Here is a 511158-nt window from a genome sequence, read left to right on the forward strand (position 1 = left end):
TAGTGGAGGAAATGGTTAGTGGCTCTGTATGTCTTGCCATGATTTTTAGCTTAAAGAGTCATAAACCACGTTCATAAATGAGTCACCCATAAAAGCAGGTGACATCAAACCTAACACCAGGCTTCAGAAATAGCCCTAAGAAATCTGTGTGGAAAATGTGTTTTTACAGGATTCTCTACCAGCAATCACAAATACACACCAATGCTCATCACTGTCAACTCCTCTTTACAAACCTTTCACAATCACATCATGAAACACCTGAAAAGCTTCTTCAAGATTCAGGAAGAACTTGATGTATATAACAGATGGGATGTAGGCTTTGAAACTCAACAGTTCTGTGCGGGAATCGCAGCCCCATCCATGGATGTTCTTGGAAAAATTATCCTCTCTCTCATTTTCCTCAACTATAAAACCAGTTTGGTAACACCTCTCCCTTAGGTGATTATGAATATTAAACGAGATAATTTCTGGGTTGTTGCCAGGATGCAGTAAGGGGCTTCTGGGTCAGTGCCCAGCACACATGGGGAGCAGATACATTGTTCATTTTGTTTTTGTTAATATCTCCATCTTCTCTTAGTGAAGCCAAAATCAAAGAAAGAATGTGCCTGGAGGTTTAAGGCATCAGGGACACACCAGCGGATTGATGTTTTCAGTTGAAGCAAATATGTGTGTATGTGTGGAGGGAAGGCCACCTTCCGCAGGCCACCTCTGAGCAAGGCGTGGACCAGCCTTCTCTGCTGTGCAACTAGCGGTTGTGCAGTAAAGGTTCTGGTTCAGGGAGGGTGGGAGAGCCGTGGGGGCAGATGGGGAACCGGGAAGGATGTTATTTGCAATGGTTCAAGCAGGAGACATGGGCCCAGTAGCAACGGAAGCTGAGAGGAGGGGACAGACCAGGGACTTCTTCAGAAAGTAAAATAATGGGGTCCTGATGATTATTTGGATCTCGAGTGTGACAGACTGAGGCACCCATGATGCCTCACAGGTCTGGGGCTTCGGTGACTGGGTAGGTGGGGACCTCCCATGGAGTAGGTGGACTCAGGAAGGGAAGAAGACGGAGTGGGAAGATGCTGAGTTCCCTTTTGAAACATGTTGACTTAGGTGCCAAAGGACTTGTAGGTGGCGGTGTCCACCAGGCATCTCAACTTGCACCTGAATTTGGGATGCAAGGGAGAGGAAGCAAGGGCCTGTGGTCACTGCAGAAAATGAGATGGCCAGTGTAGGGGGTGAGCCTCGTGTGCAGAGGAAACAGTCACCAAACTGCTTTCTTTTCTGGAGAGGATTCTACAAAAGACATTCCCGAGGACAGCTGGGCAGAAGCCTGGACTCAAGAGTCCTAAGAGAGCATCTAGTCTAGACCTCATTTTGTAGATGTGGGGCTGACATGCCCCACAGGCCTTCTCCAGGATCCCAAGGCTAGTGCCACCAGGACCAGCCGCAGGCCTCCCAGGGCACCCCTTTCTCCACACTGGGGGTCTCCCTCTCTACTTCCTCCCTTGGTTCTCCCTCCCCTTGGCTGGGACGGGCTAGGCTGAGGAAAGCTGTAGGAATGGCCAAATGTGAAAAGAGGATAAGGAACAGGAGTGGTGGCAGTGATGGGACAAGGAGAGAGCAAGGCTCACATGGGGCCTGAGCACATGCCTCCAGCAAGTTAGTGAGGAACAACAAGCTAACAGAGAAGACCCTTACAGAAACTGCCGCCTTTTGCTGGAGAGTCGCTCAACTTTCAAATGCATTGTTCTCAGAGAAAGGGTTTACGCTGGTGCTCTTCAAACTTATTTTGCTAGCATTCTCTCAAAACACTTACTGTTAGTACCCAATTGAGCAAAACATCACAGATATATTACATATTTTTATACACATGATTAAACTGCAATCTCTCTCTCTCTGTTTTTTTCGTGAGGAAGATTGGGCCTGAGCTAACATCTGTGCCAATCTTCCTCAATTTTGTCTGGGGGATGCTGCCATCACTTGACAAGTCGTGTATGTCTGCGCCGGGATCCGAACCTGCGAACTCCGGGCCACTGAAGCAGAGCACATGAACTTAACCACTACACCCATAGGCCGGTCCTTAAACAGGAATCTCTTAATCACATGGATGGATTTTTCTTTAATTGGTTCATGTATCCTAGAGTGAAGCAAGGTTCAGCATCAATATTCTGACTTTTCACTTTTAGAGTTGTAAATATTGAGAAACCTTGTTCAGATAAATAAGTTAATGAGACTGAAAAGAATGTCGCTTAATATTTGGACTTCTTCTAAAGTACAGGTCAAAAGTGCTCTATCATTGGAAATGATTTTGCACAGTCTATATGAGCTAAGAGCTGGATTAGGCTCTGCTCCAAAGTTGTTGAAGGCAAAGAACTGGAAACCACTAAACTTGCAAAAGGAGTTTTTACCCAGTCTTTTGCTTCCGCAACACCTACACCAATATTTCAAATTGTCCCTTTGTTTGGCCTCCCCACAGCTTTTTACATACCAGGGCAACACACCTTGGTAAGGAGGGGAAAGGGTGATTATGAAAGAGGGCTCCCCTGCCAGTTCTGGTAGAGCAATACAGAAGCTGAAGATCTAGAAACCAACTTCATATCATCGTTTATATACACCTTGGAAAATTCTCTAAATTTTGCACCTCTGAGAAAGGGGCAGAACTAGTGAGGTGGGTTAGGCCTTCACCTGGGGTGAATGGAAATTTAAGGAAGCACCAAAAAAGTTCAATGATCATGATAAATAATATTTGAACATGATAGTTCAAAAAATCAAAATTAATGTAAAAAACATCAATGATGAACAAAAGTCAAAATTTAAAATAAAGACAAGATCCCAGGACAGGTGTACCCCAGGTTGAAGTCCACAGGTCTCAGTGTCCCAAATGCATTCGTGGCTGATGAAAGATGGGTAACGATTCTCTTGCCCATACTGCCACCTGCTGCCGGAAGCGGGCAATGCTCGCTGCCTGCCCCAGGTGAGCCAAGCAGCGCCTCTCCACCAGCCCCCACACTCACAGTGCAGGGGCGTGGTGCCCTCTTGCGGGTAGCCACCCACTCCCAAAACTTTGAAAAACCCCTGGCCACCAGCGTCCTGCTAGAGAGCTAAGTGGGGTAAAAAGAGCCAAGACTCAGAGTTGCAAGACCTAGACTTGAGTCTCAGCTTTGCCTCTTGAACAAATTGCATCACCCTACTGAGCCTGTTTCTGCACCTATGCTGGATCTCATTATGTCTTCCCATAATTGTTGAACTGTATGAGATGCTTTCTGTGACAATGCCGAGCAGACTATCTGGTATCAAGTATGTATGCAGTTCATTGTAAGCTACCTCCCCCAGCCCACCCCACCACCATGGATCAAATCAAACTATCACCAATTTATTACTGAAGGCGAGCCCGACACACTAAAAGGCCACCAGGAAGAGAAGGTACTGCATGTCCTGACAGTGGAGAAAACCATGGCTGATGAGATAAAGAAGGCTTCCCTTGGGAGGTGGCCTAGAGCTCAGCCGGCGTGGTTGGATGGACCAGGTCACACCAGGAGCTGGCCAATAGCCTCTGGAAATCACTAGGCCACTTTTCTGATTTTTTTTTTTTAAGATTTTATTTTTTTCCTTTTTCTCCCCAAAGCCCCCCGGTACATAGCTGTATACTCTTCATTGTGGGTCCTTCTAGTTATGGCATGTGGGACGCTGCCTCAGCGTGGTTTGATGAGCGATGCAATGTCCACGCCCAGGATTCAAACCAACGAAACTGGGCCGCCTGCAGCGGAGCGCGGGAACCCAACCACTCGGCCACGGGGCCAGCCCCTGATGTTTTATTTCAGGAGAGTTCCATCACAGTGGTGGTGGGATTGCTGAGGCCCTTGGAATCAGCCCTGGTTAAATCCTGGCTCTGCTACTTATCCTGTGTGATTAAAGGAAGTCATTTAACTTCCCTGAGCCTCGACTTCCTTTTCTACTAGGGGATAATAGCACATCTTGTCCTGGATGGATAAGATTAAATAAGGCAACGTGAATAAACTTCCTGCAATATAGTGGGCTCAGTAAGTGGTAGCTGTTACTGCTAGCAGGGAGCTTTCTGCGAGGAGCAAGAAGGAGGGGGACATGCCAGTTAGTCACTGTTGGCAACTGTCACACTTGGCTCCTAGACCAGTCCCCAGAGTGTGCTGGGAAAGATGGGGTGCAAATCTCTTTGGGGGCAGCCTGTGCTCTCACTCCCCAGCCCCACCCCGCCCCCAGCAGGACTCAGCATGTCAGTGCATCACAAAATGGATTCACAACAGGAGGGAGCAGGGGGTGGGAATGTCCCCCCTCACCTGGAAGGGATACTGGATTCCAACACATGGAAGCGGAGTCTACAAAAGGAAGCCTGGAAATCTGCATAAGGGCTGTAATTTAGATGATACTGTATCAGTGTTTATTTCCCGACTTTGATAACAGGGCTGTGCTTAAGTAAGAAACTGCCCTTGCTTTCAGTAAACACATACTAAGTATATAGGGATAAGGGGGCATCATGTCTGCAACGTACTGTCAAATAGTTCGGAAAAAATAAAAGGATAAAGCAAATATGGGAAAATGTTAATGTTTGGGAAATCTGGATGGAGGGTATGCAGGAATTCTTCCAGCTTTTCTATGAGTAGGAAATTATATGAAAAGAAAAGGTTATAAAAAGAAAACAGGCAGCAGCAGTACGGGGTTCTCTGTCTCCCCCTCCTGCTCTTTTCCTGCTCCCTCTCCTCAGGCTTCCTCTCCGTCCTCCTAGGGAGAAGCCATACGTGGTGTGAAAGGCGTGTGTCCCGCCCGCCTTCCTTCCCCAGCTCGGTCCCCGCCTCCTGCCACACGCCCTCCCCCTGGGCTTTCTGGCCGCCCGCCTCCTGGAAACCTCCCGCGCCGCGGGCCGGCGCAGACCGAAGGCATTCTCCGCGAGGCAGCACCGACTTTATTTGCAAAAGGAGGGGTGCCCGGCAAGCGGGGGCGGGGCGGGAAGGTCCCCGCGGCCCCTTTGCCGGCCCCCCACGACCCCGCCCCTCCTTCGGCCTCCCCACCCCCTTGCTCCCTCCCACCATCACCCTCCCACCCCCTCCTCCACCCCCCCACCCCCCTCCTCCACCCCCCACCCCACCCCACCCTACCCCACCCCGCCGCCGTCCCCCGCCGCCCGCTACACGATGGCGAACTGGCAGATGTAGGGCAGCTTGTCGCGGCAGCGCTTGTCGAACCACTTGCCGTTGGCCGCGCCCGACAGGGCGGCGCAGTTCTCGACCTTGCCGCCGTCCGGCTGCGCCGTGATCTCGGTCTCCCAGTTCTTGTAGGCGATGTGGCCGCCGGTCATGTCCACCCAGGCGCCCTCGGCCGCCATGTCGTTGAGGCCCAGCCAGATCTCGGCCTCGGCGCCCACGGCCTGGCGCAGGTACTCGTACAGGGCGTCGTTCTCCACGCCCGTCTGTGGGGTGCCCAGCGTGCCCCCGCGCGAGATGCAGTCCTCGCTCGCCTCGTGGAAGGTCTTCGCCTGGGTGAAGGCCAGAAAGCACTTCATGTGCACCTTGGTGCCCTTCAGGCAGACTGGGAGGGGGAGAAATGGCCGTCATCGAAGGTCTCCGGTTCCCGAGGCAAAGTGACAACCACCAGGGGCCGGCCCGCGCCATCCTCCATCCCGTCCCCATCCATCCCACCCGTCGTGGACGGCCCCCGGACCCAGGCAAGAGGGCCGTGCTGTGGTGGACGCTGATGCAGAGCCCACATCCCCATTCAAGACGTCCTGGTGCTCCGGCCGCTGGGAGCGAGGTCAGCGCTCAGCTGCAGACACCCTCTAGCTCAAGGCCACACCCCTTCCCAGGAGGCCACCTCCAGTGCCGGAGGGATGTGGGAGTGTAAAGGCTGGTCATCTCTGCCCAAGGCAGGACAATTCTCAAGGGCCCTTTCAGCTTCGGGGTTCCCTGCTGTGGCAGAGGCTGGCATCTGGTCTGTACTGCTGCCCAGTTCCCCCTCTGATGGGCTGCTTCCTTCCCTTACCTGCACGGGTGGGATCCAAGGACTCCCCCTAATAAATAAACCCCATCTCAGAGTGAGCTTTCCAGGGAGCCCAGCCAGAGCCACCTGCTGTGGTCTTCCCTCCATAAGATCAAGCAGCTTGCAGGGCCGGGGCCATGCACACCCAGAGCCTAGACCACACTCCAGGTACCCAGGAGCCCAAGTCCCTGCCAGGAAGCCCAGGCAAGCTCCCAGCACCTGCCAGGCGCCTCTTCCATGGTCAGTGCTCCTGAGAGCTGGTTGGGGCCGGGGCTGAGAGCTGAGACTGCAAGACCCTCAGACAGAAGAGGTGGCACAGGCTGTGGGCCAGGGGCCGGCTCCTTCAGGCATGGAATTCCAACGCCTCCAAGAATTCTAAATCTGAGTCTGGCCTCAAAGGTTGTGATGAAGGTATATATTTGGTCAAGTTAGGAGGATAGAATGTGTTTTTACTTAGCAGCTTCTTCTTTAGCTTGGTTTATATCTTAAATATTTAGACAGATGGGGGCGTGTGTCCCCATTTGTCCTCTTGCTGCAGACCTTGCAAATGTTAGGGGTGGGTGTGCACTTCGCCTCCCATCCGCTCACTCACCTGCTCACTCAGTTACTTCCCCTCCACTCACTCAACAAACGTCTCATGTCCCCGTGGACGTCTGACATTCGGGAACTCTAAACTTGGGGCCTGAAGCTCTACGAGGTGTCTTTACGCACAGACTCTGTGCCAAGTCAGGCGGCCCTACCCCACGCTGTCCTGCGGCTTATCCAAGCCGGCCTTCATTGCCCTTCCCAGCCTGGCCCCACACTGCCTTTCCCTCCTGCCGGGGACACTGACTTGCTGCTTGGACCCCCTTTGGGGATGAAGGACCCCAGCTGCTGAGAGAGCTGCAGGAACCAGCCCTTAGCTCTCGGCCCCCTTTGCAGATGGCTGTGATGGATGACAGCCACCTCGCCCAAGGCAGGCCGCTTCCCAGAGCAGCCTGCACCCAGGGACTGGCCAGGGATCCCTCCTGCCCCAACTCGGGACAGCTCTAAAGGGTCCTCCATCATCAGGGCTCCCTCTGCAGTGGCCTGAGGCTCTCGTTGAAACCACAGTGCAGCTCAGTTTCTCCCTCTGTCCACTCCTGCTTCCGCCTGTCCCCTCCCTTCCTCAGGTGCCAATCCTAAGGGTACTCCCTAATAAACCTCCTGCAGCTGAACTCCAGCTCAGGGCTGCTTTCTGGGAGCCCTACCTGCAACACCCCCTCCCACACAGTTAGTCCTCAATAAATGTTAGTCCTAGTACCTTATCGTCGTCACTAACATCTTGTTGCTCCCATCTGTTTACGATCCTGTTGATCCATGCTAGCCCTCTTCCATGCCTGGGCTCCTGCCATGCTCTCTGCATCTCCCTACACGAGCGTTAAGGGCTCCAGTGAATACACCGATTCCGTGAAGGTATGGAGGCTCCAGGAGAGCAGGGCCCTGGCTGGGTCACCTCTGCCTCCTTTAGCCTGGCAGAGCCACGCTGGGTGGGCACCTCACGTGCATTCACTGACTTGGGGAAGGAAGGGGCAGATGGCAGGAGGGGAGGGTTGCTCCCCTAAGCTCTCATTCTCTCAGCTCTTTGGCTAGGTCGACAGAGCTCAGGAGTGCTTTGGGTGGGGTGATTGACAAGGGGGTTTGCGGGTTGTTGGAGTAAAGGAGAAGACGATGAGAGGGGGAAGCTCCCCAAGGAGGCCAGGAGACGTGGAGGGGGTTGTCTGGACCTCCATATGCCATGGAGTTTTGCAGGGAGGTCCCCATCACATCACCCCACCTGAGGGGGCAAGTGGCATCTGGGTTACATGGACTTTGTGCAAGAACAAAGCTTAGACGTGAGAGAGACCTTAGAACTTGCCCTGCAAATCTATTCCCACCCCTTCTGCTTTATTGAGGAAACTGAGGCTGAAGTGGCACTGTGCTCTTTTTAAACATCCCCTCTGTGGCAGACAGTGTTGGTTGACCCAAACAACACCCTTCTCCCTTCTCCCTTGTCTGTCTCCACTACGGAGGCTGGAAAAGCTTCACTCTTGCCTTGAAGCTACAGGTTTTGGTCAACAGGATGGAAGTCAAAGACTCTTCCTTTCCTTCTTGCCTGGAATGCGCTCATGATGCCTGGGGTTAGGGAAGCCATCTTGGAACCATGAGGCGAAGCTTCTAAACAAAAGCAGCTACCTACTTCCAGACTCACTTTTTGCTTAAGCCACTGTTAGGTTTTCTATTACTTGAAGCCAGAACATCCCTGGTAGATACTTCTTTTCTAGAGCCCCCTTCCCCTACCTCCCATGTTAAACAAATTGTCCAAAGTCATGTTTTTGTCCTTCCTTTGACAAAGATTTCCTGAGTGTTGATATGTGACAGGCACTAGGCCGGGCAGTGTGACGGGAGAGACAGAGGTAATCAAAGGAAACACAGCCTCTGTGTTCCTGGGGCTTATAGCCTAGTAGGGGAGGCAGACACAAATCAGCGAATGAATCTGACATTACAAACTGCAATACATGCAATGAAGGAGAGAACATCATTCTATGAGAGCCTGGTGAGACGAGGGATTAGAGAGTCACAAGAAGGTGAAGCTAGAGGCATTAATTAGGTGGATCTTGAGGAGCCCAATTCAGGGCGCTAGAACAGCATGTGCAAAGGCCCTCTGGTGGGAGGGACAGAGTGCGGCACTTTAGAGGGACAGAAGGACGGCCCGTGTGAATGCTGAAAGAAAAGATCTGAGTTGGAAGCTGAATGTGAAAACTACCTAATAGGAAGTGTCCCGGAGGTTTCTGAGGAAGCAAATGGGAAGGGGAGGGCCGAGGCCCAGGAGATGGATGCACCTTGGTCAGAGAAGCCACAGGTGAGAGGGTGGCTGTGGGCACAGGGAGGGCTGTAGATTTCCTAAGAGGCCGAGGTGATTCCCAGATGATCACTTGAAAGACAGCAGACCAGAGCTAAGAGCAGAGTCTGCCCCTCTCGGTTGTTGGTAAGACACTCAGCTTCTCAGGGGAAAATGGCGGTGGGCTTATAGGAATAGGCCGACGCTTGGGTTTCTGTGAAGGATGAATTAATGTACAGAAAGTACTTAGAACAGGGCCAGGCATGCAGCAAGCTCATGTTTCCTGTTCTCGTTGGTCTATATTCTCTACTGAAGAGGTAGAGGAGTCAGAGATGGGTGGAAAGTGGAGATGATATGAAGGAACATGGTGGACAGGGAGAGAAAGGATTGCCCAGGAGGGCTGGCCAGGCAGCGCTGGGCAGGTGGCAGCGACCTGACTGTGCCCCAGCTCCGCAGCTGCTGACACACAGGGAGTGAAGCCAACGTGCCCCCAGGGCTGTGGGGGCCACCTGAGTGGAGAGTCTCCTGGGAGCTCATTAGGGTGGGCCACTGCCTCCCCCACTGAGCACTTGGGGGGCCATGCTTCCAGGGGGCAGTAGTGGAGTCTGTGGGAAAGCCTTTTGTCCTTTTGGCATAGTCCCACTTCCACACACATCAGGGGATCTCCCCTAGAGGAAGCAGGCTGAGGAGGGGACTCCCTGACCGGGTGCCCCTGGCCTTCAGGGCTGGCCTAACAGAGCCAGCTGGGGCCCCGGGGCTGGCTGGAGGCACAGGCACGCTGCTGGCTGCCGGCCTGAGCCCTTCTCTCTGGTGTGCCCCTGCCCAGAGAGGCTGCCTCCGCACTCACCCGTCTGCAGGGCCTGCTGCTCCTTCAGCAGGGCCACCTCCTGGGCCAGGCTGTCCAGCTGGCTCTTGAGCTCCTCAAACATCTTTGGGGTCACGACATCTAGGATGAGTCAGAAGGAAGTGGAGACCATCACAGACATGTGAGGAAGGGATTGGGGCAGGGCAGGGACTGGGCAGACTGGCCCCGGAGACCTCCCAGGTTCACCTGCCCAAGCTGGAGGAGCAGGCCTAGGACCAGCAGGGCAGGCGCTCCAGCCTGGGGCCGAGGCCGGCAGCACAGGTCCGCGTGTGCCTGGGCTCTGAGGCTGCATGGAAGTGAGTGACCCGGAGCAAGTTGCTCAGCCTCTCTGAATTCAGTTTCCTCATCTGTAAGGGGGCAATATCCCCACCTCGAGGACTCTGGAGAAGACTAGAGACTAAGAGAAATAAAGCATGTGGCCAGAGCTTGGCTCATGATCGACCCTGTGACCTGGGTAATGTGTGTGTTCTATGCCACCACTGCTTCACAGACAGGAAACTGAGGCCAGACTGAAGCAACTCGCCTAAGATGGCAGAGCCAGCAGTTGGCAGGGCTGGCCCGAACCCACGTCCGCCTGGCTGCAGGCTTGCTCTTCCCTCTCTCCGTGACAGCACACAGATTCCCAACGTGAGCATCCGGAGCAGGAAGGCCCTGTCGGGAGCCGCTTATGCAGAGTCTGCAGGGGCAGGTGGAAGTGTCTTTCTCCATGTGTGTGTAAGCCGAGGGCCTGTGGGTGGATCCCAGGCTTTCTGAAATCCCAGGGGTTTCAGGAAAGGCTGTGCTCAGCTTGAGCAGAGGGTGGAGAAGCACTTCCAGGGGCCATTTGGCCGGGCTTGCATGAAGTCCACGGTCATGAGGGGTGAGGTCAGAGCCTTTGTCCACCCATAAGATGCCTTTGCAGGGAAATCACAGGGATCGCAAACACAGGCAAGAAACATACTTGTATGTACGGAAATTGGTGACGTAACTTATCAAATATGAGGAAAAAATGCGAGATGAGCAAGACAAAAAAGGAAGGATTTGGGCTGGCAAACTAGCCTGACTGGGTTATGCGTGCCTCACACTGGGCCTCTGCCTCAGCCAGTTCACAGCAGGTCTGTACCCCATCACATGATGCACCAGCACAGGGTGCCATGTCAGGTTGTGCAAGTTGGGTACTGCACAAGGGCACTCAACTGAGAGGACAAGTGGGGGCCCATTTCTAGCCCCTGAGCCTCGCCCTGGATATGCTGTCTGACCAGACCAGAGAAAGGTGTGCCTTTCTTTAATTTGTCAGCTCAGAGGGGGAACCTTTTATAATCTGCACCAAGGTGCCTGTGTGTGCAAGGGGCCCTCCAGGGACTGGCCAAGGAGCAAGGCGCTAGCAGTAGTCCACCCCAGGAAGGTGTGGGAGTAGGGGCATCTCCACAGCTCTGGGTGAGCAGTCAGGAGGCCCTTGTGCTGCCCTCTATCTCTGAGCCTCAGAGCCTGATGCAAGTTATTGGAGTGGATGCCCTCCAGGTCTCCCAGTCCGTTTCTAAGGGCCCAGGACCCCCTGTGTGACCCCCCCTGCCCCCAAGCTCCTCTGCCAGGCATGGCCCTGAGGGCCCTGGAGCTCCAGCTGCCGGAGCCCTCCCTGCACGCCTCACCTCTGGCTGACCCCCGCACAGCCACTCAGGCCACACCCCACCCCATGAGCAGATGAGTTCCCAGAAGCACCCTGGGCTCTCCCCCCTCCCCCGACCCTGGGGGCTGGGGTCGGGGCTCAGCACATGCTGTCCTTTCCTCTGTTAGCTGGTCTCACCACCTTGTGACATGCCCTCACCCTGGCACCAAGGGGTCTCCTGGGTCAAGGCCCTCCTCTGGACTCCCTCCCTGACTTCGGTGCACGGGCCGACAACTAGATTCTCCCTGTGATCCTCAATCCTGGCAGCTCCAAGGAATCGCTGGAGACTTAAGGAAAAGGCGGATGCTGGGGCCCACACCCCAAGCCAGCGTTTCCCGGGCTGGGCCCCGGGCACCTGGGTTTTAGTGTATTCCAGAGTAAAACCACTGTGGCTCTCATGTCGATTTGCATCTTAGGAGCAGGGACAGTGACCCTCTGCTAGGGTGCTCGGCACACCCATCGGCCCCATGTGGAGAAAGAGCTCCACAAGCATCTGTTGTATATGTGGCAAGAGGTGGCAGGAAGAAAGACCCAGGCGAGTCGAAACACTGAGGTGGGTTTCAGTGAGAGGCTGGGGCGGAACAGGACGCTCCCATTGCTGTCGGCTGTGCTGTGGGCCTTGGGGATCCTGGACCTCCAGGGGCAGCTCCATGAAGCCCACTTGGGGCCAGGGTCTGAATGACAGCTGCAGAGGACCAAGGCATCGTGTGGTCTGACCTTCTCCTTTTTGACATCATCAAATACATGATTTACATGATGAAATAGATAAATACTAAATCTTTGGTAATTGAGAAATTAGCAACTATTTTCCACATTCAAAAATTCTATTATTTGAGGGGCCGGCCCGGTGGCGCAGCGGTTAAGTTCGCACGTTCCGCTTCTCGGCGGCCCGGGGTTCGCTGGTTCGGATCCCGGGTGCGGACATGGCACTGCTTGGCAGCCATGCTGTGGTAGGCGTCCCACGTATAAACTAGAGGAAGATGGGCACGGATGTTAGCTCAGAGCCAGGCTTCCTCAGCAAAAAGAGGAGGACTGGCAGTAGTTAGCTGAGGGCTAATCTTCCTCCAAAAAAAAAAAAAAAAAATTCTATTATTTGCCTTTAGAAAGAACATCCCTTGGTGGCAATTTTAGCTAATGCTCATGGACACAACCATGCATGGTATTGTCTTCTCCTTTTAATGAACATTTTCTGGAAGATAATATATGCATATAATAATAAAAAACAGTTCAAAAAGTTAAAATCTCCTTCCCAATTGAGACTGCCCTCAGCTCCTCAGTTTCTCTTCCCAGAGGTAATTACTGTTACTAACTCTTGTGGATCCTTCCAGCAAAATTCTATGCAGATACAGGTAAATACATATTTTTATATAAATCCCTTTTTCAAAACATGTCGGCACAGTATCCATTCTGTTTTGAACTTTTGTTTACTTTATAAACTGAACGTTGGAGATTATTTTCCATCAGCACCCAGATCTGCCCTCTTTTGTCGCAGCCCCGTCAGTCTCCATGGTCCTGATGTGCCTTTCTGTACATCACTAGTCCATGGCCAATGGGCAGCTGTCCATTGACAGAGGAGGCTCAGAGAGGGGCCTGAGGGTGGCCCACACCCCTCACTCTGCCTTTTTTGTGCTCTTGGCACTAGCCGCCTGGTTCTTGGCCTAAATCTGCACTCTCATCCCCTGGAACTCTCTCTCCTGGCCTCTGAGCCCTGGGGGGTTGACAGTTCGGGTCATTGCCATGGCATTTTGCTAATGTTGTCTCAACACAGCCTGGGGTGACGTCACTGCAGGCAGGGCTCCAAGGGCAGGCCTTGCTGCAGCCAAGACAACCCAAGGACACCCCACACCCCAGAGGTGACAGAGTGGGAGCAAAGCTACTTCCAGAGTCCAGTTTGGGTTTGAAAATTTTTATTTCCTCAAGGCTGTGATACACTATAGAACTGAGAATTAACTTGTTCCAATTTTTTCCCTGTATATCAAGTATATCCTATGTGCCAGGCACTGGGCTGTGCACTTTATATGTTTTGTCTCATTAAATTCTCACAATATGCCTCTGAGAAAATGTCACTATTCCCATTCTACAGTTGAGAAACCCAAAGTTCAGAGATGACAAGGCAAAGCCCGTCGGCTCTCCCTGATGAGAGTTGAGCATCTCCAGACTGCCAAGCCAAAGGTTTGATTTCTTTAAAATATTGGGGGAGGGGGTAGCGGATGTCAGTTTAGATGATCTGGAAGGTTCTTTCTGATTCTGAGAATCAGTGATCCTTATAGTTCTGACAACTGCCCCTGCTACTGGAGAATTCCCTCAGGCCCCAGGGGGCACTTCACTAAAGTTCCCGGGACTCATCAAGAAGGAAAATGAAGGGACAGAGCATGAGGAACAGCGAAGGAGAGGGCCATCAGCTCCCTGGAAGATGGGGAGGGGCCCCGCCCCCTCCTGCTTACCTTTCTTGGCATTTGCAGCCTTCTTGACCTTGGGGTTTGGCTCCTCAGTGGTGACCTGAGTCAGGAGGGAGAAGAGGCAGAGGAGCAGGTAGGCCCCCCAGAGCTCCATGCTGCCGCACCGCCGGGGCTGCTGCTGCCTGCAGTGGCCTGGATGGGAGAGCAGTGGCAGCTGCCGCCCAGGCTGCACGTCTTAAGGCAGTGGCCACGAGGACCTCTGTCCAGGAAACCCTCCCAGACTTGGCTGCAGGCATGCCAAAAAAAAAGCCTGCAAAAGGAGGAAGGCCCAGGAGCTGCAGAGCCTCGCCTCCCGAGGAACACCCACCCAGATGCTGGCCCTGCCTTCTAAAACAGAGTCATTATTTTCTAGGATTCTGAGAAATACAGGAGAGCCATCATAACTCGCATCTGTTGACATGCCCTGCCCTCGCATTAGCTCATGGAGGCCTCACACGAGCAACATGGGGGAAGTACTGTCATTTCCCCATTTTACAGGTGAGGAAACTGAGGCTCAGTGAGGTTAAGGGACTTGCCCAAGCTACCCAACCCTTACAAGCAGTGCCAGTATTTGAACCCAAGTGGGGTGACTCCAGAACGGTTACACTACAATGCCTCTTTACAGAGTGATCTTGGGCTAACTGCCTAATTGTTGAGAATGTTATGATTATTTTGTGGTTCTGTCTCTATGCACTTGATGCATCTTTGGTTAAAAATGCAAAGGAATCCTCTCCTTTCTTCACTTCCATTTCTCAGCCATCTTATCCTGAAGCAGAGGTGACCATGGTGGGAAAGGGGGAGGCCATGGTGCCCCAGAGCAGTGTCAAAGATGGTGTGGGGTGTCGGGGCTCAGCAGGGTGGAGGGGTCATCCCCAGGGGAGTGGAGGCCCTGGAAGGAGTGCTGAAGCCCAAGCGAGGAGAGGAGGGGATCTGCATGGGAGAGAGGGTGGCAGCAGACCTGAGAGGTTAGTTACATACGGGGGCATCCATCGAATAAGCAAATCTATTAAAGACAATGGGAGCCAGGTTTCTCATCGTTGGAGAAGGGAGGCACAGAGCGAGAACGAATCCTATGGCAGAGGATTAAAATTGGGGCCATCAATGTGCAATTTTGGACTTCAACATATAAAGATGAATCCATAAATTTAGACAGGAATGTGCACATCTGTTCCCCAGCTGTCACTGGGAGGGCCTGGGAGCAGCAACCCTTGCAAAGCCTCCAACATTCCTAGCATCCAAGCACGGGCTTCTAAATAGAGCTTTCCATTAAAAGGAGCCAGAGCACCTTGGAGAAATGGCTGATTTCAGGGCTGGGGCAGGGAAAGTAGAAAATGAGCCTGGAACAAGTTGTTTTGCCAGAAAGCAAGGAATTGGTTAAAGAATGATGGGGACATGTCAGCAGGACACACAGCCAGCTTGAAGGAGCTTCCAAGGGCCATCAGGGACAGTTTGAGCATCAAAATGGTGATGGTAACCATAAAATAGGAAACCACGAGCGCACAGAGATATAAATAAATGAGTGAAAACACCGAAAGTCTGATGAGGAATGGGATATTTTCATAGTCTTAAACTATGTGCCCACAAAACAGTTATTAAAATTACAAGGAGAAAAAGAGTGACGTCCGAGTGGAGAAGCTGGGCAGACATCACGTCAGTCAAGTGACCAACAGCATCAATAGTAGGACAAGGGAAAGCCTGCGGCCTCTGAGCACCTGAGGGGCTGAGGTGAGAACGGCATCGCCCCCGTGAGATTCCTGCCAAAGAAGCATCACACAAACCCACACCGAGGGGCCTTCCACAAAATGACAGCCCACGTCTGAGGAATGTTTCAGACTGAAGGGGATTGAAGACACATAACAAAAAATGCAACGTGTGATTCTGGACTGCCCCTTCCGCTCTCAAGGACGCTATTGGAGCAACTGGAGAAAGCTGATGAGGAGCGCGGCAGTGACATATCTGGTTACTGTCCGGATCTGGATGGTGTGCTGCAAGTACGCAGGGGCGTGGCCTTGTCTGCAGGAAACAGGCACTGAACCATGAGGTGGTGGTGGGGCATCAGGTGGACCACTTACAAATGCTTCAGGGGACGAACGTGCTTTATGCTGTAGTTGCAAATTTTCTGTGAGTTTGAGATTGTTCAAAAAGAAAATGCAGTACTATGTGATTCAGGCTTCCAGGGGCCCGCCTTGCCCCATCTGAGTTGGGGAGGGATCTGTCTGCAGCCTAGCTGGCCTGGCCCATAGCACTGTGGTCACACCAAGGGCAGGAGCCCTGGACAGGCAGCGAGCACTGGCAGGGCCCTTTAATGATGCTGGGCTCCATCTCTCACATTCACAGAGCAGGAGAGGGTTTTATATCACAGCTGGGCCCTCAGTGAGACAGCTGGGGCGGAAGATTACACGGCCTAACAGGGTTAGGGGCCTGCTTCCTGGAACTCTGGGTGGGTAGCACGTGGCAAGAGAAAATTACTATTCTTTTTTCTCTCTCTAACTCCTTGGTGTTCCAGGTTTTCTCATCTTGGCTCTTTGGCAGTAAGGAAAGGGAAGAAGTTTGTTTCCCAGCATGAGGCGCCAGAGGCCCCACATTTTCCAGGATGGGCCTGATTGTTGAGGCCCTGCCCGAGATCTGTTGGGGAGGAAGTCCCAGAAAAGCTCTGCTGTGCCGATTCAGGAAACTGGGACCCCCTAGGCGGCTGCTCCGTGTCTCGTCACACAGGAGCCACACAGCCGTACTGTGTCAGGACCCCCTGGAAACGTTAGCACCCCATCAGTCCCTCATTCACTCCACAATGTGGTTGGGCCTATGTGAGGCTCTGGGGGCTCAATGTGAGGGGCACTGTGCCATTGGGGCTGTGGTGGGCTCTTACAGGGCACCCAACGCAGCAGGGCAGGGCAAGGAAGGAAGGCAGCCCTGACCTGAGGAGGGAACACAGAGGGGTTGGCCGGGGAGTTTTGGGGGGGAGGAGGGGGAAGGAGGGTGGACAGTGCTCCAGGCCAACAGCACATTCTAGATCCTGTGAGGAAGAAATAAAGCTGGAGATGTAGAACAGGCCAGATCTGAAAGGGCTGTTCCAGCCTGTTAAAAGACTTGACACAAGCCTGGAGGCAGTGGAGGCCAACAAAGAACAAGCTGGGGAGGGCAGTGATCAGACCACTCTTGGGAGAGAGCATTTGGGCTGCTAAGTGGCGGGTGGGGGGTCCCAGAGATGTAACAGGGAATCTTTAAGCATCTGTCCAACATCAGCCCCCAAGCAAGATGGGACCACACTTCACTGGGGGAATGCGACTCTTTCCTACTTGACCTGGCAAGTGAACTCTCCACACTTCAGGAAAGCTTGCTTAGAGCACTTTCCATTGAGCAGTGAGCAGTGTCTTCAGCTTTTTCACCTTGCAGGTTTTCAAGAGCCTGTGTGTGTGCATGCGGGCGTGCATGACACAGAGCTCCTCTACAAGCACCTAGGTGTCACCTAGGCTGTTAAAATGACTGATGTGAAATCACAGGAGGGGAGGTGCCTTGGTTTGGGGCCTCCCCAGGTTTAGGCTTGGCATGTCTCCCAAGGAAGGCCTACCCAGCGCGACACACCAGCAGCCCAGAGGGAAGACAAGTTCATCACACACCGTAAATTTGGACTCGTCACCAGTGCCTGGAGCACCCTCAGAATGTTTTAAAAGGAGGTCTTGTCTTGTGAATATCATGTTGCCCTGCATCATATTTGTGTTAAAAGTGCTATTTCATTAAATGTAAATATTTAAAATATATCACCATTTTTCATAACCTTGTTTTGGCATTTCATTTTTTAATTGCTTCAGTGGGCCTCAAAAAATGCAAGTGGCCCACTGTCTCTCAACCTCTGAGTTACAAAGCAGGGTGGAAGAGGCTGTCTGGTATAACCACCCCTCGATGGGGGGGTGTCCCTTTCCATTGAGTCTGTCAGACGCCTCCATGTGCTTGCTTAAACCCCTCCTGGGATGAGCAGCTCATTACTCTGCAAAGCAGCTGGTCCCATCATTAGACACTCAGCTTGCTATAAAGTCCCCCACGGTGAGGCAGGCAGGCCTCCGAAACATCACCCAGTGGTCCCTGGTGCCAGCCTCTGGAGCAATCGTCTAAGAGGCAGGCAAATATTTGAACTTGGCCATCGTGTCCTTCTTTGACTGTCTCTTCTCCATGTTCCTTTCCCCTTTTCCTCCCAACTGGCTTCTATGATACAGTTCTAGGACTTTTTTAACCTTCCAGAAAATCATCTTTGGACAGAAGTCTGCTTGTTACTGTCCTTGTTGTGGCTTAGCTCCCAGAACAAAACATGTTCTCAAGGGGCTTGCCTGTGGGCAGGGGCCTTTGTCTCCTGTGGTCAGACTGGACACTCTACAAGCATCTGGACAAGCTACAGATGCACAGGCTCTTTGTAGCAACCATGCCTCATTTGTTGCCAGTGTTGAGCCTATGGCCATTAAATACCCAGGTCCCCTTGTGCACCCCCAGCTCTCCCTGGCCAGGCGAGAACTGCCACCGTGGCCACCTGCAATGGACTCACCGACAGCCCTGGTGGAGTCTATGGATCTCATCTTCCCAGCAGGAAAGATCTCCTGCTGGCACTGTCCACAGGGCCTTGACCAGCCGGTACGGCAGCAAGCGTGGTAGTTTCAGCCAGGAGAACACTGGATTAACGTTCATGAGTGATCCACTTTCAAGGAAACATCCCTGCACTAACACACTACCCTCAGGCCTTTTTTTTTTGTCACATTGATTTGTAACAGTGTATAAATTTCAGGTGTGGGATCATTATATTTCGCCTTGGTATAGACTGCACGTGTTCCCCACCAAAAGTCTAGTTGCCATCTGTCACTGTACACGTATGTCCCTTAACCCTTCACCTTCTCCACACCCACCCTTCCTCTCTGGTAACCACCAATCTGTTCTCTGTATCTATGTGTGTTTATCTTCCACATGAGTGAGATCATATGGTATTTGTCTTTCTCATCTGACTCATTTCACTTAGCATAATATCCTCAAGGTCATGAATGGATAAAGTGTGGTATATACACATATATATACAAAGGGCCATCTTTTCATACCAATTTCCCTGCAGAAAGAATGATCTTGATAATAAAGCCTAGAGGCAGAAAAAATCAGGAGACAGCTCTAAAAGGCACATTTCAGTTTTCAAGCGTTTTTTTTTTTTTTCTTTTTCCTCCAAAGCTGGGAAGTCTGAGTTACATAAAACCAGCTCTGGCCACCCCACCCAGGTCAGCTCAAACAATGGGAAAACTTCTGGCCCAACACGGACCCATCCCCACCCGCTATCCTCGCCCTGCACAGATGTTTCCTTTCAGCTCCACTGGCCCTATGTCAACAGAAACGTGGCCTGCCTATGGAGACAGAGAACTCTGCACACTGTCCTCAAAGGTAAGAGCATCCACAGTGCACCGAGGATATTGCAAGGGCAGTCTCCGCTGTTAGTCAAAACCAAAGACAAGGGTCTGCAACCTTGGCTTCGGTGGCCCTCATTACAACAGCAATTTGCTCCTTTTCAAACCTTGTTGGCCTGGAGCTCTGCCATTCATTCCACAAGTATTGCCTCTCTCCCGTGTGCCTGGGCCTGGGGCACACAGTACTGGGGGAGGCAATACACCACTTGGCCAAGTTCTTGGATCTTGTGGGGCCCAAATTTCTTGTTGTTTTGTTCCTAAAGGTCACCAGTGTCCTAGTCGAAAGAGAACTGGGGGCTGCCCCCTTGGCCAAGTGGTTAAGTTCGTACATTCCGCTTTGGTGGCCCAGGATTTTGCTGGTTCGGATCCTGGGCGCAGACATAGCACTGTTCGTCAGGCCATGCTGAGGCGGCGTCCCACATACCACAACTAGAAGGACCCACAACTTAAAAAAAAAAATACACAACTATGTACTGGGGGGCTTTGGGGAGAAAAAGGAAAAATAAAATCTTTAAAAAAAAAAGAAAGAAAGAGAACTGGGAGAACTGGGTTCCAAATCTGGTTCAGACAACTGATTTTGTGTCCTTCGGGGCAAGTTATTCAAGACCCAGATTCATCTTCCATAAAATGGGGCAATAATCTCTACTCTACCTAAACAATGGGATTCTTGCAAGGAGCACACAGAGATCCCATGTGTGAGGCAGCTGGGCAATCTGCGAAGGTATGGGGAGGAGGAGGACTGGTCTGAGAAGCCACACGGCCCTCAGGGCTCGCTGGCCTCTGTCCACCCCCTTTATTCCTTCTCTCCAGGGGCAAGACAGTAAATTACCTGATTTGTAAATGTGGGAAGAATAAACTGGGCATGCTCAGCCCAGTTTTGCACTTACCTGATGTCTTCAGCTATATCTCACACAAGAGAAAATCTGATTAGCTCTATAGGATGCTCAGGAGATTTCAATCCACCTTACTGACACTCTCTGCCACCCCTCCCCCATATAGCTTTAGAATTTGAGAAAAACTCAGCTGTGCACTTAGAGATCCTGAAGTTTCCAAATTATCACACTAGCCCTATACAACCTCACCAGTTTTGCTGGCTTTTCTTTTCCCTCCATAGAGTCCCTCTATGTGCACCAAGTGTGACCCTTAGCCCGTGTCCAGAATCTGCAAATGCCCCCCTGGGGAAGAAAATGGCTGGTAACAGACTGCTCACTCCTTAAGATCTCTTCCTTCTCTGGAATTTTTCAAAGAACTAGCTTTTGGTTTCATTAGTTTTCTCTATGGATTTCCTGTTTTCAATTTCATTGCTTTCTTTATTCTTCTGCTTACTTTGGATTTAATTTGCTCTTCTTTTTCTAGTTTCCTAAGGTGGAGGCTTAGATAATTGATTTTGGATCTTTCTTCTTTTCCAATATATGCCTTCAATGCTGTAAACTTCCTTCTAAGCACTGCTTTTTGTACATTCCACAAATTTTGGTAAGTTGTGTTTTCATCTTAATTTAGTTCAAAATAGTTTTTCATTTCACTTGAGATTTCTTTGACCCATGTGTTATTTAGAAATGTGTTGTCTGAAGTATTTTGAGACTTTCCAGCTATCTTTCTGGAACTGATTTCTAGTTTAATTTCATTGCGGTCTGAGAGCAGACCACTGTATGAATTCTATTCTCTAAAATTTGCTAAGGTGTGTCCTATGGCCCAGAATGTGGTCTATCATGGTGAATGTTCCGTGAGAGCTTGAGAAGAATGTGTAATCTGCTGATGTTGGATGAAGTTGTCTATAGATGTCTGTCACGTACAGTTGATTGATGGTACTAAGTCCAAATATGTCTTTACTGATTTTCTGTCTGCTTGATCTGTCCATTTCTGATAGAGCGTGTCAGAGTCTCCAACTGTGACAGTGGATTCATGTCTCTCTCCTTGCAGTTCTATCAGTTTTTACCTCGTGTATTTTGATGCTCTGATGTTAGGCACATACACATTACACTTTTTATGTCTTCCTGGAGAACTCACCCCTTTATTATTATGTAACGCTCCTCTTTATTCCTGATAACTCTCCTTGCTCTGAAGTCTGCTCCGAAATTAGTATTGCTACTCCAGCTTCCTTTTGATTAATGTCACCATGGTTTATCTTTCTCCCTTCATCTACTTTAATCTAGTATGTGTCATATTTAAAGTGAGTTTCTTATCGACAGCATATAGGTGAGAAAGTGATCCACCCTGACAATGTCTTTCAATTGGTGCATTTAGACCACTGATGTTCAAAGTGAATGTGATGATTAATTTTATGTGTCAACTTGACTATATCACAGGGTGCCCAGATATCTGGCTAAAACATTACTTCTCAGTGTGTCTGTGAGGATGCGTCCTGATGAAATTAGCATTTGAATTAGTGGACTCAGTAACACAAGTGCCGTCTCCAATGTGGGTGGACATCATCCAATCCGTTGAGGGCCTGAATAGGATAAAAAGGTGAAGAGGAATCCAGCCCTTCCTTCCTGACTGCATAAGCCAGGACAGCAATTTTCTCGTGTCCCTGGTGCTCCTGGTTCTCAGGCCTTCAGACCCAGCCTGGAATCTACACCACCAGCTCCCCTGGTTCTCAGGCCTCTGGACTCTGACTGAATTGTATCACCAGCTTTCCTAGGTCTCCAACTTGCAGACAGCAGAGTGGGACTTCTCAGCCTCCATAATCGTGTGAGCCAATTCCTTATAATAAATCTCTTCCTACATACCAATACTGTTGGTTCTGTTTCTCTGGAGAACTCTAATACAATGATTATTGATTTCGCTGGATTAATATCTACCCTATTTGTTACTTTTTCTATTTGTTGCCCTATTCTTTGTTTCTATTTTTGTCTTCCACTCTATTTTCTGCCTTATGTGGTTTTAGTTGAACATTTTGATTCCATTTTCTCTCCTTTCTTAGCATACCTCTTTCCCTTTCTTTAGTGGTTGCCCTAGAGTTTGCAATATACATTTACAACTAATCCACATCCACTTTCAAATAACTATACAACACTATACCACTTTACATACAGTGTGAATACCTTATAATAACACAATAATCCTAACTCTTCCCTCCCATCCCTTCTATCACTGGTGGCATTCACTTCACTTACACATAAGCACGTATAAAGACACAAGTATACAGAATTGAATACATTGTTGCTATTATTTTAAAAAAATAACTGATCTGTTAGATCACTTAAGAATAAAAAAAACAAAAGTTTTTATTTTACTTTCACTTATTCCTTTTCCAATGCTCTTCCTTTTCTTTATATAGATCCTTTCTTTATGAAGATTCTGACCTCTATCATTTTCCTTCTCTCTAAAGAACTTCTTTTAACATTTCTTGTGAGGCAGGTCTACTGGCAACAAATTCCCTCAATTTTTGTTTGTCTGAAAAAGTCTTTATTTCTCCTTCACTTTTGAAGGATAATTTTGCAGGGTACAAAATTGTAGCTTGGTGGGTTTTTCTCTCAACACTTTAAATATTTCACTCCACTCTCTTCTTGCTTCCATGGTTTCTGAGGAGAAGCTGGACGCAATTCTTATCTGTGTTCCTCTATAGGTAAGATGTTTTTCCCCCTCTGGCTTCTTTTAGGATTTTTTCTTTATCTTTGATTTTCTGTAGGTTGATAATGATATGCCCTGGTATAGTTTTTTTTGGCATTTATCCTGCTTGGTGTTTTCTGAGCTTCCTGGATCTGTGGAGAGACCTTGCTCATTTGGTGTTTTGTTTCGTTTGTGACATATACTACTTACAGGTAGGGGTGGCCTTCAAGGAAAGGTATAGGGTGGTAGAGACAGATGCTAACATCTATTTCTCGCTTTCATTTTCACTGTAACTGCTTATCCAACCAGCCCAGTTGTGTAGTTGCTGTACAAGTGGCCTGGCAAATCCTCATCTGTCTATCTGTCTGTCTCATCTATCTCATGTCTTTAATCATCAAAACCAAAGCCTTCTAAACTTTATTCCAACTCTAGTTGTATCTTTGCACCCCACTGTCAATGTCCCACCACAGGCCGTCAACCAGGAGCAGGGAAGGCGGAACAGGCTGACTGCTGTCAAACAGGAGCACTGTCATGCCACCTGTAGGGAGAATCACTGGAAAATCATAAAAGGAAAAACAAAAAGCCAGGCTATTTTCTCAACAGGGCAGCAGCTTCAAGTCCCAGTCTAGGCAGCTGCTTCTCTCCACAGGGATGGACCTGGCCATACTGGCAGGAGGTGCCCACGCCAAGGCCTCTGGAACCAGTCTGCAAGGGCTTCAGCTCACATTATGTTCTTTCCGTTAGGTAATAAATTCCTAACTCCTTACCCTATTTGTCTAACTGAAATGCAGAGAGCAAATGCCTCAGCTGAAATATTCTCCTTCATGAATCAGCTCCTTCCCCAGGGCTCTTTAAGACTGACTGGGGAGTTCCAGTTCCCCTGGAAAAAAACAAAGACTGCTCAACCAATGAACAGACTTAATTCCAACACACTGCACTGTGAGAATACAGGCTTATAGGAAGAGCCTTCTGGGGCCACTGAAAATGGCCTTCCCTCCTATCCTGAGTACAAAGGCAAGTTGAGTAATCAAATGACAACATCTCTAAGACAGCCTTCTTAATGCTGATAAAACAAGGAAATCTTATGAAACACCAGGGAGAGGTTACAAATCAATTTCAAAACAAGAGTGCTAAGAAAGGTTGGCTAAGTACCAAAGTGGCCGCTAAGCCCCTGACCAGAGGGAGCTCAGCCTGGATCTCCTGGAGGGCAGGAAGCAAGGACTGGGCTCCCCAGGACTCAGCAAGACTCACCAGCCAGGGAGAAGCCCTGGGGCTGTACTTGGGGCACAGTGCATCCTCCTTTCTCCTCACCCAGAAGCACTCACTACACAACGCCAATTAACCTTTTTCTCTGTGTGTGTGATTCTTATTGTGAAAGCTCTACAGGGGAAAAAAATTTCACCAAAAACATATCATAAGCATTTCCTTTAAACCATTTTTCTGGTAGGTCCTTCTTACAGTGTGTCTGTTGTTGTTGTTTTGAACTCCTGCAGCAGGAGATGAACGAGTCTCCCTGGGGAGGCCCATGACCAGAGGCCTCTCCTTGGAGCAGATCTCTGGACCTGGCTGCCACTCACTAGACAAGGACCAGACTCTCCCAGGGGTCACTGAACGGAGTCTTGACTTACAGCTGAAGAACTCTGGCTATACCAAACCAGACCAGAAAGTAGAATTTAATTTTACATGTATAAATGTTGCCTTACATTCATCACAGTTAAGAAAAATATATACAAACTTTGGCTTAAAAGGAAAAGTAGAAACAAACGCTCCACAGCTGGGGGCTGAGGTGCAATCATCCCAGGAATCCGACTTTCTGCCTCTTGGGCCCCAGGCTCTCTTCCTTGTGGAGGATGTTCTGCAGGGAGGTGTGCAGCACCTTGCCCATGCGCTTGCCGGTCTGCAGGGCAGAGAAGGGACGGAAGAGCACATGCCACGTGTCAGGCACACACACTTTGACCGGGAAAAGCTTCCCTCTCTGCCAGCTGGCCACTCCAAAACTACACATTCCATCTGCCTTACAGGACTTTTATTTACTTAATCAAATCAATACAAAAGCAAACTCCAAACCCCAACAGCATTGTAGTTTCATTCTGGAAAAACCTCCACACTTGGGGCAAAAAAAAAAAAATGAAAAAAATATGCCGACCCCCAGGCAGCAAGCAGGAAGCAGCAAAGGCTGCCTCGGCCATTAACTCAAGCTTAGCATTCCTGCTGCCATTACAACAAGCAGCAAAACTGTCAACCAAACCTGGACTTGGGCACAGCCAAGTCCCACTGCACTGTAGTGAGAAGGCATAGGGAGACCGCAGAGAATCCAGAGTCTATCTGATAAAGGAACCGACGGGGCTGAGGACATGTTTGAACAAGCAGTTTCTAATTCACCTGCCACCAAATCTCTAAGCAGAACTGCTCAAAGGAGACCAAAGTCAATACCTGAATAGGGTCTTTGGTGTCACTGCCATACAGAGAGATGCTAAAGGCATGAAATGTTGGAAGGTCAAGAGGTTGGACAACCCACAGAATTTCTAATTGGCCCCTAAACAGCAGACACAAGGGGGCCCCTCAAAAAACCCCTAATATATAAACATCTTTCTTTATGAAACTGTTACTCCGTCTCTGGGCTCATGAATCACTTTAAGAAGTCTCCACCACAAGTCTCCACCTCAAAGTCTTCCATGTTCCCACAGCAGTTTTAATTCCACCGTGCCATGGGTTCCATTCTCAACACCGCCAGGGAGAAAGACAGCCAGGCCTAGATGGCCGCCCTAATCCTCTCAGTTATAGCTGTATTCTCCCCAGAGCTGGACGCCTCTCCCCTGACCCCTAACTAACATGGAAGAGGCTCCAAGTATTACCAAAAACTTGTATGAAAGAAGATCTCAGTCTGAAGGCTGGGAAGTGATCAGCTCTATGAAATGCAAAGTCAGGGTTACGGTCCAAAGTTTTTTTTTTTTCAATCACAACATTAGAAAAAGAAAAAATGTCAAGTTGATCAAATGGGGGTTCTGATTATTCATTAAAAAGAAGGCAAGGAGAGACAATAAGAGGAGATGAGACAGACCGGACACCAGGACTTGAGAGGTCTGACCTAGACTTGCAGGAAAGAGACTGCAGAGGCCGGGGTGGCAGCCCGGACAACCACCACGAGGGTCTAGGCCTCCCCATGAGAGGTTTCGGGACTGCTGCCTCCCTGCGCAAGGCAAACACCGAGTCACAGCCACAGGGCTGTGGCCCCCTGCGCCGGGTCTGCAGAGCTCGTGCCAAGCCCCAGGGGAGGATGAAGCTCAGCTCACGGGACAGAGCTCTGGTTCTCCCCTCCCTCCACAGCAGCCAGAACCACCTGGCTTAGAAGGTTAGCATAGGTCAGCGGTGGAGAGGGGCGACCGTGAGGCACAAGTCTGGTGTGAATCACAGCGCCAGCATTTGTGAGCTGTGAGACGCAGGCAAGAGACTTATCCTCTATGCGCCTCAATTTCCTCGTCTGTAAAAATAAGGATGGTAACAAGAATTACCTCACAGGATGGTTGAGGATTAAACGATATCACATATTTAAAGCACTAAAAACAAGGTCTAACACATAATAAGCACACAATAAATTTAGTTATTATTTGTTTATTGGTTTGTTGTTTAGATACTGGAATTCTCATCAAATTCTCCCGGGGAGGTGGGGGAAGAGTCCCTTCTAAAACAAGATTTGAGAGCCACTTGTCCAGAGAGGCCTTGGGAGCACTTACAAAGCATTTTAAATGCTTTCGTTTAAAAAGATTAACCAATTAACCAACCCACCAGGAAGAACACGGTTGCCGTGCACAACTGGACACGTGAACTCAGTGCTAAAAGGAATACATAGAATAAGAACAATGTTTACCAAGAACTTAGGATGTATCGGACACTCTTGTCACGTGCCTGACCTCTGTCCCCACAGCACACTCAGCAGCAGCTACTACTACCATCATCATGCCCATTTTGCAGAGGAGTGAACTGTGGCCCAGAGCCAGGATTTGCAACCTGGGCGGTACGTCTTCAGAGCCCATGCTTGGGTCCTCAACACTACATACACTGCCCATTTTTGCTTTCAAATAAGATGATAAAAAGAGAAAAAAGGGCCAGCTCTGCTGGCCTGGTGGTCAAGTTCAGCATGTTCTGCTTCAGTGGCCTGGGTTTGGTTCTGGGGCACGGACCTACATCACTCTTCTGCCAGTGGCCATGCTGTTGTGGTGGCTCACATACAAAAAAAAGAGGAAGATTGGCAACAGCTGTTAGCTCAGGGCAACTCTTCCTCAGCAAAAAAAAAAAAAAAGAAAGAAAGAAAGAAAGAAAAGAGAGAGAGAGAGAAAATAGACATCAAGTGTTTAGAGTCTTCAGCAAAAAGTCAGTTTCCAGGAATGAAGGAAGAGTGTAGATGGCAACTCTTTGCTTGCTGTTAAGCAATGAGTTCTGGGCATGTGTTGTGACATAGTGGTTAACTAACACACAAAAACCTGGGTCCAGCTAACTCTGTCCCTGACAATTCAGTCAGTCAGTCAGTTAGTCAGTCTCAAAGTCCTCAAAGACATCTGGAAAGTCAAGGTGGACACAGGGGAAGCTTGGTTTGGGAAGACATGGGTGAGCAGGACCCGGTCCCTGCCACGGAGGGGCTTCCAGGCCAGTGAGGGAGAACAGACATGTCAGCCAATCAGTACAGAGCAGCTGGAAAGCACCCTAGTGGTGCTGCCAGATGTGCCAAGGAGACCAGAGGGAGCAATCCATGCCCTGCGGCTGCCAGGAGGATTTCCCACCATGCCTACTCATCTCCATTTCAACACTTCCAAAGTCATCAAGAACGGGGAGACAGCCATCGTTCAGCCCCCTGGCTCTACCTGTGCTCACTTCCTTCAAGGGACAGGAAGCAGTCAGCCAGGAATTCGATTCCCTCATCGAATCACAGAAGCTTGGGATTTTGGAGTTACATGCAACTCTTCACATTATCAGCCCAACACTCTCATTTAGAAATGTCGAAACTTGGGATCAGAGAGGAAGAAGATAAGCACCTGTTACTGGCAGGTTCCTTACCTCACAGCCTACAGCACCCCTGCCACCACCCTCGGCTTGTTCAGCAGACATCCAGCTCACACCAGCTGTTCTCCAAGCTCCAAGTCTGGGCTCAAGGGTGTAAATGGGGAGAAGTCCCACAGTGTGACCAAGGGGACAGGAAGCAGCAAGCATTTCCAGCCAGGTCCCAACACGTGCGTCAGAACCAGAGCCTCACCTCCATCATCTCAAAGATGCTCTCTGGGTCCAGGCTGCCCTTCCCCACTTTCCTCATGCACGTCACGACTCCCTTACTCGTCACAGACACCAGCAAGCTGGCCAAGGAGCAGGCCTCCTCCTGGAGAGTAGCGTCCACCACGTGCCGATAGCCAATCTGCAAAGTCAGGAAAGCAGAGTGCATGTGTAAGTGACACATCCCAGATCCCCACCCTTGAGAGCCTTCTAAAGGGAACACCTACACCAGCAAAGAACCGGCATTGCCATTAAGATCTTATTTTAAATACTGCTCAGATGGAAAATATCTGAAGCAATGTAAATACGGGGTGTGGGAGGGCGGTTAGAACTATAATTCAGGGACCGTCCAAGTGAGAGGCTACCAAGGGCTTCCAACAGAAGGGCACAGGGAGAAATTCACATGGGAGGACACATGGATGTTCCACGATGACAAAGATGAATCAAGAGGGTCCATGCTAAGGGACATGCTCAAGAATGAGTCAAGTGCAGGCAGCTTTGGTCAGTCCCAACGCTTGACCATACCCAAGGTTCATGAAGTGATTTTAGCGGAATTAAACCTGACCTGTTCAGTCTTATTTTTATACAGGAAATCCTATGTGGAGTCAGCGACAATCTCAGCTAATACAGGCCTCTTTGCACAGCCTTGGGCAGTGCCAGTTACACATTAGCGCTGGCCAGATGTCAGGCTCTGCAGACCTCTGTGCTAATGTGAAAAACACACCTGACATATTAGATACCCAGGACCTCCTCCACCTCCCTCATTTCATAGATGTGGATAGTGGGCCCACAGAGGGGACAGTGTTTGCCTTTCAACCACCCTATCACTACTCAACCAGCCTAGACCCCATACAGTTGAGGGAATTAAAGGAAATATGCATCCAGGGTGTTTCAGTGAAATGCCTGGTATGTAGAAAGGAGCTTAACAAACTCTGGCTACTACTTCTACGAACCTACTCATGCGCTCCCAGGACTCCATCATATCTTCCAATTAAAAAGAGAAGAAAGAGGGGCCAGCCCAGTGGTGTAGTGGTTAAGTTCGCATGGTCCACTTTGGCGGCCCGGGGTTCACAGGTTTTGATCCTGGGTGCAGACCTACACACTGCTCATCAAGCCATGCTGTGGCAGCATCCCACATACAAAACAGACAAAGATTGGCACAGATGTGAGATCAGGGACAGTCTTCCTCAAGCAAAAAGGGAAGAGTGGCAACAGATGTTAACTCTGGGCCAACCTTCCTCACCGAAAAAAAAGAAAGAAAAGAAAGAGCTGATCATGCTAGTGGTTTCTAATATAACCAAATTATTGAATTTGGGTTAAAGCTACTTCCATATGGTTTGTGAAACTGTAACTTCTCAACTTATTAAGTAACCTCAATGGGTTGGGATTGAAGCAGACCCACAGGGAAGACCATCAGACATAAGTTCATACCTTGCACAGAGTGACGATACAGGGGACATTCTCCACACTTAGCCGGATGCAGTCATAAGGGTCATCAGACAGTTCAATGTCCTTCGACCCCTCTTCATCCTCCAGAACACGAACTCTTGGTATCCTGGAAGCCAAAGCACAATTAAAATTCCCACTTACTGAGAGGAAGAAAGATAACTTCTTTCTCTTGAGATTGAGAACAGGAGTCAGAATTCCTGTCTCACAAGATAAAGGCATACTATGCCTGTACTCCCTATAATCTCTGTCAAAGTGCACAGGGGGCACTGCAGAGCAGGGGGAAAAGGAGATCTTCTAAACAATGATGTTTGGTCACTCAAATATCCAAAATGAATCTCGATCCCTAACTCACACCATACACAAAATTCATAGCTAATGGACTGCACATGTAAGGTCAAAAATAAAACAATAAAGCCATTAGAAGAAAAACTAAGAATATTTTTATGACCTTGGAGTAGACAAAGATCTCTGGAGCATGACACAAAGTGCATACCATAAAGGGAAAAAACGATAGATTCAATTATATTATAGTTGAAAATACATATATACATGAAGATTATGAACTTCTGTTTGTCAAAAGACATCATTTAGAAACTAAAAGAAAATCCAGAGTGGAGAACATATTTGCAAACATGTGTACGTATGTATACATATATATATATAAACTGACATATTACATAAAGAATTCCTACCAAACAGAAGAGAAAGACAGACAACCCAATAGAAAAATGGGCAAAAGACTTGAACAGGGACTTCATAAAAGCGGCCGTTCATGTAGCCAATAAACACATGGAAAGATGCTCAACTCAAATATTCATCAGAGAATTGCACATTAAAACTACAATGTGATACCAAGACACATTCATCAGAATGGCTAATATAAAAAAGACAACAAATCCAAGAGTTAACAAAGATGTGGGGCAACCCAGAACTCTTACACAGTGCTGGTGGGAGTATCACTTAGTAAAAGCACTTTGCAAAACTATTTTGCAGTATCTACTAAAACTAAACACAGACATACCCTATGACCCAGAACTTTCACCCCTATCCAACAGAAGTGAGTAAATATGTGCACCAAAAGACATGTACAAAAATGTTGATGTCCAGCACTATTTGCAACAGCCCCAAACTGGAAACTATCCAGAATCTCACCAACAACAGAATGGATAAGTAAACTGTGGCATGCTCACACAATGGAACACCATACAGCAAAAAACAAACTATGACTACGGGCCACAATACAGAGGCCTCAAAACTTAATGCTCAGTACACAAGGCAGACACAAAAGAGAAAACATGGTGTGATTCCACTTATATCAAGTACAAAACCAATCTATTGTTTTAGGACAGTGGTTATCCTCAGTGAGTGTAGTGAGTGCATGGGGGTACAGGGTGCAAGGGCTTCTGCTAGGCTGGCAATGTTCTGTTTCTTGGGCTGGGTGCTGCAAATATATTTACCCTTATATTTAACCCTTAAATATATTTAACCCTTAAAGTCAATTCACTCCAGTCTAGGGTGGAGGAGCCAGGAAGGAAGAGGAGGTCCACCCAGCTACTATAATGGAAATAGTGTTGGTGCCTTTCCTTGTTCCTCTAACATAAGCCCCCTCTGATTCAGTCTTGCAGTCCATCCCTACACAAGCCAACACCCAGAGCAGAGGAGTTTCAGCCAGAGAATGTCCACAAGGACAAAGGAGTCCTGCTAGGGTCTGCCCTAGCTAAAGTCTCTATGTCAGGGGCCCCCAGGGTGTAAGTACTAAGTAAAATCCTATTTGAACAAGTCAGGTAACCAGTTTGAATTGTGGCATGTTAAAAAATAAGCGTACACACACACACATCTTCCCAGCCCTTTAGCCACAATATGGTTCGGCAGAAGGGATAGAGAATACCGTCTAGAGGACAACTTCCATCCTTCTAACGGGCCTTGACTGTTCAAAAGGTCTTGTCACATACCAAGGGGACGCAATGCCTCACAGAGTTCCCCTCCCTGCTGTCTGCAGGGCCACTCCTGTTCTGGGGATGGACATGGCCATGCCCACGACAGGTGTCCTCCCCAACCTGAGCAGCTGGGTTTCCCCTCCTGCTGTACAGTTTGCCCAACACCTCCCCCGCAGCCCAGCAGCCTCCCTGGTTCTACTCTCTCTTTTTGCCCTGGTGCCCATGGAAACCAGTTGGCAGACGGGGAGTAATTTCTGAGACTTGGGGTACAACAGATGGCAACTTCCCTTCTTCTCCAACAGAGCTGAGGCCCAGGCTGCTGCTGATGGCATCTAGTACTCGAGCCCCCGCAGTGGCCACGAGTCCCAGGCCTGCCCCTCGACTAGTCTCAGCCAGGAGTCTAGTGGCACAGCTAGAGGTGGGACTCCACAGCTTTCATTCTCAGTCAATATTCCATCCTGCAATTTATGGCCCGAATTTATTTGTTTGTTTTGTTTTAAATTATGCAGGTAGTCTAAACTTACCATAGAACAACTCTAAACTACAGATAAATGTCAAATTGCCCACAATATGAACACTGGAAAATAATAACAATGACCATTTTGGGATATATATATATACATTTCCAGACATATTAAATATAGGAATTACCAAAAGTAAAATAAAACAAAAAAACAGGATGAGAGGACTGTATTTATTGACTGGTTTTACATATAAACAACCTCCAGATAAGCTGCTATGTAGACTGCAATCCCTTACGTTGGGACATTCAGGTTGTTTCCAATTTCTCACTGTTACAAAGAAGCTGTGATGAACATCCTAGAATAATATCTTTGCTCACTTACCCAATTAATTCCTGAGAATATATCTCTAGAAGTTTCTAATCCTCATTATCTAATACCCCAGGATCCCCCATTACCACAACATAAGCTCTCTCATGGAATGAACACCTCTGCCCACATATTTATTTTCAAATGCTGCAAACTTTTCTCAAAGAACATGGTACACAGAAGGGGAAAAGGACATACAATCCAACAGTCAGAGGAAATGTCAACTCCAAAAAAAGCTTAGTGCCATGTCCCTTGCTGCAAAGCCTGTCTGGGAAGCTGAACCACAGTGGCACAGCCATTTCCTGCTCTTAACGTAACCAAAGAGCAGGCTGCTACCCTGCCTTGAGAACAATCGTGTGTCCAATCAAGGAATATATGAGCACCGCCATGCGCCAGGCACTGTTCATGGGCCTGGGGAGAGAGCAGAGCACCACGCAGGCCGAACCCTTTCCCCCAGGGAGCTCTCTCCAGGAACATATTTGGATAATGGACCTGTAGTTGGTTTCTACTCTTTTTCCGTCTCTGTAATTTTCTAATATTATTCTACAAGATACATGTTTACTTATGAAAACACCAATACAAAAAATAAATACAGAAATATAGGCATATATTTAGTTTTAACTTATGAAATCTCTGTTTTCTGAAGCTTAACATTAAATACCACCTTTTTTTTTTTGAAGATTGGCACCCGAGCTAAGATCTGTTGCCAATCTTCTTTTTTTCCTTCTCTTTTCTTCTTCTCCTCCTCCCCAAACCCCCAGTACATAGCTGTACACTCTAGTTGTGAGTGCCTCTGGTTGTTCTATGTGGGACGCCACCTCAGCATGGCCTGATGAGCAGTGCCATGTCCGTCCCCAGGATCCAAACTGGTGAAACCCTGGGCCGCTGAAGCAAAGCATGCAAACTTAACTACCTGGCCACGGGGCCAGCCCCTAAATACCACCATTTTCAATGCTAAAACCTCTTATCTCCACCTCTGAGCTTTCAGTAGAAACATCCTCAGTGTTCCATCATAAGTGTTGGCTCAGGTTCCCCACAGGCCCATGGGGCTATGTCCAGGAAGACTTACCTTGTATTGAAGAGAGCAGCCTTTACAGCAATGGAAATGGCATCAAACAAATTTCCACCACATTCCAGTAGCTAAGGGAGACAGAACGAGGAGAGAAGCAGCAGCAAACATTATTTCTTACTCGAAGGATTATCCCAATTAAAGGATAGTGGTTCCTAAGAAATGCTAACCAAGGGCTTATAATACAAAGATAAGAACGTGTGGCTGCTCTCCTGGCTCAGTGACATGCACAGCATGTTCACTCTAATTGCAAGCACTGCCTTATCATGGCTGTGCTTACACAGGCCACACGTGTGGGGTCACAGTTGGCCCTGGCTGTCGTACCACCACTTGGAGTCCTCAGCTTGTGGTGGATCTCCTCTCACAGGCCCTCCAGCCAGTTGTGCCTGAACTGAAGGAGGAACTGATCACCTTTATTTTGCCCCAAAGTGCTCCCAGTCACACTGCAAACGTTACTCTCATCTTTGCTAACATATGCCCAGCCTCCAAACAAGTAAAAACTGGTGGCCATTGATGCTATAGCTCTACCAGGTTCACATTTATTAATATGGTTACCTGCTGTACGTAATTGCCAATGGACACTTGATGCTCAAACATCTAACACTCCATGTTTTACATTAAGTATGATAAAAACTAAGGTCTTCCATACAAGTTTTGCCCATGAGTGAAAGTGCTGACTGCACTTACGTGTGCTCATCCTTCCTGCACGTGGGAAAGGTTAGAGTCCATTATTAAGTGGAAGGCAACACATCCTTCTGTCTTCATCTGAGAGAAGCCTTGGCCTGAGGTTATGGAGTAAAGCCAACTGGGCTGTCCCAAGGAGAAGTCACACATAGAAAGACAAGTCGTGTATTTCCATGTATTTTTGTTTAAAGCCTATCTCCTCCTCATCTGAACTGTGAACTCCTGAGGGCTAGACCCTGTTGGTTTTGTTCATTCCTTTATCCTCAGAGCTCAGCAGAAGTCTACCATGAAGAAGGAGCGTGGTGATTATTTATGGAAGACAGACAGGCCCTAAGCCTGAGCCTTCCAAACTCCACTAAGAGTCAACAATTATACCTGGCTGTCTCATTCACACACTTCATTCATGCCCAGTGCACATCCGTAATTCCCACCTTTAAGCTTTCCACGCAAACCATCTTTCTTGCACCCTTGCATAATTACTGCTTATTAAAATATGATCCCCAGCCTACATTACCACCTGGCTTTGTAACTACCACTCATTTGTCCAGCAACCAGACTAGCTCTTCTCCACTTTGCTTCAGATATAGACTGCCACACAGCAAAGGGCTCCAGCTAGACTCCTGAGTCAGATCATGTGGACTCGACTCCTGCCTTCACCGGTTAGCTGCATGACCCTAGGTGGTACTTAACCTCTCTGTGGCTTGTGGAGGTAAAAATCACACCTATCTCACAGAGTTGCTATAAAGGCTGAATGAATCAGTACTTGTGAAGCCCTTAGAAGTGTGTCTAGCATAAAGTAAGTGTTAGGTAACGTTTTTAAATAAACAGTGACTTGCTCTTTCATTTTCCAATTGTTGTCCTCACAGACTATCTGAAGATGCGTGCTGCACATTCTCCATCTTCACCACTTACAGTGAGGTTTCTATCCCTGGCTGTGCATCCGAATCACCCCGGGAGCTTATTTAAAACGCCAGGTGAGGCCCCAGAATCTCTATTTTACTCCAGTCTCTAGGTGGTCCTGATGACCCGCCAGGGTTGAAGACCACTATTTTACACTCTGCTGTTCCACAGTATCTGCTTTATGAAAATAAACTGCTAGATAAATGCTGATGCTTGTTCTAGCAGTTGTAGGGCCGCCAAGCTGGAGAGGACCCAGGAGTGCACCTCACCCAACCCTTACTAGACTAGTGAGGATACAGAAGCTCTCTCGCTCATGGCACATGGCCTGACTCCCCATGCAGTGCTCCTTCTACTGTCCTGTACCACGTCCAATTGAAGCTGGACACAAACTTTGATTTTCAACATTCTAGCTTATCACCAAGAGATGAAGGCAGAATGCTAAACCTTGAGTATCTGCTGAGGGGCATCCCAAAAGGCAGGTACCAATCAGCCTGCCTTTCCCCACAGTGTGCAAAGGAGGAGCCCACTCCAGGCCTCAGGTCTTCCTGCTCACAATGCACCACACAACAGGGTGACCCGGGAAGCTCCCTGGTCGGGCAATGTGGGTCTGACACGCTGCTCTGTCACTTGCTGACTATGTGTTCTCTGCGCTTCAGTTTCTCCCTCAGTAACGCAAAGCCTATCTATAAGGTGACTGAGGATTAAAGGAGATCATATCCTTAACATTCTTGGCACCTATCAGATGCTCATAGACCCTACCTTCCTCTCTTGCTGCCAGGAGAAGTCTAGCAAGAATCTTTCTGCTAAACATAGTGGTACAGCCCAGAAGTGGATGTACCAAAGTGGCTGGACTGGGCTGTCTGAATGGGCCCAGATGAGCTGGGAGAAGAGAAGGTGTGAGACATCTGGTGTTAGAGACACGCCAAGACCGTGGTCCTAGAGCAGGCTGCAGCTGTCCACCCTCTCCTGGGAGAAAAGTCCTCCTATAACAGAGGTGGGGAAGGAGCAGAACTGGAGAACGGCAAGACACATTTGGTCAAAAACACACCTCCCCATCAAACACACAAATCCTAGAATGGTTCTTTTAGGGGAACAGTGTAACATTCGGTGAGCCATCTGGGGTTGAGGGGTTTCTTTTCATAGGGCAAACTTCTGAAACATACTGCTAGGAAGCACAGTCTACCAAGTGAAAAATATGTCTCCCCACAAAAACCCTGCTCTTCCTGGATTTCCCCTCACCGTTCTCAGACACCAGGCTTAGCGCCTCCTGGCACCACATACAGCCAGCTGCTAGGCACTGCACTGATGACTCCACTCTTTCTTTCTTCTGTGCCCAATGCCACAGCCACATGCTCGTACTCATCACCACTCATGACGCCCATCGCAAAACAGCCTTGTGACTGCTCTCCCCAGCAAAGGTCACCTGTACACTGCCAGCACGACAAAGTTCTAACAGATATCCCACTTGGGGTAAAAACCAATGCCATTAAAGAGCAAAGAAGAGTGAAGTTTCTACAAAGTTAAATTCCTACTCTTATAAAATAACCCAATTGAGGACAAAAACAATATTGGAAATAGATGGATCATCTGACTGTAATAGGTTTTAAGTAAATGTATCTATAGTAAAAGTATGAAAACATGGAAGGTTGCCCAGTGAATATTTGTTTGAAAGATGGGCTTTGGCTGAGGACTTCCAGACCAGTTAGTAAAAACAAATCATAGGAGATTCATTTTTTACAATCCCAGGGACAAGACTGGATTTCCACCATCTTGCTTCTAACAGGGACTCAATGTACTCAGTTTATTTTTAGATGTAGGATAAAAGCCTCCTCCCCAGACAAAAGCCTATCCCCCACTTCACAAGCACGAAGCACAGTGCTATCAAGGCCGAAAGCAAACATTCACCTTCATGGGCGAGGAACCCCTCCATAGGCACGAATTCTGTGGAGGACAACAACTGATTTACCTCACTAATAATACAATTTTTAAAAATATTTTTCTAATTCACGAAAAATTTTTCTGAGGATGACAACATTTTAAAAGCTTACTTCTTCTTCCAAAATAAATAAAACCTTAAAAATATTTAAATAAAATATTACAGAAAAAATCCAAACGCGAGCAGTCTTAAAAGGAAAGGTCTTCAGATGACAGGGACACGCTCGCTTACCACACATGCCTGCTCACGAAGGAAGAAGGGTGCCGGTTCTAAGCTGAGATAATGCCCTCATATTCATCAGTTCTGCAAAACCTTCACTGAGACAAGAGGCTTCTTGACTGAATTAAAAGCGCATCAGGCCCCAATCACTTGGCTGGCCTCCTACAAAACCACAAATGGTCACAAATAGTGAGAAAGAACAAAGCAAGATCACCGAAGGACAAATGCAATGCTCCATGACACTGTTTTAGAGGGGAACGGGGAGGACATAATGTTCTTCAGACACAGGATAGAACTTGAGAGCTCATGAAGTGGGGCTGCACCTCCCCGGGCAGCTGTGAAGCCCACCTCTTATTGGTAAGGACTGTAGGCTGCCCGTTCCTCCATCCTCAAAACCAGGACCTGCAAAATTACCTGCTTGATAGGAATCACAATATAAGGTGCATCAAAGTACACAAGTAAGGTACATTGATAAGCTAATCGAAGATGAGTAAAAGCAAATGGACTCATTTCCATTACATTTACCCATTGCATCAGCATTCAGAACAGCCCTAACCTGCTGGACAATCGTATCCACTTTTGACTATGGCTCTTTTGATTAATATCCAACCATTATCAAACTAATTTTAAAATATCTGGAAAGCCCTACCCTGCTTCACGCAAGGTCAACATTTAGAGACAGCCAGGCTGTTCCTCTTCACAAAGTTCACTATCAGTCCCCAAGATCTGCTTTATCTTTCGATTCATTAAAGAATCTGTTTGGTCAATGGCTTAGCCTTGTGTCCTCAATCTGAAGTGGAAGCTGTCATCACTAATCTCAAGGTTCATAAAATTTAATGAAAAGGAATAAAATAGACCGAACAAGAGCCTGTACATGAACAAGCAACTAGCAAAATTAATTATAGCTGTAAGAGAAGTTACTGTCAAGTGCCAAAAACCAGGCAGAGGAGTGTTGGGGAGAGAAAGCACCAGGAAGGCAACGGAGAGCTGGACTAGAAAGACTCTTGCAGGAGCAGACTCCAGAGGGCCTCAGGGTCCTCACCTGGGAAATGAGGGACTCTGAGCAGATGGACTGTAGGGTGTTTTCAAGGGAGGATTGGCTTAGTGAGGTCAAGAGCAGGCACTGGCATTAAACAGACCTGGCTTTGAGACCCAATACCACTACTCACAAGCTGAGACCTCTTGGACTACTTACTTTACCTCTCTGTGTCTTAGTCCCCTCATTTATAAATGGGGAAAATAATAGTGACCATTCGCAAAACATTTCTAACGGCTAAAGGAAATGCGGGTAAAGAGCTCACCAACATTCCACATAGAAGAATATGCTGACTTGTCTAAATTCTGCCCATCAACTTGTCTGGCACCATCTAGAGAGCATCTCTTGTCTTTTCCTTCCCTGACAACCTCTGTGGATAATTTTAGATACTAACACGATATGACTGTAACTTTATTTTAGAATGGCATTATATGTATACTATGATACATATGTTATATTTAATAAAAAACATATTTACAGGAGACCAATCTTTTCCCAACTAATCTCACCCTGGAAGTCGAAAGTATCCACCTGAAGAAAGAAAAAGCAGTGGGAGGAAAGTAGGCCAACTGGTCTCCAACAAAGGTGTAGTGTGGCCAGCACAGCAACGTGAGACTTACCAGCACGTCCACATAGAGAATCCAGCAGTGCTCCCGAGGACTAATGCAGAGGGACTTCAGGTCCACGCTGCTCTTATTGTTAAATATCCGGTAGAGGGTGTTAGCAATCTCAGTGCCAAGGTCATCACCTCCGCGACCTTCAAATTCAGGGGTAGCATTGGCTGAACTACAAAGAAAGGCAACAGAAAAGCTGGGTGAGGCTTTTCAAATGCAAAGAGCAAAGAAATAAGGCTTTATTCCAGTTTCCCTGTGGAATGTTGGAAGAGCCAGCACCATAAGGAAAGTCACTGAAATGAGGAAAGGATGGCATGTGCCACTTTTTCAGCCTCCAGACACATGCAATGAACCACACTGGCACTGTGCCCTGGATTTGTCAGCGTGTGTGAAGGGAGGCCCCCTGACTTCTAACAGAAGCCATCTTTATCCAAAGAGAAACAAGACAGCAATGGTAAAGTGAGCCTTGCCCAGTAATAATTAACTCTCTTATCTTGAGAGTACAATAAATACTCTTCTCTGGCAGGCCTGGGAAGCCGGGAGGCCTAAAGAATCAAGTAGTCTGGCTTTCAGAGGGCATACATTATATACACCATCTCTAGTCTCCACAGCCTTAGACTGCACTATGATACTCTCAAAAACAACCCACGATGTAAGCACATAACCTTCTTGGAATGATTGAGAAGATACGTATCATAGCATGCCAGAGTTATGTCATAAACTTTAGATTATCACTGTACTAAAAAGCAAGAAAATGAAATGAGAGAAAGACTGCTGGCTGATTAAATATTACATTATCCCTTTTACTCGATTTGCCATTTTTCAAGAGAAAAACTTTCCCATTTTGGCCTCTTGAATCTTATGCCCAATTACCTCAACAAAGAATGAATAGCCATCAACATTTGCCACTCTAAGCACTACTCAAAACTGTTCAAGAGGAAATTTCTGTGGGTTTGGCTTAACAAAAACAAATGCTTTGTACATCTGTGAGATAACTAAACATTCTAGCAATCATTTTACTGTAATGAGTAAGGTCCAGAAGGGTTAAGAAACCAGTTGTTTGAGTACAGTCTCTACAAAATCACACACTGAAGCTTTCTGGTCCCCAGTCCATCTGTCCATCCACTCATCCATCTGGCAGGTACCCAGCCCTATGCACTGGAGACCTGGAGATTGAGCAAGGTGGATGCAGACCCTAAGCCAGCAATTCCAATGAAGTAGGGGGAGCTTCATGCCAGGGAGCAAACAGCAGGAGCAGGGGGTCAGGGAGCATGTCAATCAGTACTGAGGGTTATAGGAGACCTCAAACCTGAAGATGAGTACAAGACGGTCAGGCCACAGACAGCAGGGGGATTCCAGGCAAAGCAAAACCTGTGTGAAGGCTCAAGGCTATGCCCACCCCATTTGAGTAACACTGAAAGAAAGCTCATCTAATATATTTAAATGTCTCTTTTGTCTAGTCCATTCTAATATAGGTGGAAGAACGAATCCAAAAATAAGAGTGTATCATTGTGCAATAACTTTGCTTCTCTAATCATACAGTCTTCCCTCACCACTATGAGCCAACGGAACCACAATTCAAAATCCCCAAGAGAAATGTCAGTACTGCCATAGCAACCACACTGTTCCCTCACTCCCTCTGCTGGACTCGGGCACCGGGCCATGAAAAGCAGCTCATTTATGATGAAATAATCATGTTACCAGGGACCAAGTTTATGATTTTGCACAGTCAGCAAAACACAACCCGTTTCTAATTCAAACACTAAGCAATCAATATTAAGCTCCATCTTTTAAGTGTTTAAAAACACATCTATAGGGGTTGGCTGGGTGGCATAGTGGTTAAGTTCATGTGTTCTACTTCAGCAGCCAGAGGTTCACAGGTTTGGATCCCAAGTGTGGACCTACACACTGCTCACCAAGCCATGCTGTGGTGGCACTCCACATATAAAATAGAGGAAGATTGACACGGATGTTAGCTCAGTGACAATCTTCCTCAAGCAAAAAGAGGAAGATTGGCAATAGAGGTTAGCTCAAGGCCAATCTTCCTCACCAAAAAAAAGAAGAAAACAAAAAAACAACACATCTATATCGATCTCTGTGTAGACAATTCCAGTGAGAGATGAAAACGTTTACTTTTCCCTGATCACAGTGGGCCACATCCTGCTGGGTGTGACTAACTATTCAGGGACTGATGCACTGACTCTTCTACTGCCCTTAGGGATGCTTTACAGAACTTCCCAGGTCCAACCGGCTACATTAATCTATGTACAAAACCGTGCCCCACTGTCTCTTTGACACTGGGCTAATTTAAGGTGGACATTTCCCCCTTTTAAAAGTAGCTTTTTTATTTTTAACACATCATTCTTCCAGCAGAGCTGGTAGCCAGGTAGAGAGCAAGGTTCAGAGGCTCTTGAGACCATGGAAAGCTCCTGTCTTGGATGGTGCCCAGGCTATGGAGTGACTACAGGAAAATGGAAGGAAATTGTTCAGGGTTGGGGATGGGGTGCAGCGCTTTGGGAAACATGAGCAAAGCCGAGACTCCGTATTCTGCCAAAGGATGGAGAGAAGGGCTGGAGTGGAGAAGGGAGGGTTCCACCTCATCACTAGGGGCGCTCATAGCACGAGGACACTTTCTGATAGACTTGGACAGAAATGTAGACCTACAAAGGGCCTTAGAGGCCATCTCCAGAGGACAAAAAACCAAATGCCTGCCTTAAAAAAACTTAGTGAAACAGAAATCTCCTAGGCAAGATCTGACCTACAGGATGATACTGTGAGACCTCAGATGGTCCAACTCTCTCATTTTACAAGGAGGGAAACTTTAACAACCTTTTTGAATGTTTACTGTGTGCAGACACCACTCTCAGCACTTGAGATGTATTAACTCTTAATTCTTCTAACAACCCCATGAGGTTGGCACTATTAGTGACCCCACTTTAGAAGAAACAAAACTGAGCCACAGAAAGATTACGTAATTTGTCTTAGGTCACACAATTAGTGAACAGGGAGCTAAGACTCTAACCCAGGTAGCCCAGCCCTCATCTGCTAGGCGTCGCTGGAGTCCCCTGAATGTGTAATTCGGCAGGCTTGGCTTACAGCCTAACATCGGTCAGGTTAGGGTCCCTGGGCCTGTCTTTGCCTCACGGTAATGAATGGCTGCTCTGGTCTTGTGACTTATTACTAGACCACAAATGTCGGAGTCAGGGAATGCAGACCAAGAGAGTCCTAAATAAAAGCTCCTCTATTACACACAGTTTAAAAAGAGAGAGAACACAGGCTGGTAACCCGAGCCCCTGCTCATAGGCATTACAATATATTCTTTCAGTAGGGGAGTACACACTTTGGTTTTAGCATAAAACCAAGTGCTTTCTATATTTACAATTATCAAAATCAACTCAGATTCTTCACAAAGTATAAGCCAATCCTTCTTCCAGGGCTGCTGGGAAATTGCCTACTGAGCTGGATAAACTAATAAAAATCCTGGGAATGCTGCCCCTCCCAGTTCTCCACCCCTCCTGACTCATCATCTCCACTCTGCTCCTCCTGCTTGGCACATCTCTGGTTTAACTGGGGTAGACTGAGATGGAGGCCATGTCAACCTGGTATGGGACTTCAGACACTAGGCCCATTGTTGGTTCCCTTGCAATCAATCTAGCTTGCAGATCAGTGGAGCCCTACAGCCAGGTCAGGCCAGAACCATGGCAGAAAAAGTGAGTTAGTGGCACCTGCGGCAGGGCTCCTCAGGGCCTTATCCCTCCAGTAGCCATCCAGCCCTGGGGCAGGTCTCAGTTCCTGCCTCCTCTGTGTGCACATGTGCTCATTTCTGAGCCCGCAGCAGTTTCCCTATGACTGGGTACAGGAACAGTAGCACATCCTGAGCTTTTCATTGTAAGCCCTTGGGTGAAGTTTCTGGGAGTTATCTCATCAGCTCTGGAGACTCTCAGAGCACAACTGGCTCAAATGGCTTTGCAGGTTGCCCCTCTGCTTTGTCCGCAACCCCAGCCCTTCAGCAGAGAACAGTGCCCCCTTCAAGCAGCACTAAGCAGGTAAGGAAGAGATAGCAAACAGCTCCATCCACCAATTCAGTGCCCGATGCTTCTGGTTCAATATTAGTGAAAAATACAAGTGATCATACTGAAAAGTAGTTAAGATCCCAAAGGGAAGTGGCAAGTGTTGGGCACTGAAACGCCTATGAATGAAACATTCTCCTCAGCTCTCCAAGTTAAAAACTGAAGCCTCTCTGAGAGGCTAAACCACAGTTCCTAAACCCACCAACATGGTGGCCACAGAGCTGAGAAGTGACCCAATAGACTATGATCTGGCAGTAACTCATAGTGACATACCAACTCCCTAAATTCTTACCTTTCTCTGGGCTTTAGATGGAAACCATCTTTTCCCAAAGTTTCACAGTTCTTATTTAAAATGGCCTATTCTCAGGCTACAACAAACAAACCACAGACATGAGACAAGACTTAGAAGGTCTGAGTTTGCTCCCAGTTTAGTGAAAAGTGCTGCCACGCATCTGTGGAGCAGAGCTCAAGAACCCCAAATCTTTACTACTCCACTGGTATGGGGATCAGGGTCAGTGCAGCCAGGCACACTTTCCAAAGGGCATCATTCCCAAGACACAGGAGGAATGATGGGGGTTGGAGGTGGTGTCTACCCCAGGGTCCACGTATTATTCCAAGTAGGCAAAGGGAAGTAGAATGAGTTAGCAGAAAAGTAATTAGTTTTCTGAGAACTCTCTACCACTGGAAATCTAAATAATTAAAACCTGAAAGTTGCTGATAAGCAGTTAAGTCAAGCTGGGCTCAGACCAGCAGGAGGGACACCCTGCCCCCCAATTACTTTCCTCCCACTGGGTAACAACTATTTCAGCCTGCAGATGGGCCAGTGCCTTGAGCTCTCCAGCAGAGACAGCACCGTTATTGCAGGGCACGGCCACAGGTGCCCAGAAGCCATTCCTATTCACCAGATTAGAATAAAGAGGTTTGTTTATGCAATTAAAATTTACCAGAAGACTCAAATGTGGTTCTGATAAAGGTGGGAGCCCGTGGTGCTTGGTAACCTCTCCCTTCTCTGTAGGAAAAAGGGGTTTTGTGAATCTCTCATGGTGATTCTACCTGCTGGGCTGATGACACTAATTGTGCCATTTAAAGACACTAAAGTGTGCCACACTGAGATCATCCATCTTGAGAAACAGATGCAGGAGAACTCCCTGGGAACCGCAGCTTCTAGGCCTACTGGTGTTCTCCTGAGACTTACAAAACGGGAAAGGAGACCAGCAGGCAGCCGCTCTCAGCCAGGAGAGAGAGGCTCCTCCTAGGAGCTAGATCTTGGGAGGAGGCAGCTCCAAGGCTCTTTTCACCCTTCCCTTTCAGCTGGGACAAGAGCAGCAGGCGAACCTGGCATCATGGTCAGACAGAGCCACAACAAAACACATCACCTATACCAAGCATCTGGTGTGGTTGGGCTGACTGTCTTTGGTCTGCCTAAGATGAATGAGGTGGAAGATAATGAAGAGGAAGAAAAGGAAAGCAAACTACAGTTCCTCACATGGTGTCTGCTCCTCAGCGACGAGCTGTTTATGGTGTTCACTTAGGCAGATCGAGGCCAGGGGAGGATTTTTCTTCCAAGAGCAAAGGAAAGGACAAGTTGGAGGCCTGAGTGAGGTTGCCATCATCCACAGCAACTTAAAGGATGGGCCAATCCTACTGGACAGCTCAAACTGGTGAGAGCAGCTGGGTAGAACCAGGTTCTGCTTGGGGGGCCAGGGCAGAGGACAGGACTGGAGTGGAAGGAAAAGTGGCCAGAAAGATGAACACAGATACATTCTGGGAACTCTAAGCACAATATCCCTCTAAAGTTGACTTCTGCAGGCTGCATGAAGTAGACAGAGCAAAGATTCAGAGTCAGACAGACCTCAGCTGGCATTACTAGCTTTGTGATCCTAGGAAAGTCATTTACCCTCTCTGAACTCCATATGTCATCTGTGTCACAGGAATGTTGTAAGGATCGACTTCTGTGTTTGAAGGGAACAGTGGAAGACTGTAACTCACTACACAAATGTGGGCTAGCATCTGTGCAGAAAAGGGCTCACAGAGCAAGCCGAAGGCTGCCATCTTTAGAAGGGCCTGCGTGCAAGGTTGGCCCTCAGCTGGCATCTGGAAACTTGGCTCCCAGAGTGTTCCCAGTCAACAGTAAACTGTGTCCACTGTGCCTAGACTGTGTGTGCAAATCACAAGGTTTATGCAGGACACCTGCTTTCCCCGCAGGAGCCTGGAGTTCTGGTATGTGTTAAGCAGAGGGTGCTTCTGTGACCATCCCCAATAAAAATCTTGGGTGCTGAGTCTCTAACGGGTGTTCTTGGGCAGAATCATCATACACATGCTGCTGCATTTTTGTTGCTGTAACAAATCTCAGCCATGAGCACGACTATATGCTAAGTCCTGTGAGTCCTTCCAGCAAATCTCTGAATGTGTGGGTGATCTTGGGGACTCAACACTGTACCAATACTATATACCTGCACCCAGCATGAGCCAGGAGAGATGCTTACTCACCTCAAGAAGGCCTGCTATCACTACCTGGCTAGAAGTGAAGTTACAGATAGGAGATGAGACTGGGCCAGCAACCCAATAAAAAGCCCCAACCCCTAGAAGGGGGAAGTAACAAGAGGGAGAAAAATAACATTTATTGAAAGTCTACTGGCAGCCCATCATTGCGCTAGGGGCTCACTCTATTTTCATTCTTTCTTTCTTTTTTTTGAGGAAGATTAGCCCTGAGCTAACACCTGTTGTCAATTTTCCTCTTTTTGCTGAGGAAGACTGGCCCTGAGCTAACATCCATGCCCATTTTCCTCCACTTTATATGTGGGACACCTACCACAGCATGGCTTGCCAAGCGGTGCCACGTCCGCACCCGGGATCCGAACCAGCAAACCTCGGGCCTACAAAGTGGAACATTTGAACTTAACCACTGTGCCACCAGGCCGGCCCCAATCTTCATTATTTCATTGCCTCATCATCACAACGATATCATTATCCCCATTTTTCAGATAAAGGAATTTAGACAGACTGAGTAACTAGCCTGAGGTCACACAGCAGGGCACAGAAGGAAGCCAGCAATGGGAGACTGCAGGTCTCTGTTCTTCCCACACTGCCTGCCTAGCTGCCACTCCCTGAGCCTGTCAGGCGGCTTGGCTGGCCCTAGTCCATGCTCTGCCAAGCGAGTCACGAAAAGTTTTTTGCAAAGCTAGAGGAGGAAGAGAAACAGGACATTTTGGACTAAATGATCCTTATCATCTATGTTTGATATCTTTCAAAGCACTGTAACACCCATCACTTCACTTGACTCATAACCACCAAGTGCTGGGCTGCTTGGCAGACGCCCTCCTTTTTCAGACAAGGAAAATGAGGCCCAGCGAGGGCCAGGTGATTTGGACAAGGGCCAGACTTGAGCCAACACCTCCTTGCACATAGCCCAGTGCCCAGCACGTAAGAGGAACTCAGTAAATACCTGCTGGCTGGATGAATGATGATTAAATACAAGATAAAAGTGCACTCAATGGGAAACCAGAGGTTCATTCTCTGAATCTTCGTCTTTTAAATTGTTACTCTTTAAAAACATCTGCACAGTACTGACCAGTCAACAAAGAACTCCAGGTAACCTTCATTTGGTTTCTCCAGTTTCGGCGTCCCCATTTCTGCTTTCACTCCCACCAAGATGTCTGTGTGACCCTGCAGACACATGCAAGAAGCGTCCTTACTTAGGGCAGGCAGCCAGACACCCAACCACCTCCCTCCTCTCCCAGACAGACGCCCTCCTAGGGGGGACTCTCCTAGGAGTAGTGCTGGGACTTGGAAGTGGCCTTTTGAGAAGGTGAGGGGTCCTTCAGATCTAGATAGACCCCCTCCCAGAGTTTGGCCTGGGTCTTGGATACCCCAGAACAATTTGCACTCCAAAAGCTCTGAGGGGCCTGCAGCTGGTTCCCTCAGGCCTACTCATTCTCCACTTGGGCATGGGCTGCGGCCACAGTACTCACCAGCTTGACCCTGGCAGACCCACTGGTGTTGGACACCACATCGGTTTCCACGTCGACACATCGGTAATCCTCACAGCCACGGCCATCCACGCGGAGGTCTTCCTAAGTGTAACAACCACAGTCCTAAGGCTGTCATCCCAAACCACCGACAGACTCCTAAGCTGATTCACTCCTTTTTTCTCCCCTAGAGAAATATGCATAACATCTCCTTTTCTCGTAGTGAATCATCCAAAATTCTGTCCTCATAGCTAATAACAATTTTATTATTTTACATATGAGGAAATGGAGACTTAGAGAAGTTAAGCAAATTATCTGAGGTCCCACAGCTAGTGAAAGCAAACTTAGTTTCCCATTCCAGGTTGGTCCAAGTGCAAAGTCCATGCTACATACCATGAAACAGAATAGGCACACAAAAGTAAGCAAAATCTGAACAAGAGACAAAGTAAGCTGCCTCTTTCCAAATCTGCAATTCTGAAATTGCACCAAGAAGTATGTGTTGTCAGAGCTACAGGAGACGACTCTCAGTTGTAACCCTCCTACCCCCCAAACTCACTAAGATCTACTCTGTAAACAGCTAAAAGTAACTAGCTGATATCTTCTAAAACACGCATTCTCTAAGACATCAACAAACTTAGGCCTGAGGGCTGCCTGCTTTTGTAAATTGTTTTATTAGAACACAGCCATGCCCATCCACTTAGGTATCCTGTGGGTGCCTTCACACCACAGCGGTAGAGCTGAGTGGCTGTGATATCATCTGTACGTACAAACTGCAAGCTCAAAATCTTTATTTTTCAGCCCTCGACAGGCAAAGTCTGCCGCCCTCTGCTGCAGAAGATAGTTTCAGGGTGGTCTACACACTGCCTGTCCATTTTCCCCATTTACCCACATCTTCAATTATTTACTTGTATCTGTATAACCCAGAGATATCTATTTTATGCTGTGGTTTTAATCCATTACTATCATTATTTATTTTGTGGTTCAAACTGTTCCAGATTTGTCCACTGGGAGCTCTTTTGTGTTGGTTCCTGCATTCTTTCAACATGCCTCCAATCTTTTTTGAGCATTCCTTTACTTCTGACAACACAAGATGTTCCAGTCTCTCGTATTTTCCCTGCGCCAGCCTGGGATCAGCCTTTTCTCTAAGGAGCCCTGTTTCCCTTTATCGGAGAACTCAAAAACCAGGATCTGGGTGCTAAGTAAGTTCATTGCTACTGGGGTGTCGCTGCTTCTAGACCTTCTCAGTAGACAGAGCTAGAACGTACGTGCATGTGCACTAACTCACACATATACAGATACTTGCCTGTATGTACTTCTGTTTCTCTCCACAAATCTAATGAAAAGCCATGTGTTCATACTGATGGTTGGTTCTAACCTTCCTTCTTGTCTTATTTGTAACTTTTTTCTCAGATAAGGAGAAACCTGGCTCTCATTATCTACAATGTATTTATGTATTTGTTAAATCTTAGTATTCACATAAAGTAGTTACACAATTGCTAACCCACACCTTGGTGAGAAACAAATTTACTAACAGCACACACTATCTGTGTATAGCTCTTCCCGTCTTTAGCCTACAGTGCCCACTCCAAATACTGTTTTCCAGTTGTCTTCCCCAATCCTTCCATGTGGCTGTTACTCATTTGTACCCGTTAGCTTCTTTTGCAACTGTCCATGTTTCAGTCTGGGTCCCCCATATCCTGGCTACTTTTCATTTCTTATTTACTTCCTGGCTATGGGGACAATTATCACGGTTCTAGGAGTCAAAGCTATCAGAAGATGTGTGCATAGAGAAATGGTACTCTCCCCTCATCATGCCCCCTTTCCTACTACCCCTTTCCCACCCACTGCAGGCAGGTAACCAGTCTTTTTAGTTCCTGGCTCACCTTTCCCCTATTTGCTTTGCACAAACCAGCAGACACACGACTACTGTTAGATCCCCTCTTTCTTACATGAAGGGTGGCATACTACACATCCTCTTTTACGCTTCACTTGTTTTTTTAAACACTTAACAATACATACGCAGGAAATCACTCCACATCAGCTCATAGAAATCTTCCTCACTCTTTGTAAACATTTTTTGAAAGCACTTTTTTTCCCAGGAAAAAATTATTAACTTCATCAGATTCTCAAAGGGGTTAATGCTCCTCGAAACGTTAAAAAAACACTTCTCAAGTATGCAACTGTCACAAACTTATCTTTAAACTGCCTGGCTAATTGCTTATGTGATTGACTTTTTTATTTTGAGAAATTAAAATATAGAAAAGCAAAACACTGAATGCTCTCACCACATAGTACTAACTACTACCATCTGTCATGTTTGTTTCAGCTCTTTTACTCTCTCAACTCTTGTTAAAGGAGAGAAAATAAACATCATAAGTCCAGCTGAAGTCCCTTAGCAGCCCACCCACTCCCAGCCCATTCCTTCCCTGGGGGCAATCCTTATCTAGAGTCTAGGGAGGCATGCACTTGGAAAGCAACAGAATTTCAAGTCTAGGAGAAGGAACCTCTGGGTAGCCCTCCATCAGGTGATCCCTCCTCACTGGAGGATCCCAAACTATGTAGCTGTGTCTCTTCACAACCCCACCCACACAACATGAAGGCTTCCTGGGCCAATCTCTGACCCACCTCCCACACCTAGCCCAACCCCCATTTACCCCATCCCCCAGGTATGCCCTGCTAGGAAAAGTGACAACCTGGCCCAGAAACATAATTCACAAGGAATCTTTTAGAGGTTGCAGATATGTACAAGTGTGAGCAATCACTAGGAGCATCAGTCATGGGTTCCAGGCCTGGTCCTGCCATTAACTAGCTGCTTGACCTAGGACAAGTCCCTTCCACTTCCGTACTAGTTACATCATTTGTAAAAGATGGAGATTGAATGAGATGACCTCAAAGGTGCTTCTCGAATTCTACACATCTATAAATTAAAACATCCACAATTATTTGCAAAAACTACTAGTAGTTACTATTTAATGTGCATTTACTATATACTAGATAATGTGCTAAGAACACTACACAGGTAACACATTTAATCCTTATAATCTTCCTATCACATAGATATTTTTCATTCCATTTTAGAAATGGGGAAACAGGTCAAAAGATGCTAAATGGCTTGCCTAAGGTCACAAAGCCAGTAAGCAGCAGTTGAATTCCAAGCCAGAGCTCTTAACCACAATTCCACACGGCCTCCTGCATTCCAAAGGGTCTCTTCACTGTACAACAAGAGTCGGCACAGGTCTCCCTCAGAGGACGAACTGCCTGGCTTACACTAGTTGGTCCTGACGATGGTGATAATGACTCTCTAAGAAGGGAGGCCACAAGGTTATAGGGCTTCCGACTACTGCTTTAAAATACCACTCGCTCTGGAAAGATCTAGTCACAATCCTTTGTAGTGACAACCCACTTGTTCCAAGATGGGACTGCAGGTGTGTCAGAAAACTGGGCCTCACCAGATCAGGCCTTTCTAGCCTTTAAATCACCTTCTGCCCCCTGGGGAAGGCTCAGTAGGAAAGGCTCAGACGACAAGTAAGAGATAAACAAAAGCTACCAATTTTCCTTCCCAAGGATACATAGAGTATAATTTTTTTTCATAGAAAAAAGCAGCCAAAATAGGAGAAAAACAAACCAAAAAACCAAATGAACTAGCCCATGAATCACTGCACCCAGGTCAACTTTTTTTTTAATCTCATTTTCCTCATAAAATGCTAAGGAAATTACCCAAATCTGCTTGGCCTGGCTCAGAGCCTGACACCCTACCACAATTTTTCTTCATCTGTAGTACTCAGGAGCAAAGGAATTAATTTATATGTGAAAACTTAAACAGAGGCTGCCCTGAAGTGAAAGCTCCATTTAAAAAATCAATAGACGTGAACAGGTGATGGACAACACCATGGAGCAGAGCCCTGTCCTCCCAGCAGAGGAGACGAGGCTCCTTTCTAAATAAAGGGCTTTCGGACGCTGGAATGGCTCCTGGTGACTTTCAAGTTGCTACCGTGGCATCACAACCCTGCCAGCTGGGTGTGGCATGACGGCATCACCTCCAACCCATATGTAAATCTCTGCTGTCACATACCAGCTTTGTGACCTCGACAAAGTCAGTTCATCAAGAGCTGAGTCTGTCTCCTCCTCTAGAAAGCAGGACTAACCCAATCTCACAGAATTGTGAGAATCCAAAAGCCATAAATCACTTAAGGGGAACCCTCAGCACACAGTAGCACACAGGAGTCCCCCTGACAGCAGTTCCCTTCCCCTGCTTCTGGGGGCATGCATGAGCTCACCGAACCCTCAAAAACAGCCCTGGAGAGAGGTTACAGACGAGGACATTGAGGCGCCAGGTTTCAATCTCCTTAGTGACAGAGTGGAAGGACATACGACTCAACCCAGAGCTGCTTTTCCTCATACCCAGGTAACCCAGGCCATTGCTCCTTACTAGAAGCTGACAAGTCATCTCTAAAAATCCACCACACTTGAGAGGATTTAGACTCAAAGTGGTCCTGTGAGGCGACATTACCCCCGTATTTCCTTGCTTTGACTGGTCCAATACCTCGGAGCTTGCTAGGAAAGAAGTGAGACCAGAATGCCTCCCATACTAGAAAGCAGCCCTCCTTTGGAAAGGAACCACAGCTGGTCCAGCTTTGCAGGCCCAAGACACAGCAGGCAAAACTAAAGTTGATCCTTGTTTCACTTGCCAAGCTTGTAGAGTGGTCCCGCATTCCTTTGAAAGGATGTGATTCCACTCACCTTGAAAGTGCCTAGGCGCAGGCTTCTTACGCCACGGGTCTGTAAATGGAAAGTGCACGGGGCTCAAAATCGAGAGTCCTGCGGGCTGCCTCCAGTTCCGCATGGTGGCACTGAGCAGCTGAATACTGACTGCTCAATCTCACAGCTGAAGACCCAGAGTCACCAGCTCTTTTTGGCATGAAACTGATTCTCTCCTTGGAATTTGAGCTCTGATCTGGGAAATATTTGCAAGAAGAAGGGAGTTAAAGGAGCTGACAGGTCATGGTATGGAGGGAAGCTGGACAGGCCACACAGAAGTAAAGGTAGGGGACAGATTTTACCAAAGGGAAGGGAAACTGGACAGCAAGTGGCTGCGAAGGGATATACTGCAGCAGAGAGGAGGTGTCACCAGAGACATAAAGTCAGGCACACAGTCACACAGACCACTTGATCCATGGTGGAACTATGAGAAGCAGGGCCCCAGAACTGCTTAGGGACTTTCTAGCCCTTGCCACAAACTCTTTCTTGAGATAACGTAACAATCTCTAGCCCTCCAAATCAAAAGACCTTACATCTCAACAGTCACAGGCCAAACCCCTAATGGGTCACCATGAAAACTGGGGATATAGTGTGGATATTTAGGAAAAAGTCACACTTCTGATAGAAAAAACAAATTTGAAAGGGAACCAATAGCTCTTCAGGGTTGGCCACATGCCAGGTGCTCGATACTCAAGTCTTATCTCTTCATTCCCCATTCTGCCCCTAGATGGACATGTTCTCATTTTACACAGGAGGAGCTAGCTCAGCTCCTCAGGTAAAATCACTCTCACTGCGAATGGTGGAACTGGGAAAGGAACCCTGCTCAGCCTCACTCCAAGTCCTCAGTCACACAGAGGTGGGAGACCACACGACCTCAGGCAGGAGGGAGCAGAGAGTTCTGCAGTAGACCTGGGCTGGACCAGGCCCATGGCTTGCCCATGGGCCAATGTCTAGTGGCTGCATCAAACTCTCCCAACACTTTATGAAAAGATCCATTCCCAGGCCCCAGGCCTAGGCCCAGCCCCAGAGGTTCTGGTTCAGAAGGGCCAGGTAAAGTCTGGGAATCCGCACTTTGTGGGCGAGCAAAAGGCACCTCAAGGCTTCAGAATCACTGGGCTAAGATGGAGGTTAGCAATATCATCTCATGGACAAGGAAATCACACATCTGGGCAGTTAAGAAAACCTGGAAAGAGGATAAATCCTAAGTTCTGGAAATTCTGAAATCTGTCCCCAAATTCCTGAATATTGTAAACAGAGAAAAAAAACAGTTTGAGATAACAAGTTAGTAAAACAAAACCTGTACAAACAAATGTAAAATAGGGTTCTAAAGGAACTTATAACCAACCTGGGAAAAATACTACCTTAAAAGATAACAATACAACAATATATGTCATATACTATTTAAGGTCTAGAAAAATGGTGGCGGGGGGCAGGGCTCAGAACTTCCCCTCCCCCTCTCTGTTCCCCCACATGCTTTCAGAGGAAAGGAGAAAGAAAGAGAAGTAGAAGAAGTGGGGATTCTCTCTGGCCTTTGCCTTTGGATCCCTATGTAAGGAAGGGAAGACAATGACTTTCACTGCAGTGGGAAAGTGGCGTGAGAGTTGAGCATGGACTTTGCAATCAGACAGACCTGGATTTCTATCCCAGCTCCACCACACACTTCCTGTGTGACCTTGGGCAAGTGACTTATCCTGTCTGAGCTCAGCTCTTCATCTGTAAAGTAGAGATAATAATACTTACTTTCAGGACTATTTTAAATACTCACCTTCAGGACTGTTATCTTCAAAGGCTGAGAGGAGACTTAATAGCAACCAATTAAATCATATATTAAAACATTGATTTATTGGGGCCAGCCCCATGGCCGAGTGGTTAAGTCTGTGCAATCTGCTTCAGCAGCCCAGGGTTAGCTGGTTCGGATCCTGGGTGCGGACGTATGCACCACTCATCAAGCCATGTTGTGGTGGCGTCCCACATAGAGGAATTAGAATGATCCACAACTAGGATATACAATTATGTACTGAGGCTTTGGAGGGAGGGGAAAAAAAGAGGAAGATTGGCAACAGATAGTAGCTCAGAGCCCATCTTCCTCACAAAAAAAAAGAAAGAAAGAAAAAAAATATTGATATATCAACCTTCCCATTTACCCTTCCCTACCCCCTCAGATCCATTCTCCATCCTTCCCTGCCCTAATCTGTGCACCAGGTTGACTCCCCCAAAACTGCATCACCTGGACTCCCTTTGCTGGCCTCTGGTTGCTTATGGACAATGGAAGACACCAGAAGGAGATCAGACAATGTTCTCCCTCTCCCTCTAACCTGTGGCCACATCTGACAGTGCCTGCATCAACCCAAGCCTACAACTTCTATTGGGCAACTCTTCCTCCTCAGTCCCAGCTAATACTGGCATCGATAACACCATTTCCTCCCTTGGCCTCTTTGGCCTAGGGGTAGAGTTACTCCCTGTGGAGTATGTCTCCTAATACATACATTTTTTGCTTGAGCCAGTCTGTTGGTTACCATTAGTAGCAACTGAATCCTCAACACACATCACGACATTAATTTCAACTGCTTCTAACTACCACCAAAACAAGATGAAATATCCCTGAAACAGTAAAGGAATCAAAGGCTAAAAGGAAAGGGATGCCAGAAGCGGAAACTGACCATACTGGACCAAAGATGAAAAGTAAAACAAAAAATGATTAGGTCTGTGTGGGCAATAACAGTATTCTGGTTAGGCGTGGCTTAAGGTGCACTGCTGGCACTCAGAGATCAACGAAACAAAAGTTTAGGCAACTTTAGAACTGAATCAGTGGAGATCCTGTGGTAGGCTCATTCACCTGCATTCTAATCTTTATTTAGACGGTGTAAATTCTGTTTTGCTCCTCCATAAATACAGAATTTTGTTTCCCTCCTCCACAATGTTGTGGCCACATTAACAGTCCTGATGAAGAGATTTACTTAAAGGGAGTTACTCTGCTTGACTCTGCAATACACAGAACAGAGCACTTACCAACAACTGTGGCCCTAATATGTCCATGGTACTGGTGAGAGCTTTAATTTAAAAAATGAAAACACTGTCTAACTCGTCTCCCTTTTAAGGCCTACCTTACTCATTCAGCGTTAACTGAGTACTTGTCAAGTGCTGGACATTGCCTGGGCCTTAAGAGTACCATACAGAGAAGTCAAGAAATTATTACCTTTCAAGATCCATGAAGAAGTGATTGAGCCTCTAAGACCCCTAGGATCAGGCTTCTAGCCACCTCTGCAACCTAATCTTCCACCATTTGCCCAAGCCCACCCTTGTGGCTCCATGCTTCCTCCACCTAAGGGCCTGTGGATTCACCATTCCTTCCTTCTGGAAGGCTCAAGCTTAATTAGTCATGCTGAGAGCTCAGCTCAAACGCTATTTGAAGCCTCCTCTGACCTCCCAGACTAGATCAGGTTGCTGATTTTTCTTCTTTCACAGCACTAAGTACAATTTTACATATAAACACACAAATAGATCTGTAATTTCTGACTCTTCCCTCTAGCATGGGAGCTACATAAGGGTAGGCTCTTTCCTATCCCTTGAGTCTAGCTCAGTCCTAGGCTGAATGAATGAACGAATGAATGAATGAGTCCCGAAAAGATACAGGAGGGACATTTGATACGGATTTAGGGGAGCAACTCCACCTCCTTAGGGAAGTATTCAAAGCATTACAGCCCCCAGGATTCTTTAGCTCCTTTGACCTCCACTAACTATACCACTCCTTTGGCATATTTCTTATATTCCATCGCCTTTATTTTATTCATCTTTGAAATAAAAAAGGAATCAAAGGCTGATGGAAAAGGGACGCCAGAAGCTCAAAGTGACCACACTGGACCAAAGGTGAAAAACAAACACAACAGGATGAGGTCTACAAGGGGAAAAAAAGGATTCTGGGTAGGCTTCGGCAGACGTGTGGGAGACATCTCTAATCTGGGGAGGTTACAGACAGGAAGGACATACTTGGCTTTCCTTGGTAGCTCATTACCAGGCCCAACATTCTCCGACTCTCGTTCTGGACCGGTCAAAACCAGGGATTGAAGACTGAGCAAGATCTTAGTATAGTTATAGCTGCCTCTGGGGTTCTTAGTTCTCCTCCGGCAAAATGGGAAACAGCAATAATTATGCTACTGGCCGAGGAGCCGCTTTTTAAACTAAACCCCCGCCCCCGCTCTCTTTGTAAGGAGCTTTTATATTTTCAAAGCGCTTTCACGTCGCATGCCTTCTCTCCCTGTGCCTCCCAAACACGAGGTGAGGAAAAGCAGGCCAGATGCCCACCTCCAATCCCCATTTCCTAGAAGAGAAAAGAGAGGCTCAGTCCAGTGAAGCGACACATCAAGGGCAAAGAGAAGGCCCTGGGGGTGGTGCTCCCTCGCTAAAACAAAAAGCCTCAGGGACTGCCCCCTGCTTCCTACCGGGGTTCGGAACCTTGTGGACCCTTAAGGCTGCAAGCCCGCATACAGTCCTAAATGGACGCTCACCGCCCGGTCCTAAACACGCCCGCGTTGCCGGCTTCGGGCTGCAAACACCGGCCCGCCGAGCTATTTAGTCACGAGGTAAACCCAGCCCTCCGCAGCCCAGCCGCCTCCCCGCGGGAGAATCGAGGGCCGGTAGCAACCCGCAGGGCCCGGGAACCCGGCGGCCGACGCTGACGCCGCTGACGGAGCTACCTGAACGCCGTGCACGATGTACACCTTCTCTGCCTCGCTTAACGCCACCGACGCCATGCTGCCAAGCCGCCCGGCACGCCACACGTCATCCGTCCGCGTCACCCCCGCGCCGACCGCGCCCCCCGCGCCCCTGCGTCATCAAGCTGCGCGGCGGCCGCTCCTGCAGCCGCCGCCGCCGCCGCCGCCGGGAGCTCGATGGGCTTCTCCTGCGCGCCGCCCCGTATCTGTCCGAGTGCAGGAAGCCGCGGCGCCTCGTGCCGGGGAGCCATCGCTGCAGCCCGAGGCCAGATCCCGGGTCGGGGGCTGCCGGGGGAGGCGACGGCGGCGGCGGCGGGAGCTCCACCGGGGACCTGGGACTGGGGAACTGCCTCCGGCTTCACGGTCAGTTGGGAGGGGGAACTGGCGTTGGGTGAAAAAACTGGGGTGAGGTGAGAGGCGCGGGCTGGGGCCGGAGCCAGAGGACTCGCAGTGGGAGAGGCGGGCAGCGCAGTTTGCTCGGAGCTGGAGTTGAAGTAGCTGGTCGTGCGTGCGTGTGTGTGTGTGTCCGTCCGTCCGACAGAGAGACCGACCCCGAGTGAGGAGAGGCGGACGTCGTGATTGGCCCGGGGGACTGTCTCCTCGCTCTCCCCCGCCCCCAGTCCTGCATTTTCCTGGTCCCTAGGTTGGTTGACGAGAAGAGGCGATGAAGCGCTCTTTAGCTTCTTCTCGGTGGAAAGTGTCCGGGCCAGGAGTGATTGCCCACTAGTCCCGAGGAGTCCTCACTCCGGCCCAGGGATTCTCCCCACCCCCTGTCTCTGGGGTTGACCGAACGCTGACCCAGGACTTTGCACGATCCCCTTGGCCCAGGTGGTCGCCAGAGCATTGTCCCAAAGAGAGTAAGAGGGAGAGTCTTGGTAACCGGCGCTGGCGAGGGGCACAGCGGTGGCTGGAAGTTCCGGCTTGATGAGGTGATCGTTGGGAGCTGTGGACAGCTGCCCGAAGAAAGGCCAGCCCCAGCGATGGCCGGGTAGGAGTATGGGCCTTGGATATCCAGAAAGGATACCTGCAAGGTGAATATAGGGTCACTGAAGCAGCCGATTAAGGCGGGGCAGACAGGGTACGGTACACATTTTAAAGGGGTCATGTGTACCAAATGGGGAAAGTTAACCCAAAGTGACTGAAGCAAAGATGTGATCCGATGACTTTTCCAAATGTCCCATTTTTGAGGAAGCTCCGTGTTCTCAAAAGTGAAAGTAACCCTTGACAGTTTGATCATCCAAAGAATGTTTGGTGTTTATCAGGCAGTAGCTTCAATAGTTTCACAGATAACTATTGGGAGCCTGCCAAGGATGGGCGTTGTGCTAGCTTTGGAACACTAAGACAAGTAAGACACAGCTTCTGCCCAGAGAAGCTCCCCAGGCAGGGGGGAAGGCTCCTGGGCCAACATAACTACAGAACACAGTGGTTAAGAAGTATGATGGTGGCACCAGTGAGAGGGGGGTACAGAGAGGAAGTACCTGCCCACATTTTTAAGCACTAAACTGCTGAGACCCAAAATAGATGATCACTTCTTAGTAGACTGGGCATTAGTTGTTTTTTAGGTCTCTACATGGTTCTCTACAGGTGCACCTACAGGGAAGACATCTTGCAGGGTTAGACTTTGCCCTCCAGGGAAACTGGGAGAGCTGAAGCCGGAAGAGTTCCTCTCTAAGGAAAGCACAGGTTCCCCACCTGTTGTGGCACATAGATGCCTTGGTGTGTGGCTGGATGCCTGGATTCTATGTGAGGACCTCTGTGTGATGAGATAACAAGGGACTGCTGATATTAGAAATGGTATTTTGTGCTAGAGATTGCTGAGAAAGGAGAGACCTTTGGACATGGAATTTTAGTAGCTAGGATAGCTAAGGGGATTGAGGCTTTAAAAAATGGCAGCAGATGGACAGATCAGAAAAGACATGGGAAGAAAAGTCTTAGTTTGGATACCGTGGAATCATCTTTGCATAAAAATTTTTTAATATGTCTTTAAAAATATAGACTATATACTTAAACTATTCTCCTGACAATTGGCTAAATGTTCCTTACTGGAGAAAGATGGGAAGTATTTGCTAAATAATATTATGGACGACGTCTGACAGGTTAGGCTAATTAGGAGGAGAAGCATAAACAGTAGAATGTTTATTTTAAATTCTCTCCTAAAACAATAACACCTTCACTAATCATTCTACTTCAGTGTTGCCAGAACATTTTCATCATGTTCGTTGTGATAATGCATTAGACATTTTTTAAACCCATAAATTCAGAGTTCTTTTTTGGTTTAGCGAAGCAATTCAAAGAGATACGATAGCCAGAAAATCAAGAAGCCAAGGATGGCACATTATTCTATTAAACCAGTTTGTTTTTCCATCAGGTCAGATTCTTTTGTTGGCATACTGTTTTGTAGGGCTGTCTATTCTAAATTTCTGTACTCTATTATAATAGTTTCATTTAACCACTAACTTACATTGTTATTATGTAAGCTATTATGTGCCAAGCACTCTTGTAAAGTGCTTTACAGAGACTAACTGATTCAGTCCCCACAATAGCCCTATGAGGCAGGTACTATTATCCCTACTTTACAGATTGGGAAATTGAGGTGCACAGAGGTTAATTGTCTTAACCAAGGTCACAGATCACATAACTAGTAAGTGGCAGAGCAGGATTGGAGACCAGGTAGTCTGGCTCCCATACCTGCATTCCTAACCATTCCCTTCTGCAGCCTTTCCCCAGGCTCCATTCCTCTCACCAGAGTATTTAGTGAAGGAAGCCTATGTTTGTTATGGAATTGGTAACTGCCCTAAAAGCTATTGTTAGTTTTAATTCCAAAAGCAAGGAGTCTGTTCAAGCATAAACTCATATCCCTTGAATCCTTTTTGTAAAAGAATGTAGAACATGGTACTAATGGAAGGTTCTTATGTCTCTTTGAACCAATCCTTTTAGATAAGGGAAAAGGTTACATACAGGCCGAGTAGAGCTTAACTCAGAGTAGCTGAGGGGAGCCCTCACCGGCAGAGAAGGCCAATGGATCTGCTACAGAGAGTTGAGATAGGCATGGAGACCCAGATTCCAACTATGTGCCTTACTCCTAGAATAGACATCTAGAAGCTCTTCAGACAGTCAGGAAGTACTGTATTTGTTTACATGCCTGTGAGTCCCTAGTGTTCTTCTGAGTCTGAAGAGATGAGAAATTAAAAACACGTGCCTGCCTAAAAGGAGTTTAGGATTTATTATAGCTGGGGAGCCTAGGCACTTGAACTAGAGCACGAACAAGACGATAAAATAAAGTGCTCAATTGAGGTGCATGGTAATTAGACTCGGAGGCCAGCCTATAATAAGGTGCTAATTGTGCGAGCCAGGTATCAAGGGCTAGAGGTAAAGAGCTGCTGCTAGCTGCTAGCAGGCAACAATAACATTACGGAGATGGAGTAAATCTTTCCCACCTAGCCTTAGTTAATTAAGGTAATAAAAACTGGTTACAGAAGGTCATCAGGGCAGTGCTGAGTCCGAGGTGCTGAAGTTGCAGAGAGCTCTTAAAAGCCCAGCAAGGGAACATTTTACTCCCAGTCTGAAACAGAGGTAGCCAAGTTTTAGGCCTTTTCCTTTGCATTTTCACAATTAGCCCAGCACCCCAGAAAAGCAAAAGTGAGCTCCTGTTTTCCCTGTAGATCTGTTTCCTTTAAAAACTTTGCATTTGTCCTGTCTGCCTTGTCTTAAAGAATACTCAATATGAATAACCTGTGATAGTCAGACCAGCAGATCTGAGTCTGTCTTGCTGCTCTAGAAATTATAGTTTGGGATTAGTGGTAGAAAAATTGATAGGAATACATGGGTAAGCTTATTCCCACTGAGAGGTGAGGTCTTCACGTGTATTTCATTTTCAGAGAGTGGCAGGGTGCTTCCTATGTCTCTCATTAGGGCATGTGTAAGAAAAGGGGGATCACATACCCTCATTAGCAAATCTGGAAATATTTAAACACACGTGCACACCTTAATAGCCACAGAAAGTAACAGAATGTGAAGCAGAAATGGAGGAGTGGTATCTGGATATTGACCTGTTTGGGGGCAGGGAGGCTAATGCCATGCTGCCTCTAGTTTCCCCCTGATTTTGCATTTTTTAATCATTTACCTTCCTCTTCAGAAGAAGATTCCAGAAACAAATGACTGGGTCATTCCTGGCTCTTGTCTGTGAAGGTGAGAAGGCTATAGTTGCATATCCCACCTACTTCCATCTTTCATCCAGGGAATGTGTGGAAAACTCCATCTTTTCCTAGTCTCCAAACTGTAGCTTTTGTGGTATGTAGAGAAGTGGATTTTCTGAGCTGCCTGAGACATGAATATCTCCTCTTCAGGGTCAGTGGGGATAGAATGCCTTTGGGGGGGATCAGGTTTTCACCTTAGGAAAATGAGCCTAGTGGGACCAGTACAGTTCTGGCCACAGTTCTGTTGCAATAAGTTTTTACTTTGTTATGTACAAAGTGTGAATTTCTAAACCGAGAAAGAGTAGCAGAGACTTCAGAAAGGCAGGTTGGTTAAGAAGATAAAGATCTAGGGTGAAAAGAGTATTCGGTGTCTATTCCAAAGATCTGGGCTTTGCCACTAACTTGCTTTGTAACTTCGAGCAAGTCAGTTCACCTCTCTCAGCCTCTGTTTACCCTAAAATGCATATCTTACCTGGTTGTAAAACTCAGAATAGATCCTAGATATATAAATATTTAAACATTGAAAAATGGTCATGTTTAACTTTGGATTTTAAGACTTCTTTTACCACTTTGTAATATTTGATGTATTTTGATAGTGCTTTTTCCTCTCTGAAGACAATTAAATGAATGAACAAAAGGAAATGGTAATACATGCCATACTTGACTAAAGAAACTGCACGTGCTCAGGAAAGTTTCTAAGTGATGGGTTTCTTTTTGAGTATTAACAAAGAATGGGGAAAAGAAGTTAAGGGATGCTTTTGGTAAAAATATAAAATTCGAGAAGTTAACAAAGAAAATGTTTAATTTGTTCCTGAGAACAGAGGAATCAGAATCTCAGCCCTGCAAGGGATGTTAGCAGTCAGCTCAGTCTCCACTCTTGTTTGGTAGATGAGGACTCTGAGGCTCAGGGAGGGTAACTGTCTTGCCGGAAATTATGAGGTTAGCAAGCAGCAGGACTGGGAGTAGAGTTCTGGCCTCTTAACTCCAGGCCCAGTCTTCATTCCATGAAGCACTAGCCTCCCATCCATCCCCAAAGCCTTCCAACAGATGCCAGGGAGCCCGTCACCTGGTAGGCAGGGGCTGTGGACTTGTAGAGCACACTCCAGCCACGTTCCTCCCAAGGCTGTGCTCTTGCATTGCCACTTATAGTGCCTGGGATAAGTGGGATCAGCAGAGTCCTGAAAGCTGAACGGCTTCCGTCCTTGAAGCCTGGTGCAGCTGCAATACTGGTTCTCTCCTTCTCTTCCCCAGCTCTTCCTTCTGATCCTTACAAGCACTTTTTGCTTTTAGTCCCTAAAAAAGCCAGCCTCTTGCCTGGGTGATGTCACAGTGGCTACATGTCTGCACATGGCACAATGTGGGGCCAGGTACCATTTTCAACACCCTCAGGTGGCAACCTTTGCTGGTTGATCTCTGCCTAGTATGGGTGGGCTTTCTCTCAGAAAAAGCAGCCTGCTAGAACTTGGTGCCACAGGAAGTATTTCCCAGCAGAAGCAGATTTTAGGGACTCAATCTTAAGGTGACTCTCCTGACTGAAGCTTCAGAGCTCTCCTGCTTTCTGGGTTAAGGCAGAATCAGTCTTCTAAATGTTGGCTGGTGTTCAGCCAGGGACCCACCTTAGAATATAAAATGCTTAAGTTCAGGCCTGTGGCCTCTGAACGCCACTTCATGTGGCCCACTCGCTGTCTCTGCATAACCATGTGTGGGCAAGAGAGCCAAACTGTAAGTAACCTGGGTCACTGGTGGAAACATCAGCACCCCTCCCCCTTTTGTTTCTAGTTATTGGGCAAAATGAATGGTTGTAGTGAGTAGTTTAACATAGGCTCTGGAATGAGAGCAGACTTGGGAGTGTATCCTGTCTCCACTGCTTCTAGAAATAAGAACTTAGGCAAATCTCCCCATGCCTCAGTTTCCTCATCTCAAAAAGAGGGTGTGAAAGTCAGTGTACAGCCCAGTGCCTGGCAGGTAGTAGACATTCAGTAAGAGTCAGGGCCCCACTCCACATTCAGCATGCTCCACACCCTGGCAACAGCAGGCAGAATGCCCATCTTGGAACCTGCCCTGACAGAGACCAGAAGGCATTTCAGTGCCAAATGAGATCACGCACCTGGTTACAGAGGGTTCCGCATACTATGAGAGTACTATCACACTTATTGACAAATATTAATTGGGTAGCTAGGTCAGTAATATATTGTTGCCTTTATTAAGATTTTCCTGCTGGGGGAGCCGGCCCAATGGCACAGCAATTAAGTTCACACGTTCTGCTTCAGCGGCCCAGGGTTTGCCGGTTCAGATCCTGGGTGCCGACGTGGCACCACTTGGCAAGCCATGCTATGGTAGGCATCCCACATATAAAGTAGAGGAAGATGGGCACAGATGTTAGCTCAGGGCCAGTCTTCCTCAGCAAAAAGAGCAGGATTGGCGGCAGCCTCAGGGCTAATCTTCCTCCAAAAAAAAATTTTTCTGGCTGGGTTGCAGACTTTCTAGAAAGAGGAGTTAATGCAGGAAGATCACAGCATAAGCAACCAGTAGTTACCATCCGTTAGACCTAGAAAGGAAGTTAGCCACCTCTCTAAACATTTTATGGAAGATCAACTGACTCCTTGAACTTCATTTCTTCACCCATCTGTGGAACAGGCTGGACTAGAGTTTGGAAGAGGTCAGCTAGGCCCTACTGTCTCTTTCAGAAAGGCTGTGTTTTTGAGGGCCACAGTGTTTGAGATGTCATGCTCCATACAGCCACCAGAAGTAAAATGACTCACGGAAGAAAGAACACCGAATGGGTGTTATAGGCTCCCGGGAGCCGGTGGAAGGAAAGTCTGCTTAGAGTCCATTTCTTGGGTTTTTAAAAAAGAGTCACAGGGCTTAGAGATCTAGCCCTTCCCGCTCACTTTAGAGATGAAGACGTTAAAGCTAAGTTGATGTGACTTCTCCTTAGATCAGATCCATCAGATGTGTGTGAGGGAGGAGGAAGCAGAACTTGTGTTTCCTGCTTGGCCATTCCTCCTGTCCCCCTCTTGCAAAAGAAAAAAAAGAAGCCATGTGCTGTGTTCTAAATGGCGTCTCTGGTGGCAAGCAGAGCTGGTTTTGAATCCTAGCTTTACCACTCCCTCACTTTGTGTGGCCTTGGGAATATTACCCAGAACCTCTGTGTCTCTTTCCATCTACACAATGAATAATAAAAGCTACTGTGCTGGGTTGTTGTGAGAATTCAAACGAGCTGCTTTATCTAAGTCCGCGATCATAATAGGCATTCAGTTACCGTTGGTGCGCATCTCCATTCCTGTACACAGCACTGTATGTTTTGTCTAAAACATATGTGTTAGACGGAAGCTCAAATGGACGTCCATTTCCTCATTTGTAAAACAGAGGAGAATGACTAAAATCTGTAAGATGGTCTTTAAGGTTCCTTCCAGCTTTCAAATTCTGACTTAGTGATTTTTTTTTTACCAGTTAATGTCATGCACAGTCTTATTTTAAAGTCGTCTTCTTAATTTTTCTCATTGTTGCCACATATGATAAAAGCACACCCGTAAAAAGGGAAAGTAGAATGTGTTACCCAAACAAGTGTAGTTCCTACTGACATCCAACGTTTATGACATATGTCATCCCTGTGTGGGTGTGTATTTTTTTTAATAGATCTTGAAAGCCAAGAGGTAGTAAACTAGCCAGTTGTACTACTAGAGTCAGTTGTAGTAAGTGGAGGAACTTTTAGCCTCCATGAGCTAAAATCCCAAACTTTATTCCGAAATGAAGACCCATTGTTAGGAGTCTGAGCATGTACACAAGTGAGTTTTATAAGAAGGTGGCGGTTATGAGGTAAGAAGGCGAATTTCCCTTAGTGACCACTTCCTGGTTCCTTCAGTGAACTTGAATGTGTATAGGGTTTGGTTTGGGGGTGCAATATTTTACCTTTTTAAAAAAAAAATTTTCTTGAAGGTTGAGTCTTGCAGAAATAAGAGACAGGCAGAGGGAGACATACCCTCACCCAGAGGGAGAAACAAAACTTGCTGGTAAAGATCTCGTAGAACAGGCCAGGGTGCTCTGCCTGTCTGGACACCTTCCTTAGCTGGCGGGGTGTGATGCGGAAGATAAGTCACCTTTCCTTTGGAAAGCCACACCCTTACCTTTTGGAAAAAGTTCAGAGACTCATGCTGGTTTTTAATGAAATATTTCAAACATAGTGATTCATGGTTCATTCTTTGTTTTTCTGAGTCATCTAAAAATGGGTATAAAATTTTACAATCCTTTTAGATCCTTACACAAATTAACTTAAGAAAATTGTAGCCCAGATAAGTTAGTTTTCTACTTGATCAGATTCATTTCTAAAGCTTCTAGGACATGGACCATTTATTCATCTTTAAAGTTGTAGGCCTGGCTTGTGAATACTTTTATACTTTAAGTGTATCACTCTAAAATGTGAGAAGTTCTAAAAAAGACAAACACCATATTCTTAAGACAGTAGCGTTTAAACCGTGGAAGCTAATTGATATGCTCGTTAGGATGAATTTCAACTGAGAATTATGATAGAAATATCAGAAAAGATGTTGCCTTCTTTCAGTGGACCTTTTAAATGATTGTTTAACAGTAGACCGAGTTATTAAACTGTGGTAAAAATTAGTTTAGGTGAGAATTCAATGTTTAGAACAGGTTCAAGAGAATGCCAGCCCTGTCCCCCAATAGCAGTCCAGCATAATAGTAGATTTATTAACCTTTTAAGTAGTCACCTGAAACAAATTTTGACCTAAAAGCTTCCTATTTACAAGTTTCTACTACCTTGCTGACGTTCGTGACGTCTGCTAAGGAGTTAATGAAACTGAGTTTCAACTATGTAGTTGCTTCTAGGAGAGACCTAGAAAGTTTAATCCTTTAATTTTTTTTAAATAAATTTGGATAAACCTTATCTCTAAGCCAACAGAAAATAATTGCACCTGATTTTGAGTTTGTTAAACCAGTCTGTGTACAGATGTTTTCTACAAGCCTTAATGGTTGGGTTCATTGTCCTTTGTTAATACTACTTTAATCTATACAGTCCCAAGGTCTGCTTGTATGCTGTGCATGAATGCATGTGTGGATGTGAGGATGTGGGTGGGTGTGGTTTAGGAAAGTAATCTTCACAAAGTACTTTGAGATGCTTAAAAGGATTTGATTTTAGGGGCCGGCCCCGTGGCCAAGTGGTTAAGTTGGCATACTCTGCTTCGGAGGCCCAGGGGTTTGCAGGTTCTGATCCTGGGCGAGGACATGGTATCGCTCATTAGGCCATGCTGAGGCGGTGTCCCACAAGCCACAACTAGAAGGACCCACGACTAAAATATACAACTATGTACTGGGGGGATTTGGAGAGAAAAAGCAGAAAAAAAAGATTTTTTTTGAAGGTCTGCTTCCATTTTATTTACAGTTTTCTTTTCTTTTTTTTGAGGAAGATTAGCCCTGAGCTAACATCTGCTGCCAATCGTCCTCTTTTTGCTGAGGAAGACTGGCCCTGAGCTAACATCCGTGCCCATCTTCCTCTACTTTATATGTGGGACGCCTGCCACAGCATGCCAAGTGGTGCCATGGTTGCACCTGGGATCTGAACCGGTGAACCCCAGACCGCCAAAGCAGAATGTGCAAACTTAACTGCTGCGCCACCAGGCCAGCCCCAGGATTTGGTTTTAGATCTAGCTGAACTACTGCATGACTTCGGTATAGGATCTTGTCTCATGAAAGCAGGTGAAGTAGGACTTGTTGGCAATCTGAGAGGATCTGAGGTTCTTGAGATACTCCCTGAACTGAGAACAGTGGAGTGTTGGGGCTCTAATACATCCAATACAGACCTTTTATGTGACGATCATGCCTTTGACTCCTGTTGGTAAAGCATGGGCCTTGGGTCAGTTTTGTTCGGCCAGGGGGTGGATTTAGAAGGATTTTCCCCCTATTCAACAAATGATGATTAACGACAGATACTATAGCTGGATTCTGCCCATCACTAATGCTCAACACTTGGCCAGGCATCCAGCCTTGGGACTTGTGAGCTTGGCCTTAGCATCACCATTTTCAAACCCTCTGAGTTGCCTAGCCATGGATAGGCAACATGGGAACTGAGTCATAAGTGGTATACTCCAAAGCCGACCCAGCACCCCACTCCCTGGGGCTCACAGGGCCCAGACTGCATTCCACTAAATACGTTTGTGTCTGCCTGTCTGGGTTAATGGAAGGAGCCACTTGCGGTCAGGCGTAATGAAGCACGTGTGTTATCTATAGGTGGATCTGGAGGCATTTCTCTGGACCAGAAGCAGTGGGGTTCCTTTTAGAAAATTAGCCCTAATTTCAGTCATTTCTTGGTTTTGCTTCTGAAACTCTAAGAAGGAAAACTAGATGATTTCCTTAGATGTGTGACAGAACACATTGACCCCCTCTCCCCCCAGAGCTCAGATTGTTATTCTGATACTGCATCTATCTCATCAGGATTGCTAGCTCTAGGGAGCTCAAGAACCCCTCCCACGCTCTGAAGCTTTTTCTCCAATGACTTCCTTAGCCCTGGGGCTTAGTCTTTTCACCTGTCTGGCCCTCAGTGCATCCCTCTGTCCAGTGGAAAGAATAATTTACCTTGGGCAGAGATTACTAACATATGGAAAAGCCAACTCTTTAATGCTACAAAACCTTTGACCAAAAAAGTACCATGTAGATTCCTATAATTAAAATTGCAACATGATCATTGTTCTCAATCTTTCTTTGGAAAACTGATATCACTTAGAGGAAGAGAAAACTGAGTTCCACCAAGCTGGGACTCAAGCCTGTTGCCTCAGTGCTTCCCCGGGCTCACTGGCTGCTGGACTCAGCCCTCACATCTGTCTTGCCCGACACTGCCAGAGTGGCCTTGCTATAGCATGAATATGGTCCTCTCACAACTTTCCTCAGAAACTGTGGAAGCGCACCATTACCTCCAGGGTGAAGTCCCAACTCCTGAAATTTGAGGCTTTGTAAAACATAACCTTCTCCCTACCTTTAAACCTTCATCTCCAGTTACCCCCACACGCCATTCCCAACAAAGCCTGCATACGTGCACGCTCATGTACATGCACACGGCCCTGGACATTCAGCCCCCACCAGCACCACCACTCTCCGTGCAGGTCTGCTCACCCCCTTGCCCTTGTCTAAGCAATACACTTAACCTGGCTCCATGCCCTGCTCAGATTCCGCCCCTTCAGAAGTCCTTGCCATGGAAAAGTCTATTTATCTCACTTCTGGTTTTGTAGGGGTTTTTGTTTGGGGTATTGCCCCTCTGTTGTGCTGTCCACTAGTCACCTGTGTGTTAGAATTATTGTGGGGTATGTCTGCCTGGTTCATGTATCTATTCACTCTTTGAGTTGGGAACTATTGAGTTGAGCATATACTCAGATACCAGGCTACAAAACTAAACAAAACGGGCCTTGCAGGTTAGTAGAAAAAAGCAAAGACTAGTCTTACCAGATTGGGAGCCTGGAGAGGGGAATGGCGGGGCTGAACAGGGCAGCACACACACGTTATTGTCCTCATCATCCCGTATGTGTGAGCAGTTCCTTGGATTTAGTGGCTGCTCCATGAATGTCTTTGAATTGAAGAGAGGAGACTTCAAGAGCAAATAGGGCAATGGAATGGGGTGAAGGCGGGCAGGGAGTGGGGTTGGAGGAGCTCACCCCTCTTGAGGGTATGAGCTGGCCAGCAGGGGTGGTACTGAGGGTTCTGGGACCCACTAGCCTCTTTGTGGGCCTCCTCCAGAGCCCTGAGCAACCGGTTTTGCCCCAACTCCTCTTGAGCAAGGACTCAAGGGAGGAGTGGGTCCTTGGCAACGAACCACTGCTCAACCCCAAGGATTGGAGTTTCCCTAATTCAAAATAGAAAAGGGAAAGAGGTCAATCTTTGCCCTGTCTGTCGTTGTTAGGGACAGTGAAGGGAATGTGTACAGTTTGTTTCAAGGTGGGTTTTTCCCCATATTTCTCAGAGTTTCAGTTGGCTAATTTAAGGAACAAATCCTTATTGGAAGGGTACTTCCATTGCTTTTGGGGGACCTGGGGGCTAAGTAAACTTTTTATAATAGTATGCCTTACTTGGTTTTTTTGCGTGTGTTTTTTTTTTGTTTTGTTTTTTTGAGGAAGATTAGCCCTGAGCTAACTGCTGCCAATCCTCCTCTTTTTGCTGAGGAAGGCTGGCCCTGAGCTAACATCCGTGCCCATCTTCCTCTACTTTATGTGTGGGACGCCTACAACAGCATGGCTTGCCAAGCAGTGCCCTGTCCGTACCTGGGATCCGGACTGGTGAACCCTGGGCCACCGAAGCAGAATGTGTGCACTTAACCGCTGTGCCACCAGGTTGGCCCTGTGCCTTGCTTGGTTTTGATTGGAATATTTTGAAACTAAAATGGGGATTGAAACGTGCTCTTCAGTTTAACACACAATGTCTGACTCTGCAAGGTGTACCTTTGGCTGGGTCCTTTCCCAGATCACAGGCTCTTGCTCACCAATGGAGGGCAGTGGGAAAATAGAGCTCCTCTGTACACTCCTTGGTCCCTTGTTGTTCGAGGATAGAACATTCTGGTTACTTGAGTAAGAGTCACAGCCTACCTTCCTCGTGGTCCTATCTGGTGCATCCTTCACCATCTAGAATATGGCCACAGCCCTGAAAGTAAACAGACACGGCCTCCAAGAGGTGAGCCTGGGATCACAAAGCTCATGCATCTTACTCTTGCATTCATGCAATGAGCGCATGAAGTAAGTGACTACTGTGTGCCAGGCACTGGGCTAATGAAAAGACAGGGCTCACAGCCCTGAGAACTGTATGGTGGGAGAGCATAGCAGGTCTTCCCTGAAGGCCTATTAATTAAAATGAGTACTCTTCTTTTATAAACAAATCTAACAAGATTTAGTTTTATTTGCTTTTCTAGCCCACAGCCAATTAGCAGTAGAAAATAAAAAGTATGTTGAGAGGATTGGTAACTAGAGACACAGAAATGACAGTAGCCAGGAATGGAGGAGAAAGACAAAGAACCATACAAAGGAGATGCCGGAATTACAATTTTAATAGTCTGAACAGACCGGTTGGTGTGAGGCCAAGAGCTCAGTGAATCTCCATACCCCTGAGGACATCACTACCTAACGCACTCCAGTAATCATGTTCCTAGTAATGACTATGTCATGCTAAAGAAATGGATAATAACTGTACTTAAGACAGGAATGGCTATAATGTCTTTTTTTTAATTTTGGTTTTGCTTTTATTTTTAAGATTTCCATCTTAACCATCCAAATCATTAAAAATGTGTTTCTCCTTAAGAACAAGCCACAGTTACCTGGAAAATTTGCTTATATGGAAGAGCTTATTCTCAGCAAAACCTCACATATGAAACATAACTCTAGCATAGTCAAGTCATTGCCATATGTACAATCAAGAATGAGCAATTGGCGGGGCCAGCCCTGTGGCCTAGTGGTTAAAGTTCCATGCACTCCACTTCAGCGCCCTGGGTTCACAGGTTCAGATCCCAGGTGCAGACCTACTCTACTCATTAGCCATGCTGTGGAGGCATCCCACATACAAAGTAGAGGAAGATTGGCACAGATGTTAGCTCAAGGACGATCTTCCTCAAGCAAAAAAGAGGAAGATTTTCAACGGATGTTAGCTCACGGCAATCTTCCTCACCAAAAAAATAATAATAGTAATAATTAAAAAAAAGAAAGCAATTGTCAGAGGCTAGAATCCAGTCAACTACTCTGAATATGCCAGGGGCATAATTTAATCACTGGAAGTATCTAAACAGGAGCATTGCTCTCAGACTTATTTTCAATGATCATCCATTTCTGAAAACGCGACCATTTATGATCATTGAAGAAGGGTTTGATGGAGTCCACAGGTCGTGGTGAGAAGACCCTCTGCAGATGATGGGAGGTTATGTTGCTGCAGACGTGGGTGGGGTGGTGAGTTGTAACTGACCGTCTCTGTCACACCGAGCTGTTCTGCAGGGGAAGCAGGAGTCGAGATGGATCTCAGTTGGTTATTTGGTGGTTAAGAGCTGCTTAGAACCAGGGCTCAGCAAACCTCTGTAGAGAGCCAGAGAGTAAATACTTTAGGCTTACGGGTCATACTGGATCACACTGTCTCCTTCATAAGTAGTCAACTCTGCCATTATAATGCAAAAAGCAGACATAGACCATATGCAACCGAATGGTGTGGCTGTGATCCAATAAAACTTTATTGGTTTAGAGCTTAAATAGTAATTGTGGGAACATAGGTGATATATGTATATACAAATCTGTATGGCAACAGGAAAACTAAGAGAATACTTGCATTTGGAGGTTGTCAGATGTTGAGCTTTTGAATCATTGTGGGATTTCATCTTTTCATTTGTTTGGTTTTGGTTGAATGGAGTTCAGGATTTTAGAATTTGCTGAGCATAGGTCAGGTCCCAGACATCCCTTGTCTGCAATCTCCTACTGTCCCTCTGTTTGGTGTTTCAGAAGGTATCCCTATGTCTTTTAATGCCTCTAGGATGTCACAGGCAACACTAAATGCCACTGTCTTCTGGAGAACACAAGATTGCTTTATTACAAAATTCTGGTTGGTAGACCATCGGGAACCACTTTTACTGTACTTGGGATGGTTGTTCTATATGTGCCATGCTTCTTGTTCTCCAGCTCCCAACGCAATGTACCCAGCATGTGATAGTCACTGAGTATTTGTTGAGTTGAGGTTCCTTTGGACAAGTACACAGTACACATTTAACTGCCTTTTAGCCATTAACTCTCTGCCACCCAGGGAGGGGAAGCCCTGGCCTTACTCTTTCATTATTAGTCTATGCAACTTTTGACTCTATTTTGAGCAGTAGTTCCTGCCCTCTCAGCTTTCTGGACACGTCCGTACTTTTCATGACTGCACTGTATTCAATGCAGATGCCGTTTCTTTGTTGGGGGTGAGGGCAGTGGAGGAAGCAGGAAAATTGGGCAAAAGGTTAAGGAGAACCCAACTTAACCTTTGAAAGCTTGCCGTTGCCCTTCAGAGCCTCAGTCTTCAGAAAAACACACATAGCCAGGACTGCTTTTGAGTGATTTCCTCTTTTATGAAGTGACTTGAGTTCTCGAAAGACTGAGATGTCACTTGCTGTGCTGTTGACTGTGCCACGGGTAGGTTTTCCATGGCAGCTACATCTGATGGTGAACTTGAACCATCACTGTTTCTAACTAAGAAACCTGATTGATGATACAACAGGCGCAGAGTTTAAGATAAAGAAATAGAGGAGGGAAACGCGCACTTGCTGTGTCTGGCAGCACAAGCTGTGGACAGATAGACTTTAGTTATTGATTCTTAGTTATTTCATTGCTGTCTCCAGAGCCTCGAGCTGCAGCTGTTAGGAAGAAAGGGCACATTGCTCAGCACTTGTTTCTGAAGGAATGAGTGTCTTTCCTAGAGAGAAAACATGTGCGCAGTCTGTGACATGTACAGGGTTTTACAGTCTACAGCATTCATCAGGAGCACCTCCAACTCCCCCGACCCCACACCAACCCTGTGAGGAGGTGGCAGAGGCTGAAAGGTGGGTGTTTTCACAGATGAGGAGATAAAAACTCACAAAGCCCCACAGCCAGGTGTGGGAAAACATCTTAGGACTCATCGTCCAATATTCTCCTCACTTTGCCCCATCACCCACAAGGAGAGCAGAACTCAGAGAGCCTCTTGTCCCTGGAAAATAAACCATTTTGGCCATAGGGCTAGAAAGCCTGGCTTGTTTCAAGAGCCTTTCCCATCCTAGTGACTGTTTTGCCTTATCGTTAGCTCATGCAGCAAGTTAGAGTGTCTTAATGATTGCAGCTTAACCCTAGTCCTAGGTAACCATTACTTTCCTCCTGCTCATCCTTGTTAATGCCACAGCCTCAGCATTGGTCTCTGGGTTTGTCCATGGTGCAGAGGCAGCGGTGTTACTGCTGACGAGTTTTCCCAGAGGGTACTCCGCCCCTCACCCCTTTGTCTTTTAGGTCCAAATTTGAACATATCTATTGAGACACTGTCTGCCCAGTAGATCCCTAATGAAAGAGGAATCCTAGGTTCTAGTCCCACCTCTAAGTTGGTGTACTGTGTGTGCTGCTGCTGCCCTGGCTGACCTTGGGCAAGGCATTTGCCCTTTGAAGGCTCCCTTTTCCTTATCCGTCATGTGAATGCTTTGGGCAAGGTGGCCCTGTTTCACAAAGGCTAAGTGAACTCTCAGGGGTAGAAAAGAGAACTCAGATTTTAAGTGAACAGAAGATTTAGGCAGCTTTTCTGTAAGAGGTTCACACATAGATACTTGTGGCTTACTTTAAAAAGGTAATTTTGTCAAGTCTCCTTGATGACAAGACAACACTAAATTTCTGGATTCTTTGTTCTCTCTTCCAGATGCCACTATGGACAGAATAGCTTATGATGCTTATCCCCACCCACCACTTCCGAGACATTGAGCGGAAGCCAGAATACCTCCAGCCGGAGAAGTGCATCCCACCTCCCCACCCCAGTCCTGTGGGAACCATGTGGTTTATCCGCGACGGCTGTGGCATTGCCTGTGCCATTGTCACCTGGTTTCTGGTCCTCTATGCGGAGTTTGTGGTCCTCTTTGTTATGTTGATTCCATCCCGAGACTACGTGTACAGCATCATCAACGGAATTGTGTTCAACCTGCTGGCCTTCTTGGCCCTGGCTTCCCATTGCCGGGCCATGCTGACGGACCCCGTGAGTATGTCTGGGCTTGTTTTGACCCGCCCACACTCTTCTCCTCTGGCCCTGGCATGGCCGCAGCCTGCATGTTCCCCCTGGACCTTGGAAATGTAGAGAACAGGAGGGCCAGGGCTGGGGTGGGAAAGTGGACTTGGCCCCACGGAGGGGACAACATCTGTGCCACCGCCTGTCTGTCTTGGTTGAATGATACTATGTGTACATTGGTGTATACATTAATTGAGCCTGCTGTGGGAGGGGTTTGGTCTAGGGGAACCCTAGCCTCTGATTAGAAAGATGAAGTCAGATAACATGGAGACTGGGGCCAGATGATTAGAGGGAAAGTGTGCTGGGGGGTTGGGTCAGGGCAGGGCTTCCTAGTGAAGACAGGACTGGAGCTAGGTATATTTGAAATTAAAGCCACATCCAGTTCCAGGACGCTGCACGGAAATGGCCTTCACTTTGTTTGGACAGGCTCATCTTTTCCTGAAAAGGGGGACAAGCCTATTTCAGGCCGCAGCAAGTGCCTCTTGGTGAATATCTTTGGGTAAAGCAGTGGTGTTCTGCCGTGATGTAGCTAAATATGCCAAGCTGTGCAAGTGGCTATTGCGTGTCATGTACCCTGGTATTAAATCCTCTGTTCCTGTTCATTATCTTGTATGGGAAAAGCAAGAGAGCGCGTTATTTGATAAAGACCTCCATGGCTTAATTGTTTCAGTATGTGGGACAAGTGTGTTTAAATGAAGAAAGGGAAAGCACTGCCAATGACAGTGGCACTGGCCACACGGGTTTCGTTTCTCTGAGCCCCAGGGAAGTTACAGTAAAGATGTGGGTCCTGAGCTAGTTCCCTTCTTGAAGGGCTCCATTTCCTGCTGGCTCAGGTGGTGGATTATAAGCCCGCATGGGAAAGCAGCATTTTACAAGGATCACTCTGGCAGCAGTGAGGACGAGCCCTGGGGGGGCAGTGGTGGGTGGAATACAATGAACAGCGCATTTATTGAGTGCCTACTGTGTGAGACGTTCCTTTCTGAGCAATAGATATAGCTGTGAGCAAGACAAACCAAAATCCATGCCCTCTTGAAGCTCACGTCCTAGTGTAGGGGGTCAGGCAGTAAGGACATGAGCGAACAAGATAATTTCAGAAAGTGAGAAGTGCTTTAAAGACAGTAAAACAGTGTGATCCAGATAATGTGGTGACTTTTTTGGGGCAAAGGGGACTACTTTAGATCAAGGAGATGTGAGAAGGCCTCTCTGAGGCCATGCCTTTTGAGCTGAGACCCGAATGACGTGAAGCTGCAAGTCAGGCAAATGAAGATCTGAGGGCAGAGCATTCCAGGCAGAGGAGAGAGTAGGTACAAAGGCCCAGAGGTAGGCACGTGCTTGGCATGTTTGAGAAACAGCACTAAGACCAGGGTGACCGAAGCATGGTGAATGGGGGTGAGAAGGGCTAGAAGAGGTGGAGAGAGCTGCAGAAGCCAAATCGGGCAGGGCCTTGTAGGCCTCGTGAGAACTTTGGTCTCTATCCTAAATGCAGTGGGAAGCCGTCAGAGAAGCATGATGTGACCTGATTTTTAAAAAGACAATGCCTTGTGCTTGTGATGGGGGTTTGAGGTGGACAAGTGAAAGCAGGAAGATGAGAGTTATTGTGCTGGTCCTCGTAAGACATGGTGGTGGCTCAGACCAAGGTGGGAGAGGTGAAGCTGGAGTGAAGCTGTTGAATTTGGAGTCTATTTTAGGCTGCTGATTCTCAAGCCTGGCTGCATGTTAGAATCCTTTGGGGAGCTTTTAAAAAGTACTAATGCCTGGACCCCACCCCCAGAGATTCTAGTCTAATTGGTAGGGCGGGGTCCTGGTACTGGGGTGCTTTAAAACTCCCAGGCATCTCTCATGTTCCGCCAGGTCTGAGAACTGCCATTCAAAAGAGCTGAAGAATAGAAGAGGGATTGGAGAGTGTGCCTTCCAGTCTTGGCTTGAGTAGCTGGGAGATTCACTGGTGCCATTTATTGAATGGGAGAGTCTGGGGAAAACAGACTTTCGAGAGAAATCAAGGTTTTTATTGTGGCCAAACTGCATCTATATTACATGTTAGCAGAGATGCCAAGTGGGCAGTAGATAGCCAGGTCTGGGGCTGGTGGAGGGTCAGGATCAGAGAGTCGAGTATGCAGGTCATTGATTTCCAGAAGGCGTGTGAATCAGGGAACTGGATGTCCAGTGGGGGTGGGAGAGGCTTCCACCCTGGTGTTCCTGCTGCCCTCACACGCGTGTGTCCTTTTCCCCCCACGTTGACTCATGTGGCCTCTCCAGGGACCTCCTCAGTCTGGCCCCTTGCAGTTGAATGCAGAGAGAATGATTCTCACTGTGGTATATGTTGCTCAGCTTCCAATCCCAAATAAGTGAGAGCCATAGACTGTATCCCAAACACCAGTCAACTTCTCATAGGTGTGTTTTGCTGGTGGCCCCAAAGAAAACTGGGCCAAAAAATGAAGCATCTGTCAAATATCTACCATTAGTTAGGGGAGCAGCTCAAAGCATGTCCTACAGGTGTGCCCCATCTCAGGCTCTTCCTGCCGCTGACTGCCTCTCCCCACTCCCAGCACATGACACCTTATGCAAAACCCAGTGTATAAAACAGAAAGAGGTGGAACTGCAGAGGTGGGAGCCCCTGGGGCACCCTGGGCTTCCACCAGGCAGAGTTGGGAGCCCAGATCTCACATTGAAGGCAGATCAATTAGGGTTCATTATTAACACTGCAGGGGGAGTCTGTTTTCAGAAGGGCAATGCTCAGTGTTCCAGGGAGTTCCCTAACAGAATGATCATATTTGGATCTCAAGAATTCATGTTGCCTGTAGTTTTTCAGAACAACTTACATCCTAAGATTATAAACAATGTATAACAATGTATACAATGTATATCATTTTCGTTTGTTAGTATTACTAGGAAAAAGAAAAAAAACTCTTATAGGCTCCCCCAAACAGTTACTGTACCACTTCTAGCTTTGAAATTCTTATTCTAAATGTAACATCAGAGCAATTGCAGCCACCACAGCTTTCTGGGCCATTTAGCAAACATTTACTCCTACACAGAAGTAAAGCTCCGCAGAAAACAGAAGAGGGAAATGTGTAAGCAGCCCCCTCGGAGGTGAAAGTCCCCTTTGAGAAGGGGATAAAAGGGATACGCCTGTAAAGAGAGGGAAGGGGACAGAGGGGCAGGTGCCTCACTTGGCAGGTGGGCTGGCATGGGTGTGGGCAGGAGCCCAAGTCAGACTGGTGTTTGATCTCTGGGTACCTCTTCTTGCCTGCTCTGAGGTTGTGTAATGTCATCAAAGGAGCGTTCTGTGTTCCTGAAACATTTCAGACGTTTAGAGGTCTAGAGTGGCTCCACTTGCCCAGAAGAGGCAGCCTCTTGAAGAAAACCTGGACTCAAAAACCCTTATCTTGGTACCCCTTTCTCTCCTTTCCTGCCTCCTCCAGTTTTACCACCTTTTCTTTCCCAGTTACAAGTACATTTTTAATTCCTCATCCTGTGAACCCCCTCAGGCATCCTGAGGGATTCCCTTTAAATTTTACATCTGAGACAATGTCTGTCTTCCAGAAGAAGCTTACAGCTGAGAGACACAGCTTGTTTCTTTTTGTCCTGGCTGCCAGGAAGCTCAAAAGCCAAGCACTACTCAATGATAGCAATTGTGTAAACTCTGTGGTCAGCTTTTTTTTGCCCCTCCTTTCTTTGGACCTAATCATTTATTAACCTCATTGTAGATTATCTCAAACCTGAGATTTGAAAAAAGGAGGAATGTAAATCAATTCAATTTAACCACATTGTTAAGAAAAAGAAAATTCATCTGTCTTCCTGCCGCTGCCCCTCCCTCCCATTGAATCCCACACTGGGAACACCTTGCTATAAACAGACCTCACATGACTATCTCAGACCACTGCAGGCCACCGATTTACTTTTACCCAGCAAAACTCATCAGTGAAATATCGGGACTCACTTCAGCATGCATTTGATATCCCCTCTGGAGTCTCCCTCGGTGACTTTATTCAGCACATCTGTGTACAGAATCAGTAACTATTTACTTGGGCCGGTAGCATGGCAGCATGATGTCGGGCCCGTGGAAACCCAAAGAAGGAATGTAACTGGGCCCTCCTGCAGTGTGCAGCTGCGTGCTGGGTGCAGCCCAAGAAGGCCTTCTCCCGTCTTGCCCAAAGGTCTGAGCACATTCCCAGGTCAGGAGACTTGCCTCAGGGTTCACTTGAGTCGGGTGCTGCATTCTCCCTCATGCCAGGCAACTTCTCATACGTGCCACTGAGTAACTTATAAACACTGACTGGAAAGTCTTTCTAGCTCCAGAGAGAGGAAGGTGACCAATTGGGGCATTACCTGCCGTGCAGGAGACAGGTGGCCTTGTGACACAGGCCTGGGGCTGATCACCCTGTTTCCGGCAGAGCAAATAGAAGGAGAGTTTCTGCCTAGACCAGTAGGTGTGCAGAAGCCTTGATCCCATGGTCCCTGAAACAATTTAAGCAGGTTTTCACCCTCATTGCTTGAAATAAATAGAGTCATTGGTGCTTCTTTGGAACCTGTCTCCATTGCTTTCCATTGTGTCCTTTTTACATCATCATAATTATCCTGGATACTTACTGAAACCAGCCTTGTTATCCTGGGCCTGTTTCACTCTTAATGTTAGCATGGTAATATAGTTGTTGACAGGAGAAGGCATATGGCATCAAAGCAATAAAAAAAGCCTCTTTGGCGCTGGCCTGGTGGCATAGTGGTTGGGTTCATGTGCTCCTCTTCAGCAGCCTGGAGTTTGCAGGTTTGGATCCCAGGCACAGACCTATGCACCACTCATCAAGCCATGCTGTGGCAGCATCCCACATGCAAAATAGAGGAAGAGTGGCACAGATGTTAGCTCAGTGACAGTCTTCAAGCAAAAAGGAAGATTGGCAAGGGATATTAGCTCAGGGCCAATCTTCCTCACCAAAAAAAGAAAAAAGGCCTCCTCAAGTCACTTAATAGAAATATCCAATAAATATGTAAGTCATCTTCTGATAGAGGAATAGGTTTTAGACTTGGCTTGCCTAGGTCTGAATCCTGGTTCTGCCACTTGTTAGTCATATGATCTCGGGAAGTTGCTTAACTTCTCTGCTTTAGTTACCTCATCTATAAAATGAGGAATGGCATAGTCTTTACCTCATGAGTTTCTTGTCAGAATTAACTGACAAAATACAGTAAAGCACTTGGAACTGTGCCTGGCATCTAAGCACTCAATAAATGTCTGTTGTATCATCATCATTCTTCAGCTTGGCTTCATTGAATACTTGCTCCGTGCCAAGCCCTGGGCAATTCACTGGGCTACAAGTTGAAAGACATTGTCTCTGTCCTCCAGGAATTTGTAGTCATGTAGGAGAGATTGGTGTGTAATTAAATGATTGTTGTTATGAGACAAGTACCAACTGTGGTAGCACAGAGGCCAAGTGATGAGTTGTGCCTTTGGTGTGGCCTGGGGCCACTAGGAAGAAGGCAGAGGAGGTGACCTCTGAGTGAGTTTTGGTTTGGGTGCAAGCGGCAAGGAGGTACCTGGCAGACTGAGGGAAGGTGCTAATCCGGGGTGCCTAAGGGCACGAGAGGAGGACTTGAGAGCATAATGCTTTTAGGAAACTCCAGGTAGTCCACAGGGCAGGACTGTCCAGGGAGAGGGGTGACACTGGATTGGTGATACAGGCCTGGGCTGTGGTGGCCTTGCATGAACCCTGCCCAGGAGCTCAGACTCTGGGCCGTGTGAAGGCTCTAGGGAGCCAGTGAAGGCTTTTAGACAAGGAGAAGAACATGATTAGATTCACATTTTTAAAAGTTTACTCTGGAAAATACTGGGGAGAAAGGATAGAGGTGGGGCTGTAGGATGCAGGGGAGAGACGGGAGGCAAGAAGACCAGGAGATTCTCTAGTATCTGGCGCACATGATGATGGGGCTGAACTAAGGCCTTGAGAGTAGCATGGAGGGGAGAATATGGGATTCAGGGCACAACTTGGGGCCAAATTAACCTGGTGGAGTGGGTGTGGGTGCGGGGCAGCGCATTAGAAGAGTTGGGGATGACTACTGATTTCTACCCTTGACGACAGGGTAGATGGATATGCCATGGGCCAGGGAAGGGTAAGTAGGAGGAACAGTTTGGGGAGAAAGTAATGGGTTCAGTTCTAGCATATTGAGTTTTGGGGGTTTGGTTTTAATGCCTTTTGAACAGCCAGGTGGAGATATCTGCAGCTCCAAAACAGGGATCTGATTTGGAGCTGGCAATTTGAGCCTTACCACTGAGTGGTGACAGAGAAAGGCTGTCCAGGGAATGCAGGATGAGCAGGGGAGAAGGCTGGCAGTGGAACCCTGAGGAACACTGGTGTCGAGGATGGGCAGGATCCCATGACAGGGGGCGAGGCACAGCCCCAGAGGCAGAAGGAGACCCGGAGGAAGTGAAGCAGTGTAGGACAGAGTGACGGGGAGGAGGGGCTGGTGGTCGGTGAGCAGACCTGAGGAAGATGAGGGCGAAGAATCGACCTTTGGATTTGGCCTCAGGGAGTTGCTCAGTGACTTGGTGAGTGATTCCCTGGTGTGGAGACACGGGAGGGAGTTGACCTGTGCCAGAGAGCAGTGAACTAGAAAGTAAGTGAGAGGTAAGGAGAGACAGCAAACGCCCACAACTTCAAGAAGCTTAGCTATGAAGGGGAGGGAGAGCGTGGATCTGCTAACACTAAGGCAAAGCTCAGAGGTAGCAGTATGGGTCCCTGAGGGACCCTAGTCCTCCAAGACAGTGGGTACCTGTGGCTCCAGGGATGGGGGAGAGGGAGATGAGGAATGTGAAGGGGGTTTACCCCGGCAGCCTCAGTTTTCTCTGAAATAGAAAAGGAAATGGGTAGGGGTTGAGGAAGGTACTGGAAGTTTGGGCTAGCCACTGAGGGGAAGGTTGACGGAGTCATATTATGCCTCCCTCCCCCAAATTTAAACAGATTCCACTACAGGGCCGAATATATCTCTTAGAAGCACATAAGCATTTTTATGGATCTGTATATTTTTAGAAGTGTTTTTAGCTTACTATGTGCAAAGAGAAAAGACTGTAAGAATATATTCAAAAATGTTAATAGTACTTGTTTTGGGGTATAGAATCAGATGGGTTTTTCCCTTTTAATGTCCTGATCTCTCTATGTTTTTTTAAATCCTGAACAAGTATTAGTTTGGAAATGAGGAAAACATCAGTAAGTTTTGGTCTGCCAGGCTGTAGTAATTCGGAAGCTTCAAGGCATATCTGTGAGATGTATCAGAATCAGGGGGTTTGGGGTGGAGGGGGCTGTTTCTCAGTAGTGCAAGTGTGGCAGCAGTGGCAGAAATGTCTCAGCAGGCCGTCCGAGCCCCTGTCCAGAATTGTACAGAACAAAATTCCTCACTGTGAACTAATAACTGGAAGTTCAGAAATCTGTGGAGATAAGCCCAGAAGAGCATATTCTTGAAAGAAAGAAAGAAAGAAAGAAAGAAAAAGACGTCTGAGGCAGAGACTGGAAAGTGCCTGTGTCACAGACTCCTCAGTCTCGGGCTGACCCAGCTGGTCTCTGGCTCTGAAAGATGGGCTTACTGGGCAGGTGGTCTTGCCTGGATGAGAGTGAGCCTTCCAGGAGATTTACGCAGATGGAGTCACACTGGAGGGGCAAACTTTTAGAAAGGCTGAGCTCTTGAGTGCTGTCTCTGATGGTCTGAAATAGTAGGCAATAATGAGAAGACCAAATGAGGGCTCCGAGTGCCCTTTGCCGTGTAGGGGTTTCCTCTTGTGGTCCTTTATGTGGAACCTCCTGGGGTTTAGAGCAACTTCTGATTGTTAAGACCTTAAAAACTGGACCTAGAAAAAAACAAATATGACCTGGGCCTTCATTTAGGAAAACTCAGCCCCATTGCTTCACCTCCTTGGGGAAATGATGTTCCTTAGTACTTTTTCCATGTACACATGACAGTAGTGACCTAGATGTAGTTTTGTGGCTTCGGGATCCACAAAAGGTCACACAGTTGTCCAAACTCAATTACTTTTTACATTGAAGAAAATTAAAAATAAGGCCCTGTGAGCTTTTGTGGGGCCCTCTTCTCTGCCTGGGCTGGTGACCTTCCTAAGCCCCTTTTAAAATCTACTCGTCCGGGTGGTCTGGGCCCTGCCTTGCCTGTGTGAAGACTTCCAGACCCTGGCCCTTCACTGCTGCATCAAGGGGGTCCCTCAGATGTCTCAAGATGAGACAGTCATAGCAACTTGGCTACAAACTTCAGGAAAGTTGCTTGTATTCCTATTTAGGATAGCTCCTTCCTGGGGTATGTTTTTTTGCTTGTATTTTTAATGAGTTTTTTCCTCATTGCAAAAGCCACATGTTCCTAGTAGAACATTTAAGAAATGTAGTCAAGAAAATGAAAATTACCTGTGATCCAACTACATGAAATAATCAATAATACTTTTGCGTGTATCTTTGTGTATGTGTATGTATAAAATATTTACCAAAATGGACTTATATTCTGCATATTGTTTGGAAATCTACTTTTCCCTTTAACAGTCTATCATAGGTGTTTTCCATGTTATGAGCTGTGTACTTTTGCGGCATATTTAGTGTCAAGAACTATATCCTAAATGGCATATATGTACCATATAAGTCCTTGCCTACAGAAATTTGTTTGATTTTAAAATTTCTATCGTAGGCTTTCCTGGCATCTGACTGCATTTTGCAGACCGGAATATTTTTTATACTTCTTTTTTGAACTTTTAGGAAAATTTTTTTTTATTAAGAGTATGATATTAGGAAAATTTTCAATGAAACACTTCAAACAAGTAGGAGGATATAAAGGATAATGTGATGACCACCCGTGTGTTCACCCCTAGCTTCAAAAATAAAGCATTACAAAGAGTTTTAGCCTATTTATATACACACCCTCCACCTGCCACTTCATTCCACGCCACCCAGCCTCCTACCACCACAGAGGTGATCATTATGCTGAGTCCCTTGGGGTTTACAGCATCTTGGTGCCCACAGTGCCCGTGTACCAGGATCCAGGTTTTTAGAGGTCTCTTCTTGGGACGTCATCACCACCCTACTTGAAATCCTGAGCCTCCACCAGTGAGATGAGCATTTGTGTGGATGAGTGATCCTTTGGATTTTCTCGCTCGTCCTTGTCTCCTGCCCCTCTGGAGCCGTCAGCCGGTCACCCTCAGACAGACCAGTACGGAAGTGCGTCATTGCTCCTAGTGATAAGTTAGTGAAGTGCTGCCCATCTCGGGAGTGAGTAGGTCCTCACCGAGGCAGGAGAGGGAGGACTAAAGAGCTGGTGATAACAGAGGAGTCAGCAGAGGAGAAGTTGGAGGCCCAGCAAAGAACCACATGAGGGATGGAGTTGGGGCAGGAGGAGAGGCCAGGAGACGAGGGCCTATCAGTGTATGCCAGCCTGGAGACGCCAGAGAGGCACCCCAGGGCCTCTTGGAGACAAGTTGAAAATCTTTCCATGATGGAACAGTAATACTGGATTTTTTCTTCACTGCTGGGAAGACCCCCTTGCACATGCTGCCATTCTCCAGCCATTACCTCCTGGACAGGCTGGGTACAGACCCCCATCTGGCTGGTGCTGGGACTGTTCCCCCCAGGTGCCTACCTTCTGCCTGCATCCACTAGGATCCTCACCCTTCGGGCCCAAGTGCCTCCTGGCCTTCCTGAGGTCCCCACCCGCAGCCCTGCTGCCTCCCCCAGCTCCTAATGCCCCAGTGGCCATGCCTTTTACTGGGTCCTCAGCCTCCTTCCTGTGTCTGTGTGCCTGTCTGCCCCACCAGGCTCCCATCCCTTCTTTGTACTCCCCACAGTGCTCGGTACAGGGTAGACTTTCAGGAAAGAGTTGTTAGTTGATTTGTCTTTATGGTTTCCGTAGCTGGAATCTTTATCCTCTGTGAGTCGTTTTCTTACCAAAAGACCAAACCACAGCTCCTTTGCATTCTCAGCGTTTAAAGCTTTTTCTGTTTCTTCAGTGGCTCTTCCCATACCAGACTTTCATAGGAAAGGTTCTGACACTCAGTCCTCATCCTTTCTGCCCTGGGAACCCCTCACTTGGCCTGTTATAGTCCCTCAGCCCCACTCTGGGGAGACCAGTGGTGCTCTGGCAGCTCTGAAATCCCCACCTGCCCACCCTAGTAAGCCACACTGTCACTTGCTCTGGGCCCCTTCGGAACTTGGGCACAGTCCCGGGTTCTGTTGTTGTGATGTTGTGTTACCTTCTCTGATTGTGGTATCTAATGGATGCCCACTAAGGAGTGGAGCCTGGTGTCGCCTAGACCTAACATAGGGGTCTTGGGAGGAGAGGTGGGCCCTGAGTCCCTACCATAACTGTGACTTGATTCAGTGTCGGGCCCAGTTCTTTTTTTTTTAATTGAGGTCATGTTGGCTTATAACTGTATAAATTTCAGGTATACATTATTATATTTCAGTTTCCGTACAGACTGCATTGTGTTCACTACTAATAGTCTAGCTTTTATCCATCACCATACATATGTGCCCCTTTATCCCTTTTGCCCTCCTCCCACCCCCTTCTCCACTGGTAACCACCAGTCTCTTCTCCTTATTTAAGTATTTGTTTATCTTCCACATATGAGTGAAATCATATGGTATTTGTCTTTCTGTCTGACTTATTTTGCTTAGCATAATACCTTCAAGGTCCGTGCAAGTTCTCTCAAATAGCACAACTTTGTCTTTTTTTAAGGCTGAGTAGTATTCCATTGTATGTATATATGTATGTGTACCACGTCTTCTTTATCCAGTCATCCATTGATGAGCACTTGAGTTGCTTCCGCATCTTGGCTATTGTGAATAATGCTGCAATGAACATAGGCATGCATAAGTCTCCTTGAATTGTTGATCTCATGTTCTTTGCATAAATACCCAAATACCATAGCTGGATCACATGGTATTTCTATTTTTAATTTTTTGAGAAATCTCCATACTCTTTTCCATAGTGGCTGCACCAGTTTGCATTCCCACCAGCAGCGTATGAGAATTCCCTTTTCTCCACATCCTCTCCAACACTTGTTATTTCTTGTCTGGTCAATTATAACTATTTTAATGGGTAAAGGTGATATCTTAGTGTAGTTTTTATTTGCATTTCCCTAATAATTAGTGATGTTGAACATCTTTTCATGTGCCTGTTGGCCATCTGTATATCTTTGGGAAAATGTCTGTTTATATCCTTTGTCCATTTTTTGATCAGCTTGTTCATTTTGTTGTTGTTGAGTTGTACGAGTTCTTTATATATTGTGGAGATTAACCCCTTGTCAGATATATGATTTGCAAATATTCCCTCCCAGTCGGTGGGTTATCTTTTCATTTTGTTGATGGTTTCCTTTGCTTTTTAGTCTGATGTAGTCCCATTTGTTTATTTTTTCTTTTGTTTCCCTTTCCTGAGTAGACAGGATACAGCTAAGACCAGTGTCAAAGAGTATACTACCGATATTCGCTACTAAGGGTTTTATAGTTTCAGGTCTTACATTCAAGTCTTTAATCCATTTTGAGTTAATTTTTGTGTAAGGTTAAGATAATGGTCTACTTTCATTCTTTTGCGTGTAGCTGTCTAGTTTTCCCAACACCATTTATTGAAGAGACTTTCCTTTCTTCATTCTGTATCTTGGCCCCTTTGTAAAAGATTAGTTGTTCATAGATGTGTGGTTTTATTTCTGGGCTCTCAATTCTGTTTCATGGATCTATGCGTGTCTGTTTTTGTGCCAGTACCACGCTGTTTTGGTTACTATAGCTTTGTAGTAGAATTTGAATTCAGGGAGTGTGATACCTTTAACTTTGTTCTTTTTTCTCAGAATTGTTTTGGCTATTTGGGGTCTTTTGTTGTTCCATATAAATTTTAGGATTCTTTGTTCTATTTCCATGAAGAATGTCATTGGGATTCTGACTGGGATTGCATTGAATCTGTAGACTGCTTTGGGTCATAAGGACGTTTTAACTATGTTTATTGTTCCAATCCATGAGCATGGATCTTTCCATTTCTTTATGTCTTCTTCCATTTCTTTAAATAATGTCTTATAGTTTTCAGTGTATAGGTCTTTCATCTCCTGGGTTTAATTTATTCCTAGGCCCAGTTCTTGTTTGGGAGCTGGAACAAGCTGGTGGAGTCCCCCAGGGTGGCATCCTTGGCTCCCTTCTTTTTTGTTCTGTTCACTTGCACTACTCCTTTCATCTTTTGCTGGTAACTGATAAATCTTTTCCAGGCTAGGGGCTCTGGTGCTGAACAAGGTAGACCCTAATCATGGAGCTCCTGGTCTGGCACAGTAGTTCTCAGCCCTGCTTTTTAAAAATACGGGTGTCTGGGCCTCACCCCCTGACAGTTTTTATATAGTGGTGTTGCACTAGAGTCTAGGCATCTGTATTTTCACAGTAGACTCCAGTGCACGACCAAGAATACATGACCGCAATATTAACTTGGTTCCTTACACTTTTTGTTTAGATCTCTGAATTTCTTCTCCACTTCTCCTTCATCCTCATAGTTCAGTTTTTCCTTACTGGACCATCAACAGTAACCTCTAACTAGTCTCTAGGATTTTAATCTCTCCCTCTTCTTATCTGATCCACACAGCACAGGCAACTGAGTTCTCATGCTAAAGCACTGATGTTACCTAGTGTCTCTGGGCTGCCTATAAAGAAAAATCCCACCCCAGCCCTTAGACCTGGCATTCAGCACTACCCAGGCTGACCCAGCCCATCAGTCCGGCCTCCCTGCTGACACTGCGTGCCCTGGGCTCTACCATACTGATCTTCCCACTGTCTCCCTATGCTGTGCTCACTCTCACCTCTTTGCCTTTGCTATGACCCTCCTCTGGCCGGAATCCCTTTTCTCCCACAGGTCTACGTCGCAAACCTCTGTGCATTCCTCAGGACAACCCTTAAACCTCACTTCTTGACACTTGTCTGGTTCCCCTGGTTAATTGGCTGCTGCTCCTCTGTGTTCTCTCATCACAGCTGTCTTCTACAGCATGTAACCCCTCTACTAGAATTGTTGTCAGCCTCCAAAAGACCAGGAGGTCCCTGGGAGAGAGCCCTTGTTTAATTCCTGAATCCATAGCAATGAGCGCGGGAGCACAGGCTGAGCACCAAGTAGGCACCTGGTGAGGATTGGTTATTGAGACCCTGCTTGGGCCTGGACACTGCCTGTTTTCCTTCTGTTTGGACGGGTGCACAGCCCAAGTAGACTCTGGTGGCATTTTGGTTCTGCTGTTGGTTCCACCACGAGTGTGGACAGAATAAGAATGCAAAGTATTCACAAGCATCCTAAAAGGATGGGATAGCAAATTGAATGGCACTTCTGGTCAGAGAGCAAATTGAATATCCAAGGGCAATGGCTCACAGTTGCTTGTGGATTCATAAGAACTAAATATGGATTACCAATCTTTCATAACCATGGTCCTGGTAAAAAAATAAAATAAAAGTTGTTCCAATTTAAACAGAACCCAGTAAAATTCAGAGCTGCAAATTTTGATCTGGGAAAACCGGACTGTTAGATGTAAAGCTTACCAATGAAAATTCGCAAAGGCCGAAGCTGTTACTGGGAAATTTAAAAAGCAGTTGGTGAGTCACATCCTCACTGTAATATTTACATAGGAAAGAATGGATTCAATAAAAACAATTTTAGTAAAATGAAAATAGAAAATCATCAGTGTAGAAAATCAATCACTCTTCCTTAGGAAAGTTCTTTGTCAGTAAATGTTCCTTGATGTTGGCATAATTCTGAACAGAGTTCACATGTTGTTAGGATGAAAACGTTCTGTCCCTGTGTGTGTAATTGCTGCTTTCAAATGACTGTCTCCACCATGGAATGTCAGAATGGTTGGAACCCCCAGCCCAACCCTGATGCCTTTCCTCTTTATTCCAGGGGGCAGTGCCCAAAGGAAATGCCACTAAAGAGTTCATCGAGAGTTTACAGCTGAAGCCTGGACAGGTGGTGTACAAGTGTCCCAAGTGCTGCAGCATCAAGCCCGACCGTGCCCACCACTGCAGGTACACGCACCCCTGGGCTCGCCTCCTCACCCCCCACACTCCCCCACCCCCCACCTCTGCAGGTATGTGCACCCACCAGGCTTGCCTCCTCACACACACACACTCACCCACTCACCCACAGGTGCCCGACTGAGCCCACCACTGCAGGTACTTACATGCCCCTGGGCTCACCTCCTCACCCCTACATACTTACCCACTTTACCCATGGGTGCCATCAGCAACAGGACTTCTGAACGTCCCCTCTTCTAGGCACTGAGTGACTGCTGTCTCTCCCTCCCAATTCCCATGAGCTCACTAGATTGGAAAAGGGCATTTGGTTTGGGCTCAGGACACCCATCCCAAAACTTGGCTCTGCTACACCTGACATAGGACCTTGACTGTCTTTCCTTTGTTTCCATAACTGTAAAATTGAGAGGATTCCTGGTCTTCCCACCTCATAGCTTTGTTACTTTATTAAAGGCACATGAGACAAAGCTTTAGAAAATCATTCTATGAATGTCTAGTACTTAACCCAATTAAGAGGTGGGCCCTATTCACTTAAATTTTATGGGGACATGAAGGAGTTGTTCTCGAATGAATGCTTTTCTTCAAAACAAAACCTCTAGAGGTTGTGACACTTATAAAATTCAGCCAAAAAAAGCCATTTCCCGGGGCTGGCCCCGTGGCCGAGTGGTTAAGTTCGCGCGCTCCGCTGCAGGCGGCCCAGTGTTTCGTTGGTTCGAATCCTGGGCGCGGACATGACACTGCTCATCAAACCACGCTGAGGCGGCGTCCCACATACCACAACTAGAAGGACCCACAACGAAGAATATACAACTATGTACCCGGGGGGGGGCTTTGGGGAGAAAAAGGAAAAAATAAAATCTTTAAAAAAAAAAAAAAAAAAAAAGCCATTTCCCCATCTTATCTGTGATGATTTCTCCCTTTTGGTTTTCAGATTTCTTTCTTGTTTTGAGTCTTCTCAACAAGAAAACATCTAGCTAAAAATTGTGCTTTATTATTACAAAAGACTTTTAAATGCTCAGTTACAGGAATACAAACATGTCACTTGGTCCCTTTTTCATACTGGTGTGTGTTTGGGGTGGGGAGAGATTGTGGAGGAATGAACTGGCTCCTGATGTCAGGAGGTCATCCTTGTCAGTCTCAGGCTGTGGGAACATTTGGGTTTTGTGAGAGAGCCAAGCCCCCGAAAGGTGGCATTTCTGTGTGGGCCTCACTGTCTACCTCTCAGAGGAGAGCAGATCCCATTGTCAGCTCCTAAGTCAGTCCCAGGCACCTCAGCCCACCCTGTCTCATCATCAGTCATCTCATTTTCACCCTCATGGCCACCCCCAGAGATAGGTATTGCTATAGGAATGACTCCCTACATGAGGGATTAAGGCTCGAAGGGGTTAAGTGACTGCTCTGAGATCACAGAGCTGGTGAGTCCCGGAGACAGGATTGGATCCCACTGGTTCTGACTCCAAGTCCACAGCGCTTTCCACTAGAACTCCAGTTAGGAGATGGCTCGTGAAAAACTGAGGTAATCGTATGTATGTTTTCCTGTCTGTCTGAGAGAGAGAGATCTGAAGACCTCCACAACTGAGGGTGAGGGCTGAGGAGCTTGGGCAGGGGCCTTTGGTAATAGCTGTCTCCTGTGGAGTTTTCTGTCTCTGGGTCAGCTTGCTTCTGAGATCTGTGTTAGAAGCTAATTTCAAGGCTTGCTTCCTGTGCCTGAGATGGAGGCAGCAGTCTAGTCTTTTCCTGCTACCCTGAGGCTCAGGAGACCAGCTGTTTTCTAAGCATCACCCTGGTGAAAAGGCCCAGCTTGCTTACGTGGCTCCTCAGGGCAGCCCAGTGTGGTGAAGCAAGCTCCAGCCTTGAATTTGGAGAAGTCAGCGTTGGAAGTCCAGCACTGTCCCCATCCTACTGTGGGACCTTGTGAGCCTCAGCTTTCTCCTCCATAAAAAGTGCTGCTCCTCCCTAACCTGTTGTGAGGGCTAAATATGAATGACGGAGTCACCTAGTTCAATGAGTGGAAGCCGTTTGTTAACAGAGGAATGTGTGAGTGCTGGGGGTGTGCTGGGTTAAACAGGCTGGACCAGAAACAGGGAGGTGTGAACTTCAGCAAAGAACTTTCGAGTGACCACAGTGGTTCTTTTCTCTTTCCTGCCTGAGTCCTCCGCTGCCTCCACTGCATGGCATTTTCCTCACCGCCTCCTCCTCGCCTCTCTCCCCAGGATGATCCGAGGGAGGTATTCTTGAGTGCTAGTAAACAAATCAGCTTGAGCAAAACAAGAGCTGCTGATTCAGATGAACTCGAGTGAGGGTGCCTGTTCCTGCCTCAGGAAATGTGTGCTGACAACTGCTCCTTTGTGACAGCTCGCAGTGGCCCAAGCCGTCTGGAGACTCACAGTTTTCCATAAGCAGAACCCCCAGCACACCAGACAGAGCTGGGTTTGTGACTGATTGAGATGAGAGGCCTGCTACCTCGTTAGAGGAAGTTAGTGCTGGTCTTGCCTGCTCAGGCAAAGGTACACGTGTAGACGCATGTGTGTGTTCCCCTCTTCCCAGTAGAGCCCATGGAATTTAAAAGCATCTCCATTCCCTGAGCCCTGCTGGGTACCCCAGATACTCCCACACCTTGGACCTATGGGTGTTCCTCCCAGCATGGTGGTATGTGGCTGGGTCTCCCTTCCAAGGAGAGGCACTCTGGAACCCCAGGCTGCTTTCACCCTGGTGTTGAACCTCCTCTTCATGAGGACCATAGAAGCATGTGGAAATGCTGTGGGGGGAACCATTTATGCTAATGTGGACAGGCAAGGTATTAGGCTTATGCGTTAGGTTCTTCTTGCGCAAGGAGATGGAGACCTCTGACCCTGGCAAAATCTCACAGTCCTCCCCACCCCCCACAAACACACACATGCTAAGACTGAGACAGTCATGGACTGCTTAGGCCCCTGCCAGGTTCTTCTTTTGTCTTTCTCTTGGTTAGGATTACTGACAAAATTTATATAGCACTAGTGTTGTTTTGAAAGCATTTCATCTACTTTATCTCTAACCTTGAGAGAGATCAGGGCTAATTCTGCAGAGGGTGGTTTAGAGAAGCTAAGTTTCTTTGCCCAGAGCCCAAAGCGGGGATCTGAGAGCAGAGTTCTTTCCATCACACTGCGCTGCCGTACCCTGATCGTTTCTGAGCTGGGGCTAAAATGTGGTAGGTGCCTTTTTTGCTTATAATTTTATTCATAGCCAGTGAGATGAGATGAAAACCTATACATAGAGCATGGTGCACTTGGTACCTTCTTGCTATTTTCTTTTCTCTTTCCCTCCTGGGGCATCCCAGTCTGATGAGGTGGAGCCCATTTCCTAGGCCGCCTCTTTCCCCATCTGTCCCGTCAGAGCCTTCACTCAGCCGACCCTCGCTAACTGGGGTTCTGGGCTTGGCTCTGGGTTGTAGTGGTGGGTTAGACATGGCCCCGATCCAGGGACCTCCTGCCCAGGCAGGACAGATGCACTTATCCACCATAACACCGTTCGGTAAGTCTTGCTGTAGGGAGAGGCACAGGGCCCTCATGGACATGGCTATGTTTCCATGGAGAGCCATTGCCCAGGGTGGGCAAGAGGACCTCAGCCAGCTCCTCTGGGGCTGAGTACCAAGGAAAGGCCCTCGGACCTCCCTGGAGAGGGAACACATAAGTGCAAAAGAACCTGAATGCACGTGAGCCGATGAGCTTGTCAGGCTATATCAAGCTTTTGAAGGAAGTGCTTTGGGGCCCGAAAGATGGTAGGGAACCTGGAGAAAGAGGGGAGGAGAAGCATCCACCCTCTTGTAAAACAATGACTTAAAACATAGAAGGGGGAGCCGGCCCAGTGGTGTAGTGGTTAAGTTCATGCACTCCACTTTGGCAGCCTGGGGTTCACAGGTTCCCGGGTGCAGACCTACACACCGCTCATCAAGCCATGCTGTGGCAGCGTCCCATATACAAAGTAGAGGAAGATTGGCACGGATGTTAGCTCAGGAGCCATATTCCTCAAGCAAAAAGAGGAAGATTGGCAACAGATGTTAGCTCAGGGCCAATCTTCCTCTCAAAAAAAACAAACAAAAAAAACCCCCCAAAAAACCATAGAAGGGGCCTGGGAAACCTTGAAGGCAGGGAAACCAAAAAATACTTCCATTTAAGATGTTTGGTCTTTTCAGTGGCTGTTATTGCATGCTTAGAACATGTTGCTTGGGGCTGGCCCCATGGCCAAGTGGTTAAGTTCGCGTGCTCTGCTGCAGGCAGCCCAGTGTTTCGTTGGTTCGAATCCTGGGCGCGGACATGGCATTGCTCATCAAACCACGCTGAGGCAGCTTCCCACATGCCACAACTAGAAGGACCCACAACAAAGAATATACAGCTATGTATCGGGAGGCTTTGGGGAGAAAAAGGAAAAAAAATAAAATCTTTAAAAAAAAAAAAAGAGCATGTTGCCTGGCATTTGGTGCCTATACCCCAGGAGCTCACCAGCCTGCAGTGTCTCACACACGAGACACTGGAATTGGTGCTAGAGACGAGTGCAAGGAGAAGGCTGATGGACAGGTGAGGAAAGTGAGCAAGGAGGTGCCTCGGAGAGGAAGGTGTATTTTGCCAGGGAGCAAGAGTGGAAAAAGGGCGCTCTGGGAGCCTGCCTTGGCTGCTGTGTCTGGGGAGGGGACCACTGAGCCCCCTGCCCACCATGCAGTAGGGGCTGGGAAGAAGGCTGGCTCTGAAGTGACTGATTCTCAGTCGGGTGTTGGGGGTTGTGGGAGGAGGCCCATCTTTTTTCTTCCTTTTCATGACAGATGGTACCTGAGGTGAACCAGCTGGGCAGGGTGTGGGCAGTTACCACCCTGGGCCTGGAGTGTCCTTCACTGACCCCCTCGAGGACCCACCTCTAGGTCTTCCCCTGGTACTCTCCTGGCCTCAGCCCCAGAGCCATTCATTCATTGTAGCTGTGGATGAGTCAGCCTCTGAGCAGGCCTCCAGCCCCAAGCATGGATGGTCCTCCCCCATCCACGTGCCCACCTGGCCCAGGAGCCTGCTGTTGAACAACCCTATAAGCCAGAGGGAGAGGTGCCATCTTGGCATTTCCTGTCTTTGAAAACAGGAAACTCAGAGACCAGCACTCTGGACCATTCTTTGCAGCTCCCAGTGGGCTGTCCTCACTCTGCCTGCCCCTTGAAGGATGAGTAGTTTTCTAATTGTGTGGCCCAGTGAGACTTAGCCCATTGTGAGATCCAGCTTCCCGGGGTTCAGCCCTGGTGTCTTCCGAGAGGCTGGGAGGAGAGCAAAGGATGGATTTCCTGTGAGAGCTTGTTTAAACTCTTGGACAGCTTTCCGAGGATGTCAGGCCGCTTGGTACCTCTCTGTTGCCGAGCAAACACTGCCTCTGAGCACCCACTTGAAACCCCTTTTAGAAATAAGTGCAGACGGAAGAGAAACTACTCAAGAGCCTGGATCAGGGAGGTAGTTACCCTCTGGAATTTTGTCCCCAGACAGGGAGGGAATTAAGAAACCCCAGCGCTGATTGTCTTGAGAAGGACATGCAAGAAATGGACTGTAGGAGGTGGCTCCATGGAGGGAATGTGGGGCCTGGTGGCTGGGATGCAGGGAGCAGCTCACTCTTCACTGTCTTCTCTGAACTTTTATGATTGTGTACTGGGAACAAGTGTTACCAATTAAAATATATATTATGCATATTCATAGGTATGTTTTAAATTGGTAACACACATAGAAACAGAAAGAGAGCTAGAGACAAGGTAATGGAGTTGCTGGTACCTGAGTTTCTCTTTATTTCCCCCCATGTCCCTTTCATGCCTCCCTTCCTTACCCTGCCCTCCTGGCCCCCAGGGAGATTCTAGAGCTGGGCTAGCATCTCTGAGATGTGCCCATTCCCAACATGCCTGTGTTAGCAAGGCCCTTTAAAGTTGTGGAAAAGAGCAAGGGCGGAGACAAGTGTGACTCCAGCACTGGTCTGAGCCAGGCTCCGTATCTGCTGTCACCTTTTCCTTATGACAGTACTTCCTATGGATGGGAACCTGCAACTTGAAGTTTAGCTAGTCTGAGCGGGGTAGCTCAGCAGCCCCAGGTCTGCCTTCCACCGCCAAAGCTCATGCCATGCTGAGGAAAGGCCACGCTTCCTCCTGGGATGTGGGTGAGCCCTGCAGCCTAGAGTCGCTGTGGCCTTGCCATGGAGCCCTCCTTCAGAGTGATCTGTGTTCCTGGCCTGGAGTCTGGGGAGCAGCTCACCTCCTCACCCAGAAGAGCTCCCCCCTCGCTTTCCCTCCCCGTCAGCCGGTCACCCAGAGCTCAGCAAGCACCGTGATGTGAACTGATGTAGCCCTTCTCCTGTCAGCAGGGCCCTGACCCCAACCATTCCTGCAGGGCCCACCACCGTAGCCCATGTGCACTTGATCAAGACCTGAGGAAAGTTAGTATGAAACTAGTGGAAAGAAAGCTGGTGTGAACTAAGGAACTTTCAAAAGAGAAATCTAATTGTATTTTTCCCAAGCTTATATTTATAGTATTTCAAACCATTGTGAACAAATAGTGCCCCTAAAATAAATGTTAACGAATTGAAAAAGAAACAATTTTTGATGAGCCCATCTATTGGCAAATGGGTCTTTCTAAACTTGAGCTTTGGAACGTAGTTGCTTTCCAGCCCCCATTAGCCTTGGACTCTTGATTCAGATTATTGCTTGGCAAAGGGGTAGGGAGGGTGTTTGCTATCAAGTAAGCCTGAAACAATCTCAGTCCAAAAATGACCCCAATAACAAGTTAGTAATTTGCAAATTAATGAGATTTCTGATCAACCTTAAGCTCAAATGACCTTGGTTGAGTGGATATTATCTTAGAGCTAGGAGGTCCTTGCAGGGGGCTCCCTGCCAGCCTGAGACCTCCTGCACTTGGCCAGCTCTCGACTCTTCTAGCGCTCTCTTCCGTCAGCCACACCCTCCCTGGTAACACAAGGCAGTGCTTTGGCAGAAGTTCCACCCAGAGCCAGATTTTTGGTCTTTTGGGGAAATTAGGAGCAGCTGTTTTCTGTATCTCCTCTCGTCCTGTCACGTTTTTCAAACTGCTTCTTCATTCTGTCCTCTCAGTAAACCAGATTCTCAGCTCAGTGTTACCTCAGGAGTGTAGCCTGTTTCTCAGCCATGTCAGTTCCATCTATTTTTATGTTAAGCAAGACAAGAGGCCATGGAGGTGAATGAGTGTCCTCCTGTTTGGAATGACTGTGACCCTGGGGGTGCTGACCCTGCTTTCCAAGCCCCTTGCAACACACACCTAGCAAAACCCTGGGCAGTGCCCGAGGAGGCCATTTCTGAAGAGCGGAGCTGGAGCATGGGTTCTGTGTTCCTCTCGGGCCCTCCTGCCACCAGCACCCCTGAAGGTCTGCCTCGTGGGCTTTTTCAGTGTTTGTAAGCGGTGCATTCGGAAGATGGATCACCACTGTCCCTGGGTCAATAACTGTGTTGGCGAGAACAACCAGAAGTACTTCGTCCTGTTTACAGTAAGTCAGCTTCCGAATTCTGCCCCACGCTCCATGAAGCGATGGAGTGCTTTGTTCCCTCGAAAATTCTTAACACTCAGTGTTCAGAATACTGCCTGGCCATGTAGACGTCCACCTTTCTGCCAAAGTTCACCTTGGTCAACAAGTGCCTGCTCCTGAGCCCTTCACTGGAGCATTTAGAAGTGGGTTCAAGGTGATTAGCTGTAAGCAAGGCCTGTGTTCTGGGCTCCTATCCCGAGTGTCCAATCTAAGTAGCTAAAGAAGGTAGTTTTCGGGATAGCTGCAAACCCACCCTCGGCTGCAGGTAGGTGGGGTATGTTTAGTGTGAGGGCTGGGGGGACCGTTGGCAGTCAGCACCCTGGCTTTTCGAGTGAGGAGAAGCAGCAGGCTTGGAGCTCCCCAGGGCAGCCCACCCCACCTGCAGCCCAGGTCACGCCTGGTGACGGGCGCTTGTTTCTGTTCTTGCTCCACACGCTCACAGTGAACGGCTGCTCACCTCAGACCCAGGGCTGGGGGCAGGGGAACCAGTGGGGAAACCACCAGATGCCTCTCTGGCCCTCTCCTGGTCACTCCTCAGCCTAACTAAGTGTTCCTGAGTGGGAGGTTCTGAGCGTCCATGTCCTGGGAGCCTGCACAGTTGGAAGGACCTCACCACAATGGTGTCTGCACTGCTTTCCTGTTTCAGATGTACATAGCTCTCATTTCCTTGCACGCGCTCATCATGGTGGGATTCCACTTCCTGCATTGCTTTGAAGAAGACTGGACAAGTGAGTATGTGCCAGGGCTTCCCTCCTTGCTCCGGGGAGCGGGTGTGACCTGAGTGGAGGCGGGCTTTTTTCCATCATCGTGCCAGGGGCCAACCTCATTTTATTAGATCTCCTGCAAGGCTATCGACTGACCAGGAAAGAAACAGCAGAGGCCCGAATCTCTCTTCAGGAAAAAAAGCCACCCCTTAAAGTCAGTTCCACAGGTAAAGTAGTAGCTGGACAGACCCTCTAGCCTCCGTGCCCAGGGAAAATGCAGGCCCCAGCACAGAGGCAGGTGCCAGGAGCGGGCACTGTGCCAGGAGACTTGTTTCCATGTCTTTAAACAAGGTACTCTAATTAAAGGTCATTTTATTCCAATCTTGCAGAAATCCATTTTTAACTTTCTTGCTAGGACATGGAGGTTTTTTGTTAATTTGTTTCTTGTGTTTTTGTGTTAATTTGTTGTTTTTTAACTACTTAATCACCAATTTACATTAAGATTGTAGACAAATTCTTTCTGCTTTAGAATCATCCTATTTAAATGTACAAATGCTGAGGAGGCAACTCCAACCAGAAGATTGCATAAATCCTGAGGGGAAAACAATGGATGCTGAAAAAAATAAATAAAATTTTAAAGAATAAAAATAAGAAGTAAGTGTTTTTTAAAATGAAGCTGGAGGAATGAAGAGAGGCCACTTGCTGGGCCAGATCTTTCACACATACCATCTGTGAGACAAACATCTTGATCAGGGACATTGTATATCCACTGTTTTTCCCTTGATGGGTCCCCTTTTTCATTTCATCATCTTTTAGAAGTTTTGCTCTCCCTTTACTTACTGATGTCTTGGACATTTTCCTGCTATTATTATTCCCCAGAACTTGTGAGGCTGTGAAAAGGACATTATCTTTAGCTCCCAACCAAATATGAAGAGGCTTTCCCTGCCTCTGTTCATAGCTTGCATCTGCCCCCTCCTACTCTGCTAGCTCTGCCCCCTGCGCTGTCTGGCTTGACCTCACCTAGGGGAAGAAAACCCCATGCGTATTAGTCAGCTTGAGCTGCCATAACAAAATACCATAGACTAGGTGGCTTAAACATTTATTTCTCATGGTTCTGGAGGCTGGGAAGTCCAAGACCAAGCCAATTCATTTCCTGGTGCAGGCTCTCTTCCTGGCTTGCAAATGGCCACCTTCTTGTGGCAGAGAGAGAAAAGTAAGCTCTCTGGTATCTCTTCTTATAAGGGCACTAACCTCATCATGAGGGCGCTCCTCTCCTGACCTCTTCCAATCCTCATGACCTCCCAAAGGCCACATCTCCAAATACCATCACTTTGAGAGTTGGGGCTCCAACACAACTTTTAGGGGGAAGCAGTTCAGTCCAAAGCACCATGTCTCCCCAGTTTCGTGACTACCACAGTTCTGGCATAAGCCAGAGAGGGGAAGCTCAAGCTACTAGAAGAGGGAGGGGCTGAGTGGGTTTCTGGAGATCATGCCATTCTGTATAGCTAGTTGGGTCACCAGCAAGTTCCTTGGTGAACATTCTGAAAGGACACATTCTGCTAGGCCCTGGGATCCAGTTCAGCTCCAGATGTGGTCTTGGCAACTTTGATGGTGGAGTCTGACAAGGACACTTTATCCTCACAAACACCACCCACCCATCCTCAGGTTAACAGACATGGGCAGTGATGAGAGTAACACAGACTATCAATGAGGCAGAATGTCTCTATCTTTTGAGTGGAGCTGGCAGGCGCTGTTTTGTTAAGGCCCACTTAAAGCTAGGCATGGCACACAGGGCTTTTTGAGCAGTGCCTTATTTCGACCTTATATCAAGCCTGCAGGGTAGAAGAGAGGCTCCCTGCTTTGCAGATGACAAAAGTTGGGGCTCACAGAGGTTGAGCAAGTTCCCAAGCTCACACAGCTAAGAAGAGGGCCTGTGCTTCAAGCCTCAGTCTGGAGCAGGGTGTTCCAGCCCTGTCTGGGTGACTCTAGTGCCTCTCTGCATGCTCATGATTGTCTTTGGTCAAGGTTCTTGATGGAGAAGTCTCAAGGCACCCAGTTCCTGTGGCAGCTAGGTTGGGAAGGCACCAGACAATCCCCAAAGTGGAGGTCTGAAAGTTGGCCGTATGTGAAGTTAGTACCATCACTGTCCAGCCCTGGATGAGCTGTTGGGCCATCCAGTTTGTGTAAGAAGGGGCAGGGGGCTGTCCCCCAAGGTGAGGACACTTGGAGTTCATATTTAAAGAAGGGTAGGGAGGTTGTTCCACATTCCCTGGATCCCTGGATCTGGTTCCTGCCTCTTCAAATTCCATCTATAGTTCCTGGGGCCAGCCCAGGAAGGGAAGAACGCTGGCAACTGCAAGAATGGAAAATGGGCCACAGCACCGGGCTTTGCCTCCAGCTCCACGGTCAGGAGCAAGACACCTCTGCCCAGTGAGCATCCCCTTGTGCTCCGGCTGGGCCAGGCCAAGCTGTGCAGATGTTCTCATGAGTTCTCAATCATCCCACTGTACAGAAGGGCAAACTAAAGCTCGGGGAGCCAACCTCTGGCCCACTTTCTTTTCTGCTCAGGCACTGCTCCAAGGTGGGTTTACAGCAGGGAGCCAATGTTCCCACCCTCCTGGAGCTGGAGTGCAGTGGAAGCAGCAGATATCGAGCAAGGACAGAAAGAAGCAGGTGATTCCACAATACACAGGATAGGAAAGACATGGGGCTGGAACAGAATATTACTAGTGGCATCTTAGAGCTTGAGGTCAGGAGTTGGTGCCAAGATCCATGCCCTGCCATGTCTGCCTGATTTCAGAGCCCTCATCCTTCCCACCACCCCTCGAGAGTCCAGGCAGGAAGCTGCCACACCTGGGGCCAGCCCATCAGGCTGCTAGACCACCTCAACCAAGCCCTGCCCAGCAAGGAACCAGGAAGGGAAACCATCTGGAGGCATTAAGTTCCCGAGGGAAATGCGAGAAGATGAAGGCATTTAGACGAGATATTCCTTACCGTACCACTCATACAGTGCTGAGTTCCCAGATTTGGGAGCTGGTTCCCAGCTCATTCTCAGATATGACCTCCTTTCCCCTCCTGAGGTTTCTGTGAGGGAGCCAGCAGGGCAGCTCAGAGGGGTACTTACTCCCTGAATTCCCAAAGCCCAGTGAAGTCCCACCCTGCCCTCCGGGGTTGGACCTCTCCAGCCAGAGAAACAGGCCTGAGCCCTGGAGCAATGAGAAACGTGAACCACAACCCGGGCTTGACAGGCCCAGGTGGCTGTCAGCGAAGGCAAGAGTCCTTGGGTAGTAGCGCCAACCACAGGGCCAAGACTGCACTGCCAGCGTTATTAGCCGTCTCCCAGTGGGGGCCACATTCCCACAGGGGTTTCCTGAGAGGCTGCCTTGGTGGAGCCAGAGAAGGGGCTCTCCTGCCTGCTTGCCCCCAACCATCTCCCACAGCACCTAATGCTTTTCTCTTCAGTGGCTTGAGTTTCTGATTTAGACATCATTCAGACAAAGGACTCTGCTGTTTAAAACAGAACCACACATCTAGTCAAACCTCACTGCTCTACAGTGGAGGGAGTAGAGGCCTGGGGAGGGATGGCTTGCCTAGGGTCACACCCCAAGTCAAGGTGGGCTCGTAGAGGGGGCCAAGAGAGTAAAAGCACCACTTCCATCGCTCCAGCCTTGGGGGCTGACTGTCTCAGCAATGCAGATGCTCCTGAGAGGGGGCATTTCCCATGGGGGCTATCTCACATCTGGGTCAGGGCCAGAGCAGGCAGTCAGACTGCCCCCTGGTGAGCTTCAAATTCCAAAGCCACTGAGTGGTCCTCCAGACCTGCCCTTTCCTCTCACCCGCAGACAGAGGCACAGAGCAGGGGCTTCTCATACAGGAATGCCCAGAAATCTCATGGGCAAACCAGGACTGGACTGAGGCCCTTCCACCTGTGCAGCCTGTGTTGTGCTCTGAGGAGAGGAAGGTCTCCTGTGATGTCGTCAGGCTTTCACGCCTCAACCCTGAGTCCTGTGTGCCAGGCACTGTGCTTGGCACCAGGATACAGACATAACGTGCTGGCCGGGAAAGAAACAGCAGGGAGGGGAGGCCCCGGCACGAGGGCTTCCCTGAGGGAGCGCTGGTACAGCCCTGCGTGGGGCAGGATGGTCCCTGCCAAGACCTGGAGGCCCGGGACGTGTGGCCCCCAGGCCTGCTGGGCTCGGGGCACTGGGTGATGGGTGGTGGGTGGCGTGCGGTGGCCCTGAGCCCCATGTGCTCCTTCTCTTTCAGAGTGCAGCTCCTTCTCACCACCCACCACCGTGATCCTCCTTATCCTGCTGTGCTTTGAGGGGCTGCTCTTCCTCATTTTCACGTCGGTGATGTTTGGCACCCAGGTGCACTCCATCTGCACAGATGAGACGGTAAGCAGGTGGCCTGCCCACCCCCTGCACCTAGGGTTTGGGGGGACCTGGGCAGGTGCTGCTGGGAGGACTGCTTGCAGGCCAGGCCCCGGGTGTGCAGGGCACATTCTTCCATTTGCAGTGACACTGGATCTTTGCACACACACGAGTCCTCCCTGCTTGGGGCCAGCATGGAAGGTCACACCAGGAAGGGGCGCAGCAGCCTTGGTGAAGGCCTCCCTTTGCCACAAGTCCTTTCATCTTCTCATGATGGTTCTGTCTTCTGCACAGCACTGTGTTGGGCACTGTGCTCGGCACTGGGACACCCTTCCCATCCAAGGGCCACAGGCCTAGAGACAGGGTAGTGGACAAAGGGTGCCCTAAGCCAGGTGGCATAGGCAGGGTCAGCTTCCCAGAGGAAGTGACTTCCAGACTATGTCCTGAGGGCGGAGTCAGGAGACAGCCCTGCCTTGAGCCCCTGAGAACAGTGGCCAGCAAGCTCTCGCCTAGCCTCTGGGTTCTCTCTGCTTGGCCCAGATCTGGTCCTCGTCCACTGCCTTCTCCCCACCCCTACCTTCCACCTACTAACAGCTTCTTCTCTGGGAGCTTCAAAGCTGCTGGCTGAGCCAGACTGGAGTCTGCTCCCCTGGTGTCACTGCCACTACCCTTCCACCTTCCTAAAGTGTCTGAAAGCCTCAAGGTGGTCAATCCATGGCTATAATGTAGGCGTTTCTTCCCTTTTGGGCTTTAGGGTCCAGGTAAGAGGCCCCAGGAGGAAGGGGCAGCACTTAGCTCTTGGATGAGGAGCAGAGGCGTGAGGTTGTCAGTCCATCCTGCCTCTACTCCTGGCTTCCCAAGGTCCCCCTCAGGTGGCAGCTCTCAGGAGTCGTCTAGGACCCTCTTGCTGGGGGCTTGGGGCCTGTTGGGTAGTCAGCCTTAGCTGGAGGCTCAGAGGAAGACCGAGTCCTTGCCTCTGCTGCTGAGGCCCCCCTCCCTGTGGGTGTGGAAAATCAGCATGCAGAGAAGAGAAGGACGATGCTATCTGGCTGCCAAGGCACCATCATTTGGATCTGTGGGAATTCTCGATGGGTTTAGAAGGCTTGGGGGTTCTCAGCATCTTCTTTTATTTTATAAGAAATAACAACATTGCAAAAGAGTTTCTGTAAAAATAGTGTCCAGTGGTGTAGATCCAGCTGTGTATCCAAACATTAAATATGACCAGCTTCTCTACATGAGCCCTGCAGGGAACCCAGAGGTGACTGTCCGGCCCCCCAAGCTGTTGGGATGCTGCCAGGCCACACAGGCCATGGTCTGGGGGAGCCAGAAGGAGAGCTGTCACAGAGCCGGCCCTGGCTGCCCCTCCCCTCAAGGCCGTTCCTAAAGAGAGTTGTGTTGGAAAGGAAAGGAGAAAGGAATGAGGGCCCTGAAGCTCATGGGAAAGGGTGTCTTCCCCTTGACCTGTATCTTCCCAGGTCCCCAGGCTGTGAACAGAGCTCACACTGGGCTGTCCCCTCAGGCCTCCTCCCTGCTCCCCACCTCCTCAGAGACCACAGCAGACAGACCCCTGGCCAGGCTCCTGCCAGGCTGCTCCTCCCCTGTCCCTCTGGGCAGGGGCACATTCTCAGGCCCTGCCCACTGACCAGCTCCATCTGAAGAAGAGAGAAGGGAAGGGACCAGCTTCTCCCTCAGTCCCCGTTTTTGCTGTGAGACTTAGCGGGGGGTGTGGCGCAGGCTCTGCAACAGCTGCTGAGGTGGTCTCGGGTCACCCTCCTCCCCAGGGAGCACTAGGAGGACATTTGCCGTGAGTGAGGCTGACTGGTCTGTCCTCGCAGCCCCTCTAACCTGTACTAATCCTTCCTCCTTCCTTCTCTGTGGTGACCTCTGCCCTCACCACAGCCTCTCACTCCTGTTAGACCTTCTCAGTTGGGCCTCGCCAGCCCCGCTAGGCAGGGTGCTTCTTGACCTCCCTGCCTGGCGAGACTGACAGCACCAGAGCAGTCGTTTGATTTGTTCCTTTTTTTTTCGTCTGCAAAGTGGTCATAGTAGGTTCGAACTTCCCGTGAAGCTGTCCCAAATTAACAGCCGTCATTGGCTCTCATGATCATGAGCTCCCCGCCAGCTCTGAGGCTTCTCACAGCAGAGCCTTCCCAGCTCTGCCACACAGAGCCCGGGCCCTGGCCAGAGGCGTCTCTGCAGAACCCAGCAGGACTCAGCTGTGCGTAGATGGCCTCCTTCACTTAACAGAACACGGATCGGCGTCACTAGGAGTAATGGCCTAGGGGCTGCTGCTGTGCTCGTTTTCCTTCCCTTCCTAGAGGGACTTATAAATATGTGCCCACCCCAAAGAAGTATGTCTTTTTTTTTTTTTTTTTTTAGCACTTTTTATGAGAGAAAGAGAAGAAACAGGTACAATGTAGTTGGCGTTATGGCTTTAAAAAGAAAGCATTTACTCCATTCACTTCAGGCTAGTGGACATCCCTTCCCGCCCCCCAAACCACAGCAATAAAGTGCTTGACTGAAAGTATGATTGTTCTTGTTTTCAGGGAATAGAACAATTGAAAAAGGAAGAGAGAAGATGGGCTAAAAAAACAAAATGGATGAACATGAAAGCCGTTTTTGGCCACCCCTTCTCTCTAGGCTGGGCCAGCCCCTTTGCCACGCCAGACCAAGGGAAGGCAGACCCGTACCAGTATGTGGTCTGAAGGATCCCTGACCAGCATTGCCACTCAGACACAAACCACATCACAGCACTACCGTCCGATCCATTCTCATGAATGTTTAAACCGAAAAAGCAAAACAACTACTCTAAAACTTTTTTTTTATGTCTCAAGTATAAAATGGCTAAGCATTGCAGAGAAAAAAAAATGTTCCCATGTTTTATTTTTAAGAGATCATCCTTTATATTTTTTGGTGACTGAAGCTGCTCTTCTTTTTTCCTTTTTAAAATCACTTCTCTGGCCTATGGTTTCCTCTCTGCTGTCTGTCTGGCATGACTAATGTGGAGGGTGCTGTCTCCGGCCATGCCCACTTCTACTAACTGAGTGAGACGTGACGCTGGTGCATGGATGGACCGTCCGGACCCCTGGTTGGGAATGCATAGGAGAGCCAGGAGGGCCCATGACCTCCCACTGCCCACGAGGCAGTGGCGGGTGCCCTGATGGGACTTAAAACCTCACTGAAGATGGATGCTTACCCCTTGAGGCCTGAGAGGGGCAGGATCAGGGCTGGAGCCTTCAGAAGGGCCCTTGACACAGCGGCCTCATCCCCCACGTGGACACAGTTTGCCTCCTAATTCACAAAATCAATTGCCTGCCTTGTACTTTATGGGCTCGGGTGCGTAGAATGATTTTAAGGGGGGTGGGGAGAGAGATGAAAGGGGTCTTATTTGTATTCTGAATCACTAATTATATTCCCTCTGATTATGTGGAAGACTGTGAAGGAAAAAGACGTTTTTCCAGTTCAAAATGCCTTACACAATCAAAAAAAAATTCCAAATTTTAGGCGAGCTGCATTTTCCTTTGTTACATCTGCTCACCCTCCTGCCACCTCAGCTCCCGCGCTCCCCGAGCGAGATGTCAGTCAGTCAGTGTTAATGCTGAGTGAGACAGCCACGGTCCCCAGCGCCACCATCAGCCTCTGCTTCCTGGCTTTGTAAATCTCTGAAGTGGGTTCACAATGATGTTTTAGACCCATAAATGGGCACATACCCATGTCTTACAATATTTTTTTTTTTTTTAAAGATTTTATTTTTTCCTTTTTCTCCCCAAAGCACCCCCGGTACATAGCTGTGTATTCTTCGTTGTGGGTTCTTCTAGTTGTGGCATGTGGGACGCTGCCTCAGCATGGTCTGATGAGCAGTGCCATGTCCGCGCCCAGGATTCGAACTAATGAAACACTGGGCCGCCTGCAGCGGAGCGCGCGAACTTAACCACTCGGCCACTGGGCCAGCCCCCATGTCTTACAATATTTTAACCTGGGAGACTATTGTCCTGGCATGGGGCTGACAGTGATGCGAGAGCAACATTGTAGCCCCCAAACTTTTCACAGTTGCTAGACAGCCTTCACTGCAGTCAGCTGATTCACGGGAGCTGGGGCCTGGCACTGAGAAGCTCTTCCGTTTGGAGGCGCCTGCTGTGTCAGTCTCATTTGCAAAAGGAAAGCCTGAAGATAGCGGGGGAGGTGAGGAGACAGAGAGTGCCCTCACATGCAAAAGTCACGGAAATTTGAATACTGACCATCTGTGAATTCTCACACATGGATTTTTTTTAAGTGATCATCACCACAAACCTCCTTTTTTAGCTTTTGCTTGGGGTGGGGGTGGGGGGTAAGGTTTATTAAATCCAGTCCTGGATAGGGAGAAAGCTAATCTAGCCATGTGATTTTTCAGAAAAGTAAGCGAAACATGCTGCCTCTTTTCAATTCTGTCAGTGCTTCCACATGGAAACAAAATGCAATAAAATTTTTCCAAACCCTGTTCTGATTGAGCTCTGCTCTCTCACAGTGTTACCTGCGGGGAGAGCCGATGGTCTGGTCAACCCAAGTTTGCTGTTTATTTCTTTGCTTTTAAAGGACATTTATTTATGCTCCCTCCCTTGAATGAGGTGTTTATTGTGTCTTTAAAGGACCTTTATGGTCCCCTCTTGAGCAAGCTTGCCCTACCAGGCCCCTGTCCTTTGGCTTTCTGCAGCCGGAGTTCCTTCCCTTGTGCTCCTGGGCTCTCCGTTGCTACAGGAAGGTCATGAAGTCTGCCAAGTTTGCCTCTGGGGTTGGACATAGGGGAGAGCCCCATTTTCTTCTGCCCACCCAGCAGGAACCAAAGTCAAACCAGAGGAAATTGCGAAAACCTCCACACGCAGTTCTGGTGCGCTGTTTTGAGGGGTTGTCCATCATCCTTTTGATGTTTAACCAAAGAACTCTACGAGCTTTTCTGAGTCAATTAACCTTGACTGGCCTCTACGGTACTATTTATGCTATAGTTAAGGCTGAGATCTGAAATTGTTTTTAAATGCTGTTTTTAAATCGAGTTTATAGCATTTGTTTTCCACATTCTTTTTTTTTTTAAACAGTTCACTTAGGTGTATGAAAGAAGTGTGGCTAAGTGACTCGACAGCAGTTGAGAAGGCTCTGGCCCTGGTCCCACCCCTCAGGGATCCATCCCTTGGGAGGCAGTGTTGCCGTGCTGTCCTCCTCCCAGGGGACGGAGACTGGGACTCGGAATATTTTTTAAGTATTCGGATGCCCTCAAAGTACTCCATCTTCAAGGGCTTTTTTTTAAGCGACCCAGATTGGGTTTTCCCTCATGGAATTTCTAAGGAATGCAGTAGTTAGAGCTGAAGATGTGTTGACTTTTTCTTGAATCCTAAAAATAGAAAGTCATCATTTAAACGTGAGCATACTATGGATATCTCCCAGAGATGCAGGCTCCTTCCGACATCCTGTATGATTCTCCCTCTGGGTTTTTACAAGCCCTTTGGCTGAACGAATGAGTGTTCCCCAGCTCTCAAGCCAGAGTGAAATGTGCACTCAGAAGATAGGAATACTCCAAGATTCCCTGTGTTTTTCCTATTTCATTTTCCTTAAGATCAAAAACATTTTTCAGAGAGCTCACTGACTAAGGAGCGTGACTGTCCTTTGCAGTGTGGTGATTGGTCTCCAGCCTGGTGCCCACGCGGGAAGAAATAGACATCCCTGAGCTCCACTCAGTATCCCCAGATGACTCATGAAAGAGGACACCCCTCCACACAAACGCGGCCCCAGCTTTTTGCTCTGGCACAGGAGTTCTGACAGCACTGAATGGTGCACATATGGGAAATGAGCCAGTAGTGGCCATAGGGTTCAGAACCTGGGCTCTGGAAAGCGTAAGGGAAAAATAAAGAGGAAGGTGACACGGCGAGTTGGGTTCGTGACTCTTTCCTGAAGCCTGTCAGCTTCAGCTTTGTGTTAATAGCAACCATATGGAACAGGCAAAAGGCCTCGGGCCAAACAAATCGATGCCTATTTGCATGGGCTTGGTGGCGTTGTGTGCACAAAGAGAATTTGGGTACAAGTGCATGTGCCAAGTCTCCTCTTAGTCATACCATTTCATCTTTCTAATACTTTTTTCTTGGAAGAACCCAAAGTGAGATGCCTTGAATTACCAGCTTTGCTCATTCTGGCTAGGCTGCTTGGAAGGTTAAAAATCCATCTTCTTGATGCAGGAATCTTTCAGATGAGGTAAATTAAGAAATGTTTATTAACCACCTATACGAGGTCAGAATCACACAGAAACCCCAGATCTGGGAGCCTGCATTGGGCTCTCCCAGCCAGCTAATGGGTTTTAAGTTTCTCTCATTTTAAGACCTGTAGTGCATCAGCCTGTGGGGTGAGCCAGCCAGGGGTGTCAGCCTAGAAGGGGCCCTTAAATACCAAGGAAATGAGAAGAGAGGAAGATTTTGCTGGAATCCCTCTCAAGAACCTTGCTGGCGATGCGCTGAGGCAGTGCATCTCAATGCGTGGCCCCTAGACCAGCAGCATCAGCGTCACCTGGGAGCTTGTCAGAAAAGCGCATTCTTGGGCTCCACCCCAGACCTCCTGAATCAGAAACTCAGAGGGTGGGGCCCAGCAAGCTGGATTTTAATAGCCCTCCAGGGGATTCTGACACATGCGCGTCTGAGAATCCACTTGGGGTGTGCCGGGGTCGCCCCACCGGGGCTCCCTGATGCCTGCCGATGATTGGCCCCGTGTGCTGCTGGGCTCAGTGTGGTGCTCGGTAGGGGGTGCCGACTGAGTCCTCTTCCCTCAACCCACAGCCTCCCCAACATGAATGCTGAGAAAACAAGGGAAGTCTGCTTTGTGAAAGGGAGCCAAATTATTAGTCTGTCCAACAGTCTTCCTGCAAATCTATCTGTCCAACTGGTTTCTGGACCGAGGGGCCCTTTGGGCAGAGAACCGTCCAGAAGGCAGAGGGGAAAGAGTGGAGCTGGGGTCCTCTAAATGGGAGTGGTGGCTAGTGAGGAATTAGAGCCTGGGACAGACACATGCACATGTCCTGGCCTTTGGTGTCCATCTGTGGGCCTCAACACCCACATGGCTTTTTCTTAAATCTTCTAAATACACATCTGACCTGAGAATCACCTCATAGGAAATAAAGAATTCACACTGAAACAGAAACAAGCCATGGGCCAGTCTACTCTGCCAAACTGAAGACTTCATTTCCCCACCCTCTCCCTCAAGAAAAAAAAATTGATGACTTGAGCAGCGTGATTACCCAGCAAAGCCAAGTGGCCCCAGGGATCACTCTCCATCTGTGCGCACAGGAGCTGATGAAGCTGATCCAAGGAATTATGAAAAGCATTGCAGAGGAGTGTTTGCAAAAATCTTCTCGGGGAAGGCACCTGCTCTGACATGGACACAAAGGACGCCCTGAATTTCTGCAGCTGAGTTAACGTAGCCCAGCGATGGAAAATTTGGGCCCAGGCTTCAGTCCTTGGTTCACATCCTTAGTCAGCTACTTCCTTCCTGTGTGACCTTGGGCACTAACTTACTTAAGCCTCGGTTTTCTCATCTGTAAAATCAGGGAGTCACAAGGCTGACGTGTGGATTAAATGAGAGTAATGAAGGTAAGTGTTAGTATCTGGCACATGGTGTGGCTCAAATACACGTTAGCTCTGTTAGAGCTGTGCTTTTCAAATCGTCACAACTGTTGCGGGTTGCAATAAAAAGCTGTTTTCTGTTGCGGGTTGCAATAAAAAGCTATGAAACACTCATGAAGAGAGAGTTATCTGGCTGTCTCTGAGGAGGGCAGGTATGTGTGGGCTACAGCATCTCTGACTTTCTATGTCTGGTGATGGAGGGAGCCGGGGGACCACCTGCTCTTGTTCTGTGGGTCTCAGCTGAGTCCTTACAGAGCTGTACTTGGGTCTCAGCCTCCCTTGGGAGACTTAGTCCTGGCACATTAATTTTTGGGCGTTGGTGGGTTTGTTTACAGATCACAGCTCTTGTGTCATCCAAGCAGCCGATGCCCATAAGGCCTAGGTCACACACTCACTGTAAGAGGTTCTGGCTTAGGCTGTTACCCCCTTACCAGGAATCAACCATTCTTTTTTTTTTTTTTTTTTAAGATTGGCACCTGAGCTAACATCTGTTGCCAATCTTCTTTTTTTTTTTTTCCTTCTCCTCAAAGCCCCCCAGTACATAGTTGTATATTCTAGTTGTGAGTGCCTCTGGTTGTGCTATGTGGGGACACCACCTCAGCATGGCCTGATAAGCAGTGCCATGTCTGCGCCCAGGATCCGAACCAGCCAAACCCTGGGCTGCCGAAGCGGAGCGCACGAACTTAACCACTCGGCCACGGGCGGCCCCAGGAATCAACCATTCTTGTTTGTTGAGCCTGAAGTCAGTATTACTGCTGCCTCTGCAAACCTCCAGCTTCAGAACCTTACCTTCAGGACACCTTTAAATCTACACAAAACTCAAAATTGAGTCCTATCTGGAAAAAGAAACCCCTCTGGCTCCCCCTGATGCTGAGAGTCCAGAACCTCAGGCCTTTTTTATGCATCAGATTCTTTTGGAATATTTTCTCCTCTCCAGACTCAGAGTTAACACTCTTTGGATGTTTGTCCACTTAACCGCTGAGGAACTTCCAGGCCGGACTTTGGGATGCTTTTGCGAGCTCGTTGAGGAGGTGGAGTACAGTCCTAGAGGGCTCCTCTGGGAACACACTGGAATGGGAAATAGTAGTCCTGTGGCTCTTCTGCTTCATTTTCCCCTTCAGCTCTTCTCTGTCTTCCAGATCCGCACAGGCAGAGTGAGAATTTGCAGTAGGACTGAAAACACCTTGCGTGGAGAGAAGACACCAGGTCTAGGCTTGATTCTGGTGCATGACCAGCAGGACAAGCTTTGGCCACTGTCATGGCCTCTCAACTTCTTTTTTCCCATCTGCTGTGTCAATACTTGCTTGTTGTGAGGACCCACAGTCATGGCTTTGAGCGAGCCCAGTCAGTGTGGATACAGCCAATGTGTCCTTTCTGGGTGTCCCCTCTGTAGCCTGGTCTGCCACATGGCGAGGTCCCAGCTCCCCTGCAATCACAGTTAAAACGCCGCTCTTGACATGCTGCACACGATCATCCAGGAAGGAATGCAGGATCCCCAAAGCAAGTCACCCCGTGAGCCATTACTGCTTCTGCCAAGTGAGGAGGCCTGGCAAGGGGCCCATGCGGGAGCAGTGGGGCCTCCTGTGCTTGTGACTCCGCGAGGCTCCCTCAAGACTGTGTCAACAAGGTCCATTTTCTGAAACAGGATTTTGGTCGGATTATAAAAGTAACACCTGCTCATTGGTGAAAACTTGAAAGTGTGGGGAGTCTACAGAAATAAGTACAGATCTTCTAAACTATCCCCCCAGGTAACCACAAGTTCCATGATGATGTCATGTGCAGCTTTCTTCCTTTGTTGCCACGTGGACAGGATTTTCGAATGTCATGTAAAACTGTATTAACAGCATTTTTAATAGGTGCATAGTATTCTGCTTTATAGAATAATTTTCTTAGCCATCATTATTGGACATTTCAATTGTTTCCAACTTTCCGTTGTTATAATTCAGTGTTTAAGACTATTGCATAAATATTTGTGTCTCAGATTTTTTTTTAACTTATTGTGAAATAATTTCAAACTTACAAAAAAGTGGTAAGAATAGTACAAAGAGTTCTCATTTACCCTTCAATCTGTCTTTCCAAGTGTAAACATTTTATATAACCATAATACAAATATAAAAACCGGGAAATCTATTGATACAACACCATTAACTAATCTATATACTTTATTCAAATTACTCCAGGTGTCCCACTGACATCCTTTTCTGTTCCAGGAGGCCTCATTGCATCATTTGCCATGTCTCGTTAGTCTCCTCCAATCCATGGCAGTCTCTCAGTATTTCTTTATCTTTCACAAACTTGACCCTTTTTTTTAATTGAGGTGAAACTCACAGAACATAAAATTAACCATTTTAAAGTGTGCAATTCAGGGGAACTTATAATGTTGTACCACTACCACTCCTATCTGGTTTCAAAACATTTTCATCAGACTTTGACCCTTTTGAAGATTATAGGCCAGATATTTTGTAGACTATTCTTCTATTTGTGTTTGTCTGGTGTTTTCTCACAATTAAATTGAGATGATGCATTTGGGGCAGGAAAACCTCTGAGGTGATGGTGTGTCCTTCCCAGTGCACTATATCCAAGATACATGACGCTGATGCGTCTCATTCCCGGTGATATTAACTTTCATTGGGTTAAGGTGGTGCCTGCAAAGTTTCCTTACTGTGAAGCTACTGTTTTACCCTTCATAATCAGTAAAGTCTCTCATGAGCAGACACTTTGAGATCAGATTCTTTAGACTACAATTTTCTCAAAAGCCGAGAAACGTAAATCTCTGATATGGTGTGGGAAGACAGAGTACTGGAGAAGAAGAGCTGACCCAGGATGTGGTCAGATCTCAGTCTGTGTGTGTGCCTCAGTTTCTCTTTCTGTATAACATAAAGGTTTATACCAGTTATGTGAGGCTCTTGTGTGGAAAAGAAGAGAAAGCCTAGAACTAGGTACTCAGAGATGGTTCCGAGGTGGAAAGAGTCATGTCAATGAGCAATATCTGTGCCTGGCAAACCTGCAGCCAATTCCCTTGGCTTCCAGAAGAGATGGAGAAGGCAGAGGCCCCAGTGAGGGGCAAAAGGCTCTGGGCAGGGTGTTGTGGGCCTTGAGAGCTGGCCCGCTGTGCCTTTAACTCCTTTGGCTTTCTCCCCTTACCCAACACCCTCTTTCTGTGGCCTGGCGGCTGAGTCGCAGCCGACACCCAGAGGCAGGTGAGTGGGCAGCTTGGGAGAGGCCACAAGGTGGTGTGCTGCATGAGCAGCCCTCACGCCAGCCTCTGCCTCCCCACAGTGACCCTGTGCACCCTCCAGCTGCTTGCTGCATGTTGGCACTAGCCATACACTCATGTGCTTCTTCATCTCACGTGTTTGTATCCTGCACTCTCACCTGAACCCTGTCATCCTTCTTCGTGCTAAGTTTGCTGTGCCTACCATGGTGGGGAGTGGTCCAGAATATTTAGGGAGGGATCATCTGTCTTAGTGGTCTCAGGATGGGTGGGCCAGCTCATGCCCAGAGAGGCCTGGGATGTCACTCCTTGGTCCTTGGCCACTGGGCAGCCTGGCTCCTGTGCAGCAGCTGGCCTTACTTAACAAGGCTGGGCAGCCCTGGCACCTGTGGGAGGGAAGCAGGGAGGGCTAGTGGTAGGTGAGAACCAGGCCAGTTCCTCTGGAAGGTCCTGCTTGCTGTGCTACTCCACGCTGCTCCCCACTCCGCCCCCTCAGCCCTCTGAGGAGTCTCCAGCCCTGACCTGGCCTACAGCAGGCTGTGCCCCAGCAGCCCCATCCACCCATGCCCTGGGCCTCAGTGCCAGGCTGTGCCGGGGCTGGGGGTATGTGCCCGAAGGTGCACAGCCCTATATGCTGACCCTCTTTATCTCACTGTCCCTCCAGGGCATTGAGCGCCTCAAACGAAAGAACCAGCCGAGGGAGCACACGGGCAGCTGGGAGTCGGTAAAGGAGACCTTTGGTGGGGACTTCTCCCCGAACTGGTTCAACCCCTTCTCCGGACCGTGTCATCCAGAGCCTCTCCGTGACGGAGACTGGGTGCGGCAGGTGACACTGTCAGACACCGACAACACGGAAACAGTGACGGAGTCTGAGGAGGGGAAGGACAAGGACTCTGTGGAGGTGATAGATGAGTAATGCTGCTATGGGGAGAGGGACGGACACTGAAAAGTCACTGTCAACCTGTCACTGGCATTGTGGCTGCGGGGTTCATGGGTGTGACGCGCTCCCCTGCACCCCGCTGCTCCCCTCGGGTCTCTCACTTGGCGTGGCTGTCCTCTGTAACCCCTCCTCTCTCTCCCCGTGTTGAGCCAGGTCTGGGAGGTGGGGGATAGACTAGGGATGACAGAGGAGGGACTTTTTCTGAGTCCATCTAAGAAGAGTCTGCTGGGAGAGGGAGCGTCAGGAACCATTCTCCAAGACTGGGCGTCCTCTGCCGCTTGCACAGCCTCCCCCAACAAAGGGAGCTCTGAACAGGGCGGCTGGGGACCAGAAAAGAACTCGCCTTAGGCTGTTCTTGGGATGTCTGTCTTCTCATGGGAAGGTTGGGGCCCTGCTCCTGGCTTTTGAGAAATAAGGCCATAACATTATGATGGAAGGACAGAGCAGGGCTGGCCTTGGGGACCTGAGGTGGGACCCTGACATCAGGAGAGATCAGCCTGGAAAGGCTGCAAGCATCGCGGCCACTCCCGGAAAGGGCTCCCCTGCCACCGGCCTGAATTAGGAGAAAGGCCTGTGCCGCAGCTGCCTTCGGAGTCAGGCATGGTTTGAGAGGACCCCAACACTGGGCTGCAGATACACACATGCGGGACGTGCCCAGGTCGGAAACAAGCCTGAGCTATGGCAGCTGCGCCAGAACTTAGCTCCCATTCCGCAGACACGAGAGGCTTAGTGGAGTCACAGCTTAACGCTGTCCTGCCGTGTGGCTACAGATCTGTCCACGCCCAGGTCGGAGTTGGGGGAGGGCCTAAATAGGGCTTCTGGGGACTCGGACCTCCTCCACCAGAACGGAATTTACCTTTCCCTCCTGGATGGAGTCTGACAACCCACCTAGGCAGAACTGACCAGAAACCTGACCTGTGTGTTTTAGGCCAGTTTTCCCAAGATAACGCCCACCTTGTGTCTGAAAGGGCGGGTGGTAGCCAGGGCCTGCAGATTGATGAACCAGGAAGACAGACACACACACACACCCTCACACTCTACCAAGATGAGCCTGGACCCTGGTCCCCCCATTTGAAGGCTGAAGGCCCAAGCAGGGGTCCCTGAGCTCCAAAACCCCACTCCAGTGGTTCCTGAAGCAGCATCTTCTACACAAAGCCCAACAGAAGGGTTCGTCTCCCCCTTTGGTGTAAGAATGGCTCCCCCACCCCGGCTCCCAGCGGAGGCCTTTGTTCTTCTCTTTGGCCCATTGCCCCAGGATCAGCTGGCACCAGGGCGGAGCCTGCCCACGCGATGTCTCTGTTCCAGGGCCCCTCTTCCAGCTCCAGGCCAAGCATGAGTCCTCGTCCAGGGGGGCCTGTGGCCCCAGTTAAATGGGGAAGGAGGTCAGTATTCAGAGGTGCCACCTAGGACACTTTACGAAGGCTCTGGTGACCGTGAGAAAGAAAGGAAGGCAGCAGCGCAATCCTTGGGCAGTGTCCTCGGGCCTTCCCTGAAGGGCAGTGGCTCTGCAGAGAGAGACCCCTGCCTACAGCTGATGACCGCCAGGCTCTAGGGCTAATTGCTCGGAGGGGCCGGTGTTCACAGAGCCACCTCTGTCCTAACCCCTGCTCAGAGCTCTTTCGTGATGTCCCGTGAGAGGGCTGGTGGCAGGACTTGCATTGACAGAGCAACCAGAAAGGCTCGGGCCTTCCACAGCCAGGCCATGGACATCTCTTCTTGGTCCGTGTCAGCTTTCGTACTTATTAATATTTATTAACAAAGCCCATTAACTCGCAGTCCGGGCAGGGCGTTGCCTCTCACCACTTTGGGAGAGAGCTGTCGTCTGACCGTGGAGACCCACTGTTTGTTGTCCTGACCAAGAAGGCAGCCCTGGGGTGCCCACAGGGTGAATTGTGTACCAAAGAGACTCCAGCAGTGCTGTGTGAGTCCCAAAGGAGTCCGCGGTCAGCGGGCAGGGTAAGGGGAGAGGTTCGCTGGTCACCGTTTGCTGATGATGTCAGTCTGGCAGGGTCAGGCCGGAGGTCCGAGGTGTGTGCATGAGAAAGGCCCTTGCACAATGGCCTTGAAATTGCTCTTCCTCCAGCCGGCTTGGCGGAAAGCAGAGGTCCGTCGCCATGAGCCCCAAAGCCCACTCTGGGTTCAGGTTGGTTGGTGGGGAGGCATTTTACCTGCACAGAGTCAGACCGGCCTCTCCCTCCTTGCTGAGCCCATCTCCATGCTAGACCTCAGCCACCTCAGACCCTGTCCTGGCAGGGGCTGCACTGGGCCCCAGCTGGGGCTGCGTGGGTGACAACCTGTCTAATCCCCACACCAGTGGCACAGTGGCCTTCCCTCTGTGGCGGCTGGCGACAGTGTAACATTCTGCTTAGTCTCAAACTGACAGCATTGCAATGCTGTCAAAACAAGACAAGGGCCAACATTGAGGGAGACTGGGCGCAAACTTCTGCTTTTTTCTCTGAATAAAAAGCTCTTTTCTCGACCTTGGTGGCTGGAGTCTCCTGTCTTCAGCAGGAGATCCCAATCCAGACCCCTGGCTGGCATCCTTCCTCTCAGGTCACCTCGAGGGCACCCCTAAGAAAGCCTCTTTTCTCCCATTTCCCGTGGGGAGACCAGTGAGTGTCATACACAGGCACCGAGCTGCACTTGCAGAGTTACTAACTAAACCCATCTCTCTGGGTCACCTCCTGTGTGGTATTTCCAGCAAAAGGAAAACTCACCTGTCATGCAACAAGCATTTATTGAACACCTACTATATGCCAGGGAGGTGGGCGTGGGGGCAAGAGTGCCCAGGATTGAAGGGTTTGACTTTAAAGCCAAGCCCCCACCCCTGAATGTCATGCAAATTACACACAAAATAACCCTCAGTCAACCCACACATGTGCCTCTGCCTGAGTGTGTCCAGTTGGGGTTACAGCCTTAGGGAGAGGGGCTGGGTGTCCTGAACAGGGCCTGGAATAAAGCAGCCCAGCCCCTCGGAGAAACAGTCCTTGACCCAGGAAGTTCAGAGGATCGGATGGCTCACCAAGTGCCCACGTGATCCCCAGCACAAGCTACCTTAAGAAGCTTGTTCACAGAAAGAAAAAAGTGACCCAGGGGACCAGAGTCATCTGGAAGCAGTCAGTTTAATTAAAAGCGTATTGATCATTTGAGCAGGTCTCTGGAGGGCGGAACAAGAAGGAACGGCTCTTGCTAACAGAGACAGGCTTTCAATTGGCACAAGGAGGCACCTCCTCCCAGGATGACGACCGCCCCCAAAAGTACACCTGCTCAAGGGAGGGGGATGTTGGTGGCCGCAGGGTCTCCCTCCTTTCCCTCTCTGAGAAAGGACAAGCCTATCCCCAGGCCTGGGGCCATCTTGCGGTGGGTTCCTGTGTTGCCTGCCAGCTCTGTTTGCAAGCCATCCCTCGGGCTCACCAAGGCCACCAGCGCTGGTGAGATGAGGCGGTGGGCAAGGCAGGAGGCTTCAAGTGGAACACCTTGTGGTGTCTTCTTTACCCCAAAGATCAGTAAGGGGCATCCTTATTTCAAACCCATCTTCTCCTCAGGCTAGTCAAAGTCAGTATCCCCTGTGGCTGGCCCGCCCACTCTGTGCCTTGAGGTGGAGGCCCACAGGGTTGCAAAGGCAGCTTTATTCCTGGGGGATGATGGATGGGAGGGAGAGAGGCTAGGGTAAATTTTGCTTCCTTGTCCGTATGAAGGCTAAAATGGACAGAGGGAGGAATGGAAGCTATAGGCTCAGCGAATCCACAGACCCTGTCTGTGACCACATCCAAGGGAGCTCCCACCTGAGGGCCCTCCTGCAAAGGGAGGCACAAGTCTGGTGGAGTGTCCAGGGGGTACAGGGCCGGCTGTCCTCATGCTACCGGTGAGCTGCGGCTGCTGAGCAAGGCAAGGGCCTGGGATCAGCCTGCTGCTGGGGGAGGGGGCTTCTCTGGTCACTCTAAACGCTGCCTGGAGGAGGTGGGCTGTTTCGGGTGTTAGAGGTGAGAGTGAAATGTCTGGAGGGGAGCGAAGTGGAGGAGGCTGCTAACATCCTTGGCGAAGGTTCAAGGCCTGTCTGGAGGGAGCAGGAGGTGTGCAGTGTACCCTCAGCAGGACAGGTGTGGCCATTCGTCATCTCCCTCCCTCCCTGCATTGGGCCCCTTGAAGACATGATTTTAACTTATCAACACCATCGCTCACAGATCAGAGGGGCTGCTCGGTCACCCACCACCACCAAGGGGCTGGGGATTCTTAAACCTGGAAGGCTGGAAATTCCTACTAACCTGCAGGTGCCCCGAAGCTCACCCGGCCCTGGGGAAGCATGGGAGCCATGGCACTGGACTTAAGGCGCCACAGTTTCAAGCTGCCTGAAGTTACAGGAAGTCAGAGGCCAACCGACACCAGCTGGTCTCTCAGTCCTGCTTCTGGTTGGTGGGCAGGCCCAGCCTCCGCTTAGGGTGTGCAGATACCGGAGGGGAGGCGCCCATCCACCTGTTGTTCCCCAGACTAGGTCCCCTTCAGGGAACAAGCAGGGCTGGGAGCGGGGCACCCAGGAGAGGGACTCCCTGGGTTTCAGGTGGAGAGCACCTGGGGAGCTTTTGACAAATACTGATGATTAGGCCCCATGCCTGGAGAGTCAGACACAGCCGGTCAGGTTGGCACGTACAGTCAGCGTGGGGGACCACTGGCAGCATCTCGGCTGTTAGCAGCATTGTTTATAAATTGGCAAGTTGAGGACCAAGTTCAGCCTCAGACGTACTGTCCTGGTCCACATGGTCATTTCCACAGCTTGAATTAGTTGCACCTGGTAAGATCCAGGAGCTTACACTATAGAAGACCACACACTCTCCTGTAGCTTATTCTGCAAAATCAGAAGATCCTGAAGGCAGACCTGGGTCCCCTTAGGCACTCAGGTCATCCTCTGTCCATTTTCCTTTTCAGCCCGTTTGATTCTCAGAGTAGTCCTGTGAGCTGGACAGGTCGCACTATTATCCCCATTTTATACATGAGGAAACTAAGGCTCAGAGTCTCGGAGCCTTGCTCAGGGTCAGTCACCTGGCTGGTTGAGAATAAAGCTGGCCCCAGTATGGCACTCACCCAATCTGGGACCCCAGCTTTGAGCTTTAGATGACTCAGTTACCTCTCTGGGCCTCAGTTTCCTCAGATGTAAACCAAGGTGGTTGAACCAGCTGGTTTGCAGGGGCTTTTCCAGCTCTGACATTTCACAGACCCTCCTGGGAACCCTGCCCAGGTCGACAGAGCTTCTTGCTTCATGGATGTCAGCAACAGTTGTCTCTTATCTGAAATCTGAGAGGAATGTCTGTTTCCCGACGAATCACCCGCCGGGAATCACCTAGCCTCTCACTGTGCACAGTGGTCTGGGGGCCGCCCTGCTGGCAACACCGGCATCACAGGGGAGCTTGTGAGAAATGCAGACTCTGAGGCTCCACCCCCACGTGCTGAATCAGAATGTGCAATTTAGCAATATTCCCCAGGTAATTTGCACATTAGGGTTTGAGAAACCCTGGTCTAAGGGAAATAGTAACCGACTGGTTTTTCCCTGGAATATTCAGACACCCTGTAAGAAACAGGCCATCAGAAACCTTCTTTCAGGAACAAATCATAAGAGTTTGGTAAAGTCCTTTGCTGGGTATATCAGCATATCAAAATCAACAATTTCCATATAGTCCAGCGAACAATTAGAAAATATAATGAAAAATATTTCATTCACAAAAGCAACAAAAACTGTAATACGCCTTAGAATTAATCTAACTAGAAACATATGAATTATATATGGAGAAAACAATAACACTTTTCTAAATGTCACAAAGAAGATCTGAATGGAACAATATCCCACATACCTGGAAGGTAAGATTCAATACTGTCATTTCCCATAATTCTCCCCCAAATAAATTGATAAGTTCAATACAATACCCATCTGAATCCTAACAGTTTTTAAAAGTTCTATGGACAAGAAAAATGGGGGGGAGGTGTGTGGAGGGACATGTGCCTACTACATATCAATATGTGCTGTGGAACTACAGTAATTTAAACGGCGTAACATTGCATGAGAAGATAAGCAAGTTAGAGTCCAGAGACCCAGATATATACGGGAATTAACAATATGAGAAAAGTAGCAATTCAAAGCACTAGGAAATGATAGCCTATTGGCAAGGTTGTAGCTCTACATCATCGCACACCCAAAAATTAAATTCCAAATAAATATCTAATTGTATAAATAAAGCTAAGAATTCTAGAAAAAACAGAGGAGAATATTTCTCCATTCTTGGGGTGACATGAAACCCAGTATCCTGAAAGGAAAGGATTGACAAATTTGGCTACATTAAAATTTAAAAGTTCTTATGATGAAAGGCATCTTAGAGGTTAAAAAGATACAGACTATGATAGACGATTTGCAACACATAGCACTCCTTATGTATCAAGAGCGGCAGTGGCAGCTGCCGTGAGGAAGAGTGAAGGGTCCAACTTTCCTCCTGGCCTGAGAGGTTTTGGGCTCAGAGAGTCACAATGTCAGAGAAAACACAGCCAGTAGACTTAGGTCTCCTGAAGGAGGACGAGTTCCCTGCGGAAGACAAGGCTGGTTTAGATGAAGATGCACATGTCTGGGAGGATAATTAGGATGATAACAATGTACAGGATGACTTCTCCAGTTATGAGCCGAACTAGAGAAACATGGTTATAAGATGGAGACCTCATGGCATCCAGAAGAAGTGTTGAAGCAACGTACGCGTGGACTATTGACTGAATTCTAGGACAGAGAACCCAGCGTGGGACGTTTTAAAAAAATGTTTATTTCATTACCTGCTTGGATTTATTTTTGTTCTTGTAACACAAAAATAAATGTTTTGATCTAAAAAAAAAAAGACTACACACAAATTAATATGAAAAAATAAGTGACTCAGAAAAAAGGATATGAACAGGCAATTCACAGGGAATAGTCAATTAACATAAGAAAAATATTCAGTCACAAATAATCAGAGGTGCATATTAAAACAATGAGATTATTTAACCATTAGACTGGCAAAAATCAAAAAGATCTATTAGTGGAGCATAAATCAATGCAATCTTTTCTGGAAGCAATTTGGCACTAGCAAAATATACCTACATTCTGACCCTATGACCCCCTACTGGGAATTCACATTTCAGAAATACTTGCACACATGTGCCAAGATATATTATTATTCAGCCATTAAAAAGAAGAACCAGAAGAGTTTTTAATACCATGGGAGAAAATTCCTTTGTGATCAAGTTAAATAAAATAGACTACAAATTGCTACACATATAACATTATCTCAACTGTGTAAGCATTAGTAATAGAAGAAAGAACAAAACCCACTAAAATGTTAAGACATTATCACTGAGGGAGGAGATTATGATTTCATTTTCTTGTATTTTCCAAGTCTTGTAAGTCTTTTGTGATAAGCACTCGTTACTTTTTAAATTCTATTTATATATTTATCTTAAATCACTTTATCGAGCTATAATTTACATCCCATAAAATCCACACTTTAAGCTGGACAATTCAATGGTTTCAGTATATTTACAGAGTTGGAGTAACGTGTTACTTTCGTAATCAGAGAGGGAAACTACCAAATAAAAGGAAGCGATAGTAATCTTCATTCTCCAGAAGGCATGTGGGAGAGTTCTGTGGTCATAATTCTCTGGGGTTCTTCAAGTCACCCTTGATTTTCTAAGAGGGGTAACTACCTAGGATTCAGGTGATTCCTTCTTCTCCACCCCTCCTGTGGTCTTCATTTTGGCTATTTCCTTCCTCTGTTGACCCCCGCGCCCCCGCCTCCCCTGCCAGCCACTCCCTCCCATTTTGTTCCCCTCTGCCTCTTCCTCTGCAAGTGGTAATGCTTGGTCAGCCCTCCAGGAATGAAGAGAGGGCAAAACAAGAGGATGTATGTGCAGCGCCTTGCAGAGTGCACACAGCAGCCCTCACTCATGGGAGTCCCTCTTCTGTTGTCGCCACTTCCATCCTATCCTCGGTGTCCAGACCCAATGAAAGGAGGGGAAGCCAAGCAGTTCTGTAGAGCATGGCATTTTCCAGAAGTTTTTTGTTGCAAAATCTAGTGAGAGGGAAGGTTGGAAGTTGCTGGTGCCATGAATCCTCACCCCTGGACTTGTGCCTTTAGAGCCGTGGAGCCCTGCCTCTTTCCACATTGTTGCTCGGTCTCATGGCTGCACAGAGATGGTCATCCTTCCACTCTGTGTCAGAAACTTAACACATACCGTCTAATTTGCACTTCACAACTACCCAGTGGAATAACCCAAGTCCAGACAAGCAAATCTGCCCAGAAGCCTCCAGACTAAAGTCTTCTAAAAAGTCTCACTCAAGTTTTAAAAGCTTTTTATCTACATCAACATTCCAATTGTCATGAGGCTTCCTGGTAAATAATTGTTAAGTGGTTGGTTCTTTGATAAATACCCTGGGAGGCAGGGGGTGGCAGAAAGCAGAGGACAACGGGAAAGGCCCTGGGCGGGGCCCTGGAGAAAGGGCTTCCAGTGCTGACTCCACCATCCGTCTGCAGTCTGGGAGGTCACCCCCTCTCTGGGCAAGTTTCACATGCATGAGGCTGGCGTTTGACCTGAGGCTCACAAAGCTTTCTCCAGAACCTTTACTGGCTAATACCTAACTAAAAAGGGGGTCCATCAAGTAGGGCCTGGTCCAGCCACAGGATGGCAAATTCATTACCTGACCGAAGTTCCAGGGTTTTTCTTTGACAGAGTGAGTGAAACCTATGTAACGGTAGCCATGTTGTGCAGGATGTGCTCATTTTGCTCCACCTCATCAGGACATGAAGGAGCAAAATGAGCTCCTTCAAGAGGAGGACACGAAGACTGTGTCCTCTGAAGCAAGAGAGCACACACACAGGGTCATCGTTCACCCCCTGGGACACAGGAGGCTTCCTGGACTAGGCGTCCATGAGGTCTTCATGAGGAGTTTGGAACAGTGGGCGTTAGGGGCAGGAAGTGGGAGGCAAGGGTTAAGAAGGCATCAAAAAGAACATCCTAAGGCAGCCATAAGGGACTTCCACTGGGCAAATTTGGGGCAATTTGAGCACAAACATAATTAAGAACAGGAATGAATCTTAAACTATTGGGGAAAAAATGAGATCCGTGAGTCCATACAGATGATAAATTGATTGATAGATGATAGATAGATACATAGATACACACACAGACAGATGATAGATAGATGGGGGTGAAAGGAGGGCTCAGCTTCCAGGAGAATACTGGAGGCCAGCAGGTAAGGTGGAGGGAGAGCTGGAGCTGGAAAGTCACTGTGCAACATCACAGAGAAGGTGGGTTCAGGCAGGATGCTAAATCTAGGCGTGGGGAATTTTGATGAGAAGCAGGATACTTGCATGGTCTTAAAGTGTCTCCACACAGACCACTTACTAGTTACAAAGGAAAAAATTGTAATTACAGAGCAGAAAAATTGGACACCTTAACCACATAATTGAATTTAACATCTCCATGAGGGGCAGGTGGACAGCATGTGCCTCCAGATGTGATGTCTGAGAAGGACACAGCATTACTTATGTAATATTCCAGCCAGGGATGCATAACAATATAAAGATACTAAATTGTCAAACTCAAAAATGAGGAATGTTCTATTAAAAATGAAGGGGGAGCTCCATTCCTCAAAAATGTCAATGTCAAAAAAGACTGAAAAAGGCTGAGGAACAGTCCCAGCTTAAAGGAGCTAAAGAGACATGACAACTGAATGCAACACATGGCCCTGGACTGGAGGAAAAAAATGTTATAAAGAACAAGATTGGGTCAACTGACCAACCTGGAATACCGATAATTTCATTAGATACAAGTGTCATGTCAACACTGAATTTCCTGAAGTTGATCACCATACTGTGGTTGTATAAGAGAACATGCTATTCTGAGGGAATACACACTAAAGTGTTTAGGGGCAAAGACTTATAATGTATGCAACTTATTCTCAAATGGTTCAAAATTAAAGTGTGTGTGTGTGTGTGTGTAAAGAGAGAGATGAAGCAAATAGGCCAAAATGTTAACAACAGGTGAATCTAGATAAAGGGTATATGGGTAATCTTTATACCATTTTTGCCCACTTTAATGAGTTTAAAATTATTTCCAAACACAAAACTTTAAAAAAAGAGCCCCCTTGTTTCTAGCTTGTACACCTGACAGGTTTTTAACCTCAGGAAGGCAGGTGTGGGAAAGGGTTGGTGTCAACAAGAGACAACAGATGTCCAGCACCCTCGGGAGAGGCCGGTGCTGGTGATGGGGGAAACGCCCTTGAGCGTAGCCACAGGGAGGAATAAGTTGGGCCGACGAAAGATGGGAGAAGAGACCTAAAAGAGCAGAGAATTTTCAGAAGGAGGGGAACATCAGTCATGATTCAGGCCCTGTCCCCGGAGGTGGTGAGTAAGAAGTGGTGCCCCCCACACAAGGGCAGCCTTTGTACAGTGGTGGAGGCAAAAGGCAGCTGGGGTGGGGTCAGGCCAGGGGAGGAGGAGAAGGGAAATGGCCAAGGAGCTCAGCCACAAAGAGGATGCTCCAGAGTGTCCATTATCTGTTCCTGGGACGGGTCCCTTCACCTAGTTTGCAAGAACCTCGAGAGCAAGTGAAGTTCATAGACTACGCATGGCGCATAGTAGGTGCTGCTTCTCGCTTCCTCGCGTGGGTCTCCCCGGACACACTCCCCCAGCCGACCTGAGTTTCTCATTATGTTCACACCGTGGGGTGAAGAGAATGTACAAAATGTGTGCTTCAGGTTTAAAGATGTGTTTGTCCACACTTTTCACCTCCAGGTGGTACTTTCCCACGATGATATTGAGGGGCTGCTCACAGCCACCCTGACCTAAGCAAAGACACAAGACATGCTGGACACATCCTCCTTTGCCACACCCTGAGTCCTAGAATGCCTCCCAGAAGGATTCATCGATCCTAACAAATCACTCCGTCTGGAACCAGGCCGCGTCTTTCAGAGACCAGGAGTGGTCGGGGCTCTGAACGGTCAGGACGGCCCGGGGTGGGCAGATGCATGAGATGGAAAGGCAGCCACGCAAAGCAAGAGGCTTTGGCAAGTCCCGCCAATGGCCCTAGACAGACTTGGTTGGAAGCTACACGAGTGTCGTCACCTCTCTGAGCTTTACTCCGTTTACTACAGCCTGGAGATGAGGCCACCTTCCCGGCTGTTGAGACAATCCCATAAATAATGCAAATGTAAGGTGCCTGGCTGACCCAGCACCTCAGGGGACGAGCTAAATGTCAGCCATCTTTTGCAGCAAAAAAACCCCTTTCTCTGTTGTTGGAATACAAGCAGCCTGAGCCCCAGCGGGGCATCGATCCCAGGGTGCCCCCGGCTTTCATCCAGCCTTTTAGGCTAGATAATGGCTGGATAAATAATTAGGATAGACAGATGTTGCTGCAGCCACAATGGCACTAGTAATTCTTGTCATTGTCGCAAAACACTTCTGTTTGTGACCCAGGATCCTCCCAAATCCTGTAGATGCTGGTTATTATAAGATATCTTCTAGGAGCAGTGGGCTCTCAGCTCAAATCCCAGCTCTGCCTCTTACTGGCTATAGGACCTTGGCTCATTACCTAACCTCTTCTGTGCCTCAGTTTCCTTATTTAGACATTTGGAATGATAACAGTGCCCCTCCCCCATGTAGGACTGTATGATAATTAAATGAGCTAACACACTTTACTATCATTATTTTGCTGGTTGGGAAACTGAGGCTCAGAGAGGAGCCACAGGAGGTGAAGTGAAGACAGAACTCTCTTGACACAACTCCAGAATCCACCCCTCTAACTCCCCACAACCCTGTTGCATGCGGGAAGAAGAAGGAGGTGGAGCCCCTCAGAGGGCATGTCCTGGGCACCAGCAGGACAACTGTGACAATACCCACTCCCTAAGACTCAGTCACCAGAGCTCGCGCCCAGAGAGCAGACCATAATTTCACCTTCCCGGGTGTGTCCCCAGCACGGTGCCCGGCACCCAGTAGGCCTCTGATGGTTGTTTCTTACAAAGGCATGCAGGGGAACCTTCCAGAGAGTGGGAAACGTTGTAAACCTTGACCTGCATGGTGGTTCCATGGGTATATTTATATGTAAAACTTCACTGTGTGTACACTTAAGATTTGCATCCTTTATTTGTGTTAGACACCAATAAAAAACTTTAAAATAATACTTGATTGAATGAAGAAATGCAGCTCCCTCCTCCACCCTATTTCTGCCACAGGGGTGTAACCATGAAGCCAACCTTCCCACCAGGCTTAGCACAAAAACCAGATGTAAGGAAAATGAATTCAAAGGCCTTTTCCTGGAGAGATTTTCATGACACCCAAAAAACACTCAAATGCTGCAAAATCAGGGCTGGGAGTCTGGGATCTGGACAGGAAGGAGAGGGAGGAAGAACCCACAGGCCAGCAGTTGGCCCAATTCTCTCATTTCCAGCTGCAGATTCTGCTTCTAAAGTAATCCGACGCAATTGTTGCCGAACCAGGTTCGTTTTTGCCCACCGCCCAGAAAGTCAACACCGAGATGACGAGATTGCAGCAGACACAGGGTTTACTCACAAGGCAGCCATGCGACGAAGCGAGAGCATGAGCCTCAAACCCGCTTCCTCGAAAAGAGGCACTCAGGGATATTTATGGGGTAGGGGCAAGGTGGTCTGAAACGTGGAGAGAGGTGACTGGAGGTGAAGTAATTGATGACCTGCGCAAGTAGTCAGACTCCACGCCTCGTCATGGGACCCATGCTCACAAAATGGCGGCGCTAGCACGATCTGAGGGTGGAGGTTTTAGCCTCTTGACGTCAAAAGGTCGCCTATCAGACATCTGCGCGGGCTCAATTGATGAGTTGGTGGTTTCAACGGGCCTGAAGTGGACAAGAGGTTCTAGATCATGAAAAACAGATCAAACACCCATTACTGTGGTGACCCAGGCTCCGGGGAGATGTTGTCTATAGGCGCCTAGCGGGAGTGAGAGGGCATTTTGCCTAAGCAGCCAGTTAACAATGGGTGGGTTAAACAGCTAAAAGCTATAATCAGTAACTGCAAAAAGGAAAAAAACTTTTGGTTCCTAGCTACTTAATCATCAGCGGCTAACTCTCTGCTGTTTCACACTGCCACTTTAAAATCATGGAATTAACCTCACAGTTAAACTTCTGGCGATTTATCCTAAGGAAATATTCACAGGTTAGTCCAAAGATCTGGCTGGGAGATGGTTCATTACAACACTGGGAAGACTGTGGATGGCTGTAAAAACCTAAGGTCCCCAAGAGGGGAGGGGCCAGTCAGCCACCATGAGCCCGTCGTGAAAATCTCTCCCACGGGGACCACCGACCAAACGGGGAACCCTCACAATATCTTGTAAAGTGAACGAAGGGAGAGGCAAAACACCCCCATTTTTGTATTTAAATATAAAATAGTCATAGAAAAAAGCCTGGGAGGAAGGATTGACAACTGTTCATTGGTGGGATGCTGGGTAATTTTTATTTACTTCTTGCTCATTTCCTCCAGGGAACACTGTCCCTTTTGAAATTAAAAGGGGAAGAGGTGAAATTAGGAGGTTTGAGCACAGGCAGTGCTGCTGTGCGCCTCCGGCAGGCTGCCCTCTGCTGTGGGCTGGTTTCCAGCACTGTAACTGACGGAAAGTCCTGTAACATCCCTGAGATGTCCAGACTTTTTGGACAGGAAGGAAAGGTGTGGGTCGGGGGCACTAGGCGGTGGCCTCCCCCTGAAAGCAGATAGTCCGCTGGTCTGGGGCTCAGGTACTGAAGGCATCATGGGAATGCTCAGCGAGGCCAGGAAAAGGCCCCTCAGATTAGGCAAGGAGCCTGCCAGAAGGCAGCCGCCGCTCAGCACCAGCCTAGCCCGCCCTGCCCTCCACGTCAGACTCATGGGGAATGGTTTTCCACCAGTGACCATGTTTTGTGGATGACCTCGGGTGCAGCACCACCATGGTGTTGTTGGAGATGCTTGGATTGGCCCTGGAAACACCCGAGGGGCACAGAGTCTTGACCTTAGCCCCCCTGCTTCGGGGTCAGCCTGCTTCGGGCGTACCTGCTGCCCACTCCGTGCAGCAGCCCTCAGCCCCTCCTCCTTCAAGGCTCCTCGCTAGGCCTCCGGCTCCTGGGGCCCTGCGTGCAGCCCCTCCCCCACCCCGTGCCCTCGCCCCCAGGGCCCCCAGGCCTCCCTGTGCCCTCGGCAGGTCCAGCGGGGAGGACGCTCCCGCCTCCTGCTCTCCAGGCCTTCCACATCACCCCGGGGAGCCCAGGCCTCCGTCTTGCCTCCGCGTGTGAACGCTCCGCGGGTGTCTCTGCCCCGTCCCCGCCCCCATCTGCTGTGTGTCACTGCTGCTCAGCCCTCGCTGGGCTCTGCCTGGGACCGAGAAGCTCGCTTACTGCAGGGCAGCCGGCTCCACCTTGGCTTCTCTCACGGGAAGAGGCGGACTCCACCGCCAACCTCGCCGGCCGTCAGAGGACCTTCTTCACAAACGTCGACCAGGTTGTGTCAAGACCTCCGGGGACTCCCATTGCTCCTGGAACCAAATCCAGCCCCTTTCCGTGGCCTGCACATGGCCCTCCTCACAGCTTCTCCAGCCTGCCCACTCTCCTCCCACCTCCCTGCAGTGACCAGTCTCTGGTCCCCAGAGAGCCGGCTGGTGACAATACCGGTGGCGGATGTTGCCTATTTGGGGACCCTTGCACTTGCTGTGCCCCTGGCCTCCTGCTCTCAGGTCCTCACCTGGTGGTTTCTGCATGGGGTATGGGTCTCAGCGGGGAGGCCTCCTCCCAGGGCAGCCCTGCTGACCCCAGGGGCACCGGCCCCTCCAGACGCTGTTGTCTGCCTGGCCGGAGGGCTCTCTTGTTTTGCTTCCTTCAGTGCTGGTGCCCCTGCCTATCATCTCCTCCTCTTGTTGGCTCACTGTTTTTCTCCCTCTACTAGAACGAGCAGCTCTAGGAGGCCAGGGACTGCTTTCCGCTGGATTCCCAGAGCCTGGGATGGTTCCTGGCACATAATAGGTACTCTACGAATATTTGCTGAGTGATGCAGGGTCATATACGTAGATGTTCAGCAAATGTTTGTGAGAGGAATGCGCATGTACCCAGGGCACGATACAGTCACTGAAGTTGGGGACAGTGAGGTCCTAGTCCACCGGGTGGAGCAGGTGGCCCGCAGCACAGCACAGAGTAGGTGCTTATTTCATCTTGGCTGAAGGCAGTGTTCCCATCGTAATCTCCACCAGCACAGTCGAGGAGGTCCTACGCCTGTTCCTCCCTCGGAGAAGGAGGGCGAGGTGCTCTCCCTTGGGAAGCGGTAGCGTATGTCCTCCTGTAAAGTTGATTGATTTGACCTATTTTTAAAGCTTACGAACTACATTAAACAAGCAAGACACTCGGCCCCCATCATCTCACTCCGTCACAGATCTCGCAGATTTCCTGTCAGTTCCCCCGATTGTGCTTGTGCACACAGCTTTACCCATCACCAGCGGGTGAGCCGTTTCCTATTATCTTTGCATCCAAAGTGTGGTGTTTACAATCACTATTACTGGCTTGCCTCCAGCCCACACAGCTATGGTGTCAGCAAACCTCAGCCCTATGATTCATCTCTAGAAATGTCCCAGACCCCTCTAAAGCAGCTGCCCTGCTGAGTCTCTGCTCTCTCTGCTCTGCCAACTCCCCAGCTACCCCCGACCCTGCCCCACTCCTGGCCAAGGAACTGGAGCATCGGAGGTTGGAGAACTCACCACCAGCCAGGCCCCAAGTCAGCCTCCCATTCCATCCTCACTGCACCCCATATTATCCCCACATTACAGATAGGGAAACTGAGGATCTGGGAGGCGAAGTCACTCCTGGCTCGGACTGCTCTAGAAGGGACCCCTCAGGCTCACAACCCACATAGTCCCGCCCCAAGCCTGGTGGGCAGGGCCCCAGGCTTTGCCTGTGCCGAGCTGCAGGTGCAGGCTGTCCCCGGACTGCAGCACCCGGCTGAGCACCAGCCACAGATAACACACCTGTCCTCGTTGGACCACGCGTTTGATGTCTGGAACGCCAACGTGTAGTGAGAAATAGCATTCTCTTTTTTCAGAAAGTCAGCGTGGAGAACCTTCAGCAACAGCATGTGGAAAACAAAAGAAAAGAGAATGCTTATTTCCTGATCGTGTCTTTCTGGCTTCAAAATCTGGTGGTGCAGTGAGGTGGAGTAGGGCAGAGCTGGGTTTGCATCCCTGCTCCCCCTCTCCAAGGCTGTGGGCATCTCCGAGACTCAGTTTCCTCACCTGTAAGAGGGGGGTGCGTGTACCTACCTTGTGGGGTCACGTGGGGATGAGCTGAGACACATGGACGTCAAGGCACTTCCGTGAGTAGCGGTCAGGCACCCCCCTTCTCTGCCAGTCCCCATCCTGCAGAACAGAGCCATGAACAGGGTGGTCTCCAGAAGCAATACAGAAACCACACAGAGCTGCCAGAGAAACAGAGAGGCGTGGGCAAGCCAGGGCGGGGGCAGACAAGGCCTCAGACCCGGGGGGTCAGCCCCGACTGACCGGCTGCAAATCAGACCCCATCCTGAGGTGGAGTTCCCCACCGCCACCCCCACCGAAGAGAAAGCCGGAGTGGAAAGTGGCAGGTTATGCCCTTTCACCCAAATAGAGGAGGAGGCACGAAGGAGCTCCCTTTTCTTTAATGCACATATCTCTTGCTGCTGTTATAATAAAATTTGTTTATGCTGTCCGAGCTTGAGAACCAACCCTCTCCCCTTTATCCAGGGTTCAAGCTCGTGGTCACAGAAGGGAAATGATCCTGATAAGATGCCTTGGGGTAGCTCAGCTGTTATCATCTTACAGAAGTAACAGTGAGGCCTAGAGCATGGGCGTCTGTCCTGGCTGCACACGGGCATCACCCAGGAGCTGTGGAAGCTGCTGATGTCCATCCCCCGAGAGTCTGATTCAGCTGGTCTGGGTGTGGCCTGAGCATCTGTATTTTTAGAGCCCTCAGGTGATTCCAGCGTGCAGCTGAGTTTGAGAACCGCTGGCTCAGAGCGGTTACTGTGAACCAGGCAGAGCCCCACGTTAGAAGGACATCAGAATCACCCTGACTGCTGGGCCCAACCCCAGAGTCTCTGATTCGGTAGGTCTGGAGTGCAGGTTTCCTGATGCTGCTGATGCTGCTGGCCCAGGGCCCACACTTTGAGAACCACTGGATTAAAGCTCCAGGGTGACCTGTGAGGTGAGATGAAGTGAGATGGGTGGGGCTCATCCAACAGGTGAAATCCATTCTGCAGAGTGTGGAAGCCAGCAATGAAAACCCTGACTGCAAATAGGGGGGTGATCACACCCACGCGACAGCACTGCCTTGGGAACTGGGCTGATGATCTGTTTGGAAACAGCATGACATGCTCATGCCTGAGCGGCCGTGGGAGAGGGGTCTGCCAGGTGTGCTCCCGGGAGACAAGCTCCCAGCGCGCCACCTTCCCTCTGAGATGCTCCTCAGGGCCTGCTCCCTCTAGGCTGGGGAGGCTCCTCTGGCAGACAGACCTACCAGCACAAGCAGCTGCCCTTCCCAGGCCCACAACTAGGTGGGGTCAGGAGCTACACTGTCTGGAAGGACTTGAGTATTTTACCAATGGTAAAGCTCCTGCTGTGGGAGCCAGGGCCAACTAAGGAGAGGGATTTAACAGTCCCACCCACTTTCTGACTCATTCCTGCTTCCTCAGGGATGGGGCAGACTGGTGCCCTGGGCAGCCGGCCTGCCCAGCAGGGCCCAGGGATAAGGGCCCAGGCTTTGTGGCAGGAAGCAGGGAGGAGTGGTTCAGAAGTCCAAACCCTAACACAGTCACTCTGGGTCTGAGTCCTGGTTCCATCATTCCTCGCCAGGTGGTAGGGCCTTCGGCAAGCTCCTTCAGTTGCGTCCTCGCCTTCTGAGAATGATCAGCGCAGTCCCTCCCTCATGGGCTGATGTGCGCATTGAGTGCTTGGCACACAGTAGGCACTCAGCAAATGCTGGCTGTCTCTAGTGTCAGGCAGATCTTGCATGTAGCGGGTTGAATGGTGGTCCTCCAAAAGATATGTCTACCCAGAATCTGTGAATGTGACCTTATTTGGAAATAGGGTCTTTGTGGATGTAATTAAGGATCTCGAGATGAGATCATCCTGGATTATCAGGCTAGTCCCTAAATCCAATGACAAATGTCCTTACAAGAGACACACAGAGAGAAGAGGGGGAGCCCTGTGGAGACAGAGGCAGAGATTTCAGGGATGCAGCCACAAGCCCAGGAACACCTGGAGCCTCCAGGAACTGGAGGAGGCAAGGCAGGGTTCTCCCCTGGAGCCGGAGGGATGCGGGCTGGAAGGACCTGGCCCTGCTGACATCTTGATTGTGGACTTCCAGCCTCCAGAACGGTGAGAGAGTGCGTTTCTGTTTATTTAGCCATCCAGTTTGTGGTCATTTGTTATGGACACCCTAGGAAACGAATACAGGGCACATAATCCATGTGTAGGACTAGCATGTCCCCCCCCCCCCCACCTCTCTGGGACACTGCAGGGAGACCAGTGCATCCCCTTGTGGCAGGTCTGGGAGGCCGGAGGGGTCCTGGGCCTTCAGGAAGCCGCACAGGAGCTGTCATTTTTAAGATACCTTTGTATTCTGTGACTACTGCACCCAGATGGGGGTAAAAATGCATAGAAAATGCCGAGTGCTTGTAATTTGATAAATGCTAGGGGACCATCCGGGTCGGGGAGGGAGGGCTGCAAGAGGAGGTGTTGGTGGGGCACAGACTCCTTGTTTTGTGCCACCAGTGGGCGAGTTGGAATTTAAATTCTGAGTATTAAAAACAAAACAAGTCTCTATCACTGATGATTTTCACTATGACTTTTGCCTAGTGGAGTCTGTGGAAAAAGGAAGACACCAGGAAAAGAGAGGCAATCTCCAGGTGGAGATCAGTTTTAGAATTTTAAAAAGCAAAGTTGCGTTTAAACCAAACTAGCGTTAGTTACTAATGAGCTCTTGTGAGGGCATCAGCCTCAGAAGCGGATGATTTTCCAGCCTGTGTGCGTATTTATGAATGGGTCCACTGGGGCTCTCAAAATGACAAGACAGAGGAGCTCAAAAGCACCTGCTTATCACTTGGACTTCAGACACTAAACAGCTGTCTCTGGTCTTGCAGTATCTCAGCTGCCGCTGGCTTCATTATTATCTTTTTAATCCTGAATCCACAGAGCTAACTGCCCACACACTGTCAGGTGCGCTGGGCTGTCTGAGCCTCCGCCCAAGCTGCGCTGCATGAAAGCAGCCCAGGCTCAGTGGCCAGGACTTCAACCCTGGACTGCCGCAAGATTTCGGACACCCCTCTGCGGGGCCCCTAAACTATGAAAACATCACAGATGCTGGCTGGACCCCTGGGTCACATGCAGATGCCGGCAGGAAAGAGCTCGTTCTCCGATGGGACCGCGTGAAGTCCAGCTGCTGATGAGCTCTGTATTTCTGAGGCCGAGGCTCATCGTGTTCCTAGCTCATGATTTCTGCCAAGAACTGCCGGTTGGGGAGGGCACATCACAGGGACTCCACATGCTCCTGACACATCAGGACCCCTGGGGGATGTCTGGGTAGGATGCTGTTGACCTGTGTTCGGTTTTCCAGATCAGCCGCAGTTTGCAGCTATGGACCGACAGCCTGCCTCTGTTTCCCTCACCTTTCTCCTGGTACACACACCACAGGAGGGCCATTTAATTATTAAATGCAGCCGTCCCTAGAAAGCGGTTGATATTTTCTGGGCTGCTCAATGCACAAATGGTCAGGACAAATGGTGAGAGATTATGTAAATCCATTTCAAAAAAGTTTGAAAAGTCAGGATTTCGTCCTCACCGATTCCTGAGTTTGATGTGTCATTGTGGTTAAATCATATGAAAATACTTTTGTCCCTGTGCGTACAACCCTTTTGGATGAAAGGTCTGGGGGAGAAGACGGGATGACAGAAAAGTGTAAAGTGATGATTACTGAATGGGACACACTGAGTTTATGATGATGGAGAGAAAGCAGAACCCCAGCCCTGAGGGAAGGAGGGCACTGACGATCTTTGCCCCTCAGAGCTGTTCCGGGAAGCTTCCCCTCTTCCTGAGGGAACTGTCGGTGCTGTCTTTCCCAGCTGCTGCGAGCACTTTGAATCCAGACTGACTGCTGAGCCCAGGACCGCACCTGACAGTGCCAACCGAGAGGGCAGAGGCCCAGCACCTGCGCTTGCCCCCAGAACACTTACAGATGTGGTCCATACAGCTGTGGTGAGGCCACAGACAGGCATACTGTTTGGAACTGACTGCCTCAGGCAGCCCCTCCAAAACTGGGGCTGACCTGAATGAGTGGGTCTGGGCTGAGAACGATGGGAGGCCACAGTGGGGCCTGGCAGCCTGCGCTGCCTCGTGTATAGAGCTATAAGCTTCTCTCCTGAAACTGCCAGGGAAGACTCCAGCCCTGATGTCAGTGCTCCTCAAAGTTGGTCCTAGTGGAGGAAACGGACCCTCTTTATGTGGCCCTGGGTTAGATATGATCCTGCCGTGGCTGCCAAGGTGTGGTGCTTGGGAAAGGGCCATTGATTAGAAATAACAAAACCTTGGAACCTTCCATATTGGACCTAGGAATTCAGGAGCCAAGATGAACTGATATAAAAAGGGGGGAAAATGGAGAATGGTACATCTTTGTCTCTTATGTGACCCCAACAATGGGTCACCAAAAACCAGGACCCCGTGACCTCGTCCGTGTGTGGTTACCATCAAGATCAGCTCTAGAAGAGCTGGACTAACCTCTACTAACTTGCTGGTGTTCTTTTTGTTTTTTTCCTTCAAGTTAAAAAAGTAAGGGATGCTTGTGATTTTAAATTTTGTTTTATATTTTGAACACATAATGCATCCACATGGTTCACGATTTTAAAAAGTTCTGCCCCCCAGCCACTTTGATGCATCCTTAGTTGGCAGTTGCTGTAAGATCTTTCCGAGATGTTGTAAGCATTGAGAAGAAAATTTGCTATAATTTTCTTTTATTTATACAAGTGGGAGCGTATCGATGGGTTCTATACTTTGAGTCTTTCCATAAAGTAATATATCTTGGGAGATGTTGGAGAGCTTTCCATTTGCATGTGGAGACCTGGACCATTCTTTTTCATAGCTACATAGTATTCCATTGAATGGATGGCCCATAATTTATTTAACTAGCATCCGACCCATACGCATTTGAGCTGCTTTCAGTATTTCACTATTATAATCGGTGCTGCAAAGAACAAGTTTGCACTTGTTCTTTGTATGTGGTTCTTTGCGTGTCCTGTGTGTGGTACATCTGTAGGAAGAATTGAATGCTTTGAAGTGGAAATGTTGGGTCACAGAGCATAAACATTTGTAATTTCGATATTAATGCTCTGCTTTCCACAGGGGCACTTGTAATTTTTTTTTTTTTAATGATGTTAATTCTACTGCAAGGAGCCAGCCTGGTGTGGCAGTAAAAGGCCCAGACCAGGGGCGAGGAGATCCGAGATGGCTCCTTGACACTGCAGTAACCCACTACGTGTCGCTAAAGGCGGCTTCGTTAGGTTCCTCACTGTAACGCAAAGGGACGGAATGATGATGCCCAGGAATGGCAATCGCCTTTGCTGGCTTAAGGGGAGGCAGAGAGCAACCCCAGTCCCTTCGGATAATGAGAATGAGGTCAGCAGCTTTCTGCTGTCCTGAGGCCCAGCGCCTCAGCACTGCATTTTCAGATACAGTAAAACAAACCAAGCCCTGGAGTGCACACGGCACTTGCGGGAAGCCTTGGCTGGACCCTTCCACGCAGGGCTCAGGGATGCGAGGGGGATGCTTTTTCTCTGTACTGGCTTTTGCATCATCAGAATTTAGCACCACATGCATGAATTACTACTTAAAAGTTGAATTCAGATCTTCTTTGTCTCTCCCCCGTCGAATCTACAACTAATTGGACATTCACCGATTAACAAAGGATATCCAGATAGCATCTCAAGATGCCTAAAAGTCTCGTGCTACTACACATCGGAAGGCGGACAGACTTCCCCCTGGGAGGAGGTGGAAATAGGTGAAAACTCTCCAACCCCCGACCCCTGACCCCCAGACAGCCTAGTTCCTGCAGGAGGCTCTCTTCCAGCAGACTCCCTCATAGCACTGCCATACACCAAGGGCAGGAGTGTGCACTCACCAGCGGAGCAACAGTGGAAACAGGTGACAAACCAAGCCCCCCGCGATTACACCTAAGCCCAGGGGGAATCCCCAGGGTCCCGCAACCACCAGCAGGGAAGGCCTCCGCTCGCCATTAGCAGGGAGGCCCTTCCCAGAAGCCAGAGCAAAGAGAAGCTCCTGGTGGGCCTGGCATGGCACGAGACCACAAGCTGCCGCTGGGCTCACGGTCTTCGGCACACGGCTCGGTGCAGGGGGTGCCCGGACTTCCTGTAGACGTGTTTGGGGACATGGTTGGAGCTCCAGCGCCTGGCTCTGCGGTGCGGGGGAAGGCTCCGGAGTCCCGCACCTCCCCAGCAGGGAAAGTCTCTGCTTGCCATTAGTAGGGAGGCCACGCCCAGAATCCAGGACAAAGGGAAGCTCCCAGTGGGCAGATTCCCTGGCATGGCACCAGACCATAAGCTGCTGCTGGGCTCACGGTCTCTGGCGCACAGGTCAGTGCAGGGGGTGCCCAGACTTCCCATGGACGCGCTTGGGGACTGGGTGGAGCTCCAACACCCAGCTCTGCGGCCCAGGGGGGTCGCTCCAGGGTCTCACACCCCCCAGCAGGGAGGGCCTCTGCTCACCATTGGCAGGGAGGCCCCACCCAGCATTCGGAACACCAGGAAGCTCCCTAGAGCAGAATTCCCCACAAGGCAGGAGCTTACAAGCCACCGCCAGGCCCACGGACTCTGGCCATGTCCCAGATGAGGCAAGGGGCTCCCGGAGATCCCGTGAGAGTAGAGTGGGGCAGAGTAGAGCTCTGGTGAAACGGCTACATACCCCAGGGGGGAACTCCAGGTTCCTACAGCAGCCTCAGCGAAAGCCTCTGCACAGCACTAGTGGAGAGGTCCCGACTGGCAATCGCAAGGCGGGAAGGCCCTGGGGCAAAAGCAGCACAGCTAGGTGAGCTAACAACAGACTGCAGAAGATACCCATAGCTCTGCTGGGACCTATAGTGGACAAGTGTGATCTTGTGGGCTCTGTTAGGGACAAATCAGTGATTATAGGTGATCCTGCTCCTGGCTGATGGGAAAGCCCACAACACCGCTGCAGACCACAAGGAGGGAGCACGTCTAAGTGGGCTGCAGCAGTAGGCACCAGCAGCCTGAGGCCCCCTTGTGATTGCCCCCACAACCGACGAGGGACCCCACAGGACCACTGTGACTACGAGGAGGGGTCCAGGCCCAGTCAGTAACAGCTGACAGGGTTCCTGGTTGGTGCAGTCTAAACAGCTGCCCCCGCACCCCCCCCCCCCGCCCCGCCACAACAGTCACAACAAGAGGAAGCAGCGACTAAACTCTATCTCTATGCGGAGGCACAAATCCACGCCATCAAACAGTATGAAAAAATATATTAAATCTCCAGAACAGAAGGAAAATGATAAGCACTCAGAAAACAATCCCAAAGACAATGAAATCTATAACCTAAATGATGATTTCAAAACTGCCATTATGAAAAAACTCAATGAGTTAAAAGAGAATTCAGATAGACAACTCAATGAGTTCAGGAGCTATGTCACAAAAGAGCTTGACACTATAAAGAAGAACCAATTAGAAATACTGGAGATGAAGAACACAGTGGAGGAGATTAAGAAAAATCTGGACTCTCTAAACAGTAGGGTCGATAATATGGAGGACAGAATTAGCAATTTGGAGGATAGGAATATAGAAATGCTGCAGGCAGAGGAGGAGAGAGAACTAAGACTAAAAAGAAATGAAGAAACTCTCTGAGAATTATCCAACTCAATTAGGAGATGCAACATAAGGATTATAGGTATACCAGAGAGAGAAGAGAAGGAGAAGGGGGCAGAAAGTCTGTTTAAAGAAATAATAGCTGCGAACTTTCCAAACTTGGGAAGAGAGATGGAACTTCATGTGACAGAAGCCAAGAGATCTCCAAACTTTATTAATGCAAGAAGACCAACCCCAAGGCATATAGTAGTGAAACTAGCAAAAGTCAATGACAAAAAGAAAATACTAAGGGCAGCCAGGCAGAAGAAAATAACTTACAAAGGAAACCCCATAAGGCTATCAGCAGATTTCTCAGGAGAGACCTTACAGGCTAGAAGAGATTGGAATGAAATATTCAAAACTCTGAAGGACAAAAACCTGCAGCCAAGAATACTCTACCCAGCAACAATATCCTTCAAATATGATGGAGAAATAAAAACTTTCCCAGATAAACAAAAGTTAAGGGAGTTCATCACCACAAAACCACCTCCTCAAGAATTGCTCAGGAAGAAACTCATTCCTGAAAAATCAAAAAAAGGAAAGGGGTTACAAAATCCAGAACAAAGGAGATAAGCAGAAGGACAATAACACAAAGTAACAGCTCTCCATCAGGACAAAGTGAAAAAGAACCAGACAACAAGTGATAAAATTGCAACAGTAGGCCCCCACGTTTCAATAATCACACTAAACATGAATGGATTGAACTCTCCAATCAAAAGGCACAGAGTGGCAGGATGGATCAAAGAACAAGATCCAACAATATGCTGCCTCCAGGAAACACACCTCAGCCCCAAAGACAAACACAGACTCAAAGTGAAGGGATGGAAGACAATACTCCAAGCTAATAATGAACAAAAGAAAGCAGGTGTTGCCATACTTATATCAGACAAAGTAGACTTCAAAGCAAAACAGATAAAGAAAGACAAAGAGGGGCAGTATATAATGATAAAAGGGATGCTCCACCAAGATGACATAACACTTATAAATATATACACACCTAACACAGGAGCACCAAAATTCGTAAAGAAACTATTAACAAAACTAAAAGGAGACATCAACAGCAATACAATAATAGCAGGGACCTCAACACCCCATTAACACCAATGGACAGATCATCCAGATGGAAAATCAACAAGGAAATTATAGAATTAAATGAAAAATTAGATCAGATGGACCTAATAGATATATATAGGACACTTCATCCAAAAACAGCAGGTTACACATTCTTCTCAAGCACGCATGGAACATTCTCAAGGATAGACCATATCTTGGGAAACAAAGCAAGCATCAATAAGTTCAAGAGGGTTGAAATAATATCAAGCATGTTTTCTGATCACAATGCTATGAAACTAGAAATCAACTACAAGAATAAAGCTGGGAAAGGGCCAAAAATGTGGAGACTAAACAACATGCTACTGAACAAACAATGGATTATTGAAGAAATTAAAGAAGAAATCAAATATTATCTGGAGACAAATGAAAATGAAAACACACCATACCAAATTATTTGGCATGCAGCAAAGGCAGTCCTAAGAGGGAAATTCATTGCAATACAGGCCCACCTCAATAAGCAAGAAAAATCTTACATAAACAACCTCAAAAGACACCTAACGGAATTAGAAAAAGAAGAACAAACAAAGCCCAAAGTCAGTAGAAGGAGGGAAATAATAAAAATTAGAGCAGAAATAAATGATATTGAAACAAAAAAGACAGTAGAGAGGATCAATGAAACAAAGAGTTGGTTCTTCGAAAAAATTAACAAAATTGACAAACCCTTAGCCAGACTCACTAAAAAAAAAAGAGAGAGGTCTCAAATAAATAAAATTAGAAACAAGAGAGGAGAAATCACAACAGATACCAAAGAAATACAAAGGATCATAAGCGAATACTATGAAAAACTATATGCCAACAAATTGAACAACCTAGAAGAAATGGATAAATTCCTAACCTCATACAACCTCCCCAAACTGAATCAGGAAGAAATAGAGAATCTGAATAGACCAATCACAAGTAAAGAAATAGAAACAGTAATCAAAAACCTCCCCAAAAATAAGAGTCCAGGACCAGACAGCTTCTCTGGAGAATTCTAACAAACATTCAAAGAAGATTTAATACCTATCCTTCTCAAACTGTTCCAGAAAATAGAGGAAGATGGAGCACTCCCTAATACATCCTATGAAGCCAACATCACCCTGATCCCCAAACCTGACAAGGACAACACAAAGAAGGAAAACTACAGGCCAATATCACTGATGTACATAGATGCAAAAATCCTCAACAAAATTTTGGCAAACCGAATACAGCAATATATCAAATAAGATTATACACCATGGGGGCTGGCCCCGTGGCCGAGTGGTTAAGTTCGCGCGCTCCGCTGCAGGCGGCCCAGTGTTTCGTTGGTTCGAGTCCTGGGGACGGACATGGCACTGCTCATCAGACCATGCTGAGGCAGCGTCCCACATGCCACAACTAGAAGAACCCACACCGAAGAATACACAACTATGTACTGGGGGCCTTTGGGGAGAAAAAGGAAAAGAATAAAATCTTTAAAAAAAAAATGTATTAAGATTATACACCATGATCAAGTGGGATTTATACCAGGGACACAGGGATGGTTCAACATCTGCAAGTCAATCAACATGATTCACTACATTAACAAAATGAGAAACAAAAACCACATGATCATCTCAATAGATGCAGAGAAAGCATTCAACAAGATCCAACATCCATTTATGATAAAAACCCTCAATAAAATGGGTATAGAAGGAAAGTACCTCAACATAATAAAGGCTATATAAGACAAACCCACAGCCAACATCATACTCAATGGACAAAAACTGAAACCCATCCCTCTCATAACAGGAACAAGACAAGGGTACCCACTTTCACCACTCTTATTCAACATCGTACTGGAGGTTTTGGCCAGAGCTATTTGGCAGGAAAAAGAAATAAAAGGAATCCAAATAGGCAATGAAGAAGTGAAACTCTCGCTGTTTGCAGATGACATGATCTTATACATAGAAAACCCCAAAGAATCCATAGAAAAACTATTAGAAACAATCAACAACTACAGCAAAGTTGCAGGGTATAAAATCAACATACATAAATCAGTAGCATTTCTATATGCTAACAGTGAACTAACAGAAAAAGATCTCAAGAACTCAATCCCATTCACGATCGCAACAAAAAGAATAAAATACCTTGGGATAAATTTAACCAAGGACGTGAAAGATCTATACAACGAAAACTACAAGACCTTCTTGAAAGAAACTGACGATGACACAGAGATGGAAAGACATTCCATGCACATGGATTGGAAGAATAAACATAGTTAAAATGTCCATACTACCTAAAGCAATCTACAGATTCACCGCTATCCCAATCAGAATCCCAATGTCATTCTTTACAGAAATTGAACAAAGAATCCAAAAATTCATATGGGGCAAAAAAAGACCCCAAATTGCTAAAGCAATCCTGAGAAAGAAGAACAAAGCTGGAGGCATCACAATCCCTGACTTCAAAACATACTACAAAGCCACAGTAATCAAAACAGCATGGTACTGGTACAAAAACAGATGCACAGATCAATGGAACAGACTTGAAAGCCCAGAAATAAAACCACACATCTATGGACAGCTAATCTTTGACAAAGGAGCTGAGGGCATACAATGGAGGAAAGAAAGTCTCTTCAACAAACGGTGCTGGGAAAACTGGACAGCCACATGTAAAAGAATGAAAATCAACCATTCTTTTTCACCATTTACTAAAATAAACTCTAAATGGATCAAAGACCTAAAGATCCGGCCTGAAACAATAAGTCTTCTAGAAGAGAATATCGGCAGCACACTCTTTCACATCAGCTTCAAAAGAATCTTTTCGGGCACCATAACCCCTCACATGAGGGAAACAATAGAAAGAATAAACAAATGAGACTTCATCAGGCTAAAGAGCTTCTTCAAGGCAAGGGAAAACAGGATTGAAACAAAAAAACAGCCCACTAATTGGGAAAAAATATTCACAAGTTATTTATCCGACAAAGGGTTAATCTCCATAATATACAAAGAACTCACACAACTCAACAATAAAAAATCAAATAACCCAATTACAAAATGGGCAGGGGACATGAACAGACATTTCTCCAAAGAAGATATACAGATGGCCAATAGACACATGAAAAGATGCTCATCATCACTAACCATCAGGGAAATGCAAATCAAAACTACACTAAGATATCACCTTACACCTGTTAGAATGGCAAAAATATCCAAAACCAAAAGTGACAGACGTTGGAGAGGCTGTGGAGAAAAGGGAACCCTCATACACTGTTGGCGGGAATGCAAACTGGTGCAGCCACTATGGAAAACAGTATGGAGATTCCCCCAAAAAGTTAAGAATAGAAATACCTTATGATCCAGCCATCCCACTGCTGCGGATATATCCTAAGAACCTGAAATCAGCAATTCCAGAAGTTCCATGCACCCCTATCTTCATTGCAGCATTATTTACAATAGCTGTCATAGAACCAACCTACGTGCCCAGCAACTGATGAGTGGATAAAGAAGTTGTGGTGTATATATATACAATGGAATACTACTCAGCCATAAAAAAGGACAAAGTCGTCCCATTCACAACAACATGGATAGACCTTGAGAGTATTATGTTGAGAGAAATAAGCCAGACAGAGAAAGACGAACTCTGTATGACTCCACTCATAGGTGGTAGTTAACATATGGACAAAGAGAACTGATCGATGGTTGCCAGGGGACAGGGGGGTGGGGGGAGGGCACTAGGGGTTAAGTGGTGTGCCTACAACATGACTAATAATAATGTACAACTGTAATTTCACAAGGATGTTAACTTTTATAACTTTAATAAAAAAAATTTGCAAATCATATATCTGATAAGAGACATATCTAGAATATTTAAAGAACTTTTACAATTCAATAATAAAAACATAAGCAATCCAGTTCAAAAGCGGGCAAAGGCTCTAAATAGACATGTCTCCAAAGAAGATATACAAATGACCAATACGCACAGAAAAGATGCTTGACATCATTAGTCATTATGGAAATGCAAATCAAAACCACAATGAAATACCACTAGGTGACTACAATGAAAAAGATAGAGAATGATAAGTGTCAACAAGAATCTGGAGAAATTGGAACACTCATAACTTGATGGTTGGAATGTAAAATGGTGCAGCTGCTTTGGAAAACAGTGTGGCAGTTCCTCAAAAAATTAAACATAGAGTTATATATGACCCAGCACGTCCACTCCTGGGTATATACCCAATAGAACTGAAAACAAGTGCACACAAAAACTTGTACACAAATATTCATAACAGCAATATTGATAACACTCAAAAAACCGAAACAGGCCATATGTCCATCACATGATGCAAGGATTAAAAAATGTGGTATATCCACACAATGAACTATTATTCAATCATAAAAAGGAATAAAGCGCTGATACATGCTACAACATGGATAAGCTTTTTTTTTTTTTAAAGATTTTATTTATTTTTTCCTTTCACCCCCAAAGCCCCCGGGTACATAGTTGTGTGTGCTTCTACTTGTGGCATGTGGGACGCCGCCTCAGCATGGCTTAATGAGCAGTACCGTGTCCGCACCCAGGATTGAAACCAGCGAAACCCTGGGCCACCGAAGCGGAACATGCGAACTTAACCACTCGGCCATGGGGCCCGCCCCTGGATAAGCTTTTAAAACATTATGGTAAGTGAAAGAAGCCAGACATGAAAGGCCATGTATTGTATGACTCCATTTATATGAAATGTCCAGAATATGAAATCCACAGAGACAGAAAGCAGACTAGTGGTTGCCAGGAGGCTGGGAGGAAACGGGAATGGAGAGTGACTCCCAATGGGGATGGGAGTTTATTTTTGTGATGATAAAAATGTTCTGGAAACAGATAGTGGTGATGGCTGAAAACTTTGTGAATATGCTAAAAAACTACTGAATTTTACACTTTAAAAAGGAAATAAGTAAAATAAAAAACAACAAAAATGGTAACACTGACCTATCAGGCCATTGGCTACTGAACCTGGAAGTCAAATTGCCAGCTCCAGAGCAAACAAAATAAAGTTCAATCCACCATCCAAGGTGTACACCAGCAAGACAAATACTGATACACAGTTTATTCTCCTATCAAGATAACACACATCCAGGGGCCGGCCCAGTGGCATAGTGGCCCAGGCAACGGGAGCAACCTCTGGGCCAGTTTCCTTTCCTAATAAGTAAAATAAAACTAGGTCCCCAAAGTGAGGTCAAGCTTTTCTCCTTGAGCACCAAGAGAACGGACAGACCCTCCTGAATTTGAAGAGCACCAGCCTAGGTAACGTCAGGAAGGAGCCATGCGCTCAGCTGTAGAGCAGCTGAGCCCAGGCCTGGGGGTGGGCGTTGGGGGGCAGCATCAGTTCCACTCTGGGAACTGCAGCTCACCCTGGCTTCTCCCTCTTACTCCAAAAAACTAGGAAAGAAAAAAAGTAGGAGAGAAGTGAGATTCCACACCTGGTAGTTTTAACTTAGAATAAAGTATTTATTAATCCAGTTCTCCTTCTCTTGCCATAATACAACAGCAGGGCACAGATGGCCTGACACATCAGCGTGAAGTTGCCAGAAAGCCCCACCAGTCACAGACTGCAATGTGACTGGCTTTTGTTAGGCCAACAGGACTACAATTGCAGTATGGTTTCAAGTCCATACAGGCTGCAGACCAACTCCAGGGTCTCCAGCACCTGCCAAGGCTCCCTGGGTGGGCCCAGGAGCGTGAGAATCCACAGTACTGTGCAGATGTATTGAGAACGCTCCGGGCAGGCCACTGCTGCGGGGTACTGCCCCTTGCAGACGCCGGAGCTGTCCACCCCCAAGGCTGCTCGCTCAGAGGCCTGCTTCCCTTGGGAGCATCTATCTCCCTTTGGGTGACAATCAGAAGGCTGCACACCCAGATCAGCCTGGGTGTAAGAAGTCCCCACATGCCACCTGAGCCTGAGCAGCCATTGTTGTCTTTCCAGCTGGTCCATCCAGTCAACTGATGCTACTGCTGCTTGTGTGGAAGGGCCTCCCTGGTTGGCGGGAGCTTCCTGTGGATCAGGGTGAGTCCGCAGAGGATGAGGAACACTCCTCCCCACCACAAGACCTCCTGGTACTCTCCATACAACACAAAGCCCAGGAAGGCCTGCGGGACAGAGACAGCTGTGAGGCTGGGTGCACATGTGCCCAGAGGACTCGACCACCTCACCTCCCTGTGGCTGTCTGCCCTTCCAGGGCAGGAGGAAAGGGCTAGAGCCGGAAGTCTTGAGTTTGAAACCCAGCTGCCACCTTCAGCAAGTCACTCTATCCATTTCCATCTCACCTGGAGAAGCGGGGAGGGTACCTTCCTCACAGCACTGGATCCCAGGAAAGTGCATGAGAAAGACCAACAGAGGCCAGCAGCTAGGCCCAGCGCTCAGCCGGTGCCTGCTGTTCCCAGATTCGAGCTGGCATACCAACTCCTCCCTCCCTCGGTGCAGGACCGACTGGGCTCAGCCCCAGCTGGCTGACCTCAGCTACCAGAAGGAAGAAGCCCGACCCTCCACCTCTCATGCTGGAGCTCACAGACCCCCGGGAGATAGCTGGGTTGCACAGGCACTGCAGAGCGAGGGCTCCAGCCTGGAGGGGCAAGAAGCAGGTGGGTTTTTTCATAGTTGGACTTCATCCCATCCAACCTGAGAATTCCTCCAAGTTTCAGAGATTAGAGGAGCAACCACCATGGGTCAAGCCACAGCCCACCCTCTGCTTCTGTCCCTGTCCTTTCTCCTATCCGGGAAAGCAGGGGTTGCCCAAGGACAACCCACTCAAAACCCTCCCAGAACCCAGGTTCGAGACAGGGGGGCTGTACCCTCAGGATACTCACCGAGCTGAGGATGTTTGAAAACGTCACCGTGACAGACGCAATGGCTGAAGACATAGAGAAACTGAGGCCCCGGCTAAAGAACGTCCACATCAGAGAATTGGTGGTCCCCATCGCAAGAATGCCTAAGACGCAGAAGCCCATGCTCACCTGCAGGAGAAGGTGTCACTGCGGCCACGCCCAGCCCAGCAGCACGGCCAGGGTCATGGCCACTGGCAGTCGGGCCCTGACTGAGACCCACCCCAGCCTGGGGCTCCTCAGAGCTTTCCCGAGCAGGATTTCACTTTGCCCTCAGTGGGCAGCACACCCATTTCACAGCTGCAACAAACTCAGAGAAAACACTTATTTGGCTATCTTGCTGGCCATGTAACCTTGGGCAGAAGTTAAATGCTAACCCATAACCAGTATTTTTTACTGAACACCAGTTCCTTATAGGTCCTGCAGTGACCAATGGTTGAAGCTCAGTCCCACACGGCCACGTAGTTGTCATTCGTTATTCAGTAACGAGTAAAGCAGGGCCAGATCCTCACTTCCCGGGATCAGCTAACGCATGAATTATAGTTGTCTCCTCCCATCCTGTGCAGGCTACAGCGCACTCAGGCCAGTCCCACTGGGCAGTCCTGAGCTCTTACTCTGTGCCAGACCCTGTGCTAAGTGTTTTAAACTACATTCTCACTTATTCCTTAGCTTCACTTTACAAGAAGAACCTGACGCATTAAGCAACTGCCTAAAAGTGCCACCACAGCTGGTGGGAGCCACCAGCATTCCAATCCAGGCACTGTGGCTCCACGCTCTTAACCAGGACACAGGCCTGCCTGGGGAGGACACCACCTGGCATCACTGGAGGACTGGCAGATTTCCTTGTTTTTTAAAGGGGAGAGCCTTGAGAGAAGGGAGGATCTTTGGAGGCCTCCTACATAAAGGATATGCAGACCCCCTTGCTTGGTGTTGAGTTAGGAACCTGCCTGCAGACAGAGGGGCTTCCTCTGGGGGTTGTGCCCATCTTAACATCATTCTCTTATTTCTAACAGTTTTCCAGCAGCTGAATACACAGTATCTTGAGGAAGGGGTGTCTTCATATAATTTCCACAAAAGCATTATGCCAGTGCAGCCTGCTTATACAAAGGTTATGAAGGCCTGGTGCACAACTAGAAAACCTCATGGTTCACAGAGCGGCTCGTCTTACTTTGGACCACTTACTCCAAGAAGTACATCCAACAGGATATTAACCTCAAGCATGGAAGCTCCCACTGGATTAGCCCTAAATAGACTTAAATTTAAAAAATCAGCCTGTCCACTGTCCAGGTCAGGGTCTACGGAAACCTCGCTAGCAAGCAGAAGCTGGCCTCTGACTGGCAATGGGAGAGGCAAAGAGGTACACCTTAGCAGACGGGGGGCGGCAGTTTAGGAGTTCTGAGCATCAGGGGAATGTCCAGAACGTTTCTCTCAGTTTCCCCTTATCGCTAGGGCCCAAACTCTCAAGTTTCCTGGCAGCAGGGTAGACCAGTTAAATCACAGTTAATTACAGAGTGAAGAGATGGGCGACAGGCTTCTCACCTCAAGAGTCACATGGAGAGAAACGTTCAGGCACAAGGGGCTTAAAATGATAGGTAGAGAGAGGAGGCAGGAGGTGTTCCGCTTCCCCGAGAGCGAACTAGCCCAATCGGAGGACAGATTTCAGGTCCCTGGCGAGGGAAGAGGCCTGTCCCCGACGTCTCTTACCGCCTACCCTGGACGAGCGAGGGACCTGACTCAGAGTCCAGGGACGCTCTCCCGCCCCGGCTGACTGCAGCGCCCGGCGGAGGCCTGCGTCCCCAGCCCCGCCCGCCCCCCGCCCCCGCTCCCGCCCCCGCCGCGGCGCCCGGGCTCGACCTCGCTGCCGAAGGCCAGCTTCGCGGAGGCGGCGGCCAGGGCCCCGAAGGCGCCGGCGCACAGGCAGTTGAGCACGCCCCAGAGGCGGCGCCGCATCGCGCCGGCCCGGAGCTGCGGCGGCAGTTCGGCGGCGGCGGCGGCGGCGGGGTAAGCGACCGAGCGCACGGCGCCGGCGGGGGTCCGCGACCTCTCGGCCATGCTGCCCCCGCCGCCTGTCCCAGCGCCAGCCCTTCCCGCCACCCGCACGGCCGAGCGCCAGCGATTGCGCGGCGGCCTCACGTGACGCGACGCTCACGTGGGCAGGGAGGCCGGTGCGCGCTGCGCTAGAGCCCCAGGGGGCGGGGCGTGCGGGCAGGCGGACCTGTGGGCAGGCGGGGCGTGCGGGCAGGCGGGGCGTGCGGGCAGGCGGGGCGTGCGGGCGTGCGGGCGTGCGGGCAGGCGGGGCGTGCGGGCGTGCGGGCAGGCGGGCGTGCGGGCAGGCGGGGCGTGCGGGCGTGCGGGCGTGCGGGCAGGCGGGGCGTGCGGGCGTGCGGGCAGGCGGACGTGCGGGCAGGCGGGGCGTGCGGGCGTGCGGGCAGGCGGGCAGGCGGGCAGGCGGGGCGCGCGGGCGTGCGGGCAGGCGGGCAGGCGGGGCAGGCGGGGCAGGCGGGCCGGGCGGGGTCCCCCGCTGCCTCCTGCGGGCGCTGGCGGCCTTCGCCGTCAGGGTTAGGTTTACCCGGGAGTTTGTGCCGATGTCTGAGGCCGGGACTGTGCTACTGTGGTTGCTGGTGTAGAATAACTATTCATAGCGTAGCAGTCAGTTTCGGCCCTTGCCACTCGGTGCGGTCCAGCATCTGCTTCCCCTAGGAGTTTGTTAAAAACGCTGAATGACAGGCCCTGCCCTACAGCCATTGAATCAGAATCTGCATTTTAACAAGATCCCTAGGAAAGTCAGCTGCACCTTCCCGTTTGAGGAGCGCAAAGTGGAGAGACGCTTCCGCAGAGGGCGCTACATACCTCCAGACTCAGCGAGAAGGCAAGCTCCCGTTAGGGCTTCTGACAGATTAAAAGACCCAGGTGGATACACGCTCAGTTTAGGACATTTAGAAATTATGGTTGGAAGAAAATGTGTCATCCATAATCATTCCACTCAGATGATGCAGATTAACGTTACAGTCATGCGCTGCTTGGGTCAACGGTGGACCACATATACAATAGTGGTCCCATAGAGTTATAATGCAGATGAAAAATTCCTATGGCCTGTTGAGGTTGCAGCTGTCCTGATGTCACAGCTCAAGGCATTACTCACATGTTTGTGATGATGCTGGTGTAAACAAACCTAGTGCACGGCCAGTTGTATAAAAGTACAGCACATACGATTATGTACAGTTCACAACACTTGATAATGATCACAAATGACTATCTTACTGGTTTATATAGTTACTATACCATACTTTTTATAATTATTTTAGAGTGTAGTCTTTCTACTTATGAAAAAAATTTGCTGTGAAACAGTCCGTCATGTTATGCCAGTAACAACCTCATACATCTTGTGTTTATCACCACCTCTGGATTGCATCATTTTCTCTTGTGCTGCATTTAATCTCAGGTTCTTTTGTTCATCATGGCTGCTAACTGTACAAAATCTGCTGGTAGTGTTGCCAGTAAGAGCCCACATTGAGTGACTGACCTGGAAACGAAATTGAAAGTGATTAAGGACTTTGAAGGTGGAAAATCTGTGATGGTTATTGCTCGCTAATGAGGTGTGTCGCATTCCACCATAGCTACCATCTTGAAGGACAAGATCAGAGTGACGGAGCTGTTAGAGGATCTCCTTTGTTGAAGGCAGCGAGATTAACCAAAATTCAGGAAGGGCCTCTGTCAGACACGGAGAAACATCTAATGACCTGGATTAAAGACCAAACACAAAGTGTATCCCGCTCAGCACCATGATGATCATGGTTTGTGATGTTGAAAGAGAAGGCTGGACCCGGCTACAACGTTGAATTTACTGCTGGCTCCGGGTGGTTTCAGTGATTCAAGAACCGTTATTCATCACATAATGTGAGAGTGGGTGGGGGGTCTGCGAGTGCTGATGTGAAGGCAGCTGAAGAACTTTTGGAAACTAGATAAGCTGATTGAGGAGGAAAATTACTTGCCAGAGGAAACATTCAGTATGGATGAAACCTCCCTATTCTGGAAACAGATGCTTAAGCATGGTCCTTTCATCCATAAGGAGGCCAAGTCAATGCCAGGTTTCAAGGCTTTTAAGGACAGGATAACAGCCTTGCTGGGGGCAATGTTGCAGGCTACAAATTGAGACCCTTTGTGATCTGGCACAGTGAGAACCCCAGGGCCTTCAAGCATATCAATGAGCACACAATGCCAGTGTACCACAGCAGCAATAAGAAGTCTTGGATGACCCAGCTCCTCTTCCAAGATGCCTTCCTGAATTACTATGCCAGTGAAATGGGGAAGTACCGCTTAGCGAATAACATGCCTTTTGAGATTTTGCTTATTGTTGCTAATGCTCCCAAACATCCTCCTTTTATTGGTGATCTTCATCCCAATATCAAAGCAGTGCTGCTCCCTTCAAACACCACCTCTTGGATCCAACCAATGAATCAAGGAGTTATAGCAGCTTTTCAGTCCTACTACCTGAGCAGGACTTTTGCCCAGGTTATTGGTGCAACTGAGGAAGACACTGATGCAATTCTGGAAGGATTGCAACATGTATGACTGCATCAAGAACCTTGCTTGGGCTGGCGTGATGTCACCAAGGAGAGTATGGGTGGCATCTGGAAGAAGACACTCAGGAAGATCATCCATGACTTCAAAGGGTTTGACAAGAATGAGGAGGTTGAAAAATCAACCAGGCAGTGCCTGAGATGGCAGACAACTAACCTGGGTGTGGATGAGGATGACACTGAGGAGCTCCTGGAGGTGGTTCCTGAGGAAATGACTAATGAGGAGTTGTTGGAACTGGAACAGGAACGCACAGCTGAAGGAGAGGCAAGAGAGAAGGAAAATGCAGGAGAAAAGAACTCCCAAGAAAACTCACAGTGAAGGGTTTATTAGAAGCTTTTTCAGACCTCAACAAGCTCCTTAAAAAGTGTGAAAGCGTGGGGGCTGGCCCCGTGGCCGAGTGGTTAAGTTCGCGCGCTCTGCTGCAGGCGGCCCAGTGTTTCGTTGGTTCGAATCCTGGGCGCGGACATGGCACTACTCATCAAGCCATGCTGAGGCAGCATCCCACATTCCACAACTAGAAGAACCCACAACGAAGAATGCACAACTGTGTACCGGGGGGCTTTGGGGAGAAAAAGGAAAAAAAAAAAAATCTTAAAAAAAAAAAAGTGTGAAAGCGTGGACCCCAACATCGAAAGGTTTTCGTTAATAGAGAGGAATGTTCATGGTGCATTTCTGCTTACAAGCAAATCTATGTTGAAAAACAGACACAGACCAAACAAACCACAATGGACATAGTTCTGAAAAGAGTGACCCCTCCTCAACAAGAGCCTCAGGCAGGTCCTTCAGGAGGTATTCCAGAGGAAGGCATTGCTATCGTAGGAGAGGACAGCTCCATGCGTGTTATTGCCCCTGAAGACTTCCCAGTGGATCGAGATGTGGAGGTGGAAGACAGTGATACTGAGGATACTGACCCTGTGTAGGTCTAGGCTAATGTCTGTCTTTGTGTCTCAGTTTTAAACAAAAAAGTTTAAAAAGTAAAAAAAAAAAAATTTAAATAGAAAAAAGCTTATAGAATAAGGATATAAAGAAAGAAAATATTTGATAGCTGTACAATGTTTATGTTTTAAGCTAAGTGCTACTACAAGAGTCAAAAGTTAAAAAAATTAAGTTTATCAAGTTACAGTAAGCTAAGGATAATTTATTATTGAAGAAAGAAAATTATTTTTTATAAATTTAGTGTAGCCTAAGTGTCCAGTGTTTGTAAAGTCCACAGCAGTGTCCAGTAACGTCCCAGGCTCTCACGTTCACTCAGCACTCGCTCACTGACTCCCCAGAGCAACGCCCAGTCCTGCAGGCTCCTTCCGTGGTAAGCGCCCTATGCAGGTGTACCATTTTTCATCTTTTATGCTGTATTTTTAATGTAGCTTTTCTATGTTTAGACACACAGGTACTGCTGTGTTACAGCTGCCTACAGTGTTCAGTACAGTAACATGCTGTACAGGTTTGTAGCCCGGGAGCAATAGACTATGCCACATACCTGGGTGTGTAGTAGGCTATTCCATCTAGGTTTGTGTACACTTGCGGATGTTCACACAACCTCAAAATAGCCTAATGATGCATTTCTCACAACGTGTCCCCATCGTTAAGTGATGCATGACTGCACTTCTAATTTCCTATGAAATATGTCTAAGAATGTTTAAAATGCTTTCGTTTAGAAAATAGTACACATCTTTGAAAATAAAGTGCTGTTGAAGTGTATAAAGAAATACTTCCACTCTCTAGGAAAATCATTGTTATTAGAGTACTTTTTCTCTATGCATATTTAGTTTTATATATAGCACATGTTAAAAAATAGTTTATATAATGTGTATGGAACGTTTTAAAAACATGATTTCACGGTGAACACACCATTCAGCAGCATTCTTTTTTCCATTGGGGAAGTTTCTGTTGTAGTCCTTCCTTGCCACCCTCTCTCACAGAGTGGTTCTGTGGTTCAAATAAAAATGGATAACCCTGGGGCCGGCTCGGTGGCACAGCGGTTAAGTGCGCACATTCCGCTTCGGCAGCCCAGGGTTCCCCGGTTCGGCTCCCGGCTGCGGACATGGCACTGCTTGACAAGCCATGCTGTGGTAGGCATCCCACATATAAAGTAGAGGAAGATGGGCACGGATTTGAGCTCAGGGCCAGCCATCCTCAGCAAAAAGAGGAGGATTGGCAGCAGATGTTAGCTGAGGACTAATCTTCCTCAAAAAAAAAAGATAACCCTGGTAACTCCTGTGTGGTACAAACTGCCCCATTTTGCAAGTGAGGATCAGAGAGGCACCATGCCACTGAACAAAAAGCTGTGTGAGCCCCGGCTCAAAGAGGATCCCCTCCAGAAGCTCTTATGTTATGTGGAACCTACAGGAAATCAGGCGGTCTTCCCTCCAGAAGCTCTTATGTTACGTGGAACCTACAGGAAATCAGGCTGTCTTCCACTTGATCAACTCTGCGTGCTTTAAAGAATATAAAACACGTTTTCTTAAAACAAATGTTGTCTCTACTAGCACTAGAGGTTGAGCATCTCAGAGCCACATCCTGTGAAACGCAGTCTTGGCCACTCCCCTACCTTCACACCAGTCCTGTGGTCATGTGTCTCCCTGCCAGCCTGCCAGCCCCCTGAGGGCAGGGACAGATTTCTGTCTCCTGTAGGTCCTTGATGCCCAGCACAGGTCCTTGTTCTGGTCGTGATGGTTCAATTGACACCATCCTTGGCCACTCTGCTGGGAAGAGACTTCTGCCTCCTAGACAAAAGCTCTCGTGTGCACACTATCACCTGCTAGGAATCTTGTTAAAATGAAGATTCTGACTTGGGTCTGGAGGTGGATGGAGTGTCTGCACAGCTAACAGGCTCCCAGGTGGTGCCAGTGCTGCAGGTGGAGGACCCCGCGGAACAGTGAGCCAGCCTCTGATGGACTGCTGCCTTCAGTGCACTCACAAGCCTTGCAACATACTTGCCTCCCTGTCAGGGCAGAAGCCATGCGTGTTTTCTCTTTCTTTGTTCCTGCCAGGGCTGAAGACTGTGACCAACTCATGTCCTTGCTACAAATACTTGATTGAACAGACTATGGTATGATTAAAAGATAAATACAATAAAACTTAAAAACTTACTAACAGCAACATGATGCAAACTAGAGCATCCTGCCCTGGGACAGCGTGGAGAGGAATGAATACCTCGACTCAGTTATTAAAAAGGCAATTATTTATTTACTTATTTAATTTATTTATTTTGAGGAAGATTAGCTCTGAGCTAACATCTGCAATCCTCCTCTTTTTGCTGGGGAAGACAGGCCTTGAGCTAACATCGTGCCTATTTGTCTCTACTTTATATGTGGGACGCCTACCACAGCACGACTTGCTGAGCAGTGCCATGTCCACACCCGGGATCTGAACCAGTGAACCCCGGGCCACCAAAGTGGAACGTGCGCATTTAACCGCTGCGCCACCGGGCCAGCCCCTAAAAAAGCAATTAAAACAAACCTCGGAGATGGCTTACAGGCAAAAGATGCCTCACAAGTTCTGGGTGACCCATTCAAACTCTCCCTCACCTTTAAGGGCTAGAAGTCACAAATGTAAGAGGTCCTAGGGGTCAAGGAGGGAATTTAAATGAGTGAGGCCCCTGGGGTTAGACAGTAGGGACAGGTGGGGCCTGTGATGACCTAGGGAGTGAAAGTCTTGTCTATTGCTCTCTCTCCAACCTTACCTCTGTTTCTTCCTCTGTCTTCTTTTTTCACCCTGTGTCCATGTCTCTGCCCCTTATTTGTTCTGTCCCATTAAACAAATGAGCACATATTCTGGGCCAGGGCCTGTTCCAGACAGCAGAGTTGCCAGGATGACTGAGTCCTGCACTCCTTTGGGTTCTGACTTTTTGCAAAAATCTCACTTCTAACTCCCTGTCCTGAGCTGGCCTAAGGCTTTATCTCCTTACCATGAGTGATGTTACAGGTTGAATTGTGTCCCCAAAGAGATATGTTAACCTCTTAATTCCCAACACCTATGAATTTGACCTTATTTGGAAATGCAGTCACTGCAGATGCAATCAAAGTAAGATGATTAGAGTGGGCCCTAATCTGACTAGTGTCCTTATAAGAAGAGACAGAGACATAGAGGAGAATGCCTTGTGACCACAGAGGCAGAGATTGGAGTGATGCATCTTCAAGCCAAGGAACGCCAAGGATTGCTGGCAACACCACAACTAAGAGGCACAGAACAGATTCTCCCCTGGAGCCCTCAGAGAATGGCCAGCCTTGCCAACACTTTGATTTTGGACTTCTGGCCTCTAGAATTGTGAGAGAATAAGTTCCTGGTTTCTGTGTGTGTGTGTGAAGAAGATTGGCTCTGAGCTAAGATCCATGCCAATCTTCCTGTATTTTATATGTGGGATGCTGCCACAGCATGGCTTGATGAGGGGCATGTAGGTCTGTGCATGGGATCCAAACCTGCAAACCCCAGGCCACAGAAGGGGAGCACATGAACTTAACCACTGTGCCACTGGGCCGGCCCCACATCCCTGTTGTTTTAAGCCACTCAGGTTGCGGCAATTTGTTGGGGCAGCCCTAGGAAACTCATAGAAGCGATGAGACCCAAGCCTCTTTATTACCAGCTTCAGTACTCCACTTCCTCCCCCCTCCAAGGCAGTCAGTGTCTACTCTCTACCTTACACTGAATTTTAGCTCTTTTTCTGTTTCTGGCTCTTAGGGATTTATTATATTATTGAGAGTTCAACTATGCATTAGTTTTTAAAAATTGTTTTCCTTCAGCTTTATTGAGGTATAATTTACAAACCATAACATTAACTCATTTTGAATATAGTTGAATTTTTATTACATTTAGAGTTGTACAACCATCACTACAAACCAGTCACATCAAAAAGTCCCCTCATGCCCACATGGTCATTCCCACTCTCATCCCTAGCCCCAAGCAACCAATGATTTGCTTTCTATAATTTTGCCTTTTCTGGACATTTCACATACATGGAGTCATATAATATGTGGCCTTTTGGGTTTGGCCTCTTTTGCTTAGCATTTTTTTTTTTTTTTGAGGTTCATTCATGTTGTAGCTTCTATCAGTTTATCTCTTTCTTATTGCCCAGTAGTATTCCATAATACATAAAAAGTGTTCTGTATCATTAGTCATTAGGAAAGTGTGATATACCACTATACATCCACTAGGATGGCTATAGTAAGAAAATCTGACAATGACAAGTGTTGGTGAAGATGTGGAGAAATTGGAACACACTGCTGGACGGAACGTAAAATGGTGTAGCCAGCACGTCTGGAAAACAGGCAATGTCTTAAAAAGTTAGAGATGCGCTTACCAGATGACCCAGCTATTCCACTCCTAGGTATCTACTCAAGAGATAGGAAGCAGATGTCTGTACCAAGACTTATACACCAATATTACAGCAGCATTATCCATAATTGCCCCAAATTGCCAATGGTTCAAATGTCCATCAAATCCACACAATGGAACCCTAGTCACAATAAAAAGGAAGGAAATGTGGATACACAGAAGTTCCCTGAGGGCAGGCGTCTGTGTGCTTTGTACACTAAGGACCGGGGCCTGGCATACAGTAGGTGCTCATTAAGTGTAAGGTGAATGAACAATGCAAACCACTGGATTAAACTGTTTATTTTTAAAAGATTTTATTACATTTTGAAAAATGGCCATATTTACAGTCATAAAAAATGCTCATGAGAAAACTTAAAGTAGGAATACAAAAATAATCTCTATTAACAAGTTTGCTTTTTATACATGCTGCGCAGGCAGTCATTAACCTCACTGCGAGCTGTGAAACCACTCCATACTGTTCGAGCTTCTGACGGAAGACTCAGAGATTATAGCAGGACCTAAGGAAAAAATTATCTGGCCAACGTCCACCGTAAACTTTAGCTACAGGCTTTTATTTTAAAAAGACGAAAGGTTTTCCCAGTTTTTACGGTTCATTTAAAGCCTTGAAATGAGGTGGTAACGCCTAAGAGCAGACTGCTGACTGCCGCAGGGTGCAGATGGGCGCAGAACGTGCGTCAGGAACTTGAAGGCCAGCACCCCCACCACAGCCACGGTAAATCATCACGGTCCTTAACTCAGCTCTACAAGGGAGCAGGGAGGGCTTACTTTCATAAGAGGGAAAAAAGTCTCCAAACAACGTGATGCCTGGGTAGTTGAGCAGGATCCTTACGATTCATTCTTTTTCTTTTCCTTTAAAGATGCATTTTCAGCAAGCAATTTTTCTCTCTCCTGGTAATTTCAAAAAAAAAAAAAAAGGAAAGGAAAAAATTAAGACTCCAAGTCTTTCAGGAAAGTATTCTTGGCATTCATTAAGTTTATATTTCTAGTTAAGACTACAATTTTCAATTTGTAAAATACTTAACATTAAATAGGAATCTGATGTGTACGATAACTGACTGAATTATGCTTGGAATGGCAATGACTGAATTTTTTTTGAATGCAGGAAGTTCCCTGAAGAAAGCAGTTAAGTGATTCAATAATTAAATTAAATTTTAATTAATCATTTTAAAACCAGAGTGAGTTTATTCAGAATAATTTCCAGAGCTTACCTCGGCAAGTCTGACATTTTCCTTCTTCAGCCGCACCACGTAGTGAATCTTCTGATGTATGTTTTGGTGACCCACCAACTTCCCGTTTTCCTCAGCGAGATACTCCACCTGCTTCCGCAACATTTCCATCTCCTGCAGGTACATCAATCCAGGAGGGGAAAATGAGCTGCTTTTAATTTTTCTTTTAAAATAACATTATTTCATGCCTTCCAAGAGCACAGGGAATGAGAGAAGAGCCCAGGTTCTCAGCTTTGGGGACCACACATCTCTGCATATGGTAGAGCCGCTCGGAACCACAGGACACCCCATCACAGACCTGAGCGTCGTGCTGATTGGGTTCTATTAATTCACACATCCTAAGTAAATGAAAATCCAACACACAAATGCACCTGCAGTGTTCTCTCCTTTTCTTCATAAAATTCTTCCAGTTTTGATCTCAGTTGTTCCTTTTCTTGAAATGCTTTAGACTCCAAAGTTCGGGTTCGCTCGACCTCCTCAGTCATTCTAAGGTGGTCTGCCTCCTTGTGCTGAAGGGCGCTCTGCACTTCTTCTAGACTGTAACAGTAGATATCACTTTACGGTCTTCCAAAGGGACAGAATTACAACACAGTACTCAAATCAATCTCTTTCCCCCAAGCCCAGGATTTGGATCTAAGAGGATCGCTAACATTCAGTCCTCCGCTCCACAGCACAGAAGACAGCAAGAGCTGCATACATGCTTTTTTGTAGTTCTTTTACCCAAGATTTTCATTTTGGAAAAGTACTCAAACCATTTTTAAAGATTGGCAGCCGAGCTAACAACTGTTGCCAAACTTTTTTTTTTTTTGCCTGCTTTTTTCTCCCCAAATCCCCCCAGTACATAGTTCTATATTTTAGTTGTGGGTCCCTCTAGTTGTGGCATACGGGACGCTGCCTCAGCATGGCTTGATGAGCGTGTGCCATATCTGCACCCGGGATCTGAACCAGCAAAACCGTGGACCGCTGAAGTGGAGCGCGCAAACTTAACCACTCGGCCACAGGGCTGGCCCCCATTTTTTAAATAATAAAAGTTTAAAATGGAAACTTTTAGATTCAGCCCGCTTGGAGCAAATGTAACAAGTATTATAGTCTGCATGATTTATGCATGAGCCTCAGGGGGCCTCAAGTTTTAAACAAGAGGAAACCAGGAGTCATGAAAAGGGAAACCTGGTCAGTTATATTGTTCTCACTGTCCACAAGGAGAAAAGTCATCCACTTCTTCAGAGAAACTAAGCTTTTCCTGGCACTTATCTCTTTAAGTTCTTTTTTTAGAGTGGCTTCATGTGAGGAACCATTTTGGCAAGTGGTATTTAGGAAAATAATTTTGTAAACATCTATTACATTCACATATGACTGCAGAGGGAGAGAAGTTAGTTACCTTGTGGATGAAATAAGAACTTCTTCTGTTAAAAGAGAATAAAGAAAAGATCAAGAAGAACTTGAATTATAAAATAGTGCACTTACTCTGCTTTCATTTTCAGCATTTCTTCAATTAATTTATTCTATAATAAGATAAAAAAAGGAGAAAGATTTAGGCTTAAGTTCTTAACATTGCTAAAAAAAGATTGAAAGTAACCAGTCCACTCTCCTTCATGGTAATAAAATCAATTAAACCAACATCCTTTTCCACAATCCCAGCTACACATACATAAAGGGGGTACCTATTTACAAGACTTCAAGTACTGTGCCCTCTAAGGCCTCAAATAGGCACTTGGTACTTGCTTCTAAATGGAGAATTCTGTGGGTATCCTGAGCAGTAGGCTTACCAGCTAGGCATGAGGACAAATTCAGTCTTAATTCTCAGCTATGTCTAAATGCTGATGGTGAATATCAAACTTAACAGCGGGAATACAGAAAAGGCAGAAATTTCAATAGTAAAATGGTTTCTAAAATATATCATCATAAATGCTAACTATAAAAGCATTTCTCAGACAAAAGAAATTGCAAGTATTATGTAAAAAAAATTATCATACTTTAGCAAGTCTTTCTTTGATAATTTCTTCTTGCTCATTCTTCAGCTGCTGATGGTCTGGATGATTCTGTTCACTGCACAGAATAGGGAGGGAGGATGGGGAAAGACTGTCAAGTACAGACAAGTATCAATTTCATATCTATTATATGCAGCAATGCCAAGTTGTGCAGAGAAAAGCTAACTCTGTGGTGATTAGGTCAAGTTAGCAGTTGATAAATGTGATCAACACATGGGGATAAAATAAGGCACCTCCTCAGAATTCAGGATTCCTCTCATACCAAAGTGAGATGAGAAAAACCAGGAAATCTAATCAAGGCCCAGTTGAAAGTAAAATGAAATAGAAACAGTCAAGAGTGGTACCATCTGAAGATCAAATGTGAGTAAAAGGGGGCTGAGAGAAGGGCAGTCCAGGGGCCTGGTATGAACGTGATCAGCTGGGAGGGGGCATCTTTGGGGGCGGGGAGGGTTCCTTAGGCTGGCCTGGCCCGTGGAGCCCCTGACATCCCCTCTGCTTGGATTTCATAGTCAGTGGCAATTTTCTGATGATATTCTGGCTTCCCATGTATGCTGACACGATGTATGCTGGTGGTTGGATTCCCCAACCACCAGATATAAATCTCTTCATGGAAAAGGAATGCTCCTCTATATAAAGGAAATTACATTCTGGATGATATATCTGTATCATGTGAATTTGATTAATGTGAGTCCATCTCTGTGAGCCTGACCAGGTCAAGATAATAAATTGAGTTTCTGTGGGCAGCCCCTGGACCAGGAGACATGCCCCTAGGAGAAGCTGCCTGAATGCTGTAGGCTTCTCTAGGAATCTCTCTCTCACTGGTGAGTAAAAGATTGTTTCTTGAAGGAAAATAGAAGCTATGTAGTTTCTTTCATTTAATGGATCTGGTAACCTAGACAAAAATGGTAATGAGATCTCAATGAGGAAAACACCTAAAATCATTATGGAAGATGTGTTTTCTGTGCTCTAATCTAGGGGTGAGTAAATTTTTTCTGTCAAGAACCAGATAGGAAACATTCTAGGCTTTGGGAACCAACTGGTCTCTGTCACAACTATTCAACTTGGCTGTTGTGATGCAAAAGCAGCCATAGCAGTATTTAAATAGAGGGACAGGACTATGCTCAATAAACTTTATTTACCAAACAGGCTGTGGGCTGGATGGGACCTCAGGGCTACAGTATTCTCCTACTCCAACCTTTCATGAAGAAGGTTCTGTATGGCTCCTCATATAAGGCACACAAGGCTATGAAATACAGTGTTTTTAATTGTGGTTTTATAAATGATCGAGAAGCATTCTATGTTCCATGCTCAAACTAACTCTTGATGAAACGCAATATACTAAGTAGAATGCTTCTCTTTAATATGACTGGATGGAGCATATGGAAACTAGGTGAGCAGACTGTGGGCCACCTGCATCAGAATCACCCAGAAGGGGCAGTGAAATCCCTAGAAGGGGATGCCATTACAATGAGCGTCTCCAATGCTCACTAACACTTGAGGAGAACCGTGTAGGAAGAGATTTTTAGCACAGCCCCAGTACCAGCCTCCAGGAACCGCTGTCTCATTTGGGTCTTGGACAGTGCTGCTCAGGGCTGCTTCTGGACAGGGATGGGGAGCTGCAGGGGTGGGCACGCATCTGTCAAAGACCTTCTGGCAACAGTCGAATAGCAGACACCCCTAATCTGGGCAGTTGAATTCAGTAAGGGCCTCCATCCCTTTGATTCACTTGACCTTACCGCGCAATTTTACAGCCCCCTCATACCCCATCCCTCGGAAGGTTAATAGGCAGGATGATAATTCAACCTTGTCATACTTAATAACTACCATTTATTGACTCTCCTCTGCCAAACACTAACCAGCATTTTATACACATTATTTTTGGCCTTTAAAACACCTTGTGAGAGAGCTATCATTTTCCTCATTTTATTGCTAAGGAAACTGAGGCACTAAGAGGTTATAAAGTGTGTCCAAAACCACACAACTTTCAAGGGTCAGAGGCAGGACATAGCCTGGGTGTGGTTGCCCCTGACACTATGCTGTGCCATTAGAAAATACAATTAGAAAATTGCCTTAGCTGAAGCCAAAACACACAAACACACACACAGAGGCACCCAACCCCAAGGGAACACTCCTCTATAAAGCTCCTGCCCAGCTCTCCCTAGCCCGTGAGTCACGAAGCAAAAGCAACCAGCAGGGAGTTCTCCCTTTTCCTGCAGGACCTCTCGAACTTTGTCTTGCTGATGTATTTGCTCCCCCACCCCAACCTCAAACAGAATTAGACAGTTTGGTTCAAGTATTTCACGTGTTTCAACTTCACTCAATAACTCTACAACAATGCAAAGGTTAACAGAGTAGGCAAGACCATGAATACCTTATTCTCCCAGCCTGGAACAAGCAACACCCTCATCAGACCTGATTCAAAAGCAACTGACGAGCTTCTCCTGGGTTAGTGGGAAACATCAGACACACTGTGAAACCAATTCCAACCTCGCTCACTTAACTCTACCCAGGCAGGCCAAGCTTTAGCCCAGGGAGTTCTGGTGGCTCTTTCTCACCTGTTGTCCTTTTGTCTTTTAACATCATCCAGCTGACCTTGCAGGAGCCAGTTTTTCTCTCTTAGCTGCTCAGCTTCCTGGCGTAGGTTTTCCATTTCACACAACTGCTCCTAATAACAAATCAAATCATGTCTTTTCAGAAAACACATTACAGTAGGCATTATTTTGCTCCCCAAGGCCATAACTGAGACAGGCATTCCTCTTTGAAGCTCCTCCTATGCACAGAACACTGCACTGGGGATCACTGGATAAAAAGTAGACTACTATATGTGAAACTCTTGGGGGCCTGGAACCGTGCTTCATTTTCCTATCCACAGCATCTTAAACATAGTCTCTTATCAGTTACCGCAAAACTCATTAAATTCCTTTTTGAGAAAAGATGACAAAAAGTCCGTACTTTGGCAAATGTTCTGTTTGATTCTATTTAACAGATTCTAATTAAAAAAAACAAACAAACTGATGTACCACAGCCCATCTCTCAAAATACTTAATTGGATTTTAACTTGAAAATCATGAGCATAACCATCCAGAAGAAATAAATACCTGTCTGCAAGGAGAGTCCTTTTTGATTTACTTCTACTTGTGTGCTGCTTGATTTCTTTTAACCTGACCCAATTTCTTCTAAGTACCAAGATCACACCAATTTGGATGACAGCTACACTCCAGAGACAGCAGCATACTGAGAGCTGCCCTACATAAAAAGGCCAGGAATGATCCCCTCCGTGAGAAACAAAGCTGAAGAGTGATAGCATCTTCACATACTTCCCGTCACTTGGTTAGAGTAAGCTAATTTTGTTCCTAAACAAAAACTCACTGCAGAGCAATGACCTCATAGGCAAAAAGGTACCTTCTATGGGGCCTAACGTCCTCCCTACCCACCCCACACACACCTACACGTCACCTACCCAAGCACGCTTCCACACGTCTCTCACCCCTAAATGCTACTAAACATACTCTCCCCACACACAAACACCATACCCTCAAGTAGCTGGATAAAAAAAACTAGAAGGAAGTTTAAAGAAATGGCAAACAAGAGAAACGTATTTCTAACTATCATAGACCAAAGCAAATCTAATATACAAAAAATGCCTAAAAATCGTTGAGAAAAAGTCCAACAATAGAAAAATGAGTGAAGGATATAGTTCATAGAAACAGAAAAACAAAAGATGCTCAACCTTACTCCTAATAAGAAAAATATAAATTTAAAATTACAATGAGATAACATGCTTTAGCTATTAAATTGGTAAAGATCTAAAAGTCAAACAGCACTGTGATGAGAGGAACTGGTGCAGCCTATATGATATGATACCATCACATAAAAACAGATGGAGTGGGGAGACAATGCTTACAAACTTGCTTATAAACGCACCGAAAATTTCTAAAAAGATAAATAGGAAACTGACTACACAGGGAGCCTCCACGGACAGCAAACCAGGTAACTTAGAGTCAAAGGTGACAGGAAGACTTTTCTCTGTCTGCCCTTGAATTGTGCACCTTCTGAATTTTGTATCCTCAGTAACCATGAAAGATACTGATTATTTTAAAACATTAAATTTATTGGAAAAAATTACCCAGTTACCTTCATTCTGAGGATTTCAGCATTTTTGACTCCTCTGTCTTCACTTAACTTTGTTACAAGACGCTGCAAAGAAATCTTAGAGGCTCTTCCATCTTCTATCTCTTGTTCTTGTGTTTCCAGGAGTTTTGCCAAATGTGTTTGAAAATGAGGTGGTGTTTTAGGGCTCTAAAATAAAATCAAATTTCATCCAATACCTGATTAAGTGACGTTATAAAGGTTTCATTTTAAATGTAGATGTCAAGCATAGAGAAAACAGTCAGGCTATTTAGCTTGTTATTCTAATTCTTGTCTACGTAAAACAAATAAAACACTGGTACCTTTTTATCAAGTAAAAACCAGAAAAGTTAGTGACAATCTTTTTCTATAAAAAGACAGAGCTATGGTCTTAGTAATTTCCAAACTTTTATCTCACACAAAATGAGAAGTACCTGGGGATACTCAGCAGCAGAGTCCATCACATGTTCTAGCTGCTTCATTTTGAAATTATATTCATTCTTTTTCTGTTCTACTTCCTCTTTCTTTTGGTTTAGCTGGGAAAATCGAACAGATGTAAGGTTACAAGTTAGAAAATAAAATGGGACATACAGTCCAATGAGAACAATCTTCCCAAGGCATGTGGAAATAGGCTTTTTACATTATTTTTTCAGGACTTGATTAATAATTTGAAAAGCGGTAAGATATTAAAACAAAACTGTAGCAATTTTTAAAGTAATAAACTGTAAAATCTGGGGTTGCCATTTGTGTCTGTCTACCTTAGTTGCTACTATAACTCTCTCACCTCCCTTTCCCTCACAAATTTATTTACACTTAAAAAAAGAACTTTCCTTTTAAGCTTCACAAGTAATCAAAGGGTCTTTCGAGGAAAATTACAAAATATAAAACAGCAGCCAAAAATAGGATAAAAATCAGCCATAATCTTACTGCAGTGGTTAGAACTTGCTGGCACATGTCAAGGGTCGAGGGTGGGCAAGAAGACAGCCAAGCACGTCTAAGCCCACAGTGCTGCTGCCCAGCTCCGGAAGATTGATTACCTAGGCGCCCCGTTAGCTCACCTTTCTGTATATACAGAGTTAGCCTCGGCAGGACGTCATGACGACCTCGACAACCATGCAGTCCTCCTGGCCACCCCCCGGCCCCATCCTGAGCGACAACCCCCTGCATCTCACCTCATGCTGAAGTTCCTGGATGAGGGCCTCCTTCCTGGCCACCTCCTCCTGGGCAGACTGCAGCAGCCCCAAGTGCTTTTCTGAGGCCTGGGTGAGCGTGTTCAGCTGCTCAGTGGCATGAGCCAGGTCCTCACAGAGCATATCCCTCTGTGAGGGGACAATCCCCACAAAGGACAATTTAATTGTGGTACTCCAATAAGGATTTGCAAATCATTACTATGTTCAATTATGAAAAGGTTAAGAAAACTTTAAGAATTTCTTTTTGCTTTTGTTCTACTCGATTCCAAGACAAACCAAGCAGTTAATATTTAAGTGAACAGGTCTAGAGATAAACATAGTAAATTCATATAGATATCCCAATTGAAGTTTAATTGCATTCCCCTCACCTCCAGGATCTCAAAACTGATCTCTTTCCTTGGGAGGACTTGAGGTACAGGTCTGTAGCTTGCCTGCTGTCTCACCAACTGACTTTAGTCCTTTATGCATTGGAAGGTAAACAGCTATAAAGATGAGTACCCCTCAGCTAGTTGGGGAGGGGCTGGGCAGTTCAACAGACTGCGATACCTAGTTACAGGCCACCAAAGTTTAAGGGGGCTAGCTTGATGGAAAGCAGCAGAGAAAAATAGCAGTCCTGTAGGTTGCATATGTAATCCCTACCAATTTTGAGCAGAATCTGCTTACCCTAACTCTCCAAATATGCATGTATATATGCATATACATAGTAATGCATACAATTATATATACATTAATAATACAATATTATATATACATCACAGATACAATAATATGTGTGTGTATATATACATATATTCTTGATGTGCTTTCCCATGTACTCACTCTTTTATTGCATCATTTTCATTGGGTGGGCTCTGTTTCATCTGATGGATGCACCACAATTTAACATATCACTAAATATTCTTGTTGATTTTAATTTTTTACTATTATATGCATTTTATACTCATATCTAGATTATTACTTGAGGCGAAATTTCTAAAAGTGCAAACTCAAAGTGTATACAAAAACTTTAAAGCTATGTGTTACCAGACCACCTCCCCAAAGGCTGAGCTTAAACCTCACCAGAAGTTTGAGTAATCACCCTTCTCTGTACATCTTCCTTGAGTCTTAATATTTACCAGTTGTGAGATCAAAAAATAGCTCTTATTTTAGTTTGCATTTCTTTGATCCCAAAGAAGTTTCCAGCCACTATATTGCTCCTTTGGGGAACTACTCATGCACCTTCTTATGTCCATTTTCCACCAGTGGTGCCTCTGTCCTTTCTTGCATCTTCTGACTCATAAGAGCTCTTCTGTGTATTAAGGTGATGATCCCTTTGTTATCAGTTGTAAATATTTTCCCCATGTCTATTGTTAGTCTTATTTTTGTTTTTAATATTGTATAATCTTTCTCTATGGTTTCTAACCTTAACTATCAAGACTTTTTTCAAAGGGCCACTCAATTTCAAGATTAAATATGTATTTGTATTTTCTAATACTTCATGATTTCATCATTTATACAGGACTCTAATCCATCTAGAACTTGTTTTCGTTTTGGTAATAGCTAGATTTCCCTTTTTTACTCTGGCAAAAGGCAGTGTGGAACTGAATTCTTAGTCCACATTTTATACTTTGTGGCTTTTGTGGACTAACTTTTCAATTGGCCTCCTAAAAATATTCCTGGCTAACACGTATTAAGCACCTACAAGGTGCGAGGCAGTGTTCCAAGCACCTTCCATGTATTACCTCATTTCATCTTCACAACATCTTAAGGCAGTACTGTTATCTCTACTTTAGAGTTATGACAAATGAGGCAGAGAGACAAATGTAACTTTCACAAGGTCACACAGCCAGAATTCAGACCCTTAAGCAGTCCAACTTGACAGCCTGTGCTCTTAACAACTTACTATTCTACTCCTGATTTCCTTTGACACAGATTTTAGTGGTCTATTTTAATCTTTTTACATCGTATGTACGTTGGCAGCTTTAAATCCTTTCTGGGATATAGGAAGATATTCATACAAATTACTGGGTATATCCATCTTAGATATCCCCACAGGTTCTTAAAGTTTAAAACTGGTATGTATAAATTTATTTCATTAACTTTCCCTAGGCCTCTATTTTCTCTACCTTAGAGGTACACAGAACCATCTTTAGTCACCCAGGCCTTGGCACCCTGGTGCCCACTCTGACTACTTTCTCTCGTCACACCACATATCCCACTGGACACCAACTGTCACCTGTAGTTCTGAAACACTTCTCAACTCCATCTAACCCAGTATTCCCACTAGCACTTCTTGGTTCGGATCTTATCACCTTCTGCCTCCGCTTAACGTCTACGCAGTCCGGGTTTCCTAAAGATACAGCTGATGCCCCGTAAGCCCATTCACTACACAGACTCAGTCTGTCTCCACCTCAGCTCTCACACCTCAAGCCAGTCACACTCAACTGCTCCCTTTGCTGGGGATGCTCTGCAAACACAGTTCACAGCTGCCAAGCTTCCCTCCCCAGCAAAGTCTTGTACAAATACTATCTCCTCTGGGCAGCTCTTTGGAATCTCCCAGGCATAGTTACTCCCCTCCCTCCGTTTCCTGTGCGCCCAGGTCATTTACTGCATCATAATACATCTGTCTCTTAAGCTAGATTGCATGCTTTGAGGTAAGCAACAGTGTTCCAATCATTCTTCCACTTCCAAATGCCAGGCCAGGTACAGGTTGTATGATACGTGGGTTCGATAAATATTTGCTAAATTTGTTTCATGGGTAGCAGAGTTTACTCATGAAAGTTTAACAAGAAAACTTTATTTCTAAAGCAAGTACAGAGTAGTATACACAGTGGGTTACCATTTGTGTAAAAAAAATAGAAGGAAACTAAAGGTATATAGGATTTGCCTAAAATACCTCTGGAGAAATACACTTGAGGGAAGGTATATAGCTTTATATATTTTTAATTGTGAAACACGTGACAGTACTGGTTAATTTTTATTTTATTTTTGGTGAGGAAAATTGGCCCTGAGCTAACATCTGTACCAATCTTCCTCTGTTTTGTATATGGGATGCTGCCATAGCCTGGCTTGATGAGCAGTGAGTAGGTCTACGCCCGGGATCCAAACCCGTGAACCCTGGGCCACCAAAGTGGAGTGTGCGAACCCAACCACCACGCCACTGGGCTGGCCCCATTACTGCTCAATTTTAAAAAAGATAAATTTACATCAACAACAAGAAAGAATTTTTAAAACCCACTTTAGCTAAAACTTAAGAGGAACCTGTTAAGCAGCCCTTTCTTTGCTCCCTGCTGCTACCATCACATCCAAGTAAATGCGTTTCCACTCTGCTCCCCATTCAGAAGAGGATCAGTTATAGGAACTTACCACGGTGTTAGCACAAATGAATGAAAATAAATCAACTAGATAAAATATAATAATTTTAGTGTTATCTATTTGTTGCCTAACTACCCTAGGGAAAACAGCTCTAATTATTACTTATTCCTTTAAAAAACCCCTCTATGTATTAATGATAATCTCCATACACACATATACACATTAACAAGGAATAAAGCAAAAAGAGAGTCATGATGTGTTAACATCTACCTCTAGGTCCTCAGAGATTAGTCTCAGTCTAAGGGCTTCCTTCAGGTCCAGAATCTCCACTTCTTGTCTCTGAATCAACACTTTGCTCTCTTCTTTGTCAACCAAAGTAGAATTGTATTTGCACTGCAGAAAAGAAAGTCATGATAAAGAGCTGTCTGTTTTATTATCTATTTTTAGATTAAAATAACTTAAGAATGAGTCTGAGTTCCAAAGTGATGACCAGATTAACACACATTAATTCAACAAATACTTGAATGAAGGAATGGAAGAATAAATGCATGAATGGTGAAGAGAAGTGGAAAAATCCCACAGGTATCAGCGAAAAAACACCTGGTTTTGCCATCTTTATCATGTGACTGCCTTCAGAAATAAACATGGAGTGCAGCAAGCTCCATGTGGAGGAGAGGAGTGAGGAACACTGACAGAACCCTTACCTTGACCCAAGAGAAGGAAGAAGCATCAACATTCAACTTGGATATATACTCAGGAGAAATAAGTCATTACTTTAGGAAATGATAAAATCCAATAATAGAAAAACAAACTCACTTTCTACATAATTAATGTCTCTGAACTTAACTAAAATACGTTATTTTCTTCTTGAAGCAATTAAGGAACACCACATACCCTTAACTATCACAGGCAACAACCAGTCTGTTTCTGATCTAGTTTGGATCAGCAAGTCCCAACTGGTGCACTGAGAACACCGTTCCCGGGTCAGTGAAATCCGAGAAACCCCGCAGTCTACACTGCCTCTCGGAGATGCACATTGCACGTTAGCATATTAAAGGCTCTGCAAGTTGTGGAAATACAGAAATCCGTTGAGCTTTAACCAGTATTTCCAAACCAGTTTGACCGCAGAATCTTTCCCTGGTGGAGCATTTGTTAACCTCTGGAGGGGTCTGTGAAGTGAGCCTCATGCTCAAATTTAATATCTTGTTGGTGACAGAACTTACACTTATGTCCTTTAGTTCTTGCTTCAGGGTGTCTATAGTTTCTGTTTTCTCACAGACTGATGTTCTTAGCTCCTGGATATGGCTCGTGAGCTCAGCTACAACTTCCTGACAAGGACAGAAACAATATCTTCATATCCAATGACATTAAGGAGGAGATCATTTTAAAATGATAAATCATTTATTTTTCCTAATGACAACAGGAGAAGTCAATTTTATCTTAGCAAACATCATGTCAAATTACATTATTAATATTACCAATTCATATTTTAATGGCTTTATACTATTTTATTTAATTTTTTGCTTTGGTTTTATGAATGAATAAGAGTTAGACATACAAGGAATTTATACCTAATTTTATACCTGGACATACATATTATGTTTATTATTCTAGTTAAAGTCAACACCAGGGATTTGAGAATTTGTATCACGGGACTCAGGGTCAACAAGAAAGGGTCACACTAATGGCATCCTAGTTAAAAGGGGCAGGATGTGTTTCAGAAGCATTGCCATCAAGAGTGATAGAAGAGTTTGCAACTGAAGTTCTGCAGAGAATTAACTTAAATAGAACACCTCATTCTCTAGCAACCTTGGAAGATGAACAAGGCCTAAGTACATCCAGAAAAGCTAGCTATCAGTCACCTGGGAGCAGGAGACTGGAATGGTAAAAGCAGCATTTATAACGAAAATGCAGAGGGATATAGCTTCAACCTTACCTACCTTGTCAGCATCTCTAGACTTCTCCAGAGAACTGATTACTTTTTCTGTAGCACACAAACTCTCTTCTAGTTTCTGTACTTTGGCCATCTATGGGGAAAAGAGTAAATATTTTTAGAAAAAGAATTAAATCACAAAGTTAACCACACAGACCTATAAAAAAGGGGGGGTTGAAATCTTTTCATATTATACATTGTACACTAGGAGTAATACTTGAAAATGATAACTTGCGTTAAAAGACAACAATTTTGTGGTCTCTATCAGCAGACTACCAGCAAATCATGATTATAGCCATCTGGAGTTAGAAAAAGAGGAGTTGAAAAATAATACAACCAATCAAAAATTTAATCTTTTTATTACCAATTTTAAACATCTGAAAGCTGAAACAGTTTAATGAACCACTTTAGACATCGGGAATGAAAGTTATGAACGTCAAATTTTAGAGTTGGAGTATAGGACATTTACCTGCTGCTCACACTTGGCCATCTCTTTCTGTTTCTCCTGACGTACAACCTCAAGAACTTCTAAGATTTCTCTGGAAGGGAAGAATTATCTTTTACTCATGACATCATTCAATGGAAAGAGGAACTGGGTGTATTCACACAAAAGAGATTCAGTGCAATGCAACTGAACTTTATTAGGCACATACTTGGTGTCAGATGTTGTATTCCAGTAGGAGTCAGAAATTTGAACTATTTCTTCAACAACTATTTAATGAGAACCCATTTTTGTGCCATGACAGTTTATTTTTCTTCAGAGTACTTAGGACTCCCTAACATAACATATAACACATAGTATTTGTTTATTACCTGTCTTCCTGTGCTAGAATGCAACATTCATGGGGATGGGGATGTTCTGTTCAGCCTTACCTCTAAATGTTCCGGCATTTACCAGAATTTTTCTGTCTTGTTGGATATCACTGAGTGTTTGAATGAATGACTAAATGTTAACTGTCTGTTTCCCAACTAGATGTATGTATCCACTAGATGAATACATCACTGTATACCAGGACCTAGAGAAGAATCTATTTCATATTAAGAACTCTATGAGTATCTGTTGAATAAACAAATTCTTCTCATGATAATCATCTGGTTGCCTGATGCCAAGAGACTGACAGATTACCAAGGAAAAGAACTTGGAGAGAGAGGGAAGAAAGACAACAGCATTCATATAAAAAGACTAGGAGGAAAAAAAGAGCAGCTAGGAAAAGAATAGTAGACATAGAAAGAAAAATTAGTCCCCATCTTCCAATTATAAAAGAAAGTTAGAAGTCATCTTATTATATATACTGTGATTTATTTATAGAAGGCCTTCAGTTCTGATCACAACCAATTGCTATTTATTCAAAAAGCACTATAGCTAGTTACTGAATATTTTGAAAAATTAAGTTTCTCTACATAGCCATTTACACAAAATAATCTGATATTCATTTTGGAATGCTTAAAAAAAAATAACTTTACAGGGTATTAGCGATAAAAAAAAACCCCAAGATAAAGAATGTGGTAGTAAATGATATTCCAGTGAACTAATGGAAAAGATAAATAGCACTCACTTAGAACTGTTTTCTTTATCTTCTTCAAATTGTAATAATAATTTGTTATTGCGTTCTTTTTCTGCCTCAAAAAGCTCCATCAAATTCTAAAAGACAACGTTATATTAGATTTTAAGTGATTGTTACTAGCGCAATGTGTAGTCAACAAACACATCAAGTACCTTCTAAGTGGCAGGCACTGCGGGCCAGCACAGGAAGTGAGGAAGAGGTCAACAGTCCTTGCCCTGCACTCCAGGGAACAGTCACACATCCAGGACAAACTCACCAATAACCAACAGCCTTCTTAACTTACATTCAGGTCAGATTTCAGAGTTTCATTTTCTTTTTTGCAGTTTTGGAGGTTTTTTGAAAGTTGGTCAATTTCAAACTTCATTACTTCTTGTAAGTTGTCATAGGAATCCTGTAGGCAGGCTTTGGTCTCAAGAAGCTTTTCATTTTCTAATCTTTATCAGGAAAACATTTTCACAATGGTAAATATAAACATTAAATGTAGTTCTGCTAGTCAGATTATCTGCAGCTCAATTTCTCCCATCTATAGACCATTCCCAACTTAGAGAAGCCTTGACAGACGTAAAGCTCCTCATAAACTCAAGTGAAATGTCCATGACTCACAACTATGTAAGACACACCGGGCCAGACGGGGATGGAGAAGACAGGGTGGGCGCGTGTTAGCTTGCAGCCTTCTATTTCCTCAGTCTCTCTCCCATGGTTTCAACCAGACATGCTTAACCGACTAGCAATTTAGGGTGATGAGAGTCATTTAGGGGGTCCAGACCTAACCCTCATGTAAGCTAGGGACTGGCCGTTAATTTAGTTTTGTTGATAGCTCAACTCTATCCATTCATCACATATTCTCCCAACTCTAGGACGGTTTTTGGATGGCAAATGTGGCTTCGATCTGAGCAAGAGAAAAAACTCCCTCAGTATAGAACTATCTTTTAATTCACATGATTATTATGTACCGCTCTTTAGGTTTTCATCCTCTCATTCCCCTCTGCAACAGAATGTGACAGGCTCAAGCATCCAGAGCTCAGCCAGGAACTAGTAAACAACCGGCCTGACCACTGGATCATGCAAAACAGATGTCCCAGCTTGTCCACGGAGGGTTATTAGACATGGCTCTATCTGCTTTAGTAACTCAAAGCAGAGCAGAAGCAGCAAATCATAAAGTGGTATAAATCAGTGGCTAAAGATGGATATATAGATGATAGATGGTAGGGAGGGGAAATGTACTTATGGTACAAACCGCATATATAGCAGGCAAATAACTCAACAAACAGGTAGCACTGTTGTGCGGTTTCATGCAGTGGCCTTAACAACCTGTGAGCGCCATGATGGAGAATAAGCAGCCCAATAAGTGATGTACCCAACATTACACTTGAGACACTGCAAAAAAATTCAATGATGTCCAATTTAAAAAGCGAGAAAGTATCTGATATTTTTAAGATAGAATTTAAGTACATAGCCAAATATAGTGGATTCTTAACATTTTAAACCTAGTTCAACTCTGACATGTAAACATGACGAAATGAAGATTCAATGAGATTAGCGGAGTAACTTTTCAAAAAATCACACAAAACTAGTTTATGACAGAGCCAAGATTAGATTCAGTGATTCAGATGTTAAAAATCAATGCCAGGTGTAAGAAAAGACAATAGTGCACCTGTGATGATAAATGGCAACCGACCTTCAGCCTTGGTTTTGGGGACACAGCACAGGGGTGGTGGAGGCTGTGCTGACCCACACAGCACATGCCCCTCTCTAAAGGAAAGGAGCGATGCACGCGGCGGCTGACAGCTCCCACGCAGGAATGTGGGCCCAGTGCCACCAAACTGACTTTTAAGAGGATGCTGAAATACGAATTTTTACAAAAAAGCTCTCAATTTTAAAAATGCTATGTTAAACTTTCTTTTAAATCACACTGGGCAGGCCCAACAAAAACATATCCATGGGTCGATTTAGCCTGCACATCTCAAGTTTCTGCCTCTATTTTAATTCCTTGTTGTAAATTTAGAAAATACTCAAGAGCTACAGGTTTTAAGCTTTGCAACTTCTACAAAACTTAAATTCAAGGTTTCCCATTAGCAGCTTTTCTAGAGTGAGAAGTCACACTCATACCACACTCATGGTATCACATTCAAAATGTCCATTATTAAATTATTGCCATGGACCCAGGAGATAGCATCAAAAACACAAAATGGGGGCTGGTGCAATGGCATAGTGGTTAAGTTTGCATGCTCTGCTTCAGTGGCCCAGGGTTCGCAGGTCTGGATCCCAGGTGCAGACCTACACACCACTCATCACACCATGCTGTGGTGGTGACCCACATACAAAGTAGAGGAAGACTGGCACAGATGTTAGCTCAGCGACAGTCTTCCTCAAGCAAAAAGAGGAAGATTGGCAAGAGACGTTAGCTCAGGGCCAATCTTCCTCACCAAAAGAAAAAAAAATCCACACCAAAAAAACACAAACTGGTTTTAAGTTATGTTTTACAAAAGGCTGAAATTAGCAAGAAAAAAACCCCAATAAAACCAACAATTCACATCTTAGATTACTTTGTTTCAAGATTACCAGCACCTGACTAACCACCTAGCCTCCAGAGACTTACTGTGGACAATGGTGACAACTATTGATTTGGTCTACCTTGGACTGTCCCTTCTAATAAGAGCACACTTTCCCCTCTGGAACAGTCACATCACCTATATTGGGCCAACATCACCTCAAACCCTTGGTAAATGACTGGTCCAAAGGTAAGTAGATGACTCAAGCAAGAACAATTCAAACTTTTCCTGGGATTGATATATAGCTGTTGGGAAGAGGATTTATTCACAGGGGTTATTAATGCTGGGAGCCAGAATATGGAGCTGTCCGAGGCAACCTGTTCCCTGTCAAATAGAGGAAGGCCCTTGATAGTAGGAGAGAATAAGGGCAACACAGAGGGAAGCAGAGCAGGGAGAAAGGGAGAGAGAGAGAGAGAGGGAGAATAAGACAGAGAGGAAGAGAGAGAGAGAAAGAATGCGCAGTGACAATATTGTTTGAGACTCAATCTAGTTTGTTCCTGAAACCAAAATCATCTCTGGGGCTTCCCAATATTGTGAGTCAATAAATTACCTTTCTGTTTAACTAGTCTGAGTTGGGTTTACAGCACTTGCACTTCAAGCAGTCGTGGGTTACAGGCCAATTAGGCAACCTAAACCATAACAGAACAACTCTACCTGACATTATCTAGTTGAAGCTGTACATGCATGTGCTTTTCTGAAAGGTTGTTGAGTTCTTTCTCCTGACTTGCTCTGAATGAACTATACTCCAATTTCACTGAAGACAGCTCCTTGTCTGCAGAATGAAGAACTACTCGCAGGTCATGCACCTCACTTTTCAAAACTAAAAAACAAACAAAACAAATCCTCAACAGCTTTCTTTACATATTTTTTTACAAAGTAGGCAAATAAATGTGACAGGTACTCTTTATACAATGAGCAAAAACAAGCTGAAGAGATCATTTTAACTAAGGATGTTGAACAACCAACTGGGAGGTACCTAAGAGCACTGAGATTTCTGTTTTCTTCCTCTCCCTTGCTCATGGTTTTTGGTATATTTCTACCAAAAAAGGAGGAGTTTATATCTGTTCCTGGCTTGTAGGTCACTTGATTTTTCTACATTTCTCCTGTAGAATTTGCATCAAGACTCTTAATATAAGGGAAAAAAATCATGATATTTAACATATTTTAAGTATCCTATTCTTAGTGATTGAAAATCCCATGGAAATGTACCAGAACTTTCCAAAGTGGATTACATACTTCTGGTTTTCTACGGAAATTCCAACTGGAAGACCAAAGAAAATAGAATGGCTATCTTTTTTTTTGATTTTCAAAGCAGTATTAAAACTTTAAGCAAACAGCTGTATCATTTGTTTGTGAGCAGTCCTAGAGAAATTACCCTTTATGATATATTACTATTACCACTGCCATGCAAACTCAAGTCTGGTCATCTCATTAAAAACAAACAAACAAAAAATGACCAACCAAAAACACAGGGACAAGATTTACTCATATGAGTAAAAAGATACTGAGTTACAGGATTCAGATCACAAAGCTCCCAGATGTTCAAACTTACAGTCATTCTTAGTTTGAGTGTCCAGAAGCTGCTTTTCAAGGACATTCAATCGTGAGAGATGCTCTTGCTGCTGTTTGGTCCAATCAGATCTTTCTGATGAGAAAAGCTTTGAGAAAGAGAGAAATTTACTGGAAAAGGAATAGTGGCATGTCAAGATACCGCCCAAATCATTACCTTGTTTCTGTCTTTAAAATCTAGTTTTATAAGGTCTCTGACCAGAAGAAAATTGGTTGCTCCTGTGAACTGCAGTGAGGATGAGCAACAAAGGAAAGGATCGCTGTAAGCACCTGGACCACCCAACTTGCTTTCTTCTGAACAAACAGCTAGGGATCCATTTGCACTCTTGACTAAGTGGGCCAGGTTTCAAGGGTGTGTCTCTCATTATCAGACACTATGTGAAGCAAGAAAGTAGAGAATACAACTCAAGTAAGTCTTGACTGAGGCTTTGTGAAGTCACTTTCTTCCTGCAATAGTCTTACTTTGAGGATTTGTGTCATATGTTTCCTGAGGCCACGCTCTCGGTCTCACCTCCTGCATTTGTGTAGAGTGATGTTCCAGTTTGTCGACGTGCTGCTGGAGCTTTAGGTTTTTATGCTGTTCTTCATCCAACTTGACTTGAAGGGCACTCATTTGTTCCTGCAACACAAAAACTTCAGATGTCAAAAATCCTTTTAATGGAAATATCAGACATTCCACCATTTCTTCTGCATTAAAAAAACAAAAAACAAAACTCAAAACCTCATATGGACAAAGGTATCAAAGGCCAGTCTGGAGCCAGAAAACAATTTCAAAAGACTACACTACTGGTTTCTCACGTTTCACAATTATACTTATGGTCCCTCAAAGTGGATAATTTGAAACACAAAGGAAAGAAGTGATTAAAATTAAAATCATGAATTGAATCATAGAGCCATCTTGAGACTTCTAAGAAGCTTTCACAGGGCTACATGGAGTGCTTTCACCAGAAAAGCTTCCATGCCTCAGAAAGGGCAAAATTTTGAAATTTGGGCTGGTCTGACTCACTCTAAGTTTTACTAGACAGTAGAAAAACTTTTTAAAAAAATAAACAAATCACCGGGGGCTGGCCCCGTGGCCGAGTGGTTAAGTTCGCGTGCTCCGCTGCTGGCGGCCCAGTGTTTCGTTAGTTCGAATCCTGGGCGCGGACATGGCACTGCTCATCAGACCACGCTAAGGCAGCGTCCCACGTGCCACAACTAGAAGAACCCACAACGAAGAATACACAACTATGTACTGGGGGGCTTTGGGGAGAAAAAGGAAAAAATAAAATTAAAAAATAAATAAATAAAAAAAATAAACAAATCACCAGAATTCTGAGATAAACAATTTTACATATTATTTCAAATACACGAAAAGCCATCTAAAATTTGATCTGTAAGAAGATTCTTTCAACTATAGTATTTTAATTCCCTTTAGCAGACACAGTACTGTGCCATATAAACCAGTTCTGGAACCTGAAGCTAGTGGCAAACTGGTCTTTTTACATATGAGAGAAGCAAAGCCCAGGGAGATTGGAGAGTGACTTGCTAAATACTGCAAAGCGAATTAAAAGAACAACAGTAGGCCGATTTCTAAGCCAAGGACCTTTACAAATCCATACTTAAAAAGATACAATTTTAATACTAAACAGGTTTGAACACTGCAAATTATACAGAGTTAAAATGATATAGAAAATTTGTTTAAATGAATGTCTATTTATTTTTTCTAAAATTAAACATTACCTGCACCATTCTGAGCTCTTCAGAAATGGCCTCAAACGCTTGTTCATTCATCTCAGGCGGAATGGGCTCATTTAAGATATCATCATCTAACTTGCTAGAATTCTGAGTGTGCATAGAGCCAAAGCTCCCTACTTCAGGGCTTAATTTTGTTTGAGGCCAAAGTTGATAAGCCTTGGTTGGTGTAGCTATAATCTGCAGCAAAAAAATGATTACAGAAAACAACATTAGCAGATGAAAAAATAGCATATTTAGTAACTTTGTGAACAGAGAAGATAAAATTGAAATTCTATTCATCAAAAGAAAAGAAAAAGTATCCTTGAGAGGCAGCATAGAAGTGCCCAAGTGGAAACAAATTTATCAATTCAATAGAGTCTCAAATAAAATTCCAGCAAGATTTTAAAAAATGAAACTTGATAAGCTGATTCCAAACTTTATACAAAGAATAAATGTTAAATACAGGAAAATACAGTTAAAAAGAGAACAAATTGGAAAGACTTCTCTGGCCAATATAAAAATACATTATAAGGGTACGGTCAGGGGCCAGCCCAGTGGTGCAGCGGGTAAGTTCACACTTTTGCCAGTTTGGATGCCAGGTACAGACCTACACACAGCTTGGCAAGCCACGCCGTGGCAGGCATCTCACATAAAATAGAGGAAGATGGGCATGGATGTTAGCTAAAGGCCAGTCTTCCTCAGCAAAAAAGAGGAGGATTGGCAGGGGATGTTAGCTCAGGGCTAATCTTCCTCCAAAAAAAAAAACGGTATGGTCATTAAAATAGTCATTATTAGCATATGAATAGTCAAATAGAACACTGGAAAAAATACGAAGTCCAGAAAGAGAATGATTTATATGTGGAAAGTTCAAACTAGTGAGAAAAACATGGACTATTAAAAAAAAAGTTAAATCCCTATGTCATACCATTCAAAAATAAAACAGCAAATGCATTAAACATCTCAATGTCAAAACAAAATTATAAAAGTGGTAAAAGAAAGTAGAATATATTGATGGTCTTGAGACTGTGTGGGCCTTTAAAAAATGCAAAAAAAGGAGTCAAAAGGTAAAAGATCAATAAACCTAGCTATACCAAAATTTTAAAACTTTTGTACAACAAAAGTATCACATACAAAGATAAAAGACAAGCAACATGATGGCAGAGTATAATGGCAGTATAGGTAATAAACAAAAGATTAACGTATAAAAACTACAAATAAGAAGAAAAAGATAAACAACTAGTAGGAAGAAAGGCTTTTTTTTCATGGAAAAGGATATACAGATGGACAATGAACATAGGAAAAGATGTTCAACTTCCTTAGAAATGAGGGAAATGAGAATTAAAACCTTAACAAGACATCACTTTTCATCCATCAGACTGTGGAGCATTAAAGAGCCTGACAATGCCAGTTCCCAGGGCGGGTGCTGGGGAATGAGTGCTCCCAGACTTCCTGGGAAGGCACATGGTGCAGCCACTCGGAGGACACTTCAGCACGACTGACTCCAATGCCGAGACATCCTAAGACTACCACTTCTCCTTCACAGAATCCACCCCAGAGAATGCTTACACTGGAAACCAGCTAAATAAGCCAGGGGTCATCCAAAACAAGGAAGGCTAGGTTTAAAATGAGGTAGAGCTCTAGGCACTAGTTAATGTGGAAGACCCAAGGCATATCCCTGAGTTAACAGAAGCCCACTGCGGAATAACATATGTAGGATGATTCTATTCATTTTTAAAAACAAAGCACAACAAAAAACAATCTATAACTCTACATAATCTTCTCAGTCCATGTAATATTTACTGTACAAAATTGCTAAGAAAAAAGATTCCCAAACTGATAACAAATTGCTCCTGGGAATGGGGGATGAAGGATGAGATTAGACTCAGATTGGCAGTGGTGCTCAAAAGGGGTCTTAACCTAAACTTGTATACATAGGTATATTTCTTTCAAACAAGGAGAATGTATTCATAAAGTACTCATACAATTAAAAATGGACAAACAACAAAAGATCTGAATTGCTATGCTACTCTCAGCAAACTCTGTAATCCCTTTTGTCCTGGTTTGCTCAGCTATAAACAAAAGAAGTGGGCCTAGAATGCCAGAGTGCTTCAAGCTCTGTAATTCTGCTGGGCTAAGGGGCTACAGATGCAAATTACAAAACATTTGGTGATATTCTGCAAGCATTTTAAAATAATTTCCTACACAGATATTAAAGGTCATCTTTCTTAAAAAGCAAAGAAAAAAATTCTACCTTTATAAGAAATAGCATTTTTCCAGGTTCAGTAATTCATGAAATATCTATATAATACATTTTTGTGCAAGTGCCAAAACAAACCAAAAAACAAAAACAAAAAGAAGGTTCTTTTTTTTCCCTTCGGACATGGGACAAACTCTAAAATATCATTATTAAAAAAAAATCAAGGTGTAGAATGATGTATACTATATGCTACTGCTGCGTAAAATAAGAAAAAGAAAGAAAACAAAAACAAAAAAAGACTTGGTGACATTGATTGCCTCCAAAGGGGGTCCTGGTTGGCTGGAAAGACAGCAGACAGAAAGAGACTTGTCACCAAATATTCTTTGTACCTTTAAAAATTCCAGTCATGTGAATTACCTAATCAAACAAATGAGTAAAATTACTTTTAAAAGCAGTTTCCTATTAAGTGAACAAAAAGCATCACTGCTAAAGACAATCGTTAGCGATAAACATCTATTTATTTTTAAGATGTATAGGGAAAGTTTTTTTTAGCTGTCAGGGAATTTGGTACAAAAAGCGACAATCACCAGCATCAGCATCTTCACTTCTTAGCCTTCTGCTTCCCTCGTGTACTCTCCTTCTCTCTCCTCATCCTCAGATGTTCAATGTTTTCTTTCATGAGGACTATGGTTATTTATGCCTCCTGTTATCCCAGTGGTACCTGTGATCCTTTAGTGGTCTTTGTCTTTAGGATTCTATTCTTCCACTGCAAGCTTTGAGCACATGACACAGTAGGGCAACAGCTGCCATTTACCGAGACCTCCCAGGCGCTAGGCACTTTACTACCTCATTTAATGCTCTAAAACCCTGCAGTTCTATTACCCTCATCGCCAATTCAGACACAACAAATAATGAGGCTCAGAAGTTAGGAAACCCTGCCTATGCTTAATGACAGATTAGAACTTGAACCCAGGTCTGACTCCACATGCTGTATTCTTTCCTACACCACCCTGCCACTGGGGGTATACATCCGAAGACAAGGACCGTGTCACCCCAGGGTTACTGTCTGCAAGGGATTCTATCTGTATCTGGAGATATCTGTGTCTGTATCTGGAGATATCTGTGCAGACTTCCTCCATTATTAACAAATGAAATAGCACTCATTTAAGATTGAAGTATTGCTTCAGATTACCTACCTTAAGTGTTTCAGCATGAATTTTATTCAGCTGAGAAACTTCTTGCCGCTTGCAGGCTTTTGTTGCTTCCAAAAGATTTTCAAGATTAAGGTTCGCTTTTTGCAAAGCCTGAAGTTCTGATTCTAATTCTAGCTGCCTTTTCCTAATAGATATTATAAAATTGAGTATTTCAGGTAATGAGTAATGTCACACAATTGTAGAATACTTTACAGTTTATACTCTCACATAACTTTATAGTTATATCTTTATATCAGAGATATTCTTAGATTATTACCCCCATTTTCCAGTTGGGCAAAGTACAGCTCAGAGATTGATGATGGTTTAAGGTGTTCAACTAGGAAACAGTGGCGCTCCAATTCAAAGCCAAAATAGTCCATGATGACGCCATACACATTATTTTTAAAAAAAACACTTCTTTATATTTTAGAATAGGATTAATTTTAGCTATAATATGAATGTGGCTTATCTTTGTTTTTACACAAAGTGCATCAACTAAGAATATTAAGAAATATGTAATTTCTAAAAATCCTAATTTAATTAATAACAACAGTGATTTAAATTTGGTGGCCAGATAAAGAATTCACTGTGTAAGTTCAATACACTCATCTCAACAGGTACATCCCTTAAAACACTCATATCATCTAGTTCATTAAATATATTATTAAAGAGCTAGAAGTTTATGTCAATTACATCTCCACTCAAAAGAAAAAAAAAAAGAGCTAGAAGCAAGCCCCTTTCCTTTACGTCTAAACAAGCTAGTTGCTATATGAGAATTTAATATTTAAAGTGAAATGCTCAAATTGTCAATGTTAAACACTAAAACAAATCAACACTAAAAGATACGAAAAAAAGTAAGCACGAATATGCATTTATACATTACCGAGTTAGTTCTTTGAATTCTTCATATTCTTGCTTTGAATTATTCAGCTCTGTCTGAATTAGCAGGAGCTGTGCTTTTAACTTCTCAGAGTTCGCTAACGAGCATGGCTCTTTCGGAGCTTTAGGAGAGAATCCTTGCTGACCTGGAAATAAGGAAACAACTTGGTCTTTGAAAGACAAAAATAACAGAACACACTTTTTTCTTTTCCTCTTTTTTTGTGAGGAAGATTGGCCCTGAACTGACATCTGCTGCCAATCTTCCTCTTTTTGCTTGAGGACGACTGTCGCTGAGCTAACACTTGTGCCAGTCTTTCGCTATTTTATGGGGATGCTGCCACAGCGTGGCCTAACGAGCAGTGCTAGGTCCGCATCCAGGATCCAGACCTGGATTCTGGGCTGCCGAAGTGGAGCATGCAAACTTAACCACTATGCCACCAGGCCAGCCCCAGAACACATTTTCTAAGTTCTCTGCCAGGTATCAAGTTTGAAGCACAGCAGGAAAAATAAGAAATGGGTTGGAAGGTAGACCCTAAAATACAAGAGCCTTTGCTGCAACAGGAGAAACACAGTGTGTCAAAGAGTATTAGAAATAGCTTTTGAGAAGCTGAGAAGCCACAAGATGGAGGGGCATATTGAAGGCAACACCGTTTCCATTAGAAGAAAGAGCAAGCAATGACTGAAGTACAACACACACGCTGGTGGGTGCAGAAACACCATTAGTTGAATCCTGCAGGAACTAGTGCTAGCAGCTAATGTTTTAACAGTCAGTGAATTTTAGAACAGGAAACAAGTTGAAAGAAGTTGGTATTATCTACCAGGTAATAATAAATTCTAATTTTCAGGGATCACTTAGAAGACTGAATATGTCAAAGAGAGTTCCACCGAGTTTCAGTGTGGGAAAATATGTAAAAGTTGCTTAGAAAATGATACATGTTTAGAAGATGGTGGGGTCCAGAAATCACCACTAGTATCTTTCAAAGGTATTAAGTCAAGGTACTATTGAGGTCAAAACGGCCAGCAAAATACAGAGCATTGTAGGGAACAATAGTTGAAATAATACAGAAAACCTGGTCTTAACTTTGCGTCTAAAATCTTGGTCTCTCCACAACCCAAATACTGTGAATTTTATTCTTTCATTAAGTCATAACAGAATGGAAGACTTAGAAAGCAACAATTTAAAAAGGACACAAGCAGGTTTCTTTATGAGTGCAGAATAAGAAGATAAGAGTTTTCTCAATTTCAACCTCAAAAGAAACTAAGGCTGGTACAGAGTATAATAAAAGACCATGAAAATATTCAGTCTGAGAATGGGGCAAACACACACTGTTACCAAATCCCAGAGCATTCACACCAGTAGCTGCCAAGCCTGTGAGTCAGATTCAGTACTAACTGGACTGCTTTCCACAGAGGAAAACTAAACAGATACCATATAACCAACAGAGTGTACACTAGCAAGCATGACCCGCAACCACAACATCAGGACCAAAATCCGCTGCTGAGACCATGAGTCTGAACATGCTCTGCTGTAGCTCACACTGCACAGACCTTAACCGGGTGGATAAACTTCTCAACTCTCCATTCATTCGTGCTGTGCTAAGTTAACCACTTTTCATTTCAAATACTTAAAACAAGGAAATTCCATTTAACAAAAATTAAAAGTAATACTGAATCTTTTATCAACAAAATAGAAAAATATAATAGATATTTCCTTGATATGTCTATTAGCTTACATAATTTACTACTCTGTGATTTTTGAGAAGTGTAGAAAATGCCTTTTGCTAACATAAAAGCATAAATATGTATGTAAAAAATTAGCACACTAAGTCTAGAGGCTAAAACGAAGGCCCCACTTTCAAGGCAATATAAATGCCCTTTAAAACAGCCCCTCTGGCCCTACAAGGCATGTATACAACAATCATTTCTTACTTTTGTCATTTTCATCTGTGCCAGATACTTCGAAGAAAGCTTTTTCTAGTATTGCAATGGTCTGGGCATCCAATTCTTGGGCTCTTTTCACAGGCTCTAATAATCTCAGTCTTCTATTCTCCTCCCTGAGAGAATGATTTTCCATAGCATACTTTGCGACTCTGGGGTGGTGCTCTATCTGTGACAGAAGAATTACAGACTTACACATTTACAGACATTTCCTTAATGAACAAGTCTTTCTGAACAGCCGTTAGAAAACATTAGGAATGCCACATGCACTGCTGGTGGTGGTCTGCCGCCACTGTGGAAGGCAACTTGGCATTTGCGATCAGATTGAACATGGGCACAACCTACAACTCCGTTACTCTACATCTGGATCTGTACCCTTGAAACTTTCACCCAGGCAGGTAAAGAGAGAAGCAAAAGGGTGTACACTGTGGCAGACTTTTCATGCAAAGGAGACTGCTTAAATTAATGCATTGAAAAGAATAAGGAAACTCTCTATTGAGCAGGGTTGAACACCCTCCAAGATACATTAAGTGAAAAGGGCAAGGTACAGAAGAGTGTATGGTGAGCTGCCTTTTGTGTGCAAAAGGAATAAAAGTAAAAATATCTATCTATCTTAGTTTGAATATGCATAAAAACCTCTAGAAAGATACAAAACTGATAAAAGGTTATCTTTGTTTTTTAATGAAGTGCCTGGATTAACTATCCATCCTCCCCAGGGAAAAGGAAAAATAACAACAAAACAACTTGAAAGGGCTCCAGTATAAAGAGGCCACACTGTTTAGAGAACCACAACTGCCCACTGGGATGAATGGTGCTTAGTGCTGGGGCTGAGTGCTTTGGTAGCTACATCACCACAACTTCCTCCCTTTTCCCTTCAGGTTTTACTATTTTGGAAAATGGGGGAAAAGAAATTATGCAATCATACTGTCAGATGAATTCATTTAAAACACTTTCCACTGTATTAAATTACATGAATTTGGTGACAAACATATATTTGCCTTGAACTTCTTTTATTTTTAGAAATACTGCAAACGTTACATACTCACTTGTTCTCGTAGAGTTTGAATCTCATCCCTTAATTCCGACAGCAAACGATCCTGCTCCTCAGGTAGAAAACTTCCCCGGGATTCCTTCTGGAGTTTCTCCAGGCGCATTATTTGATCCTCTCGGAATTTCACAATCATTTTATTGGACTGAATAAATTTTTCTTTTTTGAGGGTGAGGTCTTCTAATTGGGTAATTTTTTCTACTAGAGACTTGAGAAATTCATAATTTGGTTAGACATGAAAAATAATTCATCTTCCCTAAATTTTCACAAACCAAGCAACAAACACTAACTTCACATTTAATCTCAAAGGCAAAATTAGATTTTTCATAGCCTTCCTCTGTTTTATTTGTGCCATTTATTTCACTCAGAAAGGCACCACATAGTAAAAGCCTAAAGAATCTTGAATCACCTTTATACTAATTCAGTTTCCTACCTTCTTTTCCTGTTCAGATTTCTTAAAGAATAACATTGCCTCTTGGAAATACTTCATGTAAGTAGTCTCGTCTCTGTCTGTAATTGATCCAGTAAGAAAGAAAGGGGAAAAAAAAGTTTATTTCTCCAATTTTAAGACCCAGGGATGAGCTAAAACAGCCTTTGATTGACTGCTCTCAACTAATCTAGAAGAATCTGACTGTTATTACCAGATCCTGGATTTCAAATCAATCCAGTCTACACATTAGCTATTCTTTAAAGAAAAACAAGTCTCTATTATCCTATTTAGTAAACATACAGATTAAAAATGATATGACAAAATCTTGGAAGTGGATCTAAATTAAATTTATTAGTATCTCTTTTTAGCACTTTTATTAGGGCCGAATTATTCAAAATTATTTCTACTCCCCCTTCCCACCATATCTCACAGAATTCAGTAGCTATGGTATCTGTATCTGGTTGCAGACAAAGTACCATGTTCCTAAGTAGGTGAAATAAACACAGACGGATACTTGTAGAAAATTTTGGGTAGCCTCACTGTGTTGTGACTGTCGTCAGAGGGTTCTCACGCTAACATTCGCACGTGGTCTTCTTCAGGATAAAGCACACTGTGCTCATCTTACCTCTGGTCAGAAAGCTTTCTGGCAGCATCCGCCCTGAAGTAAACTGGGCCAACTGTTCTTTGAGCCTCTTCACTTCAGCTTGGAGCTGGCTCACATTTCCTTGGGTGTCTTCATTTACCACTGCCTATTCGAGAATTTTTTAAAAAGCATTATAAGAGCACTCTTTGAGTCGTAGAGTCTTGTGTTTATATTTGTTTGTACGATTTGGAATGAAGAACACCAAACAAAACTGCACTTTCATCTCACAGACAGTCAAAAGGCCACCAGAATCACAGTGTGGAGAGTGGGGAGGAAGCTTCCTTCCCCCGTGCCTTCAGACCTAGAGCCAGAGGTCTTCCCCCACTCACAACTCCTCCTGTACCCTCCCACTTGGATCTCTGCTCTGTTGACTAGTCCTGCATCCTGTCAGCCTGGGTCACACCTGAGATCTGGGTATGTTCATTGCTTCCTGCGACAAACAGCTCTCCCCCACGGAGAAGAGAAAAAACCTCGACAGGTGCCATCTGCCATCTGTCTTGGCTCTCTGTAAAGGGTGTGATGAACTGCAGGGCTGGCTGGAGCCCCACCAGCTTGGCAGAAACCACCCTCTCCAGAGGGATCCAACCCTGTATCTCCAAACAGCCCTTCTGGAAGGAGGGGTTGGTCGAACAGCTCCATTTGTTTTATTACCACACTAAGTGCTATTTTAAAGAAATATCTCTTTAAGAAATACTCTTAAAGAAACATCTTATTTGAGACAACTTCTAAGAGGTTCAAAAAGGCCTACAAAATCTACAGGGTGATAACAAGAGCCAATGGCTGAGTACCAACCAGATAAAAGGGACCCAGTTGTGAAATACCCAATACTCCAGTGAGGGAAAAAACCCTGACAGCCCCAAGGTCCCTGTGTTCCTGTCTTAAACCAGGTCTGCCCATTGGGAAAGAGCTAAATAGTTTATCCTTAAACAAGTCCCAGATATCCTAGCCACCTTCTACTGACAGGCTGCAGCAGGGGACTTACCATTGATAGTGACCACTATAAGGCTCCTAGTTTTGTTGTTCTGTGTGTTCAGAAGCCATTTCTAGTTGCTTCTGATTCTTATTGGCCAGACTCATTACAAGGCACTCCTTGTATATTCTGACATCATTGTCACATCAGTGACATAACAATTCTAATTATCCCCGCAGTTCTCCACTCTCCAAAAACTTCTAGTAAGTCCCAAGAGACAGGATCAGGAAGCTCTAATGATTTTTCCTCCTTGTATCAGAAGTATCCTACCAGGAGTGATAATCCAATAAAACGAACGAATACTCTTCTGACTTACTCAGGGGAAGACACAACATGGACCTCTTCAAGCTTACGATAAGAAGAAGATCAGGGAGTCTACTTTTGGGGTAAGAATGACCAATTTCTCCTTTGAAAGAGAAAGGAAATTCATCGGCCAATTGACTTGTGAGTTTTTTGTCTAAAACCAAAGGGGGCTCCAACTTCTCTAAAACAGGTGGGGGACTCGTTGGTATTTTGACAGTCTCCACCAGGGGTTGGCAAAGTGCTGCTTGCCCGTGAGCCAAATACAGTCTGCCACCTGTTTTTGTAAAGTTGTACTGGAACACAGCCATGCCCATATGTTTACATATTGTCTATGTAAAAAAAAAAAAGTCTATATTCCATGCCTTCTCACTACAAAGGCATGGTTGAGTAGTTGGGACAGAAACCATATGATCCAAGAAGCCTAAAATATTTACCAGGAAAAGTTTTCTGACCACTGGTATACATGAATATCAAGGAAGCTTCTTGCATATAAAGAAAAACAGGGAATCCTTGGAGTTACTGCATCTTGAAAATGAAGTTTGTCAACATCATCAAATTATTTTCATAGCGCATCCCCACCATCACCACATGCACACACGACTCTGCTAATAACGTTTAGGTAAATAAATTTAGTCTCCAACCCAATTACAAAGGCAAAACTTTGCCTTCCCATAAGAAAAACCAGCCAAATAATACTAAACATAAGACCCAATCTAGGCCTCAAATTACATGAGTGATACCCAAGGCTAAGAAAGACAAAATAGAGATCTTGTTTAGAGTTAAGCTTTCACAGAGAAATAAATAAAAACTAATGGTAAATCAGGCAATCACAAAAGTAAGGTACTACAAACCTAAGTATTTTTCTAATTTACTTAATGGTACTCAGTATTTTACCTTATTTTTAATCAGCTTGGCTCTTTGAGCAAAATTAAGTGTTGACAGGGTTTCCCCAAAACACCTGGATCCAGGGTGAACATTCGCAATTATGGCTGTTTTGGCATTACCTCCAAGGGAATCCTGTTTAATGATACGAATGGTACACATTTTCAGGGAAGAAATCACAAGATCTTTTTTTAAGCAAAAAAAATGTATACCCTTACACCAAGGCTGAGAGAGATTACCCAACTATCAACCATAGGGAGCATAATTAAGAAAAAGGCCCAGGAACGCAATAATCTGCTTTACCCGGAGTAAGAAGGTAAGTTTGGAGTCTCTGTAGCAAACATGTCTCTGTTTTCCATTACCCACATCAACAAGTGCAGTTATCACTTGGCCCAGGCAGCTCAATGATCGGTTGATGTTACCTGCTTCCTAAGGCAATGGGGAAAGAGAATAAAAATTTAGGTGCACTGGTTTCTTTTTCGTATTTTGAACTAAAATATACCCAGCAGGGTGACAACTGTGAATGCAAAGTCAAGTTAGGGACAATGTTAGTTAAGGATAACTAACTTTCCAGCAAAAAAGATGCCCTCAACTATCCCCTAACCTTTTCCTATTCGATACACAATGCAATTTCAATATTGAAAGACAAACACAAAAATCATGTGAAGGAGGAAAAAAAAAATCAATGTCACCTCATGATTGTTAATAGTTTAAAATTGACCTATAGTTAGGGATAAAAACTAGAAAGAACAGAGGAAAAAATGTTGGAGTAGCACATTAATAGGCATATTTTCAACCCTTTTATGTTAAAATGTTTGCTACATTATGATAACTAATAACGCACCCCTACATCCCACAAAGCCACTGATGAACTTATTACAAGAGAATACTCAGTCTAATTCTGTAAAGTATAATAAAAACCTTTAAAACAGTGGTTTGGAGAAAAAAGAAAAATGAGTTAAATATGTTACTCTGGATTTTTACTGTAGGTAGCTTATTTCGGTAATTGGGTCTGCAGTGGTGAAAGTACTAGAAAACAAGAAAGAGTAGAAATTATAAAGCAAGATGAGCTGATTTCAGAGTTGCCACCGTCTGCTATCATTAAGTAAATCAGAAAGGTGGTTTAGTGCCACAGTTGAGGGCACTGTCTGTCGAGCTGACTACTTTGGTTTGAATCTGAGCTCTACTCTTAGCTGTGCGCCCCTGGACAATTTACTGAAATAGGAAGGATAGCAGTACCTGCTTCCAGATTTGTGAAGGTTAAATGAGTTAATATAGCATTTAGAACAAACCCAGCATATGGCCTATTATAAACATATGCTATTTTTCTTTTTTATTATTTTTATTTTTCACTTTCTAAATTTTTATTTATTTTTTTCTTAATTTTTCCTTCTCCCCAAGTCCCCCAGTACAGCTGTATATTTTAGCTGTAGGTCACTCTAGTTGTGGCATGTGGGACTCCGCCTCAGCATGGCTTGATGAGGGGTGCTAGGTCCACACCCAGGATCCAAACCAATGAAACCGTGGGCCATGGAAGCAGAGCGTGTGAACTTAACCACTCGGCCATGGGGCTGGCCCCCATAAGCTATTCTTCTTACGCTTTACGTCTCAATAGAAACATGAGCCTGAGATTGCCTGAAACTGCCTGAGAGCTCAGGAGGCTCAATTCCTCACTTTTAATACAAAAAGTACTCTCCTCCACCATTTCCGACTCCTCTCCCCTATCCCTCATATATCCTAAACTATAAAATCCATACATATTTTATTGACAATACATATACACACTTTGGTCATACATATTACAGAGAATCTTCCACTAAGTCCTTTACCCTCACCCCTGAAATATTAAACAGCGTAACTGCTCTCCTTTCTCTTTACGCTCTCCCCTCTTGAAAGTGGCAGTGGTGGGCCAGATGGCTGTTTTTATAAAACAGGCTTTCTTCACGAAATCACTCAAAACCTTTAAGTGTTTCCCAGTGTTGGGAGAGTTGAGAGCAAACTTTGCCTGGCACTCCTGGTCCTCAATGATCTGGGCCTACTGGCACCTCTAACTCAACCCACCCATTCATCCATGCTGAAATGCCAAATGCCAGATTCACTCTGCATCCATAACCCTTGAGATGTCCCCCTGCCAGGCATGTATTCCCTGTTCCTCTCTCCGTGTCCAAATCTTCCCGCTTTGAGAACACAACTCAAGAACAACTTCTTTTCCAGGCTTCCCATAAGCAGTCCATGTCACACCCTTCCTCTGACCCCTGCTGCCCCTTGTGCCATCATCCCTTCTCGCATGAATTCAAACATTCTTGCTACTGATAGACTTGTCCTATCCCATGTATGTTTACTGTCCCTTCCCCATAACAAAAATTTCTAAACATTTCAGATGGAGCAATTTGTTATTCCTTTGAAGCCCTCACAACATTTAGCTTGGTATTGAGTTCTAGTAATAATTCACATACAAGCTGAAATTGAAGACCATAATTACATTCTTACTTTCAACCTCATCCCTTCTGCATGGGTATCTTTTTGCCTCTCAGATCCTGCTAAATCCACCAGATTGAGTAGGGAGGTCCGTATATTCACAGTCTCATTGCTTTTCTCCATTGACTCTACTGTAATTGTAAAGACTGCATGAGACCTAGAGGATTCTCTATTCATTGATGTCGATGCCACACGTCTGTTTCTCCATCCTCCAGACAACACCTAGGCAAAAGCAAAATATATTATCACAACTTCCGGGTGGTCACAACAGACACTAACATCAGTAGGAAAGGTGTAGAGGGCAGTGAGAGAACACTGGTCTATCGAGGAACATACTCAAGTTATTTTCCTTTCCCTTTCCTTTTCTGTCCCCTCTCCATGTTAGGGACAGAGAACAAGCGGGAAATCAGAAGGCATAGGATCTAGAACTGATTTTGCCATTCCCTATTTGTGTTAACTTAATGCAAATCACAAAATCTCTCTGAACCCTTTCTTCACCCAGACAATGAGAAAGTTAGACAAGCTAAATCTTGAAATTACCTTCAAGCGCAAAGTTCTGTCAGCTCTTTTAGTCTACAAAGTACTTGTTTCCCCTCTCTATTCCCTATGGCAAGCAGGATACGAAGGTTCAGACTGCAGGCTCTGGAATCAGATGAATATGAGTTCAACCCCTGGCTCCACCATTTACTAGCTGTGTGCTCTGGGGCCAGTTGAACCTTTTCAAGGCTCAGGCCCATACCTGCAAAATGGGAATATGGGTACCTACCCAACAGGGCAGAGCCTCTCAAACTTTAATAGGCATACTAATCAGCTAGGGATCTTGTTAAAATTCAGATTCTGATTCAGTAGGTGTGAGGTGGGCCTGAGACTGTGCATTTGTAACATGCTCCCAGGTGATACCATAGTCTGAGAATTACATTTTTGAGTAGCAAGGTCATAATAGTACAGGATAAAATGGGGAAATTAGTATCTTACCTCAAAAGTAGATTAGAAGTTCAATGAAATAATGTATCAAAAGAAGCTAGCACAGTGCTTAGCACATATACTCAATAAATGGAACTGTTACAACTCTATTAACCAGCCACAGCATAAAATTGAAATTATTCATATCTTTATGTTTTTTGGATAGTACTTTATGCTTGGTGGTCTAGTGGTTAAGATTCAGCACTCTCACTGCCACAGCCCCGGTTCATTTCCCGGTCAGGGAACCATACCACGTGTCTGACAGTTGTCATACTGTGGCAGCTGCGTGTTGCTGTGATGCTGAAAGCTATGCTTCCAGTATTTCAAATACCGGCAGGGTCACCCATGGTGGACAGGTTTCAGGGAGCTTACAGACTAAGACGGACTAGGAAGAAGGACCTGGCCACCCACTTACGAAAAATTGGCCATAAGTCCCCTATGAATAGCAGTGGAGAATTGTCTGATATAGCACCAGAAGGTGAGAGGATGGCGCAAAAAGACCAGGCAGGGTTTCGTTCTGCTGTACACAGGGTCACTAGGAGTTGGAATAGACTCCATGGCGCTAACGACAAACTTTATGCTTCCTTTTCATAACACTATATACTGTACACTAAATATTAAATAAATCATGATACATTCATACAGCTGTAAGACAAAGAGAAATCCTCAAATATGGGACAAATTCCAAAACACTATCATCTTAAAAAAGGAAGGTGCAAAAGTAGTACAATATGCTAACATTTGTGCAAAATAAGGAGAAAAAAGCAAATACAAGCACGTTTTTAAAACATTTATACAAAAATCAAATACAAACAAAAATAAAACAACTTGGGGAATGTTCACGGATTGGAAGATTCAATATTCTTAAGATGTTAATTCTCCCAAAGATGATTGACAAATTCAACACAATCCCACTCAAAATCCCAGCAGCCTTTTTTGTAGAAACTGACAAGCTGATTTTATGAATATGAGAATGCAAAATCCAAGAATAACCAAAATAATTGTTAAAAAGAACAAAGTTGAAGGACTTGCTCTACATGATCTCAAGACTTACTACTTAGCAACAACTAGCTACAATAACCCAGACAGTTTTGTATGGGCAGAGAGACACATATCAGTGGAAGAGAATACAGTCAGATATAAAGCCACATATGTATGGTCAACTGATTTTCATCAAAGGTGCAAAGGCAATTCAACAGGAAAAAGAAAAGTTTTTTCTCAACAAATGGTGCCGCATATTGGATCAAAAACAAAAAGGCAACCCACACAACATACAACACGAAGAGTGAACTGTAATGTAAACTATGGACTTGGGTGATTATGATGTGTGAATGAGATTCATTGATTGTAACAAATGCACCACTCTGGTGTGGGATGTTGAAAATGGGGAAGGCCACGCATGTGTGGGAGGAGGGAGTATATGGGAAGTTACTGTATCTTTCTCTCAACTTTGCTCTGAAACCTAAAACTACTCTAAAAAAATAAAGTCTTTTAAAAAAAGCAACAAAAGGAAAGAAGCATTGAATAAAACAAAACAAAAAACACTAAGGAAGATGGTAGAAATGAGTCCAACAAAAATAAAAATCACATTAATGTACACAGGTTAGGTAAAAATACTGTCAAGAAAGGTTAAAAAAAGCAAAATACAGCTATATGGTTTATGAAAAACAACTAAAACATTAAGACAGAAGGTCTGATGGGAAAACATATACCAAATACTAATAAAAAAAATGCTCAGTAGTATATGAATATCAGCCAAAATAGCTTTTGAAGGCAAATGTGTTAATAGGAAAATATAGAATCAATACAAAATTATAGATTCAAACCAAAGGAAGATAAACTAATCTTATTAATTTTATATGAGCCTAATAAAACAGTCTATCTCTATATGTATACATAAATACTTATATTGACCAAAATCAAGACAAAATTGATAAAACCAACACCTTAGTTGGAGTTTAATATATCTCTCAAGTACTAATAGATTATATAGACAAAAAAATTAATAAAAATATAAAACCCTGTATCCAAGGATATACATTCTTCTCAAGCACACATTTATAAAAACTGGCCATTGTATTAATCCATAAACCAGTTTTCAATAAATCTCAAAGACTAGGCATCACACAAGATCACATTCTCTGATCCCAATGCAATTAAGAATCAAAATGAGAAATGAATTTAAAATTCTCATAAGTTTGGGAATTTTAAATTACATTTCTAAGTAATACATGGATCAAAAAAATATGGAAAAATACTTAGGTCTATATGACAATTAAGATATTATAACATGTGAAGTTTAAGCAATATTAAGAAATAAATTTACAGCATTAAATACTTATATCATAAAAGAAAGGCCAAAAGGAGCTAAGCATCCAGCTTAAGAAGCTGGAAAAAGAACAGCAGAATAAACCCAAAGAAAGTAAAATACAGAAAAAATCAAAGAGCAATGCCATATAAACAATACCAACTATGCAAAAAGAGAAGAAAATTGTAGATATAGCAAAGATTTAAAAAATGAGAATACTAGGAACAACTTTATGCCAATATATTTGAAAACTCAGAGGAAACTGAAATTTTTCTAGGAATACATAACTTATCAAAACTGACCCAAGAAGAGATACAATGCCTGCATAGCCCTATTAAAGTATTTTTATCTGTAATTAAAAATCTTCTCACAAAACACAGGGCCCAGATGATTCTGGGGATGAGTTCTACAATACTTTTTAAGAACAGGTCATTCCAATCATACAAACTTACAGAAAATAAAGGTGATAATAGGAAAAGGAAAATTACAAGTGGATCTCAATCTTTAACACCGATGAAAAATCCTAAACAAAATAGTAGCAAATCTAATCCAATACTTTATCATGTTAACATGTTAAAGGAGAAAAACCACATGCTCATCTCAATAGAGGGAGAAAAAGCATCTGATAAATTTTGTTTGTTTTTTGTTTTTTTAGTGAGGAAGATTGGCACTGAGCTAACATCTGTTGCCAGTCTTCCTATTTTGCTTGAGGAAGATTGGCCCTGAGCTAACATCTGTGGCAATCTTCGTCTATTTTATATGTGGCATACCACCACAGCATGGCTTGATGAGTGGCATGTAAGACCACATTCAGGATCCGAACCCGTGAACCCTTGGCCACTAAAGTGGAGTGTGTGAACCTAACCACTACGCCACTGGGCCAGCCCCTGATAAAATTTGATACACACTCTTGATTTTATAGGATAGTTAGCAACGTGGTTGATTATAAAAGCATTCTATAATAGTCAACTGCATTTCTGTACACACTAAACAAAACATAATTTAAAAAGAGATTATCTACAAGAGCAACAAAAAAAATAAGGTATATTAGAATAAAGCTAACCAAAAAAGGTAAGACTTTCATGGAGAAAATTATTATATTGCAAGACAGTAAAGACCTAAATAAATGAATAGACATTCCACGTTCATCTGTGGACTCAATATTGTAAAGAGTCAATCCCTCCAAACTGGTCTATAACTGCAATGCAATCCCAATCAAAATCCCAACACAATTTGTCTTTTTTCTGGTGAGGAGGATTGGCCCTGAGTTAACACCTGTTGCGAATCCTCTTCTATTTTGTATGTGAGAAGTCACCACATCATGGCTTGATGAGTGGTATACATTGGCACCCAGGATCTGAACCTGTGAACCCTGGGCCGCTGAAGGGGAACATGCTTAACCACTATGCCACTGGGCCAGGCCCTAACACAATTTTTTGAGTATGTATACATACATACACTGAGTCACAAGTAAAACCTCTCTTTTACTGGAAGAGTGATAGTTTAAAAAGTTTGAATCAGGAGACTTGCCAAAGATGGAAGAATAAATTAATAAACTAAGAGAGATACATAACATATATTATATTTACACAATGGAATATTATACAGCCACGAAAATAAATGAAATGCAACATAGATAAATTTCATAAACCATCATGAGTTTAAAAAAGTCACAGAAGGCTAAATACATACCATTTTTAAAATGCAAAAGCCAACATATTAAGCAATACATACAAATCTGATTTAAAAGTGGAAGAAAAGGATGACATTCAGCATGGTGCTTAAGTTTAGGGAGGAACCAGGGATGTGAGACAGGGAGGAGCACACAGGTAGATGGGCCAGTATTGGTGGTATTTGGGTCTTAAATTGTCTAATGAGCCCCCACAAGTTCATTTTAACATTATCCTCGGTAACTCATGCATGTGGCAATATTTTGTATGTATCAAATATTACATAATAAAAAATTGTTTAAAATTAACTGCCCAGGGCAGGATCTATGAAAATGTGAGTAGAATATTTTATAAATTCTTGTCAAGAGGTTTGTTGTCCTGAGCTGAATGCTCAAAAAATGTTGGCTTTTGACACTTAGTAGGTAAACAGGGTAGCAAATAAAAGGAAAAGAACAGCCAGCTGTTTTAAAGGGCAGAGATCCCAGGGGCTCCTGAAAGGGACAGCTCCCAGGAGGAACCACTAAAAAAATATGGACACTAACAAATTGTCCCCAAGGGATCTACAGGGTGGTTTTTAAGAGCACCTGATTGGAAAGAATAGCACCAAAATAACGCAAAATCAAGAGGCTTAAAGTTCTATCTAAGGGGAGATCTACAAAACACTGTCATATTCTTTTCTCTTTTCTTCTCATGAACATTCTGTATTAGTCTTTTACAAAGTATTTTTAGTAGTTCAATTCTTGCTTTTTTTGAGATCAAGGTGCTCTTCACAGCATGCTATGTTGTCTAAGGATCGAACTGCTCAAGGCAGAGTACCTGATAGGCTTCAGCAGCTGAGGTCACCACCTGCTCTACGGCACCAACAACAAAGACTCCCTTCTTGATATGCTCCCTTAAGTATAGTCCAGCTGATGCAGAGTCCAGTAGGTCATAAATCTGCTCATTGTAGATTTCAATAAAGGAACACTTACATAGGAAACTCTTTCCACCTCCAGCCTGTAAAAGAGAAGCCTCGTCTAGATGTTATTTTCATGAGATCATCCCTATCTTTCATTATCTTTCATAGCATTAATCTTTCACTTGCTTCATAAGGTGTAGATTTCCTATAATATTATCCTTTACATGATATAAAATACCTAAGTCAGTTAAAAAATTTACATAACTAGTTTTAACACATCATTACATTTTAAAGCAGCATCACTGTGATCCCAAGAGCCTCAGAAGTTTCCAGAGATGCCTTAGAACCAAGACAGGAAGATGGGAATTTGGCAATCCAGATGGGCAATTCCATTTTTATGTCTTATATATTGAACTTCCTCATAAAGTTTTACTTGAAGCAACTGTTATATTCTTTACAAGACCAAAAATAATTTATGTTAAAAGCTCTCTATAGAATTTTTAACCAGAGAAACACATGGCACTAAACTTATGTCACTGGCATGCACTGTGCATGTCTAATTGCAATGGTTAGGGACAGTTTCTGCAAAGGAGTAAATGGTAAACCAAAGGTATACATCAAACTCCTTTATAGAATAGAACATATAACACGAATGGCTCTTAAGCCTGGAATTTGCCAACCTAAAGAAGCACAATCCTGAGAATGGCCCAACGTGGGAGCCAATGGGAGAGGAAAGCCCACATCCCCAGGATGATGGAGCCACACCACATGTGGAGCAAGTAGATCACGGTCACGTGGCAGCAGGTCTGCAAAGGAGGTAAGGAAGAGCCCATCACTACTGAACGTCATGAACGTCTACGGACATCCACAGTCAACCGTGAGCCTAGGTACAGGTAGGCGATGCAGCCCAGTGAATCTCTGTTTTCCTCAGTTAAGGTTTTCTCTACACCTTCTCTCTTGCAAAACCTGAGAGCCTAAGAAGCATTACATTCTTCTCTCTTTTACGCCAGCAATCCAAGCTCACGAATGATGTATGTTTTATAAGCTAAAAACTTTTAGAAGATTAAAAACCTCAGAATCCTTAATCTTACCTTAAGAATTGAAAGGTTTTCTTTGTCCCACACTAGCCTATCCACATTGTAAAGTAGCACCCCTTCATGTATCATGAGCCAATTATTAGTAGCTAACTACTCAAAACCAGGTACTTCATAGAACTGCTTTAATTTTACAGTAAGTTTTACCTTCTCTTTTTCACGATCAATTAAGGAAAACAAATATTCAAAACTTCGTGGGATTACTCCTCTCAGGTTATGAGAAAAATTATCAGATTCAGATGGCCCTAAAAAAATGTAAAAAAAAGGATTTGGCAATTCATTTTTATTCTATTATAGGAGTCCTTCAAAATGGTAACACTGAAAGGCCATTCATACAGAAATAAGATGACACATTGTATAATCACTTTTCTATTTGTGCCCCCAAACAAGTTAAATTTTGGTCTGTGAGAGATCACATAATAGAAACTACTTATCAATAGGACCGAAGGAAAGGCCCACAATTTTAAAAAGTAGTTGTTTGGTAAATTAAAAAATCCATGTAGGTACCAAGCTTCAAATTTTTCCTACTGCCAGGTAGCAATATGGGCAGAAACACCAAATAATTGTACTTTACTTATTGCATATGAGATTGGGTCTCATGCATTGACACAGCAATTCCACTCCCAGATATATATCCAACAGAACTGACTTTAAAAGACACTTATAAGAAAAAATGTGCACAGCAGCACTATTCACATGGTCCCAAACTGGAAATAATCCAAACGTCTATCAACAGTAGAATGGAAGATTTGTGGTATATTCATACAATAATATATTATACAGAAATGGAAATAAACTGCTTCATGCAGCAACATGAGTGAATCTTAGAAACTGAACGCTGAGAGAAAGAAGCCAGACATAAAAGAGTACATACAGTAAAATTTCATTTGTAAAAATCCAAAAACAAGCAAAACTAATAATGACAGAAGTCAGAGGGACGCAGACTTCAGGGGATGGGGGTGGGAGTCGTTACTGACCAGGAATCTTGATCTGGGTAGAGGTTATACAGATATAAATACATAAAAATTCATTAAACCCAACTCAAAAACTGTCCATTGAGAACCTATTTTGTGCCCAGCATTGAGCTGGGAACATAGCTGCAAACATAGACTTTGCCATCCTGGAACTCACAATCTGACAGAAGCCTGGGATCAGCCCTCATTTTATGAGGTCAACATCATATATAGAAATTATGCCTTCTCAAAAAATGTACTAGGTGCTGTCATCGCAGAAAGAGCAGACTAAGGCAGCAAATGTTAATCTTCAATTTACTTACCCATCATAGTAAACGTTTTCCCTGAGCCAGTCTGTCCACTGTAAAAGAAGAATGTTTTATGTAGTATTATTACACATGAAATTTAGAAGACTACTCTCCTATTTTATTTTATTATTTTTTTTTTTGAGGAAGATTAGCCCTCAGCTAACATCTGCTGTCAATCCTCCTCTTTTTGCTGAGGAAGACTGGCCCTGAGCTAACATCCGTGCCCATCTTCCTCCACTTTATAGTGGGATGCCTGCCAAAGCTTGGCGTGCCAAGCGGTGCCATGTCCGCACCCGGGATCTGAACCGGTGAACCCAGGGCCGCCAAGAAGCTGAATGTGCACACTTAACCGCTGCGCCACCGGGTGGGCCCCCTACCCCCCTATTTTAATATGGTCTATTAGTATATATGTTTTCCCCACAAAGAGCTTATTTTCCCTCTTTTTAAAAATTATATTAGGTAAAAAGTGAATGATCCATTTTCTTTCTCTCCTATTCTACCACAAGAGCTAACCACTATTAATTGTCTGGTATGCTTCCAGATTACACAAACACAGCCATCAGAGTTTTCATCTAATTTTTTTTCTTTTTTTGGTGAGGAAGATTCACCCTGAGCTAACATCTGAGCCAATTTTCCTCTATGTTTTATATGTGGGATTCCTCCACAGCAGGGCTGATGAGTGGAGTAGGTCTGCATCAGGGATCCAAACCTGTGAACTCCGGCTGTCAAAGTGGAACTTTAACCACTCAGCCATGGGGCCAGCCCCTTATCAAATTTTTATTTACAAAGTTGGAACGATGCTCTTCAATAGTGTTCTGCAACCTGTTTTTCTAAGTCAGTAGAGATCTACCTCATTATTTTTAATAGCTGCATTGTATTCCACGAACATATAATTTATTTAACCAGAATCTGGACTTTTATTTCCAATTTTTGCTATTCTAAAGCAGCAATTCTTTTCCTAAATTCTGCCTTTAAAAGATACTAAAATGTCTTCATTTAAAAATAAAGCAATCTAAAAATCTTTAAGTTATAGGTTTGATTTTTATTCACAGTGTTGTATCTCCTTGGTTATCCCAAGAAACAGGAATAATAAAAAACTAAACATAAAAAAGTTTGTTGAAGAAAGATGTTAACCAGGGTGTCAAATGTCTTTAGCTTGGAGTCACAGTACAATATGAAATTTTGAATTTACTTTCTGGTTAAATGTCCCAAAAGATAGAAAACAGTATGGTCTAGCTGTTTACCTGTTTCTTTCGGAAGTAGGAAAAAAAGTTCTTTAGTAACTCAGAACGAGAACGGACATTATTGAGTCCCCTACTTGAGAGTGAAGGCGACACTACTAACAATTACTCTAGAATCAGGACCGTCTTAGGTAAACCAGGAAGTATGCTCATCTAACCACCTAGTCAGACGCTCATTTCTCTCCAAGTGTTTCTCATTCCTACCCTCGACTGCCAAAAGCAATTTTCATTAAGTTATTAATGAATATGCCACAAATTAAACATTACAACTAGTATGCCTACAGACACTTCAAAGAAAACAGTTCTGAAGATTTATAATCTCTGGCAATTGTGGCTCTTACTTCCAATTCATTTTTTAACTTTACCACTCAAAACATTCCGTAAAAAAAAAAATCATTTTTCTCTTGAGAAGACATGAGAAAATAGTTATTTGCCTCATCACTCAAGAGAGAACATTGAGTCCTGCTGAACATGACTGAAAAATAAGCATGAAAGGAAAGGCAGATTTTCAAGGAAGAATGTAGGTGCAACAGGAGGCTAAGCTTTAAATTTCTTAATGTATTTTATATTTTCTTGTGTTTTGAGTCAATTATAGATGAACTAGGAGCGCACACACACACACAAAACATCAGCTGCTCAAAATGAATTATAGAATTCATTACATACTATTAAAAACCTCTAGTTTGAAATAAAATTACAAACTCTATTGCTAGAAGAAGAAAAAATTATACTACAAATTATATTCCTACTTACAAAATAAATCTGAAATGATACTAAAATTCACCGTGAATAAATGCCAAGGTTGTCACAATGCCTTCTGGACTTCCAGCTTACATTCCAATATTAAACCTGTAGCAATATTTTACAGCTGCCAACATTTAGAAATTCAGGATCATTACTCACTTTAAACATACATTTTGGAAGACAGTTTGGCAGTTTCTCATAAAAGTTAATCATAAACTTACCACATGACTCAGCAATTGCCTTCCTAGGTATTTACTCAAGTGATCTGAAAACGTATGTTCACACAAAAACCAATATTCGAATGTTTGTAGCAACTTTATTCGTAATTCCTAAAAACTGGAAGCAACCAAGATATCCTTTAACAGGGGAATGGATAAACAAAATGTGATACATCTATACAATAAAACACTATACAACCAAAAAAAGTCGGGGGGGGGGTGGAATAAGCTAATAAGAATAAGCTATTGATGCATGCAACAACATAAACGAAGCTTAAATGAATTTTACCAAAAGAAAAAAGCCAGATCCAAAAGTCTACATACTGTATGATTCCATTCATATAACCCTCTGGAAAAGGCAAAACTATAGGAATGGAAAATATATTAGTGTACCCTGGATGTCAGGGGTTGGGAGAAGGAGTGGCTGACCTCAAAGGGGACAAATGTGGAACTTTTAAGGTAAAGGAACTGTTCTCTTCAGCACTGGGGTGATAAATACATGGCTCTCTGCATTTGTTAAGACACTATACAACCGTACATCACAAAGGGTGAACTCTAAAGTATGCAACTACATAAAGAAGCAAAACACATCAACCTGGGGCCGGCCCCATGGCCAAGTGGTGAAGTTCACGTGCTCTGCTTCGGTGACCCAGGGTTTCGCCAGTTTGAATCCTGGGTGCAGACATAGCACCACTCATCAAGCCATGCTGAGGCAGCATCCCACATGCCACAACTAGAAGGACCCACAACTAAAAATACACAACTATGTACCAGGGGGCTTTGGGAAAAAAAGGAAAAATAAAATCTTTAAAAAAAAACAAAACACATCAACCAGGATGCTGGAGATCCCAGGATGGAACGCAGCTAAGTGTATTACAAAAGCATGACACAACTGTGCTGAAGGGGCTGGGTGGAAAAGAAGCTGACCTAAGTAACTTTAGAAAATGAGGTTTTGATAGGAAATTGTAAGGCATAAAAAAAGGGGTATCTGTACATAAACACTGTACTCAGTAGATTCATTTCTCACAGGGATAGAGGCTAACAATTCTGAAATTGCTCTACCTGTGTACCGGGGTTGAACAAATAAATAAATGGATGATAGAACCTTTTGCTGTCAGAATGGGAAGTTACAGACAAACAAGAAAAGAAGGCTAGAATGAACCCTGTGGATTCACAGGATTCTAGAATAAACTCATGTGGATTCTAAACCCTTGGATTAGACTCAGAGACATCAGTATGAACTGAAGTTTAGCTTAACATATATACACATGCATAGATACAGAAACAATTATGGATATGCCTGTATTCATGACTTAGTACACACACATAAATTACCTAGCTCTGTCTGCTGAGAAGGCCTAGAAGCATTGATACTCCAGTAGCAACAAGCACACCTAGTGCCCAGATCTTGGTTTCTAAATACTGTTCTCCAACAAAAGGAACCAGGGCTCCTTGGTGAAATGACCAATTCTAGGTCTAGGACAGGGAAAATATAAGATGAGCCAGGAGCATCTTGTAGCAACCTAAAGTAAGGAAGTGCTCAAAAAACAAAAGGATGTGACATGCCAAAGGGACATAGAAACCAATCTCAAATAGTTCCCAATGGCCGAGCTAGAAGAATATGAGCAACAAAATAAAAACAATGTAGTACTGGATTATAACCCAAAGTATAAAATAAGTACACGAGTCCATACCATGTAAATAAATAATTGAATAAATATGGAGGAAGAGATGAATCTTCCTTACAGAAGAATTCCAAATAAGATATGTAGATACTCTCCTGTCCAGAAGGTGGAGTTTAATATCCCTGCCGCTGTGATTATCCAGGTGGGGCCAAGCTCATCACATGTGTCCTTAAAATTAGAGAACCTGTCTCAGCTGCAGTCAGAGGGAGATGTGACCAAGGAAGAGCTGGAGAAGCATGTTGTCAGCTTTCAGTATAGGTAAGGGGGCTGGTAGCCAAGTAACACGGGTAGCCCCTAGAAGCTGGAAAAGGCCAGGAAATGGACTCTCCCCTAGAGCTTCCAGAAAGGAACGCAGCCCTGCTGAACCTTCATTTTAGCTCAGTGAGACCCGTGTCAGACTTCTGACCTACAGAACCTAAAGATAATAAATGTGTTGTTTCAAGCCACTAAGTTCGTGGTAATTTGTTACAGCAGCCATAGAAAATGAATAGAAGCATTTATTACAGTACATTTCTATAAGGACACAGTCAACAACTTACTATGCAAAGATGGTACCATTATAACCGCTCATGCAAGACTCCACAATGCCTTTGGCCACAGCCGAGAACACAGACTCCTACAAACGTAAGCACCAAATGTTAACATTTCATAAAAATGAAAACATTTTTACTAAACCACACTTTAAAATATAACAAAAAGAACTGTGTGCTTAGATTTTTTTAAATACTTGTGAAAATGAAAATTATATCCTCTATGGAAAAAAAGGATAAAACACGTAAGATGATAAAACTTTAAACATAATTATACTCGTTAATCTCCTATGCAATTATAGATTTAAAGCTCACATCTAGAGTTTATACAGAATTTTGTTTAGCACACTGCATGCAAACATTATACTAGTATTAGCATAAAATACATAGCCCTATATGTTCATCAGTGCTTTTCTCACAAGCTTGTACTAAATAATCTATATCTGATTTTTCTTTTCTTTTTTTTTTCTTTTCTTCTTCTTCTCTCCAAAACCCCCCAGTACATAGTTGTATATTCTAGTTGTAGGTCCTTCCGGTTGTGCTAGATGGTACACCACCTCAGCATGGCTCAATGAGCAGTGCCATCTCCACACCCAGAATCCAGACCAGTGAAACCCTGGGCCGTTGAAGTAGAGTGTGCAAACTTAACCACTTGGCCACGGGGCCGGCCCCTAGCCCCTTTATTTTCATTTTTACATATAAGTAGATGCAGTCTTATCAACAGTGCAGGAATTCCTAGACCTTCATTGTCTAATACAGTAGCCTTGAGTCTATATGTGGCTGTTGAGCACCTGAAATGTGGCTAGTCCAACTTGAGATGTGTTGTAAGTGTAAAATATACATCAGATTTGGAAGAATGAGCATGAAAAAGAGAATGGAAAATATCTCATTAATAACTTGCTTTATGTTGACTATATGTTGAAATGATATTTTGGATATACTGGGTTAAATAAGATACAGAATTAAAACTAATTTGACCTGTTTCTTTTAAATTTTTTTTTAATGTGGCTACTGGAAAATTCTTAATTATATATGTGGCTCACTTTATATTTCCATTATCCAGCCATGCCCTGGATGAAAAGAAAAAAGATCTAAAGATCTAAATATCTAACCAAAAACATCCATGTGTATAAGGGAATAATCGAGATCTGTGATGTCCAATACGGTAGCCATTAGCCTTATGTGGCTATTTAAATTTAAACTAACAAAGATTAAATAAAATTTGAAATTCAGTTTCTCAGATGCACTAGCCACATGTGGCTGAATTTCAAATTTCATTTAATCTTCATTAATTTAAACTTTAAGGGCCACATATGGCTAGAGGCTACTGTAACGGACAGCACAGATACAGAACATTTCCACCACTGCAGAAAGTTCTATTGGGTAGTGCTGACTAGATCTTAACTAAATTGTCCTTAATTAGAAAAGCAGTTATTGGAGCTGACCACGTGGCCGAGTGGTTAAGTCCGCACACTCCGCTTAGACAGCCCAGGGTTTTGCCAGTTTCGGATCCTGGGCATGGACATGGCACTGCTCATCAGGCCACGCTGAGGCGGCATCCCACATGCCACCACTAGAGGGACCCACAACTAGAATATACAACTATGTACCAGGGAGCTTTGGGGAGAAAAAGGAAAGATAAAATCTTAAAAAGAAAGAAAGAAAGAAAAGCAGTTATTGGTAGAATAGTATCTTAAATCTATCACTCCCTGCCATAGACTGAATGTTTGCGTCCTCCCCAAAATTCCTATTTTGAAACTCTAATCCCCAAAGTAATGGTATTTGGAGATGGGGCCTTTGGGAGGTAATTAGGTCACGAGGGTGAACCCCTCATGTCGGGAGCAGCGCCTTTATAAGACGCATGAGAGAACGCTCTTGCTCTCTTCCTCTCTCCACCACGTGAGGACACACTGAGAAGGCAGCTGTCTGCAAGTCAGGAAGCAAGTCCTCACCAGACACTGGGTCTCCTGGCCTTGACCCTGGAGTTCTCAACCTTCCAAACTGAGAAATCAATGCTTGTTGTTTAAGCCACCTAGTCTATGACATTTTTGGTATAGCAACCAGAACTAAGACACTCTTCTTAAACCAGGCAGTTCAACCGTACTTATCAATCTCCAAGGGGCTCTCAAAAGTAAACCTTCACCAACCTCCGTCACTGGACAGAGAGGGAAAGCATGGGAGGCTTGCCATTTTGGTACAAAGTTTGATGAAGGAAGAAAAATATTTAGTAAAATTAAATTTAAAATATTTTTGGAATGTTTGCACCTCCTTATCTTAAATCTATCAAACTAAAGAGACCAGAAATAAAATCCTCACATATAACAGAATCTTATATTTTCCAAATGGAAAGTTAAGTTTCCAAAAGTTCATTACCTGAGTGGTGTCCATGTCTGCGACATGATCAAATGTGAAGATCTTGGGCTCAGGGTTGGAGTGCAGCCGGAGAGTCGTAGAGGAGAGCAAAGATAAGCATAAGTTTTGCTCTCCATCGGCTGATCCAGAACCCTCTGTAAGTGGACGAATTCGCACAAAAACTTTGATGGCATCACCTTCATTACTAAAGACAAAAAATGTAGCAGCTAAGTTTACTGCAGAAAAGAAACTAAGAAAAGATCTGAGTCTCATATTGCAGCTAATGTTTCTATACTGAGGGTTTCCCCAACAAAGCCCATTTACCTCTTTTAAGAGTCTCACATTACTCACACCCTTTACTGATCTGCTTCACCATAATCATCTTCATAAGCCTTTACTTGAAATCAACTCAAAGGGAGCTGATTTCAAGGAGCTCCAAGCACTGCTTGTCTCTCATTTCCCTCTTAAGAGCAATAATAAAATAAGTCAACCCAAGGGAGAATTACGTTGTTGATTCTCTCTCTCAGCCTGGAAAGTGAGAGCACAGGTGGGAGGGAGGAGATGTGATTTTTCCAAATTTCCAAGCAGCCGAGGACCAAGCTCAAGTCTGAAATAAGTACTCCTTACCCCGCTAAATGCTTGTTTCAAGAATATCACATCCCTAATTCTTCTGGTTTCATCAACAAGGTTTTTCCTTACCTTGGTTGGTTAGATTGACAATTTGTCACATTGCGTAACTCAGCTAGAAAAGAAGAAAAAGAAGTCATTAAAGGTGTTTGAAAGTACAATATAAAACTCCCATTCTTATCTAGTCTGCTCTTCACTTGCTGACAGTCCTTCTCAGCCTCCTCAGCTCCCTGGGCTCCTGACAGCAGGGTGCTCCAGGGCCCAGGCCTTTATCTTCCTCTCTATTCTATTCATACCCGCTCTGTTGGTGATGACATCCAGTCTCATGGTTTTAAATGCACTGTATATGATATAATGTCTTGATTTTGATAATTGCAATGTGATCAGTTAAGAGAATATACTTGTTCTTAGAAATTATACACTGTAGTATTACTGCTACTAACCATTTTACTCTCAATTAGTTCATAAAAAATAATATGTATAGGGAGGTGGGGCCAAGATGGCAGAGTGAGTAGTCTTCTTTGTCTCTCCCCCTTTGAATCTACAACTAATTGGACATTCATCGGTTAACAAAGGATATCCATATAGCATCTCAGGACGCCTGAGAGACCTGTGCTGCTATACATCAGAAGGCGGACGGACTTCCCCCCCGGAGGAGGTGGAGATAGGTGAAAACTCTCTGACCCCCGACCCCTGGACAGCCTAGTACCTGCAAGAGGCTCTCTTCCAGCCGACTCCCCCATAGCATCGCCACGCACCAAGGGCAGGAGTGTGCACTCACTGGCAGAGTGACGGTGGAAACGTGTGACTACAGCCCTACCTAAGCCCCTCGTGATTACACCTAAGCCCAGGGGAAAACCCCAGAGTCCCACACCGGCGGCAGGGAAAGCCTCTGCTCGCCATTAGCAGAAAGGCCCCGCCCAGCATTCAGAATGCCGAGAGGCTCCCAAAGAGCAGAATTCCCAGCAAGGCAGCAGCCTGCCAGCCGCTGCAGGACTCACAGACTCCAGCTGTGCCCCAGAGGGTGCAAAAGGCACCCAGAGATCCCATGGGCATGGTCGGGGGCCAGGTGGAGCTCCAGCGCCCGACTCCGCAGCCCAGAGGGAATCTCCAGGGTCCTGCACCGGTGGCAAGAAAAGCCTCTGCTCGGTGGCAGGGAAAGCCTCTGCTCGCCATTAGCAGAGAGTCCCCGCCCAGCATTCAGAACGCTGGGAGGCTCCCAAAGAGCAGGATCCCGGGCAAATCAGCAGCCCGCCAGCCGCTGCTGGACTCACGGACCCCAGCTGTGCCCCAGAGGGTGCAGGAGGTATCCAGCGATACTGTGGGCGTGGTTGGGGGCTGGGTGGAGCTCCAGCGGCCCGGCTCCGTGGCCCAGGGGGAAACTCCAGGTTCCCACAGCAGCCTCAGCGAAAGCCTCTACACAGTCCTAGTGGAGAGGCTCCAACCGGCAATCAGAAGGCTGGAAGGCCCCGGGGCAAAAGTGGCACAGCTAGGTGAGCTAACCACAGACTGCTGAAGATACCTATAGTTCTGCTGGGACCTATAGTGGCGAAGTGAGATCTTGTGGGCTCTGACAGTGACAGAGCTGCGATTATAGGTGATCCTGCTCCCAGCTGCTGGGAAAGCCCATAACACCGCTGCAGACCTCAAGGAGGGAGCACGTCTAGGTGGTCTGCAACAGTAGGCACCAGCAGCCTGAGGCCCCCTTGCGATTGCCCCCACAACTGATGAGGGACCACATGGGACCACTGTGACTATGAGGAGGGGCCCAGGTCCAGTCAGTAACAGCTGACAGGGTTCCTGGTCAGTGCAGTCTAAACAGCTGCTCCGCCACCCACAGCAACTGAAACAAGTTGAAGCAGTAACTAAACTCTATCTCTATGCGGAGGCACAAATCCACGCCATCAAACAGTATGAAAAAATATATTAAATCTCCAGAACAGAAGGCAAATGACAAGTACCCAGAAAACAATCCCAAAGACAATGAAATCTATAACCTAAATGATGATGAATTCAAAACAGCCATTATTTAAAAACTCAGCCAGTTAAAAGAGAATTCAGATAGACAGCTCAACGAGTTCAGGAGCTTTGTCAGAAAAGAGTTTGATACTATAAAGAAGAACCAATCAGAAATACTGGGGATGAAGAACACAATGGAGGAGATTAAGAAAAATCTGGACTCTCTGAACAGTAGGGTCAATAATATGGAGGACAGAATTAGCAATTTGGAGGACAGGAATATAGAAATGCTGCAGGCAGAGGAGGAGAGAGAACTAAGACTAAAAAGAAATGAAGAAACTCTCCGAGAATTATCCGACTCAATTAGGAGATGCAACATAAGGATTATAGGTATACCCGAGAGAGAAGAGAAGGAGAAGGAGGCAGAAAGTCTGTTCAAAGAAATAATAGCTGCGAACTTTCCAAACCTGGGGAGAGAGATGGAACTTCATGTGACAGAAGCCAATAGATCTCCAAACTTTATCAGTGTAAGAAGACCAACCCCAAGGCATATAGTAGTGAAGCTAGCAAAAGTCAACGACAAAGAAAATAATCTACAAAGGAACCCCCAGCAAATTCCTCAGCAGATACCTTACAGGCTAGAAGAGAATGGAATGATATATTTAAAACTCTGAAGGACAAACACCTGCAGCCAGGAATACTCTACCCAGCGACAATATCCTTCAAATACGATGGAGAAATAAAAACTTTCCCAGATAAACAAGTTAAGGGAGTTCATTGCCATAAGACCTCCTCTTCAAGAAATGCTCAGGAAGACCCTCATACCCGAAAAATCAAAAAAAGGACAGGGGTTACAAAACCTAGAACAAAGGAGATAAGTAGAAGGACAATAACAAAAAGTAGCAGCTCTCCATCAGAACAGGTTAGCAAAAGTTAAATAAAACATTAAAGATAAAAGGAAGGGAAACACCAAGAATAAATATAATCCTGGCATTTTAACCACAAACTCACAACTCAAGAAGGAAGAGGAAAAAAATAAATCTGACAATAACAACCGAGAAGGGGAAGAGAAAAGGGATGGAATGTTTTAATTTAAGGAAATAAGAGGCTATCAGAAAAAGAACTATCTCATCTATGAGATGTGTTATACAAACCAGCTGGTAACCATTAAACAAATAACAAGAATAAAGACACAAATTACAAACAAGAAGAAAGTCAATACAGAAATTTACCTACCTGAATTAGGAATCCAAAAATCATGGGACGAGAAACAAAGGAAATGCAAGAGAACTGGAAAACAAGTGATAAAATGGCAGTGGTAGGCCCCCACGTTTCAATAATCACTCTAAATGTAAACGGATTGAACTCTCCAATCAAAAGACACAGAGTGGCAAGATGGATCAAAGAACAAGACCCAACAATATGCTGCCTCCAGGAAACACACCTCAGCCCCACAGACAAACACAGACTCAGAGTGCAGGGATGGAAGACAATACTCCAAGCTAATAATGAACAAAAGAAAGCAGGTGTTGCCATACTTATATCAGACAAAGTAGACTTCAAAGCAAAACAGATAAAGACAGACAAAGAGGGGCAATATATAATGCTAAAAGGGACTCTCCATCAAGATGACATAACACTTATAAATATATACGCACCCAACACAGGAGCACCAAAATTTGTAAAGCAACTATTAACAAAACTAAAAGGAGACATCAACAACAATACAATAATAGTAGGGGACCTCAACACCCCATTAACACCAATGGATAAATCATCCAGACAGGAAAATCAACAAGGAAATTATAGAATTAAATGAAAAATTAGACCAGATGGACTTAATAGATACATATAGAACACTTCATCCAAAAACAGCAGGTTACACATTCTTCTCAAGCACGCATGGAACATTCTCAAGGATAGACCATATCTTGGGAAACAAAGCAAGCATCAATAAATTCAAGAGGGTGGAAATAATATCGAGCATCTTTTCAGATGATAATGCTATGAAACTAGAAATCAACTACAAGAATAAAGCTGGGAAAGGGCCAAAAATGTGGAGACTAAACAACATGCTACTGAACAAACAATGGATTATTGAAGAAATTAAAGAAGAAATCAAATATTATCTGGAGACAAATGAAAATGAAACCACGCCATACCAACTCATTTGGGACACAGCAAAAGCAGTCCTAAGAGGGAAATTCATTGCAATACAGGCTCACCTCAATAAGCAAGAAAAATCTCACATAAACAACCTCAAATGACACCTAACAGAATTAGATAAAGAAGAACAAACAAAGCCCAAAGTCAGTAGAAGGAGGGAAATAATAAAAACTAGAGCAGAAATAAATGATATTGAAACAAAAAAGACAGTAGAAAGGATCAATGAAACAAAGAGTTGGTTCTTCGAAAAAATTAACAAAATCGATAAACCCTTAGCCAGACTCACTAAGAAAAACAGAGAAGTCTCAAATAAATAAAATTAGAAACAAGAGAGGAGAAATCACAACAGATACCAAAGAAATATAAAGGATCATAAGAGAATACTATAAAAAACTATATGCCAACAAATTGAACAACCTAGAAAAAATGGATAAATTCCTAGACTCTTACAACCTCCCCAAACTGAATCAGGAAGAAATAGAGAATCTGAATAGACCAATCACAAGTAAAGAAATAGAAACAGTAATCAAAAACCTCCCCAAAAATAAGAGTCCAGGACCAGATGGCTTCTCTGGAGAATTCTACCAAACATTCAAAGAAGATTTAATACCTATCCTTCGCAAACTATTCCAGAAAATCGAGGAAGATGGAGCACTCTCTAACACATTCTATGAAGCCAACATCACTCTGATCCCCAAACCTGACAAGGACAACACAAAGAAGGAAAACTACAGGCCAATATTACCGATGAACATAGATGCAAAAATCCTCAACAAAATTCTGGCAAACCGAATACAGCAATACATCAAAAAGATTACACACCATGATCAAGTGGGATTTATACCAGGGACACAGGGATGGTTCAACATCTGCAAGTCAATCAACATGATTCACTACATTAACAAAATGAGAAACAAAAACCACATGATCATCTCAATAGATGCAGAGAAAGCATTTGACAAGATCCAACATCCATTTATGATAAACACCCTCAACAGAATGGGTATAGAAGGAAAGTATCTCAACATAATAAAGGCCATATATGACAAACCCACAGCCAACATCATACTCAACGGACAAAAACTGAAACCCATCCCTCTGAGAACAGGAACAAGACAAGGGTGCCCACTTTCACCACTCTTATTCAACATAGTACTGGAGGTGTTGGCCAAAGCAATTCGGCAGGAAAAGGAAATAAAAGGAATCTAAATAGTCAATGAAGAAGTAAAACTCTTGCTGTTTGCAGACGACATGATCTTATATATAGAAAACCCCAAAGAATCCATGGGAAAACTATTAGAAACAATCAACAGCTACAGCAAAGTTGCAGGGTATAAAATCAACATATATAAATCAGTAGCGTTTCTATACGCTAACAATGAACTAACAGAAGAACTCAAAAACACAATACCATTCATAATCGCAACAAAAAGAATAAAACACCTTGGGATAAATTTAACCAAGGAAGTGAAAGATCTATACAACGAAAACTACCAGACTTTCTTGAAGAAATTGATGACGACATAAAGAGATGGAAAGACATTCCACACACATGGATTGGAAGAATAAACATAGTTAAAATGTCCATACTACCTAAAGTAATCTAGAGATTCGACGCTATCCCAATCAGAATCCCAATGACATTCTTTACAGAAATAGAACAAAGAATCCTAAAATTCATATGGGGCAACAAAAGACCCCGAATTGCTAAAGCAATCCTGAGAAAGAAGAACAAAGCTAGAGGCATCACAATCCCTGACTTCAAAGCATACTACAAAGCTACAGTAATCAAAACAGCATGGTACTGGTACAAAAACAGATGCACAGATCAATGGATCAGAATTGAAAGCCCAGAAATAAAACCACACATCTATGGACAGCTAATCTTTGACAAAGGAGCTGAGGGCATACAATGGAGAAAAGAATATTTTTTCAACAAATGGGGCTGGGGACACTGGAAAGCCACATGTAAAAGAACGAAAATTGACCATTCTTTTTCACCATTCACAAAAATAAACTCAAAATGGATCAAAGACCTAAAGGTAAGACCTGAAACCATAAAGCTTCTAGAAGAAAATGTAGGCAGTACACTGTTTGACATCAGTATTAAAAGGATCTTTTCAGACACCATGTCTCCTCAGACAAGGGAAACAATAGAAAGAATAAACAAATGGGACTTCATCAGACTAAAGAGCTTCTTCAAGGCAAGGGAAAACAGGATTGAAACAAGAAAACAACCCACTACCTGGGAAAAGATATTTGCAAGTCATATATCTGACAAACGCTTAATATCCATAATATATAAAGAACTCACACAACTCAACAACAAAAAAATCAAACAACCCAATCAAAAAATGGGCAGGAGACATGAGCAGACATTTCTCCAAAGAAGAAATATGGATGGCCAATAGGCACCCGAAAAGATGTCCATCATCACTGATCATCAGGGAAATGCAAATCAAAACTACACTAAGATAGCACCTTACACCCGTTAGAATGACAAAAATAACCAAAACTAAAAATAAATGTTGGAGAGGTTGTGGAGAAAAAGGAACCCTCATACACTGTTGGTGGGAATGCAAACTGGTGCAGCCACTATGGAAAACAGTATGGAGATTTCTCAAAAAATTAAAAATAGAAATACCATATGACCCAGCCATCCCACTACTGGGTATCTATCCAAAGAACTTGAAGTCAGCAATTCCAAAAGTCCCATGCACCCCTATGTTCATTGCAGCATTATTTACAGTAGTGAAGACATGAAAGCAACCTAAGTGCCCATCAACTGATGACTGGTTAAAGAAGACATGGTATGTATACACAATGGAATACTACTCAGCAGTAAAAAAGAATAAAATCGTCCCATTCGCAACAACATGGATGGACCTTGAGGGAATTATGCTAAGTGAAATAAGCCACATAGAGAAGGACAATCTCTGTATGACTCTACTCATATGAGGAATTTAAACAAGTAGACAAAGAGAACAGATTAGTGACTACCAGGGGAAACGGGGTAGGGGGAGGGCACAAAGGGTGAAGGGGTGCACCTACAACACGACTGACAATAACGTACAACTGAAATTTCACAAGATTGTAACCTATCATTAACTCAATAAAAAAAATTTTTTTAAAAAAAGAAGCATTAACATTGTTGAAAAGGTCAATACTAAAAAGTTCACACTTTCTTCAATCTTCTCACATAGGCTCCTTCTCATTGCCATTCATATCATTCACTGAGATCCATCAAATCAGCTCAAAATCAGCTTTAAAAAACTAAACTCCTTAAAGGATTAGACAATGTCAGAGATTGTCAGCTTTCTGTACTGAGGTACAGTAGAACAGTACACAGGATACACAGGAACAGCAGAGGACCAAGAAAGTAGTAAAAATTGAAAGGTTTATCAAAAGCAAAAATGACAGGGCTCCCCTCCCTGAAAAAAGAAATGGAACGGGTCTCCTTGAGAAAACAGGGATTGTGAGCATATAAAGAACGGCTGGATCCTGTGCTTTAAACGCCCCTTATCTGAGCAGAGTCTACAGCGGGCCCTCCCGAAGTGAAAGCCGTGCTTGGATCGTGAAGCGCCCCCTTCGCGAAGGTCGTAAGGTGGAAACACGCAGGAGCGGGAGACAGGCAGCCCCGGCGGGACACGGGAAGAGGCTGGCGACGAAACGGCAGGACGGAGGCTGAGGGAAGAAGGCGCAGGTGGCTGGGGGCGAGGCTCCTGGAGGAGGGCCCTCGTTTCTGGTTCACTGCTTGACCCAAGCGCCCGGAACTGGGCCTGGCTCGGAGCGTGCGCCCAGACAGACGGAAAAGAGAGCCGTTCCGTCGGCGTGTTGTCTTTGAGGGACGGAGATTCCCAGCGCCCGCGGCCGCTAGTCCGCTCCTGCGCTTCACGCTCAGGAGGGACCCCTGCGGCCGGCCAGGACGGCCGTTCTTCCACACTTGTATTTGTGGGCAGGGACCGGGTCACGAAGCCGAGGCTCCTTACTTACTTTTGCAGCCAGGCGCCATGGCACCCCCAAACCTCGATCCCGAGACCAACGCAGCCGACGCCCTAACCTCCAGCCGCGCAGCGTACCTGGTTTCCACTCGCTCAAGATGGCCGCGAATTTGAATTTGGCGCTCGGCTGGGACGTTGACGCCAGCACGGAGGCCGCCATGTTGCCCGGCCTCGCGCCAGGGGGCGGGGGCTACGTGACGTCACAAGTCGGCGCCGTCACTTCTGTACATTGTCTAGGCGGTCCGGGGAGCTTGTTTTGCCCCGGAGCAGCCATGAGCAAGCGGAACCAGGTGTCGTACGTGCGGCCAGCCGAGCCGGCGTTCCTGGCTCGCTTCAAGGAGAGGGTCGGCTACAGGGAAGGGCCCACCGTCGAGACCAAGGTGAGCCCAGGCCGGTCGCGTTGCATCAGAAACTCCGCCCGCCCCGCCACTTCCGGCTTCTGCCCCTCCTTGGAGGCCAGGTGCTGACGGATCACCTGCGCCCAGCCCCCGATACGGGTGGACCTCGGACCCCAAGCGGGTGCTCTTCAAACAATTACAGTCTCTTGCGCCCAGGAAGTTTTTTTTGTCGTTTTCAGAGTGCTACTGTGTTCTTGAAAATGACCCGACGCAGGTAGAGCGCCTCGTCCTTGATAAGATGGTTAAGAAAGATCACTTTCTTGTGTCTTCTTTCTCACTTGGTTATCCTAAAATCTGTAGTTAGCAGAGTGAGTGGTAGCGTCGTCCCGTTTTCCGGATAAAGAAACTGGGGCCGCTCCATCAAATGACGTGATGTCCTAGAGTCTGGAGGAATCTTCGGAGGAATGCCCTGGATCTGTTCCTGTGCTTTGTTGTTGCCAAAAAAAGTAGGCATATTTTTTTAAAAAGCAAAAGCCTTGAACATCTTGGATCTGAGTAGAAGAGGAGGAGTTTCAGGAAAGAGCCACACATGAATAGTTTAGGGATGGATTTCAGAGGGAGCCAATCTATGAGCCCTCCCAGGCTTCGACCTTAACTGGTTCACACCAAAACCTGCCCGGCTTCTTTCAGTAGGAAGAGACTGTTATGCTAAGGGGATGTCTGGAGAAATAGAGAATTTATTTAGGACTTTGTGTCTAGCACTTGGCCCTAAGACTCACCCTTCAAGTCACTTAGAGCTTAGAGGAGACAAGACTGACTTGTGTGAAATTACTCAATCCAGTGACTCTGTGCTAAACCCAGGCACTGTGCCAGGCACTGAAAGGACAAGGAGATGGATCTCCAAAATGCCATATTCTTTAACACCTTCTTGCCTGCCTCGTCTCTGCCTGCGAAAGTCATCACGTCTCTGAAGCTCTTTGATGCTCTCCCAGTTACTCCTCTTCTGTTCTTCTCTTCACTTTGTCCATGTCTTATCTGTAATGCTCATTATTTTGCATTGCAGCTACTGGCTCTCCTTTGTCTCTCCACCACTAAATCGAACTCTCTAAGTTAATATCTTAATTCCTCTGTATTTTCCCAGCCCCTAGCACAGTGCCTGGCACCAAGTACTGGGTGACTAGTTAGATTGGTTAGATGACTGTGCTTGTCATCAGGCAAGGCTTCATGAAGGAGGGGATATTTAGACTGAATCTTGAGCATGGGCAGTTCAGCAGGTAGAGATGGAAGGAATGGCATGGGTAAAGGTGTAGAGATGGTGAGTCATGGACTGTATGTAGAGGTGATTGAAGTGAGGCCATGTGGACTATTCAGTAGGCAGCAAAGAGTCATTTTTGGTTAGAGATAACACGATCAGGCAATGACTGATCCCTAGGACAAAAATGGTGTTGATGACAAAGAGGATAAGGTTTGGAAAAGGGACATGGATTCAGCAATGAGAAGAATATAAGACCTAATTTTATAGTTTGTTTGAGGTCCTAGTGATGATCACGTGTACATAGTTAACACCTTGAAGATTATAGCTTGGAATGCTATCTTAGGAGAACTCTGGGGCGGGAAAGCTTCCCAATTAATATCAGTGATTTGGGCTTATTTAAACGAGACTCTTCCATAGAGAGATACCCCATGCTTCTGTATTTGTGAAGCCACCTTCATTCTTAGTTTGGCATATAATCATCATTCTAGTGATATGTTAACAAAAAGAAGAGTTTCATGGGAAAGCATATAATTGAACTAAATCATCTTATTCACCTTCTTGAGAGTTAATTCAGGAGTGGCTTTGAGCAGTCCTCAGTGGCTGCTGCCACCGTTCCTTAGACTTTCTCTTGTTTTCCAGCCAGTTGTGTAAACAGTAAGAGAAGAGAGTCAGAATTAATGATTCTCAATCTAATGAACACCAGGAATGATTTTATCTGACTTTCCCATTTCCTTGGCTAAAAGTACTTAATAATTACCTACTTGTTTGTGGTAATTTATTGGAAACTTTCAGAAAAAATAGGCAAAAATAATGAATAATCTGAACTAACATGGCTATGATTAAAGAGAAATGTACTTGTCAAGCGATTGAGCAGACTTGGGATGTAGACAGAATGGATGAATGTGCCTGTGAGTAACTTGCCGGGGCTTCAGGTAGTTCATCATTTTTCATCCTATTGGTCATTCGTGAGCAGATCAACAAATATTTCTTGAGTCCCTGCTATTTGCCAGGCCCTGTGCCTCTAGATACGGAGATGAAACACACAGTACCTCTCTCAAAGGAGCTTTCATACTGGAGTCAGAGAGAAAAACATTGATAATGCAGTGTGGTACATGCTACCTATGAGCTAGACACAGTGTGAGCAATAAGAGGAGGTGAGATCAGGAAAGCACTTCTGAAAGATCTAAGTCTAGAAGGCAGCTTGAGTAGGAGCTGGCCAGGGTCAGTGGGGCTTTTTAGGCACTGGGTACTTGTTCAGAGGCGGAGGAGGCAAAGGAGCTAATACGTTCATGATCTGCAGTCCTCAAACCTGGCTGGAATCCAGAGGCCATGAGCACAGCGAAGGACAAGCTGTGGCTGTGGGCGGACGCCAGATCCTGCAGGGCTTTGTTTCCTGTTTGGGAGACAAGGAAGGTTCTGTGAGAAGAGGACTAACAAGCTGTTTGAATAGCGTGTGATGGGTGTGCAGGCCTTTCAACCCAGCGATTCCACTTCTAGGAATTTATCTTACATGTAAGATCACAGAAGTGAACAAAAACGTGCAAAATTTTTATCATAGTAGAAAAAAACTAGAAACAACAAAATTTTTATTTACAACATACTGGTCAAATAAACCATGAGATGACCATCTACATAATTAAATACTAGACAGCAATTTTTAAAAGTAGATAATTCCATATGTATTTCAAGGAATTGTGCAAATATATTTTTTAGTAATAAAGGTAGGGGAGTGAGGCTTTTATGGTGGCTGACATTTTTAAAAATCTGAATCAACTGGCCAAATGTTACCATTTGTTACATGTGTATAGTGAGTACATGGTTTCTGTTATGTTATTCTCTGTACTTTTTTATGTTTGGGAAATTTCATAATTTAAAAAGAAAAGAAAGCAAGTCATGTAGTAGTATGTACACTATCTGTTAGTATACAAAATATTTTATATACCTCTTTATTTTCATACACTTAGAAAACAGCTGATAGGAAACCCACCAAACAAGCTCTTGGAAGGGAGGAGAGATGAGCAGAGGTGGGAGAAAAGGTCCCTTTCGCTGCTGCTTTCTGTATGTGGTGGTGGTGGACTATGTTTGTCGCTCTTTGAGAGGGAAGTGAAAAGGGTTGATGACCTGCAGAGAGAACCGATGTGGTTCGGCTCTGCCCTGAGTAGGCTGGGAGTGCCGGCACTGCCGCAAGAGAGGGCCCCTGACACTGGGAACTGCAGCTGGGTCCTGCTGAAATGGAAATCAATCCCACGGGACAGGCATTCCAGGGTAACTGGCAGGTAGACCTCTTCCCTGGTGCAGTGAGGTTAGGCTCTTAAGAGTTACTTGAAAATTCATTGCCAAACACATTTAGTCAATAAAGTTACCCTTCTCACTTGAGTAATTACAGTTTCTCAGAGACAGTGGTTGTATTTGTTTTGGTTCAAGGTCAGCTACCTACACGTGACTTGTGTTTTCCCCTAGAGGATCCAGCTTCAGCTCCCGGATGAAGATGGTGATCACAGTGACAAAGAAGATGAACAGCCTCAAGTGGTGGTTTTAAAAAAGGGAGATCTGTCAGCTGAAGAAGTCATGAAAATTAAAGCAGAAATAAAGGCTGCCAAAGCAGGTATGTCTGAAAGTAATCTGGTTTTTCTAACAATTTAAGGAGCCTAGAGTGTGAACTTTTTTTTGAAGAAGAAGATTAGCCCTGAGCTAACTGCTACCAGTCCTCCTCTTTTTGCTGAGGAAGACTGGCCCTGAGCTAACATCCATGCCCATCTTCCTCTCTTTATATGTGGGATGCCTATCACAGCATGGCTTGCCAGGTGGTACCATGCCCACACCCAGAATCTGAACCAGCGAACCCTGGGCCACCAAAGTGGAACATGTGCACTTAACCGCTGCACCACCGGGCCGGCCCTGAAATTATTTTATGTACAGTATGGTATGCTTGAAGGAGACAGTCCCAGGGTCAAACTTTGGCTTTAACGCTTAACCAGATATGTGACCTGGAACAAGTTATTTAATTTCTCAGCCTCAGTCACCTCATCAGTAAAATGGGAATGATAATTGTGCCTACCTTATTGGGTTGTTATGAGGATTAAGTGTGAATTTCAGTAAAAACATTCTGTTTTAAAAAAATATAAGTGCTTATGGTTCCAGACTTGTCAAAAGAGGTCTATTTATTACTGCCTGAAGTGTAGTATGCCATATAGTATATTTTTCATTCTTCCTAAATATTTATTACATAGCTTTAGGGGAAAGTGCTGGAGTTCCAAACAATCGCTTTTCAAAATACTTAAAAATACAGGCTGATTTTAATTCATTGGGACTGGCAATGTAATGGAGTACTTCAGTAAGTGAGTTTTTATGAAGTGACTGCATGTCTTGTGGGCATAAAGCTAGACGCAGTGGAGAAGACCAGACTGAATTGATTCAAGAACATCCTTAAATACGGTATGAGATTTTCTTGCAGTTTGACTCTCCAATAAAGGCAGAATAATGGGGAGAGAAGAAAGTTCTTTATCTTTGTTTTTGCTGCAGATGAAGAACCAGCTTCAGCTGATGGAAGAATCATGTATCGAAAACCAGTCAAGCGCTCCTCAGATGAAAAATACTCAGGTTTAACAGCAAGCTCAAAAAAGAAGAAGACAAATGAAGATGAAATACGTAAGCAGGACTCCGTTAAAAAGAACTCACAAAAGCAAGTCAAAAACAACAGCCTCCTTTCTTTCAACAACGAAGATGAAAATGAATAAGTGTCAACGTTTTGGACTTAGTCTTCTTTAAAAGTTTATGGGGTGTTTTTTAAAATAACATTTTCTTCTACTATAAAAATAATACAAGTTCATTTTAGAAAATGCAGAAAAAATTTAGTAAGATAAAACTATGTCCATCCATCAATACCCCTTTGACTTGAAATGCTAACTCTGTAGACATTAACTATTAACATTTTGTTATTTCCCATGTGTGGGGTGTGTATGTTATGTAAATTATATTTTTTTAAACAAAATTGAGATTGTATTGTGTATGTTCTCTGTCCTGCTTCTCACTTGACATTATATTGTGAGCCTTTTTCCAGGTCAGTAAAATTCAAAAACCTAACATTAATAGCTACAGAGGATTTTGTAATTAAACAGATCCCCTGTTGTATCCTTCCTCACTTTGATGGGAGAGACGACAATGTGCTAGTTAGGAATACCTCCCCAGCTCCTGCTAAGGGTAGCCGTGTGACAGCTCTGACGAGAGAGACAAGTGGAGCTTGTACAAGTGAGGATCTAGTGTATAACATGGTGACTATAGTTGGTAACACTGTAAAGAAAAAGAGAGAAAGAAGTGGAAATCTGCTTAATGAAGCTACTAGGTTTTTTGATACAAAAGGACAGATTTGGCAAGAATGAGCCTTTGTCCTCTCTTCATCTTGCCTGGAGGACAGACATGAAACCTGGGAGTACTGGAGCCATTTTTGGGCATAAGGAAGGCAGCCGCTTTGTCTGGGTGTTACAGTGGAAAGATTCAAGGAGCTTGGCTCCTGATGGCATGCCTCGAGGAGCTGCCGAACCAGCCTTGGACTGCTAGCCTCTAGACTTCTTGATACATGAGAAGAATCCACACCCTCTTATTTAAGTCTTTGTCAGGTTTCTGTTACATGCAGCCTAGGTGATACACTGGTCAAATGTGCTTGTACAGAAACCTCCAAGTGTTTTCTGATGATTTCCTTAGAATGAATCACTGGTGGTAGAATTGCTGGATCAAAGTATTTGAATATTTTTAAAGCTTTTGATGCTTGCTTTCAAATTGCTTTCTAGAGAGGTTTTTACCATTTTATTCATTTACCATCTACAAAAGCCCACTTCACCTCATCCATGATAACAGTGCACCAGCCTTTTCATTTTTATGAACTTAATGTATTGAAAATAGTGGGTTTGTTTTGTTTTGTTTTGTTTTGGTGAGGAAGACTGGCCCTCAGCTAACATCTGTTGCCAATCTTCCTCTTTTTGCTTGAGGAAGATTCGCCCTGAGCTAACATCCATGCCAGTCTTCCTCTATTTTGTATGTGGGTTGCCACCACAACCTGGCAGCCAATAAGTGGTGTAGGTCTGCACCCAGGAACCAAACCTGGGTTGCCAAAGCAGAGCACACTGAACTTAACAACTAGGCCATGAGGCTGGCCTCAAAAATGGTGTTTAATACTTAAATTTAATTGCATTTCCTTTGATTTACCAAGGAGGCTTAACTGTTTATCATATGTTAACAGACTATTTTGTATTTCTTTTTAAAATTAACTTTTTGTTCATTTTCCATTAGTATAATCATATTTTTCTTACTAATTTGTAAATTATGTAGTCTATGAGGTTTTTTCATTGTTCTGTTTCCCAACCTCTGTATCAGATAAAGAATCACCTGTATTCTCTTGTTCTTTGTTTTGTTTGTGTTTTTTATATGTTAAACTTTCTTCCATCTGGAATTTATTTGGTATATTTTTTCTTGAATAATTAATTGTCCTAGAACCACATCTCTGTCTCACTTATTTGAAAGGCCATCTGAATGAGAAATTTCTATTAAGTGTTGGGGTAGGCAAAGGAGAGAAGCACGGTAAAATCAGTGTTTCCAGGTAACTCCTCAAGACCTTGCTTAATAACAATTTTCCTCATTAATACAAGTCAACCAAAACTGGGGACTCGTGAAGATCCCATCCTTCACCAGCCACATCGTCGGAAATGATGAGTTTCAGAGCAGCCGTATCATGAATTTGGTGCCACAGTTATCTTTTCCCATTTTAAGACCTAGTGTAAAGAATACTCGAAAGTGACTCATGTGAGTGGGCTAGGGAGCCCCGAAATAGGCTCTCTCTATTACACAGACTAGTCCTGAAGCCGTTCTGCAATACTGTCTGCCTTTAATGTATACTCACGTTATGTAAGCCAGGGTTTTTTCTAATCTGTATCATTGCTGTATCTATTCTCGTACCAACACCACACTTTTTTAATTACTGTAACTTTTAATATATCTTAATATCTAGAGGTGGGAGGCTTGAGCAAAAGGACTTGGTCTTGTTCACCACTGTATCCTCAGTACCCAGAACAGTACCTAGCATATTGAGAGCATAGTTAGCATAGTTAAATGAATGAGAGTTTCTCTAATGTGTTTTTTTTTCCCCAATAGACCAGTGGTTCTCAAAGTGTTGATCCTGGGCTAGTGGCATCAGCACCCCCTGGGAACTTAAAAAGCAAATTCTCAGGGCTTGCCTACTGAATCAGAAACTTTGGGGGTAGGGCCCAGCATTCTCTGTAACAAGCCTGCCAGTGGTTCTGGTGCTCACTCACATTTGAAAAATACTGATAAAACCTGTTGTTAGAACTATAATAGATAAGATGTAAAATTTAAACAAGTAATATGAAAGACTTTAAAAGTTCTTAAATCTTGAAATTTATCATACTGATGAAGTTTTTACTGTAGGTGATATTTTTAACAATATAAGTGTTAGGAGTTACCAGCCAGGAAGCACGTCTTGTAATGAAAGCCCAAGACCAAGATACAGCGGCATGTGAGATCTGCTGAGCAGCCTTAAGAAAATTGCTTCCCCTTCTGTAAACTGTTTTCTAAGGAGAGGGGGTCCTGTTAACTGCAGGATCTGTTTTGCTGAGAAAGGTGAGTGAACTGCCCCCTTGCTTCTCAGGAATGGATCATATGAGCAGGGCTAGGCAGGTAGGCCAATAATGTGATTGCAGGCTGAGGCAAGGATAGTAAAAAGATGAGCCTGGAACATCTTGTGCCCAAAAGAAAGGAAGTGCTCAAGGAATAATGGGGGCATATCAAAAGGACGTAAGTGGGGGAAAGGGCTAGATCTTCCTTATAGTAGAATGCTAGTTACCAATGGCCAAATCTGGAACAACTGAAACAAGAAAATAAATAATGATAGTAGCGGATTGCAACCCATAGAATAAAATTCTTATTGATATAAACTATTCAGTAAGTGAGGGAGAAGGGATTGGTATTCTTTGCAGTAGAATTCTAATGAACAAGTGTAGGAGGAATGATGGAAATAGAAAATCACCATTTGGCAAATTCCACAGTACTAAGTTGGCAATGGGCAAAATGGCAGCCTTGAAAGAGAGAGGTCCTAATCCCTGGAACAGGTGAATGTTACTTTATATGGTAAAGGTTTTGCAGGTGTGATTCAATTAAGGCTTTCAAGACAGAGAATCCTGGATTATCTAAGTAGCTCCAAAAACCATCACACATTTCCTTATGAGAGAGAGAGAGACTCAACACAGAGAAGGCAATGTGAAGACAGAGGCAGAAATGGAAGTAATGCAGCTACAAGCCAAGGGATGCTGGCAGCCACCAGAAGTTGGAAGAAGCAAGGAACAGATTCTTCCCTAAGAATGGAATGCGTCTTCAGATGGAGTGCGGCCCTGCCAACACCTTGACTTCAGCCCTAACGAAACTGATTCCAAACTTCTGGCTTCCAGAACTGTGAGAGATGACATTTCTGTTCTTCTAAACCACCACGCTTGTGACAATTTTTTAAGCAGCCATAGTAAACTAATATATAGGTGGTAGTGTCAAGATTCATCAAAAGATGTCAAAATTAGTGGCCAAAAATATGCTGAAAAACAATATTTGCCTAGTCTCAAAGTATTCCTCCACTAGATACTTATTAATTACAAAAGGAAAACCAGTAACTTTACAGTGGAGAAACCAGGCAGGTGATACCTTATCTAAATGATCAAAGGTAACAGTACCAGTAATAACTCATACTGACATGAGGACCTCATGATGCACTAAGAGGGGCTCATCGCTTCCAAAAGGCCAAGAAGATCCTTGTAGGGCCTTCCTGATGCCTTTTCAAGGATAGGGCTCAAGGGCAACCAGTGTCAAGTACTGAAGAGGCCAAAATCCTAGGAGATAGCAGTGCCACAAGAATGTCAATTCGGAGCCTAGGGCTTCTCTGGGGGCAAAAGTGTCAGTGAAAGATGCCAACTTATCCTTTCTTCTGAAGAAACACTTTATTCTGAGATTATAGCTTGCTTATTTCTTTGGTGTTGGAAATATACTTTGTTCTATGAAATAATGGTTATAATAAATAGTTTAATGTGCTTACTTGTCAAAGTAAAAGGTCAACAAATCTCTATTGGCCTCCAAAAACTTTTTGAAATATATCGTCTGGGAAAGCCAAACCTCAAGGCCAGCACTGTCTGATAGAATATTCTGCAATGATGGAAGTGTTTGCGGTCCTTAGCCACGTGTGGCCATTGAGCTCTTGAAATGTGGCTAGAGCAACTGAGGAACTTAATTTTTCTTTCTGTTTAATTTTAATAAATTTAAATTTAAATAGCCACATGTGAGTAGTGCCTACTGTATTGCACAGTGCAGCTTTAGGTACTATTGGGGTAAACAGGGATTTTAAAAAATAAAATACGTAGGAGTCCTGCAGCTCAGGAGGGAGTCTCTCCACAATGTCAGGCCAAAGGCGTTCTTACATTTGACACAAAACTGCAACACGCAATCATCTCTGGCTGCATGGCTCAAGGTAACCAGAGCCAACAGTCAAACTGGGAAGCTTGTCTTGTAAGTTTTCAAGCTCCCATTTCTGTGGCCCTTTTCCCAGTCCTGGGCCCTCTCTTCCCCAGTTTCTTGCCTTCAGAGCCTCATGTTGCTATGGAAACAGTCTTTTGACTGACTTCTGCTCTCACCAACCTACTGCTTCTCCCGAGGCATGCGTGAAGTCTTTCAGGCAGGAGAAAGGCCAGAAGGCATCTGTCCAGGCCTGAGGTTAGGAATCCCCCCATTGGCCCCACAATCATTCTAGGCTAATGGCAGCCCCAGGTTTAACAAGGTTTAGGCATATATGGGTCCAGAAGCTGGGATAGAAGGGACCATTTAATATCATCATTGATTTGAATGTTTCCTTAGAGACCGGCAAAAGCTAGCTCAGGCCTGGTCCCAGGAGCTGCTGGTGGAGACTGCCCAGTTCTTCAGCTTCAGGAGGGGACCCTGAACTTTATATTTGTGTAGCTGTTTCCCCAAATCCTCCCAAGCCTAGCCATAACTTCTCTTGCTTCTCAGCACCGCCCCCCCTCCCCCCACCCACCCAAGTCTCCACTCTCCAGAGCCCGGATCCTTCTTAACCTGCAGTGTGGGGTCCTAGAACACAAACTGTCTGCCCTACTGCCTCGGCACTCTCAGTCCTTCCCAGCCTTCTCCTCCCCTGCACCAGTCCAGCTGTGCACTGGTACACTTTTCCTGTCCTACCCTGTGTCCCTGAGGAGATGGCGGTACAGTCAGTTTCCCCGCTGCCCTTGCTTCTCCCTGAATCAACAAGTCAAGCTGGGTCTCTGGTGCAACTGCAGCAGGACTGCCTGCCTCCAGAGGAGCTTCTCTGTAACCTTGTGGGCAACAGAAGCTAGACACCCAATTAAAAAGTCGGGAAACATCCTGCCCAAACATCTCACCAAAGAAGACACACAGATGGCAAATATGCATATGGAAAGATGTGCCACCTCATATGTCATCACAGAAATGCAAATTAAAACAACAATGAGTTACCACTACACACCTATTAGAATAGCTAAAATCCAGACCGCTGCTAACACCAAATGCTAACAAGGATGTGGAACAAGAGGAACTCTCATTCATTGCTGGTGGGAATGCAACATGGTACAGCCACTTTGGAAGACAGTTTGGTGCCTTCTTATAAAACTAAACATACTTGTACCATATGATCCAGCAAGTGCCCTCCTTGGTATTTACCCAAAGGAATTGAAAACTTATATCGACAAAACCTGAACACAGATGTTTATAGTGGCTCTATCTATAATTGCTAAAACCTGAAGTAACCACGATGTCCTTCAGTAGGTGAATGGGTAAATAAGCACTGGTACATCCAGACAGCGGAGTATTATTCAGCACTGAAAAGAAATGTGCTATCAAGCTGTAGGGGAGGAAGACAATTCCTCTATCCTCTGGGTCCTTCTGGCTGGCTTAAGAATTAAACTGACATGAGACAGAATAACAGGAGAAACTCAAACAAAGCTTTATAACATGTAAACATGGGGAAAACCAAGAAAAACTGAGTAACTTGCCAGAAGGCCGAAGCTGCCATCTTAAATACCATTTTCAGCTAAAGACAAAGGAGGACGTTGGGCGTAGTGGTTTGGGACTTCAAGGGGGAGGAAGGTAATTTACATGGACTTAGAAATGCAAATAGGCCAACTATAGACAATGTAACCTGAGAGACACATTTTACATTATATTATGGTTATCTTATGGTATTAACTCCTTCCTGGAACAAGCCCTTCTATTTGAAATTCTTTTAGGAAGTTAGAGGGAAGGTCAAAGTTTCTGTCAGTCTTTTGTTCTTAAAAATAATCAAGCCAAAGAGACACATTTTTGGGGTGGCCAATTCTGATCCCCCACAAAGCCATGAAAAGACACAGAGAAACTCAAATGTGTATTACTAAGTGAAAGAAGCCAAATCAAAAAGGCTATATACTGTACAATTCCACCTATCTGACATTCTGGAAAAGGCAAAACTATGGAGACGGTAAAAAATCAGGGGTTGGGAGGAAAGAGGGATGAAAAGGCGGAGCACAGAGGATTTTTAGGACAGTGGAACGACTCTGTATGATACTACACTGGTGGATACATATTATTCATTTGTCTAAACCCAGAGCAGCACAAGTCTGGGGGTTAACCCTAATGTAAACTATGGACTTGGAGTGACAATGGTGTGACTGTGTAAGCTCATGGACTGTAACAAGTCTATCACCTGGTGCAGGATGTTGATAGTGGGGAGCTTGGACATACGTGTGAGGAGGGGGTACCTGGGAACTCTGTGTACTTTACGTTCAATCTTGCTATTTAAACTGCTAAAAAATAAAGTCTTTTTTTAAAAAAGGAGGGAAACATGTTTGCATTTTTATAACCATCTATTTCTGGCAGGAAAACAAGAAACGGATAATACTGGTTGTATAGAGTGGAGTAGGGGAAGAACTGGGTGGCTGGAAAGTTGGATTTCACTGTTAAACTTTTTGTACTTTTAGAATTTTAAACCATAAGCTTGTATTATCTAGTCAAAAAAAATAATGAAAATTTTAAGATGAAATAAAAAGGTTATATCCTCTGAAAATCCTAAGGCAATAATTTAAAATGATGAAAAAGCTTTATATACAAAGATGTTTCACTGCTGAGTTAATAATATTAGTAGTTAACAGGAGCACATACCACATGTCAAGCATTGCACTAAGTGGAGTAGCTGATTTATAAGAAAAAAATGGCATTAATTTAAATATCAAACAGTAGGAAAACAGGTCAATAAACTATGAACAGGTCAATAAAATGTTAGGCAGCCATTAAAATGAAGTTTATAGAAAGTCTACAGTAGTATGGCTAAATCCTTATGTTAAATCAAAAATCAAGATATAGTACTGTATTTAAAACAATGATCAGAGTTATTTTTTTTTAAAGGGAAGAAAGAAAAGCTAAATAGAAGAAAGGCTGGAATAAATATACTAAAGTAACTGTATTTGAAGGGTGAAAGCATGTCAGTTCAATTTTTTCCACTCTTCTCATTTTATGAATGCATTTCAACAAGCACACATTAAGTTGAAAAAAATAAACCTTTATTTTTTTTTAATGGTTTTCACAATTTTGGCATCTCACACTTTAATGGAAAGGTTCAATGATGGAAAATTACCTGTATGTGAGTTTGGTACTATAAAAACAGAATTTCGATTGAGATTCAATTCTGACATTACCTGTTTGACTTTGAGCAAGTCCAAGTATTTTCTCTCTTTTTCTTTGACTTTCGAATGTGGAATATAGCTCCAACCTTCCTACAAAGGTACTGTTAGTGTTAGATGTGCTTGTTTACATTAAATAGCTTATTAGCATTGCAGAAAGCACCATCAAAAGTATCCTTTGATTTCTTTGCTTCTTTAGAGCTTTAAGATGCCATTCTTTGTTGTAAGTGAGGTACCCCCAACCCATACACATCCCCGACACTGTTCTCACCTTCTTTTGAAAGGCAGCTAGTTGTTGCTCAGTGCACCACCTGCTGGCGGCACCTGAGAATTCAATGTCTCCTACTCTCTCTTTCCCGTAATAGTTTAGTGTTTAAGACAAGTCAAGCCACATCCTCCTCAACGTGCTTATATTCTCTTCTCTCTTCCACCCCTCTCTATTCTCATATGCCTTCTGCTCACCACCAGCCCCCAAACACACACAAAAGTCCTGCAATGTGAGTTTTTAATTCAGTTAGTGTCAGCAAGTCTCCCCTCTTCATGGCAAAAAGAAGGGTAGAGCTTGAAGTGAAATTAAATCCAATAATGTACATTCCAAGAATGTTCTTAAGGAAAAACACATTAGGAGAACCAAAAAAAAAAAAACTAATGCTGAACTCTTCTTATTTTCAACACCCAGATTTATAAACTTTCAGAACATGTATATCTCAAAACCAATTAATGGCGGGTTTTATTACATACTCATTTTATTCTCAAGACAACCCTAGTAAGTATCCTCATTATTGTCTGGGGGAGGTGGACCGAGGATCAGAGAGGATAAGGTCACACACCCATTAAGTGACAGACAAGGCATCAAACTCAAGGCTATTTAGTTCTGAGTCTATTTTCTTAGCTTTTAGGATACAGTGCCTCTTGTTCAACATACAAAACATTCATACCAGCTGAAAATTAAGATTAAGTCTTAAACTTAACACACTGGTCATGTCCCAAGTTTTATTGTCCAGCATGAAGCCTCTGATGCCGAACAAGCGCTGAACTGTGCCTAAACGATTTCTCACATTCAACACATTCATAAGGTTTTTCTCCAGTATGAATTCTGTAATGTTCACTAAGGTGTGCTTGCTTGCGGAAAGTTTTTTCACACTCACTACACTTATAAAGTTTCTCTCCAGTGTGAGTTCTCTCATGTTCAACAAGCGAAGAGTTCTGAGTGAAGGCTTTTCCACATTCAGTACACGTGTAGGGCTTCTCTCCCGAATGGATTCTCTGATGCTGCATGAGGCATGCACTCTGATTGAAGGCTTTCCCACATTCTTTGCACTTATAAGGTTTATCTCCAGAATGACTTCTCTGATGACGTGTAAGGCATATGCTCTGACTGAAGGCCTTGCCACATTCAGTGCATTTATAGGGTTTCTCTCCAGTATGAATTCGCAGGTGTTTAGTAAGGGATGGACTCTGACAAAAGGCCTTGCCACATTCATTGCATTTATAGGGTTTTTCTCCAGTATGAATTCTCAGATGCTGAACAAGGACTGCTTTTGTTTGAAAGGCTTTCTCACATTCATTACATTTATAAGGTTTCTCTCCCGTATGAATCCTCAGATGTTGAGTAAGATTTGACTGTTTACGGAAACAAGTTCCACATCCGCTACACACATAGGGCTTTTCTCCTGTGTGAATCCTCTGATGCTGGATAAGGGATGATCTCTGAGTAAAGAATTTTCCACATTCACTACACTTTGAGGGTTTCTTCTGTATGTGAAGTCTCTGAGGTTTCACTTGCAATGAAATGTGGCTGGAACTCATGCCGCTTGTAAAACAGCAAAGGGGCGTCTGTCCAATAGGTTCAGGTTTAGAGGAAACTTTCTCTCAAATTCATGCTTATAGGGTACTTTCTCAAAGATGATTACAGCTAGAGTAACACTGTTCCCTGGGAAAGGTGTGTGTGTGTGTGTGTGTGCTGTCCTCTCAGTTATTCCTGCAGGATGTCCCCTCCTCTTCCTTGTTCAACATGCACGTTCAACTTCTCCAAATGCGAACCCCTGATGACCAGGCTCTCTGACCCCCCCACATCTTCCTCAAGTCATTTAACACTGTGCCATCAGGCTTGGTCTTGCCTGAAAAAAATTCACAAGGGAATATGTCCTCTGTATAGAACAGGGGACATGCATCGTGGAGTCTTGATTTTTATCCTCTTCTCAATAATTGAAAAAGGAGATCACAAATACCTGGGGAAAAGATTAGGTAATAGTGAGAAAGAGATTAAGTAGTGACAGGTCTTGGGAAAGCTGTAAAGTTCCCTATTGTGATTGATTCTGAAACACTCAAATACTAAAAACTAATCCAGGTAATTTAGGATCATCCAGAGTGATAAATAGTAGAAGAATGTGAAAGGGATAAGTACACTAATCTTGGGTAAATTAAGTGTTGGGGAAAATTACTACCTACCTATAGTCTCTAACTTGTCAAAATACAGGTGCAAAGTAATTATATTTCCTTAGGCTGCCTATAAGTAATATCTTGGCAGACCAGTGATAATTAAAGAGTTTTTCTTTCCAGATTTCAAATGTGATCCAGGCTATAACTTTTACTAGGTCTCTCTCACCAGTCCTTCCGTATTCATTCACCTTCATAGGTGTCTCTTTGGACCTCTCTTTCTCTCTAAAACATTCAGCATCTATAGCTCTTCTCCTAGGTACAATTGGGAAATCCCTATGTTTGAAAACTAGAGTCCTGCTTACTGAAAGAAAATAAGATATCACTGTTTTGTTTACAGAAAAATAAGATAGAAGCAGTCCTTAGGGAAGAAGCTCCCACTGGACAGTAACTTCACTATAGCATCGTGGTCCAGGATCTGGCCCTCACCTCTGAAGCCAAAGAAATGCTTCAGAACCAGGTATATTCCAATCAGATTCACAAGGAGAATGATGTAGAAAACAGGAAGTCACTTTGCTAATTTACAATGAAAAATCTTTATGCTCAATGTCCAGCTGGTTAACACATTCTCTCCACTATAGACAAACTGTATGGGAACAAAGTGACCATCACCAGGACACTCCTTGGGAAGCAGAGAATGGGAGAAAGAGTGGAATACTTAGATGGTCTAAATGGCATCAAACTCTGAAACCCTGACGTCCTGAATAAAGGCACACAGAATCAGAGAACGGAGATATTCAGCTCATCACCACACATCAGAGAACCTCTTCCCTGGACGGTGATGGAGACATGGACACATTCTTATTTGCCGAGGCCCTTTTTTATTTTAGTTTTCTAATTATACAAGTTACACATTAATATATCCTCACTTTAAAATATTTAGATAATATGGAAGTATTAGGATAAAACAGTAATTTTTATAACCATCACCACCACCCCCCACCCAAGCAAACCCATTCCATTCCCAGAGATTATCATTATTAAGTGTGGAGTATATTCTTTTTTCTACATATTTTTCTATACACATATAGCATTTGATTCTCTTTACATAAATAAAATCATTCTATAGGTGCTGCTATGCAATTTGCTTTTTTTTCTTCACCAAGGAATGTGTCTTCAAGATCATTTCATGTTGGTATACACACACCGACTGGAGCTGATTGTCAGTTGGTCCACACTGGTGTATCTGCACAAATCATTCACAGTCAGAGACTGGTCCGATTGGGCAGTCTGTACCACACTGGTTGTTAAATACATTGACTATTTTGCCTGAACCTCTCTCTCTATCTTTATCTGCTGTATAAACTTCCAGTATGGGTATGCTATGTACAAAATAAACGCCAAGTAGTTTAAACAGCTAAACATAAAACCAAAACTCTAACCAGACTTTTATTTTCTTTATTTATACTTTCCCCAAATAAAAAGTTTTTCTGGGGGCTGGCCCCGTGGCCGAGTGGTTAAGTTCGCGCGCTCCGCTGCAGGCGGCCCAGTGTTTCATTGGTTCGAATCCTGGGCGTGGACATGGCACCGCTCATCAAACCATGCTGAGGCAGCATCCCACATGCCACAACTAGAAGGACCCACAACGAAGACTATACAACTATGTACTGGGGGGCTTTGGGGAGAAAAAGGAAAAAAATTTTTAAAAAAAAATCTTAAAAAAAAAAGTTTTTCTGGGGCCAGCCCAGTGATGTAGTGGTTAAATTTGTGTGCTCTACTTTGGCAGCCTGGGGTTTGCAGGTTCGGATGCCAGGTGCAGCCCTACACACTGCTCATCAAGCCACGCTGTGGTAGCATCCCACATACCATAGAGGAAGATGGGCACAGATGTTAGCTCAAGGATAATCTTCCCCAAGCAAAAAGAGGAGAGACAACAGATGTTAGCTGAGGACCAATCTTCCTCACCAAAAAATAAAGAAATAAAGAAATTTTCTTTTTCTTATCATACAAAGATTGCATGCTCATTCTATAAAACAGTTAGTTGTTAGTACAGAAATGAAAGTACTTGAAATCTTACTACCCAGAGAAAATAGCTGGTATTTTGATGAACTTTCTTCTACATGTACACATAGATAGACACATATGTGTACATATATTATGTATATTTATTAGACTAGACTGAACTCTTCAGGACATGAATAGTCATGATCTATTCACAGAGTTCCCATAACCTAATATCCAGTTCACCCAGTGCTGTTCTTACTGAGTTTAACAGATACATACTCCACGTTGCCTTCTGATGGCCAATAACAATAGCAGTTGTGATTATTTGGGCTCTTGTTCCAAACAGGGCCAGGAGCCCACTGCATATTCTCTGAGGAAACAATCACCTTTGCAATGGGTCTTCCAATCATTTTCCCAGATCTGACCACTGCACATCAGTTAGCATCAGTTAAGGCATCAGTTAGCAGTTCAGTGAGTGGTCTCACCAGACGACGGCAGAGGGGGTAGCTAGGGTTGCTACAGTTTAAATACATGTGACAAGAAATTAGTACATTCTCTGATCTGTCCTATAACAAAATACCCCACAGCCTTCCTCCACAAAAAGGCCCCTCTCATGCTGACTTGAGGAAGATGGCCCCATTTCTGGGTGGTTCCATGTTTTCATTCTGCAGGGTCTAGGTGTAGTGGTCGCTGGTGGGTCCCACAATAGAGCTGCCACACTGTTGAAGGAGCACCAGCACGCGACCTGTCCTGGGCTCTCTAGATTTCACTTACCCAGAGACAATCTGCTGGGAACACAAGCAACACTGGTTTGTCTCCTGGGGACTCTTCTCTTGAGGAAGGGCAGGAATCTGGGGCACGGAGGAAGGAGAGAGAGCACCCATAAATTGTCAGCCTACTTACTTCATACTCTTGATTCAGGGGGACCCAGGAATAGCCTATGCCTAACCAAATGACTAAGTCTGAATGAAAGAATATCACTGTTCTCCTAGAAGAGTATCACCAATGAGGAAAAAGTCAGTGAGTGGGCAGACTTCAGAGAGACTCAACAACGCACAAAGAGGGTAGGTGTTGCTAAGGATTAAGCATCCTGGGGTAAAAATTCCTCCACAAGAGACAAGGTTGGAGCCCACCCCGTCCCTCAACCTAATGGTGAAGACATTGACTTGAAAAGTCAAACACCATGGGCTACAGCAGAGGTCAGTGAGACCAGCACTGGACTGAGTCCAGAGGTCTGGATTCTAGTTTCCGCTCTGCCGCTAACTTCTTTAATGCCCTAAAGCAAGTCGCTCAATTTCAACTGTGATTTTTTTTTCTTATCTATGAAATGAAAGATGATATCTAAAGTGCTCCCTCTAGCACTAACGTTCTGTGACTCTTTAATTCTAAAAACAGGTGGGAAAAGAAAACCTCAAATCAAGCCCTTCCAGTCTGTCTTTGATTGACGCCGGTTATGCAATTCATTTATCCGAAAAGCACTAACTGAGCAGCTACTGTATGTCAGCAGTGAGATCACCTCTTGTTGAGAACAGGCTGAGTCCACAGCAGGGAAACTCCCCAGTAGTTAGTCTCCCACAGTCAGAGGTTAAGACTGCCTCTGTGCGAGCAGAATCTCCAACAAAGGACGGGGGGAGTCTGTTAGGTTTTGAGAACCCCTCTGAACAGAAAGGAAAGAACACTGTATTAAAAGGCAGGGATCTAGTTTCCAGTCTAAGCCATCTCAATCCACTAGCACCTCTTATTTGACAACGAACAAACTATCTTCAAACTTCTAGTCAAATTTTAATATTCAGGTCAACCGTGAACCACCATACCTGTTCCTTGTGGAAAACTTCCCTTCACCTTTCCAAGGCACTCCTTCCTCAACACTTGGAAACAATTCCACACGTCTCTACTGTAGCACTTTAGTACTCTGATTATATTCTGTCTTCCTCCTAAACGCGGCCTGAAGACAAGTATAGCATGGGTTCTGGGGCTAGCATCTCTGGGTTTGAATCCGTTCCACCATGTATTAGCTAAATGATCTTGGGTAAGTTATTGAAACCTCCTGTGCTCCAGTTCTTTCAAATGTTAAATGGAAATAACTACTTCATAGGGTTGTGATGATACATAAATGAATGCATACATAGGACGCATTTAGGAGAAGACCGGCTAGTAATAAGTAGCACTTGCTGTTAAGTTATTGAATCTATACGTCTTCATCCAGTACCTACTCTGTCGCTATTAAAGTAGAAAAACTGAAACAAAGGAAGCAGATAACTCTCATATATACCCGCGCAACTGTGTGAAGCAGCAAAGGGTGGACTAGTATTCGGTCTGGAAATCAGAAAACGGAAGTACTCGGAAGTTCACTTGCTGGCTGAAGTACATACAAACGGAACCCAGGTCTCCGCCTCCCAGACAGAGCTCCGGAACAACCTTCTCCCTTCCCCCTGCAGGGCGAGCTGGCCCCGCCCCTGGGCCTCCGCTCCAAAGGTCCCTGCTCCTCGAAAGAAGAGGCGCTTCGGTCGGCTAGCCCCGGGTCTGCGAGAGGCACCCGGGCGGGACCGCCGCAGCCCGGCTGGAAAGACACCGATTCCCAAGGGCTCGCGGCTGCGCCGCTCCGAAGAACCTCGAGACACTAGGGTAACTCGGCGCTCCCAGGCCGCCGGAACTAGTCCCCGGCGCTCCCGGATGGCATGACGTCACCAGTCTGCGCCGCGGTTAATAACCACTGCCGTCTCCTCTCTAGGAACACGGGAACGGCTTCAGCTCGGTGGTTCTTCCTCGGCTCAGGAGCCCTGGCTCCAGAAACAGTCCGCAAACCCATCTCAACATGCCCCTTCCCGGAATAAGGAAGCTAAAACAAAGTGCGAGCGGGGGCCGACCACAAGAAGTTCTTACTATGGGTTAATTCATCCTCTAAGCCGATCACATTTATCTTCCTAAAAACTCTTCCATCACTGTCCTTTGGAGGTCCTCTCAAGCCTTTCACAAAGCTGGCTTCAATCTTCCTTACACTCCCACCGGCCAGAAAATTGGCCTCCTCAAGGAACGCCAAACACCCTGCTGCTTCAGGATCTTTGTTGAACAACTGACCAAAAGAATAAAAGCTCTGCTTTGGGCTTAAGTCCCAGATTCTCCGGATGTGAACTTGGGCAAGTTACTTTACCTGTTTCCCCAATTATAAAACAGACATAATAATGGGACCAAGTTTTATAGGGTTGTTGTAAGGATGAGGTGAACTTAATTCATTTAAATTACCAAGTACTTATACTTAAAAAACTTTCGTCCTATAATTAGTTCCTCAAATCCCAGCCCCAGTCCCCATCGTTCTGCATTGGCTTCCCTGACCTTTCCAGCCTTCAAGGTGGTACCCCTGTCCCCGTTTGGCAAAACTTCACATCTAGCTGGTCCTTCAGCAAATACCTGCACACTAGGGCTCTTCCTGCCAGGCGTATTCCAGGAGTAAACGCATGGACAGCAGGGCGCCTGACTCACTTCCAGGCATCCCTGCTGATCTCAAGCTCAGAAGAATAAGGCTGTTTATCACCCTATCCCTGGTGTGCAGTAAGTGGGCACTAAGTAAATACTTGAATGAGTGAGATGCAGGGACCGGCCCATGGCCAAGTGGTGAAGTTCGTGCCCTCGGTTTCGGTGGCCCAGGGTTTCGCCGGTTTGGATCCTGAGCGCAGACATGGCACCATTCATCAGGTCATGTTGAGGCGGCACCCCCATATAGCACAACCAGAGGCAGGCACAACTAGAATATACAACTACGTACCTGGGGGCTTTGGGGAGAAGGAAAAAGACCCAAAAGATTGGCAACAGATGTTAGTGCAGGTGCCAATGTTAAAAATAAATAAATAAGTGAGATGCGGCAGAGAAGTTTTCTCAAAATAGAGTCTCTAAAGACTCTCTTAGGAGGCTGAAATCAGGAGTGGAGATGCCTCGGACTGAGACCATTGCTCACCATCTTCAGCTGAAAGGGGATCCTTTGTAGAACTGTCACCTCACATACCAGGGAACAAAAATGTAGAGCTTGCCTTACTTTTTACCAGGTGTCACATTCTCAGCACCTCTTTGGAACCAGGTAGCAAGTTCTTCTCCCTAGCCCTAACATCTCATAGGCCAGACAGCCTAGGCCTAATCATTTTTTCCCCTTTTAGGCTTCAAAGGATCTCTAAATTTGCAGGCTTTGCTGTGTGGAAACTAACCCTGGAGGGGGTACCCTAGGCAGAGCAGGCTACTAGAAACAGGAAACTGGCACTTAACAGCAGTTTGGGCTGAGCTTCTTTCACTGACAGGTGGAAAATGGATGGGAAGGTTGGACACCAAAAACATTCCACAAAACGACAATGACGTTAGCCTTGCTGTGGCCAGTAGCTAAAGGGGAGTAAACCTGAAACTACCTGGGGTCAAGGCTAGATTTCTCCATTATGTAGGAAGGCAGGTCAAAATGCAAAATCAACTTATTCTTCACCCTCACTTACGCACAGGAAGGTCTGATTCTGAGGGCCAAAAAGCTTCTTGACCTACAGTGAGCTCCTCCCGTCCTCAGGATTAGGGCAAGGTTGGAGCCACAAGTGGTCAATATACTTGTGTCTTATAAGACAAAAATAATGAGCCATCATGGAGCAGAGGTACAACCAATAAAGAGAAATCTGAAGGAAAAGAGAGAAAGGACACCAGAGTTTCACTTTCATCTGACACTTACTAGTGTGTGACCTTGGGCAAGTCCAACCACCTTTCTGTTTTCTCTTTTGTTGCTTTGAGGATCTGATATAGCCTCATCCCATGTCCTTCTTAAGTCACAAATTTAATTTCAGCACTCTGAGAATAAGCAATACATTCCAGTTCTTTCTCATTCTAGGGCCTGAGGAAAGCCACAAGCTCAGGGAGTGCTTCCACATTGGGATTTCTAAGCTCAACTGCTCTCCTGCCAGGCCAGCATCACTGTTCAGTTCTTGCCTATCTTATATAATGGCCAGTCCTGTTGATATAGCTCTGCATCTACAGCTGCATGTAATTCTCTCTTCCTGTTGACCCTGACATCAACATATCTGAAAGCACTTTGTTAAACTGTGATAGGATATTTAAATGCCTAATTTCTAAGAAAATATATTTTTCTTTGCTACAAAATGTTACTTTTTCTTATGGGATCCTCTGCTTAATAGAACCACCATACACTATGTATCTTGAGGAAAAGTTCAGAATTCTTGCTCCTGGCAAACACTTCATGGTCACACTCATGTACTCACTATACCTCCTTTCTGCTGGTAACTGTGGACCTAAGTCACAACCTGCAGGTTGGCATAAAGAAACGTCCAACTCAATATTTTAGTTGAGCTCAACAAATATTTACTGAGCACCTTCTAAGTGCCAAAGACTGTGGACACAAACGTGAATAAATATCACATGGCCCCTGCCCTGATGGAGCTGACAGATCAGTGAGAAGAGAAAGATTTGCAAACAAGCCATTACAATGTAACATGATAAATAAAATGATGAAGACACAAAACACAGAAACAGTTAAAAATAAGTGAGGTGAGAGACAGCTTTAAGGTGATGTTACCTGAGCACATTCCTAAGTGACAAATGGGATCTTTCCAGGCAAGCAGAAGCAAGAAAGGGAATTGAGGCAATAGGAACAGTATGTGCAGAGATGCCAAAGCAGAGTCCAGGGATGATGTAGAACGAGAGGAATCTGCACTACGGCAATGTAGGCATGCGCCAGATGAGGGGTCTCCGATGCCACCTTAGGAGGCCAGGACTGGGGCTGGCCCTGTGGCCAAGTGGTTAAGTTCACGTGCTCCGCTTCGGAGGCCCAGGGTTTCACCGGTTTGGATCCTGGGCATGGACATGGCACTGCTCATCATGAGGTGGCATCCCACCTGCCACAACTAAAAAAATACATATACAACTATGTACCGGAAAAATAAAATCTTAAAATAAAAAAGAGACTATGACTTCATTCTGAGAGAGAACAACAGAGCTCCTAAAGTTATGTCTTGCAAAGACCATTCAGAAGAAATGTGAAAGATGGCTTATCGGGGCAAGAAACTTGAAGACTGGTGAGGAAAATTAAAAAATAGTCTAGGAAACAAAATGGGGAGCTGGACTATAGCAATAACAGTGAAGATGGCTTCCAGATTTAGGAGATAATGTCAACCGGATATAATGGTTCACTACACATGAAGACTGAATAAGAGGGAAGACTGAGGAAGAGGGCAATTCCTAGGTTTGGGGCCAAGCTGGAGTGACTAGGCAGATGGTGGGCCAGCAACTGAGAGAAAATCAGGAAGCGTGAGTGTGAGAACATGGGATGAGGGCAGTGGGAAGACGACTTCCTTTCCTACTTATTTCTCCAGGAAGTGAAAATGGTACCAGACTCTTAGCCTGATGATTAAAAACTCAGAGTTGTGTTCATTCCATTTTAGGAAATCTTTCTAACAAGAACTTAGATATCTTTCACCCCTAAGGTTTTCCCATTTCTTCCTCAGGAAGACTCTCCCTATCCTCTCTAATCTCCACTCAGGACTCCAGATAGCAGTGTATAAATATTACAGGCATACCTTGTTTTAGTGCGCTTCGCAGATTTGTTTTTTACAAGACCCTCCACCAGCAAAAAGATTATGACTCCCTGGCAGCTCAGATGATGGTCAGCATTTTTTAGCAATAAAGTACTTTTTAATTAAGGCACATACATTGTTTTTTAGACATAATACTATTGCACACTTAATAGACTACAGTGTAGTGTAAACATAGCTTTTATACACACTGGGAAACCAAAAAATTTCTGCGACTCGCTTTATTGCAATATTCGCTTTATTGCGGTGCTCTGGAACCAAACCCGCAATACCTCCAAGGTATGCCTGTATCTAATTACCTACAGATCAGGAAGTTCCTAAAGTTTTTGGTGAGCAAAGCTTGATTAAAATATATTAATTCAACTAGTAAATATTTAATGAACATTTACTATGTGCCAGCAATGAATTCTATAGTGTAATTTCTCACTTGGAAAGTATAAACACATTGATAGTTGCTTTCTGTAGACTGTTTTTCCATGAGCATAAAATATAAAGTTTTCATAGCATTATTTTTGCCCATAAGGTATTAATTTACTCAATTATGAAATGCCCTGTGCAAAGTTTGAGAATATAATGTTCACAGCTGGAGAGGCTAAAGTGTAGGATATTTCTGCCACATTCCCATTAATGGTTAACTAATGACCCAAAGCAATGCTGACAAGATAATTGCTCTGGAAAAAAATCAATGCCGAGTTCCAAATAACCAACCATTCCAGAAGCAACTTACTTGTGTTGTTTTTAATAGTTGTATTTTAAAAACTGTGTGAGCTTGAGTATAAAAACTATTTCAAATATCAAAGGCTATCCTCAATTACTCTTCTAGACTGAATCTCTGGGTAGCAATTAAAAACATGGAAAGGAGTAGAGGAATAAAGGGGAAAACATGCCCTTTCTCTCGAAAGAATAAAATACCATCAAAGTCAGTAGAAAACCATGCCATGTGGATTTTCAGGGATTTGAAGAAGAGGTGATTCTCTACAACTCTTTCCAAATTCATCCCATGAGAAGTGTTTCCCTACATACGCCTAGCCTGCAAGGAAGGGTAAATATCCAGGAACAAGACAGTCCCAATAAAAACAGACACATCTGAGATCTAAGGACTCTATGGTTATAGCCACCAATGGCATCATTACATGAAACCTAGCATTCCCCACTACAGTGATCAACTCTCTCTTAAGGACTGGTCCAGCAGCCCCCACCTCCAGCCAACCTACACAGGTGTCTTTCCTCATCACTAATACTCTCTCCTTCTTAAAGGCCAAAAAATCAAGTCTCACTTTGTTTGGACACTGTTAACCTTATGGGTTCTTCTCCTCTGGTCCCCACAAACCAGTGGCCCAGCCAAACTTACAAGAGACAAGTGTACCCCTTATCCAGGGCAGGGATATGTGGTGGCCTGATCAGTCACACACAGGCTTCCTGTTCTGAGGCCTCTCATCACCAGCAGCCTAGCACAGACCATTTCCCTCCAGGTAAGCCAATATGCCTCTGGGACAGAGCTTGGGCATTCCTCTCCTTGGCCCTCTGAGCAAATCTGATGCCCCTCCCACAAACTGGCATCATTCAAAAGAGGTCTCTCTTGACCTGCTACCTTCCTAGCCCCAAGTCACCTTCCAGCTTGAAAGGATCAGGAAAGATCTCCCTCACATAAAACCCTTCTTCACCAACATCTGTACAGATCAGTCCACTTCTTGTCACATATACCCTTATTTGGTGAATGGGTGGATTCCTTGTTTGTCATGTGCTTCTGTCTCTCTGTCATGGGACCACTTCCATAGATGGGCAGTCTCTTCCACAGCAGCATGGTCAGAGCTGCCTGAGACATCTGGAGGCTAGTAGCACTACCTCAGAACTGCTGCCGCTTTCATAATGACAATCAGTGTTTGGAAAACACCTAAGCCTACTGGCCAGTGAAGACAGATGACAAGTTGAGAAGCTGGGGCAGGGGTGTACTAAGGAGAAAACAAGTGCTAACAACAAATGGCACCTCAAGGTATGAGTCACACGGGGACAGAGGAGTGGCAAGCAGCAAGAATTTATGTGAAAAGCAGGATCTTCCTTTCTACCCTGTATTCTCAGATGCCCACCTGCAGGAGGCTCTGCCTTCTTCAAGCTTCCTCCTCCATTTCTGGAAATACTCTTCGGAGTGCAGTAGCCAAGCCTCCTTCGTCTTTCCCTCCAGGAACTCTACTTGCCCCTCTCCCTGCAGCCAGATTCCTAGTCACTCTTCCCAGAGAAACTGTCATCACCTAAATGCCAGGTTTATTCACCACTGTGAAGTTTCTGATGTCTGAAAAGGACTGAACTATGTCTGAAGAACTTTCCACATTCAATGCATTCATAAGGCTTCTCACCAGTGTGAATCCTGTAATGTTCACTAAGGTGTGCATACTTGCGGAAGGTTTTCTCACACTCACTACATTTATAGAGCTTCTCACCAGTGTGAGTTCTATGATGTTCAGTGAGAGATGAGCTATGAGCAAAGGCTTTCCCACACTCTTTACATTTATAGGGCTTCTCTCCAGTATGAATTCTCATATGCTGAGTGAGGCAGGTATTCTGATTAAAGCCCTTCCCACATTCAGTGCATTTATAGGGTTTTTCTCCAGTGTGACTTCTCTGATGCCGAATAAGGCAAATGCTCTGAATGAAGGCTTTGCCACATTCACTGCATTTGTAGGGTCTCTCCCCTGTATGAATTCTCTGATGCTTAGTGAGGGGAGTGCTCTGAGTAAAAGCTTTGCCACATTCCTTACATTTATAGGGTTTCTCTCCAGTATGAATTCGCTGGTGTTTAATAAGGGATGGGCTCTGACAAAAAGCCTTGCCACATTCCTTACATTTATAGGGTTTCTCTCCAGTATGAATTCTCTGATGCTGAGAGAGGTTTGCCTTTGTTTGGAAAGTTTTCCCACATTCATCACATTTATGGGGTTTTTCCCCAGAGTGGATTCTCTGATGCTGTGTAAGATTTGAGTGTTTGCGAAAAGAAGAGCCACATTCATTGCATAAGTAAGGTTTCTCACCAGTGTGAATCCTCTGATGATGAATGAGGTGTGTGTTCTGATTGAATGCCTTCCCACATCTATTACATTTATAAGGTTTCTCTCCAGTGTGAATCCTCTGATGTTCAGTGAGATGTGAATGATTGCGGAAGGAATTCCCACACTCATTACATTTATAAGGTTTCTCTCCAGTGTGGATTCTCTGATGCTGAGTGAGAAATGATCGACATCGAAATGTTTTCCCACATTGCTCACATCCATATGGTTTCACTCCAGTGTGAATTCTTAGATGTTGAACAAGGAATGAACTACGACTAAAGGCTTTCCCACATTCCTCACATGCATAGGGTCTCTCCCCAGTATGAGTTCTCTGATGTTGGGTAAGAGATGAGCTCTGAGTAAAAGTTTTTCCACATTCGTTACATTTCCAAGACTTTTTCTGTGTGGAAAGGGCTGGACATTTACCCTGGTCTGAAATCTCATTGGTGTGTATGCTACTTGTCTCCCACTGATGTAAGCTCTCTTCTGTAGAAACCCTGAGATGTTTAACAAGGCTTGAGGTCAAAAGCAAGCTTTTTTCAAAATGATATTCTTGGCTAAACATCTCAGGAGGTGCTTCTTTGTGGATGAAAGTTATTCCCCCAAAACCTCCTTCCTGGAAAAGGCCTGGCCCAGGAAACTCTCGGGGAGGGTTTCCCTTCATGCTCTCACATCCATATGTTTCTTCGAATGCAGAATCCTGGTATTCATCCTCTTGGAGTCTCTTTGCTACCATCCCTGGTGAATCAATTACAGAGACATCCTGCTCTGAAGTAGTCTTGTTCACCCAACCTGAAAGAAACCATCAGAATGAATACCTCTTGCAGAGGGTGGAGTGGAGGCCCCTGACATTCTGGGACATAACTTTGACAGGTCTCAGTAATGGCCAATGAGTAAGGACCAATAAAAGCAAGTGGGGCAAGTAACTCAAAGTTGCAAATGGTGGAAGAGATCTGCACCAGGGTAAGGTGATCACCATGGAGGAACTCCACAGAAAGGGCAGCTACAGACACCCAGGGAGTGAGAGAACCAGAGATAATGGAGATAAAGGGAAAACAACAAAAAACAAAAACAGGCTAATGATTATGGCAAGACAGGAAACATGATGGTTTATATTCAAAGAATAGATGGTGGGAGAATGTAAAAGGGCAAATGCCGGAAATGAGAGAGATAAAATGAGTACTGGTGAAAAGCTGGCACCAAGAGATGCTCACCCATGTCTGCCCCCAACACTCCTAGAAGAGAAGGTAATTCTATCTCCTGAGCCTTGTTCAGTTTTCTTGGAAAATTCCAAAGCCCTGCTGTTTCTCCCACTGGTTGTCCCCTGCTCACTCACCTGGACAAATCTCTCTTCCAATCTCTCTCTCTTCAGCTCCATGCATATTCAACATCCACAAATCTTCTCTTTGCTTTGATTGTAAAACACTTCAAGGGTGGAAAACTGGGAGCCCTGCTCACAGGGGAAAAAAGGTGGGGGAGGGGATATCACTATCCCAGTAAACAGAAAAATGAGCAAGAGCTGTTGCCTAAGGACATTAGCTAATAGCTCACATAAAACCCATCAGGAGAGTAATGTGACTGCATCAGCAAGAACCAGGGTTGGCTTCCAGTCTTCTAAGTTCACAAACTCCATTTGTCAGCTGGCCAAAAAGTGACAGCCAGACAGACTGACATACTAGCAAACACCCAAGTGCTTGATAAGTACATCAGACTGTTATTTATAATGATAAAGATAACTATGAAGTGGACAAAAATATTCATGTCAATTAGTGCACTCTGTCCGTTATACAATAGTCTATATGAACAGTCAATGACTATAGTCAGAAGCTGCATGGGGAAATGGCCTCACAACAAGGCTAATGCATTAAATCTGATCCACGCACCTCCACTATATGCCAAGGAGCTGAATAGTAGCTATGAAACTCTATTTGATACAACCTAGAGACACACTGATTGTCCTTTCTTCTAGATGTCATATCAATTAAACAGTTTTTCTTCAGGCACAGCTCAATATAAGACTGTAGGCTGCAGTTTAAAAAAAACAACACTTTGTGAAATAATTTTTGACTTACAAAAGATTTGCAAAAATAGCACAGAGAGTTTCTGGTGTTTGGAATGTCAAAATCACAACTGTTCATCCAAAAATATCTCTCCATATAATCCTGAAGTGAGAAGTAGAATTGGCAGCATTATTTCAAGGAAACAAAGACAGAGAGATGGTTTTACCATAATCAAGAGCTTAGGAGGCAGGAAAGAATAGGATGAATCTGCTGAAGTACATAACAAGGCTGGTCCTGATCAAGGTCTGTGCCTCTGTGTTGAGTTTTAAAGGTTTAAGAGGATCCTGTCTGGGATTTCCTAATCCTCTTCCTTAGGAGGAGCATAAAGGGGACCCACTGCGCAATCCTACAGCGACTCATGAGGTACAGTGCGGTTTGGGTATAATCAGAGGTAGACAGTGGAGAAAAAGTCAGACATGCCCCTACCTGCCCAGAGCTTACAGCACAGCTAGGCAAAGACACTAAACCAGTAATTACAAATATGCAAATTACAAAAGTAGAAATATGGGGTGCTATGGGATGTAGAGCAGAGGGGACCTAATCTAGTCTGAGAAAGAAAGCCTTTCTGAAAGAGATAAATAGGAATTAGATAAAGAGGGAAAAGAATGTATCAGAGAAATAAAACAGAATACACAAAATGAATCAAGCCCAATACTTTGGAAAAATAAAAGAGATCCAGTATCACAAAGTATTAAGCATATTAATTAAGCATATAAGATATGAAACTTGAGGCAAGCAAAGGCCAGATCAAATATAATCCTGCAAATCATTTTAGGGAATTTACCCTAAAGCGAGCAGAAAGCCATAAAAGGGGTTTGGAAAAAAAAAGTGACATGATTAGATCTGCTGTTTAAAAAAAAAAAAAAAAAAAAATCCTTCTGTCCAACGTGTAGAGAAAAAGTTTGCAGAAGGGGTAGAAGGTGGGGAGCCAAAGTATAGGGTGGAAGACCCCTTGGTAGGTTGTTTCAGCAGTCCACTAAGGCGACTGGACCACCTAAGAGACAGAGTCCACAGGATTGGATGAATTTTGGGGCAGGTATAAGGGACAGGGAGAAGTCAAGGATGATTTGCCGGTTTTTGGCTTGAGTGACAACAGTGACCTTTACTGAGTGTGGGAACACAGGTTTGGGGAGGAAGAAGATACATTTAGTTTTGAAATACCCACAAAGAAAGTAGGCATAAGGATCTGGAATAGAGGAGAGAGGTGTGGGCTGAAAACTTACAGAGTTTTTGTCATAAAGGGAGTAAGTGCAATCTTGGGAGTAACAGATAAAATCATCACAGGAGTGTGGCTAGGAAAACCTCAACAGTGAGTTTACACATTTAAAAGGAAGTTTAACTCTGGATTTTGATTTCAGAGATTCCTAATACCATTAGAGAAATAAATAGAAGAATTGAATATGTAATAAAGTTTGCATTTCTAATCATAAAAATTTGATTATTCATAAATCATGTTGGAACTGTTGCTTAAATACCTGGAAAAAAACACTTAGTGAGATTCCTACTTCACACCACATACCAAAATAGATCTAAACTGATTAAAAGGTTAAATGTAAAAATATGAAACCACATAATAAAATACTGACAAATGATTGCTTTTAAGGTTAGGAAAGACTTTTAAGCATTATGCAAAAAAGCACAAACTACAAAGGACAAAACTGCATAACTTTGGCCACGGAAAAGCAATAGTCTCTACATCCAAAATACAAGTAAAATTCAAAGAGAATCTAGGAAAAGTATTTTTGATCTATACATCAAGGAGTAGACAGATCTAATAGATAAAAGACTTCTCATTAATGAGTGAGGGAAAAAGATGCATTGACAGAAAAATGGGGAGTATAACAAATACACCAAGAATTATGAAAGGCCAATAAATACATCAAAGCAAAATTCCGTCTTGGTGGTAATCAAAGAAATGGAAACTGAAAGAATGAAAAATCAATTTTTATACCAAATTGGAAATTTTCTTTTTAATGCTGAAACTCAAGACTGGCAAAGGTGCAGGGAAAGAGAGCTTCTCATACGCCACCAGTGCGAATGGAAACCGGTACCATCTTCCTAGTGTGCTGATAAGCATTCAATAAACAGAAACTATTATGAATACACAGATATACACAAAACACATACACACAAAAAGGACAGGCGAATACCTGCCAAAATGTTCACACACTGATCTCCAGGTCATTTAACAGGGTTACTTTACTTTGTCCTCTATACTCTTCTGTGTATTTCATTTTCCCTACAATAAACATATATTACTTTTATAGTCACAGAAAGTTACTTAAAAAATGACAGATCTCACTCACAGGTTTCAACACCCCAAAAAAAAAACCAGAAACAAAAACGACAAATGCCAGATCCAATGGACACGGTATTGGCCTTCCATTCAGAGTAAGATTAAAGTGAACTGGATTGGGAGTCAGGAGACTGCTCTGTCATAGCCCGGGTGAGTGGGCCTACATGACAGGCTATTTATCTGAAAAACATGACAATTTAGATAATATCCATGAGTCCTTCCAGCTCTAACATTCTGTGAATACTTGACTAAATGAGTTAATTCACATAAAGCATTTATAAGGATATCTGCCATGGGGTATGCACTCAACAGGGATTAGGCATTATTATTATGTTTGCTATTAAAACCTATGGAGAAGAAAATACATCTTGGTGACAACCACTCTCCTCTAACTGTGGATCACCTGAGTTGTTGGCAGTTTGTTCATGTCAAGCTGCAAACTTTTTCTGTAAATATTCTGAAAGTAAATATTTTATCTATTGTGGGCTAAACGAGCTATATGTTCTCTCTCCCTCTTTCTGTCATAAATATTCAATTTTGCCTTTGTAGTTTGAAAACAGAACTAGACAACATGTAAATGAATGAGCTTGGCTGTATTTCAGTAAACTTTTTTGACAAAAGCAGGTGGTAGACCAAATTTGGCCCTTGGGCCATAGTTTGCTGAGCCTCTGGTCTCTAAGTTTCCCAGAAAGGAAGGTACAGGTGCTTCCACAAATGCCTAGTGTGGAATAATCTGATTGCTAGTGATTTTAAGATGCTAAAAGGATCTGTGTGAATACAGATTTGAGGGAGATTGGTATTATTTGGGGAGTGAAGGGTAAAAGGAAAGAAGCTTTTAATAGCTTCATCCTGTTAAAAGTAACAGGGAGATGGCTTCCTCCTCCTACCTTGTAAGCTTTCTCCTGGTCGCCAGCAACTTACTCCTCAGTAATTAGCTGAAGGATTCTGGACAAGCCAGGGGAGGTTTTTCAAGAATTTGAAATCACAGTTCCTTTAACAAGACCACACGTAAACGTACTCCTCTCTGAAGCCCTTCTTAGATTTGTTGGTTGGCCAAAAGCAACATACTCATCCAGGCTGCAGCAGCACACTACATCTATCTCTTCTGCAGCTTTGGGTCAGTCAATTAGCAGCACTGTGTCCTTGGACAAGTCATCTATTCCCGCTACACCTCAATTTTCTCATTAAAAACTACAGATAATACGTTGTTGTGAAGATTAACTAAATTAGCACAACTGCTTCGAATAGATGTAGTTTAAAATATTATCACACCTGCTCGCATATGTATCTTCCAGCACTAGGAAGCATCTTCCCATGCGGCAGGTTCCAACGTCACTCATTCTGTAGCCTCGCCCCTGAACTGTGTAGTAGTTGGCAAGTGATGGATAGTAAAATCTTTTTGGAAGACATTAACGTTTGCCTATATGCTATCACATGCATGCTGTCAACTGAGCCTCATAAAGAAAGACGGAGACTACAAGACAGTCCAACTTTAGAAATCAAGAAACAGCCTCTGTATCCTCGGGAATTATAACCCTGGTCTTGAGACTCCCCACCTAGGGCGCTTTACACTATTTGCCGCCTCCTGTTACGACGGTCCCTAAAATAGCTTCTGAGCTGCAGGACCGATGGAGGGAAGTAGCTGGTAACCAGACCGAGAACTCTGAGCCCGGGATTTCATTTCCGAACACGGGTCCTAGCTCTTGATAGTTTACCCATCACTCAAGCATCATGCATTCGTTCATTCACTCCACCGTCTTCTCAGGCGTCTCCTCTCCTCCATGCCAGGCCTTGCGCGGGGTCAGGCGAGCGCAGTGCTGAGGCCGCCGGGAGTGCCGGGCCGCAAGCGCAGGCAGCAATCCGGCGGAGAGCGAGCTTTCGGCCCGCCGGCCAGCCCATGCGAGCCCGGAGCGGCTCCTTTCCCCTCCCCGGGGCCCGCCCGCTCACCGTGAGGTCCGGGGATTTCCCGCGGGGCGGCGACTTCAGTCCCTGAAACGCACGGAAGCCAGGGCACGGCTTGCCCGCCGGGGCCGGAAGAGCAGTGGCGCCACCGGTAGTGCGTCACCAGCGGCTCCGCGCACCTGTCTCGCGCATCCCTCGGCTCTTCTCTAGGAAGCAGGAGGAGCATCTCGATGGAGGCCTCCAAGCAGGCGTTTGGGGCCTAGTTTTCCCCAAACGTAGACCCGTTCCTGAGGTCCCACTAAAGACTACGTTAGTCCGGAACACACTGATATCTCATCCCTCAGGAAAACTGTAGATGGGGGCGTTAGGGTTGGAAACAGTGCTGGGTAGGAGTCAGAATGGGCCATCTCGGGCAAGGCCTGGTATATTCCATCCACTAAGAATAACCCCTGATTGAGAACTTTGAATGCTCCACTATTTAGTTAGAATAATGGACAGATTCTCAATCTAAGCCCCTATAAACTGACCTCAACCAGCAATATCTCTTATTCTGCTATCATATACATTCTCCTCTAACATAACTGAATTCCCATTGGCCCCCTGAAATCTCCTGCCTGTTCCTGACCCTGGATCTTTTATCCAGGATTTGCCCCTCTGGGATATTCTCCCTCCCCTCCACCTACTCTCGCTCACCTTGGCCATTCAAGTCACACTGGTTCTTCAAAACCCAGTGCCAATACTTACTTGACCCCTATGGCTGTTGCCTACACTCTATTATCACCCCTTATGAGTAATTCCACCTCTAGCTGGCCTCCTAAATACACGTGTCCACTTTTATATATTATTATATAATATATAATTTATATATTATATATTTTATATATTATATATTATATATAAAAATTATATATTTATATTTTATATATTATTATTATATATTATTTAATATATTTTATATATTATTATTATATAATATAATATATTATTATATATTATTATTATATATATTATATATATTATATATTATATTTTATATACACAGGTAACATTCCATCCAAGGGTAACTACGAAGGACCCAGTTCATCTCTATATGCCTCTATCCGGTTAATGTGGAGCTATTATTTACCATTATATCCCAGTGTTGAGCAGTGTCTGGCAGAGAAAGTATTCAATAAATACTTGTTGAATCCATTAATCAGATACAAAGAGAAAGATCAGATTATTTGCATTTTTGAGAAACTGAAAAATGCAAATATCATAGACCAAATCCAGAAAACAAGCTCTCTGCAGGTCCAAAAGGAAGGACCATCTAGCTGGCATATTCCCGTCTATAACCTCAGTCTATACAACTCCTGTCTGCCTCAGCAGAGCGTAAGCTTTATGAAGGCAGCGACTTTCTCTCCCTTATTCACACTATAACAATATCTAGAACAGTGGCTGACATATAGTAGGCACTCAATAGATTTTTGGTGAATGACTGAATAAACTACCAGAATCAGAATTCTTTCTTGAGCTGAGGAACTCCAATTTCATTACTGATACTGATCCATCTAGAGTCTCATCTCTAAATAGAAATAGACCACTAAAAATCATGGAACTTTTGAGGAACATCAAGAATATGAGAGGGAGAGTTTCAAATTCAGTCATCTTGTGGCAGATACTTCCAGAGTCATAGGCGATACGAGCTGGTAACAGTTTATGTTCCAATAAGTTACATGAAGTAGTTACTCCACATAGATGTATATTGCTTATATAAGAGAGAAAAAAGTACTGAAAAGTCATCTTTCTTCCCCCAGATTACCTAAAGTACACACTTTACAGAGATGAATGTTACTTCCCTTTGGGAAATAGAAACTCCTGGAAAATCATGTTTAACCCCTCCCCCCCAAAGAGATTACATGAAGTATATGCCACAAAGATGTCAGTAGGTTTTCTATGCAAGATGCAACTTTGTTTACCCAATATGCATTTCTCCCTTTCTGACACTCTGTGCCTGTTTTACAGACAAGGAAAACAGGCTTGGAAAAATTGACTCAACCAATATCACACAGATTGTACCTTAAAGAATCAGGCCAGAAGGCCAGACCTTTGAACTTCAAACCCAGTGCCCTTTGTAGGCTACAACAGACCATTTCCCTTCCCTTCCCGTCATTTCAATTGTCCTTGTCTAGATTTTCTCTTTTTTCCTTACACTATCTCTAAGGGGGCCAGAACTACATACATGAATTTCGGATCCAGTGATTACCATTTTAGCAAGGGTATAATGACAAACACTACAAGTTGCCCATGAAATATCCATTCGCCTCATCCCCCTTACGCACCAAACCAAACTTCTGTTCAACGTGGCACTGTGCCCAGATTTCTCAAGTTCCCCTGCACTTACTGCTGGCCATATGACACAGTTCTGGCCTAAGAGATAAAAATGGAAGGCTTATGAGTGGAGCTTCCAGGAACACTGCTGTTTTCCTAATTAAAAAGAACAGACTCACTTGGAAAATGTTTTTCGTCCTTTGCACTCCTTCCATCTTGGAAGAGTTATGAGCAGCAGATGATGCAGATGATGCAGCAGCCATCTTGTCACCATGAGGTGCAAGTATAATGATGCTAACCACATTATAAGAATGGCATGACTAGAATAAAGAAGGATCTTGGTTTTTGAGTTACTACACCAGCCCTGGACTGCCCACCCTGGACACTGTACTAAGTGATAAAAAAGAAAAATTAGGGGCTGGCCCCGTGGCCGACTGGTTAAGTTTGTGTGCTCTGCTGCGGCAGCCCTGTGTTTCACCAGTTCGAATCCTGGGTGCGGACATGGCACTGCTCATCAAGCCATGCTGAGGCGGCATCCCACATGCCACAACTAGAAGGACCCACAACTAAGAATATACAACTATGTACCAGGAGGCTTTGGAGAGAGAAAGGAGAAATAAAATCTTTAAAAAAAAATAGAAAAGAAAAATTAATCTCTTTTGGACCATCTACCATAGTTGGGTGGTTTAATATGCGGTCAAATGCCTTCCCAACTGATTCACTTCCCCAAAGGAGATTATATGAAAAAGTATAGTCTACAGACCTGGAAGTTTTATCGCTAGGGAAGATAAAACTAATAGTAATTCAGCTTTTCAATCCAGATTTCCAGATTACAGGAAATATACAGTCCACAGAGGTGAATTTCCCCTCATTGTTAGATGCAATTATTGGAAACCAAGGGTTTTTTTTTTTTAATCAAAGCACATTATATGAAGAACACACTGTTTAGAAATGTATATATTATTCATGTTAGTAGATACCCTTGCTAGTAACTCAGCTCTCCTTCCCAAGTAGACAACATAGAATACACAGTCAGTGCAAGATTTAGAGGATCTTTTGAGGCACTAAAAATTAAAAAATATGATGAGTCACCCAAACCTCAACACAAAATTAAAAAATAATAACCATAAATTTAAGGAATTCAATCAAGTTTTGAATTTTCTCCCACTTCAATGCTTTTATTTTTTTTGGCGAGGAAGATTGATCCTGAGCTAACATCTGTGCCAATCTTCCTCTACTTTATGTGTGGGATGCCACCACAGCATGGCTTGATAAGTGGTGCATAGGTCTGCGCCCAGGATCTGAACCTGCAGACCCTGGGCCCCCAAAGCAGAGCACGCAAACTTAACCACCATGCCCCAGGCTGGCCCCTCAATGCATTTTTTTGAAATATTAAATTCTTTTAAATTTTTTTCTTTTTCTTTGGGTTCCTCCTTTGCTTATAGCCTAAATACATGCTTAACCTAACTTTTGGGTAATTGAGCGTTGTTAACAATGCACAGAAAAAATGATTGCTTCTCTGAGTGAAATATAATTCTTGATAGTTCAGCATTCTTTCCAAGAAAGTTTAAGGACTATATATTCCACAAAGATATATGCTGCTTCTCTACATGAGACAGAAATACACCTAACTTTAATTCCCCTCAGCAGGATATGTAAAGAAAACAGGGCACAGAGTTGTAAGTTTCTCTCTGAAAGATGTTAACACACCTTTCTTCTCACATCAGGGTACATGTAGTGCCCAATACATAATAGTGGATTATTGCTTCTCTCCGTGAATTACAATTGCTGTTAACTCAGGTTTCCCCTCCAAAAAAAATACGTGAAATGTATAATACAGATGTACATGTTCAGTGGCAGCTCATTACATGAAATACACACTGCACAGCATTGCATGTTGCTTCTCTCCTAGAACGGCCTGCAATCCAGCCTGTCACCCAGGGAAGTCCCTAAAACATTTTCCATGTCTGATGCTTTGTTTTTAAGTTGTACTTGCTTATAGGAACTAAGACAGAACATTCCCAGATGGTCAAACTGCAGAACTGGTCCAAACCAGAAAGGTTCAAGATGCTGATGGGGTGCCGTACGCAAAAGGAAACGTGCAAAAGGTGCGGCGTGCAAGAAGGGAAGATCCGTGCATGCCCCCACCCCAAGCGATGATGTGGAGACCGCTCCCCCTTCACATCTCATAAGAACCCTGCTCACCTTCCCTCGGGGAGAAGATATTTTGGAGCATGAGCTCTGCCTCCTCCATTCATTGGTTTCTGCTCTGCTGTTCCTAGCCCCGTCTTGTTCTATTGGCAAGAGCAGCTCTGGGCAAAAGGACCAACTTGCGGTTGGGCTCAGTGACAAGCCCACTGCTTGTTTTTTTTAATAGTTTTATTGAAACAAGCCATGCCTATTCTCTTACTTTTTGTCTATGGCTGCTGTCACACTACATGACAGAGCTGAGCGGTTGTGACAGAGATCATATGGCTCACAAAATCCAAAATATTTACTGATTCTTTACCAAAAAAGTCTGTTGACCCCTGCTTCAGTGAAATTCAAGTTTTGGTAACTCAGCTAGTCTCCCAAAGCAGGCTCTATGACACACCCCCTGTACGGAAATATATGTTGCTTCCTATGAGATGTCCCTTTAATGGTAGCTTAGTTTTCTTTCTTATATAGAGAAGCAACATAAAGTTTGGTGTAGAGTATATCTGGTAGATATTATTAGGTGTCGAACTCAGCATGCATTTTCTCCCCTTTTACTTGCTATCAAAAGTCTGTTTTGTTTAGGTATCCACCCCTCTTCTATGCAGCCATGGATGTCATGGAAACAGATGCTAACCCAACTCCAAGAGAGTCTCTTGACTCACTGAAGAGTAATACAATTCCCCTTGCCTGTGATTGCCTCCAGAATGGGCATATATCAGTTCGCTTTTGCTCCTTAACACATCACTCCAAAACTTAATGGCCCAGAACAATGAACATTTATTACTTCTCATATCTGTGGGTCATCTAAGTAGTTTTCCTAGTCTGAGCTGCCCCTGGTGGGTTGTTTGGGAGGGCCTCATCTGCACGCCTTGAGGCCTGGTAGGCTGATAGGTGGAGGGGGGCTCTCATCTGGGATGGCTTGTCTTTGCTCCATATGGTCTCTCCTCCTCCAGTAATCCATCCTGGGCCTCTTCGCATGGCACTCTCAGAGTCCCAAAGAGCAGCAAAAGAGGGCAAGCTCCAATGTGCAAACACTTTTTTAAGCCTCTGCTTGCAACAAGTTTGCTAATGTTTCATTGGCCAAAACAACTTACCTGCTGAGCCCAGGTTCAAGGGGGAGAGAAAAACACTCCACCACTTAGTGGGAGGAGCTCAAATCACATTGCAAAGAGGCGTGTTATGGAGATTGGAAGAGTGTATAGCCCTTTTTGTAATCTATCCAGGACGTACGATCTACTGGGAGCTGGGGGAGAGAAAGGAGGCTCTTGGGAAAGATTTTCAGCATTCTGAGTGAGCTTGCAGAAGCAGTTCTCCCTGCCTGGGGACAAAGTTTTGAGTGGATGTGAGAACCAAAACACTGTAACCATCTTCGTCTGTGCCTGGGGATGAAGCCAGTACTCAGAGGAGGGCAGAATAAGGCATTCAAAGTGAAACAGAGCCGAGCTGCTAGCCTGAGCTGACCCTGAAGCCCACTCCAGCTTTGGTTATCCATTAACCTGAGCCAAAACATTTCCTTACTGATTAAACCATTTTGAGTCGGACTGTCCATTTCTCAAGGCTGAAAACATTCTCTAAACTTTCCATTTGCAATAGCGTTCAGCTAGGAGATAACGCAACGCCGACTGCTGTGTTTCACTGCGGCTGAAGCTGATAAAGAACCATGAACTTTGCTCATCCTCCGGTCAAAGCTATGAATGTCCAGGAACTTTGAGGGACTGCAACATACCAACCTAGACCTTCACCCCCCCTCAGTGAAGATCCTTCCTGACCAATGAACAGTGGGGATTGTCTTAACTAGTCGTGTACGGATTTATGGACTCATTCAGTCCCATCCGGGATGCAAGCTTAATTAGCATAACCACCATGAAGCCCCACTTTTCTAACACAGAAAATCCCTCAGGGCACTAGCCAGAGAATTTCTTAATTGGTGTGTGTCCTTGCCTAGAAAGTAAATAACCTCAGCATTTGCTTGCTTCAGGGGTTAGCAAACCAAGGCCAGCAAGCCAAATCCCAAATCCAGCTCACCAGCTGTTTTGCACTGACCACGACTAAGTATGGTTTTCACATTTTTAAATGGTTGGGGGGAAAACTTAAAAAAAAAAAAAAGAATAACACGTTGTGACATTTGAAAATTACATAAAACTCAAATTTGTGTCCATAAATAAAGTTTGATTGTAACACAGCCTGTTAATTCAATCATTCCTTTACATAGTGTGATGGCTGCTTTTCTCTACATCAGCAGAACTGAGTCATTGTAACAGATACCATAGGGAGCATTCTCTTTACATTGCATTGCTGCTAGCCCACTACAAATTGCAGTGAGACCACAACTTCTTGCTCTATTCCAGTCCATTCCATTTCCAATGCAACCTATCATGTCAAGACAAGAAACAAGGAATAAAGTGGCTATGGAATGCCATACTTCTAAGGCATGGTGGAGTGTGTGTGGATTATTATCAAATTAGATGGGAAACATTGCATTTACTATACAACAGCATGATAGCTGTGCAAGAATACAATATATGTTGATATAACCAGACTAAGAATCGTAACAATATTCCCAACTTATGGGAAGACAACATTCAGAAAAGTTAGAAAACTTTAAATGCTGTATCTTATCATGTCAGGATTTTTTCACAAAAATAAAAATGATGCTTCAATCAAAGTAAGCTTCCGAATGGCTCGTTTATTAGTCAAACAAGGAAAGCTATTTACCTGTGGTGAGTTAATTCAATCATATTTGATTGCAGCAGGCAAAGAAATTAAACTTATTTAAGACTTTAGTTTTAGGGGGAAAATAGTTGCTGAAAGAGTTGAGGACATTGGGAGCAAGATCAATAGTCAATTAAAACACAAGGAAATGACCCAGCAATTCCACTCCTGGGCATCTACCCAGGAGAATTCAAAACATACGTTTGCACAAAAACTTGTACATGAATGTTCATAGTACAATTATTCGTGCATCAATAAGAATGACAATCGCAATAGGTTATCATGTATGTTTAAATGTATGAGTTCATAATGGCATTTAAAAAAGAAAAAATTTAATGTCCATCTGAAGGATCAAACTCATCATTTTGAAAACTGGCAAATACTGACCAAAAAATCATGCATTTATCCTACCCTTCTTATATGAAATGAACCTCAGGGTAACGAAATAGTTGATGAGAGGAAGTTTCCCTTTGTCAAAGAATTCTAGCTAATAAGTGAAGAAGAAAAGAATTATAATATCACCATTTTGCAACTGCTTATGACATATTGAATCTAAGCGGTGATCATCAGTGACTGCTAATATCACAAAAAGAGCTAACCATGCGGTAAACGCCACCTGACGGAAGTTAAAACACTGCCTAAATCTGATCAAGACTTTAGATCTAATTACCAATTGACAGCAAATACAGGGAACAGAAGAATATGTTAAACATCACTTTAGGGGTGCAGCCAACAAAATCCAGGCTGTGGAAAACCCTGCTGGACAAATGACCCAGTTTCTTCAATTAATAAACTGCAAGGAAAAAACTAGGAGAGGGAAGGCTATAGTTTATATGAAAGAGACAGCAAGTAATTGTAATGTATGGACCTTATTTGGACCCTGATTCAAACAAACTAAAAACAAGAACAACGAGACAATCAGATAAAAACTTGAATATTTACTAGATTTTTAGATGATAAAAAACATTGTTAAGTAAAAAAAATTATTCGTAATAGACAAAAAGTAGAAGAAACCCAATGTCCATCAACTGATAAATAAACAAAATGTGATATGACCATACGATGGAATATTAGTCAGCCATGAGAAGGAATGAAGTACTGATTCATGGTACAACATGGAGAAACCGTGGACACATTATGCTAAGTGAAAGAAGCCAGACACAAAAGACAAATATTGTGTGATTCGATTTATACAAAATGTCTAGAATAGGCAAATCTACAGAGAGAGAGTAGGTTAGTGGTTGCCCTAGGGCTGTGCAGAGAGGGGAACGGTGAGTAGCTGCTAATGGGTGCAGAGTTTCTTTTCAGGATAATGAAAAGGTTCTGGAATAAGATAGTGGTGATGGTTGCACAACTTTGTGACACACTAACAGTCACTGGGTGAGTTTTATGATATATGAATATATCTCTATTTTTTTAATTACTAGCAAACAAACAAGGCAAATGATTTTGAATGATTTTCCCAGGCTCTTGATGACCTGACACACATGATACTAATGTACTGCTCAGTTGTTGTTCTAGAAGTCAGTGCTAAGTTTGAGGTGACTGAAGAATTAGCCTTAATGAATAGTCTGTGTAACAGCTACAGGCAAGACTATTTCCAAAGAAACTGAGAAAACACTAATTCAGTACAACCTAAAGGGGAATCTGTTAGGAATGTTACATGTGATGGCAAAAATATGTGTGAAGCAGAAGGCATAGTTGGACAAATTTATAAAGCTCGTGAAAATGTAAGATGTTTAAAATCCATGGTTAATCATTAGCAAGTACTTTGTGGAAATACTTGAAATGTGTTGTTGAACCAATAGTGTCAACAGTGGACTTCATTTGCTCTTGTTGACTTACTCATTGCCAGTTCCATGAATTTATGTCAGAAATAAAAGTTGAATATTGCGACTTGCCCTTTCACATACCAGTTCAATGGCTTAGCAGTGGTAAAGTTTTATTGTGATTTTTTTTTTTGAGCTCAGGGCTAACACTCAATTTTTTTCTGAATAAGAACGACCTTCAGCCACTATTATAAAAACTGAATGGCTTTGGAAATTAGTTTTTGCTATAGACTTCATAATGTTTCTTAATTCAACCTAAAATTAAAAGGCAAAAAAGTGTTTAATATGAAACTTACCCTGTAGTAAAATCATTTCAACAACTGACATTGTTTGTATCACAAGCAATGTCAACCTGCTTTACGTGCTTTCTTGGCTATTAAAAAAGTTAAAACAAGAAGCAAAATCTCCATTCCCACCCAAATTTACTGTAGATATGTCTTTTGAGTTCACATTACAGTTCCAGAAGTGGTTTTCAGACCAGACCTCAATGCAAGTGCAAAGGAAATTTCTGTATTTCCAAACCCGTTTAAGTTGCTAATTGAGGAGCTTCCACCTAGATTTTGCTGAGGAAATATAACTGAAAACAAAATTTTCTCCCAACCCAGAAATCCTCTCCACAAAGGCAGTAGAGAAAGAAAATACTTGATTATTGAATAAGCATGAAACCAGAAAGTAAAGTGTATCACAGGAAATCGACTGAGATTGCAAAGACAGAAAGAAATCTCACCCTTTTCTATAGCCAAGCAGATACAATCCATTACATACATGTTCTCAATAACTAGTCCTCAAGTAAGAAGACTTGACAGCACCTTTTGTCACACATAGTTCGTCCTAAATTTATCATGGTAATTGGGGTGACCATCTCTGTTAACTAATTGGCTTCATCAGGAGGAAAAACAAACTCATCTCTTTATGACAGGAGGTAGTTTTGCATTTTGGAGCAAGATGTCCATGAAGTTAGGCTCCTACCCTCCCACAGAAATTGGGAGACAGGGGCACTATCTCCCTTGGTGTTTGCATTTCGAAGAGATGGCTCCCAGGTCCTTAAGGAAGACATTCCTGGGTCATAAAGCTGACAAGAGGCCAGCTGGCAAAAGCCTACCTAGTCTTCAAAAGGATTTATTTAGATTTCAAAGAGAGGAGAGAGTACTTACAAGTTTCCTAAGGTAAATGCTCTGAGAAAAAGGAGGGGAGGCAAATCACTTCCTCATTTTCAACAGGCAGAATTAAACCTCTTATTTTAAATTTGTATTCTTCCTTTCACTTTCTATGTGAAGACAATTTCAAAGATAAAATATGTAACAATCTCATTATAGATTAGCATTTACAGATGAATATTTGTATTGGATTTTGATGATAGGAAACACTAACTTTGAGCCCCAATTAAGTAAATTGTTATCCCCAATAAAGAATTCCATTCTTTTCATAAGCACATTTCTGTAAGAAAAAAGTGTACTTATTATTATAGTTTTAATTTAATCAATAAAAACTTTGTGGAAATTTGTTTTCTCTCTTGTGTATAAGGACCTACATATTATCCTCAATTTTGCCTCTGAGCCTGCAAAGCCTAAAATATTTACTATTTGGCCCTTTACAGAAAAAATTTGGTGATCTCTGATCTACAGTCACACAGCTTACTGTCTCCATTAACATGACTTTACTATTTTACACTAAATACTAAACAACATTCAACAGTACAATTTTACCTTTTCAGGGAATATTTGCCCTGGAAGATAAAAGTTGCAAATAACTTTATGGTTTAATTCAGGAAATTCTTGAAAATCCATTTACCTGAAAAATAGACTAGTCAACTATCCCTAATCAGGATAAAGAGCCCCCTTCTCAGAACAGTAGTTCACTCAACTGGGCTCATCAATCAAATGTTTTCTATTCAAGGATCTTAGTTGTGTCCACTGACCCTAATCTTTTATATCACAAAGTTTTGCCCAATCCCCGTCAGGCCCTCTCATTCAATCCCAATCAGATCCCCTCTAGTTTTTTTTTTTTTTTAAGATTTTTTTTTTTCCTTTTTCTCCCCAAAGCCCCCTGCTACATAGTTGTATATTTTTCGTTGTGGGTCCTTCTAGTTGTGGCATGTGGGACGCTGCCTCAGCGTGGTCTGATGAGCAGTGCCATGTCCGCGCCCAGGATTCGAACCAACGAAACACTGGGCCGCCTGCAGCGGAGCCCGCGAACTTAACCACTCGGCCACGGGGCCAGCCCCAGATCCCCTCTAGTTTTAAACCTCCTCCACACCAAAGCTTAAAAATATCCTGCCTTTGATCTTCCCTTCCTAAATCAAGACTGTCACAGCCGTGGTTTCCCTTCCTGCAGAAACAACAGACTTGGCTTCGCTTGATCAGTTGGTTGTTTTGGTGGTCTCTTTGGGCAATCAGCAGTCCACGCCCACGGTCTTAGCTCAGGCTGCCCTCACAAAATACCACAGACTGGCTGGCTTAAACAACAGAAATTTATGTTCTTGCAGTTCTGGAGGCTGGAAGTCGGAGATCAGGGGGCCAGCATGGTCGGGTTCTGGTGAGAGCCCCCTTCCTGGCTTGTAGACTGTGGCCTTCTCCTTGTGTTCTCCTGTGGCTGGAGAGAGAAACAAGCTCTCAGGTGTCTCTTTTTATAAGGGCACTAATCCCATCATGACCTTATCTAAAGCTGCTTACTTCCCAAAGGCTCCGTCTCCAGATACCACCAGACTGGGGGTTGGGACTTCAATATACGAATTTGGGAGGGACACAATTCAGTCCATAGCGCCCAGTAGCTTGAACAATGAGGATAAGTGTCATATCTTAGGTTTAGCGAAGTGGAGAGCTTGAGGAAGCTCATGTCAACCCACAAAAACAGAAACCAGGTTAAGTGGCAAAGCTTTTACTAGGGATCAAAGAATTGCAATTCAGGGAGCACAGATGCAGGTAGAAACCCAAATACTGTCCTGCCAGGGAGTAAAAGTCAGGGGCTTTTAAAGGCAAAGAAGGAAGGCTGTGTTACAAAGAGTTTTAATTGAAGTTGAAGGCAGAGAGCTAGTCTTGGCTAAACATTGATGGACTATTGATTCTATCTTCAGAAAGTCCACAATCATCGGTCTTTGTGATCAGAAGGTCCATTCTGCTGCTGACATCTCAAACAATTGCTTGTAAAACAATTGTCATTTTGGCCCAGTCCAAAGGTTTTGTGCAGTCCAAGGTTCAAGATAGCATGGCAATCTCTCTGGAAAGGCAGCTCCGACTCCATTTTATTTATTTATTTTTTTGAGGAAGATTAGCCCTGAGCTAACTGCTGCCAATCCTCCTCTTTTTGCTGAGGAAGACTGGCCCTGAGCTAACATCCGTGCCCATCTTCCTCTACTTTATATGTGGGATGCGGATGCCTGCCACAGCATGGCTTGCCAAACGATGCCATGTTCGCACCTGGGATCCGAACCGGCAAACCCGGGGCCACGGAAGCAGAATGTGCGCACTTAACCGCTGCATCACCGGGCTGGCCCCCCCGCCAGACTCCATTTTAAAATGGCTCCACTAAAGTCAGTTTTGATACTTATTTCCTTGAGGTCTTTGTGGAACAGAGCTGCTATGTCAACTTTGAGTTGCCTACCTTTGAGCTTTCCAGAATGAGATAAATAGATTTCTACATTTTTATGCCACTGTTATTTCTTATTCTCAAACTAACTTAATCTTAAACTTATACATAGAGCTGAATGAGAAAACAAATTGCCTGGTGAACCTGGAACTACATAAGTGAGGTGGATGATCTCCATGATGAGGGTCTCAAGCTATGAAGGCTGATGAATTGGTTCCTACTCTATACATATGCCAGTCAAGGGGCCCAGCTACTTAGGTCAATTGGTTAGAGGAGAAGATGCCCTGACCTGGGCAAGAGACTCTCTGACAAATCTTGGCTATTTGAGCTACATTAACCAAGAATAGGCTCTGCTCTACTCAACTAAGTGATCATTTCATAATTTAATTCTGAGGATAACTCATATATCTTCCAACTCTCTAGGTATTTCCTTGAACCTATCACACAACAGTTTTAAAAGGCATTTGCACTAAGAGTTGTGATAAACAATAAGATCAGGTTTGGATGTTTTCTTTTTGATCTAATATTTCTCCTTTACATGCCACATAGAAATAAATGAATAGCAATCAAATGAAAACAGACAAAGTCCATTTATTCACATTTTGCTATAGCGAGGGAGACAGCCACCGTCACTGGCATTGGGCAGAGACTCAAAGGCAGGCAGGAGAGTGGGAAAGCTTCATAGTGGAAAAATGGAAAGGCTTCAAGTATGCCCTGATTGAAGTCTGTTGGTATGGGGAAACATTAGGCTGACTAGAAGTGATGCATCCTGATGCGGGGTCGGTGAGCCGAGGAGTCGAAAGAAAGATTTCTTAGACTCTCAAGATCTGGCAGTAGTGCTCTTTTATTTAGAGAATAGTATAGAATAGCATGGGGACAGGACCCATGGGCAGGCAGAGCTGGTGTGTGGGGACAGGACCCACGGGCAGTCAGAGCTCCTGCTGCTGCCCCGAGTTGAGGGTTAGGGCTAATTTTATAAGGCATGGGTATGTAAGTCATCTCTTTACCAAGACAAAGGAAAGAACATGGAAAAAAGTTAAAATGGTATCAGTGCAGGTGGGGTCTGGCCATTGGGTGGTCCCACAACTTTTAGATAAGAATCAAATCGGATTAAGTAAAGGTTAGAAAGGTTAGACGTCACCACCCTAAACCAGTTACATGAGATTGCCAGACAGCAACCAACTTAAGTTCTTGCCTTCCCCATTAAGAGTTTCTAGGGATAAGGTCATCTCTCTTCTTCTTCCTGGTACAGAGAGGGAGGCGCCTTTTACAGATAGAGATTTACCTTACAAAGGTAAATGTGTCCCAACAAGGGCAAGTTCCACTCCCCAGAGCCTCCTTGCCTGTCCCAGTTTATCAAAAGCAATCAGCCCTAAACAATCCCGATGCCAAAGAGACATATCCTGGGGTGGCCAATTTCAGGTCCCTACAAGGTCATCCCCCCTTCCTTCACAAATGCAAATGTCTCTCAAAGAGCAAGCAAAATTCCAGTCCTCGGAGCCTGCTTCGCATCTGCAGTTTTAAAAGTAACCAGCCTAAAATCCTCATCACATCCTATGTGATTGGTTAGGGGTTCATATTTGGCTTTCTTTGGTTGGTCCTAAGTTGGAAGCAGGGACAACAATTAAGAATGCTATAAGTTATTAGTCAAGTTCTGGTCATTTGGGGCCGATTGTTACATAGGTTATTGTTTGGCTTTCTGGACTGTTTGCTAGAGATGGTGGTCTGACATCTCACAAGTTTGATTTGTAGACAGTAGGCTGGCTTCCTGGGCTGGTTACTGTAGATAATGAGTTGGTTTGCTGGGCTGCATGCTGCCAATTTTGGGTCAGAGTTCTATTTTTATGAACTGTTTTTATGGTCTGGCCATTGTCTGTATATTCAGTCTCTCAACCAACACAGAATAATCTGGTTTTCTCCAAGAGTCTGACAGTGTTAAACTTTGCCTGAACCTCTGCTCCTGGAAAATAGTGACAATTAAGAAATTCTTAGGGCCAGCCCCGTGGCTGAGCAGTTAAGTTCATGCACTCCGCTTCAGCTGCCCAGGGTTTCGCTGGTTCGGATCCTGGGCGCAGACATGGCACCACTGTCAGGCCATGCTGAGGAAGCGTCCCACATGCCATAACTAGAAGGACCCACTACTAAAATGTGCGACTATGTGCTGGGGGGCTTTGGGGAGAAGAAAAAAAAAAAAGATTGGCAAAGCTCAGGTGCCAATCTTTAAAAAAAAAAAGAAATTCTCCCACTCTTATTGTTCCAGGAAATGACTTACTGGCATGCGAAGGCCACCCTTCCTCATACGACTTAGATAAGACTCACAGATGCCCCTCCTTGCTTACTAATGACAAGACCAGACAGAGGCCCTCTGAATTCTTTGCTTCATAAGTGATTAGCTGAACTGTTTGTACCCACTAATCAATGTGGACAAAATATCTGCTAACTTGATTTGACCAAACTTTAGTTAGACTTCTCCACCCCAAGCCCCTACATTTTGAACTATCCTCAGTCTGTGCCAGCAACAGAATGTGGAACAACCCCGCCTTCTTATAATAGCTCCTCCTGAGAATCAGCTGATATGAAAAAAAGACATTCCTGATCATTAGGCCAATTGTGACACATGCTCATGCATTCTGTCACACAAGTTCTTTCCAGCCTTGTTTATTCTCAACTATAAAAGAAAATTCCTTTTTGCCTGACCTTTGAGATGTTTGCAGATCTTATGGTTCAAGAATTCTCTCTATTGCAATAGTGCAACCACAGGCCCCCCAGGACCAGTTCAACTGACCCCATCTCATCAACAGAGTGATTAAGAATTGCCTTTCAGAAAATCTGCAAAGTCATGTAGCCAGGGCATGCACAAAAGAAGAAATTGTGACCTGAAATGACTGAGGAACCAAAGATCCTCTTTCCCATGGAACCCAAGGGCTGGGACACGAGCAGAACTTGAAAGTCGGACTCATCAGAATTGAGGGGTCCCTCATTCAGGAAGACCTGATGTTAAAGTTCCTTCCCCACCTCATCAAAAATGTTTAGAACCCTATCACAAAAGTTTAGGACCTCATCATAAATGTTTAGAACCTTGTCATAAATATTTAAAACCTTACCATAAATGCTTGAAGCCCACCAGTCAAAACCTGTCCCACCAGCATTTCCATGTGTCAGCCTGTTCTCCCTAACCTCTTAAATTTTGTCCCAAATACTCATCAGAGAGACAGATCCGAGGGTACACACTCACCATTCTCCCTGCAGATCCATCTCACATAATAAAGCTGATCTCTTTTCCCAAAGGCTGATGCTGTAATTAATTGGCTTGTTTATGCTCATTGGGCAGAGAACCCCAATTTTGTGGCAACCATAGTACCTTTTCCCCAATTGCAATGTCCTTTTGAATAGTCTCTCCTTATCTAAATCTGGATTTTCCCCCCCCACACTCCAGGAAGATTAGCCCTGAGCTAACACATGCTGCCAATTCCTCTTTTTGCTGAGGAAGATTGGCTTGAGCTAACATCTGTGCCCATCTTCCTCCATTTTATATGTAGGACACCTGCCACAGCATGGCTTGATAAGCAGTGTGTAGGTCTGTGCCTGGGATCCGGGCCAGCGAACCCCAGGCCCCTGAAGCGGAATGCACAAACTTAACCACTGCACAACCAGCTGGCCCCAGTCTGGATTTGTTTTTTATTTAAGTCAAGAATCCTTGTAATAGCTTCACAGTCCTACCCAAACCCCTTCGACCCACTCCAGTGCGTCGAAGGGCATTGTTTTGGGAGGCAACCTGAATCTTCTACCATGTTGGAAGGCGTCTATAAGTACATCCCCAAAAAGGGAGCTGTAAAGAGGTGTTTTCACTATGTAAAAGATAGGGTGAGACATGTCAGTCCTTAAGACCTTTAATTTTTTTCTACGCTCTCTGTCTTCTCCCGATAGATGGCAGATTGCTCTCCCACTCCCAAACACAGGGCAGATTTTTTCCCCAGCTTTATTGAGATACAATTGACAACACTGCAGATTTTAAATTGGCATAGACCAGCGTGATGCTTCCATTCAAATATGGGCGACCGATGCAGGGAGGCGTCGAGATCAGAAGCCCTCCGAGATTCCTAGAGCGGTCGGCCCCTGGGGTCCCCAGAGGCTCTCCAGCCCCACTTCCGGCCAGCCCATCTCCGGTAAATCCTGAGAGTGAGGGGTCCAGCTTGAGGCTCCGCGAGTCGCCAACGTGGTGTTTTCTGGGCCTGTCGGGCCGGGGCGCCCCGGAGGCCTGGCGAGCGAGCGAGACTGGACTGGAGGAGGCCAGGACGCCGCGCCGGGGCCGAGCGGGCTTCCCGTCGGCGCAGCGGGCCGGGGTCTGCGATGGGCGGGAGGGACGGGCAGGAGACCCCGCGGCCCCCAGCGCTGGGGCTTCATGTGCACTTGATTTGAGGAGGAAAGTGTTTTGTAGGCTTCTTGAAGGGTTTGTCATTGGGGGCGAACTGGGGCCTAGAAATCGGGGTGGGGCAGGAGGAGCGTAGTGGAGTTGGCAGTCAGGGGATGGTCGCACTGATCTGACAGAGTGGGGGAGTCTGAACTACAGCACTAGTCAGAGGGGTAGATTTAAGGAGTATTAAAAAGGTAAACAATAGTAAATGCCTGTGTATAGCTTAGTGTGTGCCACACGCTGTTCTAAACGCTTGCTTCATTTAATTCTTACTATAACTCTATGATGTGGATACTACGTATTATTATTCCCTTAAGAAGAACGGAGGCTCAGAGAGGTTAATCTGCCTAAGGTCAAATAGCTAGTAAATGGCAGAGCCAGGATGGGAGCCCAGGCTGTGTGGTTCCTTTCAGGCTGTGTCACAGAGGAATTGCCACTGAAGCGTAAGGGAGGGAGAGAAGGTAAGAATCTCACCTTTCTGGTTTGTGACAGGATCGGTGATAGTATTGTTTACCGAGATGAAAACAAAACAGAAAAGGAACAGCTAGGGGCCGGCCTGGTGGCTAGCGGTTAAGTTTGCACTCTCTGCTTCGTGGCAAGGTTTTGGGTTCGTGTGTTTGGATCCTGGGTGCAGACCTACACACCACTCATCAAGCCATGCTGCGGCAGGCGTCCCACATACAAAATGGAGGAAGATGGCCGCAGATGTTAGCTCAGGGACAATCTTCCTCACAAAAAGAAAAAAAGAAAGAACAGCCGTATTTTTTAGGAGAATGATGATCAGCTCAACTTTGAACATGTGTAGATGTCTTTGGGGCTAGGGAAAAAGTTGATCAGATGTAAAATTTGGAAGTCATAAACTAACAGGTGATGGTTGTGACCATGAGAGTGAATGACAGAGCTTGGGGCAGAGATCACAAACTTGAGGCTTATGGGTCAGATCGGACTCACTAATGTGCTTTATTTGTCCTATACTGTTTTTTTAAAAAATTAAATTACTGGTCAGGCCCATAGCCAAATGATCTGCGCACTCGGCTTTGATTGCCCAGGTTTGAGGGTTTGGATCTTGGGTGCAGACCTGCTCCACTCATCACCCATGCTGTGGAGGCATCCCACATACAAAATATAGAGAACAGTTGGTACAGATGTTAGCTCAGGGCTAATCTTCCTCAAGCAAAAAACGAGGAGGATTGGCTATGGATGTTAGTTCAGGGTGAATCTTCTGTAGCAAAAAAAGAAAAGAAAAGAATAACAGTATCCTCATCTGTGTAATAGGGGTAATAACTATATCTATTAAAAAGTTAAATTAGTTGCCTGCCTTTCATCATTAGATGCTACGTAAAAATCTAGATTTGTGGTGTTTCTTGAAAGGCTGGGAAATCTTGGCTCACATTCCCGTAAGGCGTTGGACTCGAGCAAGCAGCAGGTGCTCCCCCAGATGGGCATGCACGCTCCAGTTCACCTCACTCCTCACTCCTCACTGTTGTTTTATATAGTCCTGCTTGTTTTACTCCTTTACATTCCCTGCCTGGCCCCTAAAGTTCTGAGTCTAACCTCTACCTTAGCAAGAGCTAGAGTAAGGGAAAAAATGAGTTCAGATGGAGTCCTTGGGACATTGTCATTCAAGGGTATGGAAGTCAGTAAAGCAGTTTAGGGGGATTATAATGGTTTACATCCTACATAAGAGTCAAATGAGAGGACTGAGAAATGACATTTAGCCTTGACAATTAGGATGGCATTTGAATCATTTCTGTAGAACAGTTGGGACTACAGACAGTTGGCAGTGGATTGAGGAGGGCCTGAAAGATGAAGTACAAATTATTCTTTTCCAAGGTCTGGATGAGAAGAGAGGAAAAGAGCTGAGGCCTGAGGATGGGAGAAGCAAATGTCAAGGGAGGGTGGTTTTTAGAGTCAGTGAGATTTGAGCATGCTTACAGGCAGCGGGGAAGGACTCAGGAGAGAGTGAGAGGCTGGCCGTGCAGGGGGGAGCGGGGGACAGTGGAGTTTTCTGGGGCACCTGGAGGATGGATCCAGAGCTCAGGGGGGAGATTTGGCTTTGGCCAGGAACGGAGATACCTACTCCTTTGAGAACTGCCCTCAAACACGACCTCTTGCCAGAAGCTTCATTCTCCCTCATCACGTTAGTCTTCACATGCCACAGAACTCTCACCATGTGAGGCCTGTCGTCACCCTGGGGGGAACGTGATAAGTCTCCTGACCAAATAGACACTGAACGTAAAGCCATCGCTGGCATCAGCTTGAAAAGCAAAGTGGGGGAATTGATGGGAAAACTTGTCCCTTTTTTCTTGTGTTTTTCTTAATATTTGCCAGATATTCAGAAATTTGAGAGCCAGTATGATTTCCTTCCTACAATGTTCTGATTTCTCCCCCTAGCCTCCCTCATCAGCCGCTTCTCTAGAAACACTGACAGTGTCAGCTTCCCACAGTCACCTGTCCCTTGGCCCTGCTAGGCACTGGGGCCAGGAGCCAAACCAGGCCCCCTCGATGGAGAGGAAGAGAGGAAAATCCCTGTCTGCTGTTCTTGGGGCTGTCTGCCTGTCAGGCCAGCTAGTGTGTATTATCAGAGAAGATGTGCAGAGGGCTCTGTCATCCTAGAGCCGGGGTTTTTGTTTTTAAATATTTCTAGCAGTCCTAGAAAATGAGGGCTAGAAGCGACTAGAGAGTTAACCAAGTCCAGCAGGGATCTGCAGAGGTGACTTTGGGACCTCCTAGCAAGACTGTCAGGTAGCTAAGCGGGTAGACTCTGGGCCTGCTGCTCATGCTTTCACCAGAGCAGCCCTGGATCTTATACACCGGAATTTATGAACAATTGCCAGAGTGAATAAAAAGGAAGGGGAGCTTATGCTAAGCAAGTTTTTGGCAAACTACGCTGGTTTCAGCTACAGACTCTTCTTTGAACTTGACATTCAGGGCATAGCTCTTACGAGCATGTTGGTTAGCTGGACCCAGAGCCCTGGGGGCCGTTGGCTAGGCATTTCTCTTTGTCACCAATGGTTTCTGATGTCTTTCTCCTTAGGTGACCACTCTCTGCCTGTCCAGGACCAGTGAAGTTCAGGAGGTTCCCCAGGGTCGGTCCTCACCAGAGCGAGAGGTATGGTAACAATCATTGCAGTGAGGGAGACCCTTTTCCTAGAGGCAGGACCTGGGACAGTAAAGGAGGAGGAGGAAAACAGGGATGCCTGGTGCCAGGTCAAGACCCAGGCCAGGGTGACAAGTGGTGATCTCCAGACAGGCCTGTTCTCAGGAGGTCAGGGCAGCAGTTTAGTTGCAGGAGATGAAGAATGGCCTAAGACTCCCTAAAGAACCAACAGAAATCTCTGGGCTCTCTGTTGTTCAGACACCAGGGGGAACTTGCCCTGTGCAAATTCCAGACCTTTTAAATAGAGTTTGAAGGCCTTGGTCTGACGTTCCAGGCCCCGCCTGATTTGACTCTGACCGCTCCAGCTTTTTCTCCCACTGTACCCCAAATGACACTGACGGTCTTCCCCCAATACACTCTGCTTTCCCACCATTGTGTCTTTGCCCATCTTGCTTCGTTTACCTGGAATGCCGTGTCCAAGCTCTCTACCCTTTGAAATCCCACCTCCTTTCAAAACCCAACTCAAATGCCACCTCCCTCAGGAAGCCTTCAGCAGTTGCTCTCACGTCCTCCTGAGCTGTAAGCAGTCTTGCCCTCACCAGCCTTCCCTTATCTCAGTTTGACTTATACTTTAATTATCTCTTTACATAACTGTCACCCCACTTGGTTGTGAGTTCCTGAGGTACAGGCAGCTCTTAGCTAGCTAATACCTTTTTTTGTTAATCCAGAGCATACCTGAGAGATGTGTCTTGCCCTCCTTCCCATCCTCACCATTCCCTGGGGAAGAGAGGATAAGAGCTTCTGACTCTGTAAATAAGGTCTGGTCTCCATTTTTTTTTTTTTTAAAGATTTATTTTATTTCCTTTTTCTCCCCAAAGCACCCCCGTACATGGTTGTATATTCTTCGTTGTGGGTCCTTCTAGTTGTGGCATGTGGGACGCTGCCCCAGCGTGGTCCAACGAGCAGTGCCACGTCCGCGCCCAGGATTCGAACCAACGAAACACTGGGCCGCCTGCAGCGGAGCGCGCGAACTTAACCACTCGGCCACGGGGCCAGCCCCTCCAGTTTTTACTCCTTGATTTTACAACCCTCCATAGCTTCAGAGACAGGACAACTCTAGGATTTTTTTCCTCAAGCCCCATACTTCCAGAGGAATGGATCCTTTCTGAGGCTCAGTGGCTGACATGGCCCCTACCTGACAGTCAGGGAGCAGACATGGGCGGAGGGGGGTGCCGGGAAGTCTGAGGGTGCTGGTAAGTGGGAACAGCCATGTGATGGAAGTCTGAGGATGTTACTGTAAAGATCCACAGGCAGGGGGAGACCTGGGCTCTGGGCCCAGCTCTGCCGTCTGCATGCTGCAGAGTGTGGACAGACCACTTCACCACACCCCATGCAGTTGCTAACCTGCAATGAAAGGAGAACACCAGCCCTCCTCTTAGTCCCAGATGCTCCTAGCTGTGCGGATTAAAGGCAATATGGTACCCCCTTCCTGTCCTCTGACCCTGTCATCTCTCCTCCAGGGTTTAGCTTCTAGTTCCCACAGGGCACTCCCAAAAAATCTGCTTATCTTTGGGAAAGGGCTAGTGGACAGAAGCCAGAGGCAACAGCTCTGGGATTGAGCCCAGAGTTTCTGCGTCTGTTTGCTGCCAGCTGCTCCTCATGTGGGCCCTACTTAGCGCCTGCTCTGAAAGCCTCTTGGAACACGCAGCTGGAGCCTGATGGGGATGGCCTGGTGCGGCCCCTGTCACCCTCACCCTTCGGGGTTGCCTGGCTCTGCAGAGCCACTGGGGTCTCTGCTGACCCTCAGTGCTGGGGAGGGCCTGCAGCCTCAGGAACTTGTGAGCATGGAGCCCTAAGGCCCCTCCCCTCTACATTTTCTAGTACATCTTCATGGTCCTGAGAACTCACTTTCTGCATTGTCTTTGTGCTCAGGAGGATACCTTAACCTACATTTGGAAGTCTCCCCCAATTGTGAGGCTCCCCAAACCAGAACAAATTGCTGAGTAGGTGAGAGGTTCTCTTCAACAAGTGTAGGGCTGACCCTAGCGGTTATGGCAGAGAGAATGAGAGGTTATGAGAGTTTATTCCAAAGCAGGAACAAGAGAGGAAAGTTTTAAAGTACAAATGGAGATTAGAGGAGGAATGGAAAGAATTACAAGTGGCAAGGAAGAAAAAAATGGGGGACGAAAAGAGGGAAAGCAGAAAGGAAGAGAGGTGAGGGGTGGGAAAGAACGTATAAGCGAAGAAATGGGAAGAGAAAAAAGGGGAAGGAGGGAAAAAGCCCGGAAAGGATATGACCTTTGTCCCATTGCTGCCACTTACAGGCCCAGCCTCCCTTTCCAAGGTCATTTCCAGCAGAAGTGTGAGTACTTCCCCCAGGTCTTTACATCTTAAATTCCTTATAGTACAGGTCAGCTTCCTGAGCTCCAGCTGGCTGTTTGAGAACCAAGCAGCACTCCCGAAGGTGCCCAGCTCTGTGGTGCAGCTTGGCTCAGAAACAGAACAACACAGACAAGGAGAGGCGTGAGAAGTCCCAGAATCTGGCCTGTTCCCTGCCAAAAATCAGGAGGTCTTTCTGACCCGCCAGAGCCTTTGTTGCGTTCTGTGTGAATGCAGACCCTGCTGCCTCTCCCCCTCCCTCCTGGCTGCCTGCTGACTTTCTTCTGTGGCCACATGAAGAGTGTAGCTGTTTTATAGACGTGTGAATGTTGTGAATGTCTACAGTATCTGTTAGTATCACTTGAGGATGTTTTGTCTCTGCCATAGGAAACAGATAACATTTTTCTATTTTCTGTATCTTTTGTTAGATTATGAGGTCAAATCTGAGATTGAAGAGTTGGTTCTAAAGCAGAAAGTGTCAGAAGAAACAGAGGTACACAGAATCACCTCCAGAGAATTTCAGAATAATGAGCCCCAAGATTGCAGGATTGGAGCATTCAGAAACTGGGATGACAGTTTGAAAATTCATCAGGGAAGTCCTGCCAGGGAGACGTTGAGGACAAGGACCAGAAACTTAAAGCCAGCAGAAGTCAAGGATGCAGAAATCTCCCCAGAGAAGGAGAGCCAGAAAGGTAAAGAATTTGAGAACTGCTTTAATCTAGGCTCAAAAAGTATTTTACATTCGAGAGTCCACAGGGAGGAGGAGAAGGAGCTAGTTTCAGAAGTCAGAACACAAGTCACAGCTGTGAGAGGCTTCAGCGTGTTGCCCTGTGGCAGCCAGGCTTCACGAAGCCCTGGGAGGGAAGGGGAGTGCAGAGAGGCAGCAGGGGAGCCAGGCAGGGCCCAGAGCAAGAAGGAAGTTTCCAGGTGTGTTACCCTCAGAGACAGAAGTGCCCTTGACAAGGAAGGAGGGCAAATTACCTAGGAGAGAAACCCTTTATGTAAGGAGTGTGGAAAAGCCTTTGGTCCAAGTGCAAACCTCATCGTGCACCAGAGAATCCACACCAGGGAGAAACCTTTTCTATGTGGTGAATACGGAAAAGGCTTCAGTCAGAAATCACACCTCGTACGATCTCTGAGGATCCAGAGTGGTGAGAAACCCTATGAATGCCAGGAATGTGAGAAGACCTTCAGCCAGAGCTCAAATCTCCTAATTCGTCAGGGCATCCACACTGGGGAGAAACCTTTGAATGTGGCGAGTGTGGGAAAGCATTCAGTCAGAGTTCAGGCCTCACTGTCCATCAGAGGATCCACACAAGGGAGAAGCTGTTGGAGTGTAAGAAGTGTGGCAAAGCCTTCAGTGGTAGCTTGTACCTTATTGTGTATCAGAGGATCCACACTGGGGAGAAACCCCATCAGTGCGATGAGTGTGGAAAAGCCTTTGGAAGAGCTCCCATATTATTCTCCATGAGGTAGCTCATGCCCGGGAGAAAGCTCGCCGAGCTGCTTGGGTTAGTGCCCAGTGTTGATGGGGCAGTTTAACCCCCATGTTTGTGCACTTGCCCTCACCTAGGCCGACATCTCATAAATATTAGGACGATGGTGAGAGTTCACGAACTATTCACGCTGGCATTCTGGATCCACACAGTCACTTCTGCTTGTATGTTGCTTTATTCTCTTCATTTTGACTGTGTCTCCAGTCAGATGTTTTAGTTCCAAGAGGTAGATGCAAGTTCCTCTTCCATTTTGACCAGAAACTCAGGAACTCTCCATATCTAAGGTGCTGATTAAATTTTAATTCATTAAGCAATTCCTCACTGGACAATTTTGCAAGATCCCACCTGCTTTGAAGATTTGTGATTGTCAAAATGTAGAATTTTAGTGTACTGTGAGTTGGGGAGCTTAGAAGGCTCACTCTGAGCAGTACTGACATTTGGAATGTCATATCCTCTCAAATTTTAGCTGACTTTGGGAATAACCCGAGCAGAGAAGATACATAGGACGACAGGATCATGAATAAAAGGGATCTTGACAGCCAGAACTGTGGACTGAACTTAAGATGAAATATAAAATCCTGTCCAGTGGGTTAAGGACTCTGAGCCTCTCAGAATTTCAGACCCTTGAACATTGGACATGCCTAGAGGGGGTCTCTTGGAAAGCTCAGCCTTCTCTCTCAACTAGAGGCACCCGGCTGCTAAGGGCTGAGGTCCTGGTCTTAGAACCTGTTCCCCCTCCTCTGACTTGTCCTTAAAGAGAAAAAAATACAGATAAATGTGTATGTATAAAATTTAAAAAGTAATCCTCTCAACCATCTGCCGCTCATACAAGAGGAGATTTATTCCTTCAGACTAAAGGAAAAATAAGACAGTAGGAAATCAGTACACATCAGTATGTATAGTAATGCTGGTTGTTGCCCTTTAGTTCAGCATCAGCCTTCCAGATAACTCAGGAGCTGGTCCTCTGTAGGTATGGATCCACAGTCCAAATCCCAGAGGGTCAGTTTTAGAGATTTTACAAAACTAGAAGGTTGACTCCCAAAATATCTCTGGCTATTTACTTCCAGGTCAACTCCAGCATAAGGCATGTTGCACCTTTCAGTCACTAGTCAGCAAGACAGGCGCGCTGGGATCAGTCACCGGCCTGACTTCTGACGACAGGGAAGGCCTGGGATGAACTGCAGTTGCGAGCTTGACTGTTGGCTCAGGCTGCTTGGCATTTCACAGGCAGCTGGGATTTTAGGGGCCATCCAAAGTAGGAGAAAAACCTTTCTTGCTAAATACTTCCCCGTTACATCTTCAGGCAAGAAGCAGGGTGCCTCCCCTTGTTAGAGAGGTGTCTTTACTCAGTGGAGGCATAGGGTGAGCACACCAACCCAGGCATTCCTCAGAGCCACTGCTAATTCTGTGTGCTCACACAACAAGCATCTGAAACGGGCTGTGTAACTCCTTGGCTCTGGTTGGCATGAGACTTGGCATCTGTGTAAAACTGCCAGTTGCCTTGGACAAAGACCTGGGTAAGGACTACAGGTGTGAAAATGAGGGGAAGTTAATTTTTCACTTGGACAAAAGTGGAGTAGAAAGAAGAGTTTGGCTTCAGATACAAGGACAAAGCAGAGCTAAGTGGTGAGAAGACCACGATACCTTGGCCTACATTGAGACAGTGGCCAGGGAAGTGACTACGGCAGCTGTGTCCACCTGGATGTGGGCCACAGGTGGAGCAGTGGGGAGACAGGGAGAGTGAAGTGGGAGGTACAAGGGGAGGAGGCAAGTCAGGGCTGGTCGGGTGGCAGTTGCCAGAAATTCATCTCACCCTAGCTTAATCAAAAGTAACACGTTGCGGGGCTGCCTCCCATGGAGTCTCCCTGTCTCCTTTCTTATCTGCCGACCCTGAAACACCACTAGTTTCATCCTCCCCATACCTCCCTCTCCCTTCTGTCACTCCCCATTCTGACAAAGGCTTTGTAGCTCCTGAAACCACAGGTGAGTGAGAAGGTAGCTCAAAGCCCCTCAGGTCCAACTCCTGCATTGGACAGCTGAGGAAGGCGATGCTCAGAGTCCTCGTGGGTCGCCCAGAGTCACACTGGCATGGGAAGCCGAGTCCTAAGGGAAAGACCTTGGCTTTGGTTTGCAGCACCCACACATCAGGGCTTTTGACCTGGGGAGTCTTCCCACCTCCCCACTTGCATCTCAGGCTTGCCACTCCCACTGACCCATATCCACCTCACTGAGGCCCACTCAGACTCATTCCTGGGCCTTTGCTTATTCTCGTCCCCTCGCTGGGTTTTTCCCCATCAACCCAGTGCCAACCTGTTCTCCCAGAGCCAGCCCATGAGGCCGCATCAATGCCCCCCTCCACGTGGATCTTTCTTTCTCTGCGCACACCTCAGCATTTTATCATGTTTTGTCTTCTAGGGTCCTTCAGTCATTTCTGTTTATGTGTATGCGTCTTGTTTCTGAGGACCATGGAGGCCCTCACAGGAACCTGCCTTAGCCTTATTTGGCAGCACCTGAGCCTTATTTGGCAGCACCTGGCACAGAGATGGATTGATGATAAGGGCTCAGCTTCCTCTTGGTTGGATCCAGTGTCAGACCTGAAACCTTGACCCCATCAACACTGGGCTCTGACCAGGGAGGCTGGCTGGTGTTTCCTCTGGGCAGGAGTGGGCTTATGAAAGATAAGGTGGGAGCTCTGGCCAAAGGCTTTCCCACACTGTGCAGCGATAGGGCTTCTCACCCGTGTGGATGTGCTGGTGCCCCAGGAGGTAGGAGCTGCCGGTTAAGGCCTTGCCACACTCATGGCACTCATAGGGCCTCTTGCTGGTGTGGCTCCACCGATGCACCAGGAGGTGAGAGCTTCGGCTGAAGGTCTTGCTGCATTCAGGGCTCACGGATGACTTCTCACCTGTGTGCACACCCTGGTGCACGATGAGGCTTGAGCTCTGGCTGAAGGCCTTGCCGCACATGCCACAATGTAGGGCTTCTGCCCTGTGTGCAACCTCTGATGTCAGATCAGGTGGGAGCTGTGTGTGAAGGCCTTTCCACACTCCCCGCACCTGTATGGCTTCTCCCGTGTGTGGATTCTCTGGTGCACAATGAGAGTGGAGCTCTGGCCGAAGGCCTTGCCACACTCAGTACAACTGTACAGAGTTTTGCTGGGGGCCACCAGGCTGGCGCTGTGGCAGGCACCTCCTGTGCATTCCATGATCCTGGCCTCTCTCCTGGGAGGTGTTTCTTCTCTTTTACTGGGACCTGGTGGGAGCTTGGCTTGTCTCTCCTCACCTTCTTGTCTGCAGGCTGTTCAGAATGCTCAGCTCTCCTGCTCCCCGCTTCTCTGGCTTCCCCGAAAACATAGCCCTCTGGAATCTTGCCCTGGAGTCTTTCAGAGACGTCTCCTTTCAGATTTGTTTGCTCCAGAATCACACCCTCCTTTTCAACTTTGGCCTCAATATCTAAACAAGACATAGAAGATAAAAACAAATAACACATAGCAAAAACAAAAATGCAGTCAGCTTTATATCCTAGATGGGAAACATGAGACTATATTGGGATTTGAGGAAACCCAATAAACAACATCCCTCTTTAAAGAAGCAGTACAACATTGGGGCCAAGAGTTTGGTCTCTGGGGTCAGACTGCCTGAGGCAAATCCTGCTTCTGCCATGAGCAGTTAATTGACTGCTCTGTGCCTCAGTTTTCCTATCTGTAGAATAGGTTAATGCTAGTACCTATTCCATGGTGATGTTTTTAGAATTAAATAAATTAATATGCCTAAAGTATTTAGATAGGTAAGTGTTAGCTTTAGTATAATTCTCTGCTCAACTGACAAATAAGATATGCAGAGACAACTATATCATCATTATTATTGAAAAGCTGATGCTGGTGAATGTGGCTTATAGCTGCAAGCAAGTGGGGTTACTAATGCTGAATCCATGTTAGACGGCATCAGGCACCAGGGATGCAGTGCTGGGCTACCATGGTTTGCTGCTGTAACACCTGCAGCAAAGAGGAACAGGGCAGCTGCATGGTCTCTGTGGAGAAACTGGGCCTCAAGGGAGCGAATTGGGGAGAACTGGCTTTCACAGAGCCCATTTCTTTTCCAAACTCACCAATCAAATCTAACCCCTCTTTGTCGTGGGGCGAGAGTGAGTGCAGGGTCAGAGAGAGGCCGCAAGTATTACACCAGTGAACTTCCTGAAACATCAGGAGTGGAGGAGCAGAGGACGTAAATTCAGAAGTTTTCTATACATATACCATGATTTCAGAGTATGGGTAGAGAAAAAACCAGAAAAGAAAGGGCAGTAAAGGAAAGCCTGCATTGTGGGGAAGGGGCAGGAATGCACTGTCACCAGACACTTGCCCAGGGAGGGCAATGTCTATGATGTAAGGACTGCCCAGCCTGTGGGGGAGACACAGAATGTCTTGGGAACTGGCCAAAGCAGCAAGTGGGGAGTCAGAGAAGGGCTCGGATGTGGACAGTGGGGTCCTAGGAGTCAAAGAGCTTGACCAAGTTGCTAGCTGGAGAGAGGCAGGACAAGAACTCCTGAGAAAGAACTCAGGGGTTCATGAGATAAAGGAGGGAAAGGAGAACAGGGAGCTGCTTGAAGGAAGGGTGTGGAGGCCCTTCTCGGGGCAAGGCCAGCCCTGGGTCTGGCAGTATGTCCCAGCTTCACAGCCCTCAAGCTTAGTCTAGGCAGGGAGAGAGAACAGAGCAGCTGACCGTCTAAATGGTGCGGAGGAACACACACAGGCCCCTTTCCAGCGCAAAGCTGCAGGAAATGGAATAGGAAAGGAGGAAATGCTTGAGGAGGTCCAGGAGAGGGAACTCAGGCTTTTGCTTCCAGGAGAGCTGGAAAAGCAGGGAAGTGTGACAATGCTAAGGAAGCTCCTTAGCAGAGAGGCCCAGGTTTCTCCCTATGGGCATGGGAGAGCCAGGAAGGGAAAGACTCAAGCCCAACACTGGGAAAGGGTGCTACCTGGTCAAACTGGTTTTGAGCGGATTCCTGAACAGCAGACAACTTTCCTGAGGGTAGAGATGGCCAGGGTCTGCCTCAGTCAGGCCCTACCCCTCAGTTTGTTTTTATCTCCCATTCTCCTACCCCTTTATGGGCTTTCCTCAGCTTTCTGGTTGTGCTCACGCTCCCCAAGAATTATTTCCTGCTTCTGTGTCTTTTCTCTCATCTTCCTCATGGCCTAGAGCATCTTATCCTTGACTTTCTACTCACCAAAATTGCTCATCCCCCCCCTACCTATCCATCCACCCATCCATCCATCCATCCATCATCTGGGCCTGGCTCAGGTCGCACCTCCTTCAGGGAGTCTTCTTCCATCCCTCCCACAGCTCCCTGTGACTGCCCTCTCCTCTATCTTTGACTACCTCTGCCATCCATCCCCATTTCTTTGGCAAATTAGGTTTCTCTTTCCCGTGTGTTGATCTTATCTTCCCAACTAGGCTATGAGTTTCTGCAGGGCAACAGCTGAATCCTATTATGCCTATAGCCTTCTTAACCTGGTGCACTTATCAAGTCTCTGTGAGGACACAATGTTAGGATGGCATAGTCCCTGCCCTCAGATTTGCCAGGTTAGGTAAAGCATGCTTCTGTCCTGTTTCCCTCAGACCCCAGAAAACTTAGTGCTAGTGCACATCTGGGAAAATGCTCAGGAAGGCTCTGAAAACCAGCCTTGTAGTGAAAGTCATCCTTAGGACCACTCTGTCTGCCAGATAGCCACAGCTAACCAAGGGGTGAGAATCTGTTGGGTTCTTTGTTCACTGGGGTTATTAGAAAGGATTTGGGGTCATAGCCTAGGAAAGTAACGTGTCTAATCAATGTGAAATTGGGATGCTATGATGGGCTGGCCACATCTGGTAAACAGATCCCTTGTGGCCTCCAGCCTGGCCTGGCACCAGAGCCAGGTTTGCTCACAGAGCTGTGGGTCACATTCTGGTGACTTCCTCCACTGACAACTCAGCACATTGATGTAATTCTCAAAGAGATATTTGCTAACTGACCAGGAGGAAAACAGTCTTTCCAGAGACACATGGACCCTGTTTGACAGCCTTGAGGGGAGGCCAGGCCCTGAAGCCTGGGTTCCCAAGAGGCCCACTCTGCTGAGAGTTTCAGAGAGTATCACCCACATTTTGGAGGGCTGGAGGCCAAGGCCAGTGGAAAGCAGCCTTACCCAGCCTGGCTGAGGCCCCTTGCTTCAGCTCCAGCAGCACTTCCCCAGCAGTGGCCCCCAGGACAGGAACCAGGTGGGTCCCAGGCAGCAGGTAGCCTTGGAGGGCTGAAGTCAGAGGAGCCTCTGGCCCTACTCTCAGGGTGGGTTTCTCATCCCAGATCTCATGCTGTTGTCACCAGGCTGGATCTGAAATCTGGAAAGAAATGTTGGAGAAAAAGTCCACAGCTGGCCTTGGGAGAGGAAGCTAAAAATGGTCAAAGTGCTGGCCCTACCTTCTCCCATTCCCTTCACTGGTGGGCAGTGGGGACAGCCCATAATAAGTCCAAGGCAAACTTTCTGGGAAGGTCTGGAGCTGGAAGGCAAAAAAGGCATATACCGAAGAGTCATCTACCGGAGGGGATGCTGGCCCCATACAGCTTGCAGAAGCATCCCTCCCAAAGAGCATACCTTCTCTTCTTGGATGAGGAGCTCAGCCTGGTTAATGATCACAGCAATACCACAAGACTGATCAGCTTACAGCCCTGTCCTGCTCCACTCTCCTTTGATCCACACCACCCTGTGAAGCTGGCTGGGCAGGAGAGGAAATTGACTCGGGATTTTGTGACTTTCCTGAGGTGACCCAACTAGTCAGAGGCAGAACAGGTCCTAAAAGGCCCCTCATGGCTGCCTGGCACCTGGCACTTAGTACGAGCTGGCCACTTGGACACTGAGTTAATAAGAAACGAGCCGAGTGTATCTTGGTTCACATAGCTAAGGTCCCAGGCCCCATGAGGGAAAAAAGAATGGCTTATGAGAGAGCCAGAAGATGAGTCCAACTCCTACCCTAGCAACCCCTGGTCCTTGTACCACCCTCTTCTAGGGCCAGCCCATCTTCCCACCTCTCACCTTTGCTTGTAGTCTACCATACTCGCATGGGAAATGCCCGCCCTCAGCCCTGCTGGTGGCGTTCCCAAGGCCAGAGCCACAGGCCTGGTGCTCCTCCTCCTTCAGGCTCATAGGGCTTGTCCTCATTTGTGTGCATCACATTCTCACTCAACCCGAAGTGATGGCAGAGAGGAAACCCTGACGTGTTCCTGATGGTGGCTTCTTTGGGTTCAGAGTGTTACCTGGCCAGCCTTGGGACCAGGCCCAGGTGAATACAGCTCACAACAGTGGGCACCCACTGTTCCAAAGGCCCAGCAGTGCCCAGCAGGATGGAAGGAAGGAGGGGTGCTCCGGCCCACCCCAGCCTCTGGAAGCCACTCCAGCCCCCACAGCTCTTCGGGACCAGGGACCATCCCTCCTGCTTCTGCCTTGGGTCCAGACCCTGCCAGAGACTCTTACTTCCTGATAATATCCCCTCATGGCTGCTTCTGGCCCTAGGGGTCACAGAACCATCTGGCTCCTTCCTCAGCACAGTGCTCCTTGAACGCTACTCTAAACAGAGTCTACCTTTTGGGACCTGAGTTATGACTTCACATCTCCCCTGTTTCCTGTCCCCTCAACAGCCAAGGCCTCTGCTTATTACCCTCTAAGCTCCAGGTAGATTTGGTGTAACACTTTCAGCGGCGGTGATGGGGAATCCAGCCCAGCTCCAGTGGCAAGAGTCAGCTGAGCTGGGCTGAAGCTTTTGCTGGCTCCAGTCTCAGCCCAGCTCAGGGCCCACCACCAAGGGGATTAAAAAAGGAAAGGCTGCCCGGCAGCTTCTCCCACAGATCCCTGCGTGTAAGGCAATCAGCAGGAACTGCACCCCATGCTGAACTGTGAAAGTAAAAAAGTTTTCCCAATAGAAAGGCTTGGTTTTTTTAAGCCATGCCTACCCTATCCTCCAGTAGAAATATGGCAGGCCTGTGCATTGCAAGTGCAGCCTTTTTTTTTTTTTCTGCTTCTTCCTCTCCTTAACCGCCCCCCCCCCCCCCATGTCTGCGGCCAGGATCGGAACTGGTGAAACCCTAGGCCACCAAAGCAGAGCCCGCGAACTTAACCACTCGGCCACGGGCCAGCCCCTGAAAGTGCAGCCTTTTATGGTTACAAAGCCATTTTAAACCCCTCATTTCATCACAGCCTCACACCCCGGGTGGAGGTGGGGCAGAAGGGACCCACTTTCAGAGAGCTTGGGGATTTGCCCCGGGTTGGGGGTAAGTGAGGGGCAGTGCCAGCCTAGAATGCCCTCTTCTCCACCAGGAAGTTTGCGAAAATAATTTTGTCCCCAGCAGCAGGCCTGGCTCGTGCCCCGCCCACTCAAGGCCCAGGAAATGAGCAGGGCAGGACCAGGGTCCCAGGATCGTGGAGGAAGCCTCCTTCGCCCTGGACTGAGCCCCTCCTTTTCTAACTACTCCACTACTCCACCCCCCCCCCCGCTCTCGTCTGACCCCTCTCCCGGCCCGCCACCCCTTCTACCACGTCTCTGCTCTTTCCCAGCCCCATCGCGGATTCATCCCCTGCAGGTCCTGCCCATCCCCAACACTCCTCCCAGCCCTACCACCATTGCAGCCTCCACCTTCCCCTCGCCGACCACGGACTGCAGCCCCTCTTTCGATTTCCCTCCGAGCGCTGGACTACAGCCACTTCCTCCCTCTCCCTCGCCCCAGACTGCGGCCCCCTCCTCCTCCTCCTCCATCCCCAGCACGCCTTCCCCACCCCGCCCCTCCTCCTCTCCCCGCTTCCGCCCCTGCGACCCCTGCTCTGCCCACCAGAGCGCGAGGCGGCGGTGCTGCCGCCGGTCCGGTCGGTCGTGGAGCGTAGACCCCAAACCCTCGGCGCCCAGGCGCTGCTCAGTCAACCGGTCCGGGCGGCAGAAGAACCCAGCTGCAGACTCTCGCACGGCAGCTCTAGGAAGCCGGGCGGTGTCTTCTTCATTGTGGTTCTCCTGCTCTGTTCCTCCTGCTGGACGCCGGAGAAGGGGCAGGCGGGCGGCCGGGCCAGGACCCAACTGGTCCTTACTCCAAAATGAATTTCAAATGAACCTATCTCAAAAGACTAGACGAAATCATGGGAGAAATGTATAATATTGAAGAGGGGAAGCCTTTGATTTGACATTAAATCGTAAATATCCAAAGAGCAAAAATTAAAGTAAAAGGACTATAAATTGGGGAAAATACTTGCAACACATATGGCAGGTAAGAAGGTAGTTTCTTTACTAGAGTTTACACAAATCAATTTTTAAAAGGATCACCACTCCAACAGAAAATCTGCTAAAGAACACAAGCAATTCGCAGAAAAAAAGATACACACGGCTTTTAAACACAGGACTCGATATCCAGTTTCACTCATAACTGAACACAAATTAAAATATGAGAGATTTTCATTTCTCAGATCAGAAAACAAATATTCTTATAGAGGATTCAGGTAAATGGGCCTTTTCATACACATTCTAGGACCAAATTTACAGTTTCTTTCAAATGCACCTGCCCTCTGATTTATCAATTTATTCTGCAAGGTTGCACACATACCAAGGACTGTGTGCCGGGATATTCAGCAAAGGATTGTTTGCGGTAACAGAGAAAAGAACCCCACCAACAGGACACTCACTACATGCATCAGGGTACATCCATACAATGGGATATTACAACAGTGAAAAAAACAATGAGGTAGCTCTTACAGGCTAATGAAGAACCATCTGCAAGACACACTAAGTGAAACAAGCAGGGCGTAGACAGTGCGTATCCTAAGCTCATGTATGAGTGTGTATGTGTGTGTTTAAAGGGGGATACATACGATTGTAAATGAATGGACCATCTCTGGAAGGATCCTTGAGAAATTTCCAACAGTTGTCTCTGGGGTACTCCTTCCTGGGGCACTCTGGGCTGGGAGGGAGACTTACTCTTCACTGTTTGCTTTCCAGCCACTGCACTTTTTAGCACAGGCAAGCATCGTTCTTCCAGCCTAACAGAGAATTTGCAGATGAGGAGAGGAGTCCCCGGAGGCACACTGAGAAAGCAGCCTGGGAGAAAGGAGCACAGCTTTGGCCTCAGAGTTATTCTAATCCCAACTGTGACAACTGGCTTTGAAAATGGGGATAAAAGCAGCTCCCTCCTCAGGTGAGGATTAAATGAGATAAAGGACATCTGGCATTTAGCACTGTGCCAGCACACAGGAACCCTTCAACTAATGGAGTGGTTACAACCTTGCTATTGGCCAGGAGGGGCACTTGGGTAGCCCAGTAGCCTGCTGGGGTTAGGTTGTCTCCCCCCACCCTCCTCCCAAGACCACAGAGGTGTGAGCCACTGTGAACACAGGAAGGCCCCATTGAAGCACAAGGAAACCAGGGCCTCTCAGGCCTGGGCCAGGCTCCATTTGTCACAGGTAATGTCTCACCAGGGTGTGGAGGCCCACATTTCTGGCTTGGGAATCTGCTGCTCCATCTTCCATGCCCTTTAAGGTCTGCTCATTTCATCAGTCCCTTCTCCCGTGGCTCCCTGCCACTGCCTGGGTCAGAATCCCATAGTCTCTCCTGGACTCTAACAAAAGCTATCTGTGTGGTCTCTAGGATTCCTTTCTCCTCTCACCAGCTTGGCTTCCACAGTCCAGCCACAACTGTATGTCACAAACACTGGGGTTACACATATTCCCCTGCTGAACTCCTAAGTGGGGTGTTAGGTCCTTGGTAACTGGGCACCTCGTTTCCCCAGACTCTTATTCTGCTGCCCCTCACTACTCATTCCACACTCCACAACATCTCACCACTCTGAACAAGCCATGATCTTTCTCTTTTATTAACTTTTCCCCTCCTGATTATAAAAGTAATTCAGGCTCATTGGAGAAAATGTAGATAGCACAGGAAAACTTAACCGCTGTTAACACCCAATGTACTTATGTCCTTCCAGTCTTTTCTATGCAGGTGGATTTAATAAAACTGGGCTCTCTCTACACATTATTTAATTTTGTACTTTGCATTTTTCATTTAATATTATTGTGAACATTTTATATCACTAAAGATCCCTTAAATTATTTTTAGTGGTTGCGTAATATTCATCATATCGTAATTTAATCATTCCCTTACTGTTAGTCACTTGGGTTGTTTCCATTTTTTTGTAAAATAACAACATGGACAAGTATATAAATCACTGTATTCATCTTTAGGACAGCTTTCTAAAAGGGGTACTACTGTATCAAATGATATCAACATTTTTTAAATGGTTTAGCTTCCCCTAAATGATCGTGGATTAAAATGGTCTAAAATGTATAAATAACAATGATGGGATAAGGGGGACAAATTTCTAGAAGATGGAAAATGGATGAAGTGGTAACTGAGAAAGTTGGCTGGAGGAAGTAACAGCTTGGAATGCTTGCTGAGGGCAACACAACGCCAAGAGGGAGCTCATCCACCCTGCCAAACCTCAGAGCTCCTTGGGACTTGGAAAACCCAGGTACAATGAAGGGCTGGAGGGAGAAGTGGGGCTAAAAATAAAAGCACTGACCGCAAGTCTGTGATTCTCGTCTCTCTCACTCTAGAGAAGCATGCACAGCATCCAAACCCCAGGCAAAAGCATCAGAGGACTTTTGGCTAGAGAAACGAAGAGCCCCAGACAAAAGATGTCTGCATTCTGGCTTTTAGAGGTCTGCAGGGAAACAGCCTGCTCCCTACTGCTCACTCTAGAGGGAGACTTTTACCCATCAAATCCCACTGCCACACACAGAGGTCTCAACTGGGCTTTTGATGCACACACGGCTATATTTATGTGTATTTGTGTGTGTATCAGTAAGAATCATCCTATTTGAGGAGTCTCCAATGATAGCAAAGAAGATAAACAGAGAGAAAAAAGGACCCAGGGACAGAGGCATGAAGAGGATGAGATAATTCAGGTGACAGAAGAGACTTTTAAGAAAACCTTTCTAGTTAGAATACTCAGATTTGAGAGGTATCTCTAAAACGAGAACATGCTACAGAAAAAGAACAAACAGAAAACAAGGCTCCTAGAAGTTAAATTACTGCCTAAACAAAAAATTCACTAAAAAGGTTGAAAAATAATCAACGTACTCTCCCAGAAAACAGCACAAGACAAGGAAATGCAAACAACAGAGAAAATAGTTGAGGATTAATCTACAAGGTCCAACATTTGATTGACAGGAATTACACAAAGCGCAAAAACAAAAAGCATGGAAAGGGGGAACTGTCATGTAAATAACACAGGAAAATTTCCAAGAGTAGAAGTACCTGAGGTGGCTAGATTGAAAAATTCCACTGGCTACACCAGGGAATTGAGTACACCAAGGATAAAGAGGAGACTTTAAAAGCTTCCAAGCATGGGGTGGGGGAACACATTACAGTAATGTAACTATTATTTGCTGATTGTCCAAGAAAGAAGTATCAGGCTGGATCAACATCTCATTAGCAACAGTAGTTGGTGTAAGTCAGTGAAGCGACGCCTAAAAACTTCTGGGGATAATTTTTCAACCTGGAACTCCAGAGCCAGTCAAACTGCCAAATCAAATGAGACAGCAGAGAACGTTGTTTTAGATATATAGGCACTCAGTTTTGCCTTTCACATACTCTTTCTTGGCAAATGACTTAGACGCACTGCAGTGAAATGAGGGAGGAAATGAAGAAAGAAGAAGATAGGAAAATCAGGACACAACGGGGCCCAGTGTAACAGAACAGTAGGCAAAAAGAACAGGGACAGACGAGAGCAGAGGCCTCTGGAAGGGAAATATACTGGAAGAAAAGGGGACTCAACAGAGTATCTAATTGGATGGAGAATTTGAAAATAGCTGAGGATGTGCTAAAAGCAATCAGTACAAGGGGAAAAGAAAGGTAACTAGAAACTTCTGTAAAAACAAAATGCTCTAAAAAGGAAACAGAATAGCAAGCAACTTACATCTGCAGTGAACAACATTTGCATGGTCATCATAACACTCACGTTGTTTATTTTCAACTTTCAGAACAAATCAATAAAGAAAGCATAAAAGAGTAACTATAGTTACAGAACAGAATTCAAGATGATCAGACTTGACACTGTCAAAGGCAGAGAGGTGGAAAAGGAGAGAAGGAAAAGGCAGCGTGCATCCCACATCTTACAAAACGGGGAATTGAGACGCTATTTATAGTTAATAGAATAAAACTAAACATGTAAATATAATAAATACTTTTTCCTGATTATAAAATCCTTGCTCCTTATAGAAAACATGAAAAGTATTAAAAACAAAAAAACCCTTTTAATCACCCATAATGGTATTATCCATAGGACCTGGGTTGAGCCTAAGCTCTGCAATTTACCATCTGTATGGCTGTGAAAAAGTCACTTAACCACTTACATTTCCTTATATTTCCTTCAGGTAATTTATCTATATACTTTTTAATAGTATATAGTTCATGTAACAACAATATAATACGAGAACGGTAGTATATATGCAATTTTGAATCCAGATTTTTTTCACTTCGAAGCATAAAGTAAAACTCTGGATACATATCCTATCATGCTATTCTATACTTCTAAATATGCCCTTGGCCATAGGGCAGTCTGACGTTTCCCAGAGACAGGACTTGAACCAAATCTTAAAAGGAGCCTAAGGCTGGGCAAAGTAGATGGGGGCTGGGTAGGGAGTGGCGGTGAGGTATCACAGGCAGCAAGGATGGTGTGAGCAAAGGCACAGAGAAGAGCAAGCACACACTTCAAGGCTGCAGTAAAAGGTGCACAGGAAGTGGAGAGAAGGTTGGAGATTATGAAATTTAGTAAATCACATTAAGTGATCCAGACATTTTCCCCATGACAGACATGAAATGAGGGTTCGGTAGACCTTATTTACCTTGGCACCCCAGGTTCTAGTACCATGTTTGCCGCAAAGAGAGTGCCTAGTAAGTATTTTTGTAATGAACAAATCATATATAGAAAGCCAGAAATGTCTGCTGTGTTTCCAGTCTGGGTGCCCCAAGTGGTGGGAATAATGCCATTTGCTGAGGGAGGGAACCCATGAAAAGCAAGATTTAAAAGGATGCGTGTCTAGGCAACATCCTTACAGAGACTGTACTCTGATCTCATTTTTTAAAAATGTCACTGGTTGGGCTGGGGCGGTGGCACAGTGGTTAAGTTCACACACTCTGCTTCAGTGGCCTGGGGTTCGCGGGTTCAGATCCCGAGTGCAGACCTGTACACCGCTCATCAAGCCATGCTGTGGTAGTGTGCCACATATAAAATAGAGGAATGGGCACAGATGTTAGCTCAGCGACTATCTTCCTTAAGCAAAAAGAGCAGGATTGGCAATAGATGTTAAGCTCAGGGCCAATCTTCCTCACCGGGGGAAAAAAAAAGTCACTGGCGATTATGTGGTGCATCCCCAGGTGAGAATTTAGGCCCTAGAAGATCCTTGGATTGGCTCTGGGGAGCCTATATGCCCCCACAAACGAGCACAAAACTGAATGTACAATCTTATTTCTCCAGGAGAGGAGCCACAACCTTTATCAGATTCCCAAAGGGGCTGTAACTCTAGAAAGGCACACTGGATGGAGGAGCAAGTGGAGAAAACAATGGATGTGGGAGGACAACTGCCTCAGCCAGGGAGGGAAGGGACCCAGAACACAGAGAAAGGATGAGCTTTGCCCAAAGACACCTCTTCCTGAGCCTGGAGGAATTCATGCCCATTGTTTGAGAGGGTGTGTGTTCATGAAGAATCTCTTCTCTGTGTTCTGTGTGTGTGTGTTGATGAAATCTCTCCCCCATACTCCCAATGCACATACACGATTTCATTATTACTTTTGCATCCCTGTGCTCCACTTAACACACATCTGTTGGTCTCATTTGAGAGTAAGGACAGACTTCTTGACTCTACCCTTAATGCCCACTGTTAGCCCTGGCTCTTTGACAGCCAAAACTCTGATAGCTCTTGGCAACTTACAAAAATGGGGTTTCAAAGTTCCCGTCCATTTCTAGCAAGCCCAGCCAAGGCAGGAGGGAGATGACCCAAAGGAAAAGGAAAACCAAGGCCAACTCTGACAACAAGGGGTAGTCACTCTTCCCCTATCCGAAACCATGAAGAAAAAGAAGGCTTGTAATTTATTTTGAGGGCTGGAACTGGACTGGGAGGAAGAGTTGTTATTAGCTGGGGAAGGATCTCATCCATCTAGTAATCCACCAGGCTCACACGATTTGTGCAGGACTGGGGGTCCTGAACCTGGGTGCAGGTTTGTGGAAACCCAGACCTGGAGATGAAATACAAGCAGAAATGTAAAAAGCCATTTTGTTGAGTGAGGAACATAAAAGCACATTATGTAAAATTTAGTTTGCTTATATAAAATGTTTGGTAAATTCACTTAAAATACAGATAAAATAAGTTAGGTCACAGAATCCTAGCAGCCAAGGGTTGGCAGAGGCACAGAAGGACCCCCAGTGTAGCCAATGTGGTTAGTGTCCTGTTCTACTGAAACCACACAGAACATGTTCCCCATCCAGATCCTTATACTGGAGCTCCCCTCTCCACCTCTGATGGCACATTTTCCTGGTCTGCAGGCTTTACTTGACTGCAGTGGCTCACTACCTTGGCTGCATATTAGATTCCCCTCCGGAGTAATAAAAAATACTGAGGGCTGGGAAGAGAAAAACTTTAAAGTGCCCTAGGTGATTCTAACATGCAGCCAAGGTTGAAAACCACTGCTTTACTGCAAGGTTGGGTCAGCGATTCCCAAACCTAGCTTTATATCATAATTACCTGGGTGGCTTTTCTGAACCACATATGAATGGAAATCTTTATCCAGGAAATCACAATCATCCTTGACTGAGTATTCAATTATGGGGATGAATATACATGAAGCTAAAATAGCTTAACTGCCTTAATGGTCATAAATCCTAGCTAATATCTTTCAGCATAGCATACTTCTAGCCTCTTGGTGGGTCAAGGTCACTAGTTTATCCCAAATTTTCAGATCTGCTCTCCCTCTCTTATGAGCTTCCTGATCATGCAGGAAGAAAAACTTCACTTGTTCCCAGTCTCAGCAGAGATACGTGTTGTTATCTTCGGGTCTCTCCAATCTCAGACAGGGGGACAGGAACAGTCACTGTCAGGGTCAGTGAGGGCATGAGCATTTTTGATTCTTACTTTTGAATCCCACTGATTTCTTGTACTTGTGTCTGTATGATTTAGAGGGAAACTGGGGAAAAAAAGCTGCACGTGCTTTGAGGAAAAACTGTAGTTGAAGGGGAAAAAAGGTTAAGAGGAAATTAAGCTTTCCTGTCTGCCTTCCCTACGTGACAGTGCTCTGTAAACTACAAACACAATGTTGATTAACAGTCTTGTAGAAATGAGGCAATAAATGCATGGGACTTCTGCACAAGAGCTGCACCAGACTATTTATCACCAGGTGTGGCATTTACAATAAATGCTCCTGCATGCTGAGAGATGGGTGGAGAGACAGATCCAGAAATCAGGAGACTCAAATTCCAGTCTGAGATTTGCTGCTTGCTAGTCACACTGACTAAGGCACACCCCCAAATCTGTCATCATAGCTTCCTCACCAGAAAAGGAGACTACATGCCCCTTTCTCAGGCTCTCCACAGATTTGCGTGGGGTTACAGGTGGTTAGACAAACAACATGGTGGAACAAAGAGAACCTGGATTTAGGTCCTAAATTTGAATATAAGCTGTCACTTGTTACTTGGCCTTGTGCTAACTGACCACTCTCAGGTAAATGGGGCAAACACTGCTTCTGTTCTAAGGATCAAGGTAACAATCTATGTGAAAGCATGAGATAAGTGCTGGGTATCATGATTCTATACACGAAGGTACACAAAGAAAGAATACAGTTCTATATAAATACAAGGCAATATTATCACATAACTCTACCTATTGCATAGTTTTATAAATCATTTTTTCCAGGAGTAAAGGCTCAATGGTAACAAAGGTATCTTACCGTAGCCAGTTTCTTCATCCCTCTAAAAGTTTTCATATTCCAATATCTTTGACCTTCTCGAAAAAAAGAAATTAAGACTTAGGAATCCCACTCTGCCTCCCCCTTCTCCCTTCATTTCCCTCTTTGGTCCTCTAAGAATTAGAAGGGCTCCATTATTTGTTCTAAGACCATCCAGAAAGGGAGAATGACACCCAAACAGAGCCCCCTGGCTGGGCCTGAGCAGAAGGAGAGCAGAGACAAGATGGGCATGCCTCTAGGCAAGCTTTATTCTTTGACTCCTCTGTCTGGGAAGCGGGCTGTTATGGGCATCTCACTCCAGTGGAATGCAACGGAAATCAGGGCTTATTTGGAGTGTTGTTGGTCTTAGCAAACGAATCAAGCCCAGCAGCATTTGTGGCCCCAGTAAACGTCAGTCCTCAAGTGCTTGGCCATGCAGACTGGGAACAGTCAGAAGAGACTCCTCAGAGGTCCCCAGAGCTCTACCATACCAAGGTTCATGAGGTATAGACAATGAGGGAAACGGCTGTTTCTTACTTCTGTCCATTTTAGGAGCAGTAGACGGTTAATAGGTTTTTTTGATTTTTTTAAAATTACCTACGGAATGGAAAGCTTATAAATGTTCATAGGTGAGTTATTGGTGAACTGCTACTCCAAGTGGTCTCCTTAACCAGTCACTGCTTAACCCAAAATACCAGACTACAAGGTTCAAAGCTGCAGAATTCCACTAGGCAGACCTATACCAGTAACCTGCTTGCTGCTCAAGAAATTACCAGAGTTTTAACAAACAAAATTAGGCGAAAAATACCTTTCCCCAAATGGGATCTTTATCACTTAGCTTTGTATGACCCATTTCTAAGAAAGCCACATTCCATTTCAGACTATAGGACCACTTAGGGAAGAGTTAAAAACAAAGTCCTTGCCTTTAGGTACTTAGTTTTCATTTTCTTTAAATTAGCCTCTGAAAAGCTTATCTGGTGTTTTGTGCTGCACTCCTGAAAACTTGTTTTTAAAGACATGGCAGGCCTCATTTTTACAAAGGGGGAAGAAAACAGCAAAGAGTGTCCGATTTGGGGGGTAGTAGGTTATGCTCGATGCCTGGAGGTCTTCCTCTTCCTTTCCTTGTTACTCAATAAGATGGGTTCTGTGGTGCCGCATGAGGTGCGAGTTAGAAATGAAAGCTGCACCACACTTTTCACATTCGTAGGGCTTCTCCCCAGTGTGGGTTCTCTGGTGCACGGTGAGGCTCGACCTCTGCCTGAAGGCCTTGCCACACTCATTGCACGTGTACGGTTTTTCCCCATTATGGATTCTCTGATGAATAAGCAGGTAGGAGCTGCATGTGAAGGCCTTCCCGCACTCATTACACACATAAGGAAGGTCTCCACTGTGAATCCTCTGGTGCACAATAAGGCAAGAGAGTTGACTGAAGGCTTTTCCACACTCGCTGCAGTCATAAGGTTTCTCTGCAGTGTGAATTCTCTGGTGCACAATAAGGTGAGAAAAACAACTAAATGCTTTTCCACACTCTTTACACTCATATGGCTTCTCACCGGTATGGCTTCGCTGATGCACAATAAGATTTGCACTCTGGGTGAAGGCTTTGCCACAATCATTACAGGCAAAGGGCTTCTCACCAGTGTGGATCCTCTGGTGGACAATGAGGTTTGAGCTCCGAGTAAATGTTTTCCCACACTCGTTGCATTCATAGCATTTTTCTGTAATGTGGACTTTCTGGTGCCGAGCAAGTTGTGAGCTATAACTGAAGGCTTTCTCACATTCACTGCACTTAAAGGTTTTTTCTAAGGAGTGTATTTTTTGATGTACAGTCAGATTTGAACTCTGAGTGAAGGCTTTCCCACACTTTGAACAAACATACGGTTTCTGTCCAGTGTGGATTCGCTGATGCACAACAAGGTTTGCACTCTGAATGAAGGCCTTCCCACACTCATGACATTCGAAGGGTTTCTCCCCAGTGTGGATGCGCTGGTGCACTACCAGGTTCGCACTCTGACTAAAGCCTTTCCCACACACGCTACATGTGAAAGGTTTCTGCCCAGGCTGGCTTTTCTGATTTCTACCAGGGCCAGAACTAAGGCTGTATTTTTCCCCAGATTTCTGAAATTTCTGGTCTTCTTCTTCTTTGAAGCTTTCAGGTACATGACAGTCCTTCACTGGCACTTGTTTGAAATCTTTCTTTTCCCTCTTGATTCTCTGCCTCTTTAACACGTTCCCTCTTTCACAGGCTTCTCCTAACTCCGGCCCTTGAAGGTCGACTTTCTGGATTCTTCCTGATATTATGAAGGGTTTTTCTGCTTCATCACATATCTCAGTTTTTGGAACCAGTAACTGTGGCTTCTTGGTTTCAGCACCTGAAACAAGAAACAGAAAATACAAACGTCAGATATTTCTGGCCTAGAAAAAGAATAGGATCATCAAGTGAGAAAGGTCAGGAAGTATGTGACTTCAGTATCTGCAAAATGGCTTCAACAAAGCAAAGAATTCTCTCATGTGTCACCTCTTCTCTGCAGGTTCTTCGGCCAGGTCTGTGCCCTCCCCCAACCTAGAGCAGAATCCACTGACTCATGGTCTTTCCAGCACTTTCACTTACCTCCATTAGCCATTTAACACACTGCCTCATGCCAGGGAAGCTGTTTCCAGACAGTTCTCCTACTGGTTGTATAAGACAGATCTCACAATTCTCACACTGGTTATGGCCTTTCCCAAGGCTTGTCTTATTGTAGCCACTTAGGGTGCATTTGCTTACAACCCTCCAGTTAATCAGGGAGATCTGCTCTCTGTTAACAAAGATCTAGGCAAGTTAGGCTTTTGTGTATATTGATCCTGGGTATCAAAGAAGGGAATAAACATGGACAGAAAGGGTCATACTGGATGCCAAGAGGGCTACAGCAGCCAAAAGTATCTGAAACACTAAGAGGCTGTGCAGCACAGAGGTTAAGAACAGGGACCCTGGAGCGAGACTGCCTGGTTTCAAATCCCTGCTCTGCCACTTACCAGGTGCATAACTTTGGGGTAGTAACTTAACTTCTCTGTGCCTCAGTTTCCTTATCTCTAAAATAGGACAGTAAGACCACAAGAAGATTTACTGAGTTACTCTATGTCAACTATTGAGAACAGCCATGGAGCTCAGTGAGTGGCTCTGTGAGTGTCTGCTGTGACTTCTAACCTGACCAGGGGTGCTGTGGGTCAAAGGGAGCCAGGAGGAAGGATGAACCTTAGGGGATGGGAGTTGATATGATGACAGATGACAATATTAGAAGGGACTGGAAAAGAACATGAACAGAGTAAACAGCTTACCCTTTATGTGAGGAAAGAGCCTAGACTTGTGTCAAGGAAAGGTGACCTTTTTGAGTTAAGCATGAGGCATGGCACAGCCTGCTCCATAATGCCAAAAAAATATTATGAGAACACGAAAACATCCTGAAGTTTTAAATCTCTTCACTAGTCTCTGGCTGCTCTACATTGCCTCAGAACCCTAATGGTGTCAAAAATGGGTCAGGCAGTCAGGAATATCATAGTTCCTTATGTGTGTCTCCTCTCCACCCCCACCACCCTTAACGCTGGAATGTGCACCAGGCAGCCCAGTGTTGCTAGAGTGAACCCATAATAAGTATTTGTGAATTAAACCAAGCTCAGGAAAACTACTCAGATAACGAGGCAAGTGAAATGAGGGCCAGCAGAAGTGGGAGGCAAGCCTGCAGAGGAGGGAGGTATTCCCACTGGTGGTGTCGACTTAGAAGTGAGCAGTAAAGCTGTGAGCTGCAGCAACTGCACAGAGGGAATCCAGCACCCCTAGAACATCCTACTGGCACAGGCGACTCCCACCAATGAGATGTGGGTGCGACAGGGATGTCTGGTAGTACAAAGCACTGTGGCGGCAGGGTAGGGAACCAACCCAGTTTGGTAGCCTGGATAGGACCATGGTAATATGAAATTGCATCACAAGCATCAGATAAGACAGACAGTATCGGAGAAAGGGAATGCTGGAGCGCTGGATACAACAGAGCCCCCAATGTGACAACAAAAAGAAATCTGAAGTTCTTTTTCTGGTAATTTCTATTTCTACTCTTCTGATGTCTTTTCTTAATCTATTCCATTCTTCTCCCTGTAGTTTTAACTGTCTTTACATCTTCTTCTCTTCGTTCTTATCTTACTTTTCCCCTACTTTTCCACCTCTTTATCCTACTGCCTCTTCATCTCTCCTTTCCTGGTTTTTATGTAAAAAAATATTTTGTGTGTAAATATTCTGATCTTTTCCTTGTGTAGTTTCATGTCTTTCTGCTTTTCTTTTTTTTTTTTGAGGAAGATTAGCCCTGAGCTAACTGCTGTCAATCCTCCTCTTTTTGCTGAGGAAGATTGGCCCTGAGCTAACATCTGCTGCCAATCCTCCTCTTTTCGCTGAGGAAGACTGGCCCTGAGCTAACATCCGTGCCCATCTTCCTCCATTTTATATGTGGGACGCCTACCACAGCATGGCTTGCCAAGCGGTGTAATGTCTGCACCAGGGATCCAAATCGGGGAACCCCGGGCTGCTGAAGCAGAATGTGTGCACTTAACCACTGCACCACTGGGCCGGCCCCTCTTCTGCTTTTCTTTTGATCACTACTTTCTTCTATGTTCTCTACTATTCTTTTTTTTTTCCTGCTTATTTTTCCTCCCCAAATCCCCCCAGTATATCGTTGTATATATATGTATTTTTTTCAGTTCTGGATCCTTCCAGTTGTGCCACATGGGACGCCACCTCAGCGTGGCCTGATGAGTGGTGCCACGTCCGCGTCCAGGATCCAAACCGGCAAATCCTTGGGCCGCCGAAGCAGCGCATGCAGACTTAACCACTCGGCCACAGGGCTGGCCCCTCTACTATTCTTCATCACCTACTTCTCATCTTATTTTTCTCCCTTGTAACGTCTCCTTCCGTGCTTTTTTTCACCTCCTCTTTTCCTTTAACCCTCCATCACAGACACTGGGGGCCTCCGATCCCCTACCAAGCATCTCTCCAACAGGAACAAAGTTCAAGAATACTTTAGCCTATAGCTTCACTCTCTCCCTTGACCTCACTCCTGGTCTCCTTACTTTGAGCTTCAGAATGTTAAAAAGACATAAAAGATGAAGACCAGTGGGAACTACAGAAGCAATCAGGGCCAATAACAGAAACAACTCCTTGGATTTGCATAATGCCTTATGTCAAAATCATTACAGTACTAGGTACAACCGTGGCGTAGGTCTTAGTGCAGTTGTTACAGAACAGTTTTATCACAAGGATGACATAAGAGCAAGGGTCTTGGCAAGTCCCTCGGGTCTAAGAAAAGGGAATGAAGGATCATCCTGTGTGCTCAAGCTCAAATCTCCTTGGCCAATTAACTGGCCAATAACCTAGGATCTGTACCTTTGCTTGTTTGAGATGGTATTGAGATCCTTTTTGGATCTTGTAGGATTACTGTAACTCTAGGAAAGTACAGAAATAAATATAAAAATAATGAAGAAATAAACCAAGAACGCATTTGTTTTTCAACTAGAGCAAAGGTGCAGTATTAAGTCTTGAATCAAAACTATTTTCCATTCTTTAAAAAAAAGAGCTCTGAAATGCTGTGTGAGTCTGCCTCTTAGCTGGTGACTGCATTCCGAGATATGAAAGGTAATTTGATTTACTAACTTTATAAGTTCAATTCATTAGATTTAGAAAAGCTGTGCCTTCATGAAGATTTTATTATAAGATTTGTAAGTGTGCCTACTTGGGTGTTTGAAATATTTTAAAGAATTAGATACATTAAATTTGCAATTTAATATCATTTTTATTTAAGGAACTAAAAATAAGAATTTTTTTTTTTCGCTGAAGCAGAATAGCCCTGAGCTAACATCTGTGCCAATCTTCCTCTATTTTGTATGTGGGTTGTTGCCACAGTGTGGCTCTGGTGAGTGGTGTAGATCCACGCCCAGGAACCAAACGTAGGCCGCCAAAGAGGAGGGCACTGAACTTCACCACTACACCATGGGGCTGACCCAGGAAAATTTTTATATTAGGAAATCGATACGTAAGTAGAGTAAAATGTTTAAAAAATTTAATCTGTAAAACTTGAAGCTTAACTAAACATGAATTAAAGAAAAAGTATGTGTTCTAATTTTTATAAAAATATTTCTAGATGTATAAATGCAACAAAAATCTGTTACACTTAAAAGCTTAAAAACTTGGTTTTAAACATATAAACTTTAATAAATTCAATATTAATTAATACATAGGAAGCTGCAGATAAAACTCTCAGACCTTACCAACCCAGTAACACATTAAAATTCCCAAGGCACTTTCATATATATGATTTTACCATCAAGATGAAATTATTCTCCTTTACTTGTAGGGAAGATAAAAAAGGGCAGGGCAGTGTCCGATTCAGTGCTGTGTCCCTAGCACCTATCACACTGCCCAGCACACAGGATACAGGCCCCCAACAAACCCTGTATTTATTGAATGAATGCCTCCCAGCTCAGAGAACAGGAAAGGGAGGTCCAGAGTGAGAAAGGACTTGCTCAAGGTCACAGAATTATCAGAGGCAGGGCAACTACACTCAGGTCTCTCTCTTAATTTCTAGAGCTTAGTGTTCCCGCCATTACCTGCTGCTATGGAAATAGCTGGCAGCACAGAAAATAGAAAGGTAAGTCTTGGCTGGGAACAGCAGAGAAGGAAAACAGTGGCCACTTCTGGTCGGTAGATACAGCTGTTGGAGTTAAGACTATGGATGATTGATAAAGCAAGGAAACAGAGAAGAAGTGATAGACAGGGGAATGCACCAGAGAGAATGGAATGGAAAGCAGAAAGCGGGGAATAGAAGCTGCTGAGTTTAGGGAATAATTAAAGAAGAGACAAGAAAATGAAAGGTGGCAATCCTAACCTTCCCCACCACACTAGTTTAAGAAAGCGACTTGGTCCACAAGTGACTGAGGAATTGGCTAGGAAGGACGGTGGGTTCAAAACATTCAGGCGCAGCCCTGCACCAGGTGTGCAGAGAATGTAAGTGCCAGAGGGGCCTTGGCAGTCATCCGGGAATTGTTTGCGAAACACAGGACTCATGGCTACCACATTCTTGATCCACAGTTACCCGTCACTCCTTCATAGGCAAGCTTTCACCATTGCTAGTCAGTCATATCCTGAGGCCCAGCTCAGAGAGAACCAGGTGATAAGCCAGCCATCGGTACCCTCCATGAAGATCTAGCTTTGAACAACATTATGGTTGACACAACTGCTCAAAATCCTCCAGAATTTACATAAAGATCTATGAAATCAGAACATCTCCAGGGTATTTCCTCAAAATTACCAGAAAAGTTGACCTTTCCTATGTTACCTAGCTTCCCTTGCAGGCTCACCAACCTACAATAAACACAAAGCACATAGAGGACAGTATGAATAGATATGAAACTCGCTAAACAATAAATGTGATTAAAAGGTGAATTTGATGTTCACCTGTGTCATCTGGTATCTTGAGACTATATGCAAAATAAGCCACTTCCTGTAACAAATGTACAGGCATCTTTCAGCATTCCTCTATCCGGCTCTCCCTGACATTTTCAACGTCTCAACACTCTGTTGCTTAAGCCTGGTGACCAGACCACCAGTCTCAGAAAAGATTTTGAGAAAGCCCAATGGTCAGATACTAATCAGGGGGTTGAACCTTACCTAGAGAGGTTATGCTCCCATGAGTCTCCAGTATCTCACTCTTGGCCAGAGGCCCCGGTAATGAGTAGCTGCCAAGGGTTGAAGCAGCAGGTGCCTCCTGCGTTGCTTTCAGGACTACAGCCATGTCCCAGAACATGTTCTGACCCTAGAGACAAGCAGGCACAGGTGGGCTTATGAGGGGATTCTCGGTGGGAAGTGGTGTGACTACAGCTTTAAGGATGGGAACATAAGCACCTATTCCTGGAGGCCACAAAACACACAAATTTTTTAAAACCCCAAACATTAAAAAGACAAAGGAAAAGGAAGACAGAGTCTTCTCTAATCCCCGAGGTGAGTTAGGGAGAGAAGCAAGCCTGCCACCTTCTTCCCTCCCACTTTGATTTCACCTCACTGCACTCCAGCATCCAAACCTAACTTGCTAGTGGGTGTACGACAAAAGAGCATGAGGGAATTTTCCAGAGTAGACTTTTCTGAGGTCTAAAGATCAAAGAAACAAGGTTCTGATCATATTATTACAGAGAGGCTTTGGGAAACCTCAGTCCTCATCTGCCTACTGATGGTAAGGGGTGTGTTGGAAAACATTAAAGACCATAGTATAGGGTGTAGCCTCACTACTCAAAGTGTGGTCCACAGATCTGCAGAATCACCATCACTGAGGAGCCTGTGAGAAGCACAGAATCTCAGACCACACTCCAGACTTCCGGAGTCAGAATCCGCATTTTAACAAGACGGCCCAGTGATTCCTACGAATATGAAAGTTTCAGAAGCACAAGTGAGAGTTATCAAATCCTGACTGGAATCACTCGAAGAGCTTTTTGTTTAATTTTTTCTTTTTATTGAGGTCATAATAGTTTATAACCTTATACGAGTTCAGTTGTACATTATTATTTGTCCATCACCATAAACATGTGCCCCTTTACCCGTCATGGCCACCACCGACCCCCCTTCCCCTCTGGTAACCACTAGTGTGTTCTCTTTGTCCATGTGTTTGTTTATCTGAAGAGTTTTTAAAAAATACAGATGTCTGGGTCCCACTCACAGAGATTCTGATTTAATTGGAATGGATATGGCATGGGCATCACAATTTTATAAAAAGCTCACCAGGTAATTCTTTGTAGCAAAGTTTGAGAGCGACTGGTTTATAGAAAGTACTGAATGTCACATCAATCAGAAGAGAATGCTTCTATTACAGTTATGCACCAGATAACAGTGATCTGGTCAACGACACACTGCATATATGACGGTCCCATCAGGGTAGTACCATACAGCCTAAGTGTGTAGTAGGCTATACCATCTAGGTTTGTGTAAGTACACTATGATGTTCGCACATGATGAAATCACCTAACGAAGCACTTTTCAGAATGTATTCCTGTTGTTAAGCAAGACATGACTGTATATTCCGAAGGACTAAAGGCCAGAGCCCTAGTCAGGAAACAAGACTCCAGGTGCGGAAGCAGAGGGACAGAGTCCCCTCTGAAACCACCGGAGGCCTTCAGATCCCCCTCCCTCCTTCCTCTCAGACCACTACTTACCTTTCCCTCCTGTTCTGATACATCAAGGCCTGTCTGAGGACCCTCCCCAGTGGCCCAGACTTTGATGTTCTCAGAGTGCACTTGTTGGCTGGATGCCTGACCTAGGTAGTTTTCCTCCTCTTCCTCCTCCTTTTTCACTGTCACTAGGCCCCAAGGGGCCAGGGCCATGGCCTCTCTCAATTCTGCAGTCATCTTCTCTCCCCAGCAGGGAAACTCCTATAGCTGGGGGCTGCCCAACACAGGTCAAGCCCCATCTAATCTTTAAGGTTCAAAATCTTCTTCTTGAGTTTCTTCCCAGGACTAGGATGAGTACTGTCTACTGAGAAATCAGAAAACATTGTTAGCACCGAGCAGAGGTTTGCCTACATGTCACTAAGCCCACTAGCCAACTTCACCAGGGCCTGGGCAGTGGCCACAGTAACACAAGGTCTGCTCCACTCCTCCCTAATAGGATGGAAGGGGCTGGACTGTAAACATGCAATCTGTCCCAGTAGTAATCACATTACAAACAGCTTTATATAATGTTTATTGATTTTTTTCCTGATTATAAAGATAATATATTTTTACTGTAATAACTTGAAAACTACAGAAAATGATTAAGAAAAACCATTCGTGGGGCCAGCCCTGTGGCCGAGTGGTTAAGTTCGTGCACTCCGCTTCGGAGGCCCAGGGTTTCGCCAGTTCGGATCCTGGGCGCAGACATGGCACCGCTCATCAAGCCATGCTGAGGCGGCATCCCACACAGCAGAGCCAGAAGGACCTACAACTACAATATACAACTATGTACCAGGGGACTTTGGGGAGAATGAAAAAAAACGAAAAAGAAGATTTGTAACAGCTGTTAGCTCAGGTGCCAATCTTTAAAACAAAAAAAAAGAAAAATCACCCCTGGTCTACCTAAAAAGAGATTAACCACTGTATACCGTAGAATTTAAGATATTTCTTTTAAGGGAAAACTTCCAACCTCACTGACAATTGTGACTTAATAAACTTTTTGTTTTTAACCAGGGAGATACATATTCTCACAATTATCATCACTTTTTTTTTTAAGAAGGAATATTACAACACAAAGTTTTTTTTTTTTTTTATCATCAAGGATACACTATTGTGTATTGAATGAAAGAATCTCAAGAAAAAGTCTGGGAGTCTAGAACAAACATGTTAGAGGTGATCATCCCTGGGTGATGTAATTACAATTTTTCCCTGGGTCATGTAATTACAATTTTGAGGTTCTTTTTGTTTGATTTTTACATTTTCCATTTCTTCCAAATGTCTTGTGAGATCAAGTATTACTCTTAAGATAAAAAAAGATTTTTCATGTTGCCATTTTTTTTCTTTTGAGGAATATTAGCCCTGAGCTAACATCTGCCGCCAATCCTCTTCTTTTTGCTGAGGAAGACTGGCCCTCTTCCTATACTTTCTATGTGGGATGCCTACCACAGCATGGCTTGCCAAGCAGTGCCATGTCTGCACCTGGGATCCAAACCGGCGAACCCCTGGGACGCTGAAGTAGAATGCGAAAACTCAACCACTGCGCCACTGGGCTGGCCCCCATGTTGCCATTCTTCATGCGATCAGTTTTAGTAGCAACATAATAATCTATGGTGTTAATTAACTGTCATTCTCATTGAAAAAGGACAGATTAATACAGAAATATACAGAATTAAATATATGTTCCCTTATACACTGTCCTGTAATCAGTTACATATGCAGGGTAATTAGTTATCAGTTATCAGCGTTTTCTCTGCATTTCCATACACATATGTACATCTTCATAAGTACTACTTGTTTTCCAAAAACATACATTAGATCACACTAGTACATTATTCATCAACCTGCACGGTTTGTTTTTTGAACTCAATTTCCACACTGCACAATCGTCTATGTTTCAATATAAGTACATATAGAGCTACCTCATTCTGGCATAATGTTCTAAATTATAGCTATATTACAATTTACTTAACCATCCCCTATTTGTGAACCATTGCTTTAGCAAAAGGAGTTTTCATTGTTTTCAGTTTCTTTTCTTTTCTTTTTTTTAAAAGACTGGCACTGAGCTAACATCTGTTGCCAATCTTTTTTTTTTCCTTCTCCCCAAAGCCCCCCAGCACATAGTTGTATATTCTATTTGTAGGTCCTTTCAGTTCTGCTATGTGGGACGCCGCCTCAGCATGGCCTGCTGAGCGGTGCTAGGTCTGTGCCCAGGATCCAAACTGGTGAAACCCTTAACAACTTGGCCATGGGGCCGGCCTACCAGCTTATTTTCTTAATAACAATTAATGTTAAAAGTTTTCTGTGCAAGTACTTTCTTCTTCTGCTGAATTATCCCTTTAGAATAGAGGAATTACTGGTTGAAGGATTTTACGGTTGACACATATTGCCCAAATGCTTTCTACAAGCACCACACCAAATCACAGCACCACCAACTTAACAGAACCCCTTAGTCATAGCCAAGCCAGCAGGCTTTTGTTGTTTTTTAAAAAATTTGTGAGCAAAGTAATTTTACCATTTTGGTTGATTATGAAGAGACAGAAAATTTTCTATTCCCTTTTAGATGTTTTAGTAGGAAAAAAGGGCTAAATTTTATTAAGTACTCTTTTCCTGCCATTGAAGTAATCACGTACTTTTTTCCTTTGTTAACTTACTGACAACTTATTGTACACACTGAATTTCTTGAGTAACGCAATACTTTCATTCCTGCAACAAATTTTAATTCTGGAGGATTCTTCTTTCCATGACTAGCTTAATTTTACCAGGTGGGAGGGCCCTTAACACTCGTTTCACCTGTGTACATGCAAGACTGCCTACTGTGAGTACTGTCATCAGACTGCTGATCAAACTCAAATTGGCCCCCAGCCCCAGGCAGCCCAGAGTGCCCCTACCAAGGGCTTCCCTTTCAATGTCCCTTCCCTATTTCCAAATGTGGCAACTCATCTCCTCTACCTCACGGCCCCACGTAGCCCTGCTTCCGGGGTCAGCATGGCCCCTGGGGCGGTCTGCGTCCAACCTTTCCCGGGCCAGGGAAGCTGCGGTGGGCGGCAGCCGGGTTTCCTAGGTTGTGCGCACGGAGCCGCCCCCGGACACACAGAGCTGGGGTTCCCGAGAAGAGGACACCGCGAGCCGCCCCTGGAACGGCCCCTCCCGCACCCCAGACCTTCGCGCCCACTCCCACCACCCCCGCTCACCGTGCGCCGCACAGAACCCCGGCCGGGGACCCCGGGCTCCAGAGCAGGAGGCCGGCAGGCCGGATTCTCCGCGCCTACCAGCGCGAGAACAATGACCGGACAGGAAGTGCCTCGGCAGGGCTTCCGGCTCTCCAAGTCGCCAGACCGGCCTCTCTAGGAATCTCGGAGGTGCTTTCTTCTCGATGGGTGTCCAATGTCGCTCCGGACCAGGGATGGGAGCAGCAGCGTTTAGGTGGGCTGTGGCCCTGAGCCTCAGGGAGAGGGGCATCCCCAGGCTGCGCAGGGGCAGTTAAACAAGGCGCGGACCCCGGAGCCTGAAGCTACAAAGCATTAATCTGTGGAAAGACCTGATTATTTTGCCCCAAACCTTTTATTTTGAAAATATCAAACGGTACAGAAAAGTTGAAAGAATGGTACAATGAATACCTGTATCCTCCATCTAGATTCAACAATTAACACTGCTACGTTTGCCTTCTCTCTCTAAACATACTGAAAAACATGTTTTTGAAAGTTGTGAACATCAAAACACTTCATTACAAATACCTTAATATGCATCTTTTAATAATAAAAATTCTCCAAACTAATGACCTGTAATGATTACAGGTCAGAAAACTAACAATAATTCCCTAATATAATCTAATATCTAGTCATAGTCAAGTTTCCCCAACTGTCCTAAAACATACATTTCATAATTTTGTTTTCCCAAATCAGTTTCACACACTGCATTTGGTTATGGCTCTTCAGCTTTCTTTTTTTACTTTTTATTTTGAACTTACAGATTCACAGGAAGTTGCAAAGGTGCTACCTTTCACTTTTCCCCAATGGGTACATCTTACATAATTACAGTTTAATATAAAAATCAGGAAACGGACATTGGTACAATGTGTGTGTATACTTCTGTCATTTCATCACGTGTGGATCTGTGTAACCACCGCCGCAATCAAGAAACACAACTGTTGCAACATCACAAAGACCTCTCTAGCCCTACCACTCCCTTTCCCCTCGCTCCCTCCCACCATCCCCAACCTCAGGCAACCACTAATCTGTTTTTCAATCTCTATAGTTTTGCCATTTTAGAATATTAAATAAATGGAATCATACAGTATATGACCTTTTGATATTGGACTTTTTCACTCAACGTAATTCTCTTGAAATTCACTTGACTCAATGCAGGTATCAATTGGTCATTCCATTTTACTGCAGAGTACTACTGCAGAGTAATATAAATCCATGATGTAGATATACCACACTTGTTTTAACCACCTGTTGAATGATATCTGGGTTACTTACAGATTTTGACTATTACGAATAAAACTGCTGTGAACACTCATGTACAGGTTTTTGTGGGAACATAAGCTTTCATTTCTCTGGAATAAATGCTAAAGAGTGCCAGTACTGGGTCATATGGTAAGTGCATGGCTGGTTTTCTAAGAAACTATCCAACTATTTCCCAGAGTGGCCTTACCGCTTAAGATTCCTGGCAACATATGAGACTGTTTCTCTGCATTTTTAAAGCATCTGGTGTTAACATTTTTTAAGCTATTCTGATAGGTGTGCAGTGATTTTTAACTTGCTTTTCCCTAATGGCTAATAATGTTGAACATCTTTTCATTTACTTGCCATCTATACTTCGGTGACATGTCTGTTCATGTCTTTTGCCCATTTTCCAATTGGATCTATTCATTACTGTTGAGTTTTGAGAATTCTTTGTATAGTCTACATAGAAATCCTGTGTTGGATATATCATTTGCAAATATTTCCTCCCAGTCTGTAACATATTCTCATCTTCTTAGAAGAGTCTTTTGCAGAGCAAATTAATTTTGATGAAGCTTAATTTATCTTTTTTTCCTTTTATGGAACATGCTTTTGATATGTCTAAGATATGTGTTCACTTAGTTTTAGTTCCTAAATTTTTTTTCCCTATGGATATCCAATTGGTCCAGCAGCATTTGTTGAAAAGGTTATGTCTCCTCTACTCAATTGCTTTTGCACCTTTGTAAAAAATCAAATGGGCATTTGTGTGTGTCTATTCCTGTCTTAGTATCTTATGCCTCTTTAATCTCTCTTAAAAACAAGCCCCCTCATCCACTTTATACTTTTCCCTATGGAAATTTCTTACATACACAAAGCAGAGAACAGTACAATGGACTCTCAATATTAATCCAGCTTCAACAATTATCACCCCTCCTCCTTTTTCATTGTAATATCTTTTTTATTTTTAAAAATTTTTCCTTCTTCTCTCCAAAGTTCCCCAGTACATACTTGTGTATTTTAATTGTGGGTCCTTCTAGTTGTGGCATGTGGGACGCTACCTCATCATTGCTTGAAGGGCAGTGCTAGGTCTGTGCCCAGGATCCAAACTGGCAAAACAATGGGCTGCCGAAGCAGAGTGCACAACCTTAACACCTCAGCCACGGGGCCAGCCTCTCATTGTACTATCTTTCTGAAGAATCCAATGCAGTTTTTTTTTTTTTTGGAGGAAGATTAGCCCTGAGCTAACTACTGCCAATCTTCCTCTTGTTGCTGAGGAAGACTGGCCCTGAGCTAACATCCATGCCCATCTTCCTCTACTTTATATGTGGGACGCCTACCACAGTATGGCTTTTGCCAAGCGGTGCCATGTCCACACCCAGGATCCAAACCGGGAAACCCCAGGCCACAGAGAAGCCAAACGTGCAAACTTAGCCGCTGCGCCACCAGGCCCGCCCCTGCAGTTTTCTTATACAGTATCCCATGTCCTAAATTTGTTTCTCATGGTGTCATTTATCTTGTTCCTCTGCTTCTGTATTTCCTGTAAACTGGCAACTAGGTCTAAGAAACTTGATAAATTCAGATTATACTTTTGGCTTATTCCATCACATGAGGCAGCACATTATGTGGGTTGTCCTAGTCTTAGTGATGTTACATTTTGTTAATTGGTTAAAAGGTAAATGCCAGCTTTCTCTCTGGTAAGGTACGTCTTTCCTTTTGTAATTATTACGTAATCTGGAGTGATTCTTCCACAGCATGGATATAAAGCATGTTCATATTCATTACCTCAAAACAACTTTGTGAGGTAGATATTCTTCCTCCTGTTTTACAGACGAGGAAATCAAGGCTCCAAAAAATGAAGGTATTTGTCCAAGGAAAGTGGCAGAATCTGACTCATACCCAGGTCTTAAGACTTTAACCTTGGGCCCCTTCCAGTTTTCACTCTTGGGTACCTGTCGGTCTAATGAGGAACCAGCCCTCAAGGAACTTTGGGGTTGAATTAATAACACTTATTATAATCAACACACCACTTCAATGCTACTAGTATTAGAAAACACAATCCTGATATTAAGATATTTACAGTTCAACTGCAGAATTGGAGTTAAGAGAATTGTAACACAAAATTATCAACTCTAGAATATAAATAGAAGAACTAGAATGACCTACAACTAGGATCAATAACTATGTACTGGGGCTTTGGGGAGAAAAGAAAAAAAAAAGAGGAAGATTGGCAACAGATGTTAGCTCAGGGCCAATCTTCCTCACCAAAAAACTGCATATATATAGGATGGACTAAATCTACAAATGTACACAAGGACACAGACTGTATGAATGATTGGTTCACAAGGAGTAATAAGCCTGACCGCCCAGAGGTGGATTCTGAATCAGTTTAATCAGAGCTTGAAGGGCTTGGCTCTGTGTGAAAAACTTATGTAGTAAGTTAAGTGCTGGGACAGAATGTTGTTTCCTGAGTAACAAGCTACCATAAGTCAACAGTGATGAAATGCTGATTAGAACTGAGAATGACAGTGGCAGGGATAATCAGTTCAGGGGTTGCAGTTAAGGATTTTTCCCTGTGAACAAGGAAAGCAACATAGGACAGTCCTTCCATTCTGACACTACATCTGCTTGGTTTCAAATGCAAACGTTGAAAAATAAATTGTTTTCCTTGGCATCAATGTTAACAGATGGACGTAATATTATTTTTCCACAATAAGGTAATATTTTTCCATAAAACCAAACAATGCATATTGTCTATTAACTCACTTAAACATTTTTAAAGCTATATTTTTAAAAAGTCTTCTTAGAATACTAAATTCCTAAGTTAGCTATCCATCGTACTCCCTCTTACTATAAAAATGAGTATTTTTTTGAGGTTCACGAGGTCCTAATATTGACTTAGTGAACAAACGTTATATTTTGCCATGTTCTAAATTTTGAACATACCTCTGTTATCCAACTTTATTGACAACTAAATTATTTCACAAAGTACTTTCACAAAGATCCTTTCACTTAATCTTCACAACAACCCTGTGAGGTAGGTATTATGTCAATATTTGACTGACAGAGAAACTGAGGCTTAGAGGCTGACTTAATAACATCACATAGCTAGCAAGAGAAAGAGCCAGGACCCAAAGCTAGGTCTTCTGATTCGAAATCCAGTGCTCTTAAGGTGTCCTCAAACAGCAGACTTGCCCACCCAACTCCCACTGTCTGACACGTCTCCATCATACTAGACTTTGTGTAGCAGTGGTGCTATCTTTAAAATGTACAGTATACACATTTTTCAGAAACATACACTTTTTAATACAAAGATATTTTTCCTATCATTTACAACTACATCATTACATCTTATAAGACATAAACGTAGTTTCTTCAGAGTCCTCAACTGTTCCAAGGTCCCTTTCTAAGATCATAACAAATGGTCTGCAACACAGTATCCTTTAACAAGAATTTGGTTAAGATTTGTAGTCTTGAGAGTCTAGATTAACTTTTTTCCACATGTAACTCACTTGTCTATAAAAGGATCAATCATGATTTTTTTCCTTATAAGAAACATTATACTGTCATTTCTCCAACAGTTACTTAAGTAGGCAGGAATTCTATTTCATTTTATATATGATACTAGATTTTCTGAATCTCTATCTTGGACTCATTGGCATTTTGGAGCCAAGAGAATTCCTCCACGGTGTGGATTTTGTGTTGAAGACGAAGGTTTGAAGACTGAGAGAATTCTTTTTCAGACTCATCACATTCACAGAGTTTTTCATCTGTATGAATTTTCTGATGTACAGTAAGGTTTTTTCTTTGTCTAAAAACTTTACTACAATCATTACACCCATATGGTTTCTCCCCTGTGTGGATTCTCTGGTGGCCAACTAAATTCCTCTTAGAAGTAAAAGATTTTCTGCATTTCTCACACTCATATGGTTTTTCCCCAGTGTGCATTCTCTGATGTACAACAAGGTTTTTATTCTGACTAAAGTCTTTTCCACACTCATTACATTTATAAGGTTTCTCTCCAGTGTGGATTCTCTGATGTACCATAAGATTTCTACTAGAGGTAAGGACTTTTCTACATATATGACATTCATAGGTTTTTTCCCCACTGTGAATTCTCTGATGCTCGATAAGGTTTCTGTTATAAGTAAACCCTTTCCCACACTCACTACACGCATAGGGCTTCTCGCCAGTGTGGATTCTCTGATGGGCTATAAGGTTTGAGCGGTAACTGAAGACTTTCCCACAGTCATTGCATTTATACGATTTTTCCCTTGTGTGAATCCTCTGATGCCCAATGAGACTTTTCTTCAGAATGAAGCATTTGCCACATTCATTACACTCATAGGGTTTCTCACCACTGTGAATTCTCTTATGTTCAATGAGGTTTCTGTTGGAACTGAAAGCTCTTCCACACTCACCACATTCAAAGGGCTTTTCCCCAGTGTGGATCCTCCGATGTACAAGCAGGCTTGAATTGTAACTGAAAGCCTTCCCACAATCCTCACATTTGTAGGCTTTCTCCTGTGTATGGAGTTTCTGATGGACCATGAAACTCTTGCTCATAATGAAGGTTTTCCCACACTCTCGACATTCATAGGGCTTCTCCCCATTGTGGAGTCTCTCGTGGTCAATGAGGTTTCTGTTGGAACCAAAGACCTTGCCACAGTCTTTACATTCATAGAGGTTCTCTCCAGTGTGGAACCTCTGATGTAAAATGAGGCTCTTCTTCAGAATGAAAACTTTCCCACACTCATTACATTCATAGGGCTTCTCCCCATTGTGGAGTCTTTGATGGTCAAAAAGGTAAGCACTCTGAGTGAAGGCTTTCCCACATTCAGTACATTTATAAGGCTTCTCTCTGCTATGCATCCTCTTATGGTCAATGAGGTTTGATTTACAATTGAAAACCTTCCCACACTTTTTACAACCAAAGGTCTTCTTTTCTGTGTGTACTCTCTGGTGTAAGAGGAGGCTTTTGCTCCGAATGAAAACTTTCCCACATTCTTTACATTTGTATGGATTCTCCGCACTGTGGAGTCGCTGATGGTCAACAAGGTAAGTGGTCTGAGCAAAGGTTTTTCCACATTCATCACATTTATAGGGTTTTTCCCCAGAGTGGATTCTCTGGTGCAGAATGAGACTCTTCTTCAGAATGAAAGCTTTCTGACACTTGTTACATTTATAGGGTTCTTCCCCTTTGTGGAGCCTCTGATGGTCAATGAGGTAAGCATTCTGAGAAAAAACCTTCCCACACTCATTACATTTATAAGGTCTCTCCCCAGAATGGCGCCTTAGATGTATAATAAGGCCTGAGTGTCTATAGAAGCCCTTTCCACATTCCTTACATTTATAAGGTTTCTCTCCAGTATGGATTCTCTGATGGTTTAGGAGGTAAGCACTTTGAGAGAAGGCTTTCCCACATTCATTACATTTATAAGGTTTCTCCCCAGAATGGTTCCGTAAATGCATTAGAAGGCTTGAGCGCTGAATAAAGCCTTTTCCACACTCTTTACATTTATGAGGTTTCTCACCAGTGTGGATTCTCCGATGGTTTATAAGATGGGAGATTTTATTGAAATGTTTACAACATATATCACATTTATGACACTTCTTTCCTTCAGTATCTATTAAACTTTCAGAAAGAGCTGAACCTAAATTTAGGCTTTCTCCAAATTCCTTCCACTTTTGGCTTCGTTTTTCTGGTGGAGTCCTTTTCTTCTTGTCTTGTTCACAGAAGGAAACTTTCTTCAATGTATCTCTTTCCCTTGTTTCATTTCGCCATTGATTTGCCGAAACTTGCCATTCACACTCTTCCTCAAAATTAAGGACCTGGGGAACACCTCCTTGAAGCCTTTTTGATGTTCCTTTCTGAGAATCTGCTCTTTGAGATATGCTTGACTTTGATGTCACCTCCTCATTCTCGGTCATGGTCTCCCATTCTGGTAAAAGGAATTAAAAATGCAATGTTACCATGTCCCTGTGTTAGTGAGAACAAGATCTTCAAATGACTTTAAAACAAGCTAGGAGGGAACACTTTCAAATGAATACAAAGGGAGAAACTTTTCATTAAATGAAGGTACAAAGCAGAATGCTACACTGACAGAATGTCATAAATGGATTGACAGAGAACTTACTCTGAGACCCTTCTAAGCTCTTTGTCTTTAGGGAGCAGATGGACAAATATAAATGATGTGCAAAAACAGATGCAAGGAAGAACAAGACAGAGAACAAGGGATAAGCAGGTGGTTCAGACCTGAGGCTCAGGAAGTTGGATGGAACAGGAAGAATCATTTGGCTTATAAAGAATTGTCTTTTTATTTTCTTCATGCTAGGAAGATGGGAACTCTAAAGGAGAGAAAATATACCTAAGGACTCGGAAAGGCAATCTTTAATTTTTGAAAAGACAAGTACATAAACACTCTTTAATTACTTGAAAGCTATTAACCAACAGAAAATAAAATCCATTAAAAAAACTTAGTTCTTAGAATTAAAATATAACTCCCACTGTTCCTTATTTATTTTTGTGGGGAAGATTGGCCCTGAGCCAACACCTGTTGCCAATCTTCCTCTTTTTCCTTCAGGAAGACTGTCCCTGTGCTAACATCTGTGCCAAACTTCCTCTATTTGATATGTGGGATGCCACTACAGTGTGGCTTGATGAGCAGTGTGTGGGTCTGTGCCTGGGATCCGAACCCACGAACCCCAGACTGCTGAAGCAGAGTGCATGAACTTAACCACTCCACCACCAGGCCAGCCCTGCACTGTTCCTTTTAAAATTGAGAAATAAAAATTTTAAAATTCATTTCACAAAAACATTAGGTCTGGGTTAGACTCCCTCACTTTAATTAGACATAAACAAAAGAAATACAGAATCAAAAGAAAAATATAGAAAGAGGATAAAAAACATGAAAACATCTATAAAACGATGAGGCTGAATTAGTAAACTTTCAAGGTCCTTTTCTACTCCAACATTCTCAAATATTTTAAAATGTGAAATTACTTTTTTGAAAATATTTTGGAAACTTACTTTCACCATTGAAATGTAAGAAAAATCATAAACTAGTTGCCCAAATTATCTAACAAGTAAAATTATGTGAATAATAGTAACATTATCTTCTATTTAAGTATAACAACACTGTTCTTCTACCTAAATACAAAGAAAAGACATAGGAAAGGAGTGCAGCTATTTATTTTCATTACAAACCTCTTTAAGTTTACGATAGAGTGACCAGGGACAACATCCAATAAATGTTCATCTGAACTACATTCTTAGGTCAGGCCCTCATATCCCATCTCAACTGCCCCTCTCTGTGGGATTCAGGCATGACTGCCAATCACACTACCCTGCTTCCCCTGGCTGTGGAGATGGGCATGTGTCCTAGGCCGATCCAATATTGGTACTCCAGTTTCCTTGTCCACAGTGATTGGATCAAGGAGCGGTTTCACAATTTAAGCAGGATGCTGGTAGAAAGGAAAGTTCTCTTTCTTTAAGGACATGGAAGTGTTTTAAGGAAGCAGAAGTACTTTTAGGAAATAGAAGTGTTGCAAGTAGTTAAACCGAGGTGGAAAATGCTTAAGAAATTAGTAACTTTCGTACTCTCAGTAGTTAATCAGCTGGTTAAACTACCTGAAATTTTAGTACAGGAATTAGATGATGTATAAGCCTATTGAACTTTAGGGGACATAGTAGAAAAATGTCAGAATGACACAGGAAGAGGGTTACATTCTGAAATTTTTGGTGAATCCTACAAGAAACAGACAGGCTTCCCTGCCTCCAATTAACCCCCCTCTTCTAATCCACGTCCACTCCCTGACAATTAGCTTTCCAATAGGTAAATTTGATCACGTTACTCAAGTGCTCAAAACAAATGACTCTTCACTGCCTACAGGATAAAGCATAAATGACCAGCATAGGCCAAGAGATACCCTCACCCCCTGTCTGCCTATTTTTCCAGTTTCACTTCTTATCAGTACCCTTTATGCCCCTAGACTCTAGCCACAGAGAACACATACAGACGTTCCAAAATGTCATGCTTTTGCTTGCTTCTCCACCACTGCCCATGCCCTTTTCTCTTCCTGAATTGCTCTTCCTCTTCCCAACTCTCTACACATCATATACCTACACTCTTAAAAACTAAGGTAAATGGAGGCGGCCTGGTGGCATAGTGGCTAAGTTCACACACTCTGCTTCAGCAGCCTGGGGTTTGCAGGTTAAGATTCCAGGCATGGACCTGGGCACTGCTCATCAAGCCATGCTGTGGCAGTGTCCCACATACAAGAAACAGAGGAAGATTGCCACAGATGTTAGCTCAGCAATAACCTTCCCCAAGCAAAAAAGAACATTGGCAAGAGATGTTAGCTCAGGGCCAATCTTCCTCACCAAAAAACAAATTAAAAAACTAAGCTCAGAGCTGGCCCCATGGTCGAGTAGTTAAGTCCGTGCGCTCCACTGTAGGCGGCGCAGTGTTTCGTTGGTTCGAATCCTGGGCACGGACATGGCACTGCTCATCAAACCACAGTGAGGCAGCATCCCATATGCCACAACTAGAAGGACCCACAACGAAGAATATACAACTATGTACCGGGGGGCTTTGGGGAGAAAAAGGAAAAAAATAAATAAATAAAATCTTAAAAAAAAAACAAAAAATGTAAAAGAATGAAAATCGATCATTCTTTTTCACCATTCACAAAAATAAACTCAAAATGGATCAAAGACTTAAAGATTAGGCCTGAAACAATAAGTCTTCTAGAAGAGAATATCAGCAGTACACTCTTTGACATCAGTTTCAAAAGAATCTTTTCAGACACTATAACTCCTCAGATGAGGGAAACAATAGAAAGAATAAACAAATGGGACTTCATCAGACTAAAGAGTTTCTTCAAAGCAAGGGAAAACAGGATTGAAACAAAAAAACAGCCCACTAATTGGGAAAAAATATTTACAAGCTACTTATCCGACAAAGGATTAATATCCATAATATACAAAGAACTCACACAGCTTAACAACAAAAAAACAAACAACCCGATCAAAAAAATGGGCAGAGGACATGAACAGGCATTTCTCCAAAGAAGATAGAAGTATGGCCAAGAGACACATGAAAAGATGTTCATCATCACTAATCATCAGGGAAATGCAAATCAAAACTACACGAAGATACCACCTTACACCCGTTAGATTGGCAAAAATATCCAAAACCAAAAGTGACAAATGTTGGAGAGGTTGTGGAGAAAAAGGAACCCTCATACACTGTTGGTGGGAATGCAAACTAGTGCAGCCACTATGGAAAACAGTATGGAGATTTCTCAAAAAGTTAAAAATAGAAATACCCTATGACCCAGCTATCCCACTACTGGGTATCTATCCTAAGAACCTGAAATCAGCAATCCCAAGAATCCCATGCACCCCTATGTTCAGCGCAGCATTATTTACAACAGCCAAGACGTGGAACCAACCTAAATGCCCAGAAACTGATGACTGGATAAAGAAGATATGGTATATATACACAATGGAATACTACTCAGCCATAAAAAAGGACCAAATTGTTCCATTTGCATCAACATGGATGGACCTTGAGGGTATTATGTTAAGTGAAATAAGCCAGACAGAGAAAGACGAACTCTATATGACCCCACTTATAGGTGGAAGTTAACATATAGCCATGGAGAACCGATCGATGGTTACCAGGGAAAAGGGGGGTTGGGGGGAGGGCACAAAGGGTGAAGTAGTGTACCCACAACATTACTAACAATAATGTACAACTGAAATCTCACAAGGTTGTAATCTATCATAATCTTAATAAAAAAGAAAATAAAACAAAACAAAACAAAAAAACCCTAAGCTCATCCACCATGGACATTACCACTGATCTTACAGAAATAAAAAGAATTATAAAGGAATATTATCACTGATTCTATGCCAATAAAATGGACAATTTAAGATGAAATGGGCAAATTCCTAAAAAGACACAAACTACGAAAGCTGACTTAAGAAGAAATAGAATATCTGAATAGATCTATAAAAAGTAAAGAGATTGAATCAGTAATCAAAAAACCACCCAGAAAGAAAAGCCCAGGCCCAGATTGCTTCGCTGGTGAATTCTACCAAAGATTAAAAGAATTAATACCAATTCCTCACAAACTCTTCCAATAAATAGAAGAGGTAGGAACACTTCCCAACTTACTCTATGAAGACAGTATTGCCCTGATACCAAAATCAAAGATATCACAAAAGAAAGAAAACTACAGAAAAATACATCATGTGAATATAAACATTAAAATCATCAACAAAAGACTAGCTAATTGAATCTAGCAACACATAAAAAGAATTACACACCACGGCTAAATGGGATTTATCAAAGGAATGCAATGTTGATATAACATTAGAAAAGCAATTAATGTAATACATTGTATGAATATAACAAAGGATAAAAGTCATATAATCAGCTCAATAGACACAAAAAAGCATTTGGCAAAATCCAACATCTCTTCAAGATAAAAACACTCAACAAAGTAGGAATAGAAGGGAACTTCCTCAACCTCATAAAGGACACCTACAAAAAATCATACTAACAATGGTGAACGACTGATGCTTTCCCTCTAAGAGTAGGAACAAGAAAAGGATTTCTGCTCTTGCCACTTCTATGCAACATGTACTGAAAGTTCTAGCCCGAGCAATTAGGCAAGAGAAAGAAGTAAAAGGCATTCAGATTGGAAAGGAAAAAGTAAAACTATCTCTATTTGCAGATGACAAGATCTTATATAGAAAATCCAAAAGAATCCATCAAAAAACTCATAGAACTAAATAAGTTCAGCAGGTTGCAAGACACAAGATCAATATACAGAAATGAGTGTATTTCTATGCACCAGAAGTGAACAATCCCAAAAGGAAATTAAGAAATAGTAGCATCAAAAAGAATAAAAGACTTAAGAATAAATTTGAAAAGTGTGAAACATACCCTGACAACTACAAAACATTGGTGAAAGAAATTAAACACTAAGTAAATGGAAAGATATCCCATGTTCATGGATTGAAAGACTTAACTTCATTAAAATGGCAATACTCCCCACACTGATCTACAAATTCAATGCAATCCCTATCAAAATCTCAGATGGCTTCTAGACAGAAACTGACAAGCTGATCCTAAAATTCATATGGAAACTCAAGAGGCCTAGAAGAGCTAAAACAATCTTGAAAAAGAAGAATATAGTCCAAGGGATCACACTTCCTAATTTCAAAATGTACTATGAAGCAACAGTAATGAGACAGAGTGCCACTGACATAAGGCTAGACATATAATCAAAGGAATAGAATTGAGAATCCAGAAATAAACGTTCACATTTATGGTTAACTGATTTTTGAAAGATTGCCAAAACAATTCACTGGGGAAAGAATGGTGCTGGGATAACTGAATAGCCACAGGTAAAGAATGAAGTTAGACTCTTACCTCACACCATATTCAAAAATTAACTCAAAATGGATCAAAACGCTAAATATAAGAGCTAAATCTATAAAACTCTTAGAAGAAAACATAGACTTAAATCTTCATGACTTTGGATTAGGCAATGGTTTCTCAGATATGACACCAAAGCACAAGCAACAAAAGAAAAAGTAAATTGGAATGCACCAAAATTAATAACTTTTGTACTTCAAAGGACACCACTGAAAAAGTGAAAAGAGGGGGCCTGCCCCATGGCTAAGTGGTTAAGTTCACACACTCTACTATGGTGTCCCAGGGTTCGCTGGTTCAGATCCTGGGTGAGGACCTATGTGCTGCTTATCAAGCCATGTTGTGGTGGCATCCCACATAGAAGAACTAAAATGACCTGCAACTAGGATATACAACTATGTACTGGGGCTTTGGGGAGAAGAGAAAAGAAAAAAAAAAAAGACGAAGATTGGCAACAGATGTTAGCTCAGGACCAATCTTCCTCAATAAAAAAAAGGGAAAAGACAAACCAAAGAAAGGGAGAATATACTTGAAGCTCATATATCTGATAAGGTACTTGTATCTGGAATATATAAAGAACTCCTACAACTCAATAATAAGAAGACAACCCAATTAAAATATAGACAAAGAATCTGAACAGATATTTCTTCAAAGATATATAAATTAGCCAATAAGCACATGACAAATTGCTTAACATCAATAGCCACAGGGAAAGGCAAATCAAAACCACAATGAGATATCACTTCAGACCCACTAGGATGCCTATAATCAGAAAGACAGGTAATAACAAGTGTTAGCAAAGATCTGGAGAAACTGGAACCCTCTACACTGTTGGTAGGAATGCAAAATGGTACAGCCACTTTGGAAAACCATCCGTCAGTTCCTCAAATGATTAAACATAGAGTTATCATATGACCCAGCAATTCCACTCTTAGGTATATACCCAAGAGAAATGAAAACGTATGTCCACACAAAAACTTGAACACAAATGTTCACAGCAGTGTTATTCATAATAGCCCAAAGGTGGAAGCAACTTAAATGTCTATCAACTGTTGAATGGATCAATAACATGTGATATATCCATACACTGGAATATTATATACAATAAAAAGGAATAAGGTTTTAATACATGCTAGAACATGGATGAACTTGGAGAACATTATACTAAGTAAAAGAAGTCGGTCACAAAAGACCACATACTATATACTCCACTTATATGAAATGTCCAGAATAGGCAAATGGAGAGAGACAAAGCAGATTAGTGGTTGCCAAGGGCTAGGCTGAAGGGGGGAGTTGGGTGAAATAAAGGTGACTGCTAAAAGGTACAAGCTTTCTTTTTGAGGTGATGAAAACGTTCTAAATTTGACTGTGGTGATGGTTGCAAAACTCTGTGAATATACTAATAACCAATGAACTGTAACCTTTAAATGGGTGAATTGTACAGTGTGTGAATTATATCTCAATACAATTGTTATTAACAATAAAAAGTCACCCACTCTGTAAATCTTTCCTTGAACTACCTACCCCTCCCCCACTCTCCCAGTCCTTCCACCACACCAAGCTCCTATGGGCTCCCATACTAGTGCACACTTTTTTATATAGCATTTGCCACACTGAATTGTATTAGTGTAAATGTCTATCACTCCAACTGGGATGTACTTTAAGACAGGGGCTAATAAGCTTGATATGGGAGGTACTCAGTATTTCTTAAATAATTTCCTTCAAATTCTATTCCAATCTCTTAAATGAATATATATGCATCTTTTATATATTGAAGCAGTGTGTACAAGGTACCTGGAGTCTGCTTTTCTACCAAGCAGTTTATCAACACATGGAAATTGAGTGAACAGAATTGTCATATTTGACAGTGTCATACTATACCTCCAGGTCAAAACACCATGGTCAGCTTAGTACTTTCTCTATCTTGGGGAATTTGGTTGTGACCAACTTTAAACCATTATAAATACTTTGCTGGGACTATCATTAGACATATGACTTATTTTTCCTCTTTCTGAACCATTTCCTCAAGGTATCCTCCTCAAATCAGAATTACTACACCAAAAGGCATAAACACCCTGGTATCTGCTTGCCCAAAGCCCCAACAACACTGCAGTTAGAGTATATCTTATTTATTAAAGTTGGTTCAAACTTCTCTTTCTTCAGAGCTGCAATAAATAAGCAGTTCCATTTGCTTATTTTTTTTTCAGTCAAACTCTTAGACTCATATGGAAATTTATTTTGATTTACAGCATGAGGTATAGATCCATGGTGTTTTTCATAAAATTAACTAGTTCATCCACAAATTATACTGTAAAATTCTTAGAAAAGATAGATTCTTGAGTAAATAGCATTGGTACATTGGTAAAGCCACTTGCATTAAAAACCAACAAACTGGATTCTTGTATCATTCTGTATATCAATATTTTAGATGGAGTACAGCTTAAATGTAAAAATGTAACAATAAAAGTATCTGAAGAAAATATAGGTGATTTAAAAATAATAATAATTTTATGGAGAGGACCACAAAGGAAAATACTGCTAAGTTTAATACTACATAAAAGATTTTCTAAGGCTTAAATTAAAAAATAACAATTCATAAATAACAATGAAAGGCAAACAAATGGGAAAAACTTATGCAACACTTGACAAAGGGTAAGTGGTTTTAATAAATAAAAGAGACATGTAGGAAGGATATGAACAAGAGTAAAATGACCAATAAACGTGTGAACAGATTTCAACCACACTAATAATCAAAGAAATGAAAAACAAACAAAAGATAGTATTCTTCATCTACCTAGCAAAGTTTTAAAACACTGACCAAATCATAAGCAAGTACAGGGGAAATGGGCCCTCTTTTGCTCTTTTCGTGGGAACACAAATTGGTACATCATTGTTAGAAAGGAGTTTTGGTAAAATGTAACAAAATATAAAATCTACAGAATGTTTGACCCACCGTCAGCACAGCTGAGATACTAAAAGATATATTCTCATAAGTGTAAAAACATAAAATATAAATTACTATGAATAAAATAATTTAGTAAGGCTGCAACATACAAAAATAATCAGTATTTTCATATATGCAAACAACAGTCAATTAGAAAACATTGGAAAAGATTCTAATTCCAAAGAATGAATGTAATCAGAAATATGCAAGATCTAGATAAATGCAATTTTAAAACAGGCCTGAAACATACAAAGGCAGTACTGAGCAAATGGAAAGGCATGTAATGTTCTTAAATAGAAATTCAATATCGTAAAGCTGTCAATGAAAGCAAGATACACAGTCAATGGAATACTATGCAGCCATTTAAAGTGATACTCTAAAACTGTATTTCAGTCCAAATTAGATCAGTTCTTTAGCTGATTCCTCAGTGTTTAATGTCTATTTCTCCAAACAAAATCCTACTTTTTTCTTCAAGATCCAGCACAAAGCTACCTCCTTTATGGCCTGTACTAATCCCCAGGAATGGAACTGTTTGCTTTGTCCTCTCCATTTCCAGCTCAAGAGGCTTATGCCACTCTTATACCAATTACTATTGCCTTGTTTATTCTATGTTCATCTCCCAAACAATGGTAAGCTACTTAAGGGCAAAATCACATCATTCCCACAGTTGCCACCACATGACAGGTTTTTTAATGTTTGTTGGAAGCACAAATGGCTAACAAATTTTTTAATACTCTTATTTTATTACTAATCAAAGAAATCCATTTGAGAATACAGTCACGCACCACATATTGATGTTTCGGTCAACAGCGAACTGCATACATGACAGTGGTCCCATAAGATTAGTACCATATAGCCTAGGATGTAGTAGACTGTACCATCTAGGTTTGTGTAAGGGCACTCTATGCTGTTTGCACAACAACAAAATCACCTAACGACACATTTCTCAGAACGTATCCTCATCATTAAGTGACACACAACTGTAAATAGATATTATAACTTAAAAAAACTTGTATTAGCTACAATTTAAAAGAATGAGGCTACTCAGTACCAACAAAGGCAGAGCAAAAGGAGTGTTCTTATGTACTTCTGGTTAAGAGCAGAGAGGACAGAGCTCACTATGGAAAGCAATTTGGCAGTACGAAGCAAGAACCTTAAAACAATTCAAACATTTAGGCCTAGTAATTCTACTTCTAAAAAATAATGAGAAATAAAGGCCTTAGGGATAGAGATAGATGATTAGTAGAGCAATTATCTAAAATAAAGAATTAGCTAACTGAATTTAGGCACAAACTATGTAGCCAATACAGATAATACTTGCAAAAAATTTATACTAATACAAGTGAGGAGAATGGGAGGAAAGCAAGCTATAAAATTGTATAAACACAAAACAATGTAAAAGAACTTCAAAAACAGAAAAAAACAAAAAGGCAATACATCAAAATTTTGGTAGTAGGTGTCTGCAAATAGTGGGTTTAAGGAAGTTTTTTTTTTCCTTTCTAATATTCTGTGTTTTCCAAAATAAGTATACACTAGTTTCATAACCAGAAAACAAACAAAGGCTGATGAAATAAAGCTAAGAATTATGGGAAGAAAGGGTCCTTACCTAGGGAGGTCACATTTCCATAATTCTCCAGCATTACGTCCCAGTACAAGGCCCTCTGAATTGGGCCCAGACACGCCCATTCCTCTGAAGTGAAACATACTGATACCTCCTCAAACATCACCAACTCCTGAAATAACAGGTACATGTGAGATTACCCATGCCCAGGAGCTCCCCTACTGAAGAAGCGAAGATTCCTTTCACTTCTGGGGAAAGGACACATTGTGAATCCATGAGACGGGCAAGGCGTAACAGGGAGGTAGAAGGAGACGCCACGTAAAGTCTGCATTCCAATAGCATGGACTTTGATTTAGAGATGGGAACTGACTAGACACCAAAGCACTAGGATGAGAGAGGGCACTTCAGCCACAATTAGTGCAGATAGGGCCTTAGGAAGGAAAGAGGATGCAAATCTCACCTGGGGCTGAGCTGTCAGGAGCATGAGTGCCATTAACTGATTTCTTGGGTTTTCTTCCTGGGAAAGGGCAGAAGCCTCATGGGCAGGAGAATCTGAGGAAGGAGAAAAAGCTGCACGTGAGATTTGTGCTTTTCCTGCCCACTACTCAAAGTCCAATATCTTCTACAAAGAAGGAATTCAGAAAGACCCAGAATTCCCAGGACTAGGCAATCATGGCTACAAAATGATTCATAAAACTTTTCTGAGTGATCCCCATGTGCAGGGCTGGAATAACACAAAGAGTAGCAATAAGAATGGATAAAGGGTCAGAGGGACCCAGGAAAGGACAAAAGGACAAACAGCAGAAAGTGCTTGGTACCATAAGGGATTCATATACAGGGCGAGACAGGAAGCAACTATCTGGGAGTAAGGCGATGAGGCATAAGAGTCCTGAAAAAGTCCAAAACCAGAGGCACTGAGTAAGTACCATGTTGAGGATCCTGGAGGTTAAACACCACTGGGTTAGTAAGAGGATTTGGGTGCATTTCAGCTGATATGTGGCTGCCAGTGGGTGCATGAGGAAGTGCTGTTCCTGGAGTGCTCATCTGCTCCTGGAGAGTATCTTGGTCTTGGACAAGAACTGGAACCTAGGAATAAGCAAAATAAAATAAGCTGGTTCTTGTACTTCCAGAAAATGGACTCACCTAACCACCGTGGACCTCTTTCTGCCCACAATCTAGAACTGTGAGATCAGACAGACCCACCTCAAGTATGCAGCATCAAAACAGGAGTAAAGCTTTGCCTTGAGAACAATGGAGCTGCCCTCTAGCCCCACTCATGGCACTGGCGACCTCTCCCAGAGGAGACTGAACAGAACGGTGGAAACAGAAGCCAGACCTGGGTGTGGGTTAAGGAGGGAATGGGAAGTAACAAGCAATAATTAAGAGCATGGGTTTTAGCTTCAGGCATGGTTTTAGATCAGACCTGGGTTCAATACACTCTACTTATTTACCCCTTTACTTATCCCTCCCTGCTCCACAGAGGGAACACTAGAGTAGGAGCGTTCAGACACTTGGTTTTGCTGCTAGCTACAGGTACGACCAACAGCAACCCAGTGAAACTTTTTCAGCCTGTTTTCTTATCTCTCAAATGAGAAGGATGGATTACTGATTTGCAATGAAATATATAGCTCTAAAATTCTTCATTTTATGATTAAGACAAACAAGCCCATCCCACTTGGTGCCACTCCCAAGTTTAAGTTATGTTTCAGATTTCCTATATAGAAATGTTTCCAGCGGGCTATAGATTGACAGAAAGAGATCTCACACATTCTAGGAACTAGATTAAGATCTCAATTTAATGGTCAAGGATATAAAATCTTATCAGAAGCAAATATCTCAACCCAATACCTTGGCTCATAGAACCCCCAGCAGGGGCACACATGGGGAGGTCTTGTCAGATCTAGAAAGCTTCATTCTTTCGGGGAGGCTTTTATACTCCAGGTTTACACCATCATTCCAAAGTCTTATACAAACAATACATATGCTTCTGTTTAGGGGAACACTTAGAAACATTGTATTATTCACGTTCTTGAACCAAACTCAGCACAGCAAGCATCACCCAGGGGGACAAAGTGCAGTCAATGCCCTCATGCTTATTCTGAATTGTACCCAAAGACCCCAATCATAAATGTGTCTCTGCAAAGATATTCTACGGTCTGAATAGCTCATGAACCTGCTTTAATTAGCATTAGGGTTGCCAATGTGCTATTAATTGTTAATGAAAATCATAAGATCACCCTCCAGTCCAGCCTACCCTGCCTCAATTCTCTCCCTTCTTCTATCCCAAACTCTCCCCCTTCTCCATTTCTCACTTTTAGTGCTGGTCCATCGAGGTCTTTCTGCAGCTCCTCTACCAGGGCCACGGCCTCCTCACCGCTCCCAGGGCGATGGATCTGCACCCAGGTCCGAATCTCCCCAGGCAGGATGCTCAGAAACTGCTCCAGAACCAGCAGCTCCAGAATCTGGGCCTTGGTGCGCGCTTCTGGCCTCAGCCACCGGCGACAGAGCTCCCGGAGCCGGGTCAGTGCCTCCTGGGGTCCAGATGTTTCATGGTAACGTAACCGTCTAAAGTGGAGATGGGAGGTCTCCCAAACAGAGGAGCTACTCCCTTGGAAGCTGGTTCCCCATTTCCAGGTATCATCCTTCCCTTTAACAAGACCTTCTTGTCTCAGAGCATTGTGGGCCCAATTTTCTCTTGTCATTGTCGTTATCTAAGAAAGGTTCCTCTCCAGGACCCCTCAATCCTTGCTTGACTTCTTCCTTAGAGCTTGGAGAACATCATCTATAAGAACTCAAGAAATCATTGTTAATGTTAACCCAGAGAAATAACTAAATTTTTGAGATGTCAGTCAGCTTCCCAGTGACAAAGAGAACCTCCCTGAATGCAAAGTTCTAGGCTTGGGCAGTGCTTCCTGACAGAAGGCCCCTGTGCAAGGCTCCAAGGACACAGACACTCATGTTACCCAGGCCACTGCTGAAACCAAAGACAGGAAATTCCTGTATTCCTTTATTCACAGCATCTCCTCCACATAATTACAATAAATCCTTTACCCACCACTCTAACTATGGGCATACTGGCTACTCCTGTGTGACTTTGAACAAGCCACCTCACTTCTGAGTTTTAGTTTTTTAACCTGTAAAATAGGGGTAATAACAGCTCCTATCTTATAGGCTTGTAAGGATTTGATGTCTAAAGACATTTCAAGTTTTTGAACAGTTCCTGGTATATGGACGCAAACATTACTTATTATCCTTCTGTAACTAGCACTCTTTCCTATGTTCTGTCAACAAGTAATCATGGTCTTAATCCTTATACACGAGATAAAATCCTAACATCTTCTCAATTAACAAAAAAATGCCGAATTAAGTTCTGTGTAGCTTTACTATACATATTTTGAATTCTCTGAAAATTGTTCATTCTGTTAATCAAAATATTTGGATAAATTTGAGTAAGGTTTTATTATATAGAACTTAGGTTTGTTGTTCTCTAGAAATCTTCCGTTTTTTAGAAATAATTTATTTTTTTATTACAAAACATAAAATTTATAAAATCAGAAAACACATACAAAACCAGAGAATCATCATCACTATTGTTTTGTAGTACTATGTTCTTCCAGTCCTCTCTCCATGCACTGATTCGGATCACAAGATTGGATCCAACTGTACTGCTCTGTAACTTGCTTTTCACACATTTTATATTGTGAACATAATATTAAATATTTTTCTTTTTTTTCTCCCCAAATCCCCCCAGCACATAGCTGTGTATTTTTAGTTGTGGGTCCTCCCAGCTGTGGCATGTGGGATGCCATCCCAACGTGGCCCGACGAGCGGTGCCATGTCCGCACCCAGGATCTGAACCCACGAAACCCTGGGCCATCGAAGCAGAGTGGGGGAACCTAACCACTGGGCCACGGGGCCAGCCCCTCATCATTATTTTTAAGAGTGTATTAGCTTATTCATACTTAAGCAGTCCCCTGTTGTTACACATTTAAATTATTTATCATTTTCCCCTATTATAAATTAGGCCACAATGAATATTTTTGCTAATGAATATTTGGTTACATCTCTGCTTGGTTTTTCAGGAAAAATTCCCAGAAAAAGACTGTTGGGCCTAAAGATACAAAAAATTTTTTTGAGGACTATTAGTCCTGAGCTAACATCTGCTGCCGATCCTCCTCTTTTTGCTGAGGAAGACTGGCCCTGAGCTAACATCCATGCCCATCTTCCTCTACTTTATACGTGGGACACCTACCACAGCATAGCTTGCCAAGTAGTGCTATGTCCGCACCCGGGATCCGAACTGGTGAACCCTGGGCCGCCAAAGCAGAACATGCGCACTTAACTGCTGTGCCACCGGGCTGGCCCCTAAAGATACAAATATTTTTAAGGTTATAACAGTTACATCACTATTAATGACATATAAAAGCTCCCTCATTAATTTTATTCAACACTTGGATCCTTAAGGAGCATGCTTATAACAGAGAAGAGGAGGCAGAACCAGAAACATTTCAGTATAGTGCAAGCAAAATTAATAGGACATCATACAAGCACAGAAAGAATTCATGAAAGGTAATTTGGGATTGAGCCTCAAAGAAAAAAGACCACTGGAGTATTAGGAAAGCCATTCCAGGAAGAAAGAAATTATAATTTCAAAAGCAAGGGACTGACAGCATGTATAGGTCTGTTAGATAGGTGCTTTGCAAACCAGAGAAGGGAAGTAAACTTTGGAGGTAACGTTGTGGGAGTAGAGTGGAGAGGTCAACAGAAGTCAAATTCTACAGGTTCTTGAGAGGCAAAACAAGCTGACCATGTACTGTAAGTGATAAGCAACCAGTAAAGAGGTTTTACTTTACATTTTTCCTTGTTATTTTTAAAAATAATAATATATTTCCCTGGTTTAAAATTATAAAACACATACCATGTAAAGTTCCCTCCCACTAACTTCTTTTGTATCTTTCCAGCTATTTACATATATACAAGTATGTCCAATATATATTATTTTGTATTTCCCTTTTTTTACAAATTGTAGAACACCAGGAGTCATGTACTGCATCTTCCTTTTCTCAATTAACAATGTACCTTAAAGATCTTTCTTGTCAATACATAGCTCCTCCCCCCCATTCTTACAGATGCATGGTATCACTGCATGGATGTATCATAATTTATTTACCCGCTCCAGCACTGATGGGACATTTAGGCAGTTTTCAATCTTTTCTTATTAACAGCAATATCATCATGAAAAACCTTGGGAATACATCAATTTACAAGTGGGTAGGCGTATATAGGAAAAGTTCCCCAAAGCAGACTTGTTGAATCGAAATTTATGCGACTTTAAAACTTTGATATTGCCAATTAGTCCTTCATTGGGCTTGGACAATTTAATATTTACACTCTCATTAGCATGAGTGGTATGGGTGTGCCTGTCTCTTTACTCTCTCACCAACACAGTTGTCAAAGTTTGGGATCTTTGCCAATCTTTAACTTGCATTTTGAGTAAATGAGTATACTTTTAAGAATCATTTATACTTTATTTTCTGTTAACTGTTCATATTTGTTGCTGTTTCTATTTGGAGTGTTCAGTCTTGGTAATTTGTACACACTCTTTGTATCACAGAAAAATTAGTCCTCTGCTTACAATGGGAGCTGCAAATTTTGCCCAGTTTGTGTGTGACTTTGTTTATAGTTGTTTTGCCATGCAATCAATCTTTTCTTTTATGGCTTCTGGGTTTTGTCATAAGCAGAAAGGCCTTTCCCACTCTGAGCATGAAGAGAGTAATTAAGTAACAGGGTCAAGAATCTATAAGGGAGGAATGATGGGAGAGGAAGGAATGGATATCAGGAAGGCCAGTAAGGTTTTTGCAATAGTCTAAATAAATAATTATGTTCTAAACTAAGTAGCAGTAGGGACAAAACAATTGAGAAAAACTGAGTAGTTCTTGGCAATTGACCTGAGAGTGAAGGAAAGGAATTTTAAAAAAGGATTTTGATCCCATATTCAAGATAGGAAGACTCAATATTGTCAAAGTGCCAGTTCTTCCCAACCTCATCTGTAGATTCAATGCAATTCCAATCAAAATCTCAGCAGGTTGTGCCAGCCCCATGGCACAGTGGTTAAGTTTGGCGTGCTCCACATCAGCGGCCCAGGTTCATGGGTTCAGATCCCAACCGCAGACCTACACCACTCATCAAACATGCTGAGGTGGCAACCCATATACAAAGTAAAGGAAGACTGGCACAGACGTTAGCTCAGGGCTAATCTTCCTCAAACGAAAAAACACCAGGAGAATTGGTGGCAGATGTTAGCTCAGGGCAAATCATCCTCACCAAAAGAAAAAAAAAAAACCCACAAACCTCAGCAGGTTATTTTGTGGATATTGAGAAACTGATTCTAAAGTTTATATGAGAGGCAAAAGACCCAGAATAGCTAACACAATATTGAAGAAGAAGAAAGTTGGAGGACTGACATCCAAAAACAAGACTTACTATAAAGCTACAGTAATCAAGACAGCGTGGTACTGGCAAAAGAACAGAAAGGCAATGGACCAGAATAGAGAGCTCAGAAATAGACCTACATAAATATAGTCAACTGCTCTTTGATAAAGGAGCAAAGGCAATTGCAATGGAACAAAGACGGTCTTTTCAAGAAATGGTGCTGGAATAACTGGACATCCACATGAAAAAAACTAATCAAGACAACAGACCTACACCCATCACAAAAATTAACTCAAAATGGTTCACAAACCTAAATGTAAAATGCAAAACTAGAAACTCCTAGAAGATAATATAGGCAAAAACCTGGATGATCTTGGGTATGGTAACGACTTTTTAGATACAACACAAAAGGCATGAATGAAATAATTAATAAGCTGAACTTCATTAAAATTAAAAACTTCTGCTCTGTGAAATGTCAAGAGGGTGAGAAGACAAGACACAGACTGAAAGAAAATATTCACAAAAGACACATATCTGATAAAGGACTATTATCCTTTGTATATTTTATACAAAGGGCTGTTAAAACTCAACAATAAGAAAACAAAAACTTGGGCAGGGCCAGTGGCATAGTGGTTAGGTTCACGCACTCCGCTTTGGTGGCTTGGGATTCATGGTTTGGATCTCAGGCATGGACCTGCACTCTGCTCATCAAGCCATTCTGTGGCAGTGTCCCACATACAAAACAGAGGAAGATTGGCACAGATGTCAGCTCAGGGACAATCTTCCTCACCAAAGGAAAAAAAAGAAGAAAAAAAGACAACAAACAATTTAATTAAAAAGTGGCCCAAGACCTTAACAGACACCTAATCAAAGAAGATATACAAGATTCCAAACAAGCGCATGAAAAGATTCTCCACATCACATGTCATCAGGAAATGCAAGTTAAAACAGCAAGATAACCACTACACACCTTTCAGAATGGCCAAAATCCAGTCCACTGACAACACCAAATGCTAGTGAGGACGTGGAGCAACAGGAACTCTCACTCACTGCTGGTGGGAATCCAAAACGGTACAGCCAACTTTAGAGGACAGTTTGGGAGTTTCAAAACTAAACTATGTTACAAAACTAAACATACTCTTACCCTAAAATCCAGCAACTGTGTTCCTTGGTATTTACCCAAAGGAACTGAAAACTTACGTTCACATAAAAACCTGCACACAGATGTTTATGCAGCTTTATTCATAACTGACAAACTCTACAAGCAACCAAGAGGTGCTTCAGCTGGTGAATGGAGAAACTGTGGTACATCCAGACAATGGGGTATTATTCAGAACAAAAAAGAAATGAGCTATCAAGCCATGAAAAGACATCTAGGAGACTTAAATGCCTATTACTAAGTGAAAGAAGCCAATCTGAAAAGACTACATACTGTACAATTCCAACTATATGGCCTTCTGGAAAAGGCAAAACTATGGAGACAGTAAAAAGATGAGTGGTTGCCAAGGGTTGGGATGGGAGGGATGTACAGGGAGACCACAGAGGACTTTTAGAGCAGTCAAACTACTCTGTATGACACTATAACAGTGGATACATTATACATTGTCATTAGACATTTGTCCAAACCCAAAGAATGTACATCACCAAGGGTGAATCCTAAAGTAAGCTATGGACTTTGGGTGATTATGATGTGTCAATATAGGTTCATCAGCTGTAGCAAACGTACCACTCCGGTGGCGGACGTGAATAGAGGGGGAGGCTATGCCTGAGTAGTGGAAGGCAGTACATGGGAAATCTCTGTGCTTTCTGCTCAATTTTGCTATGAACCTAAAACTCTTCTAAAAAATAAAGCTTATTTTAAAATAAATAAAACCTTAGGGAAAAAAGAAATTCTAAGTGACTTTCCACAGTATATTACCAGAACTCATTTACTCTTATTTTGCAGATACAAATAAATCCTTAAACATACATTTCGTTTCTTTCTCACAAAAGGGAGGCCGGCCCACGTTGGGGGGGGGGGGGGAGGAGGGGCGGGGACGGGACCTACACCACTCTGCAGCAATGCTGAGGTGGTGACCCAGATACAAAATAGAGAAGGAGTGGCACATATGTTAACTCAGGGCAAATCATCCTCAGCAAAAAACAAAAACAAAAGAGGACTCAGAGAAGCAAAGTGATTCACTCAAGACCACTGAACTAGTTAGGTTATGGGAGCAGATTCTGAACTCTGGGATTTTAATTCCAAAAGTTCAAAATAATGCCATCTACGCAAAGACTTCTGAAAGCCAAACAACTACTACTCTAAACGCTTTCCAAACGTTTCCAAATTCTAATTCATTATAAAGCTTCAATCTGGTAAATTGTAAAACGAAAAATACAATAAGTATACGTAGTCACTGACAGGTTGGCAATGATCTTTCCTCAAAGGACGGCACTTATTCTGAGTTTACGGTCTTAGCACCTAGTATTAAAAGATACTCTCTGAAGTAATGGTGGTATGGGTGGTGTCCGTTTGCTTATAAAACACCGTTATATTACAAAATTAAAAGACGGGAATTGGGTCATCCCTCAAAAATAAAGAAAGAAATAAAACTTAAAAAGTCTGGCAGCCATGCTCTAGGGAAGTCTCAGGCTATTTCTCTGCATCGGCCTCCGAGAAGACCGAGGAAGAGCAGAAAGGCCTGAGCTCGGGAGCCTGGCTCCGGAGGCAGCTGTTCTCAAGGCGGCACTACATTCCGTTTGACTCGAGCACCACAGACACACACAGACTCAGACGTGCTGTCCTCAATACGATCCCCAAGCCGGCAGCTGGCCCACGTCGAGACCACGGCGTCCACCCCAATACGGAGCTGAGGAGGGGCGACGTTAGGGGTCAGTGCCGGGGAGGGGCCGACGAGGGGTGTGCTGCCCCAGCGAGCTCAAGCCCGCACCCCAGGCCGCCCTCCGTGCATGCCCACCCGACCCGAGCCCACCCGGCTCACCGGGGGCTCCCGATGCGGCTCTGGCCTTGGGTACCGCCGCCTCGGCCCCGGAACGCCCGGAGATGACACAAGACGCGGACGCGACGGCAGCCCAGGCCCAGAATAATGGCTGACCCACGGGTACCGTGACTTCCGGTTGCTCACCACCTCCTATACCCGGCTCTCTAGGAAGCCACATCTCTATGGTTCCAAGAGGAGGCGCGGAGGGGCGGAGCTCTTGAGCCCTTGGGTCCTCGGTCCTCCCAAGGAAATCAGTGGGTGCTGTTGCCAGACTTAAGGATGCAGAGGTGAATAATAGTACCCAGGCTCTCAGGACGCTTGTTGCCTCCTGAAGGAGCTGGACCTATTATCTTGGCTTGTACCACCTGGATTTCTGTATGGAAGGCCATGACTCTTGAATACACACCACTTTGGAGAGTCCCGAAAGTGGTAGTTCTGAAATCAATCCACTATCTTCTAGCCTTAGAAGTGGCTAGGTGTCTGGGGAGCAGAGCAAAACGTAACTGAGGCCCTTCCAAGATTCCAAGATTGTGCAGATACTTTTCTTTTGGGTATTGGAAAATAACAGAAGTAGTTACTACACAGGTAAAAAGAGATTATTTCTACACACTAAATTCTTTGAATCAAGTATTAAAAGCAGCTTCTGCTTGTTACCTAAAGAATATGCCATTTGTGCTCTGTACCACAGTCACTTCTTCCTATCTGTGATTTTCGTGAAGCTGTTGAGGAACGATTCTGTCCATCTTGACAGCCTCTCATCTCAGTGTGCACCATGACATCTCAGGCTATTTTGTCTCAGGACTTTCTCTGAAGCTTCAGAAGCCTGCTCAACCAGTGCTCAGGTACAGCCTAGAAGAAGTGGGTGAGAATAATATCCCCAAAGGGCAACCTTGAAAGAATAACAAATAAGAATTGGTGCACAAATATCCCGAGCTTTCTGTCCTTTGACAAGAAAATTCTCAGCTATGTTCTACATGGGTTCTTAGGCGGCCCCAAGGGAGACTGAGCTGAAGTTGCCCACAGTGGAACCATTCGGTAACTCACCCCTTATTGGCTTTTTCTTCTTGCCTGTTTTATTCTCTCTCCTCCCACCCTTAGGCTCTTTGGGATCACGTCTCAAATAATCTACCTCCCCCTAAGGCCATGTCTCATGTTTGTTTTTGGAAAAATCTAAACTTATAATCAACTTTTTAGACCAGACAAAGTTATGTCCTTCCATGATGCCCAATTTTTTAAACATCCCTGTATTAGTCTGAGTCAAGACTAATTATCTTTTCCAGAGGAGGATCCAGAAGCCAATTCTTTAACTGCTAAGTAGATAAGACTTTACACAGAGACACAGATTAGCAAGCTTTATTAACACCTCATCCTCCTGAAGGATAAGGTAATGAGGAAAAGGAAGGATCCCTAGCCGAAGAGGGGATTTACTGGTGTTAAAATTTCTCACTCCTTTGGGAAAGGATCCAAGCCCCGCTAGCTAGAAGAGGCGGTGAGAAACAGGGCCTCATGGAGAATGTCCCTTGATGCAGGGCAGTATGGCGGCCTCAGCAACAGAAGTACATGAATCTTTACCCCAGTGTTCCTCTGTGAGTGTAACTCAGCTACTACCTATTTATCTGTTTTTTTTTTTAAAGATTTTATTTTTTTTTTCCTTTTTCTCCCCAAAGCCCCCCAGTACATAGTTGTATATTCTTCGTTGTGGGTCCTTCTAGTTGTGGCATGTGGGACGCCGCCTCAGCGTGGCTTGATGAGCAGTGCCATGTCGGCGCCCAGGATTCGAACCAACGAAACACTGGGCCGCCTGCAGCGGAGCGCGCGAACTCAACCACTCGGCCACGGGGCCAGACCCCCTATTTATCTGTTTTTCTCTCAACATCTCCCACTGCTACTCAGCTTCCTCACTCTGAATCTTCTGTACCCTTCATAGCTCCTTTTTTTTTATAGTTTCTGTTCCCATATACTTTCTGTTTGCTGTGGTTCCTAATGGCTTGGCTTCTTTCCATACATACTTTCACCTTCAGCTCCTGTTCTTAATTACATTATTTTTGCCCTACTTCCCATTCAGACTTCCCATAGAGAGGGACTCCAGTTGGCTCAGCCATTAAATATCATCTCTGTTTGGGCAGAGCTTTGGCCTCAGGCCATAGCAGAGGCCGATGATTAACCTAGAGATAAACTACACAAGGAGCTAGTGCCTGGCTCTGGTCCAATCACCTGTGGTCCCTTGTGGGATAAGCAGGGTCACTTGGCACAAAGAATGGTTGCCTCAGCTCCCCCCTCAGCAAAAATTGGGCCAAGGCAGCTTCCTGGAAGAGGCTGTTGGCAGGGCAAGTTGTGTGGTTGACAAGTCTAGGACAGTAGCCAACTCTGGAGAGGGTGGGCTTAGGAGTCAGGGACTCGGACATCTGCAACTTCTCACATACTAAAATAGCATGATGCTTTGTGGCCTTGGTTAAGACATGATTGAAAGGAACCAACATTTTCATGTTTAGTAATCATGACCATGTTACTTTGCCTTTTCTCATATTTGACTCAAGGTACCTGCTACCCCTTTCTTTCCCCAGCGTCTTCTCTGAGAACCATGCCTCATGTCATACAATGTCATGGTTGGAAAGAACCTTGGAGTTCATCATTTTACTAAGGATCTCACTTCTGTAAGATCACACCATGCTTTACAAATTTGTCTCTTACTTTGCAACTACCCTTCTAATTTGGCTGTGATAGATGATTCAACATCTGTCTTTCCTGATATCTCTTCTACCCTCCTCAACTGATGAACTTCCCCTTCTCTATTTTTTTCTGTCCATGAAGAAAAACTTGAGCTATTTCCAATTTCCTCTCCTGTTCTGCATGTGTCACCTCATTCCTTATCCATAAAGTGAAGGGGCTTTTTGGTTTGTATTTTTTTTAAGTATAGATTTCTTGGTGATTCTGTTTCCACAACAGGACAAGAAATTAGTCACGGTAGTTTTCTTCTTTCTTTTGGCAGCAGGTGAGAACAGGATTGAGAGTTCAGAGTTGTCTCCAAAGAAGGAGATTTCTAAAAGACTGCAATCATTTGATGGGGCATCAGGAAGGCTCCATGGGGTGGTTCCTGGGGGAATAGAGGCTGGAGATGCCTGTAAAGATACTTTAGAAAAGCTAGTAGGCCAACCCTCAGATGAGGAAGGGAGTAGATTGGAAAGTGATTTCTTGGAAGTAGTAGACAGAAATTTACAAAAACACACAAAAAAATGGATGTGATGAATATAAAGAACTAAGGGCATCCTAATATGTCCTTCTGAACATTAAGGAGTTCTGAAGGGACAGAAATTCTATCAGTGTGATGAATATGACAAACCTGTCAATCAGAGCTCACACCTCATTGGCCATCAGAGAATCCACACTGGGAAGAACCCCTGTGAATGTAATGAATATGGTAAAACCTCCAGGCAGAACTTTTGACCCAATATATTTTTTATCTCAGACATTATAATTTTCATCTCCAGAAGTTCAGTTTGGGTCTTTTTTATATCTTCCATGTCTGTTAAACGAGTTCAGTCTTTAAGTTTTTGATTATGTGATATATAGTTACAATAACTGTTTTAATATCCTTGTTGGTTGATTCTAACATCTGTATCAGTTCTCGTTCAGTTGTGATTGATTGATTTTTCTCGTAAATACAGGTTGTATTTTCCTGCTTGTTTGCACACCTGGTAATAACTGTATGTCAAACATTTAGAATTCTACCTTGTTGGGGGCAGGATAGATTTTGTTCCTATAAATAATGTTGAGCATTTTTTTAGGGAGGGATGCAGTTAAGTTACATTATGGTCAGAGAACATACTTTGTATTATTTTAATCCTTTTAAATGCATTTAAGTTTGTTTTACGGCCTAGTGTATGGTCTATCCTGGAGAATGTTCCATGTGCACTTGAGAGAAGTGTCTGTTATGCTGTTCTTAGGTGGAGGGTTCTAGAGATGTATGTGACGGCTACTTGGCTAAAATGTTCAAGTCCTTTATTTCCTTGTTGATCTTCTCTCTGGTTATTCTATCTATTCTTGAAAATAGGGTATTGATGTCTTCAGCCATTATTGCTGAATTGTCTATTGCTCCTTTCATTTCTATCAGTTTTTGCTTCATGTATTTTGGGGGTCTTTTATTAGATGCGTATATTTTAAACTTGTTATATCTTCCTGCTGGATTAACATGTCAGTTCATATCATTATGAGATGTACCTCTTTATCTCTAATGACATTTTTTTCTTCTATAAAGTCTATTTTGACTGATATTAGTGTAACCAATCCAGCTTTCTCATGGTTACTGTCTGCATGATATATCTTTTTCTATCCTTTTACTTTTCTCTTTTTTTTTCCTCTCCAAATCCCCCCAGTATGTAGTTATATATTTTAGTTGTGGGTCCTTCTAGTTGTGGCATGTCAGATGCTACCTCAACATGGCCTAACAAGCAATGCCATGTCTGCGCCCAGAATCTGAACCCGTGAAACCCCGTGCCACCAAAACGGAGCGCGTAAACTTAACCAGCCCCTATTCTTTTACTTTTCATCTGCTTGTATCTTTTTTTTTTGGTAACCTGAGCTAACAACTGTTGCCAATCTTTTTGTTTTCTCCATGATTTTTCTCCACAAATCCCCCCCAGTACATAGTTGCCAGTACATAAGTTATATATTTTAGTTGTGGGTCCCTCCAGTTCTGGGATATGGGAGGCCGCCTCAGCGTGGCCTGACGAGTGGTGCCATGTCTGCACCCAGGATCTGAACCAGCAAAACCCTGGGCCCGCCGAAGCGGAGCACATGAACTTAACCACTTGGCCACAGGGCCGGACCCATTTTTTCTTTTTCTAACTTTTTGGAGGAAGATTAGCCCTGAGCTATCTGCTGCCAATCCTCCTCTTTTTGCTAAGGAAGACTGGCCCTGAGCTAACATCCATGCCCATCCTCGTCTACTTTATATGTGGGATGCCTGCCACAGCATGGCCTGACAAGCGGTGTGTAGGTTCGCACCCAGGATCCAAACTGGCAGACCTGGGGCCACCAAAGCCAAACATGCATATGTAACCGCTGCGCCATGGGGCCAGCCCCTGTTTGTATCTTTGAAACTAAAGTGTGTCTCCTGTAGGAAGCATATATTTGTATCTTGTTTCTTTATCCAGCCTGACAATCTCTGCTTTTTTATTGGATTGCTTAATCCATTCACACATTATTATTATTGATATAGTTTGATTTGCATTTGCCATTTTACTTTTTGGTTTTCCATACATCTCATGTATTTTTTGTTTGTTTCTCTAGTCCTCCTTTACTGCTTTATTTTGCATTAAGTGAATAATATAACATTCTAATTCCTTTAATGATTTTTTCACTGTATTTTTCATGTTATTTCCTTATGGTTGCTCTTAATATACGTCTTAACTTATGAGAATCTACTTCAGATTTATAGTAACTTCCAGTGAAATACGGAACTCCTATGTAGTTCCTACATACCTCTATTTCCTTTCCCCTTTTTGTGCTATTATTATTTTAATTATTACTCTATATGATTTTATGTCTTTTAAAGAAGCTGAGAGAAGAAGGGAGAGCAAGTATGCGTTAATAATGTCCATTTTTTTTTGAGGAAGATTAGCCCTGAGCTAACATCTGCTGCCAATCCTTCTCTTTTTGCTGAGGAAGACTGGCCCTGAGCTAACATCCATGCCCATCTTCCTCTACTTTCTATGTGGGATGCCTACCACAGCATGGCTTCACAAGTGGTGCCATGTCTGCACCCGGGATCCGAACCGGCAAACCCCAGGTCGCCGAAGCAGAACATGCACACTTAACCGCTGTGCCACCGGGCCAGCCCCTATATTAACCTTCTTATTTACCATTTCTGGTTATCTTCATTTGTTCCTGTGAATTTGTGTTACCATCTGGTGTCATTTCCTTAGTCATCTTGCTTGGCCCATGTCCTTTGTGCTTTTAGTAAGAAACTTACTACATTTTATGTATTATAGGCTCAACAATAGAATTGTATACATATTATTTTATACAATTGCTTTTTAAATCAATTAAGAGAATAAGTATGCATTTATACTTTTTATAGTTATGTAATTACTTTTAGCAGGGCTTTTTGTTTTTTCATGTGGATTCAAATTACTGCCTGGGGTCACTTGCTTTGGGCCTGAAAACCTTCCCTTAGTATTTATTACGAGGCAGGTATGCCAGAAACAGATTCTCCCAATTTTCATTTATCTGGGAGTGTCTTTTTTCGTTATTGTTGTGTTTTGTTTTGTTTTTATTGTGGTAAAATAGACATAGCATAAAATTTCCCATCTTAACCTTAAGTTCAGTGGTATTAAATACATTCACATTGTTTTGCAACCATCACCACCATCCATCCCTATAACTCTTTTCACCTTGTAAAACTGAAACTCTATACCTATTAAACAATAATTCCCCATTCTCTCCTCCCCCAGCACTTGCTAACCACCCTTACACTTTCTGTCTTTATGATTTTGATTACGTACCTCACATAAGGAGAATCATACAGTATTTGTCTTTTTGTGACTGTCTTATTTCACTTAGCATAATGCCCTCAAGTTTCCATGTTCTAGCTTATTGTAGAATTTCCTTCCTTTTTAAGGCTGAATAATATTCCATTGTATGTATATGCCACATTTTGTTTATCCATTCATCAGTGGATGGACACTTGGGTTCCTTCCATGTTTTAGCTATTATGAAAAATGCTACTATGAACATGGGTGTACTAATATCTCTCTGAGACCTTGCTTTCATTCTTTTGGGTATATAGCTAGATATGGGATTCCTGGATCATATAGTAATTCTATTTTTAAGTTTTTGAGGAACCACCATACTGTTTTCCACAGTGGCTGTACCATTTTACATTTCCACCAACAGTGCACAAGGGTTCCAATTTCTCTGTATCCTCACTAACAATTGTTGTTTTCTGGGGTTTCTTGATAGTAGCTATCCTAATGGGTGTAGGTGCCACTCCCATTCTACCCCTTGATTCCTGGATCCCTGAATCCTGGCTATTGGAGAAGCAGTACCATATATTGGATGCTCATTGAGAGTATATACAGCCTTGTGGAGAACCCTACCCCAGCCCTGCAAGGTATAGTCACCTAGCTGGTACTGTAACTGAGTCTTCAAAAGGCCATTCCACTGTTCTAACAAGCTAGCTACTGCAGGATGGTGGGGAACATGGTAAGACCAGTGAATTCCACAAGCACGGATCTATTGCTGCACTTCTGTTGCTTTGAAGTGAGTTTCTTGATCAGAAGCAATGCTATGAGGAATACCATGATGGTGGATAAGGCATTCTGTAAGTCCACGGATGGTAGTTTCATGCAGGGAAGGCAAATCCATATCCAGAGTAAGTGTCTATTGCATTAAAGACAAAATGTTGCCCCTTCCATAACGGAAGCAGTCCAATGTCCAATGTAGCTGGCTGCTCACCCTGGGGAATAGTAGCACATCTGGTACAGCAGCTGCAATTGGAGTCACCACCTGGTTAACCTTGTGATAATCCACTGTCATACTCCAAGGTCCATTTGTCTTCGACACAGGCCAAATAGGGGAGTTGAATGGGAATGTGGTGGGAATCACCATCTCTGCATTTTTCAAGTCCTTGATGGTGCACTAATCTCTGCAATTCCACCAGGAATGCGATATTGCTTTTATTTACCATTTTCCTAAGTAGAGGCAGTTCTAACGGCTTCCACGTGGCCTCTCTCACCATAATAGCCATCACACCACAGGTCAGGGGACCAGTGTGGGGATTCTGCCAGCTGCTCAGTTTGTCTATTCCAATTATGTATTCTGGGACTGGGGAAATAATTTCAGGATGGGTTCAAGGACCCACTGGACCCACTGTGAAACAGAACTGAGCTAAAACTTCAGTCCTGCATAAGCCCCTACTCTGACTGGTGGACTACCATGACATTTTGGGTCTTCTGGAATTAGTTAATTCATAGCCAGTGTCCAGTAGTCCTTGAAAGCTCTGATTACTTCCTTCCCCCTGGTAAGGAAGTATCCTGGTAAAAGTTATCCTGGTAAAAGGCTATAGGTTTCTTTGGGGAGGACTAGGAGAAAGACTAACAGTATAAATTTTCTGTTGAATACTAGGGTCCTTCCTCGAAGGGACTCAGCCTCCCCTTCATTCAAGAGGTTCTGGGTCTGTAAACTGGTTCACATCTGGGAATTGATGAAGGAGTTGTGACTTTCTGTTTTTCTGATTCAAGTTACACTTTGTTCACTTGACATAGACCTTTTTTTGCTTATACAGATCAAGTAAGAGTTTAGTAGGCTTCCTATCACTTCGAGGAGCACCATGGTAACTAGCTAATGACTATTCTGATTGCTGCTTTGACTCTGCTGTCCATTATAGTAACCATGCCCACCTTGCCTTTGGCAGTTGAACATCACCACATGGCCCTTGCCACCACGTGATCCAGTGACTCCCATTGCATTTACATTTTCCAATTGAGTGGCTGCAGTTCCCATTGGAGAGTCTGGCATACAGAAAAGTGAGATCATGGAGCTCTTCATGAATGCTAGGGCTCCCCTTACAAATTTATTTCTCAAAGTCGTGGGGAAAAGTTTGTCTTCTGGACCCTCCCAGAGTCGGTGCGTCAGTCTTAAATGACAAATCCACTCTAGCATTCCAATCTCCCTAAGCCTTTGAATTCCTTCCTGTAGGTTAAACCAAGGGAGACCAGGCATTTCCAGTTAATTCACAATGGGCCATCTTTTGGTCCATGTTTCAGCCCGTCAACCAAACTGTTAGAGCCCTTTCTAACTCCCAGAGCTTACCAATTCAAACGCTAATCTCCTCCAGAAACAACCTAACAGATACACCCAGATATAATATTTTACCAGCTATCTGGGCAACCCTTGGCCCAATGAAGTTCAACATAAAATTAACCATCACAATAATTATCCCTTTAATTGGTGTAGAATTTCATCTAATTGATGTCATCTCTTTCAGTCCTGATGTTGGTACTTTGTGTCTTCTCTTCTTTTTATCCTAATCAGTCTTGCTAGAGGTTTATCAATTTTATTGATTTTTGTAAAAGAACCGCTTTTGGTTTCATTAATTTTCTGTATTGTTTTTCTGTTTTACAGTTTTCCACTCTGACCTTATTTTGTTTCTTCTGCTTACTTTGATTTTAATTTGCACTTTGTATTCTAGTTTCCTAACCTTTCCTCTTTTGTGGTAATAGAAATTTAGTGCTATAATTTTCCCTTTAAATACCACTTTAACAATATTCCATAAATTTTGATGTTTTTATTTTCTAAGTCAATTCAAAATGCTTTCTAATATACTTATAGATTTCATCTTTGAAAAATTTAGTTCATTTTTTATATAAAAGTGTGTTATTTTGTTTCCAATATTTGAGGCTTTCCAGAGATCTTTCTGTTACTGATTCTAATTTAATCCCGTTGTGTTATGTTCTGTTGTTGCTGGGTGAAGTGCTTTTTAAGTGTCAATTAAGTCAGGTTGGTGGGTGGTGTTGCTTGACTCTTTATTTTCTCTCCACTTCCCCTATCATTTATTGAGAGAGATGTATTGAAATCAAATATAAATGTGGATTTGTCTGTTTCTCCTTATAGGTCTATCAGTTTTTGCTTTATGTATTTTGAAACTTTTTTTTTTAAAGATTTTATTTTTCCTTTTTCTCCCCAAAGCCCCCCGGTACATAGTTGTATATTTTTGTAGTTACGGATCCTTCTAGTTGTGGCATGTGGGATGCCACCTCAGCATGGCTTGATGAGTGGTGCCATGTCCGTGCCCAGGGTCTGAAACCGCCAGACCCTGGGCCGCCAAAGCAGAGCACAGGAAATTAACCATTTGGCCATGATGCTGGCCCCTGAAACTGTTTTTTTTTTTTTTTTTTTTTTAAGATTGGCACCTGAGCTAACAACTGTTGCCAATCTTTTTAAATTTTTTTCTTCTCCCCAAAGCCTCCCAGTACATAGTTGTGTATTCTAGTTGTGAGTGCCTCTGGTTGTGCTATGTGGGATGCCACCTCAGCATGGCTTGATGAACGGTGCCATATCCGCTCCCAGGATCCGAACCGGCAAAATCCCAGGCTTCTGAAGTGGAGATCATGAACTCAACCACTCGGCTACGGGGCCGGCCCCTTGAAACTGTTTTTCAGTGTATAAATATTTAAGATTGTTGTATCCTCTTGAGGAATTAACTCCTTTTCATTAGGAAATGACCTTTTCGTTTGTGCATAAAGCATACAGTATTAAATCATTATGGTAGCCTTTGAAGAAACTAACTTCATTTACTTCTTTTGGATTTACTTGGAATAATCTTTATGAGCACTTTAGATGTTGTAAACTGCCCATTATCAGTCAAGTGGATTTTAAAAATGTATAATTACATAACCCATAAAATGTATAGGATGGATTTAAATTGCAGTCAGTTTAGTCTTGCTTTATTCTTTTCCTTTTAGAACTTTTTTGGGGAATAACAGGAAGTTAAAAAAAAAAAAGTACAGTGAGTTCCTGTGTGCCTTTCACCCAGTTTCCCCCAGTGGTCACATCTTACATAATTACAGTATGGCATCAAAACCAAGAAACTGACATTGGTACAATCCACAGAGTTTATTCAGATTTCACCTATTTTACATGTACTTCTTTGTGTGTGTGTAGTTCTATACAATTTTATCTCCTTTTTTTGATTAATTATACCTCTTTGTTTTGTTATTTTAATGATTGCTTTGGGATTTATAGTATGTATCTTTATCAGTCTACCTTCAAGTGATAACATACCATTTTCACATAGCAGTGGTTCTCAACTTGCATATCAGTGGTTCTCCCCTGGGGGCAATATCTAGAGATTTTTTCCCCAGTTTTATTGAGAAATAATTGACATACATCACGGTATAAGTTTAAGGTGTACAGCATGATGGTTTGATTTACATACATTGTGAAGTGACTATCACAATAGGTTCAGCTAATATCCATCTCTCATATAGATACAATAAAAAGAAAAGAAGAAAAAAGGAAAAAAACTTTCTCCTTGTGATAAAAACTCAGGATTTACTCTCTTAACAATGCTTCTCTATAGCATACATCAGTGTTAACTGTAGTCATGTTGTACACTACATCCCTAGTACTTATTTATAACTAGAAGTTTGTACCTTTCAACTGTCTTCCAATTCCCCCTCCTCCCACTCTCTGCCTCTGGTAACCACAAGTCTGATCTCTTTTTCTATGAGTTTGCCTTTTTTTTTTAGATTCCACATATAAGTGAGATCATACAGTATTTGTCTTTCTCTGACATTTCTCTTAGCATAATGCCTTCAAGGTCCATCCATGTTGTCACAAATGGTAGGATTTCCTCATTTTTTTATGGCTGAATAATATTCCACTGTATATATACATCACGACTTTATCCATTCATCCATCGATGGACACTTAGGTTCTTTCCATGTCTTGGCTATTATAAATAATGCTGCTATGAACATGGGGTACATATATCTTTTCAAGTTAGTGTTTTTGTTTCCTTTGGATGTATTCCCAGAAGTGGAATTGCTGTATCATATGATAGTTCTATTTTTAATTTTTTGAGGATCCTCCATACTGTTTTCCATAGTGGCTGTACAAATTTACAATCCTACCTACAGTGCACAAGAGTTTCCTTTTCTCCACATCCGTGACAGCGTTTGTTATCTCTTGTCTTTTTTGATGATGCCCATTCTAACAGGCATGAGGGTTTTCTCATTGTAATTTTAATTTGCATTTCCCTAATGACCAGTGATGTTGAGCATCTTTTCATGTACCTGTTGGCCTTTCATATATCTTCTTTGGAGAAATATCTATTCAGGTCCTTTGCCCATTTTTTAATTGGGTTATTTTTTTTTTGCTATTGAGTTGTATGAGTTTTTTATATATTTTGGATATTAACTCCTTATCAGATAAATGGTTTGCAAATATTTTTTCCCATTCCATAGGTTGTCTTTTCACTTTGTCGATGATTTCTTTTGCTGTACAGAAGAAGCCTTTTAGTTTGATGTAGTCCCACTTGTTTATTTTTTATTTTGTTGCTTGTGCTTTAGGTGTCAAAACCGAAAAATCATTACCAAGACCCATGTCAAGGAGCTTTGTTCCTACATTTTCTTCTAGGAGTTTCATGACTTCAGGTCTTACATTGAAGTCTTTAATCCACTTTGAGTTAATATTTGTGAATGGCGTAAGATAAGGTTCAGTTTCATTCTTTTACATGTAAATATCCAATTCTCTCAGCACCGTTTATTGAAGAGAATCTTTTCTCCATTGAGCATTTTTGGCTCCCTTGTCAAATATTAGTTGACTGTATATGCTTGGGCTTATTTCTGGGCTCCTAGAGATATTTTTATCACAACTCTGGGGTAGTGATACTGGCATCTACTGGGTAGAAGCCATGGATCCTGCTAAATGTCCTATAATGCACGAGACAGCCCCACACAACAAGGAATTATACAGTACAAAATGTCAATAAGACCGAAGTTGGAAAAATCCATATTTCCACCTGGTATCATTTTTATTCTGACTGAAGGACTTAGTTTAACATTTCTTGTAGTGCAGGTCTGCTAGTGATTAATTCTTTTAGCTTTTTAATGTCTGAAAATATGTTTTGCCTTTGTTTTTGAATGATATATCGACTGCTCTAGAATTCTAGGTTGGCAGTTTTTTCTTTCAGTGCTTTAAATATGTTGCTCCATTGTCTTCATGCTTGCAATGAATCCAACAAGAAACCTGTATAATCTTTCTTCTTCCTCTGTGCATAATGCGTTTTTCTTTCTCTGGCTATTTTTATGATTTTGTCTTTTTGACTGGTTCTGAGCAGTTTAATTATGATGTACCTTGGAGTCGTTTTCTTTGGATTTACTCTGTGCTTATTGTTCTCCAACTACTGAGGCAAGCCCCTTCTGAGTACTTTACCCAATGCATAAAAGAATTGTAATTTTTGTCTGGCTTGTGGGAACAAACAGTCCTTCTCGCCTTGCTTTTGTACCTGGATCTGTTCACTCAAATCCTTTGGAATGGTTCTTTCCCCAGCCTCGGATAAGTTTCCTCATATACATGTGTCACTCAGTACTCTGCTGGATATCCTAGGGGGTGGATTCACAGATCCCCAGAATTCTGTGTAGTTCTCCCCCCGCCCCCCGCCCCCGAGTACTGTCTTGTGAACCCTGCCTGCCTTGGTCTCCTTGGATTCTTAGCTCTCTCTCTTCAACTCAAGAATTGTGCCAGGCTCTACCTGGCTCCCCCTCCCTGTACCACTGCCTGGGAACTCTCTCAAGGCCATAAACTAGGGCACTTATAGGGCTCACCTCATTTGTTTCCCATCTATCAGGGATCATTGTCTTTTGTTGCTGATATCAATGTCTTAAAAATCGTTGTTTCATATATTTTGTCTGGGATTTTTTGTTTCAGGCAGAAGTGTAATTCTGGTCCCTGTAACACTAGTATGGCCAGAAGTGGGAGTCCCTCCTTTAGTTTTATTCATGTCCAAGTCTCTCCTCATTTCTATTGTTTTCTTCAACCCATGAATTATTTAGAAATGTGTGTTTAATTTCCAAATGTATGTGTTTGTTAGCTAACTTGAATTCTATCCTAACTGCATTACGATCAGTGTAGAGGACATTTTGCTGCACTGTCTGGATTCCCCTGGATTGTCCCCCTCCCCGCCCCAGCTTACTAGAGGGGCAGGCTGAAAGCCCTCAACTGTCAGCCAGCTCCAGGCATTCTCTTCAGCTGAAGAAGTCTACCTCCCCCAAGATCATGCTTCCCCCACCTTCAGGGTAGCGCGGTAGAGCTTGTGTTCAAGGACTGGTCAGTGAAGAGGCATAAAGGCCCAGACCTCTCACTTCAAGTTTGGGCAGTTTTGAAAGGCGATGCCAGTCTGAGTCTGAAGGCAACAAAGGCAACAAAGGCAACTCTGTGACTGCCACACAGCTAACTTCTCTGTCTGCTAATCCTGCTTTCTTTGCTCTCCCTCAGGTGTTAATCCCAATAACACTCTCCAATAAATTTGCTGCGTTATCCTCTCTCTGAGTTTACATCTTGAAAAGCTCAACTTAAAACAATTAGATAACTCAATTTTTAAAAATTTGCTAAATTTTAAATAACTGTTCTATGTGTAATTGGAAATGTACATACCTAATTTTATATTATTTTCTTGGTATAGTGTTTCCCAAATTTGAACCCTAAATTACTATGAGGATTGACTCATGACTACGAATAATTAGGGAAACTGTTATTTTCCACTTAAATCCCAGGAGAAGTCCCACAAGCTTCCTTGATGTCTTCCTCTGCTCTTAGGTGACTTTTCTAATGCATGCTTTCACTGAGGATGTAGCCCTGTAAACATCTGCGCTTCTTCTGGAGACCCTAGTTCCAATTCTCCACCTCTCGCAAGCCCAAGGACTCAAATCCTGCCCTCGTGGCTGATAAAATCTAAGTCCCTTGGTGACCAAGATCACCAAACTGCCTCACGGCACCCACGGCATCATCACCCACTTACCTTGCTGGCTTCCACTTCTTCATTTTAGGCTCCAAGGATTTACTTCACTTTCTTGAAAGCCTTTTAAAAGCATGTTTAAGTTTTATCCAGCATTTCTAGGTTGTTGTGTAGTGAAAGGGCTCTATGATGATCTATCTTGCCATATTGTTCTCTTACACTTTTTAAAAACATGAATCTCAGCTCAATTCTGTGGTTAAAGCAACAGTGCAGATGTGACAGCATTTTCTCTCAGGCTCAGTAAACTGCTTGCTAATTTATCAAGATTATACAAACTTTGGTTTATATCTCAATAATTTTGTGATTTATAGGTTCTTTTGAGGGAAAATGAACAATCATTATAAAAATAGTTATGTAAAGAGTCAAGACTCCTAATGGAAAATTTTCTTCAATCCCCACTGTGAAAGTTTTGTTTTATATAGCTTCCTAGGCCCTGTTCCAGATATGTTGATTTGGTGGACCTGGGAAATTTATCTGTATGATGAATTACCTCTTGAGATTCCCAGATTTAGAGTTCACTGGCCTTAGCTTCAGAGAATGGTTACAGCTTTTGCATGTCTACAGTCCACACAAATTATGCCACATGGATTTGAAAAGGCCGGTGGGAGGAGTGAGAACTAGTCAGGTCCTGTATGCGTGTTGCCAGAAAGGAGTTTGCCATCTCCTTTTTCACCTCTCACAAACCTACCTTCTGGAGCAGAAATGGACTTCAGGGAACATGGCTGGTTTTATACAGCCAACTGAGAGCTACATAGTAGTACGGGTTTGAAACACAGATAAGGCCAGAGAGGAGGAGTAGGACAATAACTGGCTGTATAAGTCCTCTAAGGAAATAAGAGAAGGACACTTTTAATGGCTAGAGAGCTCTCATTTATGTACTATGAGTATGAAAATAATAAGCTTCATGTTCTGTTTGAATCAGAAACAAACCAGAATCACTTCTTCATTCCCATAACAGCACTTAAAGTAAAGCAGATTGAACTGTTTTCTTCCCACTCTGAACAAAGGCAGGAAGCAAAAAGAAAAAATTCAGTGATATTTATAAGTAAATAACAACAGATATTTATTGGAGGAATTATAACTATTTCCTGCAAAAACAATTTTATGACTCTAGTTTTATAACATCAGAGGTGGTTAAAGATAGTCTAGTTTCTAAAAACAATCCAACAATATAAGCATACTATTTTATTTATATTGAACGGAAAAAAAATCAAAAAAGGAAGTCTCTCAGTAAGGATACGGAGCTGAAATGAAATTTAGTCTTATGGGTTTTATATGCAACAGAATTATTCAGCTATTTAAAGCTCTTTTTTGTTTCAGTTTTCTTCTCAGTTCCATGTAAGACCTAACACAGTACACACCATGAATGAAAAATATAAGTCTGGGGAGACACTTTCCTCTCTGCAGGATTCTTTGTCTTTCGTATTTCCCTTTAATCAAGCCTATATAAAGTAAGAATTTATTTCACACTTTTCTCTCAACTAAAAAGAGACATATATATTTGTATTCCACACAAGAGCAATTCTACACAATTAGGATGTCTGTGGCTAAAAATATTGCTTCTTCATATTCCTTAGGAATATTCAGGGTACTAAAACATAATTGAATAAATGTGAATGCACAAGAAGTCAGTAGATGACAAGAACAGGGATTTCAAATGAGCTGGGCTTTTGGTGGAAAATAGAGAAGAAATGGCAGTAGAGAGAGGTAAATGGGTTGAGGGAGACAAAAACTAGCAATTGAGGGACTGCGGGGGAAGCACACCATTAGGGAACAGCCAGGTTTCCATTAGAACAGGAAGTTGAAAAGAACACATTCAAAGAGACAGACCCTGAATTCCAGAGTGCATCATGAAAGGGCTTGAAAGGATGGTAAGAACTGCAGAATTAAACTCTGACTGAAGGAAACAGCTGATAGTCTTGAAAAACTCCTAGAGGAAGGTAGGTGATGAGTTCAAATTATATTGCATGATATTTATCTGAAAGGGTACAGGGACCAATTGTCAATGTTTACTCTTGCAGCTCAAGACAGGTATCAGCCTAGAAGATGGGTGAGGGCCTCCTCAAGGGTCTAGGATCTTTGCTTGCCTAGGGCAAGAAATGTGAAGATCTGTATTCAGATCTCTGGGTTTGAGAAGACATGATATCCTTCCTAGAAGGTACTTACTCTTGAAGATTACAAAGTCATCTAAGAAAGCGTATTTGAAGAAACAAGTTCAGACACTAGAACACAGTGATGGGAAATGTTTTGGTCAGAGAATACCTCCTCAGCAATATAGGAAGCATCAATAACTCTGCTCAGCAATAATAAATGCTCAAAAAAAAAAAAAAAAATTCCCTGACAGGCACACTCAAAGCTAACCGCCTGTTTTCTTTTCTTTTTATTGAGGTCACATTAGTTTATAACATTATATAAACTTCAGATGTACATTGTATTTCAACTTCTGTATAGACTCTCATCATGTTCACAACCAAAAGACTAGTTGCCTAATTGCCTGTTTTCGTAAAGCAGTTTTGGCAGGGCCAGTAGACAATCATGAGTAGTTTCCACATAGCAAATCAGCAGGTGAGGATGGCTGGCATGACAAAAGGCATGGAACACTAACTAGAAACCCCTTCTAAAATTTTAACAGTACACACAAGGGAAGAATGATGGATGTGGCTTACTGCTGCAGTTTTGTTTAGTCACTGCCACATGTGGGTTACCCTAGCCTCATGTCCACCCAGACTCTTGGGGGAGTGCCCACCCAAGAGTGACCATGTCAACAGTCCTATCCCCTGAATCTGTTCCAGAGCCTCCAAACCTTGCTTTGAATAACTATGCAAAGAGGGACTGTTATATCACAAAATTATATGTAAGCCACTTCCTATCAAAATAGGGCAAAACTAAACAATCCCTTTTCACAGACAGACCCTTCACACCTTCCCCTTGCTTCTTTCCAGTAACAGCAAGGAAGAAATATATAATCCTCAAAACTAAATTATGAGGTGCAGAAATAGGCCCTAAATCTAACTTCCTTATGAAGCCACGATCAAATAATTGTCCAGATACAATCACCTTTCATAGAAGTGGCTACCCAGGAGAATCCTAACTGGTCTCCCACTCACATGTAGAACCACCACGATGGGTAGAGACACTTTGGTGTAATAAAGAAGGCAAGGACTTGGAAGTCAGATCCGAGTTCAGTCTTGGCTCCAACCACTTACTAGCCAGTCACCTAACCTCACTGAGACTCAAGTTTCTTGTACAAATATTATCAGGATTGAATGGGATAACATATCCTCAATAATTCTGGAAACAATAAAGCACTATGTGCATAAGACAAATGGCATTAAGCTTAGGGATTCACTGTATAAAAAGAAAAACTGGCTGAGTTAAGAATGGGCAGAGTCTAGGTGCTCCCAGATGGATTTTAAGCTAAGGACTTGAAAAGCAGAGGAAGCTAGTAAGCACCTGTAGAATTGACTGCTCAGCATTCCTCCCTTCTTCTGGGAAAGGTTTTCTCAACAATAAGAGAAAGGAACCTTCAGAAGAGGAAGCCTCAGCACCTTTCCTCACTTCCCGACTCTGAAGGAGTGTGTGAAGAAAGTAGCTTGCAGCAGCGACCACCATCTTGTAACCAAAGTTGCAAAAAATGAAAGACAATATGTTGAAAATTATGGAGTTAATGTGGAAATCTGATGAAGTGCTAAGTTGCCAAATCAAATTTGGAAGTGCTTACCTCTAGACTTCTTCTTATGTAAACATTAGTGTCCCTTTTTTTTTTTTTAAAGATTGGCACCTGAGCTAACAACTGTTGCCAATCTTTTTTTTTTTTGCTTTATCTACCCAAATCCCCCGGTACATAGTTGTATACTTTAGTTGTGGGACCTTCTAGTTGTGGCCTGTGGGATGCCGCGTTAGCACGGCCTGATGGGCGGTGCCATTGCGCGCGAACTTAACCACTCGGCCGTGGGGCCAGCCCTAAGATTAGTGTTCTTAAGGTTTAAGTTACTAGTACTTGGTATTGTGTTCATTACACTTTAAAATATCCTAAATGCCACCTTAGCTAAAACTTTCCATGAATCACTCTCACTAAGTGTTTAGAAATACTGCTCCAATGTCCTCTATTTAAGCTATTATGATTTTCCATGTGCTGGGCTTATCACACATTCCAGGCATTATCTCATTTAATCCTTACAACAACCCTGTGAGGTAGGTAGTTATTCCCTTTCTACAGATAGTATGAGGCTCAGAGCAGTTAAGTGACTTGAAAACTGACAAGCTAGTGCATGGCAGATCTGAGATTAGAACACATGTCTCTGACCCCAAAGTCTGCACCTTTCAGCTACTAAACCCTACATAACATGTGAAGGCAGAGTCTTCCCCCAATTTTAGATTATGCTGACTGTATTTCTTTAAAGGTTATGAACTGCAATTGTTTCAATTTCATAGGAGACATTTTTTCTTGCTTTGTAGACATATATTGAAAAGATGGAGCTAAGTTTTTCTCTATTATTTGCATATCCTTCTACAACTGTCAAAGATGAGGATGTAGTAAATTTTTGCTGTGTTCTTTTAATCTAACAGTGATCAAGTACATGAATTATGCGTTGTGTTAACAACTGTAAAGTCAGCTTATCTTAAAACTGCAAAAGACCAACAACTGGTATTTATGATTTAATAAACAGGAAACAAAGCTCTAAAAGGAAGTGACTTGCTCATGGTTCCACTGCTACTAAGTGCCAGTATTAGGGTGCAATCCCAGGATTTTTGAGTCTATGTTCTATGTGCTTTTTATAACACTGTTGAGTGAAAATGAGGATGTACTCATTGCATTTTAAAAATATTGTAACTTTCCGGAATATAAAAGTAGTACATTCTCATTGTAGAAAATCCAAAAAGCATAGAAAAGTATAAAGAAGAAAATAGAAATCACCTATAATCCTATCACCCAGAGATAATCAGTTAATGTTTTGGTTTGGTATTATTTCATTCCCATTCCTTTCCAATGCGTAAATGTTTTAAAAAATTTGGATCATACTTCATTGTTTTTTCTTTATCTTCCATTTTTCCAAATCATTTCCCTCATGGCATTAAATATGCTTTAAAAAGGTTTACAATGGCCGCAAGACCATCATTCATTTAAACCCTGTACTGTTAAAATCTAGTTTTCTTCTTTCAGTTATATATGATGCTGGCATGAATATCCCTTCTGTTAATCTTTGTCTACTTCTCATTACTTTCCCTGTATGGATTCTTAGAAATAGAATTAAAGTTGATGATACTGAAAAACTGCTTTTCCAAAAGGTAGCAATTAGTCCTACTACCAACAATACATGTTATTTATGAGGTTTCTTTCTCCTCATTATGTTTTCTCTGGTGTTGAATAAGTTGTGAGCTATAACGATAGGCTTTCCCACACTCACTACATTTATAGGGTTTCTCCTTAGTGTGGGTTCTCAAATGTAAAATAACTTGAGAAGTCTGCCTGAAGGTTTTCCCACATTCGTTACATTTATAGGGTTTCTCTCCAGTGTGAACTCTCTGATGATCAATAAGGTTTCGATTAGAAGTAAACGCTTTCCCACACTCGTTGCATTTGTAAGGTTTCTCTCTACGATGAAGTCTCTGATGTTCATTAAGGGTCTTCCTTAAGATGAAAGCTTTTCCACACTCATCACATTCATAAGGCTTCTCCCCAGTGTGAATTCTCTGATGGTCCATAATCTTTGTATTAGAAACACATGTTTTCCCACACTCTTTACATTTGTAAACTTTTTTTCCTTTGTGCATCTTCTGATGTTGAGTAAGGTTTGAACTACGGCTAAAAGCTTTCCCACACTCGATACAAGTGTAGGGCTTCTCCCCAGTGTGAACTCTGTGATGTGAAATAAGACCTGAACTCCGACTAAAGGCTTTCCCACACTCCTTACATTCATAAGTTTTCTCCCCACTGTGGACTCCCTGGTGCCGAATGAGGTGTGACTTACCACTGAAAGATTTCCCACATTCACTGCATGTGTAGGGCTTCAGTCCAGTGTGGATTCTCCGATGAACAACAAGGTTGGAGCTATGACTGAAGGCTTTTCCACACTCCTTACACTTATAGGGTTTCTCCCCTGTGTGGATTCGCTCATGTACTGTAAGGTTGGCACTCTGACTAAAGGCTTTCCCACACTCAGTACATACATACTGTCTCTTTTCAGCCTGAAATTTCTCGTCTGTAGCAGGGTCAGAGAACTGACTACCATCTTTTTCAGATTCTTGGTCACTCACTTCTATGAGTGTTTTATTAAGTGTCTTATGTTTGAAGTTTCTCATCTTTCTCCTCATTTTCTCTTTCTTGGGGCATCACAGTGGCCTGTTGAATCTTCTCTTTCCCTTCAGAGCAGCTTTCTAAATTTTGACTTCCTTGGCAAACCTCTGTGAAGTTCTCTTAAAAGTACGAGATTCTGATTTTTCAGGGATGATACTTTGGAATCAATACCTCCTCAGTTCCAGTTTCAGCATCTGACAGAAGAAACAGAAATTGTACATGTCACCTGTTCTATATATTAGAGGAAGGAGAATTATCCAAGGATGACAATCTGTGGTAGACCACAGGGTTTCACATGGAAGAGTTAAGTGTTCAAAGGCAGGGGGAACTGATCAAAAAAGATGAGAAAAATGAGGTTAGACATAGAGACCAAGGTACAGCCTTATGGAAAGCCAGGGCTAACAGGAGCCCAACAGGTCTAACATCAGAATGAGCAAAGACTAGTACAAAATCCACCCTGGTTTCTTCCTGTCTCATGCTCTACTCCTAGAATTAGGGCCATTTAACTCCTAATCTGGTCCCTAGAAAAAACACACTGAAAGATGCTTAGTTCAGTAGCTCAATGACTACTCTTCAGATCAATTTGACTTTTACTTCTTGCTGACCTATTCCCCTAGTACCAGTAATATAGTCACTGGCACAAGATAGGTGCTCAAGAATTGTTTTACAGAATAGCAATTGGGATTCAGTCTTAGGGTATGACTAAGATTTTGGTTTTTTGCTCTAGTCCAGGCACTAGGCCCCTGTCTACATCCCTTGTTCTTACACTCTGTCTTGATAGGGGTAACATAATTCTTCCAATATTGGAGCCTAGACACATCATAGCCTACTCTGTAGATGCCAGTCTATAACTAGATCCAGTCGTAGGTGCTAGTTCAGTCTGTCTGCTTTTCACAAGCTGTTACTCGGACAGACCGAGTCTACTGGGTGGACCTGAGAGGCTGAACTGGGGACAGGGTTCATTAAAGCACGGAAGGGGAAACTCTGATAGGACCTTGCATGGCATAAGGGTAAAGTATCTAAAGATGGCAAAAGGGTGAGAGGAGAGGACAGCACAACCAAGAAGGGCTGATACATGAAACCAATGTCAAGAATGAGCAGGAGTTTCCCAACTGGTTTGACGTGAAACTCTGGACATAGAGATAACCCTAGCTGACCTCAAATCTAGAGGTAGCTGGGTCATAAAAGAAAACTGAAAGATGACTCCATGATACTAACACATGACTAATTTTCCTTTTACTATGTTCTTTTTCAGACTTGTCCATGTCCATAGTTATACAGTTATAAATATACAGTAGATATAATTTTGCATCCTACTTCTTCCACTTAATTTTTATAAGTATTTTCATACATTGCTATATAATTTTCATATGATCATTTTATGACTACACCACCAATTGAATTCATTATAATTTATCTACAGTTTTGCTGGTGTTGGACATTTCTGTTGTTCCCCGAGGTTAACCTCTATCAATAATGCTATCACAATCATTTTATACATATAAAGTTTTTTTCCTATTGAAATATATCCCTAGGATAAAAGTTCCACAAGTGAGTGATTGGGTCAGATGGAATGAAATCGTTTTGCAGTATTACCTACTGCTTTTCAAAAAAGTCTGACCAGTTTCCATTGTCTCATAGCTTCTTGATAAATTGAGACACACTCTCTGAAGGAGGAGATATCCAGTGTTGAGTGCTCAAGAGAAGCAAGAAGAGAAAAGAACTGTGGAGGTTGGAGTTCACATCTCAGAAGTGCGGGTCCACTGATGCCATACACAGGCACAAATACAGACTCACACCCAAGATATGAAGGGTAGGCAGACAAAATGGTGGGGGAGGGTCGATTCTTGCCAGGATCCTGAGCACATTCCTATCTTGCTGCTGGTACCTCTCCTAATCAAATAGAAGGAAGCAGGTGGGGGAAACTCAGTGAGAACCCAGGGGACTACAGAGCAAAGTGGGATAGCAAGTGAAGCCACCTCCAGAGAAAGTTGATGGTTCTTTCTGAGTTTTCTTTTCCATTTTTCTTCTTCTCTGAAACTTTCCTTTCTCTTTATATATTTCTTATACTAGTAATTATTGAGCACTCTACCCTATACACATTTCTGTTCTGGGTCTAATACAGGGAAAATTTTAAAAAGCATTGTTGCAGAAAAGAAGAAAATAACTATCGTGGGATGAATAAATGAGTGAATGAACAGGTGGACAAGGTTATATATTTACTGTTATGAAGGCCTCTCATTGTGCGGGCAAATTGTCTTCTGCTAACCTGTATTATTTCTTAATTCTTCTTACAGTATTACTTATGGAAAAGCTGGGAAATGACTTTAGACGAACAGATTCCCATAATTACTAGAACAAAGAATTTTAGAGATTCAGAATGAGACAATGCCTTGAAGCCAGTCACTGGATGTCTTATTTCTAGGCATGGCCTATCTGAAGCTCCCCAGTTAGCTAGTGCACCAACTATTCTACCCTTAAAGGCTGGTATGGGAAACATCAATCTCATGGCCTTCCGGGAAGAGGTGTCCAGGGAAAATGTTAATAACCAGGTATTTACATGGCTCTGTCACAAAGCAATAAATATCATTATTGAATGCAAAAAGAAAAAAAAAAGCATTGTTATGTACTGAATGCGTCCCCCAACCCCCAAATTCATATGTTGAAGCCCTAACCCCCAACGTGACTATATTTGGAGATGTGACCTCTAAGGAGGTAATTAAGGTTAAATGAGGTCATAAGGTTGGGGCCTTAATCTGACAGGATTAGTGTATCCTTATAAGAAGACATAGGAGAGAGCTCACATGAAGAAGGTAGTCATCTACAAGCCAGGAAGAGAGTCCCCACCAGAAACCAAATCAGCTGGTCGCCTTGATTTTGGACTTCCAGTCTCCAGAACTGTGAGAAAGTCAAGGTCTGTTGTTTAAGCCACCCGGTCTATGGTATTTTGTTATGGCAGCCCAAGCAGACTAATATAAGCATGAAATATCATACCTACCTTTAAGGAGCTTACAATGGAGTAAATGGCAAAACGGGAGAGCAATTATAAACTTACAAAGTACCCAATCAGGAGACGAAGGGGGCCAGGGGAGGGAGTGATTACTGGGGCTTGGACTGCTTGGGGAAAGGTGCTTTAAAAATGCAAAACTTTGGCAGAGCCCCAGAGGGTAAGCAGGAATTGTTTCTCAAAAGGAAGTCTGCACAGGGCCAGTGTACTCAGAAATAAGCCGGAGACTACCCCATCACATAGGTTCACGAGGGCAGGGATTTTGTCCATTTCGTTCAGCATTGTGTGCTTAGCTCCTAGCACAGTTCCAGCTACATAGCAAGCACTCAAAAAAAATTTTTGGTGAATGAACAAATGAAGGAATGAAAGAATCAAGTTGCCTGAAGTGATACGAGCCAGAACACTGAAATTATGGGGCAAAAAATACGGATATAATTTGATGATCAATGGGAAACAAGTTCTAAACAAAAGAGTGAAATCTATCCTTAAATTTCTTTCCCCACTCCATATTCTTTTTTCTACCTTGCTATTCTCCTCTCTTGTTACTTTCCTTCTCATTCTCACTTATCAAGAATATAGTTTTTCAAGCATTACCATTCATTTCTGCTAGTCTCCATACTTCCCTCCACCCCTCAGCACTAACTGTTTTTCTCAGCTTCATGAAGTGGAAAACAGAGGAGAGAGGCATCTGGGGTATCCCATGAAGAGTAAATTGAGAGAAATAAAAAGAAAGAATCCAAGAAATGCCACCTAGGAGTACAGTGATCATATATTCTAGTTTTCCCAGAAGAGTGCTGCTTTATACCTGCTATTCCAGCATCATTATTAATAGTGGTCCCCTTAACTCACAAAAGTATCCCAATTTGGACAATAAATTTTGTATCATCCTACCCAGGAAAAGAATGCTTTAGGAAGACTAGCCCAGATAGATTAGAGGTGAAAAAAAGAATGGAGGAAGGGAAATGAGTTGGGAGACAACTTTAGGAATGCAGTATGGGTGACCATTAGAGGGTTTGCCACATTCTATGCGCCCAATAAATGTTTGTTGAATGAATGAGACAGCAAGACCGTGGTCCAGAATAATGACAGGACAGAGAACAATGAAGTCCAGGTATTTGCAGGAAAGTGTGTGCATATATCAGATTGGATATAGACAATGACTGAAGGAAAGAATTCAGGGTCATCAGGTCTGAATATCAAGAATGGTACCATCACTAAGAAAGATGGAGATGTAGGAAAACACTTTAGACAAGAGGAGGAAAAATATGTCAGGAATGCAAATTTGAGAATAAGACAGAGGGGAGAGGAAGTCATGAAAATGTACAAGCTTGCTGAGCTAGAGATTTTGTTTAGAAGGACAGGTAGGGAGAAAGAGAAATGCATAAGGATGCGCTGTAAGGAAGGATAGGGTGGGTCTGGGGGACCTGAGGAGGCAGCAAGACTTGTAAAGAGATCAGGGAGGACCGAGTCTGAGGAGAGTCTGATCAAGAGAAAACATACATATTTGCTCTTTGTCTGACTGGATGGGAAATTCCCTCAGAAATCCTGGAAGAATTCCCAGGCACTAGGAAGGTGGAGTCTTGGCTGGAGAAGTAGGAGAAGGGACAGATGAGGCCATAAGGCCAACAGGACACTAGGGTATCCAGGCAACTGTGCACAAAAGCACAATCTCAGACAACTGGATGGATGAGATGGATGAGGCCCCACAGATCTCTGACCCACAAATCCCTGAGACTGATGGGTGAGTGCTCTCATCTCATGACCACCATTCCTTTCAGGCTGCGAGGAGCTCACAAAGGTCTGAGTCCTATTCCCAGAGAGAAAGAGGTTTTACCTGGGCTAGGTTGTATTCCTTTAATTCGCCAGCATCACCTGCCTTTTCAGGTCCCTCTGAGCAGTGGTCACATGGTCCTTGGTTATTAATTAGCTGCAATGAAGTGAGGAATAAGAGGTAATACCTGAAAATAAATTCCAGAGAGACAGATGAGTGAAATGTAAAAATTGAAAGGAAAAAAAAAGAACTAGAAGAAAATATCAGGGGACTACTTGATCTCAGGGAGAAAGGCCTAAGCCTTAAGCCTAAAACAAAGGCTGACACCGTAAAAGAAAAGCTGATAGGTTTGACCATATAAAAATTTCTATACTTCAAAAAAGCACTGTAACAAATCTGTAATATAAACTAGAGTTGACTTATACTAGAATTATTTGTATGTATGTCTGTGTCACTCCTCCTCACATGTACACATTGAACTGTAAGCCCCAGAGAGCAGGGACCATGATACTCCTATGTGGATCCCACACAGTGCCTGGCACAAAGAGGGCTCAGTAAATGCTGTTTGATTTGAAATGTTAAACAAGTTCAGGATTGTATCTAATTCTATTCTGGGTGTAGGGATGGTAAGAAGTACATCTTCCACACATGACCACCACCATGCCTCCTCCAACTGTCCATCCCTTTTGCTCGTCATATTGTCTGAACACCATGACAGTATATTTGCATTCTTGGCAATTCTGTCTCAACAAGGCCATCCAAGGGCCTAAATTTGCTGAGATTGACTTAGTCCAACTACTTAGGAGATTCTCAGAATGTTAGAGCTAGAAGGAATCTCCTAGACCTCCCAGTCTCATATCAAAATGTAGAGACGGGGAAACTGGAACTTAGAGGAGAACTGGGACTCAGGTCCAAGTCTCCTGACTCCTGACACCCAAATTTGAATTCTATTACATCAACCTTCCTCCCATCCCGAAACTCTACTTCTCCAGGTCCAAAGCCCCCCCACTCCCCCCAACTTCGCTGCCTCTCCGCTCCTCGACAGCCATCCAAAAATGCTCCCTTTCAGCCCTGGTCCCCATAATCTCTAGCAGGCAAGATCCCTGTCCCCAGACTAACTTCACAGTATAGGTCTCACCTACCCAGCACAGACAGCCTCACTCCAACGGATCTGCCCAGCACAGATTTTGCCTCTCTTCCTCGGGTTTGGTGAGGAAGTTCCTAATAGGGTCTTGAATCACTGTAAACAGATAAAAATAACTGACTTCTTTGAGAGCTCAACTCCAAGGGGACACTCAGGGCACTGTCCCATCCCAGGGTAACTTCGCTTCCTATAGAACTGTGAGTAGTAAGGATGATCATTCCCATTTTAATGATGAGGAAATGAACCTCCCAGAGATGGAACATCTTGCTGAAAGCCGTATGGCTAGTGAGAGACAAGTCTTCTGTGCCTGAAGGAAATCCTCATTCCATTACGCCAGAGTCGTCCTTTCACCTGTTCTGTTGATATCTAAAAGTCTCCATATTCTCCTCTAACTGCAAAATGCATTCCAACTGCAATCCAGCTTTCTAGGGAAAGACTGCAGAAGGGGAATGAGAAGGGAACTTTGCTGACTCAAGCGTCTTTAGAGAGACAGGAAGAAATAAGGCTTTAAAGGGATACCAGGAGAATTTTTTTATGATTACCCATCCCTTAGGATTACTAGGCCTCAAAATCTGTTCTGTTTCCCCCTCCAGACTCCTAGACCCTGCTTCTAACCCTTCAAGCTTGTTTCATTTCTTCCCTACCAAAATATAGCTCCGTCTTGTACACAACTGTAATCCCAGGACCTAGCACACTAATAGGAAGGTACTCAATAAGTATTTGTTGAATGAGTGAATGAATGAGTAACCTTGGGCAAGACCCTGCCCGCCTCTCTGGATCCGTTTCCTCACTTGGAACACAGGGGCGATCTGACTTGTGATCTGAGTCAAATACTCAGGGGTCGTGGAGTCCTGAGAGCCTGGGCCAGACTTCGACCTCTATCACCAGGGACCCACTGGCTAGGGGCGGGGATGACACAGTTCTGTCACTACTCAGCACGGTCGAGGCGAGCAGCTACGCCGAGCGGCAGACGAGACCCAAGACAAAGGGGCAGCGCCGAAATAGGGGAGGGGAGGCCCGCAACGACCCTTGAGCTGCCGCGTCCCCGTCTCCGCAGCGGGCATCCGCAAACGAGACCTGGCTCTGGCCTGTAGCCCCCGCCCACTCCCAGAACCCGGCCGAACCCCCACCCCAGGCTGCCACATACCCCTCACCGAAAGCGCCCGACCCACCTCTTGGAACAAAGCAGAGAAGGAACTACGTCACCGACCCCCTATTAACTCCCATCCTAGCGCTCCGGCCCCTCTAGGCACCCGGAGGTTTCTGCATCTCTGTGCCCCCGAGGCTGGAATCCTCCCGCCCTCTAGCGAGTCTGTCGGCTCGGAGAGCGCTGCGGCCCCGCCTCCCGCCCAGTTTCTGCCCTACCATTGGCTAGGAGAAAGAAAGGGTTTGGCGAGTTCAGCCAATAGGAGGAGGGTCCTAGAAGGGGTGGAGCCTGGGGACAGGTCTTGGTTAGCGCGGGAAGAGGAACCAATCAACTGCGCAGCCAGACAGCCTTCCTGGAACTGAGGCTCCCTGAAGTCATACCCTCCAGCTCTTGCTGCCGAGCGGAAACATCATCTTTCCCTCCACAGATCCCGTGCCTTTCAGCCTCAAAGCTATTATCGGCTACGGTCATCGACGGTATACAAACATACGTATCCAGTGCCCGCATCACTGTTCTAGGCTCTGCAGATACAGTAATGAAGAAAATGAACTCACTGCCCCATGAAGCTTACCTTCAAGTCGGGGGAGACAGTGATAAATAAATACGCAAAACATAGCAGTGAGTAAAAGGAGAGAGAGAGATGGTGGTGGGACTGTTTTACAGGTGACAGAGAAGGCAGAGACAGAAATGGAGTAACTGAGGCATGTGGGTTTCTGGGGAAGAGTGTTCCTGATACATGGAACATCACGAAGCAAAGGCCTTAAATCGGGGGGTAGGGGTGGGGACTGGGGGGCGTGCACATTTCTGGCCACAGGGCTTTGGATGTGTCCCGAATAAAACCGGAGGGTTTGGGGATTGAGGAGTGACATGGTCTTTTCTTTTTTTCTGCCACATGTTCAAAGATTTATTAGCTATCGTATATGAAAGGAGCCAAGAAACCTGTTTCCATAAATTCTGTTACTTTCTTGCTTTCAGTCCTTAGTCATTCTGATATAAACCTTGCACGAAAGTTTCACTCTATAACATTTTAAAATTTGCTCTGGCTGCTCCATTGAGAACAGCCTGAGGTGGGCAAGAGTAGAAGTAGAGAGATTAAGAGGCTACTGCAATATTCTAGATGAGAAATGATGGTGGCTTGGACTATCTTAGAAGTGATGGAGGTGATGAGAAATGGCTCTGCATATATTTTGAAGGCATGGCCAGCATGATTTGTTAATGAATTGGATGTTGGTTAAGGATGACTCCATGTGTATTGATCTGAGCAACTAGAATAAGATTGCCTTTTGGAAACAGAGTAGACAGAGAGAGGAACAGGTTTAGGGAAGAGGGATCAATAGTTTTGTTTTGGATGTGTTAAGTTAAAGACACCAATTAGACATCTGAAGGAAATGTCAAACAGGCTATTGGAATAGGAGTCAGGTGTTTGGTGAAGAAATCACACCTAGAGATGTAAATTTAGGAGGTGTCACTGTATAGGGCAGGATGGGATAATCTAGATTGAGATGTAAATTTAGGAGGTGTCACTGTATAGGGCAGGATAGGATAATCTAGATTGAGATGTAAATTTAGGAGGTGTCACTGTATAGGGCAGGATGGGATAATCTAGAGAATTACTGTAGATAAACAAGTTGCCTGAAGATTAAGCTTTGAAGCTCATCAATCAAAAAATATGTATTGAATACTTAAAGTAAACCAGGAGCTTTCTTATCCATCAGCTCATGTAGGCGGCACAACAACTCTACCACATTTTCTAGAGGCGACTGAAAAACAGATTCAGAGAAATAAGACCTACACAAGTTCACACTCCTAGCTGATGGTGGAAGTAGAATTCAGGAGCACAACAGTATTGCCTCTACAGCAGGAAACAAGAATAATATTCACATTCATTAGGACAGTTATAATCAACTTGGTCTTGCTTTTCACCCTTTTTTTTTTTTTTTGAGGAAGATTAGCCCTGAGCCAACAACTGCTGCCAATCCACCTCTTTTTGCTGAGGAAGACTGGCCCTGAACTAACATCTGTGCCCATCTTCCTCTACTTTATATGTGGGATGCCTGCCACAGCACGGCCTGCCAAGCGGTGCCATGTCCGCACCGGGGATCCAAACCAGTGAACCCCAGGCTGCCGAAGTGAACGTGCAAACTTAACTGCTGAGTCACTAGGCCAGCCCTTCACCTATTCTTCTGTTTTGGGGAGAGGTCATTAATTCTGATTCAAACTTCTAACTCCATATCTGGGCCCAGTAGGTAATGATAACTCATTAATATTCTAGCCCCAGTTCTCAAATTTTAGAGAGCATAACTTGGACACATGCTAAAAATATAATTTCAGGCCCCCCATCCAACTCATTGCTTTTATCCACAGGCATATTTTTTTCCAACAAAAATCTACTCATTCAGTCCAGAATGATGTCACTGTTCAGAATAAGGGTATGCTGGGGGTTCATAATTGCCTAGATATTCAGCAATTTTAATCTTTATCACAACATCTGCCAGCCAAAGAAATTCTAACTCATATTAGGTAAATGAAATCACTATCTGGTTAGTTAGGTCTTAGTTTATTGGTCAAAAAGGTGGTAACACAACGCTTCCCTTTAGGAACTCAAAATCTATTTAAGGCTATGTCTCTCAGGCTATAAGAAAGGATCAAAAGATACATCAAAAGTACAAAAGTGAATGGGACTTATTACTGCAATATATATTGCTTTACAAGTTATAAAGGGCTTTCATGAGCATTAACTAATTTAAGCCTCAGAGTAATTTTGTGACATAATATTAGCCTTATTTTCTAGATAAGGAAACTAAAACCTGGATATGTGAAATGATTTGCTTATGGTGGCACAGCTAGTAGTAAACAATCTGAGATTTGGACTGGATCTTCTGGCTACAGATCCTACGTTCCTTTATCTACTGCCACACTGCCTCAAACTACAGACTGCATTTCTTCCAAAGGGTGTTGAGTTATAATGAGACATCCATAATCCCCTTTTACCTTTTTCAAACTTTATTTGGAAACTTTCGAACACACATATACCGTCTAGCTAGATTCAACAATTGTTAACATTTTGCCACATTAGCTTTTACTTTCCTCACACACACACACATTTCGTTTGTTGTTATTGTTGAGACATTTGAAAATACTCTTCAACCCTAAACATTGCAGGATGCATCTCCTGAGAATAAGGACATTCTTCTACATAACCAAAATACAACTGTCACACTTACGAAATTTAAAAATAATCCTAGGGGCTGACCCTGTGGCCAAGTGGTTGGGTTTGCGCACTCTGCTTCGGCGGCCTGGGGTTTCACTGGTTTGGATCCTAGGCACGGACTTAGCACTGCTGATCAAGCCATGCTGAGGCAGCGTCCCACATAGCAGAGCCAGAAAGACCTACAACTAGAATATACAACTATGTATTGGGGGGGGGGGGGGTTGCTTTGGAGAGAAGAAGGAAAAAAATAAAGCGGACAGCTTGATTCATTTAAAAAAATAATAATAATCCTATATTATCATCAGATGGACCTACTATTAAATATTATATCCATTCCATATTCCCTCACTGCATTTGGTTGTTGCGTCTCTGAAGAGTCTCTTTTAATCTAGAACAGTTGAGCAACTTTTTTCATCTCACTGACTTTTTGAGGAGTCTAGGCCAATTGTCCTATACAATGTCTCATACTGTATAAATCTCAAATCAGTGAATATGTCTCATTGTTTCTCATCGTATCCCCCTATATTTCCTGTAAATTGGAAGGTAGGAATAGAGGCTTGATTAGATTCAAGGTAAATCTTTGCTTCACAGGTGGTGATACAACTTAATTACATTACATGCAACGCTTAATTTTTTTTTTTTTTTTGCATTTTGTGTGTATATGAAAAATTCTCCATAATACAAAGTAAGAACAAAACAAAATTAGGGATAGTTAAAAGGTTGGGAATCTCTTTTTGATGTGATGAAAATGTTCTAAAATTGACTGTGGTGATGGTTGCACATATATGTGACTATACCGAAACCACTGACTATATACATTTTATATGGATGAATTGTATGGTATTTGAATTATATTTCAATAAAAGTGTTAAAAACAACAAAAATTGAGGAACTCACACCAGAGAACCATGTATGTGCCTGCCACAGTGCTAAAAAGTCTAAGTTTCAACTGGGAATAAAATACAGATTGAGAAGCCATTTGGAATACAACCGAGGAGGCAGTGGCCACTGTGTTCGACCTAGGGGAAAATATGTTCACCTAAGAATAAGGCCAACTTCCCACATTGGCAGGTCAGTCCAGACTTGCCCTTGAGTTAAATTGATATATTTTTTTAAATATCTGTTATTCCGGGCTAAATTGTGTCCCCTGCAAATTCATATGTTGAAGTCTAAACACCAGGACCTCACAATGTGGCTGTATTTAGAGATAAAGCCTTTAAGGAGGTAATACTTTAAATGAGGTCATTAGAGTGGGTCTCAATCCAACAAGATTGGTGTCTTTATTTTTACTTTATTTATTTATTTATTTTTCTGCTTTTATAACAATGAGCAACTTTTATTTCCTTCACGCCAGGGTTGGGGACGGGGCGGGTGTCAATCACCCCTGTAAACTCTGGTCCAGCCCGCTTGAAAATGAGCCCAGGGGCCACCCAGTCAAGCCCCCGCATTGGGTTATGTAAACCTCTGCCCTGGGCTTTTTCAGTTTCTTTTCCAGACCCAGGAATGGTGCCAAAGATCTGCGAGGAGAAAGACGCACCTATGCTTTGAGTCCAGGGGTCCAAAGGTGAGAGTGGACGAGAAAAAGTAGTTTTTGAGGCAGAAAAGAAGGGGGCTGGAAGCAGGGTGGGGTGGAGGGGAAACAATTTGTACCGAAGACGACCTGGGTGGCTTGCTGGGGGAAGGGCAGCCATGCCTAGCTCCTGGGAAGCAGACCAAATCCGGAGCCCTAAACTATCAGAGACTGGTGTCTTTATAAGAAGAGGAAATTAGGGCACACACTAACACAGAGGAAAGACTATGTGAAGATAGAAGGAGAAGATGCCCACTTACAAGCTAAGAAGAGAGGCTTGAGAAGAACTTAACCCTGCTGATACCTTAATCTTGAACTTTTAGCTCCAGAACTGTGAGAAAATAAGTTTCTGTTGTTTAAGCCATCTAGTCTGTGGCACTTTGTTATGGCAGCCCTAGCAGACTAACACATCTGACTTCCTTAAGGAGCAACATGTCTGCTAGTGACCAACTCACGAATCCCCCACGTAGAGGAAAAACAGTGTTCCTGAACCTGGAGATGCAGAGCAGGTGGCGTGTCAGGGGATGACTTTGCCCTTGGCATCAATTACAGGCCAGGACATTATAGCTTCATGTTTGGGGGAGGGCAGGTAGAGCACACCTTGACCTCTGTCCCAATACAAGCTATTCATAACTCTTACTCTAGCATATTTCTATGGACAAATCAGAGGCCCCAGACCAGATATGCAACTTCTCTTGTCCTTGCAGATTGTTGGGAATTGCCCAGCTGTTCCTGATCCTACAGTTCAAGCATCCCACACATCCACTCACAACGGAAACCTCAGGGAACCCCCGAGAAGAGGTGAACTGTCTAGAGTTCTTCAAATGGTTCTCTTTTGAAAGTCTTCTAAAGAATAACGACAACTATCTCATTGTTCCAGTGCTCCTCACTAGGACAGATGTTGACAGTGGATAGCCATAGTAAATGCACAGCTTAGACTGGAGAATACAGTTGTCAGTGGATTTACGTTTAGCAGTGTAGCAGCTGCCATGACCACCTTCTCCATAAATGGCCCCTCTAACAGGCTGCACACATCTCAAATCCTTGGGGCATCAGCGGTGTGGCTCCCCAGTGAGAGCTTGAGTGCCATCAGTTTTTGCTCATTGCCAAAGCAGCCTGAATACTGACTAGAGAGGTTTCACCAGCGGCCTCTTGCTAAAATCAGGACATGATGTATGACTTACCAGGGTTGCTACAGGTATGGTATAATTTCAATTGTTCTGGCCCCCCTCCACCGGGGAGCAACACAGTCTCCGTGAGGGAATATACCATTTTTCAATCTTACCCAAATGGGAATCAAAGTATATAATTAACATATACAATCTGATGGCTGGGCATGTACATATGCACCCCACGGTCCTGAACATGCAGCTGTGGTTGCCACTCCTTATTCAGTCTTATTCATTTCCTGAATGTTATTCAGGAACATAGACTGTCCTATGATTACTCTGTCCAATGATCTCATTGTACCAAATCTTGGGTAGCTATTGGCCCTGTGCATCTCCATCCACAATCCATATGACATCAATTTGGGAAACTGAATATCTTATAAATGTATCATCCATATGCAAGATAATGCAACTGAGGCTTGGGGTAGAAACCTGTTAGATATCATCATAAAATGCCACCTGTACATTCATTCCTAGAAACTTTTAAGTCTATGGACTGGGCCACCTAAGTTGGAAAAACATTTCGTTTTCAGTTAGCTGGTGATTCCTACCCAAGATTCACTTGAGGAATACCCACAGGTCAGAAAAGGTGCTGGGACATCGTACATTTCTCTCCTACTGTGTCTTCATGTAAAGCATTCACATGCCTTAAAAGGGAATCTGCATTCATCCTACTTGGCATCCATCTGGGTAAAGTACAAGGCCCTTGGCCCTGTGCAGATATTAGTGGGAAGGCTGTTGTGGTTCAGGGAGGAATAAATCTACAATGTCCTATCCTGGATCAAATACTTGCACCATTAGATACTTGGAGCCAGCTGACCTCATAACACCTTCCCTTTATCCAGCTGGGGCAAGGACTTCTACAAGGCCCCATCAGGCTAGAACACGTCTTAATGTTAGGGATAGAGAATTTGTTTTAATTTCCTATAGAGCAAATGCCAGCCTGTGGTTATTCACAATTTGTCCCTAACACCTAGAGGTTTTCATGAATATATCTTTTGTAGCACTCCAAGAGGCAAATGCCTTGACAGAAATGTCTCCCGCCATGTAACAGTACTCAATAACTTGTCAGCACCCCAAATCTCTGGACTTTTCCTACTGGACTTAAAAGCTGAATGACTGCACTGGGGATGCAGACTACAGCTGTGGGATATTTTCTTTGTATGTATAAGAGGTAGGAAGGTAAGAGTCCAGCTCTTAGCACCTTTACCATCATATTTGACCAGCTGAACCATTTCCTGGGTATAAATTCTGTACAATTTTTAAAAATAAATTGGGAGTTCTGTCACACTGTTTACTGACACGCTCCTTCTACACTGTGGATTCACAGATGGAGCAGAAGCTATGTGCTATAACTGAAAGCTTTTCCACACTTATTTCAGGTTTCAGAAATGTGTGCAAAATAGAAGCTCTGGATTAGTGATTTCTTGCTCTCTAAGAATCCAAACACATTGTAACCCATGTAGGTTTTCTGATGTCAACCAAGAAATAAACTATAACCAAGGCTTTCCCACACACAAATGAGTGGGTTTTCTTGTAAGCAGTCTCTGGTGATGTTTTCTACAACTGAATGTTGTCCCACACTTATCTTAAGAATAGGTTCTTTTCCTAATTTGGAGCCACTGAGGTAAAATAAAGTCTGAGTTGTGACTGAAGGTTTTTCCACATTCAGTTCTTTTATAACTGAGCTATTTGCAATAGATAGAAAACATGGAAGGAGGCTCCACTGGATCCATAATATGAAGACTGAGCCAAAAGGAAAGCTAGATACAAAAAGTAGGCTCTGGGTAGAAGGTTTTCAACCAGATCAGAAACATGTTGAGTTGCTCCTTTCCTTCATTTCTGCTGAAGTGCCTATTAGTAAGTAACTTTACAACTAACCTAGCATCACATCTAAAGAGACAATTATAACAGCACCCAAATGCACTATAAAAGGATTCAGGAGAAATTCACTTTCCCTATTTTGGGGCAAATATCAGGACTGGAAAGCCCTCATCATTGACGAATGTGGGGCCAATGAAAAGCCTCTGCAACTTCAGGTAGTAAAAGGACATATGAAAATATATATATTCAAGAAAAAACGGAGTTCCAAAGAGAAACAAAAGAAATTAAACTTAGCAACCATGACAGAAAAAATGAAAGGAAAACAAAATGTAAAACATTATGTATGAAAATGGAGCTCTAACTACATATACAGAAGAGAGTAAAAGCATGTTATAGAATACTAGGTTCAAATTTATGCCACTGTTTGACAATCCAGTAAAAATGATGATTTTCAGCTACATATTACCAAAATTCACACTACGGTAACAACCTAAAGGCCACAACCCGTGAAGAAATCAAAATGTCGCTAAAGATTTGTCCCTCCCAAGTCCCTCCTCCCCAAAATGGATCAGGTTGTTATTTTTAGCCTTCAAACAATGATTCCCACATTACGCAAACTCTTCCAAAGTAATAAAAGAAAAATAAACTTTCTGAATACTTTTTGTAAAGCCAGCAAAAAATTTAGTAAGTTAAATCTAGTTTTGTACTTAAAAAAAAAGAATCACTACAAATGGATTTTACTCCAGGAGTGCGAGGAAATTTCAATTATTTGGAAACTTGTCAAAAAAATGAATTACAGGGGCTGGCCCTGTGGCCTAGTGGTTAAGTTCAGTGTGCTCCACTTTGGCAGCCCGGGTTTGGTTCCCAGGCACAGATCTACACCACTTGTTGGCCATACTGTGGCAGTGACCCATATGTAAAGTGGAGGAAGACCAGCACAGATGTTAACTCAGGGCTAATCTTCTTCAGCAAAAAACTCACAAAAACAAAAAGAAATACACACACAAAGAATTACAAAAAGAATAAAGGACATGGCCCATAAAATTACACCAATTTTTTTTTTAAAGTTGACAGAACTTAGCAACCATCCTAAAAAAACTTGAAGTATAATAATTGCTATAATGTGTACTATGTGCCAAGCACTGTTTTAAGTACCTTACAATTAACTAATTTTATCCACACAGCCCTATGAGGTAGCTCCATTTTATAGAGGGAAGAACTGAGACACAAGGAAGCTAAGTGACTTGCCCAAGATCATACACCTAAGAAAGTGGTGGAGTGAGGATCTGAACCTAGAGTGCTAGACACAAAATTGTGCTCTTAACTACTATACTATGTTGTCTTCTAAAAATAACTATAGAAGGAAACTTCCTAAACACAATAGAATATTTATCAGAAACCAACAATGAAGTAACAGTAGTGAGACTTCCAAGAGTACATGTAGAAGACACCAATGAGGTCTTTATATCTGATATCCTATGATGAGATGCCACTTCCACCTTTAGAAGCTTCTAGTTTAGTGGGGGGGTGGGGGGGAGATCTTGCCCAATTTAAGAATGGTTCAGTTGGAGAGCTGAGTTTTAAAAAATTATTTATTAAACAACTAGTATACAAAAATTATCTATATGCCAAAAGAAACAGACACCATATTCAACATCAAAGAGCCTAAGTAAGTTGGTATGAACATATATACATATGCATTAAGTTGAGAATAACTTGCAAGGCAATTTAACAACAATTGCACATTGTAGCACCAGCTAATTTGAAGCACTGAGGTCAAAGAAATAGCAGTTTAAAAGGAATGAAGAAGCATTTGAAGAAGAAAGTCTTTGAGAGATGAACTGGATCTCAAAGGTTCTGAGGGACACAGATTAGCAAATGTGAAGAAGAAAAGGTTTTCTAGGTAGGAACACAAGTGATGAGGGTCTAGATTAGAGAGGTTTCAAAAGTAGATAAGGAGGGGAACAGCCAACAGAAAGGAAAGAATAACAGTCTTGGAGAATGGCTTGATGTAAATGGTAAAATGGATTACCTGAAACAGGAAAAGTAAGATACAATCTCTGTTCTTGAGAAGCACACAGTCTGATTATGTGATATATAACTAAGACATGAAATAGATTTTTAAACAGTTAAAAAAAAGAAAGAAGGAAACCTACAAGTACATGAAATGTGTAGTCCTCACTTCCCCATTACTGAGGAAGGAGTGCACTGTTACTGCCACTCTCCTATCTTTATGACCCAGCAGAAAGCATTTGGGAAATGCCCACTTCAATTAGTGGTTCTAAGAGGACACCAGGGTGAGTAGCCTTCTTATAAAGAAAGCTTAACTCAAAGTTCCTTGCTGTCTTGGAGATTTATGCCTTAAGAAACTGACTGAGCCCCACCTGCCTGCTTCTCTCCAGTGTGAGTTCGCTGGTGGTGATTGAAAGTGGAACGCTGACTGAAGGCTTTCCCACACTCAATACATTCATAGGGTTTCTCTCCAGTGTGAACTCTCTGGTGCACAATGAGTTGCGAGCTGTCACTAAAGGCTTTCCCACAATCACTGCATTTATATGGTTTCTCCCCAGTATGGGTTCTTTGATGTACCATAAGGCTAGAGCTATAACTGAAGACCTTCCCACACTCAGTACATTCATAAGGTTTCTCACCAGTGTGAATTCTCTGGTGTATAATGAGGTGTGAGTTTTGATTGAAGGATTTTCCACATTCATTGCATTTATAGGGCTTTTCACCTGTGTGAAGTCTCTGATGTCGAATAAGACACTTACTCAGACTGAATGCTTTCCCACACTCATTACATTCAAAAGGTTTTTCTCCAGTATGAATTCGCTCATGGTCAACAAGTTGAGAGTTCTGATTGAAAGCTTTCCCACAGTCGCTACATTTGTATGGTTTTTCCCCAGTGTGGAGGCTCTGATGTCGAATAAGACATTTACTCCGACTGAAGGCCTTGCCACATTGATTACACTCATAAGGCTTCTCCCCACTGTGGATTCTCTGATGGTCAATGAGATTTCTATTAGAACAGAAAGCTTTCCCACACTCATTACACTTGTAGGGTTTCTCACCACTGTGAAGTACCTGATGTCGGACAAGACTTTTACTCCGAATGAAGGCCTCCCCACACTCATTGCATTCATATGGTTTCTCTCCAGTATGGGTTCTCTGGTGGTCAATGAGTTGGGAACTCTGAGTGAAGGCTTTCGCACATTCATTACATTTATAAGGTTTCTCCCCATTATGGAGTCTCTGGTGTTGAATGAGATGGGAGCTGTGTCGATAGGTCTTTCCACACACGCTGCACTCATAGGGCTTTTCCCCCGTGTGGGTTCTGAGATGAACTATGAGCTGAGAGGTCTGCCTGAATGTCTTTCCACACTCGTTACACTCATAGGGTTTCTCTCCAGTGTGGATTCTCTGATGCCCAATGAGGTGTGAACTCCGATTGAAAGTTTTGCCACATTCATCACATCGATAGAATTTCTGTCCTTTCAGAATTCCTTGAAGTTCTGCAGGACTGGAGGACAGATTTGGATGTGCCCCAAGTTCCTTATATGTATCACATCCATCTTTGGTAGATTTAGTTTTATTCTCATGTGTTATTTCCAAGAAATCACTTTTGAGTTGGCTCCCTTCCTCATCTGAGGGTTGCCCTTCCAGCTTCTCTAAAGCATCTTCACAGGCATCTCCAGCTTCTGGTCCTCCAGGAACCACCACATAGAGTCCTCCTGATATCCTATTTGATGAATCAGAACCTTTAGAAATTTCATGCTTTGCAGGTAACTCGGAACTTTCCATCCTATTCTCACCTGCTGCCAGAATAAAGAAAAGAATAATTTTTACTCATTTCTTGTCCTATTGAGGAAATAGAATCATCAGTATTCCATGTACCTGAAAAAACTCCATTTACAGGTAAAGAATGAGGTGACACATTGAGAAAGGAGAGAAAACGGGAAATAGCTCATATTTTTCTTCATGGAGAGAAAGACGAAAAGCGGGAAGATGGTCACTGGAGGAGGTTGGAGGAAGAGCTCTCAGGACAGACAGATGTTAAACTAACACATCCAAGTGAGCAGGGCAATTGAAAGGCAAGAGATGAGATTGTAAAGCATGATGTGATCTTCCAGAAGTCTCTTAGAAGCTAAGCCTCCTCAGTAAAATGATGAACTCTAAGGTCCTTTCCAACCAAGACATTGTATGGTTCCACAATTCTCAGCAAAGATGTTGAAAGTGTGGTGGCAAATACCTCAAACCAAATATGAGAAATAGCATGAGCACACATGATTAGGAAAACATATACAAAAAGGAATGATTCTGATATGACAGGTCAGTGACAAGATTTGGAGATGCCAGGGGTCGGTCAAGAAACATGGGGGAAAAGTATTGAAAGGGAGAGCAGACCTCTACAACTGGGGATCCCTTAGTCCCCGGGACACTGGACTGATAGGAGCCAGTACAGTATTCCTACAAGAATTAAGAAAGCCATCAATAATTTGAAATATAAATCAAAATATATATCAAACATAAATCAAAATTTAGTATCTTGATAATCTGGAATCATAAGGAAACTAACAGTTAAATATCTACTTTTGAATTCTGGAATTTTTGAATATAAAAGCTTGGAAAAGATAGAGCAATCATGGTCATAGCTAAACACAAAATGTTGGTTGCTTTCAATCACATCTTAATCAGGGCTACAAACATCATGCTACTACTTTAGTACGTTCAAGTTGTGGATGTGTGGTTCCCTGACTCCTAAGCCCACCCTCTCCAGAATACGCTACTGTCCTGGACCTGTCAATCACAGAAACTGCCCTGACAACAAGCCCCTTCCAGGAAGCTGCCCTGCTCGTCTTTCCTGAAGGGGAAGCTGAAGCAACCACACTTTATGCCAAGCAACCCAGCTCATCCCATGATGGATGACAGGTGACTGGACAGGGCCAAGCACTAGACCGAACTGTAGCTTTCCTGTAGATTAGTCATCAGCCTCTGCTGTGGCCTGGGCCAAAGTTCTGCCCAAACAGAGATGAGATTTAATGGCTGAACCACCCTGGAGCCCCTCTTGAAGTAACTTCTGAACTGGAAGTAGGGCAAAATGAAGGAATTTTACAAGTAGGAGCTCAAGCTGAAATGATGTATGAAGAGAAGCCAAACCATTGGGAGCCACAGCAAGCAGAAAGGATTAGGGAACAGAGAATGTCATTAAGAAGGAGCTGTGAGGGGCAAAAGATTCAGAGTGAAGAGAATGGGGAGCAGTGGGAGAAGAAGACAGATATGCAGGGAGCAGCTGCGTCACATTCCCGGTGCAACACTAGCCTAAATGTCATCAGCTGTTGCTGCTGAGGCTGCTGAGCTGCCCTGGGTCAAGGCTCAGTCTCCACAAGGCCCTGTTTCTGGGCCAGGCGGTCAGGGTTCCATTTGTTCAGGGTTTCCATTTCTTTAGCCTTATTATAAGTAACACAGCTCATAATTACAATAACTTGAGTAGCTCTCTATTCCTTACAACTACAAACTAACTAAACCACCCTGGGTCAATTAATAATGAAGAAAGAGAATGCTGATAACTGTTAAAGCTGGGTGATGGTGCAGAAAGATTCAGGATACTGTTCTCTCTACTTTGTCTGTTTGCCATTTTTCACAATAAAAGTTAACAAAGAAAAAGAATACAGCAAAGAAAATGCAAAGACTGCAGACTCTAAGTTACCGGGGAGCAGAAGCATTACCCAGGGAGGCCGCGCTGCAGTGATTTTCCGGCATGACCTTCTGGTACAGGGCTCTCTGACTGACTGCTGGACCTCTCCACTTCTTCTGAGTATAGTCCACGCACAGGAACTCGTACGCTGCAGACCCCTGGAACGACAAGCTTCTATCGCTCAGGATATTCCCAGCCTGAAGGCTACTGAGAGCACCGGGTGAGGGTCCTGGTGGGGAAAGTGGGGGCAGAGGGACAGAGGCTGGGATGACGCATCTAAAAGGACAAGACCAGGGCAAGACAGAGTCCATGAACTCAGCAGGCGGGACCAGCTCCAGGGGAAGCAATTAGGCAGGGAAGCCACAGGAACATCTCAGAATGGCCCAGAGCCCCGAAGCTGAGCTCTGGCTATCCAGGGTCACAGACCGGGGAACTCAGGAAAGACGGAAAGGACTAAGCTCACCTGGGGCCCGACCATCTGAAGCACACTTGCTGCTGCTTGGTCTCCTAAGTTCCCTGCTTGGGGAAGGGCAGGCACCGGGGAAGCCTGTTGAGCTGAGGGAGGAAAGAAAGCTATGAGTGGGACAAGCCATGCCCTTGGCTCCACCAAGGTCTGTATCCCACCCAGTGGACTCAAGAGAGCCCAGGCAACTCCACACACAGAGTCTCATGCCCTTTCCAGAAAGGCTTTATCCTACGTGTGCTGTGAATTTTCCTGGGGGTATGGTAGAAGGACCCAGGTCATACTGAGGACTGGCCCCCCCAGCCCTCACTCTCTTCAACCTCTCTGAAGGAAGCCATCCCTTTTTTTTTATTGAGGTATAATTGACATACAAGACTATATTAGTTTTAGGTGACCAACACAATGATTCGATACTTGTATATATTGTGAAATGATCACCACAAAAAGTCTAGTTAACATCCATCACTATACATCGTTACAAATCTCCCCCCTCCTCCCACTTTGGCAGCACATATACTAAAACTAGAAGCTATACTTCTGACTACTTTCTCTCTCATGGCTCCCCTAGCACCAGCCTAGCCTGATTTCCCCTTCACACTCTGGCCCCTCATTCCCTGGTTTCTCTTCCTTCTCCTGCCCTCTCATTGCGGACACTCCAGGCACTCAGGCCTCAGAGTTTCCCTTCTCTCTGTCAGAGATCTCACCAACTCTGATTGCTTTAACACTGCTCTTAAGTTCTCAGTTCTCTCCTAGATTGCTATCACAAGCTTCCAGTTGCCTATTGGACATTTCACTTGGGATCCCACAACACCTTAAATTCAGTGTGTAAAAGGTATGTTCTCGCCATCTTCCCTTCCTGACTTCTCAAGTTCCTTCAATGACTTCAGACATTGACCAAAACCCTCTAATTCCCTCTCCTCCCCATTGTCCCATGGATTCTTCCTTCACAATGTCTGTCACATCTGTTGCTTTCCATTCCACTGACCCGACTCAGGCAATAATTGCCTCACATCTGTTCTCCCACACTGGCCTCCTACTGAGGCTCCCAGCCACCGGTCTCCCCATTCAATCCACAGTGCTCGCATGTGCCAGAGTAATCCTCCTGAAATACTCTTTCTCACATATCATCATCTGTCTCCCAAAATCTTCCTGGTCTCCACCCTAAGGCCCTTACAAACAGACCCCAGGCTCCCAAATACAGTCTTCCCTGACCCCTCAACAGGGTCCGAGGAACTCCCACTTATGAGTCTTCACTTATATCCTCTGCCCCGGGGCCTACCAGTTTTCTCTCCCTTCAAATTTCTCCCCCATTTTTCACTGTCCAATCCCACTGCTACCTGCTTCATGAAGCAACCCCTACCTACTCCAGCCCACAATGATCTTGCTCACCCTTTATAATGTCCATATTGCGCATTTGTGATGGTGTCAAATGCTTGGGAACAGATATCACTCATATGTATCTCATCAAGTTGCCTCTTCTTGCGCATATGATTGACTCTCTGCCAACCACATAACAAGCTCTTTGAAAGCTGTGACAGTGTACTATCTCTCTCTGGTCCTCAACAGTGCCTTTCCCATGACATGTGCTTGACAAAAACTTGCTAAATAGATGAACGATTAGAGAATAAGCAAAACAAACACACAAAGTCACTAGGGAAGAAAGAGAGAGGGCAGTGCAATGAAGGACTCCAATAGGGTGGGAGATGAAAGAAAGGAGACTCTGGAAGAGAGAAGGGAGGCATGACTTGAGGCCAGAGCTGGAGAGGTGAGTACCAGAGCGTCCACTGGTGGGATGGCAGGCCCCTGGGTCATGAGGAGGCTCCAGGTGGGCTCCAGGGGCTGAACCCTCACTGAGGGATGAGGTAGGAGAGTCCTCTGTTGCACCCAGGACTGTTGCCTCCTCCAAATGCATTTCCTGTTCCTGTTCTGGAGCTGAAACCTAGAGACAAGAAAATACAATTGGGTTCAAAAGAGTACCCCAAACCGCTGAAACCTAGAGACAAGAAAATACAATTGGGTTCAAAAGAGTACCCAAAACCTCTAAGAAACAGCCCCCAGAAAGAAAGCCAGGGAAAAGAAGAGCCAGAGTGTCCTTCCACACCCACCAGTACAGCCTACAGGGGGAAAAACTGTCAAAGCAGATCTACAGCTTGCAATGCTACTTGTCATTCCCCTGCTGTCCCTCTTGGTAGGAGCTTGAAGACTAAATTACATAACCACTTCCACACTGTGTCAGTTCTTCAGACAGAAATTGGTTTATGAAGAACCATCTAGAAAAAGGAGCCAGGACAGCAATTCAGTATACTCCCTAGGGCCTTAGCCTACAAAAGAGCCCAATCAGAAGTACCAAAGAAACAAAAAACTATGGGTGTGTGTACCTGTATGTGCACAAATAACACTACGGAGGCTGACAGCTGAAGCAACAGCCCAGAACAGTGGCTGACAAACCTCAAGAGAGCTTTTCCAATTTCTCTCAGCAAAAGTGTCTCCTCTTCAGATAAGCCATCCCTGGGCACACTGATGAAGCAAGGACAGTCACTCTCTCTCAAATTACCTGACTATACTTTCGATAGCATGTATTAATCTTTATCTTATTTATACCTTTATTGTCTATTTCTTCCCCAATGAAATATAAGCTTGAGAGTAAGAACTCTACCTTGATCACCAGCTCCTAGAACAATGCTTCGCCCAACGCTGGTGTTCAATTAATATTGGCTGACCTACTTCCTCTTGATATTTTTCTGAGTTTTTAGGGTTACCTGCAACTCAGTTTTCAATATGTACTATCTCTCCCCAAAATTTATATTAAAAAATCAAATAAGATCATATAACACCACTCTTTAGAGAACTTGAGAATATCTCAGAGCAAAGACGTTTTATTTCTAACCCTTGCTTGTTGTCATTAAACCAGCTTCTCACAATCTCATGGTTACTATTTTTATCAGCACTTGGAGCAGATAACCTAAAACATTATCTAAATAAATCACATTTATAAGCTCACCTACTCTGGCATATACATAGTACAGCATAAGGTAAAAATAACTTCTCCTTTAATAAACCATGCTGGATTTGCCCTGTTCAGTCTGTGTATATCTCTCCAGCACAGTGGTAGAACGAGGAGGCTCCCTGGGGTCTGTGGTTCCCAGGCTTTCCACTGGATGGTTCTTGTAACTCCACTGGAATTACAGCTCTTAAATACAGCAGCTGTGGGTACTGTCAGAAGACAGAACTTAACTGCACTGTGATGTCACAACTTTGTAATTTACCAACAATTACATCCTGATACAGTTCCTGTTCATTATCTAGGACTCATAGTTTCCTTTCCTTGCAGGCATAAAAACCCCATTTCAATTTTCATTTTAAGGTGGCATTCCGCAGCAAGACACTAGGGAGAAGCTAGTGGCTTAGAACCTAGGGAGATGGAAAATCCTGGTTCCCACACTTAATGGTAGTTGGCAACAACCACTTTGGCTAAAGCTCATGGACAAAGGGAACACTTACTTGCCCTGTTACCTTAGATGACTCAATTAACCGTTCTGTGCTCACATCATTTGTCAAATGGAAGTAATGATTACTAATTGTGTATTTTGTAAGCCTGCTAGGAGCTGAAATAAGATACAGGATATGAACACACTTTGTAAGTTGCACAATTCTGCAGCCCAGCAGGGATTACCCTACAACCCTCCCCAGCCCCAATGTGCACCCATGCACATGCTCACTCCTGCTGAGCAGGATGACTCCGATCTGTCCTGACAGTCCTTAATCTCCTCCTGGCAAACTGCCATGTAAAAGCTTGTTTATTCATTTAGCCATAAACACATTTTCTGAGTCTGTGCTAGGAGAGACAGTCCTGTTCTCATGTATTCATGTCAAAAAACTTAAGCTGATAATAGTGGCAGAGTCAGAAATGGAGTCCAAAGACCCCACTCCTAGGCTGGAGCTGTGACTGTTCAGCTGCCCTGACTGTTAACTATCAGTCACTCTCGTGGGTTTGTGACTCAGCCACCCTTTTCTGAGGCTCCCTGGATAAAAGACTGAGTTTTAATGGAGGGAGCATTCTCTTCTGCTTAAGCAAAAGAAGGCGGGAAATCCTCCTTCCACCCCCCTCACTAAATGGCACTGTAAACACTTCTTTAGCTGCTTGGGCCTAGTTGCTCTCTAGACCCTGATGTTGGTTGATATATTCCTGTGTGTTTATTACTGTGTGTTATACAAGGAAATAATGGTTGGCAATGGGTTTAATGATGCCAAGTGGGCACTGGCTAGTACTCCTGGAAAAAAGTCTAGCCTTAGGACTCCAATCAACTGGAATTGATTCCCTAGGCATAGATATGTAAACATTTTTTTAAAAGCACTGAATAAAATGATATGCTGGGTACTTGAGAAATTTCATATACTGGCTTTCCCTGGTAAAGCACAAAGGAGTAAAAGTAGAGGGGACCCTAACCCACTCTGCTCAGTCACAAGGGAGCAATTTGAAACTCACCAGGAAGAACTGACTTATCCATAGTGTGATGGTCTTTTGATGTGTCAATTTAGCACTAATCTAGGTGCTGCTGTGAAAGTACTTTGTAGATGTGATTAAAATCCATAATCAGTTTACTTTCAGCAAAGGAGATTATCCCAGATAATCTGGATAGGCCTGATTCAATCAGTTGCAAGGCCTTAAAATCACAGCTGAAAGTACCATTAAACAGCAACTCTGCCTACGACAGTAGCTTCAGCCTGTGTGAGAGTTCCAGCCTGCCCTTCCTGACAACCTGCCCTACAGAGTTCAGACTTGCCTTGCCAGCTCCCACAATCACCTAAGTCATTTTCTAGCAATAATATAAATATATAATATATACAATTTCCTCCTGGTTTTTCTTCTCTGGCTAATACACAGTCACCAAACTAATCAGCCCTGTGGTCCTAGAAGCCAGATTTCCCACTGTTATCACACTGCTGATTCTCCAATTTTTTTCTCTAATTTGCATTATCTTAGCTTTAAATTTGACAGAACCCCAGGAAATAGGGAAAATCTAAATCAGAATTAAAGAGGTAAAAAGGCTTCAGTTGGGTTTGGAAAGCTAGAAAGGGAAGAAATGATTATGAGAGCCAGAACAGTCACCTCTCAAGGAACCTAAAAGGCAGGAAGAGAATTGACTCTGAGAAGTCCGAGGAAGTGAGTAATGAGAATGTCTCCAATGAAGGCCCATATTATCAGCATACCCAAAAGTCTACCACTCCTCCCAACACTCCCCCATTCTAACCAGCGTGCAGATCCTCTGCTTGCCTGGAGTGCTATGTAAATCTCCAGGCTGAAGCTAGGCTCATAAGACAGTATTTCACAAAATGATTCAGAGAGCTTGGCTGGTATTTGCATTTTTGTTTATGGCTTGGAGGATAAAACTATTTCCCCTCTATCCAAGGAACTGCCTCAAGAATCCTAAGGGCAAACTAGCCTACAGCCTAGGGAATGGACAATGCCTATTCCCAGGCTAACCCAAGCACTAGAGAATGGTTCCAGATGCCATTCTAGCCTCAACTGCTCACCTCTCCTGGTCCACTGAGGTGTCTCTGGAAATCCTCCACCACAGCCACAGCCTCCTCACCACTTTCGGGGTGATGCAGCTGCACCCAGGTCCGGAGCTCCCCTGGCAGGATGCTTAGAAACTGCTCCAGCACCAGCAGCTCCAGGATCTGTTCCTTGGTGTGCACCTCCGGCATCAGCCACCAGCGGCAGAGCTCCCGGAGGCGGCTCAGAGCCTCCTGTGGCCCAGACATCTCGTGGTAACATAACTGCCTGAAGTGCAGCCGGAAAATTTCACAGACAGGAGGGTGGTTCTTTTGGAGACTGCAGCCCTGCCTCCAGGTCTGGCTTCCTGGCTCCTGCTTCACAGTCAGGCGCCCCTCCTGCTTCTGGAGAACAGCACTCCTGGGGATGAGGCCCAAAGTTCCCCTGCCTTGGGTGGCCATTGTGACCCCAAAGAGAAGCTTGTTTCAGCTGCAGTTTGTACAATTAAAATGATGGTCTGTAATTCAGATTTCAGGAACTCTTTTTCAGAGTTGGGGGTGTGGGAGGATGGCAGTATCACCTACAGAAATATCAAGAGAGAAATCAAAGTTTCCAGAGTGTTCAGCCCCAGGCTGATGACAGACTCCCCCCACCTTGAGAGTTAAAAAGCAAAGCTCCTGAAAAAAAGAGCACAACCAGGGCACTCTCTCTAAGCATTTCTCCAAGTGACTTCCCTTCTTAAACTTTCAGTGGCTCCCATCACCTACAGGATAAAACCTGAATGTCTATGCCTAGCCTTCATAGCCCTTCACAATCTGTCCTCAGGCCTCTGTTCTAGCCACACCCCCTATCACTCTCCCCAGGTACCCAGGCTAGAAAGACAGCAATGATCTCCAAATGTGGGATATGCAAGACAACCCAAAGGTTGCTAAGAAAACGCTAAGTTGTTTTGTAACTCCTATTTAGTGTATGTTTTATAATGTGCTTTGAAGTTTGTAAAATAGTACATATCTTTAATTTACATATAAACGTATGTTGGAAGTGCATGCTCAAAACTCTTCCACTCCTCTCTATTATGATAGAGATGCACAAGAAAGTAAGTTTGGGACTAAAGCTTCGGAGATACAGCTAAAATCCACATGTACTCTTTCCTTGTTTGGATTTTTTTGTTCCTTTCAACTTTGGACAAACTCCTACTACTCATCGGTCAAGACCCAGAACAAATGCCATTTCCTCTTGAAGGCTTTCCTGATTCCCCCATGCTGGAAGAGAGCTGGTACTCTCCCTCTCTGCATCTCTCACTATAACACTGTATTTTAACTAGTTTATGTACAACTCAACACTCACACCCTCCAAACTACTGGACTGCCACCCAAGGAAAGGAACCCGATGGAGTCAGAAAATGCCAGATCTTTTTCTACTCAACCCACCACCCCTAGAAAGTCTTCCTGGTCTCTCCAGGCTTAAGCGTGGTTATTGCCTCAGTGAGCCCACAGTACCTTTTTCATTCAAACCTCTGCTAGATCACTTGTCACACTGTGTTCGTGGTTTACACGGCTGTCTCCCCGACTTTCTCAGAGGACTCAAAGGGCAGGGCCTGGTTCCCAGTCATTTTTGTACATATGTGTGTGTACACAGCACGCAGAAGCACATATATGGTAAACAAACGAATGTGATTCATTTACCTGATACTGAAGTGGGGGGAAAACTTTTATCCAGTTTATGTATTGTAAAACTGTTTGAAAATCAGCATCTTACTAGTAACTGGGGCATCTACGTTACGGTGCCAACTCACCATGCATCTCGGTACCCTGGGTAAGCTACTTGTCTCCAGGCTTCAACTTTTTTAAAAACACAAAGATGTACTTAAAAATAATCGGCTCTAAGATCCCACCCATGTAGAAAAGTTCTGGTCATTTTACTACTTCCTTTTCTGTTCCGAACGCTCAGCAGCTTATCTCATCTAGATTCTGGCGTCTCCAAGTCACGCGTCACGTTTGAAACTCCGAAACTGTCTGACCCACTTCTGACGCTCCGCATTGTCTCCGCCGGCACGCAAGGCTGGGACAGCATCTATCTACGGTTCGCGTTAAACCAGGCTTCTGCGGCGCCGCTCACCTGGCTACGTCTGCCCTGTTCATCGCTGTACCCGCAGGTGCCCGGCTCCGTGCCAGGCACGGCTGGCCAGGGGGTTGGGACAAAGAGGCGGCTCTATATTTCGCGGCTTCTGTGCGACAGAGGGACCGCGCCGCCGGCCGCGGGGGCGAAGCGTGGGCTCGCCTGGCGTCGCCGACCTGGGCTGCGGGCGGCTGCGGCTCCAGCCTAGCGACCCCAGCCCCGGCAGCGCCTCCCTTCCCGCCCCTAGTCGCCTCCACGGGGCACCGGGGCGCCGCGGCGGCGACCCTTTGGCGCGGTACACCTCCGCGGCCGGCAGAAGCGACAACAATGGCCGAGCCGGAAGCGACAGAAGCCCGACTTCCGGCCCCTCCAGGATCCCGGAAGTCTCTGTCGCGAAGGTGGGCGCGCGCGCCCCCAAATCCAAGAAAGCTGGCGGGACCCTGGGCGCCGCTTCTGCGGTCCCCTGGACCGGGCCGGGCCACCTGCGACGGGAGTGGGGGCGGGGCCTCACCTGAGGCCTCAGCCTGCACACATGCGCCTCTCAGACCATTCAAAGTCCAGGCTACTGACGCGCCCCAGCTCTGCCCCTTCCCCTCCAGGTGACCTTGGGAAAGATACCCCACCTCTGAAACTGTTTTTTCTTCAGAAAAACGTCGCGCCTAGGCGTGCCTCACAGGACTATGAGCACTGAAAGGCATAAGATACAGACACTACGTAACAAAAGGCCTGGCATAGCCCGAGCATTCAGTCAGTTATTATTACGCTGTATGTGATGCCCAGAGCATTTTTCACCCATTCTGAGTCTTAAGTTTCTTTATCTGTGAAATGGAAGAAGTCCATGCCTGCTTACGCCTCAGAATTGGGAGGATTAAGTGAGGTAAGTTGTGAGCCTTGACATGTCCTGTTAAGCACTATACAAACATAATGACACATACCAAGAAACTGGTTTCTTGGGGAGTAAGACTGGACCTTGGAAACATCAAGGCCAAGGGGCAGGCAGATGCTGGTGACTAACACAAGGCAGTATGTGATACCCAACATAAGAGAAGTTCAGAGAACCAAGGGTGGGATTGATTTTGAAAGGGATCAGAGGCAGCCTCCAAGGGAATAACATTGAGTTGAGTCTTGAAGGAGGATTTAGACAGGTGTTGGGGAGAGGAGACAATGTGATCAAATGTCAAGAAATACACATTTCGGGGGGGTTTTCATTATTTCACTTCAGGTTATTTCCTATTATAAGCTGTAGGAAATTAACAATGATGTGATCTCTAGATGTATAAAATCTGTGTGCTAATAAGCCACCATAACATCCCCTGATGATCCTGTTTTTCCACCACTTTACAGAATAGATGATACTTACATTCCTTATTGCTAATTGACAATAGGAAGTGAACCAAGAAGAAGCTGAGCCCTGATACTCCAGGGAATTTGTAAATTCCCATCATATATGAGGCCTCCAGGATGCCTTCATTTGCCCTTGGAACTCTTCCATGGCTAAGCCTATATGTTCTTTTCTAAGAGTATCTAGCAGATTACGTTGTGCTCCAATAACACCAATATTCCACACACTAGTGTTTCTACAGATTAAGCATTCATAGTTCCCTAAGTGAGTGGATGTTTCCTTCTTCCTCAGAGGAGGTATTCCGGAGGCTCAAGCTGGTTTTCCCCAATTAGAGGTGGGCAGGAGTGTTGTTTCCTCCTTCTCCCTTTCCTAGTAGTGCCTGGAACAAGGCTATCCCTAGGGGTTGCTTGCCTGAAATGTGTTGGGCCTATTCCCCTGTCATCCTAATCCCCTGTCATTTCTGGCTTCTTTCCACTGCCCAGAAACTGATGGGGCCTGGGAGGAGGGTAACAATGAAGAAAAGTCTGATACCTCTTTAAGTACTTTTTAGAGTTAGAAAGGGCTTGCTTTTCAGTCATTGGCATCAAGTTTACTAATAGGTATGCACAATAAAGTTTGGAGAGTAAAGCTCTAGTAGAAACTTCTCAATGTGAAAAGGTCAGCTGTGTATTGGAATTTGGCTTGTGTTTGCTCTTTGCATCTTGGACTACGATAAATGCTACAACTCTTCCCTAGAAGGAACTTCCTCCAAAGTTTTAATGTACCTTTTCTTTTAGGACTTTTCTAGCCCTCTTGCCAGAGTTTTGTTTCATCTCATTAATCCTAATCATGCACCTCTGTTCCAAACAATTCCACTCTGTTGTGATGTCCTCCAATTTCAAAACTCATAGCAAATACTAACCACTAAAATTTTCTGGAAGCACTGTCTGAATAACGGACTTCTTATAGCTGGCTTCCACCTGTGTATTTGGATTCCTTCCTCCAGTCTACATTACTTCAAGCTTTTTCTGGAATGTCAGCTTTGTTTAGTTCATGCTATCATTAGATCTTCATATTTGTTATATCCCAACACACTGAATGCAGAAGCAGATATGAAAATCTAGCCATCTTCTATTAAAAGTCTTTAGTTAACTAATCCAGCAAACAATTTACCACTCCAGTCCACTCAAGTCCAAAATCTCTGATAAGTGCTCTTAGAATAATAATTCAGTCCAGTCTAAAATTATGTTCTTCCCTCTCTGTCAAATCCCTCAAATGCATTACCATGCATATTCTTTGAATCCAATTTATGGGATTCTCACAAAACCCCAGGCAAATAATACCCTCTTAGGAAAGCTGTATTCTCTTCAGTCTCTGTTTCACCATTCTCTTGTAGGGCTTTGCTGAAAGCAGTGAGAAGTAAAGAGCACACACCGAAATTCTGAGTCTTTCCTGCCACTTCCTCTAACATTATGGCTTTAGTCAGCTCATGGTCTGCATTGCAATGGGCAGCCTGTGACTGTACAGATGCTTTTCTACTGCATAACCAGGGTCACCAGCAGCATCCCACTACAGCAGGGTTTCTCAATCCCAACCCTTTTGAATCAGACAATTCTTTGTTGTGGGGAGCTGTCCTATGCATGTAGGATGTTTAGCAGCATCCCTTGCATCTACCCGTTAGGTGCCAGTAGCACCCTACCTCCAGTTGTAACAATCAAAAATGTCTACAGATGTCCCCTGCAGAGGGCTACAAGTTCTAAATTCTGTATCAATGAATAATGCTTTGAGCAGTAACAGAAATCTGAAAAATGGCAGCTTAAGCAAATAAGTTTATTTTTCTCAATACCACCAGGCATTGCATCTGCATTCTCATCAGGACTGAGGGGAAGATCAAGTCTTCTCCCAAGAAGGCTTTAAAAAAATTCTGTGATAAGAGACACCCTCACCAGGGACTTTCTCTTATATATTAGTACTGTGCACATGGCCACCCTTAGTTCTAAGAGAACCTGGGAGACTGAGTATTTTAGGTTTCTAGCCTCTATAGCAGCTCTGTCCAATAAAACATTCTGTGATGATGCAAATGTTCTATATTTGCTCTAATAATATGATAGCCACCAGCCACATGTGGCAACTGAACACTTGAAATGTAGCTAGTATGACTGAAGAAATGAATTTTTAATTTTATTTGCTTTAAATTAATTTAAATTTAAATAGCCATGTGTAACTAGTGGCTACCAGATTGGATAGCTCTAAAATGAAGGAAGTCAAGGAGAAAAGGGATTGGAAAAGATGTTGAGTGAGCCAACCTAGAGTATCTGCCACAGGACTACTCTTACTTTCTTGAACTTCTCTTCTACCTTGACTTCGCAATAACATACTCTCTTCTTTGACACGCCCTTCCTAGCATATAGCGTCAGTTACTGGGCTCTAAATATGAACCAAGCTCTTTCTCCATTCACTTCTTAAATGTCAGTGTTCCCCAGGGTCTTCCTAACCTTCTTTTCATCTCACTTTTCACACTTTCCCTCTCTGAGTGAGCTCATCTACTCACTGTTTCACCTACCTCCCACAAGCTGATGACTTCCAAATCTATATATTTACTACAGTGAGTTCCAACTTCATACATCTATCTTCCTACTTGTCTACCTAGGTGTCTCATGGGCACCTCAAACTCAGTATGTCTCAAGTTGAATAGTTACTGATGGAACAAATATTCATTTTGCACCAACTCAATGCCAGGCAGTGGGTTAGATGTGAGGAATAAAAATAGAAATAGGCTAGATGTGGGGTCTTTTTGTTGCTTATAGTTTAGCAGGTACAATAGGTAGATTTTCTCTACTGAACTGGCTTCAACTATCTTCATTTGGCTCCATTCATTCTCACCCAAGTGCAAGGTTTTTTTCATTTTCACAATGCCATCCTTCTAGATCAGCAGTTCTCAAAGTCTTTAGTCTCAGCAACCTTTGATACCCTTAAAAATTGTTCAGGGGGGCCGGCCCAGTAGCATAGTGGTTAAGTTCACATGCTCCACTTCGGCAGCCTGGGGTTCACAGGTTCAGATCCCAGGTGCAAACCTAGCACCGCTTGTCAAGCCATGCTGTGGTGGCATCTCACATACAAAACAGAAGTTGGTTGGCACAGATGTTAGCTCAGTGACAATCTTCCTCACAATAAATAGATAAATAAATAAATAAATAAATAAATAGTTCGGGACCTCAAAGAGCTTTTGTTTGTGTGGTTGTATCTCTTGAGATTTACTTATTAGAGATAAAACTGAGACATTTAAAAAATATTTATTTAGAAATAATAATAAAACCATTACATGCTAATGTTTACATTATTTACAACATTTTTATGAAAAATATGTTTTCTAAAACAAAAAATTAGAAGAATGGCACTGTTTTACATTTTTGCAACTCTTCTTAAAAAGCTGGTTTAATAGAAGTTGGCGGGATTTTCATATCTGCTCCTGCATTCGATCAGTTGGAATAAGACAGATATGTAGGCTCTGTGACTCTACTGTACACTCAGGAGAGAATGAGAGTAAAAGAGGCAAATAACATATTATTATTATGAAAATGGTTTGGACACTGTGGACCTCCTGAAGGTCTTCCAGGGGTCCCCGGGCCATATTTTGAGAACTACTTTTTCTCTGGACCACAAGGGCTACTCTCTTGTTTTAGGAGGCTTCCAGATGATCTAGGCTGTTGAAAAGGTGGTTTGGATGGGCTGTGCATGCCTCAGGTCATAGAACGTGTCTCCCCTGCTGGTTGACTGAGGATAGTCTGGAGGCAGCTGTAAACGAAAGACCCTGAACAGATGGCTTCTGGCTGCAGCAGTGTGCACTTGAATTTCTAGGTGTGGTCTTAAGTCACTGGCACAACAAAGTGGACTGGTAACAATGATACCTGCACAAATAGAAGCTGGGCACACTCCACATATGCGTTCACCTCCTCTCCTTATGTTCTCCCCAGTTCCAGGAGGTCCCACCAAGCTCCTCCCTCTCCAGGCTTCTTCATTTCTCTTGTAGCCCTAGGTTTTTCCCCTTTCCACTCCTAATATCCTCTCATATTACCCTTTTTTCAATCTAATGTTTATGGAAAACAATTTTCTTTTATTTCTTTGGTTGCCTCTTGTTAATCAACATCTTGATTTTCAAGACTGTTGTCTCTGATGTGCAGTCTCAAGAATCTAATTTGGATGTCAAAGCCAAATATTGTTTCATTCTCTTCGTATTCCTGTTGCAACAATTCTAAATTCTCCCTCCTCAGTTCTCTGTTTTCATCATATCTCAACATTTCGCTGACTAAACTTAGTAGCACAGAACCTTCAGTAATTTATTTCCTTACGTAACGCGTAAGTTGAAAGACAATTACAGTAATACTTATGCTCCTATATCAACAGTTACCATTAAAAAAATTCACCCTCCTCTCTGAGAAGGTACCATTTAAACTGAAAATTGAATGGAAAAAGGCTGCTACACGCTTGAAGATGTGGAAGAGGAGCATTCTAGGCAGAGGGAAGAGTTGCTGCAAGGTTCTGAGGTGAGGTGTCACTGACCTGGCTGAGCAGATAACAAACAGAAGGGAGGCTGCTGTGACTGGATGAGAGCGTCAGTGTCAGAGATGCTGTCTGAGGCGGACAGGGTTAAGGCATTTGAGGTTTTGGGTGAAAACTGATTACAGGGTCAGGTGGGAAAGCAGGGAGGCCAGTGAGGGCACCATTGCAGGAGTGCATTGGAGAGCAGACAGAGACCAGGACCAGGGGCAAGATGCTGTGCAGCTGGAAAGAAAGGGGTGGATTTGCGATATATTTTAGAGGGAGAGTGAACAGGATTTGCTGATGGTTTAGCTTGAAGGTGGGGGCAAGTGGAAGAAAAAGAGGAGTTGGGATAACTTTTAGGTTTCCTGACTTGAGGATTGTTCTTTTTTATTAATATGAAATGTCTCATTTTGTACATTTTAAATGCTTAAGCTTGGAGTCTGTATTGTCACATATTAATATTTTCACACCAGCTTTTTTTGTTGTTGTTAGAATTTGCTTGGTATATCTTTTTCCATCCTTTCTTTTCAACCATTTCTATTGTTACGGTTTTAGGTGGGTCTCCTGTAAATCTCTCTCTCTCCTGGTCTTTTAATAAGGGAACATAATATGCTTACATACATTAAGATTAGCAGATAGCCTTGGACTTTGTGCCACCATATTAGTATCTTTTATACCCCACACTTTTCTCTTATATTCCTCCTTTCCTGCTCTTTGGTACAGTAAAAATTGAGTGGGAAAACTGGAAACAGGGAGGATTAGTAGAAAGTTAGTGTAGTAGAGTAGATATGAAACAATTACTGCCTGAAGTGGCTGTGGTGGGAAGCAAGGGGAGGATGTGAGAGACAATCTCAAGGAATAATCTATGGGAGGGAGAGGGGGAAATCACAGTTGAGGGAGTAGTTGTGAGAATGCCGACATGTGAACTGTGACATGAGGAAAGAGTTGGTTTTACAGGAAAAGAAGGTGAATTTTAGACATTGAGTTTATGGTGCTGAGGGGCATCCAAGTGAAATGTCCAGCAAGCAACAGAAAGCGTGAGCAAGTCTTTGGGAGAGAGTCTGGGCTCCCACTTTTCAAAGGCCCATAGAAGTGTATGTAGAAAGCCAATATCTCACTTTACCATGTGTCAAATCCACCAAAAATGAAATCAGCCAGCAAAAATATTTTTACCTAGCCAAGTTAAATATCAAAACTATTCAAGGAAAATATGTCAAACACTATATCACAAGAGATGCAGGAGCCGCTGACCCTGTACGGTGAGAACTGAAGAACGTGTGGTGAATTGCCACTGTCCGCCTCGATCTCGGGGTGGGCAAGGGGTAGTTACCATGCTGTGACTTTGTCATTTGTGTCATTCTTGTGATTTTGTAAACAAAGTTATTTTGCAAACACTTTCAGAGCAGATGTCTGTTTCTCTCTGACCATTCTACAAATGCTTATAGAATAGATTTGAAATGGTTAAAAGAGCTATTTTCGTTCATTTTCACCTACGTTTCCAATCCTCAGTTGTCTGTTTTCATTAGATCTCAACATTTCACCAATGAATCTTAGTCAAGAACCTTCAGAAATAAATTTATAAAGGTAACACATAGGTTGAAAGATAATTACAGAATTCTTATTCTCCTATATCAACAGGAACCACTAAAAAACCTTTTTATTTTGAAATAATTTGGCTCACAAGAAGTTATAAAAATAGAACAGTGAGTTCTTATATACCTTTCAACCAGTTTCCCCCAGTGATAACACCTTATATAACTAGAGTACGTTGTCAAAACCAGGAAACTGACATTGATACAACACTATTGACTAAACCACAGACTTTATTTAGATTTCACCAGTTTTTACATGCAGTCTTTCAGTGGTGGGGGTGGGGAATGTAAGCTGAATAATGGCGCCCCTGAAGACATCCACATGCTAATCCTTGGAACCTGTGAATGTTACCTCACATGGCAAAAAAGGGATTTGCAGATGTGATTAGATTCAGGATCTTGAGAAGGGAAGCTTATCCTGGATTATTCAGGTGGGCCTTAAATACAGTCACATGTGTCCTTATAAGAGAAAGACAAAGGGAGATTTGACACAGATAGAAAAGGAGACGGCAATGTGACCACAGAGGCAGAGATGAGACCAAGGATAATGGCAGCCACCAGCAGCTGGAAGAGGCAGGGAACAGAGTCTCTCCTAGAGCCTCTGGAGAGAGTGTGGCCCTGCGGACACCTTGACATCAGCCCAGTGAAACTGATTTTGGACTTCTGGCCTCCTGAAGTAGGAGAGAATAAATTTCTGTTGTTTTAAGCCACTAAATTTGTAGTAATTTGTTATAGCAGCCACAGGAAACTAATACAAGGTGTCTAGTATTATGAAATGTTATCATATGTATAGATTCCTGTAGCCACCACTACAATCAGAGTATAAAACTGTTCCATCACCACAAAGAAACTCTCTCAGCCTATCCCTTTATACTGACAAGAGATTTTCACATATTGAGGTATATGGGGTAACCATTCATGTTCACAGCTGATTTGGCTTGACTAAAGAAGGGTGCCTTACGGCCTCTCAAACATACATTGTACATCTGCTTTAACTGTTAAAGTAAAGAATACACTATCTTTACGATAAAAATGTGTACTTCCCCTCCTATGCCCTATTGGTAATGCCCTATTGGTAATGCCCATATTAGTCCCTTTCCTGACACCAGAGTCATGGTGACCTGCTAATTTGCAACTAAATACCTCTTTGAAACTTTGAAAATACATCCCAGGTGTGTTTAGTGTATGTTCTTTGTTCTAAAAAGATATAATACTGTACTGAAAACCATGCTTCTCTGTAACACTTTCTAAGGCCTTCCTGGGTTATAATCCTCACTCTGGCTCGAGTAAAACTCACCTTATTTCTCTTATCTATAGAATGGTTGTTGGTTATTTTGTGTCAACAATACTCACATCCACTCTCCCCTCAACCACAACCTCTGGCAAACACTGATCCATTCTCCATCTTTATAATTTGTTATTTTGAGAGTTCCACAGATACCTTTACAATTACTTATCAACAACCGCAAAAAAGAAGCAGAGATCATAGAAAACTTAAGAAAGTCAATCCAGCATTCATCAGAAAGTTGTTTTTCAACTTGAGTGCAGATAAATGAGTATAGCCAACAGAGCATAAACCCTAGATACTTCCCCTGTCCTGATGGAAACACCTCAAGAATATCCTCCCAGGGGGCTAATCTCATTTTCTTTCCCAGGAATTGAGCTTCCAGTGCGCCCTGAGTTTTTCCCTTCTCTGTTTCCCTATCTCACACCCATCTCCTGCAACTGTCGGTGATGTGTAACCAGCATGCCCCCTCTCATCCCGACACAGCCAACTCTGCCTTTTGCACTGGATGGAGCATAGGACTGTTCCTGGGGGAAGCCAGACTATGTTGTCTCAGGAGTTGGTGGCTTTTGAAGACACGGCCATCTACTTCCCTCAGAAGGAGTGGCCAGGCTGGACCCTGTTGAGAAAGCCCTATCTGTACAGGGATGTGGTGCTGGAGAATTATGGGGACGTGGCCTCCCCAGAGAAAGCCCTAGGTGGTCCTGGGAATCAAACTCTGCCCCTTGGGACTCCCGACCTGACTCTTCCCTAGAAGCCCTAGAGTTTCAGATGATTTTAGCACAGAAATAAGCGCCCCCTGCCCCGCCCCCTCAAGTTGCTGGCCTCCGAGGTCTCCGTTTGGGGCTGCCTTGGGATCTGATGCAGATGAATTGGCTATGGTGAAAAGGAAAACAAGCAGACCATTCTCTGTTTCCAGGTCTGGCCCCTCTGGGATCAGGATCCAGAGCGTGTTTCCTGAATCCCCTGAGCCTTCCTCATTCTCCCTCCTGGCTATTTCCTTTTTTTTTTGTTCTACCAACTTCCCACATGAATGAGCCTGGGAAGGGATCTGGGAATAGGGACGTCCCACTCATCTCTTTTGCCTTATTTAATTTCTTTGTATGGCATTTCCATTCTGTAATCCTGTTCTTTTATCCAAACTGAAAGGTGAAATGAGCCATGGAGTCCTGATCCCGAGGAAGATCTGGGTGGAAAAGATTCTAATAACCTGAGTAGAGGCAAGTAATGGAGAATATTCTTTTCCTTCCTTATGGCACTTTTTTTTTCCAGTCTCCTCACATATGTAGGGCTTCTCTCTCATGTGGATTTCCTGATGCCTCAGGTGCGATGAGCGATAGCCAAAGGCCAAGGTCACGAGGTATCAGCAGATGTCAGAATCGCTCTGCTGCCCAGAGTTTGTCTAGAAGGGCCTGGCTGAAATCTAACCAGAAGTGACTTCTTGGAAAAGACATGCCAAAACTATGCTTTGAGGGGTTCCCTTCTTTTTGGCCAAAAGGGGAATTGGTCTCTTCACTATAAAAACTGGCAGTGGAGCTGGTCCAGTGGCATAGTGGTTAAGTTCACTTCAGCGGCCTAGGGTTTGCGGGTTTGGATCCCAGGCACAGACCTACGCACCACTCATCAAGCCCTGCTGTGGCCGCATCCCACATACAAAATAGAGGAAGATTGGCACAGATGTTAGCTCAGCAACAATCTTCCTCAAACAAAAAAGAGGAAGATTGGCAACAGATTTTAGTGCAAGGCCAATCTTCCTCACTGAAATAAGTTAAAATGCCAAAGCCCTTTCATGTGAGGAAGAAATAACATTCAGAGATACATTTTTAAAAAAAGGGCAAGCCCAGTGGCACAGTGGTTAAGTTTGCATGTTCCACTTCAGCGGCCCAGGGTTTGCCGGTTCGGATCCTGGGTGGGGACATGGCACTGCTTGGCAAGCCATGCTGTGGTAGGCGTCCCACATATAGAGTAGAGGAAGATGGGCACAGCTGTTAGCTCAGGGCCAGTCTTCCTCAGCAGAAATAGGAGGATTGGCAGCAGATGTTAGCTCAGGGCTAATCTTCCTCAAAAAAAAAAAAGAAAAAGAAAGAAAGAGAAAGAAAAAATAACTGGTAGTTAGTTAGCTGAAGGTGAGAAGAGATTTTCACATATTGAGGTAAATGGGGTAACTAGTCGAGTTCAAAACTAATTCAGCTTGAACTAAAGAAGCCTGACTTATGGCCTATCAAACATACATTATACATCTGCTTAACTATTAAAGTAAGGAATGCACTCTCTTAAGATAAGAATGCATACTTCCCCTCCCAATCCCTATTGGTAACACCTTATTGGTAATACCTGGATTAGTCACTTTCCGGGCATCTTGGTCATGCTGACCTGCTAATTTGGAACTGAACACCTCTTTGAAAATGCATCCTGAGTGTGTTTAATGTATCTTCTTTGTTGTAAAAAGATATAAGACTGTACTGAAACCCATGCTTCTCCAGAACGCCTTCTAAGGTCTTCCCAGGTTATAATCCTTACTCTGGCTCATGAGAAACTCACCCCAATTTTGATTTATAGGTTGGTTATGGATTATTTGCATCGACAAAGGAAACAAAGAAGTTTGATTACATAAAGACCATGGAGCTCTTTCTCTGTTTCCCAGCAATTGCTTAGATGCTAGTAATGAAAAGGCTGTGAGATCTTTCTTAGTCCATTTGGGCTGCTATAACAAAATGCCATAGACTAGATGGCTTATACACAACAGAAATTTATTTCTCGTATTTTTGGAGGCCAGAAAGTCCAAGATCCAGGAACCAGCAGATTCAGTGTCTGGTGGGAGCCTGTTTCCTAGAGAACTGTCTTTCTGTCTTTTCACAGTATTCTCACAGGTAGAAGGGATAGGGGTTCTCTCTTGGGTCTTTTTTTTTTTTTTTTTTTTTTTTTTTTGCTGAGGAATATTAACCCTGAGCTAACATCTGTGCCAATCTTCCTCCACCTTTTATATGTGGGTCATGGCCACAGCATGGCTGACAAGTAGGGTAGGTCTGCACCTGAGATCTGAACCCACAAACCCGGGATGCTGAAGTGGAGTGTGCCAAATGTAACCACTATGCAACAGGGCCAGCCCCTCTCTTGGGTCTCTTTTGTGAGCACTAATCCCATTCATGTGGATGTAGGGGAGAAAGACATTTCCTCTACCCTCTCTGGGTTCTTCTGACTGAAGAATGAATTAAATTCACATGAGACAGAATAGCAGGAGAAAATTAAACAAAGCTTTATAACATGTATACATGGGAGAGGCTCAGGCAAGCTGAGCAACTCAGCAAAATGGCTGAAACCACCACCTTAAATATCATATCCAGCTAAAGACAAAGGAGGATGTTGGGGTTGGAGGGGGAGTTGATCTTGGGAGATTACCACACAAGTACAGTAAACAAATGCAGATTTAAGTCCTTGCCTTTGGCATTGATTAAGAGTTTCTAGAGATAAAGTCATCCCCCTCTTCTTCCTGGTACAGAGAGGGAGGCACCTTTACAGATGCAGATTTCCTTTACAAAGTAAATGTCTCCTAACAAAGGGCAAGCAAGTTCCACCCCTCAGAGTTGCTTTTATTAAAAGTAACCAGCCCCAAACAATCCTCATGCCAAAGAGACATATCTTGGGGTGGCCAATTCCAGGCCCCCACATGGGCTTCTCCCTCAAGACCTAATCACCTCCCAAAGGCTCCACCTCGTAATACCATCATCCTGGGGGTTAGGATTTCAATAAATCAATTTTAGAATAATATATACATTCAGACCATACCTAGATCCAAATACAACATATAATAATACTTTAGAAACAAAATAGCTTGCCTACTCCAGGCGTTAAGCTCATCCATGACTCTCTGTCACAAACAGGAGAGTTTAGAACCCTCAGATGTGACATCAGAGTCTTCGTCCACTTGAGATCACACCTTCCTTTTTAGCCTCCTATCTGCCACCCTCCCATCATCCTCAGTGCAAACCCATCCTAGCAGAGTGGGGTCCTGCTAGGGGGTTCCTGATTAATCACGAGTCATGCTTCTGTCACCCCAGCTCAACCAAGGTCACTCACTTAGCGGAAAGCAGCAATCACTCTTTCCCTGCCATGGGCTACCTTTATAAAGCCTAGTCCTTTTACATCCCCTGGTTCCTAACATCCTTAATGTTGACAAGGAAAGAACAGATTTGGTTTTTGCTCTTCCAAATGCAGCACTTAGACTAGCAACCCTCCATTACCTGGGAGCTTGTTAAAAACACAGACTCTCAGGCCCCACCCTACTCCCACAGAATAAGAATCTTCTTTTTAGTAAGGTCGCAGGTGATTTGTATGTACCTCAAAGTCTGAAAAGCACACTGGTCTGGCTGAAGCCTTTTGTTTACAATTCCTGCTCCATCTCTAGGAACCTCAATGGTCCCAGTGAGGAGAGGCTAGGAAGCAAAAGGCACATATGGGTTAAGGTCATCTACCCAATGGCAGTGAGCAGGTCATGCTGACAGTTGTGGACTCTAAAACCTAGGGACAGAGGAGGAGGAGAAGGCTGGAACCATTGGCTAGACTTGGGGTCAAGGACAACTTGGGGGGAGCAGGTTTTTATATAGCCTCACCTTTCAATCAGACTGTTCCAGCCTTATTGGGACAAACTGAGGAGGCTCCTATCACCTTTTTCTTAAGAAATCAATCTGGAGCCTTGCCATAGGGGACAAAACATATTTAGGGCAGTCCTTCTCAACTCTAATGCGCAGAAGGACCATTTGGGAAGCTTACTGAAAATCCAGTGCCTGGGCTCTGCCCATAAGTTTCTGATTGAATTGGTTTGAGGTGGGGTGGAGGATTGCATGTTTTAAAATCTTCCTGGTGTTTTTAATGAGCAGCTAAGGTTGAACTGCCAATTTAGAGAGTTTCAATTAAGATAGTGGGTCTCCAAATGTAGTACCCCAAGCAGCTGTATCAGCATCACCCAGGAATTTGTTACAAATGCAAATTCTCGGGCCCCACCCTAGACCTACTCAATCATAAACACTGGAGTGGGTGGGGCTCAGCAATCAGTATTTAGACAAGTCCTACAGGTGAGGCTGATGTGTGCCAGAACCATATCATAAAGGCAAAAGAACAAGCTCAAGATGCAAGTTGAAAGTCCCTTTTGTGGATTTCTCCAATAACCTACAAGTTCCAAACAGAACTTAGAGGGCTTAATCCAGATCCCTATTTATTTAATCTCATGGCCTGCAAGCATAGTAGGGGATCAGGTTTGCATTGGAAAGCTGTCATAGGACCAGCTTCACCCTATGGAAGGAGTTCTGAACAAGCCCTCCCAAAAGATGCTGCTTTGGCATGAGCATTATTTTGCATTGAAGGCATTCAAGACCCAGTAGACTCAGGAAAAGCTCTTTACCTCCTGTTAACTGCCTAAAAGAAATATAAATTTCCCCATTTGTGGGGAAATGTGCAATTATAAAGGAAATTTACATTGGAAAGGGGGCCTTACCAGGAAAAGAGCTACCACCAGAATTAACACTTTTTTACAGAAGAAACTTATCTGCATAAGAGGCCAACCTTTGTTTACCAAACATTTCATCCTCTCACCTTCCTGTGAATTGCCTTCCCCTTCTTTGAAGCCCCAGACCCCTATCCCTTTCCTCAGCTCAGGATATTATATAAGCCTCAATTGCCTGGCTGCATTTTGGGTCTCATATCTTTTGGGGCTCCCTTACATACGTAATTAAGTTTGTTTTTCTCCTGTTAATCTGTCTTATATCATTTTAATTATTAGACCAGCCACAGAATGCTGAAGGGTAGAAAGAAAAATTCTTCCGCCCCTACACTCTCAAAGAATCTGGATAAAAGTGAAGTTTTTTTGTGCAAGGAATTCATTGACTCCAAAGGGAAATTCCTCTCCTCCCACCACCTTCATACCCATTATATCCATTTTCTCTTCTGGATCTGAACTACCAGCCCTCCATCAGCCCTTCATTCATTTGGAACCTCAGTGTTAGTCTTTCCCCAAATCCACTGTGTGGAAAGAGAAATCCAGTTGGCCCAGAAGGCTCATTTCCTCCTGTCTCTTCTCCCTTCACAGAGAGCTGGCTCGTAGATCTGAGTCAGCTCAGCAAAGAACATGCTGATACCAGCCTTGGAGTGTGAGGCTCCCTTTGTAACAAAAGCCATATTTTTCCAGGAAGCTCTCATCCACATAGTCACCTCCCCGGTCCCTATCAATATGTAGAACATTATTGGATGGCAGGGTACTTCTCCTGGAGCCCTTCCTACCATGGGTGAAATCCTGGTATTTCTCTGCTTAAGCACAGCTCTCAGGGGAATGCTCTATTTCTCTATGTGTGTGTGCCCCACTCCCCCACTCCTGAACCCTATTTTACATTTATACCATGAAGCGCTAGTGGTGTGGCCTCTGATATACTGCCACTGATGGATGGTCTCCTTTCTGCTTGTGTGTCCCCAAATTGGAGCAGAACAGAGCCTGGAGCTGAGCACAGCAGGTGGCTGGAATTCAGCAGTCATACAGCCCAAATGGCCTACCCTGACTTTCCAGAACATCTCAATCCTATAGAAGAGTTAAAACAGACCCCAGTTTTCCTTGCTTCAGACCTTTGTTTGCTTTCCTTTTTTTTCTTCTCTCTTCTCTTTTTTCCCTATCTCTCCTCCCCTGGACCTTAACCGGTATTAGTTAACAGATAACCTGCAAGACTCAGCAAAGAAGGATAACTCTTCAAAGAACGGTTCTGACTGTTGCCAAAATGAGATTGCACCAAAGATCCCGAGAAAGAGGCATGAAAAACTGAACAAACACTACTATTCCAACCGCAAGTCTTGTAGCAGCTACAGACGAAGAAAACTGTAGCCAGGAACACACAAGACCATAGTCACATACCCTTATTTCTTCCTCACCTTATGAAAACTCCAGTCTTTCTTTGGCTCAGGGAGCTACCTAATTTTGAGGTACTCCTCAATGTGCAAAGGCTGAATAAAGCCTTTAATCTCTATTTGATTCATTTGATTTAAGTATTTTGTTCCCTTGACAGTACAATTAGGCTTGCTGCTGCAAGGAATGTCAAACATTGCTCTGTCCAACATCCCTTCAAGAACAGGGAGTGCAGTATAATTCCCTGCATCCCAATGAACTATCATCCTTTCATACCCTGTAAATGGATAGCAAGGAGATAGGACTCTGTAGCTGCCAGGCAGAAACAGGGAGCTACCAGAAGATGTGGACAAGTGACACCAAGGTAATAAGTTCAAATTTTCCAGAAAGCAGAAAAAGAAAATGAGCACTGAGTTAAGCCGTGGCTGATAAAGTGTAATTTTAAAGTACAAGTTAAATTTGTACCATTTTAATCATGTGCTAAACATATCTTTAACAGATACGAAAAAGGTAGCTAATGATATGAAAATGTGAGATATTTTTTACGACTAAATAATGAGCTTTTCTAACTTTTCTGCTCTCCGTGCCTAAGAAAGGTCATCTGTAAAGGTCTCCCCCATGAACAGCTCCTGGGCTTCTTGCAGCCTCAGAGAAGCTAGGATTGATTTCAGTTTGGACAATGTTGAAGTTATCTGAGCCCTGTGATCCTGGTAAGCAGGGAAGGTTAAGAAGTCCCCTCACTCGTTTGTGTTCTGGAAAACAGCTTACTGCAAAGAATCACCCTTCCCCATATGACTCAGATAAGACTCACAGCTGCCTTTCTGGTTCACTTATGACAAAGCCAGACTGACTCTCCAAATTCCCCTTCTTTGCCTCACAAGCTGAACTGCTTGTCCCCACTGATCAATTGGAACAAAATGCTTGTTAGCCAAACTGTAGTCAGGCTTCTCTCTTTCCTACAGTCCCCTGAACTCTGCTTGCCCCCAAGGCTGAGCAAGCACAAAAAGGTGGAACATGTCCCCCCTTGTCAGCTTCTCCTGGGAATCAGCTGACCATAGGGAGATACTTTGCTGTCAGACCCCACTGGTCATTTCCCCTTGCTTGTCCAGCTTCCACTCCAAGGATTCTGCTTATCTCTGCCTCATCCTTGCCCTATAAAAGAAAAGCCTTCTTCCATTTGATTTTGAAACACTTGCAGACCTTATGGTCATGTTCTCCCTGTTGCAATAGTCCTCCTCCCCTTCTTGCAATAATCCTTTTGAATAAAAGTCTCTCCTTACTAAGTCTGAATTGGTTTTTCTCTGGCAGTCTCCTACTGCATTGACTACTTTTCAGTTTACAAACATACCAAGCTCAAGACCACCCTAGGGCCTTTGCATGCTGCTCCCTCATCTGGTATACCCCTCCCATCTTCTCTGGCTAGCTTCACAGCCCTACTACCTGACTCCAACCTTGGGCTCTGGTACACTTGGCCATACCTCGGGTGCCTACTGCCACAGACATAGAATGAGTTTGAGGGCCAAATATCATCAGTAGTATCTTAACTTCTCACATTCAGGAGATCCTCTTGTTTCCCTTGAGATAGTTGGGGAAATTTCTGTGCTCTGTGGTTCTCTCTATCCAAAATCTAAGTCAGGAGAAAACAGGGAGAATGTCAAGACCCAGATCGGTCCCGAGGTAGGTAGTAGGTCTTCCTGGATCCAAGCATGGCCATTCCCAGGCTACTTGATGCAATTAATCTTTCCTCCAACGATCATTTCCTCTTACCCTCTCCTTGAAACTTAGAGGTGCTGATAGAGATTTGGCTTTACATGGGAATATGCACAATGAGGGCCCGGGGTGGGGAACAGGCTTGGGGGACAAGCAGCCCTGTGGGGGCAGCAGTGTTTTCTAAGATTTAAAGGCTCTTTTGGGGACCAGCCCTGTGGCGCAGCCATTAACTTTGCATATTCCACTTTGGTGGCCTGGGGTCCACCCGTTCGGATCCTGGGTTGATGTGGCACCGTTTGTCAAGCCATGCTGTGGCAGGCGTCCCACGTACAAAGCAGAGGAAGATGGGCACTGATGTTAGCTCAGGGCCAGTCTTCCTCAGCAAAAAGAGGAGGATTGGCAGGAGATGTTAGCTCAGGGCTAATCTTCCTCAAAAAAAAAAAAAAAAAGATTCTTTTGATGGTGGATCACACACAATGACTCTCAGATAGTTGGAAGGCAGAATTTTTTGTTACTTACTGCTCCAAAGGAGAGAAAGTTGACAGGCAAGGCCACACAGGGGACTGTACCTGGGGACAGGATAACAGCAAGCTGGAGCTGTAGGGGTAGCTTACATGTGGCAAGCAGGGTGGGGTTACCTAGATTTCAAGGGCTCCCCGTGGATTAGCTATTTTGAATAATTTCTCTTTGGCTCTGGGGCATAGGGGCTGCCCCTAGGTGCCTGGTACCTGGCCCTGGGGTGATTAGGGTGGATTTATAGTGGCCCTAGAATGTGAGAGCTTATAAGGGAAGTGGTTGGGGTGTGGACTCAATCAGCTGCTCAAAAAGAGGAGCTGACTACCCTTTGGGTAGGGCCTCAAAACTGGGTTAAGACAGCATTTTTTAATTTTTTTAAAAGCAAACCTCTATTATAACTAGTACCCTAAGAAGAACCAGCAGCAGCGTTACAGGGGAATGTCAATGGTGTGTGTACTTGTTAACGACTGATAGTGTTGAAATGAGACTGCTGTGACCCCTGCTTCAGGAGTGTGGACTGCTGTGTCTGTTGGGGTGGGATGGGAGTAAAGAAGCAAGCATTAAACTGTACATTAAACTGTAACTGGAGATGTGTGCTCATTTTTGGCCACTACCGTGCAAGAGGAATATTGGCAAAAGAAAGCTTAACCAAAAGAGACTGATTAGGCCTGGAAAAGATATTTCAGAAGGACCTGTCTGTCTTTTGCTCTTCAAGGAGTTGTCATGGGTCGAGAAGAGAGCTGTTAAGAGACTCAAGAAGGTGTCTGTGGTTTGACAGATAGCTCTGCTGCAGTCCCCAAGGCCTACTTGCCTCCCTCGGGCAGTCCCAGCCCTCCCCACCTGCTCCTGGAACAGGGCCTGGATGCCAGTCCCCTGAAAGTCTCTCTTTTCCCCTCTTTGCTCATTTGCATTCCTTGAAGCAGGCCCCCTGCCTGAGCCCTGGGACCTGGCAGCCAAAAGTTCACTCCCAGGAGGGCTGTAGGGACTGCCCAGGGAGGAGGAGCAGATCACTTGTCTTATATCTTACTATTACCTGGCATTTTAGTGTCACCAGGAGAGTGGCACCTTACCTCTGCCCCCATTAGTTGCCATTAATATGATTTTTTATGTAGATAGTCAGTGCTTATTTCAGTCTATCCACATATTTGCCACTTTCTTTGCTTCTCACTCTTTCTTTTCTTCTCATTCTCCTTTCCAAAGTGCATTAAGCAGTAGTTCCCTCAATAAGATTCTATTAGAGGTAAACTCAGCTTTTGTTACTCTGAAACTATCTTCAATTCTCTCTCATTCTTTTTTTTTAAAAGCTTTATTGGGATATAATTCCCATACCATACAATTCACCCATTTAAAGTGTACAATTCAATGGTTCTTAGTATATTCACGAAGTTGTGTAATCATGACCACAATCAATTTTAGAACATTTTCATCACCCCCAGAAGAAACACCACACTCATTAGTAATCAGTCTCTATTCCCCCCAACTCACCCCACCCTGGGCTACTGCTAACGTATTTGCTTCTCTATAGATTTCCCTATTCTGAACATTAAAAAAATAGAATCATATAATATGTGGCCTTATGTGACTGGCTTCTCTCACTTAGCATATTTTCAAGGTCCATCCAGATTGGAGCATGTATCAGTACTTCATTTTATTGCTGAATAATATTCCATTGTATGGATATACCATATTTTGTTTAATCATTCCAAATTGAAGGATATTGGGTTGTTTCCACTTTTGGGCTATTATGAATTATACTACCATAAACATTCATGTACAACTTTCGTGTGGATATATGTTTTCATTTCTCTTCAGTATTCTATTAGAAAAATCACCAGTTCTTCCCTCTTGTATCTTTCTTTCCTGTGTGTCTCCTGTGGGGTCCTGGAATTGGCCACCCCAAGATATGTCTCTTTGGCATGAGGATTATTTGGGTCTGGTTACTTTTAATAAAAGCAACTCTGAGGAGCGGAGTTTGCTTGCCCTTTGTTGGGAAACATTTACATTTGTAAGGGAAATCTCCATCTGTAAAAGTGCCTCCCTCTCTGTACCAGGAAGAAGGGGGGATGACCTTATCTCTAGAAACTCTTATCAATGCCAAAGGCAAGGACTTAAATCTGCATTTGTTTATTGAGCTTGTCTGGTAACCTCCTGTAACTGACACACCCCCAACCCCAACATCCTCCTTTGTCTTTAGCTGGATATGATATTTAAGGTGGGGGCTTCAGCCATTTTGTCGAGTTGCTCAGCTTGCCTGAGCCTCTCCCATGTATACATGTTATAAAGCTTTGTTTAATTTTCTCCTGCTATTCTATCTCATGTGAATTTAATTCATTTTCCGGCTAAAAGAACCCACATAGGGTTGAGGAAATGTCTTCCTCCCCTATACTCCTTTACTGTTCACACAGAACACTTCATTTCTAACACTCCTGGTCACCAAATATATGTGGAGGTTTTTCCCCCACACCAAGCAATTCTCTGCTACACCAGCTGGTTGTCCTACAATTTAATTCAATTTTGACACTATGTACCTGGAAATAGTGTCAGATCCCACAGGGTAAGGGCTCAGTCCCACAAGGCTGTTCCCACTGCACTTCAGATGCCAACTGCAGGTTGTAGGTCCCCAGGTTACCTACAACTTCTTTGCAAGTTGGCTACAAATTAGAGGTTCCCATGACCTTCTCCTTGGATTGGATTAATTTGCTAGAGCAGCTCACAGAATTCAGGAAAACATTACATTTACCAGTTTATTAAAGGATATGATAAAGGATATAAATGAACAGCCAGGTGACGAGATAAATAGGACAAGGTCTGGGAGGGTCCCTAGTAAAGGAGCTTCTGTCCTTGTGGAGTTGGTGTTTCATCATCCTCCTAGTACGTGGATGTGTTCACTGACCTGGAGGTTCTCTGAACCCATACTATTGGGCTTTTATGGAGTGTTCCTCATGTAGGCATGATGTATTATTAATTCCATTTCCATCCCCTCTCCCCTTTCTGGAGGATGGGGGTGGGGCTGAAAATTCCAAGCTTCTAATCATGGCTTGTTCTTTCCAGTGACCAGCCCTCATCCAGGAGCCACTCAGGAACTCACCCAGAGTCATCTCATTAGAACAAAAGATACTCCTAATGCTCTTATCACTTTGGAATTTACCAGGGTTTTAGGGGCCCTGTGTCATGGACCAGGAACAGAGACTAATATATATATTTTCATATAGTAATACTATATTTAAAATTTTGAGGAACTGCCAAACTGTTTTCAAAGTGGCTGCAACATTTTACATTCCTACCAGCAATGCATGAGAGTTCCAATTTCTCCATATTTTTGACAATGCCTCTTATTGTCTGTCTGTTTAATAGTCATTCTAGTGGATGTGAAGTAGTATCTAATCATGGTTTTCATTTACATTTTCCTAATGGTTAATGATAATGAGCATCTTTTTCATGTGTTTATTGGCTTTTCATGTGTTTATTGGTTTATACATATATATCTTCTTTGGAGAAAAATATATTCAGATCCTTTGCCCATTTTTCAATTGGGTTATTTGTCTTTTTATTGCTTGGTTTTAAGAGTTCTGGGGGCCAGCCCCATGGCCGAGTGGTTAAGTTTGCGTGCTCTGCTTCAGCAGCCCAGGGTTTTGCTGGTTCGGATCCTGGGCACAGACATGGCACCACTCATCAAGCCATGCTGAGGCGACATCCCACATGCCACAGCTAAAGGGACCCACAACTAAAAATACACAACTATGTACCAGGGGGCTTTGGGAGAAAAAGGAAAAATAAAATAAAATAAAATCTTAAAAAAAAAAGAGTTCTATATATATTCTGGATGTAAAGCCCTTATCAGAAATACATTTTGCAAATATTGCCTTGGAATTCTCTCTCATTCTTGACTGACAGCTTAGCTGGGTATTGAATTATAGGTTGTAGCCATCTTCCTTTTTTTTTTAGATTTTATTTTTCCTTTTTCTCCCAAAGCCCCCTGGTGCATAGTTGTGTATTTTCAGTTGTGGGTCCTTCTAGTTGTGGCACGTGGGATGCTGCCCCAGCATGGCTTGACAAGCAGTGCCATGTCCACGCCCAAGATTCAAACCAGCAAAACCCTGGGCCACCGAAGCAGAGTGTGCAAACTTAACCACTTGGCCACGGGGCCAGCCCCTGTAGCCATCTCCTAAAGCAAGAATCAGAAAAGTTTCTCTGTAGAGGGCCAGATAATAAATATTTTTGGCTTTGAGAGCCATATAATCTCAGTCATAACCACTCAACTCTGCCACTATAGCACGAAAGCAGCCGTAAACAATACCTAAATAAATGCGCGTGACTGTATGCCTATAAAACTTTACTTACAAAAACAGGCAGGAGGCTTGATTTGGCCCATGGGCTGTGTTGCAGTCACTTTCCAAGATTTGGCATGTACATTGAGACTGATGATACCACACACTCATCAAAGGTTTACTACTCACATAATGAAGCCTTTGGGGAGAGTAGAGTGACTCCAAGCAGATCCAAAAATGGCTGGAGAGAGCAGGGAATGGAAGTTGCTTTGAGGTTTTTATGATGGTTAGGGTTCCCACATGCAGACAGAATTTGCATAGTTTGGATCTCCTACTGGCATCAATGCAGAGAATACCTGGGATTTCTTACTAGCTTGCTCAGATGTAGGGCAGAAGTGGAAAAGGAGAGTTTAGGCTTAAAAGATGTCAGCTGTCAAACATAAAAAAATTGAAACTATACAGGCTACAGTTTGCTGACCCTGTTTGAAAGCATTCTGAAGACATTTCATCATTTTCTGGCTTCTATTGTCTTGTTGGGAAATCTGTTATCAATTTAATTGTACTTCCTTTGTAGGAAGTCCTTTTTTTCTCTTGTTTATTATAGGATCTCCTTATTGCCTTTGATGTCCTGAAATTTCACTACAATGTGTCTATGTATGGATTTAGATTTCTTTATCCTGTTTGGGCTATGCTGAATCTAAGGATTTCTGAATCTAAGGATTCAGGCTTTTCAATAATTTTGGAAAACTGTCAGCTATTCTATCTTTGAACATACTCAGTTATTTTTATTCTTTTCCAGAATTCCTAATAGATGTAGATGAGACCTTCTAATTCCCACCTCTATGTCTCTTAAAATCTCTTTCATATTTTCAATCTCTACATCTTCATGCAGGAGCATTTGTTTTCAGGTTATCTAATATGGAAAATTATTTGAAACAGAAATCCTGTGCACCACAGTTGATTGGTGTAGGAAAGGGCATGCAACCTCAGCTAGGCCAATCAAAGGGTTTTCCTGAGAGTATTGAGTTGGAATTGAGGACAGAACTATTAGATGTGTTCTGACAGACTTTGTAGTCTGTTTTCACTGGCTTTTTAAGACCCAGCTGCACCCCTGCTGTTCCAGTGTTTATGTAAGATCTTTCAAATAATTTTCCCTTTTGCTTAAACTAGTTTGATTTGTGTCTTTTATGTGTGATGAAGAAAGTTCTAACAAATGCATAGGATTATTGCAAAATTTCCAAATATCATTTCAAAGAGGAAGTCAGGAACTGAAGACCAAGGACAATGGAAAAATTGGAGAGTTTTTTAAAACTTTGTGTACTTGTTATCTATTGCTGCATGACAAATCATCCCAAACTTATGGCTTAAATAGCAACAGTTTCTTATCTCACAGTTTCTGTGAGTCAGGCATTCAGGAGTAGCTTAGCTGAGTTGTTCTGGTTTAAGGTCTCTCCTGACATTATAATCAGATGTTGGCCACGGTTGTAGTCATCTGAAGGCTTGACTTGGGCTGGAGGAGCCACTTCCAAGATAACTCACTCACGCGACTGCTGAGAAGAAGCCTGAATTTCTCACTAGCTGTTGGTAGGAGCCCTCAGTTCCTCACCATGTGGGGCCTTTTGTAAGGCTGCTCAAGTATTCTCAAGACATGGCAGCTGGCTTACCTCGATGTGAGTGGTCTCAGAAAGACAGAGAGAGCAGAGAGGAAGCCACAAGCCCTTTTTATAACATAGACTAGGAAGTGACACATTGTCACTTCCACATTATTCTGTTTGTGAGAAGCAAGTCACTAAATCTAGCCCACTCTCAAGGGGAGGGGAATTAAGCTCCATCTCTTAAAGGGAGGAGTAGCAAAGAATTTTGGGCATATTTGAGGAACACTACACTTTGCCAATCCTCCATGGGTTGTAAAGGAAGCATTAGCACCACTGTTCCATGCAGACCACTATTCCACCTGAATTCACAACCTTTTTTCTTTCAAAGATCTTGATGTCAGCCTTTAGCACCTACTACTCCTCATGTCAGGAATTATACCCGTCTGTTGCCACTCATGAAACCTGCATCTTGGCCATGGCTAAGACTGGGAGGCCTGAGAAATTGTAACACTTCTTCTGGACCCCAAACCAACCTCAGATGGGTTACCCCAGACCTCATCACTGACCTACACATGGTGGCAGTAGATAGCATTGACACACTTCACACGAGTCCCTGTCCACATCAGTCAAGGCCTACCTGTTCATCAAGGAGATGCCCTGCCCCTATGGCTATCCAGCCACTTGATTTCTAACTACTGTCTCCAGACTATCTCCTGATTTTGGGAGGAACAGTTGAGGCATTCCAACTCTGTATTTACCCATTCTCTGCCTAATTCCCACTGATTGGTGACCACACATGAAGGGTCAACTGTATACTCAAGAACGTCTTCCTAATAACTCCCCTAGTCCTCTCATCTTGCTTCCTGCAAGTCTGCATCCAACTTATCACACTCCAACATTCCCAACAGGACAATTATGGCTTCTACATCTCCCTGTTTCTTTCACTCCTAGCCCCACTAAAACCCTGGCAGCCAGGCCACAGAAGAGAATCTATACCTTCTGTTGGTCCAGAAAGTAAAGTAACCAGAGCCAGGCCACGTGGGAGGCCATGAGCATAGAACACATCCAGCTCTCCTTCTAGCAAGAACCCCCATATCTCCCACCCATGAAAAGAACAATTATCCAGACTTGTTGAAAATGGAAGAGGTCCTTAACCCCACGGCCCTCTGATACCAGCTGTCCTCCCATGTGATTCTACTTCATTTTTCATTGCTCTACAATCATATGATTCAACAACGAAAGGGTTAGTTAGAGGATGGAGCGAGGAGCTGAAGGAGCTCTCTTCCCACCTAGTCTCATTCTACTTGTGAGGAGAAGTTGCAAGTAGGAGGGGATATTAGGCTCCTCCAATGACTCCTAGTACACAGACAGAACTGAAAGTGATACTTAGGTCTCTTTCCCCTCTGGGGGAGGAAGAATATTCCTTTACCTTCTAGGTTCTTCTGGCTGGTCTAAGAATTAAATTGACATGAGACAGAATAACAGGGGAAAATCAAACAAAGTTTAATAACACGTATACGTGGGAGAAACCCAGGAAAACTGAGTAACTTGCCAAAATAGCCAAAGGGACCACCTTAAATACCATCTACAGCTAAAGACGAAAGAGGATATTGGGGATAGTGGTTTAAGACTTCAAAGGGAAGAAAGACAATTCACACCGAGATGGAAAAGCAAATGTTTGGTAAACAAATGTTTGCCGTGCCTTGCAGAGACAAAAAAAAAGTGGGGGGCATGGAGAGGACTGATCAAATGGGTCTTCCTAGGTTCCTCCCTGACTACCCCACCTAGTTCATATAATACTATAGTTATCTATGGTGATAGCTCCTTCCTGGAACAGGCCTTCTATCTTAAATTCTTTTAGGCAGTTAGGGGGAAGGTCAAAATTTCTTCCTGAGTCTTTTGTTCTTAGAAATAATCAAGCCAAAGAGACACATTTTGGGGTGGCACATTCTGATCCCCCATAAGCCATGCCACCCTTTACTCTTCCTCTAGACAGAGGTGGAACAGGAAAGATATGATGGAAAGCTGTAGTGAAAAAACCAAAAGTTTTGTCCTCAGTAACTATTCAATTTACTGACCCTATTTTCTGGGGCAACCCAAACCAACCTATCGCAGGCAGTGTCCTAGGAGTTACAGGAAGTGTGCAGTGTCCAAGAAAACATACAGACATTATAATCAGTCACTCTCAATTAAATAGCCCTGTTACATTTTTAATTTAGTGTTTGTAATCTTTTGAAATGAAGCTACTAGTGTAATGGCTTCTCATGTTCCCCCACTAGGCTGCAGGCTATATCCATAGTAGGTACTTGAGTGTCTTGGTGTTGGGAAAGGCAGCTACGCCTTCAAAGACAGGGCACAGATTTATGGCCAGAAAAGGGGTGAAAATTCCACCAGGACAATGTGCTTTCTGTCACCTAGCCACAGCTGATTCTCAGTTTTACATTCTTATCTTTTTCCTCTGGTCACATTCTAGACCCCCATTCCCATCCCCAAACTTATTTATTTTGCATCTCAAAATACGAGGACAAAAATTAAGGGGATCTTTCCCCCTTCTTCTTACAGGCAGAAAGCAGATGCATTTTAAATTTGAAAATAAGCAAACTACGAAAAAAACCCTTCAGCATGTGGCTTTTGCATGCAGCAGAGAATCAGGGTAAAGGAAGGATCCTGTACTCTGGCTTCCCAACCTTGGCTCACATTGGAAGCAGCTGGGGAGTTAAAGAACTAGGAATACCTGGGTCCCACTCACAAAGGTTTGGATTTAATTGGTATGGGGTGTGGACTTTTTAAACTGTCCAAGAGATTATAGTGTGCAGCAAGCTTAAGAGCCTGTGATTTACATTCACCGTTGTTTACTACTCAAAGCCTAGTAGAGGAACACAGCACCAGAACACCTGGGAGTTTGTCAGAACTATGCTTTGGCCCCTCCCCAGACCTCCTGAATTAGAATCGGCAGTTTAACCCCAAGTGATTGGTATTCATATGCTCATCAAAGTTGGAGAAGCTCTGCCTAGGGCTCATACCAAGCAAATGGGTCCAATCTGCAAGGAGGTAAAGCATACAGGAAATAGAGCTCACAAGAATTGGCCTCCCACCAGAGGAGGGAAGAAACCTCCTTGTGACAGGCTCTGTGCCATGGCTCTCAGAGAAATCAAGTAGCATTGGCAGGGGTGAGCTGAGCTTCAAGAAGCCATGCAGGACTTCAGAACAGAGCTGCTCTCCCGGTGGCTACTCCTGCAGCTTTGCAAATGCTGGTGGGGCTGGTCTGGTGGATCTGTTCCCCCATGCCAATCTGGGTGCTGTCCATGTTAGCTGCCTGTCATGTTGAAAACCATCTGGTGAGCACACCCCAAACACAGAGAACCTGCTCATGCTCCTCTATGAGGCGAAAATGTGATTCCCAAACAGATAAAACTCAAAACTCTTTCCTCTTTCCCCCATAGCCCCCAGTAGTCAAGTTACCTAAGAACAGTATTTCAAAAGGAAAGCAATGGAGAAATTAGGCATTGATGCCGTTTTCCTTTCTGGGTATGTTGGATATTTTCCAGTTGCTCCTCCATATTCACTCTTGGTCCTTCTCAACCTTGCCCTGAGACTTGGGAGGCTGACCTCGGACCTCCAATGTGGGCTGAAGAACAGAATCTCCAGCTTCCAGTTGGGTTGGGCCAGTGGCAGACCCTGGCAGGAGATCAGAAAGAGAGTCGGGTCCGGTACTTATTCCCCAGCTCCCTCTGTCCTAGACCATGGGTTGGCTGTGTCCCTCCACTGAAGGCCACAGATGGCTTCTGTCGGGTAGCCTGCTCCTAGGAGTGGTAATAACTTCCAAACATTGCTAGCCCTGGGATTCTGTACCATCCCATGTCATATTTCCTTAACTCTTACACCTTTTACAAATCACCCCTTGAACTATCCTCAGTTATCCTGTTGGAAGGTGCCATTGGTTTCTCTTCCACCTCATCACCATCTCTCTGGTGCCAGGATCCATTCTCAGTTTCCATCCTTGGTGACTGGGCCATTGAATAGGCACGTGGGGTGATTCAGATGAGTGGAGCAGAGCCTCAGGGCACAGACGGGCATCTCTCCTACTGAAAGATCAGTTGGCAACATGCTGAGGCCTGCTACTAGGAAGCCTATACCAGAGGGCAACTGTCGCCCATACATGTATTCCTAACAGAAAAACTTAGCTTTGGCCCACACCTAACGTCTTCCTTTGAGATGTTTTTCAGCTGAGCTGGGCTTCCGCCTCAGAGAAATCATAGCTACAAACTACAAACTGCTCTAAACCAGCTCTAACCTGACCACAGGAGCAGTCCCTGTGACGAGGGACTTGGAGGTGACCTGAAGTTGCCTCTGCTTCATCACCATACGCAAACCTCCCCTCCTGCAAACCTTGCTAGGCACATTTGGTGTGGTGCTCAAGGATTATGCATGCACCAACTGGCCTTTGAAGTCTCCACCCCTTCCCACCCCCCCCCCCCGCCCCCCAGGGAACCGTGGTGACGCCACGACCCTTACCCTTTAAAAGTTCCCCATTTCCCTGTCTTTGGGGAGAAGGTGTTTTAGAGAATGGGCTCTCCCTTCTCCATTCCTTGATTTCCTTGATCAACAAATAAAGTTTCTGCTCTGCTATTCTGAATGCAGTCTCATTTTTTTGGCAAGAGTGACTCTGGGCAAAAGGACCCACTTGTAGGTCACCTGTCCCTTAGGGCTCAGCCCCTTGGCACAGCAGCCTGCAGCATGCACTCCAATGGCAGCAGATGGTCTTCATGCCATTGACCCCACATCACCCAGGTTCTCTGGTGCTCTTGAAATGATGCAGGGTCGGTGAGCCGAGGAGTCGAAAGAAAGATTTCTTAGACTCTCAAGATCTGGCAGTAGTGCTCTTTTATTTAGAGAATAGTGTGGAATAGCATGGGGACAGGACCCATGGGCAGTCAGAGCTTCTGCTGCTGCCGCTTCTGCTGCCCCCGCTGGCATGGGGACAGAGCCCCTGGGCAGTCAGAGCCGCTGCTGCTGCCCCCGCTGGCATGGGGACAGGACCCATGGGCAGGCAGAGCTGGTGTGTGGGGACAGGACCCACGGGCAGTCAGAGCTCCTGCTGCTGCCCCAAGTTGAGGGTTAGGGCTAAATTTAAGGCATAGGTATATGATTCATCTCTTTACAAGACAAAGGAAAGAACATGAAAAAAGTTAAAATGGTATCAGTGCAGGTGGGGTCTGGTCATTGGGTGATCCCATGACTTTTAGACAAGAATCAAATCGGATTAAGTAAAGGTTAGAAAGGTTAGATGCCACCACCCTAAATCAGTTACATGAGATTGCCAGACAGCAACCAACTTAAGTTCTTGCCTTCCCCATTAAGAGCTTCTAGGGACAAGGTCATCTCTCCTCTTCTTCCTGGTACAGAGAGGGAGGCATCTTTTACAGATAGAGATTTACCTTACAAATGTAAATGTGTCCCAACAAGGGCAAGTTCCATTCCCCAGAGCCTCTTTCCCTGTCCCAGTTTATCAAAAGCAATCAGCCCAAAACAATCCTGATGCCAAAGAGACATATCCTGGGGTGGCCAATTTCAGGTCCCTACAAGGTCATCCCCCCTTCCTTCACAAACGTAAATGTCTCAAAAGAGCAAGCAAAATTCCAGTCCTCGGAGCCTGCTTCTCATCTACAGTTTTAAAAGTAACCAGCCTAAAAATCCTCATCATAAAATATTTTAAAATTAAGCAGCCTAAAAATCCTCATCAGATAGAAGACATTTGCTCCTACAGAGGCTGGGCAGTCTCTTGATGTTGCTTCAGCTTGTTTTCTTCTTCTTTTTTTTTTTTTGAGGAAGATTATACCTGAGCTAACATCTGCCAATCCTCCTCTTTTTGCTGAGGAAGACTGGCCCTGAGCTAACATCCATGCCCACCTTCCTCTATTTTTATATGTGGGATGCCTGCCACAGCACGGCTTGCCAAGCAGTGCGTAGGTCCACACCAAGGATCCAAACTGGCGAACCCTGGTTGCTGAAGCAGAATGTGCAAATTTAACTGCTCTGCCACTGGGCTGGCCCCTCAGCTGTTCTTTAAATGGCCTCTCCACCTCCAAACCTTCTTCTTTAGGATTCCACATATTGGCAAATAGCCCCATTGTTCACCCACGTGGAAGCAAAATAACCAAGAACCATTCTAGAGAGAGAGATAAGGTGAGTTTTATTTCAACTAGGGTGAGGATTATAATCCAGGAAGACAGTTTCCACAAAGGAAGAAAGCATTGCAGACAAGCAAGATTTTCAGTACAGTCTTCACTCTTGCTGTTTTTATTTTTATTTTTATTTTTTTTAGGGGGGTGGGTGAGGAAGATTGGCCCTGAGTTAACATCTGTGCCAATCTTCCTCCATTCTTTATGTGGTACGCTGCTACAGTGTGGCTTGTTGAGCAGCATGTAGGTCAGCTCCCGGCATCCGGGCCTGGGAACCCAGGGCCACCAAAGTGGAGCGCAAACTTAACCACTACGCTGCCAGGCCGGCCCCACTTCTACGTTTTTATTTTTATTTTATTTTATTTTTGTGGAAGATTAACCCTGAGTTAACTGCTGCCACTCTTCCTCTTTTTGCTGAGGAAGACTGGCCCTCAGCTAACATTTGTGCCCATCTTCCTCCACTTTATATGCGGGACGCCTACCACAGCATGGCTTGCCAAGTGGTGCCATGCCTGCACCTGGGATCTGAACCAGCCAACCCCAGGCCGCCAAAGTGGAAGGTGTGAACTTAACCATTGTGCTATCGGGCCAGCCCTTTCCCCTTTTTGAGAACAAAGAACATACACTAAACATACCCTGGGTACACATTCATCAAAGTTTCAAAGAGGTATTCAGTTGCAAATGAGCAGGTCAATAAGACCCTGATGTTCGGAAAGGAACTAACATGCGCAGCAATGATTGAGCTTAGGAGGGGAAGTATGCATTCTTAAGAGAGTGCATTCTTTACTTTAATGGCTAAAGCAGATGTACAATGTATGTTTGATAGGCTATAAATCAGGCTTCTTTAGTTCAAGCTGAATCAGTTTTGTAACTTGGATAGTTACCCCATGTACCCCATATGCGACAATCTCATCACCCACTAGGGTGAGCCTGCTTAGAACTCACCCATAAGAGAAAACAGCTGGAGGCTGTGGGAAGGTAATGTTTGCTGTGGCTGTGGCTGGGAATAAGCATGTACCCCCTGGTTGTGGTGGTGATCCGGGAAGAGGTTAGCCGGAAAACTACCCTCCCTTAGGATCTGGTTTCCCAACTTGAAGGAGGCCCCAGGGAGTAATGAGTGGCCCTTTAACAGCTCTGCCAACCAGAACCGGTCAGTTAGATCTTGCTGGTCCCTATTTTGACCCCGAGCTTTGGATCCTTTTCTCGCCTGGAGGGAGGGCAGCCCTGCACACACATCAACAGGGATGTGGGAAAACGCCAAGACTGATAGAGCTCTGGGGCTCGAATGGGCCTCGGAGAACGGAGGACAGACGTCCACAGGCCAGGCGGCGGGCTTGGGGACGAGCCCCTCGGCTGGGCTCGGAGGCCAGCCAGCGCGACCCTGGGCCGGGAGAAGCCGAGACGGTGGCCCTCCCAGTTTCCTAGAGAGGCCGCCGAGGCCCGGGGCGGCGGCGCGCGTGCGCGACGGGCCAGCGGGAGCCGGGCGCGGGGCGTGCGGTGCGGCGGGCAGGCGGAGTCTCGGGCGGCCCCGGGAGTCGGTGAGCGGCCGGGTGGCGCAGGCGGGGCGGGGCGGGGCGGCGGGGGCTGCTGTGCGCCCGCGGGGTTCCCGGGGCGCGGTGGGGTGCTCGGCTGTGGCCGGCGGGCGGCGGTGGGGCCCGGGCTGGAGGCCGCGGCCGGGGCGGTGGTCTGGCCGGGGATCCGGTCCCCGCCGTGCTGAGGGCTCAGCTGGAGGAGCTTCGGCGCCCGGGGCGGGGAGGGAGGGATTTCTGTGCGTTATCGCTTCTCCCGATTATGCAAACAAAGCGCGCTCATTACGGCCCATTAGATGACGCGGAGAGAGTAAGGAAAGTAAAAGTAACCGCAGTCCGCAAGTGTGTTCTCCTGGAGGCTTCCTGACATTTTCCAGTTTGTGTATAAGTATGCAAGCTCGCATACATGTGTAAGTTTTTATTACGAAATGGGATCATACTATTGCTCTTAAAAAACTTTTTTTAGTTTTGTGGGAATATATACATAGCATTTACCGTATGACACATAAAAGTTTACCATTTTAACGTGTATATGTAATTCAGTGGTATTAAGTACATTCCTAGTATTGCTTTTGAAAGTTATATCTTCAGCTTGCGGAATGCATTTGTTCATATATTGGTTAAAATTAGTGCTAGCATTATGACACCATCAAGACGTTTTTGCAAGTATGATTAAAAGAAAAATATTTTGTTTGCAGTTTATTTCCCATAGTACACAATAGTTGAAGCTGTAAATGTTCAAGTGATGTTTGTGCAGAAAAAATAGCAAAATCTTTATTAGAGCGATTGTCTGTCTTCAGAATGAAAGAGTAGTATATAAAATGCAGCGTTTCTTTTTTAAAGATTTTATTTTTCCTTTTTCTCCCAAACCTCCCCCCCCCCCCGTACATAGTTGTGTATTTTTAGTTGTGGGTCCTTCTAGTGTGGCATGTGGGACGCCGCCCAAGCATAGCATGGCCCTATGAGCGGTGCCATGTCCACTCCCAGGACTGGAACCGGGAAACCCTGGGCCCCCAAAGCCGGACGTGTTAACTTAACCGCTCGGCCTCCGGCTGACCCTAAAATGCAGTTTTTAAGCACAAGGTTCAGCTCTAACCTAAAACCACTGTACTGGCTTCTCACTTACTTTGGCCTAAGAAATCAGAGAATGGTCTCCTCCTTAGTTAAAAGTGGGGCCAGGAAAGAACACCATCCTGTTTCAAGCTGTTTGCCGTTCAGAACTGAAAACTCACTAATACTAGGTCAGTTACTTTGCAAGGAAATGTCAGCAAGTGTTTCTAGCCATATTTTGATTGAGGATATCAGGGAACTTCCGTTGTTTATACACGTGTATATCTGTGTGCATAATCAAGGACTGACAAATGAGGCTCTTACATGTTGATGCTAAAGAGAGGCAGACAAATTTTGATTAAAAAAGTAATCCTTACTGTTGTGAAAAGATGGGAATGTTTTGAAGACAAACTTCAGCATGTACTTATAAGGGATACTGACAAAACATGAAAAATGTTTAGTAACTATGCCATTTAGTTTTCTGTGGTTCCTGGTATCCAAGAAGTATTAGCGCATAAGCACTCCATGATGTCAAAGAGTTGCCTCAGAGTAAAAATACATAAAAGTATACCAGACATAACTTACATTATCTTGCAATCTTCAGTACAGATCTTCCTCGACTTACAATGAGGTTACATCCTGAAAAACCCATCGTGAGTTGAAAATATACATCGAAAATCCATTTACTACACCTAACCTCCCAAACATCATAGCTTAGCCTAGCCTACCTTAATGCATGCTCAGAACACTTACATTAGCCTACAGTTGGGCAGAATCATCCAACACAAAGCCGAATTTATAGTCAAGTGTTGAATATCTCATGTAGTTTATTGAATACTGTCCTGAAAGTGGAAAATCAGAAGGGTCAGATGGGTACAGAATGGTCGTAAGTATCTGTTGTTTAGCGTGGCTGACTGGCTGCAGCTTGCTGCTCACCCGGCATCAGGAGAGAGTAGTGGACTGCCTATCGCTAGCCCAGGAGAGATCAAAATTCAGTGTTCTAGGTATGTTTTCTACTGAATGCGTATCACTTTTCACCATCGTAAAATCAAAAATCATATGTCAAACTATTGTGGGGACCTGGAATTGGCCACGCCAAGATATGTCTCTTTGGCATCAGGATTATTTGAGGCTGATTGCTTTTGATAAACTGGGACAGGGAAGGAGGCTCTGAGGAATGGAACTTGCCCTTTGTTAGGACGCGTTTACATTTGTAAGGTAAATCTCTATCTGTAAAAGGTGCCTCCCTCTCTGTACCAGGAAGAAGAAAGGCCATGACCTACTCTCCAAAAACTCTTAATCAATACCAAAGGCAAGGACTTAAAATCTGCATTTTATTGTGCTAGTCTGGTAACCTCCTGTAACTGACTTCCCTCCCCCTCCCAATGTTGGCATCTCCTTAAGGATTAAGCATCTTTCCTTAGGCTAGGAACCGATTGCTGCTGCGCTCACCTGTGACCGCCCAGCTCCAGACATAGACTTGCCTTCTGCTACGCCCACCGAGATAGCAGACCATTACCTGCTGTGTCCATCAAGCACTGTGCCGACAGGGCAATCTTGTGACTATTGTGGGAGGGACATTTCAATCACATGTGAAACAACCCGTTTGGGGGCTATATAACCACTCTGTGCACCCCACTTCTTTGGTGCCCTTTCTTCCTTCGGGAAGAAAGGCCCCGGGCCATGGTTCCTCATAAAGCTTTGTTTAATTTTCTCTTGCTATTCTGTCTCATGTGAATTTAATTCGTTCTCCAGCCAGTCGAACCCACATTTGGGGAGAGGAAATGTCCTCCTCCCCTACACTATCAACTCGGACCATCAGTATTTTTATATCAGAAACACTGTGAAAGAGCTCCCTCAGGTGAACCCCTATGTGCTCTACAAGGCTGAATTTTTGAGCTTATACTTTTCCTTCCCTGATCACCCTCCTCCTTGTTTTCTTATACTGTCTGGCACCTGTCTCTGTCTAACATACCATATATTTTCTTTTTTTTTTTTGAGGTAGCCCTGAGCTAACATCTGCTGCCAGTCCTCCTCTTTGCTGAGGAAGACTGGCCCTGAGTTAACATCAGTGCCCATCTTCCTCTCCATTATACGTGGGACACCTACCACAGCATGGCTTGCCAAGCGGTGCCATGTCCCCACCCGGGATCTGAACCGGCGAACCCTGGGCCGCCAAAGCAGAACGTGCACAGTTAACCACTGCGCCACTGGGCCGGCCCCTGAGCTTATTTCTTAATTGATCTATTGGTATGAGGATTACACTAACATTTTAAAAATGTTGAAGGACTGGAAGCAGTCTTTGTGTAGTGACAATTGTCTTAGAAACTTGTTTGCTTATTATCAGTGTATAGAATAAACCTTATGTCCCCTGACACTGGTAGGGAAAACAGGAGAGTAAGAGACTACTTAACGAGGATTTAAAAAGGAAAACAAGGGGCCGGCCTGGTGGCGCAGCATTAAGTTTGCACATTCCACCTTGGTGGCCGAGGGTTCGCTGGCTCGGATCCCGGGTGCGGACCTGTGCACCACTTATCAAGTCATGCTGTGGCAGGCATCCCACTTATGAAAAATAGGGGAAGATGGGTACGGATCTTAGCTCAGGGCCAATCTTCCGCAAAAAAAAAAATAAAAATAAAGACAGCTTTCTAAGAAGGAAAGCAAACAAAATTACCCTGCATGTGAGATGAAGCAGCAAAATGAGAAAAAGAAGAAAACGTCCCTGAAAAATGCCCAGGTGATTGCTTGGGACTTTCCTTCTCTTTTCAAATCCATTCTCATTGTGGGAATGACCTGGGTTGGGGTATGGGGGAGGCTCTAGAGAAGAGGCCTGATCCAGCTTGGGTTGCTCCTCAGGCCTGGGGGCTCACGTTTGTGGTATCATCTTAACAAGTTGGTGGATGGAGGTTTTCTTCAGTCCTCAAAAGCTGTGTGGGGGGCCGGCCCCATGGCTGAGTGGTTAAGTTCACGTGCTTCGGCGGCCCAGGGTTTGGATCCTGGGCGCAGACATGGCACCGCTCATTAGGCCATGTTGAGGCGGCGTCCCACATGCCACAACTGGAAGGACCCACAGCTAAAATATACAACTATGTGCTGGGGGGATTTGGGGAGAAAAAAAGCAGCAAAAAGAAAAAAGATTGGCAACAGTTGTTAGCTCAGGTGCCAATCTTTAAAAAAAAAAAAGTTAGCTAGGCTTGGGAGGAACCTGAGGCACCTGGATACCTGATGTAGTGGGGCGCTTTCAGCTCTCCGTTCCCCATCACTTTCCCTTGCTCTGGGTCTTTCACTCAGAGCCTGAAGGCCCAGGAGGTCTTCAGCTTTGTCCATGTTCATGGTCGCAGAGGCTGGGCTCACCCTTTCTTTGATGGAAGGCCTGGCGTCTATGGGCGTGCTCACAGGCTGTCGCCCTCGTTTTCCTGCCTGTCGGTCTTCTCACCACCTCTTTACAAATGGCTCAGTGGCCCCTGGATGTTTCTGCAGCAGCTGCTTCAGAACAGGCCAGCTTGGAGGCTTCTTTCTGGTGCTCATTTCACTGTGGGTCTCAATTTCCTGAGATAGGTCGATGCTGTTTATCTTCCCCACTGGGTGCATTTCTTTGAAATATTTCTCCCTGGCCTCCAGTTCATTCTCTTTAGGCTCCCTGCCAGATTTCTCCTCACCCTGAGCGGTTTTCCAGTTCTTTTCATACTTCAGTTTTCCTTCTGTCTCCCATCCATTCTGCGGGTTTGTCTGTGAAAGGCTGTCTCCCTCGCTGACTTTCTGCTTCGTCCTGAGCAGTTTCCTTCTTCCGGTTTGAGCTGCTGGAGCTCAGCAGGGCTGGAGCCTGCCCCTCCTGCTCCTGAAGCACCCTTTCCTCTTCAGGTGTCTTTTGTCGTTGTGTCTCTAAGTCTCTTTTCATAGGCCTTCAGTGATTTGCTTTATCACTTCTCTCGTTTTCCTTTGCTTTTGTTTTCTCTGAATGTTTCTTCTTACCTGTCCCCCTGTTTTCACAGCATGGCTTCCTTTGTCTGCCCGAACTAGGGCAGCCTGCTCACATGCGTGATCCCTAATGTAGTTCTTCGCTTGACTCTCCGTGCCTTGGAGCAGGGCTGTAGTTTCTCCCTTTTAGCTGGGTGATGGCGTGCTTCCTTCTTCCCGTCTCAGTGTACGGTCCTCTCGTTTTTGTCAGTCCTAGCAGCACTTGCTGAGTCCGGATGTTTGTAGCGAATGTAGGAGATGATGGCTTCTGGGTGAAGGTAGTGATTTCTTTAAATTTGCTTACATGGTGGGAGTTGGAGGGTGCCTCGGTTTCAGGGGAAGACGACCATCGTCTGTGACTCGGTGTGTGGAGTCATGGGCCACTTTGCAAAAAGTACTAAGACCTGCTGTCCATAATATTTTCACATATGGTCTAAGGTAGGGGTCCAACTTCATTCTTTTGTACATCTGGTTGTCCCAGCACCAGTTGTTGAAAAGTCTATTCTTTCCCCTTTGAGTGGTCTTGGGACCTTCATCAAAAGTAAGTTGACTAGAGATGTATGGGGTTTGGTTCTGGACTCTTAGTCTGTGTCATTGATTTATGTCTATCGTTATGCCAGCACCACATTGTCTTGGTGATTGCTGCTTTGTAAAGTAAGTTTAGAAATTGGGAATTGTAAGTCTTCCTTCTTATTTTTATTTTTCAAATTTCATTTGGCTGTGCTGGAAATCTTGAGTTTCCATATGAATTTTATTATCAGTTTGTCAATTTTTACAAAGAAGCTAGCTGGGCTTCTGATAGGGATTGTGTTGAATCTGAAGATCAATTTGGCGAATATCTGTTAGATGTGAGTTTCAAGAAAGGAGAGAGGGAATAAGAGGTTTTGATGGATGTCTGGAATCATTGACAGAACTTGGGGACAAAGAAAAGGAAGACAGTCCGAACATGTATTTTTGACACTGAATTTATGGTTATGTGCAACACCAGGTGAAGTGTCCAGCAGATGACTGGAAGCTTGTGATGGAAGTGCGGAAGAGAGCAGAGCAATGAGAGTCGATGAGACCTCTGACAGAGAAGGGAAGCTCTGAGGCCTGAGCACCTGGAATGTCCATAATGAGAGGGCAGAGGAAGGAAGAAAAACCAGGGAAAGAGGGCCCAGAGATGTGGGGTAAATCAGGCTAGGCTTGTGCTAGGGAAGCCATGGGAGAGAATGTCGTCAGAAGTATGGCTTCCTTCAGAGAGGTTCAAGACAGTGAGGACTGAGGGGGCCAGTCCTCAGTGTGACCCGAGTCCTTCTACCATACCCCTCCTGGAAAATGCACAGCACACGTAGGATAAAGCCTTTCTGGAAAGGGCATGAGACTCTGTGTGTGGAGTTGCCTGGGCTCTCTTGAGTCCACTGGGTGGGATACAGACCTTGCTGGAGCCAAGGGCATGGCTTGTCCCACTCATAGCTTTCTTTCCTCCCTCAGCTCAACAGGCTTCCCCAGTGCCTGCCGTTCCCCAAGCAGGGAACTTAGGAGACCAAGCAGCAGCAAGTGTGCTTCAGATGGTCGGGCCCCAGGTGAGCTTAGTCCTTTCCGTCTTTCCTGAGTTCCCCGGTCTGTGGCCCCGGATAGCTAGAGCTCAGCCCCGGGCTCTGGGCCATTCTGAGATGTTCCTGTGGCTTCCCTGCCTGATTGCTTCCCCTGGAGCTGGTCCCGCCTGCTGAGTTCATGGACTCTGTCTTGCCCTGGTCTTGTCCTTTTAGATGCGTCATCCCAGCCTCTGTCCCTCTGCCCCCACTTTCCCCACCAGGACCCTCACCCGGTGCTCTCAGTAGCCTTCAGGCTGGGAATATCCTGAGCGATAGAAGCTTGTCGTTCCAGGGGTCTGCAGCGTACGAGTTCCTGTGCGTGGACTATACTCAGAAGAAGTGGAGAGGTCCAGCAGTCAGTCAGAGAGCCCTGTACCAGAAGGTCATGCCGGAAAATCACTGCAGCGCGGCCTCCCTGGGTAATGCTTCTGCTCCCCGGTAACTTAGAGTCTGCAGTCTTTGCATTTTCTTTGCTGTATTCTTTTTCTTTGTTAACTTTTATTGTGAAAAATGGCAAACAGACAAAGTAGAGAGAACAGTATCCTGAATCTTTCTGCACCATCACCCAGCTTTAACAGTTATCAGCATTCTCTTTCTTCATTATTAATTGACCCAGGGTGGTTTAGTTAGTTTGTAGTTGTAAGGAATAGAGAGCTACTCAGGTTATTGTAGTTAATGAGCTGTGTTACTTATAATAAGGCTAAAGAAATGGAAACCCTGAACAAATGGAACCCTGACCGCCTGGCCCAGAAACAGGGCCTTGTGGAGACTGAGCCTTGACCCAGGGCAGCTCAGCAGCCTCAGCAGCAACAGCTGATGACATTTAGGCTAGTGTTGCACCGGGAATGTGACGCAGCTGCTCCCTGCATATCTGTCTTCTTCTCCCACTGCTCCCCATTCTCTTCACTCTGAATCTTTTGCCCCTCACAGCTCCTTCTTAATTATGTTCTCTGTTCCCTCATACTTTCTGCTTGCTGTGGCTCCCAGTAGTTTAGCTTCTCTTCATACATCATTTCAGCTTGAGCTCCTACTTGTAATTTCCTTCATTTTGCCCTACTTCCAGTTCAGAATTTACTTCGAGAGGGACTCCAAGGGTGGGTCAACCATTAAATCTCATCTCTGTTTGGGCAGAACTTTGGCCCAGGCCACAGCAGAGGCTGATGACTAATCTACAGGAAAGCTACAGTTCGGTCTAGTGCTTGGCCCTGTCCAGTCACCTGTCATCCATCATGGGATGAGCTGGGTTGCTTGGCATAAAGTGTGGTTGCTTCAGCTTCCCCTTCAGGAAAGACGAGCAGGGCAGCTTCCTGGAAGGGGCCTGTTGTCAGGGCAGTTTCTGTGATTGACAGGTCCAGGACAGTAGCGTATTCTGGAGAGGGTGGGCTTAGGAGTCAGGGACCCACACATCCACAACTTGAACGTACTGAAGTAGTAGAATGATGTTTGTAGCCCTGATTAAGATGTGATTGAAAGCAACCAACATTTTGTGTTCAGCTATGACCATGATTGCTCTCTTTTTCAAGCTTTTGTATTTAAAAATTCCAGAACTGAAAAGTAAATATTCAACTATTGAGTTTCCATAGACTACTGATAATTCTTTTTCTCAGTAGGACAAGAAATGAGTAAAAGTTGTTTTCTTCTTTCTTTTGGCAGCAGGTGAGAACAGAATGGAGAGTTCAGAGTTGCCTGCAAAGCAGGAAATTTCTAAAGGGTTGGAGTCATCTGATAGATTATCAGGAGGACTCTGTGGGGTGGTTCCTGGAGGACCAGAAGCTGGAGATGCCTGTGAAGATGCTTTAGAGAAGCTAGAAGGGCAACCCTCAGATGAGGAAGGGAGCCAACTCGAAAGTGATTTCCTGGAAATAACATATGAGAATAAAAATAAATCTACTGAAGATGGGTGTGATATATATAAGGAACTTGGGGAACATCCAAATCTGTCTTCCCATCCTGCAGAACATCAAGGAGTCCTGAAAGGACAGAAATTCTATCGATGTGGTGAATGTGGCAAAACTTTTAATTGGAGTTCACACCTCATTGGGCATCAGAGAATCCACACTGGAGAGAAACCCTATGAGTGTAACGAGTGTGGAAAGACATTCAGGCAGACCTCTCAGCTCATAGTTCATCTCAGAACCCACACGGGGGAAAAGCCCTATGAGTGCAGCGTGTGTGGAAAGACCTATCGACACAGCTCCCATCTCATTCAACACCAGAGACTCCATAATGGGGAGAAACCTTATAAATGTAATGAATGTGAAAAAGCCTTCAATGAGAGCTCCAAACTGTTTGACCACCAAAGAACCCACACTGGGGAGAAACCATATGAATGCCATGAGTGTGGAGCAGCCTTCAGTCGGAGTAAAAATCTTATCCGACACCAGGTACTTCACACTGGTAAGAAACCCTACAAGTGTAATGAGTGTGGGAAAGCTTTCTGTTCTAATAGAAATCTCATTGATCATCAGAGAATCCACAGTGGGGAGAAGCCTTATGAGTGTAATCAATGTGGCAAGGCCTTCAGTCGGAGTAAATGTCTTATTCGACATCAGAGCCTCCACACTGGGGAAAAACCATACAAATGTAGTGACTGTGGGAAAGCTTTCAGTCAAATCTCTCAGCTTGCTGACCATGAGCGAATGCATACTGGAGAAAAACCTTTTGAATGTAATGAGTGTGGGAAAGCATTCAGTCTGAGTAAGTGTCTTATTCGACATCAGAGACTTCACACAGGTGAAAAGCCCTATAAATGCAATGAATGTGGAAAATCCTTCAATCAAAACTCATACCTCATTATACACCAGAGAATTCACACTGGTGAGAAACCTTATGAATGTACTGAGTGTGGGAAGGTCTTCAGCCATAATTCCAGCCTTATGGTACATCAGAGAACCCATACTGGGGAGAAACCATATAAATGCAGTGAGTGTGGGAAAGCCTTCAGTGACAGCTCACAGCTTACTGTGCACCAGAGAGTTCACACTGGAGAGAAACCCTATGAATGTATTGAGTGTGGAAAAGCCTTCAGTCAGCGTTCCACTTTCAATCACCACCAGCGAACTCACACTGGAGAGAAGCAGGCAGGTGGGGCTCGGTCAGTTTCTTAAAGCATAAATCTCCAAGACAGCAAGGAACTTTGAGTTAAGCTTTCTTTATAAGAAGGCTACTCACCCTGGTGTCCTCTTAGAACCACTAATTGAAGTGGGGCATTCCCTAAATGCTTCCTGCTGGGTCATAAAGGTAGGAGAGTGGCAGTAACAGTGCACTCCTTCCTCAGTAATGGGGAAGTGAGGACCACGCATTTCATGTACTTGTAGATTTCCTTCTTTCTTTATATCTCTTTTTTAAAAGTTTGAATTCTGTGTCATTTCTTAGTTATTCATCCCATAATCAGACTGTGTGCTTCTCAAGGACAGAGATTATATCTTCCTTTTTCTATTCCAGTTAATCCGTTTCCCCAGTTACATAAAGTCGTTATCTGAAACGGATTCCTTTTCTGACTCTTGGGTCTGGCCTTTTTGAAACTTCTGTTCCAATCTAGACCCTCATCACTTGTTCCCTACCTAGAAACCGTTTCTTCTTCCTGTTTGCTAATCTGTGTCCCTCAGAACCTGTAAGATCCAGTTCATCTCTCAAAGACATTTTTCTTCAGATGCTTCTTCCTTCCTCCTAAACTTCTGTTGATATGACCTCAGTGCTTCAAATTAGCCTGTGCTACAATTTGCAGTTACTAAATTGCCTTGTAAATTATTCTCAACTTAATGCATATGTGTATACTTTCATACCAATTTAATGTAGGCTCTTTGTGGTTGGGTATTGTATCTGTTTCTTTTGGCATATAGATAATTCTCTGCATCTACTAGTTGTTGAAGAAGTTTTTAAAACTCACTTCTCCAACGCAACCATTCTTCAAGTGAGGATGAACTCCCCTCCCACCACCCAACCTAAAATTTCTAACGATGGATATCATCGGATATCACATACAAAGGCCTCATTCATATCATCTACGTGTATCCCTGGAGTCTTACTGCTGTTACTTCTGCCTCAGAGAGCTAATGGGTTTGTGTTTGAGTGCGTGTGTGTGTGTGTGTGTGTGTATGTATGTATGTATGTATGTACCCAGGTATTGGAGTTGGCAGTCATGTTCCACTGATAGGTACTTTGCCCTGCACACTGATTCTAGTTCTGAACTAGCCGAGTCCACCCTATGCCTAAGTAAACAAGTTAAGAACAGCATCAAAATTTACTGTGAAGATTTGACTTTCGTGGCTGTGGCAAAGATGATTGAAAGTTCCAGTTAGAAGCATTCTTGGATGGTTGGAATTCACAGCGATGAGGTTTGTGGCAAGATAGTAGAGTCAAATTAATCTTATTTCCTTACCAATTTCTAGGTTAGAGGTGTACCCTTAATTTTTGTAATTACCTTTTGGGCCATCTTTCATTCATCAAAGGCAGAAGAAACAGGAAATCTTTTCAGAGGATTTCCACTCCTTAACAGTCACATATTGGACATAAGCTTGAACAACTCTTTATTTTCTCCCTTGCAGTAGGGCCCCACTGCTGGGGCACCTCTGCCTCTGGTGTCAACCTCCTTCCTCTTAGCAATATGAGGAGCGGCAGTGTGGCACAGGTGGAGGAGGAGGTGGGGGCGATGTCAGGTGTGTAACCTGGAGGGGAGAGATTTTTGTGAGCTGTGATTTGTGTCTTAGAGGCAATGGAGAAGAAAGGAAAGAGAGTCCAGGCTGAAGAAAATAAGAATTAGATGTGATTCTGGGAGAGGCCTCTCAGACATTGTTAGAATGTTTTTTGGGGGCCTAAAAAATTTCTGAACCAAGGACAGGGGACTGGAAATTTGTCATTTGTGAATGTGTTTTCAATTAAATTTCTGTTACAGCTATGTTTTTGGTGTTTATTTCCATTTTCCTTTACAAAATATGCAGATAGGACTTCCTTTTTTAAGTGTTTTACTTTGGGAGTTCTCAGATCCCAGGGAAGAACCCAGCCCCCATTATGAGCACCTGTGTCCATCCCTCCACCCTGATTGGACATTACTGCTCATGTCATCAGTAGAACCCCCTGCCTGTTGGATGCTATAGTTTTATCTTCGGGTTCTTGTCTGCTCATCCCCTGCCACACTAAGTCTCTGGAGTGGGTGATCCAGTGCTATTCATGACTGTTACACACCACCAGCTGTCTGGTGGGTGCTCAGTAGAAATGAACGTCTTCACTTCCTGGAAAAGCACTCAGGCTCTTGGATGGAGGAAAAAGGGCTACATTGGAAAGCCACACCTCAATTTCTATTGCTAGTATTGGAAATAATTATTGGTTTTTAAAAACTTTATCTGGATCCAATTACCTTGCTAAATTATTTTTAGTTTTCATTTCCTAACTTTTGTAGGTATACAAAAATAATTAGTATTCTCTTAATTTCTAATTTGTATGTCACTTATGTCATGCATTAGCAAGAATATAAAAAGAAAATAGCAGATAACAGGCATTCCATGTCTTGTTCCTAAAGTTTTTAGCACTTCACAGTTTTTTTATGATGTTCACCTCATTCTTAGTTTCTGATAAATATTCTATTGTGTTTAGAAGTTTCCTTTTATCTCTATTTTTAGAAGAAGCAGTATGGTATCTAAGTGGTTAAGTGCACAGATTTTGTGCCTAGCACTCTAAGTTCAAATCCTCACTCCACCACCTTCTTAGGTGTGTGATGCTGGGCAGTCACTGAGCTTGTGTCTCAGTTCTTCCATCTGTGAAATGGTTCTACCTCATAGGGCTGTGAGGATAAAATTAGTTAATATAAGTGTAAGGCACTTAAAATAGTGCTTGATGCATAGTACACATTATAGCAATTATTATTATACTTAGAGTTTCTATTAGAAATGGATGCTAAGTTCTATCTAATTTTTTAAAAGTCTGTTGGTGTAATTTACAGGTCATATTCTGTATTTTTTTTTTTTTGTAATTCATTTTATTGACAAGTTTTCAAATAATTGAAATTTCTTGACATTCCTGGAATAAAGTCCATTTGTTCATGGTGATTTCTTTTTTCTGCTTACAGAACTAGATTCAATTTGCTTTGCAAAATGAATTTGGAACTTTTCTTTCTGTTTTATTACTCTGGAAAAGTTTGCATAATGTGAGAATTATTCTTTGAAGGCTAAATATATCTAGGCCTGATCCTTTTTTGGGAGGGAGGGGACTGGGAGGGACATATCTGTAGCAGCTGTCTTAGTTTGGGGCTACTATCACAAAACACCATAGACTCGGGGGCTTTAACAACAGATATTTATTCCTCACGGTTTTGGAGGCTGGGAAGTCCAAGATCAAGTTGCCGGCATGACCAGGTTCTGGTAAGGACCTGCTTCCTGGCTTGCAGACAGCTGCCTTCTTGCTATATTCTCATATCATGAAGAAAGAGAGAAGCTGTCTGTCTGTTTCTCTTCTAATAAGGGCGTTAATCCCATCGTGGGTGCCCTACCCACGTAAGCTGATCTAACCCTAGTTACTTCCCAAGGGCCCTGCCTCTACATACCTTCCCACTAGGGATTAGAGCTTTGACATGGATTTTGAGGAGACAAACATTTGGTCCATCAGTTCTGCCTCTGGCTCCCCCAAATTCATGTCCTCACATGCAAAATACATTAATTTCATTGATTTCATTCCAGTAGCCCAAAAGTCTTACCTCTGGTTCAGCATTAACTTGAAAGTCTGGAAGTCCAAAGTGTCATCTAAATATCATCTAGGTCAGATACGGGTGAGACTTGAGCTATGATTCATCTAGAGGCAAAATTCTCCGGCTGTGAGCCTGAAACCAGACAAGTGTATGCTTCCAAAATATAATGATGGAACAGTTATAGGATAGACATCGGGTGTTGAAAAGACCTACAGTTCTTCCCTCCTGTGTGTCTCTTACTAGTCACAGAACACCACTTCTGGTCACTAAATGTATGGGATTCCCCCCCTACACACACACCAAGCAATTCTCTACAACACCAGCTGGGGGTCCTACAATTCAACTCAATTCTGACACTATCTACCTGGAGCTAGCATCAGATCCCACAGTTAAGGGCTCAGTGGGCCTCCTACTTCAGACACCAATTGCAGGTGCAGGTGACCAACCAGCTGTAGATCCAAGGTTCCAACAACACCCTCCTGGGGTTTGATTAAGTTGCTAGAGTGGCTCACAGAACTCAGGAAAACAATTCACATATGTTTGTCGGTTATCATTTAAAGGATACAGATGAACAGCCAGATTAGATATGTAGGGCAAGGTCTGTGAGAGTCCCAAGCATAGGAACTTCTATACCCATGGGGTTGAGGAGCATCACCCTCCAGTTACAAGGATGTGTTCACCTGCCTGGAAGCTCTCTGAATCCTGTACTTTTGGTTCTTTTATGGAGGCTTCATCATGTAGGCATGATTAATCATTAACTCCTTTCCAAGCCCTTCTCCGTTATCAAGAGAATGGGGGGTGGGCTGAAAATTCCAAGCTTCTAATCATGGCTTGATCTTTCCAGTGACCAGCCCTCATCCAGGAGCCCACCTAGACTCACCTCAATAGGACAAAAGGCGCTCCTATCACCCAGGGAATTATAAGGGTTTCAAGAGCCCTGCGTCAAGAACCAGGGCCAAAGACCAAATATTAGAACAAGAGATGCTCTGAGTGCTCTTATCACTTAGGAAATTACAAGAGTTTCAAGAGCTCTGTGCCAGGAACTAGGGACAGAGACCAATACAGTCAGCCCTCCATATCCACGGATTCCTCATCTGCGGGTTCAGCCAACCATGGATCATGTTTATACAGTTGGTTGAATTCAGGGGTGTGAACCCACAGATACAGAGGGCTGACTAAGGGACTTGAGCATCCACAGATTTTGGTATCCATGGGCACCCTGGAACCAATCCCCTGCAAATACTGAGGGACAACTGTATATATTTTCTGTTATCCCACACATTCCAATTCCAAAAAGAAGAAATTGGAAGGAAGAAAGGGTGATAGGTCCTGAGCAAATCCAAAACTTAGCAAGGCAAATTCCATGAGATCTCAGGCTCAAGGATAATTCTTTTTGATTTGGTGCTCTGCCCTCCAGGACCACTGGGGTGATGGTCCCACCTTCTGGATCCACTGCGGCCTCAGTCTTGACCCCAAGGCTCTAGGTGGCTTTTGTTGGAAACTGTCTGGTCTGTCTGAAACCAAGGCAATGGTTCAACCCTGATCTCTGAATCATCTTCGGGGTTATTCTTCCATTGTCTTGAAGAATAGCACACTTTTGCAGCCTTTCTTCATTTCTCATTTTAGGATTCTAGATGCAGTCATATTGGAGGTTAGAACTTCAACATATTAACGGGGGTAGGACAACACAATTTAGTCCATACCAGTACCTCAATTCTCTTGTAATATGGCACCAGTGGTAGGACTACATCTGCCACAAGCCCAATTACCCTCAAAAGTACTTGTCATCCACTGTATTGATGACATCCTCATTGCCAGCCTGACTAAAACACAAATTGACCAGTCCCTACATAAAGTTGTAGATATTATGACAAAGAGGATGGGTCCTCAACCCTGGTGAGATCCAGGGACCTGCTCAAAAGTACATTTCCTGGGAGCCATCTGGGCTGGTAATCAGAGGAGTATTTCTGATAAAGTCAAACAAAAATTGCTGTCATTGGAAGCTGCCACCAACAGGAAAGAAGTTCCATAGCTGGTAGTCCTGTTTGGCTATTGGAGATAACATGTACCAAATCTGGGTATTTTTTTGGTCTGTTTAGTCAAGGTTTACCTGCAAGGTGGCCATCTCTGTATGGGGTCCCCAAAAGAGCAGACTGTAGATGCCATGCAACATGAATTGGCATGGGTCTTGTCATTGGGACCAATGGAGCTTGCCAGCTCTTTGGAGCTACACGTCTTTGCTACTTACCCATGCGGATTAGAGCCTGTGGCAACAAGAGACTGCTACTGGGGTGCACAGACCCCTCGGGTTTTGGAGATGTAAATTACGCAAGACAGCTGCCAGATAAACCCAACTTCGAATGTCAACTCCTAGCCTGCTATTGGGCTCTGTTGGAAATAGCTCTTAATCACCGAAGTGCTGCATGTGACCTTATGACCTGAGCTACCCATCCTCACGTGGATTCTCATTGATCCTACTAATAAAATAGGACAGGCTCAGCAAAGTGCCATCATTAAATGGAAATGTTACATCCAAGATCAAGCCTGAGTGGGATTCCAGGGGATCAACTGACTCTATGAAGTAGTTACCTTGCCAGAGGGGGATGAACAGCCTGTAGTGGATGCTCCTGCCACTCCCTTAGCTAAGTGCAGCCCACAGTTCAAAGATGTTCCAGCTGATGGTATGGGTTGTATTTTGTATTTTTTAATGAGATGGTTAGTCAGATGTGGTCATAAGAGAAAACAAGAGAGGCACGGGGGAAAAAAAACCTAAGTATTATACTCACTGATCCAAGAGACAAGAAGCATGGCACTCCTGGTAGGGCTACATGGCAAAGCCACCAGGGTGGTCAGGAGGCAGAAGACAGGAGTGAGGGGAAGGTTTAGGCCACTGCCTTTATAGGGGTTTTCATGGAAAAAGCAAGGCAGGGAAGCGTGAACAGTTTAGGATTGGCTAGTTTGAATAATTTTGACAGGTTTGGGGCAATAAGGATGGTCTCCAGTTGCTTAGCACCTGGCCCTGGGATGGTTAAGGCAGAGAAATATTGTCTCTCAGGGTGTATGGGCCAGATGGAGGAGGTATGGCTCTGGATTGGTTAGTTTGTGTATCAAAGATATGCTCCTGGCTGGGCTCTTTGCTATCTCTAAGAGTTGGCTAGCCCTTGGAAAGGCAGTCTCTCCCAGACAGAATGGATTTTTAGCATGTCAAAACCTCGTAATATTCAGAAATTAAAAAATATTTACAATACAATTTGTCCTCTGGTGTTTTGGCATCATACTAAGGAAAGTTAGGGGTAATGAGAGTGGAGATGTTTAGAGAGTAGGGCATAAGTTGCCCTAAAGAGGATAGAAAAGATTTCGTTATAAGAGAAGAACAGGGCAACACAAGTAGAAGTACAAGGAGTCTCTGCCGACTGACCCGTAACCAATTTTCCCATTTATATGGCATTAGTGAAGAAAAATAGATCTGAAATTTTGGGAGTCTTTAACAATATCATAGTAGAGTTGAAAAGTGTGTTAGAAATATGCCCAGGTCAAGGGGGAAGGTCTGGCAGGTATGTTGTTGGAAGGGATGAAATGATAAGTTAGTCAAGTATGTGTAAAGATGAGTGGTGTTGCATGTAACCAAGGGGAAGGAGTAATTGTGGTGGTCACAGTCAGAGACGCAGGCAGAAGGTTGTGGTGGAAAGCTGGAGGAGAGTAGTAGTGATGAAGGCTCGGCAAGCCGAGGAGTTCAAAGAAAGACTTCTTGGACTCTCAAGGTCTGGCAGTAGGGCTCCTTTATTCAGAGAATAGCATGAAGTAGCATGGGGACAGGGCCCGTGGGCAGTAAAGAGCTGCAATGGGTTGAGGGTAGGGCTAAATTTATAAGGCATAGGTATGTGAGTTCTTTCTTTACAAGATGAAGGAAAGATCATGAAAAAAATTGTTAAAATGGTATCAGTGCAGGTGGGGTCTGGTTATTGGGTGGTCCTGGAACTTTGGATAGGAATCAGGTGGGATCAGGTCAGGACGTCCTGTGCTTCCCGGAGGATGATATAGATCGGTATGTAGGGCAGGTCACCTTGGGTTTCTCTCCCTGGGGCAGCCTTGATCCTCATCAGTAGGAGAAGGCACTGGGGTCAAAGAGTTGACTGATATGAGGCAGGCAGGTGTCTCCTAGGGAAAGCATAATTTCCATTCATTTTTATTTTAATTAATTAATTAATTAATTAATTTTTTGAGGAAGATTAGCCCTGAGCTAACTGCTGCCAATCCTCCTCTTTTTGTTGAGGAAGACTGGCCCTGAGCTAACATCCATGCCCATCTTCCTCTACTTTATATGTGGGACACCTACCACAGCATGGCGTGCCAAGCAGTGCCATGTCCGCATCAGGGATCCGAACCGGTGAACCCCGGGCCGCCGAAGTGGAACGTGTGCACTTAACCGCTGCTCCACCAGGTCAGCCCCTCCATTCATTTTTAGACACAGATAGTAATAACGTCTACCTGATTTCCCTTTAAGCATGAGAATGCAGAGGTGTACATAGGAATATACCAGGATCACGGGCTAAGCAGACAGCAAGCTCAGAAACGTAATAGAATCCCTAATGTCAAAGGAAGAAAAGCAAAAATTTTCTTGTATTGTTTGGGAAGAGGTCTTAGTGTCCAGGGTGAAGTTGTCTCTGGCGCAGTGGGCAAAGTCATCTCCAACGACGATGTCTTGGGCTGGGGCGATGTCATCTCTAGTGGTGAGCTCCTGGGCTAGGGCAATGTTGTCTGGGATTGGGGTATACTTCCCAATTGAATACCCACTCGAGTTGATGCAGGTTTTGGCATTTGCCGTGTTTGGTTGGAACAATGGCTTCCCTGCAGGGTTTGTGCCTCTGGATTGTAAACCAATGAAAGCACCCAGACCAGGAATAATAAAATCAGGGGTCATCAGGATGGTGTGCAGCTGCACTTGACAGGCCTTTTGTTTTGATTTGTAGAAGTGTTGGCTCAAATTGGTCCCGTGTCAGATGAGCAGCTTCCTAGCTGGTTAATGTGTCCCAGGAGAGTATGCAGCTTGATCTGGCTCCCAGTCCTTGTGGGTTGGGGGCAAGATAAAAAATTTATAAAGATAGGTTAAGGCCTGGGGCAAGGAGAGACCGGTAGGGATTTATTCATTGGACAGCAATTTGAAAAGAAGTTGTTTGAAGATGTGATTATGTCTCTCAGTTAAGCTATTTAGGACCTATTAGGGATGTGAAAGTTTGATTGAATGCCTTTTCCAAGAGCCCAGCATTGTGTATACTAAGAAGTGAAATGTATGTTTTGGTTACGATTAGTAATATCTTAACTCCAAAAGGAATAAGGGGTATCCTGGCAGGGCCTTGTATTGTGGCTTTAGTATATGTAGAGACACGTGGTTTTGATTTATATTTTGGGTATTTGTGAGGCAAGAGTTTCCCAGAGTTTTTTTTTTCTCTTTTTTTACCTTGAAGGGGACAATTTCCAGGTAATGGCCAGCAGTTTACAATAAATATGAAGATGGGACCATTTCTTGGCCAGGTCATCCAGTGCTAAGATGACTGCCTGAAGTTTGGTCAGGTGTGTTGTTTCTTGGATCCCATCCTTTATTATGGATCTCCTGGCTAAGGGATGGAAAACAGCAACATTCCACGGAGCTCCCTCACATATGGTGGGTAGCAGTGCCATTTGCATAGTTCCCCAACTCCCATTGCTATTCACTTAGTTAATCCCAAGGGGCTTCTCAGATAATCGAGGGGCTCAAGGGAGGGGTGCATTGCAGCATCTGGAAGGACCTGAGGACAGGGGAAAGCACCCTCTCCTGCAGATGGAATATACCCAAGGGCCCATGTTTGGCTCCATTCTGTTTTAAGGAGTCTCAGTAGCCATGCCAAGCTTGTGGAGTACTGTTTCCATGACCAAAGCATTATGGGAAGCTGGGTATGGAGGGTCACAGGCTCAGGGTCTATGAGAGCCTCTGTTTCTAGAAGAGCTCAGGAGGTAGCCAGTCATTTGTTGTTTTATGGGTGTATAGTACAAGGACGAGAGGAGCAATTTCTTGCATCAGAAGTCCAGGGGTAACCAATGGCCATGATAAGTGGTTCAGAGACTCCAGGAGGCACGAGAAGAGGTTGCCAAAGCTTCTATAGTGAAGGAGTTTCTGTGGGCACTAACAGGAGTGCCTGCTAAATTTAATTTGGATGTGAAATTTGTAAATGAGGAATATGTTGCCACCAGAACCCCAAAAGGACTAAATGATGTTGGACTTATGTCTCCTTAATAAGTGTGTCAGGTGAATCTCTTTGGAGAAGGATGTTACCAATGTTATGTTATACCTGTGCTCCTGGAGAAAGGTGGATGTAGTTGAAGTCTTGTCTATAAAGACTGTGTGTGATGGCAGTTGCAGGTACCATGGGTAGCCTGGAAAATGTGTACCGTGTCCCTTCAGAGGCGGGGAGGCAAACTGCAGTTGAGAGGCCATTGTCATAGGCACTGAACGAACATGTTAGCCGAATCTATGAGTAAAATGTTTATTGGTTGTTAATTGAATAGAATCAGTAATTTTAAGAATATTGGGTATTGGATATGGGGGCCTTGGATGGGACCAAAGCATTAGGGTCATAGTAATCCACCATGAGGCGCCTTTTATTTTTTTCAAATTTAAGAACAGGCAAAATTGGACTGTCAAATGGAGAAGCAGTGGAGTTAATCACCTCTTTATTGATTAGGTTTCATATGTAAATTTAATCCTTGAAGTCCCTGATTTAACTTATATTGGGCCATATTAACTATTTTAACTGGACGTTCATGGGTCCCATTTTCAAGCCAATTTGTAAGTATCAAGGACTTACTTTAATTTTAGTTCATTATTTATTGTATCAGAGCCTCTGTGTTCAATATGGAATATTTTAGGGCAATAGGTATCATGACTAAGGGAAATTTAGGAAAGGCTACAGTTAGAGTGAGGCATAACCATTTTTCCTCCATTTTATATTTAGTTATCTTTTTAATATTATTGGGGGCCAATGTTTAAATTTAGTGAGATCCCCAGTATAACTAACTTGAGCCCCAGAATTAAGTCCATAAAGTTTTGCCAATTGGTGCATTTCAGCCAATGTTAAAGTTAATTTAGAACCTATGTTGTACACCACAAAAGCCAATTAGCACCCTTTTTGTTTTTTCTTATATGCTATTTTTAATATATAAATTTAGTATATAAACATTGGATTTCCAGTTGGATCAAGCTATGGAACTTTGTTTTTATTAGTTATATATTATATATACATATACACAATTTATCTATTATATATTTATATTAAAATATTATATATGTATACATAAATACATAATTAATTTAATTTAATGTTCAAAACTTTTAACATTTTTGACAACTTCCCCAAATCAAATTTTAAATGGAGTCCTTTTTTTTTTTTTGAGGAAGATCAGCCCTGAGCTAACATCTGCTGCCAATCCTCCTCTTTTTGCTGAGGAAGACTGGCCCTGAGCTAACATCTGTGCTCATCTTCCTCTACTTTACATGTAGGACGCCTACCACAGCATGGCTTGATAGGCAGCGTGTGGGTCCATGCCTGGGATCTGAACCGGCGAAGCCTGGGCTGCTGAAGCGGAATGCGTGAACCCAACCACTGTGCCACCAGGCTGGCCCTTAAATGGAGTCTTTTTGATCTCAGACTAACTTTGAGATTTCCCAAAGGGCCCCTGGAAAAAGCTCAAAACATTTGTCTCTTACCTTGTGAAAGAAAGATGTTAAACCAATTAGGTTTTTTTTGCATGTTAAATTACACGGGAAGCATTGTCAAATAAAAAGTGATAATAAACCTTCTTAGGTTACATGTGTATGGATATATATTACTAATATAGGCATTCCAAGAATGATTTGAAGTTCACAGAAATTTGTCAATACCTTCATTGTTCAATTATTATCTTAAATTGTTGTATGACACCGAAATAACTAAATTTCCTTATCAAATGAACTCATCCGATGTATTTTTTTTTGATGAGGAACTTTGGCCCTGAGCTAACAGCTGTTGCCAATCTCCCTTTTTTTTTCTCCCCAAAGCCCCAGTGCATAGCTGTATATCCTAGTTGCAGGTCACTCTCTTTCCTCCATGTGGGAGGCTGCCACAGCATGGCTTGATGAGGGCGTGTAGGTCTGCACCTGGGCTCCGAACCAGCGAACCCTGGGCCACTGAAGTGGAGTGCCTGAACTTAACCACTTGGCCACAGAGCCAGCCCCTCATCTGATCTTTAACGATGGCCATTTTAAAGTCTTTTTTTGTCATTTATAGACAGTTATTGTTTTACTCTGATGCTTCTGTAAAAGTGCTCCATCTTCAGAGAGATTTATAATGAAGACTCTGACAAGTACTGTAGAATACAGGTTCCTGATAACTTTTTAAGATTGTACCACTAAACTGAGTAGGAATTTCCAGAACTCTGATGAAAAAATTGGATTCAAGGAGAACAGGAATTAATAACATGGGATTAAATGAACTGATAAGGATAGTTATAATTTTTATGACTTTTTGTTTGAAACATTGCTGGTTCTTTGATCTTTTGTTTTCCAGATTTAAGGAAATCTTTTTCTCTTGTTATCTATAACTCACAGCAATTTGGTAAATTATACCTTTGTAAACAGAATTAAAACATTTATCTTTTTCTCCTTACCTGATCCCTCCAGAATTATGAAATTGTTTTATTATTTTTTGATTTTTTTTTTAAAGATTTTATTTTTCCTTTTTCCCCCCAAAGCCCCCTGTTACATGGTTGCAAATTTTTAGTTGTGGGTCCTTCTAGTTGTGGCATATGGGATGCCGCCTCAACATGGCTTGATGAGCGGTGCTATGTCTGTGCCCAGGATCCAAACCGGGGAAACCCTGGGCTGCTGAAGCAGAGCGAGCGAACTTAACCACTCGGCCACGGGGCCGACCCCTGAAATTCTTATTAAGTATTTTTATTTTCATGGCAATATAGTTATTTGCATAGATACAATAAAATCTATTCTCCTTGTAACAGAATACAATTGGAAACATTGGTTATATTACCAAGGCTTTGACTGAAATGTCACATTTAAAAATGATGTGCATAAAATCAGATATGACCAGTTTTCAGAAACCAAGGTTAGTCGATGGAGCTAATATGGAGATAATAAAGCTCCTTGGAAAAACCTCCTGTTGTGTTACCTACAGGGTTCCTAGCCTTACCGGTTGAGTAAGAAAGGTCACTTCCTGGTAGCCTGGGGAACATGAGAATATTTGAGGGACCTCAAGAAAATAAAAATTCACCCAAATATATAGGTATTCCAGGAAATGTCTGGCAAGTCCTTGGTTTCACTTCCTGGCTTCAAGAGGCAGCAAGGCAGACTTTTAAAAAGACTGTGTGGGGGCCGGCCCAGTGGTGTAGCGGTTAAGTTCACACACTCCACCTCAGTGGCCTGGGGTTTGCAGGTTCAGATCCCAGGCATGGACCTAGCATCACTAGTCAAACTATGCTATGGCGGCATCCCACATAAAATAAAGAAAGACTGGTGCAGATGTTAGCTCAGGGCCAATCTTCCTCAAAAAAAAAAAAGGGCCTATGTGGTCAATCACTCTTCTTGTTTTGTCCTAAGCTAACAACTGTTGCCAGTCTTCCTCCTTGTTTTTTTTTTTTTTTTTTTTTTTTACCCCCTCCAAAGCCCCAGTTCACAGTTGTGTATAGTTGTAACTTCTTCTGGTTCTTCTATGTGAGCCACTGCCACAGCATGGTACTGACAGCTGAGTGGTGTGGTTCCATGCCTGGGAACCCAACCTGGGCTGCCAAAGCAAAGCACACAGAACTTGTAACTGCTAGGCCATCAGGGCTGGCTCAGTCACTATTTTTGTTGCACTTATGTGAATAATCAGGCTGCGTTTAATAAGACTAGACTTATTTTGCAAACAAATTAGTCTTACTATGGTTATCTTTGCTAAAAATAGGGGTGATTATAAAGAGAAAAATTATGTTTTAGTAAAAAACTGTAACACACTCTTGTGAATATCAGATTCTAGTTCTGTTCATTGTCTTTGAGGTTTTGTTATACACCTGTAAACTCGACTAGATCCTGAATTTTTCTAGCTTCCCTAAAGATCTAGCTACAACTCTCCAAACTCACGTTTCCAACTTTCTCCCACTCTTCTGACGTGGAATCACAAAGAAGAAAGACTGCCCTTGAACCTCACTGAAAGAGACCATATCAGGTCCTCCTCACTACCCAGATAATAGCCAAACTTCAGGGCCTTGAAACTTGAGGCCACATCTCACAGTTAAAAAGGGTTCCTGCAGCCTCTTGGAACTGCATAGCAGCTGGGGATCTAAAATTAAAATCGACTAGAGAGGTTCCTCCCCAGAAGCTGACGACATCTTGAGGTGGACAGCTCTCCCAAGATCACGGATCAGGACCTTCACCTCCAGTATGAAACTCTTACTCCTTTTGCCCTCTTGCTACTTGCTTTTTCTCTTTGTTAGTGCATGAGGAAACGATGCTTCTTAACTCTGGCAGCTATCACTGAATTTACCACCAAGGCCATAACTGCACAGCAAAAGTCCTTAGACTTTCTTGCTAAGGTGGTTTCAGATAATAGAATTGCTTTCGCTTACTTATTGGCTAAACAAAGAGGAGTCTGTGCCAGAGCATACAGCTCTTGCTGTACCTAGATCAACCCCTCTGGTGCTACACTAGATAGAAGAAACTAACAAACAAGCCACCTGGCAAAAACAGGCTGATGCCTCTCCAGGTAGATTCTTTAATTTATTTGATACCAACCGGTCTGGATCATGGAGGACCTGGCTAAGGAGCGTACTTCAGTCTCTTGATATTTTATCCTCCTCATAGTATCGCTGTGGTCTCCCTGGTGTGCTGTGTTCTCTCAAGGGTCCTAAAAACATGTTCGCAGACATCAAATGGTCACACTGCACTTGAAGAGAGAAACTAAAGGAACAATGAAATAGAAAGCAAAAACAATTCTTCCACAAACTTGATATCATAACCTACCAGTTTCACAAGTTTCATGAGACAGGAACAGCTTAAACCTGATGGTGACTGAGAGTGGCACTAATACCAAATGTTTGGTCACTCTCTTATGGATGAGAGGATGACCGACAGGGGAGAATTGTGAAAGTAATCAGACAGAGAGGCCACTGGACTGAAGTGGCTCCAATGCCTTGATAGCCTACATAAGCAAACCGAAACCTAAGCCAGAGTCAATTTCTGTAAATGCCTCGAAGTTAAGAGAAACAACCAATCACAAACAGCCAACCAGGCTTTCCCACATAATGCAATGGCTTAAGCTATAGCCAATCAAATAATTTCCTTGCTTTGCTTCCACATCTTCTCTGTGAAAACCTTGCCACTAGCTCCTGTCGATGGAGTGCTCCTAACCACTTCCAGTTTGGTGCTGCCTGATTCAAATTGATGTTTGTTCAAATAAACTTGTAAAAAATTTTTAATATGTCTCAATTTATCTTTAACAGTACCAAGTGTTGGTGATATTAAAGGAACATGGAAACCATCATTTACTTGTGGGGGATCAGAATTTGCCACCCAAAATGTGTCTCTTTGGCTTGATTATTTTTAAAAACAAAAGACAGAAGGAAACTTTGACATTCCTCGTAACTGCCTAAAAGAATTTAAGATAGAAGGCCTGTCGCAGGAAGGAAGTATCACCATAAATAAGTCTGTAAGGCTTGTGCCTGCTGCACAGTACACTTGGCGGCTTTAAATGGTTGGTTCACAGCATCTGTCCAGTCCCAAGGGGCTCCTTTTTTACCATAGCATACAGGGGTCTCACCACCTGGGCTAAATCTGGATAAACACCCACCAATACCCCAGCAGGCCCAGAAACGTTTGCAGTTGGGTTACAGTCGTTGGCAAGGGGTATGCCAGTATCTTGTCAATGATTGCTTCGGGTATCACCCATGTCTTACCTGACCAGACAATCCCCAAGAACTTGACAGATAAGCCAAGTCCCTGGACTTTGGCATCGTTGATGGTCCAACCACATGTTGCCAGATGTCTCCACAGGGAGTCAACAGCCTGCTCTAGATCTGCAAGAGAGTCAGAGGTTAACATAACATCGTCAATGTAATGAAACACAAGCTCTGCATCACTGTGAGCTCAGGCAGCCAAGTCCGGAGCAATGAGCCCACGACAAATAGCGGGGCTGTGCAGGTATCCTTGCAGCAACACACAGAAAGTCCATTGTCTGCCATCCCAGGTGAAAGCAAACTGTTCTTGGCTCTCGGTGGCAATGTCAATAGAAAAGAAGGCAATAGCAAGGTCCACAGCACAGTGGTACTATCCCAGCCGGACTGTCAGTTGATCCATTATATCACTCACGGAGGGCACAAGCAACATGCAACGCAGGAGTCACCTAGTTATTTCATGTATCCGGCACCCCACATAAGGTGCCAAAATCGTCACCAAGGACCCAAAAGAATTAGACGGGGCCGCATTCCCAATTCGCGGATAACAATTCGCAGATAACCAGTTCCCATAGGTCTGCCACCACAGTCCACAGTCATATGCGGGGCTTCCTCACGGGCCAAATCAGAGAGTTACAGGGACTGTGGGTGGGTCGCACGACCCCAGCCTCTTCTAGTTTGTCAATGGTCTGTGTGATCTCCTCATGTCCACCTGGAAGGCGATACTGTCGGCTGGCCACCACACCCCACGGCACCAGCAACACTTGTGGCGGATGGTGCGTATGCCCCAGACAACAGTCTTAACCACGCGCAACCGGAATTCGCTTATTGTGGCCTGTAGGTGCAGTCCTTGCAAGACATCCACCCCCAGAACATACTTGGGGATAGAGGACACATACGCTGTATACACCCGGGGCAGCAGGCGACAAACACCAAGGGGCAAGGACACCAGTTTCACCTTCACCATATGGCCCCCGTATCCATCAATATATGCCGGCTTCCCTGGAAACTTCTCCGGGTTGCCATAATCAAACTGCAATTGGCTCCAGTGTTTACAAATGTCAGCACACGCTGTACATTGTTGGGGGACCAGTAAATCTCAAGTTCCACAAATGGCCTCCAGTCCTCCGGGGATCCCCCCAAGCCGGGCACCTGGGCCTTCCCCCTAGTCAAAGAGGTCCGCAGGCTCTCCTCCTGAGGACTGCATGAAGTCCTGGAGCCTTACCTGGCGACTCTTGCCAGGACTCTTCCTCACTCCTGCCATCTTTTGGGACTGTTGCTCAGACTTTAACTGGCGCCACAGCACCACCAAGACAGCCTTCGTTTGCGGTCTGTTATCGCCTGACCGGTGCCTGCGGCTAGCAGATCTATCCACATCTGCATGTGGGTGACTCGCTTAGGCTTGGGCGCCATCTGCCGTGCGACACGCAGGGTTCTTTCCCTCCTCCGGCCTTCTGCGTTCCCCAAAGTGGCCATGGCAGTAGTTATTTCATGTATCCGGCACCCCACATAAGGTGCCAAAATCGTCACCAAGGACCCAAAAGAATTAGACGGGGCCGCATTCCCAATTCGCGGATAACTTGGACCAGTTCCCATAGGTCTGCCACCAACTTACAGTCTCTGGAAGCTCCCAGGCGTTATGCCACACCTGTCCAGGCGACAGCCGTCACCCACTCCATCTTGGAGCGATTCCCCTGCCCTTAGGCTAGCCGGCGGCTAATCTGTAGCTGCTGCGGAAGGGAAGGATGCAACGTGATGGAGGACAGCTTCTCCATCTCATCTGGGGCACAGATGACACCATCCGCCCCCTCATCCCATAGCCGCAGGAGCCAGGCCGGTACTAGTCCCGCAGGTCCGTTGGCGTATAAGGTATACGCCGTGAACTTTGTCACGACTGGGGCTCCTTGCGCGACACCTCCTGGGCCCAGGGGCTGCTCGTGCTTTACCTTTTGCTAGATTACTGCCTGAGCATGGAGAGGGCGTGCTTCCTCCACGTCCTGTCCTGAGCGTCCTCCGCCGTCCGGCTGCGAGGCGCCATTTCCAACTCCTGTGCTAACTGCGGCACCCGCGCTTCCACGGCGGCCTCCTTGGCTCGCAGCTCCAGTATGCGGTCCGCATCCCGCAGGGCAGACTCCGTGTTGCGACGTAGGGCTGTCCAAAACAGCCCACCCAGCCGTCCCAGCACCTGCTCCCCAAGGCTATGCAGAGCCGGCTGGATGCTGACGGGGGTACCATCCACGGCTCCCTCCCTTCCGCAGGGGCCCAATTCAACAGGACATCCGCCACCGGGAACCACATACAAGTGGGTGGCCACGTGTCCGTCCCGTCAGTCTCAGGAGCTGTGGGTCCCCTCACTTTGGAATCCTGCCTGACTAAGCCAGGTGTATGCAGAAGGGGAACAGCTGCGGACCGGACCACAGGGTTTGGGGAGTTGGAAAAAGATGCGCGGAGCTGATGACAGCGTAGACATGCTTTAATCTCTTCGGCCGGCCGGCAGGAGGAGGGAGCCCCTGGCTTTTCCTAGGGCCACTTTTATAGGACCGTTGGGCAAAATTGGCGCACAGCCAGTAAAGGTTACACAAGGGTGTTTACGTACACAGTTCCGCGCGTGCGCGGCCTGCAGCGCACATGCTGAGGCATGTCTGCCCAGAAACTGGTCTGGTCTGATTGTCCATAGTGCCTCCATTTTCCTTTCAGTCTCTCATTTTGGGTTTTCATTTTTAGGTTAACATAGATAGTGTCAGAAAGTGGGACCTCACCTTTGTGGACTGGACTGGCCTCCCCTGGAACCTGGTACAGAACATACCTGAGCCACCTTGGGTTCACCATTTCCACAGATTGCTGACTCTTCCAATTGTGGGTGCTCTCAGGTTCTGACCTCCCTCCATCTGGTCAACGTCAGTGCCTTTTTTTTTTTTTTTTTTTTTTGCGAGGAAGATTGGCCCTGAGCTAACATCGTGTCAGTCTTCCTCTGTTATGTATGTGGGACACTGCCTCAGCATGGCTTGATGAGCAGGGTAGGTCTGTGCCTGGGATCGGATGGGTGAACCCTGGGCTGCTGAAGCGGAGTGCGCAAACTTAACCACTCTGCCACCAGCCGGTCCCTGGGGTCAGTGCCTTTTTTGGGGGATCAGGGGCGACTGCTCAGGAGATGATTGTCTCAGTGCCGGCCCAGCTGCTATTGCTGCAGGAAGGGATTCCCTCAGCAGGAGATTTTCCTTTGTCTTGAGTAACTAAATTGGGGGATTTCTCTATTGTCGTTCTTGTTTGCTGAGAAGTTCCTCCTAGGGAACTCCAATTGGTTTTATATTTAAGAACTATGACCCCTTTTCTTATAAATTTCTATTTCAATGGACCAAAACTTTTACCACAGGCCCTCTAGGACCAGTTCAAAGGGACCTCATCTTATCAACAGAAGGTTAAAGCCAAAACTGCAACTCACATAGCCAGAGTATGTGCAGAGGAGAAAATCTTGACCTGAAATAACACCCAGAACCAAAGATCCCTCCCCACCACGGAACCAAAGGACCAGGAAACAACCAGAACTTGAAATTCAGACTCTTATCAGAAGCAAGGGGCATAAAAATTGGTTCTTTGTGCACATAAGGCAGAGAACCCCATCTTTGAGCAGTAACAAAATTACTAAGGATGATTTAAAATTACAATGGCCAGGAGAAGGAAGGTTCTAATTAGAGAAGATCATTTAAAAGGTGCTGTTAAAAGCAAAGGCTTCAAAACTCTAAAATAGCTTCATTGAAAGTTTCGTTGCAAAAAAGCTAAAGAAAAATTAAGGATATAGAGATACCTAAAAGAAAAGACTACACAACTGTAAATGAAAGTCCACCGAGTAAATGGCCTTACAAACACCCCGTATCTACTCTTTATGACGTGGATCAAGGTTGCCCCAAGGAGAGGAGCCCAAGGCGTCCCAGCCTACATCCCGATCTATATGACCCCATTCATATCTAAATTTATACGACCACGCAGTAACCAGACCCCACCTGCACCGATACTGTTTTAATGACTTTTTACATATCTTCCATTTGTCTAGTAAAAATGACTCACGTCCCCATGCCTTATAAATTTACCCTAACCCTCAACACGGTGCAGCTCTTCACTGCCCATGGGTCCTGTCCCCATGCTATTCTCTGAATAAAGGAGCACTATCACCAGAACTTAAGAGTCCAAGATATCTTTCTTTTGGCTCCTCGGCTTGCCGAGGCTGCATCACTGAGAGTACTGCCATGTGGGCACCTCCCAGAGTTGACACAAGTCTCAGAGTTTTCCTGGTAAACTGCCACATTATTCCCTTAAACAGCCTAGGGGAAACTAAAATTAGAATTAATAGGGTTATTTAATACTGCCAGAGACTTTTACTGTTTGTCCTGGCTGAAAATTAAAAAGAGATTTAAAAGGATTTTTTTTAGTAGCTCTACCATCAAAATTGGCCAAATTAAATCTGATACTCAGAGCCTGATAGGAATTTTTTATAGGCCTTCTTCCCTCAGTTTAAAATAAAGCTATGTACCCGGCGGGGAAGAAGCAAATGAGGGATCGTGTAGTTGGACGGGTAAATCAACCTCTGATGTCATTTAGGTTACAACCCAATATCCAGGGAATGGGGAGCAACTGTCCTTGTCTTACAAGTCTTTGCAAAACTGAAAATGCAGCTTTAAAGGCAGTTCAGATTCCACCTGTTCTCTTTCACCAATCATAAAACCTCCCTTATTTGTCTCAAAAGGCTTGTAACCTCTATGGGAACTCTTATTAAGACCAGGCCCAATTCCTAAAACTGAAGGAAAATTTTAAATCGCAATTACTCAGAAACTCCTAGGACAAAACTTGCATTTTTTTCTCTCTGTCCTTCGAAGTTGTAAATTTTACCGTGTCTTTAGAATGTAAACACCCCAGGAGATAACAGCCCACAGTCAGCTGAGACTAACCTTGGCCTGCTCACTCAGTAAAGCCAGAGGCTAAAGGAAAAAAAAGGGGAAAAATGTTGTGCTTTAAATGCAGGCTACTAGAGAGGCTCTCTTACCCAAAATCTATTTCACTGCCTCTTTGTCTATAGCAAATATAAATCTTGAAAATCTTCTCCTCAAATATTACCACCACCACCACCAAAAACTGTTAAGCAGGTAACCTTGACTTGTTCCATCATCTAGAGAAACAATTGTTTATAAGCTAGTGAGTTTTGTATTGTACCTGATTCACGGCTGAAATTTTTTATTCTCTCTTATTTATTTTTTTGCTGAGGAAGATTCACCCTGAGCTAACATCTGCTGCCAATCTTCCTCTTTTTGTAAGTGAGCTGCTGCCACAGCATGGCCACTGGCAGACAAGTGGTGTAGGTCTGTGCTGAGGAACCAAACTTGGGCCGCTGAAGTGGAGTGCGCTGAACTTAACCTCTAGGCCACAGGGGCTGGCCTTGAAAATTTTTAAATAAAAGCTATAAGATCTCTCTCTGTGTCTATCTATCTATATGTATGTATGTTATATCTGTGTGATATTTTTCTACCTCCAGATGCTATTAACAAAATTAATTTCTAAAAAGAGTTGTATTTAATAAACTTAATGTAAGCACTTATATAAATTATTTCTAAATATGATAGATACAGACCCAAATGTTTTTCAAGTTAACATGATATAAAATATTCTTTGGTAAATAAAAGCTTGCTTAAGTTTGTTGGTTTCATTAAAATAGACATGTCTTCAGGGATATCAGCATTGGATAGAATGCAAACATGCAACTTTTATGCTACCTGTGTTATTAATCAAGTAAGCTACTGTTATCACTGTTATAAAACTTGTCAGCAAGAAAAAATTGACTTAAGATGATAGATAACTGCCTTAATGTCTCATGAAATTTTCATGAATAATCTAACTATGATTGTTAAGAACAAATGACTTATATAGATGTTAATGATATAAGGATTTTTAGGTGCAATAATTATGTTTTATGGTATGTCTACTTTAAAATAGCTTCCCTAAATCTTTTGGTAACTTGAAACTTTAGAGTTTTGCTAAATGAAATTAAATGATGGAAAATTCATTGAATATCTAGATCATTTCCAGATAACATAAAATAATAAAACATTAACTACTGAACAGGGGTTTATCTATTGGTTTCTTATTATGGAAAAACTGAAAGATGTTTGGGTCTATTTGTAAACATGTCTTGCACAATATTAAAAAAATTCATACTATTAGAAAAATGCATGTTTTCAGTAAAAGAAGGTGTAAGGAATGGAGACATTTTTGTTAAGAAAGTAAATTTGTCCTAAAGCGGAACTCATTATGGGAAAAAAGAAAGAGCAAGTTCCGAGTGCTAAAAAGAAAGTTTGTGGAAGAGGGACCCTGAGAAAAGAGCTTTGTGCATGGTCGAGCTGTCTAAGATTGGAATGAATTTAATTGTCAGTCTTAATATCAAAAATAAGCTGGTGCAAAATTATAATTTCGTTTTCTCTGTTATTAGGACAAAGTTTCTTGGCCTTTTAGTTTACTCTTTTTTTTTTTTTTTTTGGAGGAAGATTAGCCCTGAGCTAACATCTGTTGCCAATCTTCCTCTTTTTGCTGAGGAAGCCTGGCCCTGAGCTAACATCTGTGCCCATCTTCCTCTACTTTATACATGGGACACCTGCCACAGCATGGCTTGCCAAGTGGTGCCATGTCCACACCCGGGATCTGAACCAGCGAACTCCAGGCCTTGGAAGTGGAATGTGCACACTTAACTGCTGTGCCACTGGGCCGGCCCCCTAGTCTACTCTTGATAAGTAGATTATGAAAAGTTTTTCTTCATTTTTTGAGTAATCTGCCTAAAAGGCAGAGATTTTATGTTTTATCAAAATAATTTCCTGTGCTTTATGTTAAAAGCTGAGTCTTTTCTATTAAAAAGAACTAAGGTTTTGCAGCTGTGTAACCTTCTATATTTGTCTTTGAAATTTTTTTGTCACTTTGGTTAAATAGATAATTAAATATTAGGTTTCATAAGGATATAATGATCTGTGGTCCTATTTAGGCAAGTATTTTAAGACTTTCTTTTATATTTTTGACAAACTTCCCCAAATCAGATTCTTTTTTTTTTTTTTTGAGGAAGATTAGCCCTGAGCTAACATCTGCCACCAATTCTCCTCTTTTTGCTGAGGAAGACTGGCCCTGAGCTAACATCGGTGCCCATCTTCCTCTACTTTATTTGTGGGATGCCTGCCACAGCATGGCTTGATAAGTGGTGCATAGGTCTGCACCCGGGATCTTAACCAGTGAACCCTGAGGGCTGCCAAAGCAGAACATGCAAACTTAACCACTGCGTCACCAGGCTCCCCCCCACCCCCCGCCCCAAATCAGATTCTAAATGAAGTCTTTGTGTGTGTGAGGAAGATTTGCCCTGAGCTAATGCCTTTTGCCAATATTCCTCTTTTTTCCCCTCCCCCAAAGCCCGGTACATAGTTGTATATCCTAGTTGTAGGCCATTCTAGTTCTGCTATGTCAGATGCTGCTACAGCGTGGCCTGATGAACTGTGTGCGTGTCTGCACTCAGGATCTAAACTGGTGAACCCCGGGCCGCTGAAGTGGAGTGCATGTACTTAACCACTCGGCCATGGGGCTTGCCCCTGAAGTCTTTTTTCAACCCATACCTAACTTTGGAATTTTTCTGAGGATCCCTAAAACATCTCACAAGATTTGTTTTCTCTCTCTATAAAAAGAGGGATATTAAACTAATTAGGCTTATCTGATATGTTAAATTACGTGGGAAGCATTGTCAAATAAGAAATAACCTTAAGTTTTCATTATGTTATGTCTCTATGAGTATATGTTGTAAGAGTTCCAGAAATTATGTAAAATTCCTGGGAGTCTAGTATGTCCTGGTATAAAATGTTGTCTTTCATCAAAATTGAGGCCCACACGAAATATCAGGAAAGTGTCTTAGCTTGGTCTCATGTAAAGGCAAAAACAGAATCTTTAAAGAGTGGCATATGTGGTTGAAGTCCTTTCTGCCTCTGCAAAAAATAGCCCCTCATTGCCAGACTTTTGCCATCCTGATGTTCTTATAACATGGTGACAGTCTGCTCCTGAATCAAAGAAATTAAGATGGGGAAACAATGGCTGTAAATTCAACAAATAGTCAGGGCTATGGGCAATCCAAGACAGCCACTTGGCTCTTGCTAGCTCCCTGGTAAACCTCATTTTTTCAGTTTTTACATTCTTTCACCCACTATAGGAAAAGCTATTTCTGTCCCCAGAGGCCTCAGAACTCCTCCTCTGGGTTGTTTGAGCACCTGCGGCTGCTCTTCATTTAACTGCCGCTTAGTATGGGCTATCAAAATGTTCTTGTTATTGTATGTATGTTTTCTAGAAGAGTTGAAGCCCTTCCTTGCCACAAAGCTGAGGCCCTCACAATGGCAAAGAAAACTGTTGGAAAATGTGCTTCCCACTTGGGGTATGCCTTCCAGAATCTCCAACGGTCAAGGCACCCACGTACCAGCCTTAACGAAAACTTTGCAAACTTCTTGGAATTATCACTGTCCCTATCAGACACAATCATCAGGCAAAGTCAAGAAAACTAACGGGAAAACTGGATTCAAGCAGAACAAATATTAATTATACGGGACTACATGAACTGAAGAGTATGCTCTAATGTTTTGTTTTTCCAGATTTAAAGAAATCTTTTCTCTTCAGCTATCAACAATTTAGTAAGACATACCTTTGTGAACAAAGATGAAACATTTCTTTTCTCTCCCTACCTGATCCGTTCAGAATTCAGAAACTCTAAGTGAATATTCTTATTTTCACTTATATAAATAATCAGGCCAAGTTTTTAATATAAATAAATTAGTTTTACTGTGATTACCTTTGGTAAAAAAAAAAAAAGATGAGGGTAATTGTAGAGAGAAGCTATGTTTGCACCTTTGTGGGTATTAGAGTCTAGTCTTATTAATTGTCTTTGAGCTTTGTTACATACCTGTAGACCGGACTCCCCTGGCTTAAGGTATTGCCTTTGGTCTGGCTGACTGTTTGCAGTGCCCTCTTTGGAAAACATAAGCTAACTCCACGTAAGACAGTTACCAGCAGATCGATGTCTATTAATATACGACCTTCTGCTGATCTCTTATTGTCTTATGCTCGTATGACCAGCTACCATAAGTCTCAAATGTCTCATGCTCAAGTCTATCATCGACATGTTAAAGAAGCTTTCCTGGATTCCAATTTAAAGGATCCTGTTTGTCAAAGTCTAGGGCCTGGTGTCTGGGTATTCTGGAAGCGTCATCAGAGGAAGATAGCCCTCGAGCCCTATTGGAAAGGACTTTACCAAGTGCTTCTGACTACTGACACTGCTACATAACTAGAAGGCATTGAATACTATGTGCCTTTTCCAGGTACACCTTTGTGTGTGATTGCAGTGGGGAACTGTGAGCTTATGAATGTCCAGATAGCTGGCATATGACAGGGTACTATAGTATTCCATTTCAATTTCTTGTTAGAGAAGAAACCCAACTTCTGTCTCACAGATCGAGGTGAGACTTGGCGACTCCCTTTTTACACTCCCTCTACTCTCCATTGATTACCATTACCAAGGGATTTCTCTCTTGGATTGGTGTAGTTCATAAGACCACTTGATAAAAAAATTTTTCCTCAACTATAGCTAAACTGGCAAATTCTACTGCTTGAGCTATAACCAGGAGCTCACTAGAGTCAGTTCGAACAGATTCCATCACTTCATCAGAGTGATTAAGAATTGTTTTTCAGAAAATTTGCAAAGTCTCGTTGCCAGAACATGCACAGAAGAAGAAATCTGGACCAGAAATGACTGAAGAACCAAAGATTCTCCTCCCCACGCATCAAAGGACCAGAACACAACCAGAAGTTGAAAGTCAGTCTCTCATCAGAAGTGAGGGGTCTGTCATCCAGGAAGATTCGGTGTTAAAATTCTTTCCCCACCTTACCATAAATGTTTAAAACCTCACCATAAATGTTTAAAACCTTACCATAAATGTTTAGAACCTTACCATAAATGTTTAGAACCTTACCATAAATGCCTGAAGCCCACCAATCAAAATATGTCCTGCCAGCACTTTTGTGTGCCAGCTTATTCTCCCTAACCTCTTAAATTTCGCCCCAAATTCTGAACTGGGGAGATGGATCTGAGGGCATCCGTCCCCCATCTCCTTGCAGATTGCTCTAGTGTTACTGAACCAGGTTTGCTTTTGCCTGTTGCCTGGAAAGCCAAACACGATGACAAGATTGCAGCAGAGAGAGGGTTTAATCACAAGGCAGCCAAGAGAGGAAAATGGAGAATGAATCTAAAATCCGCCTCCCCAAAAATGGGGACTCAGGGATATTTATGGGGTAGGGGGGCAAGATAGTCTGATATGTGGAGCTAGGGGATTAGGGGTAAGGAGAGGTGAGGTAACTGATGATGACCTGCGCAAATGCAGTCAGACTTCACGCCTCTTCATAGGATGCATGTTCACAAAATGGCGGCATTAATGTGATCTGAGGGTGAAACTTTTGGCCTCTTGATGTCAAAACGTTGCTTATCGGACATCTGCACAGGCCCAGTGGATGGGTTGGTGGTCTCAACCAGCCTTAAGTGGACCAGGGGTTCTAATTCCTGAAAAACAGCTCAAACGCCCATTACCATGGTGAGCCAGGCTCCAGGGAGATGTTATCTATAGGAACCTAGTGGGAGTCAGAGAGCATATTGGCTAAGCAGCACAGTTGACAATGGGCAGGGGAACAGCTAAAAGCTATAATCAGTAATTGCAAAAAAGGAAAAAAACTTTAGTTACTAGCTACTTAATCATCAATGGCTAACTGTTTTCTGGTTTCACTAGCAATTAAGCTGTTTTCCCAAAAGCCAATGCCGTAATTAATTGGCTTTCTTACACACGTCGGGTAAGAGAACCTCATTTTTGTGAGGTAACAGAGCCTTGGCTCAATAACAACGATCTCTGGATTCCATAGCAAGGGTTGTAGTAGATAACTGAATGGCACTGTATTATCTCCTTGCAGAACAGGATGGCATCTGTGCATAGTCAACACTTCCTGCTGTACCTGGGTCAACTCTTCTGGTGAAGTTGAGTTAGAACTCAGAAAAATTTTAAAAATAGGACAGGATCTCTCTGGCTCAATGTCTTTTAATGACACCCTCTGGTTTCCTTTCAGTGTTTTCATTGGCTTCCTTCAGGTGTCGATGCATGGATGAGAGCAGGACTTCGAATATTGTTTATGACTATTATTGGCATTTCGCTGTATGAACTTGTGTTTAAACTTCTTATGCTGCTACTCATTCGGATTGGCCCCAGAACTTCTACAATCATCAAGATGATGGCTGCTCAGTGTGTGGAAATGATAGGTAAGGCTTGTTCACCTGAACCTGCAGGTAACCAGATGAAATTCCTGGGCAAGGAAACTGCCTAAGAGTCATTTCCTGACGGCCTCCTTGTTGCTCAAATGTGGGCTAATCCTTATGACAGTGACTCCTTGAAAGAGATGATACCAGACCAGGTGGGACCAGGGTCCTAGGTCAGACCCGGTCCTTAGTATGGCTTACTGACCTCGCACAGGAAAGAATTCAAGAGCAGGTGCGGGGGCCAGCCCTGTGGCCGAGTGGTTAAGTTCACGTGCTCCACTGCAGTGGCCCAGGGTTTCACCGGTTCGGATCCTGGGTACGGACATGGCACTGCTCATCAGGCCAGCTGAGGTGGCATCCCACATGCCACAACAGGAAGGACCCACAACTAAAACATACAACTATGTACTGGGGGGATTTGGGGAGAAAAAGCAGAAAAAAAAAAAAGAGTGGGTCAGGAGAGATTACACAAGTTTATTGAGAGAGAAAAGCTAGGCTGATTAGAGAAAAAGTAGACTAATCTACCTGAGGAAGAAGAGCGGGCCAGGCTGACTGGGTGGAAACCGACCAACCAGCCCCAGATGGGGTTTGGGGTGCTGATTTCTAGGGGTTGAAGTGGGCAGCTGGGGATTGGTTAGTCTCTTGTCCAGGTGGTCATCTTCTGCAGGCCAGGCACCAAGCTTGTGATCAGGCCACTGGTTGGCTCTCAGGAGTGGTCAGGTATCTGGTGCTGGTTCAGAGATGGCCTTTGGTTCTGCCTTTTCCCTGTCTCATAACCATTAGAAGAAAAAATCCACCCCCCGCCACCGCCCCCATGTGGGATATGACCTTGTGGGACAGGTCCATCCCAGTAACGTGGACTAAAATCTATGATTCATCAGTGATGCTTTCAGAGAAAGATCTCAATCAAAATGGGTAAAATGTGAAATGTGAAACAAAATGGAGTCACTTATGTCTAAGGGTTGGGAAGCTATCAAGGAAATGGGTCTTAGACGCTATCCTCATCCAGCAGAATATGAACTTTTTTTTTTTTGGCTGAGGAAGATTCATAGAGGTAACATCTATGCCAATCTTCTTTCTACTTTGTATGTGGGTTGCCACCACAGCATAGCTGACAACTGGTGTAGGTCTGCGCCTGGGATCCAAACCCACAAACCTGGGCCACCAAAGTAGTGCTGAATTTAACCACTATGCCAAGGGGCCAGCCCCAGAATGTGAGCTTTTGAGCTGAGTAAACTGCAGGAAATCTGCATCTCATCACAGTGATGGACTTTTGTTTCCCTCTAGCTAGACTTAGCAATCAATTATTTTTAGGGAGGATTAGCATTCTGCCACCAACCTCTATTAACATTCTTTGTAATGCAAACCTCCTTTCTTTGCCTTTAAAACCCCTGACCTTTACTCCCTAGCAGAACACTATTTGGGTTTCTACCTGAATCTGTGCTCCCTGAATTCTAATTCTTTGATCCCAAAATAAACACCTCTCTGCCTCTCATTTTGGCTCTTTATTTTTAGGTTAAAAGCAGTATGGACTCTTTAAAAGCTCTTTAGGGGATTATAGTGTGCAGCAAAGTTAAGAGCCAGTGATTTACATTCACCGTTGTTTACTACTCAAAGCCTGGTAGAGGAACACAACACCAGCACACCTGGGAGCTTGTCGGAACTATGCTTTGGCCCCTCCCCAGACCTCCTGAATTAGAATCGGCAGTTTAACCAGTTAAACCAGTTTAACCCCAAGTGGTTGGTATTCATATGCTCATCAAAGTTGGAGAAGCTCTGCCTAGGGCTCATACCAAGCAAATGGGTCCAATCTGCAAGGAGGTAAAGCATACAGGAAATAGAGCTCACAAGAATTGGCCTCCCACCAGAGGAGGGAAGAAACCTCCTTGTGACAGGCTCTGTGCCATGGCTCTCAGAGAAATCAAGTAGCATTGGCAGGGGTGAGCTGAGCTTCAAGAAGCCATGCAGGACTTCAGAACAGAGCTGCTCTCCCGGTGGCTACTCCTGCAGCTTTGCAAATGCTGGTGGGGCTGGTCTGGTGGATCTGTTCCCCCATGCCAATCTGGGTGCTGTCCATGTTAGCTGCCTGTCATGTTGAAAACCATCTGGTGAGCACACCCCAAACACAGAGAACCTGCTCATGCTCCTCTATGAGGCGAAAATGTGATTCCCAAACAGATAAAACTCAAAACTCTTTCCTCTTTCCCCCATAGCCCCCAGTAGTCAAGTTACCTAAGAACAGTATTTCAAAAGGAAAGCAATGGAGAAATTAGGCATTGATGCCGTTTTCCTTTCTGGGTATGTTGGATATTTTCCAGTTGCTCCTCCATATTCACTCTTGGTCCTTCTCAACCTTGCCCTGAGACTTGGGAGGCTGACCTCGGACCTCCAATGTGGGCTGAAGAACAGAATCTCCAGCTTCCAGTTGGGTTGGGCCAGTGGCAGACCCTGGCAGGAGATCAGAAAGAGAGTCGGGTCCGGTACTTATTCCCCAGCTCCCTCTGTCCTAGACCATGGGTTGGTTGTGTCCCTCCACTGAAGGCCACAGACGGCTTCTGTCGGGTAGCCTGCTCCTAGGGGTGGTAATAACTTCCAAACATTGCTAGCCCTGGGATTCTGTACCATCCCATGCCACATTTCCTTAAGTCTTACACCTTTTACAAATCACCCCTTGAACTCTCCTCAGTTATCCTGTTGGAAGGTGCCATTGGTTTCTCTTCCACCTCATCACCATGTCTCTGGTGCCAGGATCCATTCTCAGTTTCCATCCTTGGTGACTGGGCCATTGAATAGGCACGTGGGGTGATTCAGATGAGTGGAGCAGAGCCTCAGGGCACAGATGGGCATCCCTCCTACTGAAAGATCAGTTGACAACATGCTGAGGTCTGCTGCTGGGAAGCCTATACCAGACGGTAGCCAAGGCAGCTCCCTGGCCCCTTGGCACAGCAGCTTGCAGCATGTCCTCTGATGGCAGCAGATGGTCTTCGTGCCATTGACTCCATACCCCTCCAGGTTCTCTGGCACTGTTGATAGAAGACATTTGCTCTTACAGGGGCTGGGCAGTCTCCTGATGTTGCTTCAAGCAACCTCTCTACACCCAAACCAACTCCTGCAGGATTCCACATATTTTTGAACGGACCCATTTTTCACCCACTAGGTGAGCCTTGTTAGAACTCACCAATAGGAGTGTTAAAGACAAGACAACAGGCCCAAAATGGAGTCACTTACGCTAAGCCCCGTGTTACCAAACTGAGTCTTAACTTAGTTAGCCTTTTGGCTCTACCAGAAGTGAAATCTTAAACCAATCAGTAATTTCCTGATCAGAATTAGTTAGATAACCTGTCTGATAAACCCCTGCCATCCTTTATAAGGAAAGTAAACTTACAATAAGCAATCTGCTTTTTGCCTAGTATAACTTCCTTGTTCCTGCTCCTTTCTGTCCATAAAATCTCTTTCCTTGGAGCTCTTTTCTATTTGCTAGATTGGATGCTGCCCGATCACTAATTGCTGAATAAAAGCCAATAAGACCTTTAAAATTTACTCTGTTGAGTTTTGTTTTTTAACAGTTTGGGGAATGAAGATGGGATCCAAAGGAGACTGCTTACAGCCTCATGGACAATGGGAAATGCAGTCATTGGCACCCCCTGGACTCTTTTAGTTCTCTGTCTTTCTTGCTGTTTCCAAAGGTTGTGGATAAATTTCTCTTGGATCGGAGCTCTGCTTCCTTTGTGTCTGAACTCTCCACTCTTATTGACTTTCCAGTGCAGGGTTAATGGGTCAGTCCAGACTGACAGGAGGATCTAACAGACAGCTAGTCCTTAGCTCTTGGTTAGTCCACAGTAACAATTCTTTGGTTATTGCTGGCATCCACAGTTCCATTTCCTCAGTTACTGTTGGTTTCTGCTAACGTGCACATAAGGTAAAGGAATAATAGATATATTATTAGTGGGAATCTTGGAAGCCAAAGTTGCAAAATTGGTGTGCACAGATGGAGCACTTAAAAGCTATTTGAGTGCTTACCATCTAAATCTAAGACTCTTGTGCTAGGATAAATTGGTCAGAACAGGTTAGATCAACACTAGGTCACCCATCAACCTCAGGAAAATTTCCATGTAATGAGATACCCTGTAAAACACTACAAAATCCCCAACCTAGTGGCATATCCCTCTTAGGTATTAATTTGGTTCAAAGAGGCCCAAGGCTTAACTCAAGAAAAGGGATCCTCAAGTTCCAGAGAACCAAGTGTTTCACCTTCTGGTACACCTGCTTATTTTATGTCTAAGAACTGTGGTCTCAGAAGCTGTAGACATCTACCAAAATGGCAAAATCTTACAAAAGACAACTAGACTTACAATAGTCATTATAGGGAATGTTCCAGTTAGACAAGGTCATTCATTTAAGTGCTCTTGAAAGCAAGGGTTCAAATCAAACAAACGGAATGGGATACCTATTTTAATTGATATGCAGAAGCCTCCAAAAGGCTTCAAGATTCCAAAAAGCTTCATTGAAAGATTCATTGCAATAAGCTAATGAAAAATTAGAGACACAAGAGGCAACCAAAAGCAAAGACTGTAAGACTGACATAACTCCTACTGCTCCCCATATTCCTCCTTTACCTGAGTACTCATTGTCTACTAATCCTCTGCCTGAACTGTGTTTCCACTCTGAAGAGACTATTAAACAGTTACCTTTTAAAATAAGACCACCCGAGACTGCTGGTGATCCCCTTTGGGTATCTTTTACTCCTGGGTCAAAGGCTGAACTAAGGGCCATAGTTAAAGAATTTTCTAAACTCAGGGAGGAGCCTCAAAAGTTTTCTGAAGAATTTAGAGTCCTCATCAGGGCCTATGACCCCGGGCTGCCAGATCTTTATCAGCTTGTGCACATACTGGTAGGACCTTGGTGAAGCTCAAAAATGGTTGCAGGAAGCAGAATGGCGTAACCCTGAGAATGATATTTGAGATCCTTTGTCTCCAACATGGTCTCCTTAAGAACCAGGAAAAGCTCATAAAATAGCAGCAGATCTTTTAAAAGCTATACCTAGAGTCTTCCCTGCCCTTAATGATTGGTCTATTATTCAAACCTGCAAAGGAAAGAAAGATGAATCTGTGGCAGACTTTAAAGCCATGTGGAAGCTCTCTTCCTATGGCATTCTGGTTTCTGTGTTATAGGTGATGCTACCCAACCCTGCTCTAGCTGCCTCACTTGTAAATGTATTTTCTGCCGAGATTAGTGGATTGAGTGAAAGTCAGAAAATAAGATGTGAAGCCATGAGTGTGATGGAACTCTTGGCCATAGATGAGCACTTTGAAAGGACCTTAGAACAAGACCATAAACAAAGGTGCTCCAAGTTAGTAACCTTACGGCTGCAACAGCTCCAAGGCTGGAAACCTAAAACACCACCTAGCTCCACCAAGATTCAAGTGCCCTCCAGTTCCCTGGGAAATCAACCCTTCTATAGTGTGTAGACCACCTCTTATTATGCTATTACCGGAAAAGCTTTTGTAAAGGATTTCGTTTCACTGTTGCAGTTAGCTGAGAAAGGACATAAAATTTCTAAGGAAATTGCAATTATCTTTGGAAACTCTTCATTACCTAGGTCATAATCTAAGACCTGTAGGAATTCAGTTGTCTCCAAAAGGAATTTTAAGCTTATTCAAAAATTCCCTAGACCCACTATTAGGCGACAGCTTCGTGGATTGCTAGGCCTGGTTGGACGTTGTAGACTGTGGATTCCTGATTGTTCTCTATCAACTTCACTCTATGAACTTACTAAAAATTCAGTCCCTGAACCCCTTCCTTGGGAAAATAAACATGAGCAGACCATTATAAGATTAAAGCAAGTACTGCAAGAACTGCGTATCCTAGGGTGACCTAACTGATCAAAGCCCTTCACCTTATTTGTGGATGAGAGAGATAACCAAGCCCTGGGAATGCTCACAAGAACGTGGCAATAAGCATAGGCCTATTTACTATTATAGCATGCAACTTGATTCAATTGCGTGTGCCTATCCCAACTGCCTTAAGGCTATAGGTGTAACTTCAGAATTAGTAGAAGGCTCAGCTGATTTAAGCCTAAGAAATTACGTTTATTTGCAAATTCCACGTGTTGTCCAAAGTCTTCTTAATTCTGAATGACTCAGCATTCCTCTGCAAGCTGACTAACCTCCTATGAGATCCTTCTGCTTTCACCACCTAACCTGCATCTTAAACTTTGCAACATTCTTAGTTCTGCTATGTTGCTATCCTTGCCTGATGAAGGTGAAGCCCATGAGTGATAGGTAATAATATCCCATTCTGTGACACCACATCTGGATTTATGAGATGCTCCTTTGACTAATCCTGATCTAATTTTGTTTGTTGATAGGTCATTCTGTAAAAATGAAAGAGAATTTCCAAGCTGGCTATGCTGTGACTACCCGGCATGAACTACCTGAGAGGGGAAAACTTCCACAAGCTAAATCAGGCCAAAGAGGAGCTCTGTGCCCTTGCCAGAGAATGTCAATTATTAGAAGGACAAATTGTTAAAGTTTATACTGACAGCCAGTCTGCCTTCAGGGTCATCCATAATTTTTAGGTGTTAGGGAGACACAGGGGACTCAAATCTACTGGGATTCCAATAAAAAATGGACAGTAAGTAAATGACCTTCCTGCTACTATTCCTTTACTTTCTGAGATTGCTGTCATCAAAACAGGCTCACACCAAGAGGACTGAAACTGAGTATCAGGAAAATTCCATGGCTGACTTTCATGCAATGGCAGCAGCAACAGAAACTGTAAAGATTGTGGCACATATCGATGAAGTCCATCCTGCTTCTGCAAAAAAAATGACCCCTTAGGGGCCGGCCCGGTGGCACAGTGGTTAAGTGTCCTTGTTCCACTTTGGTGGCCCGGGGTTCGCCAGTTCGGATCCCAGATGTGGACACGGCACCGCTCAGCAAGCCATGCTGTGGCAGGCCTCTCACATGTAAAGTAGAGGAAGATGGGCACAGATGTTAGCTCAGGGCTAATCTTCCTCAAAAAAAAGACCCCTTATTGTCAGACTTTGCCTTTTGTCATCCCAAGGTCCTTACAACATGGCAACAGTCTGTTCCTAAAACAGAGAAATCACAATGGGCAAACAATGGTTGTAAATCGAACGAACATTTGGGTCTATGGGAGACCCAAGATGGCTGTTTGGTTCTTCCTAGCTCCCTGGCAAACCCCATCTTCTGGTTCTTGCATTCATTCACCCACCATGGTGCAGCTAAGATGAGTCAAACGGTAAATAAATATTGGTGTGGAGACTTCCATAAAATAGCAAAAACTGTTTACCACCAATGTCTGACCTGTCAGGTCCACAATCCTGGAAAAACTATTTTCATTTCCAGAGGCCTCAAACCTCCTCCCTCTGGACCATCTGAGCACCTGCAACTGGACTTCATTCTACTACCACCTAGTATGGGTTACCAATATGTTCTTGCTATTATGTGTGTGTTCTCTGGATGAGTTGAATTCTTTCATTGCTACAAGGCTGATGCTCTCACAGTAGGAAAGAAACTCTTGGAAAATGTGTTTCCCACTGGGGGTATACCCTCCACAATATCTAGTGACCAAGACATCCATGTCATGAACTTGGATGAAAATCACGAATTTGGCAAACGTCTTGGAATTATCACTGTCTGTATCACCCTCAATCATCAGGCAAGATTGAAAGAACTAATGGAATCCTTAAACTCAAAAATCTATAAACTCGCTGAAATTACTGGACTCCCTTGGCCTTCAGTATTGCCTCTGGCCTTGCTGACTGTTTGCAGTACCCTCTGGGGAAACAAACTCACTCTGTGTGAGACAGTCTCTGGTAGGCCAGTATCTCTCGGTATACAACCTTCTGCTGATCCCTTGTTATCTCATGCTAATATGACCAACTACTTTAAGCCTTTAGTGTCTTATGCTAAAATTTATCATCAGCAGGTTAAAGAAACTCTTTCAGATCCCAATTCAAAGGGTCCTGTTGGTCATGGTTTGGAGCCTGGCCACTGAGTATTTTGGAAATGCCACCAGAAGAAAATGGACTTTGAACCCTGTCGGAAAGGACCTTACCAAGTGCTCCTGACCACTGACACTGCTGCAGAATTAGAAGGCATTGAACCTTGGTTGCATATCTCCCAAGTGAAAAGAGATTCTCCTGACATTTGGTCCTCTTGTGCTGGCGACCTTAAAATCATGTTGACCAGGAAGCTGATGACTTCATGTGGTAGACAGCTTCCACTCAAGATGCCAATCAAGACTTCATACTTTAACCTCAAACATGAAACACTTTCTTTCTTTCACTTTGGCATTGGCCTGGAAACATAATGCCATTCTCCATATCTCCCAGGCCATTGCTAAGGGAGATAGCCTTTCAAACTGTTGGATTTGTCATCAAAACCCCTGATCTATCCATGATGCCAGAGACCCCCTGGTCCTCCCTGTGACCAAGTTTTCTTCCACTCCCAAGGTCAATGTAAACCATAATCAACCCCCCACCCCCCGCCTTAGAAGTCACTTACAGAGACCAACTTTTACAGCCAGAACATTTGGCTCTAACATTTCTCCTGTCATAATGTAACTGAACACAATGCTTTCGTCTCTCAGTGAGTGCAGACCCAAAAAGCACAATCAAGATGAGGTAAGTGAAGAAAGGCTTATTACTTGCACAAGCAATGGAGATCACCAGGGATAACTCCCAAAGCAGTATCTCCCAGAGCACAGCTTAGGGCTTCTTTTCATGGGGAGCATTTGTGAATAATAGTTATGGATGCCCTTGTCATCATGTACAGGGGAGGGAATTCCAGCACAAGTACAATCATTGATCGTGTGTCTTCAGACATTACATGGTTAGAAAACAGCAGATAAGTCTTGCCCTGAGTGGAGAGTTTAATATTTCGAGGAGATTATAATGAGGACAGTTTACTTTAGTTCATTCTGGAGCAGTGTGAGGCGGCCAGAACCGGCTTCAGTTAGCTTGCTTGTGGGAACCTTCTGTGGTTAGGCTCTTCCTGAAACTTTCTCTCTGCAAAACACTCAACAGATAGTGTTAGTTTTGATCAGGTCCTTAGTACGCTTTTCTTTGCCTGGCTCCCTAGTTACAATAACTGTACGAACTCAGACAGACAGGGATACCTTTAAAAACATCAATATGTTCTCACTACCATGATTTTATGATTATCTAAACACAAACTGCCCCTGGCCTGGAGCTGCACATTTTCCCACAAGCACCCTTCTCTGCAAAGAGTTTAGAATTACCTTTTATTTTAGAATAGGAAATGACCTTCCTGAGCATGATCAAAACCTAACCGATCCATGGCTTAACTGAGCAAGTGAAAAAATCTCAGTGAACGAATCCGTTAATAACAATATTTTATTGGGAGTAGGTGTGCCCCAGCAGGGTTTATTTTTGTCTGTGGTGGTTTTAAGGAAAAGCATACTTCTTGCACTGATGAATCCCTAGATGGCTGGCATTTAACCTGATGGTGCCCTTTGGGTTATCTAACTGTACCCCTAACTGCCTGCAATCAAATTGAGACATCTCACTGGTCAGCTGCGCTCAATTTGCATTATCAAACCAAACGAAATTACCAGGAGGCATTCATGATTCAAAATTCACTTCTTTTGGCAGATCGCTACTCCTCTGGCTAGGAGTAAATGCAAATGAGGCTATGATTAGGAACCTTCCCTTAACTCTTGAAGATATCACAGAATTGACTGCTAAAGCAATGACTTCCCAACAAAAACTCTTAAACTCTCTGGCCACAGCTGTTGTTTGTTTCCCAGTATATGCTCTATCCTTGAGAACGTTCCATGTGTACTTGAGAGGAATGTGTAACCTGCTGTTTTCGGATGGAGTGTTCTCTCTCTCTCTATATCTATTAAGTCCATCTGGTCTAGTTTTTCATTTAATTCTACAATTTCCTTGTTGACTTTCTATCTGGATGATCTATCCCGTAGTGTTAGTGGGGGTGTTGAGGTCCCAAAGTTGTTCTTGATAGTATGATAGCCCTTGATATCTTTTAGCTGAGCAAGGAGGTGTCTGTGCTGTGGCCAACACAACTTGTTATACTTACACTTCAAGGAAAGTTGAGACTCAGCTACACAAGAGCACTGAACAAGCTACTTGGCCTAGGAAAGTGATTCTTTCAGTAGGATCTTTCTTTGACTTGTTTGATTCTGATTGTTTTGGGTCTTGGGGACCATGGCTCCGAAGAGCACTCCAGACATTGGGAATTATCCTGTTCATAATAATCATAGTAGTCTTCCTGCTGTGCTGTATTCCTTCAAAAGCTTTAAATGCACATTTGCGGCTGCTAACTACCAAGCAAATGATCTAAGATTAGAATGTCAGAAAAGTAATGAAGAGAACGACCAACTTAAGGAATGTGAACTTGACATTGTGACCTGTGATTAACACAGAGATTCAGCAAAAATTGCGAGAACTCCAGAGTGGTAGCTGGGAGTAGTCCTAATGCCTTAAATTTTGACCACATATCTCAGGCTGAGAGTCTGATCGAAAGGGGGAGATTGCTAAAGATAAGACAACAGGCTCAAATGGAGTCACTTATACCAAGCCCCATGTCACCAAACCAAGCTTAACTTAGTTACAGTTTCAGCTTTCCTGGAAATGGAATCTGAAACTAGTCTGTTACAGAACAAAATTCAGATATTAAAGATCTTATAGGCTTTATTTAGTTATTCATAAATCAGGCAGCATCCAATCTAGCAGATAGAAAGGAGCTCTGAAGAGCTGTACAAAGCAAGAGACTTTATAGCGGAAGGAAAAGAAACAAGGAAGTTATACTAGGTAAAAAGGTGGATTGCTTATTGCAAGGTTACTTTATCAGGGATGGCAGGGGTTTATCAGGCAAATTACTAACTAATATTGATCAAGTGAATCCTGATTGACTGGTTTAAGATTCTATTTCTAGGAGAGCCAAAATTATAAGTAAGTTAAGTTTTGGTTTGGTTATGTGGGGCTTAGCCTGAGTGACTCAATTTTAGGCCTGTTTTTTTGTCTTTAACAAGTCAATCAAGAATTTCCTTGGGGGCCGGCCCTGTGGTGCAGCAGTCAAGTTTACACATTCTGCTTCGGCAGCCCGGGGTTCATCGGTTGGGATCTCGGGTATGGACCTATGCACTACTTGTTAAGCAATGCTGTGGCAGGCGTCCCACATATAAAGTAGAGGAAGATGGGCACAAATTTAAAAAAAAAAAAAGAATTTCTTGATCAGCATTAGTTAGGTAATCTGCCTGATAAACCCCTGCCATCCTTTATAAGGAAAATAACCTTGCGATAACCAATCCACTTTTTCCCCTAGTATAACTTTCTTCTTCCTGCTCCTTTAACCAAACTCAATGAGTTTATCTCTTGATGAGTGCAGAGCTGAAAAGTACAACCAAGGCAAAAGTAGGTGAAGAAAAGTTTTATTGCTTGCATAAGCAATGGAGAACACCAGGGATAGCTCCCAGGGTGGTGTTTCCCAGAGCTGGTGGACACTTGATACACAAGAGAGCACAGGATAACAGGTTTATCTGTAAAACAACAGTGTTCATTTGGGGTGCATGTGTAGCAGGCAAACACCTGATAACATATATCTCACAATCTGAAAATGGCTGCTCAGACCCTCCCAGAGGAAGACAATTTAAGATGCTAATGAGTTTAAGGTAACTTTAGGACGCTTGGTGCCGGAACATTTTGCTGGGGTCTTGCTGCAAACATGTATCTCTGCCAAATAGCAACATCTGCAAAATGGGGGCATTAGTTTCTGCAAAACAGAACACAGCTTCTTCTTGTGTGAAAAACACTTGACAGACAGCAGTAGCCCTTTCTTTGCCTGATTCCCTGGTCACACTCCCTTCTGCCTATGAAATCTCTTGCCTTGTATACAGCTCTTCAGAACTCCTATCTGCTAGATTGGATGCTGCACAATTCATGAATTGCTGCATGAGAGCCAAGAAGATCTTTAAAATTTACTCTGGAGGCTGTGGGAAGGTAATGTTTCTGCGGCTGTGGCTGGGAATGAGCATGTACCCCCGGTTGTGGCGGTGATGCAGGAAGAGGTTGTCCTGGAAGCTAGCCTCCCTTAGGATCTGGTTTCCCAACTTGAAGGAGGCCCCAGGGAGTAATGAGTGGCCCTTTAACAGCTCTGCCAACCAGAACCGGTCAGTTAGATCTTGCTGGTCCCTATTTTGACCCCGAGCTTTGGATCCTTTTCTCGCCTGGAGGGAGGGCAGCCCTGCACACACATCAACAGGGATGTGGGAAAACGCCAAGACTGATAGAGCTCTGGGGCTCGAATGGGCCTCGGAGAACGGAGGACAGACGTCCACAGGGCAGGCGGCGGGCTTGGGGACGAGCCCCTCGGCTGGGCTCGGAGGCCGGCCAGCGCGACCCTGGGCCGGGAGAAGCCGAGACGGTGGCCCTCCCAGTTTCCTAGAGAGGCCGCCGAGGCCCGGGGCGGCGGCGCGCGTGCGCGACGGGCCAGCGGGAGCCGGGCGCGGGGCGTGCGGTGCGGCGGGCAGGCGGAGTCTCGGGCGGCCCCGGGAGTCGGTGAGAGGCCGGGTGGCGCAGGCGGGGCGGGGGCTGCTGTGCGCCCGCGGGGTTCCCGGGGCGCGGCGGGGTGCTCGGCTGTGGCCGGCGGGCGGCGGTGGGGCCCGGGCTGGAGGCCGCGGCCGGGGCGGTGGTCTGGCCGGGGATCCGGTCCCCGCCGTGCTGAGGGCTCAGCTGGAGGAGCTTCGGCGCCCGGGGGCCCGGGGCGCGGAGGGAGGGATTTCTGTGCGTTATCGCTTCTCCCGATTATGCAAACAAAGCGCGCTCATTACGGCCCATTAGATGACGCGGGGAGAGTAAGGAAAGTAAAAGTAACCGCAGTCCGCAAGTGTGTTCTCCTGGAGGCTTCCTGACATTTTCTAATTTGTGTATAAGTATGCAAGCTCGCATACATGTGTGTGTGTGTATATATATATACATATATATACATATATGTATATATATGTTTATTACGGAATGGGATCGTGTTTTTACCTTTTTAATATATAATCCATATGTTTTTAAATTTTTTAAATTGAGGTATAATTGACATAACAGTTTCAGGTGTGCAACATAATGATTCCATATTTGTATACTATCGCTTTTAAAAAACTTTAGTATTGTGATAAAATACACATAACATTTACCATATGATACGTAAAATTTATCATTTTAGCCATTTTAAAATGTTTAATTCAGTGACCTTAAGTACATTCATACTATTGCTTTTGAAAGTTATATCTTCAGCTTGCGGAATGTTATTTGTTCATATATTGGTTAAAATTAGTGCTAGCATTATGACACCACCAAGACATATTTTTGCAAGTATGATTAAAAGAAAACATTTCGTTTGCAGTTTATTTCCCATAGTATACATTATATGAAGCTCTAAATTCTCAACAAGTGATACTTTTACCAAAAAAGCAGAATCTTGTTTGGTAGGGTGTTTATTTTCAAAATGAAAGAGTAGTTTGTAAAATGCAGTTTTAAAATAGAAGGTACAGGTATTGCCTAAAACCACTCCTCACTTAACATTAGTCTAAGAAAATAGAAAGTGGTGGCCAGGAAAGACCACCATCCTGTTTCAAACTGTTTGCAGTTCAAAACTGAAAACTCACTAATACTAGATCGTTTACTGTGCAAGGAATTGTCAGGGAATGTTTCTAGCCATATTTTGACTGAGGATATCAGGAAACTTCTGTCGGTTATATACATGTATATCTGTGTGCGTATTCAAGGACTGATGGATGAGGCTGCTCTTATGTGTTATGTTAATGCTGAAGAAAGGCAGACAGATTTTGGTTAAAAAACTAATCTGAAAGAAATGTGAATGTTTTGAAGATAAACCTCAGTATGTACTTAGGAGGGAAACTGACAAAGTATAAAAAATAGTAGCTATGCCACCATACAGTTTTCTGTGGCTCCTGATATCCGTAAGTATTAGCACATAAGCATTATATGATGTCAGAGAGTTACTTGAGACTAAAAATATATTAACCATAAAACATAACAAATTATTTTGCAATCTTCATTATTTTTATATCAGAAACACTGTGAAAGAGCTCCCTCAGGTGAACCCCTGTGTGCTCTACAAGACTGAATTTTTGGGCTTGTACTTTTCCTTCCCTGATCACCGTCCTCCTTGTTTTCTTATACTGCATGGCACCTGTCTCTGTCTAACATACCATGTATTTTATTTCGTGTGTGTCTTTCCGTAAGCTCCTCAAGGCAGTGCTTTTTGTCTGCTTTATTCGCCTCTGAGACCTCAGTGCCTAGGACGTAGTAGGTGCTCAGTAAATATCTGTTAAATTAAAGGATGAATCCAAATTGGAGGTAAGAATTGACAGTATTTAATATCCTTGATGGCCACGTTAATCCTTAATATCTAAGATAGAAATAAATTTTACAAGGTAACACACTTTTTCGATTTAAGAACCTTTTTATTGTGAGTCATTGTAGACTCGCAGAGGGTTGCAGAAGTGTACAGAGTTCCCTTAACTGTTTACCCAGTTTGCCTGAAGTCCCTGTCTTGCATAACCACAGTACAATCCTCAAAGTTAAGAAGTTTACAGTGGTACAGTACTGCGAGTTCAACTGCTGACTTTATGCAGACTTCGTCAGTGTCTTGCTAATGTCCTTTTTCTGTTCCAGGATCCAGTCTAGAATCCCTCATTCCATTGGGTTGTCGTGTCTCCTTATTCTCCTTCAACCTGTGACAGTTCTTCGGTCTTTCCTTGTTTTACGTGACCTTGACCCTTTGGCAGTATTTTGTATTTGTATTTGTCGAATGACCCTCAGTTTGGTTTTGTCAGATGTCTGCTTAGATTGAGGATGAGGTCGATATGTCTTGTTACTGGCACAGTCATCTTGGTCCAGTGGTCTCTGGCACTTTCCACCACTGTCAAGTTACCGTCTTTGCCTTTGTGATTAGTTATCATTTGGGGGAAGGTACTTGGAGATTTTGCCTAGAAATAGCCTGGTTCTCCTTAAGTGTCACCCACTAGTTGGCATTCCTCGGTGCCTCTTGCTTGCAGCACTTATTACTGTGAGGTTCTAATGGTGCCTTTCATTTTGTCGTTCCTTCTACATTTATTAACTGGAGTTCTTTGTGAGGCAGAGTTGTGCCTTCTCCCCCTTTTGTTTGTTTATTCAGTTAGTGATATCAGGGTGTGATGTTGGGTGGTTATTCTTTGGGCTATAATGTAGTGCTATTATTATTTATTTTGTTGCTTAAATTGTTGTAGCTTTGGCCATTGGGAGCTCTTTTAAGTTGGCTCCTGTTTCCTCTCGACATGCCCCCATCTTTTTGTGTCTTTCCCTGAATTTCAGGCACCATGAAATACTCATCTTTTACTTTTCCTCCCCCAGAGCTGGAATCAACCATTTCTTCAAGGAACCCTGGTTCCTTTCGATTGAGAATGGTATTTAGAAATGAAGTTTTGGGTACTAGGTTTGAGCTTATTAATTGATCTATTGGTGTAAATGTTATGTTAACATTTAAAAATGCGCTTGAAGCAGTCTTTGTTTAGTGACAATAGTCTTAGAAACTTGTTTGCTTATTATCAGTGTATAGAATAAAACTTATGGCCCTGACACTGGTAGGGAAAACAGGAGAATAAGAGACAACTTAATGAGGATTTAAAAAGGAAAACAAACAAAATTACATTGCACGTGTGATGAAGGAGCAAAATGACAAAAAGAAGAAAATGTCCCTGAAAAATGCCCAGGTGATTGCTTGGGACTTTCGTTGTCTTTTCAAAGCCGTTCTCATTGTGGGAATGACCTGGGTTGGGGTGTGGAGGAAGCTCTGGAGAAGAGGCCTGATTCAGCTCAGGTTGCTCCCCAGACCTGGGGCCTCAACGTTTATGATATCATCTTAACAAGTTGATGGATGGAGCTTTTCTTCAGTCCTCAAAAGCTGGCTGGGCTTGGGAGGAACCTGAGGCACCTGGATACCTGATGCAGTGGGGTGCTTTCAGCTCTCTGGCCCCCATCACTTTCCTTTGCTCTGGGTCTTTCACTCAGAGCCTGAAGGCCCAGGAGGTCTTCAGCTTTGTCCATGTTCATGGTCGCAGAGGCTGGGCTCACCCTTTCTTTGATGGAAGGCCTGGCGTCTATGGGTGTGCTCACAGGCTGTTGCCCTCGTTTTCCTGCCTGTCGGTCTTCTCACCACCTCTTTACAAATGGCTCAGTGGCCCCTGGATGTTTCTGCAGCAGCTGCTTCAGAACAGGCCAGCTTGGAGGCTGCTTTCTGGTGCTCATTTCACTGTGGGTCTCAATTTCCTGAGATAGGTCGATGCTGTTTATCTTCCCCACTGGGTGCATTTCTTTGAAATATTTCTCCCTGGCCTCCAGTTCATTCTCTTTAGGCTCCCTGCCAGATTTCTCCTCACCCTGAGCGGTTTTCCAGTTCTTTTCATACTTCAGTTTTCCTTCTGTCTCCCATCCATTCTGCGGGTTTGTCTGTGAAAGGCTGTCTCCCTCGCTGACTTTCTGCTTCGTCCTGAGCAGTTTCCTTCTTCCGGTTTGAGCTGCTGGAGCTCAGCAGGGCTGGAGCCCGCCCCTCCTGCTCCTGAAGCACCCTTTCCTCTTCAGGCGTCTTTTGTCGTTGTGTCTCTAAGTCTCTTTTCCTAGGCCTTCAGTGATTTGCTTTATCACTTCTCTCGTTTTCCTTTGCTTTTGTTTTCTCTGAATGTTTCTTCTTACCTGTCCCCCTGTTTTCACAGCATGGCTTCCTTTGTCTGCCCGAACTAGGGCAGCCTCCTCACATGCGTGATCCCTAATGTAGTTCTTCACTTGACTCTCCGTGCCTTGGAGCAGGGCTGTAGTTTCTCCCTTTTAGCTGGGTGATGGCGTGCTTCCTTCTTCCCGTCTCAGTGTACGGTCCTCTCGTTTTTGTCAGTCCCAGCAGCACTTGCTGAGTCCGGATGTTTGTAGCGAATGTAGGAGATGATGGCTTCTGGGTGAAGGTAGTGATTTCTTTAAATTTGCTTACATGGTGGGAGTTGGAGGGTGCCTCGGTTTCAGGGGAAGATGACCATCGTCTGTGACTTGGTGTGTGGAGTCATGGGCCACTTTGCAACAAATGCCAAGACCTGCTTGTCCATCTCACACCTCTTTGTAGACTTTTGTTTTGTTTTAATATCCTCTGTCTACTTTCTTTTGCGTGTTCTCTGCAAATCAGAGTTTATTGATGGGGGGAACAGAACAAAGAGCAGGAAATAAAGTGGGGAAAAAGAAAAGCAGAGAGCTACAATCGGTACTTACAACATCCACACCACAGTCAGCCAGGGAAGTCCCAAAAGTTTCATGTCGGGCGGGGGTGCCGATTGTTCAGGTCTGGGGCAGAGGGTTGTTTCCTCAGTGAGACTTCCAAATGTTCTATGCCTGTGACTCCCTTTTATTTTGAGATTATCTAGGTTCTAACTCTGGGCTTCAGACATTTAGATACTTTGAGTTATTTCTTCTTGTTCCCATGGATGGGATGTTTTTTATCTTTTTGTTCCCAAGGATGGGATGTTTCTGTAGTCCGGTCAGGTGCCCATCGGGGTGGCCAGCCCAGACAAGGAACGTGACGCAGGACATTGTCTTAGCAACTTGTGCCTTGGGGTTAGGGCCGAAGTGGCTATCTCCGGCTCCAAGCCCAGACACATTCTTTCACGTAGGCCCCAGATCCCAGCATCCCTGGAAGGCAGGGAGGTCGATGAACTCTGTATAGGCAGCGTTTTGCTCTTTTCGTTCTCTGCCTCACTTGCCAGTTTTTTCATACCTTGTTCTCTTTGTTCATCTAGGCGTCTCTGATTTGCTTGCTGACTCAGTGGCTAAATCAGAACTAAGGTCACCTGGGTTTCTCTTCCCTTTTGCAGTTGCTTGAACTGTAGCCACCATTTGCATCCAAGTCTATTTCAGGGATGTGTACCCCTTCTGGTTGGTGCTGAGCTCTTCAGTCCTGGGAGCTGATTCTCAGTTGCTTTGGTTTTTTAGCAGAATTATTGATCACTTTGCTGGTTGTACAAGTAATGTGTAATAATTCAGGGAACATGAGTAAACAGAGGAGATAACAGCTGCAAACACTTTGGTGGCAAGGCTTCAGAACTTTCTGTGCATGTGCAAACTGGGCTTTATTTTTATTTTGTTTAAGACATAAATGAGTTCATAACTGTAATTTCTAAAACTTGCCTTTTAGTTTACTTTTTATTTTGGCAAATTGGGAAAGGAAAAAAATATAAAGAGGAAAATAATAATCAGGCATATTTCCAACACAAGAGAAACTACTTCTAATATTTTGGCATATTTGCATTCATCATTTTCTATGTGCACTCTTAAAAAAGAAAAAGAAAAGAGAAAGACTGGTACATAAACGTCATGTTAAAAAAATCAGGTTACTACAAATAAACTGAAGTCTTCTTTAATTACTATTCTCAACCTCTCCACCCCCACAGTCACTAAGAGTTTTTGTGAATCCTTCTAGGCTATTTTTAATTCTTTTGAGTACTTATGTGTACATCACGCGGATACACACTTATATTCACATGTATATGATTTTAGGTTTTTTTAACATTTATATCTATGATGTTCTTTTTTTTTTAAAGATTTTTTTTTTAAATTTTTTCCTTTTTCTCCCCAAAGCCCCCCCAGTACATAGTTGTATATTCTTCGTTGTGGGTCCTTCTAGTTGTGGCATGTGGGACGCTGCCTCAGCGTGGTTTGATGAGCAGTGCCATGTCCGCGCCCAGGATTCGAACCAACGAAACACCGGGCCGCCTGCAGTAGAGCGCGCGAACTTAACCACTCGGCCACGGGGCCAACCCCTATGATGTTCTTTTTAACTTAGCATATGTTTTTGTTATTGTTGGGAAGAGCAGTCAAGCCCAGCTTCTCTCTTGATAGCAGCATGAGTGGCCTTAAGCTGGGAACATCTTGTGAAAAAATTAAGAGCCCCTCACCTCACAGCCTTTGCTGCGTTTATTGCTGTGTGAGGGACTGTCTTTCCTTGTTCAGTGCTTAATGTAAATACCCCTTTCTTCTGCTTCAGTGCATGTGTCAGGGGCTCTCAGGCCCACCTCTGCTCTCTGTATTTCAGACCCCACGGGTGAGGGGTCGAGGTCCTTCTACGGAAGCATGAAATGTGGTGCTTGCTTCCATACCACCCGCACCGCATCAGCTGTGGAGTGGAACCGTTGGTTATGGGGGACCAATGGACTGCAAGGGGTTCAATCTGGTGTACTTTCTCACCTCTCTTGCTATCAGTAAGTGCTCTACCCCTTGAGTCTGGTGTGTGTGTGGTCTGTTCTCAGCAACTTAGAATCATGCTCTGGTCTCTTCTGTGGGTCACACTTTACCTGCTTTTTAACCTTGGCTGCACAGTCTGACCACCCAGTGAACAGTGAAACAATTACGTCGACGCTTAAGGGTTTAGTACGATCTTTTTAACTATTGTATGGTATTTCATCCTATAAAGTGCTGCACTTTTATTTAGCCATATTGATGGTCAGGTAGATTATTTCTAATATTTTGTTATTACAAAGAGTACTCTAGTCATCACTTGTGCGAATGTCTGTGCAAATGTGTGTATATCTGTGCAACTGTTTTCCCCAGAAGAAAAATCCCTGGGGCAAGTCCTAGAAATGAAATTCTTAGGGCATAAGTAATGTGTTTTACTAAAACTAAACTTCTAGACTACTAGACTTTCAGACCTTCCTTGTGGGTAAAAATTTACACTTTTATCAGTGGTTTTATTCTTTTTTTTTAAGAAGAGCTTTTTAAATACTGATGTCATATATCATTCTTTTCATTTTGTTTTTTAAAAAAATGCTGTCTTACCCTGGGGTTGTTACTCTCTTTTTTGTTTTTGAAGTTAAGTCTTTGACTGGAATTCATTTTGCTTATGATTTTGCTTTTATTTTAATTTGCCTAGCCAATTGTCCCTCAATTATCTGTTCTTTCCCACTGTCTTGTAATGCTACCTCTGTCATATGCCAGATCTATATATGTGTATAAGTCTATGTCAGGATTCCGTACTGTTCCCTTTATCTGCTATTTGTATATTCCTTCAATAATACTCACTGTTTTAGTTACTGTATTCTTATAATAAGCTATGTTGTCTTGTAGAACAAATCTTTCCACCTTTAAAAAATTGTCTTGGCTATTTTTGGCTTGTACTCATTTGTGTGAATTGTAGAATATGTTTATCAAGTCTGAATAAAAGTTATATTGGGGTTTTGTTGGGATTGTATAGACTTTTCATGTTAATTTAGGAAGTATTAAGTAGTAGCCTTGAAAATATTAGTCTTTTTGTACTTAAGGTTTATTCAGATCTGTTTTGTCTTTTGGCAGTTTTCTGTTTCCCCATTAAGGTCTTGTACATTTTTTTATTAGCTTTATTTATCCATATTTTATGTTTTTTTGGTTTGTTGCTCTTATGTTTATTCTCTTCTTAACTGGTTGTTGCTTGTGTATTGGAAAGTTATTGATTATACGGTGATTATATATTTGACCTCCTTAATGACCTCTCATATTACTTCTGACAGTTTTTCAGTTGATTCTCTTAGGTTTTTTAGTTGGATGTTTGTATCATTCATGAATAATATTAGCTTTGACCCTTCTTTCTTTTCTAACAGATTTCTGCAGATTTCCCTTTTCTTATCTAATTGTATTGGCTAGGATTTCATTGTGTGATTGTTCCTGATTTTAATTGCAGGGCCATTAATATCTTCACCACTTAATGTCACATTTGCTGTAAATTTCTCTTTGTTTTTCCCCATCTCAGCTGGGAGAGTTTCCCTCTATCCCTGGATTGCTAAGATTGTATGCCAGAAAGAAGATAAAGCTATAGATACAGGGGACTTTTCTTTTTAAACTTTAAGAGAATACCAGTATGTGAAGAGCTTTATGCTAATAAATTTGAAATCCTTGATGAACATGTGGGTTGTTTCCTCCTTTTGACTGTTATGAATAATGCTGCTGTGAACATTTGTGTACAAGTTTTTTGTGGACATCTATTTTCATTTCTTCTGGGTATACTAGGAAGGTAATTGCAAGTACTAACTATGTTTAACTTGTTGGAGAACTGCCAGACTGTTTTCCAAATTGGCTGCACAGTTTGCATTCCCGTCAGCAGTTAGGAATGTTCTGGTATCTCTACATCTTTGCTAACACATGTTATTTTCTGACTTTGATTCTAGCCATCTTAGTGGGTGTCAAGTGGTATCTCATTGTGATGTTGATCTGCTTTTCCCTGATGACTAATATTGCTGAGTGTCCTGTGTATTTTTCAGCCATTTTTATATTTTCTTTGGAGAAATGTCTATTCAGATGATTTGTCCAATTTTAATTGTGCTCTTTTATTATTATTATTTTTTATTGTGAGGCAGGTTAGTCTCAGAATTCTTTTTTTAATTGAAGTATAATTGACATACAATATTATATTAGTTTCAGGGGTACAACCTAGCAGTTTGACATTTATATACATTATGAAATGATCACCACGGTAAATCCAGTAACCGTCTGTCACCATATGAAGTTATTACAATATTAGTGACTCTATCCCTATGCTGTGCCTTACATCCCCATGACATATTTATTTTATAACTGGAAGTTGGTACCTCTTATTCCCTTTACCTATTTCGACCATTGCACCACCCCTCTCCCATCTGGTGACCATCAGTTTGTTCTCTGTATGGATGAGTTTGTTTCTGTTTTGTTTGTTCATTTGTTTTTTAGATTCCACATATAAGTGAAGTCATGTGGTATTTGTATTTCTCTGACTTATTTCATCTAGCGTAATGCCCTCTAGGTCTGTTCATGTTGTCACAAATAGCAAACTTTCATTCCTTTTTATGGCGTAGTAATATTCTGTTGTGTATATGTACCACATCTTCTTTATCCATTCATCTACTGATGTACTCTTAGGTTGTTTCCATATCTTGGCTATTGTAAATGATGCTACAGTAAACATAGGGGTGCATAAATCTTTTCAAATTAGTGTTTTCATTTTCTTCAGATAAATACCCAGAAGTGGAATTGCTGAATCACGTGTTAATTCTATTTTTAATTTTTTGAGGAACTCCATGCTGTTTTCTAGAGTGGCTACGCCAGTTGCCATTCCCGTCAGCAGTGTACGAGGGTTCCCTTTTCTCCACATCCTCACTAACACTTGTTATTTGTTGTCTTTTTTTCTTTTAAAGATTTTTTTTTTTCCTTTTTCTCCCCAAAGCCCCCCAGTACGTAGTTGTCTATTTTTAGTTGTGGGTCCCTCTAGTTGTGGTATGTGGGACGCTGCCTCAGCGTGGCTTGATGAATGGTGCCGTGTCCGTGCCCAGGATTGGAACTGGTGAAACCCTGGACTGCTGAAGTGGAGCATGAGAACTTAATCACTCGGCCACGGGCCGGCCCCCTTGTCTTCTTGATATTAGCTATTCTGTCAGATGTGAGGTGATACCTCACTGTGGTTTTGATTTGCATTTCCCTGACGATTAGTGATGTCGAACATCTTTTCATGTGTCCGTTGATCCATCTGTATATCTTCTTTGGGAAAATGTCTATTCAGGTCTGCTGCCCATTTTTTAATTGGATTATTTGTTTTTTGATATTGAGTTGTATGAGTCCTTCATATATTTTGGTTATTAACCCCTTATCGGATATATTGTTTGCACATGTCTTCTCCTAGTCAGTAAATTGCCTTTTTGTTTTGTTGGTGGTTTCCTTCCTGCGCAAAAGCTTTTTAGTTTGATGTAGTCCCGTTTGTTCATTTTTGCTTTTGTTGTCCTTGCCTAAGGAAACGGGTCCAAACAAATATTGCTAAGACCGGTGTCAAAGAGCTTACTGCCTATGCTTTCTTCTAGGAGTTTTATGGTTTCAGGTCTTATATTTAGGTCTTCAATTCATTTTGAGGGGTTTTTTTTGTATTTGGTGTAAGAAAGTGTCCAGTTTCATTCTTTTACATGTAGCTGTCCTGTTTTCCTAGCACCATTTATTGAAGAGACTGTCTTTTCCCCATTGTATATTCTTGCCTCCTTTGTTGTAGATTAGTTAACCATATAAGCATGGGTTTATTTATGGGCTCTCTGTTTCATTGATCTTTGTGTTTGTTTTTGTGCCAGTACCATACAGTTTTGGTTACTATAGCTTTGTAGTATGGTTCGAAATCAGGGAGTGCGACACCTCTAGCTTTGTTCTTGTTTCTCGAGGTTGCTTTGGCTTATCTTTTTATTATTGAATTGTTAAAGTTCTCTATATATTCTAAGTACAAGTCCCTTATGAGATATGTGATTTGCAAATATTTTTTCCCAGTCTGTGGGTTGTCTTCACTTTCTTCATATGTCCTCTGAAGCATGAGAGTTTTAAATTTTGACGAAGTCCAGCTTATCTGTTTTGTTTTTTTGCATGTGCGTTTGGTGTGCATTGCTTAATTCAATGTGACAAAATATTATATCTACATTTTCTGATAAGAATTTTATAATTTTAGCTCTTACATTTAGGTCTTTGATCCATTTTGAGGTAGTTTTTGTGTATTATATTATGTAGGGGTCCAACTTTATTCTTCTTAATATAGACAGACATACAGCTGTCCCAACACCATTTGTTGAAAAGACCATTCTTCCCCTTTGGGTGGTCTTGGTACCCTTGTCAAAAATAAATTGACCTTAGATGTATGGGTTTATTTTTGGACTCTTAATTCTATTTCATTGATCTGTATGTCTTTTCTTACACCAGCACCACATTGTCTTGAGGACTGCTGCTTTATAAAGGAAGTTTTGAAATTAATAGTGTAAGTCTTCCAACTTATTCTTTTTGAAGATTATGTTGACTATTGTGAGGGTCTCTTGAGTTTCCATGTTAGCATCAGCTTTTCAATTTCTACAAAGACGCCAACTGGGGTTCTGATAGGGATTGAGTTGAATCTATAGATAAATTTGGGGAGTATTGTCATCTTAACAATATTTTGTCTTCTGACCCATGAACACAGAGTATCTTTCCAGTGATCTAAATCTTTAATTTCTTCTAACAATGCTTTGTAGTTTTCAGGGTATAAGTTTTGCTCTTCTTCTGTTAAACTCATTCCTAAGTATTTTATTCTTTTTCATGTGATCGTAATTTGAATTGTTAATTTTATTTTTAGTTTGTTCATTTCTACTATATAGAAATACCATTGTTTTTGCATATTGATCTTATATCCTTCAACTTTGCTGAGCTCTTATTAGTTCTAATAGCTTTAGTGGAGTCTGTAGGATTTCCTAGATACAGATGATGTCATTTGTGTATAGAGGTTGTTTCACTTTTTTCCTTTCACATCTGGATACCTTTTTTATTCCCCTTTCATTTTCTTGCCTAATTGTCTTGGCTGGAACCTTCTGTACAGTATTAAATAGAAGAGGTGAGAGTGGACATCCTTGTCTTGTTCCCAGTCTTTGGGGGAAAGCATTTGGCCTTTAACCATTAAGTATGATGTTAACTGGACTTTCTGTAGATGCTTTTTACCAGATTGAGAAGTTCCTTTCTATTCCTAGTGAGTGCTTTTACCATGAAAAGTTTGGATTTTGTCAAATGCTTTTTCTGTGCCTGTTGACATCATCATGTGATTTTCGTTTTTACTGTCTTGCTATGTTAAACCAACCTGGCATTCCTAGAATAACTCTCACTTGGTCATGGTGTATAGTTCTTTTTATATGTTGGTGGATTCAGTTGGTGAGTATTTTTGAGAATTTTTGCATTTATATTCATAAGAGGTATTGGTCTGTCTGGTTTGGTATTGTGGCAGTACTGACCTCATAGAATGAATTAGGAAGTGTTCCCTCCTTTTCTGTTTTTTGGAAGGGTTTGTGAAGAATTGGTGTTAATTTTTCTTTAAATATTTGGTTGAATTCAGCAATGAAGCGGTCTGGGCCTTGGCTTTTCTTTTTGGGTAGTTTTTTACTACTAAATGAATCTCTTGTTATAAGTCTACTCAGGTTTTGTATTTCTTCTTGAGTCAGTTTCTGTAGTTTGTGTTTTATAGGAGTTTGTTTCATCTAAAATATTTAATTTATTGGCAAATATTATACATTTAAATAATTCTTTTTGTTTTGTAAAGTCAGTGATATTTTCCCTCTTTCATTTCTGATTTATGTAATTTGAGTGTTTTCTCTTTTTTTTCCTTTATCAGTCTAGCTAAAAGTTTATCAATTTTGTTGATCTTTTCAATGAACCAACTTTGGATTTCATTGGTTTTCTCTACTTTTTCTATTCTCTATTTCATTAATTTCCACTCTAATCTTTATTTCTTTCCTTTTGCTTCCTTTAGATTTAGTTTACTCTTCTTTTTCCAGTGTATTAAGGTAGAAGGTTAGGTTATTGATTTTTCTTTCTTTGCTTTTTTTTCTTTTTCTTTTTTTTAAAAATATGTAGGCATTTGCAGCAATAAATTTCCCTCTAAGCACTCCCTTAATTTCATCCTATTAGTTTTGGCATGTTGTGTTTTCATTTTCATTCATCTCGAAGTATTTCCTAATTTTTCTTGTGATTTCTTCTTTGATCCACTGGGTATTTAGGAGTGTGCATTGCCCACTGGAGCATTTACTCTTTTTTAAAAAACTGAACTTCTTTAAAGATTTTTTTTTTTCCTTTTTCTCCTCAAAGCCCCCCAGGTACATAGTTGTATATTCTTAGTTGTGGGTCCTTCTAGTTGTGGCATGTGGGACGCCGCCTCAGCATGGCTTAATGAGCGGTGCCATATCCACACCCAGGATTTGAACCAACGAAACACTGGACCACCTGCAGCGGAGCGCGTGAACTTAACCACTTGGCCATGGGGCTGGCCCCTAAAACTGGACTTTTTATTTTGAAATAATTATAGATTCACGTATAGTCGTAAGAAATAATTCAGGAAAATCCCACGTATTCTTTACTTAGTTTCCCCTCCACGGTCCCAATGATAACACCTTGCAAAACTGTAGTGCAGTATCACAATCAGGATATTGACATTGATACAGTCAAGATACAGAGCATTCCCATCAGCACAGAGATCCCTCATGGTCCCCTTTTATAGTGTTGTTGTCACCCCTTATTGGTGGGATAGACTCCCCCCCCCCCCCCCCGCCACAAAACAAGATTGATTTGGGTGTTGAGACTGATGATGCGCATGCAAGGGTATGAAGAGATTTATTACCTGCTGAATGAGGCTTCTGGGAAGAGCAAGGCTGGCTCCAGAGCTGGTCTAAAAAAGGCTTAAGAGAGCAAGGAGAGGTGACTGGCTTTGGCTTTTATTACGGTTAGAGAATGGGGCTGCGGTGAGGATTTGTGTACACAGGCCAGGGTTTCTGTGCTTTGAACTTCCCGCCAGTGCTGAAGGAGGGAGCATCTGGGCTTTTTTATTTGTTTGCCCTGATATTGGCAAGAAGGAAAGGACGAGTGGTGGGCCTTGAAAGTTGCCGATAGTCAAACATCAAAAATGAAGTCAGACTCTTTATTACATATAGCCACACTTACTTCTCCCACGCCCTCCAGTCCTTAATGACCCTGTCAAACACTAATCTGTTCTCCGTTGCAGTAGTTTTGTTATTTCAAGAATGTTATATAAATGAAATCATACACTATGTGACCTTTCCAGATTGGGTTTTTTCATTCATCATCATTCTCTGGAGATGAGTTCATGTTGTTGTGTGTATTCATTCTTTTTATTGAGGAGTAGTATTCCACAGTATGATTTTACCTCTGTTTAACCATTCACCCATTGCAGGACATCTGGGTGGTTTCTAGTTTTTGCTATCATGAATAAGGCTGCAGTGAACAATCATGTTCAGGTTTTTGTGTGGACATCGGTTTTCATTTTTCTGGGATACGTGTCTAGGAATGCAATTGCTAGGTTGTACGGTAGTGGCATATTTAGTTTTTAAGAAATGGTCAGACTGTTTTCCAGAGTGTCTGTAACATTTTGCTTTCTTGGTAGTTATATATGAGTAATCCAGTTTCTCTGCATCCTCAACAGCATTTGGTGTTGTCGTTTTTTTATTTTAGCCATTCTGATAAATGATAGTGATAGCTCATTGTGGTTTTAATTTGCATTTCCCTGATGGCAAATCATGTTGAACATCTTTGCATTTGCTTATTTGTTATTTGTATGTTCTCTTTGGTGAAATGTATCTTCATGTCTTTTGTCCATTTTCTTATAGGATTGTTCACTTTTTTTACCATCGAGTTTCGAGAGTTCTTTATATAGTCAGATATTAGTCCTTTGTCAGGTGTGTGGTTTGTAAATATTTTCTCCCAGGCTGTAGCTTGTCTTCTTATTCTCTCAACAAAAGTCTTTCCAGAGCAGAAGTTTTTAGTTTTGATGAGGTTCAGTTTATCAATTTTTCCTTTTATGGATTATGCTTTGGGTATCAATTCTAAGAACTTTTTGCTTAGCCCTAGATCCTGAAGATTTCCTCCTATGCTTTTTTATGAAAGTTGTATGATTTAATGTTTTACATTTTAAGCGAATGATTCGTTTTGAATTGATTTTTGTATAAGATGCGAGGATTAAGTCAACTTTCGTTATTTTGCCTATGGATGTCCAGTTGCTCCAGCTGCATTTGTTGAGAAGCCTGTCCTTCCACCTTTGAATTGCTCTTTGCACCTTTATCAGAAGTTGGTTGGGCACATCTGCAGGGTAGACTCCTGCACAGTGACATGGCCTGCAGCACCAGCTCCTTCTCTGGGGTGGAGAAACAGACCTTCATTGAGATCCCAGAATGTGCCCGAGTTAGTTTTTTATTTAGGCCTCACAACCATCCCCACTTTATACAGCATGGCCACACAGATTTTAAGAGATAAAATGATGCATCCATAGTCATAAAGTTAGTAAGTAGGGAGCTGGATTTGAACCCAGGTCTGTCTTAGTTCATATTCTCTACTTTCTCCGCTAAGCTCTGCTGACTCCTGATAGTGGCTTGAACCCTTGGACACACTCCATTATGATGAATTATAAAAGGAAATAAGGAGTTGAGTGGGATGCTGGATTAGTAGTTTCCAAATTGTAGTTTGTAACCCATTGGTGGGTCACATAGTTATTTAGGGGTTGCCAATCAGTAGTTTTTTTACTCTTTTTGAATTGCTTATTTGAGATTTTTTTTTTTTAAGATTTTTTATTTTTCCTTTTTCTCCCCAAAGCCTCCTGGTACATAGTTGTGTGTTTTTAGTTGTGGGTCCTTCTAGTTGTGGCATGTGGGACACTGCCTCAGCATGGCTTGATGAGCGGTGCCATGTCTGCGCCCAGGATCCGACCCGGCGAAACTCTGGGCTGCCGAAGTGGAGCACGTGAACTCAACCACTTGGCCATAGGGCCGGCCCCTGAGATATTTTTAAATATTATATTACAGTATTAGTAAAATCACATTTGTTATTGAAAATCATTTGGGCGTATTTGTGTGGGTCTATTATAGGTTTTTCTATTCCATTAATTTATGTTTCTTCCTTCACCAATACCACAGTCTTGATTACTGTAGCTATATGTCTTGAAATCGAATAGTCTGACTCCTCACACTTTATTATTTTTCAAAATTGTTTTAGCTATTCTAGTTCCATTGCATTTCCACGTAAATTTAAGAATAATCTTGTCTATGTCTACAAAAAATCTTGTTGCGATTTTGATAGGAATAGCGTTAAACCTGTAGGTCTCTGTGGGGAGAATTGGTCTGTGTACTATGTCAAGTCTTCCAGTACATGAATATGGTATGCCTATCCATTTATTTAGATCTTCTTTGACTTCTTTCATCAGCCATTTGTAGTTTTTAGCGTACAAGCCCTGTACATATTTTATTACTCTGGGATATTTTCTTAGTTTACCTCAATTCGTGGTGGTCTTACCCTGGTCTGCTTGATACTGGAAGGCGCCACTGTACAAATGCTCAAACGCCCTCTTCTCATACATTCAAAGATGATCTCAACTAACAGGATCTTACTGCACCATCATTCTCACATCCCTCCTGAACGGTAATATTGCTTCTTTCAGTCTCTTGCCAGTGACGGCTGATGTCCCAGCAAATGGCATTGTCCACTACAGTGCTGAAAAGAGAATCCTGAGGTCCCAGCAGCAACACGGCTACTGCAGACTTGGTTTGCACTCTGCTGGGTAGACCCTGAATGAGAGTGATGCCTCCAGGCAGGTGGTATGCTATCCATCCAGCTCAGGCCCAGGCTTCAAGGGAGCGAAGGCGCCTTCAGATGGTAAAGAAGGAAGAAGAGGATGAAGGTTACACTTCAGTGCAGGCCGCCAGGCCACAGACACTCAACCGTCCTGGTCAGGAGCTGTTCCGCCAGCTCTTCAGGCAGCTTCGCTACCATGAGTCTTCTGGGCCCCTGGAGACTCTGAGCAGGCTCCGGGAGCTCTGCCGCTGGTGGCTGAGGCCTGACGTTCTCTCCAAGGCCCAGATCCTGGAGCTGCTGGTGCTGGAGCAATTCCTGAGCATCCTACCTGGGGAGCTCCGGACATGGGTGCAGCTGCATCACCCTGAGAGTGGTAGGGAGGCTGTGGCCCTGCTGGAGGAGCTGCAGAGGGATCTTGATGGAACACCACAGAGGGTGAGTGTGAGCAAGTGTACGGTGCCCAGTGAACTCCACCTGTCAGTGAGCCAGCTTGTCTGGGGTTGGGTGGGCCTCTGAACCCTCAGAGTTGAGGATCTAGGGGAAATCTTCCCTTCTCATTCCCATGGCACCTGAGCATCTGAGAACTGGACCTTTTAGCAGGCAGTCTGTCCCGCCTTCCCAGAGGACTGTTAGCTCTGGGAAGAGGGTCAGCAAATAGGCATAGGTAACAGCAACGAGTTTTTGGACACAGTGACTTACAGCATACAAAGTCCATCTCTACATATTGTCTCGTTTAAGCTTGATATTGACCTGTAAAGTAGGGATGCTGTCTTTTGAACGGGGAGTGTTTGAGTCAGAACCCTTGGCATCTGAGTACATGTAAAGACCTGGAGGAGCAGTCTGCATGTACCTTATTGCTTCTTTCTCAGTAAGCTTTTGAGAATTTGTTCTTTGCGAGGGCAGGAGGGAGGAAGAGGGCTGAGGGGCAACCAAGGGCTAGGAAATTGGAAGACCTCAATTTTAGACTTCATTCTGCAACCTCAGTGTTCTTGCCCTTGTTGTTGTTCCTTTCAGAGCCTCAGTTTATTGAAAAGGAAATGCAAAACTCATCTAACAGTGAGCATTTGTTCAGTATGTATTTCACCGCCTACCGTGCGATGCGTCTGGCCCTGGGCTTGCTGCTGGGAGTCAGAACTGACAGTCTGGGTGCTGGCAGCAGGGCAGCGGGTCAGTTAAAGCGCACGCTTCCTGCCCCTTCTGCCCAAGACGGGCAAGCTTCTCAGTACTGCCTGTATCTGCGGAATGTTCTTTTAAAAGAGCATTTGCCGTTTTTGTAGCTTCTTTAAAATTGTTATTCCTATAAGAATATGTGTAATTCTACATGTATGATTCTGCATAAATCAAAGTTACTTTTAAGATTCCTGAAACATATTTGGCATACTTCTCCCCCAAACAGTATAGAGTTAAGTCAATCAAGTAACACATCTGAACATGGTCTACCAGCAGTAAATGGTAAGAAATCAATACAAGGTGTGACTATTAAAAAAGAAAGCCTCTTTGCTCAACGTTGGGCACTATTTTTAAATTTGTAAAAGAGCGTTTATCATTTTTACCAAAACAGTGAGGTGTTCAAAAGGATCTAAAAATGATTTATTAAAGTAGATAAGGTATATGGTAGGCACAAAATTGTGGCTTGGTTTTATTCAACTCATTTAGAGCTAGATGTAAGGTTTAAAAAATCCATGAAAACATTATCAGATGAGCATAAAGCCAACCAGCAATTACCTGGGTGAAAGCTAGTTAGAAATTAGAAAACAAAAAACAGGGTCTGGGAGAAAGCCTCCCAAATTCTGAAAAATGAACAGAAATATTCAAGATGCATATAAAGTTACAGAATCATGCTGTGGTTCATCGAAATTGCCAAAATGTGAGAAACCAGTGCCTGAGGAAGTTTGTTCATAAACTCATTTGGCTGTGCCACAATATTCTTATTGTTTCTTTATTCTCCCTTGGGTAGAGTTTGGGAGGAACAGGAGATAAAACACTGTGATGAGTGTATCGTCTTTAGTCTGTAGCTTTATCTGATCAGATGTTTAATGGCCTTAGGCTAAGATTCGTCCCTATCAGCATAGAGAACGTCTTGGCCACAGGACCAGAAAACCTTGAAGTTCGTTGGCAGTAGCTTCCCATACTCATTTCTACATCAGGCATGGCCTTGCCTCAGAGACCAGAACTACTTGAAATCTCTGGGCAAAGGCCTCCTCTTTCCAGGTCTCTGCTTGAATGGGCACTGCCATTTTTTGTACCTGAGACTTCGCCTTTCTGGTTCCCTGGCTGACCGTCACAATTAGCATTGCCTCTCTAGCAGTGCTACTGTTTCCGGCAGATGTGCAGTCTGGGAGCCACCCTGCCTCTGTGAGGTCACTTTGCGTGCCGGTGCCCAGAGCAGTGCCTGATACTTGGTAGACATTATTCAACTGCATCTCTGCTGTGAACCATTATCACTTTAATTCCCAGGGATAAATTTCTTCTCTTTCATTTCTAAGTTTCAGGCTAGGGATGGGGGCTGAGGGCTGTTGGGGAGCTGTCACCGTAACAGTAGCAGTGCTGTTACTGACCTGCCAGCTGCTTTTTAATGTTGAGCTGGAGTGTGGCTCCACCTGTCTCCTCCATGGCCCGCATGAGAGCCCAGGGAGGCTGAGGGGTGAGGGGGTCCTCCCTGGGCTTCTTCCTCCTTTTCCCTCTACCTGTAGATAATAAAGGCCCTCACTCTCCCTACCCCAGACCTCTGCCCTTTAGGGATTGGCCATGTGGCCTCTTCTCTGAGTTTGCTTTCTGATTCCCATGGGGATCCTCTCACCACATTTTCTTCTTGCCAGGACCCAGCCCCTGCCCAGAGCCCAGATGTGCATTGGATGGGTACAGGAGCCCTGCGAGCCGCACAGATATGGCCCCCTGCTTCACCTCTCAGGAGCAGCTCTGCTCTGGGGGACCACCTGGAGCCTCCCTATGAAATAGGAGTGCGTGACTTCCTGGCTGGGCAATCCGGTACTCGCTGCCTGGCCCTAAGACCCCACCTTATGCCATCCTTCCCGAGTTTCCTATAATGTTGTCTTTTCACTATCTGTCCTCTCATGAGAATCTTTTTCTGTCCTGGCCCTTAGCTCTGTGTCCTTTCTGTCCCTTCTGTGACCGTTGTCTGCCTAGCTCCTCCTCCCATTGCACCTTCCACTCCCCACTCCCCACTCCCCAGCCGACACTGGGGAAATGTGAAATGGGTGTTTAACAACAGTCCATACCTGCTCCTGGGCCCAGGAAACCTCTGTGTGGGGGCAAGAGTGGGCCTCTCAGTGGGGTGCCAAGAACTGGGCTGCCCTCTCTCATGGTTCTTTCTTCCCCTTCAGACCCTTCTGCTGCCCAGGTGCCTGCTCTTTCTCAGAGAGAGGGGTGCTCAGGAGACCAGGTGACAGCTGAGCCTCAGGTGAGCCACCAGACTTTCAGTCCTTCTTGACATCCCATCGTTGCTGCCTAATGGAGTAGCTGTAGCTCCCCCTCATCCTGGGTCCTCTCTGTCCAGTGACCTCACACCCAGGACCTATGTCCCAGAGACCAGAGTACCCCTCTTGAGCCCAGAGCTCTTCTGCTGGGTAATAGTCTTCTCTCTCACCCTCATCAGACCCATCCTGTACTCACTCAGAGCCAGCCCCATTTCCCCATCCTCTCCTACAAGCCAGGAGCTGTGGACCGGCTCTAGGGTGTAGCACTGTAGGACTGTGTTTTTTCAGGAGGCTATGACTTTCAAGGACGTGGAGGTGACCTTCTCCCAGGATGAGTGGGGATGGCTGGACTTTGCTCAGAGGAACCTGTACCGGGATGTGATGCTGGAGAATTATGGGAATGTGGCTTCTTTGGGTAAGGCATCGTTGTCCCCATGCTTCTACCACCTTTACTTCTGCCTTCTTAGTTTTCTTGATGGTACATAGAAAGGGGCCTGTCCTGGGTTTAGATCCTGGCTCTGTAACTACTGACCAAATCACTTAATCTATCACCTCAGTCTCCTCTCTTGAAAAATGGGGATAATAATATCTGTCATGCCGGGTTATTACAAAAATTAAAAGTAACACATATCAAGTTCCTAGTCCATTTAAGCATCCAGAAAACGTTGGCTGATTTAACTGGTTGAGCTGTCATGTGGTTCCCACCTCCAGAGAATCCTCATGATCCTTTTGGCTGCAACTTGTCTCTGCTTGAGGCTTTAGAAATGGCTGTCTGGGCCTCCTGCCGTGGCTTCTTCCACCTCCCTCCCTGGCCTTTCCCCCTTCCCGACTAGGACCTCAGGCCTGAGAGGGTCCTGGAGAGTAGTTCTGTATGATTCATCTACCTTCCCATCCCCTCCCCTTCTCTTCTACAGTGGGGCCATTCACCAAACCTGCTCTGATCTCCTGGTTGGAGGCAAGGGAGCCGTGGGGCCTGAATATCCAGGGAGCTAAGGGGAATCCAGGTGCCACTCCTGCAGGTGAGTTCCAGAGAACCTACCAGATCCTGCTCCTCCTGCATCTCCTCTTCTCTCTTTTTTTTTTTTTTGAGGAAGATTAGCCCTGAGCTAACTGCTGCCAGTCTTCCTCTGCTTTATACATGGGATGCCTACCACAGCATGGCTTTTGCCAAGCGGTGCCATGTCCGCACCCGGGATCTGAACCTGCGAACCCCGGGCCGCCGAGAAGTGGAATGTGTGAACTTAACCACTGCGCCACTGGGCCGGCCCCTCCTCTTCTCTTTTGAAGGTCTTTTACACTAAGTAAATGATGGAGAACTTACTCCATTGTTTGCATAAGGAAGATCCTTAATGGTCTTGCTAAGAAGTGCTGGGCCCCTGGACTTCTCCCCTCCAGACTGGCCCATTAGACATTTGTTTCTGGCCCTGCCCCTTCCCCAGTGGCTCTCTCAGTACCAGTTCTTGCCCACTGGAGGGCTTCACCATTTCTCTTTTCCTTTTATTGATGCTGCTCTTCAGCCCTTTGCTACACTCCCGCTGAATCCCCCGTACCCTCCCCTTTCTGTTCTTTGGAGCCCTCATCCTACTCCTGCTCCTCTTCTTTTCCTGTTCCCTCCCCCATGACAATCTTGATCTCCAGTCCTTTGAGCCAGCCCTCCTTGGAGACCCACCCCTCGGTTTTTGGGGACCTTCCTATCAGGCTCTTATGCTGTGATTCCTCTCCCCTCTCTTGCTGTTTAACACTCCCCTCTCAACCTTTTTAATTTTTCAACTGAATGTGATTCTGCATATGTCTAGCTGCTGTGCCCATCTTGCTTCTCCTCCTCCCCCTCCCCTGTCATTTGGGATACTTGTCCATGTTTTGCTTTATCCCTAACTATTTGGAATGGTATTGGCAGTCAGGCAAAAGCCTCACCACCCAAGTTCACGGCATTTTTTTATCCCTTGGTGCTTTCTCCGGTTCCAGGGGTGGGAAGAATACATTCTCTTGTGTTTTTGTTTTGTGTCAGGAGATGAGCTCCAGATTAAAACGAACAAGTTCATCTTAAAACACGAACCTTTGCAAGAAGCAGAAACCTTAGCTGTGCCATCAGGATGTCATGCAACAAGTGTTTCTGAGGGAACAGGGCTCAGAGAATCTTTTGAACAGAAGAGCAGGTTAAAGGAGCAGTGTGGAAACCCTGTAAAAGAGAGAGTTAAGAAAGAAGAGACCAATTTCAGTCACAGGGCAAGAAAAGAATTTGAAGGATCAGGAAGAAGTAATAGTCTTAATCTAAAACATGTTACCTATTTGAGAGTTCCCAGAAGGAAGCGATCTCTTAAACATGGCCATGGCAGACACTTTAGAGGGAGTTCATACCACTGTGACTACAAAGATTATGGGAAAGGGCTCAGACTCACGATTGGCGGGTTCAGCCTGCATCAGAGAATTCACGGTGGACTAAAAGGGAATGTGAAGGATGCGCATGGAAAAGACTTCAGCCTTAGCTCTCATCACCAGCGTGGGCAGAATCTTCACCCAGCCGCGACATTGTATAAGTGCAGTGACTGTGGGAGGACCTTCCGTAATAGCTACCATCTTGCATGTCATCAGAGACTTCACACGCAGGAGAAACCATTTAAATGTAGGGTGTGTGGGAAGGCCTTCAGGTGGAGCTCAAACTGTGTGCGACATGAGAAAATTCACACGGGTGTGAAACCTTATAAGTGTAGTCTATGTGACAAAGCTTTCCGACGCATGTCTGCCTACCGTCTGCACCAGGAAACCCACGCTAAGCAGAAATTTCTTGAATCAAATCAGTGTGAGGAAGTTCTCACTCATGGCTCAGGATTTGATCATCATTTTAGAGACCAAAGTGGGGAGAAACTCTTTGACTGTAGCCAGTGTAGGAAATCCTTCCACTGTAAATCATATGTTCTTGAACATCAAAGAATTCACACCCAGGAGAAGCCCTATAAATGTACCAAGTGTAGGAAAACCTTTAGGTGGAGGTCAAACTTTACTCGTCATGTGAGACAGCACCAAGAAGAACAGTTCTATAGTCAAAACGAGCGTGGGGAAGGCTTGAGGCAGACTTCCAGCTGCAGTGAGCCCCAGAGCGCCCCCACCGCGGAGAAAGCTTTCCCGTGTCAGCAGTGCGGGAAGACTTTTACTCGCAAGAAATCTCTTGTTGATCATCAGATAACTCACACAGGGGATAAACCATACCGATGTAGCGAATGTGCGAAAGAATTTAGTCATAGGACAACGTTTATTGTTCATAAGAAGCAGCACGCCCTTAAGAGGAAACCTAAGGATGGGCCATCTCTCAGTCAGGACAGAGCGTTCCAGGTTCCTGAGGGCACCACGGAGGAGCCCTACAAATGCAGCCAGTGTGGCAGAGCCTTCCGTAATCACTCATTTCTCCTCATCCATCAGAGGATTCACACCAGAGAGAGGCCTTATAAGTGCAAGGAGTGTGGGAAAGCTTTCAGATGGAGTTCTAACTTCTCCCGACATCAGAGGATTCACGCTTTGGAAAAGCAGTACGAGTACCATGAAAGTGGAAACACTCCAGAACTACAGCCACAAATCCTCACTGGCGAGAAACGTTTTTGGTGCCAAGAATGTGGGAAAACCTTTACACGTAAACGATCTCTGTTAGATCATAAGGGAATACACAGTGGAGAGAAGCGCTATAAATGTAATCTGTGTGGGAAATCTTACGATAGAAATTATCGCCTTGTTAATCATCAGAGAATCCACACTAAAGAGAGACCTTTTAAATGTCAGTGGTGTGGGAAAAATTTCATTGGGAGACAAACCCTCTGCATTCATCAGCGAAGGCACACTAGAGCGGCACAGTCTGAAGGCAGCCTGGCTGGGTTGTCGTCCTGCCACGATACAGGGGTGAGTTCACAGGAGTTAAAACCAAGTGGGGAGAAGCCCCTTAAAGATTGTGAGGAAGCTTGTGACCAGAGCTCCAGGCTCGCTGGACTCCAGAACACACCCGTTGGAAAAAAGTGCCACAAATGTAGCACGTGTGGGAAAATTTTTAAGAAGAGCTCACAACTCATTAACCATGCGAGATTTCACACTCGAGAGAGGCCATTCAAATGCAGAGAGTGTGGGAAGACCTTCAGGTGGACTTCAAATTTGGCTCGGCATATGAAAAAACATAGTGGGGATTAACTTGGGGCCTGACAATGGGGTGAGGGGATCCTAACTGCCCTGCTGGAGAGCTCATAATTGTAGGCAGTGCAGGGAAAACCTTCACAAAGGCCTTTCTGTTTGGGAAGCTAGTGGCAGAGAATCTTGAGGCTTCAAAAACTCAAGGCATCCAGCCTCCTACCTGCTGGAAAATGAGATGCTGGGGAAGAGCAGCAGCTTGTTCGTTGGGGTCCTTCTGGAGGCTTGGGCCCCCAGGCATGGCCTTTGCACAATGGCCTGGAGCTCCCCCAGCCAGGTCTCCTTCCATAACTCTAAAGGTTATTCTGTATCTCCTTCCGTAACTCTAAAGGACTTTAAAGAGACCATTGCCCTTTGTGGTTCGACAGAATGTCTGTGGCCTGGTAGGCTGTGGCTGCTGGGAAGGGGCCACTTGGATCCTAAGTTTCTCTTTGAGTTTGGCCTGTGATGGTGCCCATTCTGTTTGACCTTTCAAGCAGCAGCAGAGAGAACTCCTCCTTGTCTCCCTAGATGCCTCCTGGAAAGTTCTGGCATGGCTTTAGCCTTCACAGCTGGCTTTGGATATCTGCTGTGGGCATAGAGTTGTCGCAGCAGCCAGCGGAGGAGAGCAGGGTGCTGGGCTCGATCACCTGGAGAATGGAGCTCTACCAGTGCCCCGTCGCCGTCTCTGTCCCACAGGTGTGCACAGCAGCAGTGGTCCATCTGTAAAAGGAAATGTGCTGAGCACCTCCCGTATGCCAGGCACTGTTATGTGTGCCAGAGACCCAGCAGTGACTGGAACAGACAGAAAACATCTGCCGTCTTGGATCTTTACAGACAATAAACAAATGAGATAGATATGGTATTTTGGATGGTGATGTGTGTTGTGGACAAAATGAATCAGAGAAGATGGAGAGGGAGTGCTGGATTGGGAGGTGGGTTGTGATTTTTAAATAGGCTGATCGGGGAGGGCCTTAACTGAGACGGTGAAATTTGAGCAAAGACCTAAAAGAGGTCAGGAAGTGAGCCTGTCGGTCTCTAGATCTAGGCACAGGAGGTGGGGTCTTGTCTGGTGTCCTCAGGGAATGGCAGGGAGGCCCTTGGGCTAAAGTGGAGTGTGCCAGCTGGAAGAGAGGTGGAGGGCCAACCCGTGTGAGGATCATGGGTCTTCGCTGGACCTTGGGGTGCCTCAAAGGGAGGTAGGGAGCTTTTGGACAGTTTTGAGTTGAGGACTGTGTGGTCTGAATCTGTATTACATTTCACAAGGGTTAACCACAGACCTAAGGATTCAGTAAAATTCGGTGGCTGAAAGAGTTTTATGCAGTTATCCCTGCTCCCAGTTTCCATGAATGGGACTCCCCCAACCCTGCCCTGCCCGTGTCTGAATTTGGTACAAGACCTTCAGCTCTCAGCAGATGTAAACACTTGATTATTGTGTTGTATCTTTGACCTCTGCACCCTGCAGCATCCTCTTACCTTCGTGTAGCCTTCTCCATGCATTGGGTCTGCTGGTGGCATTGAGTTCAACCCAAAGGTACCAGTTCATGTGTATGAGGCCCTCAGGAGCAAAGGTGGCCTGGTGTGGGAGGCACCCCCTCGCACTTGCCCACTCGTGTTGAAGCGAAAAGCAAGAATCAGCTCAGTGATGTAAGGGTAAAGGAGTGGTATTTCTAAAGTTTATGTCAGTAGTCATTGCTTCTGTTTATTGAAGAGCTCAGATTATAAATATCAGAACAAATGTCTTGCCCAATAGTAGAGTACTGTCTCAGACTCCATTTACTGCTGTGAGCAGGGGCACGCTCCTGGGGCAGGCTGTTTCTTGTACTGAGAAGAAACCAACTTGGACATGCCCCCTTTAGTAGAGTATGGGTAATCTTACCCTCTCTGGATTGTCAGGGGCAGGTGAAAGTGACAGCTCTGACGCTGTGTGGTGATGTCACGTGGGATGGGCAGGGGGTAGTGGAGAGAGATACTGGGGCAGCATCTCTTGGTGTTCTGGTGCCCATTCAGCTTTGTACTCGGGAAGGTTTGGTCCTCTTGGCTCTGCCTCTCTCTTGCTTCCTACAGCAGCACCTGCTGCAGCCTGGAATCTGGTGTCCCATCACTGTCACCGTGCCGAAAACTGGCGCTAGAAGTAGCTGGGCAGGGACCAGAGTCGCATGTGTTGAGGGCCCAGGGTTGTGGGAAGGGCCTTGGGGTCATCAGAGCTGGATTCCAGGCTCAGTGTGCCTTTTCTTGGCAGGATGATCTTGGGCAGGTCACTGCACATCTGCGCTTATTTCCTCATGTGTAAAATTTGAGTAACTGGCTATGCTACCTGACTCCTGAGATTGGCGAAAGAGGGCTTGGTTTCCTGGGGCTCTGGGTTAGGTGGCTGATCTGTAAGACCAGAGACCTCACAGAGCTGCAGCTCCCTGCTCCCATCAGCTGATGCTGCAACCACAGAAATACCCCTTTTCTCTTGTGCCACCTGGCACCTCACAGAGTTCCTGTCCCAATAAGGGAATTTTTACTGCCATTTTTATAAAATGAGATATACTTATTTTTAAACATTCAAATCAAATTTTAAAATGTACAAAGAATGAAATAAAAGTCAACAGAAATCCCTCTATACTGAGGCGAGCCATTAATGTTTGTGATTATACTGATGCAATCTGCTAAATAACCTGTTTCTAAATAATTTTAATTACATGGGTAATATGTGATCATGATAGAAATGTTAGTAAATACAGATTAGCTAAAAGGAAAAAGAAACACCTACCTACTTGGAGCTAACTGCTAAACCTTTTGGTGTAATCAGTGTTGGATTTGACTTCGTTGTCCTTCCCTGAACCTCCCTGGCCTGGCCTGCCTTGTGCTGTCTCCCTTCGCCTGGAGTGCCACACCCCGATCCATGCTGGCCCAGGTCCTCACTCTCAAGGCCCAGCCCTTCCTGACCCCCATCCCTCTGAGCCCTCTCCCCTGCCCCCACCACTCCTGGTGCCAGTATCCTGCTCTGTTAGGTGATATTTGGGTTTCCAACAGTTGTGCCTCCCTCTGCAGCCGGGCTAAGCGCTCTGGAGGCCAGGGTAGGCTGTTCATTTGTCTGTTTGCTGTGCAGAGGAAATTTTGCATAACATTGTCGTTGTTAAGGAATATAGAACTGAAGTCGGTTCAGTGAAGTCAGGATTGGAGTTTTTTGAAAAGGCCCTGAGTGAAATGTTGACTGGAGGCCACCCACAAGTGTACTCCTGCTAGTTAGGAACCCAGCTGTGGGTGGTTCTGAGCCATATGGCTCCAGTTGACAGTTTTTCACTGCCCCAGCCCACAGTTCTCATCAAATACCCCTATCCTGGCCTGGAGAACATTCAGGCTTCTTCTGGCCCTGCACAGCCTTCTCTTGCTCCCTAGGGGCAGCTGGGGAGAGCCAGATGGGCTGGAACTCCACAGAGAGGAGTGGGCATCAGACGGGCTGTCAGCCACCTCTTCAGTGTGGTCGGCCCCACGTTTGCTAACAGAGACTTGTCAGCCCAGAGTTGTGAGGAGAAGCAAGCACAGGAAATGTAAATTACTATGGACCATCTCACACTCATCAAGTTGGCAAATTTTTAAAAGTCCTAGTGTGGGTAAGTGTGTGGAACAATGGGAACTCACTGCTGTGGGAGTGGAAATTGTGACAACTGCTGTGCCAAGCAATTTGCAAAATCTTGTAAAGTTGTGTACACTCTACCACCCAATGATTCTACTCCTGAGAAACCCTAGAAGAACTCCACGTGAAGAAGGAGATGTGCATAGGATTGTTGATTGCAGTATTGTTTAGGTAGCAAGATTGGGACAAGCCTAAATTTCCATCAACAGAAAAGCAGATAAATAAATGGGTTGTTTTTGGTACTTTGGGAAGTGAATGTGAAAGAACTGGAATTACATATTTCAACACAGATAAATCAGAAATGCTGAGAAAGTTGCAGAAGCTATATCCAATATACCATTTATGTAAAGTTAAACATACCGTGTATCTATGGGCACATTGTTTAAACTTACTTGTGTTTCACTTTTTCTGTAAAATGGAATAGTAGTCCCACAGACTTCACAGGGTGATTGGGGCGGGGGGTGGTTAATGAAGTAATGCATGTAAAGGCTTAGAATAGCGGCTGGCATGTAAGTGTTATTGGCAGAGGGTAAACAGTGGTGTTATTGTTTTGACAATAATGTATTTCCTGTGGATTCTAATTATATGAACTAAGATTGTATAAAATCATGCATTGGAATGATGTGTGAAAGTCGTGCTCTGCCTCCCCTGGGTGGGAGCTGCTGATGGAATCAGGGAGGGTACATGTGGGCTTCAGGTGTGTTTGATTTTGTTTTAAAAAATGGTGTAGATGGGTCAGCATGTTGATTTAACAGGATAGTGTGGCAGATTCTTTTTTTTAACTGTTTGCTTAAAATATTTAAAAATAAAAATATTCTTAAGGTTTGGCTCTGACATTTTATGATTTTGTAGAAATTCTGGCTCTGCCATTTGTGTGATGTTACTTAGAGTGAACCACTTAATCTCTCGAGGTCTCAGTTCCCTCACCTGCAAAGATCAGGAGCACCGCAAATGGCTGTCAGTAAAGGAATGGTTCAACAGGTGGGTGTATCTGATGGGATACCATGCCACTGTTAAAAAGAAGGAGGATGTTCATGTATTGACGTGTGATCTCCAAGACATGCAGTTTACAGGAAATTATAAGCTCTATTTCTTTTAATTCCTCCTTGCCTAAAAATAACAAGTGAACCCAGAAGCTATAGACTTGTAAGTTTAAGAAATGGGATCCTGTGGACAGAGACGCTTAGTCAGCCACTGCAGTTTGTTAGGTAGATCAGGAAAGGTGAGTAAACATTTACGTACCAACTAGCACACCTTTTAAATTAATGCTAACCATGCTAAGAACAACAAAGAGGTTTTGTGTCAGGAGCCAGAACCATATCAGTGATTTTAACAAGAGAAACTGACAAAGAAGCTTTCGCTAGATAAATATCTAAGTAACTAAAAAGGCAAAAAGAAAATGCTAAGGTATCCTGGAGGCAGTAACTGAGAAGCAGCTACGACCCCAGGACTGGGGGAACTGTAGTAGAGTCTGACCCCATTTTGGTTTTTTGAGGTTCATAATAGTTTATATCGTGAAATGTCAGTTGTACATTATTTCTTGACTGTCACCAAATAAGTGCTCCCCTTTACCCCGTGTCCACCTCCAACCCGCCTTCCCCTGGTAACCACTGAACTGTTTCCTTGTCCATGTGTTTGTTTATATTCCGCGTATGAGTGGAATCATACAGTGTTTGTCTTTCTCAGTCTGGCTTATTTTGCTTAGCACAATTCCCTCCAGACTCTGACCCCATTTTTGATGATAGCTTTCAAGCCCTCCTGCTCCCCATTTTGCCTCACATCTGGCTGAGCTGATAAGAAAGCCCAGGCACACCCTCTCAGCACCTGAGGGGGAGTTTGTGCAAACCCTGGCTTTTTTCCTTGCCCTGGAACCCTCACCCCTAACCACAATAAAAACCAGAGCCGCGTGCTCCTCCTTTGAGTCAAGGCAAACCGACTGGCTTGGGTGCCTGTCATGCTCTCCCTAGGGAGCCTCATGTGAATAATAAACTCTCTCTTAACCTCTTGATCTGTGTGATGTCATCAGTCTCAACATCTGAACCAGTTTGGGGTGGTGGTGTGGTATTGATCCCACCTCCACAGGGCAAGCTACAAAGCCAGGAACGAAGAGAAGTGGTTAGAATTGTTAAAAGGAGGACACTGGAAGAGAGCCCCAGTGTAGCCGAATTCAGACCTATGAGGAGGAGAGCACTGCTGGGCTGACACGTGTCTGAACTCAGCAGAAGGGCCACGTGTTGGCAAAAGTGCAAACTGGACTCAATTGCTGCTACCAGAAGGAATTGCCGCTGCTGCTGTGATGAAGCCTTGGGAACAGCAATCAATGCCCATAAAAAACTAACCAGGAGGAACAAGTCCCCTCTTCCTCCTTGTATTAGGATGGGATTCTCCAGAGAAACAGAACCAATAAGATGTGTGTATATATATATAGAAAGAGATTGATTATATGGAATTGGCTCGTGATTATGGAGATTATGGCAACCAAAAATCTGTAGAGTGGGCTGGCAGGATGGAGACTCCAGAGAGCCAATGTTCCAGTTCCTGTCCGAAAGCTGCTGTAGGACCAGGAGGAGCCGGTGTTGCAGATGAAGTCCAAAAGGCAGTCTGCTGAGAATCTTTTCTTGCCTGGGGGAGACCAGTCTTTTTGTTCTATTCAGACCTTCGACTGATTGGATGAGGCCCATACACATTATGCAGAGTAATCTACTTAAAGTCCACCAATTTAAATGCTACTCTCATCCAAAAACGCCCTCACAGGAACACCCAGCATAATATTTGACCAAATATCTGGGCACCCCGTGGCCTAGCCAAGTTGACACACAAAATTAATCATCGCCATCCTCCAACGTTGTAGCTTCTCTCTTAATATTCCTTGATGGCAGAAGCTGACAGAGAACCAGCTGGCAAAAAAGACGTGGATTGAAGAGGTCCAACCCCCTCATCTCAAAAGCATCTATAGAAAGATGGGTTTGAAGCAGAGAGGCAGTAAGCTAATGACTAGCCTAGCTTTCTTGAATTATTTTATCTTAAAAATTCCTAGGATGTTCGACCTAGAAATTTGAGACTAAAAGTACTTGTTAAGGAAATTATGTGTGTTTAAGTTGTGGACAACTGTTCACTTAAAGGTGTAAATTATGTCATAATCAGTTGACTTTACCTGTGGACCTTGTAATAAGTAGCTGTTGGCTGTGACTTTACTCATCTTGTTGTAATGAACTCAAACTTAATAAAAGCCCCAAGAAGAATGTCTCAAAATTAAGAACATGGCTAAAGATATTTCTCTTTATAAGCATTTATTTTACAGCAAAATTAATAAATTTTAAATTTAATAAGTAACTTTAATAAATACAGCGCAGAATCCTGATTTGCTTCAAATGAAGCAGCGATTTAGATGATCAGGCCACAACAGAGCACAGGGGACAGGAGACAGCAGGCTCCTGTAGCCCTGAATTCTAAGAGAAAACTGATTAAAAACGCAAGCTTGCCTCCATTTATGTCCCATGGTTGAACCATCTGTCTTTCTTGTCCAGCTGATCTGGGAGCACATCAGTTCATGCCTTTTGCTGTGAAATCCGTTTAAAGTGGGTAAGGCAAAGAGACTGTACGCATCTGGGTCTACTGACTAAGGGTCATGGGACGTTCAAGTGGTTTCAACAGATGATTACTGTTGGTGTGAATCAAAGAAGATGGTAAATATATTGGAAAGAGATAGAGAAAATTGGCTTAAGTATGGCTGTTTTCCCTTTGTGAGTTTAGGTTTGAATGAGAGCAGCAAACAGACGGCCCTCAGATGTATTTAAAATGGCCATGGAAGCTTCTGCCCTGGTGAGAAGAGTCTGAAGAGTCGTTACGTACAGAAACCAATACTAAATGTTGAGGTCAGCAACCCCAGAGAAGCGTACTTTTACGTTCATTCAGACGTTTCCACGTACTAGTTGTACACATGAATCTTATTCGTAGAGAAAATAGAATGTTTGGGGGAAAATCCACAAGTTTTCCTTTCTTTTGATCCCTTTAGAATTAAAACAATTACTCTATGGACATATAAGTTTCTTTCATCAGATTGTCAGCTGAGAAGCTCATTCTGCCAAGGTGCATGCTAGTGTGTACATAAGCAGGAATTTTTATACGTTAAAAAAGAGAAACGAGGTAGTTCCAGAGGAGAAGGAAGTCTGGCTGGAGCCGCGAAAGCAAGCGTGGTGGCTGCATTGTCGCTGGAAGGAGCTGTGTGGGGTGGGTAGGAGGTCTTGCCGCACTGATTCTAACTGCACGAGGTGGACTGTAGAAGGTCCAAGTGATAAGCCTTGGTCACTAGCACTGCAGTAATCCACTGTGCGATGACGGTGTTTCCTGTCCTCAAATGCATCATTCACACACTATGAGGCTTCAACCCTAGGATGACTTTTCACTTGTCAGTGGTCACATTAGTTGGACCTGGCAATCTTTTAAAAATGATTTTAAATATAAAAGTAACCCAGATAGTCTGGTCTCAGATTGGCTGAACACTGACAAGAGACACAGCTTGATCCACGTTCTTGGGCACTGAACACATTTAGTACTTGACGCTGCCTCTGAGGTGGTGGTGGGCTGCCTCAAGTTGAGAACAGATTACTTTCCTATCTACTTTGTTTTTTAACAGACTTGGGAAGAACATGAAAACTGTCAATGAGTTCATAATTTAGTTTAAATTATTTGACTGCGTTTCCTATTTTGAGTTTGATCAAAATTAACTGCAAAGCAGAGTTAAATCCAAATAGTGTTGAACAGATAATTATTTTTCTCAATGAGAGGAGGCCCTAAGATTGTAAATGACTTGACCTAGAGAACTGCTTCTAGTTTTAGAGGGCCCTGTGAAGGAAAATCAGGAGGCTTAGAAGGCAGCTCTGGGTAATAATTCTGGAAGTATGGTGTAAGTAACTATATTTTAAAAATATTTTTCTTGTGCAACGTAACAAAGTATATGAAACAAAAATGTAAAACTCAATGCAGTTTCATAAAGTGAGCTCCCCTGGAGTCACCAGCCAGACCCAGAACTAGAGCTTTGCAGGAAGCCCAGAAGTCTCCTGCCCTCCCCAGTCTCTTCCCCTTCCCTTCCTACAAAGCAAACCGTCTTCTGATGTATGATAATCATCGCCTTGCACTTCTTTACCTTTTTACCACCTAAGCACACTCCCCTAAACAGAGTTTTACCTGTTCTTTGTTTTGAGTGTTTTTTAAATAGTTGGGCTCATACAGTTTGTATTCCTTTGTGTCTGATTCCTTTTCCTCTCAACTTCTGTTGTTGGGATTCATCCGTGTTGTGTACTCTGTTTGGTTCTTTTCGCATGAAGTAGGTAGCATAGGCAATCACATAAGATCTCAGCAGGTTAGCTTTTCAAAATTCTGACAAGAAGACTAGAAAATAAAATGCCACAGGAAGGAAAATTGATATTCTCCATCACTCAGCACCCTAAGCTTTCTGGGAAGCTAAGCCTCATAGTTTTTTTGTTTTTGTTTTTTTGGTAAGGAAGATTGGCCCTGAGCTAACATCTGTTGCCAATCTTCCTCTTTTTGCTTGAGGAAGCTAACATCCTTGAGGAGCTAACATCTGTGACAGTCTTCCTCTATTTTGTATGTGGGATGCACCCCAGCATGGCTTGGTGAGTGGTGTGTAGGTCTGTGCTGGGTATCTGAACCGGTGAACCATGGGCCACTGAAGCAGAGCACACAAAGTTAACCACTACGCCACTGGGCTGGCCCCTGCCTCATCGTTGTTTTTATCTTTCCAGATGAGATAGAAGGGGATGTTTTGGATATGGAAATTTTGTTGAAGAAGGAAATAGGACAGGCAACTCAGTGGAGTCTTAGGAGCTACTCCTAGAACCCATGTCAGGCCCATGTCTGTGGGGTCTGGTGGGGACACAAGGGAGATGCCCGGGGAGGAGGAGTGGGGAAGGTTCAGGAGTTAGGGAACAAGTTCTGGATCCTGATCTCAGAGGGGCCGGACCTGGGGAGAGAGGGTGGGAAGGTCAAGAACCATCAGCTCATTTTCCTCCTCACCAAAGCAGATATATCTGCTGCAGGTCCAGGGCTGGCTTCATGGGTGTGCAAACTTGTGCATTTGCACAGGGCCCTGTGCTTAGCCTCACACTCGCTTTAACGCCCTGTTGTCACTGCCCTGAAATTCGGAATAATTTTGAACACTTTGCGCTTGACCAGGCACATTATGTAGCTGGTCCTGATCAGATTCAAGGCAGCCCCAAACTACTACTCGGAGGGCTGGCGCCGAGGCCCCACTGAGGGGTGTGTGACTGCTGTGAGCTGAGAATTATCTGAGGCTCGAGGGCAGCCCCTTTGGAAAACGTTTTGTCAGTTCCGCAAAACATTAAACATAGAGTTACCGCATGACCCGGCAAATCCCATGTAAAATGGCCTCCGGTGGCCCCTTTAAGCGTACAGAACATAAATATTGGAAACATTGCAAAGAGTGGAATTTTGGAAAACACTGTTCACCCTAACCAAATTGAACCCAGTTTATTTCCCACACTGGCATGTTGTGTGTCTAAGCAACGTTCAGAGGAGTTTCTACTTTCTACAGAAGATCTAATTACCATAATATCATCAATATAATGGACCAGTGTGGTGTCCTGCGGTGGAAAGATGATCAAAGCAATGTGAACTAGATTGTGACTGGGGTTGTGGAGCTGATGTAGCCCTGAGGTAGGATAGTGAAGGTGTACGTAGCTGAGAGCAAACTGCTTTTTGATGGTCTTTACTAACAGGTTTAGAGGGAAAAAAAAAATTCACTAGATTAGTAACTGCTAATCAGGTGCCAAATGTGTTGATTTGCTCAGCACCAAAACCACACATGGAAACAGCAGCTGCCCTCGGAGTCACTGCTTAAGTTTATAATAAACCCCTGTCACTCTCCAAGATCCATCTGTGTTTTGCGCAGGCCGCGTAGGCAGGTGAATGGGGACGTGGCTTTGTCTTTGACGGTGTCACTAATCTCGGCAGGCTCTCCAGGGGTGCAGTATTGCTTTTGTCCACTAGTTTTGTAGGTAGAAGCAGTTCTAGTGGCTTCCACTTGGCCTCTCACCATCACAGCTTTCACTCTATGGGTCGGGGAACCAGTGTGGGGATTCTGCCAGTTGCTGAGTATGTCTATTCCAATTATGTATTCCAGACTGGGGAAATAATCACAGGATGGGTTCAGGGACCCACTGGGCCTACTGTGAAATGGATCTGAGCTAAAACTCCATTGATCACCTCACCTCCATACTCTGACCAGGAGACCATAGTGGCATTTTGAGAATCCTGCAGTTAGTGTCAGTTCAGGACCAGGCTCTAGCAATCCCAGAAAAGTCTGGTTATTTGCCCTTCCCAATGCACGGTCACTCTGGTGAACGTCCCTGGGGGGCGTTGGGGTAGATGAGAAAGACTAAAACTCTAAATTGTTCTCAGTTGTAGCAGGGGCCTGCTTCAAAGGGAGCCGCTTACCCCTTACTGAAGCAGATCTGGGTCTGTGACCTAGCTAAGTCTGGGAACTGAGGGATGGACTGTCACTGTTTTGGTGATTCAAGTCAAACTTCTATCCACTACACCTGGAGAATCTCCACGTACTCAGATCCAATAAAGCTTTAGTGGGCTGCCTCCCGTTTCAGTTCTAGGGTCACCGTGATCAGCTAGCTAACGTCAAGGACCTCCCTCTGTGGGTCAGACTCTCCAGATTACTGCTCCCTCCGCTGTCCCTTACAGTAACCACACCCACCTTGTCTTTGGGGACTGAGTGTTACCACATGGTCCCTGCCTCCTCAGGATTCCATCGTCCCCACTGCATTTAGGAATTCCAGTTCAACGGTAGCAATGCCCATCGTCTGTAGATTCCCTGGGTTTTTCTATGTAGATAATCTTACCAACTATGACTACCGGCTGTTTTGTTTCTTCCTTCCCAATCTTTATTCTTTTATTTCTTTTACACGTTGTAATGAACTGGCTAATTTTACACTATTGAATCCTCATCTGATTCCTGATTTTAAAGGGGATCATTTTAAGGTTTCACTGTTAAGTATGAAGTTTTTTGTATGATTAAAATACTACCTTTATTGTGTTAAGGAAACGCTCCTCTATAGTTTTAGTTTGCCAATATTTTTAAAAATTATGAATGAGTGTCTTATTTTATCACAGGCTTATTCTGCTTCTGTTCAGATATGGGGACTTACATGGATTTCCTAATGTGAAATCGTTTGTGAATTCCTAAGATAAATCCAAACATGTATTTTTTAAAGCATCTATTGTTGGATTCAATTTGCTAATATTTTAAGTGGATGTAAGTGAGGCCATCTTGTTACACTAAATGACCTTTTCCTAGTTAAAACCCTTCTAGCACGTAATCATTATAAATTATTACACGTTTTCATGATTTCCTGGCCCTGATCCTGTGCACATAACCCTGCTGAGGGATTCTGATAGCTTTGTTCTTGACAATCTTAACAAATTTTCCCAAGGAATAAGACGGCCTCCAGGAAGAAGGAATACCTGTAGGATACTCATCCTCACTGACAGAAGAAAAGAACAATGAGGGACCCTGGAGTCTATCATGCCTGAAGGCAGACCTTTCTAAACCCCCTCCTTACTGCTCATTTTCCTTACATAACTGCCTCAAGATTTTGTAATCCTTTTTTTTTTTTTAAAGATTTTCTTTTTCCTTTTTCTCCCCAAAGCCCCCTGGTACATAGTTGTGTATTTTTAGTTGTGGGTCCTTCTAGTTGTGGCATGTGGGACGCTGCCTCAGCATGGCTTGATGAGCAGTGCCAAGTCCCTGCCCAGGATCTGAACCGGCAAAACCCTGGGCCTCCCAAATGAAGCACGTGAACTTAACCACTCGGCCACGGGGCCAGCCCCTGTGTGTGTGTTTTAATTTGTCCTGCTTCATCTAAGATGTTCTTTTTCTACTTTTGTTTTAGATGTATTGAAGGCTTTAAATTCAATATTTCCTCTATACCATACTAGAAGTTATATTCACTTTCTATTATTTGAAGAGATCATGCTTTTAAAAACCATATACACACAGTTATACTTCTATTAATTTGTAAGGTTACTATCTCTACCTCAATTACTTTGAAACACTATCTGTAATAATTCTCCATCTTTTTGTTTTATTTTTATCCAATTAAAAAATTAAAATGAGCAACTACTATTTATATAAAGTTTTATAAAGCAAAAATTAATAATCAGAAGCTCAAATAGATCTCCTTGAATCTCTCCCACTTCCTTTTCTCATTTAACAATACATCATGGGCTTCCTTCCCGGAAGACACTCTCCATCTTATTGTCTAATATTTTTATTTTATTTGGTTTTTATCCCATAAACTAGACATTTTATTATTGTTTTATACAATGTTTACTACTGATGTAGACATCTTTATAGTTTACTTTTGCCTATTTTTTAACTTTGTGTAAACGGAATCATAAAGTGTTTTTCATCTTTTGCTCAAAATTATGTCAGTTTTATGCAAGTCACTTTGTTTTATTCTCATTGTTTTGTGATATTCTGTATGCTAACACCACAACTGATACCCAGTCCACTCATGACGGACAGTGGGCTCTTTCCAGTTTTTGTCCTGGCAACGCCTATGTCCGACCCTACGAAATACCGCCGAATCGCAGCAGTCCCTCTTGTTAACTCTTGATTGTGCCAGATTTCTTCACATTTGCCAATATGACAGATTTGTTACAAAAAGCCACACAATCTTCTCTTTGCCAGCAGTACCAGTGTTATCTCCTGTAAAGGCTGCCTCTTCATTAGCCACAGCTCGTGACTGTCTTGGTTGAGTGTACAGAAGTGATTAGTTTTTTCACACTTGCAAGGCAACAAATTATGCAACTGTCCATGTATGGCAGGCCACAGAGGGGAGTCACCCACATTAGCAACACTCTGGATCCTTCCACCTCTCCTGGCATACTGGCTAGCTTCAGCCAGAGACCACCTTTTTTACAGGACTTTGCTAAAAGCAGCCAAGAAAACCACCATTCTGGATTCTTTTTACCATTTTCCTAAAGCCACAAATTTGGTTAAATTATGGTCTACCCTCCAAATTAAAGAAGACTGCAACCTGGCCAAACATTTTACTTGAAGCACCAGCCTCCCAGTCTCTGCCCAGCTCAAAGCTGGGTTTCTGTTATTAGGGAAAAGTGGAGAATGGACACTGGCGGACACTCACCTTGTCTCCATTATAGCTTCCTCTGGCATCATTTTCTTTTTCCCTGAGTAACATCCTTTAGACCAATGGTTCTCAACTAGGGGGCATTTGGCAATGTCAATTTTGGTTGTCACAACTGGGAAGAGGGTGACATCTGGTGGGTAGAGGACAAGGGCACTGCCAAATATCCTACAATGCACAGCACTGGCCGACCTCCCTGCGCCCCACCCCCCCCCCCCACCAGAAGGGATTATCTGGCTCAAAAGTCAAGAATCCTGAGGTTAAGAAACGCTGCTTGAGACATGCCTTTAGTCTAGGTCTGATTGTGGTGAACTTTTTATCTTAAAAGTCTTTATATTTCCCTAATTCTTGAATAATTAGCTGAGCACACAAATCTGGGGTGATAATTTTTTCTCAGTATGTTAAGGATGTTCCACTAAACTCCATCATTGATGTCATTTATTTATTTTCTTTAGCTGCTTTCAAGAGTGTCTTCAATGTTCTGTGGTTTTGCTACAATGTAACTAAGTGTGGATGTTTTACATTTTCCTTTTTTATAAATAATTTTTTTAGATTTTATTTTTTTCCTTTTTCTCCCCAAAGCCCCCCGGTACATAGCTGTATATTCTTCGTTGTGGGTCCTTCCAGTTGTGGCATGTGGGACGCTGCCTCAGCGTGGTCTGATGAGCAGTGCCATGTCCGCGCCCAGGATTCGAACCAACGAAACACTGGGCTGCCTGCAGCGGAGCGCGTGAACTTAACCACTCGGCCACGGGGCCAGCCCCTACATTTTCCTACTTGGGATTCAGTGGGATCCCAAACTCTGAGAATTCCTGTCTTTCATTAATGTTGGAGAATTCCCAGTCTTCAGTCTGATGTGGCCTCCCCCCTCCCTGTTCTATCTCCCCAGAGCTTTCTCTCTCTGTGTTCTGTATGTTGTCAATTCTTCCAATTTCCTGTCTCCGCGTCTCTGTGCTCCTCCAGGAAAATGGCATTGCGGATCTTGTTGAAGTTCACTTACGCCTTCTGTCATCTGTGTCCTATCTTATTTTTAATCTATTGACTTCTTATTCCTAATGATCATATTTTTTAATTTTTAAAATGGAAAAAGCTCATGTTAGCACAAAGAATGAAACACGATATTGTTTTAAAAAGTGTTTAGAAGAATTATATATGTATATATGGAAAGCGATAAAATAAACATTCAAGAAAGGCTTCAGTATTAGATTTTGAGACATTTTAAAGGTCAAACCAGGTCATGATTTGTGACAGGCTGGAAGCCCCTGAAGACCCTGTGCAAGGTCCTGTAAACAGCTTGGACGACGGCTGTCTGGGGGCTGAAGGATGTCACCTTCGTGGACAAATCATAAAAGTAGGAAAGCCCTCGGGCTGGGACAGTGCCTCGGTGGGAGGGAAATGTAGAGGCCAGTGGCTGAGGGCGCGGTACCAATGGCCCACCTAGTGGTGGGAGGCCTGGGGATGGAGAGTGGGGGGTGCCCATGTCTGGCAGAGATCGAGGGCTCTTGGCAGCAGTAGGCACCTGGCCAGCGCCAAGGCTCCTTGTGCCACTTTCTCTTAGGGAGGGAGCAGCAGGGGGCGCCACTGGATTCAATGTCTGTGTAGGGACAAGAGGTGGGCCTGTGAGACAGGGAGGAGCCACGTCCCCAGCCCCACATCCAGGCAGGGGTCCACGTCTCAGGCTCAGCAGAGAAGCAGGAGGTGGCGCAGGAGGATCTATCTTCCATGTAGGGTAGGTAATTTGTGCTGTGACTTCATTTACCCACATAAATGTAGGTAGAGGCCTGCTCCTGGACCCCGTCTGGCTTCTAGACATCTAAAGGAGAGGAGAGAAAGCTGGTGAGTTCTCCATCAGTGGGCAATGGAGGGATCCACCACTCACACAGCATGGGTTCCAGAAGCCCATGATATGTGGGCTTGAATAAACTAACCCACGCCCCAGGGGAAGGCAGCTTTTCTGACACTTCAGAAGCTTTTCCAGGAACACGAGGTCCCATAAGCTGTCCCCAGTTAATTCTGAGGTTTGATCAGACCTTCAGTAAGAAACACACTGAACATCTCTAAGTCACCCACTCCTGCTCTAAGTAACTGACACATGGTTGCCAAGGGCATTTCCTGTGAATTTATGGGTTCTATTTCTTCATAAGGTATGAAGTGGGATCTTTCCCAGGGAAGTCTGAACGTCCTTACCTTCTAGGTTAGAGTAAGTTTCGAGGTCTGAGCGGCTTTTCAGCTGTTTGATGCTGGGTGGAGAAGGTGGATGTGAGCAGTGGGAAGTCTTGGGGCCTGGAACTGGAATGCTATGTGGGTTCCAAGGCCATGTTCAGTGGGTTTGGGGGATGGAAGGCTGCAAAGAGAAAGAGCACGAGAAGAGAATTCCTCCGCCAGAAGACCGGCAGTCCCTTCTCCACCCCACGGCGCTCTCCTTTTATTCTCTGGCACCAGCGCCTGGCCTTTATGACATCGAGGCCCCTGGCCAATCACAGAGCTCACCCTTCGCTGTCACAATGGGCTCTCCAAGGCAGTTTGTGGATGAGAGCACCTTTACTCCAGTATAAATATGTACTTCTTTGCTTTTGCCAGTTGCCATGCCCGAGTGGGGGCAATTATTTTAGTCATATGAACTTTAATTTCTGGGAGATTTAATTTACTTTTTGGGAGTGGCCTACATTTTAAGGGTGAATTTACTTCTGTGATATCATTTAAAAATATAAACAAAAAATTAGGTCAGCGCTATCCAAGGGAATGGCTAAGAAGATAATTTAAGAGTATGCTAAAAGCATTGAGAGTTAACGGAATGATTTGATGACAAAAGGAACCTCTACTATTTTGGGCATTAAAAAACTTAGGCATTTTTCATGAGAGACTGTATTAGTGTTCTCCAGAGAAATACAACCAATAGGATGTGTGTATAATTATATTTTATAATAATGATAAATTTATTATTATTATTAAATTTATAATAATAAATGTGAGAGATTTATTATAAGGAACAGGTCACATGATTATGAAGACTGAGCAGTCCAGGCCCAGGAGAGCTGATGGTATAGTTCTAGTCCAAGTCAGAGGCCAAGGCGGGACCAATGTCCCAGCTTAAAGACGGTCAGGCATAGCTTTCATTCTTTTCAGGCCTTCAGTGGACTGGATGAGGCCCACCCACCAGGGAAGGGCAATCGGCTTTACTCAATCTACGGATTCAAATGTTCACCTCATCCAGAAACACTTGCACGGCACATCCAGAAATAATGTTTAGCCAAATATCTGGGCACTTTGTGGCCCCGAAGAGACAGAACGTTTAATTTCACTCCTTTGGCACATTATTTGTGTAACAAATCGTAGTAAAGGAACAATTAACCTACCTTTGTACGCATTTACGCATACACAGATATAGAAATATATACGTAGGTAATAAAGTTTTTAACTGTAGCTTAAAGAGAATTAACTTACCTGTGTATTAATGAAACATATATCATATCAAACTTATCATTTGAATGAACTGTAACAACCATTTGAAATAACGGAAAATCACATCTGTGTACCTGTTTCCCTCTGTAATGACTGTATCCTGTACAATTAGCCATCTACATGAATTACTATCTTTAATTAGGGTAACCAATATTTTTTTTAATAAGAGAAACTTGGGGGGCAAAGTTAAAAATCACGCAGCTATATATTTCTGAGTATCTCATTTTAAAAATTAGAGAAGGCAAAAACAAACATATATGTATCAACATCCAAAGGTATTTGCATATTTTGTTAATTTACTGACATTTTAAGAAATAAGGACAAATTATATTCAATAGCCAATGTTTTTGTATTTTTTCTTTTTAAAATACATGTAGATCCTTAAAGATTACTTATTAATGGATTTAGTTCTAAGTTCTTAAAAAGTAGTTAAAAATCTGGAAATTACAATTTAGCTAAAATCAAATCTTTGTAAAATGTAGCATTGTAAGGAATTTCGAAAATTAAACCCATTAAAAAGACATCCATTATTTTAATTAGTTAAATACAACTTTACGCATATGATTTTTTTTTCTGCTTTATTTCCCCAAACCGCTCCCCCCCCACACAGTTGTATATCTTAGTTGCAGGTCCTTCTAGTTGTGGGATATGGGACGCTGCCTCAACGTGGCCTGATGAGTGGTGCCATGTCCGCGCCCAGGATCCGAACCCTGGGCCGCCGCAGCGGAGCGCGCGAACTTAACCACTCGGCCATGGAGCCGGCCCCTGATGTTTAATTTTAAGCAAGTTATGGAAATAGTGGAAACATATTTAACTCATAAAACCAATGTAGGAAATTTAGGAAGTTTGAATCATGAGAAATTTTACCTTGGTCTTAGACAAACGAAAATATTGTACTGTTTCTTAAAATGATAAATTAACAAAGACTAAATCTTGCTAAAATTTTTCTTTTATTTTGAATTTGATGCCTTTTCTTATTGTCTCATAACTAGTTACAAGGGCTAGTAGGTATATATACTTTCCTTTTTTTTTTTTTTTTTTTTTACTAGATTACTGGTTTATTATAAAAGGATATAACCCAGGAACAGCCAGATGGAAGAGATGCTCAGAGCGAGGTGTGGGGAAGGGTGAGGAGCTTCCGGGCTCTGTGCACGCGCACCGCTCTCCCCACACCTCCCCACGTTCACCAACCCGGAAGCGCCACAATATAAAGAAACATAGTTTAATAACGTTCCTTTCTTTGTCTTGTTTAGACAATTTTGGCTTTATCTGAACTAAATATTCCCAGAATATATGGATAACAATGCATTTTTTGAGAGTAGATCTTTCAAGTTTGCAAGAGAATCATTTTTCTCTGTAGGGAAAGAGGAGAAAGTTTCCATGCACACACACTAAAGAGAAAGCCATATATCTGGTTTTCACATACTTTGGGTCCTGGACAATTCTATCAAGCCATAAGATTTTTAAAGCCAGCACTGATTAATTCCTGATTTATGGAAAAGAAGGAAGTGATGGCTCCCGCATGAAAAAACAATGATCTCTTGAGATTTGTTTCATTTTTTGGTATCTAAAGTCTGAAAATATATGGCCAAATGTGACGGTTATGCAATGGTGTCAGCCAACATTTTTGTTTACCTGACATATCTATGATTTCTGACTTTGAGCCATTAACAAACTGTGGAGTGAGCTTTGGAACTGTCAACATCGGAAGCTAACCTAAACACTGTCTAAATGTGCCGATGAGGGAGAAGATCCTCATATCTTACGTTAGTTTTAGCTAGAGAATATTTTAGGGAGGGAATTTTTGAGTTTAAATTGAGTTTAAAATGCCTCTCATACCAATTAAAGAAAGCAGACAATTGGACAGTAAGAATTTTCCTTTGTTTTTGTTTTTCCTTTGAAGACACTTCTCAAATGAATAATTTTGTCCATATCAAAATTCCTCAAAAGCAGCCAGTATGATTCCTAATTATTCTTGGCGAAATTGAGCCAGGTAGAAAGACACGCACAGGCACTAGCGTTATAGTGCGAGGACATACAGCGAGCAGGTGTTTGGTGTGAAAGAGGCAGCGTTTAGATGGATAAGACCCCAGAAAGCTGAATGTGTCCGTACATTGGTGCTCAAGTAACTTTTCGTCTCAGAGCTTGTTAAAGGCCAGTCATCACCAATCAGAGTTTTCAGATGCCTGGAAGACAAAGCTCTCAGAGCACATTTTTCAAGAGCTGGATGCCGTGGTGGGAACGAGTGAAATCTTAAGCCTGATAACATTCCCAGCAAGCTGAGTTTCCAAGATCGGGTGGAAGAAGGCGATAGCATGAGTTCACATTTCCAGGGAATCTGCCCTCGTGTGGACAGAGATGGAGGTGCTGGGGAAAAAAGGGGGAGGCTCACTTGGGCCTGGGCAAGCAGCAGGAGGGGACGAACAGAGCAGGGAGAGAGGGACAGAGGGCTTTTCCCTCACCTCAGCAATGGCCTCGTGCCAGGGCCAGGCCCACAGCAGGCCCTGGGAAGATTCAAGGCCACAAATGCCAATGGAGGAGAGTTACCAGTGGCAGGCTGCAGGGTGGAGAACACCTAGGGGCGCAGAGGAGATTAGTTTATCACTTAGATTTGGCAGTGCTTATGGACTGCCCCACATCAGAGGGCAGTGGAGAAGAGGAGAAAAGCCCAGTTGGGTGACCTGGGGCCAGTCTAAGAGAATGGCCACTCCATCTCCTCTCAGCACGATGGGCCAGCGCCCTGTGACCGATGACAGCTGCTGAGTCCACAGAGTAGGGCAACCCCAGGTCAGGGGTGACCCCAGGTCAGAGGCAGCTTGGTGAGGGTTCAAGGTGGGCCTGGGTTGGGGTGGAATCTCAGCAGATAGTAACAAGGGGAACAGGTCTAATTCTCAGGGACATGAGGCCCTGAAGAGGGTGTGAGGCCTAGGGTGAGCCAAACTCAGCCTAGCAGGGAGTGGATCTGTGAGAAATTCCTAACCCAAGAGCCCCTGGCGTCCACTATGCTGAAAATGAACCACCCCTGCCAGAGGAAGACATGCCCCTTGTCTATAAGTTTATGTTCTAGAAAAAACAGGTGCTGCTTGTGGAGCTAAATGACGGGACTGGCAGAAGTTAGGAGCTACAGGAAGGGGGAAGGCAGAGGCGAGGGACCTCTGGGTTGTGGGTATCAGGCACAATGACAGAAGGGGCTGGAGGAGGGGCGAGGGGTGTGTGCAGCAGCGCTGGTGAGTCCGAGAGCACCAGGCGGAATCTGGGCTGGGATAGGGCGGGAAACCCTTTACACAATAAAGATCAGGTTGCTAGGAGCCCCCAGCCTTCTAATGCTCCTTCTCTTGGAAGCTCTCTCCACCCCAGCACCTTCTGACAGGTGAGCTTCCCACCCTTCACACCTTTCCACTCCCCCAGCTCCTGGCCAGCCCTACCTGTTCCACCCACCATGCCCTGTGGCCAGCCACCCTGATTCTGGGAATCCCTGCAGGGTGTGCTGACCTCCCCATGGCCTGTGCACCACCAGGGGATAGTGGGGAAACCCTTTCTGCCTGAGGGCAAATTGGAGCTTCACAGAGGATGCAGGTGTCAAGACCTTGAAAGTGGGTTGCCTTTCTAGGTGGTGCACGTTGACATTTCCCAGGGGTGACAGTCACTGTCCATTCTAAAGAGGTGGAGTAATTATCCGGCTTGACAGAAAGAAGGTAGGAAGAGTTCCCCCAGTCTGGCTAAGAGGCCCGCACCAAAGGTCAGGCCTCTTTAGAGGAGCTCCAGCTTTGCAGCCTCTCTCTTGCACCGGTTCTGAGAAGGCGTTCACATGGTGTATGAGTTTCCTGTTGCCGCCATAACAAATGACCACAAAGTTAGCGGCTTAGAACAAGAGCCATTTATGATCTCACAGAGCTGTACATCCTGAGGCTGGCAAGTGGGGCTTGCTGAGGGTCTCACAAGACCAGCCTCGAGGTTTTGTTCACCCTGAGCTCTTATCCAAAGGCTCTGGGGAAAATCCACTTCTAGGCTCAGTCCTTTTGTTGACAGAACTTATTTCCTTCTCACCGTTTCCACTTGGCCCCTGCCATCATCAAGCCAGCAATGGCAGGCGAGTCCTCTTCATGCTTTCAATCTCTCTCACTCTCCTGCTGCTGCATCTCTGACCCCAGCCAGAGAAAGCTCAAGTGATTAGATTGGGGCACCCAGATAACACAGGATAACATCCCTAGTTTAAGGTCTGTAATTTTAACTACATCTGCAAAGTCCCTTTTGCCATTTAACAAAACACATTCACACATTGTGAGGATTAGGGCACAGCCATCTTTGGGGGACCATTCTGCTGACCACACACGGTCATGTTTTTGTAAAATTTGCAAGAATGATTTTTTGTCTTCTTTCGTAGAAGATCCAGCATTCTCCATTCTCCTCTTAATCTAAGACAGTGTTTTTTAAGCCATGGTTCATTAATCATGGTTACTTCCTTTATAAAAAGAGTTTAAGGAGTGGCAGCCAGCATTTTCTTAAGGAACATAGTAGAATGGAATTGCATAGAAAACATCAGAGACTGTTGCCCATAATCATTTCCATCCTATGAAATTGTCAGTATCCGTACATACACACACGCACAGGCATTCACACGCATGGGCACAAATATGTCTGAACTAGGTCGAGATGTCAAGTAGACTTCTTAGTGTACTTGGTTAAGATGAAAGAATTTGAAGAGAAAATTAAGAAAAAAAAGACCCTAGAATTCATCTGGAGCCTCTAGTTAGGCCTGCTCCTGGTCCTGGGACGATTCCTGGAGCGTCCAGGACGGCGTCTCCTTGACAGAGGGCCGGCACCGGCTGTGGACAGAAGGCAGGGCCTGGTGGCTCCGTTGACCCTGGTTGTGTAGGTGGACCACGGACGACTGAGAATGTACCTGTGTTGTCTCAATTTTCTCCCTTGTAGCTATGTCTAAGAGTCAGCCTGCACAGGGGAAGAAACCTCTAGATACGTTTTTCTGGGTAAACGAGATAACTGGCGAAATCACTTACCCCTCACCGAAGGCAGATGCTCCCGCAGCTTCCCCGGCTTCCCTTGAGAAGCCTGGGGCCAGGCCCGGATCTCAGCGCGGGAGCGTGCCGGGGGCTCCTCCCAGCGCCCGGGACCCGGCCAGCACGCCTGCGCAGACGGCCGCCCCTCCGCCCCCTCCTCAGGCTTCTCTGAAAGACATCGGCTCAAGAAACTGCCTCCCGTCTGCACGGACCCACGGCCTGGCCAAAGCTGGAGCAAGGAGCCCCGCGCCCTTCCTGGCGATCCCCGTCGCCGTCTCCCCACCAGAAGGCGCTCTGCCATCATTCGGCGCCCTTGGACCAGCCCCTCCGCCGCCAGCCTCCACCTTCCCTCCCAGCCCTCCTGCCCCCTGGGCCTTCACCTCCGAGCTGAAAAATGTCCTCACTGGGAATGAATAATCGTTTCTCCTTCGAAACTTGAGAGCGTTTGCCTGCACCTTTCTGGGTCATCCGTGGCCAGAGCGGCCTGCCACCTCCACGCCACCGTGCTCCGCGAGGACCGTCTGCCTCCCCTGGAAGCACACAGGACTCACCCGGAGTTCCTACAGGAACTTGCCGAATGCTTTCAGAACCAATATAAATTTAACTTAGATTTTGACACATAATGTTTTCCAGAACTTCCTTTACCTCCCAAGCCATCTTGGTCTTTTAACTCTTTGGGGTTCAATAATTCAGTTCTGATGTTGGTGTCAGAGCGATATGTTAGTTACCAGCCAGAGCCAGAAGGAGGCCTCCTTGGTTGGGATAGGAGCAAGCCAGGATGGGTGGGACCTGAAGGCCCAGTGTCCCTGGGCTCAGCCAGGGGCCACCTGGGCTTGGGGGCAGCGCTCAGGGCCTCCTTGGGCCCTGAGCAGAAGGGGCTGGGGCCTGCCTGGAGCTCTCTTAGAGGAGGCCTGCGGCTGAGGGAGCCCGGGCAGAGGTCTTGCCTCCAGCTGTGTCCTTCCCTGGTCGGAGGGGCTCTGGACGATGCTTTGATGGCACAGTGGCAGCCTCTGGGCTTTCCAGAAAGGGAGTGGCTTGTCCCTCCTGATCCAGTCATGCTGGGGCAGGAGGCAGTAAGTGAGGCTCTGAAACACTCTCACCCAGCCTGAGGACCCCAGGAAACGCCAGTCCTCTGGGCTGGGGAGGGAAGGCCTGGCGTCCAGCCTTGATTCTGTGGCCACTGTGCCCTGTGACACATGGCCTCCCCCTCTCTTGGCCTCAGCTTTCCTCTCTGCACAACGTAGGGATGAGCAGGCCTGTCAGACAGCCTGCTCAACTTCACCGTGTGACTGCCTTCCCAGGAACCAGGGCTCGCCGAGGCCAGGGGATGTAAGGTGGCCTGGAGGTCAGGCCTGGGGTGGGGTCAGCTGATCCCAAGGGCATGGCCGCTTCTGAGGGTGGCAGAGGGCAGGGCCTATTAGCTCCACGGGGCGGGTGGGAGGACCAGTGTGCACTCTCTCCAGGCTCCCTGCAGGATGGCCTTGACAAAGTCCTTGTGGTCACTGCTGGCTGGCAGCCAGGACATTTTTGTGTCATTGTTTGGTGTCTTTGTTCCAGGATGCCCCCCTCCTTCGTGGTCACTCAGCCAGCAAATGATGATGATAAGCAGATCAGGCTGAAGTCAGAGGAAGGGTCTGGGCCTTGAAGGTCATCCGGATCTCTGGGTCCTTGGTGGGAGAGGCTGCCAGGGCAGGGGCGCTGGCCTCTCAGACAGAGTTGTGGGACCTCACATGGCCTTTTAGCCTCACTCTCATCCAGCCCCCAAGAGTCCCCACGAGTGTCTCAGAGGTGCTCAGAGAGATAGAAGCTCAGGCTGCAGCAGGGATCTGGGTTCAGCCTGGGGCAGGGACCAGGGCTCAGTCCACACCAGCAGAGTCCCCAGGGTAACAGTGATTGTTATAAATTCCCTGGACAGAGCACCCAGAGCCCTTTTGGGACAGCAGGCTTGGTCTTCTGCCTCGTGACCTGTCAGGGCCACTCTGACTGTGTCCTGTGAATTTCCTGTAAGGCTGGCCTGATTGTCATTCTAAGATAGCCGTCAGTCTGAGCTCACAGGGTCTCTGATCTGTAAGGTCCGTCAGCAGTGGGTGTAACCCCCACCCCTCGCCCAGCAGGCTGGGCATCCTAAGGAAGACACATCAAAGGCCTGCAGTTAGCAGAACCACAGACTCCACCCGAGGCCGGGGCTGTAGGCCAGCGTGCGTGTGTGCGTGTGTGTGTGTGCGCGCGCGTGTGTGTGTTGGGGGAGGCGGGGGGAGGGATAAATAGGGATCTGGGATGGTGCTCATCCTCTACCGCCTCGAAGATGAGGCACTGAGAGTCAGAGCAGAGTGACCTGACAATCACACAGCTGTGAAGGGAAGAGCTGTTTGCTGACTTACTGTGGGAATTCACTTTCTGTTTCCCTGATGGCTGGAGGAGTGGGAGGCGGGGGATCCTGGGAGCTGAATGTCCCTGGGGATCACAGACTGTAGAGACAAAACCTGTTGGCCCTGGGCAGCGAGGGTGCCCATTCGGCCGTCTCACTCCTGGGGTCTGTTCTGTGATCCACTCAGGTGAGCCTAACTGGCTGGACCGTGACTCCGCCAGGGTGGTGTTTTGGGCAAAGCCCATATCACAGATTTTCCCGTGTCCCGAGCAGAATGCTCTTCAGGGTGTGGGTAGCCTGTGAGGGTAGAGATGAGGCAGTGTGGGAGGGGCTGGCTCCCGGTTGTCTGAGAGTCATGCTCTAAGGAGGTGATTCTTAGAGAAGAGCTGAGGGTCCTGGCGGGGGAGACACAGGTGTGTGTCAGGCTGTCCCACTGGGCCCATGAAACCAGCGTAGGGCTCAGTGGGGAGAACCAGGGGCAATTTCAGTTCCGTCTGTGCAGAGCTTCTGCTTGTTCAGAGCTACAACCTACCTTGAGGGGCTACCTGGTAGGATAATGAGCTCTCCATCACTAGAGGTGTGCAAGCAGAATATGGGCAAACGCTGCCAGGGAGGCTGGAAGTGGTAAACCTAAAACCTCCCAGCCTACAGGTGCCCACGGGGCCCCACCTACCCACGCACTCCTGTTGGGACTGGGGGGCTCCTGGGCCAAGAGCCCTCCCATCCAGAGGCAGGGTGCCCCTGACATACCAGTGCTGCAGCCCTTCCCCAGCAGCTGGATGGATATCTTCACATGTGGCCAAAGGGCCGGGCGTTCAGTGATAGACCCCGGCCCTCTGTCCCCCACACCTCGCCTACTCCCACTGGGCTCTAGTGCCTTTCTACTCAAGGGCTGCTCCCAGGCCAGCTCTTCCTGCCTCCAGGCCTCTGCTCACGCCGTCACCCAGGTACAGTGCGACCTCCCACTCTCCCTTCAGGTTCAGGGCCTAGGACAAGTCCTTCAGGTCAGAGTTCCACGCAGGCTGCTCAGACTTTGTGTGCCCTGAGCTGGAACCCTGAGGCCCCGGGTGGGCTCACAGGGGGAGGGAGGAAGGGCATCCTGGCGGAAAGGGACAGCCTGAGCAAACCTGTGGAGGCGGGAAGCTGAAATGGGCTGTCGAGCAGGTCAGGGTGCTGGCCCACCTGGCCCAGCTGCGGTCTTTGCGGGGAAGAGGAGAGGCCGGCACTGGAAAGGCTTTGAGGACCCATCGAGGAGCCTCAACAGCCCCCTAGTTCCTGGGGAGCTGCAGAGTGTCTTTAAGCAGGGCATGCAGGAGGTGGAGGGCAGGGGAGTGCCCTGGCTCAGGTGGGGCCTGGGGGCTGGCCAGTCTAAGGCTGAGATGGTGCAGATATTCCTGGGTTCAGGTGGCGTGAGTAGGCAGAGGGAGAGGGGGAGGGAAGCCGGGGAGGGTGGGGCATGGAGGCCTGGAGCTAGAGGTGGGGAGCTGGATGAGGGGACAGTCATCCCACTCTGTCACCATGCTCTTCTCTGACAGGACTTCCAGCAGCTCTTTTGATGAACACCTGGGACTCTGCTCAAGGAAAATAATGGGGTGGTTGGAACTGGCCTGGTCCCTGCCCCCCAGACACCTGTGCCCCTGATGAGGCAGCAAGGACAATGGGCCTGTCCTATCTCCTGGTGGACCTTAGCCTGCAGGCCTCGGAGTGGCCTGTGCGCATGGGTGGGGGCTTTGCTGGGGCAGCAGGTGCTCAGGGACCTGGTGGTGGCCGTGGGAGGGGATGAGGACGGGGGGCCAGGAGCCCCGAAGGACTCCCACATAGCCTCAGCTTGGAACGGCATCTTGCTCCCAGAGGAATGCACCTGGCAGAGCAGGACATCTGATTTCTCTCGTGCTCACCTCCTTCCACGAAGCCAATCAGCCCACTCTGGGAACACCATGACCCATTTACCAGTGATTTTCCAGAGTCTGGGGCCTGGCCCACAGAAAGCACTGGAAACGCTCCACAAAGGATTTCATGACCCCTGTAAAGTGCTGCTCCCCCCATAGGTGGGCCCCTTGGCGTCCTGAGCCTGCCCATGCCAGGAAGCAAGCTGGAGGCTGCCTTGACTGACAGCCTGACACTGAGCCCTGAGCCCCCGGCCTGTACATTCCCGATGGTGACCTGCATGGATAGGGAAAGGGGCCCGTGGACCCAGGTGGCTTGGTTACTTGCCATATGGATGTGGGCGAGTGGCCCTGGTGAGGCTGTCCCAGCCCCTGGGCACACTGACTCTGTGCCCGTCACACGTGTTTACTGGCACTGACTGTGTGCAGGAAATGGATGGTCAGGGCTGTCCCTGTGCCCCTAGCTGGCGGGTGTCAAGGCTCTGAGGTGCTCTGTGGTGGCCTGTTTGTTTTCCAAGTGATGGAATTACCACATCCTGACTCTGGTGAGGCCTCTGACAGTCAGGAAGTTCCTCCTTCTCTCTAACCACTGTCTGCCCTGCTTTGACTTAAGCCAGTCCAAGGGCAGCTGGTTCACTGTCCGGGATGATAGGCCAGAGGATGAGGAATGTGCTAACCTCGGCTGTTTGGGGAAGATGGCCCCATGGACAGCCAAGTTCTCTGCGGCCCCCCTGCAGAGCTCACTTGCCCCCAAGGAAGTGGTTCTGGTCAGAGAAGAGGGGTCTGGCCACCCCAGATAATGACCCAGGGACATAGGGGGAGCCCCAGGCCTGGATGGCTGGCCCTGCAGCTTGGGCAGTGGGGAGGGTCCTGGGCTGGGACAAGCAGGATGGCCTCGGCTGGCTCCTCTGTACAGTGATCCCAGGGCCCTGGGTTTGAGGGACACAGGAAGCACAAACAAGCCGGCTCGGCCCAGTCCGCCACTGCACTTGCAGTGTCCGTGTTGCCGGTCTGGTATGCAGGGTCCTCTGTGTGGTTTCATGAACATGTGGTCGTGGACGTTCCAGAGCCAGCTTCGCCCTCTGTCCTGTGGTGACTAGCGCGGAACCTGGTGACCTTCCTGCCCCAGGCCGTGGCCGGGTATGCCCACCATAGGTGGACAGAGCACAGGGGGCTTGTGCTCTGGAGCCAGTGGGCCTGGGTTTGAGGCTTGGCCTCTCCACTTCTGGGCAAGTTAAGCCTCACCTAGGAGATGGGGTGGGCCCTGCCCTGCCCCCACTCGAAAGGCTGCAGCAAAGACCGTGGGATGTGAGCCCCAGCCCTGGCTGAGGAGGGAGATAAGGACCAAGGACTCTCTCTAAACAGCCACCTCTGCTGAGAGCACGCGCCCAGAGGGCCTGCCTCCTGCCCTCCTCTGCTCAGAGGACCCCCAGTGGCATCAGGCTGGCAAGAGGCCCCCTGGAGGCTCCTTTGAGGCCCACCCTCCAGTCCCTGCCTGTCTTGCTGGCCCAGAGCTGTTTGGGTGGAGTCGGGGGCCTGCCCTGACCCCCGTAGACTGGGCTCTACCCTGTGTGCTCCCCCCACCACATCACCCAGGGAGACCCTGCAGCTCCCGCCTTAGCCCTGGTGCCCTTGCCAGCTTCTGGTCCAGGCCCACCCGGGGGGGCCAGCACAGCTTCCTGGAGTCACTTGGACTTGGCTGGGTGGGACACAGCCCTGGGATGGGACATGGACGCTGCTCCCCGGTCCCACAGGGTGGGGGAAGTGAAGGCTGGCCAAATAGACTGCACCTTGAGCCACGTGGAGCCGGCCATGGCCCCCTGTGGGCCCAAGATGGGAGTGGGGAACACAACCAGAGCATGGCAGCCCAGGGTACTCCCAGGTCCTAAAACGGCGCGGGCCACAGCGCGCATGCCCGCTCGGCGCCTCCCTTGGCTGCACAGCGCCCTCCCCTATGTGGCTGGGGGCCACAGGCCCTGAGTGTTCCTCCCCTGCCAGTCTGTACCAAGGCCAGTCCACACTGCAAGGCCCCACCATGCAGACAAAGGACGGCTGCAGCTCTTCCCTCCAGAACACATCCGAGCTACCCTGCGGGGAGCACTGTCAGTCAGAAAGCCCAGGTGCTGCACTTGGAGGAAGAGGCGAGCTGCTCTGGCCTGGCTCGAGATGAGCAAGGCTGCTGTCTCAGCACCAAGGATGTAGTTAATGATTTTAGTTTTTTAAAAAATAAATGAGCAGTATGTTAGCGGGACTAAGAAGGCTGGAGCATCTGCCGGGCACAGGGGCCACTAGCTGGGGGCAGCCAGGAGGAGCCAAGCCTGGCCTCATGCTCTGACTGGAGGCATTGCTGAATCAGTGTATTGGTCTGCATCCATCAGAAAAGACATACCACCCTGTCATTTAAACAGGAGAAGTTTAATAGAAAAATCGGTAAACTTGAAGAAAAGAATACGATGTAATAAAACTCTGCATGGTACCCTAAGGCTGACGGACAGCCCTCAAGGAAGGAAAGGCCAGGAAGGGTGCCCCCTCTTCAGGAAGAGGTATGGTTGTGCCCACTGGATGGCAGAGGCGTCGGCTGGGTGGCCTGAGCCACAGCTCTCCAGGCAGCGGGTAAGTGGGGAGCAACCCTCGGGGGCATGAATGGGGTGCACGCAGGTCAGCTGACGGCCAGGCCTGTGGACAAGCAGAGGAAGTGGGGGCACCAGTGTGGGCAGGTGCTCACAGTGTGTCGAGAGGGACACCAGGCCCAGCCAGGGCCATGTGTCTGGGTCCATGGCTGGGGTGGGTGTCCACTGGATGCCATCACACCTTCTGACCCACCAATCACGCAGCCTCCAGAGTCAGGAGGGCCCGTTCCTCCTGCAGTGTCCCTCTGGCGCCCTCTACTGAGAAAGCTTGTCCTCCTGTCCGTTCTAAAGGAGAGAAGCTTGGAGGAATTCTGGTCATTATTGCAGAGCATGTATCGGGGTGGGTTGGGAGCTGAGCGGCAATAAATGGGCGACTGGCACGGAAGGCCTGCAACATGCTCACCCTGGGAACCAGCCGCCCAAGGAGCGAAGAGAAGCACTGTGCCCGGAAAATGTCACTGCAGGTGAATTAGAAGTGAGAGGCTGGAAGCAACCGAATGCTCAAAGTGGGCAGGTTAAGTGGAGGCTGGAATCACAGGAAACTCAAACTTTGGGGGTGTGAGGGGATGTGAAATAATGCTCAGGTAGGAAGAGAAATTGTGCACCCTGCCAGGGTCTCCGGTGGACACGGATGATGCCCCTGGGGAGGGGGGAGTCATTCAAGGGCAGACTAAAACAGAGCAGATTTGTAATGGTGATCCCATCACCAATGCAGGGAGTTGAATGGTGGCCCCAAAGGATACATTCATGTCCTGATCCCTGGAACCTGCGAATATGACCTTCTATTGCAAGGTATGTAAGTTATGATCTTGAGAGGAGGAGCTCATCCTGGATCCCGGGGGCCCTACATGCAGTCACATGCCTCCTTCTAAGAGAGAGGCAGGGAGAGCTTCGAGACAGACACACAGAGGACCTGGAGAAGAGGAGGCGGCCCGGTGACTGTAGAGGCAGCAACTGGAGTGATGCGGCCACAAGCCAAGGAACACTGGCAGCCGCCAGAACCTGGAAGAGGCAAAGAAAGGAATGTCGCCTGAAGCCTCTGGAGGGAGTGTGGACTCACTGACACCTTGATTTTGGACTTCAGGTCTCCAGAACTGAGAGGGAATACATTTCTGTTGTTTGAAGCCATCCAATTTGTAACTTATGTCAGCCACAGGAAACTAACACACCAAGGGAAAGCTACATGACAGGGACTGCAATGTCAGCTCCTCCAAGGTAGCACCTTTCCTGCTTGGCTCCTGCTGTGTCCCCAGTGCCTATGACAAGACTTGCACACAGTTAGGTGCCTCCTGTTTGTTGAGTGACTAATAAGAAAGGAAGAGGACTCTCTCAGGAAAGATTTTACTCCAAAGTTTAAAAATTCTGTTTTGGGTGTGGATAAAAGTGAAGCACCAGGGCTGGTGTCTCCATAGCCTGTATTGTCCCTGCCTCTCGATCACACTGCTTTTCCCAGGCCTCTCTGTTCGTCCTGCTGACCTGGGCATCTCTGGCTCACGTGTGCCGACACCAGCCCAGGTCTAATGCCAGTACCTGTGGTAGTGACAGAGAAAATGAAAATGAAACACTGACCACCTGCCACGGATTCTGAAGAGGGTTAAATCTGCCCGTGTCCTCCAGAGCCCGCCACGCCCTGTGCTGAGCCAGCCTCTCCCAAACGAGCTGCCGTGATCGTCTTTGGGGCAGATGTGTGCAAACCTCCTTCCAAGAATGACGCTAGTAGGCACCTGTGGCGTCCCAGCATTCCGGCCTGGCTGGAATGGGGAGGAGGGCAGCCTCAGCAGTTTCGCTGGAGGGGGTCAGGGTTGAGGCCACTGCCAGGCGTCGCTCAGGAGGAGAAGACCCCCCTCGCCGCCCCCCCGCAATCTGCATAACAGTCCTACAGGGGCAAAGTCGGACCCATTCGCACCACCATGGCCAGGACTGACATGCCTGACCACCCAAGGTTGCTGTCTGTCCCTTCCATGTCCCCTGCCCCCGTGGGGCAGTGCTGCTCCAAGGGCCCATGTGATCTTGACTCGTAGTCCCGCCTACTCCTGGCGCTGACCTGGCCGTGCGCTCGCCCAGAGCTGAGGGTGCTCTTGTGTCCTCAGACCCTTCACAGCCCCCGGGACACCTGGGTTCTAATGTCTGCAGCAGGCAGAAGGGCCTTCGGAAAGTCTCCTTCTTATTTTGGGCCTCAGTTTCCCCATGTGCAACATTTGTCAGTGTAGGGGAAAAAAATCCCTGAGATACTCCATAACCGGAAAGTCCCCAGGAGGGAAGGGTTTTGAGTGGTCAGGAGAACGAGGGTGCAGGAGCAGGGGTGTCGGGGGAAGAGAGGGTCCCCCAGCACTGACCCAGGTCTGAGCTGTCTGGCCGCTGGCTGCTCCACCTCCTCCTCCCCCAACTGCTAAGGAGCGAGGGGCGCCTGTGCTGGTGGCAGAGGACCATCCAAGGGAGGACCCTGGCTTCCGGGACAGACTCACTCAGGCTGGGAAGAACCTCCAGAACTGGCCCTGGTGCCTCCTTTTACAGTTGGGGAGACTGAGGCCAAGTGAGGAGTAGGCCTTGCCCAGGGCCACCCAGCACAGGGAGCAACTGGGAGTCTTAGCAAGGTCCCCTGGGGCTTGTGCCAATTCTTGCCCATAGGACAGGCACCTGTGGGGACCCTGCCATGTCAGAGGCCCCAAGGTCAGGGTCTGCGGCGAGTAGCACAGGTCGGAGGCCGTCTTGGAACAGGGACACACTTTGGTCAGCCAGCTGCCAGGCCTCACCCAATGCATCTGTGGCTCCTCCACCCTGGGTCTGGGTGCTGGCCTCCGGGGAGCTGGAGTTCCCAGCTGTGGAGCCTGTGGTGGAAGGCTGCCAGGACCAGGGGCCCCTGCAGAAGAGCCCAAAAGCCTTGAGGCCCAATAGTCTCCACAGGACTCATTTGATCTGATTGGCTCGCTCCAGGAAAGCATGGACAGATCCCTCCAGGGCAGCCGGAGAGGCTGAGTTAGTATAGGGGATGTGGGGACACCAGGATGCTGGGATAGTGGCCTGAGCTGGAAGGGTTCACTTCAG

The 511158-nt window shown here is 44.5% G+C and overlaps 15 protein-coding genes, 5 long non-coding RNA genes and 1 other non-coding gene across 69 annotated transcripts; 9 read left to right on the plus strand and 12 right to left on the minus strand.

The window, feature by feature from the left end:
* Nucleotides 1-5117: 5117 nt before the first annotated feature.
* CLEC3B (C-type lectin domain family 3 member B) lies at nt 5118-14032 on the minus strand. Its single transcript, XM_003363128.5, has 3 exons — nt 13788-14032; nt 9681-9779; nt 5118-5547 (listed from the first exon to the last, which is right to left on the minus strand). Exons 1-3 carry the CDS (start codon nt 13894-13896, stop codon nt 5147-5149), a joined length of 609 nt encoding a protein of 202 aa, XP_003363176.1. The 5' UTR covers nt 13897-14032; the 3' UTR covers nt 5118-5146.
* Nucleotides 14033-24393: 10361 nt separating this feature from the next.
* EXOSC7 (exosome component 7) lies at nt 24394-56331 on the minus strand. The gene is made up of 8 exons (XM_001496229.7): nt 56189-56331; nt 46740-46841; nt 46340-46434; nt 38705-38870; nt 33310-33380; nt 29456-29579; nt 28011-28166; nt 24394-24659 (listed from the first exon to the last, which is right to left on the minus strand). The coding sequence occupies exons 1-8, from the start codon at nt 56243-56245 to the stop codon at nt 24555-24557; spliced, it is 876 nt and encodes a 291-aa protein (XP_001496279.4). The 5' UTR covers nt 56246-56331; the 3' UTR covers nt 24394-24554.
* Nucleotides 56271-114029, plus strand: ZDHHC3 (zinc finger DHHC-type palmitoyltransferase 3). Of its 12 annotated transcripts, none has more exons than XM_023620585.2 (8): nt 56297-56569; nt 72775-73104; nt 87013-87137; nt 94550-94646; nt 95332-95413; nt 95521-95616; nt 99656-99786; nt 111275-114029. In XM_023620585.2, the coding sequence occupies exons 2-8, from the start codon at nt 72799-72801 to the stop codon at nt 111524-111526; spliced, it is 1089 nt and encodes a 362-aa protein (XP_023476353.1). In that variant the 5' UTR covers nt 56297-56569; nt 72775-72798; the 3' UTR covers nt 111527-114029. The 12 variants fall into 12 exon arrangements, with proteins under 12 accessions (XP_023476356.1, XP_070093955.1, XP_023476353.1 ...); XM_070237848.1 differs by lacking the exon at nt 111275-114029 and adding an exon at nt 102309-104239; XM_023620586.2 differs by lacking the exon at nt 56297-56569 and adding an exon at nt 56865-57237.
* Nucleotides 102735-102879, plus strand: MIR9167 (microRNA mir-9167). The gene has a single exon (NR_128242.1). It is a non-coding gene; the product is annotated as a microRNA mir-9167 (primary transcript).
* Nucleotides 114030-117922: 3893 nt separating the features above from the next.
* Nucleotides 117923-118416, plus strand: LOC102150324 (SEM1 26S proteasome subunit). Its single transcript, XM_070237857.1, is given in 1 exon segment — nt 117923-118416. A coding segment is annotated over 1 exon segment (159 nt). The 5' UTR covers nt 117923-118060; the 3' UTR covers nt 118220-118416.
* Nucleotides 118417-124096: 5680 nt separating this feature from the next.
* LOC111768356 (uncharacterized) lies at nt 124097-134642 on the minus strand. Of its 2 annotated transcripts, XR_011426934.1 has the most exons (6): nt 134536-134642; nt 127855-127950; nt 127564-127655; nt 126294-126881; nt 125951-126087; nt 124097-124442 (listed from the first exon to the last, which is right to left on the minus strand). It is a non-coding gene; the product is annotated as an uncharacterized lncRNA (long non-coding RNA). The 2 variants fall into 2 exon arrangements; XR_011426935.1 differs by lacking the exon at nt 125951-126087.
* Nucleotides 134643-140338: 5696 nt separating this feature from the next.
* TMEM42 (transmembrane protein 42) lies at nt 140339-145759 on the minus strand. Its single transcript, XM_023620589.2, has 3 exons — nt 145266-145759; nt 143397-143543; nt 140339-142679 (listed from the first exon to the last, which is right to left on the minus strand). The coding sequence occupies exons 1-3, from the start codon at nt 145461-145463 to the stop codon at nt 142539-142541; spliced, it is 486 nt and encodes a 161-aa protein (XP_023476357.2). The 5' UTR covers nt 145464-145759; the 3' UTR covers nt 140339-142538.
* Nucleotides 145760-153587: 7828 nt separating this feature from the next.
* KIF15 (kinesin family member 15) lies at nt 153588-214148 on the minus strand. Of its 3 annotated transcripts, none has more exons than XM_070237859.1 (35): nt 213310-214148; nt 203109-203151; nt 202431-202614; nt 200067-200143; nt 195655-195692; nt 194526-194623; nt 193203-193382; nt 187458-187667; nt 185271-185396; nt 184980-185102; nt 182795-182918; nt 182173-182249; nt 181738-181947; nt 180683-180860; nt 178758-178899; nt 177878-178019; nt 174491-174682; nt 173280-173387; nt 172752-172857; nt 171854-172019; nt 168931-169081; nt 168639-168724; nt 167552-167621; nt 167090-167176; nt 166373-166477; nt 165420-165542; nt 161838-161984; nt 161100-161201; nt 160672-160836; nt 159093-159202; nt 156523-156595; nt 156014-156051; nt 154921-155086; nt 154532-154663; nt 153588-154211 (listed from the first exon to the last, which is right to left on the minus strand). In XM_070237859.1, the coding sequence occupies exons 3-35, from the start codon at nt 202443-202445 to the stop codon at nt 154149-154151; spliced, it is 3930 nt and encodes a 1309-aa protein (XP_070093960.1). In that variant the 5' UTR covers nt 202446-202614; nt 203109-203151; nt 213310-214148; the 3' UTR covers nt 153588-154148. The 3 variants fall into 3 exon arrangements, with proteins under 3 accessions (XP_070093960.1, XP_001916823.1, XP_070093961.1); XM_001916788.6 differs by lacking the exon at nt 213310-214148 and adding an exon at nt 211155-211344; XM_070237860.1 differs by lacking the exon at nt 213310-214148 and adding an exon at nt 206232-206249.
* Nucleotides 211261-218249, plus strand: KIAA1143. The gene is made up of 3 exons (XM_001496342.6): nt 211261-211542; nt 215216-215360; nt 216278-218249. The coding sequence occupies exons 1-3, from the start codon at nt 211261-211263 to the stop codon at nt 216490-216492; spliced, it is 642 nt and encodes a 213-aa protein (XP_001496392.3). The 3' UTR covers nt 216493-218249.
* A 7079-nt stretch (nt 218250-225328) lies between these two features.
* Nucleotides 225329-298284, minus strand: LOC100630888 (zinc finger protein 850). Its single transcript, XM_070236959.1, has 9 exons — nt 298155-298284; nt 294970-295285; nt 293438-293582; nt 286880-288122; nt 261359-261908; nt 244781-244994; nt 237707-239269; nt 230909-230916; nt 225329-226233 (listed from the first exon to the last, which is right to left on the minus strand). The coding sequence occupies exons 2-9, from the start codon at nt 295159-295161 to the stop codon at nt 225475-225477; spliced, it is 4674 nt and encodes a 1557-aa protein (XP_070093060.1). The 5' UTR covers nt 295162-295285; nt 298155-298284; the 3' UTR covers nt 225329-225474.
* Nucleotides 227258-228356, plus strand: LOC138918052 (uncharacterized). Its single transcript, XR_011426941.1, has 2 exons — nt 227258-227380; nt 227502-228356. It is a non-coding gene; the product is annotated as an uncharacterized lncRNA (long non-coding RNA).
* Nucleotides 227980-230521, minus strand: LOC138918051 (uncharacterized). The gene is made up of 3 exons (XR_011426940.1): nt 230381-230521; nt 229639-229715; nt 227980-228106 (listed from the first exon to the last, which is right to left on the minus strand). It is a non-coding gene; the product is annotated as an uncharacterized lncRNA (long non-coding RNA).
* Nucleotides 261377-276706, plus strand: LOC111768357 (uncharacterized). 9 transcript variants are annotated; one of them, XM_070237878.1, is made up of 5 exons: nt 261377-261710; nt 264819-264893; nt 267206-267243; nt 267689-267952; nt 275114-276706. In XM_070237878.1, exons 1-4 carry the CDS (start codon nt 261402-261404, stop codon nt 267693-267695), a joined length of 429 nt encoding a protein of 142 aa, XP_070093979.1. In that variant the 5' UTR covers nt 261377-261401; the 3' UTR covers nt 267696-267952; nt 275114-276706. The 9 variants fall into 9 exon arrangements, 7 of the variants coding, with proteins under 7 accessions (XP_070093979.1, XP_070093982.1, XP_070093980.1 ...); XR_002800656.2 differs by lacking the exon at nt 267206-267243 and adding an exon at nt 267287-267450 and having other exon boundaries at nt 261522-262242; XR_002800658.2 differs by lacking the exon at nt 261377-261710 and adding an exon at nt 262108-262242.
* LOC111768359 (uncharacterized) lies at nt 269574-279833 on the minus strand. 2 transcript variants are annotated; one of them, XR_011426938.1, is made up of 5 exons: nt 277607-279833; nt 275382-275502; nt 275207-275286; nt 274935-275127; nt 269574-272208 (listed from the first exon to the last, which is right to left on the minus strand). It is a non-coding gene; the product is annotated as an uncharacterized lncRNA (long non-coding RNA). The 2 variants fall into 2 exon arrangements; XR_011426939.1 differs by lacking the exons at nt 275207-275286; nt 275382-275502 and having other exon boundaries at nt 277607-277797.
* Nucleotides 298285-298505: 221 nt separating the features above from the next.
* On the minus strand, nt 298506-324939 carry ZNF197 (zinc finger protein 197). 10 transcript variants are annotated; one of them, XM_070237866.1, is made up of 8 exons: nt 324774-324915; nt 319613-319725; nt 317673-318142; nt 316564-316696; nt 316287-316446; nt 315821-315912; nt 315406-315532; nt 298506-305347 (listed from the first exon to the last, which is right to left on the minus strand). In XM_070237866.1, exons 5-8 carry the CDS (start codon nt 316402-316404, stop codon nt 303030-303032), a joined length of 2655 nt encoding a protein of 884 aa, XP_070093967.1. In that variant the 5' UTR covers nt 316405-316446; nt 316564-316696; nt 317673-318142; nt 319613-319725; nt 324774-324915; the 3' UTR covers nt 298506-303029. The 10 variants fall into 10 exon arrangements, with proteins under 10 accessions (XP_070093967.1, XP_070093966.1, XP_070093969.1 ...); XM_070237865.1 differs by having other exon boundaries at nt 317673-318151; XM_070237868.1 differs by lacking the exon at nt 319613-319725 and adding an exon at nt 322763-322841 and having other exon boundaries at nt 324774-324911.
* Nucleotides 324940-343828: 18889 nt separating this feature from the next.
* On the minus strand, nt 343829-345606 carry ZNF660 (zinc finger protein 660). Its single transcript, XM_070237877.1, has one exon. The coding sequence runs from the start codon at nt 345604-345606 to the stop codon at nt 344617-344619; it is 990 nt and encodes a 329-aa protein (XP_070093978.1). The 3' UTR covers nt 343829-344616.
* On the minus strand, nt 343829-374875 carry ZKSCAN7 (zinc finger with KRAB and SCAN domains 7). 10 transcript variants are annotated; one of them, XR_011426936.1, is made up of 8 exons: nt 374206-374691; nt 372126-372667; nt 368364-368529; nt 366591-366682; nt 366159-366285; nt 351510-351607; nt 350431-350554; nt 343829-345783 (listed from the first exon to the last, which is right to left on the minus strand). XR_011426936.1 is itself a non-coding variant. In XM_070237874.1 (6 exons), the coding sequence occupies exons 2-6, from the start codon at nt 372546-372548 to the stop codon at nt 345734-345736; spliced, it is 858 nt and encodes a 285-aa protein (XP_070093975.1). In that variant the 5' UTR covers nt 372549-372667; nt 374206-374560; the 3' UTR covers nt 345526-345733. The 10 variants fall into 10 exon arrangements, 8 of the variants coding, with proteins under 8 accessions (XP_070093975.1, XP_070093976.1, XP_070093970.1 ...); XR_011426937.1 differs by lacking the exon at nt 374206-374691 and adding an exon at nt 373883-374111; XM_070237874.1 differs by lacking the exons at nt 350431-350554; nt 351510-351607 and having other exon boundaries at nt 345526-345783; nt 374206-374560.
* Nucleotides 374876-405548: 30673 nt separating this feature from the next.
* Nucleotides 405549-418256, plus strand: LOC100066176 (zinc finger protein with KRAB and SCAN domains 7). Of its 2 annotated transcripts, none has more exons than XM_023620609.2 (4): nt 405549-405637; nt 412109-412200; nt 412505-412631; nt 413866-418256. In XM_023620609.2, exons 2-4 carry the CDS (start codon nt 412186-412188, stop codon nt 415317-415319), a joined length of 1596 nt encoding a protein of 531 aa, XP_023476377.2. In that variant the 5' UTR covers nt 405549-405637; nt 412109-412185; the 3' UTR covers nt 415320-418256. The 2 variants fall into 2 exon arrangements, with proteins under 2 accessions (XP_023476377.2, XP_070093977.1); XM_070237876.1 differs by having other exon boundaries at nt 413869-418256.
* Nucleotides 418257-454018: 35762 nt separating this feature from the next.
* Nucleotides 454019-483384, plus strand: ZNF445 (zinc finger protein 445). 5 transcript variants are annotated; one of them, XM_070237884.1, is made up of 8 exons: nt 454069-454200; nt 471206-471774; nt 472354-472506; nt 474159-474327; nt 474684-474760; nt 475065-475191; nt 475691-475795; nt 476785-483384. In XM_070237884.1, the coding sequence occupies exons 2-8, from the start codon at nt 471337-471339 to the stop codon at nt 478944-478946; spliced, it is 3231 nt and encodes a 1076-aa protein (XP_070093985.1). In that variant the 5' UTR covers nt 454069-454200; nt 471206-471336; the 3' UTR covers nt 478947-483384. The 5 variants fall into 5 exon arrangements, with proteins under 5 accessions (XP_070093987.1, XP_070093985.1, XP_023476384.2 ...); XM_023620616.2 differs by lacking the exon at nt 454069-454200 and adding an exon at nt 454624-454758; XM_070237886.1 differs by lacking the exon at nt 472354-472506 and having other exon boundaries at nt 454019-454200.
* A 10486-nt stretch (nt 483385-493870) lies between these two features.
* On the minus strand, nt 493871-495196 carry LOC111768361 (uncharacterized). The gene is made up of 2 exons (XR_002800661.2): nt 494937-495196; nt 493871-494562 (listed from the first exon to the last, which is right to left on the minus strand). It is a non-coding gene; the product is annotated as an uncharacterized lncRNA (long non-coding RNA).
* Nucleotides 495197-499507: 4311 nt separating this feature from the next.
* On the plus strand, nt 499508-501870 carry C16H3orf86 (chromosome 16 C3orf86 homolog). Of its 3 annotated transcripts, XM_070236952.1 has the most exons (3): nt 499508-499581; nt 499822-499906; nt 501144-501849. In XM_070236952.1, exon 3 carries the CDS (start codon nt 501146-501148, stop codon nt 501644-501646), a length of 501 nt encoding a protein of 166 aa, XP_070093053.1. In that variant the 5' UTR covers nt 499508-499581; nt 499822-499906; nt 501144-501145; the 3' UTR covers nt 501647-501849.
* The last annotated feature ends 9288 nt before the right edge of the window (nt 501871-511158 follow it).

Source organism: Equus caballus, chromosome 16 (assembly GCF_041296265.1).
Source record: "Equus caballus isolate H_3958 breed thoroughbred chromosome 16, TB-T2T, whole genome shotgun sequence".
NCBI lineage: Eukaryota > Metazoa > Chordata > Mammalia > Perissodactyla > Equidae > Equus > Equus caballus.

Bases quoted from the DNA above. Each gene is read 5' to 3' on its own strand.
- CLEC3B (XM_003363128.5), bottom strand. From the start codon at position 13,896: ATGGAGCTCTGGGGGGCCTACCTGCTCCTCTGCCTCTTCTCCCTCCTG. The intron at 9,780-13,787 runs GTAAGCAGGAGG...GACTCATCCTAG, and splicing joins GGCTGCAAATGCCAAGAAAG to ATGTCGTGACCCCAAAGATG. The intron at 5,548-9,680 runs GTGAGTGCGGAG...TCCCCCTCCCAG, and splicing joins GCAGCAGGCCCTGCAGACGG to TCTGCCTGAAGGGCACCAAG.
- EXOSC7 (XM_001496229.7), bottom strand. From the start codon at position 56,245: ATGGCGTCGGTGGCGTTAAGCGAGGCAGAGAAGGTGTACATCGTGCAC. The intron at 46,435-46,739 runs GTGAGTACTGTG...ATGTGTCTGCAG, and splicing joins GGTCTGCCAGGGTCAAGCTG to GGTCACACAGACATCTTGGT. The intron at 38,871-46,339 runs GTCAGTACTGTG...CTTTCTTTGTAG, and splicing joins CTGGAGTTCTTTGTTGACTG to TTCAGCCAATGCTACCCCTG.
- ZDHHC3 (XM_023620585.2), top strand. From the start codon at position 72,799: ATGATGCTTATCCCCACCCACCACTTCCGAGACATTGAGCGGAAGCCA. The intron at 87,138-94,549 runs GTACACGCACCC...GGGCTTTTTCAG, and splicing joins GACCGTGCCCACCACTGCAG to TGTTTGTAAGCGGTGCATTC. The intron at 94,647-95,331 runs GTAAGTCAGCTT...TTCCTGTTTCAG, and splicing joins AGTACTTCGTCCTGTTTACA to ATGTACATAGCTCTCATTTC.
- TMEM42 (XM_023620589.2), bottom strand. From the start codon at position 145,463: ATGGCCGAGAGGTCGCGGACCCCCGCCGGCGCCGTGCGCTCGGTCGCT. The intron at 143,544-145,265 runs GTCGAGCCCGGG...CTTCTCCTGCAG, and splicing joins AGCTGGCCTTCGGCAGCGAG to GTGAGCATGGGCTTCTGCGT. The intron at 142,680-143,396 runs GTGAGTATCCTG...TCTGTCCCGCAG, and splicing joins TTTCAAACATCCTCAGCTCG to GCCTTCCTGGGCTTTGTGTT.
- KIF15 (XM_001916788.6), bottom strand. The intron at 166,478-167,089 runs GTAGGTAAGGTT...TGTCCTTGTCAG, and splicing joins AGTCTAGAGATGCTGACAAG to GAAGTTGTAGCTGAGCTCAC. The intron at 160,837-161,099 runs GTACTTCTCATT...ATTTTATTTTAG, and splicing joins CTGCTGCTGAGTATCCCCAG to AGCCCTAAAACACCACCTCA.
- KIAA1143 (XM_001496342.6), top strand. From the start codon at position 211,261: ATGGCCGCGAATTTGAATTTGGCGCTCGGCTGGGACGTTGACGCCAGC. The intron at 211,543-215,215 runs GTGAGCCCAGGC...GTTTTCCCCTAG, and splicing joins GGCCCACCGTCGAGACCAAG to AGGATCCAGCTTCAGCTCCC. The intron at 215,361-216,277 runs GTATGTCTGAAA...TTTTTGCTGCAG, and splicing joins AATAAAGGCTGCCAAAGCAG to ATGAAGAACCAGCTTCAGCT.
- LOC111768357 (XM_070237878.1), top strand. From the start codon at position 261,402: ATGCTTCCATTCAAATATGGGCGACCGATGCAGGGAGGCGTCGAGATC. The intron at 261,711-264,818 runs GTCTGCGATGGG...CTTTCTCCTTAG, and splicing joins CGTCGGCGCAGCGGGCCGGG to GTGACCACTCTCTGCCTGTC. The intron at 264,894-267,205 runs GTATGGTAACAA...TGCCACTTACAG, and splicing joins GGTCCTCACCAGAGCGAGAG to GCCCAGCCTCCCTTTCCAAG.
- LOC100630888 (XM_070236959.1), bottom strand. From the start codon at position 295,161: ATGACTGCAGAATTGAGAGAGGCCATGGCCCTGGCCCCTTGGGGCCTA. The intron at 261,909-286,879 runs GTAACAAGGAAA...CCACTCTGTCAG, and splicing joins CACAGAACCCATCTTATTGA to ATCAGTGCGACCATCCCCTG. The intron at 244,995-261,358 runs GTATCTCAATAA...GGGGAAAACTAG, and splicing joins AATCTGCAGTGTTGTCAATT to GCCCCAAACGCCTGCTTGGA.
- ZNF197 (XM_070237861.1), bottom strand. From the start codon at position 318,062: ATGACAAGAGAAAATTGGGCCCACAATGCTCTGAGACAAGAAGGTCTT. The intron at 316,447-317,672 runs GTGAGAAATGGA...GCTTATTCCTAG, and splicing joins TCGATGGACCAGCACTAAAA to GTTCCAGTTCTTGTCCAAGA. The intron at 315,533-315,820 runs GTGAGATTTGCA...CTGTTATTTCAG, and splicing joins TCCTGACAGCTCAGCCCCAG to GAGTTGGTGATGTTTGAGGA.
- ZNF660 (XM_070237877.1), bottom strand. From the start codon at position 345,606: ATGAGGAGAAAGATGAGAAACTTCAAACATAAGACACTTAATAAAACA.
- ZKSCAN7 (XM_070237869.1), bottom strand. From the start codon at position 372,548: ATGGCCACCCAAGGCAGGGGAACTTTGGGCCTCATCCCCAGGAGTGCT. The intron at 368,530-372,125 runs GTGAGCAGTTGA...TCTTGTCTCTAG, and splicing joins ACCTCAGTGGACCAGGAGAG to GTTTCAGCTCCAGAACAGGA. The intron at 364,248-366,158 runs GTAATGCTTCTG...TTATTCTGGCAG, and splicing joins CTGCAGCGCGGCCTCCCTGG to CAGGTGAGAATAGGATGGAA.
- LOC100066176 (XM_023620609.2), top strand. The intron at 412,632-413,865 runs GTAATGCTTCTG...TTCTTTTGGCAG, and splicing joins CTGCAGCGCGGCCTCCCTGG to CAGGTGAGAACAGAATGGAG.
- ZNF445 (XM_070237884.1), top strand. From the start codon at position 471,337: ATGAGAGTGATGCCTCCAGGCAGGTGGTATGCTATCCATCCAGCTCAG. The intron at 474,328-474,683 runs GTACTCGCTGCC...CTTCCCCTTCAG, and splicing joins CTTCCTGGCTGGGCAATCCG to ACCCTTCTGCTGCCCAGGTG. The intron at 475,796-476,784 runs GTGAGTTCCAGA...GTTTTGTGTCAG, and splicing joins TCCAGGTGCCACTCCTGCAG to GAGATGAGCTCCAGATTAAA.
- C16H3orf86 (XM_070236952.1), top strand. From the start codon at position 501,146: ATGTCTAAGAGTCAGCCTGCACAGGGGAAGAAACCTCTAGATACGTTT.